We start from the raw sequence: 576,716 nt of genomic DNA, 5'->3' as shown, positions 1-576,716 counted from the left end.
TAGACGGGAGGAAAAACTGTAGTAGATAAAAAATGAATCAGCCAAACACAATGCAGTAACTGTTTGAAAACTTACGCAAAGAATCAAATCAAAAGAACATGACTTTGAGACAACTATGGAGCATCCAGCATGGAAGAGGCTGTCTATGATATTAAGGAATGATGGCTGATTATGTTGTGCTGATAAGGTTGTGATTTTTTTTTAAGTCTTTATCAGAGGTACATACAGATATATTCACAGGTGAATAATATGATGTTTGAAATTCCTTTATGGTACTTCAGCCAAAAAAAGGTGTGTGGGGGTATGTGTTAAGGGGACTAGATAAACAAAAATAGCAGAATATTGATAAGTATTGAAGCTGGCATAGGGTACCTAGGGTTTATCATACTATTCTCTTTATTTTGTAAGGTTAAAATGTTTCCAAATGAGTCTTCACATTTATAGGCCGATTCATTTTTGGAACACGATGTTATCTAATACATGAAAGCATCATGCTCCCCGGCATGGAAGGAAGGCTTACTGAAATCTCAGTCAGCCTGGCCGTCCATCAGTGCTCATTGGGCACCTACTGTGCGCCCAGCCAGGCAGCTCTGAAAAGTCAAGCTTGTTAGCAACCATTCCCAATGCAGCCTTTGACACTTGACTGCATTCATTTCCACTTAATCAATTTTGCAAAATCATGGTCACAATGAGGTTCTCATTTAGGGTTAGCACAGGTTAGAGACAAAGTCAATCTGTCCAAGTCAAGGATTTCTGCCCTTGTCATTTTCACCTTGTAGCAAATCAAGTATTTTTAATTAATACATAGCAATGAGTAAATGTGGCATCAATTATTAACAACGTGAATGGAAAATGATACAATGAAACAGCTCCCCTATCTCAGCCTTCTCTGGCTTCAGTTCCTTTGCTCTTTCAAATTTAAGCACTGGTAAGGCTATTTTTGGAATCTCTCATTAATTCCAAATAAAGGCTCTTGGTTCCTTTAATAGATTGGGTTTGGCAAAAGCAGCATGTACCTGGAAATCAGGAGGTAGGACTCCTGCCCTAGACTCTGCCAGCAATACAATGTGTGACTTGGGAGAGTCACTTTTCTGCCCAGTCTGCTTCCCCACATAGGAAGTAGGGCTAATTGTACCTGGCACATGTCTTAGAGGGTTTATAAACTGCCCCCATGTTATAGGGATCAAGCAAAAATACACAAGACAGTTGGGAAATAATGTTAAATAACTTAAGACATGGGAACTGAGTGAATTCAAGATACCTATGTCCTGAGTTCAAGCCTTCCTGGTCTTTATGAAGCAAAACTATTGTCCTAACAGAAATCCTTGCCGAGTCCCCTTCACATGCACTTGGAAGCTGGAGACCTATCCATTCGCCCTGGTACCCTGAAGTGTGGACACAGTGGCAGAATGCCCTAGAGGACTCAGGGGTGATACAGGAAGGACCTCATCCCCAGTTAACCCCAGAGGTGGCTAAGCAACGTGATGACACTCTATGCAACCATATTCAACATCTTCTTCAACTCCCCAGCAGGTGACAGCGCTCACCGCAGCAGAGTAAATAGGGCAGACGGCCTCGCTCAGCAGCGCACACCTCAGTCTCCAGCAACCGGCTTTTTTAGGAGTTCCTCTTGCCAGCACTTCCCTAGGACTCCTTTACTGTGTAACAGATACGACTGCTGTGAAATATCAGAACCAGTTCCACCTTAAGTATATAGGAGTGGTGTGCGTGTTCGAGCAACAGACAGGAGCAGTCACCCTGTGACCAATCTCCATAGACACAGACCCAGAAATCCAAGGAAAGGAAAAAAAAAAAGAAATGAATTTCATCTCTAACAGGATCATTAAAACCTTGAAGGCCGCACCTAGGAGAACTGGGAAGCTGTTCAGGGCAAAGGTGAATGGTGGCCCTCCCGACGACAGCGTTGAGGAGCAGTGGCCAGGAACCACATCTAATGACTTTGCCTGGAAAACTCAAGCCCTCACAGGACAATAGGTAGGAAGGTGGCCTCAGACTTACCAGTGGATGGGTCGGAAATCACAGGCAGTGCCTTTGAGCTGGCATCTGTTGGTCACCCTGCCTTGAGTTGAACTACCGTTTGCCCACGCACGGGGCCACCCATTGCCCTCCCTCGCCCCCGTCAGCCCCCACCCAGCATACTCATTCCTCCTTTCCCAGCCATCCACACAGACTGAGGCCACCGTGATCGGAGAACATTTCATGACTCTGAATTTCTATTATTTCTGACAAACAAAAGTAAGTCTTTACCTGCCTTTACCTGCCCCTTCCCATTCTCATTCTGAACTAGACTTAGAAAATCACAAAGCTAGCGGCAGGATGTGGCGGTTCACGCCTGTAATCCTAGCATTTTGGGAGGCCACAGCGGGCAGATCACATGACACCAGGAGTTCGAGACCAGCCTGGCCAACACGGCGAAACCCTGTATCTACTCAAAATACAAAAATTAGCCAGGCAGGATGGTGCATGTCTGTATTCCCAGTTACTCAGGAGGCTGGGACACGAGAATCACTTGAATCCAGGAGGCAGAGGTTCCAGTGAGTCGAGATCACGCCTCTGCACTGCAGCCTGGATGACAGAGTGAAATCCTGCCTCGATAAATAATTTTTTAAAAATTTTTATGATAATCACAAAGCTAGAGGCGTCTCTAAGATAACACATTGTGCATTTGTGTCCCTCAGTTCTGGTTTTTTCAGATCTTAGGCAAGTAACTCACTGCCCCTACCTCAAATGTTACCAATTCCATTTGTTAATAACTCCCAATGTTTCTGTTTAGCTTCTCCTGCTGGATCTGGGGTGCATACTGAGCAGAACTGAAAATACCTCAGTGACAGCTGCAATCTGGGCATTTGGAGAACTCAAGGCTCCACATTGCAAGATGGGTGATAGATGAGCCCTGAAATCCACATCTGATGACCTGGAATGAAACGCCAGCAGCAGCTGACACTTTCCCATCCCACTTGCGTGGCACATGCAGGCCTCCTGGGTGGAACAGAACAGGACTGTGTAGTCAGACAGGAAGATATGAATTGGAGGCAGCCTTCCGCATTGACACACCTGGCGTCCACTTCTGCCGAAACACTCGAATGCACGTCACATGCGGGAGACCCACAGTGAGATTTTGATCCTTAGGCAGATGGCCAATGAAAGGCTTATCCCTGGCAAAGTAAGCATGGAGCACAGGCGGACGCGGCAGAAGGCAGGTCCAGAGCCTCTCCTCATGCTCCAGCTCACACCTGAGCTCTCACCCGTCCATCTCTCACTTTAGCATTAGAAATGAGTGGCTGGCAGAGTTAATCACAGAGGGGGCTCCAGAGGCTACTCCCACTGTGGCCTTTTCTCCCTTCCTTTTTCATGCTGGGAGGGGCTTGGAAAATGGTTTCTTCCTGCATCGGTCCCAAAACAGATATTCTCTATCATTTTTACCATGACAAGATGCTAAACAAAGTTTTTCCCTCTTAAACGTATTTTTGAAGTTGTTCTCCAAAGATAAAAAGGCCTTGGGAAAAGATCTCCCCAGAGTGCCCCACAGACAGCAGAGGACAGCGAGTCAAAGTGCCAGTTGCAGAGTCTTCACCAGGCCACAGTGAGTAACAGACAGCAAACACACACTCAGACCACGCTGCAGAGCCAGCTCCCTTAAGGCTTCTCTGAGATCAGCCTCTTCAGTCCTGAGCTCACCGCAAACTGGGGGATGCAGGTATCGTGAGGCCTAGAGGCGGAGAGGGACAGTGCAGGTGGCCAAATCCCAAATCTCAAGACTCCTTGGGAGTCAGAGGATGCCTGATAGGATGAGGCATCAGCCTAGCAGCAGGCACCGAGGCAAGGCCTGGGAAGAACAATTCCCCCAGCTTTGGGTGCTCTCTATGAGAAATGCTATACTATCATCTACTTAGTGCTAACATTTAAATGCCCAAAAACTGTATTGTGCAAGCTGGGTGCTGCAGAGAAGACACAGAAGCAGGAACCACCACTGTGGAAGGGGTTTACACTCAGCTGGCCAGGAAAAGCACCCACGATTACATAAAAAACAAATTCCAAACCATACAGTCATCTAAGGTCGCTGGTAGGTTAGTGTGTATCAGATTCGGAAAAGCGGCAGTTCAAGCCTGCAATGAGCTTTAATCGAGCCACTGCACTCCAGCCTGGGTGATAAAGTGGAACCCATCTCAAAAAAAAAAAAAAGAAAGAAAGAAAGAAAGAAAGAAAGAAAGAAAGAAAAAGAAAAACTTGAAGAAAGGAATGTTTGAGCTAGACATTATTCAGAGATAACATTTATTTAGGTACTACTATGTGCCAGGCCATAAGCTACTATCATCTTCATTTTACAAACAAGTTAAAGACACTTCAAGATGTTCAGGCAGTCATCAGGGTTAACTGTGCACCACCCAGACCTGTCTGCTGCTAATGCCCATTTTCCTAGTTGCCGTTTTATTATTACTCAGCTTCTCACAATATCAGCCATCCTGCAAGAGACACAGAGTAAAGAAGGGGCAGAGGGAACAACGGATGGACTAGAGCAAGAGTTAAGGTAGAAGAGAGGGAGACACACACAGAGATGTTGTGCTATCATCATCAAAAAGCAAGCACTGGCCGGGCCCAGTGGCTCACACTTGTAATTTCAGCACTTTGGGAGGCCAAGAAGGAGGATCCCCTGAGGTCAGGAGTTCCAGACCAGCCTGGCCAACATAGTAAAACCCCATCTTGACTAAAAATACAAAAATCAGCCAGGCATGGTGGCACACACCTATAATCCCAGCTACTTGGGAGGCTGAGGCAGGAGCATCACTTGAACCTAGGAGGCAGAGGTTGCAGTGAGCCAAGATCGTGCCACTGCACTCCAGCCTGGGTGACAGAGTAAGACTCTGTCAAAAAAAAAAAAAAAAAAGCAAGTATTTTCTTCCTCACTAAAATGACTTTCATTTGCTTCACTTGTGAGTGTTCAAAGTTTCTGATAAACACATGCTATCACAAACAGCAATCAATATTGTATTTAAATTGATAGGTGGGGCACATCTGGAGGGCATGTAAGCAGAAGAATCATAGTTCTTAATGTTCCGCTAGTTGCATGATTTCATATTACACCTAGGAAGAAGCTCAGGCATCAAAATAGCCACTTGCTTGAGCTCACTGTGAGATTAAGGCAAAAGTGGAAGAGAAATCATATCTGTGCTTGGTGGGTATATCTTCACCACACTGTGCACTACTGAATTTTTCCAACAAGGGAGCATCAGAATGCAATCAACAGTTAGGAAGATTCGTAGAGGGGCAGGCAAAAGGGCAAAAAGGAGTTGAGAGAGGGTGCCAGGGGATAGACTCCTGCAAGAGAGGTATGGCCAGGCTCCAGACTTCACCTCGACCAGGAGGCTTGGTTGAAAGCAGCAGCAAAGGGGAGGGAACCGTGATAGAACCTGAAGACTAGGCATATCGAGAGCAGAAAGAGTTAAAGGGATGAGATTTGTGTTCTGGAAGAGAGGTGCACTATTGATCTTGCTGACTCTGGGTCTCTGGCCCAGATGTTGAACTCTAAATTAGAGTTCAACATCTGACTGCCAGGAGCAGAAGCCCCCTACTGCCCCTGAATCAGAGTCCATGGACACAGATCAGGACATTAAATTGGTGGTTCTCAACCTTTCTCTTTTCAGCAAATTCCTTGACTTTGTTATTTGTATGCAGCACACACTCCTCAAATTTTGATGAAACTCAAATTCTTTCGGTGAAAGCAAAGTGCTTCACCATGTTTAATTGTTACAGCTATTGATGGAAGTCTCTTGACGTGGGAAATGGCATGTGTAAGATCACCCCTGTTGTTCCCCAAGAGCTATCTGTAACCCTGACTCTGTCTCCTAGTTAAGAAAGCACATCAAAAACAAGTGAATACTGGCCGAGCATGGTGGCTCACACTGGTAACCCCAGAACTTTGAGAGGCCAAGGCAGACACATCACTTGAGCCTAGTTCGAGACCAATCTAGCCAACATGGAGAAACTCCAGATCTACTAAAAATATAAAAATTAGCCAGGCATTGTGGTGTGCACCCATAGTCCAAGCTACTCAGGAGGCTGAGACAGGAGAATCACTTAAGCCCCAGAGGAAGAGGTTGCAGTGAGACGAGATTGCACCACTGTGCTCCAGCCTGGGTGACAGAGTAAGACTGTCTCAAAAAAAAAAAAAAAAAAAAAAAAAGCAGAGCAAGTATGTTTTCCTAGATAAATCATCTTGAATCTACCACAGGGTATCAAAAAAACACAAGCACCGATTCTTTGATTGTTGTTATAATAAATTACTTGCGAGTTTCACTCTACGATGTCAAAGCACTGTGTCCCAGGGAAGTCAGCTAGACCTGTCCACTTGGAGATCCTTAACTCCCGAGCCATGCTCTCACCCCAACCATGAGGGTGCAGGAGCCTCACTGGACACTACCCTGACCTCGGTCATTTTCCGACTTCCCACCTGCCAACAGACAGATCCCAGACGCTGTCCTCTCGACACCACCCCCAGCAGGCTGGATGTTACATGGATCTCCTTCCCGATCAGAATCACCTAGTTTTTGAGTCCACTCATTTGGCCTCCCTGATCCTCAACTGCTCCACACATTCTACCTTGCACAGGGATTGTGCAGTGGAAAATCTTCATGATGTGCCATTGATTATTCAATATCATTAATAAAATGACAAGGAGACATAATGAACAGTCCAAGAAAGGCACAGAGACAGAGAAGCTAACGCTGCAAAATGACTATCGGGAGTGAAGGCGAGAGCAGATCAACACCAGAACCTACAGAACAATCTACAGACACGGCCACTCTCCCTCCTCCGACCCTCTCAGGGGTCATCCTCACACTGCACTCATGTCCTGCCCGTAACGGCTTCTCACGTGGACCCCAGTCTGCCATATTGTTCTCTTCCAAACCGTTCTGCTCCCACTTTACCTCCCTGACAAAAAATGACTGTGTGAACGATGCATAGCTCAATTCCTATTGTCCAAACACATCTTACCCCCTTTCACAAGGGTTTCCACTAACAGCCTGACAGCCCCCAGAGCTGCTCCTGCCCAATCAGCCCAGGCTCTTTCACACACACCACAGAGAGACATGGGATCCCAAGTATGAAGAATCTGGATGGGCGCAGGGGCTCACGCCTGTAATCCCTGTACCTTGGGAGGCCAAGACAGGTGGATCACCTGAGGTCAGAAGTTCAAAACCAACCTGGCCAACATGATAAAACCCTATCTCTACTAAAAATGCAAAAATTAATCAGGCATGGTGGCAGGACCCTGTAACGCCAGCTGTTTGGGAGGCTCAGGCTGGAGAATCCCTTAAACCTCGGGGGGCAGAGGTTGCAGTGAGCTGAGATGGTGTCACTGCACTCTAGCCTGGGTGACAAGAGCAAAACTGTCTCCAGGGGAAAAAAAAAAAAAAAAGATTCTGTTTCCTAAGGAGATTGTGACTTTGAAGCTTAGAATGTGATGGCCTTGGCCGAGTGCGGTGGCTCACGCCTGTAATCCCAGCACATTGGGAGGCCGAGGCGGGTGGATCACGAGCTCAAGAGATCGAGACCATCCTGGTCAACATGGTGAAACCCCATCTCTACTAAAAATACAAAAAATTAGCCGGGCATGGTGGCACGTGCCTGTAATCCCAGCTACTCAGGAGGCTGAGGCAGGAGAATTGCCTGAACCCAGGAGGCGGAGGTTGCGGTGAGCCGAGATCACGCCATTGCACTCCAGCCTGGGTAACAAGAGCGAAACTCCATCTCAAAAAAAAAAAGAGATCAAGACTATCCTGGTCAACATGGTGAAACCCCGTCTCTACTAAAAAATTAGCTGGGCATGCTGGCACATACCTGTAATCCCAGCTACTCAGGAGGCTGAGGCAAGAGAATTGCCTGAACCTGGCAGGTAGAGGCTGCGGTGAGCCGAGATCGCGCCACTGCACTCCAGCCTGGGTAAACTCCGTCTCAAAAAAAAAAAAAAAAAGAATGTGATGGCCTTCAAGTATAGATATCCCACAAAGAACTTGGAAATACACAACCAGAAGGAATTTCAGAAGTCCCTGCTGTTATTAACTTTTTTATTCTTATAGGCAAGATCAACCTAGTAGAGATTTATTGAAACCTTACAAAAGCTTTTGATGCAATGACCACATTTTCCCAACTGAACTGACCAGTATGAATACGTTTCTTGGAACGAGAGGACAAACTATTTAAATTCAGGCAGGGCCTTGGGGGGAAAAGTAGTATATGGTTCCTTCACCTCTTGTCTGAGCACATTTTCGCAACCACTGCACAAGGAGAAATTTCCTGGCATTCGCATTATTGTCGCTTCCCTCAACTGTTGAATTAACACTTCAGATTTCCAACTTCCAAAGCCTTTAAAAGAAGGAAGTCGGGTGTACTTGCCCCGTGAATTATATAATTTGTAGCTCAAAGCAGTCTTGCTTTCTTTTATTGATTTCTATGTCTAAGCAGATTTTCTAGACACTCTTTAACTTGATTCTGATTCATGGGCCTCGGGTCATGAAGTCTGAAGATGTCAGTGGACAGCAGACCCATGAAGTCTGACGATTTCTGTGAACAGCACATGCAATCAGGTGATGAAAAGGTCAAGGTCACACCCCATATTAGAAAACTTTTGGGTGTATTCTGCTGAATCAGCAATAGCCCACGTCCACTTCAAGAGAAAAATGAACGTTTGGCTCACCTAGGAAACAAGTTAATATAAAAATCACAACGTGTTTTAATGAGGAAAGAGTTATCTCTGGCAAAGTAGCCCCCAAATCACAACAACTTATGGTGTTTGCTTAATTGTGAAACAAATGCAAATGAATTCAGGGGGAAATGGGTTCATGACTGGACCTTAGAGACAAAAGTCAGGCCTGTTGGCTGAGCACAGTGGCTCGCACCTGTAATCCCAGCATTTTGGGAGGCTGAGTCAGGAGGTTCATTGAGGTCAGGAGTTTAAGATTTGTCTGACCAGCATGGTGAAACCACAACTCTACTAAAAATACCAAAATTAGACAGGCATGCAGCAGGCGCCTGTAATCCCAGTTACTCAGGAGGCTGAGGCAGGAGAATCACGGGAGGCGGAGGTTGCGGTGAGCTGAGATAAAGCCACTGCACTCCAACCTGGGCAACAGAGCAAGACTCCAACTCAAAAAAGAAAAAAAAAATCATGCTTGTCATTTCATGGGTGCATAAAGGGGGTCAGAGAGGGAAGGCCTCTCATTCACAGCAGGACATTTCCAAGTTCAGGATTATGCAACATCTGGCAGGCAAATAGTCTGGTGCCACCAAAGGCGTAACTCGCTCATCCTTCACTCGCTCAATGTCTATTCAGTACCCATTGTGCACCAGGTCCTGATAACCACATTTTGGTTGTTAAGTTCCTCAACTAAGGGGTGTGAGAAACATAAACCACCTGCCCTGTGAAGATGATGGATTTGCGTCTTGCTGACCACACGGAACCAGGAACTCAGCTGAAGCTGCTGTGGAGACCTCAGAAAGCAATGAGGAGGGCCCAACCACTGAGCTGATACTTACAAGAGATTGATGCCAGAAATACACAGCAGGTTAAATCAGTGGAATGGTTCATGGGTTGGATGTGCGGGGTAACGCAAAGTAAAGTTCTGAACGCCTCCCAGGAACCAAGTAAGAAATAGGATGTAGTGAGTAAAATATGCAAGTTATCCAAAATGCAATTGAGAAAAGTAAGAGACAGCCACACGCAAGTGCTCCGAGAGGGAGAAGGAGGGGAGACTTTTTCCCACTGGAGACATGGAGATTGAGTCGTCTACAGAAGTGACGTCTGAACTGAGCCCTGAAAATTGAGTAGGGTTTGAAGAGGTGGGAATGGAGAGCAAGGCATTCTGGGTGAAGGGCTGACGTCAGCAAAGCAAGAGGAGGCGTGTTTCATTAGGGGGTGGGGGGTGGGGGAGCAGAGTTGCCCAGTGTGGCTAAAACAGAGCGCCGGGAAGGGAGGGAGCGTGGGGGGCATGGCTGGGAAGGCGACCCACTTCCCACGCTGTGGGAATGCCATGAGCAGGGCTGTGGCTTACCGCTGAAGGCTTTTGAGCAGAAGGGGGACAAGATCAAAGCAGAGCTTTAGAAGACACTTCCCCAATTTTTCTCAGAGTTAGTGAAACTTAAATCATTTCCTGATCCCAATTCTACTGCTTTGGAGACTTGGAAATGAATAAAAACGAAATGAAACTAAATCCCCTCCACATTCCTCTGGTTGGCCTCTCTCCAAGAAAGGCAGATGGAGAGAGGTGGGCATCGATAATGCTTGCCCTTTTAGACTGCACAGTCATCAAGCTGCCCCACGGAGCATCCAAGATGGGTCTCAGATCAACTGATGGACACTAAGGAGTGCTTAATGACCAGAGAAAATGTCCACCCCCAGAGGAAACGGAGAGCTTTCTGGACAAGCTGGGTGAGAAGTCAGCCTTCTGGAGTGCTCCTGCGAAGGGGGCTTGAGGCAGGGAGAGAGGGAGAGGCCGTGGGACTGAGCGCTGGTTGCCCTGCTGCTGGCAGATGCGGCTCCCTCTCAGGATGGAGCTGGCCAGCAGTCAGCCACCTGAAGCAGCTGAGCAGACCTTCTCCACCGTCCCCAGCAACCTCATGGCACTGAAATGGACCCAGCCAGTTGGCACTGGATTTGTTGTACAAGGGAGATGCAGGGTTACAAAAAAAAAAAAACAAAGTAGAGGTAACAAGCAAAGCCCCAGGACTTCTGCCCGACCAAATTCAAGTACAACAGAAGCAAACCCTGGAGCCAGCAGACCATGGTGTTCTGATGCCGACTGCACCCACAAATGCAAAGTCTGGCATCCTTAAAGTCACAGGCCAAATGGAATTTATCTACTGACCACGTGGGTCTCCCTTCCTCAATTTAGGACTCCCTGAGGACGAAGGACTACCCAGACTTATCCCTGGACTCTGTCTAGGCATCACAACCTAACACAGGGACCATTACATAGTAGACTGGAAGACAGACGGACTGGCTGATTCAGACAGTGAGTGACAGGGAACGAGGCAGAAGGGTGAAAGCCTGAAGCAAACCATGCCAACTGATTAATGTCCACTAGTGAGCGACTTTAATAAATCGTGTCTATGTAAGTTACTCTATTCTAAATCTAATTATACATGTGCATGGGTGTGATGCATGTGCATACATACACATAAGCAATTATATATTATACACACACACACACACACACACACCCCAATCCCCGTTAAGGATTGTGAGGTGCAAAAAAGAACTTTTGAGATTTAACAAAATGATTAAATTATGTTTTTTGTTTTGTTGTTCTGTTTTGAGATGGAGTCTTGCTCTGTGGCCCAGGTTGCAGTACAATGGCATGATCTTGGCTCACTGCAACCTCTGCCTCCAGAGTTCAAGCGATTCTCCTGCCTCAGCCTCCCAAGCAGCTGGGACTACAGGCATACACCACCACGCCCAGCTAATTTTTCTATTTTTAATAGAGACAAGGTTTCACCATATTGGCCAGGCTGGTATCAAACTCCTGACCTTGTGATCCACCTGCCTCAGCCTCCCAAAGTGCTGGGATTACAGGTGTGAGCCACCATGCCTGGCCTTTTGATCTAATCTTAACTACTGTTTTGGAGTGGTTTGTTTCTTGGGCTTTACGGTTTTTCTAGGAAGATATGCTGAGAACCCTGCAGTGAAGCTTTGAAGGGTTTACAGAACCCCCGCTGCACCCACTCCTTGTACTCTAGCAACTGTGACCCAATTTCTTTTTATGAAAATCCACCTGCCCTAATTTGCTTGGTAGAAATGTCAACCAGAGTGGCAGACCTTCCCCTAGCTGAGGGGTTAAGCGCATCGTCAAGGCCAAATTAAACTTGCTCTCACTCTGACTCCCTCGCCCTCGCCCTCTCTCTTTTGGGACTTTGTGTCTTCAGCAGAGTGATACAAGAAAGGAAATAATTAGAGATTTAAAGTAAATCATCTACTTTATTATTTTCACACAAAATAATGCCTAATTATTAAAAACAGTAATTCCATGTCACTCCTGAATTGGAAGTAGAATTGTTAGGAGTGGGATGAACCGCCAGAACGTGGTGGGGGCTGCGCAGGGGCGCTTCAGGGACTATGGTAGCCAAATTCTTTACCATGGAGAGACCTAAGGGCCAGGAAATATGGCCACACTGTCCCTTCCTCCACCCACTCCCCGTCTTAACATGTTTGATATTAACCAAAAAGGCTTCGTCTCTGATTATTACATGGGGATGGGGAAAGACGTAGAAGTAAAAGTTAGAATCTTTGCCTTTTACGTGATTTCTCTACTACACGTCAGGTGCTTTGCAGGTAGTATACAATTTAACACAGCAAACTCACCGTGTCGGTGCTATGATGCTCATTTCAGGATAGAATAGAGGAGATAAGTCACCAGGCATGGCAGCGTCCCAATTCCCAAGTTGTGTTCTGAAATGTGTGTAGCCAGCCACGGAAATAATTCTGCAGTGGATGGAGTTTTTTGGCCAAAGCAACCCCCGAGATTATTCTATAGAATACAGGTGCACACCATGCTAAGCATTTATTTATAAACTTTAACATATCAGGCACAAAACGACTAAACAATAACATAGGTATGATAGGAAATTAACCACGCAATACTCAAAGATGAATATCCATTGGGCTGAACGTTGAACATGTAAATCACATGAATGTTCCTATAACTGCTTCACCTTGTAAGTAAAACAGCAGGATAAAGTAACAGCCACGCATGGAAATAATATATGGGCTGGTCCTCCAACATGACACCATGCCTCCTGTGAGCTACTATCAGGGTCGCTGGGGATGGGTCATCTTTGGGAGCTGGGCCTGAGTGAATGGCAGCAGACATGAGGCCTGCTTCCTTACGTGATAAGAAACGCGTAGATCTCTTGGTTCAGCAGAACCTATTCATCCTTGCAGGGTGCCCAGTCAGCTGAGTCCCAGAGTCCTGTTGTTTACTAACCCTATTTTTTTTTTTTTTTTTTGAGACGGAGTTTTGCTCTTGTTACCCAGGCTGGAGTGCAACGGCGCGATCTCGGCTCACCGCAACCTCCGCCTCCTGGGTTCAGGCAATTCTCCTGCCTCAGCCTCCTGAGTAGCTGGGATTACAGGCACACGCCACCATGCCCAGCTAATTTTTTGTATTTTTAGTAGAGACAGGGTTTCACCATGTTGACCAGGATGGTCTCGATCTCTTGACCTCGTAATCCACCCGCCTCGGCCTCCCAAAGTGCTGGGATTACAGGCTTGAGCCACCGCGCCCAGCCTTCTCTTCAGCCTTTTCTTTGCACCTGTAAGCTACTGATATCCTTCCACTAAACTCTTCCTCTGTGTAAATTAGCTAGACTCCATTTCTGTTGCATGCAACTGAACACCCTGCTTCCTAGAGCCCATGGATGCGAACTAAGTGAACAAAGCACCAGGCTTTAAACAGACATGCCAGCCTCACCTAGGATGTACTATAGTCTTCAGGGGGTGAAATCATTAAGCCTAGAGAACATGCTTCCTTCAATCGAAAACCATTTAATGAGTACCCACTATGTTTCACCTCCCAGGACAATAATTTTCAGAGCACGAGAGAATGCAAAGCCATTCTGTCCCATCCTATCTACACTGTCCTCAAACATTGCCTTTGATTTACAGGGCCCATAGGAGCCATTAGCCTGGTTATGTTTCAGTCAGTTTTCCCTGGATTTAGCATTAAATAATTCCCTAAAACTTGCTAAGTATGGCAACATGCTGCTTTGATTGTTGTGACCCTCTTGCTCCAGGATTTTGGAACACATTTTCTTGGAGGCTGCGCTGAGCAAACCCAGACTACCTGAGGGGCTAGTGAGGGCAGCACAGAATGGAAGTGATTTCTACTACTTTGTTTTTAAGTGTAATGTACTTTTGAGCTTTGTGTTCCACCCAACTAAATGGAGCATAGGAGAAAAGAACAAGTTTTCAACATGTTCAAGGACTGTCATAATATTAGCTTCTGCTTCTTGAGTGCTGTGTACCACTCGGTACCAGCAACTATTTTAGTCTTTTGTTAGTTTTTTCATTCAATCTTGCAAGGAAGCAACTCAGAATGGCTAAGAGACTTGCCCAGTATGCTGCCCAGCTCTAGAGCAGGAGAGGCAGGGATTTAACTTCACGACCTTTTTTTTGAGACGGAGTCCCACTCTATTGCCCAGGCTGGAGTGAGGCAGTGCAATCTCAACTACCTGTAGCCTTGAACTCCTGGGCTCAAGAGATCCTCCCGCCTCAGCCTCCCAGGTAGTTGGGACTGCAGACATGTGCCACTGTGCCCCGCTAATTTTCTTACTGTAGAGAACGGGATCATGCTATGTTACCCAGGCTGATCTCAAACTCCTGGGCTCAAGAGATCCTCCTGCCTCAGCCTCCCAAAGTGCAGGGATTACAGGCATGAGCCACCACATCCAGCCTAAATTCAGGTGTTTTAATTTCAAAGCTTAAGGATTTCCCCAACCTTCCTTGATAATCCCCCTAATTATAAGTGATGTTTTCAGACATGTCGTACCACAAAGGTGGTTTCATCCAACCCTTGTCATACAGGAGAACGCTGAGGCCTGCGGATTCTTGACTAATGTGACAATGTGGACTAGAACTTGGATCTCCTGAATCCCAAGCCACTTCCCCTTCTACTATCCCACCTCACAAGATGCCTTCCTAATGCCTCCATGCTGCGTATTTAGTTGATTTCTTCTTTATATGAATTCTGCAGATAGCTGTCACTGGAGGCATAAATTTACTCCCGTTCCTCTTTCCATCTCCCCATGGTTCCTACTTTTCAACTCCTCCTTATTCGGAATAGTCTCCAAGTTCCTCCTGCCTGGGCAGCTGGCAGCCCATGTTAAAGCAGGCCTGATTTTGCAGGACAGAGTCACTTGGGAATGGCCAGGGACATCAGGGAAGCCAGGAGAGAAGCCAGACAGGGCTGATTTCAAGGGCAAAAGAACAGCTGGCACTTGGGGAAGCCACTGCCAGCATCAAGAGGGCAAAGTGGGCCCAGGGGAGCAAGAAGGAGGGCCGGCCCAGGAGCCAGCAGGAGCCGGAGCCTGGCAAGGCTTAACTGTCCCAGTGGCACTGTGCTGGGATGAACAGGTGCTCCCATGGCCGATTGGGCAACTCAGCTTCTAGCAGGGATGTGGGGTAGACTGAGCAGAGAACTGCAGACACACACAGACCAAGAGGCAATCAGGCCCTTGCAAAGCAGCTGGGATCAAAGTACTTTTTTTTTTTTTTTTTAAAGATGGAGTTTCTCTCTGTCACCCAGGCTGCAGTGCAGTGGCACTATCTTGGCTCACTACAACCTCCGCCTCCCGGGTTCAAGCAGTTCTCCTGCCTCACCCTCCAGAGTAGCTGGTATTACAGGTGCCCACCACCATACCCAGCTAATTTTTTTTTGTATTTTTAGTAGAGAGGGGGTTTTCATCATGTTGGCCACGCTGGTCTCGAACTCCTGACCTCAAGCAAGCCACCTGCCTCGGCCTTTCAAAATGCTGGGCTTACAGGCATGAACCACTGTGCCCAGCCAGAAGTACTTAAGGGAACAGAAACACTTGACCTTCAGCCAGTCAGAGGCTAAAGGCAGCATGACTGGGGCGGTGCTACTCAAAGGGTGGTTCGTAAACATCAGCTTTACCTGGGAGCTGGTCAAAATGACAATTCTCAGGTCTCACCCCAGACCTACTGAATTAGAGCCTCCATTTTAATAAAAGCCCCAAGTGATTCCTGTGCACATTGAAGTCTGAGAAATGCTGGTCTAGGACAGTGATTTTCAAAGTGTGGTTTCTAGACCAGCAGCAGCAGCAGCCCCTGAGAACTTGTTAGAAATGCAGATTGTCAGGCCTGACCTCCAGACCTCTAGGGATGGGGCTCGGCACGTGGTTTTAATGAGCCATCCAGATGAGGGAACACTAAAGTTTGAGAAGCACTGATTTCAAAAACATCTTATGCATTCGGAAAGAGGCAGTTTGGAGGAATCTCAGGAAGGGAACCATGATTACAGCTTGGAAGGAAGAGCACTGGTGCCAACCAGTAGCATCTCCTGCTGCTCCAGCCTCTCGACATTCTTACCCATAGACATCAGATCCAGAATCCAGGCTTCCCTTGCCAAACCAGGAATTCCCAAGTTTCAGAGCTGAGCTGGTTGGAGGTCACTGCATTGAGTAGCGGCCATTCCAAATTGGTACACCATATACAAGCAAGCCAAACCCCAGAAGAAAACAGAACAGCCCAGATCTGTATTCAAGCCACCAGCTGAGATCTCTCCACACTTAAGGACCAGATACCACCAGCTAGAACTTCACTCCTTGACCTGTGGAAATCCAGGATCCTCCCCCATGATTTCTGGGTGTTCTTAAAAAGCTTATTTCAGCATCTCTTCCAGATTCAAGTTCCTGCATTTGAATCAAGTCAGCAGATGGAAAACCTCACCCCTCCTCACAGGGAGTCCCCTTCCCGCACAGCATCAGCCTGAACATGGAAGCCAGCACATCTGTGGTTACTGTTTTATGAAACATCTCCCACTGGACTATTGAAGATAGGACACTTTCCTAAAGCTATTGGAGAAAGGGGCTCCCATCAAAGAAATACAAATCACTTCCAACTGAGTAGCAGCATCTCCATTCTTAAAAGCCCCAGAACCCACCAGAATGCTCCAGACGCCTTCCCCACCGTTGTGCCGAACCCCTGCTAACCTCAATAGGGAAGATATCAGGTTCAAGAAGCTGAAGAAGAGACCCAGAGCAAGCACATGAGACATCGGCTTTACTGGGGAGCTTACCTCCAGAGAAGAGGGTCCAGTGGCCGCAGGTTTGACCGTCTTCCTGCAGAAATGGGCCAGTGGCAGCAGACCCGACAAGACAGCCACCTCATCTAGAGTCTAGCGGTGGTAGGCTAGGCAGGAAAACCACCACCACCTGCAAATACCATGCAATTAATGCAGCCTCTTAACTTCACGCCCTCTGCCTAACGACCTCCACCTGACGACCTTCATTTAGCCCAAACCCCGGGCTTCAATTCCTTATACAGCCCGTGTTCCACAGGGTAAGCTATAGGCGCAGATGTTCATCGTGGATAAGGAATGAATCTCGGGGTTGGCCACGCCAAGATTCCCTAACTTGGAACACACATTCAGGTGTGTCTGCCATGCAGGGTCCTTCTAAGGCAGGCGTCCCCAAACTTTTTACACAGGAGGCCAGTTCACTGTCCCTCAGACCGTTGGAGGGCCGCCACATACTGTGCTCCTCTCACTGGCCACCAATGAAAGAGGTGCCCCTTCCTGAAGTGCGGCGGGGGGCCGGATAAATGGCCTCAGGGGGCGGCATGCGGCCCGCGGGCTGTAGTTTGGGGACGCCTGCCCTAAGGGTATGCTTAAATGATTGCTACTGGGGGCATTGACCCTACATTCCCCTCTGACCTTTTCTCTGCTCCTCTCTTCTTGACCCCCACATCACCAAATTTCTATTTATTTATTATACAGAGGAATTTGTGTCTTGACTCTCTATAAACTATGCTCTTAACATCTTACCTTATATACCAAGCAGGATCTTTTCTTAAATCAGGTATTTTCTTCCCTAAAAGGAATTCTCTCGTTGGAGAAACAGACCGGAGGGAGGCTCTATTCTTCCTCCGCTGAAGCCCACAGCCCCTCCTCCTTCCCAGGCACTCCTTTGCAGACTCTTCATCATCCCACCTCCTCCCACTTTCTTAATCTAACTCTGAGATGTTTTCTTTCATTTAGAATAACTTGAGTTATTTTCTCTCCTTCCGTTGTGTGAGACCCAATCTCCTTCCCGAGGCTTCTATTTTATACAAGGCCAACCATTAACCCCCATCGCAGCCTGGAATTATACTCTCTTATCTTTGGATCATTTCCAAGGCAGCTGGAAGCTTGATACAAAAGCTACAGTCTGGAGATGTTTTTAATGTAAAGGCTGGGAATTCCAGAGGAAAGGGACTCCTTCACAGAAACTCTCCTCTCCTTTCCATTCCCAACACCGGTCTCCTAGCTCAAGACTCACTGTCTTTTCCTCAACTATTAAGATAGCCGTGGCCAGGAGCGGTGGTTCACTCTTGTAATCCCAGCACTTTGGGAGGCCGAGGCGGGCAGATCACGAGGTCAAGAGATCGAGACCATCTTGGCCAATATGGTGAAACCCCGACTCTACTAAAAAAAAAAAATACAAGAATTAGCCGGACGTGGTGGTGCGCGCCTATAGTCCCAGCTACTTGGGAGGCTGAGGCAGAAGAATTGCTTGAACCTGAGAGGCAGAGGTTGCAGTGAGCCGAGATCGCACCACTGCACTCCAGCCTGGCGCCTGGTGACGGAGAGAGACTCTGTCTCAAGAAAGATAGCCGTAAACGATTTCCCCAGTTCAATCCTACCACACCTCATCACCACCATCTCCTCCTTTAACTCATTCATAGAGTCAGCCCCATCCTCACAAACCTTGAATTTTCCCAGTTGCTAATAAAGCCACCAACTTTCCCAGCTCAGGTCTTAAAGTAAGAAAGAAGTAGCCGGCCGGGTGCAGTTGCTTACAGCTGTAATCCCAGCCCTTTGGGAGGCAGAGGCAGGCAGATCACCTGAGATCAGGGGTTCGAGACCAGCCTGGCCAACATGGTGAATCCCTGTCCCTACTGAAAATACAAAAATTATCCGGGCATGGTGGCAGGCGCTACTCGGAATGCTAAGGTGGGAGAATTGCTTGAACCCAGGAGTTGAAGCTTGCAGTGAGCAGAGCAGAGATTGTGCTACTGCACTCCAGCCTGGGCGACAGAGTGAGACTGTCTCAAAAAAAAAAAAAAAAAGGAGTAGTGGAAGAAAGATGGGAAAAGCAGAAGGCCATGCAGAGGCAGTGGCAAGCATTAATGTCTCAGCAGTGGTGAAGGAGGAGGCAGAGCTGCTGTTCCCATAAGACAGCAGAACACAAGGTGCCAGCCACAAAGGTAACCCATTAGGACAAAGGTCAGAAACATTAGAAGTCACCTTGTCACTCATTAAGAGTTGGCTCAGGAATTAAACCTCTGGACACCCTTCCGATGGAAAAAGCTGGAATAAGAAAACAGGTAGGGGCAGATGTCAGACAGGAAACATGTAAAAAAGTAAGCCAGGTTGAAGGCCAGGTTGCAAAGGCAATTAAATGTGTGCTTTCCAGTGAAATTATTTCATTTTCTCTTGCTGTACTCCCCTGTGAAAAAGGGCTGGATGAATGACGAGCTTTGTGATTTTATTTCCAGAATAAACTCCACACTGTTCACTTCTTTGCCTGAACAGTGTAAATATTTTATTTACCAAGTGTACTTGTGTGGTCTTTAATTTGGGCATCCATATACCTGTGGCCTGTGCTTTAGGGATCCGGGCTGCCCAGATGAGAAGCCCTCCACAGTCAAGAGTTCTGCTCTGTTGGTTAAACCGCTGTGTGTGGCCCCATAACAGACAGTGAACTATTCAGCATCACTTCAATTTTGCTAACAGAAGGCTGGGAGCAGCAGAAGAAACCACCTTGGGGGCTGGAAAGAAACCAGTTAAGAGCATCCCTTGGCCACTTACAGCACAGAATAATGGTTTCTCCCGTACTCAAGGACCAAAACCTAACTCCAGGGGAAATGTGGGAAGTCAAATATTGAAAAGCATAGATAGGATGGAGGAAAAGTCACAACCATTTGTCCAGAAGGAGCAGCAACTACACCAGGGTGGTTTCAATGACTGAGAGGAGAAAAGCCTGGTCCGGGGAGGCCAGTGAAGAGGAGAGGTGCTCCCTAGGAAGGAGCAAACATCAGCCAGGCTTGGATTTAGAAAGACTCAGGTTTGGCTGGGCGCTGTGGCTCACACCTGTAATCCCAGAACGTTGGGAAGCCAAGGGGGGTAAACCATGAGGTCAGGAGTTTGAGACCACCCTAGCCAAAATGGTGAAAACCCATCTCTACTAAAAATACAAAAATTAGCTGGACATGGTGGTGCGTGCGTACCTGTAATCCCAGATCCTCAGGAGGCTGAGGCAGGAGAATTGCTTGAACCTGAGAGGCAGAGGTTGCACTGCAGTGAGCCAAGATCGCACCACTGCACTCCAGCCTGGGCGACAGTGCAAAACTCTATCTAAAAATAAATAAAAAATAAATAAAAAAAAATTAAAAACTTGGGCTTGAATCATTCCTCTTGTGATTTCCCAGATAACTGATAACTGGCTTGCTGAATTTATGTAACCATTCTAAGCCTCAGGCCCATCATCTCTAAAATGAGCATCAGGGTACCCACCTCAACGGTTTGCTGGAAGAATAAACAAAAACTGAGACAATAGACATGAAAGGGTTAAATGCCAGGTCTGCGCTCAAAAATCGCCATTCCCTTTCTTCCTTTCCTCCTTCCTTCCTCACTTCCTTCCCTTATTCCAATAAATCAGGTCCTAAAATGCAATACACTAGAAATAAAATAAAACCATGCCTGTCCTGCCCCAGGAGAACCTCACCAATAAACCCCAACGAAGATTTGGGTCCTTGTGAAGAATCCTATGGGGATCACCCAGGGTGAAAAGAGAGATTGCTGAGAAACCAGTTTCCTCCTCAGCTTCGGAGGGATTATTACAACCCACAGAGGGGAATAAGCCTGTAACCATGACCGGTGTTTCTACAGCCCCATTGGTCCACCAACATTTTCAAAGTTGCTCAGAAATTCTCCCAAAAACACATTTCATCCCTCAGCCCGAAACAGGCATTTTACTCAACTGGGAATGATGTGAACACCAAAATCCCCCGTGAGAAAGACGGCAGCCACGTAGCAGCCTCAGAAATGCTGCAGGGAGCTCAGTTCGCAGGAACGCAGAGGACAGGAGGTGGGATGTGGCAGCGATTTGCCTGGGATCTGGTCAGGATGTCAGAGGTGGCTATTCACATCTTGGCAATGGCTCTAGTGGCAGAGGCTGGAAGTCCCCAGACAAATAGGACCCCCTACAAGATTCCTCCACCCCCAACTTCCAGATGCTTCTATCTCACCAGTCTACACCGAGATTTGAGCTGCCTCCACTCACTTTTCTGTGGGTACCCACGCTGCGAGCAGCCTTCTGGTAACCCCATGTAGGCAGAGGAAAACACAGTGCCTGCATCTAGCAGAACGCAGACTCCCGCAGGGCGCCCTGTCGAGGTCCTTGCTGACTCAGAGGAGAGAATGCCACTTCCTGGATCACTGACACTGCACCAGCAGCTGGCTCTGCGTCTCTGGGAAATCTCCTTCTCAAACTCTGACAAGCTCCTCAGTGAGCCCACAGCCCGAGAGCACCAGAAGCCTGTCCTACATTCTCCTCGGGGCTTCTCCACCTGCCTCCCCACAGCGTCCACCGGTGTGGACAGACACAAAGTCTGACCATTTACATGACCATCCCAGGTTGGCAAAATCATGTGGGAACTTGGCAGCTAATCCAGAGGACACATTCCTTTATGGTGGCATAATTAATTTTGATTAAGAAATCCATCCACAGCAGGCTTGAAATTGCCATACCTGTGTTCTGTAGAAATCAGAGGGTCATTTTAGCAAAAGGAGTGGAGGAAGTGTCCCTCCTGCCTTCAGGGTCCTGGTCTGGGTGGCTTCTTGTCTGATTGCCCCAGATGGAGCAGGCGTGACCAGGAATCTAACCCAGCCCAGCTGGTTAAACTCTGAGCCATGCCAGGATGTGAGAATGACAGAACCAGATTACCTGCACAAGGAAAACCTCAGACAAACTGAATTTTCTTCAGTAAAAGAGATCCCTGATTGAATCCCTGCCTCAGCTGGCATTACAGGCATGTGCCACCATGCCCAGCTAATTTTTGCATTTTTAGTAGAGACCAGGGTTTCACCATGTTGGTCAGGTTGGTCTTGAACTCCTGACCTCAGGTGATCCACCCACCTCCGCCTCCCAAACTGCTGGGATTACAAGTGTGAGCCACCACACCTGGCTGGGACTTTGACTTTTTACTCACTAACCTGTATGCAATGTGTATTTACTAAGCACCAGGAAACACCTCAGAGGGAGAGCATGGTATGCTGAAAAAAAGACAGTCCTTAAAACTTGGGTCTCACCTACCTTGACCTCAGTTTTCTCATCAGTGAAATGGGAAATAGTATCATCTTTAGCGTGTAGGGTTGTTGTCAAGATCAAATATATTGCTCTAGACTGCACTGTTAGCTTTAATCTTCATTTCTCCCTCATACCTTGCCATGTGACTTTGAAGCCACACGTAACCACGTATTTCCCCGCCCTCTGACTTTGGGTGTGGCCATGTAACTTGCTCTGACCAATTGAATGAGGTGAACATAACAGTGTACCAGTTCCTAACACAGGCCAGAGACCTTGCATGTTTCCACTTGTTCTCTTGTTCGTCCGCCATTGCCAAGAGAAGAGCACGCCTCAGCTAGACCGCTGGTCCCGCGGGCAGGATGAGAAATACATGGAGCAGAGCCACTACAGCAACTACAGCCTGAAACAGGGCATCGCAGCTCACTCACAGACCCTCAATGAGAAGAACCACCCAAGTAAACCCAGCTCAGCTCAACTTAGATCAACCAGTCCCCAGACAATGTGAACGATGTTAAATGATTGAGGCCTTTTTAATCAATTGACTTTTGGGGTGGCTTGTTATGCAGCATTATTCTTGCAAGAGCCGACAAACACCCCAACATCTGTAGACACACAAGCATGTACAGATAAAGCATCTCCCCTAGGACCATGAATATAGTAGATGCTCAATAAACAGAAATTTCCTTTTCTTTGCTATTATATTTCAAGTACTATGCTACATGCTGGGAATATCAAGATAAATGAACCTCACAACCTTATGGAACTTTCAGGTTGGTGAAATAAGAACTACAAGATACCTCGCAGAAAATTACTGGAAGCTATGGAAAGGGAACGTAACAGGATGCCCTGCAGAGCCTCTTTCTCAACTTTTCCCTAAAATATGATGAAATCATTACTTTATCAAAACAGGGGTCTCCTTTCTACTTCCTGAGACCACATCCTTCAGACATTTTCATGAGTCTATAAAGAAAGATGCCTTAAAGATGGAGAGACCTTTTCCGGCCATGTCTGTTTTCTGCCTTATATGAGGTTTCTGTTAGAAATTCTTCAAGATCCAGCCTAGCTGGGTGGAGTCAGAGAGGGTGGGACATCTAGCTAACCTGAGCCCGAAGCAGGATGCCCTTCAAGGGAGATAAAACAACTTCTTTTTTATCAGTGTTGGAAAAAGTAGTTCAAAAGTGGACCTATTTTTCTGAAGACAAAAGTGTGCTCTCTGCAGCTGCCTACCCTCATGAAAGGAAACAGTTCTTGATAGGGACTTTTGTCTGCAAGGGAAGAATCGAATCCGCTAGGAGGTGAAGCACGGAGACATGGGCGATTTTATCATCGGCCATGTAATGCCTGTCATTGAATGTTCATCCGGTCATGGTACAGCCCAAGAATACCCTTCTGTGTTCGGAAATCTCTCCTGTCCGGGGAGCTTTAAGGATAGCTTCTATTCTTTGCCCCCCTTTGAAATGGCCATTCAATGGTTTGCTGTAAGAGCAGCTTCAGCCTGACAGAGAATTATTGGCATGTTACTTGTCAGCTCAGAGGAAGTGTCTATAGGAAGCCACTGGCAGCTGAGATGGCAGGCAGATAAAAGGGCAGTGAGATGTGAAGCTGGAATCCAGAGGGAACGGTGTTGTCTGGAACACACTCATGCCTCAGCTCCCGTGAGGCTGGCTGGCCACCTCCAGGAGAGGGGCGTGGTTTAGGAGACAGGACTGGAAGGCGCTTTTGCATAAGGAGGTTCAGTTCAGGGGAAATCTGTCACTGTGATGAGTAGAGAATTCCCGCCCAGCTGAATGGCTCCACCAGTGTTTCTCATACTATGGACTATGAAGCACTTTCACCTACTTGCGGGCACTTAAGCCTTACCACTTATACCACCTTCATGGGATAGGTATAGCTTAGACCACATGAAATTGCAGCCCTTGGACTGTTTTTGACCTATGGAAACTGAAACTTCCAAGTGTAGGTCTAGGGATTTTGGCAAATGCTCACAATCATGTAACTACCTCCCTGAACAAGATTCAGAACATTCATAACCCCAAAAAGATCCCTCATGTCCCTTTGCGGGTAATACGCTCCCTACACACACAGCCCCTTGCAACCCCTGATCTGTTTTCCATCCCCATAGAGCTGCCTTTTCTAGAACTCCACATGAATGGAATCTCAGAGTATGCAGAGCATGACTTCTTTTACTTAGCACAATGCACTTGAGATTCACCCACGCTCTTGCGCAGATCAGTAGTTTCTTCCTTTGTATGGATCAGCAGAATGCCAGTGTATAAACTGGCCACAATTTTTTTTATCCATTCACCAGCAGATAGACATTTGGGTTGTTCGCAGTTTGGGGTGATTATAAGTAAGGCCACTATAAACATTTGCATACAGGTTTTTGCATGGGTGTGTATTTTCATTTCTCTTGGGTAAATACCAAACAGTAGGACTGCTGGGTTGTAAAGTAGATGTGTTTAACTTCAGGAGACACTGCCGAACTATTTTCCAAAGTGATTGTGCCACTTTGCATTCCCAGGAGCAGCATATGAGCGCTCCAATTTCATGTCCTCAGCAATACTCTGTCAGGCTGGGGAAGGGAGATGGTTAGCCATTCCCACAGGAGCGGAGTGGTATCTGGTTGTGGCTTTGTGATTTTAATTTGTGTTTCCCTAATAACCACTGACGCTGAGCATCTATTCAAGTAATTATTTTCTATCCACATTTTTAATTAAGTGTCTGCTCATGTCTTTTGCCCATTTTTTAAAACTGGGTTATTTGCTTTCTTATTATTGAGTTCTAAGAGTTCTTTATTCCAGCTCTTTACTCACACAGTTAACATCTGGATACTAGTCCTCTCTTAGGTACAAGTTTTGCAAATGTAGTCTCTCAGACTGTCTTGTCTTTTCCTTTCCTTAACACTGTCTTTTGAAGAGCTTAAGTTTTTAATTTGGATGAAGTCTACTGTATCCTTTTTTCTATTTTATGGTTTCTGCTTTCTGTGTCCCATTTAAGAAAGCTTTGCCCAACCCAAGGTCACAAAGATTTTCTCCTCTGCTTTCTTCTAGAAGTTTTCTAGTTTTAGGTTTTAAATTTATGTCTGTGATTCATTTTGAGTTGATTATTATACAGGGGGCAAGGTGTGGTTCAAGTTTGTTTTTTGCATATGGATATCCAATTGTTCCAGCAACATTTGTTGAAAAGACCATCCTTTCTCCATCGAACTGCCGTGACACCTTTGTCGAAAACAATTGACCATATATGTGTGGGTCTATTTCTGGACTCTATTCTATTCCATTGATCTATGTGCCTATCATTTTTCCAATACTATACTGTCTCGATTACTTTAGCTTCGTAGTAAGTCTCAAAATTAGGTAGTTGGAATCTTCCAAGTTTGTTTTTTTTATATTCCAAAATTGTTTTGGCTATTCCATTTTCTTTGCTTTTTCGTATATATTGTAGAATCAGCCTAAATCAATAAGCCTTGGGACTTTTTTTTTGAGATGGAGTTTTGCTCTTTTCACCCAGGCGGAGTGCCATGGCACCATCTCAGCTCACTGCAACTTCCAACCTCCAGGTTCAAGGGATTCTCCTGCCTCCATCCCCAAGTAGCTGGTATTACAGGCACCCACCACCACACCCAGCTAATTTTTGTACTTTTAGTAGAGATGGGATTTCACCACATTGGCCAGCCTGGTCTTGAACTCCTGACCTTAAGTGATCCACCTGCCTCAGCCTCCCAAAGTGCTGGGATTACAGGCATGAGCCACTGCACCCAGCCAGACAGACTATTTTTAAGATGAAAAAAAAATGACTTACCCAACGTCACACAGTTAGTACATGTCAGAGCCAGCTGAGTCTCCAATCATTTTTACGCATCCAGTAATCTGACCATGGGCTCCATACAGAAGACTGAGGGGGAGCAGTCTGAGACTGCCTCTACTTTCTTATTGCAGATTGAGGCAGGTCCTGCAGAGCTCACCAAGTTCAATAATTCTGGCTCTCAACACACTGGGAAGAAACCCAATTCTGTCTTCAATCACTTAGCCCCTGCCTTGCCTTATCAGGACACAAGGGATAATGAGAAGTTGTCTGCAATAAATCATACAATTACAGACCCAGTGTCTGGGGAGCCCAGGTTGAGCCCTGGCCTCTCATGGAGCCATGAGTCTCAGGTTTAATAAGCCCTGCCCCATTGACAAGTCTATTCAAGCAAGCTTCTGTCTCGGCTTCCTGGTTAGCATTCCCATTCCCCACTGGGAAGGAAGCCCAGCTCTCACCCATCTTAGCTGGTGCTCTGACACCCTGCCTTGCCCATTCCAGTCCCTCCATCGAAGAGCTGCTGCCTCTACTTTGTCATTGGCTCCCACACAATGAATGCTCAGGGCCAGAGCCACACCATCTGTGCCTCTGCCTAGGCACAGCTGGCCCCACTCACTGGGCTGTTCCTCTTATCTCTACCCCCTTTCCAAAGCAAGCCCAGCTTTGTACTTTCCCACTGGACAACTTCTAGAAAGTATCCCTTCCAGGTCCCCTGCAACACCTATTAACAGGGAGGCAGACGAGGGTAGCTGTATCCTTAGGCAGGATAATTTTCTGAGTATCTGTTTCCTCCTTTGTAAAAATGTCCCCCAGGGCTGCCAGGAGTGTGAAAATAAAATAAGGCATGGGAAATGCTCGGCCAGGTTCCTGGCACATACATGGTAATAACCAGGGGTTGTGTGGCTCCTCCAAGTCAGACCCACTCACCCAGTCCTGTTCTCTTGCCCTACCAACCTACAATACCAAGAAGGTAATACGCCTCGCAACAGAGCATTGTGTCTTCAGCTGTGATGGCTCTTCCAGCAGCTGTGATGAAAACAACCTTGGAAAGACTCAGCTGTGAAAACTCAGCAAATCCTGCATCATGACAACAGCGAGCCTCTCCCCCAAGGTCCCTAGTGTTAACCTGATTGAAGAGAAATGGGCATTCAGTTTTCATGATCCAGAAAACACCGTCTTGCACTTAGGGAAATGAACTCAAGCCTAATACCTGACTTACTGATAGTCTTATTCACTTTTAAAGGTGAATGGCCACGGAGAGCACTTGTCTACATCATTGGAGGACCTTAATGAGTCCTTTAATTCTATTATTGCTGGCTTACAACAGAGCCAAATCAGAAGCTATCTTTCATCCCAAAAACGGTCCCATTGGCTTGGGAACAAACGAGCTTAAGATTGTTTTCTGATGGTGGTGATGGATGGTGCTGGTCCACCCCACTTTCTGCACTCCCTCCCATGACCAGCAGTGGGCGCTGATGAGGAGAGGGCTGGGCTTGGGAGGGAAGCCGAAGCTAGGGATGCAGCATTGCACAGCACACGTCCAAGGACCACACCTGCCATCTTGGTGTGTTCGCATGGAGCTCTAAGCTTGGGATGACCAGTGTGAGTCCTACCTGCTCAAGGAGCAAGTCTGGAGTCCTCCCTGGGCCATCTGGGGAAAGAGGTTATTGGAAGACTTCAGACACTAGAAACAAAACTGAACCCAGAGGTCACACCAGGAAAAATCCAAAAGTCACCAAATACATAAACAGAATGAATGAGAGCGTAGACCCAGACCCACAGGGTTTACCAGTGGCACACAGGAGTGCCCAGAGAGATGGGATATGTTCGCAGGCGTGGATCTGGAATCACTCCCTTTCCGGCACTGTTTCCCGTCCTCCATTTCTGCCTTCTCTCCTACTCTATCCCTCGAGCTTGGCAGACGGCCCAGTCTTACAGTTTACCCGTCTTATATTTCCTGATTCATTTTTCAGGCATTCGTAAGTCTCCTCTCTCCTTAGAATAAACTCATATGGCACATCCAAGGGGTCCCTGTAAATCAGTACTGCTCTCACCGCAGCGCTGGTTGAAGATGGAATGGGCCCACATACTTCATGCCTCTATTCCCAGCACAGCCTGAGAACAGCTCATTCTAGCCCTGGGAGAGTACAGGCAGGATCCTAAAATCTGACCCACAGATGGCAAATGCCTTATACATATGCCTTGGTGATCCCAAACTTCAACCGCAACAGACATGGCATTCCTCCCTGCTGGGCCAAAGACAGTGAAGTTCAGCCTAAGTCCCAGATCAGAGACGAGGTATGTCAGGAAGTGACCAACCATCCCAGTTTGCCAGGGAGTATCTCAGTTTTTAAGCTGAAAACCTAACTCCCAAGAAACCCCTCCATCCCAAGCATTCCAGGACAACAGATCACCTTAGTGGAAGACATCAAATCCAGAGACCGCCTGGCAGAAAACCCCACCGTGTGGGAACCCAAGGGCAAGGTGCGAGGGAGCTGGAGGCAAGGCCAGCAGCTCTGCAGACGGTTCTAGAGCCTGGCTGGTTGTTCCTTCCCTGGAGAAACTGTACCAGCCAGGACAGTTTCAGCTAACTGGGGTAAGGCGCAACCTCAGAATATCAGTGGCCTGAGGTAACAAAGGTTTATTTCTTGTTCACATCACAAATTAATGTGAACTGGCAGAAAGGCCCTGCACCGAACAGCAATTGCAGGATGTGGTTGCCTTCCATGGATCCGTGCAACACCCCTTAGGGCAGAAGCCCCCCTGGATCCTCTGTGTTCATTCAGCAGACACAGGATGACGGGGTGGGGAGAGAGCTGTGCAGGGGCTGCAGGGTCAGGTCTGGAAATGGTTCTTCATCACTGCCTCCCACATTGCATTGGCTGAAACAACAGGACTGATGCTAACCACAGGGAAACAGGAAAATCCAGCTAGCCAGCTGTGCGCTGCAGGCAGATAGGAAGGGGGTTGTGCTGGCTCTCCAGGTGGCCGCTGCATCCACCACTCACTAGTCAACAAAGCAGGACTCTGAGCTCAGAGGGTCCAAGAGCCTCCCTCACACCACAAGCCCTTTCCATACCTGGCTTCGACATGAGAATACTGTGGAATGGCAGCAATAAAAGGGAAAGAAGCTGGGAGCAGTGGCTCACACCTGTAATCACAACACTTTGGGAGGCCGAGGAGGGCAGATCACTTGAGGTCAGGAGTTTGAGACTAGCCTGGCCAATATGGCAAAACCCCATCTCTACTGAAACTACAAAAATTAGCCGGCCATGGTGGTGGACACCTGTAATCCCAGCTACTCAGGAGGCTGAGGCAGAAGAATCACTTGAACATGGGAGGCAGAGGTTGCAGTGAGCCGAGATTGTGCCACTGCGCTCCAGCCTGAGTGACAGAGCCAAACTCCATTTCGAAAAAGAAAAAGAGAAATGAAAGGGAAAGAACCCAGTAATTACCAGAGAGAAATGAAAGCATACGTTCACATAAAAACTTGTACAAAAATGAACATAGCAGCGTGGTGCACAATAGCTGAGAAGTAAAAACAACCCAACCGTCCACCAATGAGTAAACGGGTAACCGAAATGGTGCGGCCATACCATAAAATATCTTCCAGTCTTAGAAAGGAGTAAGTATTGATGCATCTACGACATGAATGAACCTCAAAAACATTACACTAAAGGAAAGCAGTCAGTCATAAAAGGAAATAGGATCTGATTCCACCTATAAGAAATGTCCAGAATTGGTCAATCCATGGAGAGGTGGTGGGAATAAGGACTGACTGCTAAAGGGGATTTGGAGTGATAAAAATGTTCTAGAATAGTCCATGGTGATGGTTGCACAGACTTTCAACACTAAAAACCATGCAATTGTATATCTTTTTTTTTTTTTTTTTTTTGAGACGGAGTTTCGTTCTTTGGGAGTTGCCCAGGCTACAGTACAATCGCACGGTCTTGGTTCACTGCAACCTCTGCCTCCTGAGTTCAAGTGATTCTCCTGCTTCAGGCTCCACAGTAGCTGGGGCTACAGGTGAGAGCCACCATCCCCAGCTAATTTTTGTATTTTTAGTAGAGACCGGGTTTCACCATATTGGCCAGGCTAGTCTCAAACTCCTGCCGGCCTTGGCCTCCCGAAGTGCTGGGATTACAGGCATGAGCCACTGCACCCAGCCGGAATTATACATCTTAAAAGGGTACATTTTATGATGCATGAATTATACCTCAATAAAAACACACACAAAAAAAAGGAAGGCAAAGTTGTCACTTGGTTCCCCACCCAAGCCCTCCCACATGTGTCCCTAGCCTCCTGCTGTGCCCTTTGGCCTCCTTCTATGGGCTCCTGGCACCCTCACATCCCGCAGCTGGTAGATAGCAAGGGAACATGTACACACACACACACACACAAAGCATAAGCACATGCTATGGTTGTCATAGTGATGTGTGACATGTCCAACCCTTGAGTCTACTCCTCAACTCCAAAGCAGCAGGCGGGCAGCTGTGCCGGGGCAGGCAGGGGCTGCAGATGTGAAAAGCACCAGAAGCATTGATTGCAAAGGGCATTATTGATCTCCGTTTCTGCAGGGCACTGCCAGAGCACCGGGGCTTCCAACTAAACCACGGAGCTTCTGGAAACAGTAATTCTAAAAGGTTTTTCTGCCATCTGGTCTTTTAATGACCCTTCAGCTCTAAACGCCAAGGCTTCCAGGGAAGCAGGCTGGACTGAAATGCTGGTTTTTCTTACTCAGGCAGCTGCAGAAAAGAAAGTTCCGAAAACACAGACAACCTGAGATTTCTTTGTTTCAGGAAAACTGCCCCCGAATGAGAATGACCCCTCATATTTGGAGAGTGTGTTGTATGGTTGGCTGAGCTGAGCACATTCACCAACACATCACTCCTCATGCCAATTGTGTGAGAGAAATGGATTAGTCCCATTTTAAAGATGGAGTGAATGAGGGACAAAACAGTGAGAAGTTTGTCTAGGGTCATCTACCCACGAAGAATAGAACTTGGTCTCAGATAATATTGGAGTCAAGGCCAGGCGCAGTAGCTCGTGTCTGTAATCCCAGCACTTTGGGAGGCCGAAGCGGGAAAATCACCTGAACTCACCAGCCTGGCCCACATGGTGAAACCCCATTTTTACTAAAAATACAAAAATTAGCTGGGTTCGGTGGCGGGCTCCTATAATCGGGAGGCTGAGGCAGGAGAATCACTTGAGCCTGGGATGCAGAGGTTGTGGTGAGCCAAGATCATGCCACTGCACCCCAGTCTGGGTGACAGAGGGAGACCCTGTCTCAAAAAGAAAAAAAGAGAGAGAGAGAATAAGCAAATGTGGAGAGAACATATTCTTCAATCCAGCCCAGGCAACAAAGTTAAACTCTGTCTCAGAAAAAAAAAAAAAAAAAACCTCCACTACTCCCTCAAGCTGATTTCATTCACTCACTCATTCAATCAGTCAGTCACAAATTTTTACTGAGCACCTACTGTGTGCCAGGCTTTATTCGGGGTGTTGATGCAGTGGTAGACAAAACAACCCAGGCATTGACCTTCGGACCTTGGGAATATGTACACACGCGCGCACACGCGCGCACACACACACACACACATACACACACATACACACACACACACACAAAGCATAAGCACATGCTATGGTTGTCATAGTGGGCTAAGTAGCTTCTTACTTACCAGTAAGTAAAGGAATAAATAAGTACCTAATTTCAGTTGATGAGCAGTGCTTCACAGGAAAATAAACTACAGATGAAACTAACATCTGAACTGAAACCTGGGTAATAAGGAGGCAACAGTACCAGAACAATAAGAGTGGAGAGAACTCAAAGTGCAGTTTGGTATCTCCAAAAACACCGAAAGATGGCCAGGTAGGTAAGCACAGTGAGCAGGAGAAAGATTGGCTAAAAAAGGTCGGAAGGTAAGCAGGTACTACCCAGGTAACTTCTAGATTCTGTGCAATCCGTATCATCAAAATACCAGCGGCATTCTTCACAGAAATAGAAAAATATCTTAACATTTGTATGGAATCATTAAAGATCCTGAAAAGCCAAAGAAATCCTGAGCAAAAAGAACAAAGCTGGAGGTATCAGACAACCAGGCTTCAAAATATACTACAAAGTGCTGGGTGCGGTGGCTCACACCTGTAATCCCAGCACTTTGGGAGGCCAACGCGGGTGGATCACTTGAGGTCAGGAGTTCCTGCCAACTCCTGACCAGCATGGGCAACATGGTGAATCCCTGTCTCTACTGAAAATACAAAATTAACCAGGCATGGTGGTATACACCTATAATCCCAGCTAGTCCAGAGGCTGAGGCAGGAGAATCACTTATAACCTGGGAGGCAGAGGTTGCAGTGAGCCAAGATTGTGCCACTGTAGTCCAGCCTGGGTGACAAAGGGAGACTGTGCCTCAAAAAAAAAAAAGAAAGAAAGAAAAGAAAAGAAAGAAAGAAAAAAATGCTACAAAGCTTTAATTACTAAAAAAGCGTGGTACTGGCATAAAAACAGACACACAGACAAATAGAACAAAATAGAGAGCTCAGAAATTAATCCAAGTTTCTACGGCCAACTGATTTTTGACAAGGGAATCAAGAACACTCACTGGGGAAAGGACAGTTTCGTCAATAAATGGTGCTGGGCAAGTTGGATATGCAGAAGAATGAAACTAGATCTCTGTCTCTCACCATATATAAATGTCAGCTGAAAATGGATCTAAGACCCCAAACTATAAAACTACCAGAAAAAAAACATACGGGAAATGCTTCAGGTCATTGAACTGGGAAAAGATTTTATGAATAAGACCTCAAAAGCACAGACAACAAAAGGAAAAATAAACAAATGACATTACATCAAACCTAAAAATTGCACAGCAAAGGAAACGATCAACAGAGAAGGCAACCTACAGAATTGGAGAAAATATTTGCAAACTATTCATTTGGCAGGGAATTAATATCCAGAATATGTATATGAGGAACTCTACTGTCTCAACAGTGAAAAAAATACAATTAAAAAATGGGAAAAAATGCCAGGCAGCATGGCTCATGCCAGTAATCCCAGCACTTCAGGAAGCCGAGGCCAGAGGATCACATGAGCCCAGGAGTTTGAGACCAGCCTGGGCAACACAGCAAAACCCTATCTCTACCACAAATACACAAAATTAGCTGGGTGGCCGGGCGCAGTGGCTCATGCTTATAATCCAAGCTACTCAGGAGGCTGAGGCAAGAGAATCGTGTGAACCCAGGAGATGGAGATAGCAGTGAGCAGAGATAGCACCATTGCATTCCAGCCCAGGGATAGTGCGAGACCCTGTCCCAAAAAAAAAAAAAATTAGCTGGGCATGGTGACATGCACCTGTAGTCTCAGCTACCAGGGTCAAGGGGATAGGAGGGCCTGAGGTGGGAGGATCACCTGAGCCTGGGAGGTCGAGGCTGCAGTGCGCCTTGATCATGCTGCTGCACTCCAGCCTGGGAGACAAAGAGAGACTGTCTCAAAAAAAAAAAAAAAAAAAGACAAGAGAGTGGGGTGGAGGAGATGCAAATGACCTATACAGATGTTTCCCAAAAGAGGAGATACAAATGGCCAAGAAAAAAATGAAAAATATTCAATATCAGTAATCATCAGGGAAATGCAAACCAAAACCACAGTGAGGTATCATCTCACCCAGTTAGAGTGGCTATCATCAGAAAGACAAAAAATAACAAATGCTGGTGAGGATACAGAGAAAAGGGAGCTCATCCACCATCAATGGGATTGTGAATTAGGACAGCCACTATGGAAAAGTATGGAAGCTTCTCAAGAAACTACAAATAGAGCTACTGTCAGATCTGCAATTCCACTACTAGGCAGTGATCCAAAGGAAAGGAAATCAGTATACTGAAGACACTTTGGCATTCCCACATTTTTTTGTAGCACTATTCACTATAACCCAGATAGGGAACCAATCTAGGTATCCAACAAAGACGAATGGACGAAGAAAATGGGGCATATATGCACCATGGAATACTATCCAGACATAAAAAAGAATGAAATCCTGTCTTCACAGCAACGTGGTTGGAACTGGAGGACATTATGTTAAATTAAATAAGCTAGAAACAGGAAGTTAAACACCACATGTTCTCATTCATATGTGGAAGCTAAAAACAGTTGCTCTCATAAAAGTAAAAAAACAGAAGATACTAAAGGCTGGGAAGTAGAGCGGGCAGGGAGGAATAGGGAGAGATTTGTTAAAGGATACAAAATTACAGCAGGATCGGAAGAAGTTGCATTGCTCTATAGCACTGCAGGATGACCATAGTTAACAATAAGGTATTAGATATTAGCAGTTTCAGATAACTAGAAGGAGGACATTGAATGTTGCCAACACTAAGAAGTGATAAGGCTGGGCGTGGTGGCTCACGCCTGTAAAACAAGCACTTTGGAGACCAAGGCAGGCAGATCACCTGAGGTCGGGAGTTCAAGACCAGCCTAATCAACATGGTGAAACCCGTCTTTTAACTTAAAAAAAAAAAAAAGTGATAAATATTTGAGATGATGAGTATGCTAATTACCCTGATTGCTATACATTATGCATATTGCAACTTCACTATGACCCTCATAGATATGTACAATTATTATGCCAATTTAAAATTTTTTATTTAAAAAAATTTTTTTTAATTTAACATTGAAAAAGAAGGTAGACAGCAGCCAGACCATGCGGCTGTGAGGGCATGGCAAGGAGTTTGGAAGCTCTTCTGGGCATGGTGGGAAGACATAGGAAGGTTTTGAGCAAAGGCACGGCCATATCCGACCAACACTTCAGAGAGGAGCTGGGGTGGCCGTTCAGGATTGCTACAGGTGCAGGACAAGAATGAGTTCCCTGCCCGAGGTCCAATACCTTAGCTAAGTGTTCAAACTTAGCATCGTCAATAATGGAACCACGTGACATCATGTGCCACCTGAAGTGATACAACAGGAGGGATGCCAGATCGCCCAGGTAGAATTCTTGCCAAGATATTTAACCTGGATTAATCATCCAGAAACAGTAAGACAAATCCAGAGTGTTGGGCATTCTACAAAACAAATGACCCGGACTGTCGAGAAATGTCAGTGTCCTGAAAGACGAAAAGAGGAGGAGGAGGAGAGCGCTACAAACAAGATGGGAGAGAGACAGGACAACTGCATGAGGTGTGATTCTCAAATGGATTCTGTAGCAGGGGACTGAAAATTATTGCAAGCTGGGTGAGGTGGCTCATGCCTGCAATCCTAGCACTTTGGGAGGCCGAGACGAAGAGATCATTTGAGATCAGAAGTTCAAGACCAGCCCAGCAGACATGCTGAAACCCCATCTCTACTACAAATACAAAAAAAATTAGCCAGGCCTGGTAGTACACACCTGTAATCCCTGCTACTTGGAAGGCAGAGGCTGCAGTGAGCCCAGATCGCACCACTGCACTCCAGCCTGGGCAATAGGGTGAGACTTCATCTCAAAAAAGAAAAAAGAAAAAAAAGAAAATTATTGTGAAGAACATTGCTGGGACCATTGGGGCAATTTAAATATGATCATAAATTGGGTAATGTATCAATGTTAAACTTCTTGGATATGATGATGTTGTGGTTATATAAATAAATATTTTTATTCTTAAGGGACATGTGTTGAATTATTGAGAGGTGAAGTGTCAGGGTGTCTGCAACTTACTTTCAAAGCTTTCCTCCAGAAAAAGAGAGAGAAAGATGAAATAACTGTGGCTAAATGTTATAATTTGATGAATCCCAGTGAAGACTAAGAAGGTGTCCATCTTCCAGCTTTTCTACAGGTTTGAAACTTTTCAGAGTGAAAAGTTGGGAGGATGGAAAATAGGTAAATAAATAAATTAAGGGATAATCCAAGATGGCTGAATAGGAACAGCTCCGGAGTGCAGTTCCTAGCAAGAGCAATGCAGAGGGTGAGTCCCCGCTGCATTTCCAAACAAATTTTCATTGCCCACAGACCAGGAGATTCCTGGCCAAAAAGCACCATGAGTTTTCAGCACGATGGTCTCAGCTGGTGCCAGCTTGGTGCACAAAAACTCACACAAATATGGGTGGCCGTTTCAACTGGTGCCTGGAATGCTGGGAGACAGAGCTGCCCATTCAACTGAAAGGGAGGGGGCAGAGACAGGGAGCCAGGCGATCTGGCTTGGCGGGTACCACCCCCACAAAAGAAGCAATCTGAAATGCTCTGCATTAAGAGTTTCCCAGCAAGCGCAGCTGGACCCAGGACAGTCCAGCTCAGTGGGGGGAAAGGCAACCACCACTACCAAGGCAGCTCACACAGCAGCTGGGCAGAGCCTGTGGAAGCTCAGCAATGCCTCTGCTAGCAGACTGTGACTAGACTACTCCATGCAGGGCAGGGCATCTATGAAAAAAGGCAGCAGCATGTCAGGAACTTATAAATAAAGCCAACCTTCCTAGGACAGAGCACCTGGGAAAAGAGGCGGTTATGAGTTCTGCTGCAGTAGACTTAAAATTACCCACCCAGCAGCTCTGCATGGAACAATGGAGTTCCCAGCATAGCACCTGAGCTCCTATAAGGGACAGACTGGCTCCTCAAGCAGCTCCCCAACCCCCTTATACCCAAAGAGACACCTCATAAAGGGAGAGCTCAGGCTGACATCTGGCAGGTACCCTTCTGAGACAAAGATAACAAAAGAAGAAATGGGCATCAACTCTTGCTGTTCTGCAGCCTCCATGGGTGATCCCCAGGCAAGCAGGGTCTGGAGTAGGCCTCCAGCAGTCCTGCAGCAGAGGGGCCTGACTGTTAGAATGAAAACTAGGAAACAGAAAGAAATAACTTCATCATCAACAAAAAGGATGTCCACTCAGAGACCACATCCAAAAGTCACCAACTACAAAGAGCACGGATAGATAAAGTCACTAAGATGGGAAGAAACCAGTGCAAAAAGGATGAAAACACCAAAAACCAGAACACCTCTCCTCCTCCAAAGGATCACAACTCCTCACCAGCTAGGGATCAAAGATGGATGGAGAATGAATCTGATGAATTGACAGAAACAGGTTTCAGAAGGTGGGTAACAACAAACTTCTCTGAGCTAAAAGAACAAACGAACATGTGCCAACGCCGTGCAAAGAAACTAACAACATAGAAAAAAGGTTAGATGAGATGCTAACTAGAATAAACAACTTAGAGCAGAATATAAACAATTTGATGGGGCTGAAAAACTTCACAAAGCATACACAAGTTTCAATAGCCGAATCGACCAAGCAGAAGAAAGGATATCAGAGATTGAAGATCAACTCAATGACATAAAAGGAGAAGGTAAGAAAAGAGAAAAAAATTAAAAGAAATGAACAAAGCCTCCTTCTTCAAAGAACTGGAAAAAAACACCTTAAACTTCATACGGAACCAAAAGAGAGCCCACTTAGCCAAGACAATCCTAAGCAAAAAGAACAAAGCCAGAGGCATCACGCTACCTTATTTCAAACTGTACTACACGGCTACAGTAATCAAAACAGCATGGTATGGGTACCAAAACAGAAGCCCTGGAGGCAACACTACACATCTACAACCATCTGATTTTTGACAAACCTGACAAAAACAAGCAATGGGGAAAGGATTCCCTGTTTAATAAATGGTGTAGGGAAAACTGGCTAGCAGTGTGCAGAAAGCAGAAACTGGACCCCTTCCTGACACCTTACACTAAAATTAATTCTAGATGGATTAAAGACTTAAACATCAGACCTAACACCATAAAAACCCTAGAAGAAAACCTAGGCAAAACCATTCAGGACATAGGCACAGGCAAGGACTTCATGACTAAAACACTGAAGGCATTGGCAACAAAAGCTAAAATAGACAAATGGAATCTAATTAAACTCCACAGCTTCTGCACAGCAAAAGAAACAATCACTAGAGTGAACCAGCAACCAACAGAATGGGAAAAAAAAAATTTGCAATCTACCCATCTGACAAGGGTAATATCCAGAATCTACAAAGAACTAAAACAGATTTACAAGAAAAAAAAACAAACGAACCCATCCAAAAGTGGGCAAAGGATATGAACAGACACTTTACAAAAGAAGACATATATGAGACCAACAAGCACATGAAAAAATGCTCAACACTGATTATTAGAGAAATGCAAATCAAAACCGCATTGAGATACCACCTCACGCCAGTTAGAATGGTGATCATTAAAAAATCTGGAGACAACACTTGCTGGAGAGAATGTGGAGAAATAGGAACGCTTTTACACTGTTGGTGGGAGTGTAAACTAGTTCAACCACTGTGGAAGACAGTGTGGTGTTTCCTCAAAGATCTAGAAATAGAAATTCCATTTGACCCAGCAATCCCATTACTGGGTATATACCCAAAGGATTATAAATCATTCTATTATAAAGACACATGTGCACATATGTCCATTGCAGCAAAGACCTGGAACCAACCCAAATGCCCATCAACAATAGACTGGACAAGGAAAATGTGGCACATATACACCATGGAATACTATGCAGTCATAAAAAATGATGAGTTCACATCCTTTTTAAGGACATGGATGAATCTGGAAACCATCATTCTCAGCAAATCGACACAAGAACAGAAAATCAAACACGGAATGTTCTCACTCATAGGCGGTGATGAGCAATGAGAACACATGGGCACAGGGAGGGGAGCACTACACACTGGGGTCTGTTGATGGGGCGCCAAGGGAGGGACAGTGCAGAGTTGGGGAGGTCGGGGAGGGATAACATGGGGAGAAATGTCAGACGTAGAAGACGGGGGGATGGAGGCAGCAAACCACATTGCCATGTGTGTACCTATGCAACAATCCTGCATGATCTGCACATGTACCCCAGAACCTAAAGTACAATTTTAATCATTAATTAATCAAGTGAGTCAGCAATTGAGATTCCTTTTCCCTAAAACGTTTCTAAGCAGTTTACTCACATTGATTCTGATGTGGACAGTTCAGGATGTAAAGGAGGCAGGACTAGAATGCATGATCCTTCCTGGCATCTTCCAGATTGCAGATACATGTTTGGTTCGGTTTGGTTTTTAATTTGGGAATTTCGAAAGCAGCAGGGACCCTGTGTGAAGCTTGAGCAGCTGCTGCCATCTTGTGGATCTCGGCACTTCTGCAAGGTTGGAAAGCGGTATTTCGGGTCACTGCAGGCTAAGGAGCCCTCCTCCACAGCCTGGGGAGGAGTGCACTGGAGGTTAAGGCGTAAGTACTTTCCTTAACCTCCCTCCAGAGTGAGTGACGATGTAGCCTGCCGCCTTCAGCGGGTTCTCTGAATGCACCCGGTCCTCCCCTTTAAAATCCGCAGGCCTAACAAAACTTGCATCGATTTCGCTCTGCAAAATTAAGGCTAGGGAGCCATTGAGTGGGATTTTACTGCCATTTGCACGCAATATTGACTTGTTGGCGTTGTTTTCTTATTCATGAAGCCTCATAAAAATGATACTGGCACTTCTGATACTAGCTTTTCAAACCTCTAATTAGTTCACAGACAAAGCTTTGAAAGCAGGTCTGGGAGGGTCACTGTGGGAGAGAAAGAAAAGGGAGTCGACTTCCTTAGGAGAAAGAGAGTGGGAGGAGGAGCCAGAAACAAAACTAGCTTCTAGATTTTCTTTGCAGGCAGGATGAATGTGGTAAAAAGCTCTGAGGACTTAAAGGCTAGGTGGACTTGGGTTTGCATTTCAGCACTGAGGCGCCCTCTTCTGCGGGGGGCAGCTTAGACATCTCCTGGAGATTGTTATCAGAATTGTGGTGATATCACCTAGCGGCTTATATTAAGGACTGAGGATGTTTTAAGGCAGCAGTTTTCTGGCTGGGCGCGGTGGCTCACGCCTGTAATCCTAGCACTTTGCGAGGCCGAGGTGGGTGGATCACCTGAGGTCAGGAGTTCAAGACCAGCCTGGCCATCAAGTAAAACCCCATCTTAAACAAAACAATTAAAAAAAAGAAAAAACAAAAAACATAAAACCCCATCTTAAAAAAAAAAAGACAGCAGTTTTCAAACTCGAGCAAGCCCTAGAATAATTTAAAGAGTTCAAACATAGGTTTCTACCCCTACACCTCCCCCAGAGTCTCTGATTCAGCAGGTCCCAGGTGTCCCAAGCATCTGCATTTCTTTTTTTTTTTTTTTTTTTTCTTTTTTTTTGAGACAAAGTCTGGTTTACTTGGTATATTCTCTGGAGTTATTGGAAAAAAAGAAAAAGAAAAAAAAAGTCTGGCTGTGTTGCTCAGGCTGGCATGCAATGGCACGATCTTACCTCACTGCAACCTTTATCTCTCAGGTTCGAGCAATTCTCCTGCCTCAGCCTCCCAAGTAGCTGGGACTACAGATGCATGCACAAGGCCCAGCTAACTTTTGTATTTTTAGTAGAGATGGGGTTTTGCCATGTTGGCCAGGCTAGTCTCGAGCTCCTGATCCCAAGTGATCCTCCCGCTTCTGCATTTCTAGTAAGTTCCCAGGCAACACTGATGCTTTAGGTCTGGGTACCATGCTTGGAGAACCATTGTTTTAAGGACTAAAATGGCATAAATATATGGTAAGCACCGGGCAAGCAGTCAACAATCAATCAAACCTCTGCCTGATGCCCCTCCGGGCTCCTTCCAACACACCTCCTTTGAGTTGACACAAGCATTTCTGAGACTGAGCCAATCTCTACAAGAAACATCCGGGTGTTTATCTGAGACGTGAGATAAAGCAAAGTTCTTGCAGTAGTGCAGGGAAAAGACCCGCATGGGCTTGGGCTGCGGTTTCAGGAATAGAGTGGTGAGGCTCAGGCTTGGACGTGCACAGTTCCTTAGCCCCACCCTGTGCAGAGATGTTTGACTGGAGAAAATACAGGCCTTTTTTTTTTAAATTTTACTGTAAGTTCTGGGATACATATGCAGAAGGTGCAGTTTGTTTCGTAGGTATACATGCGCCATGGTGGTTTTCTGGGCCTATCAGCCTGTGGTCTAGGTTTTAAGCCCCACATGCATTAGTTATTTCTCCTAACGCTCTCCCTCCCCTAGCCCCCACCCCAGCAGGCCCCAGCGTGTGGTGTTCCCCTCCCTGTGTCCATGTGTTCTCATTGTTGAGCTCCCACTTATGAGTGAGAACATGCGGTATTTGGTTTTCTGTTCCTGTGTTAGTTTGCTGAGAAGATGGCTTCCAGCTTCATCCATGTCCCTGCAAAGCACATTAACTCATTCTTTTTTATGGCTGCGTAATATTCAATGGCGTATCTGTACCACATTTTCTTTATCCAATCTATTGTTGATGGGTATTTGGGTTCATTCCAAGTCCTTGCAATTGTAAATCGTGCTGTAATAAACATATGTGTGCCTGTGAAGACACAGGTCTTACGTCAGAATAAGACATGGACACAGGACTTGTGACGGAATGACAATACCCTGAGGAAGCACCTGAGAAGGGGCCTGTCTCGCCCAAGTCTAAAAGCGGAGCTGGTTTTGCCTACATGATATTCATTTCCATGTCTGGTAATAACAGCTCAATCTCCCTTTGGGGAGCCACCCTCAGCCATCCCAGTCCTCGTGGTTCAAGTGGGGCTCCCTCCTCACTCCTGCCGCCTGGGGTCGTGCTGTTCATGGCAAACACACAAGTGCATGATCGACAGGATGAGCAGGTCTGAAATCCAGCCATTCTCTGCCAGCAAATCATGTGCCACTTAGCCCAGGCGAAGGGACACACTTTTGTTAGTCACCTACCATAAAGGGTCACCCCATCACCCAGGTCCATTCCACCCCCAACCACAGTAAGCAAATGGATTACTAGCAAAAAAATTCCCGACACAGGAGACCACGTCAACGGCAGCGCATGGGAGAGAGACCTGAAGGCTCAGTTCCTTCCGAGCCCAGAAGGTCAACAGATTGATACAGCTCTCAAAAAGTCAGAGGGGGCCAGGCGCGGTGGCTCACGCCTATAATCCCAGCACTTTGGGAGGCCGAGGTGGGCAGATCATAAGGTCAAGAGATCGAGACGATCCTGGCCAACATGGTGAAACCCCATCTCTACTAAAAATACAAAAATTAGCTGGGCATGGTGGTGTGTGCCCGTAGTCCCAGCTACTTGGGAGGCGGAGGCAGGAGAATTGCTTGAACCCAGGAGGCGGAGGTTGCCGGTGAGCCGAGATCGAGCCACTGCTCTCCAGCCTGGCCCCTGGCAGAGCGAGACTCTGTCTCAAAAAAAAAAAAAAAAAAGGTGGGGAGAAAGGGAGACAACCATCCAGAGCTGTCTCCAACTGTATTTATGGAAGTTGAGCCTTCAGATCAAAGGAAGTCACAAATCCGATGTGATTTACACCAATCAGGCTGTAATGAATAATTTACATTCTTAATAACAAATTAGGTCTATGAAAAAACTAAAAGCAGACAATAATCAAAAGCAAACTCCAAATGTAGTTTAGGAGTAAATTCTGTTTGTTCTCTCAAGGTTTAATATAAAGGTTCTCAGCCCTAATTGCACATTAGATTCAACTGGGGAGCTTTTAAAAATATTAGTGCAGGAGCACCCTCCGCCCCCAAGACTCTGATTTAATTGGACTGCCGTGGGACCCAGGTAACAATATTTTTTATTAGAGCTCCCCCGGCGATCATAATGTGCAGCCAGAATGAAAACCACTGGTTTACTATTAAACATACACTTTGGAAAATGTGAGCATTCGCTAAATAGTGCAAACATCATCTAAATCAGCAGTTCCCAGCCCAGAACGATTGTCAGAAACACCTGAGACAGGTTTTTAAAATTCAGGTGCCTGGCCTGATTCTTGATCTATTCAATCCGTATCTTCTCTGATGAGGCCCAGAGCCCAGCATGTTTTTCAAGGATGCCTGCTCAGTTTCAATCATCAGCCAGTGACCTACCATAAGGTTTCTCCGCTGGGGATGCATCTCAGCTTCACCTGAGCTCAACCCAGGCCTATGAAATCGGTGTAGGGGCTGAGCATCAGTATTTTAGAAGTTCTCCTGATTGTCCAGACTGCGGTGAGAACATGGTTCGCTTAGCTGAGCCATAGTTGGGGGTGGCTAACATACAGAGAGGCCAGCTTCTGGTGGTCAAGCTCAACTCTTCTGCCCCCAAAGAGGAATGTTGAACCCCAGCCTCCTCCTGTCCCTGCCCAGCATAGCAGGCTTGAATAAGCTAGATGGATGAACTATGTTGTTTTTGTTTTTATTTTTTTTGAGATGGAGTCTTGCTCTATCACCCAGGCTGAAGTGCAGTGACGTGACCTCAGCTTACTGCAACCTCCACCTCCTGGGTTAAATTGATTCTCCTGCCTCAACCACCCAAGTAGCCGGGATTACAGATGCCCACCACCACACCTGGCTCATTTTTGTATTTTTAGTAGAGAATGGGTTTCACCATGTTGGCCAGGCTGGTCTTGAACGCCTGACCTCAGGTGACCGCCCGCCTTGGCTTCCCAATGTATTGGGATTACAGGTGTGAGCCACCATGTCTGGTCTTGAACTATCTTTCATTTGCCATCCTTTGGTATGGATGTTGCCTTCAGCTGACTTGGCTAGGGTCAAGCTGACCCCACTCCTGCTAAGATGACGCTTTCCACCCATGGGCTACACGTGTTCACAGGAGGACACCCTCCCCAGGGTTGAGGAACTCCTGGCACAGCTCGAGAACATTTTTCTAAGCAGCCAGGCCTTTGGTGGTTGGGAGTTAAATTTGAAGATGAAACTGCTCTTAGATTTATGTTGTTAATAAAGTGAGCTGCTTCTCTTGGTATCGGGGAAAATGCTTAGACTTTCGGCAGTGTCTGGCATGATCCAACACTGTGTAAAAGCTGTCCACCTAGAACCTAGGGTCAGCAAGAAAACAAAAGGTTGAAGGTGGCCTGAGAATGAGGAAGAGGCCGTGGACCCAGGGCCCTCAGGGCTGTGGGCTCCACGGGGTTTCAGTGCCTACCTGGCCTGAAGTCCACCCGTGAATCTTAAAGAGGCTCTTATGTGCATCCTCAGGCAGCCCATCTGACCTTGAACTCAGCGCGTAGGGCTGCCCACCTGGGGGTCCCTGAATATATCATCCAGTCCTGAGAAGCGAGAGCCCCTCAGGTCCCTGACATGCACATCTTGAAGATGGTTCACTCAACAGGGGCAGCTCTGACCACACAGGTCTTATGATGAATGACAGTACCCTGAAAAGGCCTCACACGGTAAGTGCAAGAGCCGTGGAGCCTGGCGCAGACCTGGGGCCATGAGTCTAGGTCTTCAATACTCCAAGTGACGCTGCAGTTGCTGTCCACGGGCTACACTTTGAGTAACTAAATCCAGCTCAGAAGCCATGAAATGATGACGTGGTCACCCTCTGCTGTGAGTGACGGGGATGCAGGGAACAGTCAAGGCACTGCCAGGGTTCCCAAGGCACCCTCTCACTCTGTCTCCTTCCCTGCAGAGAGACAACATTTTTGAGTAGGCAGAGAAACTTAAAAGAAACAGCACATGTCTGGGCATGGTGGCTCATGCCTGTAATCCCAGGACTTTGGGAGGCCAAGGCAGGAGGATTACTTGAGGCCAGGAGTTCCAGATCAGCCTGGGCAACATAGCAAGACCTCATCTCTACAAAAAAAAAAGAAAAAAGTTTTTAAAAATTAGCTGGATGTGGTGGCAAGTGCTTCTATTCTCAGCTACTCGGGAGGCTGAGGTGGAAGAATTGCTTATGCCCGAGAGTTTGAGGCTGCAGTGAGCCATGATTATACCACTGCACTTCAGCCTGGGCCACAGAGCAGGAACCTGTCTCAAATTTAAAAAAAAGAAAGGAAAGAAAGAAGAAACAGCACAGAAGAAGATGGTCCAGAGACTCAGGATCTAGAATTGATTCCTCCATTCGTAAGCTTTGTGACTCCAGGCAAGTCCCCGTATCAGCTGTACTGGCTGCCACAGCAGGCCCCATAACACCTAATACAGAAAGAGACCTGACAATGTTTGGAAATCACAAGTGGGTGCACAAATGTCAGGCCAAAGAACCACGATCCAAAGTTCAGCGTGCTGCCCCCAGCATCTTCCCTTCTGTTCTCATCAGCCACTGCCCCACGGGTCCCTTAGGGCGACAGGCACCATTAGTGATGCAGAGAAAGTCCCCGCAGGCTTCTCCTTGAGCAGCACTGTGTTCATAGCCTGTGAACCCCATCAACCTGGTCATCCCTGAGGCAAGAGGCTTTGGATAAGGACATCGGATGGCCTCTTGGGCCTTAAATTCCCGGCTGCTGTGTTTAACTATTCTTTTCATCCTTCAGCCCCTAAGGAGGTTATGGGAAAAAGCATGCACTTTTCAAATGTTGCTGGCAATCAGGTAAATACTAATGTTAGTACTGTCTCCATTTGATAAGGAAACAGTAGGATAAGAAACCAGGTTGGGGGGTGAATCAGAACCACAGGCCTTTGGGAATGCAATGGGTTTAGGGATGGCATATGGGTATACCCTGAAATTTCTAGGCACAGAGTGGCTCTGAGTCCCACCTACAGTTTCAACATCCTATCCCAGATCCCGTCACATGCTCATCCGCCAACACACACTGAGACACTGTTCTGTACCTAATTTTAAGTTACCTGCTGTTTGGTGGGACAGGTGTAGCTAGCAGAGATGAACATGAGTCAAAGAAAAACAAAAAATAAAAACACATTCCTTCTCCCCAGGAACTTAAAACTAAATATAGAGATTAATTATAGTACAAACAAAAACTGCAATAAAAGAAGCCAAATGTCAAGCAAGATTTTCCTTTTGTTGAGTGCTAAGAAGTTCCATGAGGAAAAAAAGGCCCCCCGGCTCAGATGTCCACAGGCATTTCTGACGTGGTTGCAAGAGGGCAAAGAAGGAAAATAGGAATCGTGGCAGCTGTGGCAGCTGCAATTTGTTGAAGGCTCCCCCTGCCCGGTGAATGGGGGCCACACCCAAGGAGGCTGTGGTTCAAGCAGCTCAGGGTGGGACCCACAGGTTCAGCAGACAGAGGTCAAGTATATCAACTCATCCTGAAGCGAGAGGGCTACTGTTACTAACTTCAGATGAGAAAAAATGATTATCAGAAACAGTTTCCCAACCAGGCCCGGTGGCTCACGCCTGTAATCCCAGCGCTTTGGGAGGCCAAAAGTGGGTGGATCACCTGAGTTCAGGAGTTCAAGGCCAGGCTGGCCAACATGGTGAAACCCCATCTCTACTAAAAATACAAAAATTAGCCATGCATGGCGGTGCACACATGTAATCTCAGCTACTCGGGAGGCTGAGGCAGGAGAATCGCTTGAACCCAGGAGGCAGAGGCTGCAATGAGCCAGTATCACACACTGCACTCCAGCCTGAGCAACGGAGTGAGACTCTGTCTCGAAAGAAAGAAAGAGAGAATGGAAAAGAAAATAAAAGAGAAATACTCTTTCCCTCGGCCAGTTGTGGTGGCTGAGACACAAGAATTGCTTGACAAGGGAGGCAGAGGTTGCAGTGAACCAAGGTCATGCCACTGCACTCCAGCCTGGATGACAGAGGGAGGAAAGAAAGAAAGAGAGAGAGAGAGAGAGAGAGAGGAGGGAGGGACGGAGGGAGGGAGAAAGAAGAAAGACTGTTTCCCAAAGCCACTAGTTTATTTTCTTCGTTTTCATTTAGTTGACAAACAATAATATATATGTATGGAGTACAGTGTAAAGTTTTGAAATGTGCATATGCTGTGGAATTACCAAATCAGGCCAATTAACATATTCAGGATCACTAATTTAATTAGTGGCAAAGCCAGGCAGTGGCTCTAGCTGTTCCCAGGGAGAGTGGGAACTGTCAGAACTAACATTCAGGAGTGAATATGAATGAGGAAAATAAATTCTAACTATCAGAATTCTAATGAGAAAAAAGTATGGTTTAAATATGCCTGAGGTTTGAATGTGTAGTGATCTAGAGTCAAATCACCTTCATGCAGAGCCACCCAGGGCATCCTAAAAATTGCAGACTCAAGACGTACAGGGAAGCTGCAGTCCAAAACACCTCCCAACCTTCTGCTCTCTCTCTCCTTTTTTTTTTTTTTTTTTCCGAGACGCAGTTTCGCTCTTGTCGCCCAGGCTGGAGCGCGTGGCGCGATCTTGGTTCACTGCAACCTCCACCTCCCAGGTTCAAGCAATTCTCCTGCCTCAGCCTCCCAAGTAGCTGGGATTACAGGCACCCACTGCCATACCTGGCTAATTTTTGCATTTTTAGTAGAGATGGGGTTTTGCCATGTTGGCAAAGCTGGTCTCGAACTCCTGACCTCAGGTGAACACCCACCTCAGCCTCCCAAAGTGCTGGGATCACAGGCATGAGCCACGGTCCCCGGCCCTCTACATTTAATTCTATGTGCTGCCTCTGCTGTGTCAGAAGTTAAGTGGCCATAGAGATAGTTAAATTCTTACCCTAGAACCTTCCCTGACAACCAAATAAATATAAAATGATCTCTCACTTTCCTAGTGAGAATATGTTAAATTTTTTTTCAAGTTTGGGGTCAATTCAAATATGCAAACTTCCCAGGGATGTGGAAGAAGGAATCAAATGTCTACTTGTTAATATTTCATTTACTCACTGAGGTGTGACATGTTCTGCAGAAACGTCATTTGAATTTTCTGCATCATGCATTATTACATGTGCCCACCTCGGTCTGCCATTCACGACTTCCTTTACAGCCACTTATGTATGGGGCTGATGGTGTCTGTCTCAGTTCCCAACTTTCTAACTGAAAGAAATGTATGGTATAAGGGTTAAAAAATGTAAAACCAAGGGTGGATTCATGCAACTTGCCAAACAATTATTTGTTTCTACTTTTCTTAATTTTTCAAAATCAGGAATTTGAAAAAAAAAAAAAAACTGCACCATCAATGTTGTATTAGTCCATTCTCACACTGCTGAAAAGAAACACCTGGGCCGGGCGCGGTGGCTCAAGCCTGTAATCCCAGCACTTTGGGAGGCCGAGGCGGGTGGATCACGAGGTCAAGAGATCCAGACCATCCTGGTCAACATGGTGAAACCCCGTCTCTACTAAAAATGCAAAAAATTAGCTGGGCATGGTGGTACGTGCCTGTAGTCCCAGCTACTCAGGAGGCTGAGGCAGGAGAATTGCCTGAACCCAGGAGGCGGAGGTTGCAGTGAGCCGAGATCGCGCCATTGCACTCCAGCCTGGGTAACGAGAGCGAAACTCCGCCTCAAAAAAAAAAAAAAAAACCACCTGAGACTGGGTAATTTATCAAGAAGAGAGGTTTCACTGGCTCACAGTTCTGCAGGCTGTACAGGAAGCATAGCAGCTTCTGCTTCTGGGGAAGCCTCAGACAACTTTCAATCATAGTGGAAGGCAAAATGGGAGCGAAAGAGGTGTCTCACATGGTAGGAGCAGAAGCAAGAGAGGGAGGAGGGAGGCGCTGCGTACTTTTAAATGACCAGATCTCGAGAGAATTCACTCAATATCACGACAGCATCAAAAGAATGAGAAATCTGCCCCCATTATCCAGCAACCTTCCACCAGGCCCCATCTGCAACACTGGGGATTAATATCCACCATAAGATTTCTGTAGGGACACAGATCTAAATCATATCAAACATTATACATATTTTTAGAGATGCCAGGTTTCAACAATTGTTGAGAAAATTTTATATTTCAATAATCATGTTTCTTGAGAAATGTTTTTATTTTCATTATCAATTATCTCATTATTTTTAAATAATAAAATCAGACAGGCACAGTGGCTCACGCCTGTAATCCCAGCACTCTGGGAGGCTGAGGCAGGTGGACCACCTGAGGTCAGGAGTTCAAGACCAGCTTGGCCAACATGATGCAACCCCATCTCTACTACAAATGCATAAATTAGCTGGGCATGGTAGCACACGCCTGTAATCCCAGCTACTGGGGAGCCTGAGGCAGGAAAATTGCTTGAACCCGAGAGGTGGAGGTTACAGTGAGTCAAGATCCTGCCATTGCACTCCAGCCTGGGCAACAAGAGAGAAATGCTATCTCAAAAAATAAAAAAAGAACTAGATGTCTGGGCCTTCGTAATATTTTCCATGATCCCATCCCTATGGGAATATCCACAGTTCAAGCAACCCCAGCTCCCTGCAGGCTGAGCTCCTGCAGAAATATTCTGCACAAAAGCAAATCCAGCCTGCAGCCCAGCCCCAGGACCCCAGCATGACTCGGAGCCCCACTTCCTAACCACACGCATTAGAAAACATCAGAGTCCAAGCAGCAAGGTAGTTTGTTACTGCATTGGGAGGAGTGATTTCTCCTCTCCTGTTCTTTATTGCCGTGCTCAGTATGATAATATTTCCTTGATTTTCTATCTCTTTGACAGTTGCATATCAATAGTCCCTTCTGCACAGAGCAGACTTTTCTGAACACTCAAAAACTCCTTCATATACACGCGCACACGCCCCAGAGGACAAGGCCAATTCTCCCCATAAATCTGTAAACTTGTTGCCATAGAGACAGACTCGAGGTATCCCAAATGTGGATCATCAGTGCCACCTAGTGGGAAATCGATTCTCCTGCATCCTCCAAATCCCAAGACCTTGGACGGGAGGGAATGGTAAGGTTTTTGCTTACCATTTTGTTTGTTTTGCTTTTTTGTTTTGTCTTGGTAGCTATCTGGAGCCGTCTTTCAATGTTCTGGGAATCTGTCCACCAGAATCTACTTCAACCAAGTTCCGCCAGGCTGCTTCCTTCCCACGTACAAAAATAGATCAGACGGGGCTCTGGCAGCCCATCTCACGTTCAGGAAGCTTGGCTTCACTACCTCCTGCTTACTTCTAAAGAACTCAGGGCTAGCCGGGCGCGGTGGCTCAAGCCTGTAATCCCAGCACTTTGGGAGGCTGAGGCGGGTGGATCACGAGGTCAAGAGATCGAGACCATCCTGGTCAGCATGGTGAAACCCCGTCTCTACTAAAAAAATACAAAAAATTAGCTGGGCATGGTGGCACGTGCCTGTAATCCCAGCTACTCAGGAGGCTGAAGCAGGAGAATTGCCTGAACCCAGGAGGCGGAGGTTGCGGTGAGCAGAGATCGCGCCATTGCACTCCAGCCTGGGTAACAAGAGTGAAACTCCGTCACAAAAAAAAAAAAAAAAAAAGAACTCAGGGCAGCTGCGTCCCTTGGATGTCACATATAACAACAAAGACAAATCAACACCTGGTAATTAGGGGAGTAAGACTCCTGCAGATTAGAAATACGCGAAGCCCTCCTTTATCATTGTATTCATTTGTGTGGCCTGGGTGGCTTCTAGCTCACACATTTGGACGTACAACCAGTCAGTTTTATTTTCTATAAGGAACTTACCCATTCCATTGGAGAGCAGAAGCGGATGTCAATAAATGCACGGTCTCCCACCCTCACTTTATCCAGGTTGCAGAGGACATGTGTGGTGTTGAGTCCCGGCAGAGTGGGTGGGGAGCATCTTATCCTCAGAGTCTTTATCAGTCCACATTCCCGTTCACTGACAAGTCCCCCTCCTTGCTCACTTCAAGCCGTGACCCCAAGGAAGAGCACTGCTGGGTCCACCTGGTCGAGCCCTGGGGTGTCTGCAGACCAAAACTACCCGCTGCTGCTCTGCCCCGCCGACCTCCCTGAGAAATGGCTGCCTGGTGGGGCCAGTGAAAGAGGGAGGCCCCTGGTGAATATCGCCAATTATAAGCTGTCAATCAAGATTTATCACACTTAGGGGCATGACCTATCTGGGGATTGTGGGGCTTAAAAATGAGAATGCAAAGTCCTTTTCTTGCAGTTGGAGACTCTTGGGGAGACAAACGTCAACCAAGTACGGAAAACCTCCCAGCAATTGTTACAAGCGAGACACAGGCCCACGCGCCTTTCAATCAAAACGCTCAGGCCAGATGAGTTTGGGGATTCTGAATTTGTCAGCTTTTAGGAGATCTCTAGGATGTCACCCATAATCGATCACATCCAAATTTCTGCAGCAAAATGTACCAGCAGTGAAGTGAAATAAAGACAGGCAACAGCCTCGGGCCAGCTCAGGCAGGCTTTGCCACCAAATGAGTTTTAGCACCAAAAAGAAAAAGCTTTCAGTCTTCACAGCGTTTTGGAGCGCAGAATTACAGATAAGCGTGTGTAGACCTGTGTAGACAATGAACAGAAGGAACCTGTCAGTTGTCCCAAAGACTTCAGGAGGCTTCAGAGAGGAGGCGGTGTTTGAGCTGAGAGCTGACAGTGAGAGCTGGTGGAGGGACGGACCACAGGAAGCAGGTGAGAACCAGCGGAGTACGCAGGTGGGGGCAGTCTCCCCTCATTCCGCGCGCTTGGAAATATTATGCCAGAACCTGCACTCTTATTGACATTCCCAAGTTGGCCTCAAAACCACCCTGTTACAAGAAGCCTTCTCTGACTACCTACCCTCTCCCATATGTATTGCATTAGCATTCCAAGAAAGACCTGTGGGTTTTCTTTCAGACCGCTACAGATCTAAAATTCCTCCAGTGGAGTTACAAAAACAGACACATAGACCAGTGGAACAGAATAGAGAACCCAGAAATAAAACTACACACCTACAACTATCTGATATTCAACAAACCTGCCAAAAACAAGCAGTAGGGAAAGGATTCCCCGTTCAGTTAGGGCTGCTGGGAGAACTGGCTAGCTGTAGGCAGAGGATTAAAACTGGACCCCTTCCTTACACCATATACAAAGATTAACTCGAGATGGATTAAAGACTTAAAGGTAAAACCCAAAACTATGAAAGCCCGTTGAAGACATAAGCACTGTCAAAAATTTCATGACAAGGACCCCAAAAGCAATGACAACAAAAGCAAACACTGACAGATGGGATCCAATTAAACTAAAGAAGTTTGGGAGGCCACGGTGGGCAGATCACTTCAGGTCAGGAGTTCAAGACCAGCCTGGTCAACATGGTGAAACCCTGTCTCTGCAGAAATACAAAAATTAGCCGGGTGTGGTGGTGTGCGCCTGCAATCCCAGCTACTCAGGAGGCTGAGGCACGAGAGTCGATTGAACCCGTGAGGCGGAGGTTGCAGTGAGCCGAGATCACGCCACTGCACTCCAGCCTGGGTAACAGAATGAGACTCCATCTCCAAAAAAATAAAATAAAATAAAATAAAGAACTTGCGCACAGCAAAAGAAACCATCAACAGAGTAAAAAGACAACCTACAGAATGAGAGAAAATTTTTGCAAACTATGCATCAGACAAAGGTCTGATATCCAGCATCTATAAGAAATTTAAATGTGTAAGAAAGAACAATCCTATTAAAAAGTAGGCAAAGGACATAAGTAGACACTTTCCAAAAGAAGACATACATGTGGCCAATAATCATACGTATTAAAAAAAAAAACTCAACATCACTGATGATTAAAGAAACGCAAATCGGGCTGGGCGTGGCGGCTCACACCTGTAATCTCCCACTTTGGAAGGCTGAGGCAGGCAGATCACAAGGTCAGGAGTTTGAGACTAGCCTGGCCAACATAGTGAAACCCCGTCTTTATTAAAAATACAAAAAATTAGCCAGACATGGTGGCAGGCACCTGCAATCCCAGCTACTCTGGAGCCTGAAGCAGGAGAATCACTTGAACCCAGGAGGCAGAAGTTGTGGTGGGCGGAGATCACACTATTGCACTCCAGCCTGGGCGACAGGGCAAGACTCCATCTCAAAAAAAAAAAAAAAAAAAAAAAGAAATGCAAATTAAAACCATAATGAGATGCCATCTCATACCAGTCAGAATGGCTATTAATAAAAAGTCAAAAAATAACAGGCGCCGGCAAGGTTGTGGAGAAAAAGGAATGCTTCTGTATTGTTGGTGGGAGTGTAAATTTGTTCAACCATTGTGGAAGACAGTGAGACAATTCCTCAAAGACCTAAAGGCTGAAATGCCACTGGACCCAGAAGTCCCATTACTGGGTATATATCCAAAGGAATAGAAATCATTCTATTATAAAGATAAGTAAAATGTGGTACAATACGCCATGGAATACAATGCAGCCATAAAAAAGAACAAGATCGGCTGGACGCAGTGGCTCATGCCTGTAATCCTAACACTTTGGGAGGCCACGGCAGCAGATCACCTGAGGTTGGGAGTTCAAGACCAGCCTGCCCAACATGGAGAAACTCCGTCTCTATTAAAAATACAAAATTAGCAGGGCGTGATGGTGCATGCCTGTAATCCCAGCTACTCAGGAGGGTGAGGCAGGAGAATGGCTTGAACTCTGGAGGGAGAGTTGCAGTGAGCTGAGATCTCACCATTACACTCTAGCAAGCTGGACAACAAGAGCAAAAAAACTCCTTTTCAAAAAATAAAAAAATAAAAATACACAAGATCATGTCCTTTGCAGGGGACAGGGATGGAGCTGGAGGCCATTATCTTTAGCAAAGTAACACAGGAACAGAAAACCAAACACTGCATCTTCTCACTTACATATAGGAGCTAAATGAAGAGAACACATGGACACATAGTGGGAACAGCACACACTGGGGCCTTTCAGAGGGTGGAGGGTGGGAGGATGGAGAGGATGAGGAATAATAACTACCCGAGCGTGGTGGCTCACGCCTGTAATCCCAGCGCTTTGGGAGGCTGAGGAGGGCGGATCACCTGAGGTCGGCAGTTCGAGGCCAGACTGACCAACATGGAGAAACCCTGTCTCTTAAAAAAAAAAAAAAGAAAGAAAGAAAAAATAGGTAATGAGTACTAGGCTTAATACCTGGGTGCTGAAATCATCTGTTCAACAAACCCCCATGACACAAGTTTACCTGTGCAAGGAATCTGCACTCGTACTTCTGAACTTAAAATAAATGTAAAAAAATAGATACATAAAGGCAGAAATAAAAAGCTAAATGAGAAAATATAAATAAATAAATATAAAAAATAAAATTCCTTCTGTACCACAGTATCTTCCCTCTGTGTCATCTTTCCTACTCTATGCTCACCTGTATTCCAGGATTCTCAATAGCGGCTGTTCCCTTCCCCACACAACCTTAGCCACATCAGCACCTGACAGAAACATGTTAGAGAGTTTACCTTGGGGGCATGGGGGTGCCATTAGTCCTGAGGGAGAAAAGGAAGCGCGGGAGTTTCTAGGGGTTGTGTGCACCCACCTGTGTTCTATCTCCTTACCCCAACTCACAGAACAAAAAGACAGAATCTTTTCCTGTACATTAATTATTGAGTCAGTGAAGTTTCCAATGCCGTGATGTAAATATCCAGGCAATAAACAAGGAGCAGATGGAGTGGCCTTCACAGTTATATTCACATCTCTGTCAAAATATTTACTTCGTACATTAATCTCTTTTAAAAAACATTAATTTGGCATTGCGTGCAAACATTTCCATGAATGTTAATCAATCACCCCCAAATTGCTAAATGTAGCTTCCATTTCAGTATTTCCTCAGCACTTATCGAGGAAGGCTGGGCTGGGCTGGGAGCAGTGGCTCGTGCCTGTAATCCTGGCACTTTGGGAGGCTGAGGCAGGCAGATCACTTGAGGTCAGGAGTTCAAGACTACCCTGGCCAACAAGGAGAAACTCCCCGTCTCTACTAAAAATACAAAAGTTACGTGGGCGGGGTGGCATGCGTCTGTAACCCCAGCTACTCGGGACGCTGAGGCGGGAAAATCACTTGAACCTGGGAGGCAGAAGTTGCAGTGAGCCGAGATCGAACCACTGCACTCCAGCCTGGGTGACAGAGTGAGACCCAGTCTCCAAAACACCAGAATATAAGACCCAGAAAGGCCTTGCCTAGACAAAGGGATGCACCCTCACACACACGGGGGTTCAGGGACAGGGACAGGAGGGCGAGGAAAGAGGGGAGAAGAGGGGAGGGGGAGGAGCGGAGAAGGGTAGGGAGAGCAAAGGGGGATGGGGGGAGGGGGAGCAAGGGGTCCGCCCTGGGACCCGCCCTCTGTCTGGGTGCAGGCCAACACCTGCTCTTGCCGTCCCCACCCTCAGGGAAATCAGCCAGCCAAGCCACCCCCTGTGTAGTGAATAGATACTACAGAAATTCAGAGAGCCGGGAGGAGGCTAGCTGAGAGGGGATATTTCTGGAATGTGTCTATTCTCTAGGGCTGCAGCACATCAGCCCGAACTCCTTAGAACTCTATTTCCTGCACGCCGTGTGAATGTAAATCCGTACTACTGGTTCAGTGTTGTTCAGTGTGGGTCTCCTCTCCGTTTTGGAAGACATGCACAGCATAAAACCAAATATATATTTGACACACTGGAAGCGCGTGGTTGATTTCAATGAAGGTGATTAGTCCTAGGAAAAGAAACAGAAAGGATGGAGGAGGTCGTTTTATCTGCAACACTGCCCTCACCTCCACCCCAGCAGGGGAAAGACTGCTTGGAGCCATCCGCTCCACTCCACAGCCTGCCAGAGGGACTCAGCTGTGACCTATAACGGGCACCAAGGACCACCACCTGGTGGTAATATCGAAGCTTCAGAGAAGGAAGTTCAAGCTCTGTGAAGTCCTCTCAGTTCACAAAGCCCTCTTAAGAACCTACTTAAGCTGGGCGTGGCAGCTCATGCTTGTAATCCCAACACTTTGGGAGGCCAAGGCGGGTGGATCAGCTGAGGTCAGGAGTTCGAGACCAGCCTGGCCAACATGGTGAAACCCCGTCTCTACTAAAATTATAAAAATTAGCCAGGCATGGTCCAGGTGCCTAAAATCCCTGCTGCTCCAGAAGCTGAGGCAAGAGAATCACTTGAACCAGGGAGGCAGAGGTTGCAGTGAGCAGAGAGTACACCACTGCACTCCAGCCTGGGTGACAGAGCAAGACTCCATCTCAAAAAAAAAAAAAAGAAAAAAGAAAAAAAAAAAAAAGAACCTACTTCATGCTTAGTCTGTGCTAAGCAGGAAGGATGACAAAGTTCTGGCTTGGCCACAATGACAGGATAGTTTTGGTAGGCTGGGTAACAACCCTCAAACATATCCACATCCTAACATCCCAAACCTATGAATGTGTTATCTTCTATGGCAAACGATTTTTGCAGATGTGATAAATTGAAGGTCCTGGGATAAGGGGTGTCTCCTGGGTCATCCTAGTGTGCCAGTGAATCAAAATAGTTGTTCAGAGTGGCCGGAGTTCATGGCTGAGTAAGGTGTACTGTATTTGTAACAAACAGATTCACAGAACTGAGCACATCAACAATGATCAAATGTACAAATACCAGAAAGCAAAGACACTACAAATTCCTCTCCTGTCTTGGAACATTTTGTGGCTTGAATTGCCAGATGGGAGTTAATGACTCATAATTAATTAAAGGTCAAATCAACTGACTTGTATAATCAACAAACTTACAAACTCCCATTTTACCACGTGGAGGCAGCATGGTATGGCGGAAAGAGCCAGGGTCTGGGCCACCTGATAATTTACTGTGTGCATTTTGACAAATCATTTAAATTCACTAGACCTCTGTTTGCTTGTGTGTAAAATGAGGATAATGCCACCTCATCAACCTGAGTAAAGTACCTGGCCCTGAGCCCAACAATAGAGACCTATTATTGAAGGTCTGTGTTCATATGGAAATAATGGTAGGGTCTTATGCAACACTAAAGTGTTTGGGTGAAAATGAATAATTAAGATAGCCCTTATAATAACGTTGGCCACCACAATATCAGTGGTGTCCCTATGTGAAAATGTTCATAGATCTGGTGATATGATATGTATGAAAGCTATTGCAAATTACTGTAAGACTTAAGGCATGGAGGAGGCAGATACCCCTCAGATACCAGTGCCCTTCGGTGATAAAGAATCAAACACAAGGCATCCATGGGGTCACTTTACAGGTAATGCATCTTTAAGAGAAGAGATCCAGGACTGAACGGCTGAGCTGACATTCTGGGGTTAGCCTGCACCTACCATCGGAAAATTTCGAAGCTTTTTGCAAAAAACTTATTAGACATCCAGACTACCCTTTTGCTTCCCACCTTTTTAAACTCTTCATGTACTAGACAGCATGATCCCAGGTGGGAGATTATCTTTGAGCTTTCACTTTTCCATGCTATCATTTTCCCATATTATCACAATAACTGGGGTGTCTGTGTTCAGTGGAGTGGAAGTGGATTAGATGGAGAAAGAGAATCTTGGAGCAGAAACAAAGACAAAATGTGATGCTCAAGTGTTGGAATAAAATTCCTCTTTACAGTTACTCTAGGGAGCTGTTTCTATGCATTTCCAGTCACCTGAACGATCAGTTTCCACAGCATCAATCACATTGAGCAGCTTCATTATTAAAACAGTCAAATCATTATTCATAGTTGCTCTGATGATAATACGATCATGTTATGGGAATACTAAAGCACAGAAAAATAAGAACATAGGTAAGGATTGGGTTGGAAAGGTACCCCTCCAGAAGAAATAGAGCTAGTTATCATAATCTGGGGCACCTGTCACAGGCTTTACATGTTTAGAAAGAGTCACAAGACTTCAAGTCCACCTGCAGAGAAATACTCAATGTTATACTTTACAACCCAGTGCGATCCTTTAGTAAAACATATTATTTCATCTTGTATCTCAATGTGATTGATTCTATCACAAGTAGTTAATATTCTTCCCAGGTGCTGAAGAACCAGAAAGTCTGGAGCTGAAAATTCAAGGGTTAGGCCAGTTTAATCCCCTTTTGTTATCAAATCAATGATAAATAGATTACTAGAAATATTCTCAAGGACTGAGACAGACAGGCTGGACAGCATCGGGGATTTATTTCAAATCCAGCTTCTGTGAATCCAGATGAGCATTCGTCTCCTATGCAAAATGCTGCCGGAATCACCCGCTGACCTGTAAATTTCCATTTCCAGTGATACATTGCTCCTGCATCAGCTTTGGGATCACAACCCAGGGAGCTGTGTGAATATCAGCCCAGCAGCCTGCACTGCTGAGCTTTTTCTTCTTTTCTTCTCTGTCTTTTGAATTTTATTGAGACTCATTTTATCACCCAGCATATGGTCTAACTTGTTAAGTATTCCAGGTGTATTTGAAAAAAAATGTGTATTCTGTTCTTGGGTGTAATCTCCTATAAATGTCAATTAGGTCCAGGCAATTAATAGAATTTACATAATCTATATTCTTACTGATATCTTTATCTAATTGTTCTATTTATTACTGAAAAAGGGGTGTTAAAAATATTCAACTAGGATCGTTGACTTCCCTAGCTGTCCCTTTGATTTTCCGTTTGTGCCTCATGCATTTGGAAGTTCTGTCGTCAGTCACATATGCATATAGAAGGGGTGTGTGTGCCTGCTGATTCGGTTCTTTTATTATTATAAAATAATCTGTGTTATATCTCATAATACTCCTTGCCTTGAAGTCTATGTTGTCTAATGTTGTTATAACCACACCAGCTTTCTTACACTTACTATTTTTATGGTATGTACTTTTCCATCCTTTTACTTTTAAACTATCTGTGTCTTTATATTAAAAGTGTGTTCTGCCAGGTGTGGTGGCTCACGCCTGTAAACCCAGCACTTTAGGAGGCTGAAGCGGACTGATCACCTGAGGTTGGGAGTTCGAGATCAGCCTGACCAACATGGAGAAACCCAGTCACCATTTGTAAAAATACAAAAAATTGGCCAGGCGTGGTGGCACATGCCTGTAATCCCAGCTACTCGGGAGGCCAAGGCAGGAGAATCACTTGAACCTGGGAACCAAGGTTTCAATGAGCCAAGATCGTGCCATTGCACTCCAGCCTGGACAACAACAGCAAAACTCCATCTCACATAAATAAATAAATAAATAATAAAACAAAAGTGTGTCCCTGTAGACACACTTTTATAGAGCGTAAAGACGGGAATCGCTTTTTTAATTCAGTCTGATAATCTCTGTCTTTTAATTGACATGTTTTGTCCTTTTACATTTAATACAAATGTTGATATGTTGGTCTATCATTTTATTATTTGTTTTCTATTCATCCTCTCTTTTTTGATCCTCTGTTCCTGCTTTTCTACTGTCTTCGAGTTAATCCAAATTTTTTAGTATTCTATTTTAACTCCTCCATTGGTTTTTGAGCCACACCAATTTACATTTTCAGTGGTCTCACACAAAATGTGACAACTTTGCAACATTAAAGTTTCATTAAGCGTGCCTAGTCCTTTGTACCACTACTGTCATCATGTTACACCTACATACATCATAAATGCCACGGATTTCAGAAATTTTATTGAGCAATTAATGCATAAATAATATCTTTAAAAAATGATTTCCTTACATATTCTGATGATTAATTCCTTGTCAGATGAACAATTTGCAAATATATTCTCCCATGTTGTCGGTTGTCTCTTTGCTACTTGTTTCTTTGGCTGTGCAAAAGCTTTTTAGTTTGATGTGATCCCATTTGTCAATTTTTCCTTTGGTTTCCTGCACCTGTAAGGTCTTTATCCAGACCAGTGTCCTGGAGCATTTCTCCAATGTTTTCGCCTAATCGTTGCATAGTTTCAGGTCTTACATGTATGTCTCTAATCAATTCTGATTTGATTTTTGTATCTAGTGAGGGATAGGAATCTAGTTCCAGTCTTCTGTATATGGATGCCAATTTTCCCAGCACCATTTATTGAACAGACGGTCCTTACCCCAATAAGCATTCTCAGCATCTTTGTCCAAAATGAGTTGGCTGTAGGATTTGTCTTTGAATTCTCTTCTTTCTCCATTTTACGCCAGTGTCATACTGTTTTGGTTGCTACAAATTTGTAATGTCCTTTGAAATCCAGCTTTGTTTTTTTTTTTATGTTTTTGGTTTCGGTTTTGCTTTTTGAGACACAGTCTGACTCTGTTGCCCAGGCTGGAATACAGTGGCGTGATCTCAGCTCACTGCAACCTCTGCCTCCCTGGTTCGAGTGATTCTCCTGCCTCAGCCTCCAGAGTAGCTGGGACCACAGGCATGCACCACCACACCTGGCTAATTGTTGTATTTTAGTAGAGACAGGGTTTCTCCGTGTACCCAGGCTGGTCTCCTGGCCTCAAATGATCCACCCACCTCAGCCTCTCAAAATGCTGGGATCACCGTGCCCAGCCCAGCTTTGTTCTTTTTGCTCAGAATTTCTTTGGCTATTCAGGCCCTTTTGAGGTTCACATGAATTTTAGGATGCATTTTTCTATTTCTGTTAAGAATATCATTTATATTTTGATAGGGTAATCAAAGTTGACTACAAAATCTACATTGACTGTAGATTGCTTTCCGTAGTATGAACATTATAACAAAATTAACTCCCTCAATTCATGAACATACAATATCTTTCCATTTTTTATGTCCTCTTCAATTTCTTCCATCAGTGTTTTACAGTTTTCATTCTAAAGATTACTTGCTTCTTGGGTCCCCTCTCCTTTTTTAATGGCTTCTTTGATGAAGAAATCAGATCATTTCTCCTATAGATTTTGCCAAAATCTCGATTTGGCTGACTGAGTCCCTATAATGTCATCAACACTTCCCTTTGTTCCCTGGATTTCTTATAAGCTGGTGGTTGCATCCACATGCTCGATCAGATGCTGACCTGGTTTTTCAACAAGATCTATTTATAGAGACTGAGAACAAGAATGATATTTATTTCACATTTTGTAAATGAATCGCTTGAGAATCCACCCGATTATATTAGCAGGAAGTCCACCAGATGATCTTGAGTCTTGCCTCCCTCCTTCCCTACTTCCTGCTTACATCACCCAAACCTTAAGGGCTTACTGAGTCCAAAGGGATCAATTCTACCTTCCAGCACCAGGTAGAGAGAGAAAAGTAGAAGAAGGAGAAAGAAAAAGAAAGGAATAGAAGAGACGCAAACTGATGAGTTCAATTGGCTGACGGTCAGCGTGGCTTCTGTGACAGCACTTCACGTCCCTGTGGCCACCGTCCCAGCGTAATCCAAAGCCCCCTTGCTATCTTCCAGCTAAGACTCTTGCTGGCCCAGAGACGTGCAGTCAAAGGTAGTATTCTACACTGCAACTTTAAGTCATTCTCCCTAGTTCATAGGCACAAACTCTGCCTAAAGCACAGGACATGCCTGAATCCGCAACAACAGCCACATTCGGGGTGGCTCCGAGTCTTCTCATAGTCCAAGGGTCTAGGAGGAAAACAGCCCCCGTCTCACCTTCCCTCACAGTGAGTTTGCATTCCCACACCTTTACCATCCTTTCCTCTCATAGGGTCTTGCTCGGGACCCCTTGTCCCTTGTTCTGTTTTCTTTTCTTTTCTTTTTTTTTTTTTTTTTTTGGAAACAGAGTCTTGCTCTGTTGCCCAGGCTGGAGTGCAGTGGCATGATCTCAGCTTACTGCAACCTCCACCTCCTGGGTACAAGTGATTCTCCTGCCTCAGCCTCCCGAGTAGCTGAGATTATAGGCGCCCTACCACCGTGCCTGGCTAATTTTTGTATTTTTTAGTAGAGATGGGGTTTCACCACTTTAGCCAGACTGCTCTTGAACTCCTGACCTTGTGATCCACCTGCCTTGGACTCCCAAAGTGCTGGAATTATAGGCATGAGCCACCATGTCTGGCCTTTTTTTTTTTTTTTTTTTCTGAGACAGAGTCTCATTCTGTTGCCCAGGCTGGAGTGCAGTGGCATGACCTCAGCTCACTGCAACCTCCACCTCCCAGGTTCAAGCAATTCTCCTGCCTCAGCCTCTCTAGTAGCTGGGACTACAGGCGCAGGCTGCAACGCCCGCCTAAATTTTTTTTTTTTTTTTTTTTTTTTTTTTTTTTTTTTTTTTTTTTTGTATTTTAGTAGAGGCGTGGTTTCACTATGTTGCCCAGGCTGGCTGTGAACTCCCGAGCTCAGGTAATCTGCCAATCTCAGCCTCCCAAAGTGCTGGGATTACAGGTGTGAGCCACCATGCCTGGCGGACCCCTTGTTCTACATTCCTACAGGTTTCTTTGTCTTTTAATTCTAGGCAAAGGTTGGAATATCAGTCCTTTTCCTTCCACAAGGCCCCTAGGCTTCTAATGCAAGTTGATGCATCCTCCAACTCCCAACGTCTCCCCCGGCCACAACCCCTTGCACTAGAAGGGAAGAAGCTGCCTTGAAGAGCCAGATAAAACATCCTGTTAGCCTGTGTTCCCAGGACAGGATTATCTACTGTTCCTCCCCTTGCATATTGACAGGAGCTACACAAGTGGATCTTCAGGAAACAAAAGAATCCATCTCAGAGTGACTTTTGAAATCCACAGTGAAAATCCATCTTTACTAAAAATGCAAAAATTAGCGGGCATGGTAATGCACACCTATGATCCAGCTATAAGGGAGGCTGAGGCGGGAGAATCTGTTGAACCCAGAGGGCAGAGGTTGCAGTGAGCCAAGATCCCACCACTGCACTCTAACCTGGGGTGTTAGAGCAAGATTCCGCCTCAAAAAAAAAAAAAAAAAAAAAAAAAAAAGTTGGTTTTTTTTTTTTTTTTTCAAAGAAAAGGGGAAAAAAAGGCCGGGCGCAGTGGCTCACGCCTGTAATCCCAGCACTTTGGGAGGCCGAGGTGGGTGGATCACAAGGTCAAGAGATCGAGACCATCCTGGTCAACATGGTGAAACCCCGTCTCTACTAAAAATACAAAAAATTAGCTGGGCATGGTGGTACATGCCTGTAATCCCAGCTACTCAGGAGGCTGAGGCAGGAGAATTGCCTGAACCCAGGAGGCGGAGGTTGCGGTGAGCCGAGATCGCGCCATTGCACTCCAGCCTGGGTAAGGACAGCAAAACTCCGTCTCAAAAAAAAAGAAACTCGATGTTTATTTTCCATGAATCTTGTATGTTAAGAGCCCACACAAGAACAGCTTAAGACCATTCAGTGGTTGCTCCTACCCATTCAGTGGCCTGAGCAGCGGGAGCTGCAGACCAGTCTTCCGTGGCAGGCTGGGCGCTCCAGTCTTCAGTGGGGAACTGCTGGATGGGCACAGAGGGCACCTGCACGCCTTCAGACCAGTCGGCAACCTCAGGCTGGGTAGCAGTGAACTCAGGAGCGGGAGCGGTCCACTCGCCCTGAAATTCCTCCTTGGTCACAGCCTTTTCAGGAGCAGCCTGCTCTTCTTTTTCAATCTCTTCAGGATCTCTGTAGAAGTAGAGATCAGGCATGACCTCCCACGCGTGTTCATGGGAGATGGTGCCACGCATGCGCAAAACCTCCCGAGCCAGCATCCACCACATCCAACCCACTGAGCGAGCTCCCTTGTTGTTGCGTGGGATGGCAATGTCCACATGGCGCAGAGGAGAATCTGTGTTACACAGAGCAATGGTAGGTAGGTTAACATAAGACGCCTCCGTGAGAGGCTGGTGGTCAGCCCTGGGGTCAGTAACCACGAGCAGCTGTGGCTCCCGGAAGGCTGCCTGGATCTGGTTGGTGAAGGTTCCAGGAGTAAAGCGGCCAGCAATTGGAGTGGCTCCAGTGGCAGCAGCAAACTTCAGCACGGCCCTCTGGCCAGTATTCCTGGAGGATATAACACTGACATCAGCAGGGTTTTCAATGGCAACAATGGCACGAGCTGCCAAAAGAAGCTTCTCCCAGGTCCTCCTCAGATTTATGATGTAGATGCCATCACTTTTCCTTTTACAGATATACTGTTCCATCTGGAAGTCAAGGTTGGTGCCACCTAAGTGGGTTCCTGCTGCCAGGAACTTAAGGACATCCTCCTCTTTCATTTGCAGGACATCAAGGGCTCCGGACATTGTGAAAGTTTCCCTTTAAGTTACGACGGGAATCGTGAACAACGCCGTTTGGAGCCCTCAGCGGGTAGCGTGGAAAGCCAAAGAGTTTTAAGAACACAATGCGAAAAAAGAATTCCACTATAACAAAATAAATATTAGCAATCTTCTTCCATTTGTTTATTTAAAAGCTGAAGGCTGATATTTAGGGGGGAGTGTTCTAATGTTTGCAATTTACTTTGAAATGCATCAGAAAACTAAGATAGGGCCAGGCACAGTGGCTCTCACCTGTAATTCCAGCACTGTGGGAGTCTGGAGGCAGGAGGATTATTTGAGGCCAGTTCGAGACCAGCCTGGTCAATATAGCAACACCCCATCTCTATTTAAAAAGAGAACAAGAAAAAGAAAAAAAAAGATAGTTTGAAGGATGGAGAGAGGGATGAATAGATGGACAGTATGCGATGAAACCAATAGAGTAAAATATCAATAACAGAATCTAGGTGATGAATAAATGTGTGTCCACTGTAAAAGTCTTTGAGTTTTTAAGTACTTTAAAGTTTTTCAGGCCAGGCTCGGCGGCTCACGCATATAATCCCAGCACTTTGGGAGGCGAGGAGTGTGGATTATGAGGTCTGAAGTTCGAGGCTAGCCTGGCCAACATGGTGAAACCCTGTTTCTACTAAAAATACAAAAATTACCTGGATGTGGTGGCGCGTACCTGTAATTCCCGGTACTTGGGAGGCTGAGGTAGCAGAATTGCTTGAACCTGGAAGGCGGAGGTTGCAGTGAGCCGAGATCGTGCCACTGCACTCTAGCCTGGGTGACAGAGCAAGACTCTGTCGCTGAAAAAAAATAATAAAGTTTTTCAGAATAAACTCTTGAAGAAAACGGGGAGAGAGGCCGCTTGCATTTGACGCGATGTGAATATGCTTCTCCCCTCGCTCTCCAGTTCCACGCCCCCTCTTTTCTGATCTGATTGCCTTAGCAAGTCACCTCGCAGGGTGTGTGCCCAGGATGACACGCGCCAGCCCCGGCCGCCGCGAACCTGCAGAGCTCTCGCCGCCAGAGGGCGCGCCCGCGGAGCGCTGAGCGCCAGGGCGGGGTGGAGCGGACGTTCCCCCGGGGGCGGGTCCCGGGCCAGCTGCTGCAGCACCTGCCTGCAGAAAACAGCTCTTCCAACCGGCCCATGGGCGAGTCAGCGCCTGCTGCCCGGCCCGCAGAGATGCTGATGAAGAGGAGGGAGGCGACTGAGGGTGCTGGGGGAAGCGTCAGACAATGCTAGATGCTTTCCTCTCACTTATTTCATGTTTTAGTTATAAATCGGCCTGAAAATAGAACAGGAGTGGAAGTGCGAAGGACATGCATTTCATTCCTAGCAGAGGCTGCCCAATCAGGACTCCTGGTCCTCTGAAGACAAAGCAGCTTTCTTTCCGGGGGTGGAGGTTAGGGGAGCGGGATAGCATGCCTCCCCCACCCTTTCCCCGCCGTGAGCAAAGGGGCTTAGAGTAGCTGTGTCCCCTGAGCTAAGGTGGCAGCTCGTGTGGGTGCCCGGGGACCTCACTCAGCATTCTTCAAAGAGTCTGTGCACCCCGCTTCCTTCAGCTTCTTCATGTAGGGCTGGAGAAGTTGTGAACCTTTGTCAAAAGACAAAAGCACAAACTTAAAGATCTAATTGGCTTTGATTTGCAGCTCTAAAAATAAGCAACACCTCATTCTGTAAAACGAGCTGAGCAGAGGAGTTTGGCTTTGCAGACAGAGAAGGGCTGGAGAAAGCAGAAACAGAACAAAACATGGATTGATCATGTCAAAGTTACTTTCCTTATAGGGTTAGAGCAGAGGGGACTTCCTTATTACTCAGGTTGACTCAGATTAACTGGAATGTTTTAGGGGAACTGGACCGTTTCAAAGTTCAGTTTGACGACATGGTATTTAGCACAGCTGACTCCATTCCGGTGTCTGGCCTGCTGGGGCCTAATGCAGGAGACCAGTCCCACAACAACCATCTCCCATAAATAACGTTTCACACCTCGAACCCCAACCCGAAGCTCCCACTGACCCATGTATTTCCTGAGACTGTTTGGTTCCCCAGCCACCAGAGAATCAGGCATAAATCATAAGTCACTCTATATTTTAAAACCATAATCATGCCAGGTGCAGTGGCTCGTGCCTACAATCCAAGATTTTGGGAGGCCGAGGTGGGTGGATCACCTGACATCAGGAGTTTGAGACCAGCCTGTCCAACCTGGTGAAACCCCCATCTCTACCAATAATACAAAAATTAGTGCCAGGCGCGGTGGCTCAAGCCTGTAATCCCAGCACTTTGGGAGGCTGAGGCAGGTGGATCATGAGGTCAAGAGATCGAGACCATCCTGGTCAACATGGTGAAACCCCGTCTCTACCAAAAATACAAAAAATTAGCTGGGCATGATGGCTCGTGCCTGTAATCCCAGCTACTCAGGAGGCTGAGGCAGGAGAATTGCCTGAACCCAGGAGGCAGAGGTTGCGGTGAGCCGAGATCGCGCCATTGCACTCCAGCCTGGGTAACAAGAGCGAAACTCCGTCTCAAAAAAAAAAAAAAAAAAATTAGCTGGGCACTGTAGCAGATGCCTGTAATCCCAGCTACTTGGGAGGCTGAAGCAGAACAATTGTTCCCCATATGACTTAGAGAAGACTTGCTGTCCACTCTCTGATGACTCCCACAATACTTATGGATGATCCCCTAATTTATCTGTGACAAGGCCAGACCCAAACTCTCCAGTCTCCGGTCTTTGTCTCATAAATGACTGGTTGAACCGTGTGTCCCCCTGAAACTAGCTAGACAGAGATAAACACTTCTTGCTCAGCTGACTGAGATTCCCCCAGAGTACGGAAACAATACCAACTGTAAATTCACCCCATCACTAACTTGTCTAATCCTCCCTATAAAAGTCTGAGTGAAAACTGCCCCCCCAACTTTTACGCTTTTATTTTATTTTACTTTATTTATTTATTTATTTAGAGACAGAATCTCACTCTGTCCTCCAGGTTAGAATGCAGTGGTGCAGTCTCGGCTCACTGCAACCTCCACCTCCTGGATTCAAGCAATTCTCCTGCCTCAGCCTCCTAAGGAACTGGGACTACAGGCGTGCACCACCACAACTGGATAATTTTTTGTATTTTTAGTAGAGACAGGGTTTCATGCGTTGGTCAGGCTGATCTTGAACTCCTGACCTTAGGTGATGTACCCACCTCGGCCTCCTGAAGTGCTGGGATTACAGGCAGTAGCCACCGTATTCAGCCTCCTCCAACTACTATTCTAAGTGAAGTAACTCAGGAATGGAAGAGCAAACATCATATGTTCTCCCTCATAAGTGCGAGCTAAACGACGAGGACACAAAGACATAAGAATAATACAGTGGGATCGGGTGCAGTGGCTCACGCCTGTAATCCCAGCACTTCGGGAGGTTGAGGCAGGTGGATCACGAGATCAAGAGTTCGAGACAACCTGGCCACTATAGTGAAACCCTGTTTCTACTAAAAATACAAAAATTAGCCAGGCTTGGTGGGGCACACCTGTAGTCCCAGCTGAGGGACAACAGCTGGGAGTCCCTCAGCTGTAGTCATGAGAATTGCTTCAACCTGGAAGGTGGAGGTTGCAGTGAGCCAAGATCTCATCACTGCACTCCAGCCTGGGTGACAGAGCAAGATTCAGTCTCGAAAACAAAAACAAAGCAGTTTGCTCTTTGTTTGCAGGTCCCTGGGCCCAGGAGGCTGGCTCTGTTCAGGTAAGCTCCCTCTGATTTGTACCAACATTCATAAGGGGTAGGATGGCCCCTGCAGCCTTGATAGAAGTGATTTTCCTCTTTTATTCATTTCCACAAAATCTTGTGTTACCTCTCATACACCGTTCTATGTTACTGTTTTTTTTTTTGTATTTGAATTGTCTTCTTATCTAGAAGGTGAGTTCTGAGAGTGCAGGGGTCCTATCTTACTTATCTTCATTCATTCATTCTTTTTTTCATTCACTTACTCCATAAAGACCCTTGAGACCCCATTGTATTCGTTCAATTAAAGCTTGCTGAACGCCGGGCGCGGTGGCTCAAGCCTGTAATCCCAGCACTTTGGGAGGCCGAGGCAGGTGGATCACGAGGTCAAGAGATCGAGACCATCCTGGTCAACATGGTGAAACCCCGTCTCTACTAAAAATACAAAAAATTAGCTGGGCGTGGTGGCGCATGCCTGTAATTCCACCTACTCAGGAGGCTGAGGCTGCCTCGGCCTCCTGAAGTGTTGGGATTACAGGCGTGAGCCACTGCGCCCAGCTGGGATATTTTTTCTCAACACAACCCTGCTTTGCAAGCTCTCAGCTCTGTATGTTTGTACCGTTTCTCAGGCCCACCTTCATCAAAGAAAACCTCCCAGAGAGTGAGTGCAGGACAGCCCACCCGCCAGCACTCAGGGTTACTCTACAGATGCCTTAAGCAGCCTCGTCACATGAGTTCTCAGCACCAAACTTTCCCAGCCCCTGGGTCTCATCTCTCCTGGGTGACTCTGTTAGTGACTGCAAAATGAGGTCACACTTAACCTTGTGTCCAAATTGCCGGTTCCGAGCCGCTCATCCCCCGGTACAAACACATTAGCCTCCACGTGTCTTCACTCATTCATCGGCGATCTTAGAGGGAGCCTCACACATACCCACTTTGTTTGCGTGTTTGTTTGTTTTTTGTTTGTTTGTTTTGAGACAGGGTCTTACTCTGGCCCAGGCTGCAGTGCATGATAAAACCTTAATTTTCAGGACAGGCGCGGTGGCTCACGCCTGTAATCCCAGAACTTTGGGAGGCCGAGGCAGGTGGCTCACGAGGTCAAGAGATCGAGACCATACTGGTCAACAAGGTGAAACCCCGTCTCTACTAAAAATACAAAAATTAGCTGTGCATAATGGCGCACGCCTGTAGTCCCAGCTACTCGGGAGGCTGAGGCAGGAGAATTGCCTGAACCCAGGAGGCGGAGGTTGCAGTGAGCCGAGATCGTGCCATTGCACTGCAGCCTGGGTAACAAGAGCGAAACTCTGCCTCAAAAAAAAAAAAAAAAAAAAAAAAAACCTTAACTTACCACAGCCTTGACCTCCCAGGCTCAAGCGGTCCTCCAATCTGAGCCTCCAAAGCAGCTGGGAGAACAGGCGTGTGCCACTACACCCAGCTAATTTTTGTATTTTTTGTAGATACACAGTTGCGCTGTGTTACCCAGGCTGGTGTCAAAACCCTGAGCTCAAGTAATCCTCCCACCTCCCTAAGTGCTTGGAATACATTCGTGAGCCACCGCACCCAGCCTAATTTTTTTTTTTAACGTACGTTTTTATTTTACCAGCCCTATTGTAAGTGCTTTTTGCTATAACACATTTCTGACACATTTGAAGCAAATGTGGCATTAATTTTGAAGGAACGATCTTTCCTTTGAAAACTTTTATTCGGCCATTTGCAGGAGGGAGGGGGACAAAGAGAGACAGAGTGCAGGTGTTTGCAGACAGGAGACAGAATAAGAGAACGTTTGCTAAAGAAATGACCTAGGCGGCCGGGCGCGGTGGCTCAAGCCTGTAATCCCAGCACTTTGGGAAGCCGAGGCGGGTGGATCACGAGGTCAAAAGATCGAGACCATCCTGGTCAACATGGTGAAACCCCATCTCTACTAAAAATACAAAAAATTAGCTGGGCATGGTGGCACGTGCCTGTAATCCCAGCTACTCAGGAGGCTGAGGCAGAATTGCCTGAACCCAGGAGTTGGAGGTTGCGGTGAGCCGAGATGGCGCCATTGCACTCCAGCCTGGGTAACAAGAGAGAAACTCTGTCTCAAAAAAAAAAAGAAAGAAAAAGAAAAAGAAATGACCTAGGCACTCAATAAATGTTAGAGGACACGCGAGGGCCTTTTCCAGCGCTCCGTCCTGGCTGTGACCCTCAGTCCCACCTGTGCCAGATGACAAGTCAGACAAGCTCGAGAAATCCTCCGAGCCTTGGTTTTCTCGTCCGCAAGCAAGAGATCTCACTGGGGTTTTCTCCGACATTAAAGGAAACAAACACTTTGCACAAAACCTGGAACAGAATAGGAACGCAGCCTGTGGCCTGTTCACCCACTTCTGTACCCTGAGTACAAGGCTGAAAACGTCAACAGAGGGCGCCAGCTGATCTGGGTCCCTCCGTCTGGGAAGCTTGCGGCGTGGGTTCAGTGTGGATTCTGTCTGTGTGTAGAGGGCTGAGGACTTTAAACCACGGTCAGACTCCCCGGCCTGTGGCCACTGTGCTGGGGACGGAAAACAGAGCCCTCTGAAGGCGCAATGACGTGCCATCTGCATTTCTTATGGAGAACAGATGCTCCTTTCCGTCGGGAAACATTCCCATATGGCCTGGCCTTGTCGCAGTTTCCAATAAGGGCTGATCTTAAATTTTGCAATTAAAGGCGTCCCTTGAAAAGGCGCAGCCAGAAAAGAAGCTGAGTTTTCATGGAGCCCCAGAGGTGCTTTTGTTTTGCCTCCGGCAAGAGGGAAGCCAGCCCTCTGTGGCCCCAACGCCCTGCCAGCTCTCCCTGAGGTCCCCAGTTGAGGGAAGGGTTGGAGCCTTCCCTTTAGGGGTGGCTGTAAGTCCCAAAAAAGGCTGCACTATGGAATTTAGGAAGGGAATGGGGAGGGAGAGGGGGTCAGAGGACAGGGCTAGGGCTGTCGGAATGAACTTCGGGAGACCTTTCCTCCAGCATCTCACACCCTGACTTTCTCCCGGCTAACCCTCTGGACCCCCACCTTCCATCTTTCCTCCTCTCTAGCCTCAGGGCACACACAGCCTCCAGGTGCTAAGACCTCTTCAGATGAAACACACAGGCTGCATCATCCCTCTGCCCGCTGGCCGGGTCCTCCCCTCCACCGGCCGGCATCCTCAGGATCCCCAGCAGCCCCGCGTGATGAGGGGCTCTACGCAGCCTCCACCCTCGGGTCCAGCCTTTCCACTTGCCGGGCCCAGCTCCTGTCCCTCCAAGAAACTTCAGCTTGCTGTTCCTTTCCCATTCCGTCCTGCCTCGCTACGACCTGAGTGTGATCCATGCTTTTAACTCCCTGCCTCTCGGCCAGGACTGCCCCTCGCCCTCCCGGTGATGCATCCGCAGGTAACCGCAGCAAGCCTTGGCCCCGTCCCCCCAACAGCCCCTGGTGCTTTCCTGCCTCCTAGAAACTGTTCCCCCAAACCGCCATCCCAGCGAGCTCCACTTCCCCGGAGAGAGCTGAACCTTGAGCATCCTGTACATATGATTTTCCAGCGGTGGCCATAGGAAGGGCAGGTTCACCTCCTGTCCTGCTGCTCTGTCCTCTTGGGGCAACTCCTCTGTCCCCAGGCTGTCTCCTGTTGCAGGGAGTCCCCGCCCGGGCAGCATTCCAGGTCTCCCCCGAACTTCCATCCTCCATCGTGTGTTTATCTCCCATGTCCCAATCCCTCAGGACCTCACGTGGGCTCTGAATCCATTAACTGGCTGTGTGACCTGCAAACCAACTCATCCTCTCTCAACCGCAGCTTCCTGAAATATAACTTGGGAGGGCTAATGCCTACATCTTTTTTTTTTTTTTCTTTTTTGAGATGGAGTCTCACTCTGTCACCCAGGAACACAGTGGCACAATCTCAGCTCACTGCAATTCCGCCTCCCGGGTTTAAGTGATTCTCATGCCTCAGCCTTCTGAGTAGATAGGATGACAGATGTGCACCACCACACCCGGCTAACTTTTGTATTTTCGATAGAGATGGGGTTTCACTATGTTGGCCAGGCTGGTGTCAAACTCCTGACCTCAAGTGATCCACCTGCCTCACCCTCCCAAAGCGTTGAGATTACAGGCGTGAGCCACCACACCAGCCATGCCCACATCATTGGCTGCTATGATTACTTCATTAGACAACAAACAAAAACATCTCCTTCCTCCTTCCTCAGTGGCAGTAAATCTCCAGGATGGAGTGAGAGGATGAGGACAGGCTCCCGCTGTCCCCACAAGTGACTGCCCCTGCCTCAGGCCAGATGCTCTGACTCAATCCTGCAAGTTGCAGGAAAGCTGAGCCCAGTCTCTCCGTCAAGAACCTGTTCTAAAAGAGAAATAGTTCCTGCTGCCAGGGATCCGCGGCTTTCCATGGTTGACCTACAAGGTCAGCTATCTTGAGTTGATAGTATGAACCGCCATACTATACGGTGGCTCTTTTAGAGCCTGTGGCAGTTGGGTGGAGACTGCCCACAAAGAACGGATCAGTTTGGTAGATCTTCACGTCTAGTGGTTGCTTAACAGAAGATTTTTATGGGTTTAAAACCAACCACCCTGATTGAAGCCACACCTTTGTTCACTTTTCCTAGCCGAAAACGTATTGAATGGGATACTTTGCTATGGCACCCTACATGGAGGGCACCTGCGGGGCTCTGGCCAGGAATCCAGCTGTTGAGTCCTTCAGAGTTGTTACCTGGGAGCCACAACCACGAAGCATGTCTGTCCTTCCACGGGCCTCTTAAAACCACCTTCCAAACAGCCACTTCCAAAGTCAGACAGCCATTAGGAGAGCTGACTGCTCTGATTTTTACCCTTTGTGCTTATGATGTCAGAGGCACAGTAAGCAGATCAGAACGTGGGTGGGATGCTACCTTCTGGCACTTTCTGCCAAAATTTGCCTACAGCACATGATGGCTCTTTAGAGGTAAGCCAAAAAATCTGGTGGAGCCAGGAGCGGTGGCTCACGCCTGTAATCCCAGCACTCTGGGAGGCCGAGGTGGGTGGATCACGAGGTCAAGAGATGGAGACCATCCTGGTCAACATGGTGAAACCCCGTCTCTACTAAAAATACAAAAAATTAGCTGGGCATGGTGGCACGTGCCTGTAATCCCAGCTACTGAGGAGGCTGAGGCAGGAGAATTGCCTGAACCCAGGAGGCGGAGGTTGCAGTGAGCCGAGATCGTGCCATTGCACTCCAGCGTGGGTAATAAGAGCGAAACTCCGTCTAAAAAAAAAAAAAATCTGGTGGAAAGCGCCTGGAGTCGTTTGGGATTTTGAAGACATAAGCCTGCCATGTGTCGCTGACTGCTGGTTGCCTACTTAACATGCGTTTCTCACCCACCCTCCTTTCCTCTTTTGGATCAGAATGGCATCTGCGCTCCTGTGCTCAGCTTTGTGTTTCACGAGGGGCTGATCACAGCCCCAGCCCAAGGGTTGAATCGTTATAGGTTCAAACCAATCATGGCTTCCTAAACCCTTTGTTGGTAATTGATTTAGATAAGGGTATGTGACATAGATTTCTTTTTTTTCTTTTCTTTTTATTCTTTTCTCTTTGAGACGGAGTCTTGCTCTGTTACCCCAGGCTGGAGTGGGTGATCTCAGCTCACTGCAACCTCTGCCTCCCGAGTTCAAGCAATTCTCCTGCCTCAGCCTCCCAAGTAGCTGGGACCACAGGCATGTACTACCACACCCAGCTAATTTTTGTATTTTTAGTAGAGATAGGGTGTCACTATGTTGGACAAGCTGGTCTTGAACTCGCGACTTCAGGTGATCCACCTGCCTCAATCTCCCAAAGTGATGGGATTACAGGCATGAGCCACCACTCCCAGCCTGTGACACTGCTTTGTAGCCAATAAGACATTGAAAGAGGTCTGCTGGGGGACTCGTGGGAACGTTTTCCTTGCCCTTTAAATGAAATCTAAAGAAGAAATGGCCTCTTCCTGCCTCAGGACTTTGTTGTGTCTGAACACAATGCCTGGACCTGTTCCAGCTGTCTTGTGACCATATGGGGACTCCCGCCCTGGAATGCACATGGAAGAGTTCGGAGACTGAGACTGACAGAGAAGCAGAACTGGAGCCCCGGGTCCCCCTGGGCTTGCCCAACCTATTTCCTTCCCGTGAAGCTGGTTGAGTTGAGATTGGCCACACAGGCATCCTCAATGATACACTCTGTGTGTTTGATCAAGTCTCTCTGGGTCTCATTTTCTACAATGTACAAAAATGGTTTGCTTTCCTCAAGCACACAGGAAGAATCACATTCGTGATTGAAAAATACGGAATCCATCCAATGGCAGCTAATAGAATGTTAATAGTGGAGTCCTGTATTCTTTTACATGTTTTAAAAATCCTTTTGGTTACATGTAACAGTCACTCAACTTAAACTAGGCTTAAACACAAGTGAGCAAGTGAGAATCTATTAAGGACATGGGCTTGGCTCACAAAAACCTGAGCTTGGTGTGTGGTTGAGGTTTGAGAATACAGTGGAATCCAGGATTCAGATGCCATCAGGACACTAGATTGAATAGTGTCCCCAAAAGTCCATGCCCATCTGGAACTTCAGCATATAGCCTTATCTGGAAATGAGACCTTTGTAGATGTGATTAGTTAAACTGAGGTTGTCACCCTGGATTGTGATGGGCCCTAATCCAATGACTGGTGTCCTTACAGAGGAAACACAATAGAGATGCAAAGTAAGACAAAGAAGGCAGATATTGGCTGGCATGATGGCTCATACCTGTAATCTCAGCACTTTGGGAGGCTGAGGCAGGCAGATCACCTGAGTTCAGGAGTTCGAGACCAGCCTGGCCAACATGGTGAAACCCCATCACTACTAAAAATGCAAAAATTAGCTGGGTATGGTGGTGGGCACATGTAATCCTAGCTACTTGAGAGGCTAAAACAGGAGAATCACTTGAACCCAGAGACGGAAGTTGCAGTGAGCCAAGATACCACCATTGCACTCCAGCCTAGGCAACAAGATCAAGACTCTGTCTCAAAAAAAAAAAGCAGGCAGATATTGAAATTAAACATCTACAACCAAAAAAACAACAGCCAAGAATTGCTGGCAGCCACAAGAGCTAGAAGAGGCAAAGAAGGATCCTCTTCTAGAGCCTTCAGAGACAACACGGCCTCGCTGATATGCAGATTTCAGAATTCTATCCAGAACAAATGAATCACTTTAAGCCACCCAGTTTGTGGTAATTAATTACAGCAGCCCTAGGAAACAAAAATCTCTGCTTTCTCCAGCCTCAACCCTCTTTGTTGTGTTGGCTTCTCTTTTCTTTCTGGCTACAGACCAAACCCTGTACTCCCTAAACCACAGAGCTGCCAACAACTTGCATATTTGACACCTGTCAATCAAGCTTCAAAAAAAAAAAAAAAAAAAAAAAAAAACAGTGCTCTCTGTTTTCCAAATCCAGTTCTCTGGGAAATAACTTTGACTGGCCTAGCTTGACTTGGGCGCTAAATTTGGCCCAATCAACCGTGTCCAATGGCAGATGGGCATTAAGCCAAGACTGCAGCTCCTACAGTAGCCATCTTGGGAACAGAAGATAAGGGAAATTTCTAGAGTAACAAGTGTCAGCTCCAGTGATCTTTAAATAGTTATTCCATAATACTATCTTCCCTGGACCATGGTAGTCTTTTACATTTTCATGTATATCTATAAATAAACAATAAAGATAAAGAAAAAAAAATGTGGATCTTAAAAAGCTGGGTATCTTGGCTGACCAGCGAAAACTTTTAAAAAGGACGTAATGGATACTAGTACTCTTAGAAGTAATAATGGCATAATTTATAAAATAATTAATTTCATTGTCCCCACTCCAGCTGTCTGCATGAAAATTGAGTTGAGGGAATTCAGCCTCATGCAAAAAGGCTAGGCAGGAGCAGCCAAATAGGGCCGGGTGTGGTGGTTTATGCCTGTAATCTCACCACTTTGGGAGGCCGAGGTGGGCACATTACTTGAGGTCAGGAGTTCTAGACTAGCCTAGCCAACATGGTGAAACCCCAACTCCACTAAAAATATAAAAAATTAGCTGGGCATGGTGGCAGGTGCCTGTAATCATAGCTACTCGGGAGGTTGACAGGAGAATCTCTGGAACTCAGGAGGCAGAGAGTGCAGTGAGCCGAGATTGCACCACTGCACTCCAGCCTAGGTGACAGAGTGAGACTCTGTCTCAAAAACAACAAACAAACAAAATCTCATGATAAAAACGGAACAGATACAAATAAATAACCTAAATATACTCTTGTTTGTTTTAGAAAATAGCAAGCTGAATTTGATCAGGATTGCCTGAAGCAAGTCCAGAGATGCCTATTGATGAATATTTCTACACGGGCAGTTCCTGTGCTGTGCTGAGGGCTGAGATACCTGCAGCAACTTTGTGGTCGTTCTCTTAGACCATTGGGTAATAAGTGTGCGGATTATGACCCATAAAACCTTTAGACACAAATTTTGTAATTGCACCATTATTACAAATTTTATTGCCTGGCAGTCCCGGTTTCTTGTAAATAACTGATGTAAAGCCTCGATCATTAAAGGGGAGGTTTGAGATGGGATCGAAACTACCTTAGTTCTTTTTGAAAAAGTCTCTTGCAGTTGAATTATTTCCCAGGAGTGTTTTCTGTACTATCAGTATGTTTAAAAAAAAAAAAAAAAATTTGGCCAGGCGCAGTGGCTTAAGCCTATAATCCCAGCACCTTGGGAGGTGGGTGGATCACGAAGTCAAGAGATTGAGACCATCCTGGTCAACAAGGTGAAACCCCGTCTCTATTAAAAATACAAAAATTCACTGGGCACGGTGGTGCGCGCCTGTAGTCCCAGCTACTTGGGAGGCTGAGGCAGGAGAATTGCTCGAACCCAGGAGGCGGAGGTTGTGGTGAGCGAAGATCGCGCCATTGCACTCCAGCCTGGGTAACAAGAGTGAAACTCCGTGTCAAAAAAAAATTCTAGGTCACTTCTTTTTTTGAGACAGGGTCTTGCTCTGTCATCCAGGCTAGAATGCAGTGGCACAAACATGGCTCACTGCAGCCTTGACCTCCCTGGGCTCAGGTGATCCTCCCACTTCAGCCTCCGGAGTAGCTGAGACTGCAAGCGCACACCACCATGCCCAGCTCATTTCCCTATTTTTTATAGAGATGAAGTGTTAACACATTGCCCAGACTAATGTCTTGGGCTCAAGGAATCCAACCACCTCAGCCTCCCAAAGTGCTGGGATTACAGGTGTGAGCCACTGCACCTGGTCCTAAATTCCCTCAGGGTTTTTCTCAAGTTGCCTACAGTAATCATAAATACAGCATTTCTTCTTTTTTTTTTTTTTTTTTTTTTTTTGAGACAGAGTCTCGCTGTGTTGCCCAGGCTGGAGTACAGTGGCACGATCTCTGCTCACTGCAAACTCCACCTCCCAGGTTCAAGCGATTCTCCTGCCTCAGCCTCCTGAGTAGTGGGATTACAGGCACACACCACCATTCCCAGCTATTTTTTGTATTTTTTTAAATTGCCGGATTTTTTCTTTTTTTAAATTATACTTTAAGTTCTGGGGTACATGTGCAGATCGTGCAGGTTTGTTACATAGGTGTACACGTGCTGTGGTGGTGGTTTGCTGCATCCATCACCCCATCATCTACATTAGGTATTTCTCCTAATGCTGCCCCTCCCCTATACCCCCACCTGCTGCTATTCTCCCCTAACCCCCTACCCCCCAGGCCCCAATGTGTGGCTTTTGTATTTTTAGTTAGAGAAGGGGTCTCACCATGTGGGCCAGGCTGGTCTCGAACTCCTGACCTCGTGATCCACTCACCGCAGCCTCCCAAAGTGCTGGGATTATAGGCATGAGCCACTGCACCCAAACAAATACAGCCTTTTCAGTGGCAGACTAATTCTATGGTCCATGATGGCTTACTGAAAACATTGATGATTTCCTGTTAATAACTTCCCATTACACTGTCATAATATAGCCAAGATAATATGGTAAAAATATGTTGACATGATACATTTTTCCAGTAAAATGCATCCTTTGCATGCAGACAATTCATACTTATTAGTAAGTAATTTTCATTCTTTGGGTGGTTTCTCTCTAGGTCACCCCTTCAATACCAAGTTTAAGGCACAAGCTGATCTAGCATCACACGGGCAATAAACTGTAAAATGTTATCCCCTCTTCAACAGAGAATGAGGTAAGACTCCCAGGATCCCCATGTCCTGGAAAGCTGACAAGGAGTGTGTAGTGTGAGGACAGTTACGAGGCAACCTTCACTAGAGCTCCTCAAGGATTCCACAACAGAGCATAGGAGTTGGGTTAGAAGGAAAGAGTCCCACAGTTCATGAAACCGTGCTTTAAGTTTCATTCTTAGAAGAGTCCCTGGAGCCGGGTGTGGTGGCTCAAGCCTGTAATCCCAGCACTTTGGGAGGCCGAGGCGGGTAGATCATGAGGTCAAGAGATCAAGACCATCCTGGTCAACATGGTAAAACCCCGTCTCTACTAAAAAAATACAAAAAATTAGCTGGGCATGGTGGTGCGTGCCTGTAGTCCCAGCTACTCAGGAGGCTGAGGCAGGAGAATTGCCTGAACCCAGGAAGCGGAGGTTGCGGTGAGCCAAGATCGTGCCATTGCACTCCAGCCTGGGTAACAAGAGCGAAACTCCGTCTCAAAAAAAAAAAAAAAAAAAAAGAAGAGTCCCTGGAAAGTCAAATGATAGCTTGCTGGAAGGATTTAAGGAACTAGTAATCCACATGAAGCGCTTAGCACAGCACCTGATATGTAATAAGCATTCAATACATGTTAGCTGGTCTTACGATTTGAAGTGGTGGTAGGGTTTTTTTAACATCCATGATAACTGTTGGGGCTTCATGTTGGTTTCTGCGCAGCTCAGTTCTGTGGGTGACAGTGTTCTTGGGTGGAAGCGGCTGGTACTTAATGGCCATCTGGCATTCTATGGCCAAGCACAACTCCAGCCCTATAGGGTGGAGCAATTACATCAATAAATAGTGACTGCATTCACAAAATCCAGGAATCCAAATTTCCTGTCTGGGAAGCCAAAAGCCCCTGCTCTTATTAAGTAGGTAGCTAGTCAGCCATGAGCAGGGCAGGAGAGGACCCCTCCTAACTACCAGGAATGTCGGGAAACCATCGGGTGATGGTAAAGCACTTGTTACACTGTCTCCCTAAAATAATATTGAGGCTGGTGCAAAAGTAATTGCGATTTTTGTTATTGCTTTTAAAGGCAAAGACCGCAAGTGCTTTTGCACCAACCTAATAATTGATCACAGCTGGTGCCTGGGACTGGCAGTCTCCCAATAGAGAGAAACACCTGAAACTGGCGATCGGCAGCTTCCCAGTAAGATCTCGGGAGTTGGGTGAGTGGGCTCCAGCATGAACGCTAAGGGGCAAAATGACGGAGTTTAACCAGTTTAGGACCTTCCTCCAGGAACACTGGTAAGGGAAGAATGCCTCAAGTGAGCGTGCACGTTACTCCAGTTAAACACACTGCGTATGCGGCCGCTCCCGAGTGCTGGCAGGCCACTGTGCACCCAGACAGCGCCCCCCCAAGGAAGAATCAAGAGGGAAGAGACGCAGACCCCGGAAACAGGCCAGTGTGTAAAACCCCGGGTCAAAGGTCAAGCAGTGCACTGGACTCTCTCCAGCCTCCCGCTTGGCCCTCTTCCAAGTGAGCTTTACTTCCTTTTGTTCCTGCTCCAAAGCTTTTTAACAAACTCTCACTCCTGCTCTAAAACTTGTCTCTGTCTCTCACTCTGCCTTATGCCCTTTGGTTGAATTCTTTCTTCTGAGGAGGCAAGAATTGAGCTCGTTGTATACCCATAAGGATTAGCCACTGGCTGTCACTTTGAGTCCAGGGCCAACGAATGCCCCTTTCCAGGCAGCTCAGTAATGGCCACCATTTACAAAAATGCAAGGGGCCGGGTGCAGTGGCTCACACCTGGAATCCCAGCACTTTGGGAGGTCGAGGTGGGTGGATCACCTGAGGTGGAGAGTTCAAGATCAGCCTGACCAACACGGAGAAAATCCGTCTATTCTAAAAATAAAAAAATTAGCCATCTCGACTCATTGCAACCTCCGCCCCTCTGGGTTCAAGCGATTCTCCTGCCTCAGCCTCTGATGTTCTTTTTTTTTTTTTTTGAGACAGAGTGTCGCTCTTGTTACCCAGGCTGGAGTGCAATGGCACGATCTCGGCTCACCGCAACCTCCGCCTCCTGGGTTCAAGCAATTCTCCTGCCTCAGCCTCCTGAGTAGCTGGGATTACAGGCACGCGCCACCATACCCAGATAATTTTTTGTATTTTTAGTAGAGATGGGGTTTCACCACGTTGACCAGGATGGTCTCGATCTCTCAACCTCGTGATCCACCCGCCTCAGCATCCCAAAGTGCTGGGATTACAGGCTTGAGCCACTGTGCCCGGCTAATGTTCTTCTTATAAGAACATAAATTCTTATGTTTTTGAATGTGACCTCATTTAATCCTGGTTACTTTCTTACTCCAAATACAACCATACTGGGGGTTAGGGCTTCACTATATGAATTTGGGGGGCACACAAACATTCAGTTCGTAACACTTGTTCACCTTTAAAAAGGAAGGAAATTCAGACACAGGCTACAACATTGATGAATCTTGAGGACATGATGCTAAATACAATATGCCCGATGAAAAAGGAAAAATGCCGATTTCACTTAGATGAGGTACCTAAACTAGTCAAACTCATAGAGACAGAAAGTAGAAGGGCAGTTACCAGGGGGCGTGGGGAGCAGGGGATGAGGAGTTACTGGTTAATAGGTACAGAGACCAAGTCTCACTCTGTCACCCAGGCTGGAGTGCAGTGGCGTGATCTCGGTTCACTGCAACCTCTGCCTCCCAAGGGATTCTCCTGCCTCAGCCTCCTGAGTAGCTGGGATTACAGGCGTGCACCACCAGACCCAGCTAATTTTTATATTTTCAGTAGAGATAGGGTTCCGCCATGTTGGCCAGGCTGGTCTTGAACTCCTGACTTAAGTGATCTGCCCACCTCAGCCTCCCCAAATGCTGGGATGACAGGCATAAGTCACTGCACTGCCCCGCCTGAGCCAGTTGCAGTTTCTCCTTCACCCTCATCCCTCAAGACAATCTCAGGTACCTCGTGGGAGAACTGCCTCTACCCCAGCAAGCACAGTTGTTCTGACTCTTGCTATGCTTGCCTGGACCAGTGCGGTTGTCTGTGATTGATTGGTCTGTCACCCGGAGGCTTTGCCCCTCTAGTCTTCCACTCTCATTCAGAAGATGAAGCTTCCTGTGCCTCAGATCACATCATGAAGATACAGGAATGTTTCCTTACCCCATAATCAGGTTAAAATGTTTCCTTCTATTATTAGTAAGTTGAATTTTTCTTTCTTTCCTTTTTTTTTTTTTTTAAAATCAGAACATGGCATGGTGGCTCATCCCTATAATCCCAATACTTTGGGAGGCCAAGGCAGGCAGATTATTTGGGTCAGGAGTTCGAGAGCAGCCTGGCCAACATGGGGAAATCCCGTCTTTACTAAAAATACAAAAATTAGCTGGGTGTGGTGATGTGTACCTGTAATCCCACCTACTCAGGAGGCTGAGGCAGGAGAATTGCTTGAACCTGGGAAGCAGAGGTTGCAGTGAGCTGAGATCATGCCACTGTACTCCAGCCTGGACAAAGAGTCTAGAAGAAAAAAAAATCACCCAGGATTGGGTATTAATTTTGTTAAATCTCTCTTTTTAGTATCTCTTAAATGTATCACATCAGTAGGTTCTTATTGGACCTACTGATACGCCGTATCACATATTTTCCATTTTTATGCCATTTTAACCCACTGAGATAAACTCTTCTTCACGGTGATAGTAAGTAATTGTTTTAAATTGAATTCAATTTGTTAGTGTTTTGTTTGGGATTTTTCATGGCAATAATTCTCAATAATTAGGACTGTGTAATGAAGGTAATTTTCAAATGGCAAGTTGCATAGACCTTAGTTTCCACAGAAACCCAAAACGTAGCTGTGGGTGGGGAGTAGGCAGTAGCAGGTTTGTGGGGGAAAGGGTGGGCAGAGCAGAAGAAAAGTAAGTGACTACAAGCTCCCACTCTGCTTCTACCAGCAAGCCCTCATCGTTTAAAGTCTTTTTACACTGGCGTTCCATGTGTGATGTCTTGGTATTGACATTATCTGAGTAAAATAAATGAAATGATTTTCTGTCTCTTCATAATGTGCTGAACAACTTTAAATAGGATGGAAAGTTATCTGTTCCTTACAACATTTTAACTCAGATCCTTTTATGTGGGAGGAACAGTAAGAGGGTCAGTAACTTTTTGGTAATTTTTTTAAATTGAAATGTTTGTTGGGATCATTGTCGATTCACATGCAGTTGCAAGAAACAATACAGAGTGGCAGTTTGTACGCTTTGTCCAGTTTTCCCCAAGGGTAATATTTTGCAAAATTATGGGATACTGCTGGGCACAGTGTCTCAAGCCTATAATCCTAGCACTTTCGGAAGCCAAGGTGGGTGGATCACTTGAGATCAGGAGCTCGAGACCAGCCTGGCCAACATGGTGAAACCCCGTCTCTACCAAACATAGAAAAATTAGCCATGGCTGGGTACAGTGGCTCAGGCTGGGTGTGGTGGCTCACACCTGAAATCCCAGCACTCTGGGAGGCCAAGGACGATGGATCGCCTGTGGTCAGGAGTTCAAGACCAGCCTGGGCAACATAGTGAAACCCCATCTCTAATAAAAATACAAAAAATTAGTCCAGGCACAGTGGCTCACGCCTGTATTCCCATCACTTTGGAAGGCTGAGGCAGGCAGATCATGAGGTCAGGAATTCAAGACCAGCCTGGCCAACATGGTGAAACCCCGTCTCTACTAAAGATACAAAAAATCAGCCAGGCATGATGGCTTGTGCCTGTAATCTCAGTTACTTGGGAGACTCAGGCAGGAGAATCTCTTGAACACAGGAGGCAGAAGTTGCAGTCAGCCAAGATTGTGCCATTGCACTCCAGCCTCAAAGACAGGGCAAGACTTCATCTCAAAAAAAAAAAAAAAAATTGCTGAGTGTGGTAGCAGGCACCTGTAATCCCAGCTACTCGGGAGGCTGCAGCAGGAGAATCACTGGAACCCAGGAGGCAGAGGTTGCAGTGAGCCAAGATCACACCATTGCACTCCAGCCTGGGCAACAAGAACAAAACTTTCTCTCAAATAAAAACAAACAAACAAAAAAAATAGCCAGGTGTGGTGATGCACTTCTATAGTCCCAGCTACTTGGAAGGCTGAGGCAGAAAAATTACTTGAACCCAGGAGGCAGAGGCTGCAGTGAGCTGAGATCTCGCCATTGCAATTCAGCCTGGTGACAGAGCAAAATTCTGGCTCAAAACACACAAACAAAAACCCGCCTGCCGGATTCAAGTAATTCTCCTGCCTCAGCCTCCCAAGTAGCTGGGACTACAGGTGTGCACCACCAAGCCCGGCTAATTTTTTGTATTTTTAGTAGAAATGGGGTTTCACCATGCTGACCGGGCTGGTCTCAGACTCCTGACCTCACCACCCACCTGCCTTGACCTCCCAAAGTGCTGGGATTACAGGTGTGTGGCATCGTACCCAGCCAACAATCAGATTTTTGCTTCATTGCATTTTTTGAGTTATTTTCCTACTTTCCATTTCAGTGACTTGTGTTCTGGTCTTTATTCCATCCATTTTGCTTAGTGTTTATTTTGTGCTGCTTTTTCTAGTCTCCTGAGATAGGAATTTAGGATACTGATTTGAGCCCTTTCTTTTTTTCTATTGTAAGCACTTAGTGCTATCAATTTCCTGCTAAACACTGCTTTCCCTGCATCCTACATATTATGATAGGCTGTGTTTTTGTTTTCATTCAGTTCTATGTAATTTTCAGTAGTCAGCAGGGTACATGGTTTATTATTCATGATCCACTCTCATACAAATGATGCCGTGAAGAACTTCAGTTTACCAACAGTTCTGAACCACGTCTTCTTTAAAAAAACAGAAATGTTCTCAAACTGAGGCGTACATCTGAAAACAACTCAAGAATGTCATGCCAATCTTGGAGGGAAGTTAGACAGAAATTCTTATGTTGGAAGGAGAAGGTGCAGGAACGCTGTCAGCTTAGCTGTGTGTAGGTTTCCGGGAGGTCCAGTCTTCTCAAGTGACAAAGAAAGTATGGGACATTTGCCAGTGGGTGCACACCAAATCAGTCCTCTTTTCAGTATTGAAACAAACTGCATCTTATTAAGAACTTGGCTTTTCTACCTACAGTTTTACAGGGAACTGGACTTCTGTGGCTTTCGATATTGTATTGTCAGGAAAGCCATCTCATTGAGATTGTGTATGTATTTGCTAATTATTTCCACCTTTGAGGCTTCTTTTCTAATCCATAGATTATTTAGAAGGGTGTTTAATTCCTACATGTTTAAGGTTTTCTGTTTGTTTTTCTGTAATTGTTTTCTAATCTGATTCCATTATGGTCAGAGAACACATTTAGTATAATTTCTTTACCTTTGTTCATTTGTTGAAGTTTGATTTATGGTCCAAGATATTATCCATCTTGGTGAATGCTCCATGGGCACCTGGGGGGAAAAATGTATATTCTGTTGTTGGAAGGAGAGTTTCATGAATGTCAATTAGAGCCTGTCGGTTGATTGTGGTCTTCAGATCTATATCCTCTCTGATTTTCTTTTTTTTGTTTTTGCTTTTTTTTTTTTTTTTTTTTTTGAGACAGAGTTTCGCTCTTGTTGTCCAGGCTGGACTGCAATTGCACAATCTCAGCTCACCGCAACTTCCACCTCCCGAGTTCGAGCGATTCTCCTGCCTCAGCCTCTCAAGTAGCTGGGATTGCAGGCATGCTGTCACTACGCCCAGCTAATTTTGTATTTTTAGTAGAGACAGGGCTTCTCCATGTTGGTCAGGCTGGTCTCGAACTTCCAACCTCAGGTGATTTGCCCACCTCAGCCTCCCTAAGTGTTGGGATTATGGGCGTAAGCCACCGCGCCCAGCCTACTCTCTGATATTCTATTAATACTATCAGTTGCTGAGTGGAGGGTGTTAAAGTCCCCGGCTATGATTGTGCATCTGTCTATTTACTATTTACTTCATGTACTTTGAGGCTCTGTTTTTTGGTGCATTCACATTTAGAATCCTCGTGTTATCCTGATAGATTAATCTTTTTATTTTCATTGAATTGCGTTCTCTCTCTATCCTTCCTTCCTTCCTTCCCTCCTTTCTTTTCCTTCCTTCCTTTTCTTTCTTTCTTTCTTTCTTCTAGGCTCAGGAATATGCTTTTTATTTTTTCTTTTTTATTTTATTTTATTGTTTTTTAGACAATAAAATGTTTATTCTGTTTGCTCTGTTTCCCAGGCTGGTGTGCAGTGGTCCAGTCTAGGCTCACTGCAACCTCTGCCTCATGCAATCCTCCCACCTCATCCTCCTAAGTAGCTGGGACTATACATGCCTGCCACCACACCTGGCTAATTTTTGTATTTTTTGTAAAGATGGGGTTTTGCCATGTTGCCCAGGCTGGTCTCAAACTCCTGGGCTTGAGCGATTATTTGTGTTTTCTACCTGTCTTTAAGGTAGTTTCAATAACCTGTAAGTTTTCCCAGAAAATCTTCAGTCTCATTGAAGTTCTCAAAATATTTTGTTAAACTGTTGTATACTGAGTGTATATGCATACATTGTGTTTTTATATTTATACAATATATGCAATTATCTATAAATAATATACACTTTATGGCATTATTTAAAAGATGTTATAATGTACATAAATATGATTGTACTCTCTATGTCCTTTTGCAAATTGCTTTTCTCACTCGACACAATGTCTTCGAAATGTATCCATGTTGGCACATAAAGACAGCTGATTACTTTTCACTGGTGTGTGGTCAATCCTTTGTGTGAATAAACAGTAACAGTTACTCATATGCCTTGTTTTTCATGTGGTGAATTTTCAGTGTACCAAGCCTGGGGAGGCTTGGTAGTAGCAGGACATTTGGCAGGATGGCTAGCCAGAAGTCAGTTTACTTTTACGCTTCTCATCTTCCCTCCCCCAGACCCCCACTTAAACTCCATTCTCCTCCCCGGGGCTCCTTTTCTTGATTCTGTCCCTGCAACCTTCCATGTGAGGTCTTCATTTACACTTTGAGATGCTTTTCTACCCTTTGTGAATTTCACCCACCCTGCAAGACCTAGTGCAAATGTTACCTCCAAAACTCATCTTTCCTTCTCCAACTCTGATGTGCCATTTTATTTTACTATGGCATTCTTTGTTTCCCTGTACAGTTTTTTTATTCTTTTTGCAACATTGGGCATTGTTTGTGCTCTTTTTAAGGACAAGGACTAGGATTTATTCACCCTCTGTATCCCCTCTCTCTCTAGATCTTTTCAACTTTCAGCATTGTGCCTAGAACATGTTGTGTGCTTGATAGACATTTCGAAATCAACACATTAATGAACAAAGCCTGTGATCTTTAAACATCCCCTAGATAACATCCCTAATTGGCTATGCATGGACTCATTTGAACATGGAACCAAATTCCACAGGGCTCACTGTCTATTTTTCTGGAGGAGCTTTTCTGGAACCAAGCCCAGGAATCTTCCAGTCCTGTCCTGGCTACATCCCCTCAGCTTTCCATGGATGCCAGGGAGCGGCCCCTAGGGGTGGAGGCCACCCCCTCTGCCACCAACAACTAGCAAGGATTAGACTCCTAATGCGGTAAGATGTTCAGGGGTGGTAAATGAGAGGCACAGAGCTCTTACCCCTCCAGCTGGGGAGTTATCTGAGATGATGTTGATACTAATGGTAACATTCACAGTGAATAATTACAATTAATAGAGCACTTAGGAAAAGTAACTGAGGGACACTCCTTGGCAACTTACAAACATCAGGCTGTCCTCACAGCTATGATGCTTCTAGGGTTTATTAAGTCCCAGGCTCTGGCATAAGTGCTTTACATAGATTTCGTTGTTGTTGTTGTTGTTGTTGTTGTTGTTGAGCAGAGTTTCAGTCTTGTTGCCCAGGCTGGAGTGCAATGGTGTGGTCTCGGCTCACTGCAACCTCTGCCTCCCAGGTTCAAGTGATTCTCCTGCCTCAGCTTCCCAAGTAGCTGGGATTACAGGCACATGCCACCACATCCAGGTAATTTTTGTATTTTTAATAGAAACGGGGTTTCACCATGCTGGCCAGGCTGGTCTCGAACTCCTGACCTCAGCTGATCCACCCGACTCAGCCTCCCAAAGTGCTGGGATTACAGGTGTGAGCCATCACACCTGGCCTTACACTGAATGATTTTTTTAAATTTAACGTTTTCAGAACCTTGTGAAGTAGGAATTACTATTATTCCCCTTTTACTGATGGGAAAACTGGGGCCTAGAGAGGTAAAATCGCCTGCCCATGGCACCCAGTAGGTGGCAGAGCCAGGATGCAAACTCGTTGTTTTCGCGTTCTCCAAATGCCATTTATTTCCTCTCTCCCTCCCTCTCTTCCTTTCTTCCTTCCTTCCGAATATTATTTTTTGATTGTACAAAGAAATCCCGAATACGTTTTCTAAAACTCCAGACCATATGGATGAAGTATAAGTTACCCCTATCCTTCTTCTTCCTCTAATTTGTACATAGAATTGTATCATTTTAACAGAATTTTTTGAGCTTCCAACTTGGTTTTTGAATTATTTTTTGAATAAACAATACATTCCCATGGCTCAGCAATGAAACTAACTAACTAGGTATCCTGTGGAGTCCACCTCCGCCCCGCATCGCCCCTCCCCATGTACAGGGGGCTGCTGGGTTTCTTTCTCAATGTCCTCCAGGGGATCGTCATTCACACACATGCATTTCCAAGAGTGCTTTCTTAATTCTCCCACTTTGGGGTCAAAGGTTAGCACACTATACACACTGCTTTGCAGCTTCAATTCTTGTTTTTTAACCATTGTTCCCTACTGTGTTTGCCTCCTAGTTTCTGGGAAGGAAAGGAGCGGGACAGGCTGGGCCAGTGTTTCTAAATGGCGGCATTTATTCTGATGCCACCCTGCAGCTCCTTCTTGCCTTTTTGTGGTTTTAAATTATTTTATTTTATTTATTTGTTTGTTTGTTTATTTATTTTGAGATGGAGTCTTGCTCTGTTGCCCAGGCTGGAGTGCAGTGGCACGCTCTCGGCTCACTGCAATCTCCGCCTCCCGGGTTCAAGTGATTCTCCTGTCTTAGTCTCCTGAGTAGCTGAGATTACAGGTACATGCCACCACGCCCAGCTAATTTTTGTATTTTTAGTAGAAACGGGCTTTCACCATGTTGGTGAGGTTGGTCTCGAACGCCTGACCTCAGGTGATTCATCTGCCTCAGCCTCCCAAAGTGCTGGCATTACAGGCATGAGCCACTGCACCTGTCCCTTCCCCACCCTTTTGGTAGCTTCCCTGCCACTGGCATCTCTGGTCAGGACTTGGACACCTAAAGGTCCCTCATTCTGCACATGTCTGGTGGCCCATAGATGAGACTGGTCATCCCTTTCATCCTTCTGTGCCACTGTAGCACACTGCTGCGTGAGCGTGAAATCACCTTTGCAAAAATCATAACTGAGAAAATTATGACAGCCAGGTGTGGTGGTTTATGCCTGTAATCCCAGCAATTTGGGATGCCAAGGTGGGCGGATCACCTGAGGTCAGGAGTTTGAGATCAGCCTGGCCAAAGTGGTGAGACCCCATCTCTACGAAAAATACAAAAATTAACTGGGCATGGTGGCATGTACCTGTAATCTCAGCTACTCAGGAGGCTGAGGCAGGAGAATCACTTGAACCTGGGAGTCGGATAGCTTCTACCTCAGGCAGTCCCCGCACTGCCACCAGGTGAAAACACTACACCCTCCCACCTCTAGCAGCTGCTGTTCCTGGTAGACCCAGCCCTCCTGCGCCTTTGAATGCCCAGGGCCATCCATGACTCACCAGTGACCTTAATCCTGGCTGCTCCTCCAGGAAGGCAACCACTGACACCCGACTCCTCCCTTTGGAACTGAAGCTGACAAAGCCACTTTTTGCCACTGCTTGCCCTGAGTGGGTTCCATCTTTGGGGCGCTAGATTAAACATCGAAGACTTGATTGAATGTATCCAACACCAACATCAGAATCTCCTCATTTGATGGTGGTGGACATTATCTCTGACGCTACTTTGAGTTCATTCTGAATTCACAGGGTAAATATTTACAGAGAGCTTCTAGGTCTGGAGCTGAGGCCCTGCTCTCATCAGACTTCAATTTTGGAAGAGGAGACAGCCAATCAAATCCCACTCCCCCAAATACAATTTGTGTCTGTGCATATTACTGTCAATGTCCTCCATCAGAAACACCTGTAGTTAGTTGAACAACTCAAGCTTATTGTCATAATGAAAGGGACCACACCTGACAGGGTAAGCATGGGGAATCTTAGTATGAGCGCGTTAAGAAGAAACTATCATAGGGTTTAGGCTTTGGTTGGGTGGATTCGGAGAGGACCCAAGGAAGCTGCCATCAGGAAGCAGGGATAAGTCTGGGTAGGGTACCTTATGCAAAAAGACAGCAGACTAGAATTAACCAGGAGGCGCAGTCATCCATGGAGCTGGGAAAGGGGGATGTTTGGCACTCTGGGACTTGGGCAACGTTGGTGCTTTGTCTGTTCAGATATGATGGTGGAGTGGTCTCGTTTGTCTGGACCACTCATGCTCACATAGTGCCATTTTCTGATGCTGATGGTCTGTGATGTTGTTTATGTTCAACAGGAGAGCATCAAGACCGAGCTGTGCACACAGGCCAGCTCCTCCCTGCCAGGGGCTGCCCCTCTCTCTCTCTCTCTCTCTCGCTCTCTCGCTCTCTCGCTCTCTCTCTCTCTCAATCTCTGTGTAAGTGTATATACTTTTCAGGTGGAAGTAAGTGCTTGGAGATATAGACCAGAGCTAGAGACTGCCAGGAGTGGGGAATGTGGTCAGGAAGGCCTCAGTGGCAAGGTGACATGTGAGCAGAAACCTGAAGGAAGCCGGGGAGGAAACCTTGTGGCCATGGCCGTCTGAGGGTGAGCAATCCTATAGAGCAAAAAGGTTGAGGCCTTGAGTGGGAGTGGGCTTGGCTTGTCTGAGGCCTTAGAAGAGATCCGTTGGTCGGGAGCGGAGCACATCAGGTCAGGAACAGGCACGTGGGAGGTGATCTCCCAGATCGGCACAGGCCTGTGGGCCAGTGGTGGGACTTTGGTCTTCACTCTGAGTGAGGTGGGAGGTACTGGTGGATTTCTAGGGGTAGACAGAAATAATGAGACTATCTTGTAAAAGGATCCCTCTGGCTGCTGTGTCGAGCACAGACTCTATGGGGGCAGGGTGGAAGAGTGAGATGATCTAGAGGCTGCTACCATGTCACAGAGGAGAGACAATGATACCGTCTCTAGACAGGCCTAGGGGTGGCGGTGGAAGTAGTAAGTACTCAGACTCAACAGGGATTTCCTGACGAGCTGGACATGGGGTAGGAGAGAATGATGCCAAGACTTTTTAATCTTACAGAAGGAAAAACTGAGTTGTCCTTTCCTGAGATGGGGACGAGGAGCTAGCGGAGGCAGGTGGAGGGTAAGGTGCCCTAGACATACACACAGAGATACCCAGGAATCAGCTGCACCCGTGGGCTTGGAGCTCATGGAGAAGGCAGGGTGGGAGCACAGAGCTGGCAGTTGCCAATGTTTATATGAACGTAAGGCCTGGGCCTGGATGAAATCATTTAGTGTAGGTAGGGAAGGGAATAGGTGTTTTTTTTTTGTTGTTGTTTGTTTGTTTTTTTTCTGAGATGGAGTCTCCCTCTGTCACCCAGGCTGGAGTACAGTGGTACAATCTCGGTTCACTGGAACCTCCACCTCCCAGTTTCAGTGATTCTTCTGCCTCAGCCTCCTGAATAACTGGGATTACAGACGTACACCACCACACCTAGCTAACTTTTTTATCTTTAGTAGAGACCGAGTTTCATCATGTTGCGCAGGGTGGTCTTGAACTACTGAGCTCAGGCAACCTGCCCGCCTCGGCCTCCCAAAGTGCTAGGATTACAGGCATGAGCCACCGTGTCAGGCTGGGAATAGATCTTCTTATCTGTCTGTGCCTGCTTCCTGGGCCCTCCGATATTTGTAAGTCTGAGAAGTGAGGACGAATCAGCAGAGGAGACTAAACAGGAACATCCGGGATGGTAGAAAGGGAACCAAGAATTTGATCGTTAACACATGTATATTGAATTCTACACATCATCCTAGAATTTCTGAGACTTCAGACTCTGGGCCACCAGGCATGCTAGACAGATGGTGATGCTGGGGGAAGGTATCGGTCAGGGCTGCTGGTAGACACCAGGTATCCATTCTTCCCTGTTTCTTGTTAGCAGAACCCTGACTTTGGGGAAGCTATGTGTAACATAAAAGTCCACATTTCCCAGCTGCTCTCACAGGTAGGAAAACGAAATTTCGTCCACAAACAAAAGTGTTGTGTGGGATTTCTGCAGTCTGCATCAGTGGAACTAACAAGGCTGGAAGACACACAGCTCATGCTTTTCTGCCATTATTCCTTCCTACTGTCTGGGATTTTTTTTTTTTTTTTTTTAAGACAGTTTCGCTCTTGTTACCCAGGCTGGAGTGCAATGGCGCAATCTCAGCTCACTGCAACCTCCGCCTCCTGGGTTCAGGCAACTCTCCTGCCTCAGCCTCTTGAGTAGCTGGGATTACAGGCACGCGCCACCATGCCCAGGTATTTTTTTGTATTTTTAGTAGAGACGGGGTTTCACCATGTTGACCAGGATGGTCTCGATCTCTTGACATTGTGATCCACCCGCCTCAGCCTCCCAAAGTGCTGGGATTACAGGCGTGAGCCACCGCGCCCGGCCTTTTTTTTTTTTTTTTTTAAAGACGGTGTTTCACCATGTTGGTCAGGCTGGTCTTGAACTCCCAACCTCAGGTGATCCACTCACCTTGGCCTCCAAAGTGCTTGGATTACAGGCGTGAGCCACCTCGCCCCGCCTGGGAAACTGTAAAGTCGGAGCCCTAGCAGCCATCCTGACTACGAGGCAACCTTGCAAATGGGAAGCACGCACTAGAGATGAAGGAATAAAAATACAGTAGGCCGTGTTTCTGACAACTGTGGACTTGCCAACAGGGGATAGCTTAACTTTAGATTTCTTTTGCATAAGCAAGACACTTCTATCTTGTTTCAGTCGCAGTTAATTTTGGGTTTTCTCTCACATGCAGCAAAAGCTAATTCTAATGGGTATGAGATTTATTCACGGTATTTCAAACCTGTGTAGACAACTTTGGTGCAGCCCCAAGAATTCTGAGATGAATTCACGGTCCCTGCCGTCCCAGAACTCCCTGCACAGCAGGTGGACTGGGTAAGCAGGCCGTTAGGACAGTGGCTGGGAAGGGCTGTGATGATGGTGATGCTCCAGGGTCTACAATAGATGACAAGCTTCCTCTCCTCCTCTCATCTTCTTTCAAACCGTACGTAAATTCGATCACTCCACGTGTGTTCTTGGCCTGATTTTGTCCCATTGCTTAGACCATATTTGATTTTAATATATTATGGTACCTAATTTAAGCCTTGGAGTTAAAGACGGGAAAAAAGATAATGTGGGCCAGATTTTACGCGGTTGGCATTCATAATTTTACAGCAAACCTGTATAGAATAATAAGCAACAGTTATAAACTTGCCAAGAATCAATTTTGCATATGGAGCTTCATTCAACCAACAATTCTATAAACACTCTAGGGCTAGAAAATTGGCAGGATGATAAAACTACAAATGGGATCTCTGTCATTTCTTTAATGAAGCAGTTACTTTGATGCTAACTTTTCCCTTCTGAAGGCACCTTAACAGCGCACTTGGCCAGCTTCTTACCTCTGGCCCATACTGTTCATAAATATCAGAACCCTGGTGTCTTAGATGTCTGCAGATCTGGGCCAAATGGAAGCACAAATCTATATTGAACACTTAGGTGCCAGGCCTATTCCATATGTTATCTTGTTTAATCTTTCCCATACCACGGCAAGAAAGGTTTTCGAATCCTCTTCACCATTAAGAACCAGACACTCAGAGTCTGAGCCATCTGCTTCAGTCTTACGCGCTTCAAATTAAACTGTTTCCCAAAAATGCCTTCCCTGGTGGTATCTTTTCATCTTCTCTCAGTCTTTTAAGCCTGGAATCTCTGTCCCTTCTAAGCAGCTTTCTACCCAGGGGCTCTATTGCCCGGGTTCCACCAGTCACAATCCTAGCCCCTCTCCCAAATCTTTGTACACTTCCTTAAACCTTCCTTTGCACCTCCCACCTCCGTCAGGGTGACCTCTGTTTCTCGGGCATCTCCCCGCCCCAGACTTGGCTCTTACGTTCTTATCACTGTCTATGCTTTACGTTTTGTATCCTTTTTCTCCTTTCTTTCGAGACGGAGTCTGGCTCTGTCGCCCAGGCTAGAGTGCAGTGGTGTGACCTCGGCTCACTGCAACCTCCACCTCCCAGGTTCAAGTAAATCTCCTGCCTCAGCCTCCCAAGTAGCTAGAATTACAGGCGCCTGCCACCAAACCCAGCTAATTTTTTTGTATTTTTAGTAGAGATGGGGTTTCACTGTGTTGGCCAGGCTGATCTTGAACTTCTGACCTCGTGATCTACCCGCCCGGCCTCCCACAGTGTTGGGATTCAAGCGTGAGCCACCACGCCCGGCACCTTTTATATCCTTAAGCGACCTACTGGAATTACGGATTTTCATCGGGAGGGAGAAAAGAAAACGCATTTATTGAGTACTCATTTTGTCTGGGGTTTTTGTCTCCTTTAATCGCCCAAATAATGCGATGAGGAGGTTTTTTGGGTTTTTTTTGTTTGTTTGTTTGTTTGTTTGTTTTTGTTTTTTGTTTTTCCTGCCACTTTATAGACGAGATTGGACACATACAGCAAGTCGAAGCAGCAGTCAGGAGGGAAAAGGAGGAACCCCACACCGGTCTCCCCCTCCTAGACGAGCGCATGGTCTGGGCGTCCAGGAAACGTTCCTGGAAGACATTATTGGATGGATGGATGAATGAATGAACATTTAAAGGCTGGCTTACAAAAGGAGTTTACTGAGAAATGACACCGAGAGGAGGTCTGAAATACCCTGAAAAATACAGATTTCAAGTACAGGTGGGGTTTGGGGACTGCAGAAAGTCCCCAACGTTCAACAAGCCCGGAGTGAAAGAAAGGGTTCCATTCACACTCGGGCAACTCCAAGTGTGGCTCCGCGGGGTCTAAAGAGACCTAAGCACTTGTGACCCGAATACAAAAGTAAGAGGCATATGCCATCTACAACGCTCCCTCCCGAAAGCTCTAGGACTCCGCCGCGCTTCGTTTCCAAACTTGGGCCGCGGGGGCGGGCAGGCGCCTGTCTCTTTAAGAATCTGGTCGAAGTCCTTTTCCTCTCCCCACCCCGCCCCCGGCCTCCCTCCCCCGCGGTGCCGGCGCGGCCTGGGCGCCCACCCCCTTGTCCTCTGCGGCTGCACGGACGGGTTCAGCCGCCCGTCCGTCACAGAGGCGTTGTCTCTGATTGGCTGCAGCGCTTCAGGCCGGGAGGAGGGGCGGGAAGGCCGGAGAAACTAGTTTGTTGGCGGCGCCTCGGCGGTACCGCAGCGGCAGCGTTTGGGTTGTGGCGAGCGGCGGCGGGACCTGCGGAGCTCGCGCGGGCGGCCGGGGGGCGTCTCTGAGGCGGCGGCGGCGGGGAGCGCCTGCGGCGGTGAGTACCCGGGCTGGGCCGGGGCCGAGCGCTCGGAGCCCCCGCGGGGCTGCGTGTCCCGGGAGGAGCGCGCGCGGCGGGGGCGGGGGCCCGGGGACAGGCGTGGGGGCGGCGGCCGGCCGGCACCCCGCGGCCCCGCGAGGGGATTCGAGAGCTCTGCGCGGGGGAATGAATTGTTCGGCAAATGGACGTTGCGCGCGGGAGCCGCTGCTCTCTCCCCGGGGAGTGGTTGATTCATTGAGTCCGCAGACTCTCTTTTTAAAAAATTGCTATTGATCCTGGAAAGAGACGCGGCTGGTCTTTGAGGACGCGGGCGGCCAAGCCCCGCGCCCCGGACGCCCAGGCCGATGGCCGCCTGCCCTGCGCGGGGCGAGGGCCCGGGGTTCCCGAGGGAACGGTCTGCGCGGGCCCGGCCGGGAGCCCCGGGCCGTTCCCGTTCCGCCTGCCGGGGTCCCTCGTTTCGGTTTGCAGCACTGTCCGGCGGCGGGGAAAGGTCGCACTCCCGAAGGCACACCCACCTGTCCACCGCGGTGGGGGCCCGCCTGGCAGGTCCAGAGCGAGCCCTCCATCCTGACTCTTCTGCCCACGCTCGCCCTGGCTCCGAGACACCACCGCGCGGTGTTACGCCCCCACTCCCCCCACCCCACCCCACCCCGACTCCTTCATAGTTGCTTTAGAAGCTTTTCTTTTGCGGATGGTGCCCCGGAGACACCAGATATTTTTTTGTGTTCCTGCTCTACAGTCCCCAAAGTCCATTCCCATTGTCTTTGAACAAAGAAAAATCTCTCCAGAGGCCTGACCCAACGGACTGTGGGTGAGGGGGCGGACCCAGGCCCTTGCAGGTTGAATCTGGACGCTCTTGGTTCCTGCTGGATCCTGGTGGTTTTTGACCTTGGGGAAGGCAGGCTGGGCTTTTGACTCCCCGGTAATCAGGGCAGAGAATGCCAGGTGTCTGGACCATTTGGTTTCACTCTGTCGGTGCAATAGAGGGAGGGAGGGAAGGAACTTAGCAGTGGCACAAGAAGAGGAGGCAGGATCCCACGGTCTCTATTCTGGAGCAGATTCCAGTGACTAGTGATGGGGCCAAGCCCTTTGGACCCTGGGCCCCAGTCTCCCCATTCATAGGGAGAACTGATGCTCAGCATTCCGATCTGAGCTGTGAGCTTTCCTGGGGTGTTGGTGAAGGCTTGCATTGGTGTTTGGGGAAGAGTAGGGCACAAAGTGACCCCACCTCGGGGTCCACTTGGTGTCCTAAGACCGGGGGCCCTTGGGTCCACAAGCTGTGCCTGTGAAGGTTGATGGAGTCAGTCTTTTTCCGGCCCGGCAGCTATTTCAGTTTTAAGTCATTTGTCAGGCAGTGACTCCAGGGAGGTTGATAAAAGCGAGGTAGAAATGGAAGACACCTTCGTCCTGGGTCTCGGGCTGCGGTTGGATTTATGTGTGTGGTATGGAAAGAAGAGCTGTGGGTAAGTTGTGTGCTCCACATTGAAGGCAGGTTCTGCAGCCGGATGCCCTTTAATAGCGTTTTAAATCTGTGGGTACTCCGCGTGGGCAGAAGAGAGCAGGAAGAAAAGAATGATAACCCAGTGAAAGCAAGCTTCGTTCTTCCCATCTATCACTTGAGTAGGGGCAGGTGGGAAGGGTAGGAAGAGTGAGAATGCTATTTAGTGGGTGTTTCGTTACTGATTCATTTGTTCATTAATTGTTTGACGAGACTTGATTGGGCACCTGCTGTGTGCCAGGCCCTAGGTTAGGTGCTGGAGACTCTACCTTTAGTGAGCACCTAGATGAGGGGGTGCTGGCACATGGATTAGGGGCCCTGGTACATCATAGTGATAGAGATAGCAAGAAGAGCAGAGAGGACACAGGTGGGCAAGGCTTCCTGGAGAGAGGATGCTTTGACTAAGAAGCGAAAGGCGTGCCACAGCCCAGATTCCAGGCAAAGGGCGGCCACCTTTCTCCTGTAGCTCACCCATACTTCTCCCACAGGCATTGATGACCTCAATTGGCAACCTCAAGATAGGCACAGGTTGAAGTCTTGGAAAATGCAAGTGGGAGGTGGTGGAAGGTTCGTTCTGTCTATAGTGCTGTCCGCAGGGACAGCAGTCCAGGGCATTTGCAGGAAACTTGATGGCTTGTGGATGCATCGTGTCTTCTAGGGGCGTCCTGGGAGAACCTACCCTCCTGGTCCCTAAGACCAGCCCATTGTCTGAGCCTGTAGTCACTCTGTACCAGCAAGCAGTGTAGGCATAGCCTGGCCATTGTGGGTAGAGCTGGCACAAGAAAACAGAGTGGCCAGACACTAATGAATTGGCTGATTGAGATGCTGGTTTTCATCTAATATGGTAAATTTCATAATTTAATTGTCTCAGCCAGCCAAGGCTGTTGAAAGGCATTTTCCCCACCAGGAAACACTTAGTTGGAACAAGCTGGGGGTAGGGGGGGAGGTGCGGGGGAGGAGGGAGGAGGGAGAACTTAAGCATCCACAGCTTTCAGTAACAGCATCCCAGCAGCAGTTATCAATCAGTATCTGTCAATCAGTAACTATCAGTCAAGTTATTAATCAGTATCTTCCAGGTGATGGAAGTCAGCCCAGCCCCTATAGCAGGTTCTGACCCCTTTCCTGGATCGCTTCATTGCCATACCAACCTAAACGTGTCAAAAGCTGAATACCTGTCATCCTCAAGGCGGCATCTTGTGAGAATGCCTCCAGGTCCTTCTGGGGCTGTTAGGAGCTGGGGAGGGGGTACAGTGGGATTAGGTGGGGAAGAGAAGGGGTTCAGGGATAGGAAGGGCTCCCTATTAAGTCCTTTTAACCCAAGGGTAGTGGAAAGAGCATGGGCTCTGGCACCAGACGGGGGTTCAAATGCTGTGGGTCCGTGATCAAGTTCCTTCACCTCATTGAGCCGTGTTAGCTTTTTTCAGAGATATGGTGAAGATTTAACCACCATACTCTGCAGAATCCCCTAGAATGGGGCCTATCACCAGATGGGTGTCAGTCATGCCATGCTCCCTTTTCCCCTTTTTTTGGTCCTCTGGGTGCAGAATTGAGGTTGGGTGCTTGTTGCTCTGCAGCTGACTTGCAGCCTTCCCGAGTCCCCAGTCACCTCCCCCTGCCCCTGCACCCTGTCTCTCTTGTCACACTTTTTTAGTGCTAGGCCTTTCCTTCTAAGCCATGTCCTAGACCCTGTTGGATGATAAACAGTAGCTGTGTGGCACTTATTGACCTGTTTTTTGGTTTTTGGTTTTTTTCTTTGGTGACGGAGTCTTGCTCTATTGCCGAGGCTGCAGTGCAATGTCACGATCTCGGCTCACTGCAACCTCTGCCTCCCAGGGTCTAGTGATTCTCCTGCCTCAGCCTCCCGAGCAGCTGGGATTACAGTGGCACGATCTCAGCTCACTGCAACCTCCACCTCCTTGGTTCAAGTGATTCTTCCGCCTCAGCCTCCTGACTAGGTGGGACTACAGGCATACACTACCATGCCTGGCTAATTTTTGTATTTTTGTACAGACAGGGTTTTGGCATATTGGCCAGGCTGGTCTGAACTCCTGACCTCAAGTGATCCACCCATCTCGGCCTCACAAAGTGCTTGGATTACAGGCGTGAGCCACTGTGTCAGGCCTGTTTTGTTTTGTTTTGTTTTGTTTTGTTTGAGACAGAGTCTTGCTCTGTCGCCAGGCTGGAGTGCAGTGGCATGAGTCTGCTCACCCCGGCCTCTGCCTTCTAGGTTCAGGCAATTCTCCTTCTTCAGCCTCTTGATTAGCTGGGATTATAGGCTTCTGCCACCACACCCAGCTAATTTTTGTATTTTTAGTAGAGACGGGGTTTCACCATGTTGGCCATTTGGTCTCGATACCTTGACCTCGTGATCTACCCGCTTTGGCCTCCCAAAGTGCTGGGTTTACAAGCGTGAGCCACTGTACGGGGCCTTTTTTTTTTTTTTTTTTTTTTTTTTTTTTTTTTTTTTTTTTTAATGGCAGCTCTGTGGGCTTAGAAATCCAAATGCACCATATTTTCTGCAAATGCATAAAAACCTTCCCAGCCATACTTTACTCCCACAGTGGTCTCCTGCACCGTGAGTTGGATACAGAGCCTGCATGAGGCTCACCTGAGCCACTTCTTGTTTCAGTGTGACCAGGCCCGAGGCCAACTCCACCTGTTCACCATCCTGTAGCTAGAACCGTCAGAACCTGTTGGCAGAAAGAGCACTTGAGTGGGCGTAGGAAAGTCCTGCTTGGCCCTGCTTGACTGTGTGACTCCATGCAGGTTTTCTGACCTCTGTGAGCCTCACTTTGCTCTCTGGTGTAATAATTCTATTAAATGTTTTGCTATAACATTTCAAAAGTTCTTGCAGGCGCTGGCATTCAGCCATTGTCAAAGGCTTGAGTGACTTGTTTAGTCCTTCTGGGCAGAAGAGCTTGAGCAGCCATTAGAGTGTAGAGGGGCCGACTTAGAAGTCAGGAATGGGGTTCTGGTTGCAGCTCTGCCTTGTGTGTGCTGTGGGAATTGGTTACTTGCTCTGAGCTCTAGTTTTTCCACCTGTACAATGAGAGGGGTGACATAGGCAAGCTCCTAGCTTCCTTTTCTTTCTCAGTGACTGGAGACTGAGTCAGCTTTTCCCAGTAACTCCAGAGGGATGGGGCTGTTCTCCTTGAGCCTCCTGCAGTTCCTCCCCCTGCCCACTGCCTGAGAGTTTGAGGCCTCCTGTGAAGGAGCTGGTGGAGATAGAAGACCAAATCAGGAAAGCGCCATGCCGGGCTTAGGGGAGCAGGGGTGGACTCAAAGGAAGGTGGTGTGTGGGTTACTCATTTCCCAAGGCCACCGCTCTGGCTGGTCCTGGGCAGGGAGCTGGGCAGCAGTCATGGGAGCATCTGGAGTGGCTAGGATGAGACTTCACTGGTGGGTTGTCCCCTGGGCACAGAGCCAAGGTCACCTCCTGACAGAGAGTTGGACAACGAGCTCTGAGGAACAAGGGGCATCTTGAGCAAATTAGCCTGGCATGGTGACAGACACCTGTAATCCCAGCTACTTGGGAGGCTGAGGCAGGAGAATCACTTGAATCCTGAAGGCAGAGGTTGCAATAAGCTGAGGTCACGCCACGGCACTGCAGCCTGGGCAACAGAGTGTAAGACTCTGTCTCAAAATAAAAAAGAGGGATCTTGAGGGTGCCCAGGGGAGCAGGAGGAGGTGGTGAAGCACCAGCCTGCAAGACCAGTTGGATGGCTCCTCCCATAGGGAAGCAGGGCTGAGCAGGCCATGGGAGCCAGAGCGCTGTGCCTGCTTCCACCAGCCCAAGGGCCACATTCACCTTAGGTGTCACTCCCCGCCCACCTCTGCTAGGAGGAGCCTTCCATCATCAGCTGTGTGGTCAGGAGTAGGTTGCAGGGGTAGGATGGAGACAGAAAAGCCTTGCTTATGTTTTTTGCCTGCTCCCTTTGGGATCCTACGGAGAGGCTGCCCACAGATCCATCTAGGCTGAGCAGAATTAATTTCTTTTCTTTTCTTTTCTTTTTTTTTTTTTTTTTGAGACGGAGTTTCGCTCTTGTTTCCCAGGCTGGAGTGCAATGGCGCTATCTCGGCTTACCACAACCTCCGCCTCCTGGGTTCAGGCAATTCTCCTGCCTCAGCCTCCTGAGTAGCTGGGATTACAGGCACACGCCACCATGCCCAGCTAATTTTTTGTATTTTTAGTAGAGACGGGATTTCACCATGTTGACCGGGATGGTCTCGATCTCTTGACCTCGTTATCCACCCGCCTTGGCCTCCCAAAGTGCTGGGATTACAGGCTTGAGCCACCGCGCCTGGCGCAGAATTAATTTCTTAAGATAAGGAGAAGCTTTGCTCATTCAAACCCCAGGACAAGCTGCCAGCCAGGTTAGCTGTTGGCCGGGCCAGTTGGTCTGAGAGAAGTTGAGAGCCAAGAAATGGAGGAGCTCCTTTTCTAGAAAGCCATGGCGGTTCCATCCATTGTGCAGAGTTCAGGTCCTGCACCCCAGCTGGGCTTGAGAGCTTGGCAGCAAGTCCCTTAACTTGTGAATGCCTCTGTTGTTCACTGGCTTGGAAATCTGAGGGAGAAAGGTATCCACCTTTATTCATGCAACAAATATTTATTTAGTTTTCTGAATGGCTTGGTCTGGACTAGGAAGCTGAGGAAGGAAAGTCAGGTTCAGAGAGTTCCTACTTGGGAACTGAGTGTCTGATGTGGGAAGTAGACAGGCATTTTGTATGGCACAGTGCTAGAGTCTGAACAGTGGGCATGTTGAAAGTCTGCCTCAGTTTCCTCATTGATGAGGTAAGGAGGGAGACTGCTGGTTTACTCACTTCAGATGTGTCTAGGGAATTGCTTTACCCATCTGTTCTCTGCCAGGCTCTGGGATTCAGTGGAGAACAAGGCACGGTCCCCCCGACTTCCTCCTGATCCCACATTCAGCTGGAAGAGGCAGACAGACTGACGAAATACGCAGCTGCAGAGGAAGTGGACAGGGAGGTGTAGGAAGGTGGCCACGGGAGGGTGCACCCAGAAGAGGGGTCAGGGAAGGCCTCGCTGGGGTGGTTACATTGGAGCCGGCCATGGGAGGATCCGAGAAAGGCATGCCAGGTGGAAAGCACAGCTCATGCAAACGCTAGGCCAGCGCGGGCTGCGGAGGGAGAGGCAGTGAGGCACAGAGAGGAGCTGCAGCCTCTGGTGCAGGGGGAGACTAAGGATAACATTATCCTCTTTTGTTTGATTGTTTTTCTCTGATTTAAATAATGTATCAATAGATTTCCTTTTTTTTTTTTTTGAGATGGAGTTTCACCCTTGTTGCCCAGGTTGTGGTGCAGTGGCACTATCTCAGCTCACTGCAACCTCCGCCTCCTGAGTTGAAGCGTTTCTCCTGCCTCAGCCTCCCAAGTAGCTGGGATTGCAGCTACCACCACGCCCAGCTAGGATTTCCTTTATACATGAAAAATACAGGAAAAGATGGAGCACGGTGTGAGGGTTTATCCCTTCCTTTATATCTGTCCACAGATGGGTGCTTACCCTCTAGTCCTCCATTGTACATGCAGATTTTGCATTTACATAATTTGAATCATACTCAGTACTCGACAACTTCTACCGCTCACTGTGTGGTGGAGCTCTTTCCTTTTTCACCGTGCTATCATACTCCACACTGCAGCCAAACCATCATTTCCTCTCATTGTGTCCTAAGGAGAGACTTTGGATCATGCCTCATTTTCCCTGTATGATCAGTGAAATCTTGTATCGTCTTTGATCATGCATCTTTATGAGCAAGTATGATTATTTTAAATTTTCATTGTCAAAGCCAAATGCCTTCTGCAAATACTTACCCCCTTTACTCTCCCACTAATAATAGTGTCTGAGTGCCCATTTTTCTCTACAGAGTCACTAGCAATTTTTTTTTCTTTATTTGAGACAGAGTTTTGCTCTTGTTGCCAGGCTGGAGTGCAATGGCATGATCTCTGCTCACTGCAGCCTCCACCTCCCGAGTTCAAGTGATTCTCCTGCCTCAGCCTCCCTCCCGAGTAGCTGCGATTACAGGCATGCACCACCACACCCAGCTGATTTTGTATTTTTAGTAGAGACAGGGTCTCTCTATGTTGGTCAGGCTGGTCTTGAACTCCTGACCTTAGGTGATCCACCCACGTTGGCCTTCCAAAGTGCTGGGATTACAGGCGTTAGCCACCACGCCTGGCCCCAAATTTTTGATATTTGCATTTTTAGTTTTACCTAATGTGATGGAGAGTGGAATCTCATTGTTGCATTAAAAAAAAAGTTTATTCAGGCTTTGTCCTTTGATTCTAGTCCACTTTTGTTTTTCCAAAAGCTCAAAGTGTAGTGAGTACTGCTTCTGCTGCTTATTGGTCTCCTGACCTCAGCTGGGGACTCATCTGTGAAATGAGGCCCTTTAATCCCTGCCCAACCCTGTCCCCTACTAGGCTGCCGTACATTGTGCATGGGGAAACATTCCTGAAAGTTCATTTTATGCTGAAAAGCTCTGCAAACATGAAGACGCATGGTTTTTACTAGGGAGATGGAAATATCTGGAACATTGTAGTGAATTCAAGTGTTTCTAAACAGCCAGTGTATCCAGGGGAGGTGACTTTTGCCCATGTGCAGCGGAGCTGGCTTTAGGTGAGCCGTGTCTGCCTAGTGTCCCAGAGATGCACAGGAGCTTACCTGGCTGAGAGAACCGTCTGGCTGGGCTTGAGAGCTCTTCACGGAGGGCTAGGCCAGTTGGTGATCTATCACCTGTCTGCAGGAATAAAGAAATGAGCCAGAGAGAGTTCCCTAGCTGGTCCAGAAAAAGGTCCAGAAAGGGGCAGTGGCCACCACAGACCAAACCCTGTCTACTTGTTGGTAGAGCCCAAGGGCTGGAGCAACAAGAACTTTGTGAATGTCCAGGCGTGTCCTTATTTGTTTTTTTCGTTTTTTTTTTGAGACGGAGTTTCGCTCTTGTTACCCAGGCTGGAGTGCAATGGCGTGATCTCGGCTCACCACAACCTCCGCCTCCTGGGTTCAGGCAATTCTCCTGCCTCAGCCTCCTGAGTAGCTGGGACTACAGGCACGTGCCACCACGCCCAGCTAATTTTTTGTATTTTAGTAGAGACGGGGTTTCACCATGTTGACCAGGATGGTCTCGATCTCTTGACCTCGTGATCCACCCGCCTCGGCCTCCCAAAGTGCTGGGATTACAGGCGTGAGCCACTGTGCCCGGCCCCATGTCCTTATTTGTTTACCTGGAACAGGAGGCTTGAAAACAAGCAAAAGATTTACCAGAAGGCCCTTGTCTTTGATTTGGAGACCAAAGGAGGGGGAAGCTGTGGAGATGAATGGAGAAGGAAAGGCAAACTCTGGGGCCGGGGAAAACCAGGCCTCTGTGGTCCCAGGAGGCATCAGGCCTTATGATGGAGGAGCTGGGGGCTGCTACCATGGCCTGGGCCCCAGAGGAATTCATTACTGCTAGGGTTAGGTACCTGGGGACATTTTGGCCAGGCTCTCCTCACCCTTCAGGAAGCAATATCTGGGTTGAGCCATGATTCTCCTGCTGCCCTGGAGATGACTCAGAATCAAGCTCCAGAGGAGGCCCCTGTGATCCCAGCCAGCCTGACCTACTTGGAACAGCCTCAGGGACAGATGTAGGTAGGGGAAGGTAACCAGGGGGACAATGGGTCCCTCAGAGGGCTTCGGTAGGGAGGCCTCCTGCCTTTATACCTCTGCAGCTAGTGAGCAGTAGGAGGGAAAGCGGAGTGGGGGGGGGGGGTGAGGGGGAGGTGGGAAGAGGGTAGGTGGGGGTCCTCGATGAAAGCAGTTTTTGCATTTATTAGACACCTCCTGATTCTGAGTTTCATTAAGAGAGTAAGGGAAGCATCTCACTCCAGAGCTGTTTTTGCGTGGGTCCTCTTGGGGCAGGGTGCTGGGTGGGCTGCCCTTGCTGGGCTCCTGCCCCACTGCCATTCTGAACACAGCTTAAAGGCATTTATTTCGCTGACTTGGAGTGAGGTGGAATCACCAGGTTTCCTTTCAGGCATCAACTGGTATATCGGTATGGCAGGAAGTTGCAGTTGCTATTTTTACCACTCCAACCAGGGCTTTTTACTGGGAGGTACAATTACAAGCAGAATGTCAGGGTTTGGCTGGTTAGCCGAGCCCTGGCAGGCTGCTGTGGGCTGAGGCAGTGGCCACCGCACATGGTCCCACGTTGTACAAAGCAAGACGCATTTGCATGTGGACACACACCTACCCTGGTTGCTGGGTAGCTTTCTCTAATCACTTCCAGTACCCGGAGTTTAGGTGGAAAAAAAGGACTTTGCTGGGTTTTGCCCAGATAATTGTACCTGGCTGCTGGGGGCAGCCCCAAAGCTGTAAGCCATGTAGTTCTGACTACCCAGAAAGTTGAAACTTTGTTAATTGAAATTGAGAACCTATGCTATGCTTTTAAACTCTGCTTTTAAAGGGCTTATTTGGCTAGGCATGGTGTCTCACGCCTGTAATCCCAGCACTTTGGGATGCCAAGGTGGGTGAATCACAAGGTCAGGAGTTCGAGACCAGCCTGGCCAATGTGGGGAAACACTGTCTCTACTAAAAATACAAAAATTAGCCGGGTGTGGTCGTGCGTACCTGTAGTCCCAGCTACTCAGGGGGCTGAGGCGAAAGAATCACTTGAACCCGGGAGGCAGAGGTTGCAGTGAGCTGAGATTATGCCACTGCACTCCAGCCTGGGTGACAGAGCAAGACCGTCTCAAAAATAATAATAATAGCATAAAGGATCTATTGACTAGATCAGACTCACCCAGATAATCTCCTTTTTTAAGGTCAACTGATTGATTAGTAACACCGTTAATTACGTATGTAGCAAACATTAGTTAGATCTGAAAGTCTCATGTAGGGTAACATCACAGGAATCAAGTCCACATCCATGAACATCAACAACAGTAATATTAATAACAGCAGCTGTCATGAATCGAACAGAATTTGTCCCACGGAAGAGTGCTACACTCTTTACATGTATTCTCTCAATTCTGAGGATGGTACCTTGCGGTAGGAACAGTTATTTTCACCCCCATTTTTCAGATGAGAAAATTGAGGCTTAGAGAATTTAGGTATCTTGGACCAGTTTTGTTTTTTTATTTTTATTTTTTTGAGACAAAGTTTCACTCTGTTGCCAGGCTGGAGTGCAGTGGCGCAATGCTGGCTTACTGCAGTCTCCAACAACTCCCTGGTTCAAGTGATTCTCCTGCCTCAGCCTCCCGAGTTGCTGGGATTATGGGCACACACCATCACACCTAGCTAAGTTTTGTATTTTTAGTAGAGACGGAGTTTTCATCATGTTGGCCAGGATGGTCTCGATCTCCTGACCTCATGATCTCTTTGCCTCGGCCCCCGCTGAGTGCTGGGATAACAAGTGTGAGCCACGGCGCCCAGCCCCTTGGACCAGGTTGACAGGTAACAGTGGCAGTGCTGGGATTTGAAACCAGGGACTTTTAGCATCTAACGTCCTTGTTAGGCTGCTGAAGGTTGGCATCTCCACTTTGCTGTGTCTCATTTGTGAAACACCATCCAGAAACGAGTTAAGGTTTGCTCTTTCCCATTTGGCATTTAAAAAAAAAATTTTTTTTTTTTTTTTTTTGGAGATAGAGTCTCGTTCTGTCCATCAGGCTGGAGTGCAGTGGTGCAATCGTGGCTCACTGCAACCTGTGCCTCCCAGATTTAAGCGATTCTCCTGTCTCAGTCTCCTGAATAGCTGGAATTACAGGTGCACGCCACCACGCCCAGCTAATTTTTCTATTTTTAGTAGAGAGGGGGTTTCGCCATGTTGGCCAAGCGAACTCCTGACCCTCAGGTGATCCACCCAGCTCAGCCTTCCAAAGTACTGGGATTACAGGCATGAACCACTGCACCTGGCCAGGCACTGTGGCTGACGCCTGTAATCCTAGCACTTTAGGAGGACAAGGCAGGTAGATCACCTGAGGTTAAGAGTTTGAGACCAGGCTGACCAACATGGCAAAACCTCATCTGTACTTAAAAAAAAAAAAAAATACAAATACAAATAGCTGGCCATAGTGGCAGGTGCCTGTAATCCCAGCCACTTGGGAGGCTGAGGCAGGAGAATTTCTTGAACCCAAGAGGCGGAGGTTGCAGTGAGCTAAGGTTGCACCATTGCACTCCAGCCTAGGTGATAGAGTGAGACCATGTCTCAAACTAAATAAATAAATAAAATGTTTAAACAGGATACACACTGATTATATTGCAAATAATATGGCAGGCACCAGGGAACTCTCACATATGTCCAACAGAACTCTGGATCATTTTGATTCTTTCTCCCTTGGGTATTGTGGCTAATCCCTGTTTCACTGAGCAGTATTTATTAAGCATCTAATCGATTCTAGGCAGCAAAGATGACACAGAACACTGTCCTTGAGCTGCCACTAGAGAGAAGGGCACAGCACGCATGACCTGAGGAGTGAACAGTGCCGGCCAGCAGAAGAAAGACTACAGTGCTGCAGCAAAGACAGAGGGCAGAAAAACATTCATTCTAGGAGACAAGACACAATTCTGTTAGTTACTGCATGCCCTATTCCCTGTGCATAGCGTGGGCCACCACCCTGTAGGTGTTCGGATTTCATTGTATTTAGTGCATTCCTTTTCTGAGCATGTACCATGTACAAGGCTGACAAATGTAAAGTCCAGACGTGGGGTGCAGCTGTGAAAGGAGAGACTATGGAGGGGAGGGTGTGGGGCTGAGCAGGGAGAATGAGGGGAAGGAAAGGGAAGAGCTAAAGTTGAGGAGGGGAGCAGGGACAAAGCTGGAAAAGGAAATGATTGAACCAGGCTTGGGTGTGAAAGCCTTGAAGGCTTCTGAGCAGCAGAGCTCAGGATTTGGCACTGGGCTGGTAGGTGTGGGAAGAGATGGTTCAGGAGCCCCGTCATAACCTGGCCTGCAGTGGTGAGAGCAGGACTGGGAAGGAAAACCCCAATTCCAGGTCCCAGGAAGGAGGATGCAGTGGAACTTGGTGGCTAAATAACATGCTAAAAATGCGTACATGAAGGACTGGCTATTTATGGGCACCCATGTTTTTGCTATAAATAATACATACACATGTAATTTCAGGAGACCAAGAATTATCAACTGCAAAACCCGAGTGTAGCAGTCTACTCATGGGCTCTGTACTTTGCTGCTGGAGGGCCTGCCCTCTGCAGACCCCTGAAGTCTGTTATTTTGGAGAAGGATGAGGTGGTCCTGTGGGTGAGGAAGGCTTCTGATAATAAAGGGAGGAGCCGGCAGGGCCAGGTGGTTAGAGGGAGGCAGCCAGCAGTGGGTGAGAGGGTATACGGAGTCGAGCTGCCTATGGTGGCAGCAGGCTCTAGCGCCTGCGTCGTAATACAGATGGGATGGAGACCCCCCGCATAGGTCTGCACGCTTCCTACAGAAGTTTCTTTTTCTGAGTTCTTAAAAAAAAAAAAAAAATGTGGTTAGTGTGGAGGATAAGAAAAACCTGCTGGCTAAAGCAGGTGGATTACTGGAGGCCAGGAGTTCAAAACCAGCTTGGCCAACATGGCAAAACCCCATCTCTACTAATAATACAAAAGTTAGCCAGGCGTGGTGGCGTGTGCCTGTTATCCCAGCTACTTGGGAGGCCGAGGCAGGAGAATTGCTTGAACCTGGGAGGCACATGGTACAGTGAGCGCAGACTGGGCCATTGCATTCCAGCCCGGGCAAAAAGAGCCAAACTCTGCTCAAAAAGAAACATCCGCTACCCCAGTGTTCTCAAGGTGCGGTCTGGGCATCCCTGAGATTCTCTTGGTAGGGGATCCACAAGGCCAAAACTATTTTCATGGTAATGCTAATACATTATTTCCTTTTTCACTCATTTTCTCCAGAGTGCATAACTCAGTGAACTGTTGCTTTCCAAATGACCAATGCCTGATGTTACAAAATCATGCATGGGTAAACAATCCATGCAAAGTGCAGGACAGGCTGTCAGATGGGAATGCCACTGAGTACAAAAGTTCATTGATACGGGCTCAGATTTCACATTGCAGCTAACCTTTAAGGCGCTGTACGCATCAAGTCTTAGTAAAGCATCAAAGAAGAGTATCCACAATTACCTGAAAATAAAATCTCCCTTTTCCAACTATCTGTATAAGGTTGGATTTTCTTTTATACTGTATAGTCAAAACAGCAGATTTAATGCAAAAGTGGATATGAGAATCCAGCCACTATCCTCAAACATTTTTAAAATTGACTTTTGGGTAAAAAAAAAAATTTTTTTTTAATTGACATAAAGCAATTGCACATATTTTGGCACCTGTGATATTTTAATACCTGTATACAGTGTGCAATGATCGAATCAGGTAACTGGGATACCTGTCACCTGAAATAATTTATCTTCTCTTGGGATTCATTTCTGAAAAACATCTGTTACTGCTGGGTGCAGTGACTCGTGCCTGTAATCCCAGCTGTTTGGGAGACTGAGGCAGGTGGATCATTTGAGATCAAAAGTTTGAAATGAGCTTGGCCAACATGGTGAAACCCTGTCTCTGCTAAAAATGCAAAAAAAAAAAAAAAAAAAAATTTGCCAGCTGTGATGGCACATGCCTGCAATCCCAGCTACCTGGGAGGCTGAGGCAGGAGAATTGCTTGAATCTGGGAGGTGGAGGTTGCAGTGAGCTGAGATCATGCCATTGCACTTCAGCCTGGGTGACAGAAAAACACTTGTTATTTATGTTAACATGTAATGGGTTTATTATTTAACATATAAATTTTTGCTTAGTTTTAATTTCAACTGTGGCAAATACTAATAGGCAAAACCACATAAACAGAAGCCCCTTAGGGTTCTCATTTTTCAGTTGTAAAAAGATCCTAAGACCAGTTTGAGAACAGCTGTACTACAGAAAGTCCCTGAAAACAGGGAGCTAATTGTTGGACCCTGTGCCCAGCTCTGCACATCATCTTCCCTCCTTAGCCCCTCAGCAGTCCTTTGGGGTTAGTGTAATTCTTTTCGTGTCTGTTTCACAAATGAGGAAACTGAGGCACTGAGAATGAATAGCAGGCACAGGACTCACCATGCAGAGGTGGGAGTGCCAGCACATGGGGATGTCCCAGACTGATGTCGCTGTTCTCAAACCGGGAGGAAGGCAGATACGGGGGGTGGCGGGGGAAGCCTGCTGTGTATGCTCTGGTCCTCCGCCTGGTGCGCGGCACTCAGCCTGGCAGGGAGGTGCATCTCCGTGCGCTGTCTCCTTCTCTGAGGCCTAGGGGGACAGGCATAGGTTTGCTATAGGAAATCAGAGTTTGTAACAGCATGACTCTCTTGAGGCACGTGCGGTGTTGGTGTCCAGGAGTGTGCTTGGTCTTTGTAAATATTCCACATTTTGCTGTTTTGGAGTGAAACAGCTTTGAATACTGGCTCCAGCCAAACTGAGGATGTGTGCACATTACTTACCTTCTCAGAGCCTCAGTTTGCTATCTCTACAAGCAGGACATTGAGACCTCATAAAGATGTTGAAAGGATTGGGTGAAAGAATGTAGGCAGGGCTCCTGCACAAAGGCTCACATACAGCAGGGTGCTTGAAGATAATGTCGCTTTGGACAGAGTTCAGTAGGTCAAAAGGATGTGCAGTGAAAACAGTCTCCCCTGCTCTCTCCACCATAGCTAGTGGTAACTGAGTTCTTACACAGCCTACCAGAGACATTTTGTGCACGTGCCAGTAGGTGTGTCTGTTTTACATACGTGGGCGTGTGAATAGTCTGGTTTTAAACACACGTCAAAGGTAACGTCTGATACACAGCTCTTTGCTTTTAGGGCAGAAAGCCAGCCATTTAGTTTTTTTTTTTTTCACAGCTGTGTAGTACTCCATCTGTGAATGTAGCCAGGTAGATCTCACCAGGCCTCTTACTCGTGAACATGGCGGTTGTTCGCAGCCCTTGCTTTGTAACTGTGCTGCGGTGTATAACCTCGCTCATGTGCAGGTGTGATGGAAAGGAAATTTTCAGGAGTGGAAATGCTAGGGCAGAGGGCACATGCATTTGTCATTTTGTAAGATGTTGCCCAATTGTCCAAAGAGGTGGTGCCAGCTATGGTCCCCCCGCCCATCTCTCTCTGTGGGGAAAGATAGAGTTGTGCCTTGGGCTTTGAGAACTGAGAGGCATTCTCATTCCGTTTCAGCATCAGCTTGACAGCCTGGAGAAGAACAGCGCTTCTGGAGAACAGGGAGAAAGAAATTGACTACCAGTAAGTGGCCAGTGCTTGGCTCTTGTTCTGTTGTGTTTGTGTCCCTTGAAGACTGTCACTCCTGGTGGTTCATTGAAAGTGATATGTAGGCCAGAGTGCTTTTAATGGTTCCATCTGTGGGACCAGACAGGAGGCGAGACAGCCTCCCTCCACGCCCTCAGGCTGCATCTGTTTGCAAAGGGCCAGGCCAGTCCTGCTGTCCAGGGGGAGTCCTCCTTCGGACGCCACGTTTGCTTAGGAGGGAGCCAGTCTCTCTGCCTCTCTTTGTTTCTCTCTCTGGCTTGCTCTAGTTAAGTGGAAGGAAATGAGTTACTTTGCCAGATGGGTGAACTTGAGTACCGAGCTTTTTGTCCCCTCTGTGGTGAGAGCAGTGGCGTCTGCTTATTGACATTACTCCCGTCTGGAACAGCAGCTGGGCTTGCAGATGACTCCCAACTCTGGGGTCCAGAAGAAGCCGGGCAGCACCCCCAACTGAGAGGGAGCGGATGGGGCCGGTAGAAGCCAGGCAGCAGCTTCCATCGGCCTTGACAGGTGCAGAGGGGCTGCCACCCCTCCCTGAGCTGAACGAAGCCTCTTCGTGGCAGGGTGGTTTAAGTGTGGCTTGCGGGTGGCCTGCCTGGTAATCAGAACTTTTAGGACAGTATGACATAAACTATCACTTTTCTTGAAAAGATTTATCTCAAGAGGATACAGTGAACCAACAGAAGCAAAGATTTTTTTTTTTCCCTTGGATAAAAATTCAGACAATTAAGGTGAATGGATTAGTAAGCCATAGTGATGTGAGGTTTTCACAGACATTGCAGTTTACAGTGGACAACCACAAAGACACTAGACTGAGGTTCGTGAGGGCTCTGGGAGGCTGGTCCCGTGCCTGCACTTGGCAGGCCCCCCATCAGTCTTTGTTCAGGAGTGAGTGAAGGATAGGAAAGTGGCAACTGTGTGAAAAGTTGAGGTCAAACTCGTATTAAACAATATTCTGCAATTGCAATAACTTAGAAGTATTTGTTTTGGGATAAAAACGGAAAATAATACGCCAAAGTGAAAATAGTTCTGTTTTCAGTGATCCTCAATCTTGTTGGCACCTCCCTACCCCTAAGACTTTTTAGGCTTTTTTTCCTAATTGATACCCAGCCTCCTCATTGCGTTTTAATACCACATATCTATGCCTTACGCATACGATGAATAAGAGTTTCTCATTCCCCAGGAACTAGGCTGTGTGTCCCCGTCCACCACCTCCTGCCCGGTCACCCTGGTTAGGTGGTGCGGTCCTAGGCATTTGCATCTTTTCTGTCTTGCTCCTCGCTGTCATGTCAGTAAAAGACAACACGATGGAGCTCCTGGGTGTGGCTCTTGGCCTCTCACTTGCTCTGTGGCGCCCCAACTCAAGAAGACAGAACGCTGGGCAGAAAGACGGGGGCTGCCCATGATGGCCGCCTCTGCACCTGCTGCGCACTGTTGTGTGGCCCGGACAGCCTCTCCCCTGGGAGGGCTCGGCTGGCTTCTCCTCTTAGCAAGATGGGTTCTCTTTTAAAAAACAAAAAATGTTGGTGAGGAGCTGGCCAAATCCGTATGCTGTCTTCCAGTAGCTAGGCAAGTCCTGGATAGGTCCTTTCTCTAAGGTGAACTTTCTCAACCCTGATTCCCCCCATCTGACTACAGAGGCTGCTCCCTACTAGGACCAGTGACGCACTGGAGAGAAGTGGATTTCATGGGGCCTGGGGGCTTAATCCTCTTCGGGATCCCACTGTCCTGGTGGAGAAGGCTGCTCAAGGGGTAGACAGAGAGGATGGTGTCCTCGTGCTGGGACCTGCTGGTGGACACAGGGCTGAGGCCCTGCTAACAGCTCTTCTGTCCCCTTTGGTGCTCAGTAAAGAGTGAGATGGCCTGGATTTGAACACTGCCCTTTCCCCAGTCTTGGGTCAGTGATCTCACACAGTGTGGTTATGGGAACAGACTCAGCAAGCCAGAGCCCAGGGCTCTGCCCCCATTCCTTGCGTAGCTTTGGGCAAATTGCTTAACACCTCCTGCCCAGTTTCCTAAGCTGTGAGATTAGGTGATTATACCTAAGGCCGAGTAGGGATGAGGTGAGTTAACACATGAAGCACTGAGACGGTGCCCAGCACATAGTACTAAGCAACTGTGATTAGCACTGTTGCCATTATCATTAACCTTCGAGCTTCTGTTTTCTCTCTTTCTCTCTCTCTCTTTTTAAGATGGAGTCTCGCTGTGTCACCAGGCTGGAGTACAGTGGCACAATATTGGCTCACTGCAACCTCCACCTCCCAGGTTCATGCAGTTCTCCTGCCTCAGCCTCCCAAGTAGCTGGGACTACCGGTGCCTGCCACCACGCCCAGCTAATTTTTGTATTTTTGGTAGAGTCAGGATTTCACCATGTTGGCCAAAATGGTCTCGATCTCTTGACCGTGTGATCCACCTGTCTCGGCCTTCCAAAGTGCTGGGATTACAGGCCTGAGCCACTGTGCCCGGACCTTCTGTTTTCTTACCTGTACATTTTTTTACAGAAATAGTGTGGCATATTGGACTTTCTGGCTCTCTGGTGGGTGAGCGAAGGCATGTAGCTGTTTTGGCCAGTGAGATGTGAAAGTGGTGTGTGTTCTTCCAGGCCAAGCATTTACTTGTCAGCGCTAGGCTTTCCAGAGCTCTGTCCCCGCCCTTTGGCATAGTGACTGGCGACATGGTGGCAGCTCTGTCATCTGGGTTCCTGGGACTGGGATCGATGAGAACACTCATCACCGCCTGAACCGTGATGCATGTGTTAATAGTATCAGCAAGAAATAAAATCTTTCTCCCGTACACTGCTGAGATTTGGGGGTTGTTTATTGCTGCAGCTGACCCTCATCCATCCTGATTAAGACAGAAAGTCATAACCATGTTGAGCTTGGTGAGGATTACATTTTATACGTAAAATGTCCAGCACAGTATCAGGTACGTGATAGTCGTGCATCTGATTCGGCTCCCTTCCTGGCCAGAATCTCCTACTGATTTTTAGCAATAAGTGTTGCTTCATCTTTCAGCAGAGTTTCACAGGCCTTGACCCCTTACCTCCTGTCCTGTGCCTTCTGTGTGAAGGCAGAGCTGCTGCCCTGGTAGTGCCCAGCATGGTGCCCCATCTGACCCATTCTCCTGGAGTGGAGAAGGCGTCCATCTCAGTAGCATCTTTCAACTTGTAATCACAGCTCCCGCTCCCCCGTGACCAGAGGCTGCAGTCACCCTGGGACTCAGCGGTCAGTCCTAGAAGTTAAAGTGGCTGCCCTTCAAGTGTGCTTAATGTTTGGGTGCATTAAGTTAAGAGGCTGGAGCATGCGCGGAAGGCGCTGAAACCTTGGCCGGCCCTCTGGGTCTGTCTGGACCTCCCTTCACTTTCCAGGCTTTGGCTGCAGGCAGAGAGGTAGGGCCATGTGTAGAGTAATCTTATGATTCATTGTCCACAAGGGACACTGTGCATGTGTCTGGGTGGGGAAGGAGACACAAGTTTCAGAGCATTGGTTAGTGGGACTATTGATCTTGTTCTCAGAACAGCAGGCCAAGCCAGGTTGTCTCACTGCCACACTGTCAGAGGTTGCGAAAGGGCTGTGGTTCTGTGCTGTTGGGATGGGCATTGGCTGGGAGCTGTTTGATGCAGGGACCTCATGGGATGGCCTCAAGAGGAAGCCTGTTTATTACCAAGCATTGTCTGAAGCAGACATCCTCACCCGTTCCCTGAGCCTTGCTCCATTCTAGAACTGCCCAGTGGGCAGCCCATTCCTGTGCAGGAGGCATGGGGGCCAAAATGAGGCAAGGAAGATGGGGTGAGGCTGAGGGCTGGGAGGTCCAAGTACTGCCCAGCAAACTGACCACCCCCTGAGACCAGAAGGCGTCATTTCATGATTCTTGTGACTTCACTGCAGGTTTCAGATCTTTTCACAATAAAAAGCTGAATCAAGACCAAAATAAATAAATATACACACTGAAAAACATAAATAATTCTGATCAGTTACATTTTAAGTAAAAAGATACATATAGTATAGAATAAAGATACATAAAGGTTTTTTTGCCATTTATTTATGTTTTATTTTTTGAGGCAACCTCTCTGTCACCCAGGCTGGAATGCAGTGGCACTTATCTTGGCTCACTGCAACCTTCACCTCCCAGGTTCAAGCAATTCTCCTGCCTCAGCCTCCCAAGTAGCTGGGACTAATTTTCATACTTTTAGCAGAGACTGTCTTTTACCATGTTGGTCAGGCTGGTCTCAGACTCCTGACATCAGGTGATCCACCTGCCTCAGCCTCCCAAAGTGCTGAGATTAGAGGAATGAGCCACTGTGCCCTGCCAGCTTTTTTTTTTTTTTCTCCAGACAGAATCTCACTGCCACTCAGGCTGGATATAGTAGCGCAATCTCAGCTCACTGCAACCTCCACCTGCTGGATTCAAGCAATTCTCCTGCCCTCAGCCTCCCAAGTAGCTGAGACTACAGTCGGGTGCCACCATGCTCCGCTACTTTTTTTTTTTTTTTTTTTTTAGTAGAGACAGGGTTTCACCTATGCTGGCCAGGCTGGTCTTGAACTCCTGACCTCATGATCTGCCTGCCTTGGCCTCCCAAAGTGAAAATGCTGAGATTACTGGCGTGAGCCACCATGTCTGGCCACTTTTTTTTTTTAATGGTCCATTGAAAGGCAGCAACATGGCTGGGCGCCCTCACGCATGGTTGCTGCCAGCACAGCCTCTGAAACCCACGCAGGGGACCTCAGGCCGGGTGGCTGGTGCCTCCTAGCCTGCTCTGCCAGTCCTCAGGAGGGGACAGGAGAGCGAGGAGTCCATCCTTCCATCTCCTCAGTTCCAAGAATGTGGCCTCCAGTCTCAGGTTCCTCATCAGTAAAATGGGAATGGTGGAAGTGGGTTTTTGGCGGGGCACAGGGCCTGGCAAAGGGACACGCTGAGGTCCTCGCAGCTCGGTGTTTTCATTAAGTCATCGTTGGTGGAATCCTGACTTGGATGCTCCAGTGCATACTTGGTGCCCGGAAGGGCCAGGTTTTGCGTTGCTGTCAGCATTTGCTCCTGCTGGGTGGCCATGAGCCACCGTGCAGATTGTTCACTGCATAAGGGCTGAATTTCAGCTGCGTTTGCCCAAGCTGAGCCACATCTGCCGTTACAAGATTGGGCTTTTCCGAGTTTTCAGAGGTGCTTTCCTGCTAAGCCAGAGACCTGGTACACTGGTGGCACACTGGCAAACTGAAAATTCATGCTGCGGGAGTGGGGTGGGGTTTTCAGTGTGTACCAAGGGGTCATGTGGATTGACCGTGGCCCTGAGCTCCAGAGGTGATTTGAGCTATTCTGAGCCCAGTGCCTCTGTCCTTCCCCCGTGAAGAATGACCGAGCTGACACCCTCATTTTGAGCCTTGCTAACTGTTGGTTAGTGGAGGCAGATGGGAAGGGGTTAGTGCTGCTGCCAAACTACGTCAGGCCTTGCTGAGCATGGCATGGAAAAAGCAGCTCTGATGGCATCCTGGTTCCTATTTCTCTCAGAATAGGCCTTTAGCATTCTGTCACCGGAATCTTCTGTGAGTGCGGCAAGTTTTCTCTGGAACTCGAAACTCGGAGTCTTCTGAAAGTCTTACCCCCTGGCTACTTTCTTTCCTTGTGTATTTAGTTAACTTTCCAAAGATGACAGGAGAAGCAAGCTGGGCACACTGTTACTTGGCACATTTCAGCCGAGTCTGTAGGTAAGGATTGCCGTGGGGAGTGGTGCTTCTAAGTGGATCCGCTCCTCTTAGCAGGGAGAAGGGTCGCAGGTCTGTGGCCTTGCAGCATTGTACAGTTACACCATGTGCCTTAAATCCATAAAAGCCTAGGACGACGCTTAGGTCATCAGAACAGCTCTGTGATACGTGCAGAGGGACAGTGTCTGATTGATTATGGCCCAAAGGTGTGAGCCCTGGGCATAGGGAGGCGTCCCAGGACCTGCTTTTGGACCCTCTCACATGCCCCCCATCCCTGCCACTGGGAGCCTGTGGCTTAGGCCCTAGTCTGAGGCTGGGTGTATAATTGGTACTGAACACATATATCTTGAGCAACTGAAAATAATTGCACAGACCCATTCTCCTGGGTGCTAGATGGAAGGGGTGGAGGGACACACAGAGCTGAGACCCCTTGCTGAGACAAGCAGCCCCTGATCACCAATTCAGGGCACTTGATAACCCCGTGAATCCTTAAGTGACAGGACTCAGCAAGAGGGGGCAGACTGGGGGACCACAGGACTCCACACGGCCCTCTGCACAGGCTTCCATCTTGGGTAGGTGGCAACACGTCCAGCATCCATTCCCACTCCCAGCCCTGGTCCAGTCCGTTCAGCAGTCCTGGGGAAAAAACCTGCTTCATTCCTCAAAATTCCAGTGAACGTATTAGTATAGAGTTGTACCGGTCAGTCCTGGGTGTAGGCCCCATCACAGTGGTTGGGAGGATGACATTGGCTGATTGGCCAGACCTGGCATGCGTCCACTCCCCACCTGATCCCCAGGGCCCAGTGATGTATAGCACCCGGGGGCCAGTGTCCATCCTGGGATCCCACCTGCTGAGCTGCCTGGAGGTGGGTGGTTCCCAGAAAAGTCAAGGTGTGAGTGCAAGGAGGAGGTGGGGTTGTGCTGGCACGAGTGAAATGGCACCTGTCCCCCGCATGTCAGTTGTCACAGCTGCCTGGCCAGCATTCAGCACTGCCTTGGCCGCCTTCTATTCTGGGTCTTGAAAGTGGCTGGGCTGGCAGTCAGGGTGGAGGTGATGTGAATGAGTTTCGTGTGCTGTCTCTCAGGGCTTCATCATGGGCATAGGAAGAGATGGACGGGTCCATGCCATCAAATCGAGTGACTTCTGTGCTGGGATCTGTCCGGCCATTGAGGTCACATCAGCGAGCACCACGCATGGGCCTGCCTTTCTGGGCCTCCTGTGCAACTGGGGAGACGGTGCACAAATAACATCCCCAGAACCTGAGTGGGCCTCAGCATCCTTGCCTGTAGGTGGGGCCCCAGTGCCCTCAGTTGGGATCAGGCTGAGTCATCAATTGGGGTCAGGGGCAGGTGCTTCTGCTCTTGGCACAGAGGTGCCCCAGGCTGGCGGCTCCCTGGGGGGTGGGAAACTGCCTGGGTGTGTACGTGAGTTGCCAGTGTGTTCGTCAGGCATTCTTGGCGCCGACTGTGGTGGGATATCTGTCAGCTTTGGGAACCTGGGCTGCCGCTCACTGTTGGCTTGGAGAGGTCAGTGCTCTGCCTCCTTCTCAGGACCATTGTGGCTGCTCTGTTTTAATTTGCTTTTTGGCTTTCTCAGTCTTTTGAGTCTTTCGTCGTCCCACCCATAACCCCCTCCAAAGGGAGTCTCTGCCTGGGTGCCCTCAAAGGCACCCCAGTTAACACAGCGCCCCTGAGTTGAGTTGGTACTAGGTGTGTTGGTTCCAGGGCCGCAGTACTAAGGTGAGGTAGCTGGGATCCCAGCAGGGGCTGTCTGTAAGGAGAATCCCAGAGGGGCTTGGCCCACACTTGGAATGTCCAAGCCCAGGCATTCAAGATGCTGTTCAGCCCAAGCTCAGCACTAGCTACCACCCAGCAGGGCAAGAGTGGGGCAGGGGGCAGGTGCAATGAGCTGCCTAGGGACCTAGAGCAGGGAGGCCCTTGGAAACAGAGGTGTGTTGATAACGGAACTGATAGCAGCATCAGGGCCCTTGAATGTTATCTTAGTGGAGAGGATTTGGGCTTAGGAGTCCCAGGGCTTGAACTGGAGTTCTTCCTGGTCCTTAACTCTCATTTCCCCCAGCACAGTCTGCAGACCAGAGGCAACAAATATCTCTTAGAATGTCCTGACACTGGCTGGGTGCAGTGGCTCACGCCTGTAATCCCAGCACTTTGGGAGGCCGAGGTGGATGGATCGCCTGAGGTCAGGAGTTGAAGACCGACCGGTCTGACCAACATGGTAAAACTCCATCTCTACTAAATACAAAAAATTAGCTGGGCTTGGTGGTGCATGCCTGTAATCTCAGCTATTTGGGAGGGTGAGGCAGGAGAATTGTTTGAACGCAGGAGGCGGAGGTTGTGGTGAGCCGAGATTGCACCATTGCACTCCAGCCTGGGCAACAAAAATAAAACTGTCTCAAAAAACACGTCCTGACACTGTAGAGTGGTGAAGGAGGGGACAGAGCCACATTTGGGAAATTGATGACCAAGGGGCTGGTCTGGAGTGAGGAAACTGGAGTGAAGGTTTAGCAGTCACAGCAAGATTTGGTGAAATGTCGCAGGGTCTGGATTCAGGTTGGGCAGTTCTGATCATTCATGGCCGAGCTGTTGGCACAGCCTCCCTCGGACCAGGTCAGCGCAGCCTCTCAGGCTCCATGCCACTGCATCTGAGGGCCCAGCCCTGAGGATGTGCTCAGGAAGTAGTTACCTTGTGTCCCCCATGTGTCAGTTGTCCAGTGAGTTGTGGAGGCCTGAGTAGGATGTGGATCTCACTTTACAAGAAAACAATAGTGACGTACAGGGTGGAGGTGGAGCTGGGACCACAGGGTACAGCCTGAACCTGCTTCCAGTGCTCTCGCCCCAGCCCCCAACCAGAAGGGCTTACTTCATCGCCTCGGAGCCCTGTGGGCTGTGGGCTGCAGGGTTAGACAGCAGTGCCTTAGGCAGGGCCTGGGTCTTCGTTCTGCCTGGAGCTTGGGGGCTCAAGCAGCAAGGCCAGTTTGGCCCCTGTGCCCTGCCTGCCTAAGCCCAAAAGCAGGGACCTTGCCTAACTCTAATCCCTTCAGTTTCTCTGGCTCTTTGCCAGGGGAGGAGTGAGCAAGAGAGAGCCAGGTAGCCGGACACTCGTTTCTAATTGCATTGAAGCATGAAATCGCTTCCTTCCTTTACCAGATTATTACCTAAGTAGGAAATTGACTTGGAGCAGGAGGCTGCAGGGGAGTTATATACTTTTGAATATTAAAAATGAAAAACTTTGTTGTTTAGGGTTTTTGTTTTTTGGCCCCATTACCAGCAGGAAGACAGCAGCACAGGCTTTTAGGGAGTCAAGATGCTGGAATGTAGTTCGCTTTTTGGCCACATTTTCTCTAGGCATATGAGTTTTGCTGGATGTTAATGACAGTGCTTTGGAAATCCCTCGGATCGAGCAGGCAGTGAACCTGTTTATTGGCACAGACCGTCACTCTGAGCACCAGATCCCCAGGCATGGTGGAGAGGAGCAGATGAGAGAGGCAGGGGAGGTGTCGCTCAGACCTAGGATCCTGGAGTCACTTGGGGGACTGGGGAAGCTCTGGCTGCATATTCATCTGCTTTGGCTGAGGCAAATCTGGATCGCTTCAGTTAGAGTTCAGCATGTCCTGCTGTCATCTTGGGTCTCTGCCTTGGTCTCAAGTGTGAGTCACTGGTGGGCCTGCCTTCAGGCCATCACTTGCACAGCTAGGTGAAGACCCCCATGGAGACACCTGGATTCAGAGAACATGTCTCCACTGAGCACTTGGGCCATGATGGCAGCTCGTGGGGATGTTCCCAAAGGCAAGGGGCATGTCTGGCCAGTGCCACCTGGAGCCCAGCCCAGGGCAGAGTCTTCTGGGAGCAGGGAAGCGGGTACGTGAGGCTCTGCTTGGGTGTCCACAGCAAACCCTGCAAGGATCAGTCACCTTGGACAGAGATCAGGCTCCAGAACTGGACAGCCCATGTGCGAATCCCGGCTGTGGCGATTTGGGTAGTTTCCTTGCTTCTCTGAGCTGTGGCTTCTGTAGCTGTACAGTGGGACTCCCAAGAGAAGCTTCTGCAGAAGGCTGTCATGAGAGTGGAATGTGGTCTAAGGCACTGGTTCCTTAGCACTGCCGGATACCTGCCTGAGTCAGGAATACCGCCTGCATGTTCTCTTAACCATGGGAGGCAGCCTCAACTCGAGCTTGCCTCGGGGGTGGCTCATCGGCAGGCCAAAGATGTTTGTCCCAGAGCTGGCCCATACCCGGAGAACAGAACCAGTTTCCACAGGGCAGAGTGGGATCCAGCCACTCTTGCCTGTGTTGTCCTTGGTGATGTGGTTGTGGGAGAGGGGCTTGGTTTAGCAGAGGTGAGCAGAGAGGAGGTGAGAGAGGGGCAAGGGGGCTCGTGCTGAAGAGTGAGCCCTGAGAGGGCAGATGGACAGGAGGGGCTCCTCTGACCTGTGGGCTTGTTCCCCTACAGGCTGGTGCACCATGTCGGTCAGCGTCCACGAGACCCGCAAGTCGCGGAGCAGCACAGGCTCCATGAACGTCACCCTCTTCCACAAGGCCTCCCACCCGGACTGTGTGCTGGCCCACCTCAACACGCTACGCAAGCACTGCATGTTCACCGACGTCACGCTCTGGGCGGGCGACCGTGCCTTCCCCTGTCACCGTGCCGTGCTGGCCGCCTCCAGCCGCTACTTTGAGGCCATGTTCAGCCATGGCCTGCGGGAGAGCCGGGACGACACTGTCAACTTCCAGGACAACCTGCACCCAGAGGTGCTGGAGCTGCTGCTGGACTTTGCCTACTCCTCACGCATCGCCATCAACGAGGAGAACGCCGAGTCGCTGCTGGAGGCGGGCGACATGCTGCAGTTCCATGACGTGCGGGATGCCGCCGCCGAGTTCCTGGAGAAGAACCTCTTCCCCTCCAACTGCCTGGCCATGATGCTGCTCTCGGACGCCCACCAGTGCCGCCGGCTGTACGAGTTCTCATGGCGCATGTGCCTGGTGCACTTCGAGACGGTGCGGCAGAGCGAGGACTTCAACAGCCTGTCCAAGGACACGCTGCTGGACCTCATCTCCAGTGATGAGCTGGAGACCGAGGACGAGCGGGTGGTCTTCGAGGCCATCCTCCAGTGGGTGAAGCACGACCTGGAGCCGCGGAAGGCCCACCTGCCCGAGCTCCTCCGCAGCGTGCGGCTGGCGCTGCTGCCGTCAGACTGCCTGCAGGAGGCCGTCTCCAGCGAGGCCCTCCTCATGGCGGATGAGCGCACCAAGCTCATCCTAGACGAGGCCCTGCGCTGCAAGACCAGGATCCTGCAGAACGACGGCGTGGTCACCAGCCCCTGTGCCCGGCCACGCAAGGCGGGCCACACGCTGCTCATCCTTGGGGGCCAGACCTTCATGTGCGACAAGATCTACCAGGTGGACCACAAGGCCAAAGAGATCATCCCCAAGGCTGACCTGCCCAGCCCCCGGAAGGAGTTCAGCGCCTCGGCGATCGGCTGCAAGGTCTATGTGACAGGGGGTAGGGGCTCCGAGAACGGGGTCTCCAAGGACGTCTGGGTGTACGACACTGTACATGAGGAGTGGTCCAAGGCGGCGCCCATGCTGATTGCCCGCTTTGGCCACGGCTCAGCTGAGCTGGAGAACTGCTTGTATGTGGTAGGGGGACACACGTCCCTGGCAGGTGTCTTCCCGGCCTCACCTTCGGTCTCCCTGAAGCAAGTGGAGAAATACGACCCTGGGGCCAACAAGTGGATGATGGTGGCCCCCTTGAGGGATGGCGTCAGCAATGCTGCAGTGGTGAGTGCCAAGCTGAAGCTCTTTGTTTTTGGAGGAACCAGCATCCACCGGGACATGGTGTCCAAAGTCCAGTGCTATGACCCCTCAGAGAACAGGTGGATGATCAAGGCTGAGTGCCCCCAGCCTTGGCGGTACACAGCCGCCGCTGTCCTGGGCAGCCAGATCTTCATCATGGGGGGTGACACGGAATTCACGGCTGCCTCGGCCTACCGCTTTGACTGTGAGACCAACCAGTGGACACGGATTGGGGACATGACCGCCAAGCGCATGTCCTGCCACGCCCTGGCTTCCGGCAACAAGCTCTATGTGGTCGGGGGCTACTTTGGGACCCAGAGGTGTAAGACCCTGGACTGCTATGACCCCACTTCAGATACATGGAACTGCATTACCACGGTGCCCTACTCACTCATCCCCACAGCCTTTGTCAGCACCTGGAAGCACCTGCCTGCGTGAGGAGCCCTGCCGAGCCCAGCCAGGTGAGCCCCTGGCAGCCCAGAGCCACTCTGGGTCTGGAAGGGTCATGGGGGAACGCAGTACCGCCTGGTCCCACTCTGGGTGAATGAAGGTCACCGTGTCTTCCGGGGAAGTCTGGGTGGGCAGCAGGTGGCTGGTGTGCTCTGGTGTCAACTCCTGGCTCTGCCTTCTATTTGCAGTTAACCTGGAGCAAGTTATTCAACCAGGCTACAAAATGGGGACAAAAACCTTAGTTAGACCGGCAGGGTGGTTCCTAAACATGGCTACACTTCCAAATCACCTAGGGATCTTTTGACAATGCTGTGTGGAACTTAGGTCAACCTGCAAAGTCTGAGGGTGCGATCTCCACACAGCCAGCTCTTAGTTTTGGCACCAGGTGCAACAAAGGGGGCCTCCCAAACCACCGTCTGTCAGTTTTGCCAGAAGGACTCACAGAACTCGCTGAATGCTATTAGGCTCACACTTACAGTTTATTACAGGGAAAAGATACAGATTAAGCTAAGTCAAGGGAAGAGATGTGTGGTGGGGCAGAGTCCAGGAGAATGGTCCCCTCCCCATGGAATCAGGACAGTGTTACTCTCCTGGCACTGATGAGTGATGATATGTATGAAGACTGCCAACCAGGCCCAGGCGCAATGGCTCACACCCGTAATCCCAGCACTTTGGGAGGGCTGAGGTGGGCAGATGGCTTGAGCGTGGTTCAAGACCAGCCTGGGCAATATGGCAAAACCCCGTCCTACTAAAAATACAAGAAAATTAGCCAGGCGTGGTGGTGCACACCTGTAATCCCAGCTACTCGAGGGGCTGAGGTGGGAAGGATCACTTCAACCTGGGAGGCGGAGGCTGCAGTGAGCCAAGATCATGCCACTGTACTCCAGCGTGGGCAACACAGCGAGACTCCATCTCAAAAAAAAAAAAAAAGATTGCCAACCAGCGTGTCTACATGGTGGAGTCCCCCAAATAATGCCAAAGCCTGCATGGTGGGGACAGGCAGCCTTGGTTTGGGTGCTGTCTCTCCTGGGGGCAGCTGTGTGCTCACCAGCGTGCAGGGACTGGGGAGAAGTCCTTCCTCAAAGCCGGCAGGTGTCTGGCTTGAGCAGGTCATCCTCGAGGGCCCTGGAGTAGGACTTCCCGCAGAGCGGGTGTCCGTGGGTTGCTGCTGCACCTTCACTGTGTGGAATTGCTGTGAAAACAGGCGACATGCAAGGGGCTCTGTAGGAGGCGATGGTGAGATGGAGACACTGGGAGCAGCTTGGGCCGGGCTCTGCAGACCCTGCAGTGAAGGGAAGGAACAGGCGGGAGGAAGGTCTCATCTACTGCTGGCGGAATCCCCTGAGAAGCTGAGCTGGGGGCAGGGTCAGTGTGGGGTCCTGCCATGAGAGAGGGTGTCCCAGCCAGCCTGGCAGGGCAATGGGGTAGATGCCAGAGAAGGGCTTTGTGCCTAACACACCCTCTGTGGCCCAGCCTGGGAAAGGCCAGGATGTGTGCCACTTGGCCTTTCTCCCAGCTCTTGCTCTCCTGGGCCCCTCACCCCTGGGATGGGGGCAGGAGATCCCTGGGTACGCTCTGCCTTCAGCACAAGAGGAGACTATGGAAGGCGAGCTTCCCCGCCGGAGGGAGCCTCCCGCAGCGCTGAGTGGTGGCACTGATCCCCATTTGTGGGCTCAGCTTCAGGTCATAGGAACCCTGTCAGGAGCTGGCCTGAGCTAGAAAATTAATTTTCTCAATGAGCCAGGGCTGCTGACACAAATGCTGATAGCTCTCCCCAGGGAAGGCAGTCATTCTTAGCTGGGATTGCTTCTCAATGGAACCTGATGGTTCAGCCTCTAGATCAGACCCAGCAAGCCTTTGAGTCCCTTAAAGAGACACGATGCAGGCTGGGTGCGGTGGCTCAAGCCTGTAATCCCAGCACTTTGGGAGGCCGAGGCGGGCAGATCACGAGGTCAAGAGAGTGAGACCATCCTGGCCAACATGGTGAAAACCCATCTCTACTAAAAATACAAAAATTAGCTGGGCATGGTGGTGTGCGCCTGTAGTCCCAGCTACTCGGGACGCTGAGGCAGGAGAATTACTTGAACCTGGGAGGCGGAGGTTGTGGTGAGCCGAGATCGTGCCACTGCACTCCAGCCTAGCACCTGGCAACAGAGCGAGACTCTGTCTCAAAAAAAAAAAAAAAAAAAAGAGACACGATGCAGCCGAAGATGGCCCAGGCCCAGACATTGAATCGGCAAACACAGTGTTTGGGCTCACAGAGGCCAGCCTGAATAGGAGCAGTGCTTTGCTTTGCTTTTTTTTGAGACACAGGCTCACTCTGTTACCCAGGCTGGAGCGCAGTGGAGTGCTATCTGCAACCTCCACTGCCCTGGTTCTAGCAGTTCTTGTGCCTGAACCTCCTGAGTAGCTGGAATTACAGGCCTGAGCCACTGCACCCAGCCCACTTTTCTCTTTTTACAGCTTTTCTGTGTTCTTTCTTTCTTTTTTTTTTGGAAACAGAGTCTCGCTCTGTCACCCAGGCTAAAGTGCAGTGGCACGAATCTCAGCTCACTGCAACCTCTGTCTCCCAGGTTCAGGCAATTCTCCTGCCTCAGCTTCCCCAGTAAGGGGGACTACAGGCACACCACCATACCCAGCTACTTTTTGTATTTTTAGTAGAGACAGGATTTCACCATGTTGGCTAGGTGGATCTCAAACTCCTGACCTCAGGTAATCCACCTGCCTCAGCCTCTCAAAGTGCTGGGATTACAGACGTGACCCACTGCGCCTGGCCTTCATCTTTTTTTTTTTTTTTTGAGACGGAGTTTCGCTCTTGTTACCCAGGCTGGAGTGCAATGGCGCGATCTTGGCTCACCGCAACCTCCGCCTCCTGGGTTCAGGCAATTCTCCTGCCTCAGCCTCCTGAGTAGCTGGGATTTCAGGCACGCGCCACCATGCCCAGCTAATTTTTTGTATTTTTAGTAGAGACGGGGTTTCAGCATGTTGACCAGGATGGTCTCGATCTCTTGACCTCGTGATCCACCCGCCTCAGCCTCCCAAAGTGCTGGGATTACAGGCTTGAGCCACCGAGCCCGGCCTTTTTTTTTTTTTTTAATCTGCTCTCTTTGGAGAAAAATCAGACCTGCCAAATTTCCTAATTTCCTGAGGACTGAGATTCCAAGAGGATATTGGCATTTCCTCATTAATTCCCTGTTGCTATTCTCTAGGTCATTTAGGAACCTGGGGAATGTCACTTGTGGGAAATGGAGGCTCCTTCCACCCAAGGCCAGCCAGCCCGGGAAGGGTGAGGGGGCCCATGCTGCTGGCCTCAGGCAGCTAAGACCATCTCTTGTCTGAGCCTCCAGACCAGGGTTGCCTCAGAGGCTCCCTCCCACCTGGCCCTGGCTGTCAGCTGGACCTAGTGAATTATCTGCTCCTCCAGGAATTGCTCTGCTCCGGCGCCCTGGAAGGGAAGCATGCATAGTGTCTGCTGTGATTTTTTTGGCTGCTCTACCCTGGACTGGTTACTGGATTCCCCTGAGGCTCAGCTTCCCTATCTGGACAATGGGAGTGGAAATCGTATTACGCATAGCACTTGAATAGAGATTAACGATTGCCACTTTAAGAAGCGGCTTTAAAAGGGGTAGCCATGGAGGTTGGGGGATACTGATTATGATGGTTTTGGGGTGCTGTGGGCTGCAAGGGCCTCTAGATGTCCCTGCTTAACCCCTCCCTCTAGAAAGGCCCATCCCCCCAACTGCTATTCCTCTGTGGGCACATGCCCTGTTCCTTCCCGAGTCCTCCTCAGTGTGTCATGGAATTGCTGTCATCAGCCCCATTTAGGGATGAAGAGGTGGACACACAAGACTGAGCCAGTCCCAGGTCTGACTGGGAAGCTACTTCCAGACCCTGTCATCCCAGAGCCACCTCCCCAAGGCGTTCGTAAGCCGCTCTGGGCTGTGTGTTTCCCAGCTGCCACATGGAGTCTGGGTTGCTCTTAGGCTTCTGCCATTGCCCTGCGTTCCAGCCGCTTCCTCCTCATGGGCCTGGCAGCCATCCAGAGACCCTCTGCGCAGCCCCTCCTCTGCCTGAGGCGGCCCCACTCTCATGGCTTCTGTCTCCTCGGGGTGACCCTGGGTTGTTGCCATGCTCTGCAAAGCCCCTCTTGTCCACCTTCTGCCTGGACAGCTCAGTCTCCCAGTTGTCTTCAAAGGCAGGGAGTGAACTGGGCTCTCCATGGACAGGCCTGCAGCAAAGAAGCCAATGCCCGGGCATGCCTAGCCCTCCCCGCGTCCCCAGAAAAGGGAACCGCATTGGCTGCAAGCAGAGCTCTTGCTGCTGGGCCACTCAGGCAGCCACTGTGGCACTGCCAGGGCTGAGCTGGAGGAGACCCCCGACTCAGGCAGCTGCAAACTGGGGCCTGTGCTGTGGCTCTGAGTGGGAGGGACCGAGCCCTGGAACCAGGCAAGGCTTGCAGGGAGCTGGGTGGAGTGCCCTCGACAAGGACAGAGCCAGGAAGGGTGGAAACAGGTACGCCTGCCTCCTAACTCCCCCCACCCCAGGGTGGGCTCCCCCCCGTGACCACAGCACTTGTCACTGAGCCCAGGTCATCGGCCACCTAGAGCGTTGTCTGGCAGTGCCTGGGCCCGAGATGGCTTCTGTTGCCACCCCATCCCCACCCCTGCCCATTCCCCTCCCTGACCCTGCTGTCCCAGGCAGAAGCGGGGATCAGGCCAAGGGTACTGGTGAGAAGTCCAGTTCTCGCCAGTCCCCATGAACATGGCTGAGTCTCCCGCGTCCATGCCGGGCCCAGCTGTCCCTATGCCTGGAGGGCGCTTTGCAAGATTTTGACATAAGCTTCAGAAGCCACCAGGAGGTCCCTTGGACAGTGGCCTCTCCTCTGTATCCTGGATTGTGGCCCCTGTATGTCCCCAAGCGTTTTCTTTTCCCTGTCCTGGCCTCCTGTTGGTGTGAGCATCTGCATGGCGTCCCATCATACTCCCAAGCTGTTTGTTGGCGGTCCTGCTGTTACAGGGCGCCCACTAGGGCCCCGAGAGGGGAGATAGTTGCCATCAGGTGAACGGTGAGTAAGGCTGGAGCAGGACTGGAGCCTTGAGTGTGCCACGTGCCTGCAGGCACGTCCAGGGAGCTGGCCGCGGGCATCCTGACGTCTGCGCACCTGGCACGGAGCACAGGCTTGGCCAGCAGCTGCCCAGGAGCAGCGGGGACTTGCTGAGCTGGAACCAGGGTGATGGCAGGACCTCCAGGGAAGCCCCTTGCTCCAGTGCTGGGGTGAGAGCCACAGCCTAGGGGGTAGCAGCCAGCGGCCGCGGGAGGCCCCTGGTTACCCAGTAAGGGTGGTCTTGCTGGAAACGTTCTCTCCTTTTCTCTCCCACTGGGTCCTCCCCCCAGGCCCTTTAAGGTGCAGTCCCCCAACCCTTCTCTCCCCACCCACCTCCAGCATGGGGGGTCGCTGAATGTCAGGCAGGTGTCCAGCTGTCGACAGCTCGTCCTCCCTTCACAGGCGTTACTGGGGCCTAGCCACTGTAGCCACGGGGGTGCAGGGTGGGGGCTTCGGTCGCAGCCCTGGGAAAGGCCAAGCGCGTTAATCACTGTGGCTTCACTGCTGCAGAAGGGCAGGGCAGCACTTTCTCCCTGCGTTAAAGGAAGTTGCTACAGGCCAGGCACGGTGGCTCACGCCTGTAATCCCAGCACTTTGGGAGGCCGAGGTGGGCAGATCACCCGAGATCGGGAGTTAGAGACCAACCTGACCAACGTGGAGAAACCCTGTCTCTACTAAAAGTGTAAAAAATTAGTTGGGTATGGTGGCACATAGCTGTAATCCCAGCTACTCGAGAGGCTGAGGCAAGGAAATCGCTTGAACCCAGGAGGCAGAGGTTGTAGTGAGCCAAGATGGCGCCATTGCCCTCCAGCCTAGGCAATAAGAGTGAGACTGTCTCAAAAAAAAAAAAAAAAAAGAAAAAAAGGAAAAGAAAAATTGCTACAGGTGGGAAATCTTAGAGTGCAGGCCTGAGGGTTTCTACCAGCCTGGAGGATTGGGCCTGGCTAGGCAAGTGCCCAGGATGGGAGTCCATCCGTCCAGTTATCAGCAGTCATTCGTTCCTGTGCCAGGCTGGGGGATAGGGCACCATCCCACCCTCGATGAAACAGGCTGAGTCCAGCGGGGCAAGCCCTACACCAACAACCCACAGGACGCACGCTGGCCAGGGCCTGCGGCACACAGGAAATGCAGGGTGGCCGCTGCCCCCCATCCACTCTGCAAGCTGGAGGATTAGCCCAGTTCATAGATGAGGAGGCCAGGCCCCAGGGAGCACCTCCCAAATATTAAAGGGGCCCAGCCTGGGAGGGAACACAGGAGCCTGGCCTTGAGGCTCCCCAGCTCCTAAGCTGTTGTCTGTATTCCTCTCAACAGCTCAGGGCACCTTGAGGGGTACCCCCAGGTAGGTGGCATGGATGTTTAGTTCCAGGTAGCAGTGAGGCCTCACCGTGAAGGGACCACATGTCGGCATGTGCTGTTGCTGGGACGGGCAGGATCGGGCGGCCAGGCCCCAGAGGACGGGGTTTGCCGTCTTAGAGCATCTCAGCGGCCCCTGTGACCCCAGCTTCTCACTTGTGAGGAGCTTGGAGGCATTTGGGGACCTTCTCAGCCACTCAACCCAGCCTCTGTATCTGGAAACAACTTGACCACCTGGGGAGGGCAGAATTCCTGCAGAGCAGCCTGGAGAGAGCAGAGGGCCCACTTCTGTGAGGGGTGGAGAGGTGCGCCCCTCTTGAAGGGGAAAGTCCCACGGAGCCGCAGTGCCGGCTTCAGTGTTTTAACTGAAGTGTTACTAAGGTTACTTGGATACACACATAATGGAAAACTCTTACGTTTTTGGTCTTACACAACTGTAAAGCTAACACATACAGCCAGTGCTCAACTTAACGACCACAGTCGGGCCCGCGGAACGGTCGTAACAGGATTTGGTCGTAAGTTGAGTAGGCTATATGTACAGTTGAAATGGTGCACGCGGAGATGGTAGTGCTGCCGGAAGCTGGTCTGCACTGTCGTACGCCCAGCTGGGCAACGTTTGCGCTGCCAGACGCAGAGCAGTCGTGGCTAGCGATTGTGGTCGTAAAGTCAAATGGTCGTAAGTTGCATAGGTGGTAAGTCGATCAATACCTGTAAAGGTTAAATACAACCGAAGCCAAAATCCCCGGATAGCGTCAACCATTAATCATGACTTTGCCGAGACTCCTTGCCTCGTGGAGTGGATGAACACGCAGGGTTACTAGAGGGCTCTGTCTGCCTCTGCCCCCCTGTGTGGGAGGGCTCACCTCTTTCTCTTTTGCGGCCTCGGAGAGGCATAATATGAGAGGAAACTTCTTATATTAGAGGAATTGGCTCACTTGATGGAGTCTGAGAAGTCCTATGATAGGTTGCAAGGTGTAGAACCAGGAAAGCCGAGGGCAGAGCTCAGGCCAAGTACTAAGGCCCCAGAGCCTGGGGTGGGGGTAGGGTGGTGAGCAGCAAGTCCCAGAGTCCAAAGGCCAGAGGACGTGGAGCTCTGATGCCTGAGGGCAGGAAAAGAGCAACCTAGCTCCAGAAGAAAGAAGCCTGAGTTCCTATTTCCTTAGCTCTATGTTCCAGCAGGGACCCAGCCCATTGGATGGTGTGGGCCTGCACTGAGGGAGGATCTTCCCCACCCAGGCCACGGCTCTCAGGCTCTCACGCTGGTCCCCTCTGGAAGCAACCACACAGATGCACTGGGGCAGCCCAGCCATTCACAGATACCAGGCCGCCTGCATTTCCCTTCCGGGAGAAGAGGGCCAGGCTCTGCACCTGCAGCAGCACTTAAAATACACAATTTTCCCCCTCCGGGCATCTAGGTATCCCTGAGTCCAATCAAGTAGACACCTAAATCGTCTGTCACACTCAGTAGGGGAAGCAGGCCCCAGGTGCCTGTGCTGCATGTGGCGTTCTCATGCCTGAGCCTCACAGGCAGCTCCTTCATTGTCATTTTGTTCCAGATCAGGACAGAACAATGTGGCCACTGACTGATTTTCTCTTCCTCTCATCCCTCCACAGACTGCGGCCCTCAGTGTCACAACGTGGCCTTGGCTTGTCTGCCACAGCGGGAGCTCAGCCAGCCCTGGGCCAGCACTCCGAGAGGTGGAAGGGGCTCCGCCACCTCTGGGGAGCAGCAGCCTTCAGCTGTTCTGAGCTTGAGGCAAGAGAAGAGAAGCATCTCTTGCATCTGTGCTCCCGGGGGCCTTTTCAGCTTTGCAGTGGTTCGTGGGAAGAGATTCCTCCCAGAGGGGCATAGACTGCCACCAGGACTGACCCTGGCCTCGCAGAGAAGGACACTTGCAAGCCTTGAGATTACCTTTTTGGCAGGTCCTGGACTGGGGCCGGGCAAGGAGGAGCCCTGCATGGGCTTCAGGGCCCGCGGCACTGCCGGCACAGCCCGCTCCTCCCGGCCCACCCTGCTGGGGCTGGATTACCATCTGTAGATGGTGTCCCAGGCATGGGAAACCAGGTCTCAGGTTGAGACCAGAAAGGTGATGAGAAGAGAACCCGGGACAGATTTTATAAGGGGCAGAAATTCTGCAGGGGGCCTCAGTGACGTCCACAAGGCCTTATTAGCAAGGGACACCCAGACCTCCAAGGTCTGCAGAGCCCTCCCACAAAGCTGTAAGTCCCAGCCCACCCACTCAGGGCCTTGACCAGTGTCGTGGCCCGGTGGGGACACATGCTCGTGCCCACTCACCGGAGCTGGGCCTGTGGCAGAGTCAAGGTTCCAAGTACCCTCGGGGACCTCCCCTCAGAGCCCACCCTGAGAGGCAGCAGTGACTCCCATCGCTGCTGCCAGCAGCACTGGGGGCTCCTTCTCAGCAGACCGCGCCAAGACCAGGAGCAGCTGCAAGTTGGAGACAGCAGAGAGACCCTAGGGTGTGCCCTGCAGATGGCACGAGGGCCACATCCGTCTCGTGTGGAGGACAGTGGCGGCCTCATCCTCCTCTTTGGTCTTGGGCCCTGTCTGCTCCCTGAGCTCCAGGATAAGAACGGCCCCGAGAGACCTGCCGAACACTCTTCATTGCTGTCACCTCCTCAGTCACTGGGGTCCCTCACACCTGGGCCGTGGGGAGGTTGGCGCCTGTCAGTGACTATCCTCACGCCTCTTGTCTACTCCAAGCCACCATTTGAGGGGGCGGAGGTGTTGGTGTCCTGGCAGGGGGCTGGGCAGGGTGTCCACACCTGTGGCTTCTCAGGCATCTGCAGTGTGAACACTGCTTGGCTGGCTCAGGATTAGGGCAGCAGTGGGGGCTGTGCCAGAAAGCAGTTACTTAAGCAGCCCCGACTGTCCCCATGCCTTGGTGTGGGTCCTGGAGGCCTCTTGGGGAGTGGGACCTTTGGGCAGGGTTTGCCCACTGATGCACTTCTGCTGTGGGGCGCAGGTTACGTGGGACCCTTGGACCCTATAGACCCAGCAGACCCCACCTGAAGACCCTTGGCTGTGGTCCCAGGGCATGGCTCTGCTGCAGGGAGGGCGCCTGGACTGTATCTTGGTTGAGATAAAGCACACTTCTCACATAGCACAAAGGACGTGCCATGGTGCTTTCCCCAAAGTTGTATTGCTTTTGTTAGTTTTTTAACTTAATAAAAAGAGTTGAGAAGTTTCTTTGCCTGCCTTGTATGCTGGGCTCAGTCTTGGAGACGTGGCTGTTGTCTGACTTGGGTTCTGTCCCACCAGCCAAGGCTCAAAGCCTGCCTGCTGGCATCTGCTCCTCCTGAGCTGGGAAGTGGGGGCCCACTCAGATGAGAGCTCCCCCGCCCCCAGTTCCTGTGCCTCCTGAAATTACTTTAGAAGCCACAAAGTTGATTGATGTGGAGAGTCCTGATCTTCTCTGCCTCTCCTCCTGAGAGCAGTTCTCTTCTGGAAACTGGTAAATACAAGCTGGGAATGTAATTCCACCCATTCGAAAAGGTAGATCCCCCAGTCAATGCTCCTTTATCTGAAAATAACCCACGTGCAATTCACAGGGATGAGATGGCTCCAGGAGGCAGCTTCTTGGTCGCAGCACCATTTGCACCTGTTGGTTGTGCCGTGGGCCCTGGTCTACCTGCCCTCCTTGTGCATTTTCATAGTCACCATGAACCTCGAGAGCTCAAGCGTATGCCCACAGGTAAACATCGTGTTCTGTATTTTGTGGTCTGACCTTCAGGCACCCCTCAGACAGCAGGCAGCCCAAGAGGTCATGCTGTGGCACGGCCTGGGTGCAGGGTGGCTGTGCTGTGAACAGGAACCCGGAGGTGCCCCGGAACGGTGACTCTCAGTGGTGGCTTCTGTGGTGGTCAGTGGCATGCCAGCCCACCAAATCCAAATGGCGCTTTCACAGTGTAAGAAGTGCTTCAGATGCTAACGTATGGGCCTGAGGTCACATTCCTTAGAAAATGGAATGATCTTGCCGGGCGCGGTGGCTCAAGCCTGTAATCCCAGCACTTTGGGAGGCCGAGGCGGGTGGATCACGAGGTCGAGAGATCGAGACCATCCTGGTCAACATGGTGAAACCCCGTCTCTACTAAAAGTGCAAAAAATTAGCTGGGCATGGTGGCACGTGCCTGTAATCCCAGCTACTCAGGAGGCTGAGGCAGGAGAATTGCCTGAACCCAGGAGGCGGAGGTTGCGGTGAGCCGAGAATGCGCCATTGCACTCCAGCCTGGGTAACAAGGGCGAAACTCTGTCTCAAAAAAAAAAAAAAGAAAATGGAATGATCTTGAGTGAGTGGGTGTGTCTCAGCGGTGAGTATGGTGCATGCGCATACTCCACCAGCCCCTCCCGGGCTACCCCTAGGCGCAGCCCGGGAGCGGCATCCTGGGGCTCGCCTGGCACTGTCCGCTGGCAGCAGTGCTGGGGATCACAGGTGAATGCCACCGCTTCCACACAGCGCTGAGCTCGGCCCTCCGGGAACCCGATGCCAGGAGTTGGCTCCAGCTGGAGTCCTGTGAGTATAGCTCAGACAGCAGCAGAGGCGACATTCCTGTCACGCAGTCACAGGGTGAGTGTGAGCCCCGGCCGGACAGTCACAGGACCAGTGTGAGCTGGCCGCGGCCCACGGGGTTCCACATTGCACCCCACCTCCTCTCTCCCTGCCCCACCATCTTCCATGCGAGGCAGCGGTTTCCTGGTCCACCCTGGCGATCCCAGCCCTGGCTACCCCATTTGCGTTCCAGTTGCACACATAGCTTCTGCATTCTCCCACGGACTAGAATTCAGTCACATCCACCCCTGACTGCAAGAGGACTGGGAAGTGTCCTGAGGAGACTCCAGGATTCCAGCGCCAAGTAAAAGGAGCATGGACGTTAAGACGGCAGCCTCTTCCTTTACATGCTAGGTCAGGGGTTGGAACCTGGGCACACCGCCTGCCTCCCGCTTCTCTGAGAGCATGCAGAGCCGCCGTCCGCCGAGAGCCTGGCTCTGTGCTGCCAACATTGGTCAGACCCGCACCGTGTGCTGCCCACTGGCCCGCACTTTGTGTAATTAGCTCCTTTAGCCCTCACAGTGACCCCCGGAGGTAGACATTCTTGTCCTCACCTTGTTGATGAGGAAATGGGCCCAGAGGTCACTGTAACTTGCCTAAGGTCTCACACTAGTAGGAGGAAGAGAAGTGGGCAGCACAGTTGAAATTGACAGAATGTGGACTCTGGAGCTAGGCCCACTTGGGCTTGGGTTCAAGCTCTGTGTATGTACAAGCTTGGTTAAACCACTTGATTTGCTGATAGAGGCTTAACAATGGCAGGGTTAAGAGATGAGGTCAAGTTCTGTAAAGCACTAAACACCATGACCAGTGCCCAGACAGTCCTTTACAGGGGAAGAATGGCCACCTCATTGCAGTAGTGGAAGTGGGATTGAAACCAAGCCGCATGCTCCGTTGTGGGGGCTGGGAGGGGAGTCGCTTCCAGTCATTCCCCAGCAGGCCCGGGTCCATGTTCCTTGGCCTCCCAGGGGTCAGACTGAGTCTGGGATGCGGCTTCGGGGAGGGAGAAGGTGCGCTCCCCGTCAGTGCTGGGGCGAGGTCTCCCTGGAAACCTCGGTCCCAAGATGGCCAGTGCAGCTTTCCTGGATCGTGCCTGATGCAGGAGAGAAAACGGGCCATCTCAGTGGCTTTAGCATCCTGAGAACCTGCCTGCGGGCACTACTGAGTTGCCAAGGCCAAGGAGAGGGTAGCCAACTGCCTCCTCCACCCAGCTGCTCAGCCAGGTTTCCCAGCCTTCAAAGGGCCCTTCTTTGCCCAGGAACGGACAAGAATGAGCCCAAAGTCATCCACCTCAAGGGTGTGTGGCAACCACCCGGGCCGTAAATCACTGGGAAAAGAAGCAACCTCTTCAGACGCAGCTGTCTGTAATGAGCGCGGCTTGGAAAGCGCCTCAGTTCTTCTGCATCATCAATGGGAAGATACTGTGCAGAGTAAGAAACTTGCATACCCCACCTATCAAGTCCGTTCCAGCCCCGGCCCCAATCCCAGCCCCCATGGATTCACCCAGCCTCTCTCCTTCAGGAGGCAGAAATGGTCTCTCATAACTTGGAGAGGTGATTGGCCCCCAGCTGCTCTCCTGCCTTCAGGCCCAGCCCTACTCGTTCTGCAGCTTGTCCTACCCACAGCGACCTGCAGAGGTTCAGGCCCTGCCCCGGGAGCCAGGGTGAGTCGGCTGAATTTCCCACGATGGGCACAGTATTGTCCTGCATTTTCACTTGCCCGGTTGGGCTTTGGGATGTGGCTCTGCCTCATTAAGGGTCAAGGAAAAGCCTAGAAGAGACCACAGTCTTCTTAACTTGGGATTTGGGATCAAATGCAGGGGGTCCATGCACTTGGGTGGGGAAAAAATGACATCTTTCTTTTTTTAAATATATAGATATTTTATTACACTTTAGGTTCTGGGGTACATGTGCAGATCATGCAGGATTGTTGCATAGGTACATACATGGCAAGGTGGTTTGCTGCCTCCATCCCCCTGTCACCTATATCTGGCATTTCTCCCCATACTAGCCTCCCCATCATCTCCATCTTCCACTGTCCCTCCTTTATTCCCCCACAACAGACCCCAGTTTGTGATGCTCCCCTCCTTGTGCCCATGTGTTCTCATTGTTCAACACCTGCCTATGAGTGAGGACATGCAGTATTTGATTTTCTGTTCTTGTGTCAGTTTGCTGAGAATGATGGTTTCCAGATTCACCCATGTCCCTACAAAGGACATGAACTCATCATTTTTCATGACTGCATAGTATTCCATGGTGTATATGTGCCACATTTTCCTTGTCCAGTCTATCGTTGATGGGCATTTAGGTTGATTCCAGGTTTTTGCTACTGTAAACAGTGCTGCAATGAACATACATGTGCATGTGTCTTTATAACAGAATGATTTATAATCCTTTGGGTATATACCCTGTAATGGGATTGCTGGGTCAAATGGAATTTCGATTTCTGGATCCTTGAGGAATCGCCACACTGTCTTCCACAATGGTTGAACTAATTTACACTCCCACCAACAGTGTAAAAGTGTTCCTATTTCTCCACATCCTCTCCAGCATCTGTTGTCTACAGATGTTTTAATGATCGCCATTCTAACTGGTGTGAGATGGTATCTCGATGTGGTTTTGATTTGCATTTCTCTAATAACCAGTGGTGATGAGCATTTTTTCATATGTTTGTTAGCCTCATAAATGCTTCTTTTGAAAAGTGTCTGTTCATATTCTTCACCCACTTTTGAATGGGTTTGTTTTTTCTTGTAAATCTGTTTTAGTTCTTTGTAGATTCTGGATATTAGCCCTTTGTCAGATGGGTAGATTGCAAACATTTTTTCCCATTCTGTTAGTTGTTGGTTCACTCTAATGATTGTTTCTTTTGCTGTGCAGAAGCTCTGGAGTTTAATTAGATCCCATTTGTCTAATTTGGCTTTTGTTGCCAATGCTTTTGGTGTTTTAGTCATGAAGTCCTTGCCTGTGCCTATGTCCTGAATGGTTTTGCCTAGGTTTTCTTCTAGGGTTTTTATGGTATTAGGTCTGATGTTTAAGTCTTTAATCCATCTGGAGTTAATTTTAGTGTAAGGTGTCAGGAAGGGGTCCAGTTTCTGCTTTCTGCACATGGCTAGCCAGTTTCCCCAACACCATTTATTGAACAGGAATCTTTTCCACATTGCTTGTTTTTGTCAGGTTTGTCAAAGATCAGACAGTTGTAGATGTGTGGCGTTGCTTTCGAGGCCTCTGCTCTGTTCCATTGCTCTATGTCTCTGTTTTGGTACCAGTACTGTGCTCTTTTGATTACTGTAGCCTTGTAGGATAGTTTGAAGTCAGATAGTGTGATGCCTCCTGCTTTGTTCTTTTTGCTTAGGATTGTCTTGGCTATGCGGGCTCTCTTTTGGTTCCATATGAAGTTTAAGGTGGTTTTTTTTTCCAGTTCTGTGAAGAGGGTCATAGGTAGCTCGATGGGAATAGCATTGAACCTGTAAATTACTTTGGGCAGTGTGGCCATTTTCATGATATTGATTCTTCCTAACCATGAGCATGGAATGTTTCTCCATCTGTTGTGTCCTCTCTTATTTCCTTAAGCAGTGGTTTGTAGTTCTCCTTGAAGAGGTCCTTTACATCCTTTGTTAGTTGTATTCCTAGATATTTTATTCTCTTTGTAGCAATTGTGAATGGCAGTTCATTCTTGATTTCGCTTTCTTTAAGTCTGTAATTGGTGTATAGGAATGCTTGTGATTTCTGCACATTGATTTTGTATCCTGAGACTTTGCTGAAGTTGCTTATGAGTTTCAGGAGATTCTGGGCTCAGACGATGGGGTCTTCTAGATACACAATCATGTCGTCTGTAAATAGAGGTAATTTTGCTTCCTCCTTTCCTAATTGAATACCCTTTATTTCTTTTTCTTGCCTGATTGCTCTGGCTGGAACTTCCAATACTATATTGAATAGTAGTGTTGAGAGAGGGCATCCTTGTCTAGTGCCAGATTTCAAAGGGAATGCTTCCAACTTTTTGCCCATTCAGTATGATATTGGCTGTGGGTTTGTCATAAATAGCTTTTATTATTTTGAGATACATTCCGTCGATACCTAGTTTATTGAGAGTTTTTAGCATAAAGGGCTGTTGAATTTTGTTAAAGGCCTTCTCTGCATCTACTGAGATAATCATGTGTTTTTTGTCTTTGTCTCTGTTTATGTGGTGCATTATGTCTGTAGACTTGTGTATGTTAAACCAGCCTTGCATCCCCAGGATGAAGCCTACTTGATCGTGATGGATAAGCTTTTTGATGTGCTGTTGCAATCGATTTGCCAGTATTTTATTGAAGATTTTTGCCTCTATGTTCATCATGGATATTGGCCTGAAGTTTTCTTTTTTTGTTGAGTCTCTGCCAGGTTTTGGTATCAGGATGATGATGGTCTCATAAAATGATTTGGGAAGGATTCCCTCTTTTTGGATTTTTGGAATAGTTTCAGAAGGAGTGGTACCAGCTCTTCTTTGTATGTCTGATAGAATTCGGCTGTGAACCCATCTGGACCTGGGCTTTCTTTGGTTGGTAGGCTATTAATTGCTGCCTCAACTTCAGCCCTTGTTATTAGTCTATTCAAGGTTTCAGCTTCTTCCTGGTTTAGGCTTGGGAGGTTGCAAGTGTCCAGGAGTTTGTCCATTTCTTCCAGGTTTACTGGTTTGTGTGCATAGAGTTGTTTGTTTTAATCTCTGATGGTAGTTTGTATTTCTGTGGAATCAGTGGCGATATCCTCTTTATCGTTTTTTTATTGCTTCTATCTGATTCTTCTCTCTTTTTGATTAATCTGACTAGCAGTCTGTCTATTTTGTTGATCTTTTCAAAAAACCAGCTCCTGGATTTATTGATTTTTTTTTTGAAGGTTTTTTTGTGTCTCTGTCTCCTTCAGTTCTGCCCTGTTCTTAGTTATTTCATGTCTTTTGCTAGCTTTTGAGTTTTTTTAATCTTGCTCCTCTAGCTCTTTCAATTTTGATGATAGGGTGTCAATTTTAGATCTCTCCTTGCTTCTCATGTGGGCATTTATTGCTATATATTTTCCTCTAGAGACTGCTTTAAATGTGTCCCATAGATTCTGGTATGTTGTGTCTTTGTTCCCGTTGGTTTCAAAGAACATCTTTATTTCTGCCTTCATTTCATTGTTTATCCAGTCAACATTAAAGAGCCAGTTGTGCCGGGTGCGGTGGCTCAAGCCTGTAATCCCAGCACTTTGGGAGGCCGAGGCGGGTGGATCACAAGGTCAAGAGATCGAGACCATCCTGGTCAACATGGTGAAACCCCGTCTCTACTAAAAATACAAAAAAAATAGCTGGGCATGGTGGTGCGTGCCTGTAATCCCAGCTACTTAGGAGGCTGAGGCAGGAGAATTGCCTGAGCCCAGGAGGCGGAGGTTGCGGTGAGCCGAGATCGCGCCATTGCACTCCAGCCTGGGTAACAAGAGCGAAACTCTGTCTCAAAAAAAAAAAAAAAAAAAAAAAAAGCCAGTTGTTCAGTTTCCATGAAGTTGCATGGTTCTGAGTTAGTTTCTTAATCCCGAATTCTAATTTGATTGCACGGTGGTCTGAGAGACTTGTTTGTTATGATTTCCATACTTTTGCATTTATTTCCAATTATGTGGTCAATTTTAGAGTAGGTGTGATGTGCTGAGAGAAATGTATATTCTGTGGATTTGGGATGGAGAGCTCTGTAGATGTCTATTGGTTTGCTTGGTCCAGATCTGAGTTCAAGTCCTGGATATCCTTGTTAATCTGCTGTCTCATTGATCTGTCTAATATTGACAGTGGAGTGTTAAAGACTCTCACTATTATTATGTGGGAGTCTAAGTCTCTTTGTGGGTCGTTAAGAATTTGCTTTATGTATCTGGGTGCTCCTGTATTGGGAGCATATATATTTAGGATCATTAGCTCTTCTTGTTGCATTGATTCTTTTACCATTATGTAATGTCCTTCTTTGTCTCTTTTGATCTTTGTTGGTTTAAAGTCTTTTATCAGAGACTAGAATTGCAACTCCTGATTTTTTTTTGCTCTCCATTTGCTTGGTAAATCTTCCTTCATCCCTTTGAGCCTCTGTGTGTCCTTCCATGTGAGATGGGTTTCCTAGATACAGCACACTGATGGGTTTGCCTTTTCATCCAATTTGCTGGTCTGTGTCTTTTGATTGGAGCATTTAGCCCATTTACATTTAAGGTTAATATTGTTTTGTGTGAATTTGATCCTGCCATTTTGATGCTAGCTGGTTGTTTTACCCATTAGTTGACCCAGTTTCTTCATTGTGTCGATGCTCTTTACCATTTGGTATGTTTGTGGTTTTGTTTATAGAGGTATAGTTAGAACAGCCTCGGTAATGGCTATCTGCCTCAGTAATGGCAGCCTACCTTCGTAATGGCAGACTGCCTCGGTAATGGCAGACTGCCTTGACACCTTTATTTTCACTAACCTCTGACTGATGTTTAGCATCTTCTTCACCTACGGATGTAGGCGACACTCCCACTGATATCATCTGCCCCAGTAGCTTTGTCTCTCTGGATATTTTCACGTAACATTATAGTTGTAGATATCTTGAAATAATTACACTCATTTACTATCTCCAAATTACAGTTTTAGAGCAGCCAAGAGATGTTGTTACTTAATGTATTAATAAAGGAGGACAGATTACTGCTATTAATGTCATAAACTTGGTTTTTAAAAATATTTGATAGGTGTTATGGCTTGAAATTTAATCCCCCAAAAATATTCGAATTGTAAATCCCAGTAGCTCAGAAAATGACCTTACTTGGAAATAGGGACTTTGCAAATGTAATTCATAAAGATGAGGTCATCCTAGGGTAGGGAGCCCCTAAATCAACATGACTGACAGGTGTCTGTATACGAAGGGGAGATGTGGACGCAGACGTGTAGGGAGAACCCCATGTGGAACCTGATTCTGCTGCCATGAGCTGAGGAACTCTCAGAAGCGAGAGAGGGAGGCCTGGAACAGACCCTTCCCTGGTGCCTTTGGAGGAACCATGGTCCTGCTGGCATCGTGATCCAGCCCCCAGGTGTGTGAGAGAATGCATTTCTGTTTAGCCCGCTCAGCTCTGGTCCTTTATTACAGCAGCCTAGTTAATTCATTACAGTAGGTTTCCTTTGCGAACCCCTGTGTTACATTTTCTGCATCTAAAGCCTTATGCTGAGCAGTACACAGATGTCACCGGCTGACCAGAGGTGTCGTTAGAAAGCCCTGTTTCCAAGTGAGCCGGAGGGCAGGGTCTGCAGAGGTCTTGAGGGGCTGCCCAGACCAGGTGCTGTGGGTCTTGGCTCGGTGGAAGGGAAGCCAGCGGCTGCAGGCTGGCCTGGAGCAAAGCTATCCCTTCCCTTCCTGGGGTGTGGATCCAGGAAGGGGCAGGTGCATGTAGCCGTGAGAAGAGCTCCGTGCTCGGGACTCAGAGTTGAGGTCTCCCTGGGAGGCTCGTGGCACTGCCTTGCTGGTGGGGAGCTTGGTCTGCTCCCCTGACCTCTGGTGCACACTCCAGGGACACCAGTCAGACCGGGCTGTGTGATCTGATGCTAGCACACTGCTTTGGTCCAGGTCTTACAGGCCAAGAGGAGCAGGGTCTGGGGCTCAAGATAGTCAGCCACCTTGAGCTGTCATGAGGTCAGCTATTCCGCAGGTGGCCTCTCACTGGGCCGCATCTGGCTTTGCCCCCATATGCAGCCACCCCCATGGGGGTCAATTCCAGCTTTTGGGGTGTGCCGGTGGTGATAAGCCCTATCACCAGGAACATCTTTGTACCCGTCAGTTTTTCTTCTTGCGTCAGTGCTGTAGGTGTCATAGTAGGTGTTGAGGTCGGAGTGCAATGCAGCTGATTGGGAAAGACAGCGGGCTTTGGGATCAGAGGGCACGGTCTTCACCGGAGGAACGCTGGCTTTGCAGCTCGGCTCAGCCCCAGATTCCATCTGTCATTGCCTGTGGCCAGCCGCCTGGCCTTGGGCAACATGTTTTGGGTGTGTGCAGCCACCTGCGTAATTTTTGCTTCCCCTTAAAAATGAACTGGGTTGTGGAGAGAGCTGGGAGTCAGGAGGACGCTGTGAGCATGTGTCCCTCTGTCCGGCATGCTCTCAGCCTCAGCCTTGTGGGGTGAGATCAAGGCATCCTTAGGATGCAGACCTTGGGCCCTCGAGCTGGCAGGGAGCTGGGTGTCACCTGGAACCCTGCCAAAGGCTGCTGCCTCTGTAGTTTAGGGCTTTCTCTCTCCCAAATGCAACGTGGGGAGGGGGGGACACACTGGAGCCAAGCCAGCTGTGTGCAAACAGCAGCTCTTCTTCTACTTAGTGGCCTTCGTTGGGAAGGTCTCTCTGCTCCTGTAACTTCATTTCCTCATTCGTAACAAAGACAAATGAAACAGATAATATTGCCTGTTGTAAGGATTGAACTAAATCAGGTAAAGAGGCTACTAGACTTCCGTCAGCAATGTCCATTTCCTTTGCCCCATATATGTTTCCAAATTGTGTGTGTGTGTGTGTGTGTGTGTGTGTGTGTGTGTGTGTGTATGTTAAGAAACATTAACTAGAAAGAAGAGAGCAGTCTAGCTTTTCTGGGGAGTTGAAGGCAGTTTCATTAAAAATATGTTTCTGGCCAGGCATGGTGGCGCTCAGCACTTTGGGAGGCTAAGGCAGGTGGATCACTGGAGATCAGGAGTTCTTCAAGACCAGCCTGGCCAACGTGGTGAACCCCCACGCTCCCTCCCCTATGGTGGCATGCACCTGTCCCAGCTACTACTCAGGAGGCTGAGGCAGGAGAATCACTTGAACCCAGGAGACAGAGGTTGCCATGAGCCAAGATCATACCAACCACTGTCCTCCAGCCTGGGTGATAGAGTAAGACTCTGTCTCAGAAAAAAAACAAACCACAAAAAGGTTTCCCCGTTAGCCCTGGCTTCCAGGAAGCCCAGAGCCCACCAGGAGCTTCCTCACAGAGGTGTGTCGTCCCTCCTGTTGGCATGAATGGTCTGTCCTCCTTCCATGACTTGGAATTGTGTGAGCCACCTCAGAGAAATGGTTACTGCAATGACAGTGTGCAGAGGACCTCTGCTGCTTCTTGGAAAGCGCGTAGAGTCTTAAGAAACTTTCTGTGACTTCCTGATTTTCCGACTTCTGTCTTCGGGAGGCTGATTGCCTCCGGGAAGACTGAATTCCTGTGTTGTATTGGTGGCGACAGTCACTCCCAGGTCCAAGCTTCAGTCTGGTGGTTGAAAGAACACTGATGTGGTCGGGTGCTGAGCACAGGGTCAGGCGGTTGCCCAGCAGATCTTCCCCAGGCAACCTAGAATGTCACTGGGCATGAGCTGTGTTTGTCCAGGCTTGTCTGAGCTAGAGTCAGGGCTAGCGGGTGAGGAAGTGTTTCTCTGTCTTCTCAGGTAAAAGCCATGGCTTCAAATGCTTGTGGTGATGGAGAAAGAGCAGGAAGACACCAGGGCCCCACCTTCCTTGGGGGAAGTGGTCTGGCACACAGGGCTCCCGGCACAGAGGGGCTTCGTGATGGGCCCCAGGCTCGGTGAGTCCTAAGGAACCCGTCTGGGATCTGGGGATGCACTTTCCCAAAACTGTGCCTCTGCCCATGCTGTTCCTCCTCCTCTGCCTTTCTTCCTCAATCACTCTTCTTTCATTTCACAAAAGGAGGCCAGGCGCGGTGGCTCACACCTGTAATTCCAACACTTTGGGAGGCAAGGTGGTTGGATCACGAGGTCAGGAACTCAAGACTAGCTTGGCCTGCGTGGTGAAACCCCATCTCTACTAAAAATACAAAAAATAGCCAGGTATGGTGGTGCGCGCCTGTAATTCTAGCTACTCAGGAGGCTGAGGCAGGAGAATTGCTTGAGCCCTGGAGGTGGAGGTTGCAGTGAGCTGAGATCTCACCACAGCACTCCAGCCTGGGCAACAGAGAGAGAGACTACGTCTCAAAAAAAAAAAGTCAACTGTTCTTTCTCCCCTCCTGAAACTCATTATGGTGCATTGCTCATGGTGTGAAAACATTTAGAGCGCCAAATGGACGTGGTAGGGTTGGGCAGCATGAGGGAAAGGTGGATTGCAAAGCATATGGTTGTTAAAGAGGACAGCGCCTTTTGGAATTATTCAACTGAGAAGCACATGGCAAGGTTTCATATCTTTGTGTGTCCATCTGCTCACCTGTCTGTCCATCCACCCATGCACCCACCCATGTACCCATCCACCTGCCCACGCACCCACTCATCAAACTACCCACCATTCATCCATCCACCCATCCACCTGTCCATCCATCCATCCATCCATCCGTCCATCCACCCATCCACCCATCCACCCATCCACCCATCCACCTGTCCATCCATCCACCCATCCATCTCTCCACCCATCCATCCATTCATCCATCCACCGATCCACCTGTCCATCCATCCATCCGTCTCTCCACCCATACACCTGTCCACCCATCCATCTATTCATCCATCTACCCATCCATCCATCCATCTCTCCACCCATCCATCCACCTGTCCATCCATCCATCCATCCATCCATCCACCCATCCACCCATCCACCTGTCCATCCATCCACCCATCCATCCATTCATCCATCCACCGATCCACCTGTCCATCCATCCATCCGTCTCTCCACCCATACACCTGTCCACCCATCCATCTATTCATCCATCTACCCATCCATCCATCCATCTCTCCACCCATCCATCCACCTGTCCATCCATCCATCCATCCATCCATCCATCCATCCATCCACCCATCCACCCATCCACCTGTCCATCCATCCACCCATCCATCCATTCATCCATCCACCGATCCACCTGTCCATCCATCCATCCGTCTCTCCACCCATACACCTGTCCACCCATCCATCTATTCATCCATCTACCCATCCATCCATCCATCTCTCCACCCATCCATCCACCTGTCCATCCATCCATCCATCCATCCATCTCTATACCCATCCATCCACCTATCCACCTGTCCATCCATCCATCTCTCCACCGATCCATCCACCCATCCATCCATCTCTCCACCCATCCACCTGTCCATCCATCCATCTCTCCACCCATCCACCTGCCCACGCACCCACTCATCAGCCTACCCACCATTCACCCATCCACCCATCCACCTGTCCATCCATCCATCCATCCATCCATCCATCTCTCCACCCATCCATCCACCCATCCACCTGTCCATCCATCCATCCATCCACCCATCCACCTGTCCATCTCTCCACCCATCCATCCATTCATCCATCCACCGATCCACCTGTCCATCCATCCATCCATCTCTCCACCCATACACCTGTCCACCTATCCATCTATTCATCCATCTACCCATCCATCCATCCATCTCTCCACCCATCCATCCACCTGTCCATCCATCCATCCATCCATCTCTATACCCATCCATCCACCCATCCACCTGTCCATCCATCCATCCATCTCTCCACCAATCCATCCACCCATCCATCCATCTCTCCACCCATCCACCTGTCCATCCATCCATCTCTCCACCCATCCACCTGTCCATCCATCCATCCACCCATCTCTCCACCCATCCACCTGTCCATCCATCCATCCACCCATCTCTCCACCCATCCACCTGTCCATGCATCCATCCATCTCTCTACCCATCCACCTGTCCCATCCATCCATCCACCCACCCATCCACCCACCCACCCATCCATTCCTCCATCTCTCCACCCATCCACCTGTCCATCCATCCACCCATCCTTCCATCCATCTCTCCACCCATCCATCTATTCATCCATCCCCCCATCCACTTGTCCATCTATCCATCTCCACCCATCCACCCATCTCTCCACCCATCCACCTATCCATCCATCCATCCATCCATCCATCCATCTATTCATCCATCCACCCATCCATCTATCCACCTGTCTACCCATCCATCCATCTTTCCACCTATCCACCTTTCCATCCATCCCTCCATCCATCTCTCCACCCATCTACCTGTCCATCCATCTCTCCACCCATCCATCTATTCATCCATCCACCATCCACTTGTCCATCTCTCCACCCATCCATTCGTGTATTCATCCATCCCATCTAGTCATTCATCTTACCTCCCTCCCTATTAAGTCATACTTCAGAAGTGAGATTAGTTATTTATTTGTCACTAAACATTTTTAGTTGTCAACTAACATTTTAATTTAGATTTTAAAAACAAAAACTTTTTTAGTGGAAATTGAATTCTGAACTGGCCAATCAATTTGTCAGGAAGTACTGGCTTTACTAATGAGGTTACATGGTGGCATTTTCTATACATTGAACAACTTAAACCTTCAGCCCTAAATATATTTGAAGCATGAAAATAATGTCCCAAATTATATACTCTGTAACAGTTACACCTGTGATACCGTTTGAGAGACAGACATCAAACCCTGCGAAAGGTACACGGTTGTTCACATTTGTTTTGGGAGGACACATGAACCCAAAGTGCCGATCAGTGGCTGGGTCTTCCCTTCAGAGCCCAGCCCAGAGCTGGGTGTGGGATTTAGCTGGATTTCCGCTCTGCCTTTCAGGACGAGGTATGGCTGATGCCTTGATGTGGAAGAGGAAGCAGTGGCATCGAGCCCATGCCCACAGTTGGCCTGAGTCCTGCTCAGCACGTGTTGCCAACTCACGGCAGTGAGAATAGGCAGGAATTCCAGGAATGAGCTGGTTGGCCCTGGACTGGTTCCGACAGGCTCCCTGTCCTGGCAGAGGCTCCAAATCTGAGGTTCTTTCCAGAGGAGGTCACGCCAGGTGCAGCAACGGGGTTGTCAGTCTGTCTAAGGCAGGGACAGGAAGGGGGTGACCCTGTAGCCTGAAGCAGTTCAGTTGTCTCATTTTAAATAACCCTGCATGGAAGAAGCTAATGACATTATTGCATGGAAAATGCTATGTGACCGTCCCTCATAGAGTCAGTGACTTGGAAAGATGCTCATGATATAAAGTGGAGAAAGGCAGGATGACCCCATTATGTAAAATAGTGTGTATTTATAGCAGAGAGACTGGGAGGATGGACCACAGTGTGAACTGTGCTTATTTCTAGATGTTCACTGTAGGCAACTTTTAGAAACAGTCTTACTGAAATCTAATTGATGTACAAAGAAACTACACATACTTAAATTACATAGTTTTGTAGATTTTGACATCTGCCTATACCCATGAAACCTTCATCACAATCACAGTGACATGAAAGCTTCCTCACGTCCCTTTGTTAATTTGAATAAGTTTTATTGAGACATAACTCACATACCATACAATCCACCCCCTGAAAGGGGCGGCGTGGCTCACACCTGCAATCCCAGCGCTTTGGGAGGCCGAGGTGGGCAGATTACCTGAGGTCAGGTGTTTGAGACCAGCCTGACCAACATGACAAAACCCATCTCTACTAAAAATACAAAATTAGGCATGCATGGTGGTGTGTGCCTGTAATCTCATCTACTCAGGAGGCTGAGGCAGGAGAATCACTTGAACCTGGGAGGTGGAGGTTCCAGTGAGCCGAGATCGAACCACTGCACTCCAGCCTGGGCGACAGTGAGACTCCAGCTCAAAAAAAAAAAAAAAAAAAAAAAAAAAAGGTAGGTGGAGGGTATAATCAGTGGTTTTTCGTGTATTCACAGTGGTACAATCATGACCACAGTCAATTTTAGAATATTTTTCTTACCCCCGCAAGAAACCGCACAGCTATGAGTAGTCGCTCACCATCCCTCCCACCGGCTCCCCCATTCTAGGCAGCCACTAATCTACCTCCTGTCTCTATTTGCCTATTTGGACATTTTGCATAAAAGGAGTAAATGACACATAGTCCTTTGTGAGTGGCGTCTGACTTAGCATAACGTTTCCAGCATTCACCCACATTGAGGCAGATAGCGGCACTCGATGTTTCACCATTTGAAGAATTGCTGAAATGTTTTCCAAAAAGCTGTATCAATTACATACTATTTTTTTCTTTTCTTTTCTTTTTTTTTTTTTGAGAGAGTCTCACTCTGTCACCCAGGCTGGAGTGCAAATGATGCGATCTCGGCTCACTGCAACCTCTGCCTCCCAGGTTCAAGCGATTCCTTTTTTTTTTTTTTTTTTTTTTTGAGACGGAGTTTCGTTCTTGTTACCCAGGCTGGAGTGCAATGGCGTGATCTCAGCTCACCTCAACCTCCGCCTCCTGGGTTCAGGCAATTCTCCTGCCTCAGCCTCCTGAGTAGCTGGAATTGCAGGCACGTGCCACCATGCCCAGCTGATTTTTTTTTTTTTTTTTTTTTTTGTATTTTTAGTAGAGACGGGGTTTCACTATGTTGACCAGGATGGTCTCGATCTCTTGACCTTGTGATCCACCCACCTTGGCCTCCCAAAGTGCTGGGATAACAGTCAAGCGATTCTTGTGCTTCAGCCTCCCCGGTAGCTGGGACTACAGGCGCCCATCATCATGCCCAGCTAATTTTTTATATCTTTTATTATTATATATTTTTTGAGATGGAGTCTCATTCTGTTGCCCAGGCTGGAATGCAGTGGCGTAATCGCGGCTCACTGCAACCTGTGCCTCCTGAGTTCAAGCGATCCTCCTGCCTCAGCCTCTCCAGTAGCTGGGATTTCAGCCCTGGCTAATTTTTGTATTTTTAATAGAGATGGGGTTTCACCATATTGGCCAGGCTGGTCTTGAACTCCTGACCTCAGGTGACTCACCCCCCCTTGGCCTCCCAAAGGGACGGAATTACAGGTGTGAGCCACCATACCCAGTCACTTAAATATAGAATTAAGAGACTGATTATGCAGGGTTTGCTCGGGTGATTCTGGAGACTCAGTCCCATAGTCTGCCATCAGCAGAAGCCCAGAAAGCCGGTGGAGTAACTTCAGTCCAAACCTAAAAAACAGAGAACCAGGCCAGCCAACGGGTAAGTTCCAGCATGAGTGCAAAGCCCCAAGCACTGGGGTGGGGGCCGCTGGCACTTCTCCTGGAGAAGATGATGTGCCACTTCAGAGACAGAGAGGGAGAGAGAGGGGGCCTTCTTCCCCCTTTTTGTTCTATTCAAGCCCTCCGTGGGTTGGGTGGTGCCGCCCCACACTGATAAGGGCGGGTCTTTACTCAGTCTACTGATTCAAATGCTCATCTCTTCTGGAAACGCCCTCCCAGACACACCCAGGAATAATGGACATTGCTTAGCCCACCCAATCTTACACAGACAGTTAACCATCACAAGCCCACCCCTTGTCAGCTTGGCATCCATATGCATCTAGAAAGTCTAGTAATCTGTAATTTTCTTTAATTTCTTTAATTTTCTTTAATAAATACCTATTACTTTAAAAGGGTGAAGAAAGGATGTTATAAAAACAATGCTGTATGTTATTCAGAAGAGGGAAAATTTGAAAACACCCCAGTTCCCAACAGTGATGGATCTATAAAGTGGAATATGTTGGTTTTCAGCTCCATCAAGTCATATATATTCTTCTCTAAGCTGTTTACTCTTGTTAGCATTTCGTCAAGCCTTTTTTCAAGGTTCTTAGTTTCTTTGCATTGGGTTAGAACATGATCTTAGGGCCGGGTGCGGTGGCTCAAGCCTGTAATCCCAGCACTTTGGGAGGCCGAGGCGGGTGGATCACGAGGTCAACAGATCGAGACCATCCTGGTCAACATGGTGAAACCCCGTCTCTACTAAAAATACAAAAATTAGCTGGGCATGGTGGCACGTGCCTGTAATCCCAGCTACTCAGGAGGCTGAGGCAGGAGAATTGCCTAAACCCAGGAGGCGGAGGTTGCGGTGAGCCGAGATCGCGCCATTGCACTCCAGCCTGGGTAACAAGAGCGAAACTCCGTCTCAAAAAAAAAAAAAAAAAAAAAAAGATCTTTTAGCTCAGATAAGTTTGTTGTTACCAACCCCCTTCTGAAGCCTGTTTCTGTGAATTCATCACACTCGTTCTCCATCCCTCCTTGTTCCCTAGCTGGTGAGGAGTTGTGATCCCTTGGAGGAGGAGAGAGATTCTGGTTTTGGGTGTTTTCATGCTTTTGGTGCTGGCTTCTTCCCATTTTTGTGGATTTATTTACCTGCGGTCTTTGTAGTTGGTGACTTTCAGATGGTGTCTCTGAGTGGTCGTCCTGTTTGTTGACGTTAAAGTTATTTCTTTCTGTTCTTTTCCTTCTAATAGTCAGGCCCCTCTGAGGACTGCTGCAGTCCACTCCAGACCCTGCCTGCCTGGGGATCACCTGCAGCGACTGCCGAACAGTAAGGGTTGCTGCTGGTTTCTTCTTCTGTTATCTTTGTCCCAGAAGGATACCCACCAGATGTCAGCCTGAGCTCTCCTTTATGAGGTGCCTCTTTGGATATACAGGAGTCAGGGAGCTGCTTGAGGTGACAGTCTGTCCCTTATCAGAGCTCAAGTGCTGACTTGTGAGCTCTGTTGTTCCATTGAGAGCTGCTGGGCAGGAACGTTTAAGTCTGCTGCAGTGGAACTCAAAACCACCTTTTTTCCCAGGTGCTCTGTCCTGGGAAGTTGAGGCTTTATAGTTCCTGATGTGCTGCTGCCTTTTTTCAGGGATGCCCTGCCCAACAAGGAGGTAGCCTAGTCACAGTCTGCCAGCAGAGGCGTTGCTGAGCTGTGGTGGGCGCTGCCCAGCTGCTGTGTGAACTCCCTTGTTGTTTTGTTTGTTTGCAGAGGTATAGTTAAAATGGCCTTGGTAATGGCCAATGCCCTTTCCCCACCAGAGCTGGACCGTCCCGGGTCCAGCTGCACTTGTTGCGAAACTCTCAATCCAGAGCGTTTCAGATTGCTGGTCTTTGTGGAGCTGCGACCCACCGAGCCAGATGACCTGGCTCCCGGTTTCAGCTGCCCTTTTTTCAGTTGAATGGGCGGCTCTGTCTGCCAGGCGTTCCAGGTGACAGTTGAAACAGTCACCCAGATTTGTGCGAGTTTTGTGTGGAGACCCGCCGCACCAGCTGAAACAGCCATGCTGGAAACGCGTCGCACCTTTCAGCCCTGGAATCTCCTGGTCTGTGGGCAGTAATAACTCGTTTGCAAATGCAGTGATCAGTCACCCTCTGCGTTGTTCTCGTGGGGAACTGGACTCCAGAGCTGTTCCTATTTGGCCATCTTGGATCTTCTCTCGAGATTATACATTTTAAAAATGTTTTTAAAGTAAATCTCCATATTTCCCACCGTAAATGTTTAGGAAACATGAATGACAATCATATTAAACAACAAACATCCCCTATATGTTACTGCAGAGCCGTAGTTACTGTCAGGAGGGGTGGGGGATGGGGGGCAGCATGAGGAAAAGGAAAGGATGTTGGGGGAGGGGGGGCTGGGGCCGTGGGACCTAGAAGTCTTGGAGGAAGTCAGCTGGAGGTTGGCACCGGAATCTGAGCCCTGCTGGTGGGATTTGGGGGAGCCGAGGCTGGCCTAGCCTGAGCGGAGTTTGCCCACCTCCCTTTCCTTGCTCTTGAAGGCCGCTGGGTGCTCCCCAAACCCAGACCCAGTCCCGCTGGTACTGTACCCCTGCTGGTGCTGTGTCTCGCTGTGTGCTGCTGCTGTCAGCAGCCTCGGTGGGCCCTCAAGGCCTTGAGACACATGTCATCCTTCAGGTGTGGGGCCCTGCGTGTACAGAGGGATGGCGCCAATTCCCGGGAAGCTCTGGGTCGGGCAGGTTGTAGACCTGGAGGGAGGAGCCTCAGCTGCAGAACTGATGCTGGTCTCTGAGCTCAATCCAGCCCTCAGGAGTGGGAGGGGCGGGTGGTCTGCAACCTCAGCTGCCTGCTGGAATTACCAAATGTCCTGCGGCCGGGGCCCCACCCAAAGGTTCTGATGTGACCTGCTTGAGATGTGACCTGGGTGTCTCAAGGCCTAAATTAGCTTCCTCAGGTGATTCTAACATGCCGTCCAGGCTGAGACCTACTCCATTTTGCCAACGTGACACGCTTAAGGCCACCCAGACCTTCAGTGCTAAGGTGTGTACAAACAGCAGTGTAGGAAATGTGTGAGGAGCGTTCGTTCTGTGTTCCGTCCTGTTACTCCAACTTTTTTTTTAAAGACAGTCTCCTTCTGTCCACAGGCTGGAGTGCAGTGGCACGATCTCGGCTCACTGCAATCTCTGCCTCCTGGGTTCAAGTCCCTGCCTCAGCCTCCTGAGTAGCTGGGACTACAGGTAGACCACTATGCCTGGCTAATTTTTTGTATTTTAGTAGGGATGGGGTTTCACCATGTTGGCCAGGATGGTCTCGATCTCCTGACCGCGTGAGCCACCGCGCCCGGCCTAGTCACTCCATCCTTGCCCCGGCTTAGTGAGGTTGCGTCATTTCTTTTTTTTTCTTTGAGACAGGAGTTTCGCTCTTGTTACCCAGGCTGGAGTGCAATGGCGCGATCTCGGCTCACCGCAACCTCTGCCTCCTGGGTTCAAGCAATTCTCCTGCCTCAGCCTCCCGCATAGCTGGGATTACAGGCATGCGCCACCATGCCCAGCTGATTTTTTGTATTTTTATTTTTAGCAGAGACAGGTTTCACCATGTTGACCAGGATGGTCTCGATCTCTTGACCTTGTGATCCACCCGCCTCGGCCTCCCAAAGTGCTGGGATTACAGGCTTGAGCCACAGCGCCCGGCCAGGTTGCGTCATTTCTAACACACCTTACTCATTGCCGTTCATGCACAGCCAACATGTTCTTGGAGAAGTTTCTGAGAATGAGGGCAGGGCTCCACCTAAGGAAGCTTGTTTTGCAGAGTGGGAAGGGTCTCAATGCTCCAAGCAGGTAGAACCTGAGCTCCTCTGGCTGTTCTTTCTTCCCCTTCATTTCTCCTGCCCTCCAGCTCCCGCAGCTCTCCTTGTGGGGTAGAACCATCCCTTGGTATGCTGGGGGATTGGCTTCAGGACCCCAGCGTACACCAAAGCCCTGCCCTTCGGCCTCGTGGAACCTGCCTAGGCGAGAGCCGGCCCTCCCGCAAATACTGTATTTTCAGTCAGCATTTGATTTTTGGTTGAAAACATCCACTTGTAAGTGGACCTGTGCAGTTCAGACCCATGTTGTTCAAGGGTCGACTGTTTTAGGATGCACACAGCAGCTCTCAAAAGTTTAGTAAGAAACCCCCAGGGTGCTGGTTAAGAATGCAAATTCCGGCCAGGTGCAGTAGCTCACGGCTATAATCACAGCACTTTGGGAGGCCATGATGGGTGGAACACTTGAGGTCAGATGTTCGAGACCAGCCTGGCCAACATGGTGAAGCCCCCATGGTGGAGGGTGACTAGTCTGTTACTGGGGAGGCTGAGGCAGAATTGTTTGAACCCAGGAGGCAGAGGTTGCAGTGAGCTGAGATCACGCCACTGCACTGCAGCCTGGGTGACAGAGCGAGACTCAACAAAAAAGAATGCAAATTCCTGGTCTTCGTCCCTGGATATGCTGATTTGTCACATCTGGGGTTGGGCCCACGGATAGGCATTTTAACTAGCAGCCCAGATCATTCTAAAGCAGGAGACAAAATGACTGTTCCATAAAACCCCAGGTCTGCCGTCAGAGACATGGGTTCGTGCCTGGCTCTTGCTGGGCCGACTGAACTCCATGAGCCCTGTGATCACGCCGCAATGGGAAGACTCCACCCTCCGTCAGGATGTTACGTACCCCGAGATGATGGGTATGAGGCTCCTGCGGCTTTGCCAGTGAGTGCCCCCCTCTATCGAACCCCAAGGCTTGAACTTATTCTAAGGCCGCGGCAAAACACTGAAAAACTTCCTTTGACCCAGATGCATCTGAAACCACATGGAATCCTCCAAATCACAGGCAGTGCTCACACCTGGCAGGCCCACGAGGGAACTGTGAGGACATCAATCAAGATGAGCCTTCCTGTTGTCATTCTCTTCCTGCCAATCAGGAAAGGGAGTATTTTTTTCTTACCATTGCTGCATGGGGTAGGTGTCATTATCCTCATTTTTATAACTGTAGTCCAGAGAGGTTAAGCCTGTTGCCTCAGGACACACAGGAGTGGGGTCCCAGGGTGTGAACTTATGTTTCCAGACCTAGCAGGTGGACTCTTTGGCCTGGCTTCCCCAAGTACCTCTCATCCTAGGGGGAGCGGGTGAGAGCCCCTGGGCTGCCTGGTCCTAGGTAGGTTCGCAGCAGCCTGACGTCCACCCTCCAGAGTTGGCCCTGCTGGTAGCAGACTGGTGTCCCCCCAGGTTCCTGGCATAGCCCTGCCCATCCTCGATTCCCAGCTGCTAACTCTGGAATGAACATGTGGGTGACGCAGCCTTCAGCCCATTTCCCGGGGAGCGGACAAAGGAGGGCTCAGCACTGCAGGTGCCTGGAGCGAGCCGGGAGATGCTGGCATCATCTGATTGTGTGCGAGGTGCAGGCCTGTCAGCTAAGCAAGCAGATGGGAAGGTGGGGACAGGTTCGCCTTGGCTGTCAGGGAGGCTACCTAGAGAAAGTGACACTTAAACAGAGCTACGTGAAGTGGAGGTGGCTGCTCCGAGCCAGACCGCATCTGTGTGTGGCTGTCTGCTGCCCAGGAAGATGGAGAAGGCAGAGTCTGCCCCCCGGAGAGCCCTCTCCAGACTCGGGACGTGAATTCTGGGCCACTGCTGTGGCAGCTATCCCCCGCTCCGCGGAGGTGCTTCCAGGTGGGTGTGCTGGGCCCCAGACCGAGTACTCAGCTCATCTCTTCAGCATCATGACAATGTGCGCGCCACATGCGGACATGTCAGCCCCTTCGGAAAGAGGAATGGAAGGAGCTGGGCCACTCGGCTACGAACGGCAGGTCTGGAGTCTGTGTCCATCCTGGTCCCTCCGCGTGGCCCCCTCAGCCAGTCCACAGCTCTCCCCGACGGGGACCCAGCGTGGCCCCCTCCCAGGCCCCTCAGTGCAGGCAGCCACGTTTCACTGGCCCTGCAGCCCGCTCCTTTGCACCGCAGAGAACCGAGGTTGTGCAGGCAACCGCCACCTCAAACTCTGCAGCTGGGGGTGGGGTGGGAAGTCCAGGGACAGCTCAAAGGGAAGTGGCGACCAGGGAGGGAGAGAAAAGCAGGCCTGGCTTCCAGCTGGCCCAGTCCAAGGAGCTGTGTTAGGTCCTCCTCCCCACAACACTCCCACTGAGGCCTCCGGGGTCCTTGTCCCCGGTCCACATTGTTTCCCAGGAAGAAGGAAAGTTTCCCAAAGGCACGGGGAGGGACGGGTGGCCCACACATCTGTGGGACTAGGGCTGTGTGGAGCAGGCCATTACCATATGAAAGGAGGAGGCCTGAGCGGGCTGGGAGGAGCCCAGGCTGTCACTTGGATACCAAAGGCAGCCGAGGACAGCGGAGGTGGCAGGGGCTCCACACTGGGGTGGAGGATGTAGGCTGCTGGGGCCCTGGGAGCCACTTCTCCCACTCGAGCCTCCTCTCTGGCCCGGGGGGACACCCACAGAGGTGGCAGGATGGTGCTGCAACTAGACTGCTCCAGTGCCCGCTGGGTGACCTGGCACTGTGCCCCTGAAGAAATAGTCAAATGTTAAGGACAAAGGAGTCTCCTAAGACTCCAAGGAACAACTATGACCCGGATTGGGGGAGGGGATTCAGGGAGGCACTTCTTGCTGTGCAGAGGCTGGATGAGGGGCTGTCACCCCGGGCATGTAGTTCAGGAAGTTCCAGGTCTGAGGTCTAAGGCTCTGCTGCTCAGCTGGCTGGCCCTCTGCTTCTGTGACTGCTTCCAAGGAAATCCCAAGGCTTGCACGCTGCAGGCCTCCTCCCAAGCTCCCCACTGGCCTTTCGGTTTTCCGGGCCGGCTGAGGTTCTCCCTGCACTTCGGTTTAGATCTCTTCTTGCAGCATCAGCGGCTCCCACTCACTTTCTGGCAGGGAAGGTCTTGCCCTGGGGATGAGGGACCTTCACACAGAAAACGGCCACTTCCGTAGGAGCCACTTGGCAGTCAGGTCTGTGCTGTAGCAGAGGCTCTGGACACAGCAGCCTCGGTTAGGAGCGGGCAGAGACTTGGGCCCCCACTGAATGGCTGTCTGGTGTCCTTGGGGCCCTCTGTGTTTTGTGCCTCTGCTGTTCTGGAAGAGAAGAATGGAACCTTCTTGTCGTCTTGCCTCCCAGACAGAGCCTGTCCCTGGCTGAGAACCAATTGCGGTGGAGAGCGGAGGAGGGAGGCCATGGGAACCACTCCTCTTGCCCTGCTGAGGGTGTCTGGGTGGGACAAGGGCCACCGTGGACCCAGGCCAGGAGGCTGCTGTAGGGGAGGAGACTCCAGGGCCGCAGTGACAGCCAAAAGCAGCAACTGAGAGAAGAAAGGCCAGTGCTTTACTGGCTTGTGGGGAAGCAGCTATCACCAGGGCTACAATACTCTGTGAAGAAACCCGTGCACTTCCAAGTTCGTGGTAAAACAAAAGACACTTGGCAGCCGGGAAGGCTTTTTTTTTTTTTTTTTTGAGATGGAGTCTCGCTCTGTTGCCAGGCTGGGGTGCAATGGTACAATCTCAGCTCACTGTAACCTCTGCCTCTCAGGTTCAAGCAATTCTCCTGCCTCAGCCTCCCCAGTAGCTGGGACTATAATCACGAACCACCATGCCCAGCTAATTTTTGTTTATTTAGTAGAGACGGGGTTTCACCATGTTGGCCAGGCTCAATCTCTTAACTTCATGATCTGCCCGCCTTGGCTTCCCAAAGTGTTGGAATTACAGGCGTCAGCCAGGAAGTGGCAGAGCAGGGACTCGGGGCAGCTTTGAGCCACAGTTCAAGGCCCAGCTGGATTTAAGGGCTTTTCCACAGGTCTAGAAGGCGCAGACTTAGAAGAGTAGGAAGCCAGCAATCTAAAACAGGAAGCCACAGGCTGTGCAGGTGGAGCCAGTAACAGCTAGCGCCCTGTGCATCTCCAGGAGTCCCAGCATTCCGGGATCAGACCCCGTGAATCATCTGGGAGCTCTATGCAGAGAGGATCTTGCTTCTTGAATTAGTTTCTGGCAGTTGCTCTAGTTTGGGGGTGGGATGGGGTGGAGAATGTGCTATTAGCAAAGGAAGATGAATTAACATTAAGGGCAGTCGCAGGCTCTATAGGGAAGTTCTGTTCACTGCATTGATTTACCTGGAAATACAGAGTTTGGGCTCTTGGCATGAACTGTCTGACTTTAGGGCTCATCAGTCACTCTCTGGGTTTGAGTCCCGCTCCGAGAGAGAACGCGTCCTCAGCAGCCGCTCGGTGCAGAAGGTCTCTCCTCCCCAAATCTGGCTCCTGCAACTACAGAAACAAATGATTTTGTTGGGAGAAGCCTCTCCTCCAGAGCCCTGGGGATAGCAGGGGAGTATCCCTTCTACAGGAACCAGGAACAGGAATGAATGAATCACAGCACCAAGCAAGACTTCACAGGGGATTTATTTTGTTTGAAAGGGCTGAGGGGGACTTTTTACAGGAGTCTGAAGCTGGTAACTAGAAAGAAAGATAAATAAAATACAAAGCCAGTATGCTGTGGCAAATTCCAGAAAACACACTGAAAAAAACCTTTACAGTTTAAAACTGCTTCACTTTATACATAATTACAAATTAATATACAGCATCTGGGTTTTAACCCGTCTTTTTATTTAATAGGGTTTAGCACAGAAGTGTCCATAGAGCATTTGGAAAGCAGTGACAGCAGAGGTATCTGGGGTGTCCCAACCACCCTCTCCGTATCTCCCCTGCGAACCCCACACGGGCGGCAGAGAACAGGAGACCAGGGGCTAAGCTTGAACCACAGGCACACTCACCAGGCACGCCCCAGGGCCACTGCACAGGGACTGTCCACAGCCTCAGGGGCTGCCGAAGGCAGGGGAAATTTGACGCCGCAGAAGGGGTGGGGGTGAGTGCTTCCTGCAGAAGCCCCTCAGGCCTGCCGCACTGGTGCCCCCACCCGGTTGAGAGCAGGTCACCCACTTCGAAGGCAGGGGAAGGTTGCCCCCTTCAGGGCCCGTTACTCTTTTGACAAATTAGATGAGTACTTGGAAAGATGCCTGTATTTTCCCTTCCTTTTTATTTTTTCCCTCTTATGGCAGCATTAAAATACTTTTCTTCTAAAGCCTGGCCAGCAGGCAGTGGACTCTAAGGCTCTGGTGAACTAGGAATGCTCTGCTACATTGAAAGGAAAGTTCAGATCCAAGCCCAAACTCTCTGCCCTCTTGTCTCTGAGGATGGGGGCGCTGGCTGGATGGGACATGCCTGGAGGTGGCCGCACACCTGGGGGGTCCTGCGAAAGGAGGCAAGGCACAGACCTCCACAGCCGCCGCCCCGTTTTCACCCACAGGGTTAGCTCTAGGCTCCCGCATTCCACGGACATCCAACCGCAGGGGATGCACATCATCACCGCACAGCCATTCTCCTTGTGACCACTGAAGCCCATGCACCAGGACTGTCTTTCTAAACCTCCTCCCAGGGCCTGGCTGTCCTCTGGGCACAGACGGACCACCCATCATTACAGTAAACCTCAACTCCAATGCAAATACCAACATCCTCGGGAAGAAAGACCTGAAGGGAAAAAAGCCCTAGAGACACAAATGATGAAAGCACGTCTGTGGACACCAACTTCAGCACCCAGTTCTGGCCCCTAAGGGCGTGGTCCCACCCTGCACTAAGGCAGGGCTTATGAGGCTGGACCCTTGCACACACTAACACCTCCCCTCCCACACGAAGACACAAAGCCAAGGGTCTCAAAACTTTGTGTTCACGACAAACACTGAGGCCTAAGGAAGGTTAAGGGGTGACTCTCAATAGTATTACCCTGAGACATACAAGGGAAAAAAAGGTAAGATTCGTACCTTTCCAAAAAAAATCTTGGTCAGGATTCTTCCCTCCAGAAGCTCTCATGGGGGCAGAGGAAATACTGGCAAAGGTTGAATGTGGCAGTTTGCATGTTTTTAACCCTCCATTTTCTAAGAAAACACAGCCAATACATTTGATTGTCTTGAAAATGACACCAACCGATGAGAGCATTTAAAGTGCACATGTCACCCAAATGGGTGACAACTGAGATGACTGGAACTGAGAGAAGATGCAGCCTCCTTCCACGAAGTTCACTTGAGTCTGGAAATCTGGGGACTCTGGATAGTAATTCCATCTTTCCCCCACAAATAAGCACAAGTTCAGGCACCCGATTTGTTTAGCTTGGAGAACATGGCATCCGGGTATGGGAACAGTAAGGGGAATTCAGTCCGAGTCACCCCAGAAAACAACCCCTTCTCATGTGAGAAAAACCAAGGCAGGCCATTAGATCCAGCAACTACAGCATTGTCAAGGTCATGAGCAAAAGCACAGGCAGCCACATCCCAGTTAAATCCTGAGCACAGGAACAAATCCCCTTGAGGACAACTTCCAAGGAGGAAGGAGATGACAAAGGTATGTGTGAGCACAGTTCTCGGTCAGTGGATCTTTCTGCACCGCAGACTCTATTGGATGAAGGCAGGTGGCTCAGGGGAATTACGGGCACTACCCTTTCTGATTTTAAACTTGTCCAACCAGAACCTGACCAAATCGCTTTAAGTTAGTGGAGTCTGGACAGAGGTGAAATCTCCATTTTAAAAAAAGACCGCTAAAACAACTAACGCAGGGGAAACATTGCAGCTGGGGGGTAAAAGGCACTCTAACACGGAAGTCAAGCTCTGGGGCCACGTGCTCTAACTTCATCCACAGTGTTTTTGTGAAGAGCACGTACGCGAGTAAATCCAATCAGCACCAACCCCTTAATGTTCCAAGCCCGGAGAACAGGGGCACCCGGCCTACATCTACAATAAGAATGCAGGTTCAGTACCACCCTCCTGTGAACCCCAGGAGGGGAACTCGGAGCCAGTGACCAGAACAGAGAGCCAAGCCCCATGGCAGACATGAGGAAAGTCACAGCAGTTTCAGCTGTAACTTGGAGCTGCATGGATTGGTGAAAGCAAGCAACTTAACTTGCTGTTTATGGTCTTTGCAAGGGGACATGATGTTTTCAACAGAAAAATCAGCAGGTTTTGGCCTTGAAGTCTGTTTCTAAGGGGTAGGAATTCTCCATGACCAAAAAAAAAAAGGCAAAGGTATCTCAGGTGGCGAATTTCTTCATTCTTAAACAAGGGAGAAGACATCCTTTGGTTAAAGAACAAGATGGGGTGGGGGAGGGAAGGACATGGACCCCTCCCCTTAAAATTTCATCTGGGCCTTCAAGGCACTTGGAAAGACAGAGTGAGGTGCTGGCTGTCACTTCACTGTGCACTGATCAGGTAGGTTTAGACTCTTGGGCTAGTCCTGGTTCACCCTTAAAAAAGAAAAACACAAACATACACATACAATAAATAAATCTAGGCTAAAAATTCCAAACCAGACCTCTTTCAAATAAACTGAAAGGTAAATATCTCCATCTGCAAGGCCAGCTTGCAATTCATCAATAAGCACCACGTTACAGATTTTTCTATGTCTGCTCAAAGCCCCGTGCTTCTGAGGGGCAAAAAAGCAAGAACTGAAGGCCGGGTTTGAAGCACAGAATTTTCCACAGCCTTCCTTCTGGTGTTCGGGGTCTCAGAGGGAAACGTCACCATGAACTGTCCTGCACACACCAGCTGGGGAAAGCCTCAAGCGAACACAGATCAGAACACGTCGGGAAAGCGACAGCAAAGCCAAGCAGCAGGCAGCATCTGTGGCCTCTTGCGGGGCAGAGTACAGTTCAACAACAGACCTCTAGATTGAAAACGTTTTTAAAGAAATCCAATTTTGCCAAGGCCTCCTAACATAAAAAGGGCACTTTCAAAACCACGCCCCCCAGACCAGCTCCTCTCCAGGTCTGTACTAGCAGGACCTGCTACACATGGCTTAACCCTTCACCTGAACCCACTTCTCAGCCAGCTGTCCTAGCTCCAGAGCACGGCTTCTGCCTGGCCTGGGTGGGAGGCTGACCCCTGGCAGTTGTGTGCCTACAGGCTGCACCCTCACGCAGCAAGGGCCTGGCGGCTGCTATCTGGGAGAGCCTCGATGGGGGCTCACGTTCACAGCCAGGAGGCCGTGGCCTCTTCTGAGTCATGACAACCAAAATGTCATGCTACAGGGATAATGGGGACTAGGCCTCTTCACTTTAATCTGTGGCCAAAGCATGTGCGTCAACATCCTGGAAAACCAGCGTATTTCTTCTGGATTTGATGACGAAATCAGATATTACAGGTTTTTTGTTGCTTTAGTGCCCGAAACACAGATCAAGGTGGTGCAGACCACATGTTTTATACACATCAAGCCTTCTCTCACTGTCTCACAAACATCTGTCATCCCAGAAATGAGAAATACATGCAGAACAGGGGTGATATGTGCACGGGGTGGGCTATAGGATTACTGGGTAAAGTACTGATGTGCAGGGGCTCCGGGTCAGTCCAGGCACTGCCCTTGTGCTGAGCTAAGCTGCCCAGATGGCTGGTGCAGACTGGGCCCTCTTGTGGCATTCCCCACGTGTGTATGCAGACAGGTCCCCGGGTAGGTACACAGGTCAAATCTGCAACATCTGCTGTTTGGTTTTGTGTTCCCCCAAATTAAAGGCAGGCAGAGTTCCAGACCTTATTTAGAAATGCTCTTTCAGCCTTTAGGAATTCCTGACGTGTCCAAAACCATCACCTGTACTTATGAGCCGCCACTATCAGTGTAATCCTGAGTAGGGCCAGCCCAACCTGAGAGTCCTGGGCAGTCACAAATCACAGCTGAAGCAGAGTCTGGGCCTCCTTCCCCACCCTGACGCTCAGATCATCTGTTCCTTCTGGTCCAGGACCTGGGGCCGCCCAGGAGGACTGGACGCTGAGGAGCAGTGGGCGTCCAGTGTAAGAGACTTGTGCATGCGGGGACAGCAGGAGAGGTGGGCTGGCCAGGACCAGGAGGCAGCTGCCTCATCAGAGAGGAGGGTCAGCAGAAGATCTCTTCACCCTCTGCTGATACTTCTGATGTGGGACCATCTGAAAAAGTGAAAAAGAATAATGAAGAAAATTCAGAACAACTGCTCCTTTCATTGAACTCCCTCCCCAACCCAAAGTCTTCTGTAATGTAAATAGGTGACTGGGGCTTGTGGGCAATTAAGTTTCTGCACACTGGGGTTTCTGAAGGAATTTGGTTAACAAGGTTCTTAGTGTTATCCTTCCCTGTCTAAGGCGCCCTTTAACTCTGACATAAGCACTAGAATTTATAAAGAGGCCTGAAAAATGTAAATTTTTTTTCTTTAACCTTTTGCACAGAAAGGAGAGATCAATCCTAAAGAGAAGGGTTCAGGGCAAAAGTGGCACATGAATGGGGAGGCATCTGGTGTAATTCAACCACGGGCTCTGTGGCCACCGGCATGTTAGTTAACCTCCGTGAGCTTCAGTTTCCTCATTTCTCTTGGGGTTAGCAGCGCCAACTTCATATAGTCATGTGAGGGTTAAAGCACCAAGCGCTAGCTGTTATCGATGACTATCTAGGCCAAGAAAAGCAAGGAGGACTTGAATGACTTCATTCAGAGGTGAGCTCCAGTTCCTCAATAGGATAATGCCTTGAAAATGAAACCCATGCTCTCTGCTTTTGCACATGTGCCACATAGAATGGAGTTTTGTTCTTTGAGACACAGTCTCGCTCTGTCCCCTAGGCTGGAGTGCAGTGGCTCAATCTCCACTCACTACAACCTCCGCTTCCCAGGTTCAAGGGATTCTCCTGCCTGACTCCCAAGTAGCTGGACTGCAGGCGCATAACACCACGCCCAGCTCATTTTTGTATTTGTAGTAGAGACGGGGTTTCACCGTATCGGCCAGGCTGTCTTGAACTCCTGACCTCACGATCTGCCCACCTCGGCCTCCCAAAGTGCTGGGATTACAGGCATGAGCCACCGCCCCTGGCCAGAGTGGGTTAACGCTCTCTGATGGACGCTCTTAGCAAGTGGAGCTGGTGAGAAGGATGGCAGATTGGCTTCTGCACATCTGAACTGTACCCTTTTCAAGCCTGCCCTGTGCCACTAAAATCTGCCTTCTCTCAGAATGCAGAGACACCGTGGCCACAGGGAGAGCAGGTGTGGGTGACTCACCACCGGGCTGAGAGCGGCTGGTTTTGTTCTTCTTTTTTTTCTCCTTCTTTTCCTTTGGCTTAGCTAATCCAAACAGGCGGGTGGAGGCAGAGGTGGACGCAGGGGCCTGGCTCTGTCCTTCTGATCCTTTGTTTATATGACTGGTTGAACTCAGTATGTGAAAAGGCCCCTTATCTTTGTATGTCCGAGAGATGCTGTTCCTTTTTGGGGACACTGAAAGTTCTGAGTCCAATGACCCTGATTTGGCTATGGAAGGTGCAGATGGCGAGGGAGGCTCCTCAGCACTGGGCAAGAACGACGGGATCCTCATCAGCTTAGTATGTGGATGGGAAACCTGGACATAGTGAAGAGAAGGGGTTTTCACTTGGAGACCGTCAGCACCCCTGATGCCCATTCAATAAATCCTGTCTGATTCAACTGGGTGTGCTGGCTGGGTGCTTACCTGCCCCTGTCACCTCTACAGAGATCACTTCTGCGGACTGCATAGAGCTCAAAGGTTCAGAACTTCTTGCTTTCATTAGCTGCCCTCCCCCAAATAATATCTATAAATATGTTAAAAATACCAACTTCAATACTGTTAATACTTTTATTACAAACGCTGGTGTCATAAAACACCAACAGTACCTTTGATGGGGCGACTTAGAAAAGAATTCCCATTCCCTGAAAAAATAAGGAGAACTGCTTAAGACTGCTCTACACAGGGATGCAGATAATTATTTGAGGGCAAAGGGATTACAGAAGGCTGTTAAGGTTGGAGGGTAAGTGGAAAAGCCGAGCTGACACCAAGAATCCTAGTCAAAGGTTAAACAAAGATCAAGAGGATCACCTAATCTGGTTTCTCTTAGTTGCCTGGGAACCTTCCTTTGTCAAAGCACTGATGATTTCATTGGGATGGGGGGTAGAATCCATCCTTATGTCATAAAAAGCAACACATGGCATTTGCTGCTCCCCGTGATATATTTGGCAGCCTCTGCAGAAAGCTACACCTGCCCCCCACTCTGGAAAATGTCTGTATAATTTTCTTTCCTGATCCAAGGTCAATCAATCAAACAAATGGCAACATGATATGCATTTCAAAACACGGGCAGATCTGTGTACACTCCATCTGCCACAAGCATCCATGTTTCTGAATAACCAAGGGATATCACCGAAATAAACTCAGGAGTGAGTGTGCTGAGTAACTGAAAGCCTTCTCATAGCAGCAGCAGCTATAGAGAAAGAAAGGCTACATCAGCAGTAGAAAGGCAAATCGGGAACTATGCAGAGTGCAGCTTTCTCAACATCCCCAAGCAAGAGAATCATCATCTGTCCATAAGAGGAGTGGCCGCCTCCCCTACTTGCTGGGATGGGCGCTTCCCTCTGTAACTGACTCCCACCGATCCGACCACATGGGTTATTTCAGCGACTCTGGCATGAGAACCACTTCCTGCTGGCGCATGACCACAGGCACCACGTGTTCTGGGGCTCTTTGATTCTTGCTGTGCTTCTCCATTAAGCTACAAGTTTCTTCAGGGCGGGGCCATGCCTGATTTCTCATGTGGCACACAGCAGTGGGGCTGCTCCTAAAATCCTGGTGGCTGACTGCCATTTTCTCAGATACACTGAGGCTCTTCTAGCTGAGGGAAGTGCCAGCTCCAGATATCCACCACAGCCCTTGCCAGGACACCCCAGCATTTCCATTCTCTTCTTCAGCCTCTTAAGAGATGCGAAAAGCAGAAAAAGACTTTGTTCCTCTGCCTCTCTTTCAGGGTGAAAAAAGTTTTTTTTTTTTTTTTTTGAGACAGAGTCTCGCTCTGTCACCCAGGCTGGAGAGCAGCGGCACAATCTCAGCTCACTGCAACCCTCATCTCCCAGGTTCAAGCGATGCTCCTGCCTCAGACTCCCAAGTACCTGCGATTACAGGTGGGTACCACTGCGCCCAGCTAATTTTTATATTTTTAGTAGAGACGAAGTTTTGCCATGTTGACCAGGCTGGTCTCAAACTCCTGGCCTCAAGTGATCTGTCTACCTCGGCCTCACAAAGTGCTGAGATTACAGGCGTGAGTCACCATGGCCAGCTAAAAAGATTCTTAAACCCCTGGAGACAGAGTCTCCTTGTGTTGCCCAAGGCTGGTCTCAAGTTACCGTCCCACCTCAGCCTCCTAACGTGCTGGGATAACAGGTATGAGTTACTGAACCTGGCCAAAAACAGGCTCTGTATTTCTGCTCACTTTCTTAGGGTGCTTAATACACAGGGGTCTTAAATCAGTATCATCACTAGGTTGACTCCGGCAGCGAGTCCCATTACCTGACACAGGTCCCGTTCCACCTGCCTCTGGCCCAGCCGCTCCGCCTCCCGGCGCAGCTGCTCCTGCTCCCTCTCGAGCTGTTTCTGGGCAGCACGCAGTCGCTCCAGGTCGTACTGGTACGTGCCCTTCTTCTGCTGGAGCTCCTCCCGCTCTTTCTCCAGGTCCTGCTGCCCCTGCTGCACCTTCTCCTCCCGCTGGGCCAGCAGGGCCTCCCGCTCCCGCAGCTCCCTCTCACGAGCTTCCCACTCCCGCTCACGCCTGCGCTTCTCCTCGAGGTACTGGACTTGCTGCTTCTGCAGGTTGGCCAGGTCCTGGCGCTGCTTCTCCAGGCTGCGCTGCTTCTCCTGCTCAATGAGGGAGCTCGGGCGGGACAAGCTGCGGGTGAGCGCCCTCTCGCTCAGCACCAGTTTCTGGTCCTCAATGTAGCTGTCCTGCTGCAGCACCACGCCCTGTGGAGGCACACAGAAGAGAGCCCTGCAACTCTGGCCAGGGGGACAGCCAACTTCTGGATTCCTCCTGACCCCAGAGCAGGCAACACCAGGCACTATGACAGACCAGGACTCTCCCCTCACTTTTCAAGCCCATCTAATAAAAATGCTCAAGGATAACTGCAGGCAGTTAGAATACAGGAACATCAAAGGTGCAGGAACTTACAGGTTTTTGTCAAATCTGGTCTTGAATGCTGTTTGCAGTCACTGGTATTACCCGGGTAGTGTGTGTGTGTGGGGGGTGGGGGTGGGGTGGGGGGGTGTGTGAGGTGTGTGTGGGTGTGCTGTGTGTGGGTGGTGTGTGTGTGGGGGTGTGGGGTAGGGGGGCGTGTGTGTGTGGTGTGTGTGTGTAGTATGTGTGTATGTGTGTGTGGTGTGGTGTGGTGGTTGTGTGGGGTGTGTGTGTGTGTGGTAGGTGTGTGGGGTGTGTGTATATGTGTTGGAAGTGGGAGAAAGTAGGAGTAAGATAGGTTAGATCTTCCAGAAAGGGAGTGAGAATTTGAAGATGTTCCTGGGAAGTCTCAAACAGTGGTTGTTTTAGGAAAGCCACTCTATTCAAACACCACACAGAGACACAAAATATAGAAGCTTATACTAACACCTTTCTAAAGTGAAATAATTTTCCAAATGCATGTTAGCGCATGACATGCTTTGTAGCAAGGTTACCAAACCATGCCTAAGGCCCACCAGCTCTTCGCTAATTCTGCTCCTGTAAGGTCGATGATACTCTACCCACTGCATTCTGTAACTTTCTCACTGTGAGAGCCAGTCTTCTCTAGACTGAGGGCGCCATTTCCCCACAAACAGCCTACAAACCTCAGAGATCCAAGTCAACAGCAGCCCCATGCTGCTGTCCTCTCCACAAACACATGCAGGGACGAAGACACAGCCACGCACCTGCAGAGTGCTGAGGAGCTCGTGGAGATGGACAATGCTCTGGACAACCTGCTGCCAAAGGAACAACATGGAAACATTCATTTCAGGACTTTATGAAGCTCAGAATCCATCACACTAATGTTCATCTGGTAAGATGGCTGCTGTAAGATACAACTAAATGCCTGTATCTTTATGTAATATTTTCATATTGAAAGCACCAAAGAAAATAAGTCAGTACCAGCAGCCAAGAAAAACAAAAGAAGACCAAACCAAGTAACCTCTGTGTAGAGGAATATGAGCACAAGTTAAAATGTATGAGAAAGCTTCCATTATTTAAAATGTCTAGAATACAAACAGCATACATATCAATGCAACAGAAAAGAAATTCCAGAAACTATCCATTAACAATTTAGCATATGAGTAGCATTTCAAATCAATGGAAAGAAAAGAATATTCAATTGTTCTGAGAAAATTGGCTAAATTTCTGAAAAAACTTGAGACCTTAGCTCACATTAAAAAAAGGTTCAAATATCTGAAAATATTAAAGGTAAAAAATAAAAGAGGAAGAAGAATAAAGGAAGAAGAAGAATGAAGGAAGAGGAAGAGGAAGAAGAAATAATAACTTGAGTACTTGAAGAATAAGCAATTACTTTGTCAAATTACCCACAAGTTAAATGCCCATGTTCCAGATCTATGGCTTTTGGTATCACGTTTGTGACAGAGAAGAGGCTGCCATGAATTCTACTCAGTGTGCTTAGACCAAAGGAAACCACCAAGAAGGATTCACAAGGGGGCTCTCTCTAAATAGAGAAAGCTGACTAAAATCAAGAAGTGTGAGGTATGGCTCATGTCTGTCATCCCAGCACCAGCACTTTGGGAGACGGAGGCAGGTGGACTGCTTGTGTCAAGGAGTTTGAGACCAGCCTGGGCAACATGGTGAAACCCTGTCTCTACATAAAATACAAAAATTAGCAGGGCATGGTGACATGCATGCCTATAGTCCCAGTTTCTCTGGAGGATTGCTTCAGCCTGGGAGGTAGAGGTTGCATTGAGCTGAAGTTGTGCCACCACACTCTAGGCTGAGCGACAGAGTGAAACCCCATCTCAAAAAAAAAAAAAAAAAAAACAAAAAAAAACGCAAGAAAGCAAGAGGCTTCCTTAAGGACAGAGAATCAGAGGCCATCTTAGATCTTAGTAGGCAATTCTCTAACTGGCAAAATTCCAAGGTGCTGCCCCCGGACCAAAGAAAAGGGAAAGGTCAAGGAAACTGACCACTGTGTTGTTTACATGTACAGATTACAGCCAGGAGTTAGCTGAAAGAATATTCCTAACCTGACAATGATAACCAACACATATTTTCTTAAATAGCTCATAATGTCCTTACCTCACTGTTTCTTTTAAGCATAAATACCAGGTTACCATTTCCACCCTATGAAACAAAAAACATGCATATAAAAAAAATGAAGATCTTCATGCAAAAATAACATTCAATATGTTTCTGTGTTAGCCTGTAGCTTTCCACCTTCTTTCTTTTCTACCACAGTCTCTCACAAGGTAGAGAAAATTTAGGGTTGAACTATTTATCACTGATGTCTTGTCAAGAGGTCAGGTTGGTTTGGAGCATCTGAAACAAACCTCCTAATGAAACGGGTCCTGCCAGGACCATGGCAGAGTCAGGAATGTAAACACACTGTGCTAAGCCAGTGAGGCCAAACAGCCAATAATGTGGGACTCTTAACTGTACTATTTGTTTAAAAAATGTGATTTCTCCCTGAAAATAATTTTATCAAAAGCAGCAATTCAGGCATCCAAAACAAGATCAAAGTGAAATAGTATCAAAGGTTATGAATTCAGAGGGAAATGCCAAGGAGGGTCCTAGTATGTTTTAAAGAGAAATACCTTTTTGAGGCCACTATCTGATTCTGTTCTCCTAAGATCTTGGCCGTCATCTCCTTCTTCCTTCTCGCCTCCTAAACAAAAAATAGGTTATTTTTTTTAAAGCTGTGAAACAGACTAGCCGAGGAAAGAATACAATATAGGTATCTTAGGGATTTAATATTTCTGAATCCTACTGATGGCCCCAAAAAGGGGGAGCTGCTTGGTGGCAGCTAAGTGATTATTAATAATTTTACTGATGCACAAGAACTGAAATTAGGAACAAGTATTACTACTCTTTTAAGCTAAGATTTTAGGAAGATCTTTTTTGTTACTCAAAATGAGTATTCGTCTGACGGACTCCTAAGTGTCTTAAGATCTCACTAAGAAATTTACTCATTGAATGGAAGTGGAGATGTAGCTAATAAAATACAAGTCATTTTTAGTTGTGTGGGACAGTCAAGGGTTGTCTATAAAAGCTCATGATGTCACATTCACATCATTTACCTTTTGAGGCATTCATCTGATGACTGTCAAATCCTCCAAAGGTCTCTGCTCTCCGGGGCAGGGAAACAGGACCGACCACGACGCCTTCTTGCTCAACTGGGCTGCTGACAGTCTGCCCAAGTGTGCCTCCCAGACTTCCACTCACCAGACCTTGAAGGATCTCCACTGGAAAAAAAGAAACATGCAAAACTGACATCTTATCTTTAATGAGGAAACAATAAGTTCATAGTATACATGGTATGTACAAAGAACATGACTGACAAGTTCCAATGAGTGACTGGGGTGAGTTCCTTTGCTCAGAAACGTCTCAGTTCAGGGTATGTGTTTTAGTTGGACTCTACTAGAAATTTAGAGATGAGACCTTCCACTTTGTATACAAGAGACCTAAGAAGTTTCAAAGTGTACAGGGAAGGCAGAGTAATTTACTAGAAGTGACAGCTTCTGGAATCATATCCAAAGCAGTCAGAAGATATTCCCTGAAAAGTAAGATGAACTGATTTCAGAACAGCAAGTAAAAAGTCAGTTTTTGTCTTTGCCAATATGAAGTGAGTTCAAAGGGCTAGAGTAGTCTAAGAATTTGCATCTCAACTCTGGCCCACTAAGGTTCTTTTCTAGAGTGTGGCTCACAGAAAGAAGAAAGTGGAGAGAAAGAAATAAAAGTTGAGTGGGAGAAAAGAAAAGAGATAAAGAAGGGCCAGCTGCAACAAGGGAGGGGACCAACAGCAGGAAATCTGATGAAGACAAGCCGTATTAAAAAAGAAAAACCACACAAAACTGATAGACAAGTCCTACGGTGTGAGAAAAGCTATCTGAACCTATAGACTTAAGACACTAATTTCACATAAAAATGAGAAATAGAAAATACTGAAGCTAAATCCCATATAAAGTTAAGAACAGGGAGTGATGGTGGAGAGAACACAGGGTCTAACTTCTCTACACATAGTAAAAGCACATCAGAAAAACATGTCCATAAAATAAGTGAGCAAAACACATTAAGAAAATGACAAAAGACATGAAAGAACTTAAGTCAGAATTAGAAAACACAAAAATGAAACGGCAAAACTACAATCAAAAGAAAAACACATCATTATAGAAATGAAAACTAAACTAGAATATAAGAGCAAATTAACCCAGCAGCAAAGGACTTAAGAAAAAAGCAGGTGAAAAGGAGACCATTTAAACATTAAAAAGGTGAAGAGATCAAAAGTATTAAAAGAAAGTGACAAATACTGAAGACAGACTAGGTCCAACATAAGGATAAATGGAGTTCTTGAAGAAAACCAAAGCAAAGGCAACAGGGAAAATACTACAGACTGTAATTCAAGAATAACTTCCTGAAATCTGAAAAATTTGTAACCACCTATGAAAACAGAACACTGTGAACCTGAGAGCATCAACCTAGGGTAATAAAAACCAAGGAATGTTCTTTAAAACTACTTGTACTTAGAAAAAAACTCCTTTGGGTAGCTGGGAGCTGTGGCTCACACCTGTAATCCCAGCACTTTGGGAGGCCAAGGCAGGCAGATCAGGAGTTCAAGACCAGCCTGGCCAACATAGTGAAACGCTGTTTCTACTAAAAATAGAAAAAATTAGCCAAGCATGGTAGCAGGTGCCTGTAATCCCAGCTACTTGGGAGGCTGAGGCAGGAGAACAGCTTGAACCTGGGAGGTGGAGGTTACAGTCAGCCACCATTGCACTCCAGCCTGGGCAACAAGAGCAAAACTCCCAACACACATGCACACACACAAAAAAGAATTTTAAGATGCATATAAAAAAAACATAAGCAGGCCGGGTGCGGCGGCTCATGCCTGTAATCCTAGCACTTTGGGAGGCTGAGGTGGGTGGATCACTTGAGGTCTGGAGTTGGAGACCAGCCTGGCCAACATGGTGAAACCCCATCTCTATGAAAAATACAAAAATGAGCTGGGTGTGGTGGTGCACACCTGTAGTCCCAGCTGCTTGGGAGGCTGAGGCAGGAGAACCACTTGAACTCAGGAGGTGGAGGCTGCAGTGAGCCGAGATCACACCACTGTATTCCAGACTGGGCAACAGAGCAGCAAGATCCTGTCTCAAAAACAAATGAGAAATATCAGTGATTAATTTAAAAAAGTTAGAATAACTGCTCGTTTTGGAGGGAGGGACCTGTAATCGGACAGGGCACATGGAGGGAGGGGCTTCAGGGTGTATGGGCACATTTAATTTCCTGATGTGGGTAGTGGTTAAAAAGATATTCACCTGATAATAATTTACTACAGTGAAATACTTGGTATGGGTAATTTTCTGCATTTGTGCTTTATTTTAAAGTAAAAAAGCAAAAAACTGGCAGGTAATATTAGTGTGAAAACCACTCTGGGAGGAGATGAATAGGGGCAATGCTGAATATTAATTACCTTCATTTATTGCACTTTTCATTAAAGGTCCTCCTTTGAGAGCCTCTTCTGTGTTGGAGCGGAAGAGAACTCTAGGGCTATGCGTCGGGGAGCAATCCTCTGGCAAGGGAGTGCTGCACTCAGCCATGTCCCGGAAAATCATCTCCTTCTCCTCCAATAAGAGGAGGATTTGTTGGTCCTTCTGTTGAAGTTGTTCTGCAGGATGGAGAAAATCATCTGTGATTTGATTGGTTTAGCATTTCAAGATGAGTAAGACATGAGCACCACCTTGTGGTAATTTACAGAAAGGGACAAGATGGGACACCCTCCCTTACCTACTGCCCTTTCTTTTTCACCATGACAGCAATATTGTTTCTGTTCTGTAATCTCGATCTGGAAACCACTCTGGATCTTTTTGGCGAACCATGGAAACTGTGACCTAATAAGTCTGCACTTTGCTTCTCTCCCTTGTCCCGTTTACTTCTCAGCCCACTACTCTCTAGCTTCTGCCCGTTCTGCAACTGCTCTTTCCCAGCTCAACTTCATGAACGACTCCAGAGAGATCTTTTAGGTTTTTTTCCAGCGTTGATGATTGCTTCTTCCTTTAAAAAACGTTTGCCTCTTTCACTTTTAAGACACCAGTTCTATTCCTACTATTCTTTCTCAGGGCACTGTACAGATCTGGCATCTGCAACGGAAACTCTTATCTGGGCTCCTGTCTCAGCTCCATCCTCAGCTGTCTTAATTTTTTTTTTCTTTAGACGGAGTTTTGCTCTTGTTGCCCAGGCTAGAGTGCAATGGCGTGATCTCACCTCATCACCAACCTCCACCTCCTTGGTTAAAGCGATTCTTCTGTCTCACCCTCCCAAGTAGCTGGGATGATAAGTGCGTGCCACTATGCCCGGCTAATTTGGCATTTTTAGTAGAGAAGAGGTTTCTCCATGTTGGCCAGGCTGGTCTCAAACTCCCAATTTCAGGTGATGTGCCCACCTCGGCCTCCCAAGTGGTGGGATTACAGGTGTGAACCACCGTGCCTGGCCTGAGCTGTCTTTACCTTACCCACTTTCCTCTTGATCTCATTCGTCCCCATGGCTTCAATTATCTTCTATATGCTGATAATCCATAAAAAATCCTCCCCTCTTTCTTGGCAGTAGACCATGGGGCCCAAGGTGCCACCTCCACTGAGATGCCTTGTTCCCAACATGTGGTCTAGCCCACCTCCTCCTACCTTTATTGTGGAGTCTTCCCAGTCAACAACTCATCTTCTAGGTCACCTGATTTGGAAACCTATGAGAGATTCTGTCTCCTCGCTCTGTCCCATCACCAACTGACCAGATTTTTATTTTATTTTTTGAGACCAAGTCTTGCTCAGCTGCGCAGGCTGGAGTGCAGCGGTGCGATCTTGGCTCACTGAAACCTCCTGGGTTCAAGTGATTCTTCCGTCTCAGTCTCCCAAGTAGCTGTGATTACAGGCACCCACCATCATACCCAGCTAATTTTTCTATTTTAGTAGAGATGGGGTTTCACCATGTTTGGCCATGGTTGTCTTGAACTCCTGACCTCAGGTGATCCACCTGCCTCAGCCTCTCAAAGCGCTAGGATTACAGGTGTAAGCCACTGCAGTTGGCCCCAAAGGACCAGATTTTAATAACGTTACTTCTTATATCTGTTCCCTCTCCAGCTCACTGTCACTTGGCCTAGCCTAACAGTCTTCCAAACAGTCTTTCTACTTCCAGTGGCTTCCCATTCCCTCTAGCAATTCTCCTAACTGGCTTCAGCATGTTAAAAAATCATTTTTTTTAAAAGTTACATCATTTCCTTGTTGCCTTTTAATAGCTGGTGCTTTTCCAGCTTCACCTCTCATCCCTCAGCCCTAACCCTCCAGACACACCAAACCTGTCATTCCTTGGCAGACACGTCAAGTCCTTTTTCACCTTTGCACATAACTACTCTTGTGGGCTGAGACTGCTTTTTTCAGATGTAGCTCATGCAATAGCTTCCCTGTGAGACTTAGGCTGGAGGCAGGATGAGCAGATCCCACACATGCTGCATGTTGCCTGTGATCTAATAAACCATTTTGTGGCCCATCATTCATGTATGTCTCCCTTGCTAGAGTGCGAACTTCTCAAGGGCAAGGGCTCTTTTTAAGGTATCTTTGCATCTGTTGTACTTAGCGGTATGCCTAGCCAGCTACTTAAAGCAGGAAGACTTTTATCCTTGTCATCCTAATCATGGGCCAACAAATTTGCTGTAACTCTGGCTCTGGACTAAATCTGTCCATATTTTTAATCTTCTCCTTCAGTAAGATAGAATGCTATCACTTGTATGACTTAAGGCCTAACCAAACTCCTTAGGTGCTTACATTTATTTAACGCTAAGCCTTATTTCTACCCACAGCACAGTCTTTACTTTGAGACATTCGACAAGCCACTGGCAAAGAACACCAGGCTTTGCTAAGACAGGGAACAGAATCTTGGCTTAGCCACTAACTACACACATAACCCTGGGTTGCTTGTCCTTTATGGGTCTCATCTGCGCAATGGGGATTAGAATGCCTGTGTTGTAAGGATACTGACAAGACTACATGAAACAATTAGTACTCAGTAAACAGGGATCAAACATAGATCAATACGTACCCTTCTCCCAAAACTTCACCTCACAACTCATTTGTGAGTATGTGGGTAAGTGATAATGCTAGGGACCGGCAGGAGGATTAAATCAGATTAACTAGAGAATTCTTTTCCCCAAATACCTTTCTCTCCTTGTTTTAATCTTAGATGTGACTATAAATTCTGGCAAATACTCCTATGACAAAGTACAGATAATGTCATGAGGTTCAAGAACACTGATCCTTAGTTAAGAGAATCAATATTCTCTTGATCCAGTATTGGACACACCCTTAGAGCCATTCTTTACCAGGACCCATGTCAGCCTGGACTTTGCTTCTCTTTTGTTAAACAACTATTCATTTCTCTGCTTTCACGTGGCTGCTGGGGCAGCTTTCGAACTGAGGGCAAGCCTGTACCCCTAAAATCCACCAGCACTCTTCTGCAACTGCAGACATTCCAGACAAGGGTCTCCAACTACTCCCAGTGCCTCACCTTTTAATTCTCGGGCTTTGGTGTCCAACATTTTCTTTTCTTCCTCATTCTCACTAGGAATTCCTTCATCTTCATCTCTGTTCCTAAAACAATCCAAACAAGACAGAACAAAAAGTTCCTATGATGTCACTTACTCTGGTCACAGTCCAGCCTATTATGAAATCACACAGAGACATCAGGAGGGCTGGAAAGGCTGCGGCCTGGTGGTTAACTTACAGCGTGTTGATTGTGTCTTGAATGATCTGAATCCAGCTGTTTCGTTCCTCTTTGGAGCTGGCATGGACTTCCACCATCTCTGGATCTTTCATCCCCATGCTGATCAGGAATAAACCTTTCTCCTCGTGTGCCACTTCTCTCACAATCAGCTTCTTTAAAGAGATCACTGTTGACTTCTGGTCCTGGAAAATGGGAAGAGGGCAAATATGAGATACATAAACAATATTCTAACTCTTTAGGACAACTTCAATCTAAGGTAAGACCAGATGCTATTATAATATAAGCACACAGTCTGAAAAATAATGGCAGCTTTAGGATAAAGAGAAATACCTCCTTATTTCATTCAGATTTTTAACAAAAAAAGATTTTCAAAAGGGAAATAGTAATTTATGGCTCTAAAGGTTCCAGTCATGTTTTCTACATGATGAATCTTTCCAGGTTCCAGCAGTGTCATACATTAGCACCATTTATGGGCTCAAATGTGAGAAATACTCCAGTGACAACTTTCTTCATAGGTCAAATAGTCAGATGTCCAAGACAATAAAAAAGACTGTGATGAAACAGAGTAATACTTTTTGGGGAGGATGGGATGGCAGAAAATTGTGAGGGCATGTGGGAAATTACTCAGAGGAATTTGTCCTGATCCCATTTACTTTTAAGGGGGTGGGGGGAGAGCAATAATATAGTGCCTACATTCCAAAACTAACCTTGCTGCTGAGAATACTATTACAAAAGTAACAATTCAGCTTACCAATGATGCGAAGATGTACTTCTGGTCTTTTTCTTGAAGGAAAACTAAAATGTCAGTGAGAAGAACTGCTTGAACCTCTGGAAAATGGAAATGGGAGAAGGGAAGATAGAACGATGACTGCTTGATAGTAACCCACAGTCAGAAGGGTTTTTATTGAAGGGTGTTTCAGCAACACATATACCTCCATAAGGGCAAACTCTGATCTGAGACCATGATCCTCCAAAGCAACAGTTTCACAGTTCTCCAGGAGTTAGATCTGGTCACCAGATTTTTAGAGGCATTTTAAAAGGGGATTTATCACCAAAGCCTTGTTTTGGAAAAGTTTAAGTTCTCAGTCCTAGAAATACACCATAGGCCAATTTAAGACTAAAATACTTTTAAGAATAAAGCTGAGAAGCTGGACTTCTACAGATGTTAAATTGTGAAAAACAGCAGCATAGTCCACAAAATCCTCAGGTTGCAGTATTTTTCAACTTTTGATTACAGTAATCGGAAAGGTGTGAGGGAGGAGACAGCAACGCTGCCCAAAGATAAAGTGTAGCAGTATCTACACCTAATGAGCAAGAGAGCAAGAGTGCCACAAGGACGCCTTCCAGTCATACAGGCACATGTGAATATAGGGTTCTTTCCTCAGCTCCCATATGCTATAGTCAACTTAAACTCTTGCTCTGATTAATCCTCTAGGAGTAGGAAGTAACATTTTCCACTATTCTCTTAAGGATGGTTTGACATCTCTGGAGTGGAGTCTACCTTGAGCTGGCAGGCTGGCCCCTATGTAACATCGTCACTGTGGAAAGTGAAGCCGACAAATCCCTGGGAAAGGATGGAACTGACTTATGCAGTCCACTCCTCACCTTTTCTTTAACCTCTGCCACAACTGGAATCCCTTTTCTGTGGAATTCATTGCAAAGCTATGAATAAAAGAGAAGGAAGGACATCTGATTCCTAGAGAGGTCTAATTTTTCAGGCTAAACTATAATTTTCTGTGTACTGCCATCAGTTATGAAAAAGGTTTTTGTTTCTAAGCTTAAATAATTCAGTTGCCTGCACCCTCTCCCCCTCCAAAAAAAAAGCAAGACACAATTTTTTAACTTCACTGAATCTTGAAGTTTATATGATCAGTGTCAGTGGATCAGAGAAAAACAATCCCTCCCCTTTCAGAGAGTACCCAACATAGTACTGGCTGTTCTTGGCATGAGTTCACTTGGAGGCAAAAATGACTAAACACCAACTCCTATCTTGCTAGAGACATTCAAGGCCAGAAACCTGTCATTCTGCCACTGGCTTGAACACAACTTTATTCCAACAGCTGGAATCTATTAGTTTTTATTTTGGGAAAAAATAGATTGCTAGGCAAAGGAAAGAATAAAGTGCTGGCTCCAGGCAGCAGCAGCTTTAGGAAATTCAGGCCCTTAAAAGAAAGGGCAGGTATTTCTGAACTGCCAGCCTGCTTAAAAGTCTCGAAGAGAGCTAGGGCTCTCAGAACATCACAGAATATTAGGACTGGAGGGAAGAAGCCTAGTTCATCACAGAACCATGAAATACACAGCCAGTTGGTGGTAGGAAAGGAGGCATCTTTCTATCTTTTCTGCCCTTCTTTTTCATGCCTTCTGTTACAAGGCAGGCCCAGATGAGCTCTTCCCAAAGCAACAGCCTCCTGATTTATCTGTCACCAGTCTCTCTGGACTCTGAACTGTCCCTAGTCATTATACTAAAAAACCATCTCACTTTTCCTTTTCCTGCTTGCTATTCTTCTTTTTGAACCCATTCTATGCCCTGTTCCCTCATCAATAGTATCAACCGTTAAGGCCTCAGTCTGGAGAATGCACCTCATTACAACCTGGCCCCTCCCCATTCTTTGGGCTGATTTCCCATCACTCCCCGTCATCCACTCAGCTTTCTGTGAGTCCCGGGCATCCACTCCTCCCTGGACGTGCCACATCCTTTCAACTCTGTGCTTCTACTTTTTCTTCCTTACTGTGGAAAACACTTTCTACTTATGTACCAGGTACCCTCCCTATCATCGTTCATGACTTGTTCCTATTGCTATTCCTCTTGCTTTCTCCTCCTTTCCAGTGCTTGCCACTGTAGAACAGGTACCTCTTTTCAAGTCTCATTTTGAGTTCAACTTCTAAGCAGCATGTCCTGCTTTATTCATTGTTGAAACCAGCTGATCTCCTGGAACTTCTTTACTACTTGTTCTAAGCACAGGTATCACCGACAGCAGTTACTTACATCATCACTTACACCTCAGAAATGAAAGCAGCACACATTTCCTCCACCTTCTTTCTACACCAGGGAGGCTGACAGCCCCGGGTTAGCCTGCTTCTACATCCTCAGCTTACTGAGGCCAGGGCGAAGGGGTGGGTATAACTCAAGGCTATTGGTGTAACATATAGGCCCATGGAGTATAGATTTGATGAAAACAAACCAAAAAATCTAATGTACAGATAAATTAGAAAACAAGCCTCATAACTTCACTAACTTGATACAGCTGACCATTTAAAAAGTAAAAATTAAAACTAAATGGCAAATGGGCATCTTTTATGATTTCTTTTGGTTTAAAGATATAAGACCATCATAAAGTATAAGAATAAATCTAACTGATATGCATTGAACCTACCTTTCTGTAAGATGTCAGGAGCTGCAAACTCCTCTAACATCTCTTGTGAACAAGTGGTGTGTTTGGAACTCACGGATTCTGTGAAACTGTCATGGACTGTGTCTCCCTCCTAGTGAGTTTTGCCACAGACCCCAATTCCAACCTGGCTGTCCATCTCTTGTAGGGGAATACACCTTCCTTGACCACTTGCATATGTGCACCCATCTTAGCCTTTCCTTTTTTTTAAATCTCATTTTCCATTTTCCCTGACTGCATCATTTCTTTGTCATCTTACTATATTTTCTATGACTTTGTAAGCCATCACAAAACATTTTTGATGTAAGACTATGAAGAATTAAATGCTTGTTGCTCTTGGGTGGTATCTGGAGACGAGCTCTCTGGCAAAAAATCTGGTAGTACATTTCCAACAAAAGCACTTGGATTTTGCCTGCTGTACCTGGGCACACACTGAGACAAAAGAGCCAAGCCTCACCTTTCAGTCTTCCTGCTGCGCTCTTCAGAAACACACTCCCATCACGTACAAGCTTCTTCCGTTTCAAGTCTTCCTTGGCAAACATCTGTCCACTCTTCATCCTCATGATCGACTTGCTATCTGTCTTTGTATAAATCTCATTGAGACGCACTTTCTTTTCATAACTTGCCACTTTGCTGTCTACAGCTCCAATCACCTCCTTTACCAGGCTCAAGGACTGTGCTAGGTCTTCCTGCTCCACTTCATCATCTGAAAGGAAAGAATAATTCTGTTTTTTTATGGCTCTTTTGGACAAAAGCAGAGGGTGAGAATCTTGACTTCTCACTCCACATCATCTTTTAGCTTTGTGGTTATGCGATCAGAGGGAAGCCAACATGGCAGAAGTCATGTGCCTAACCCTCTTGCTGTCCTAAATTTGATTCTACGAGATGTCAGAAGTTTTCAATCATATAAATAATATGCAATAATATGCTGTGCTCTAAAAGTAAAAGGAACTAAAGACTTCTTGGAGGGAGAGTAGTAGCAGGAAGAGCAACCGAGTTTTTATTTCTGTTTTATTTAATCTTTAATGTACTGCCTTGTAATCTTTAATATAACCACTTAGAACAGAATTAGCCAAGAGAGAAGCCAGTAATTACTGAATAAGTGAAAAACAGCAGCAATTCTAGTGCTTCTGGGAAGAACTGGTGGAAATTATCTCCCAGCCTAGTGATAAGGGAAGAGTGCTCAGGTCACTGAACTTCAGATGGAATCAGTGGGGTCCCTTTTCCTCTTGCTATCATCCACCCTAAGTCTGGTAACATAACAGTCCAAATTTTCATTCAAGAAAATTATTTTCAAGATAAAACACAAGGTCTCTTTTAGACCTACTACAGCATGAAATAGCTCTTCCATGGGGCCTCCAGTGCTACTGGCCACAGAGGAAAACACTCCATTGCCATACAACACTGAGCCAGAATGGGAGACTCACCTTTGGTACACTGCAATATTCTTTGGAATAAAACTGGGTACTTGGTAATCCGCTGAGTTACAAGCAATATGCACTCTGGAATTCCAAGCCTCCTTACAACCGAACTGCTCATCTTCTTCTGCAAGAGAGTACACAGACCGTCAGGAATCACATGAAAAAACCTCTCTAGTAAAAGCCGACAGGGACACAGTGCTGTTGACGATGATGGGAATTTTCATCTTTCATATCAATACCTTTACAAAGGCTTGAAAACGCTTATCCTTGGTATAAAGGTCTTTGAAGTAGTTTACAGACTGGTTATGTTGCCCACAAAACTTGCCGTATGTCTTCTTTAAGCGTTCTGCATTCTCACCTGAAAACTGCAGAGAAAAGAGAACAGAAGCTATGTCATGGGGCGCCAAACTCATAAAACCGTTTTGTAAAATGTTTCCAGTCCATATGTGAAAGTCAAGAGTGCTTCCTCTTAACTTCTCCCAAAAAACTGAAATGGTGCAGCAGCTTTGGAAAGCAGTCTGCCAGTTACTCAAGAGGTTAAACTGTAAATGAGTAGACTATATGGAATATGGATGAAATCTCAATAAAGCTGCTATACAGATTTGAAAAACAAAAAATCTAAGAAATTTCATGTACTGTGCACATAGGAAATACAAAATGTATTCTAAGTTCTATTTGTCATAAACAGAGTAATAAAATAATGAGATTCACTAGGAGATTTACATGAGACAGTCTTACATATCTGATCTTGGTAAGTCAGACGTCATAAACAGCCATCATTACCTAGGGATCTGTTTGTACTACTTACTTCGGGCCAGCAGTCCTAATAATTCTACAAGGCCCTTAAATCATTCCCAAGTGTGTGCAATCTCAATGGTTCATATCAAGGTATGTTCACTTTGTGGTAAATCAATGAATTTCTGTATGCAGTTCAAAAAACACCATGCTAAGCCATTGATTTCCACTTCCACTAAAAACCTCCAGAGGCAACACAAATTGATCTTTACCAAAAAACTGGAAAGGCGGCTCAGGGTAGCTTTTCCCTTCACCATTAACCAGTGGAGGAGCTGAGGCAGGCAGACAGTAAGTTATCTGCTCACATGACAAAGCAAATGCCCCAAACGGTGATCCGAGCACTGGCACAAAGAACCACCAAATGGACACTATGGGTTAAACTGAATTCTAGCACCACAGATCTTACCAGGGGTTCTACCTAAGTCCAAGGAGGTTCAAATGGTAAGTCAAAGTTTGATGAAACACTAAGTTAGATGAAGTCTAAGTCAAAGTTACATGAAAACAGAGAGGAGGGGCGGAAAGAGAGAAATGGAAATGCTGAGGGATGTTTCAGGAGGAAAGGCCATCATTTGTAGGTCTCCCTTTTGAGCTCTATCTTTTGCAGCTATCTGTGTTCAAGCATTTGCCACACTGCATTTGCATTTATTCCGTAACACGCCTACTTTTACCCTTAGAATAGGAGTTCCCTGAGGCAGAGGCCTAATCTACCTTTGTAGTTCCACCTGGCATTTAACAGATGCTCAGTAAATACCTGAAAAATGAATGTGTGCATGTGGAAATAAATTAATGAAGTGAGGGGTATGGGCTCAAGAATACAAAGGAAAGACAACATATACAATTCTCAGACAAGTTCCAGCAATTAAGCCTCTGCTTCTACACAGCAGCAGATATTTGCCCAAAACCTTTGGGGAATCTACATGTTTGGGGAAAAGGTCTAGTCAGATGTGCATGTTATACACCTCTGCCTGGAAAGGTTATACTGGCAATGTGTTTTCAGAAGAGTATTTTAAAAAGAAACATTAAAGTCTGTCTATGACAATCACATCCGTAAGTACCAAAGTAACTTTTAGCTTAATTTTTTTGGAGTATGACTAAAACCATACCACCCCTTGATAAAAATTAATAATACATATTTTATTCAGTATTTTACAGACAATTATTCAGTTTTCTGTGCTTCAGCTAGTTTTTAGATACATGAGATCCTTCTGATTTGAGGCAGAGGGGAAAGTTGAAGATTTCTAACATGCATATTTATATAAATTATACACACCCACACACACACACACCCCCCCACACACACACATATTTTGATTTGGGGTCTAATTCCCTGGCCCAGGCTGGAGTGCAGTGGCACAATCACCATGGCTTGCTGCAACTTTGAACCCCTAGAGTCAAGTGATCTTCCCACCTCAGGCTCCTGAGTAGTGAGGACCACAAGTGTATACTACCACATCTGGCTTTTTTTTTTTTTTTTTTTTTTTTTTTTTTTGGTAGAGAGAGGTCTTGCTATGTTGCCCAGGCTGGTCTTGAACACCTGGCTTCAATCAATCCACCCACTTTGGCCTCCCAAAGTGTTGGGATTACAGGTGTGAGCCACTGTGCCCAGCCCCAAATTTTTTGAGACAGAGTGAGACTGTTTCCCGGGCTGGAGTGCAGTTGCCCGATCTCAGCTTACTGCAACTTCTGCCTCCCAGATTCAAGCAATTCATGTGCCTCAGCCTCCTGAGCATCTGAGACTACAGGTATATGCCACTATACCTGGCATGCAGGTGTAATGACACGCATCTAATTTCTGATTATTTTTAGTAGAGATGGGGTTTCATCATGTTGGCCAGGCTGATCTTGAACTCCTAACCTCAGGTGACCTGCCCACCTTGGACTCCCGAAGTGTGGGGATTACAGACATGAGCCACCACTCATGAGCCCAGCCATATTTGTTGATTTCTTAAACTATATTGTTTCTGACGATGGCATAGACTCTAAGGAAGAAAAACTAAGTTTTACTGTGCATCTATCATATACATTAGGTACTTTATATATATACTCCCTTTAACTTTCTAAAATAGCATTACAAGAGAAACCCCTACTGTCTGCATTTTACAGAAAAGGAAATCAAGGCTCAAGATAAATAACTTCCCTGAGTTTACACAAATAATAAATGGTAGAAACAAGATGAGAATGCATGGCTATCGATTCCCCAAACTTCCCTTTTTCCCAGTGTATCTAATGAGATCCTCCCATTCTCACCTGATTTACAAGCACATCCCCTATCCTCTTGATGAGAAAGTTCTTTTCACTTTTATCCACCAGAGACTCCTTCTTCCGCTCCAGAATCCTCTGAAAGAATTGGCTATGGATACCGATCAGCTCATCCAAACAGGGGAACAGCTTTTCTACCATCTGCTGCTCAAAAAGCAGATCCGTCATCATCCCCCTGCTGTACACATCACTCATGATCTTGAGAGTGCGAACGTGATGTAACTCTGTCTGCATCAACTCTAAAAGGAGGAAAAAGATCAAGGGTCAGGAACACTCTTTTATAAGGATTCTCCCTCAAAGATCATCTGCTGCAGTCCCAAAGCTAATTTAGAGCCCAATTTGAACCTTAAAATTGGGTTGCTATCTTTCTCCTAAAAGTGTTCTCATCTTTTTTGTTGTTGTTGTTCTTTTTGAGACAGGGTCTTGCTCTGTCACCCAGGCTGAAGTGCAGTGATGTGGTCACAGCTCACTGCAGCCTTGACTTCCTGGGCTCAAGCAAACTTTCCGTTTCAACCTCCTGAGTAGCTGGTGCTGCAGGTAAGTGGCATCACGCCTGGCTGATTTTTGTTTTTTTGTAAAAACAGGGTTTTAATACGTTCCGAGGCTGGTCTTGAACTCTGGGCTCAAGTGATCCACCCGCCTCAGCATCCTAAAGTGTTGGGATTACAGGTACGGGTCACTGCGCCTGGTCACGTGTTTTCATCTTATTCCTCTATTTTTCACGTGTCCTATTTTCTGGTAATAGGTACACTGGATTCCACCAGTCTTAAATAATGATTTCCAAAGAGGTCTTCACTGGATTCAGCACCTGTCATAACTGCCTGTATACCCAGTTCTCAGAAACGGCTTGGTTTAGTTTTTAGCGTAGATAAGGAACAAAACTGACATATTTCCTTCTAGGACCGCTGTATACATAAGCACTCATATGTAAGTATAACATTCAGTAGAAATGGAAAAAAAGAATGGGGCAAAAAGGAGATAGGATATACCAACAGGACTATGTCTCTGTGCCTTAAAGTTTTCAAAGGAAATCTTTTCAAGAAGCCACATACTAAAAAACTGATTTTCTATAGCCCAACAAATTACCACATAAAAAATGCTGGACAATGCAAATCAAATATAAACAGAGCAAAATGAAGAATCTCACCATAAATCACTTCTTGCCGTTTGACCACATCTTTCTTTTGCTGTTTTAGAAATTTGCTGTCTATTATCCGACTCCAAGACTCTGCTTCCAGCTGTCTGGAGTCCATCTCAAAGTCTCCCAGTAGTTGTCCTTCATTCATGTCTGTACCTACTCCTCAATATAGCAAAAAATCAGTATCAGAATCTTGGGTTTGTGACCTGTAGAATAAGCTTATGTTGGACTTGCCTCAAGATGACAGTCGATTTCGTAAGACACGTGAATATAGGGGATATAACAGAGAACATATTCCAGTACCAGAAAACAATCAATGTCCTGCTCAGGAGTGACAGACTACATTGGTGACTTTGGTTAAGAGTAATAAACATCACATAAATCATACATGATTAAGACATGACTCCTATCTACATGAAGAATTGGAAGGGGCCTGGTACCTTTTCATATTTAAGAGAGCAGGCTTACAATAATAGCTCTGAGAGCTAGAACGGTACATGTACAGAAGTCTAAGGGAAGAAAAAGATTTCTACTAAAGAGTATGCCCACACTGAAACAGATGACATCCTTCACTTGACAGCTAACAACTGGATGAGTCTGATTACCCAGTCATTACAAAGCACTGGATGCTTTACAGAATTTAGAAAATCTTCACAGGATACAGAAGAGGGAGGCACTATCACTCCATTAAGACTTACAGTCCAGGTTAACGGCACACACAGTCCCTACAGAGGCATATAATGTGAGCCATAACTTCCTCTTACCCTCATCAGTAAGTGATTCTGTTGATTCATTGACCTTGCTGATTTTATTTAGTGAGTCTGTTGAATGAGACAGGAATTTCCACGTGTTTGACATGTTCTCATCATTGCCAACTCTGGGGGCAAAAGAAAATACAGACTGTCAAATACACTCTGATAACCCACGGCTTGCATTCTTAAACAAGTACCTGAAGACTCTATAACGACAGCTGGTTGGAAGCAGTACAATGACTGAAGACAAACTGCTTATGTCAGGGCCACAGCAACACACACACTGCCTGGTAATAAAGTCTGGAAGCATTTAGTATCACCGTAGACTCAAACTGTGAGGACTTCTTGAGCCTTTTTAAAGAGTGGTAAGAAGCAAGGAGAACTTTCTTCCCTCAAACCACGTACACATTATGTAAGAAACTTTCTGTTTAAAACTTATTGCCGGCTGGGCGTGGTGGCTCATGCCTGTAATCCAAGCACTTTGGAGGCCAAGGCGGGCGGATCACCTGAGGTCGGGAGTTCAAGACCAGCCTGACCAACAAGGTGAAACCATGTCTTTAAAAAAAAACGTACTGCCTAACCAGTGTACTTTTTTCCCCTGTTCTTTAAGTAACTACAGACCTAGCACTTATCATCAACTATATTCTCTTCAGACTTTCTCTATCCCAACTCACCAGCTAGCACACAGGCACCCAATTGGTGTTTGAGTAGACATAAAAGCAAGAACACTTTAAAGACCAACTTTTGAAAGTTACTAGAAGAAACTTTAGTCAAGTTGTAACTTGGACAAGCACACTTTTGGAAATAATGAGAATACAAAGACAAAACAAAACAAAAACAACCTGAAACTTTTTAAAGGAGGAAAAAAAAACATTAGCCAGCACAGAGGTTAGGAAATCCAAACAAAAGGAGATTTTTGCATTCTTTAGTTAGGAATTTTGCCCCAAGCTAGGTTAGAGAGAGACTCTGAGTTCTACATTTGAAATGGCTTATTCAGCTGATAGGAAGGCAGGCATCTTAACCAAAATAGTCAGCAACATCATCATCATCGGCCCTGTGCTAACTACTTGACAGCCGAGACCTCTGCAGGAGACCAGAAAAGAAACGCAGTGCAAACCAGTGAGTGGGAACCTAATAGTCATAACCAGCTCAGCATTCGCCTTCATAAAACTGACTTAAGTGTTAAGAGGCCAAGATGTAAAACAGAGGTAAGAAGAAACAAAACAACCAGGTTTATATGATCAACAGAAAAGCATGACATCTGAAAATGTAAGTGGTTACAACCAAAAATTCTCAATTAAATCATCCTTTTTCCCATTCCTACTTATTTTGATCTAAAAAAGAATCTTTTCAGAACTCAGATTCTTCACAACTAGGACTGATGACATACAAAGCCTAGAGCAACCAGCCTGCTAATGGTATTTAAAGGAGAACCTTGAGACAGAATGACTGTCAAGACATGCATCAAAAATGTAATCCCCATCATCGTTGTCTGCAACACTCAACGTGACTTTACAGATTTCTTTAAAAAAAAAAAAAAAAAAAAAAAAAGGCTTTTTGTCAAATGATGTAATTATTATGCTCGTCACCTAGATGCCAAATGTGCTATCTTTAAATATCTCTACTTACCCAGTAATGTTCTGTATGGAGACACTTTTGGAGAGCGAGACACTCTGCTGGGACCGTCTATTAGCAAATATCTGGGTGGTAGTGGTTTCATCCACCAGGAGGACTGCGGACCGAGGACGCTCCTTGGGCTGTGAGGCTGCAAAGGGATGACACTAACTGAAGCATCATCCATGCATTCCCACCTAGTACTGACCCATCTGACAAAAGCCAAACAGAAGTAAGGCGCTTTACAGTAGATTTGCCTTGGAACTGTAAATTGGTATAAAAACTCCACGGAGGATACTTTGGTGATAACTATTGACACTGTAAATGCCTATAGTCTTCGATCCAGCAATTTCACTTTTAGGCTATGTTTATTTTACAAGATAAACCTGTATATTCATGAAATGATGTATGTCCAACATTATTCAATGCAACACCACCGGGTAAAGCAAAAGACTGGAAATGACATGAGTATCACAAGAAGACTGGTTAATAAGTTATAGTACACCACATACAAGAATACAATGCCACTTAAAAAAAAATGAGGATACTTTCCAAGTACTGAAACAGATGGATCTATCTCCAAGATCTATTAAGGGGTGGAAAATCAAAGTGCAGAACAAAGTATATGACAGGCTATCACTCATGTTTGAAAGAAAGAAAAATAATCCAAGTTGTATTTACTGTAACAAGGGAACTCCAGGAAAATAAATGAATAAACTAAGAAGAGTGGTTACCCCTGGGGTGGAATAGGCAATTGAGATAAAAAATCCTGTGGAAGTTTTATGTATTTTAATATTTAAACTCAAATAAGATTGAAAGAATTTTAAGGGTAAAAGGAACCTTAGAGATAACTGGGAGGAGCATTCTTTAGGACTGATCATCATGAAAACATCTGGAGTGCCTGTCAGACATGAAATCTCAGCCCTCCTCGTCCTCTAGGGGTGGAACCCAAGAGTCTATGTATCTTACAGGCTCAAATGATTCTTCTGCTCACTGCTAGAGAACACAGATGAGGAAAATTAATTTATACACAAGGAAAATTTAACACTTGTTTAACATCTGTAACTACAGACGACCCTTGAACATGGGTTTGAACTACACAGATCCCCTTACATGTGGAAGTTCTTCTGCCTTTGCCACCCGAGACAGCGAGACCAGCCCCTTTTCTTTCTCTTCCTCCTTCTTGGTCTACTCAGTGTGAAAACGACAAGGATGAAGACCTTTATGATTATCTACGTCCACTTAAACAAATAGGAAACATATTTTCTCTTTTAATTTTTAAAATACAATTTTTTGCTTAATTTACTGTAAGAATACAGTATATAAAACACATAGCATACAAAATGCATTAACTGTGTTACTGGTAAGGCTTCTGGTCAACAGTAGGCTATTAGTGGGTAAATTCTCGAGGAGTCAAACATGTACGTGGATTTTTGACTGCACGGGGGCGCAGCTGGCACACCTATCCAAGGGTCAAATCTAATTAGTTCTCATTGTGCATATCTCTCATTAACATGACTAAAGAGGAAACTGGAGACCTAATTTGCTAAAGTGGTCATGCTGGCACTTGGTAACATTTTTCCTTGGTAACTGAGTTGCTGTCCCATTCACAGATTGCATTATCTGTTCATCCCCAGGAGTGTCAAGAGGTGAAGGAAATAAGACTGGGGTGGTAGTTATGACTTCACAGTATTTCAGGATGTCTCGGACTCAGTAAGCATTAATAAATCATTAATTTCCAATTCAAACTCTATTTGGAAGAAGATGACACAGTAAAATAGCAGAAACCCGACCAGACTCTAGCTGCAGGAAATACACAACAAGTACGGGATGTGGGTCCCACCCCTTTGCCCCAACCCCACCCAAGAGAATAAGACCAAGTGAGTAGAAAAGAGAATAAGCTTAAGAGTTTAAGAGCCTGGAGCATACCCTGAACGAGCACATAAAATCTGATGGAAGAAGAAAACACTAGTTCTTGAAGAATGGCAAGGATGTGGATGGGTCAGAAGGAAAAGAGAGGACAACTCTGATGAGAAGAACTGGGAATGAAGGCAGAAGTAATTATGCAGTATTAAAGTAAAAGGGAGACACAGGGTAGAAGAGAAAACAGGTAGAAGGAATCAGTGAAAAGGTTGGAAAAGCAGAATGACATTAGGCAGAGCTCATAGCAAAAGCCAGCAGAGGGTGAAGAAAATAACAGCTCTCCTTATTTGAAGCCAATCCATACTCTACCCAAGTAAGTGACTCAGTATCGCTGTTTCCTCATTTGTGATGATGACAGCAGTGGAAGCTAACACTTAAGAAGGAGTGCCTACTAAGTACTTTATAGGTATGATCTGATTTAAACCTGACTACCATCCTATGATACGATTATCATGCCCCTTTTACAGAGGCAGAAAATGAGGCACAGAGAGGTTTGGTAATGTCCACAGTTACACAGCTATTAAGTAGTGGTGTCAGACTTGAATCCTTACAATTTCAATTCACAGTCTGTACTCCACACCACTATGTTGCCTCAGTGTACTACAAGAGAAATAAGGATATTTGTGAGAGGGCCGGGTGCAGTGGCTCATGCCTATAATCCCAGAACTTTGGGAGGCCAAGGCAGGCAGGCAGATTGCTTGAGGTCGAAAGTTCAAGAATGGCCTGGCCAACATGGTGAAAGCCCATCTCTACTACAAATACCAAAATTAGCTGGGCGTGGTGGCAGGCATATATAATCCCAGCTACCTGGGGAGGCTGAGGCAGAAGAACTGCTGGATCACAGGAGGCGGACGTTGCAGCAGAGATGGCACCACTGCACTCCAGCCTGGGCGACAGAGTGAGATTTAGTTTCAACAACAAAAAAAGAGTATTTTTGAGGGTCTAAGGTAATACGCATGACCCTTGCACATAATAGGCATTTGTTTCTAAGAAAGACATGAAAGTAAGAAAGAATTCAGACTTCTGAAACAACAGTCACAGGAAAAAAACTTAAGGAAGTTAGACACATATAAAAAATATGTGGAATGGGTGAGATCACAGACTGAAGTGGGTATCAACCTGGAGAAGCTCTTCTTCTAGGCATCTATATGTAAAGATGGACTATAAATGGATTAAATAGGTATAAAGGGAATTCACACTCTTGTGGGTATATAGACTAGTACAGCCAGTCAGGAGCTATCTGAAAGTACTCAGAGAAATTCAGCATAAAGCAGTGGTTTTCAAGCTTGAGTGGGCATCAGAATCATCTGGAGATCTATTAAAACACAGACTGGGCTAGGTGCAGTGGCTCATGCCTGTTATCTCAGCATTTTGGGAGGCCAAGGCAGGAGGACTATTTGAGGTCAGGAGTTTGAGACCAGCCTGGACAACATAGTGAGACCTTGCCTCTACAAAAAAACTTAACAATCAGCCAGGTACAGTGGCGTACACCTGGAGTGACAGCCACTCAGGAGGCTGAGGTGAGAGGATCTCTTGAGCCCAGGAGTTTGAGGTTCCAGTGAGCTATGACTGCATCACTGCACTCCAGCCTGGGTGACAAAGCAAGATGCTGTTTCTATTAAACACACTCCCACACACCACAAAAAAACACAGAATGCTGGCCCCATCCCACAGTTTGTGATTCATAGATCAGGGTGGGGCCCAAGAATCTCTACTTCTAAAAGCTCATTTTCAAGAACACTGTTTGGGGAAAGTCTCACAGAGGCTCCCATGAGCCAGCTAAGAAGATATTAATCACTGCATTATTTATGGTAGTAGCTGGAAGCAATTTAAATATTCTGTCTCTAGGGGAACTAATAACTAAAATTAGAAATATGCTTACGAAAGAATACCACGCCATAGTCTGAAACAGCGTACAATAACATGCATATCTCGAAATGATACTGAGTGAAAAAAAAAAGAATATGTAAGCATAAGTCATATTTTCTAATTTAAATATAAACAAAATATTTTTTTCAAAGTATACATATGTCTTCAGATATGGCAGATTAGAAGGACATACATTAACTATACCACAGGGGGAATGAGATGGGGAATGGAGAATGAAAAGGGAAAAATATCAGTGAAACCAAAGTGGAGTCTTGCATGCACTGGTGAAAATAGTTTGACGTGAATGAAAGACTGTGATTTACTCAATTCTGACTAACACTTGAGGTCCTTAAAAAAAAAGAAAAGAAGCATTTTCTGTAACTTCTCAGTTTATAAAGAAGTTTAGGCTGGGCACGGTGGCTCATGCCTGTAATCCCAGCACTTTGGGAGGCTGAGGCAGGTGGATCACGAGGTCAGGAGTTTGAGACCAGCCTGGCCAACATGGTGAAACTCCGTCTCTACTAAAAATACAAAAATTAGCTGGACATGGTGGCGCGTGTTTGTAACCCCAGCTACTCGGGAGGCTGAGGCAGAGAACTGCTAGAACCCAGGAGACGGAGGCTGCAGTGAGCTAAGATTACGCCACTGCACTCCAGCCTGGGCCACAGAGCTAGACTCCGTCTCAAAAAAAAAAAAAAAAAAAAAAAGTTTAACAAGCCAGGTCTCATTTGATTCGTATGACTGTAAGACACTAAAAACAAGTCTTTAACTCTCAACTATTATTAAAGAGGAAATTGAGATGCACAGGGGTCACTTGCTTAAACACACAGGGCAAAGGTGCTGCCTTTAAGCTAATATACAAACTGTTCTAGAACCCTTCCAAGAGGGTTTGATGGTATAATGTTAAGTTATGGGTCAAGGAATCTGCAGGATAAAATAGCAGCCTTCTCTCACCACAAAATAGGTATTCATATCTTGACTATGAATAATAACTGAATATTACAACAGCATTTTTACATTCAGAACCAGAAAGCCAGAAAGGGAATTCTGTGAGGTGGGCTGAGCTACTTACGCTTGTTTCTCATAATGACCGTGGGCAGTGATGATGTGTCCTGTGCCTGAAGGTTCCCTCTGGGCTGCTAAAGAAAAAGAGAGTAAGTCCACTGACAAGTCACCTCTGACAAGCCCTGAGAGGCCGAGTAGGCGGACAGCAGCTCAGCCTCCTCTCCCGCTCTGCTTTCACATTGCCCTGAGCTCCCTGTGTTCCAGCCTCGGTTGCCCTCAGCTGCCATCCTCTAAACACACTGTGTGCTCCAATGCTGCGATGCTGTCTATCCTGCGATGCTGTCTATCCTGCCTGGAATGCTTTTCTCACCTTCAGAGGCATGGCGTTCTGCTTCAAGACTATTTAAGTATTGCCTCCTTGGCAAAGCCATCCATAGCTTCTTTCCTTTCCTCACCCAAGGCAGTGACTGGCACCCCTTTCTCATTTATAGTAACTGTCTGCCTGTCTATCTTCCCCAGAAGACTGCTGGTGCCTTAAGTGCAGCATCTGTGACTTTTTAATTTCATTTCTAGTAACTAGCATTTATAAGGTGCTAAATTGGGTAAAATGCTAATTTTAGTTAATACTTTTATTGCAGCATATAACAAAAATACTTTGAGCAATTATAGATTGACGCAATTAATCTGAGATAAATCATTAGAGGAACTAGGTTACTTCTTATTTAAAATGAAATTCTGGGCAGGGCATGGTGGCTCATGCCTGTAATTCCAGCACTTTGGGAGGCCGAGGCAGGTGGATCACCAGAAGTCAGGAGTTTAAGACCAGCAGGGCCAACATGGCAAAACCCCATCTCAACTAAAAATACAAAAAATTAGCCAGGCATGGTGGCAGGTGCCTGTAATCCCAGCTACTTGGGAGGCTAAGGCAGAATTGCTTGAACCCAGGCAGCAGAGGTTGTAGTGAGCCGAGATTGTGCCACTGCACTCCAGCCAGGGTGACAGAGTAAGACTCTGTCTCCAAAATAAAATAAAGTAAAATAAAATAAAATAAAAGACAATTCCCCCATTTAGGTTACATTCTCCTATATGAGAGATGCTGCATCTCTATCGTGATTGTTCTGTGTAAGCTAGTACATTCACAACAATTGAGTGTTACCAGAGATCACCAACTCAAATGAATATGGTGCATTTTTACATTCAGAACCAGAAAGTCAGAAAGGGCAGGTAACAAATGGCAGAATCAAGCTGGGGTGGGGTGATGTAGGGGTGTAGGAAGGCAGCGGCGGCCTGGAACAGGCATAACCTGTCTAAAGGAGGCAGCTCCACTCAGCTCCAGCCATCTCTCCCTCCCTGCAAGGTGCTCAGGCTCCACTGTCGAAGCAGACTCCCACCCTCAGCCTGCTTGTTAAGTTTAGAGCTTGTATTATAGCAGGGGGAAGGTACAGACTATAAGAAATCTACATAACAATAAATAAAGATGGGTAAACATAGAATTTAAGAAGGTGATAAGTACTACGGAAAAAAGGAAAAACTGGGAGTGCTGGGTACAGGGAATTATCAGGGGGCTGAGGGTTATAAATCTTCCAATTTTTTTCAGGAGAACTTAAGAATCCAAACTGATACAAAATATTATTTTGAAAGAACTGCACTGACTCACATTTTAAAAGTACTACATGAGCCAATCAAAATATATGTCCACAAGCTGAATTAGATCTGGGATTTTTTTTGCCATTTTGATGCTAGTTTTAGTGCTTCTCAAAGTGATGTACTTGGACTATCAGCATCATCTGGGAACTTATTAGAAATGCAAATTCCCAGACTCTCCCCCAGAATCTGAAATTCTGGGAGTGGGGCTCAGGAAGTTTTCTTTCTATAAACCCTCGAGTTGATTCTGATGCACAATCCAGATTGAGGTCATGGCACTAGATAACTGTGTTTGGTTACTGGGGAAGCATACAACTCATTAATCATCTGTGTCGACATAGTTGCAAAGCACTCCTCTGACAAGGAATGAAAAGACACGGGTAACTAGAACACTGAAAACTTCACAGACTACCTAAAAAGTATGCCCCCAACCCACACTTTTTTTTTTTTTTTTTTTTTTTTTTTTTTGAGACAGAGTCTAGCTCTGTGGCCCAGGCTGGAGTGCAGTGGCACAATCACAGACCGCTGCAACCTCTGCCTCCCGGGTTCAAGCAATTCTCCTGCTTCAGCCTCCCAAGTAGCTGGGATTATAGGCATCCGCCACCAAGACCAGCTAATTTTTGTATTTTTAGTAGTGACATGGTTTCACCTGTTTTGGCCAAGCTGGTCTCGAACTCCTGACCTCATGATCTGCCCACCTCGGCCTCCCAAAGTGCTGGGATTACCATGCCCAGCCCCCACGCTCTTTCCTTAAGGGCCACTGAAAAAGCATGATTACATAGTACACATGCTCAAGGCAGATACTACCATAAAACAGTATCTGCCTATTATTACATCATGAGGTCAGAGCCACCTATATTATGTATCCGAGGAGAAAAGTGCTACCAGACAGGCTGGGGCTAACCATAACACCTCCCCACCCCAACCAGCAGATCAGTGCCCCTGACTTCCACCTGCTGCCCTGATGGTTCTGAAGGAGGAAGACAGGTGTATGAACAGCAGGGCAGGCCTGCAGACATCACTAAGATGAAAACCACTTTAATAGCAACATGGAAATATTAAAATCACCAAGAAATGTATATTGAACGCGAAGTTCTAAAAGCGTTTTCTGAAAGTCTAATTCCCCAGCGTTAATCAAAAAAAGGATTGATCACTTAAGAGAAAAAAATATGTTTTTAGTTACAATTTGCTCTCAAAGTTGGTACCAAATGATTAAAATAAACAAAATCCACCACAACTTCAACTCTCCCAACTCCCGAGGATCTTGCTGGTTTAAACCCTTTTATTTTAAGTCTTCTTTTAGCCAGAAAGTCTTACCTTCATTTTGACTTTTGCACAGGAGGCTAGACTTTCTCGGCAGCCTTTGTGGACAAAAGCACCACAATCTGAAAAGAAAGCAAACCCAAGGTCACATGGACGAAGCAAACAGATCCTAGATTCTGAGTTTCCACTGCTGTTACAAGCGGCCTCTGAATTTCATAGTGAAGTCACTCACACGTGAGAATGTGACTAAATGAAATTATATAGCAGTCCTCTTCTGGGAAGCTGGTCTGTGATGTTATTTGGAGAAGGAAATACAAGAGCAGATGTGATTTCTAATTAACAACAACTAGTAAGTCTGGAACTTTTCAGACAGAAAGCTGAACGGCTACCAAAACTAAAAGTGAAAGTGTGTGCCATCAATGTGTAAGTCTAAATTACAAATAAGTACACAAATAAAGTGCCGACAGGAGTTATACAATTTGTATGACTGTAATAAAGCACAGAATATAAAATCTGAAAATATTAACTCTGTTTTTTGGCTTTTTGCAGCCCATTCTCTGAGACAGGAACCACACATGAGAGGTCATGAGAACCACCCACATGCTCCTCTGGGAACTGTGACTTAAGAGAAAATGGAGACTTTCTGAAAGATAAAGCAGAGACCACAATTTGGCAAGGACAAGATTTTATCTCAATTCTTTTACTTTTCACTCCCTTGACCTACAAGGGCCACTAACATAAAAACTCAGGTCTCTGTGTCTCAGAAGGCTCCCCCCATCAGCTCTCAGTGCTCCTATGAAGTCACATACCAGAACTGTTCCAGGAAGCCAGAGGTGAAGCAGAAACAAATCAAAGATCTGTCTGTGGGGACACTCCATGAGACGACACTCTCATAGGAAGGGCTCACTCAGGAAATCAGCCACAGATACCATTCATAGGTAATGCCTCACAGACTGATTCAGGAAGCGTCACAGGTCCTGTCTACATCGACTCACCAGTTAAGGGCTAACATCCCTTTTAAACCAGGCATACAGATTTAGCGGGGACTGGAATGATGAAGGGGAGGGGAAAAAACCAGTAAAGAGACTGCTAGAATCCCAGACCTCAAAGGCCTTTTCCATTCCTTTCGTAACACTTCCTTCAACACCCTCTTGGTTCACAGGCTTCCTCCATAATGCCACCAGGCACCGCGTACTGAGATTCTCTTAGGTTTTCCTCTGTCCCATCTCTGGGGCAGGGACCACTCGTCCACTGCTGAATCTTCAATTAAGCCTCTCTAGCATAGTGCCTGGCTCATGCATTCTATTCAACTGCCCATCTGCAGATGCTACTATGCCTATTTAAACTAAAATCAGATGAATGCCCTGACACAGCCTTGATTACAGTATGTTAAGTATCAATTTAATAACACACAAGGACAAACAGCTGTCAAACTAAATTTGATGTAGGTCCTGGGTCTCCTTATTTGGTGTGACCCTAGTACAATTCCCTTCTCAATAGGCCCCTGTTTCCTCATCTATAAAATGAAAAAGGAAGAATCACATTTTCCCCCAAGCTCCCATTGCTATGATTCTGTAAGATGGGTAAGTGAGTTTCTGGCTGTGGGACCCATAGCAAGAAGCGTAACAAAGTGGTCAAGGCAAACAGCTTTATTTCTTTTCTAGTAAATCAAAATGTGTTTCTGCCCATCCTCACCACTATCCTTACTCAGGGTGGATGGTGCGCCTTCCATCCTCCGCCAGAGATGCCTGGGACTTGCAGCTGGCGTGCTCCTTTTTGGTTCCTTCCCCTTCCATTAGTTAATCCATCATCTGCTTCCCATGCACAGACTTCAAAGCCCGCCCCACCCAGCCCCTTTCTCTTCATAAATCCCTACTCAGCTAAAGTCTTTCAAATACATCATCTTTAATTCCATTTCTCCTTCCTTTCTACAGAAAAAGCAGATACAGACTATGAGCAGGTGAAGTCAATGATTAGATGTATGTTTTCAGCATGCTGAATCGTCAATATATAATGTTGAATAAAGCAAATTACAAAATGTGATGTACTGGGTAGTATTTATGTAAGCTAAATACACACACAGAAAAAACTGTATATTGTTTATGTAAAATTATAAAACACAGACTACAAATGCACCGAATTCAAGACAGTGCTTGTCCTTGGGGAGGAAGATGCATGGGGCAGGGAAACACAGGGGACTCCAAACTAACTGTAACGGTTTATTTCTTAAAAAGCAAAACAATCTGAAGCAGTATGACAGAATGTGACTATGTTTTCATTCTGAATCATGGACACATGCGTTTTGTTAAAATACCTATGAACAATACTTTGTATTAACATTTTCAAAATTAAAAAAAAAAAACCTACGTATTACACACTAATGTCATTCAAAGTTCCTTGGATTTGCTAATAAACATTTCCATATCCTTTTGAAAAATCCATTTGTCATATCTGTGATAACTTAAAAATAAGATTTTATTGTCTTATAATCCAGTTACAAAAGTACATTTTTGTTTTATTGAAAATCTAACATTTTAGACACCTGAGGGCAACAGAGGAGGTGAAAGATTTGCTAGAGAACCAGCTACTAATTCTGATCTGCAAATGGGATCAAGAACACTATGCACAGAATTTGTTTCCAAGTTCTGTTCTTTCTGTTCCTTTCTTCCCAACCAGTTCCAGCACCCTACAGAGATTTAAGAAAGGATGATTTTTAAGGGAGTTGGCACTATCACTTTTAAAAAGACTTCAGCAATATTCAAACTCTCAAGCCATTGTTTGAGTATCTGAGATGAATCACAAAAGCAGAAAAACACATTTAAAATGTGCTTCTAGTAAAGAACTTTTCACATAAATTCACTTTTAATTAACTGAAACATGTCCCCAAACCCAAGACCCAGCTGGAAGTTTAATATGCTCTGTATCATGGTCTGGAGTCTCGTCTTAGTGATAGTTTGCATGGACATCTCCTTAACAGGCTGAAGTACCTACTTGAAAAACACTCAACTTGTTTCCAAGTTGTCCTGGACTCAATTCACAGTGACAGTTTTAGTGCTGTGTGTGGGTGATTTAGAAACTTCAACCCCACTGACATCAGCCAAAGTCAGAAGATTAAAATCTTATTCTCTGTTTGGGAAAACAGACAATTACCAAGAACACAAGAATTGAAGACAAATCTAACACACTTTTAAGCTCTCTACAACAAACCATACCACGTTGTTATGAAGACCAAAGAATTATCTGGCCTTTTATTTATTTTTTGATAAATTTCCTAATAGCAGTAGGCAATATACTTTCATTTTTCAAAATTCTTCAAAAATGTCTCAGCACAGTGGTGCTGAGAACCTCTAACTGGATTCCTCTGAACTTAAAAGCAAACAGCCCAGACTTCAGCTTCTTTCTTTGCTACAAGAAGGCATCAAACAAAAGAAAATAAAGTTAAACCTACATGACTGGAAACTATCCTCTATCTATTGCTACTTTTTTTTTTTTTTTTTAACTCATGCCACCAACCACCACAGATCTTTGGCAAATGGTTATATACTATTTTTTTGTCTTTCAGAAGAAAAATTCATCAGACCATTAGAGAGGCTAACTTAAGAAAATCAATTTTATACAATGATAAGAGGAGTAGCCAAGTCAAACTGAAATGAAATGACAGAATATCAAAAGGACTGCCTATATAGGAAAAAGTCACCTTTGTGAATTGAGTTATACGCAGCTGGGGCTCTGCGAGATGTCTTCCAATACTTCAGTCCACTGTTCATCAATTTGGGAATATGTTGAAGACTTCTGACTGTTCTGCCTACAGACATGAGCAGCAAAATCTAAATGGGAAAAATGACCTGATCCTTCTCTGGGACACAAGTTGAGGAATTACCTTTAAGGATAGAAATGTACAACTTTCTCCTATCATTTCAACTCTAACCAAGAAATGAAAATAAAACAAAAAACAAATTATGAGCAAATTTAGAAATGCATGCTACAAAATTCTTTCTGCAACTTCTTGTTTAAAATCTTTAACAAGGGCAACATGCCAAAACCTCGCCTCTACAAAAAATAAAAAAATTAGCTGGGTATAGTGATGCATGCCTACAGTACCAGCTACTTAGGAGGCTGAGGCAGGAGGATCACTTGAGCCTGGGAGGTCAAGGCTTCAGTGAGCCATGATCACGCCACTCCATTCCAGCCTGGGCAACAGAGTGAGACCCTGTCTCAAAAAATATATATTTAAAATATATTTTTTATTTTTTAGAGATGGAGTCTTGTCACCCAGGCTGGAATGTAGTGGTGCAATCTCGGCTCACTGCAACCTCTGCCTCTCGGGTTCAAGTGATTCTCCTGTCTCAGCCTCCTGAGGAGCTGGGATTACAGGCGTGCGCCACTATGCTGGGCTAATTTTTTGTATTTTTAGTAGAGATGGTGCTTTGCCATATTGGCCTGGCTGGTCTCAAACTCCTGACCTCAGATAATCCACCTGCCTCAGCCTTCCAAAGTGCTGGGATTACAGGCGTGAGCCACCGCGCCTAGCCAATAAACAAGATCTTTGGGGGATTTGAGACACCGCCCTATCTGGATTGAAAGTGCTTACATGCAAACGGCATGTGAGATGTTATGTTCTTGGTAGCTGGTGTAATAACCACAGTGCTGATGTACAGAACAAGAGGAAAGCCACAAAAAAGAGCCAAATCATCTCAGCTGAAGTATCCCCAGCAGCAGTTTTCTTAAGATTGATAAACAAAAATCAAACAAAATGAAAGTGTTCCCCTTGAAAACGAATTGCCTTTATTGCTTAGGGTCTTCTTTTATCTTCCTTTTCCCGAATACATTTCCTTCTTTTAATCAACCATATGTATTTTACTCTACCATATAAGCAATAAATTATAAACGTCAGAAAACCATCTGTCCAGAGACCAACTTTACCTGATGAAATCAGTAGCAAAATCCAACCATCAAACACATTCTAAATTCTTATGTTTCCTACTTAGATTGCAGCTGGTTTACTTATTTTTTAGTTACAAGAAACAACCTACCACAAAAGTACTGACATGCTGCTAGCACAACAAAATAAACCAGCAACAATTTCAGTATCATTTTATATGTGTCTGAAGCAAGCAAAACAGAACCACTGGCAAGACCGAGAAACCCAAACATAAAAAGTTCCTTATTCTGAAGGACTCCAATAAGTCGCTAAGCTTTTCAAAGACCAAATTATTTGTGACAGCTAGAAAGAACAGCTGACTATTCTGTAACAGCTTTACATAATAGAGAAATAAAAGCTGAAAAGACGTTCCTCTATTAACCCTGTTAAAGGTCACCTAATCCTAGAGCAAGAGTAAAGTTTTGGCTGAGGAAAAAAAGTACCTGTTTCTTCAATAAACCATCATAATATATCATCATGATGGACTGTATGGCTGATCTTTCTGACCACAAGTCAAAGGTGACTAGGCAGTGCTTGGAGTATGAAGCTCTATCCAGGGGTCAGCCAAATAGGATTATGCTAAAACACAATGGGAAGCCACTGTCTCTAAGAGCACAAAGGTTTCCCAGGAAGTAAATGATTAACTGCATGGATGCTACATTTCCTAAGACTTCTGGGAAGATCCTGGACATGACAGGTGATGGAGGGAAATGACAAAAGATTCAGGTTCCCAAATTACTCTTATTTTCTACTTCCCGCCCAGATAACACACAGAACTTCGTACATACAACAAACATTCAGGGTCTTCAGGAAGCTGAAGATAATCAGCCCATTATTTTGGTTCCTTTGAGAAGCTGACTACATACTATTTCATTGCTTTCAATCCTTTTCAACCCATTTTTTTTTTTTTTTTTAAATCAGAAACTCGCTCTGTCGCTCAGGCTGGAGTGCAATGGCACATGATCTTCAGCTCAACGCAACTCCATCTCCCGGATTCAAGCAATTCTCCTGCTTCAGCCTCCCAAGTAGCTGGGATTATAGGCACCCACCACCATGACCAGTTAATTTTTCTATTTTTGGTAGAGATGGGGTTTCACCATATTGGCCAGGCTGGTCTTCAACTCCTAACCTCGTGATCTGCCTGCCTCGGCCTTCCAAAGTGTTGGGATTACAGGCATGAGCCACCACACCCAGCCTACCCCCTTCTTTTTCTAAGAGGCAGGCTGCAGACTGTCTTACACAAACCTTAATGCTATCACCAGATGTTGAGACTATTTCAACATTACATCTGGCTTAGCGTGGTATGCAAATCAAAGAACCTGTTTTTGAAACTTAGATGCATATTAGGGTTAACAATCAAGCCCAATTTAAACTATTCCTTTTTGCCGTCTGGTTCTTTTCAGCTTAAACCTCAAATACGGCCAGGCATGGTGGCTGATGCTTGTAATTCCAACACTTTGAGAGTCCGAGGAGGGTGGATCACCTGAGGTCAGGAGTTCAAGACCAGCCTGGCCAATATGGTGAAACCTCATCTCTAACAAAAATACAAAAGAAAAAAAATCAGCCAGGTGCAGTGGCACATTCCTGTAGTCCCAGCTGCTTAGGAGGCTGAGGCAGGACAATCTCTTGAACCTGGGAGGCAGAGGTTGCAGTGAGCCGAGACTGCGCCACTGCACTCCAGCCTAGGGGACAGAGCGAGACTCCATCTCAAAAAAACAAAAGACACATCCCTCAAATATGTTAACTCCTTTTCCTGGTTTTTGCTGAACAGGTAGAACTAAGATAATCTCTCATATTTGATTAGATCAAGCTATTTACCAAAAAACAAGAAACAATTAGCAAAGAATATTATGCCCCCACTGATACACTTCCCAAACAAAAAATACTTTTATCTAGTGATAACACACTGGACTTCATGAAACAATCTGCTTCCAGAAAAAGCAAATTCCTTGGGTGACTTCATATTAAAATTTAAAGGTTCAACCAAAAAAGTCCCATTCCACTTACAAACACTATTAGCAAAGAACTGGTAGCCAATCCACTATTTCACTGGTTTTCCAAAATATTAGAAAAACTCTAAAAAGTCTTAAATGAAAAAGTATTAATATACTGTGTGCAAATATGTAAAACAGTACAGATTTATTTTCTGAGTTGCAATTTTAAAATTTACTTTTAAAGTTAATGAGAACAATGAAGTTGCTGTGAACTAAAAATGTGGAACCAGAGGTTCACGACACCCGCAATTCACTTATCTACTGTAACCTCTATTTCGATATTTACTTTTGAGCACACGATACAGAGAACATCTGGATGTTCTTCATGTAGATAAACAATATTAGTTCTTTTTAATGACTTTCCTTGCAATCACAGTATAATCTGCAATTAATTAGAGATTGAAGGAAAAATACAAGTAGGTAGGCTGATAGCTAAAGCTAATATGTTGATGTTAAAATTTGGGAATTATACCTTCAAGAATTTATGTTTTTATGTAGTTTTAAATATAGATAAATTCAGAAATCTGTGGAACTTCCAACCACCTGACATCCTGAAAGCTACTGCCCTATCAATGAAACTATTTAATTACATGGACATGTTGCAGAAAATCTCAGACTCTCAAACCTTTCATACAATTTTTCCCAATCAATACCAAACCCTACACAAACGATTCTCCATGGGTTGCTATGGCATCATTAGGCAATGGCTGTCTCTAAGAAGTATCCCAGAACTCGCTCTCCAGAGGTGGTTCTAACACACACTGATAGCTAAGCAGTCCAATAACTTGTGGTCTCCTAGCTATTCGTGCTTCCTCATCCAGGGAGTTCGGTAAAAGAGAATTTCTATTATGTTTAACAAGAAGACATATCAAGAAAACAAAAATGGGCTTAGGATGCCTGTGCAGGCTCCTACACTAACCAAATATTTTTGCTAACTGACAAATGTATTATATGCCAGTTATAGGTTTAATTCTGAGTGATAGTCTAATGTAGAAAAAGACTTAATACAGCCAAAAAGGGCAAATTTCAACTATCTGTAACCTAGAAATAATGTATATACACAAGTCAATGACAATACACAACTAAACACACACCGGCACGTATTAGACGACTTCTTTTAACCTGAACTTAAAATTGCAAAACTGTCTGGAGCTAGTCATGGAAAGCCATAGCCACTCATTATAACCATAAACCAATGGTTCTTAAATCTACTGTCCTCTCTAGCACAAGATTCTTTGGGTCTTCAAGTCTCCTGATAATATCTGATATCACAATCCAGAACTGAGTGCTGGTACATCAACTATACTGCTTCTGATTCAAGCTGGTGCTATCAGTAACAGTGGCAGAACAACTCTCCTTAAGGCTTCTAAGCTTACTCTGTTCTGGTAGTAATTCTGCTTTCTCCATTAAATTCTCAAATCAAATACCAACCTATTTCGTGCTTTCATCAGAGATCAGCTAATAACTAGAAAAACCTTTGAAGGCCGGGCACGGTGGCTCAAGCCTGTAATCCCAGCACTTTGGGAGGTCGAGGCGAGTGGATCACGAGGTTGAGAGATCGAGACCATCCTGGTCAACATGGTGAAACCCCGTCTCTACTAAAAACACAAAAAATTAGCTGGGCATGGTGGCGCGTGCCTGTAATCCCAGCTACTCAGGAGGCTGAGGCAGGAGAATTGCCTGAACCCAGGAGGCGGAGGTTGCGGTGAGCCGAGATCGCGCCATTGCACTCCAGCCTGGGTAACAAGAGCGAAACTCCGTCTCAAAAAAAAAAAAAAAAAAAGAAAAACCTTTGAAACTATCAGTGGTCCAATATTTCCATTTTGTTTTTAGACATACAAATACGTATAAATACATTGTTTAAACATTCAAACAATATAAAAGAATAAAATAGTCATCTTCAATTCCTTTTCTGCTCTTTTTTCAGATTAACAGTTTGGTGTATAGCCTTTCAGATATTTTTGTAAATTTACATAAACTGCTGTTTCTTTTCTATAAACCAGGATCATGCTATATATACTGTTCTATTTACTGACTTTTCAACTCATTAAAATGCCTTGGAGAGTTCTGTCTGTACCTGTAGATCTCTCCACTATGGTCCTTGGGCCGAATTAGGCATGTTAGCCTGTTTCTGCATATAATTTTTTTTTTTTTTTTGATACAAAGTCTTGCTCTGCCCAGGCTGGAGTGCTGTGGCTCGATCTCAGCTCACTGCAACCTCTGCCTCCTGGGTTCATGCAATTCTCCTGCCTCAGCCTCCCAAGTGGCCACGATTTGTTTTTAGTAGAGATGGGGTTTTACCATGTTGGCCAGACTGGTCTTGAACTCCTGACCTCAAGTGATCCTCCCACCTTGGCCTCCCAAAGTGCTGGGATTACAGGCCTGAGCCACCATGCCAGGCCTGTAATACATTTTCATTGAAACACACATCCATTGTCTACAAGGACAGAGTCCAGTAGTCATAACAAAGACCAGTTGGGCTGCAAAGTCTAACATAATGTTGGTTCCTTTACAGAAAAAGTTTGGCAACCTCTCTGATCTGTCCTAAATTCTTTTTTTTTTTTTTTTTTTTTGAGACAAAATCTTGCTCTGTCACCCAGGCTGGAGTGCAGTGGCTCAATCTCAGCTCACTGAAACCTCTACTTCCCAAGTTCAAGCAATTCTCCTATCTCACCCTCCTGAGTGGCTAGAACCACAGGCACCCACGACCATTCCTGGCTAATTTTGTATTTTTAGTAGGATGGGGTTTCACCACTCCTAACCTCAAGTGATCTGTCCACCTTGGCATCCCAAAGTGCTGGGATTACAGGCTTGAGGCACCATGACAGGACCCTATATTCTCTGTAGTATCAGCCTATCCATCTATATAATATACAAAAAATACTATATTTTATTGATGGATATTTAAATTGCTTTCAATTTTTCCAGAATATAAACAATGTTACAATAAACAACTACTAAAGATTATACTTTAGAACTGCTTTTTTTTGAGACGGAGTCTCACTCTTGTTGCCCAGGCTGGAGTGCAATGGCGTGATCTCGGCCCACCGCAACCTCTGTCTCCTGGGTTCAAGTGATTCTCCTGCCTCAGCCTCCTGAGTAGCTGGGATTACAGGTGCCCGCCACCACGCCTGGCTATTTTTTTTTTTTTCTATTTTTAGTAGAGACGGGGTTTCACTATGTTGGTCAGGCTAGTCACAAACTCCTGACCTCAGGCAATCCACCTGCCTCCACCTCCCAAAGTGCTAGGATTATAGGCGTGAGCCACCATGCCTGGCTAATTTTCATATTTTTAGTAGACACTGGGGTTTCACCATGTTGGAAAGACTGGTCTTGAACTCCTGACCTTGTGATCTGCCTGCCTCAGTCTACCAAAGTGCTGAGATCACAGGCATGAGCTGCTGTGCCCGGCCCCTTTTAGTAATTTTCTACATCTCTTGCTTATGCATCTCCTAATTCTTCCTCTCAGTAATTTACTTCCTCACGTGACACCTATGTATCTTCTGTAGTGAGCTCAGCGTCACAGGATTTTTCCTCCCACAGCAGCCTTGGGTATCCTGTTTTGTCAACCTGATCCAATGGAGCAGCTCTATATCTGCTACAGGCTGGGTCCCTCAAGGATCTGTCATTCCTAAATTGGAATTTCATGAAAGCCCTTGTACAAGGTTCTTAGCCTGAAGTTCCAGTACATACAGATGGTATAAATTTGGACCCCAGATTCATGAATTCTCACTCAGGTTCCTGGGTAGACTGCAAAGTTCCTTTCTGCTTCGGAAGTCCACTGGGTAGGATTTTTCAAGTTCCTTCATCATGGATGTTAGTCTTTTTATTTTTTTTAAGACGGGGTTTCACCATGTTGGTCAGGCTAGTGGTCTTGAACTCCCGACCTCAGGTGATCCGCCCGCCTTGGCCTCCAAAGTGCTTGGATTACAGGTGTGAGCCACCACGCCCGGCCAGATGTTAGTCTTAAAACAGCGTTTTTTATACAGGGGTCTCAGTTCCAGCTCCTGCTACATGCCCTGAGGCCACATATCCTGACCCCCATTGAGGGGGCATGCTTTTTACCGCTCTGATTTTGAGGTCCCTCAGGGATTTTCTATTTGGCAGGTTCAGCTATGCATTCATTTTAAAAATATATATATTGCATCCAGCATTTTTATATTTTATAGCAGAAGGCAGGTATCTAGTCTCCTTTACTGAAGTTCCCTGAATATTAATTTCATACTGCCAATCAAGATATACAGCCTCTTCCCATTTTTCTGAGATCAGTGCTCCCCCTAAAAGAAGAACTGGCACATTGCAAGGAGTGATCCCTTGGATCACAGGAGGAAAACTTTACAGCTCTTTATTTAAATTGACTTAACGTAAAAGAAAAACTGAGTTAATGTCTAACTGACATACAGGTACCTTGCTCAGTCATTATGTTAGGCAGCCTCACTTTACATATGATGCTACAGGTTTCTTGAGGGAGTTGGGTATTCTTCACCCAGTAGGTGGGCTAAGGAAGCATAATCCACATTTGCTGACTTTCAGCATGTTATGATGAATGGAAACATACAGGTACCCAATAAAGTGAGCTTATGGATTATGTTACCTGGTTTCAACTAAAATAAAATGAAAATGAGTCACACAAATTCCTTCAAAGTCATGAATCACAAACAATACTATCTATCATACTAATAACTAACCAGAAAAGAAGAAAATGCCAATTCTGAGACATCTCTTATTTTTAGAATGAGCTCTTTTTAAGTATGGCATAGTAGGGCTCCTGTGTAATTTCTACGTGATATATGTATCCTGTGTGAGGATGCTAAAACGTTTTAATAATAGGTGAACATGCTAAAAAGTGCTTGGTGACTACTGCTCTAGGCAACCGGGTTATTCTCCAGTACTAACAGGCTAACTCTGTCTGGTGGCTAAAAAGTACACTATAGATCTTCAACTGTTGTCCTAGAAGAGACTCCAATTAGAACCTGAGTTCCAAAGTAAACACTGAAGACATACTGGACAGTGAGTCTCTTGCTTCCTAGAGGTTACATGAAATTATTACTACGTGGTAGTAGCTCTCAACGGTCTGGTAAGTCACTAAAGAAGGATGACATTAATGTGTGTGACCTCTACCCATAGGGATGCAAAAAGATTTGGGTGACAGCTCTCATGGTTTCTTGTTACTTCTGAAAAAATAGGACAGTAAAACAAATAGTGTTGCTGACTACTTTGGAAGTATAGTATCCATAAAAATGCTTTTACATGAATGTGTGCCATAAAGTCAATCATTTCAAAAAGTCACAGTAGCTCCAATTCCACTCCTTCTCTTCCATGCAAGAAAGTGAGTGAAAATTATCCTAGAAATAACTTCCAATCTGCCGAAATACACTTTTGTTTTTTCTTTTTTTGAAACAGAGTCTTGCTCTGTCACCCAGGTTGGAGTACAACAGGGTGATCTTGGCTCACTGCAACCACTACCTGCTGAGTTCAAGCAATTCTCCTGCCTCAGCCTCCTGAGCAGATGCGATTACAGATGTGTGCCACCAAGTCCAGCTAATTTTGTATTTTTGGTAGAGATGGGGTTTCGTCATGTTGGTCAGGCTGGTTTTGAATCCCTGACCTCAGGTGACCCACTCGCCTTGGCCTCCCAAAGTGCTGTGATTATAGGAATGAGCCACCACGCCTACCCAAATATACTTTTAAACATTTCAAATTTCTACCAGGCACAGTGGTGCAGGCCTAATACTAGCTACTCAGGAGGCTGGGCCAGGAGGATCATCTGATATCAGAGTTCAAGACTAGCCTGGGCAAGTAGTGAGACCCTGTCTCAAAAAAAAAAAAAAAAAAAAAAATCAAATTTCTGTAAGTTAACTATTTTTAGTAAGAAATTACTTGGCCTATCCAACAACAATGACTAAAAAAAGACTCTAGGACGTCATGGTTTGAGAGTTGCTTCTTGGCATTTTATAGGTATAATATTACGTTAATTACCTCAGCCTTCTGGGTAACTGCCCTGGGCCTCGGCTGGCTGGATCTCCAGATTGTCACCTCTGACCATGAGCAGCCTCCCTGATTTACCCTGGTATGCTCTACAAATACTACTTTTGATCTGTGCATTGACAAAATTTTGAGATGCATTGCCTTAGAGAAAAAATGTACAAATTATGGTCTGTGGACTAAATGTGGCTTGAAGCCTAGTTTTGTATAGCCCATGAGCTAAGAATAATTTTTACATTTTACGTAGTTTTTAACAATCGAAATATGCAGGGTGTGGTGGCTCACACCTGTAATCCTAGCACTGTGGGAGGCTGAGGCAGGTGGATCACGAGGTCAGGAGTTTGAGACCAGCCTGGCCAACATGGCAAAACCCTGTCTCTACTAAAAATACAAAAATTAGCTGGGCATAGTGGTGAGTACCTGTAATCCCAGCTACATAAGCGGCTGAGGCAGGAGAATCGCTTGAACCTGGGAGGTGGAGGCTGCAGTAAGCCATGATTGTACCACTGCACCCCAGCCCAGGCGACAAGAGCAAGATTTCATCAAAAACACAAAAAACAAAAAACACAGAAGATTATTACATAACAAAAAGTTCTATGAAATTCAATTTTCACTATCCCTAAGACTTATTGGAATCACACTCATTGGTTTATGTATTGTCTACGGCTGCTTTTGTACTGTAACTGCTGAGTTCAAGAATTGTGACAGAGACCATGTGGCTCATGCCTAAGACACTTTTTATCTGTACTTGTACGGAAAAAGTTAAGCAACTCCTGCCTAAGAGAGTCTTATCAAAACCAGGAATCATGCTCTGTTAGCAGACCTGGCTTTCAGCAGGTCAGCACAGAATGTCTCTGTGCACTGAGGTACTCTTTCTTGGCAGTAACTATGGCTTAATGTTGGTAATGCTTAAAGTATACACCAAAGTAACAGAATAAAAACAGGCACATACGATCTAACAAAAGGCCACTGAGTAGCTTTAGGGTTTGGGGCAATGGAAAATTTTGATGCTGACACAGACTTTTAAAACAGGTACTGGGCCAGGCACAGTGGCTCATGCTTGTTATCTCAGCACTTTGGGAGGCTAAGGCAGGCAGATCACCTGAGGTCGGGCATTCAAGACCAGCCCGACCAACATGGAGAAACTCTGTCTCTATTAAAAATACAAAAAATTACTTGGGCATGGTGGTGCACACCTGTAGTCCCAGCTACTTGGGAGGCTGAGGCAGGAGAATTGCTTGAACCTGGGAGGCAGAGGTTGCAGTGAGCCCAGATCACACCATTGCACCCTGGCCTGGGCAACAATAGCAAAACTCCATCTCAAAAACAAACAAACAAAACAAAACAAAACAAAAACAGTGTAGTGGTTTAGAGATCATAGAACAGAATGCAGATGCTCCTCAGCTTTCAGTGAGGCTACATCCACATAAACCCATCATAAGTTGAAAATACTCTTAAGTCAAAACGCATTTAAATACACCTAATCTTCTGGACATCATAGCTTAGCCTGGTCTATCGTAAACAAACATGCTCAAAACACTTATATTATAGTTGGCCAAAATTATCTAACACAAAGCCAATTTTATGATCAAGTGTTGACTATATCATATAATTTATTGAATACTGCAATGAAAGTGAAAAGCAGAATGGGTGTACGGGTACTCAAAGTACAGTTTCTACTGAATGGATATTGTTTCAAACCACTGCAAAGTTAAAACATTCTAAGTTGAACCATCTTACCTTAGGGACCGTTTGTATTTGAAATTGAGGCTGTCAGAAAAAAATACTAGGTGTATATTACGTATCTAGAATTTATTTCTTTTATCATGTCTAAAGAAAGATATAAAAAGGGTTACTTCTCCACATAAATGAGGAACAGATAAAGAGTGGGGTGGACAGGAAACTAGAAATGAGCTTTCCTGAGCCAAGAGAGTTCCATCTTATGAGAGGAAGAAGCAGGTCTCTTACTTGCACAGGTGTAGGCATCTTTGTTGGTGAAAGGCTTCATACACTGGCTACAGCTGATGGGACCCACGATAGGAATGGAACTGAAAGTGTGCCCGTTGAGACTCTTCTTATCTTTCTCTTTGTCTTTAGAATCTTTCTCCTTCTCCTTAATCTTATCTTTTTCTTTTTCTTTTTCCTGCCAAAAAAAAGAAAAGAATACACAGTTAATTGTACACTGAATGGCCTTCTCCTTTCCTGGGTACCCAGATGGCATGCGATCAAGAGTGGCTGCTGACTGTTTTGGACAAGAGTGAGAAACCAAGTTCTGGGCAAAGTTTGTTTTTTTTTTTTTAAATTAAGATATTGGCATGCAAGATACATTAGAAAATTCACATGAAAGCTCAGCAGGCTGAACAGTCTTGGCAGTGGCTTATTCAGTGGTTATTTCTACTGACAGACATAATGGCCTGCAAAGAGGCTTCTGAGAGCCTCAGCACAGCCCTTCCTCAGCAAGCCACACCATGGTCCATGCAGGAAGAAAGCCATGGGTTTAGGGTCAGCTTTAGGCAGAGGGCAGAGAACGAGTGGTAGCAATTCTGGGACTGGCCTGAGGGAGAGAAAGATGCCTGGGCCGCATGAAAAATTACCGAGGCTCCTCTCTTAACTTTCTCACATCAATCACATATCCCTAAATGAAGGGGTATCTATGAAGTTTCCTCCTTTACGTTAGTCAAAAATATGAAATATGCTCCACATATACATTTTCAGTCTTTGCTAATTAGAATTTTAAGGTTTATAAATATTAACTTTGGCCTGACTTTCAAACTGGCAAGAGGAGACTGATGGGGGGGGGGGGCGCTGGAAAACCGCACAGTGGTTAAGAACACAAGACAATGGTGCCAGACCTTGGTTCAGACTCAGCTTCTGCTACTACTTCTCGGTAATGGCCTGATCTTGGGTAAATTATTTCTCTGAGCCTCAGTTTTCTCATTTTTCAAATGGGAATAAGTACCCATCTCATGTTTTTTATGGCACACAGTGAATACACAATAATGCCTAGCAATGTAATAATAATTAGTCATCATTTACTGGAAATGAGTTTCACTAGCTCATTACTCTCCGAAGCCAACATGGAAAGGTACTGCTTACAGTAAAGGAAAGGAAGTTTTGATGTGAGCCAGAAAGATAAAAGAAATTGGGGACTGGCTAAAGGACAACGGTGCAGGGCAGGGAAGATAGGAGAATGCGCAGTTGACAGGAAGGAGCCTTGTTAATTTTTCTCAGCTGGGTGTGGTGGCTCCCGCCTGTAATCCCAGCACTTTGTGAGGCTGAGGCGGATGGATCACCTGGGGTCAGGAGTTCAAGAACAGCCTGGCCAACATGGTGAAACCCCATCTCTACTAAAAATACAAAAATTAGCCGGGTGTGGTGGTGGGTGCCTGTAATCCCAGCTACTTGGGAGGCTTAGGCAGGAAAATTGCTTGACCCCAGCAAGCAGGGGTTGCAGTGAGCCAAGATGGTGCCACTACACTCCAGCTTAGGTGACAGAGCGAGACTCGATCTCAAAAAAAAATACTAGTAATAATTCTTCTCAAAAACTGCCTTTGTTGTCCCTCAAGCTAGTTAACAACAGGGTCACTTTCTTTAAGAAAATGGGGTACCGGGAAAAGAAGTCTCAAGGCCTACCAGCTCACTCACTCCTGTACCCTGAGTACCTAGGGGCGCAGGAAGGTAGGAAAAGCAGGCGGTGTCCTTAGGTTGGAAAGATAAGCTTCCTAAGATGTACTCTCTGACCTCTTTTGTGAAGCTCCTTTCTTTCCTGTGGTCTTCTCTCACTTGTCAGAGTGGCAACAGAAACTGATACTCATCTTGTTCTTCCTGTGTGCCCAGCCACTACCCAGGTGCTTCCAATTACTAAGCAGGCCATAACTGGACCAGATACAAAGCGCAGGGGACACCAGAAAAGGAGAGATCAGTTTGGGTGACTGATGAAGCACTGGGCTAGGAGTCAGGAGCTCTAAGTGCCAGATTACTTTGGCCATGTCATCTCAAGAACAACGTAAGAATGTCAGAAATGTTCTAGAGATAGACCAAAAGCAGAGGACTCAAATGACATCAAGCTACAATCTGAGAGACTGTTATTAAAGCTTACACAGTCATGAAGAAGATGGAAAAGAATTCAAACCTTGAAAACTTGAAGAACTACTGATGAGTGCTGGGTCCTTAATTATTAACACCTAGAGCAGTCAGGGACATTTCAGATGGATACCATTCTGAGGAGGCCAGGACCACGGGGATACAGCCATACTCTCCATAAAAGGTCCTTTAGAAGCACTGTTTGGCAGATTACTTGGCTGGTAAATTAATATCAATGTAATGATTTCCTTTTGGACCAACTGGACTACCATTCACAGAGGTAGGAGATTTTACCTATTGCCAATACTATTGTTATGTCCTAAAAAAATTCCAGAAAAATGGGTGTACCAAGTTAGTGATCATGACAACTACTAAATGCCTTACATTTTGAATCAATGTCTTCTACGTACATCACTTCATCTGACTCAGTAACTCTGAAGTGGACAGGGTGAGCATGATGCTTCCCATTTGACAATGCAGAGGATAAAGAGAAAACACCTAAAAATCTCAACAGTTACTACGTGCTAAGCACTGCAATAAGCAATTTACATGTATCTTCTCACAACAATCCAATGAATTGAATACTAGGTATAATCTCCATTTTACATCTTAAGAGATGGAAGCTTAGAGATGCTTAATAATGCATTTGATGCTACACACCAATAATTGCCCAGGATGAAGTTAAGATTCAGATCTGGCTGATTGTAAAGCTCCGCTCTCACGCACTGCACTATGCTGCCAGGGACTTGCAAAGGGTAACACGACAATGATCGGCACAGTCAAAATAGGAAGCCAGGTGTTCTTTCTGTTCAGAACCCATCCACCGTAATGAAATGGTAGATATTTGCTAGATCTATGATTCATATGAAGCCTTTTATTAATAAAATACATATAATGAACACTTTAGGGCCAAATTACTATACTTTTAAACTATAAAAAATAACGAGAGAGGAAGAGAGAAAAACTCCTTCACTTTACAAAACAGGAAACTGTTCTGAGTGAAAACTGGTAACCGCTAAAGTACATAAAACTTTAACAATCAACAACAAAATTTGAGTTTTTTCAAATAATTTAACTAAATTTTGCTAAAGGTTTTTCCATGCATAAAATGTTAAAAGGAAAAGCATCTGATTTTTTGCTCAGGAAAGTTAAAGCATAATGTAATAGTTTAAAAAATCTTTTATGGCAACTAGCTTTTCCTCTCAAGCCTCGCAAGGCTCTTCAAATCTGAATAAATAAGACATAGTTTCCCTTTGCAACAATCCAAATTAGTTCTTCCCAGGATAGAAACAAAACAAAACAATTAACTCCACTGCCCCTTTCTGTGTTTCTTAGAATTTAGTGCTTTAAAGAAGTCAGGCTCTTACCTCCCCATGCTTTGGTCCTATGAATCTCACTGTTACGTGGGGTATTTCATGAACCCGACCCCATTTTATCGACATGATTCGACCCCCATTCCAGGAAATGTGCTCTCAAAGAAGCGGGGGTGCATGCCGTCAAGGCAGAGCTCAGCAGCTTTGAGCTGCCATTAGTGAAACCGTAAGAGGAAGCCAGAGACTGGTTGAGAAAGGGAAGGAGGGAGGGCTGAGGCTGCTTGTTTCCTTAAGACAGTCTTAACTATTTGAATGCTGCTGGTAAAGCCAACAACCCTTGTTATAAAGGATACAGGAAATGAAACAAAACCCATTCCCCCCAAAAACAGTGTGTGTGGACAGTGCTTAAGCGGCAATGTAGGAACTCTAGCAAGGTTTGAAGCCAAGTTTTACAAGGGAAGTTAAGAAACACATCTTATCTATTTAAAAATAGACTCTTCATTTTATAAATTGCAGTGAGTTTCATAACAAAACTTCTTAGTGAAGTCGCCTGTGGTAAAGTGGTGACTAGCTGTTTTCTGAAGTTTGACTTTTCCATGTTTAACAACTGGCAAAATGCTTGATCTGTGTGCTGGGGAAACAAGCTAACGGTATTTAACAGGGATAGATGCAGGTAACAACTGCACTAGGACACTATGAAAGAGGATTCTTCACTTTTCCAAAAATACTCCTTTATACATGTAATTAAAATGAAAAAGAATCAGAACACTTTGGACAAGTGTGAAAACATGATATGATCAAACAACTGTCGTGTTACAGATCTTTAATCAAAGAAGGAATGAGAGTTATATTTAACATTGACTGAAGCCTTTGTCAACACTACTCTGGGAGGCCCTTCTGAAAGGCCGATGGGTACAGCTCTTTTTAAAACAAACCACAGGACCTAGGAGCTGTAACTGAATGTCCTGTTAGAAGTCATGTAGTATTTGCAGCTGTGTAAGAATCTAACCTGTGCATTTTCAAAAATACCTACTTCCAGTCAACGGATTTGTTTAAAACATTTCTAACCAACTCTTGTTTGTCTACAAAGAGGAAAGCTTAGTATTAGGTTGGTGCAAAAGTAACTGAGGTTTAGAAAAAAGAAAACCAGTGTGATAGGATGGTTTAAAGAGGTCACTCCACTCCCTTTGTGAACTCAAACATCATGCATATAGAGTGTTTAAATACTCTGAAACATGCAAACTTACTAAGCAGGAATCAGCACTACCTCTCAAAGATACTAAGACAAAAGCAGAAACTGCCAGTCTTCCTGTTATACTTCCTGTTTAGTCCGTCTTCGACAAAATCATTCTATATACTTTATCTAATCTAATCACTTATGCCAGTTGTTGATAATTCTCAAAGGACATAGGATCAAGGTCTCAATTTCTTAAGTTTCTATACAAAACTCAGTGCTCCAGACAAAATATGTTACTCTCCTGGAAATGTGAACAGTTTATTGCCTACTGGCTTTTGGCTTCTTTGGACATGTTTAAGAACTGTTTATGATCATAATTATACAACTGAATAAAATTTATCTAGGTTAATCACTATAACCTACTTGTTTTTCTTTTCTTTATTGCTTTGAAACTGCCATTGCAATAATCTATTTTCATAAAGATTATACATATATACATCATGAATAGAAAGCAGATACTTTCAAACCATCCTTAGACACTTTTCTAAAAATTAAAGGTGGCATTTTAATATTATATTCAGTAGACGCTTAAATTTTTCCTTTAAAAGATGTAGGTCTAGTTTTATTGTAAGGCGGATTAATAAAACAATTGGGTCAGATGGTCTCTCATAGCATCTATTTAAAAAGTAATTTTTAAAAATGAAAATTTATCATTTTGGTAGAAAAATCAGTGTCAACATCCATAGTAGCACTTTAGATTCGTTAACATTATGGAGAAGTAACATTATTCAATAAATTAGCATCATTATGCTAAGAAAATTTATTATTTATTAATTTTTATGTTATTTTGAAAATACAGTACTTCTGTAGGGTAAAACTCCATATGGATACACAGCACAGTGAGACAGGGTATTTAATGTAACAACACAAAATATACTGCTTTACTATTTCTCTCTCTCTCTTTTTTTTTTTTTAAGAGACAGGGTCTTGCTTCATTGCCCAGGCTGGTGTATATACAGCTTACTGAAGCCTTGAACTCCTGGGCTCAAGTCATCCTCTTGCCTCAGCCTCCTGAGCAGCTAGGACTACACATGTGCCACCACACCCAGCTAATTTTCACAACTTTTTTTGTAGAGATGAGGTCTCCCTATGCTGCCCTGGCTGACCTTGAACTCTTGGCCTTACGAGATTTTCTCATCTCAGCCTCAAAGTACTGGGATTACAGGTATGTACCACTGTGTCCAGACTCCCCTGCGTCCAGGCTCCCCTGTCGTTTTTTTTTTTTTTTTTAAATCTTTTGCTACATTGACAAAAGCCAAGCTGTTCCAATTTTATCTAAAAGTGAGCTAACAACAATTCACTATAAAAGGTGACTTACGGTGCCACTGGGACACTCTGAACACTTCGTAATGGGAAATGGACTGCAATCCAGGATTATGAATTCGTAATTTTTTGGTTTCCACGGCTAAAGACAGCATGGCCCCAAAATATCAAATCTTGAAGCCAAGTCTGAAAGAGGGACCAATCTCAATTGCAAAAGAGTGTTGTCATTTTGACAAAGGAGATGATCAAAGGCAAGAGGTCAACTGATACGAAACAGATTCCACCAGTGATCACAAATTTCATTTTAACATAAAGTATGTTTTCTCCTGTCCTTTCTGCTCATCCCCTCCTAGCAAACTCCAGTCCCTTCAGATTAAAAAAGTTAAAAGAAAAAAATTATACCGTATAGTAACATTTTGTTGAAGCACAAAATGATGAGTACTACTTCCTGGAAGTCAGATCACAAGAGGTTGTGTGACTTGAAGCCTATGTCTCTTGCTTCAGTTGTAAAATTGTGAAAACGTAAAAGGAGGCTAGGATGAGACTTTTTTAAAGGTCAGGGTCCAGTTTCTAAATTCCATCTTAACATTGTTTTTTTCCCCCCATCATATACGTGTTTACTTCATCCATGAGATCAATGGCATATTCATTGCTCTGTCCCAAAAATCCATGACACTGGCGAGATGGATAGGAAGGAAGAATCTCCATGTATTTACTGGTCTTCCATTAAAAGCTTGTTGGAAGACAAGATTCAGCAGTTTAAAAGCAAAACAAAAGACAACAGAAACATTTTGAATGCGTCCGAACTAGATCACAAAGTTCCACAGGGTCAAGACTTTGTGCTTTAGTTCTCTTAGGTGCCTGTTAGCACATAGTGGAATGCTGAGACCAGCCAAGTCATTTAATAATACTTGGCTAATTTATACGGATCTGTCCAAGGGGATTTTCTTTTGTTGATATCAACTAGTACCCAACCCAGCATGATAAGTAAAATAGCTAAGGCTCTATCTTAAGCCTGGCTGACAATATGTAAATATATAGAATACTGGTAAAGCATTCTACAGTCTCTGACCTTCATTTTCTTTTTTTTTGAATTATAAGACAAGGCTGAGTCTGAAGTTAACAAGTCTGTGACTATGCTAGAAATAATTTGCTGGACTCTTTGCATATCTCCCTGATTGCCTACTTTTTCTCCATTCTGTACCTGAATAGGAGAAATGAAAAGAAAACACAATTCTTGTGGCAGGTTTTGTGGAAAATTCTTTTTGAACGTATCTGCTAAAGAAAGAGATCTTACAAAACATGGTAAAATACTTTAGCTATACTTCCATCAACCCACTGAAGTGAGGGCTTGAGAAGCTTAGTGTACCTTGTTTTGTGAGGAAGGAGGCAATGCCCTTTTACACACACATACACACACACACGCGTGCGCGCACACGCAGAGGCGATGCCCTTACACACACACGCGCGCGATGCCCTTTTACACACACAGACATAGGCGATGCCCTTTTACACACACACGCACACACACACAGGCGATGCCCTTTTACACACACACACGCACACAGAGGCGATACCCTTTTACACACACACGCACATACAGGCGATGCCCTTTTACACACAGGCACACACAGGCAATGCCCTTTTACACACACATGCACACACAGGTGATGCCCTTTTACACACACACACACACGGTGATTCCTTGCAAGAGTTCCTTAACCGATTTCAAATGTTTATCTACTTCTGTCTTTATTTTGTTAGAGGGTGTTGTGGGTAGATTTAAAGTTTTTCCCCATGGACTTGAAATATTTGGAATCTGTTTGGGTTTAGCACTGGGAATCAGTATAAGAAAGTGAACTTTTCTTCTTTTCAAAACACATTTTAAAAAAAGATTAGAAATATATAAAACAAAACATTAATCATACTTATCTCTAAGTGAGGTTACTACAGGATATTTTCATTCTTTTACTTTTATATTTTGAAGAATCCTATAAGGAGCATGTAAAAAGTAACCACATAAAAAATGTTACTTTAGGCTGGGCACGGTGGATCACACCGGTGCTTTGGGAGGCTGCAGCTGGAGGACTGCTTAAGGTAAGGAGTTAGACCAGCCAGGACAAAACAGCAAGACTTCATCTCTACAAAAAAAAATTAAACATAGCTCAGCATGATGGCACATGACTGTAGTCCTGGCTACACGGGAGGCTAAGGTGGGAGGCAGGAGACTGCTTGAGCCTGGCAGTTCAAGACTGGAGTGAGCCATGATCACGCCACTGCACTCTGGCCTGGGTAATAAGAGGGGAGTTGTCTATGCATACACACAGACATATACATAGACATAGACACACACAGACTTAAATATTTCATCTCCTAAGCACTAAGAGAATATATTCTAAAATGTCCCTACTTAGAAATAGATCTAAGAAATCATATTAGTCTTAAAAGTTCTTGTAGTCTTCTGTGGGATAATCATTCTTCCCTCTAAATCCAAATATAAATATTTTCAGTCCTTTGATCTTGGCATAAAATCCTTTCTGTTGCATTTAAACTGATATTACAGATTTAAGCACTGTGGTTTAATGAGAATACGGGGTTTGAAACCAAAGAGATCTGGTTTGAACTACCTTTCACATGAGAAGAACATCCTTGGTAAGGTAACTCAGTTTTAGAAAAGAGAGATAATACCTACCTGATAGGGTTGTTGAAAGGGTTAAATAAGATAATACATAGAAAGCACTTAGTATATAGTAAAAACTCGGTAACAGGTAGTTCTAATTCTTGTTATTTTCCTTATTATTTTCATTTAAATATTAGGCGATTTTAGAGAGTAATTCTGAATTTATTTCCATTTATGTCTCCATGATTCAGCCAGTTCTGGTGTTACGCAGGCTGTGACAGGATCCTACTGAGGACCGACTGTGGTGGTCACAAGCAATGCCCACAGCGATACTTACTTTGCTCTTCTTACTGCTGGACATTTTATTCTTGATGTAGCTGAATGTACGACTCACTTTTGTTCCACTCTTCACTTCAAAATCTTTCTTGGAGGGACATTGTGTCAAGAAATTATAGTTCTCTTCTGTTATACTAAATAAAAACAAGAAGATTGATTTTTTTTTTTAAAGGACTATACAAGTTAAATAAATGAGAAGCAGAATAAAATGTAGATGAAGGCTGCTGAATGGCTTTTTATAGAGTACACAACAATGCCCAGGTCTTGTTATCAAAACTTGTCTACGTTTCTATCGCTAATGTTTTTTGTTCACTTGTTTTAGAGACAGAGTCTTGCTGTGAGTGGTGTGGTAATAGCTCACAGCAGCCTTCAACTCCTGAGCTCACGCAATCTTCCTGCCTCAGCCTCTAGAGTAAGCTGGGACTAAAGGCACATGCCACCACGCATGGCTATTTTCCAATTATTTTTTTTGTAGAGATGGGGTCTTGCTATGTTGCCCAGGCTGATTTTGAACTCCTGGCCTCATGCAATCCTCTCACCTCAGGCTCCCAAAGTGCTGGGATCATAGGCATGAGCTACTGTCTGGCTCATTGTTAATGTTTTAATTATGAATTTTTCAGTGATCTCATGTTAAAAAGAGCCTATCAATTGTTCAATAATTATATGGAATCTATTCATCTACAATAGCACTCAATCTACAAACTCCTTTGCAACAAATAGGTGCTTGAAAGGAAACTCATATATGTAACAGAATGGCAGGGCATTTGTTAATAGGGGTTGCAAACCAAGGAATCTTATGACTACATATCCAAGTTCCTTAAAGGTAGATATCACAACTCTTTTCTAGCCTTTTAGCACACTGGACAATCAAGACTGTGGAATGGTCCATGCAGCTAGGTTCAATTTTAAGAGGAAACATAATGAATAGCAGGCAAAATTGAGGCAGAGTGTAGAAGAATCAATTTTAGGAGCTTTACCTAGATTCAGTTTTACCGATCCATCTGTTCAAGAAGCCCACATAAAATCTAAGTCCATCAGGATGGACATGTTCTAACTTAGGAAACCTGCAATGGTTGATTTTCTTAAATGCTGGGCATTTGGGCCAGGTGTGGTGGCTCATGCCTATAATCCCAGCACGTTGGAAGGCCAAGGCGGGCGATCAATTGAGGTCACGAGTTCAAGGCCAGCCTCACCAACATGTTGAAATACTGTCTCTACTAAAAAATACAAAAATTAACTGAGTGTGGTGGTACGTGACTGTAGTCCTGGCTACCCAAGAAGCTGAGGCAGGAGAATAAGTCGAACCTGGGAGGTGGCGGTTGCAGTGAGCCAAGATTGTGCCACTGCACTCCAGCCTGGGTGACACAGTGAGACTCTGTCTCCAAAAAAAAAAAAAAAAAAAAAAATGCTGGGCATTTGAATAAATAATCCGTTATACAGAAAAGGCATCCATTGATATTACTTTGCTAAGGTGTTCTAGAATAGTTATTTTAGAACTTTCCCATAAAACAGCAGTGTTGGCTGGGCGCTGTGGCTCACGCCTGTAATCCTAGAACTTCTGGAGGCCGAGGTCGGTGGATCACCTGAGGTCAGGAGTTCAAGACCAGCCTGGCCATCATGGTGAAACCCCACATTTTAAAAAAAAAAAAAAAAAAAAAAAAAAAAAAAAAAAACGGCAGTGTTTGCCTCTAGAGCCTCTGTGACAGGGCAGGCTGCAGGCAGAAGCAGCACCATAAGGGGTCCTGTCAGCAGTCAGAGTTTATTTATATACGCATTGTTTACAAAACAAAGCAGTCTATTTTCAAGATAAAGGGGAAATGGTAAAAACACCACTGCTCTAGAAAGGAGAAAGAATAAATAAGCTATAAAGCAGTGCAAAGAGAAGCACTCATTGCAAGGGTTCTGAATCAGAATCACAACTGACGCCTCTGTGAAAAGGAAGGCCAACTCAAAAAAAAATTGCAGGGCAGCCATAGGAACCCCAATTGTGCTTCAAGTAGAATATACAGTCTCATAAGCATGAAAACAGAAATGAGTCAGAACAGAAATCTTTCGCTTGCTGTCAAGCAAAGAATCAATTTACTTTGACAAAGCTATATACCATTTACGTCCATACAGAAGAACACAGCTTTAAAGCCTAAAACAGCTAAGAGTTTTATAAAATATGCACACGCACACAGACACTAATATGAAACAAAATGTTGTTAGACTATTAGATTTAGGAATGAAAACTCCCCGTAAGTAAAGTGTGTGCAAGTTCATAAAGTCAAATAATAGTGTACCCTCACATCGACAAATGCAAACAATTTTTATCCTGACGACAGTGTAATTAATCGAAGTAGAAAACTACTGAAGACATTAACTTTAAAAGATATAGCCTTCATTACAAAACCACTACTTTTAGTCATTATCCCAAATTTATCACTCAAAGAAGAACCCAATAAGCTCAACTGACTTAGTTAATATAACTAAGTGGCCTAACAGATCTTAAATTTCCTTCATTTTATTTCTGAAAAAAGGAGTAACAAAACAAGTCTGTAATACCTCTCAGTCACATTAGCACTGGTATTGTGGAAGGTACTGTGGAAGGGCCGTGAATCTAGAAAACAAAAAAGGCAGAGGAAAAGTTAGAACCAAAACATTTAATACTGGTGGTGGGTAGAATATTTAAAAATTCACAGTGACACAGCTAAAGCAAAAACAGCACGTCAACGTCAGCACATGGCACCTCCTCCTTCTAAAGGTTTGAAAGAAGGAAAAATTAAACTTGAAACCCTCAAATTAGAACCACAAGCAGGCAGTGAATTTCCCATAAAGAAAGTAAGTTTAATCCAGGATTCAATTAATTGAAAAGACTCCAAATAACTTTTTCTAATGCTTAAACACATATGAAGCATGTTAATTCCAGTCCTTATCAATCTTCAGTTTAAACAAACTGTCCTCCTGAGATGACATCATAGGAAAAATACAAAATAGGAAATTAAATATCATCTTTTATCCCTGTTAATCCTGCTTTTATATGTTTCTATACTAAAGATCTAGCTCATCGATAATAATTTCATGATAATTTCTAGAAACAGATTAGCAAACAGGAAAGAGCATCAAAGTTGATTATCAAGTCTTGGGTCTGTCACTAATTTGGGATGAGACCTTTGGATTTAATTTCCTCATCTGTGAAATGAGGAAGATAAAACAGAAGGCAAAGTCCTTTCCAGGCTAATAGAGATAAATAATGAGGCAAATGCATACTTCTTCCTTCCACAACTACTGGATCATAAACTGTCTCAGGTCATTAAAATTCTAAGACTATGTCCAATAGGGCAATATGAAGAAAAACCAGAAGGAACATTATCATTATTTTTATCCACCACGTTAGTAAAGGTAGAGTTACTAAGACTTAGATGAGAGGAAGTCCTCAGACATAGTGACAAATGCTTTTCAGTTTTCAGGAAATCAGCTATAGAACTATTTCCATGTATATTTCCGGGAAATAAAGGTTACTCTGTATCACTGTTGTTTACAACGTAGACAAAACCCCTTCCTTTCTCCTTGAGGTTGGTTTCAAGGATCTCTGAGATTACTATGAGCAAAATTTTAATCTGATGCAGATTTGAAGATGTTCTCCAACCAGATTACCAGCATTTGAGCATTTGGGCCAGGCAGGTGGCTCACGCCTGTAATCCCAGCACTCTGGGAGGCTGAGGTGGGCGGATCACTTCAGGTCAGGAGTTTGAGACCAGCCTGACCAACACGGCAAAAACCCCTCTCTACTAAAAATACAAAAATTAGCTACCCCTGGTGGCATACACTTTTGTAATCTCAGCTACTAAGGAGGCTGAGGCAGCAGAATCACTTGAACCAGGGAGGCGGAGGTTGCAGTGAGCCAAGCCTGTGCCACTGTACTCCAGCCTAGGTGACAGAGCAAGATTCCATCACAAAAACAAAAGAAAAACAAAAGCACCCCAGATTGCCAGCATTTGAAACTCTTCAACTCTCAAACTGTTCTAGATTCTGAACAGAAATGCAAAACTGTAGTTATTATTTTTATTATTTTAAAACTTTTTTAGAAACAGGGTGTTGCCACGTTGCCCAGGGTGGTCTTGATCCCTCGGGGCTCAGGCAATCCTCCTGTCTCAGCTTCCCAAAATGTTGGGATTACAGGTGTGAGCCTTTGCACCTGGCTAAATTTAAATTGCCAAAAAGTAGGAATAATACATAAGAAACCTTAAAACAAATTCTAAGTCTTCAAAAGATTATCTTCTATATTTTTTTCTTTTTCCCAGTTTGGGGTGGTTCTTCTATTTATTCACTTACAACACATGGTAACAACAGCCAGATGAGAGGAAAAGATTAGCAGAGTAAGAATATCTGAGATCCATCCCCAGGTTCTGCATGACCTAGGAAGGAAACTGTCAGCATTTTAACCTCATGACGTCTTAGTGTACTTTAAAAAAAAATCAAGAGGATAGTTTAAATCAGTGGCTTTAAAACTTTTCCTACCCAAGGAAACTTCAGTGATATAAGCAGCATTAAATTTTCTAAGCCTGCCTGGAATCTATTATACATTTAAAAAATTACCTAGTAAGTTACCACCCTAATAATATGAACTAAATAAAAATAAAATTCATAACGCAGGAAAATACTAACACAAAGCCAGGCCAATAATAAGCTTCCAGTAGATACCTGTGGAATAAATTTAAAACTGTACAAATACGTGACTGAGTACATATGACTACTATAATACTTGTAGTAGAATCTATGACTCCTATAATATTTCCAACTTTTCTACTGCTAAAAATTTTAGTTATGACCTTTTAGATGTGGCTCTGAAAACAGTAATTAATTCACCAATGCCTCTGAAGTTTCTAGTGTCATCAAGTTTTCAGAGCATCTAAGAGTAGAAAATAGCCAATGCTACTTCCATGACAAAATTATGGACAAAAGAAAAGAAACCTGTCATTAAAGTTAGCCCGCAAAGTATTATTGTGGGTAAATAATATATTTCAACTAGATTATCTTTCAAGGCATGAAATAACCTTCGGACTTATACTACAAGCAAGAACTTCAGCTTGGAACTACTGGATGCACACGGTCAACGTTTCTCAGGAACTAGTGTTCCATGGAACACGAGTTTCATGAAATGTTATATACGGTGCTGCACATATTGTGGTTTCCTAGTTAATACATTTGGGAGAAGCAGTATACATTTGGGAGAAGCAGAATATCGCCTTGGAAATCCACAATGTAATACAACGTTAGCATTTTAAGCCTGCTAAACCCAGAGTTTCCCAAACTTATTAATACTTGGCCACAAACCAACCCCTCCGTCCTTTTCCTTCTCCCTGCCCACACCTAATTCTTACTAGTGCTTTTGAATTTAAGAAACACATTTTGAGAAGATATTTGATTCAAAAGTTTGTGCAACGTTCTGTATGTTTAGGGTTCCACTGTGTTGCATTAACAGAGTGACCAGTGCTGTTAAAGGGTTATAATTCTGTATTAGAGGGGCTTTGGTTTACTTGTCATGCTGACCTGGCTACTTCTCTGAATATTACTTTTTTTTTTTTTTTTTTTTTTTTGGCGATGGAGTCTTGCTCTGTCACCCAGGCTGAACTGCAGTGACACGATCTCGGCTCACTGTAACCTCCGCCTCCTGGGTTCAAGTGATTCTCCTGCCTCAGCCTCCTGCATAAGTGACTGCCACAACACCTGGCTGATATTTTTTTTGTTGTTTTTGGATGGATAGGGTTTCACCAAGTTGGCCAGGCTGATCTTAAACTCTGACCTCAAGTGATTTGCCTGCCTTGGCCTCCCAAAGTGCTGGGATTAGAAGTGTGAGCCACCATACCTGGCCTAATACAAACACTCTGAAATGAAAAGTTGGAAAATTTTTGAATATCCAAAGTTGAAGTGGATTTTCACAACTTTCCTCCTATTACAACTGGGATCACCTTATTCTGTCTATTTTTCAAACATCTTTTATTAGTGAAACATATACCAAATGCTTAATAAGGCCTCTATTTAAAACCAAATTAACTAAAACATTTGTCTTACTGTGCATAAGGCACTTGCCTTTAAGAACAGTGTGAAAATGCCAGCTTGAGCAACACTTAATATTGCTGAAACTTAGGATCAGCAAGTGGTAGGGAATTAGGGCACTCAATCATATGAATATGGTAACTGTCTCAGACTCATAATATGAGTTATATAAAAATGATTCATTATTTAACTTTCTATTATAAATGCTTTCTCCATTAAAAGCAATCCTGGAGTATTCTAGAAATCTTGCACAATTAAAGATTATAATTTTCATAAAGTGGGTTATTTCCTTTCCAAGTTTACTAAAATTGATGCCTTTTAAAGTTTTTATACTAGGCATTATCAAGTAAGAATGTATTCATTTGAAACCTACACTTACCCAAAGAACTGAAAAATAAAAGTTCAAAAGGATAGAGAAAGTAGGAGACAAATATGCATATAACTCTCTCCCTCTAATGCATAGGGTCTAATCTTAAAAGAAAGGTATTTTTAAAGAAACCGTCTGAAAAGCAGGAAAAAAAAGTCTAACAATAGCTTTTAAATACCACAGATGAACATCTAGGTATCTGTCCCATGAGACAGAACAACAAAACAAGGAAAATAAAATTTACACTATCGAATAAAAAGTTCTGTGAAATTAGCACACAGTATTACAAAGAGTACACAATGGGATGGGAACACATCCCCTACACCTTTGAGGGTATCTGTGTGCTGGAAAGATACCTTGTGCCCTGGAGTCAAGAGGCCAACGGCTCAGTGTTAGCAGTTTAAAGAAGACAAAACATGTTCTATCCAAACCAATTCTCAAAGCCAAGCATGAAGACAAATGACTTACAAAGGATGGCATGCAAGGGGCTAAAAGTCCCCAAACAATTTCTTAGTATCAAGCCTACAGCATTTTCTGAGCTGGTCAGACCTTCAAGAATAGTCGCTGGACACCAAAGTTGCTTACTTACTATGAAACTCCTCCTCCTCATCACTGGAATAAGAAGAGCCGAGAGAAAACAGAGTTTTAGACTTAAGGAGGAGCGGAGAGATGCTGATGGAGGAGATCTGCCTCGCTGGCCGCCTCTGCTACTGAGCTGAGGAGGGTCACAGAAGACATTAGAGCATGCACAGATTACGCCAGGACCTTCAGCACATGGCGAAACAGTGTCATGTCAATGGCCTACATGGTTCCAGGAAATGCTGTATAGGTGAATGATATAATAATTTGCGTACATTTTCATTTCCATTTAAGAATAAACAGAATTCTAATGCAGTTTCCAAAAAATTCAGCTAATAAATACATACTTGTTAATTATGAAAACAAGAATAATTGCAATTCATAGCTGGGGTTTTCTTCTTTAAAAGTATACTAAAAACACCTAGTAGTGGTGTTTCTTGGGATTCTGTATCTGGCTCTCTTCTCCCTCACCTCAATGTCTTCATTCACGCTACCTCTTAACAGACAGTCTGCATATAAGACACTGCTGACTCACATCTTTCTAATCTGGAAGCCAGATCTCTCTGTTTAGCTCTAGAGTCATTCATCTCCCTGCTCACCTACAGGTGGATGTTCCACAGGCAACTGAAGCTCCAAAAGTAGGTAAGTGAACTTATCCTTCCTGCAGACCTGTTCTTCCTCCTGTGTTCCTTCATTTAGTGAGTGGTACCTAACATCTTACTCATTACTCAAAACAGAAACCTGGGCACCATCCCTGAATCCTTCTCTTTGACGCTTTACTCAGCCTTGTTCATTGTGTCTTCCAGCTCAACCTCTATTCCTCCCCTATCACCATTGCTCTCTGCCCTGCTTCAGGACACTGTCAACTACTGTAACTTGAATCCTGAAAAAGCCTTCTACTTATCCAACCTCTCCTCCCAAAACATTTTCACTATGGTCAGGCTAAAGTGTTCTAATCAATTAATCGATCAGTTTAATCAATGTAAATGATACCACTTCCCTCAGGCCAGAGGCCCAAATTCCTCAGTCTTGCTTTCCACATACTAATTCACCCAGTTAATTCCCAGTTTCCTTCTGGCCCAAACTTTAATATTATCTCTCCTTAGTAAGTTTTCTCTGACCCCTGAAGTCTGCCAGTCCTGTAACATCAAATGCTTAAGTTGCTGCATTAACCATTTTCTATTAGATTCACTCATTTTCATCTATAAATGTGGTGAGGAAAAGTACCCTATCTGTAAGTTCATCCCTCTCCTACCACTGGCTAACCTGGTGTATGGAAAAGAATCTCAAATATTTACTAAACACATTAATAAATGAATTTCCCTTCATCGGATTATCTGGAGTCTCAATATCCTAAATGAAATGAGAGAAATGAAAAAAAAAAAAAAAAAAAGTCCTGTACCTACGTAATATAAAAGCCACTCCATACCCCAGATAAATAGGAGAAAAAGGCCCCACATGATCTTTCTCTGATGCAAAGAGGAGAAATGCTGTGAATACTTCTGTACTTCTGTGGCCAAGCCTCTCCCACATCAGTCCCCCAGGCACCAACAAGCCTCATGACATAGCCAACGCCCGTGCTACTGTGACCCCCTAAAAAATGGGCTGGCAAGTAATGCTCATCATATCCCACCCTTCTCATCAAGACAGCAAGTCCAAGACAGGAGCCACTGCAGCTTTTCCCGTCCTCTGTGGTTCCTAAATAAGCTACTGCTTACCTGTTCTCCACCCCAGCAGATGATACAGAAATATTTCAGTCACTCTCTCTACTCAGTATTTCCCTTTACATCAATAGACGTTTTTCAAATAGATCCCAGCTTAGAAATGATGCTACAGTTTGTCTGTTTTTTTAATCTAGCAAATGACCTAACAAGACATTCTGGACAATAGCTCAGTGGAAATGCATTTTCAGAAATGCTCGAGTGTTATTGACAGCTGTGATAAACTGTGGTTGAAGCAACTAATAATTTCTTTAGAAGGAAAAAAAGCACAGGTAAAAGCTGGAAAGCAGTGGGATTAGGATGAGTTTAGCAAACATTCTGTTCCTAAACAAGCATGTTCATAAGAAACAGCCAAGCGTAAGACAACAAGGGACAATGTTCTAGCAATGGTAAGCAATGTTTAACCCTGCTTAAGCTCTGGGCAGAGAAAAATGGACCCTGGCACTGTTCTGGTTACTGTGAACAATCACACTCCACAATGACAGCATGTGCTTATTATATGACAGAAAACATGCCACAGACTTCAAATAAACTCAGATTTAAGCCATATCACATTATCATCCCCATTTAACAGTTGAAGCAAAGAATTTCAGTAACAAGCTCAAAGTAATATAGCCACTAAGTGTGCTTCAAGTATCAGTTAAAGTATTTTAAGTGTACCCAACATTTTAGGTTTTAAAAATCACTGAGGACTTTAATTATGACACTATTTCAGTTAGGGAGACTATGACCATAGATGAATCATGCTGAGTATTTAAGTGATTTGGAATTGAACACTTGAGTCTTGAGCACATTATGAAATACCGAGTTATCCTGATGCTTCTGGCATACCATACAGACTTTAACACAAGGTTTAGTCTTCTCTTCAGTCAGAATTTTAACATTTCCAAAATGATGTATTATGTTTCTAACGTAGAATAACAAATACAGTTGGGAAACTATTTTAATTGCATATAGGAGGAATGAAGGAGAAACACTGACATCAAGATTGATAGGTCCTTCAGTTGCAGTATATGCTATTAGGAAGGTAAGTGGGACAAGCTATCATTCCAGCCTCCACGACACACATGCTACAAACCAGAATGAGGGTATTACAATTGGATGAAAGAAGTGAACTCTTGCTCGAAGCTCCACTTTTGACATCAGTCTACTACTGAAATAAAGTTCCCTCAATGAGTTAAGCAGAAAGTTTCCCAGCAATCTATGTGCCAGAACCTCTAGAACAGTGCTTTTGGGAGTTAGCTGCATTATTTATAGTGTTTGTACAGCAACTGAAAACACGGTCAAAAAGCACCTTGTTTCGTGAAGGAAAAATAATGAAGTGTCTCATCCACAAGGAAACAAAATGTGTCAGAAAATACAGGAAAAATATCTCTCTATGCAACACATTCTGTTGGTACTAGGTATCTGTTATTATATAAGTACAATATCCACTATGCTGTAACACTTGCTGGTCATGGAAAGAGGGCACAGTGGGCTGAAACGTCTCACTTAGAGTGCCTTCCTGGCCGCCTCTGGCTACCGAGTGCTAGCATTCCGGCTTATCAAATTTACTACAAAATATTCAATTGTAATTTCCTTTCTATACAAGCCAAACCCCTAATTCAAAGCCAAATTTAAAAAAAAAATCAGAACAAGCAAAACCAGGAAAAGCTATTTCTGTCACAGTTCTGGGGGATGTATCTTTAAGAATATGTCTTCATTAGTATCTTTTCTCAAACAGGCTAGATTTGTAATCATATGAAAACAAGAAGAAAGTTAACAGAATCATCCATTATGTCTTCCTCTCTAATTTTTTTTGAGGCAGAGTCTCACTCTGTCACCCAGGCTGGGGTGCAGTGGTGCCATCACAGCTCACTGAAGCCTTGACCTCCTGAGCTCAAGTGATCCTCCTGCCTCAGCCTCTGAAGCACCCGGACTACAGGTATGTGTCACCATGTCTGGCTAGAGACATCCATTTGTCTTAATTCCACTGTGAAAATTTTAAAAATTAGGATTCCAGTAAGTCATGAAGTGAGACAGAATATCTTATGAATACCGGGCATCTACTTCTTTCACCAACTCTTAAACTGAATTATATCAGGAATCAATGAGGAAACTCCAGAAATACCAGGAAAGTGTATTTACTTCCTTTGCTTCAGTCTCCAAGACACATGGTCTTTCAGCAAAGAACATAATGTATCACTCACTCCCTCTCTGACGAGAATTTAATATTTATATCAAGATCCCACACAGCAACTACTCATAATAAAAAAATCAACATTTAAAAAACAAAAACGAGGCTTCTCAAAGAACAAGTTGCTTTCTTTGTGGCAAACAACACTGATCCAATCCAAATACGTTTTTGAGTCTCGCAAGGCCCTGTGCTTATGGATGCCACATCTCTACATAACTTCCATCGTCAAGTGATCTGAATCTGCACACAGGTCCACTAACCCTTTTCAGATAAAATCCTACTGGCCCTCACTGAACTAAATCTCTCTCTCAGTCTTGCTTTGTCCTTCTGAAGCTTGACATTGCTGAAAAGCTCAAATCAGTTACTGTGCCAGGTTTCTCCAGTGCCAAATTCATGAAAGACAGAGATCAATTGAGCAACTTTTCAGATTAAAGGAGTCTAAAGAGACATGACAACTTAATTCAATGTATGGTATATGGCAGTATATAGTATATGGTACTCTTATGTACTATGTTAATATAAGAGAATATCATTGTTTTTAGGAAATATACATTAAATTAGACGTAAAGGAGCATTATGGGTATAACTAACTCAAGTGTTTCAGAAAAAATCTTTAAGGGGAGTGATAGAGAGACAGAGAGACAGAGAGAGAGAGGCTGGCAAAACAAGTATTATGGTAACATTTGAGGACCAGAAGTGAAGAATACATGGGAATACTTTCTACTATTTTTACAACTTTTTTCTTAGTGAATATTATCTGTAATTATTTTTCAAGTCTAAAATTATTTCAAAATAAAAAGTTTACCCAGGGCTTCAGAAGAAAATTTAAGAAAAAATTTTAAAGTTTTAAAAAAGTGTGTAAGATTTATGCCCATGAATACAACAAACTTAATGTATTAAGGATATATACGTGTGTGTGTGTGTGTGTGTGTGTGTGTGTGTGTGTGTTCATATATATATATATATATATATTTTTTTTTTTTTTTTTTTTTTGACAGCGAGTCTCACTTTGGTGCCCAGGCTGGAGTGCAGTGGCGAGATCACAGCTCACTGCAACCTCTGCCTTCCAGGTTCAAGCAATTCTCCTGCCTCAGCCTCCCAAGCAGCTGGGATTACAGGCATGTGCCACCAAACCTGGCTAATTTTTTTTGTATTTTTAGTAGAGACAGCGTCTCACCCTGTTAGCCAGGCTGGTCTCAAACTCCTGACCTCAGGGGATCCGCCCGCCTCAGCCTCCCAAAGTGTTAGGATTACAGGCATCAGCCACCGTGCCGAGCTCCCAAGGATATTTTTAGGTAGCAAGAGGAGGAAGATCCCAAGATGAACTGTATGTCACCTTTTCTGTTTAAGTGCTAAACCATTCATCCAAAGAAGCTGCAAGCAAATTTTGGCAGGTAATGTTATGGGGACTTAAAGTGAGAAAAGTAATAGAGTGGTTAAGATTTAATATATTTAATTTTTTAAAAATGTAGTATACTCACTGTCCAATCCAGGATGGCTGATAGTCATTAACGAGATGGATTTTGTCAACGGAGAGGAAATGGCTGATGTACAGTAATTAAATCCCTGCTGCTTAGATCTGTGACATATCTATGAAGTAAAAAAGTAAAGAACAGGTTGTAAGCATATGCTCTCTTATTTCTAGAAAAGCATAAAACTTTATAATTAGACCCACATATAAAATAAGGCAGTCCAGAAGGGAATGAGAGCACAGGCTTTGTGGTCAGACACTCTCAGGTTAAAGTCTGCTCCTGCTACTTAACAGCTGCTCAATTTCAGAGGAGTTAGTTAGCTTCTCTGAGGCTTAGTTTTCTCATGTGTAAAATGGGGACCATTAGGGTATCCATTCTTTTTTTTTTTTTTTTTTTTTTTTTTTGAGACGGAGTTTCGTTCTTGTTACCCAGGCTGGAGTGCAATGGCGCAATCTCGGCTCACCGCAACCTCTGCCTCCTGGGTTCAGGCAATTCTCCTGCCTCAGCCTCCTGAGTAGCTCGGATTACAGGCATGTGCCACCATGCCTAGCTAATTTTTCGTATTTTTAGTAGAGACAGGGTTTCACCATATTGACCAGGATGGTCTCGATCTCTTGACCTCGTGATCCACCCGCCTCGGCCTCCCAAAGTGCTGGGATTACAGGCTTGAGCCACCGAGAGTATCCATTCTTTCAGTGGTTCTGTATCCCTCATAGCAACTAACAATATTTCAAACTTAGTAAGTACTTAATAAATATCTGCTGGATGCATAATCACATAAAAATGATTTAACTCAAAATATCAAACTGTGTACTTGTTCTTTCAAAGTCTAAATATTCCTTCATACAGATATAGTAGGCTATTGGTAATAATATTCTGATTTTACTTTATTTTTAAGACAGAGTCTCCCTCTGTCGCCTAGGCTGGAGTACAGTGGCACCATCTTTGCTCACTGCAACCTCCTGGGTTCAAGTGATTCTTCTGCCTCAGTCGCCCGAGTAGCTGGGATTACAGGTGCGCACCACCACGCCCAGTTAATTTTTTTGTATTTTTGGTAGAGACAGGGTTTTACCATGTTGACCAGGCTGGTCTCGAACTCCTGTGCTCAAGTGATCTGCCTGCCTCAGCCTCCAAAAGTGCTGGGATTATAGGTGTGAGTCACCACACCTGGCCTCTGATTTTAAATAACTGGAAATTGAGATGCAAGTAAAGTGTTTTAAGACCACAAATAAAACAATAGTGTATTTGCAAAGAAGCCTCAATCTCTTCCCTTTCCTCTTCTACGATGAGACTGTTTCTACATGAACATAAAGGTAACTGAAATTCGATAACTTTTATCAGTAAATTAACAAAAGCTTTGGGACCACCTAACCCAATCACCTGCAGGAGTTCCTGGTATAATATCCCTCAAAGACAGTCACCTAGTGTCTACTAGTACACTTCTGGAGATAGGAGCCCATTCTAACTGTTAACTGACTTTATCATTAATCCTTTCCCTTCACAGAAGGGAATCTGCCTCCTTATGACGCAAACATGTTGAAAGAGAAGCAATGAAAAATCCGTTACTAGCATGAACCTGACTCAATTAGGCCAGACTTCTGATTATTTAGAGCTTGTTTCATGTGTAACCATGGAAGCTGAGGCAAACAGTTGCTATGTTTGAAATAAAACTGTGAGGTCTAAAAAATGACCTCAGTGAAAGGCAGAGACTTTTAACAGGAAGTTGGCTGCAGGCAACCCATCCAGATCAGAGTGATACAAGCAGCTCAAATACCCACCCTGAGGTTGCACACGAGATAAAAACTATGGGTGAGCAGAGATTCCAGGAAGGCTAAACATAGCAACTTTAGAAAGACTGAATCAGAAAATTCACTTCAGAAAGACAGTTTATTTTAGAAACTTATCAGTGGTAGCAACGTCACTTACTAAAACGCAGGGTTATCTGTCAAATTCCTGGAAATACTTATCTCAGAAAAGGTATCACATAAACAATATTAAGAAAATTAAATCATTCTTATTTCCTCATTAAAACTCACCTACCCCAAAAAACTAAAAAGCAGCAGTGAAATTAACAGCCAGGAACTGAATTTACTACTGTTCAGCTAACAGCCACTTACATGGATTTATGCAAGTCATTTAAATGGACTTGAGCTGAATCTGAAGGGATATATCATGTCTCTGTCTATGATTCCGTTTACAAATGCACAATTCTAATATTTTATCTCATCCTGCAAATGATATCCAAAGGATTCTATATATTTAACATGCAATTTATCTTAAAGATTTTTTTTCTCTGATTTATCCTTAGCCAAGCTGTGCTCAATAGCCACCAAAGAATCGTTCTTATTTTTTCCTTCCCGTTTCTTTTACCACTAGGCTGAGTAAATCTAAATTACCTGCTTCAACAAGCACATTATTCACATTTTTATTTTTTCTAACCCTTTCCAAAGTATCAGATCAAGTAGAAAAAATTTTTAAAGGGGCAAAATTCATTCACGTCCTCAACTGATTTTCATTACGCATAAATCTCTCTTTTTTTTTTTTTTTTTTTTTTTGAGACGTAGTCTCGCACTGTCGCCCAGGCTGTGGTACAGTGGCATGATCTCAGCTCACTGCAATCTCTACCTCCTGGGTTCAAGCAATTCTCCTGCCTCAGCCTCCTGAGTAGCTAGGGCTACAGGTGTGCACCGCCACGCCCAGCTAATTCTTTTGTATTTGTAGTAGAGATGGGGTTTCACTATGTTGGCCAGAATGGTCTCAATTTCCTGACCTCATGATCTGCTCGCCTCGGCCTCCCAAAGTGCTGGGATTACAGGCATTTAGCCACTGTGCCCGGCTGCCTGTATCTTTTTATTCATCTGGTCGCACACAAGCATAAGTGCTGGATTAATTACTAAGGTTATCCTTCAGAGCCAAATTTATATTTGGTCATGTCAGTGCTTCGTAGCAGGATGCAATAAAAATTAAACTTCCACACAAAGTCCTCCTCAGCACATCATGGAAGAGGTTGTCAACGTTTTTGTTTAATTAGAAATATATCATTAGATACTGCCCCAAACTCCAGTCATCTATTCAAAAAGCTTTTTTTAAAATTATAAATGTTTCATTTGGAGGACATAAGATGTATCCCAGAATGTTTTCATAAATTAATCCAAAGTCTCCTGGCCCAAGAGGAAAAGACTTGCAATAAGGCAGAATGCTATAAAAGCATAGAATTCGAATTCTCAACTCAAAATCTCCCCAAGGGATTGTCAAAAGTGAAAGTAATAATGAGGACACCCAGAAGATGAGAACTAAGAAGTCACTTTGACTTAGCTGACAAGGAAATCCATGACCTTCAAAACAGGAGTTTCAGGAAAGTGGCAGCAGCAGAAATTAAGAGATGATTAGGTGATGATAAGGAGAAGGCAAGGGCCAGGCGCAGTGGCTCACACCTGTCAACCCAGCACTCGGGGAGACAGAGGCAGAGGATCACTTGAACCCGGGAAGGTGAGGCTGCAGTGACTCATGATGGCACCACTGCACTCCAGTGTGGGCAACAGGGTGAGATCCTATCTCTACATACATACATAAATGAAATTTTAAAAACAGAAGGCAGGGAGCATAGATGCTCTCTTAAGAATTCTGGCAGGAATGGGAAGGAGAGAGAATCCATGGTCCTTTCCTGGTGTAGTAAGAAAGTTTTTTTTCTACAAAGGAGAATCCTGGGATATGTTTTAGAGAATTCGGAAAATCAATAATGGTATCATATTTCAAGATTCATTTTACTATTGAGATGGTAAAAGAAGGTCTCAGATAAGAAGGAAAAACTCAGTTTAATATCCTGGATACTTTCCTAATTTAAAAAAGTGTGCCTTGATGGAATATTTAAATCTATGCAGATTAATGATATTCTTTATTTATTTACCTTTTTTAGAGACAGAGTCTTGTTCTATCACCCAGGCTGGAGTGCAATGGTGCAATCATGGCTCACTGCAGCCTTAAACTCCTTGTCTCAAGTAATCCTCCCATCCCAGCCTCCCAAGTAGTTGGGACTACAGGCGCAAGCCACCATATCCAACTAAGTTTTTAATTTTTTGTAGAGATGGGGGGCGGGGGTCTTGCTATATTGCCCAGGCTGGTCTTGAACTACTGGGCTGAAGTGATCCTCCCACTTCAACCTCCCAGAGCATTGGGATTACAGGTGTGAGCCACCATGCCTGACCCTTTTTAATTAAGTGCTAAAAGCTTGCTTTAGTGCTAGATTAAGTATATCATATAATGGGTAAGTAATCATAGCTACTAGCCTTATATGAACAGAAGCCTTTGGCTTCTATGTTCATATTTTGTGAAATACATTTTTTTCAAAATAGACCTATTTAAGACTTACCTGCTGATCAAACATCCTATGTTCTCTGTGGTCTGACTCTAGATCCTCTTCTGAAAGTGACACCAAGGAATCACCCCGTTCCTCACCACTGAAAGGATGTCTGAGCTCTTTGGCATTTACAGAGCTTACTTCTAGAGATGATGATGGCTTGTTTCCGATACCAGCTCCTCCTGTCAAGCCTTCTAGACTGAAACTGAACACAGGGCACAAAAGTTAATTCTTTCTATTTCTGGGTCTCAAAAACGAAGGAAGATACAAAATTCCTTTGGGTGTATCTCCTTTGTTCATATATTATTTCTATGTCAGCTAGCAAAACTGTCTAAAAGCGTATGGCACAAGGAGTACCACCTACCTTTCCCCGCCAGACTGTGGAATGCTGAGCAGGAATACTCCATTAGATATTCTTACCCCATTAAATTTATCCAAATGTTGAACCACCTAAGATCACTTCTCGGATTTTTTTCAATATACTATATGGACAGACCATATTTATCTGATACTCTATTTATGTTTTTTCTTGATCTAATCAGTCTTAGTGAATCTACCTCTACAAAAGCCAAGTAATTAAATTATTGTCACAGACAAAATATGAACTTAAGTAACTTTCAGAAGGCAAACTGGGTAACTTTTCCTTATGTCCATTAAGCGGACCTTTGTAACTTCAGGTTCAAGCTGCCCTTTATAATTTTTACAGGTCTGCTTTCACCCCAGAAAACCCAAGTGTTACTCATGAGTGTTACCGTCTATGCACAGCTGGCCAAACAACAACTGCCCACAGGCTTCCGGAGAACTGTTAGTTGCAACAGGCACATGTAACACTTTAATGGACAAATGCTGAAAAGCTACCAAGTCTAAGAGTAGAAAGAGTTGTAATTTTTTGTCTGGATACTGGTAAAGGGAAAAAAGGCAAACAGGATTTGCCCTTTTAAAGAGGATTCTTCAGAGAAAGGTTTTGTGATTTACAGAATGAAAAGCATTTTCAGTCAGCAGGAGGCTACAGAGAGAGGTTAGTGATCTAAACTCCATGGGTTGCTAACTCGAATAATTCACATCTGTTACAACTGCAGTGCAGTGAAAACTTCTTTAAAATAATCAAGATCTCAAAATATAGTTGTAGCTGACCATGTTCTCATTTAACAATGAGCTAGAATTCGATTTGAAGGTATAATGAAGCTATTTAGTTACCTCCACTCAAGGAAAATTTACAGAAAATTGGTACAATTAAATTCATACATACCAGAGTCCAGGACTTCCATTTGTATTTACCTTTTTTTTTTTTTTTTTTTTTGGTTTTGTAAATCACTTATGAACTGAAGCCTGTCTCTATTTTCTCTAGTAGGTAAATTAAATAATGGATATATTTTTCTTACTTCAATATGATAATAGAAATCATGACTATCTCTGTAAAACTCATTTTTTTTTTTTTTTTTTTTTTTTGGTTGTTGTCTTTTGTTTGAGACAGAGTCTCCCTCTGTTGCCCAGGCTGGAGTGCAGTGGCACTATCTTGGCTCACTGCTACCTCCATCTCCCAGGTTCAAGTGGTTCTCCTGTCTCGGCCTCCCAAGTAGCTGGGATTACAGATGCCCGCTACCGGGTCTGGCTAATTTTTGTATTTTTAGCAGAGGTAGGGTTTCACCATGTTGGTCATGCTGGTCTTGAACTCCTGACCTCATGTGATCCACCCACCTCAGCCTCCCCAAAGTACTGAGATTACAGGAGTGAGCCACCACACCTGGCCTGTAAAACTCATTTTCATTACCAGGGATAAGAAGAGGGGCTAAGTGAAGAAGAAATTACTTGAAAAGCCTAGGAAAACCACCTCTATGCTGACTGCAAAACTTAATCCTGAAAATGCTTTAGTAATTAAATCCAGCTGTTTGGTTGAGCGAATATGAAACGATAAGAGAGTCTCTGATTTTGGAATCTAAAACAACTGATGGACTTAGAAGCATAAGAGAAATTAGTACATCTAATAGCTGTCTTGCTTCTTTGTTTTCTTCAGGATTCGAGAATTTCCAGGATCTGAAAAGCAAGACAGACCAAAACAGAGAAAGAGAAATCTGTGCGGAAAACATCAAATCTATGGCCAGCTGAGACATACAGGATGCATCACTTGACTCCTAGATGGCATCTCTTCAGCTGAGTTAGTGACACCCATAGCAGAGGCAATGAAACACTGTGCTCACAGACAAAGCAGCCTGCCCATATGCATCCCAGCCACACAGAAGCCAGCTCCAAGCCAAAAAGCCCTGATGCCAAATTTTTGGTTCCCCATTTGGTGGCTGGACACATGACAATATCATACCTTCTGTAATTAAAGTCAGCACTCAGGCCAGCAGAGTACTGCACATCAGAGGGGCACCAGCTCATACTGGGGATGACATTAAAGACAGAAACAGAAATACAGGGAGAAAAGAGAGGAAACAGGGATGGGGTTAATAGGTTTTAAAACGAAGGGCAAAGTTAGAGACAGATGGATTTATGTGATCATCAAAAAATTTAGGAATATATCATTGACAATTTTAAAAAGGGCAAGAATAAGAACTATAGAAACTTAAAATTGTTTTCTTGCTGTCTATCTAGATGGCATTGTGGAAAAGACTGTGGGTTCTTTACCGTATCACCAGTTCAATCTGAAACCCAAAAATTCCTTCTAGTCAATCTGTGTCAACTACCTACGGCTCTATGGCTTGCTCTTCAGTCATCAAAGGTAGTTCAAAAACCACCACTGGGAACAATCTCTCAGTACGTCCCATATACCCACATTACTCTTCCCACAGTATCTCTAATCCTAGACTTTGTAAAAGAGATAGTGACAAACTGTGCTCTAGTGGGCTCACAGAGTCATCAGGTGTTTTTTTTTTTTTTTTTTCATATATTTCCATTACGGATCCAACCAAACCAGACAATTAATAGATTTTGCATAAGATACTTAGTCAACACTGGCAACCATCTTCAAACCCTACTCACTAGGCTATTATGTTAAAGATAAAAAACATATAACACTAGTTATATATTTGCTTATATTTTGTTGCCTAGGCTGGAGTGTAATGCTGTGATCCTGGCTCACTGCAACCTCTGCCTCCAGGGCTCAAGCAATTCTGCCTCTCAGCCTCCCGAGTAGCTGGGATTACAGGCATGTGCCATGACACCAAGCTGATTTTCGTATTTTTTTAAGTAGAGAGGGGATTTCACCACGTTGGTCAGGCTGATCTCCAACTCCTGACCTCAAGTGATCCACCCACCTCAGCTTCCCAAAGTGCTGAGATTACAGGTGTGAGCCACTGTGCCTGGCTGATAATGAAAATTTAAAAAAAAAAAAAAAGGAATTCTATGGCACTGTGTTAGAAGTGTGTCTTTTTAAGTTTGTATCCATTTTCCCCACAAGATTTTTAAACATCCATCTCATCATCTATCTATTCTCAAGTAGCAGGGACATAAAATCTGGGGTTGGAAATGCCACGTAAACAGAACCAGCTAAAACAACAATCAGTTCAAAACACTGCATGCTCTATAAAGAAAACTGCATGGAAACGTCAGGATTTTTATTAACAAAAGCTACCATTTAAAAAAAAATCCTTGCTCCTGGCTGGTGTGGTGGTTCACGCCTGTAATCCCAGCACTTTGGGAGGTTGGACGGGTGGATCATGAGGTTAAGAGATCGAGACCATCCTGGTCCACATGGTGAAACCCTGTCTCTACTAAAAATACAAAAATGAGCTGGGCATGGTGAAGCTCACCTGTAGTCTCAGCGACTTGGGAGGTGGAGGCAGAGGTTGCAATGAGCCAAGATGATGCCACTGCACTCCAGCCTGACGAAAGAGCCAGACTCCGCACCCGCTGCAAAAACAGAAACAACCCACAAAATCCTGCCTACCTGGGCCATAAAGTTCTAAGTGATGTGCTTTTGTTTCCTGAGAAGGGATAAAAGCAGAACTTGTGGACAACAATAAAACCACTTGGCTCCCTCCAGAATCCTGCAGATGGGAAGGCCTGGCACCAAAAATACTATCTATACTGGATATACCTAATAACTTTGTTTTATTGACAAGTGGGATTTTGGCTGAGGAAAGGAGACAAGGAAAACGGTAGGAGGAAGTAAGAGCTACCCCCGTGGCTCTTTTAAAAAATCTTTATCATATCATTTAAAAATAATTTAAACAGCATAAAACATTTTAAATCAGATTAAACTAGTGGTATAAAGCTTACAAGTGCAGCAGAAAGTAAAAATATACAGTGGAGACACTTCCCTGGTTTGGTAAGCAGGATGAGACTGACATAATTTAATTGTGTGAGGAGAAGAGATATATTTTACAACACATGTAAGACTCAGAAGTCCATTCTTTGACATTATTAACTTAAATTTAAAATCACCAAACAGTTAATGAACAGGTGTATTTTTATCTAAATATCCAACTTCTTTTTTAGAAACGCAATGTGGCACATCAGTAACAACATACACTGCCAAATCGTCATTCTCAAAAATAATCTCCTCCTGCCAGGCACAGTGGCTCATGCCTGTCATCTCAGCACTTTGGGAGGCCGAGGCAGGCGGATCACTTGAGGTCAGGAGTTCAAGACCAGCCTAACCAACAGGGTGAAACCCCATCTCTACTAAAAACACAAAAATTAGCCAGGCGTGGTGGCACGTACCTGTAATCCTAGCTACTCATGAGGCCGAGGCAGGAGATAAGCTTGAACCTGGGAGGTAGAGGTTGCAGTGAGCTGAGATCATGCCACTGCACTCTAGCCTGGGTGACAGAGTGAGACTCTGTCTCAAAACAAACAAACAGGCCGGGTGCGGTGGCTCAAGCCTGTAATCCCAGCACTTTGGGAGGCCGAGGCGGGTGGATCACGAGGTCAAGAGATCGAGACCATCCTAGTCAACATGGTGAAACCCCGTCTCTACTAAAAATACAAAAAAAATTAGCTGGGCATGGTGGCACGTGCCTGTAATGCCAGCTACTCAGGAGGCTGAGGCAGAAGAATTGCCTGAACCCAGGAGGCGGAGGTTTCGGTGAGCCGAGATCGCGCCATTGCACTCCAGCCTGGGTAACAAGAGTGAAACTCCGTCTCAAAAACAAACAAACAAACAAAAACTCCTTTTACAGATTTAATGTTCCTTTACTTTCAGAATATGACAATAATGTGGAAGGCTGATGGGATTTAAGATGAAGAGAATGAAAACAATAGGGAGACAGGAAGAGAGACATACAACTTTTTTTTTTTTTTTTTTTTAAGAGGCTCAGCCTCATTCTGTCACCCCCAGGCTGGAGTGCAGTGGTGCAATCTTGGCTCACTGTAACCTCTGCCTCCCAGGTTCAAGCAATTCTCCTGCCTCAGTCTCCTGAATAGCTAGGACTACAGACGTGTGTTATTATACCTGGCCAATCTTTGTGTTTTTAGTAGAGATGGGGTTTCACCATGTTGCCCAGGCTAGTCTCAAACTCCTGGGCTCAAGTGATCCATCCGGCTCAGCCTCCCAAAGTGCTAGGATCACAGGCGTGACCCACCGTGTTTGGCCACAATATAATAGCTTTTCTAAGGAACCAGGAAGGAAGTTGCAGATGGTCTACAATGTCTGCCCTTCCTGGTAACAGAGAGCTCCTTTCATAATTAAGAGTGTTTTCGAAAGTATCGTCATTTCCTCAATTCCTAAATTAGTAGGAGTAATACTGGTTCTTTGGCTTTATTTTGAAATTTGCAAAGTTCTGGATTAAAAACAATAAATGTCCCTCTTCCACCTCATAATACTTGTTTGGATATTTCAATTTACAAAATTTTAAATTATACATTTCGTTCTTCCTACAAAAATACGTTTCACTAGGGATGAAACTGACTGGAGTTGGTGATGACAGGCACATCTATATACTAACTTGGACTATATCCAACAGCAATTTGTTGTCTACTACCTTGTAATCAACTGCACATTTTTAATAAGCTCATATTTAAGAGTTTTAATAAAGAGCCAGACAAATGTCTCTCCAAAGGACCTTCTACTAAAAAACTTACTTAGTATAGATGGGCTTAAAACTTATTTAACAACTTATTTTCTAGAAGAGCAATTTCATAGGAATCATGATTATCTGAAATTCATGAGAATATCTGAATTTAAGCTCAATTTCTTGCGTAAAATCTGGAATTAAAGAAAGCATCCACTTAAAAAAGACAAACTAGGAAAGATTACTATTTGCCTACTTCCTAACAAACAGGTTCAGCTAATAGTTAAAAATACTTCTTTACAAATGTCTCCTAATAAGAGAAACTAACAGTAATAGAACTCTAATTTTTGGATTTCTAAACAGTGGAAGAAAAGGTCACTAATGACTTCTAAAGAAAATCCAATGGAAAATTTGAAGCAAATTTAGCACTCTGACTAGAAATTACTTCTCAGTTTATAAGTCATTTAATTTTAGCTTCAAAATATTACCCGACAAATAGTAATTAAGGAATTCAAAGGCCAAGAAATCAACTTATGCCTCTGACTTGGCTTTCATAAATGACTATATCCATAGTGGAATAGAAAATGCCAGGTGGCCTAGTAATCGAGTAAGTCTTTCATTATTAAAGATTGTGTTGAAAATATTTTAGGGCCCGTGCACAAGCACACATACATTCCTGGCTTTTTTTTGTGTGAGGAGAAAAAAAAAGTACTCCCCAGGGTCCATTAGATAGGCACAACATAGACAATTCTTCAAACTCTCCTAGAGAAAGCTGAGTGAGACCCTATTATCTGAACACCAATAAGCACAAAATTTAAAAAAATTAAAAATAATTTTTATAAAAGATAGAATAAAACTTCATATTAAAGAAACCATTTCATATAAAATGGACACTGGCAATTAATAAGTACTTATATTTTATTCGCCTGAATTAGATGGGACATTACTTAAAAGTGATGGTCAAGTCATAAATTAAGCAGAATGAGATGCTTGTTAGTATATGCTCAGAGGTGACATGGTTAGTCTATCAAGTTAATGAACTCTGTACCTTCTCCTATGAATGGGAGGTCTCCTGACAACATCCCCAAGAACTCGCATTGAACTGAAAATGAATGATGAAGAGGTCAGTGTTGCAGGTGAAACAAAATGGGATACAAATGCATGACACACACAGACACCACACTGGGAAGACAGACACTGATCAAAGAGAAATGGCACAGGGAAGAGAATAAAGAAAGGTGGAATGAGAAAAATATAAGGACCAAAAAGGCCTGACAATTTCTGTGGAGGGCTACTTTGCTCTTCCCCTTGCTCCAAGGAGTTAATCAGATGGCAAAAGTTATAAAGTTTATTAAATAATTAAAGTTAAACAATCAGAAAAAAATTACTACTCAAAACTTTAAAGGTGTTTTTCTTTTTCTTGGTTGTAGGAGAAAAAAGAAAAAAGAAAAAAAAAGTTGTTTTTCTCAACACTTTAAAATTCAGGTGATATTACATGCAGGTAATACTGTTAAGAGTGAGTCAAACTAATTAAAGTGATAATTAAAGCCTCACTCTCATTCCATCATCTTCAGAGGTATAGGACAGTGTTCCTAGGTAACCCTTAGCAATAAATTCAACAGAAGATCCCATGACATTATGCAGGATGAAAAGTAGTAGAGTTCTAGTCTCAGATCACCATGTAATTTTGGGCAAATCATTTATTCTGAGCTTCAATTTTCTCATCTGAACTACATGACAGAGTCACATGTAGCTCTACAATCAAAGTTGTGACAAAGGAATCCACAGTAGATTATAAAAAAAATGGATTGTATAGAAAATAAACCCTTATTCCCTAATGCTGTTATCATCTAAGATAAGGCTGTCCTGCCGAAAAGGTTACCTTTGTTTCAAGAAGATAATTCTAGCTGTAGGGATTATTCGACATGGCCTTACATTTTCTATTGCTGTAAATGCTTTAAAACAGTACATCATGAGCAAAACTGGAGAATTACTTTTTATATAATCTAGGGTCTCAAATGTATGTAAAAACAAACTAGCAAGAAAAGCATGCTGCTTATTTTTAAGGTTAGCCTCCTAAATGCCACCACAGCATAAAATGGAATTCTAGTAACAGCATTTGATTAAGAGATGAGATATAAATGGATCAATGATGTGAGCTACCTGCACCAGTCTTCTCATCTGCAAACATGGGGATATACCACCTGACTCATGGAGAGGATTGAAAAATTACATCAGAAATGTGTTATAAAAAGAGTCTGAAAATATTAGCAAATCAGGAAGGTATAAGAAGGTTTAACTGTGAGCTCTATGAAGGCAGGGACTGTGTCTTGTTTACCTCTTTATCTCTAGAACCTAGAGCAGTATCTGGCATATAGTGAGTATTCAGTGTATGGTGGCTGAATAAATGAGTGAATGAACATGATTAGATAGCCATATTATTATCAGGAAGTTGAGGAATTTGAGCAAATAACTGCTCCAGCTGGGCTGCTTACATCAATTATTATTATTACCATTATTATTATTTTGAGACATGGTCTCACTGTTGCCCAGATAGCATCCTCAAACTTCTGGGCTGAAGCAATCCTTCCATCTCATCCTCTCGAGTAGCTGGGATCACAGGCAAGAATTTCCATGCGCAGCTAACTGTTTTCTTTTGTGTAGAGATGGGGTCTCCTATGTTGCCTACGCTGGTCTCAAACTCCTGCGCTCACGGATGTGAAACAACTGTCAGCCTGGTCCCTTATCTGTTACATTTACTAGCAAAGTAGCTTTGGAATAATAAATACAGTAAATATTTAAGTATTTAATAAATACAGTATTTAAGTATTTAATAAATACAGTAAATAAGTAATAAATGCTTGTAAATACAGTAGGCACTACCATAACTCATCCTCTAAAGCTAAAACCATCTGCTTAGCTTACATACATCTAGGCAGCCAGCAGTCAGAAGTCAAATTTGACTTATTTTCATATAGCCTGCTTCCAAACTGAAGGGACTGATACTGGGTCACAATTATAATAAAAGTTCTCACATGGGAAAATACCAACAATTTAATGATATGTAATGAGTCTTATATTCTCTTGACGATTAAACAATGACAATTTAGATTTTGTCAAAGCTTTCCATATTAGAAACAGAAGGTTTTAATTCTAAGAAAATACTCTGATGTGTTAAGACTGTAAGACTTCATGTTTCTTTTTTTTCTTTTCTTTTTTTTGTTGAGATGGAATCTCACTCCCGTCTCACAGGCTGGAGTACATGGCACAATCTCTGTTCACTGCAACCTCCATTCCCCCATTTCAAGCAGTTCTCCATCCTCAGCCTCCTGAGTAGCTGGAATTACAGGCGTGCACCACCACACCCAGCTAATTTTTGTATTTTTAGTAGAGATGGGGTTTCGCCATGTTGGCCAGGCTGGTCTCGAACTCCTGATCTCAGGTGATCCACCTGCCTCGGCCTCCCAAAGTGATGGGATTACAGGCATGAGCCACCACGCCTGGCCCATGTTTATTTCTTAATTAACATGAAACTACTGCCTCCAATATTTCCTAATTCATGAGTTTCATTAACTAATGCAGCAAGAATAAATGTTTCCATTTACTAAACACTCATAATGTGACAATCACATTTCATTGTATTATTAAAAATAATAATGGAGGTATAATGCCTATGAGAAAATTAAAGCTCAGAGGGGTCAGGTGACTTGCCCAAGGTCATCTACATAGTAAATTATACAGCTAGGGTCTGAATACAGATTCTCCTGATTCCAAAGCCTACCTTCTTTCTAGTCTATACTATGGGGTCTCCTAAATTCTTTTACCAACACCACCAAACCAGTAACTTCTCAAAAGCAAGCAGACATTGAGACACTAAACAAAACGCGTCCCATCTCACCTCCGGTGGTTCATTTCTGCATCACTGGCTGCATTTTTCCCAGGTCCCCAGCTGTGCCTCCGGAAGGGGGAAAGAGAGCGCATGGAGCTCCTCAGGACAGAGCAGTTTGCAGGCACTTCAGTGATGCTGTCCATCTCCTCCTCCTCCATGTCGCCTGGGCCAACAGGCTCACTCTCACTTTCTCGACCCTCAGCTCCCATCCCATGGCTGTAGAAGCCATCAAGGCTTTGCCGATCTCTGGACCTGTTTGGCTTTGAAATCTGGGAGAGAGACACATCACTGCCATGAGAAGAATGTCGATCCAGAGAAGCCGTGTCATCGGTAGATGAACTGGATCCGGTGATATCACAGACCAACTGCTCTTCCTCAGGCTGTAATGGAGAGAAAGCACATATGGTTGAAGCCAGCAGGGCCAATCAGACAGCCTCCATTATTCTAAATCAAGCCAATGGCTTCACAGTCGGTTCCAGATAAGGTCGTAACTGGTTTCAAATACAGATTTGGTTTTTTATAGGATGGTCACAGTTGGATTCAAATCTCCCTGGACTCGAGAAAAGAAATAGCCTAGATCTATCCTATCTATCCTTTTTTTTTTGAGACAGAGTCTCGCTCTGTTGCTCAGGATGGCGTATAGTGGCTTGATGTCGGCTCACCACAACCTCCACCTCTCAGGTTCAAGAGATTAACCTGCCTCAGCATCTCAAGTAGCTGGGAGTAAGGAATGCACCACCAAGCCTGGCTAATTTTTGTATTTTTAGTACAGACAGGGTTTCACCATGTTGGCCAGGGTGATTTCTAACGCCTGACTTCAAGTGATCTGCCCACCTTGGTCTCTCAGAAAGCTGGGATTATAGGCGTGAGCCACCAGACCCAGCTTAAGTCTATCCTCTTTACATCGCTTTACTAGAGGTCCTAGACTAGAAGTACGTCATATTTTCTATTTTTTTTTTTTTCTAATTTGAGACAGGGTCTCACTCTGTCACCTAGGCTCACCATTGCAGTGGTGCAATCACAGCTCACTGTAGTCTTGAACTCCTGGGCTCAAGTCAATTTCCCATTTCAGCCCCCAGAGTAGCTGAAACTACAAGCATGTGCTAGCATATCCAGGGACGGAGGGAGGGAGGGAGGGAGGAAGGGAAGGAGGGAGTGACTGACTCTGTGTGTGTGTGTGTGTATGTGTGTGTGTGTGTGTGTGTGTGTGCGCGCGCGCTCGCGCGCACGCGTGTGTGTTTTTTTAAGACACAGGGTTTGCCATATTGCCCAGGATGATCCTGAACTCCTGGGATCAAGCAATTCTCTTGCCTTGACCCCCTAAAGTGTTGAGATTACAAGTTTGAGCCACTGTGACCAGCCCCTATTTTTCTTTAAGAGGAAAAATATCAAATTTATGTTAGTTATGTCAGTCAACATCTCCAACTGCAATGAAAGGAATCCATTTGTCTCTGGGTTTTTTGCTATATGGAAACTAAATTCATAATGTGTTAGTAGGTTTTGTTTTGTTTTGTTTTGTTTTACAAGCTTTAACTGAAAACAAAGCAGTCTGCTTGGCTACAATAATAATGTGCTGAAATTAATACTTCAAAAGTCAGTCTGTGGTTTTCAGTGGCCTTCTGAAAAAAGTGGAATAGCTTATGACCCCACCTAACGTTTGCCACAAATGTGTAAGTACCTGTTACAAATACCTAAATGGAAGAAAGCTATATATTTTTCTCATTTCACTGAGAACTGGCTGAGTATTATGAAGCAAATCATACATTAAATAATCAGTCCTGGCAATGAGGTCTTTAAGTGATGACACTCTTTGCCTGGCTAACCTCTAGCGCCTAATAGGAATGGTGTAACTTTGTCCTAGTAGCCTGACATTTTCTACTTGTTGAAAGATACCAGTGGCCAGGCACGGTGGCTCACACCTGTAATCCCAGCTACTGGGGAGGCTGAGGCAGAGGTTGCAGTGCGCCAAGATCACATCAGTGCACTCCAGCCTGGGCAATAGAGCAAGACTCCAACGGAAAGAAAGGAAAGAAAGAAAGATACCAGAACACAGAATTTGATGGGTGAGGGAAAGATGAGCTTCATGACACCCAAAAGGCCAAAAGCAGTACCTAAGAAATGCTTGATCACACTCTTAAGATGTAGGCACTGTCTTAATACCTATTTTGCACTCTTACGGGATGAGGGCAGGGAACAAGGAAGGGGGATTCTGTAATTCTTTTTCCCTTTTCCACAATATTTTCCTAATCTACTGAATGTTTTATTAAGGGGAAAAATTTTGTGGTTCTTCAAGAAAGAGAAAAAAATTATGAAAATATTTTTGCTTTGGAACAGAAAACCAGCTCTATACTATAAGGAGACTCTGTTTAAAGGTTTCATGTAACAGTTCAAAAGCACACTGCCTTCTGAAAGCACTCTTTCTACCTTTTGGGCTTCATCTCACAAGCTAATTGAAGGCTTTCTTTTTCCAATTCTGTGGAATCCAGTTTCCTAGATTGATTTTTAAGTAATGTATGACATGGGAGTGAGAGAGAAGATGCATGAGGATCACTGGACAGGTCAAACTGAGGCCCAGACTGTCCAATGGACTCAGGCATGAGCAGCAGAATCAAGATTTGAACCCAGACTGACTTCAACTCAAATTGCTCTATTCTGGTACTTCAATCATCTTTTTAAAACCCTGTAAATAGAAGATACCAAAGTCAGTATCAGAAAAGTCCTTTCACTGGGTCACTCTGTAAAATAAAACTACGGTTAATCCAGTAAATTCTAAGTGTTGGTATGTATTTTAAAATAAAATTACGAACTATGCTTTTTAAGTGAATGAGGAACTCAGGGGTTTCCTAAAGGGGTCTATTCATGGAGCAGCTCTCCATGGACAAGGACAATGTTAATGGTCTCATGAGTATCTCAGCTTTTTCACTGCACTGGGTTGAACAGTGTCTTCCTCAGATACACGTCCTTCTCAGAAGGTGACCTTATTTGGAAAGAGGGCCTTTGCAGATGTAATTAGTTTAAGATGAGGTTATACTGGAATAGGGCGGATCCAACATGTCCCCAGATCCAACATGAACAGTGTCCTTGCAAGAGAAGAAGAGACACAAAAAGGCACACAGGAGAGAATGCCATGTGACGACAGATGCAGACACTGGAGTACAGCATCTGCAACCCAAGGACCACCAAGGACCGTGAAGAAGCACCAGAGACCAAACTCCAGAAGGGAAGCAGCCCGCTGACACGGTGATTAGGATCTCCAGCCTCCAGCACTGTGAGGAAGTAAGTTTCTGTTGTTTTCAGCCACCAAGCTTCCAGTAAATTTGTTACAGCAGCCCTAGGAAACGAATATACTCACTTTCAGCTGCCTAAATTTCTAATTCTCAAAATAATACCAAGGGACAAACAAGATGAACATCAATAAAGCAAAATGTGTAACAAGCCTGTTCTAAAACACGCAAGAAAGCCTTCAAAGCAAACAAAAATTTTGAGTTAAAGTTTTCTATTGACTAATTTACCATATAGCCTTCTTACAGTTAGCTATTCCCAGTGTGGAAATAACTCACAGACAGCTGTATATGTGCTTCTTCACTCTGGCATCCAATCTTGGAAGGACTTTGCCTTGAAAAAAAGGCCTGCTATCTCTCTGGGACTTCACTAATCTGAAGTTTATAAAACAACCGTCTACCTTTTTGATAGTCATTAAAATAAAATGAGAAAATCTTTGGTGGCCTTTTTATACATATTTTAAAAATGAAGAGATCTGTCTAGAATATATCCTCAACACAAAGCCTCTCTTCCTAATACGTGATTTTCACTCAGATGTCACTGAAACTACATGGTTTCTACAGTCTTGCATATCTGGTAAGAATAAAGTTCACACAGAGTAATATTCTTATAACTCAGTATTTTTACTGCACTAGGCAGCTCTTTCTATGAATTGGTGGTTATTACTTGAAAAAGGAAAACAGGTCAGGTGCAGTGGCTCATGCCTAAAATCCCAGCACTTTGGAGGCTGAGGTGGGTGGATCACGAGGTCAGGAATTTGAGACCAGCCTGGTCAAGATGGTGAAACCCCAACTCAAAAATGAGCCAGGAGCAGTGGCAGGTGCTTGCAATCTCACCTACTCACGAGGCTGAGACAGGAGAATCGCTTGAACCTGGGAAGCAGAGGTTGCAGTGAGCCCAGATCACACCAGTGCACTCTAGCCTGGGTGACAAAGCAAGACTGTCTCAAAAAAAAAAAAAAAAAAAAAGGAAAAGGAAAAGGAAAACAAAACATCACTGGTGAAAATGTAAAATGGATCAGCTTGAGAAAAGATGTGTTTCTTAGCAAACTAAACTGATACCTACCACATAATGTAACAATTCAAATCCTAGAAATTTACTCAGAATTTGAATTCCATTTATATGAGCTTCTAAAAGAGGAAAAACTAATCTGTAGTGGGAAAACAAGACAGATGTTGCCTTGAGAGCGTTTGAATGGAGACTGACTGAGAAGGAACATGAGGAAACTCTAAAGCGATGCTTGTAGTCTGTATCCTGATGCAGCCTGGGTACACAGGTGAATAAAGGCGTCTATCAAAAGCCACAGTGAGTGCTCACTTCAGTAGCACATACACTAAATTGGAGTGATGCACAGACGATTAGCATGGCCTCTGTGCAAGTATAATGCACACGTTCGTGCAGCGGTCATTACTTTAAATTTTTTTTTTAAAAACACTGACTGGTACCCTCAAGATTGTGCATTTCACTATATGTAAATTCTACCAAAAAACCCAACCAGTCTATAAACAAATACTGAATTCAAAGTGCTCAGAGTTGAAGTATATTGATACTTGTAACTTATCTCAAAGAATTTAGGAAAACTGGGTAGACAGAAGGATGGACAGATATATAGTTACATAACAGAGCAAAAACAATAAAAAGTTAATTGTAGGATCTAGGTGGTGGTTATATGTGTGTTCATTGTACAATTTTCCAAATTTTCCATATTTTAAAATATTTTCATGATAAAATGCTGGGAAAAAATGCCTGATCAGCTTTCTTAGCTAGAGTTACATTATGTAGGTATGGACACCTAAGTGTACGGAGAGGATACTTACATGCATAAAATTATAAAAACTGATGCATGCTTTACATCTTCTTACTATGCCTAAAGAAATCATGCTTAATATTGCCAAATACTAGTCCTTTAATCTTCATTCATTCCCAAATATTCATTATTATTATTTATAATAAAACACAAGGCACTCTACTACACGCCTTGGAAAATAACAGCTCACATTTTAAACACCTAGCACATGCCAACCACTTAATCCACTTACGTTCAATACTTTAAGAAAAGTACCTGATTACAAGCATTACCACTGGTTCACAGTTATAAAATTTTAATAATTTCAGCACTTTTTTTTTTTTTTTTTTTTTTTGAGATAGAGTCTTACTCTGTCACCCAGGCTGGAGCACAATGGCACAGTCTCAGCTCACTGCAAATCTCGCCTCACAGGTTCAAACAATTCTCTGCCTCAGCCTCCTGAGTAGCTGGGATTACAGGTGCCTGCCACCATGCCCAGCTAATTTTTGTAGAGACAGGGTTTCACCATCTTGGCCAGCCTGGTCTTGAACTCCTGACCTCGTGATCCACCCCCCTCAGCTTCCCAAAGTGCTGGGATTACAAGCCTCAGCAACCGCACGAGACTTTTTTTTTTTTTTAAATGAGATGGAATCTCACTCTGTTGCTCAGGCTGGAGTACAGTGGCATGATCTCAGCTCACTGCAACCTCCACCTAAGTGATTCTCCTGCCTCAGCCTCCTGAGTAGCTGGGACAACAGGCACCAGCCACCACCTCCAGCTAATTTTTGTATTTTTAATAGACATAGGGCTTCACCATGTTGGCCAGGCTGGTCTCGAACTCCTGACTTCAAGTGAATCTGCCTGCCTCAGCCTCCCAAAGTGCTGGCATTATAGGCATAAGCCACTGTGACTAGCTGCAATTGTAGTTTTCTTAATTAGGATTAATTAGGATTCTGTAAATACATTTACTTTTACTTATTTTTAAGACAGGGTCTCCATCTGTTGCCCAGGCCAGAGTGCAGCTGCACAATCACAGCTCACTGCAGCCTTGAACTCCAAGGCTCAAGTGATCCTCTTGCCTCCACCTCCCAAGTAGCTGGGACTACAGGTGTGTGCCACCATGCCCGGCTAATTTTTAAATTTTTTAGTAGACACAGGTTCTTGCTATGTTGCCCAGGCTAGTCTCAATCTCCTGGGTTCAAGCAATCCTCCTACTCTGGCCTCCCAAAGTTTTGGGATTACAGGCATGAAGCAGCGTGACTGGCATACATTTACTTTTATCCTGAAATGGTTTTTTGTTTTTTATTTAAAGTAAATTTTTAGGTTGGGGACCAAGCACTTGAGAAAAACTAGTGCAAATGAAAGAAGGATGTTTCACTTAGGTTTTGTATCTTACAGAAGTCATTTTGATTTTTTTTAATCAACTGTAGATATATCCGCTAACCTGGAGAAAAAAAATACATGGAAAAGCTTTATTTACCTCTTTTTGGGAAGAGAGGCAGCAAATATTTCCTGTAGACGTTAATTAACCTTTTGGATAGCAGATTGGCCTAGATCATGCATATTTCATAATTGTACTTCGTCTCTCAGCTAGTGCCAAAAAGAAACCTAGGATTTCTTTTCACTTTAAAAACATCCTAAATTTTATGCCATTGATCTAAGAAAAAGAAAGTCCTAAGGAACCCACACATATTCATGAGAACAAACATGAAGCTCATTTACCAGGAGGCATACTGAATGGAAAGACAGGGTTAAGGTAAAAAGGTCACGACAAACATTATGGGCTCCGGCTGTTAAAGCTGTCTGTGAGGCCCCTCACACAAATGGCTGCAGGAAGTGACCTCATGTATCACTCGTGGTTCACAGAAAAAGATGTTGCAATGCCTTACCTACAGATTATTTTTTAGAGAAGAAGAGGGTTAGAACCTGGGAACAAACTGCAGGACCTTTTGATATTTCACAGAACAGACTGTGGGTGACCACTGAGGAAGGCTTTTAAGGAAGCAGTTAATGGCTTCTCTACCAATGCCATGCCTTTATTTCATCACTGGCTAAAACAGCAGGTTTTGGGAGGTTGAGACTAAAAGAAAACATGAACACATTTCAGAGTCAGGCCTAGAGGCAAACCTCAAGTCGGCTGCTCACCCACTAAGTAGTTTTGGATAAATTTCTTTACCCATTAGTGCCTCTATTTCCTCAAGAGCATGAGGAGGATAAAACCACCTACTTGTCAGGGCTGCTGGGCAGACAAATTGAGATCAAATATTTACAAAATTTAGTTCAGTACCTACTGTACGGTAAATATCCTGTCAGTATGAGTTCGCCTGTCTTCTTTGCACAAGTAAGCCCTTGGTTTTATTAACGTTAGAGCAAACATTTATTGCAAAGCCTCTCCTGCTGACAAACTACTTTGGTAGAGCAAAAACACTAAGAAAACCCTCCCCATCTCTTCTCAGGACATTTAGACATTCTCAAGCATGCATAAAGAGGTGAAAGTGAACCTACAATTTCTGATTTTCCCTAAGCAGTCTGGTATAAAATGTAGGTGTTATTTATGTACTTATTTTTTCTGAGACAAGGCCTTGCTCTGTCGCTCAGGCTCAAGTACAGTGGTGACAACACGGCTCACTGCAGCCTTAACTTCCTAGACTTAAATGATCCTCCCACCTCACCCTCCTGAGTAGCTGGGACCACAGGTGTGCACCACCATGTCCAGCTAATTTTTGTACTGTTCGTAGAGACAGGGTCCCATTATGTTGCTGAGGTTGATCTCCTTGGCTCAAGTGATCCTCCCACCTTAATCTTCCAAAATGCCAAGATCCACTGTGCCTGGCCTCCTTCAACTTTTAAAAATTGTATCTGTCTGGTATTCTTGGAAAAAAAAAAAAAAAAAATCTCCCAAATCTAGCAGAGGCCATTTATAAGAGCAATTTCGTAAATGGTTCTGGGAAACTGAGTTAAGAAGCTGAAATATAGAAAATTCTAATTCTCTTCAGCTAGGGAAACCATTCAATTCAGTGACCAGAGGTAACTGTGAGTCTGCAGAGATGGTAATACCCAGGGACAAGCTGCCATGCACCTAGGAGGTTACAAGCAAGTATTTCTTAATGAAGACACTTCAATTTTTAAAAAACTTTTTACATTAAAATTTTCTTGACCAGAACACAAAAAAAAAAGAGAGAGAAAAAGGAAGAAAAAAATTTTTTCAAACATATATGAATGTTTAATAAATCTCTGTATAGCCGTAACTCAGTTTCAGGGATTATCAATGATCCCATTTTAAAGCTGGAACTTAGAGACACTATTTAATCTGTTTCAGTATGTTTTTAGAAACACCTATCTTCAGAATGGTATTCCCCTTGGGAGGAACAGAAGTCCTTACAATTAAAACCTCAAATTTCACAGTGGAAATTAACTAAATTGTGATATATATATTAAAAACCTATTGATTTCTCTTTTCCTAAGAGAAAGGTAGATCCTCTAAATGTGGAGTTTTTACTTTATAGAATTTTTTGTCAACTACGAATAACAAAAATAGAAATCCTTAAAGTTGTATCATATTAAAGAAATCTTTCCAAGGATGTTGGGAAGACAATGGGCTCAAGGTAAGTTAGGGAAGGCCAAAAATGAAAGGAAGGTACACAGAGTACACTCACAGAGGCGTTGATAAGCTCCGATTCCCACAACTTTAGGTCTCTATTCTTCCAACTTTTTTTTTTTCCTTCCTGAGATGGAGTTTTGCTCCTGTTGCCTAGGCTGGAGTGCAGTGGTGTGATCTTGGCTCCCTTCAACCTCGGCCTCCTGGGTTCAAGTAATTCTCCTGCTTCAGCCTCCCGAGCAGCTCAGATTATAGGCATGTGCCACCAAGCCCAGCTATTTTTTTGCATTTTTAGTAGAAACGGGTTTTCACCATGTAGGTCAGGCTGGTCACAAACTCCTGACCTCAAGTGATCCATTCTCCTGGGACTCCCAAAGTGCTGGGATTACAGGCATGAGCCACCACACACGGCCTATTCTTTAACTTCTACACAAGCATCATTCACCATCTTGGACAACCTAATCACTCACTAACACAACTGCTCTCACCACTTCTCCGAACTCATTATAAAACTAGAAGGAACAGTCTTCATAGGTTCAACAGCGTTTCTGCCTCTTCAACTCTTAGCATTAAGAAAACCATGTGTGGCATATAATTGAGTAGCATTTGCTATCTTTGCTGTGGGAAAGCCCTCTATTCTCAGGGGAACAAAACAGAACTTGCTGCAACTAGAAACAAACGTAGGCAAAAGAGAGCAAACTGCCCCCATCGGCCGCCTCCCTTAGCCTTAAATTATATGCAAACCTGAGCTGACTCATATGGAAGGGCTTTTCAACAGGGAGAAAGCTGGGCTTAGTTGCAAAGATCAAGAAAGTTCCAATTAAGCAGGCTAGGTGAGGATGAGTGATACCACCACACTCAGCAGGAAGCTTCAGGCCTAAACACATTAACCAGAAATGACTCTACAGCTGGTTTATATATATGACATCATGTAGTCTGAGCTGCGGTCCTTGCTGCCCACTGAGAAGTATTCACTGTCTTCTGACTTACTGCATTCTAAAGGGAACTTCCATTTCTTTTGATTTCTATGTAAGCTTCAAAATCTGCATGTAATTGGTCTCAATTTCACAATAAACAAATTTGGTTTTCTTCTTCCCCATCCACTTTTTTATTGGATACAGAGTTTCGCTGTCAGCCAGGGTGGAGTTCACTGGTGCAAACTCGGCTCACTGCAACCTCCTCTTCTTGGGTTCAAGTGAGTACGTTCAACTAATTTTTATATTTTTAGTAGAGATGGGGTTTCATCATGTTGGCCAGGTTGGTCTTGAACTCCTCACATCAAGGGATTCACCCACCTCAGCCTCCCAAAGTGCTGGGATTACAGGCGTGAGCCATCACACCCAGCCCAATGCCTTTTTCTAAACCCTGGTAATCTGGTGTTTCCTTCTCCAAGAGAACATTTACACTCCTCTCAGAGTGAGTGAGGCCCTACAAGGCTAGCTGGATCACAATTTACTAGCAGGAGTTACATATTTAGGGAAACAACATGTCTTGGGAAGACAATGAGCACAAAAGGGAAAAAAAAGGCAGAAAAAAGTTTGGGAAGCCCAAACAGTAACACAAAAGCACAGGACGAAAAATGAAATGAAGGTCCATGCAATACCTTTGGGAAGATGATGCTGTCCATTTCATCAATGGGTGAGTGAAAGAGGTCAGAATCACTCCCAGACTCTCTTTTAAGTACACCTTGTTTTGAGGTACACTCTCTTCCCAGTCCAACATCCAGGAAGTTCTCACATTCTGAAAAAGAGAATTTATTCACCACTATTGAAAAAAAGCAAACTTTATTTTCATCCCAGCAACCAGTCTTTTAAATCGCTCTTTCACATTATCTTCCTTCCCTATGTCTTTTTTTCAATATTAAGAAGCTATAAAGGACACAGTCGAATTAGTAGCTCTGCTACTCCAATTCTAGGTTGATATAGCTCCTATAGGACAACTATGTATCTGCCATGATTATATTAGGTATAGAAAGAAAGAAGGATGATTTGGAAGCATATTCTACCTCTGTTTAGATACCCAAATGGTAATGTTTTCCTCTTGGTAGTTAGGGAATTTTTTTTCTTTTGTCTTCAAAATCCAAAGTCTGTTACTAGCAACTATGTGATAGGGTGGGTTTTAAACTTACAGGTTCTACTGAGTAATAAATATAAATTTAACTTTTCTTACCATAAATAGCTCTTAAATTGGGGGCATAATGTGCCAAAGGGGAAAAATGTATCATTTAGAATCTGTTTTCAGTTCCATAACTAGAGCAGAGACCCTGGCAAGCCAGAGAGGGGTCTGCTACAGAAATATTACATTGGTACATCGAGGAAGCCTAAAACCTTAGCCTGAAATAAGCAAGGTATTCTCTCTCACTAACTTTGCTTGTTTTGTTGTTTTGTGTTGTTTGTTTGTTTTGGTAGTGTGGTGGTGCGATCTCAGTTCACTTCAACCTCTGCCTCCTGGGCTCAAGCAATTCTCACACCTTAGACTGCCAAGTAGCTGGGACTACATGCACATGCCACCATGCTCAGCTTATTTTTTGTCAAGATGGGGTTTTACCATGTTGCCCAGGCTATTAACTTTGTAAACAAAAGTGACATGTGATTTGGTAGCAATATGGTTAAAGAGATTTGTAGATGGTTAAACCATGAACCCAAGATCCATTACGGAGTGGATATCAGCTTCCTTCAAGAAGTTTTAAGGATAAAAGTCATGGCTAGGTGTGGTGGCTCACGCCTGTAATCCCAGCACTTTGGGAGGCCAAGGCAGGTGGATTACCTGAGGCCAGGAATTCGAGACCAGCCTGGCCAACCCCGTCTCTACTAAAAATACAAAAAATTAGCCAGGCATGGTGGTGGGTGCCTGAAATACCAGCTACTTGGGAGGCTGAGGCAGAAGAATTGCTTGAATCTGGGAGGTAGAGGCTGCAGTGAGCTGGGATCACACCATTGCACTCTAGCCTGGGCAACAGAGACAGACTCCATTTCAAGGGGAAAAAAAAAAAAAGATAAAGTCATGCATCTCTGTTTTTGTAAGCATGTTAATGTGTTATTTAGACAAACATGTATATACACTTTATCAAACTTGTAGGTGACACTAAGTGATCAAGGACAGAGCAGGAAACTTGGCTATCTAAGAGATAAGCAAATTCCACCTGGAGGTTTTGGGGGAAGCAAAATCAAGAGAAATTGACAATCCAAGGTGATGGCAAAACCGAAGAAACATTAATAGTTTTAGTCTCTATTAGTAAATAGTACACTGGCATCCAAAACGGGAACAATCCCATCACTATGCACCATCCACACAACACCCTCCGGATTCTTCTTGTTCCTAGATAACATCTAAAGTAGAACACTGAGAAACAAAAATGTGTACATAGTAACGGGGTCACAACAGTCAAAACATCTGAGATACATTCAGCTTGCTGAGGAGCTTGCGGAAAATGTGCCTCAAGATGGTCATAGATTGCCTCTGTGCTATTCCAGGGGCCGAACAAAGGCCACTGAGTGTGAGCTGCAGAGCTTCAGTACAATGGGGCTTCTGAGCAATAGGCTGGGTAACCCCATAAAGTAATGACTACTGAACCCAGGAGGTGGAGGCTGCAGTGAATTACCACTTTACCAGAAGGGTTGGAACAGAGAGTGAATGGCTGTATCAGGATATTACAGAAAGGGTAGCTACACAGACAGGGAAGTGAAGACTAGAACAGATAACTTCCAATGTTTCCTTTGATTATTAGAGTCTATGTTTGCATAATAATTATGCTGTCCCTGTGTTGAGAGACAGTGGGAAGAAATAGTTGTTCTAATTAACATTTACTGATTAGTGACAATTACTAAATTATTCGCCCTGGTAGCTTAGAGCAAGGGTCAACGAAGCACTGCCTTAGTATAGGTCATAAATCACTTGTCAATAAAATTACTTTTTCTACTAGCTAGGCATCTAGCTAAATACTGTGGAGTATCCAAATAAAAAGAACGCTTAGGGTTGTGAGGGAGGCAGTTTACTGTCTTACGGCAGAAACGAACATATTAGAAGACAATTTCAACAAAGAATTACACACAAAAAATGCCATAGCAAATCTAACGGGGCTCATGGATTAATCTGAAAATCTTTCAGTTAAAACAAAAATCACCTAAGTTTGTTTCAGTCTTGGTTCAAACTATTTCGGAGTGTGTTAATTCAGTGGGAACAGCCCTGCCTTTAACATACTGGAAACTACGGGTATTCTGGAGGGTTTTTTTTTTTTTCACATTTCCTAGAGTATGCAGTAACTTAAGAGGAGTTGGTGGGTGTGATCTATTCCTTCTCCTTTCCCCACTTGAAAAAATAAAAAACGCCTTTCCGTGGTTGAGGGAAAAACAGGGGGGCTGGCCAAGAAAAGAAAGGGCTGTCACAGCAACTACGCTGAGCTGCTCGCTGTCCAACTGGCTGTCTAACAGACCACGTCCAAATTCCAGACTGGAAAACAAACCAGCTTATGATATTCGAATGGAAAATTCATGGGGCAGATCCAGATTCAGTCCTGGTAGGAATACCTCACCCAGAAAATAAATTCAAGCCAGCACCACAAGGGATGACAAACCAAGTCTGGGATGAGAGTCTGCTCTGAGAGAGAAAGCCAATTGTTGAGGAGGAGAAGAGGGGGAAGTACAGAAAAAAAGAGTAAGATGGAGAGAGACGAACTATAAACCATTATAACCCCCACGTCATGGGGCAGGGGAGGCGGGAACAATCCCTAAAGGGAGAGCTAAGCCACACCCTGGGTCACACGTATTTTTAAGTTTTTAAAATTAATAAAATCTTTTCTTTCTTCCATGTCCCCTTCCTAATGAATAAAGGGGAGCAGCATATCCAAGTATACACAAGAATAACGAGCTCTGGTTTTAGAGTTAAGATTGCTTGGGCTTGAATCCAGGTCTGACTAGTTATTAGAAGAAAAATTCCAGGCAAGAAGTAATTTCACTCTCCTCTCAGTTGCCATTTCCTTAACAGTGACAAAGGATGGTTGCTAATTCCCTAAAGGAGCCGTAGTGACAGAAATAATTTATACATATAGTAACCACAACTCTGGTTTCTAGCACCATAGCAGGTGTGTGATAACATGTGTCTAACAAAGTTAAGGCTTCATTAACCTTTAATATATGATTCAGTAAGTATCCTGATGACAGTACTCTAAAGGTGGGCACAGCTAGGACCAGTCCCATTTTACGACCCGTATGTAAATTTGTCTATAATTTTTCTGTACTGAGCTATTAGCTTTTTAGAAGCTAAGACAATACAAACTTTTAAAAAGATGTTGTCTAGTAACTGGGGTTTAAAATAACAGATATACCAACAAATTGTTGTTGGGGAAGGGTAGGAAAACACACTGCTGACATCCAGTGGGCTCTGTTATGTCACACTAATCATAATCCTGCCTTGTAATGATCCATTACTGAAGAGTATACAAAGTGATTTTAAAAGCCAGTATCTTTTTTTGAGATGGAGCCTTGCCCTGTCGCCCAGGCTGGAGTGCAGTGATGCGATCTTGGCTTACTGCAACCTCTGCCTCCTGGATTCAAGCGATTCTTCTGCCTCAGACTCCCGAGTAAATGGGACTACAGGGGCATGCCACCACACCCAGCTAATTTTTGTATTTTTAGTCAAGACAGGGTTTCACCATATTGGCCAGGCTGGTCTTGAACTCCTGACTTTGTGATCTGCCCACCTCGGCCTCCCAAAGTGCTGGGATTATAGGCGTGAGGCACCATACCCAGCCAAAAGACATTATCTTATTTAGTCTAATGCTACTGCTCCCTTGAGGAAGTGTTTATAAAGTAAAATAGAGAAACTTGCAAAAAAAGTAGCTGGGATTCACAAAAACGCTATGCCTAAAATCAAAATCTCAGTAGCATGATCCTGATCTGCAATTTTAAAATTAAGATTAAAAAAAAAAATACTCTAAAAAGACTAAATTGCTTATGCTTGAGGTTAGGGTGTGGAGGTCTACAGAATTCAAAATTGTGTCCTGGGGAAAATGTTCAGGGGTTCAAAAATCATTTCTCTAAATATGGAAATTAAACTATGATGTGTGGAGATCTTTCCTTCCTATGAATATTCAAACTGTGAGCAACCTCATTTAATCTTTACTTGGCAGAAAGTTTCACTCTTGGGTGGTTGTAATTACACTTTAAAAGCAGACTAAAAAAACTCAGAATGCAAACTACTAGTATTCACTTAGCAGCCATAGGAACAGGCAAAGGGATTACACATCATGTCATCTGTGTAACACCCTCAAAATGAGACAAGCTAACACTTTACAGATGGGAAACAACAGAGCACACAGACATTAGGGAACATACTTTACGTCACAGAGTTAGAGGCCGGACTCGGTTTAGAAGCTGGGAATCCTAAGTAACCACAAGCCATGTGCTGTGTCATTAGCAAGGAAGGACTTAAGAACATCACACTCTCAAGTGTTGTTAGTAATAACTCAAAGATTCTTAAGGAAAGACTCAAATCCTGACCATGCATACAAAGTATAATGGTTCTCAAGCCTGGATTCATAGCAGGGTAACCAAAGGAGCTTATGAAGATTCTGATATCCAGGCCACACTCCACCTAATTAAATCAGAATCTCTGGAAGTGGGACCCAGGCATTAGTATATTTTTAAAGCTTGTTCAGCTAGGTAATTCCAATGTGCAGTCAAAATGGAGAACCTCGGGTTTGGTTCTTAATAGTATATTTATATAAACTTTTACCAGATTAACAAACCTATGTCACATGCCTATACACGTCACAGATGCTATCACAAATGAATGAATCATAAAGCCACCTATGACGTCTGTTACTACCAAAATAAAATTAAGGTAATGATGTACTCATCTTCAACTGTCAGACAAAATGCCTACAAACCCAAATCACATATATCCCTTCCTCTGATTTATTGTATAACATGTTAAGGAAAGGCAGATCTCCAAATAAAGTGATCTGTTAGAGTGGGCCTGCAGCTCCAGAAAATGAATGGACAATCTCAGCTTACCTGGGCTCTGCTTGGAAGCCAAAAGAGATGCTGCATCAGGGCACGGCTCTATTGTACACCAGTTTTCTCGGTTTATCTGAAAGAGAAGCAAAACACTGAGTTTCAGACATTGAAGTACTGCGAGATAATTTTATAGCTGTCAAAATTATGTTGACTGTACCAACATTCCTATCTTTTCAACACAGGGTGAGCAAACTTATGTCAAGGAAAAAAACAATTTTTTTCATGATCTATACTCAATTAAGGCGCTGAAGTAGGTGTCCCCAAACTACGGCCCACGGGCCGCATGTGGCTCCCTGAGGCCATTTATTCGGCCCCCTGCCGCACTTCAGGAAGGGGCACCTCTTTCATTGGTGGTCAGTGAGAGGAGTACAGTATGTGGCGGCCCTCCAACAGTCTGAGGGACAGTGAACTGGCCCCCTGTGTAAAAAGTCTGGGGACACCTGCTCTCAAGAGACTGTCAATAAAAATTAGGCATACCAAAGCAATAGGAAAAGACACACAGAGATGAAGGCCACAGTGTAGGCCAAGAGTAAAATAAAAAAAAGTTAACAAATGAAACTGACTAAATACTATAAATTTGGTGTGGCTCATGCCTGTAATCCGAACAGTTTGGGAGGCTGAGGTGGGAGGATTGCTTGAGGCCAGGAGTTCCAGACAGCCTGGCCAACATGTTGAAACCCCACCTCTGGTAAAACACAAAAATTACCCGGGCGTTGTGGTACATGCCTGTAATCCCAGCTACTCCAGAGGATGAGGCACAAGAATCGCTTAAACCCGGGAGGCAGATGTTGCAGTGAGCTGAGATCACGCCACTCCAGCCTGGGCGATAGAGCAAGACTCTATCTCAAAAAAGAAAAGAAAAGAAACAGGCTCAGAGGGGTTGCTGAAGTAATAAATAGCAGGACTGGTACTGGAATGCCAAGTCTGTGTTATTCTAAAAAGCAAATACCCCCTCTAAATTTAAAAAAAAAAGTTTAAATATAGCCTTTTTGCCTCCCAACCATCTTAACATTATAATTCTATTTTCATTACATTTTAAATTTATTAAATTACCATTGAAGATTTCAATACTCCTCTGTTATTTGATAAACCAAGTAGAAACACAACCAGTAAGATTGAGAAAACTTGAAAAACATCAATCAGTTTGACACAATATAGGACATTCCACCCAATAACAGCGTAAGACACATTCTTTTCAAGTGCATGACGAATATTCATATTCTATGACAAAACAAACCTCATATAAAGCAAACATTCTGTAGCACAAAACAAGTCTAAAACATAAGAGAATTAAAATCATAAAAAGTATGTTTCTGTGATCACAACAGTATTAAATCAGAAATCCAAAACAAAAGATACTCGGAAAAAAACTCAAATATTTGAAAAAAAATTTTTGTAACTTCTAAATAACCCAACGAATCAAAGTAGAAATATTAAAAAAAAAATAAGAAAATATTTTGAATTGAATAAAAATTAAAACACTACATATAAAAATTTGTGGGATGCAACTAAAGCAGTGCTAACAGCAAAATTTATAATATTACATGCCTGTATTTCAAATCAGTGATCTAAACTTCTACTTTATGAAACTAGAAAAAGAGGAGCAAATTAACCCAAATTTCTTTATCAAGCAAGCATGATAAAGAAAATAAAGAACAGAAATCAATGAAACACAAAACATAGGAAGAATAAACTCAATGAAACCAAAAGCTGGTTCCTTGAAAGGGTCAATAATATCAGTACAACTTTGGTGAGGCTAATCAAAAACAAAAGAAATACTACAGATGACAGGAATTAGGAATTACAGAGTGACACCATTACAGATCCTATAGATATCGAAAAAATAAAGAAATATCATGAACACTACTGCAATCAATTCAAGTTGGATGAAACAGCAGCATTCCATGACACTACACAAACTACCAATTTTCACTCAAGAAAACATAAATCATCTGAATAGCCTTATTCTATTAAAGCAATTTAATCCATAGTTTAAAAGTTTATTACAAGGAAAACTTCAGGCCCGGATGACTACAGTGGTGAATACCACCAAACATTTAAGAAGGAAATACCAACTCTACATAAGCTCTTACAGAAAATAGAAGAAAAGTATTTACAACACAGCTCATTTTTTTTTATTATACTTTAAGTTCCGGGTACATGTGCAGATTGTGCAGGTTTGTTACATAGGTATACACATGCAGATCATGCAGGTTTGTTACACAGGTATACACATGCCATGGTAGTTTGCTGCATCGATCCCCCTGTCATCTACATTAGGTATTTCTCCTAATGTTACCTCTCCCTAACCCCTCCACTTCCTGCTCTCCCTCCCCTAGCTCCCCCACCCACCCCCGCTGGCAGGCCCCCATGTGTGATGTTCCCCTCCCTGTGTCCATGTGTTCTCATTGTTCAACACCCACTTATGAGTAAGAACATGCGAACACAGTTCATTTTATGAGCCTAGCATTACTCTGAAATCAAAACCAGACAGCTATAACAAAACTATAGATCAATATTCCTCAGGAATACAGATGCAAAAAACCTTAACCAAATTTTAGGTTAATGGAATCCAGCAATATATAAAACAGATTAAGCTATTATGACTATATGGGTTCATCTCAGGAATGCAAGGTTGGTTTACTGCTTGTAAAATCAGTTTAACCAACCAAAAACCTCATGAACTAACAACCATCATTAGAGGAAAAGAATTTGGGGCTGGGAGTGGTGGCTCATGCCTGCAATCCTAGCACTTTGGGAGGCCGAGGCAAGCAGATCACTTCAGGTTTGGAGTTCAAGACCAGTCTGGCCAACATGTTGAAACTCCGTCTCTACTAAAAATAAAAAAATTAGCTGGGTGTGCTTGTAGGTCTCTGTAATCTCAACTACTTCGGAGCCCGAGGCACAAGAATCACTTGAACTCAGGAAGCAGAGGTTGCAGTGAGCCATGACTGTGCCACTGAACACCAGCCTGGGCGACAAAGCAAGAATCTGTCTAAAAAACAAACAAACAAAAAATAGCAAAATTCAACATCTATTCATGATAAAACTCTGAGAACACTAGGAACAGAAAGGCAATTACTCAACCTGACAAAAACCTACGGTCAACATGATATTTATTGGTGAAAGACTAAATGCTTTCACTCTGGAAACAATAACCAAAGATCTCAATTCTCATCAATTTTATTCAACCATGTTCTGGAGGCCTAGCCAGTGCAGTAAAGCAGAAAAAGAAAAAAAATGCATACCACTGAAAACAAAGAAGTAAAACTTTGTTTATTCACAAATGGCGTGACTGCCTATGCAGAAAATCCTAAGGTATCTATTAAAATACTGGAATAAATGATGTATTAATAGCAAGGTTGCCAGACACAAAGTCAACTTAAATACCAATGCTAGATTTTTATATTAGCAATGAACAATTAGAAATTGAAATTAAAAGTAAAAGTAACACCATTTACAATAGCATAATAAATAAAAAATAATTAGGGATTAAGAAAACATGAGTAAGACTCGTATTCTGAAAACTTTATAAAACACTGTTGAGAAAAACTGAGGCAGACTTAAATACAGAGATACCATATTTACAGATCACAAGACTCAATACAGTTGTTAATTGTCCTCAGATGCCAAGATAGTCTTATGAACAAATGATGCTATAACAACTGGATATTAAGATGTAAACAAACAAACAAAACTCCTCAAAATCTAAAATCTTACCTCAAACCTTATCACCTATAAAAATGAACTCAGAATAGGTTATGTATCTAAATGTTCAATCCAAAACTACAAAACTCCTAAAGACGACACAGGGAAAACATTTTTATGGGACTTAGGGTTACACAAAGATTTCTTAGTAGTACTTTTAAAACATGAAAAAAAACAGATGTCAACCTTAAAAACTTTACTCTTCAAAAGCCATTGTTAGGAAAACAATAAGGCAAACTAAAAAGTGAAGGAAAATATTTATAAGACAATTATCTGCTAAGCACTCCTACCCAGAATATTTAAAAATAAAGCAAAACAAACTCTTACAATGCAATAACAAAGCAGTATGATTTTTTTTAAATGGGCAAAAGACTTGAATAAACATTTCATTTATAAGATAGATGAACGGCAAGTAAGCCCCCCCATCAAAAAAAAAAAAAAATCCCCAACATCATTAATCCACAGGAAAATGTAAATTAAAATCACAAGGACATACCAACAGACATCCATTACAACAGTTAAAATTTGACACTGATACTACCAAATGTTGGCAAAGATGTGGAACAACTAGAACACAGAAATGTTGCTGAAAGAATGCAAAATAGTATAGCCGCTTTGGGAAAGCAGTTTAGCAGTTTCTTATAATGTTAAACATATACTTACATACAATACAGCATCCTATTCATTGACTGAAGAGGAAATTAAAATCTACTGTCACACAAAGACTTGTACTGGAATTTTAAAAGCACTTTAATTCATGAGAGCTCCAAACTAGAAACAGCCCAGACTGCCATCAAACGGTAAATGGATAAAAAGCAAATTGTGGTAGAGCCATACAATGCTACAGACTCACAATAAGAGGAAATGAACTGCTGATACACACAACATGGATGAAACTCAAGAGTATTATGGTAAGGCAAAAAAAAAAAAAAAAAAAAAAAAAGCCAGAAGAAGAAGACTACCTATTGTATGGTTCTATCCAAGATTTAGAAAAGGCAAAACTATAGTGGCAAGAAAACATTAGTGATCAGCAGGGACTAAAGGAGAAGACTGACTACAGGGAGACAGAATGGAAATTCTGAGCTGACAGAAATGTTCCTATGACGATGAGGTAGTGATTACAGAATTTAGGTATTTGTCAAAGCTCACCAAACTATAAACTTACATTGGTAAATTTTGTTGTATGGAAATTTATACCACAATAAAGCTGAAAACAAATACATTCCCCAAAACAGAAGTATAAAATAAAAAACAAATTTGTCTTCACAGTTACCAAGCATCTTAACATCACCTTTAATCATTAAAACTGATAATCCACCGTAATTCTAAATAAGCAGAAATATCTAAAACTACCAAGTAGTTGTGAATATTTGTAATGCTCAAAGACAGAAGCCTTGATTTAATTCAATAACCTCTAAAATATATTTCTGATCACTTTAGTGAGAAGATATTAAACTCTTCAGCTGATAAAGATCAACAATTTTTACTATATATGCTAAGTGGCATAAGGCAGAAAGCTAGAGGACATTTTGTCAAATTATAACTGTTTGAAAATAAAATAAATGAAAGGAATTAAACTGCTTGCAAATAACCAGGCAAACTACAACCACATGAAACAAATCACTTAATCATTTGCTCTGTTCAGCTATTTTACTATTGGAGAGGATAAACAGCAGGAACCAGGGCCCATCAAGGGTTCAGTTCCTGGTGTGTTACAAAATGATGTCAAAAATTTAAAAGTAATCCTGAATGGAACTGAATCTTCAGCAGGTTCCCTGGGATTACACATATTAAAAAATATATATCCTTTCTGAAATGTATTTTCAGGCGTGCACAATAAAGAAGTAATCACAAAGTTTGTAACTTTACCAACACAAAGTTTGTAACTTTACCAACACCATATCCACATTTTTGAAACAACTGAAACAACACATTTTCTTAAAAAAAAAGTCATTCAGAGAAGAATTTTCTCTTAATTTTAAACTGCATTTCATTTGAAACGAGCCAAGTTTTACTCACTGTAAAGAAAGTTTCTCTGCAAATAGAACCATTGTACTGCAATACAGAACTATTCTTTTAAGCTGGAAGGGAAAAGATTGTTTTTCTCATCTACCCCCCAGATTCCGGTAATAAGAGGCTGCATGAATACAGCAACAAGTTTAGATAGTTAACAGAAATAAAAGAGCTCAGATGATCCCTTAGTGACAGAGTCAAGAATCTGGAAATGAACTACTACCAATTACCATACTGCTCTCCTACCATGACCTTCAACAAGTTTTTTGGCCACCATTTTAGAAAATCCTACTAAAATTCTGTTTCTTAGAATACTTTTCATTATCCTCTCAATACCACATGCCATTCCAAAGCCAATGAGTAAAGTGAACATTCTTTGCCTTGACTATGCAGGTTACCAAGACTCTCTACTTTTCCTGTCATTTTAGGCACATGTGTTACATAAAGTGAGTTTCATATTTTGCAAAATTATATACAACACACTAGTAGAACAAAATTAAAGTTAAATATCTTTAAATAAATATAATAATTTCTGAGTGACAGTGATGAGAACATATTCACGTTGGGAAACAATTCTCCATGTCCCTCTTGCATTTCTGCAGGTATTGTTAGCAAAAGCCCTCTTGGACCTTTTATTCTAGACTATGTACTCAAGACTGTATATCAGACATCCTCAGAAGATAATAAATATTGTTTCCTTCTGAAGCAAAGGGCAGGTTTGTTTCTGTCCAGTATAATAAAGATAATGTCTCAGTCGAGGGCAAACGTCACATAGGCTTACTATCCACTGTATAAAAATTTCTCCTTTCCAACACACATGTCCAAGCTGCCAAGAACAAGGTGAAATACCTCATGTCAGTGGAGTCTTCCGAGGGTCTCCTGCAAGAAGTCGGGTCCCAGGCTCTAGTTGCTGGCTCTTATATGCTACCCATCCCCAGTCCTTCAGTAGATTGATTCAGTGGCTAACGCTCACATAATAAAGGCTTCAAAGAACGGGCCAGAAATCGATGGCAGCAAGAGGAAATTTGGGACGTACACCTTTTGCTGATGAGTTGTAATACTGAAGCACACACTACAGGAGACAGCTGAACATTCTCTCAGCCCAGAGCAGCAAACACATGAAAGTCAGAAGTCTTTAATATAACATTTGTCTTTTTCCCAGTGAGGTAAAATAAGGTATAAATGCAGGTAATTATTGCCAGCTGACCTAAAGTCAATAAAACACTCTGCTTAAGGGTTTTTCTTAAAAATATAATAATCATCAGGTTTCTTCAAGTTGAGATTTCTCAGCTGTGACACCTGGACCCTTTCGTGTGGCCTGCACGGGGCTTAGGAAGCAAGGGGACCCATCAGCAAGGTGATGCTGATGCTGCTGGCTATGCAATGCGTGATGCATTTATCTCCCTCTGACCCTAGAATCCCTTCACTTAAGCCAGTACCCATGAAATTGTGTCAGGATGTAAGTTAACTTGCTAGCTTGCAAGTAGGGTAAAGTCTAAGATCATCACACTTCTTAACAATTAGTATATATTACACAGTACTAAAATTTTTACACACAGTGGCAGCCAAAAATCTCTTGAACATGTTACACCTCTGTAGTACAGTCTCCTAATCTGATTGTATTTTCAATTGGGTGGTTACGTCTCAATGACCACAAGACAACAACTTACTTATGTTCCTTTTAACTTTCCTGTGGTTTCCCAAATCTTCAATGGTTACATATTTCTTTTATTTAAAAAAATTTACCTTGCTAAACTTATTTTGTAACTTCAGGCTGATAAAAAATAGTATACATAAAAAATAGACATAAATTCAGGTTGCAAAGACAGCAGAGAACGTTTCCGTTTATCTCCCCTCCCTTCCTCACCAGTTTCTCCAACGTTAACATGTTACACAACTATGGCACAGTTGTCAATACTAAGAAACCAACAATGGTACATTACTATTAAGTAAACTCCATACCTATTTGAATTTCACTTGTTTTCCCACTAGTGTTCTTTTACTGTTCCAAGATCCCATCCAAATCACACCACATTGCATTTCATGTGTGTGTGCGTGCTTGTGTGTGTCTGTGTGTGTGTGTGTGTGAGAATTATTTTGCATTTTAACATCTTTGAGATGTAATTAATATACTAGAAAACTGACCCATTTAATAGATATAATTCAATAGTACTAGTATATTCATAGAGCTGTGTACCATTACCGCTACCTAATTTTAGAACCTTTTTATCTTGATAAAAAGAAACCCTATGCCTGTTAGTAGTCATGCCTCATCCCCATTCCCTATCCCCTAGTGCCTAGACAGCTACGATTATCTATTTTGGTCTCTAAAAATTTGCTTACTCAGGACATTTCATACAAACAGAGTCATACATTACTTAATGTTTCATGTTGGGTCTTTCACTTAACAAAATGTTTTTGAGGTTCGCCCATGTTGTAGCATGTTACAGTACTTTACTTCTTTTATTTCCAAATAATATCCTACTGTATGGATACATCCGTATTTTACTTATCTATGCATCAGTTGATGGAGATGTGGGCTTTTTACTTTCTGACTGTGATGAATGATGCTGCTATGAATATATTCATACATGAGTTTTTGTGGAGTCACGTTCTCAGTTCTCCTAGGACATACCCAGGACTGGAACTGCTGAGTTATATATACGATAACTTTGTTAAATACTTTAAAGAACCGTCAGACTGTTTTTCAAAGTGGCTGTGCCATCTGACAATTTTTCTACATTCTTGTCAACACCTGTTTTTGTCACCTTTTTTATTGTAGCCACCACAGTGAGTGTGACATGGGCGCTCATCCTGAGTTTTTTGTTTTTTTTTTTTTAATGGAAAATATTTTAAAATCTATTGTTACTTTCTAGAAAAGGAAAACAGTGTGAAGATGTAATGCTCGCCATGCTGGAATGCTTCTTTCCTTATTTTGTAAAAAATGTGTTAGGTATCTTCTACGTAACAAACACTGTAACAAGCCTTAAAAGCAGAAGTAGTCCAACATTTTGTCCTCAAAGAACTCATAGCTTATATGTGAAATGTGAAAATGTTAGGTTGGTCAATAAGCCTACCACATCTTGCATAGTAGGCAATGAAATGTGTTTTCACTTTTCAATACATGCTGCAATTAGTAGAGATGGGAATGACACTGAATGGAACACTAAGTACTGCCTTCAGTATTTTCAGTGCTACATATATTTCTGCTTGGGTCACAAATGTTATATATACAGAGACACTGGACCAGAATAACAACTTTCTATTTTAGTTCAGATAGTGTATGTATGTGTAAAACACAGAGAACAGAGAAGGCAGAGATGGCACACAACAGCGTCTAAGAGCCAGAGAACTTAGGAGATTAGAGTTTCACAGAATCTGCTGCAGAGAAGTCAAAGTAGATACAAAACAAAAAGAAGTTACTGAATTCGGCAACTGTGAGCTCAGGAGTTCATGACCAGCCTGGGCAATATGGCAAAACCCTGTCTCCACAAATACAAAAATTAGCTGGGCATGGTGGTGGGTGCCCGTAACCCCAGCTACTCAGGAGGCTGAGATGGGAGGCTGGGTTGAGCCCGGGAGGCAGAGGTTGCAGTGAGCCAAGACAGTGCCACTCTACTCCAGCCTGGGCGACACAGCCGCTGTCTCCAAAATAAAAAAAAAAAAAAAATATATATATATATTTAAAAAGGCTGTAAAATAACTCATTCTATTTCTAGATTCATGAAACTTTAAAGTACCATCATGTAGATTTGACCTTTTTACAGACCTTGAGAAGGCATGTTGCCATTTTAGAGAGGAAGAAAACACACTCAGTGAGGTTTGGTGATTTTTGGAGAGCATACATGTATGTGAACCATATCGTATTTATAGCTTTATCTGCTTGAAAGACCGTAAGCTTCCCGAGAACAAAATCACATCTATTTCCCTGATCTCCCCAGCGAGTAGTACGTGCATGGTTCATGGTGGATGCTTAATGAATAATCTTTGAATTCGTTATCCTCAGTGATTCTGAAGAAAAAAGTGGAGACTCCTTTAGGATTATAGCTCTGCCTCCCTTTATTAGACCCATAACAAACCTGAGGCCAAGGAAGGCAAAATAATTTGATGAAAGTAATAAATATTTCAAAACAGAGGACCCAAGATTTCCTCACTTCCAGTCCACCACAAATTTCCCCCTCAAGAGTCTCTTCTGGTTCTTTTCCCTTTTTTTCTTTCTCCTTTCATTTTCTCTCCTTCCTCCACTTCCTTCCTTTTCAGAGAAATAAGCTCTGTCACCCCAGGCTGGAGTACAGTGGTACAATCATACCTCACTGCAGCCTCAAACTGCTGGGCTCAAGCAATCTTCCCACCTCAGCCTCCTGGGTAGCTAGGACTACAGGCATGTGCCATCATGTCCACCTGTTCGTTAAAAGATTTTTGGAGAGACAAGGGTCTCACAATGTTGCCTAGGCTGGTCTTGAATTCCTAGCCTCAAGCAATCCTCCCATCTTGGCTTCCCAAAGCATTAGGATTACAGCCATGAGCCACTGTGCCACCTCTTCTTATTCTTAACTTTGTCTCAGAATTCAATAGTAATTGTTTAACAATATTTTTTTAGCCTTAAATTGAGTAAGTTTGGGAAAGTGTATTTAACATCTTCAAGAAAGATTTGTTGGAAAAGAATCATTGATTTAGACAAAACTATTTAGAAAATAAGGTATTAATGAAATGACACAAAATATGAAACTGTGAATACCCATTTTTTAAATATCAAAATGCTGTAACTGAAAAACACTACTGTTTGTTGCTGGATCTGTCAATTACGAGGCTTTAATCACCAGCAGTTAATTAACAACGATGTCCTGAGAAGGCTCACTGTCTCTAAGACCACAAGAAGCTTACACAAATCTGAGCAAGTTCTCTCTTCTGAATTAGACTTCATTTACAAATATTTAAAAGTAAAATCCACACTGGAAAATGGTAAGATTTCAAATAATTCAGGACTTCTGCACCAGGACTGGGAAATCTAGCAGAAGAAGGTTTCTTAAAGCTCTCTTGTTGTCAGCTACACTGACCCATCCACACAGCTAGCCAGCAAAACTTATGGAGTGCTCACTTTAGGCAAGGAACCAGGGTAAGGTACAGCAACAAACAGGAAGGTGAAAAAAGACATGACTCTAATTACAATTTGCCTAGTACATGCCATGGTTTGTAAGCATGATTTTAACACAAAATGCCTTGGGTTATGAAGCCTCGACATCCCAGGATGACTGATACATACATATATCCATATGAGTCTATTAATTATCAGATTCAGTGAGATAACTCCACAAACCATGGCCTATAGGTTGGGGAAACACTGATTAATTTGTGTAATACAATAGGTATACAAATAACTAAAATCCACAAAAGAAAGTCCCCAGCATGAAAATAATTCCTGCTCAAGAACCTGGGAAAAGCTCAACGAAAGTGTTGGTATATGAGGTAGGCTTTAAAAGCAGACAATATGCTTAAGAGAGAAAGATGGTAAAGCAGGGAATCTAGCTATATGAAAAAAGCATGAGCAAAGCAGTTAGGACACTCCAGAGCTGGACTTTCACATCACAGACTCCTTCAAGAATCGGCAGAAAGCCATGGAATCCTCACAGGAACATGCATGCCTACGTCACAATCGGTGGTTCTTTGCGTAGCCTTATAACCCAGGTTAAAGACCTTTGCTTTTGATGTTTTTTTACCAACACAAAAAACCCAACAGTAACCATAAGTGTAAACTGAGCAAGGAAGAACAACAGGAGATACAGCTACAACGAATTCAGCTTTGTTCTCTGACAAGGGTGAACCCTGCCAATCATATAAGCAAGGGAGTAAAAAGATCAGTATTATCCTTGGCCAATAACTCTAGATGTGTACAGATAAAGTGGGAGTAGGGAAGGAAGAAAACACAGGGCATCTGAGACACAAAGGCCAGCTGCGATGAGCCTGAACTAGTCTAGTGTATACCAGGGAGTGTAATCTGGGCTGGAAAGCACATAAAAGGTATACATCAGAAAGCTAGCACAAAGGCAAAATTCACAAAAATCAGAGAGGAAAACAGGTCACAGATGCACAATTAACAGATACAGGAAATCTAGAGGGAAGAAGATGATGTACTCTATTTGCCCATGTTGAGTTTGAAACAACAACATGTCTTGCTAAAGTTTTGGAAGCTTGAGAGAAAGGCTGGTGCTAGCTTCATTTGTTCTTGAGGTAACAGATGAAAAGAGTGTGGAAGAGACCCAAGACAGAGCATGTAAAAAGAACAGGCGCACTAAAGGGAGCATTCACAGTAGATAATACCTATTTACAGATGAGGTGGCTTGGAAAGCTCATACTTGCTGGACTCTTACGAACACAAACAGGACAAAAGTGTGCATTAGGGAAATGCAAATCAAACCCACCATGAAATAACACATCATATTCAATAGGATGGCTATTATTTAAGCAAAAAAAAAAAAAAAGAAAGTAAGTATTAGTGAAGATGTGTTGAAACTGGAACTCTTGTTCATTGCTGGAAGGACTGTAAAATGGTACAACCACTGTGGAAAACAGTAGGCCAGTTTCTCAAAAAAGATTAAACATTCAATTACCTTATGATCCAGCAATTCCACTTCTGGGTATACATGCAATTGCAAGCAGGAACTCAAACAGGTATTTGTGTATCGATGCTCATAACGGCATTATTTGCAATAGCCAAATGGGGCAACAGGCCAATATCAACTGATGGATGAATGAGTAAACAAAATATGGTATATACTTACAATGGAATATTATTTTGCCTTAAAAAGGAAATTCTGACACATTATATAACATAGATGAACCTTGAAGATATTACACTACTTGAAGTAAGACAGTCACAAAAAGACAAATGTTGTATGACTCCACTTATAAGGGGTACCTAGAATAGTCAGATTCATAGAGACAGAACGCAGAATGGAAGCTGCCAAACGAGCAGGCAAAGAGAATGGAATATTAGTGTTTAACAGGTAAGGAATTCCAGTTTGGGAATATGAAAACATTCTGGAGAGAGATCTGGTGGGATGGTTATGTAACACTGTGAATGTATTTAATACCACTGAAATATATAGCTAAAAATGGTTAAAATTTATGGTATATACACTCTATCACATTTAAGAAATGAGTGTGCAGCAGTTAGAGATATGTAAACTTGTTCAGAGAAAAGAAGGCAGGCAGTCCACAGAGTCAGAGCCAGTAATCTGGGCCAGACGCTACCAGTCATGGTCAATGTCATTAACCAGAGGACAAACTCCATCTGGACCAACTGTGGAAACAATGTCAAAACATGTATCAGCATTTACAACCACATCCTGTGAAACAGCAATACCAAGCATATCATATTCATGTGTGAAGAATATTGTGCTTACTATAAAGTAAGCTGCTTAAGAGACGTAAAGTGGATTACAAAACACCTCCCCCTCCTTCTGCCCTATTTCAGAATCACTGATGTGGCAGATAACTGTTTTCTAGTCTTGGTTCTATTCATCAACAACTCCATAGTTGTTGTCTATTAACTTCTTTCTCATTCAAACAACCAAGGCAACTTAAAGGCCAGGCTAGGTGGCTCCACTTGAAACACTGTCAGAACGCTTCCTTCAGGCCTAATAGCCAGGCTCTGCATACATACATGCAAAGACAGCTGAAACTTTTTGTTGTTGAAACAGGGTCTCGCTGTGTCACCCATGCTTAGTGCCGTAGCACAATAGTTAACTACAGCCTCCAACTACTGGGCTCAAGCAGTCCTCCTGTCTGAGCCTCCCAAATAGCTAGGACTACAGGCGCACACTGCCACCTCCAACTGTTTTTCTTTTTCTTTTTTTTTTTTTTTAATCAATGAGGGTCTTGCTATGATGCTTAGGCTTGTCTTGAACTCTGGGCCTCAAGTGATCCTGCTGTCTCAATCTCCTAAGGTGCTGGGGTTACAGGTGTGATGTGAGCCACTGTGCCTGGCCACATCTGAAACGTATACTGCAGGAAATCAAAAGCCACCAGGCATTTTTTATTAGAAGGATGCTTGTTCTCCTGTTAGTCTCTTTTGCAAATGTGACTCAAAGACTGAGGTTTTCACACTAACAGATAAACTTGTTCCTTATACTATCAACACTCTTCTCGGCCAGTTCTGAGACTAGGTTTGACAAAAGATTCTGATCATCAGCAGAATTAGGACACAGGATAGGAAGAATCATCAGTGTTGGCACTGCTAACAATTTGAGTTTAAAGAGAAAAATGAAGATAATCATGCATCTTTCTAGTCAGATTTGCCCTTATGGAATCTTGAGCTCTGAACAAAGTACAGGATTGGCAGTTGACTAAATGGGTAGGAAAAAGAATACGTGATTTAGAAAAGCAGTAGCTGGAAATGTGGAAAACAGAGATTTTACCATTAAACATCTCTATCTTTTGGAGAGACACGTCACCAAAACATACTTTTCGGCTCTGATCACATTTATGATTCTTTAGCTAAACAACACAGTCATGGGTTTTCCTTTGTACATACTATCTCCATGACATCCAGTTCATGGACACCACAGGTATTCAACATCGAAAGTTCTGGTGAATTATGGTACACATGAAACATGGGATAATGGAAGTTACCTCAGAAGAAATGCCACACCTATCCCAGTAACTTGTAAATTTCTGACCTGAAGCCTATGGACCCCTTGTGATTATCCCTAAACCACACCCACAATGTGTTCCCATCAGTCAGAAAATACAGCTGTACATAGTTTCAGTGGAGAGGGAATTGCCTTTGTTTCTGGCAGTGTTTCTGTTACTGTTTGTATCTGAACATCCTAATAATACAGCTCATGGTTACGCCCAGCCTTCCCAGCTACTGCCCATATTTACTTCCTCTGCAACTGTCTCAGGAGATCCTGCCTGAGCTACAAGATTGAACAAGAGGAAGCAAAACCCACCATCCGGACATAGAAGCCAACACTTGAGTCAAAGTCTTTTTCAGGGAATCAGACTGTATCTGAACGGCTATATATGTGGCTGTCTTCAATCCAGAGCTTCCTTATGTCTTTTGTTTTGCTGCAATGTGGAAGTCTCTTACAGTAAGCAAGTTTTTAGGCAATGTGTGTATCTCTGCAAAATGACACCACAATTAAGAGACAGATTATTCCTCCTCAGCTTTAGCCAATAAGCTCCTGTGGCCTGCCCAAGCAGCATGAGTGGGGAGGGGATCCTCCTCTGTAAATATTTTCATTCAATGTATACAAAACATAGTTGCAACTTAACCATACAGCCAACATTCTGAATTACTGCCTACAAAATACTGTGTACATCATCAGTAATAAGAAGAATCACATTACTATTAACAGGCAGTATTTTTCCAGTTACCCAAAGTTACAAAATTAGTAAACCAGCAGTGGCCTAGGCTCGAAGCAGTGTAAATCAGAAGTTAATCCTTGATTCTGACCCGCTTCCTTTTGGTACGCTAATTTCACAGTTTCTGATATCTGCTGTCCTCTAGTAATGCTCATTATAAGCTAAAGGTGGCTACTGAACTCAGTTAGGTGAAAGCTCCCATCAGTAACCAACTTCTGAAGTCAACACTACCTTTTTGAAGGATGCTGAAAAAAATGGGCATGTTGGTACCGAAGGGCCCCTGCCAACAATTACAATTCTTTCGTATCCCATTTTTAGCATATGATTCACAGTTACCAACCGCTTACTCCAAGAGTCAGATGTCATGCATGCATCAGGAAAAGGGGAACTGGGGGCATGTCATATACAGAGGAACAGGAATGTTTATATTATCCTGGGGAAGAGAGGGATAGGGGACCAAGGAATACTATCAACTTAGGTTTTATTACTTAGAAGTAGTTCAGAATAGAGGTCGTATTTCAGGGGTATTGGGGGTTGATGATGGGACACAAGAGCTAGTGTGAGGATGACACTGGTATATCCAGCCTCAGGGAAATCTTACAAGAAGGTCTTGATACGGAAGAGCTACCATGAAACTATGCAGAACTATCAAAGGAAGCAGGGCAGAATGCAGAAGAAGCCAAAGAGCGTGTGAGTACATAACACAGAATGAGAATTTTGAAGCTCATCTATAGCAAATTATTAGGATGCCAACGGGAGAGATTATAGTTGTAAATGTGGAATACCGAAGTGACAGGCTCACAACTTAAACTCTGTAATTACTGCCATAGTTCATCTCACTTGTTATATAAACACCATTTGTATAACATGATGTTTATGAATCCATGCTTCAAAGATGAATTCATTTAACAACAAATGTTTTGAGTGTTTAGATAATATTAACGAATAGATGAAAAATGACAAACTCCTTAGTACAAAAAGCAAACTTCCATACATAGAACCAGAGAACATGTACATGATGGCTTGAGAATTCATGCGGCACAGGCACCCAACATAACTGTTTTTTTAAAACACTGACAGAAAATACTGAAATTCAAAATAATTTTGTAGAAATAATTGGAGAACACTTCCAAATGGTTTTTAAGAATTCTGAGAAAACTTTGCTAAAAATCATGGGACAAAATGAACTTATCTACCATTGTGTACCTGTCCTAAGTACTGTAGAAGCAATTCCCGTACTGAGAAAGAAGAGACCAAGATATTAAGACTTCTCCCAATATGAAAAGTGTAAGACAAATAAAGAACACATATGTATATATCAACAAAAGCTAATATACATATTCATGTAATAAGGAGAATTGACAGACTCAAAAAAGAGGTCTAGGATAGCAAGAAAAACATGGACTTTGAAAACAGTCCAACTGGAACTGCACTCTATTATCAATTACTTATGAGATGTGAGACACTGAGAAAGTTATTAACGACACAAATCTGTTTTCCCATATGTAAAATGAGATAAAGAGCAGGAATGTAAACACTAAATGCCTGTGTCTCATATCCATTTACTTCCTCCCACTTCAGACCACAAAACTCTCTTATCCTGCCTGTGCTGTCATAACAGGAGGCTAACCGATTACTCCCAGAATAATCCCAACACATACGTTGAGAGGTAAGGCATCTTCCCCACGGCTATCAAGGCCCCGCTCTTCCAGGTCCCACCTCTGGCCTTCTTCTCACCCTGCAACCCCACTTTGTACTCAAGGTGCTCCCGTCCACCACAATGACCCTGTCCATTCCTTCCTTCCTCAGGGCCTTGTATTTGCTGTTCGTTCTTTCTAGAACACTCTTCCTTAGTATAGCTATTGTCTTTCCATCCTCTGGAGATTGGCTTTTTAAATGTCTGCACCTCAGAAAGCTCTTCTAGCCAAAGACCATTCTATCTCAAACAGTTCTGCCCATTATTCCCTACACGGCACCCTAATCATTTCTTTCAAATCACTTATAACAGTTTGTACTTATTTCTCTATTGTCTGTCTTTAAGCAATAATGGGATAAGGACTGTATTCCACGGCTCGCATGGGATAGGTATTTAGGTTTCTTTAAGTTTACAGCTCTCGATGTTGTTTTCTCCATCTCCAAAGCGAAGAAACTAACACCAAATGTCCCCGTCTCATTTCAAACCGGAAACAGGGTGTTTTCAGGACTCCTTGTGTTTATTTACTAATGACTATTTTCTGAGAAGTGAAATAAGTATTTTCTGAGAAGTGAAGTTTTCTCTGAGAATCTTTTATTATTTATTGGGCATAATAGTACAAACAAACACAGGCAAACACCTTTATTCGCTGTAGGTCTGTGAAAAAAAGAAAAAACACACACATTCTTCTCACTCAAGTTCTTCATACCCCTCAACATGCTCAAGAAAACCCTGAGGCTCTTCATATGAATATAGGATAAAAAGTAACTGCCTGGCAAGTCCCAAACGACGTACGTATATGGAGGTGCTTCATTAAAACTGTAAAACAGTAACTCAGGCCAATAAGCCTGTACTCATTTGGCTTCACTCACAAAGGCTTTCACGCCCACCTAGAGCATGAACTATTATATATTTAAGCATTATCTTACATGTCCAACACTCTTCCGATACTCAAGATTTTCTTTTCCTCCTCTTTTCTTCTCCCCACGCGCAGGCGAAATCACAGGTTATTGTCTACATAAAGATCCTAAAACAAGATTCTCCTAAATATATAAGGACAAAAATTTTAAAACATCACTATGATCTCACAGAGAAAATCTCATTTCAGAGAAACCAAAATGAGTAATATCTTGGCAACAAGTTACCAACTGCTGTCAACCTAGGCCCAGCAAATCAACTACCTGATAGTGACTGTGGAGAGACAAGGACAACTCTACCGCAAACCACACTCCTCTACCTAGTGCCCTGCCCAACATGGCATTTCGTTGGTTTCTGTGTCCAGCCTTCTGAGCCCATTCCTTAGCCTTACTCAACCAAAGGAAAAAAAAAAAAAAAAAGACCCAAGCAATAAACTGACTTGATAAATCAATACAATAAGTCCACTATTTCCTTGACCAGGACAATATATTTCCACTTTGCGTAAAATCACCCTCACCTCCACATACAACCTCACAAGTTCAGATACTGAGGTTCTTTCTGTCATCTATGAAGTGCTTGGTTGACTTCCAATTTCCCCTGCCTTTGCCAGAAAATTGCTAAATTTCCAAAAAGTGCTCTTTGAGCTGTCCAACATTCCCAGACTCTCATCTTACGGGCTGGAGGAGTACTTACTAATTTTAGATTCAAGGATGCCTTCTGTGAGCAATTAGCTATTCAGAGTCTCCGCCCCCATCCTGCTTAGACACCTAACATCACAAACGCTGAGAACACAAACAAATACTGCTATCAATAGTCAGAAGCTAACTCTGAAAAGCAGTCAAACCAAGCCAAAAGGTCAACTCTGCTACCTTAATAAATAGGTTTATTGGAAATCTTTCCAAAAAAAATAAATGTTGCCTGTCTTTCCCCTAAAGAATTGAGTGAGACAGTAGCAGAAAAACAGAAAAGACTCAGACAAAAGACAGAAAGTCTTAAAAGAAGCAGAAAGAGAGACTGACATAGAAAGAGACCAGGCAGATGGGGGTGAAGTCTCGGGGCGGAAGGGTGAGAGAGACAGAAGAACAAACAGAACAACTTGGAAGGTGAAACTCTCCCTCTGTGATTTTTAACAGTATCAGGTTCTCCCAAGCATAAGAATCCATTTTAATACAAGTAAAATTAACTTTCACTACTATGTGTTTCAATGCTGATTCCCAAGCACCTCCTGCTTCCTGTTCAGATATTCCTTTAAGAGACTTATCATCACCCCTCACCCTCTATTGTGCACAGATTTCTCAGCCTTTCTCCCAGTACAAGAGGGCCAGGGACATGGCTACGGGGTTCAAAGAGATAAAACAGCCTATAGAGCTTCAGAATGCACGAGGTGTGGCTCCCTTACCTTCAGCAATACCACGTCCACAGTCCTGTCCACCTTGGAGATGTCATAAAGGCTGTAGCGCCTTTTGTGCCGCTCATACATTTTGCCCAAATGCAGGAAAGAACAGAGAAAATGCAAGAAGTATATCCACTGTTAACCTGGGGATCAGTGATCTCATCCAAGTCCTGAGTTCCAAATCTCTCACGGTGAAGTGGCGATCTCTGCCTTCCAGGATCCTCTTTAAAACTCCCAAAGGGGTTAAAAACAATGAATTCAAAAGATACCAAGCAGAATCCAATTCCTTGAACTGACTGAGAACTTGGTGGCAACTTCAGAGTGCTGGAAAGATGAATGTAGAATTCATAATATAAACAATAAATACCCCCTGATGCTATACTTTGTGCAGCTCTTGACTGAAAGAGAAGCAAACACCATTTCCATCACTGGCAACAACTCCAGCAAAAAAATTAAGAATACACTGGCTAAGCATAACAGCCGATACACGTAGGGAAAAAACCCAAGCAAGCAATAAAACTCCAGTATATACTTCGCCAAGAAGATGGAGGGAAAGAAACGAAGACGACTCTATTTCAAAGCGATGACATGAAAAAAGTCATTAGATTCTGTTCTTGCTTAAAACATAAAGACAAAGAAAATCTACTTTTCCTTAAAGACAAAAAGTAGAAGCTGGGAGATGCTTTTCAAAGCAGTCTTTACAGTCTGTCTCTTGTTCACCAGGCAGTAGGGCTTGGTTTTGATTTAAGTTGAAAATCTCTAAGGACAGCAGAGTAAAACGAAAAAAAAGAGACCACTCCTGCTGTACTCCCTCCCTCCCTAGACAGCCCTTCACCGCCCCAGCCACCTCCTCCCATTTTCCTTCTCTCTCAAGAACGTCACTGCTTGCCCTTTCAGCTCTGCACCCGCAGCCTTGGAGGTTTGAAAACCCAACTGCAGTTGTGGGAACATGATTCATCTACAGACTAACAGAAAAACAAGACTTCCTTTTCCAACCCGCTGCTTCTTCTTCCTCCTCCTCCTTTTCCTCCTCCTCCTCCTCCTCCTCCTCCTCCTCCTCCTCCTCCTCCTCCTCCTCTTCCCCTCCCCTCTCCCACCTCCCTATGAAAAAGGCTTTGTCAGGCATTGCAAGATGCAGCTCAGTTCTTTGATGTCCAAGTAGTAAGCTAATAAAGGAAGGGGGGTGTTATGCTAAACACCACGAGCGTGTACAACAGACTTACTGAGAGGTACAGAAAACTGACATTGCCCAAAGCATACACCATACCTCCCTGCCAAATGCAAACCAGTGATTTAATACAAGAAAAATGTTAGCCAAATATTGCAGTTATGTCTCTAGGATTGAGAAGTGGCTACAAATGTGTCTAATAAGGATTAAAAATAATCAAGAGTTAAGCTTTATTTTGGGGGGCGGGGAGAAGGGATGTAGTTAATTTAAAGAAAAGAAGTGGAACAGAGGAGTTCTGTATATCTTAATACTTTTTGTGACTAAGAGTAGCCGCCTGGCTGGGACTTCTTCAATGTTTCTATGCATACTAACTGGGTCTAGAATGTGCGTCTGCTACTTCATCTGCCTGTTTTCTTACTATTCCTTCTAGCCCCCACCCTATCTAACATTCTCAGGGACAGACTTACTTCGGAATGCATTCTCTTACTTGGATCATAAATGATTTGGGAGGGAAAAGGATGAGGAACTATGGGAAGCAAAAAGCAGAAAGGAGTGAAGAAACAAAAGAAAAGGGGTAAAAAAATCTTTCTAGGAGCTGCTCAGATTTTCCTTGAGTTGGCCAGCATATCCTTAGCTAGGTTGTGAAAGCAGGGTCTCAAATACCACAACAGAAGGGGAGAAGAGAGATTTAACACCTACATTTCTGTTGACATTGCAAACAAAGTTGGTGAGAAGGTTTTTCAAGAGCTTAAAAAAAAAAAAAAAAAACAGGTAAAAAAAAGTTATAGATGAGTCTCCATATCCTCAGGCCAGGTATTCAATTGCTGACCAGCTTAAAGGAGGGAAATACAGCAAACCCTGCTAAGAGTGCAATGCAAACATTTTCCTCACCTATCTATTAATACGCTACAGCCTTTAATCTCAAATAAAAGCCTTTTATCTCCCTATTCCTCACTGGTTCATCAATGAATGAAGGTAGACAATCCCTCCCCTCTCACGCCCCCAGTGAGCATCGGCTCTGCAATGGTACCAACATGTGCAGAGAAACAGATGTTGCTTTTCACTACAAATGAGGCTAGAAAACAGTAGAAACAAGATGATTTGACAGAGATTTAAGAGTTGTAAATAAAATTCTTGCTCAGGCTTATCCAAAGCATGGGAACCTCCAAAGATTTATAAATACTTCCAAACTATGTGGTCTAGGGCACAGATAGACTTTAGGCTTGAATGTATAGATAAACTGATGGTTTACTACCTTCTGTAAAAGCTTTTACCAAGCTAGTATGCAGAACTCGCCCTTCTCTTTTTTTGAACACAGAGCTGCCTCCCCTCTGTCCTCAATATGGTTTGTTCCTCATTGCCACTCCCTTCAGTTTTAATTAGAATCAAATGTTTCCTGCTTCCAAGGTTCCCAGGCATCTGTCTCTCTAGGGATCAGATGAGAGATGCTTTAATCACCATTAAAGCCTTTCTACAGGCCAGGCGCAGTGGCTCATGCCTGTAATCCCAGCACTTTGGGAAGCCAAAGTGGGTGGATCACAAGGTCAAGAGTGGAGACCATCCTGGCCGACATGGTGAGACCCCGTCTCTGCTAAAAATACAATTTTTAGCCAGGTGTGGTGGCGCACAGTCCCAGCTACTCGGGAGGCTGAGACAGGAGAATCGCTTGAACCTGGGAGGTGGAGGTTGCAGTGAGCCAAGATCATGCACTGCATTCCAGCTTGGCAACAGAGCAAAACTCTCTCCCAAAAAAAAAAAAAAAAAAAATCTTTCTACCCTAAACCTGTCCAGTAACTTAAATGTAGATAATCTATATTGAGGTAACAGATATTCTGTGCCTTATAGTGGAGGGAAACAAAGAAATAAATAACAAGATACCTGTTTTCAGGAAGTTTATATGACAAACTTGTTTTAAAATAGTATTTGCTGAAAGAGCCTAGATTACTGTTTGAGACATATAGACTAACCTTTTCATTGCTCACTTCCGGCTCTTGCCACTGACTAGAAACCTAGATTTCCTGCTTTTTCTGCATATTAAAAGTATAATTCCTTACATATTCTGTTTCTTCTTGGAAGACAAAAACCCTGGGTGGGAACAAATGCTCTGGGTGGAGAAAAACAGTCTGTGTTGCTTTCCCCTCTGGATCTGCTCTGCATTCCCCAACAGAAGACAGAGTCTGCAGTCTTATGCTTTTGCAGTTGATCTGACAATTCCAAGTTTTTATCAAAAACATCTGGAACCACTGAACAGTAATTCTGTTAGGATTCTGAAATACAGCAACAAATCATTTCATATCTAAACCAGAGCTGAGAGTTACAGATTCAAAGGAGGTTTTGAGTTTATTTCCCTTTTCCTTTAATTTGGGGAAACTGTAGTAAAATATTTTATTATTTACAGCCATACTACTTAACAGTAGTTACTTCCTGTATTTATTTTATCTCCCTTCTCTCTCCATCCTGCCTTCTGTCCACAACAAAGGATCCCAGACTCTTTAAAAGCAACCAGTACTTTTAGTCTGTCTCATGCCACAGGCCCAACATGCATTCTTAAAGATTCCAGAAAATGTTCAACATGAATTTGGAAGAAAAAAAGAAAAAAAAAAAGATTCCAGAAAATGAAATACAAAAATTATTTATACATCTTAATTTAGCTACAGCATTTGTGCTCATGAATTAAATTTTCATTTGATTTACTTAACTACAAGATCTAGCACCTTACCGAACTGTTGAAGCATTTTTTTTTTTTTTTTTTGGAGATGGAGTTTCGCTCTTGTTACCCAGGCTGGAGTGCAATGGTGCGATCTCGGCTCATCGCAACCTCCGCCTCCTGGGTTCAGGCAATTCACCTGCTTCAGCCTCCTGAGTAGCTGGGATTACAGGCACGCGCCACCATGCCCAGCTAATTTTTTGTACTTTTAGTAGAGTCGGGGTTTCACCATGTTGACCTCATGATCCGCCCACCTCGGCCTCCCAAAGTGCTGGGATTACAGGCATGAGCCACTGCGCCCGGCTGTTGAAGCATTCTTATGGGTCAACACTGTGGCTGCTTTAGTTCAGTTAGGGCAGAAGCCCGTCTGAAGTCTCACAGCAAAGTTTCTGAATTAGGACACCACCTAGTGGGGATGCTGAAGACCCAAATGGAACACCAAAGTCCAGTAAATATTTTGGGGGGGTGGGGATGGGAGTGGGAGTCATCTTCTGCACTAAATATTTTTCCTGAAACCCCAAAGGGAACATAAAGTAGCCGCATGTGACTGGAGACTGGTTAATGATTCATCAATGCTCAATTTTACTCTCTGCAGAGAACACAAGGTACTAAATGAAAACCAAGGGTTCTTTCTCTTCCTAGATGTGCCACTGTCTCACTGAGCAACTTGGGAGACACTAGTTTGACCCTCTGGACCAAGATTTCCAGAAGGGAAAAATGAGAGAGATTCGACGCTAGATCATATATGAAGGTCCTTCTTGCTCTAATATTATAAACTGCCAGTCTGAGACTAGGGAGTTGTTATCTGCCGTATGTTTCATAGGATATAGGTAGATTCAGAGGAGAAAGAAAAGGGAATCAAGACATTGCCTTAAAACTTGCAGAAAACATTATTTTGGCATAATGACACTTTCTATTCTCGCTCTTCACATGAAATGGAAAGGAAGGAAAAGTTTACCACAGTCAATAATTTTCATTAATCTATGATCTCATTCACTTAAATACAGTGAATCATCCAGATTTGCATATATGTTGGTGGTAAAATTTATTAGAATACAGATAAAACAGCCTCCACTTGACCAACTCCTGTCCACTTAGATAACAGACTGCTTCAAATAAGAGGAATGAATATTTGAGAGATGAAAGAGTATTTGAGACGTAAAAGCAGAAAATGGTTTACAATGGCTGCCAAGGCATTGTCTACAACTAGGGTTTCCTTGTAAATTTCAATGTAGGTGTTTGTTTAGGTGCTAGGTACTATGGCTCCAGGAGAAGCAAGTCTACTGTTCTCTCCCAGCGTTCACGGACACACAGATTTGAAGGTTACAAGACAGTAAAAGTGTAAAGGAGAAGGAGAGACCTAAGAGGCCATAACCAGCATTTCTTTTCAAATCAGTAGCAAGCAGTAGCCAACAGCTCCTCTCCTTAACCCTTTACTGCCTTTGCAAGAAGAAACCTTAATACAATTTAACTGGTGGTAGCAAATTGACAATAACAACAATTAAAATAACAAATTAATATGGAATAATATAAGAAAACTATCTTCATAAACTTTGCTCTTTACAGGAACAAGGTCTCATGGAACTTACACACAAATGTTAAATTCTACTAAAATTACCAACAGCTTTAAGAACTAAAAGGAGAGAGGAAGGAAGAAAGGGAGACGGCAGAATCAAAATTTCAGTTGGGAAAATAGTGACAAGATAGTTTAATCTCGAGGACAGGTCTTCTGGAGCAAGATTTGTTAACCTCAACATTTACTCAATAACTCCTGTTTGCCAGGAGCTTCCACAGATACAATTTCATTTATTCCTCATAAAAAGCTAAAAGGTGAAATTTTACTGTCTACAGATGAGGAAAAGCAGCACTCAGAGTTTAAATCAGTTATTTAATATCACACAGCTAATAAAACAGGTTTGCTTTAAACTCAGTTCTGTAAATCAATCTTTCTACTACATCTTATTTTACCACTTGATATATCCCCCAAGAAATGAAACCGTTAACAGAGAAAAGTTAGAATTTGAGGAAAGAAAATTTGGGGTTCCTTACTCATTATCAATATTCCTACATCTGATTTTACATAAAGGTCAAAGGACAGAAAAAATGTTATTTTTTTAAATAAAAATGCCAAGTGATTCTTAATTTCACATTAATCAAATTCAACTTCTCTGCCAACACTTCAATATTTGACATTCCACTTTTAAAAAGTTTCTCACTATAGTAACACCTTACAAAAGCCAGAATGAACAAACCGAGCATACACACAGACGAAAAGATCTCTGGATATCGACAATTGTTACCCGGGTCTTCCTTAAAATGAACAGATCCACTGATCTGGCTTTTCTCTATGGAACAAACATTGGTTATTTCTTTTGGCAGCGTTTTTTTTTTTTTTTTTTTTTTAATGTCCATCGTGGCTCACCACCCTCTTCAGGCTTCTCTTCGTGAGTCCCACAACTGTTCCTCAGGCAAAACGGTACCTGAGTGCTCCCTAGTTAGTGCCCTTCTTGCAAAGTGGACGCCCCAAACAAAATCCTAGGACATGATGCATACTGGGATAACTAAGACGAAACTGGTTTTCTTGACACACATACCACATCACCAGAAAGATAAGCATATTGTGAAATAAATTTACTTCCCATATTTTTTTTCAGTGTGACTTACAGTATGTTTCCTTTATACTATAATCTTGTGATTTTATTTTAAAACCTCCGTTACAGCTTTCTGTGTAAATATATTCTCTCAAATAAATTATTTCATTTGTTTTAAAGTTACCATTTTAGTCTAAAGAGAGTATACTGAATCTTGATTCCATCACTGAAGTAACAGGTGTTCCTCCAAACTCTGTGTCATTTATAAATCTGAAGAGCAAGGAGTACATCACTAAAAGCCTCCCCGGGTAGGACATCTGTCCATCAATCGGGACTCCTAATATTAAGTAAAATGCTGGTCTATCAGCTACAAAGCCAACTGAATTCTGAGCCCCATTCCTCCACCTTCTATACAATACAGAATAATTAGTAAAACGTCTTCCTGAAATTAATGCATACTAAATCTATGGCATTCTCCTATTCAACCTGTCAAATAATGCTATCAAAAAGGGAAATCAGACACTATCTATGCAGTGTACTGTTTGATAACCATTTATATTGTCTATTTAAAACCAGATCCCAAAGACTGTCATATCTGATAAAACTATAAGCCATATTTACTCTTAGTTTTGAATCTTCTAGCAACATTTCTTTTTAGCATGACCAAAAGACCACCACGTAAGACAGTCCAACACTGACAAATAAAAACAGAAACAAATGCTACTCCTTCTCTTCATAATACAATGTGACAAGGACTTCTCACATGTGGAAATCTTACCAATTTCGTGAAGCCCGTAAGTGCACACTCTGGAGTAAAATTTGCACTTATGGGCTTCACAAAATTGGTGAAGAAAGGGATGCCACTATAAATAATAGCATCCCTTTCTTCCCCTAAGGCATTAAGGTAAAAAAAGTATCTTTTCTCCACACTTACTTACTTTCTCTCTTTTTTTACAGGGTCTCACTCTGTCGCCCAGACTAGAGTACAGTGGCATGATCTCAGCTCACCACAACCTTCGCGTCCCAGACTCAAGCGATTCTCGAAACCTCAGCCTGCCGAGTGGCTGGGGATTACAGGCATGCATCACTACTGCCCAGCTAATTTTAGCATTTTTAGCATAGATGGGTGTTTCACCACATTGGCCTGGTTGGTCTTGAACTCCTGACCTCAAATTGTCCACCTGCCTCAGCCTCCCAAACTGCTGGGATTTACAGGAGTGAGTTACCACTATGCCATGCCTACCTACTGTTTAACATAATAACTATACCATCAAATAGTCAATTCAAATGAATTCACAACCTTGTACTTTTTCGCACCCAAATAGTTGGTGTATACACACAAGTGCCAAATGCATGTGTGACTCAGACAAAACCACTGGTTAAAAAAAAAAAATGTATGTGTGTGTGTGTGTGTGTGTGTGTGTGTACACACACACATTTCAGATTGTAATCTAGACCTTGAAAATATTTCTATCAGTTAATTTTTAAATAGCTCTACTGAAGTATAATTTACATAAACTTAACTTACTCAAAGCATAATACATGTTTTACAAACATTTAATTTTTTAAACTGTAGTATCAACTTTTTCTAAACATGTTTTTAAGACATCAGAATTTTTAAACCCTGGAGTGCCAAGAACACTAAACATGGCAAACTGAGTAACAATTTCACATGAAAAATCTCAACCAAGAAATTTTACATGGAAAATTCAAGCCATTATTGTGACTGTATAGTACAACTCCACATCACTGCCCTAAATCTTCAATAAGCTTTTCAGCAAAGTTTAATCATTAGGCAAATACTTCCTGAACATGTGCGTTTGGCACTGAGGATATAGCAGTGAACAAAATGGACAATAAGTAATTACCATCATCTATGAGACTGGCCCTTAGACTATGTTACTAACCTGAGACTTGATGGAAGACTAGGAATTAAAAAGGCAAAGGTTTATGTGTAGATGGTGGTCTAGGCAGGCAGGGAAGGGAAGCCAGGGAGACTGACTGGCATCTAAGTTCAGGCAGAAGACTGTGTGCTAAGGCCCAGAGGGAAGAGCACAGAGACAAAGGATGAGGCCATCCCCAGTTGAACATGTTACTTGTGTTCACAAGTGTATGTCACTACAACAGGAAAAGCAACTGAATAAGTGTTAGTCAGGGAAAGGCATGATGGCACCTGTATTTCAAAAATTTTTTTTCTGGAATACACTCTAAGGACAGGAGGGAGCAAGCCTAGAGACAGATAAATTATAAAGCTGTTACAGAAGTTAGATGAGAAATGATGATAGTGTGATCTCAGGTGCTGAAAGCAGAGATCAAGAAACTGAGAGTCCAAAGATATTTAACATTAACAGGATACTGGGTATTAAGTAAGGAGCAGAACGAAAAAGAAGTGTGATGATGGACTAGGCTTCTGTCCTGAACAACTAGGTAAAGGGTGGAATGCAGCAGCAGAAGGTAGCAGGGAGAGATTAGATGATGAATTCACTTTTAGACACAGTGAATCTGAGACACAGTATCTCAGAGATATCTGAGCAGAGCCATGGTAAGCAGTTGAAAAGTGTGTGACTGGAACTCGGGAATGGCTGAGGTTAGACATTCAGATGAGGGAACTAACACACAGATGTGACATCCAGAAAACGAAATGGATAAAACACACAGATGTGACATCCAGAAAACGAAATGGATAAAGTATTTCAAAGAAAGGATAGTAAACAGTGCCAAATGCTATAAAACGGTCACACAAATACAAGATCTGGATTTTGCTAGGCAAGTATTTTGTAGATCTTGGTGAGGGTAGTTCTCATGTAGTTGTAAACTGATGAAAACTGGATTTAAATATTCTACTATTTCACAGGGGAAAACAAATTCTTTGGGGGGGGAGGGTGCGGGGGGGAAAGAAGTGTCGTTCTGGTTGCCCAGGCTGGAGTACAGTGGAGTGATCTCGATTCACTGCAATCTCTGCCTCCCGGGTTCCAGTGATTCTCCTACCTCAGCCTCCCAAGTAGCCCGTCACCACACCTGGCTAATTTTTGTATTTTTAGTAGAGACGTGGTTTCACCATGTTGGCCAGGCTGGTCTCAAAGTCCTAACTTCAGGTGATCCACCCACCTCGGCCCTTAAGTTCTTTCTATCTGTATGCTAAACTCTTCTGAGTTTTCTCTTAAGACATGTTTTTCCTTTAGAGAAAGTGCCTTAAGTGAATCCTTATATAAAGATTGCTCTAAGATTTCTAACCTGGCATTAAATACTTTAGATCGTTAAAAACTTTAAGAAGTAAACAAAACATTGACAGAGAAAAAGGACCATTAACAGTAAGTAAGTTGCCTGCATCATGAACATCCTTTTGTATACTTTTGATTGTGTCAGAGATTTTGCCATAGAAACCGAAGTTTAACACTTGAATACACATACTGCTACCCTGGTCAGGAATATAAATAAACATTTCATATAGCTAAGGAGGGAGGCAGGGTGGACAAGTGTTTTGGCAAGCAAGTGGAAAAAGAAAGGAAAAGGCAACAAGTGAGAAACTCCCTTTCCATATGATCATCTGCGGAAATAAGAACAAATTTCATTCCAGAAAAAACAAAGGCAATGAGGTAAAAGGAAACAAAGCTGACCTTTACGGACCATAATTCTGTAATGGGATTTTGTCATCATCAGCATACCAAGGTCAATTAGTAGCAAACTAATGAATATTAGCCAAATTTATTTACCCATTCAGCAAATACTTAAGTGTCCGCTGTAGGCGAGTTGCCCTGTAAGGTGCTATGAGAGATACACATATATGTAAGACATTTCTGGGTCCTCAAAGAAAATACAGCAGTAACAACTGTATGAAACACAAATACAAGACAGCTTGGGTAGGTAGTACTGATGAAAAGCGGAATTCCAGCAAAAGGAAGAGGATCTGGCTGAAGTGATAGAAAAGATGCTGTTTTAAAATAAATGGAAGGAAAGAGAGAAAATGCAAGATAGAAGGTGGGCGTCACAGATAAAGAGTGTGAGTGAAGGAAAAGCTGTCAATGAATGCCAGGTAAGACAGGAATAGAACAATGCCTGGTTACATGCATCAGATTCATACAAGGGACTGATACGACATTGGGAAGAAAAAGCATTAACAGCACAGATTATACAAACAGATGACGCAAAATGAAAACTGCCATATGATCTAGCAATCCCACTAACGGCCATGAAATCAGTATTCACTACCATGTTTAGTACAGTGTTGACCATAGTCAAGATATGGAACCAACCTAAGCGTCCACTGACAGATGAATGGATAAAGAAAATGTGGTACACATACACAACAGAATATTATTCAGCTATAAAAAATAACAAAATCCTGTTATTTATGGCAAGATGGATGAGCCTGGAGGACATTATGTTAAATGAGATAAACCAGGCACAGAAAGACAAGCACCGTAAGATCTCATTGAAAATGTGGACTCTAAGTAAGTAAGTGCATTTCACAAAAAAAGAGTACCATAGTGGTTACTAGAGGCTGGGACAAGCATGGGAAGAGGATGGAGAGAGGCGGGTAAATGGGTGGAGTCACAGAAGGACCAAATGCAGTATTCCATCACATTGCAGGGTGGGTGACTGTAGCTAGCAATAATTTACTGTGTATTTCAAACTCACTACAAGAGAGGATTTTCAATGTTTTCACCAATAAGAAATAATGTTTGAGGTGATAGATATGCTAATTATCCTAATTTGATCATTACCCATTATACACATGTACCAAAATATCACACTGTACTCCATAAATGTGTACAATTATGTGTTAATTAAAAATTTTAAAAGCATGTGATGTTATGCTAAAGAGTTTAAGACTCTATTAAAGAGCAGCTGGGAGCCAGTGAAGATGTTTGAAAGAAGAAATGATGTGATTTATGCTGTCATTCAGAAAGGCAGTACAAAAGTCTTTAGCTTCATCCAGTCTAATCTCCCTTGCCTGGATTTCAGACTGCTCCATGACCCTTATCCAATCTCATTTTCTACTGTTCTCCAAGATAAGCCTAATGCTTGTGTCTCAAGGTTCCACAATCAGGATGTGGTTCTTCCTACTTCAAGCCCCTGGCTCTTAGAACAATCATGGTTCCTGGAATTCCCTCTCTTGCCTATCTACCTTAGCCAAAGTCCATCCTTTAATTCTACTTTCCCAATTCAGTTCTCTCTGCCTACTCTAATCCTCCTTATAATGCCCTCCTTTGAACCTTATTAAGGGTCTTAGACTCTGCCATGCTGACTCTATGGCATCCTGCCCTGTATTGTTCACTGCTGCTGCATGCTGGTCTGACTCTAAGCAAATAATGATTGCCTTAAAGGCAACAGCCCTTTCTCAAATTTCTCCACAGTGCCAAAAATGGTATGAGACATCCAAGGTGAGATGAGTAACTGATAATGTCTTCATTTACCACCACAATCACAACCCTGAGACTTCAATGGCTGACCAAATTTAGTTATTAAACAAGGAGAGAAAAGAATTTTGTCTGAAGTAGTCTCTGTATTAGAAGAATACAAGTCCTGGCCAGACACAAACAATCCTGCTCAAAATAACCACAACCCAAGGAAAATTTGAATCCCACATAAAATAAAAATGCATTACTTTAGGAAATTACTTGACTACTACTTATTTTTCTCTTCACTTCAGAAAGAGCATCTCTAGCATAGTCATACAGTCAGACAAGCCAAAAAGTGATTCAGCTTCCCATGGAAGACTTCCCTCATCCCTCCAGGCAAATATACACCATTGTACAATCATGTTTTCCAAAAAATGGAGAGGTACAACTTGCTCTTTTTATCAATTGTCCAAAAAAACAAAGTAAAGGGGAAAAGAGGGAAGTCCTTCATGAAAAAGCCTGTTTGTCAACACTAGTGCCTGGTTAATTCTGGCATTCACTCATACTCAAAGCAATAAACTTGCTTCTGTTCATTTGGCGATTATCATTTGGAGCTTGTATTTTGACAATTTTACTCAACTAGAACAGACATTTTAATGTTCTGATAGTTTTTAAGAAAGTACAAGATAACTCTGGTTACCTTAGATTACACTGTAAAAATCTGCTTTGGAAGAGTTACCACAAAAATAAGTTTAAAGAGTAGGCAATGCTCCTTTACTTAAATTCATACTAGCAGAGGCCTCTCATACAAGAAAAATCAAAGGAAATGAAGGGACAAATGAGTAGCTTAATGACTCTATTAAGCTAGCATAGTAGTTAAAAGCATGAACTCCGGAGCTTGACTTTGTTAAGCACGTTATACAACCTCTCTGTTCCTCGGTTTCTCACCTATATAATAGGTATAAAAATAAAGGCAAGTGGTTTAAAAAAAAGGTTGTTGTGGGCAATAAATAATGTATGTTACATTTTTGTCTTATTTTTAAAAAGGATATACTGAAGTCAGCCTACAAGGGGGCATATAAAACAAAACCAAGTAACTATGGTAAATTCTGACTCAAGTCAGAATTGAAAGAACAAAACACTTTTGCTTTCAATCAGACTGCCTATCCCCTCCGGATCTATTTGGTATCATGGCGCAGGAAAGCGGAGGGAAAAGTGAACTTTTCCAGTCCTCTGGTAACTGGAGAAGGCAGGGAGCTACCTCAAAAACTACTACTAAAGGAACTACTGAGTATCTGAAGCTGTTTTACGAAGAAGTACTTTAAAAGCCAAGAAAGAACACAGAAGTGTTAAGTCCCAAAAAAGAAAAGAAAATGAAAAAAGCAAAGAAGGAAAGGAAAAAGCCTCTTCATCTGAGGCAAAGGGAAAGAAAAGACAGATATTTATAGATTTTTCCTGGCCAATCCCCAAGTGCCTAATTTGGATTGAACTTAAAATGTCCCCAAAACAATCCCCACCCAGAAAGCTGAAATACCAGTGTGACCCATTGGGATAAAGAGCGTCTGACTCTGAGAGGTGACCCTGAGAAAGAAGTCTAGTACCACGACCACTTCTCTGGCCTTTTCTCTCACTTTTCCTTGCAAGATTCTTCTACTTGAGTCACACAAGTTACTGTTCTCAGACTATTTTACACCTGGCTGCCTCCATGTCCTTGATCCTCCCATGAAACTGTTCTTCCCAGTCTAGGCAAAACCAGACAAATCTTTAAGATCTCTTCACCTATGGTCACCTCCATGCCTTCACCAAACACCTCAGTCAAAAAACTGGCCTATCTTGCCTCTAACTCCATTGGAACTGTGTTAGCACTCACCCATCAATTATCACAGTTACTCAGGGGCCTGTTGTACAAGGCTCGGGGAACAACACACCTCCTGTTTCTTTAGATTTCTTAGCATTCAACAAATAGTTTCTGTGTAAATAAATATGTATCTCTGTCTGAAAAGGATTTTTCACGTAAAGAAACCCATGCTCAAGGGTAGATCAAACCTAGGCCAGGTGCGGTGGCTCATGCCTGTCATCCCAACACTTTGGGAGGCTGAGGCAGGTGGATCACCTAAGGTCAGGTGTTCAAGACCAGCATGGCCAACATGGTGAAACCCTGTCTCTACTAAAAATATAAAAATCAGCTGGGCGGAGTGGTGGATTCCTGTAATCCCAGCTACTCAGGAGGCTGAGGCAGGAGAATCATTTCAAGTTGGGAGGCGGAGGTTGCAGGGAGTCAAGATCATGCCATTACACTCCAGCCTGGGTGACCCAGAAAGCCTCCGTCTTCCAAAACAAAACAAAACACCAGTAGATTAAACCAGTGCAGAAAACCCACATTCAGAAACTCTTTTATTTAAAAATGTAAAATAAATCATGTTTGACACAGAGATATGCACTAAAGAAAAAGGTCATCTACTACTGCCCACTACAAATGACATTAGTAGTTAGACCTTATCAATATATGAGACCTATCCGAAATTTATCAGTAAATGGAGGATATTCTGTCTACCCTTAATGCTGTTTTAAAAATAAAAAATTTTAAATGACTTTATGATAGACATACAAGAAATTATGTACATTTAAAGTATACACAACTTGATAAGCTTGAAGACTCACTGCTTTTTAAAAATACAAATGGAAGTTTGAGTGGGTTCTGTAAAATTATCTACCTTTGAGATTTGTCTAACTAAATATATATTGATTTTTATATTATTTTACTTGTTCCCAATTATTTACAAGCTGATATCTTAGAACTTTTTTAAAAAAATTTCATTTTATCTTAAGTTCCAGGCTACATGTGCACAACATGCAGGTTTGTTACATAGGTAAACATGTGCCATGTTGGTTTAGTGCACCTATCAACCCATCACCGAGGTATTAAGCCCCACATGCTTTAGCCCTTTATCCTCATGCTTTCCCACCTCTCACCCGGCTCCTCAACAGGCCCCAGTGTGTGCTGTTTCCCCACTGTATCCATGTGTTCTCGGATAAGTGAGAACATGCAGTGTTCTGTTCGATTTTCTGTTCCTGTTAGTCTGCTAAGGATGATGGCTTCCAGCTCCATCCATGTTCCTGCAAAGGACCCTTTCTAAGTATGCAAATATCTTCTTCATAAGTTCATTGACAAATTTATGTCAATGTTCTACAACTGTTCCCAGTGAAACTTTTAAATACACTCTGCACAAAATGGTAAATTATTCGAGACCACGTTTCATGAAAGCATTCTGATAATTTCTCAAAAACTACAGGGGCATATGTGTGTCTTTAATGGCTCAGAAGTTTGCACAGCACTGACTGTCAGGAATAGTTTATCTAGGAAATTAGGTAATCCATGGGGATCAAGAGCATAAATTATCGGGGCACTCATGAGCTCTTAGTGCAGCACTGAGTAGGAAACATACAAACTGTCCCTCCAACTAGCCATCTATAGATTTATGTCTCTCTTATGCCTGCCCTATGAATATGTTACAGTAAACATCAGTGGTACTCAAAACAACTCAGCATATGGTTATCGTTCAGAAGAACTTCCTAAATCTTCCCAATCTCTCCTTCATACAAGTAGGGTTTTCCTGGGTCTGAATTCTAATGGCTCTATGCAACTAACTCTCATTCTGATGAACATCAAGAAGCTTATGAAGGCTGACCACAGTGGCTTATGCCTGTAACCCCAGCAGTTTGGGAGGCTGAGGCAGGCAGATCACCTGAGGAAAGGAGTTCAAGACCAGCCTGACCAACACAGTGAAACCTCGTCTGTACTAAAAATACAAAAACTAGCTGGGCATGGTGGTGGGTGCCTGTAATCCCAGCTACTCAGGAGGCTGAGGCAGGAGAATCACTTGAACCCAGGAGGCAGAGGTTGCCGTGAGTTGAGATTGCATCAATGCACTCCAGCCTGGGTGACAGAGCGAGACTCCATCTTTTTTTTAAAAAAAAAAAAAAAAAAAGAAAAGTAAAGTAAAAGAAACAAAGAAGCCTTTGATCTGTTCTGTTTCATTACTAAGGCAATTATCCAAATTCTACATAGAAAGATGAATCACCCCTCTTGGTTCAATCTTAAATACTCTTATTAATGGGTTATCAATGAAGATCTTCCTATTCTTCACCTAATTTTTAGCTGCAACTCCCACACCACAGTGATTAAATCAGCTTTTTAACCTCAACTTACAAAACTTAAATCTTCAAATATATTTGTTATGTAATTAGGAAATAGGTATTTTAAAAGAAAGTGACTTATTTAAGGTTGTCAACACCCTGAAGGAGAGGAATAATTGAAGTAAATCTCCTTATGCAGAGTTCACTGAAGCAATACTTAGAGAAAACTGTCAACTAACTAGAAATCAGCCTTGCTGATGTTCTTCCTGTGTTCCTTTTTCTTTCACGGCACTCAACATACATCAGACATTATAAATGCCTGCCATGTGTGAGACATGTGACAAGTAATTGTGCATGAAAACATCGCTGAAGCAGAGTCACTGGCAGGAGGCAGCAGAGCTCCCAGTGCAGTACTTAGTGGGGCACAGGAGATACACCGCAATTCCACTGGGACTGCTACAGTGTGGGGAGGGAGAAGAGTATAACGGGAGGCCTGAGAGAGCGAAGAGGGCACCACAGGCAACACTGCACATTGGAGAAGGGCCTTAAAGAAGGAAAGAAGGGCCTTAAAGAGTCCACCCCTGTGGACTCCAAAGATGCATTTCAGGCACAGAATACATTGAGTGAATACAACAATAAATTTCAACTTATAAGGGCGTTCTGGCGAGGCTGGCAGCTGGACCATGGGGTCAAATAGTTTAACTGATGGGACTGTACAAGTCACCTTAAGAGACAGATTATAAAGTCCATGTATGCCACATCACAGAGCTTAAACAACATTTAAAAACCAAGGAGCTATTTAATGTACTCTGAGCAAGAATCTACAACATGGGTTAGACCAAGTAGTTCTCAAAATGTGGTCTACAAAACCTTAAGGAGATATTTCCAAGGGTGTGTGTGTGATCAAAACTATTTTCATAGGAATGTTAAGTTGTTATTTGCCTTTTTACTGTATTGACATCTGCAACGATGGTGCCTTGGCACAAACCGAGAAATGGGTACGAAAATTCATCAGGAGCCATTATATTCTTCACTGCCATACTCTGGGTACACACCTTTTAAAAATTCTGTGACAAAATGGGAAGCAAACACAAAATACTTCTGTCTATGGGGATGTGATGGCTATCTTGAGAAAAATCACTTCTATGATTATTTTGTGAGCCAAACTAGCTTCTTTTTTCATAAAGCAACACTTTTACTTAAAAGGACTGACAAATGATGGTTATTCAGAACTTGGGGTATTTTCTTAGAAATGAATGGAGTGTATCTGCTTCTCAAGGGACACAACTGACAGTATTTATAGCTGATGATAAAATTCAGACTTTCAAATGAAAATGAGAACGCTGGAAAGCCTGTAGTTGTCACTGTGAGTCTGCCAATTAACCAATACTTAAAGACATTTCTGATGAGACTGGTAGCAGTATTAACAAATTTGAGTTTCTGATATTGTAGAATGAAATATTCAACATTTGGAAGAGCTGTATTTGGAAGAGCTGACTCAGTGAACCAACAGTTTCCAAATGACCAATCTAGGATTTTACAAAATCATGCATGAGTAAAAGATTCACTGACAGTATATGATAGGCTGAGTGTGGTGGCTTACACATGTAATCCCAGTAGTTTGGGAGGCTGAGGCCGGCAGATCACGAGGTCAGGAGTTCGAGACCAGCCTGGCCAACGTGGAGAAACTCCATCTCTACTAAAAATATAAATATTAACCGGGCGTGGTGGTGCACAGCTGTAATCCCAGTTACTAGGGAGGCAGAGGCAACAGAATTGCTTAAACCCAAGAGGTGGAGGTTGCAATGAGCCAAGACTATGCCACTGCACCCCAGCCTAAGTGACAGAGCAAGACTCCCATCTCAAAAAAAAAAATTATGAAATAGACCAGACCTGGCATAGTACCTCAGGCTGGTAATCCCAGTGCTCTGGGAGGCCAAGGGGGGAGGATCACCTGAGATCTGGAGACCGAGACCAGTCTGGTCAACATGGAGAAACCTCGTCTCTACTAAAAATACAAAAATTAGCTTGGTGTGGTACACAGACCTGTACTCTCAGCTACGCGGGAGGCTGAGGCACAGGAACAGCTTGAACCTGGGAGGCAGCGGTTGCAGTGGGCTGAGACTGTGCCACTGCACTCCAGCCTGGGCGACAGTGAGACAGAGTACACAAAGTTCAAAGATATGAATTCAGAGTCCACGTTGAAAACAGCTTTTAAGAACCTACTATTTGTCAATTCTGATCTAGTATCAAAGAATATCACAATTATTTTAGAAAGTATACACCTGTATTAGCTGAACTTACTTTATATACTTTAACCAAAACAATATATTGCAATAGGTTCAATGCATAAAAGATGTAAGAATCCAAATATTTTACTTTAAGTCAGAAATTAAAACAATACCATTCCTCTAAATTTTGTAGAAAATAATTTTTTTGTAGACAAAATATTTTTGGCCGGGCGTGGTGGCTCAGACCTGTAATCTCAGCATTTTGGGAGGCCGAGGCAGGCACATCACAAGGTCAAGAGATAGAGACCATCCTGGCCAATGCAGTGAAAGCACATCTCTACCAAAATACAAAAAATCAGCTGGGCAGGGTGGCATGCGCCTGTAGTCCCAGCTACTGGTGAGGCTGAGGGAGGAGAACTGCTTGAAGCCAGGAGGCGGAGGTTGCAATGAGCCGAGATCGCGCCACTGCACTCCAGCCTGCAGCCTGGCGACAGAGAGAGACTCTGTCTCAAAAATCATATATACACACACACATATATTTTTAAAAATACACTTTTAATATTAATAATTATTGTAAATAAATTAATATTTTTTTAATTTCTCAGTTTTAATTTCTAATACAGTAAACATTTCTAGATATAACCTACATAAACAAAAGCTCTGGGGCACTTCATAATTCTTAAAAGTGTAAAGAGAACTCAAGACCAAAGATTTTGAGAAGTGATGGGTTATAAGGAATACAAGAATAGTTGGAAAAAAAACAAAATGAAACCCAAAAAAACAAAAACAAACAAAAAACCCCTAAGAATTCAGGTAAGAGAAGATGAGAGTATAAATTCCCTAAATTGGCAGTTTAATGTGGTAAGTTGAATTTACTGTCTCAGAGAAAAAAAGCGTTTCTTATTTGGAGGAAAAAGATGGAATCTTAGATGAGAGCTTTCTAACTTAGACTGTATGGAAGCTAATTCCCTTAGTTATATGTGAGATTAGGTCTAAACAATTTCGTAACATTATGAATGAAGCTGATGAATTAAAAGGAATTACAGAAAGAACAATAAACAGAGATGGCTTTCTGAAAGGCAAATACAATTATTTAGGAAAAAACTTTTGATGAATTATGTTCTAATGAAGTTAGCTGAAAGGTACTTCCTAAGGGACTATATGGGTGATTAAGTCTCATTCCATTTTTGAAAAACCAGGGCAAATGGGAAACTGACATGAATAACTCTTTCCAACACAAGTTCCTCAATTATTACTAGGATTAGAGCACATTAATATACATTTTAACACATAATAGTAAATGATACCCACAACAATAATTCTGAGACATGAAGAAGAGGAGAAATTTTGCTCAGTCTAAGAAGTCAGCCAAGTACGGATATTTTAGAAACATAGCAAAGGTGTCAAAGTAGAAGTTCCAGCACGTAAGGCTTTACCTCCAGCTATGTGACTGCCATTCCAAAAAGATTAACTTGTCATAGGTTCTACAGTGGAATGTTCCAATTACAAAATGGTCTTCACTCCTGGGGAAGGTGACATTACAAAGACACACAGCCACAATGCTAAGGAATGGAAAGTAAAAACATGGCAGAAGAATTTTATCTCCTTGACAAAGACAAGTTATTTCTCAGATCAGTTATTCCTTGTGGTGGTCAGGACATACATACTTTTAGGGGCTGGGAGGGGGAATAAATTCCTTTAAAAGACTATTTTGTTAAATTTAAAATTAATGTCATGCATTTGTTAAATCTTTTAATTACTATTTGTTTATTAAAAAGAACTTCCTAAAGGAACACTTGTGCTGTGAAAATGGGTGTCAGTATTTAAAGTCTTATCTTATTGCATTAAAGAGGGCCCACTTGGCAGCTGTTGAAATTTCCTAATTGTCCCTAAAAGTAAAAGCTTTGCTCTTAGAAATATTTAACAATTCCCACTTTTTACTTGTTTAGATTTGTGCAATCATCTTCCTCCATTAACTACTTGGTTATGTGATAAAATGCTTTTCAGAGGAAGAACAGTAAGCTTGCCCGCCCCCCCACTCCCCCGCCTGTTTTTTTAATCTAAGTTACTCTCATCTTCCCCACTCTATGCTAGGGTGATATACTACCACGAGTTACAGGAACAACTGCTGAAAGAATCAAACATCTTGGGCCTTTACACAGCTGTTGCCATATCATGCCTTTGGTGCATGGTCGGTCGCAGATGCTGTCAAGAGGCCTATGTTTAGTTATCCTTTTGCTTCCCCAAATCCCACGTTACAGGTCTCCTTCATCTTCTGTCCTTTTTGCTACTTCTTCTTCCTACTCCAAGCTTCCACAAACCAGCCTTAAAAGAAGAAGGATCAAGGCAACATCCCACATTAGCCATGTTTTGGGGCACTGTTTGTCTGCTAATGGATGGTTAGTATTATCTAACCAATAGGGTGACTACAAGTTTTTTTAAAAATAAAACCAGCAAGACTCATTCAGAGATAATATCATTAGTTTTTTTTTAAATAAAGATGGGGGTCCCACTTTGTTGCCCAGGCCAGTTTTGGACTCCTGGACTCAAGCAATCCTCCCACCTTGGCCTCCTAAAGTGCTGGGACTATAGGCGGTTAACCACTGCACCCAGCCCAGACAGAATATTCATAAAAAGTATGCATTATTTTGTTTTTATTTAACCCCTCTTCCTTCCCAAAGAGTCATCCCAAGAAACAGACATACAGCGGTATAGGTTCCCATTGGGAATAAAAGGAAGAAATCTTGGCATTGTGAGGCACTGACAAGCTTGCCACCTCCCACCTTCTGAGACAGTTAACAGCATAATAGCTCCCAAGATGAGACCAAAACCAAAGTAGGTAGAGATACACCGTAACTCTGGTAATCAGGAGCAAATGCTAATCACCTGAATTCACCACTGCGGTATCACTGAAGACCCTACCATGGCTACAAAGAAGCCTGTGGGAATATGACAGTGGTGTGGTATGGTGTGTGCCGTGCCAATGACAAATTCTATTCTTTTTCAAATCCTGCAAAACACAGTCTTTCCCACTGTCCATGTTATATGCCAATCTTGAAGCAATGTTTCTTCTCACAGCTTGCAAGTACTTTCTTTAATGGGTTCAGCTGCAATAACCATTGCAGTCAAGTTCCGTGTCAGGAAAGTCAGAATTTAAATCCTTTTCCTCACTCAATGAGGGAAAAACAGACTCAGACAAGGAGAAAAACAATCCACTGAGCTTGATGTGAAGCAGATCCAGCACCAGGTTTCAGCACTAATGAGGAAAGAGGGCCACAGCTCTATTTCCCTCCTTTCCATCATCCCATTAGGGAAACCTAATGACTCCTGGGAAGGAACATAGCCTATTGTGTTGACTACAAGGGTAGCAGGGACAGGAACTGTTTCACAGCAAAACAATCATGATACATGCATCATTTTCTGGAACTGGCATGAGAAGTCTGACTCCCTATTTTAAGCTAAGCAGTACTGTCAACAGGGAAAATCCTTAGAGTGAAACATTTCAGCAGAATTCCACTTAATGCCTGATGTTACAATCCTACCAGAAGTCAACAGTAGAAGGGACAGTGGTGTAGATAGGCCTAAACAATGGAAAATTCCTTCTCTGAGTTCCCATGACCCAGGTGTCAACTCCTAGTCCATTTCTTTGTTTCTCCCAATAGAGTTTCTTGAGGGATGAGATCTCTTGTTCATTTTACTCACCATGGCATCCCTGGTTTCTATTACAATGTTCAGCATACAAAATAATAGATGTTTGTAGGTTAAAGGCTCAATTTTGCTTTGGAAATGCACAACAATACATCTCCTGAAGTAAGGAATTACGTTCCAACAGCATAATTAACTGTTGGAATCTTTGCTACAAATTTTTAAAGTAAGGGAATCACACATGGACATACGTGTTTTCCATGCCTCTCTGCTGACAAGTCAGTCTGTGGCTTCCCACAGTTTCTGGCTTTCACAGGGGTGGAATGAGGGAAAAAAAACTCCTGAGCCTCCTAGAATAAATGTCCTATTGTCCACAAAGCAGAGACTGCACACTACACAGATTCTGGTGCTTCTCGTCATGCATCCTCTTCAGGCTAAATCATTATCTAAAATCATTCACTCATACTGTCTTAAGAAGGGCCTGATAATTCTCAGTTAGCTTAAAATGAGATTAGAATTGTATCTACTGCCTTTAAAATGCCTATTACAGGCCAGAACTATCCTAACTTTAGTTAATACAAATAACCTTTGTAATTAGGCATCAATACCCCAAATTTACAGCTGAGGAAACAGCCTCTAAATAAAGAAATCAAAATTATTCAGCTCATAATTAGCAAAACTGGGATTAAAACCTTAATTCTTTGCACTCCATAATCTTTCCCTTATACTTAGGTATTATCACTGGCTGTCAATATAGTAAGAATGAACAAAAGAGAAATGAGTGTTAAGTAGCAAACGGAAAGAGTGATAAGACTCAGATATGGTTATTTTTCACCCAAGAGGGTATGGCATGAGACACACATCCCTTCTAAAATGTAAATATGACCTATGATTCAGCAGTTCTATGAAAGAAAAAAAGTAGATTCTAGTATAACTGATTTTAAGACCCCAGAACAAAACACCTTGGAAAATGTTTAAGACAAAAGTGACTAAAGATGTGGTTAAAGAATGTGTGACATATACTTTTTTAAATCCCTCATGATGGTTCATACTGGTAATCCAGCACCTTGGGAGGCCAAGGGCAGGAGGAGGATTGCTTGTGCTCAGGAGTTTAAGACCAGCCTGTGCAACACAGCAAGATTCTGTCTCAAATTAACACACACACACACATACACACACACACACCCCCCCTCATGATTGTCCTTTTGGTCCAAAGTGTTTTGTTTTTGTTTTTGTTTTGTTTCCTTGAGACAAAGTCTCATTCTGTCTCCCAGGCAGAAAGGAGTGGTACAATCTTGACTTACTGCAACCTCTACCTCCCAGGTTCAGGCAGTTCTCATGTGATAGCCTCCCAAGTACAGTAGCTGGGATTACAGGCGCAGGCCACCACGCCTTTTTTTTTTTTTTTTTTTTTTTGTATTTTTAGTAGAGATGGGGTTTTGCCATGTTGGCCAGGCTGGTCTTGAACTCCTGGCCTCAAGTGATCCACCTGCCTCAGCCTCCCGAAGTGCTGGGATTACAATATTTTTTATTATTATAATTTCAGAATCATACGCTGATTAAAAATTAAGCGCTGGAAGAAACTAGTGATTAGCCATTATACAAAGGAGAAAACAGAGATCAGAGAAATTAATTAACTGTTTAAGGTCACTTAAAAATGTACAACCAGATCATTAAATTATACCTTCATATACATCATCTATGAGAAGTTTTCAACTAAGTTTATAGTTTTGTCACTTGTGACTTTATGGTCTGGGGTTCTTTGAGGGACTTCTTTTCTGCAATTGTATTAAAAATTAGTATTAGGAGCCACTGAGAATTTCCTGGAAACTCTCCATTTCAGAGGAGGGATAGAGTCTCCAAAAAATGTACATGAAAAAAGCTGAGAAGTTAGTTTCCAGTGGCTGATGCTAGCTCTAAGCGTTGGACCTAAAAGGGATAATTTAGGGAGAGCATTGCTCTCTTAAATGCCAAATGTATGCAGACAATATCTTCTGGCAACTCAGAAAGAAGACAATTTGCCTCTTCCTAGGTGACACACACACACACACACACACACACACACACTATAAAACTATCTATGTAAATATGATGGCAGAAACATTTTTAAAGGACCTTTTTAAAAACTGACAACTATTAAATAACAGGGTAGGATGTATAAGCCATTTTGAATAGCAGCGTTATAGTTTGCTGGGTCAGTTACCAAACAGCCTAGAGACTGCCATATTTTCCCATGGCAGCTGAGCATGAAGGCTATGAACAGCCACACAAAACAAGGCTTTAACCAAATTCCTAGACTAGGGATGGAAATACAAGTTCGCCCCCTTGAGACAAGAGAAAGAAAACACTGTTTCACTAAATATAATAAAAGGACAAAGTCCAGGAAGATATTAACAGGCAATATTCCAAATACCAACACTGCCCTTACTACAATCCTGAAGAAACAAACATGAATACTGTTGTAAAAATTACTAAGAATGGAAATTCAGTTAATTTGATGTTGGGCTATATAATTAAAAAAAAAAAAAAAAGATCATGGTTCTGATTTTAAATGCTTTCTTGAGGAAGGTGTGTTAAATAAAGAGTAGATTTTCCCAGTAACCTAATACTCAACACATGGGATTTTACAGTTGCCCTTGAACATAGTTGTTCTTGAGTGTTTGACTGCCAGGACCATGGGAACCCTGCAGAATTAACTGTTCCATATGGCTAATAAGCTTATGCAACGAGCATTTAGAAAAGCAACTGTTACTGAGATACCTCAATGAACAGACACCCCGGGGAGGCAAGGTTCTTCCTAGTGAACCTGGCCATATCTTGAAAAGAAAAGATCCCCACAACATAATGATATTGGTTTGCAGTACTGGGGCATACTACAAAAACTAATGGTGTCAGAGGCCGCCTTTTCTGAACTTAAGTACTCAACATCATCTCTTGCTTCCCTCCAGCATCTGGCTCAGTATCCTATCATTCTTCAGGAAATAAAAAGCAGGTCTAACAAATCTTCATAATTTCTGTACCAAAAGCGAGCACTTTGGAGAAACATCATCTTCATGGTATTTAGTTGCAACTAAACAGATTATAATTAAGAACATGAGATTTAAAGTGTGTCAGCTTACATCTTAAAATGACTAAAGGAATTTCTCCAACTATTACCAAAGCATGAAAGTATAATGCAATGGTTTTAGAATTTTAGCAGGCCTAAGTATCATTCAGTGATAGTTGTTTAAAAAGCAAAAACCCATCCTAAACCAAGTGAATGGGACTTCCCAAGTATATCCTCAGATGATTCTTCAGGAAACATATAGTGGAAAAATTATTAGCATAGAAATTGGGTTCTAGTCCAGCTGACGGTTAACTGGTTATGTAACAAAGCAAGTCATTTTGACTGCCCTGAATCCATTTCTTCTCTTATAAAGCAAAGGTGTTGGACAGAAAATCTTTAAGGTTCTCTCAAATTCCAAGGGTCTCAGAAGTAAAACAAGCTCCAAGTCTTTCAATTTCAAATTAATGTAAGAAACTATTACTGAAGCTTGTAAAACATGTGTTCAAGAGTAACTGAGTCTGAACCACCATACTCTACTAGTTACTAAAATGAATGAATAGCATATTGGAATATGAAGTTACTAAACTAATTAATAATAATGCTAAGCTGTATTTACTGTGTGCAAGGCTCTGATTTAAGTATTTGATATATATTAACTCACTAAGGAAAAAGAGATGACAATGAAAGGTAATCTGAATACCTTGAAACCAGTATAGCATGCAGAGGGAGGTAATGTTGAATATTAAATTGCAATGAGCATTAAAACTCTGGCAATACTCAATAACCACAATTATAATAAAATGATCAATGGGAACAAACCACATTATGTGTAAAGTAATAACTTTGCCTCAAAAGTTGTGAACATTTTCAACCCAATAAAGAAATATCAGTGGCTGGGCACAGTGGCTCATGCCTGTAATCCCGGCACTTTGGGACACCAAGGCAGGTGGATCACCTGAGGTCAGGAATTCAAGACCAGCCTGGTGAACATGGTGAAACCTCATCTCTACTAAAAATACAAAAATTAGTGGAGCATGGTGGCGGGCGCCTGTAATCCCAGCGACTCAGAAGGCTGAGGCAGGAGAATGGCTTGAGCCCGGGAGGCCGAGATTGTGCCACTGGGCAACTGAGCAGGACTCTGTGTCAAAAAACAAAACAAAACAATAAAGACTATCAAGAAATCTGCAGCACTTAACACATACATGTGTTTTCTCTGACAATATAAGAAATGAATGCAGACACTGTCTAATCCTTTCACAAACCATGACTTTCAGCACTGGACCCTTAAAGTAAGGATTTATTTACAATACATGTATCAAACAGGTTAAGGAATAAAAAAATTACTCCTCAGTTTGTATGACAGATATCAGACTAACGGACTAAAGAAAACAAGAACCCAACTGCAGCTTTTTTTCTTTAAATCATTGGTAGTGCTGCTCAACAGAGATTCTTATGTTCTAACAATCACGTGTTTAGAGAAGGTTACAAAATGACTTCCATAAGAATTTAAATAGATTTTTTACTTTTACTAGAAAACTGCCATAAATTTGCCATAGTACTGGTTTTCAAGCTGGTAGCAAAGTATAAGACATAGGAATTTGTTCTATTTTATATTTGGAGAGGATGATTCAACAATTCAATGAAGCAATGACTGGCCTATTCCCAAGGCACACACATAGACCGGCTATGTGTCAGAAAGATCAGATTAAATATTACACAAATGGCACTCCACCCTCAAATATAATCACAGACTCTAACCCTTTTCATCATGAAAGCAGACTGTAGAAGGTTAAGGTTAAAGAATGACTACAGACAAGAAACTGAGCTCTAGAGAGGCTGTCAAAAAGCTATTCAGGAAAGTCAGAACTTGAACTCCCCACTCCCGACCTGTAGCTTACAAACCACAGGTTTCACCACAAAACAATTTAAGAAAAAGAATCTGCTTGTTTGCTTTTTCTTTTCTTTCACTGGTGCACAAGTATTTATCAGGCAGGGGCTCATATGCTATCGCCAGTGAGATATTACCTACTTTTTTTATAGCCCATGAGAAAAAGAGACTTCTTTTTTAAGACAGAGTGTTACTCTGTCGCTCAGGCTGGAGTGCAGTGGGGTGATCTTGGCTCACTGCAACCACTGCCTTGGGTTCAAGTGATTTCTGGCTAATTTTTTTTTTCCTGAGATGGAGTCTCGCACTGTCGCCCAGGCTGGAGTGCAGTGGCATGATCTTGGCTCACTGCAACCTCTGCCTCCTGGCTTCAAGTGATTCTACTGCCTCTGCTTCCTGAGTAGCTGGGATTACAGGCGCCTGTCACCACGGCCAGCTAATTCTTTGCATTTTTAGTAGAGACGGGGTTTCACCATGTTGGCCAGGTGGTCTTGACCACCTCACCTCATGATCCACCTGCCTCGGCCTCCCAAAGTGCCGAGATTACAGACGTGAGCCACTGCGCCCGCCTATTTATTTTATATATATATATATATATATATATATATATATATATATATTTTTTTTTTTTTTTCTTTTTTAAAGTAGAGACAGGGTTTCACCATGTTAGCCAGACGTCTCGAACTCCTGACCTCAAGTGATCCGCCCGCCTCAGCCTCTCAAAAGTGCTAGAATTACAGGTATGAGCCACCGTGCCAGGCCAAGATTTTACATTTTTTTAATGACTGGAAACATAATTCAAAACAATATTTCATGACAAGTGACCATCACATGAAACTCAAATTTCAGTGTCCACAATAAAGTTATACTGAAGCACAGTGAGTGACACTCCTTCGTTTACATGCTATCTGTGGCTGCTTTCGCACTCACAGCAAAGCTTACTTTCGTGACAGGGACCATATGTCCCACAAAGCATTTACCAAAGTCTGTCTTTACAAAATGTTTGCAGACCTCTGCTGCCTTTCCCCATCCAGTGAAAACCTACATGATGAAAATAGTAAGCGAAGAGTTAAATGGAAAAAATTAAAGTGTGTGTCTATGTTTTATCCTTTCAATTCACAGCAAGTAGGGCAAGTTTGTCAGTGCACCAAGGAGAAGAGTCAGTCAGATTTCACATCCTTGTAAGAATGCTGTGAACACAAAAACTTCCTGTATTTAGATCTGAAAATTCCCAAGAACTGAAAATTCCACTAACATATGCTTTCCCCAACTCTACAAGGTGGAGGCAGACACAAAGCATAGGTAATGGTAACTCCGAGGCAGAGACAAATTACATGGTTCTCAGGCTTCTTACAGCATCTCCACCAATCCCGGAGCCCAGGTGAAGAGACAAGGAGGAACTGCCCTGTTGTGTAAGTCCTAGATTAGAAATCAAACGTCAAACTCTTCCAGCTGCCTTTGGCCTTTAGCTAGTCATGTGATTCTCCAAGGGTCTATTCTTTTATCTGTAAAATGATGTATGCTGACCAACCAGAGGAATATTCACTCTCTCACGTCTTAAAACTAGAGGTAAAAATGAGAAGAGGAAAGGGACTGGGAGAGGAGACCTTTTCTTTAAGTCATGTTTTGTTTTCTTCTTTACAGCAGACAAGACATCATTAGAATATAAATACCCCTCATCAGAAAGCAAAGGGTCTAGAACCAAGTACCAGCCTGGATTCAATGACTCTAATCACTACAATATTAAAATGCAGTACTAAGAAACAGGGGCATTTGAATTCAAGGATGTGAGTTTTTTCCTTCCCTTTCTAAGGGGCTTCCGGAAACAAAGACAAATGTACCCATGCAGGGTGTGTTCTCTTTTCTTCTCATAGGGGTAAAAGCAACATTTGTCTGAATAATGCTTGCTTTACAAGTAGCCACCCAGGCATTAGTCATGAAATTATCTGTAATAAGGATAGGTTAGAACAGTCAGCACCTTCATACGGCAGTACTCCAATAAAACAAGGCTTGTTTATCACTGTTCATACTCTTAAAACAATCTGGGATAGTCGGTTTCATTTACCAACCATGTAACTTCAAGAAAAAAAATACCACGTAGTCTTCTAAAGAGTAAGAACAGTGAAATGTCAAGTGTAGCCCAAGAAACATGGACTTTCAAAGGGGCAGTATGAGTAAGTTCACTAACCTGAGTTTCAGCTTTCTATGTTTTTTGTTTTGTTTTGTTTTTACCACCATAGAATCTAAAGCATAGGGCAGTTTCTCTCAAACAGACTTTTGTTTTAAAAGTTAACAGCTGGCTGGGTGCGGTGGCTTATGCCTGTACTCCCAGCACTTTGGGAGGCCAAGCTGGGTGGTTCACCTGAAGTAAGGAGTTTGAGACCAGACTGGTCAACGTGGTGAAACCCCATCACGACTAAAAATACAAAAAAATTAGCCGCGAGTGGTGACGCATGTCTGCAATCCCAGCTACTCAGGAGGCTGAGACAGGGGAATCGCTTCAACCCAGCAGACAGAGGTTGCAGTGAGCCCAGATCTTGCTATTGCACTCTCTGGCTTGGGCGACAGAGCAAGACTTCCTCTCAAAAATAAATAAAATAAATAAAAAAAGTTAATAGCTTTAAACACAAAGAAAAATAATCTCAAGACCTTGAAAAATATTTTTAAAACCAACTGAATGGAAATTACCATATGACCCAGCAATTCCACCATGTATATAAAAACATGGCCACATAATTTTGTACACAAATGTACACAACAGTATTATTCACAGTAGCCAAAATGTAGCAACAATCCAAATCCACAAACAAATGTGGTATATTCATACAACAGAATAGTGTTTGACAAAAAGAAATGAAATACTGATCAACGCCACAATGTGGATGAAACTTGAAAATATTACGCTAAGTAAAAGAAGCCAGTCACAAAAGACCACATATTGTGTGACAGATACCACTTACATGAAGCTCTGGAATGGGCAATTTACATACTATCTACAGCCACTCTCACACTCTCACAGCACATCTCTCTATGGATTCACAGAGAACAAAAGTAGATTAATGAGCTGCGAGAGGGAAGAGTGAGGGAGAGGCACACTGCTAATGGGTCTGGAGTTTCTTTTTGGAGTAACAATGTTATGAAATTAGAACATTAGTGGTGACCATTGCAGAACTCTGTAAATATATTTAAAACTAATGACCTGCGCACTTTATTTGATTAGGTGGATTTTATGGTATGTGAATTATATCCTAATAATGCTATTCTGAAAAAAACCATAGTGAACTTTTCTCTTTTTTTGAAGGATGAAGTCTTGCTTTGTCACCCAGGCTAGTGGTATGGCACGATCTCAGCTCACCACAACCTCTGCCTCCCGGGTTCAAGCGATTCTCCTGCCTTAGTCTCCCAAGTAGCTGGGATTACACATGCCTGCTACCATGCCCGGCTAATTTTTTTGTATTTTTAGTAGAGATGGGGTTTCACCATGTTGGTCAGGCTGGTCTCGAACTCCTGACCTCAGGTAATCCACCCACCTCAGCCTCCCAAAGTCTGGGATTACAGGCGTGAGCCACCATGCCTGGCTACTGAACCTTTTTTTTTCATTGCCGAAAATGACATACTCTGCTATTGAGCTATAAAGTAAGAAAATCTCATTTTGGCTATCAGTTTCTATATAAAGAAAAAAGAATCAGGTTTAAGAAGGGTTTATAGGCTGGGCACCGTGATTCACACCTGTAATCCCAGCACTTTAGGAGACTGAGGTGGTGGATCACCTTAGGCCAGAAGTTCGAAAACAGCCTGGCCACATGGTAAAACCTCAGCTCCACAAAAAATACAAAAGTAGTCAGGCATAGTGGTGTATGCCTGTAATTTCAGCTACTGGGAGGCAAAGGCAGGAGAATTGTTTTCGCTCGAGGCAGAGGTTGCAATGAGCTTAAATCACACCACTGCATTATAGCCTGGGTGACAAAAGCGAAACTCTGTCTCAAAAAAAAAAAAAAAAAGTTATAGATCCCCTTTTGTGATAACTCTGATTCTGTGACAATTTAAGCTTACCGAAAAGTTTTAAAGTCTTGTGGTCATGGGGAAAATGTTTTTCAGCACAATCTCCAAGGAAACATGTAACAGCCCATTTCAAAACTTTGCTGTGTGGTACATAGCATTTATGAAAGCTTAACGGCAGCAACATATACACATTTCTATGACAGCACACAAGAGACAAGTAAAAAATACTATTTTGCCCACCTACCCCAAATAAAAGACAAAGCCATAAATCAGACACAGCAGGACAGGCTAAAGCCACTCACCACCTGGGTCACTGGGCCTCGCTTCATCTTCGGCGTAGCAGCTATGCTCCCTACAGCCACTTCTTCAGAAACTGAACTTGCTCTGGTATTACTCAGAAAATCCACTCCATCTTCAGCTTTCACATCTGGCATTTCTGAAAGTACAGGGAGGTTACAGAGTGCATTTTTAAAAACTGATTCCTGTGCCTTACTAGTTATACAACATGCTCCAGGTTTCATGTGTTTTGTTTTTGCTTTTTTATTATAACAGAAAAGTATTCTTTGGCTGTCAGAATAGTGTCATTTCTGACCCTATGCTGAGCTATTCCTTTATCACACGGTTGCTGGTTTTCCCTAGCTTTTGTACCGGCTTGGAACTAAGCAAGGATCCAACTCAATGTCGCTTGAACGTCCATCTCACCATTGACTTTTTATGACAAATCTGAGTGTAGCACCAACTTGCATATGGAAAACTAAATTCATAAGCTTCAGGGGAACAGATTAAACAGCTGAAGCTAGGTAATCCATCCTGGCCATCATCAAAAAAGCAAGAAGGATTTGTACAAAGCAAAAAGGAAAAAGTCACTGACAATGAGAGACAAAGCCTCTGGGACAAGTTTTACTTTCACTAACATACAATACACTCTGATCCAACCATCACTGTAACCAGTAAGACTGAACTACTCCAGGAGTTACTTCTTGTTTTTAACCCCTATTTCTTCCAAAACTGAAACATAATCACAGATTAGCTATCCATTTCTTAAGAGAAATGTTTCTGTACGTGTTTTCTCAAGAACTACTTAGTTGTCCTGATGCTGGCTATGCTCAACAGACCAAAAACAGTGGTGGTTTTTGTTACTTGACAACCAATGGTCAAGCAAACACAGGAAGGAAGTGATAAACGATGTCTGAGGCAAATTTAGGCTTCTGACACTTCTTTAAAGGGGACTGATGATTGAACAGTCAAAAAATCACTGTAATAATCCAAATACATATGGAACTGTCATCTTGATTTCATGTGGAAATGTTTCTGGGGTTATTAACCTAGTGATGCCACTACTCAGGCAGAGAAAAATGCTCCCCACACTAAAGAGCACAGAAGTTTCTTTCATCCAAGAATAAATTACATTAAGGTTTTATTCTAGCAGCACATGACATGTACAAAAGTCTATCTTAAATTTGTAAGCGTTACGTATCTATAGATGAACCTCTTCTTTCTTTATCCTTTTAATTATATAATCTTATTAGCATTTTAAAAATGGGTAAACAAGTTTCTTTGCCCAAGGTACCAAAATCTGTATTAAATTTTATAAAATGTTATTAAAGTTAAAATCTGACTAAGCAATCCCCTTAGAACTATCCCTTGATCAAAACATCTCTAAGCGAGTCAAAGTAACTTCTGGGAAGAAAGAGGGCTGCTTTCCTCCGGCGATGTGATTTTTGGTGCATCCTTTCCCACACCTATCAACTTTGAAAAGATGCATCTTGGCACAGCAACCAGTCTTGAAGGGTGTTGGCAACCTCTGCAGGACTGGTGTGGCTCAGTCATGCACCACTGATTTCCTAAGCACTGTGGTCAATGCTTTTGGTGGGTGAAAGGCCATATCCCCTTCTTTCAAACTGGCTCCTTCCAAGTCAGCAGTTAAACCTATGTCTTCCCACTCGTAAACACTATGATTAAATCTATGAATAGAATGTCAACTTGCTAGAAAATACCCTTTGGCTCTGAGATCACACTCAGGTGCTTTTTCTCTATGGCAATGTGACCAGGGATTTTCCCAATCCTGGCCATTTTCCGAAAAAAAGCACCGATTTCTTCATGACTGGCTACTGTCTCTGTAATCTAAGACCACAAGTACTGGATTTCTCTGTAGTTTGAGACCAAGAGAATGACTCCTTTTGGTAACAGGATAAGTAAGTCACCTACACAAAATTTGCCAACCCTAAGCCCATATATACTGCTGAAAATTCAAACATTTTTCTTCCTTCTCAAAAAACTCAAAATTCTAAACAGCTATTATTTCTTACCCCCTTTACTCTATGTGCTAATAAAAACCAAAGTATGAAATTCTCCCTGTTTTTTTGCTTTTTCTCATAGGGTACTACAGACACAATCCCCACAGGGTTCACACTTGCTTGAGTTAAATTCTGACCACTGAGCCAGAAAGAGAAATAATCCCAGCCCATGTGGCCAAGGACGCAGCACGCAAATGAAAAGAACATCGCCAGGCATCAGCTTACAGCCACTCCCATTCTTCTGAAATGCCAACCTGCCAGGGCCCCCAAAATAGACTTGTTGTTGTGCCTTTTTTTAAAAATTAGAGACCTTCTCATTTAAATCCTGAGACAACAGCCAACAAATATCTATCACTAACAATTCAAAACATTAATAAAAACTAAAAAGCTAAAGTCATCAAAAATTCTACCTCAGATTCCTTTAATCCCTCAACTGGGGAGGAAAAAGATTATACAAATGGCTAAAAGTCCTTTACCAGGGAAAATGACCACTGTATTTAAATTGAGCTTCTTCCAAAGCAATTTCCTTTACTCTTTTTATTCATTTCTCTCTATAACCCTCCCCCATCCTCTTAATGCATATGTGTAAAGAGATTTTCAAAAGTAAGAACAGCAAAAATAAACAATAAAGACAAAACAGGCTACTTCTTACCTACACAAGCCTAAGGGCAAGCATGGAGCTAGGTCCTCTCTCTACAGCGGGTAACAGGTGGTGGTATAAAAGTGTACATCAACTGACCTTTAAAGACTTCAGGAGTCAAGACCGTGTCCGACTCGTTTCAGCTTCAGCCTCAACCCCCAATAAGAAGTTTTATTCAGACAGTTTCTTTCCACCGAGCAACAGCGGTTTCTCTTTGCTGTCTCGGAACATGGTTACCCATAGATGGAACAGGCTGCTGTGTGAGCAATCTGCTCAGTGCAGCTGCTTCACCAAGATAAAGCAGACACAAGGTCTGCCCTGTGACAGCAGCTCAGCAGACTGGGCTTGGGCGGAAATCCTGCATCCTATCCCCGGCACCGTGCAGGGTCTTGAATTTCCAGACTGCTGCCCAAATGCAAGAGGCAATGGAACTGGAGGTCTGCTCCCCAAACAGGAAAAGGAAGGAGTTCCCCGTCAAAAACGTCCCTAGCTCAAAATACACACACACACACAAACACACACACACACCCACCCACCCCACCCAATGACCTAATACCACCATTTTTGATGTTGGGATGTCAGCTTAGAACAATACTTACAGCTGTTCATGAAACCACTGGCTCAGAATACAGACTAGGATGATAGGGGAGAAAAGGAGTTTCAGATTGTAAATAAAACACAGCTTTTCAGCACTGTTTTCTATGGTACTAGAGAAAAGGACTAAGCCATGTGAATAAAAACGTCAGCTAAACTCCTTCATCATTTTATAGCACCTGAGACCCAGGCATTGTTTTCCAGGTTTGCAGAGCTGCAACCACTCCAAAATGACAGACGAGACTGTTTATAAGCTTAAGCAATCAAGCATTAAGTCTACAACACAGGAAGCAAAATCTGTCCAACCCTGAGATGACACGCCTCTCCTGATGGTGGTGACTATTAATGTGGCTACCTACCCAATGACTACAAGACATCAAGACAACAAAGATGCCTGTATTTTTACCAGGACACCACAGAGACTCTTAAGGTAATCAGCTTCTCGGACTCTTAATTTTGTATTATGTTTTGCTTACCTGTTGCTGCCTCAGGCCCTTGCACAGGTAGAATAATCTTCTCTGGCTCTTCCCCTCCAGCAAAACAGCCTCCACGGCTCCCCGTGGCTTCCTCATGAGTACTGCCCACTGGCAGGCTCTCCCTAGGCGGGAAAGCACTCATTTTTTCTGTAGAAGCATTCTGTAGCCCTTCAGTGAGAGGACCCAACTCAGCGCTGGACACTGACGTGTGACAGGCCTTCTCCTTAGTAAGCAGTGCTCCAGTGGCCTTGACTCGTTCGATGACGGCATCCACTATACGGCTGGCAGCCTCCTCTATCAAGTCCACTCCCTTAGGCAGAGGTGCAGCTTGGGCAGAGACCAAGCAAGGTAGAGAGGGAGTGCTCCTTTCCCTGCCTGAAGGCGGGCCTCGCATAACTTCCCTCTCGCCAGCTGGGGCTCCATCATCATGGGCTGAGAGCCTCATTTCTGTGGGGAGCTCCTTGGCAGCAGGCTGCAGTAGGACAGGATGTGCTTCACTGTCTATCTGGGCTTCCTCAGAGTTGCCCGTGTTACAGCTGTGGTCTGCTCCCTCCAGCTTCCCATTCTCCCAATCAAGAGGTACCATCTCTGGGGTTCCAAATCCCTGTAGATCAGTCACAGCTTTGTCTTGTAAAGCTACTGGCAAACCCAGAATGACCTTCTTCTCTGGGCTTGACAAGACATTTGGAAGCAGAATGTCTTGGGTGTTGTGTGATACACTCTTTCTTCTGGGCTCAGCTGTATCTTGTAGATCATTAAACCCTGCAACATCCATGGTCACATTTCCACTCACCTCACAGGCACTAGCATGAGGTCTTCCCTGGGACTGAGTGTTCTTCACTCCGTCATCCAGAGGAGAAGGCTGACTGCAATTAAGAGCCGCAGACAGATCAGACCCATCTGGCAACAGAGTGGAGCTGTTCTGCTCTGCACCCAAGGCTTCCTGCCTTGAGTTTGTACCCAGACTTGCTCCTGGTAGCATCAGGCTCTGGGAAGCCCCACCTTGAGTTAGCAGTGTGACTTGTGGGGCCACTTCCTTGTTATGTTCAGTTTCTGCCTTAAGACAGGCAGCGGGTGCACCCGGGGAATTACTTAGCTGAAGTGCTTCGTCCTTGGCACAGGTGGCTGAGATAGATTTTTCATGAAATTGTGGAGTCTCTTGTTCAGGAGGTGGTGTTCCCTGCTCTTCCTGCAACGTTCCTGAAGAAAGAGCATTTTCCTTAATGGAGGAACAGGTCACTGCCTTATCCTTATCTTGTTCCTGAGCTCCAGAGCTTTCTGAAACCACCAGAAATTTTCCTTCTTCAGTCAAAACTGAATCTAAAGCCAAAGTGGCCTTACCCACATTTTGCAGGGAAGAGTCTGTGTCCCCCTTGATACTCAGAACTTCCGGAGCTGCTGAAAGGGCGGGATCCTCATCCTCTCCACCAAGTCCCGTGAGACTGGTATTCCCCATCCTGGGCTGAAGCTCTGCAGCAGTGAAGCATGTGGACAGGCCTGCTGCCCTGTCTTCTACTGGCTGCGTATCAGGATCATTCGAATCTCTGTCTGGGCCATCTCTACAATCTGTAGCCGCATGTAGCGCAGGAGTTGCTGTTCCCTTTTCTTTCTGGGAGGGGACAAAAGAAAGTGCGTCATCCCTGGTTACTGATTCACTGCCTGGACTGTTTGCCAGAAAGAAAGTACTGTCTGATATTACTGCCTGGTCTGGCACTAGTTCTTTCTCCATTTTACGGACAACTGGATGTGGCTGTGAAGGCACCTCAAGCATATTTGTTAAAGGTTTATCGAGTTTCACAACTTTTCCTTGGCCTTCGTTATCCACCACTTTGAAAGGACAAAAATCCACACATTCCCTGGTATTCCTTACAGGGTCAGAGGTGATTGTATTAGCCTGTGGGTCTTCACAGCGGACGGCCTTGGGTGGATCTTGTGAGTAGGGTTGCCTTGCTGTGGTGCTTTTGAGCTGGCTAACCGTATTATCACACAGTTGTGCAACCAACTCGCCACTAGAAGTCACTGTGTTCTGTTGACACGCGGAGTCTGAGAAAAGTTTATCATCTCCAGTTGTAGAACAAATGGGTAAGGATTTGCCCTTTTGGCTTTGAGCATGAGATGAATTGGTTTCTGAGTTCTGGTGTGGCATTATATCTACTTCCAGCCCAGGAAGGGCTACATCTAAGGGTGATGTTGCTTCACCTAAGCCTGCTAAGACAGTACAAGGTTCTAATCCATCTGAAATCTTGTCTTTTGAGGCAGCCGGAAGCACCACAGAATTCTGGTCTACTGGGGTATCAGCACTCTCCTCACAACTTCGTGAAGTTTCCGTTTCTGCTGTTTTTTCAGTGGAGGTTTCCTCATTACTAAATGCAAGTGAAGATTCAGCAGGTTTGTTACCACCCAGGGAACTGGTGGCAGAGGCACAGTTTGGAACACTGACTTTATCCACAGGCTTACTTGTGACTTGCACGTCAGAGGCTCCAGCTGTGCCAATATTAGAGTTCTCTAATCTTTCCTTTGTACTTTCCCCTACTTGAAGCACATTCTTCTGGACAGTGGCATCTGGGTTCATGAGCCCATGTTCCGCCTCCCCTGCACTCTCTGGGGTACCGACATCTGTTGTTGAAATGCCTGCCAGTTCACCTGCAGAGGAATACTGGGCTGTGCCTGGCTCCATGACCACGTCTCTCTGCAGCACAGCATCTCCACTACTCAAGGACTCCTGATCTGTGGGTATTCCAGAAGATTTTGTTCCAGTTTCTTCATTTTTGTTTCCACAAGACGAAAGGCCTTTTGTGCCCTTTACTCCACAATCAGGCAAGCTCTGAAGGCAGTTGTCTTGATGAGACACAGTTCCAGAGTCCACAATAGGTGCTGGCCCCACCTCTTCCCCTTTTCTTTCCACGCCTTTATTTTTCTTCCTACAGGAACGGTCTGTATTCTCCTCCTCAACTATGCTTGAAAAATCACAGGGACTTTCAGTCTGTGCAATAGAGCTCCCTGGGCAGCACTGAGTGCTCTCGGTGTCTTCAGGAGAAGAAAGCTGCTGAGTGTCCATGGGCTCTGGCGCACAGGGAAGAAACTGGACATCTGTCTCTGGAGCACCAGAAGGATCCTGTGCTGTCACCATTAAGGGCTTAAGATTGTCCATCTGCTTGATGTTTGTTTTCTAGGAGGAAATGAAATACACCTTTTAAAAAATTGTCCGTAGGAGAAGATGCCATCGATATCTCTGAGCAAAAATCCTGTTGAACATAACTCACTTCCATTCTAGCCCTTCGAAGGTCACATGATAAGCTGATCTAGGAGAATACAAATAAATTTTCTCTTATTCCTGAAACTACTTTCTTCTCTCATTTCTGCCTATAAATTAGGATGTTCAAAATGGATTAGAACATATGAAATTTCTATTTTCTATATTTTGAACTCATTTTAGAAGGTAAATTAAAATTGAGTCTCAAAAACCTTTTTTTAAAAAAAGCTCAGTAAGTATTTTCAAATGAGCATCTAACATTAAGGTGAGATCTCTCAATTCTGAGGCCAGGCTGAAGTGCAGTGGTGCAATCATATCTCACTGCAGCCTTGAACTCCTGGGTTCAATGACCCTGCAGCCTCTGCCTCTTGAGTAGCTAAGTCTACAGATGTGCACCGTCACACCTGGCTAATTGTTTTATTTTTTGTAGAGAGGCGATCTCACTATGTTCCCCAGACTGTTCTCTAACTCCTGAGCCCAAGGGATCCTCCTACCAGGGCCTCCCAAAGTTCTGTGATTGCATGCGTGAGCCACTGTGTCTCGCCTGTATTTTTCAGTCTTCAGAGGAGCAGAGCCTACTTCCACTCTGCCTCATACATAAAAGTGAAAACAAATCACAGATCTTTTCAATTATAAGGTGCAACCAATGCTCCTGTGCCCTGAATACTTACTGAGGAGGTACTTGGTGTCCTTTAAGCCCCCAAAATATGCTCCAATCAATCTAACTTAACTATTTGAGTTATAAAGTCATAATTCCAGGAAGAATGGCATGGCAGATATACTTTCACTTTTTGATAAAATCAGAACATACTGAATATAAAATAAATGATAACATGTATCTATATACTGTCAGAGTATACTATGGATACTATATGTCATCTCAAAAATAGATTTCGCAACTTTAAAGTATTTTAAAACATAGAAACAGATACAATCAACACTATGGGAATGGTTAAGAAAATCATGGTTCATAAACCTGATGGAAGAAATACCAGCGATCACTAAGTATGAGGACTATATTGCAATCAGAAAAAAATGATTAAGTTTATAAATATGCAAAAATCCCATATGCATGTAGCAAGATTTAGGAAAAATGGAGAAAAACAAATACAGCTGATCTTTAGTGAATTTACCTTTATGTCAAAATTTCAAGAATTCTTACAAAAATACTATTTTCTCAACTCCTAAAATCTATTTTTCCAAACATCTGGTTTGCCCTTCACTCATTACCTGATGTGCTGCAATAACGTGTATCTACTGCCATCCAACCTCTCATTCACCTACTCATTCAGTGAATATATCGGGCATTTACAGGGTTCCATCATCAGACTATTCCTATCTACCTACGGGGTCTCTTGTAAAAGTTTATAAGTACAAGTGTAAATCTATTAGCATGTACAAGCAAGGACTTTCACTAAAACTTCTGTGTTATGCTTCTTAAGAGTATTCAAAATTAGCTTATTTCCAATCCTGCTGGGAGTACAACAGTCTCCTAAAAATCAGGAAAGCAAGTCATTCACTTTAATAAATGGTAAACATTATAAAACAGATGTGGATAAATAAGCAGTACTGACTGAAGAACATAACACATGTATGTTCCCACAGTTTTAATTTCTCATATTTGCCCGCCAACCATTCCTGTATCTTGGCAGGTAGCTTGGGCACCTGCAAAACAGTATTTTCAAGTGGACTACCACTCACCTAGCAAAAAGAGCTCTAAGGTAAAATCTGATTGCCTAGCAGTCCACGTAGAGGAAAATACAACATCATTTGCTCTATAATGAACACAATTCTAATACACAAAAGTAGGAGCATCACAGAATCCTATGAAATTTCTTGGCTTGCTGGTCTCAAATAATGCATGTTCCCAAAGAAGCCTCTGGCATTGAGCTGACCTTAAAAGAAATTATTGTCAAGTGGTTTCCAAATCAAATCAGCTCTGAAATAAACTGGGTGGAAAAATTACCTAAACCTAGTCTTTCAGATGTTATGGCCAAGAGAGATACACACATATGACGTTTATATTATTTGTAATAAATGCTAACAAGGAGTCTGTAATGTTTTTATGTCTGGCAACAACTTCATCTTGAAGACTTGAGTGGATTATAAATTTGTATGTGTGTGTGTGTGTGTGTGTGTGTGTGTGTGTGTGTGTGTGTTTTAGTGACCTTCGTACGATACAACTATTGATTTAAATTTAGTAACACTATATTTAAATGGTACATATCATTGCTTACTAAAATAGTTGTAAAAATACTGATTAAATTTGGTTCTTGTTCTTTGGCAACAATCTCAGAAACTGTTTTGCTTATTTCATTTTGTAAAGTTAAACCAAACACAGGCAAATATCCTTTTATGCCAGGATAATTTAGTTCTAGTTGTTGCATTATTTCTGTACCTGAAATGTGTGTCTTTTGTTATTCCAAAAATCAATGCAAAACGCCTCTCAGTCCCCTTACTGCTACAACCTTAATACTAGTTCTGATCTGTTCAGTGTGGTAACATCTAATACTGCTAATACTGCTTTATAGGTTTCACAATCTTTGGGTAAAGTCTTTTACTGTTTTTGAGACAGGGTGAGTACAGTAGTGTCATCTTGGCTCACTGCAACCTCTGTCTCCCAGACTCAAGCGATCTGCCTCTGTCAAACTGCCGAGTAGCTGGACTACAGGCATGCACCACCATCCAGCTAATTTCTGTATCTTCTGTAGAGCTAGGGTTTCTCCACGTTGCCCTGGCTGGTCTTGAACTCCTGAGCTCAAATGATCCACCTGTGTCGGCCTCCCAAAATGCTGGGATTACAGGCGTGAGCCACCGTGCCCAGCCAGTAAAGTATTTTTATGTTCTACTTATATCAAGGTTCATTGGAGGAAGGTAGGGACACACATACAAAACACATCTATACACATGCACACACTTAAAATGAAAGCTTTCTGACTTACCGTTAGTTGCTGTTGGATGTTCATAAGTTTAAAAATGTGTCCAGTGCAACTGTCTCCAGGAAATGGGTGTTCATGATGTGATTCAGACTCAGAGGTTAATGTATAGATGTCCAGCTCCCGATGATGCCTCACAGAACAGTCTCCATATGGTATTTCATAGGATAAACTGCTCCAGGAGTCTGGTTCTCTAGCATTCTCCCTACACGCAAGCAATCTCTGGTTAGAACATATATTCTGCCTCCCAGGCATAGGCTTAAACTTCTAAGTCTTACATCCTTTTTCTAACCTGAATGTTCTTTGAGGTCCTACAGCAAAAATTAGTATATATACCTCCCAAATGATTCAGTCATAAAACAAACAGCTCCATCCTCCTCAAAGAGATTACAAATGGGTTAAATGAAAACTGCCGGACTCCTCCCTAAGGAGGTTCTTTAGATCAAGATAAAGAGATGTATGGGATCTAGTAACAGTTAATATTATGCTAACAAACAAGTAATGAGGAAGTCCAAGGAACATGATTTTCAATAAAATCAAGTCTTATTAAGAGGTGCTATTAAAATGAATTAGACCGTATGCTAACTACAGTTGATTACAATGGGAAGAGAAGAACCACTCACTACAATCCTTACAAGGGCACTCGAACTTTTCAAACAACAGGTAGAGAAAACACCCTCAAGACCACTGAAGTCAATTACACAGAGAAAATCTGTTAACGATGCCATATTGCACAACACTGGTCAATACAATTATCACATCCTATTTGGAATAAAGCACTTGGTTCCAAGAACTTAAAGTTAAAATTTTTCAAATTTAAAAAACAAGCAAGTTTAGTCAACTCATACCATTACAAACATATATAAGAACTTTCCACTATTATAAGCCAACTGATTTGAACAAGGCTCAAGGCCACAGCACCTCCAATTCCACGCTTGCTTCCAGAAGGCTTACCCAGGCCCTTAATGCCTGCTGTGATACGATCCATAATCTGCACTGTTTTTTTGCAGCAGATCAAAGAATCTTGGGGCATACAATAAACAGGAATAGGATAAGAATTACTCAACAACCGTACTTCAGCACACATTTCAAGTATCAAGCAGCCTCTTCAGCCTCTTCTGCATTCAGCACAAATGTAAATGTCTGAAACCTCAATTGTTGAGGTCACTATTCTTTATGGTTAGTTTGATAAACAGTACGCCATACAGAGTTAAGAGATTTCTGGGTACCAAACTTTATTTTCTAGCTATGTGATGCTAGACAAATTTCTTAACTCTTCTGAGCCTTAATTTCATAATGTGCAAACATGGATATCATAATCCAAGCACTGTTTTGAGAATTAAAGAAAATGTGCATTAAAATCTGAATCTTTGGTGTCTGCCAGAGAAGCCACATACAGATGCTGCCTGTTTTTCTGCCTTCTACTCTTTCATTCGCTTAAAAATAAGTCTTAGTAAGCCTTCCCTTCTTAAAAGAAAACATTTCTACTTTTTTCTACTTTTCTACTTCTATCAGAAAATCCTGTTTTCTCTGAAAGCTTTAAACACAATGAAAACAATCCTCAAATAGCATTCTGATGAGGTGTCTAGTAGCTCAAAGATCAGGCACAATATGCTTTCCATCAACCCTTTCCTCCTTATCTGTAATGTTCTTTATTTTTCCTTTCCTTACAACATTAACATCTTTGAACATACCATATCATATTTTATCTTTTTTTGAGACAGAACCCCACTCTGTCACCCAGGCTGGAGTGCAGTGGTGCAATCTTGGCTCACTACAACCTGACTCCTGAGTTCATGCGATTCTCGTGCCTCAGCCTCCCAAGTAGCTGGGATTATAAGTACCCGTCACCACGCCCAGCTATTTTTTCTTTGTATTTTTGGTAGAGACAGGGTTTTGCCACATTGGCCAGGCTGGTCTCCAACTCCTGACCTCAGGTGATCTGCCCACCTCAGCCTCCCAACCCATATCATACTTACTATAATCCCACCAAAGCAAATGACAGATTGGTAAAATATCATTGAGATTCTGGGAAGAAGGTTATATTTGAGATTATCATATTTTGAAATTGAAGAAACAGAAGAATTAAATTATAGACATGCTATCTAGCCACTGAAAAATATGATAAAGATTACCTCAGCTCTGTCTCTCCAGAGACTGTTCTACTAAGTGATACCTGTCTGTCATTAACAACTCACCAGAGACTAACTGGAATTTTAAAGCTAAAAATATGCTATAGTGGCAGCCATAAAAAAGGATGAGTTCATGTCCGTTCTGGAGACATGGATGAAGCTGGAAACCATCATTCTCAGTAAACTAACAGGACCAGAAAACCAAACACCACATGTTCTCACTCGTAAGTGGGAGTTGAACAATGAGAACACATGGACACAGGGAGGGGAACATCACACACCAGGGCCCGTCAGGCGGTAGAGGGCTAGGGGAGGGATAGCATTAAGAGAAATACCTAATGTAGACGACCAGTTGATGGGTGAGGCAAACCACCACGGCACGTGTATACCTATGTAACAAACCTGCATGTTTTGCACATGTATTCCAGAACTTAAAATTAAAAAAAAAAAAAAAAAATCTTAAAAAAAAATGCTACAGTGGAGAACTTATAAGGCAATGGAAAATCATGTACTGGTTGAGGGTAATAACAATTAACCGTGCTCCAAAAAACTACTATTGCAATTTCTATACCAAAGAGTGGCTCCCCAAAAGCAGCTTAAAATAAGAATGGCATATGCTATACTAGATGTTTCACATATTTAACTAAGCTGCTCTACTCTCAGTAAAATGACCTCAAACAGAAAAGCACTTGCAAAACACTCAACAGTTCAAATGACTTAAGAAGTCAAATAGTAGGGAGACAAACTCTAATTTTAGCTTTCAAGCTTAGCCTGACATAGTCACTAACATGCCTAATTGTGTGGCAGACATTACCAGCGTATCTGCTTAGTCAGATTATCATATATAGCCATATTCCAACAAAAAAGACCTCTGAAAACAAAACCTGCAGAATGTTTCTGCAACTTAAGGCGTAACAGCATTAAAAACTGGAACAACCTAATCAGCTAGTAACTGGAACACTAACTGGTAAATTAGCCAAGGCAGGAGCAATTAAAAAGTGACACAGTCCATTCTCTATGAAATGGAGTAGTCTATCAACCTTGCCACTACTAATTCTCAAAATCATTCCATTTCTAATATCTAAACCTTGGGAAATTCCTTTCTCTAACCACAGCCTACTTACCTTCTACCTCTCCCACTCTCACCTTCCAGAGGAATGTGCTTTTGTTGTCACAACTACCTCCAGGTGCTAACCCTTCAATCTCCCAATTCCTGTCCCTGTGGATTTTTGTTGCTTCCTCCTCTCCCTCTAGATACTAAAGATTAGTCAATGCAATTATTTTTCCAGTGGCTTCTATGAATATCCGTTGCTACTGACACTCTTCCAAACCCATTTCACCCACAGGTCTGGGTAAGTCCCATCATCCACCCATCCAGCAAGTATGTATGTGCCAGGCACTATTTAAGGTGCTGGTGACCTTAACCAAAATCCCTGTTCCGTTGAATAAAGGGGACAACAGCAATCAAGATGAATAAGTAAAACACTTAGAAGATAGCAAGTACTATGGAGACGAAAGCAGGCATGAAGGTTGTGATTTTAAATGTGGTGGATCAAGGGAGGCCTCATTAATGTGACATTTCAGAAAACACATTTCCTGCTCTGTGTTACCACTGTATAAAACCCTTACTGGGTCCATTAGTAAAATCTGGCAAAACTATACATAAGAATGTTTCTGCAGCTTTAGGTATAACAGCATTAAAAACTGGAAGCAACCTAATCAGTCAGTAACTGGAGCACTAACTGGTAAATTAAAGAACAGATCTATAAACTATTACCATAGCTATTAAAAATAACTGAAATAAAAATTCAGTAACATTGAAATCTACAGTTCTGTGAAATAGCAAAATTTTTAAAAATGTACATAAGTCTAGACCAGGCGTCCCCAAACTTTTTACACAGGGGGCCAGTTCACTGTCCCTCAGACCGTTGGAGGTCTGCGACATACTGTGCTCCTCTCACTGACCACCACTGAAAGAGGTGCCCCTTCCTGAAGTGTGGCGGGTGGCCGGATAAATGGCCTCAGGGGGCCGCATGCGGCCTGCAGGCCGTAGTTTGGGGACACCTGGTCTAGACCGTAAAATGTACCAATATAGAAAGTATCAGGGTGGTTGAGACACACATTTTCCTCTTTCTCAAGATTTTACCAATGTTTTTAATAATTGCTTCAAAAGTCCCATTCAGCCAGGCCTCGCTGGTGCTCAGTAATGCTTTTACTCATTGGTATACTAATCCTCCCCCTCACTGGGATTATTTAAAGTTTACATAATTTCCTCCAAACATTAATCTTGCCTTCTTCATTCTCAAAAGACCTTTTCTCCTTTCTTAGTGATAAGCTTGAGGCCATCTAATGTGAGCCAAAACAACTGTCATTACCAAAAAAAAAGAAAAAATGCCTTTCTCCACCATCTCCAACTTCAGGATACCTCTTGCAGACAGAGGTTTTGCTGGGTTTACTCCTGCCCTCCTCGGATCCCTGCTTCACTAAATCACCCCCTGGCTGCCTGTAGTTTTGCACCCACCTCTGGACTAGGCTCCTTCGCCATTCCAGCAGTAGCAATCCTTATTCAACCCTGTGATCAGATCAACCCTGTGATCAGAAGTTCTCACCCAACATTTGACAATGTGTGGAGACATCTTTAGTTGTCACAACATGGGGGTGGGGGTGAGGTTCTACAATGCACAGGACTGTTCCCTACAACAAAGAATTATCAGGCCCAAACTTGGTAGTGCTGGTGTCAAGGAACCCTGCTAAGCCCACTGAACTGGGTTCCATCTTCCTCTTCCTCTTTCCTTAAGTGAGTCTCACCATCTCTACCTCCTTCCCATCCATTTCAACATTTTAAGGCTTTGTGACCTGGCTCCTACTCACTTTGTTTTTTGTTTTTTTCTGAGAACAGAGTCTCACTCTGTCACCCAGGCTGGAGTGCAATGGCATAATCTCGGCTCACCGCAATCTTCGGCTCCAGGGTTCAAGTGATTCTCCTGCCTCAGCCTCCCAAGTAGCTGGGATCACAGGGCATGTGCCACCACATCCGGCTAATTTTTTTATTTTTAGTAGAAACAGGTTTTCACCATGTTGCCCAGGCTGGTCTTGAACTCCTGACCTCAGGTGATCCATCCTCCTCTACCTCCCAATGTGCTGGGATTATAGGCATGAGCCACCACACCCGGCCTCCTACTCACTTTGACTACTACTAAAACTTTGTCACAGGTTTCCAGGGACAAGTAATTCTCAAAATCCAGTGGCCTTTCTTGATCCCTGTCAACCCTGAATTTTGCGGAATTTAAAAATGTTGATTTTTCTTTTGAAATGTATTTTCATTTGACATCCACAAAAATCTATCCTATCCATCCACTGTTTTCCCTAGCTCCTCTTCCTCCTCTCATCTCCTAAAGGCAGACACACATCAACTCTGATTTCAGTCCTCTTCTTTCATCCATCCTTTTCCACAGCCCCAATTCACCCCCACAATCTCTCTCTTGACTCAGAGTCTCTTAGTTCTTGCCCTACACTTCCAACCACTTTATGAATGTCTTTGCCAAGATGTCTAATGGGCACCTCCAAATTTCAAACCTCAATTTTATGTTACCCATAGCCCAAAGCAGCAGCAATGCCAAACCTATTTCCATTAATGAAACCACACTGTTTTCCCTAATAATACCATTTTCCTTGTTCAGAACAGTCTGTTGACTTTATGTCTGCAATGCTTCCCCCATTAAGTCCCTTATATCAAATCCTATAGGGACTGCTCAGTTCAGACTCTGAATTACCTAGACTCTTATAACCACTCTTGTTACGGGACAATTACCCTAGGGCCTTCACTACCCCCCAATCTATGAGAAATAACTAAAAAGCAATAGTGACATCATTTTTTTGTCCAAAAGCTCTGTTCTGCAAAACAACTTTTTTGTTGTTCTTTTTGTATTGACAGTGAAGCACATGTGTGCCTGTGACCTAGGCTTTCTCTCTTCATCATAACCTTAATTCTATGAAGCATCCTATCTCTACTGTATAGATACATAAAGCAAAGAGCCACAGAACTTCATGAGCAAGGCCACCCAGCTAATAAGCAGAGCCAGAACACCATCTCTTTCACAACTGCATTGCCTTGATAGGCCATGCCACACCAGCAACTCTGCTGCCGGCAATCGCCATTCTCCGTATCACCAATGTTGTTTTCCACCCAGAATTAATTTTCTTATACCCCATTCTGGAGCCAAACTGTAAATGTGCATTCCTCAAAGACACTTCATCACCCAAGGATACCATTCTATCCAAAACCCACCCATCTTTCAGTCTGACTTACTGATTGCTTTTTTCATTATTTTTCTCTAAGGATACAGGATCTTTTCTCCCCTCCTTATTATATTACTCTCTTGTGGCTTTTGACAGAGGGTCTTGCTCTCTCACTCATGCTGGAGCACAGAGGTACAGTCTCAGCTCACTCCAGCCTCAGACTCCAGGGCTCGAGTGATCCTCCCACTTCAGCCCCGAGTAGCTGCAACTACAAGCACACATCACCACACTGGCTAATTTTTGGGTTTTTCCTAGAGACAGGGTTTTGCCATGTTGCCCAGGCTGGTCTTGAACTCCTGGGCTCAAGCAATGCTCCACCTGCCTCAGCCTCCCAAAGTGCTGGGATTACAGGCATGAGTCACTGCACCTGGTCTCTTGTGGCTTTAAAATACATGCGCGCGTGCACACACACGCGTACACGTACACACACACACACCCTCTTTGGGCTATTTAATAGGTATTTATATACTTTTCTCAGCTCTCTCACTAGAAGACAAGCTCCAAATTAGGTGTGGGACAGTGTCTGCTGGAGTTGCATTTTACTGAGGGTTTAAGATCCAAAGTTGGTACATAATAGAAAAATACAAGTATACAAAGAATTTCTCTTTGACACTTTTTCCTTTTGCCAATCAAGAAATGCAATCTTGGCCTAACATTTTTGGGCCATGTTACCTAAAAACTACACATCTCCAAACAATGGAATCACAAAGCAGAGCCGGACATGCACACAGAGGAGGAAGGTGGGAATGAAGACAGATGAAATTACAAATCAACTTCTCAATGTAGAAAATAAGTATTTAGCTTACTGTCTACCCCTCTTCCCCAAAAACATATGCACACGGCTTGTCTTTTTCTCCTAATAGTTATTATTTTGCTAATGGGTACAAGGTACCTTATTCGGGTGATGGTTACACTAAAAGCCTACAGTCACCACTGCTACAAAATATGTCTACGTAACAAAACTGCACTTGTGGCCAGGCACAGTGGCTCACACCTGTAATCCCAGCACTTTGGGAGGCCAAGGCAGGCGGATCACGAGGTCAAGAGATCAAGACCATGCTGGCCAACATGGTGAAACCCTATCTCTACTAAAAATACAAAAATTAGCTGGGCGTGGTGGTGCACATTTGTAGTCCTAGCTACTTGGGTGGCTGACGCAGGAGAATTGCTTGAATCTGGGAGGTGGAGGTTGCAGTGAGCCGAAATTGTGCCACTGCATGCCAGCCTTATGATAGAGCAAGACTACATCTCAAGAAACAAAACAAAACTGCATTTGTATCCCTTAAATATAAAAAGTTACTATTTTGGTAGGATCAGTGTTCAGTATCTGCATTACTATGCATCTAGAAATGTTGTACCTGGGTGACCTAAGTAATATGCTATGATGAGTTTCCTTTCTTGTACAAATTATTTTTATCTTGAATAAAGTCAGTCATTTTCTTTTTCCTAATTACTCCCAGCTAAAACCTTGTTTTAATGGTCTCGCCTCACAATGTAATATTAAAAGATCATTCAATGAAAAATTTACTGAACCCCTAATTAAGTGGTATGCACTATGCTAGAGGCTAGAACTACAAGGATATATGACATCTGTCTCAACATTAATGTCTCAACATTAATTACTGGTAGATAGCCACAGACCAGCTTACCAGAATTTTGCCACCTTCACAGATGCAAAAAAGGAAAAAAATGTTCTAGGAGTTTTACCTTTCTACATGTGGCATTTTATGCACTAAATAGAGTGTAGTTCATCAAAATTAAGATGCTGTTACTTGTAAAGGCACCATCATCTCATGTACCACTAAAGCAAAAAACTCTTGCAAATTAAATTATGAATAAATGGTGTAACAGCACTGATCAAAATGTATCTGATTTCACAGCTGGAAAGATGCACATTTGAAGATACTGTAACAGAGTATAAATAAACTCAACTGTCTCTCTGAAGCACGGGTAGTGATAGTACAAATAGTTTAAATGAACCATCAATTCCAACATCATCTGCTTCACAGTATGCTCTGTTTACTTTAATGTTACCATGCACCTATGTTTCCAAAGCATGTGACCAATGGACAGCAAACACTTGTGAAGAAAGCAGCTCACAGGCTGTATATTGAACTGCAAGGAACCTCAGAAGACCACGGCATGGTACAATTTCACAAATACAACTAAGACACCAGTTTTCAAACTTTTAAGTAGCTGCATGTTTTCAGATATAGTCATATGCAGAAACAGAGTGGCTACGTGTAACGGGGCCAGTCAAGGGAAGGCAAGGCCCTGATCTCTCTCCATCTACCCTCCTTCTTAAGTGAACTGTGAGTCTCATACCTAAAATCCTAAGTTTATCTAAATGCTGTATAATTCTAGCACAGAACTTCTTTACATACAATTACCACATTTCCATTTTAAATGCATCTTCCTCATTCAGTCTCCTTTAGCCTTGTAAAACAACTATTCAGCATTCTCTTGACTGGAAGCCCTTCCTATGTCTACAGTTACTAATTAAGTTGTTGGTTAGCCTTGTGTTTCTGCCATAAAGAGGATTATGCGTAGGTATCTAAAATTTACCTTGGAAAACGTGAACAAAGATTATATTGTAACCACATCAGGTCTTGCAGGACAGGAAAGCATAACTACAAATGCACTAGAAATTCTGGTTGTTTCAGTTGATGAATTAAGAGGCACCACAGCCTCAGCTGACACTTTAAAAAAAAAAAAAAAAGTAAAAAGAAAGAACTGTAGATGAAGGAATGTAAATACTGCAGGAAGGTCTACAGAGATTTCTACCACTTTTTTTTTTTTTTAATTCCAATGAGGACACTATCACCCTGAAGAAAGGAAACAGTACTCTACCACCAATTGTGGCAATTATGCAGTATAAGCATTGTTTCATTACTACTATAACAGATAGTAGTAAAGTCTCTTAGATTTTCACATTCAACCAGATTTCAAAACAGACTTTAAGATATGAAAGGCTGACAACATGATTACCTTGAAACTTTCAATCTTCCTGTCATGAGATAATTAATATTGTTTTTAAACATCCTTGGGAGCCCTGAATTATATCTACCTTCCAGCACACCTCCAGGAGTACCCTCCAGGAGCAATTTCTTATCTGTGAGCTCACCAAGACTTGCTGAACAGCACTATAATGATCTTACTCATCTGAAAGCCCCATTGAGAGTCAGGACCACATATTTCCTGACCTGCTGCTGATCTCCACTACTCAGCACAATCTCTTGACATATGCAGGTGCTCAAGTATTTGCTGGGATTTCACTCCAGGGCAGAAGAGTACAAATATTCTTGTTTTACTCACAACATTTAAGATGTCTGCGATCATCACTCTATGAAGAGAAAGATAATCAAAGGAAATAATTCTAGTACAACACAATGAGGGGGCAGTAATGGCATAAAAGGCACAGGTAGCAAAGGAGACTAAAGCCTAACAACTACATCCAGTGTGTGATCCAGATCAGGAGGAAAAATACTTGAAAGAATACTAGTAAGCAGACGGTGAAAAGTAGCATAGAAACTACATATTAGATCAATGTATTAATGATAAATTACTCATTTTGATAAATGCACTGTCACTGTATTTAATGACTGTCCTTGTTCTTAGAATATATATGCTGAACATATTTAGGAACAGAAGGTCATGATTCTGCAACTCACTCTCAAAACACTTCAGTAAAATTCTATATATGTATATGTACACACACAGATAAAGCAAATGTAACCAAATGTTAAGAAAGGTGAATTTGAATGAAGGTATACAGTAGTTCATTGCAGTTTTCTTGTACCTTTTCTGAATTCAAAATTTTTCAAAATACAAAGTTAAATGTAAAACATTATTTTTTAAAAGGGAGAGGTGACAATTCCTTCATTCTTCTATGATTACTATTTACTTAAGGTAGGGAAGAAACTAGTATTATTTGAGTATCTACTTAAACACAGATGCTCTCACAGGAAAATTTAAGTACACTAATTTAATCCTCATATCAGTCCTTCAAAGTAGAATTCCGGCTTCAAAGATGAGGAAATTGAGACCAGAAACATTAACGTATTTGATCAAGGTATACCACATATATTAGCAGTTTGATAAACCTCAGTTCAAAATCAAACTTTGCCACTTACAAGAAGAGAGAACTTGAGCTAGGTACTTAACCTCTTTGAGAATGCAGCATGACCTATTAAGAAATGTAACAGTCCTTGTAAAAAGTTGCTGTGACAATTAAGGAGGAGAGTAAACAAATTATTTAATAATGCCTGGCACACGGTAGGCAGTTAATATGTATTAGCACCTTCTTACTTAGTACACTGCTAACAAATTATGGATTTGAGTCCATGTTGGGCTAGCCCCAAAGCCTGTGCTCTCCCCCTATTAATGCTGCACTGCTTTAAGTGCAAAGGGCTGGGTCTTTATGGGAACACTTCAGGTGGTGCCCACAGTCCCAAGTATTCAGTGTAATTTGAAGGCAAGAAGGAGCAAAGAGGCCTTTAAAAGAAAAACTTCTTTATGAGTCAAAGGAATGTTTCCTCCAAGTAGAATATTTTTCAACATACATTCTTTGATTAGAGTTTCAAAGTCAACCAGGCGCGGTGGCTCACGCCCGCACGCAATATACACTTTGGGGGACTAGTGTGCAAGCTCTAGATCACTGCACACTATGGATATGGGTACAGCAGTCAGCATAATCCACAGCGGTCATCCTTCTCTGGCTTTTTATCCTGAGGGGCTACTTGGCTCCCTGTCTCAATGAGTCCATAACTTCTGGAATACTACGCTCCTCTAAGATCCAAAGTCGTATTTTCCAGTCCTACCTTACTGTACTGTTTTCAAGATCTCAAAAAAGTAATTTTCGGCATACTGTCACTATATAAGTTATACATGTATCAATATCTAATATATCAACCTTCACAAGATTAGTAAAAATTAAAGTTAAATCAATTTTATACTAGACAGACATGTATATATTTATTGACATGATCAGGGTATTTAGTCAATTCCTCTTACTGAATCAGATTTAGCCCACCAACCTGACTGAAAAAATAACTCTCAGGAATCAATTTTCAGATGCAATGTTAAGCCCAATCTTCTCACTAATGTAACCTTTTAGCCTTAGCTGCACTTTGAAATTGCCTGGAGAGCTTTTAAAAATCCTTATGTCCAGATGGCGTATCACACCCACAAAGTGAAAATCTCTAGCAGTGGCCCTTAGGCATGAGTGTTTTTTAAAACTCCCCAGGAGACTTTAATATGCAACCAAGGTTGTAAAACACGGCACTAAAGTAACCTACAGGTGGCAGTTAATTTAAAAAAGAAAAGCAGAGCCAGAACTGGCCACACAGCAGTGAACACGGGAGCTGCAAACATCATTTCCTCTGACCTAATCATACAATTCCTTGAAATTTATCCTAAAGAAATAATTTAACAGAAGCAAAAAAATCAATAGGTAAAAGACAAGGCTCACTCCAGCACTCATTAGTTTTAATGTGTTTTTAAAAATCAGAAATACTCAGTATTACTTGAATAATTTAAATACTCATAATAAACAGGGCCTCAAAAATACTTATAAAGACCACAGAAATGGATAAAGATATGACAAAGTGAAAATATCAGACTACAAAATGGAGTATCAGCTGCAACCTTATTAAAAATTCTATACAATGTGGGAGGTCATATCTGATAATAAAATAAACCTGTCTTATGGAGGTGGCATCATGAATATGTACATCTTAATAATTATTATTATTTTTTTGAGACAGTCTTGCTCTGTTGCCAGGCGCCAGGCTGGAGTGCAGTGGCGCAATCTCAGCTCACTACAATCTCCGCCTCCTGGGTTCAAGCAATTTTCCTGCCTCAGCAGGTGCGCGCCACCACACCCAGCTAATTTTTGTATTTTTTAGTAGAGACGGGGTTTCACCATGTTGGCCAGGATGGTCTTGATCTCTTGAACTCGTGATCCACCTGCCTCGGCCTCCCAAAGTGCTGGGATTGCAGGCATAAGCCATGGTGCCTGACCCTTTATTAAAAATAAATAAATAGGCTGGGTGCAGTGACACACCTGTTTGCAGCACTTTGGGATGCTGAGGCAGGAAGATGGCTCGAGGCCAGGAGTTCGAGACCCACCTTGGCAACACAGGGAGACCAAAAAAAAAAAAATTAGCCAGGCCTGATGGAGTGCACCTGTAGTCCTAGCTACTAGGGAGGCTGAGGTGAGAGGTTGAGGCTGCAGTGAGCTATGATCACACCACAGCACTCTAGCACTCTAGAGTAGGTAACAGGTCAGCAAAAGGGATAATCATTTTTACTTTTTTTTTTTTTTTTTTTTTGAGATGGGGACAGCAGGTATCAGGAGCAATAAACACAGGAGCAACAAACCTTGACACAGACTTCTGAGCTTAGTCTCCAATGCAGTTATATTTAGTTCACCTTAAACTAACACCAGACACTTCAAAAGATCCTTACCTAAGAAACAATCCCAAACAATCTTTACTCAGTAATGGACTTTCTCTTTTCCAACCATCTCACTCCCCAGATGACTTACAGCATCTAAGTGATTATAAGTTACAAGTGGTTAAATAAGCAGGGGGTCCCCAACACCTGGGCCACAAACCAGTACCAGTCTAAGCCCAATTAAGCCACACAGCAGAAGGTGAGCGCAGGCTAGTCACTGAGGCTTCATCTGTATTTACAGCTGCCCCCCAAAGCTCGAATTACCACCTGAACTCCACCTCCCGTCAGATCAGCGGTGCCATTAGATTCTCATAGGAGCACAAACCCTATCCTGAACTGCACATTGGAGGGATCTACGCTGTGCGCTCCTTAAGGGAATCTAATGCCTGACATCTGTCACTGTCTCCCTTCACCCCAGATGGGACTGTCTAGTTGCAGGAAAACAAGCTCAGGGCTCCCACTGATTCCATATTATGACGAGCTGTGTAATTATTTCATTATATATTACAATGCAGTAATAACAGAAATTTAGTGCACGATAAATTTAATGTGCTTGAATCATCACTCAACCATCAAGTCTCCTCCTCCCACAGGCCTATGAAAAAACTTTCAACAAAATCTGTGCCAAAAAAAAATTGGGGGCTGCTGAAATAGAGATTTCTATTTAAATGTTACTTAAATTTGTATTTATACACAAACTAGGTTGATCTATGTCAGAACTTGTGTGTCTCTGTCTATTCCACGTCAAAAGGCCTCTTTTCTTTTAAAGGCTTACTAGCTACTTAACTGTCCTCTCTTTAACCAGTGCTTCATGCTACTTAGTGAGACTGAGAAACACAGGCCCTTGAGAATTATTTTGAAAGCGAGAACACTACGACTGAGATCAACTACAGTGGCAAAATGAGAACAGGAAAAAGGAGAACTTACAAAATAAGCTGAAACTTGGAAAGAATGATATAATTGGATAAAGTAATTTCAAACCAATGACAGAAAAAAAGTCACATTTCCAAGAAATGAGGGGGAGGGGAAGGGAAAGGAAAGGAGAAAGGGAAGGGAGGAGTACACAATCATTTTCAAATGTCAAAAAGTTTCTTTAGCTTTCTCATGGGGCTTAAAAACACAAAACAAAATCAGACAAAAACCCCGTAGAACCACCAATTTAAATAAAAGAATCAGGACAGAGAGAAGGGAAAGCACATCCATTTCTTCCAGTCTTATTCCTGAAGACCATGAGAAACTTAAGTATGATAGATTAGGAACTAAATATGAATCCAAAACTTCAGTGTCATGGTGAATGTTAAAATCACCTCATTAACAAGCTTCTAACTTAATGGAGAAGCCATGTTCTATATTTACAGAAACTGGTAACTTTAATCACAATGAAGTTATCACTCTGTAAACTAGCTTTTCCAGTTCAGAAAAAAAAAGACAAATTTTTGCTCATTTGTCTGGGCAAGACCTCCTATCTTCAGGCATAAAGTTCACTTAACTATGTATGAGGTTATCATTAGTAAAATTCAAGAAAAGAATCCATACTTAACAAGTCCAATAAGCTTCTAATTACCTTGCATATTTTTATATAGGCCACTGACCTGATTTGACACTTTTAATAAGTTATAATTAAAGTTGATTAATCCTATTTAAAAGCAGTTACATTAATAAAATAGGTCCTCATAAAGAGATAATGTCTTTTGGATAAACTAGATGTGACTCTTCTCATGCCTCTTCTCTAAATTGCTGCTTTTGCAGAACATACGACATTGATTCATTCTCCCTAACAGTAGCACTGCCCAAATTACTTACGAAATATTAGATTTTTTAACTTTCCAATTCATCACTGAAGCAAAGACTAAAAATGAACTACTGAAAGAATGAAATTTAATGTACACAGATTCTGGGGAGAAAAGCTACTGGCAGAAGAGACAGGAAGCTTAGCATAGAAAGGAACATGGCATGTGTTATCAGCTACAGACCTACTGGATAAGGCATCATTTTTCTCCCAAATGTAAACTTTTAGGCCTGAGCAAAGCTGAAAATCAATTGAATAATATCAAGAGTACCTTAAACATAGGCCTGAGCAAAGCTGAAAATCAACTGAATAATATCAAGAGTACCTTAAAATTTCAGTCCCACCCAGTCTTTATTATTGTTGTTACTGCTATTAAAAATCAAAAGAACCCAAATATCAGCTGTAACAGTTATGGTACAAAGAGGTTCTGTCGCCTGGGCACAGTGGCTCATGCCTGTAATCCAGCTTTTTGGGAGGCTGAGGCAGGCGAATTACTTGAGTCCAGGAGTTAGAGACCATCCTGGGCAACATACAAGACCTCATCTCTACAAAAAATTTAAAGTAGCCAGGCATGGTGGTGCATGCCTGTCTCAGCTACTAAGGAAGCTGAGGTGGGATGTGGAGGCTACAGTGGAGCCATGATTGGGCCACTTCACTCAAGCCTGGGTAACAGAATGAGACCTTATCTCAAAAAAAAAAAAAAAAAAAAAAAAGAAACACCCAACAAAAACAACAACAAAAGATGTTATTTGTTGAAATGATTTCCCTGAATCAAATGTGAAGTATCAGGAACAAATCACAATACATAATAAATATGACTGTAAAGCTGTATTCAGTTTTTCAGAGCATTTCATCATAAATATCATATTTAATCTTCCAAGTAACAAGGCCAAGGTTCTGCAGATAGGTAAGTGTTTAAGCAAATCAACCAAGGTTTCACAGAGCTGACGGCTAAAAAACAAATTTTAAAATTCATTCCAAGCAATCTATTTATTCTAAAGCAATTCAGAGTAGTAACTTACATGGATTAATGAGGAGAAAGAAAAGATAAAAAGCAATACGTTTCTTCAGATCACATTTTAAAATGGCACTAAGAGGTATTCTACTGAATACTCGTACCTTAAAACAACAAAACCATTTCAAATGCACATATTCTCTAAAAGGAAGTGTAAACAGAAAAATCCCTGAATACATTTACAGCATAAGTATATAGAGGATTTTTATTTAATCTGTACGTAGTCTAAAACACAAATCCAAATCTTTAAGGAAAATAAAACAGCTGCTTATGGTAGAAAATGTCTTCAAGTAGAAACGGTGGCTTCTTCACAACAGCTTTCTGAGGAGGTGACCTAACAACTGACCTGAATGGTATGCAAGAGCCAGTATGTGGAGTTACGGAACAAGAACATCATACAATGTGTACAGCAAGTGCAAAGATCCTGAGGTGGCAATGAGCTGGCTGGGGGCTTAGAGCCAGTGTAGCTGTGCAGAGAGAGCAAATGGGAACAAGGAGAATGTTATGAAATGAGGTCTCAGGGTTGTACCAGGTTCAGATTTCACAGAACTTTGTGAGTCCTGGTAGCAACTAAGATTTTATTCTTGGAGGGGTGAGAAAACATTAAAGGGAGGAAGGCAAAAATTTAAAAAACAAAAGAGGAATGCTAACAATATTAACTACAGTCATGTGCTGCTTAGCCATGTTTCAGTCTCTGGTAGACCATGTAATGATGAGCCTATAAGATGATAATGCAGTGCAAAAATTCTTGTCACCCAGTGATGTTATGGCCGTCAACATGTGGCAGTGCACTGCATGTTTGCAGTGGTACCAGTGAAAGCAAACCTACTGTTCTGCCAGTCACATAAAAGCACAGCACATAAAATTATGTACAGTACATCCTATTTGAAAATGATAATAAAACAACTATGTTAATGGTATATTATCTAGTTTTAATCCTCACAAAAACTCTGAGGCAGGTATCCGTGTATTTCCATTTTGCATGTGTAGAAACTGAGACTTAATAGATAACTTGTCCAAGAACTCACAGCTGTAAGTGAAAAGGTCACAATTTGTACCCAGACCCAATTCTAAAACTTACGTGCCCCTTCCACTATCCACAACGAAACCTAAACCTCTATAGAAGTTTCAAACCACATTCGAATTATACTAATTGAATGTATGACATAATATTTATCAGAAACTAAAGAAGTATGTTAGTTTCTATTTTCATAAATTTTATTAGATCCATGGTAAGTTTTTCAACTACAAAATAACACAAATTAGAGGGTATTTCTCAGAGATAAGGTTACAGCATCCAAACTAAGTGGCCACAGTTTATGTATATTATACAACCAAATTCAGTAAGCCCAGGATGAATTTCAACTAATTTTCTAGCATTCTACCTGTCATGCAATAATCAACAACCAATCAAACTCTGCCTTATCTTGTCTAGCATACTTCAACTCAAGAAAATATTGGGATTTTATGCTAACACACATGTAAAATCCAGCCAAATTATCTGCAAACAAAAATACTTTTCTGATCCTAACAACACTAGTTATTCAGGCAACTTCAATGATGCTTCATGTTGAGTTACAGTAAAAATCCAGAGAAGCCGGGCGCAGTGGCTCAAGCCTGTAATCCTAGCACTTTGGGAGGCCGAGGCGGGTGGATCACGAGGTCAAGAGATCGAGACCATCCTGGTCAACATGGTGAAACCCCGTCTCAACTAAAAATACAAAAAAAAATAGCTGGGCATGGTGGCGCGAACCTGTCATCCCAGTTACTCAGGAGGCTGAGGCAGGAGAATTGCCTGAACCCAGGAGGCGGAGGTTGCAGTGAGCCGAGATTGCACCACTGCACTCCAGCCTGGGTAACGAGAGCGAAACTCCGTCTCAAAAAAAAAAAAAAAAATCCAGAGAAAATGTCAAAGAGTCAACAATGAAGATTAACAAAGCATCGATCTGAAGCTGATACTCACCCATGGCTGCCCAAGCACCACGAATACCGCAAGCCCATCCTCTTTTGGATTTAGCATCATACTACAGCTTTAAAAGTAGAGGAAAGCAGCCTGGTCACCCCTCCTCAAGGCATGTTTCACTCCAAGTTTACTTCTGACAAGGAACTGCAGCACCTAGTTCCTTTTCTGCGGGCTATTGCATTATCTTCTCAAAACCACATCACTGTAATAGTGCCAAACTTTAGTGAGTTCTACAACATAAACCACACTCTACTGAAATGGAGCTGGAGAGGCTAAATGCCAGAAAGGGGTAGGAGATGGGGGATAGCTAATCCACCTCAAAATAATGTACCTTAGTGATCTGTAGGCAACTCACTGCTAGGCTAGTTATGGTCAGAAACGCATTCATGCATACCCAGGGCTACGGATATTTTAATATCGAAACTTAAGTTTTCCTCTCTTCCTTCCTTTTTCTGGAGGGGGAGGGAACACAGAATTGCCACTCTCCCCTTAATAATTAGCATACAGAGAGTGCAAAGAAAAAGAAGGTATATCATTTAAGCAAGTATTGTCTATGAGAACTTGGTTGTAAATTTTGTGCTTTTAAACCAACGAAGTTTCATAAGGTAACGGTTAAAGTATAAGCTGGAAAGTCAGAGTTTGATTCCTTACGCTGACCTTACCATCTCTGTCATCTTGGACTATTTAAATTTCTCTGCCCTTCAAATTTCCTCATCTGTAAAGTGAAAATACTACATTTGTCATGAAGATCAAATGAACATGGATGCAAAGGGTTAGCTCTTTGGCCACCCAGAATGATCAATATATGGTGACTGTGTGGTATACTAGAGAGCTTGTATAATTCTAATGAACAAAAAAAGAAGGCAACTTCTCAGTATTAGAACTTACTTAAAAAAAAAAAAAAAAAAAGCTAAAGTAACCTTGCTTGTGGGAGTAACTGTCAGGTAACTACCCCTGCATCACCTACCACTATTTACCCCCAAAAATCTGAGGAAAATAGGGCTCGGTTTCCCCATTAGGTCAAGAGATAATTTTAATTGTGGGGTGAGGCTGACTAGTAAACAGTAAGTCTGAAACTGGATGGTGCTTAAAAGAGATGTCATATTCATATGAAGCTGAAATATTTCCAATGAATTGTTCTTCCTAGCTCTCCAAACAAAGAGACATGCTCAACTTCTAAGAACTTTATAAACATGTTCTTGTTTAATCCTAACACATCTATGTGGTACATATTATTTTTCCCTATTTTGTTAATGAAGAAACTGGGGCCTATAGAGATGTTAAACAACAGGGATGCACTCAAGTTCAACTTTGCCATTTTTAAGGCCAAGAACAGATGGATGCCCACTGAGCAAGGATCAAGTGATTACAGGGTTACCATCATATCAATGAGGCAACACTGCCAATGCAAGAAATACTATTAAAATAAGGGGTACTATGTAAGCATTCTCTACATAGTTTAAAGCACTGGTCCCAGTCTTACTGGCACCAAGGACCAGTTTCACGGAAGACAAATTTTCAGTGGGGGAGGGGGACAGAATGGTTTTGGGATGAAACTGTTCCACCTCAGATTATCAGGCATTAGTTAGATTCTCACAAGGAGTGTGCAACCTAGATTCCTCACACACACAGTTCATGATAGGGTTCCTGCTCCTATGAGAATCTGCCATGCTGATAGGACAGGAGGCGAGCCCAGGCGGTAATGCTCCATTGCCACCTACCTCTCACCTCTTGCTGTGTAGCCTGGGTCCTAATAAGCCATGGATTATACCAGTCGGCAGCCCAGGGGTTGGGAACCCCTGATTTAAAGAACAAATCGTATATGCTTTTTACACATAAATTCTATTGGCCAGTGAAAGCATAAAATACGTATTATAAGAATAAAATGCTAAAGTAATCGGTGACTGTAAAAACAATGTCATATGCAAAAACAACTAAGAATTTTCAAATGGATAAATAAATGGCTTGACAGTTAAAATGATTAAGAGACAGTACAGCAGCTAGATAATCTGAAGAACGTTTTATCTTAAGTCAACAAATGTTTACAAAAATTTAAGAATTACAGATACTAGATTATATAAAAACTCTAGCTTTAACTTTTTGTTAACTAGTGTTCAGAACATTAAACAAAACAATTTTTTAAATTGTAGATATTCCATTTAGGCCATGTGTCTTTCAAGGGTAAGTTCTATTTGAAAATTATTCACGTAAGAATAAAATTAAGAGCAGAATGTCAACACTGCCACCTCCAAATTTTACAAGAAACAATTGCTAAAATCATTTATAACTATGAGAAATCACCTTTAATCGAAATACAAATGTATTTTTTTAAGTGTTACGAAAAATATTAGGTACTTCAAATACATTTTGTTTTTCTTAATGAAACAAAACAGGCTTTAGTAAGAATACTTAATACTGTTCCTTACATAAGTCTGTGGACACTAATGACTTAACAAACCCTTGTGAAAATGGTCATTATGCAATGATAACCAATTTCAGCAGCTAAAGCTAAAAGACTTTTGTTATTCATTAAATCCAGAATCCTAATACAAAATTCCCTCTAGAACATGTTACTGAAAAACTTTCCTGAATTTTAACTGTCTGTAGTCCAACCAGACAGAGATATTACTGATGTGCCAGCAGAAATTGTGTATGCTGTTTAATGAATCAAGAACAATCTAGAAGCTGTAATGCTGAGAAATTGTGCTACTATAAGGTCAAACTTTCAAAACAGAAAAGTTAGGTATGAATAAATGTCTAAGACTGGGTACATTTTTTTACTACCTGATATTTATTCTTGTATCATGTAACTTCATTCTATGCTGGTGATATTCCGCGTCAGCTAAATACTGATTTTAGTGAAAACGTTTATTCAACACACCTACTTCTTTCTTCTTTCTCTAATCACTTCCCTTGTTTCCCTAATCCTTCTATTTCTGCTAATAAAAAATGCAGGTAAAATGTTCAAGTCATTCTTTCTATTGGTATGCCTTTAAGAAAACTTGAGAATTGACCAAGTAAAAATCATACATAGTTTTTAAAGGGTAGGAGGTGCCATCAACTGATCCTTCATTTTCTCATACATGACTATGAAGCCCTATACTCCAGGTCTGTATTTTCTTCCACTTAAGCCTGGAGTGAAGTCAGACACAAATAACATGCAGTTGTCACAGAGGACTTGTTACCACAGGTTAAGCAGCGTAATTTCACAACTCTGACCACTCTGAAGTCTAAATGTTACACGGCAACCAAGAACACACACGTACCTGCTCAGTATATATGGGGCAATCAGCAGGGAGAGAAAAGAAGTGAATGAAAACACAAGATGGTTGCAAGGGCTTTGTGATTCCAACCAACTTTCAACTCCTACCCATCTTCTTAGAAAGCCGAAGGCAGTATAAAAGTTCATGGGATTTGGAGTTACAACCTGGTTCAAATTATTCTTCTATCACTTACCAGCTGTGGCTATTGTATTTCCTTGTACAATGGAGATAAAACACCTGCCCTCAAAGGGTGGGGGAGAGAATAAATAGATGAGAATTTACCCAAAATACCTAGCAGTGAACACAAGAAATTGCTCTATAAAAATATTATCTTCAGAAAGTACATCTTGCAACTTTCTAGCATGCTGCCAGATAGGGCAATCCTGGGATTATTAGTTGAATAGTTTAAAAAATACAAACTGTCAAAATGATTAAAGTCATCCAGTTGTAAACTTAGAAAAAGAAAAAAAGGCACTGAAAACCAAAGTTATTAATCATCATAAATTAGATTAAAAGCCTGAGAATGCTACCAAACATGCCTTCTCATACAATTCTATGAATAAATCTGAATACAACCTAAAGACAGGCCGTGAAAATAGCGACTTAACTATATGGCCTTCGACAAGCTGCTTAGTTAGCCTCCTTGAGATTTGCTGAGAGGTTTTAAATGAAAACACATGTAAAGCACCAAGGTAGTACTGTGCATAATACAAAGCCAGTTTTCAATATTCGATAAATGTTAGTCTTCTCCCCCATTCTCTAGTTTCCACTCAGTTCTACCATCTTATCTTTATCAAGGCGCAAAGACCTAGATCACACAATGGCAAAGGAGGTCAGACATGAATGAATGGACAGACTGATAGATGGGACTTTGGCCAGATGTCAAGTTATACCAAATCCTGCCTCTCTGGTTATTCTTTTTAAGGTAAGTTTGTATATTGTTTCATCTTTTGCTTTACTATGCAAAAGAAAAGGCTCCAAACCTGTTTTGCACTAGATGGGCTACTGAGGACCCACGTGTCAAATACTTAAAGAGGACCCTGATAGGGCAATCACTATGTTGGCAGAACATCTTGCTCAACAGCACTTGGTTCCATTGTGAAATACGTATTCTCGAGTAGTTACTCTACCACCTAATGCTGTACCTAGCTCTCAAGTGCAGGTGCCTTCTAAGAAGGACTTACTTCTAAGAAGAACTTACAGGCACAAACCCTTTGAGAGGGGCCAAAGTGCCTACTGAGTACCTAGAGCTCGTCAGGCTGGGTCTGTGTTCAGCATTCATGTGCCCCCTCAATCTGAACACATCACTGGACTTTGGGCCTGCACCTGGTTCTGTTACATCGCAACCTTGTGACCTGAGACCTTGGGCAACTCACTTTCTCTCTCTGGCCTCAGTTTCCTCAACCATAAAACAGGAATGGTGGAGTGCAGTGGCTCACGCCTGTAATCCCAGCACTTTGGGAGGCCGAAGCAGGTGAATCACCTGAGGTCAGGTGTTCGAGACCAGCCTTGCCAATATGGTGAAACCCAATTCAAAAACTTGGGTGTCATGGCGTGTGCCTGTAATCCCAGCTACACAGGAGGCCGAGGCAGGAGAATCGCTTGAACCGGACAGGCAGAGGCTGCAATGAGCCAAGATAGTGCCACTGAACTCCAGCCTGAGTGACAGCCTAAGTCTGTACATATATACATAAATACATATATAAATCAGAGATAACAATACTTACCTTATGTAAAAAGGTAGTCTGAAAGTAACCATACCTTAAAAGTCGTATGAGTAATATAAATGTATAGCTATTATAGTAAGAACTTTGTTTTCCTAAAAAAAATATAGGCTAGAAAGCATATAACCCTTTACATTTAAGTACATTTAATACTGTATCCTAGTAGCCTCTTCCCGAGTCTCTTCTTTCTCTGTTAAATTTTTGCAGAGGAAAGAATATGGGCCTCAGAGTTCTACAGTTGTCTAACAGTAGCTCTACCATTTTCTATATAGCCTTGGACGAGTTACTTTAATTCTCTGAGCCTCCGTATTTCTCCCGTAAAACACACACAATGGCTATTTTATAAGGTTGATAGAAGTCTGAAATGAAACAGTATCTGTTACATACCAACCACGGTTTCTAATGCAGTATAGGCATTCAACAAATGAAGATTTGTTAAGCTGATACTGAAAACGACAATTACGAGGACAAATATGTTTAAACTGGCTCTTGCAGCAATTAAAATATTTCAATACTTGTATGCCAACACTCCAGAGTTGAAATTCTTAAATACTCTTCTTATAAGGGTAGAAGGATTGCAAATGATTCTTTATCCATCTAGAATTCCTTGTTCCATTAACCTACAGGCATCAACATCACAGCATGCATCAGAGGGCCAAACTAATTTTATTTAAAGTAGTATCTATTACACTAGGGAATAATTTCCAATCCATATTAAGTAGGCACATTCAAAAGATGCCCAAAATACTTCAAGATTCTGGTAAAATTTCCTTAAAGTATGTAAAACTGATATGAGCATTCGAAGGAAAAAGAAATTTTAAAAAGGGAAACAGTGATAACATTTGTGTAATCACTGAGTTATGCTCTCCACATCAATTCTTTTATTTCTCAAAGCAACTCATGGAAGAAAGTCCTCTTATTCTTCTGTTACCCAAAAAAAAAAAAAAAAAAAAAAAAAAAAAGCACTGAGATTTGGAAAGTTTAAGTGAATCACCCAAGATAAATGACACAGTTTCACAGAAGCAGACCCTGGATTCAAAACCAGCCAGTCTAACTAGACTCCAATCTACTAACTTTAATTCACAGAGAACTACAATAAACATTACAAAACAAGATATCTGGTAGACCAATCAACTGGAATTTGAGTTTCATTGATCAGTTAACTCTAATTTTAGTGATGTCATTATTAATACAGTATATAAGAAACTTTCAAATAGATTATCTGAGAGTTTAACAAAGTATTTGCACAAATATTTTTTTAGTTTCAATAACCTTATGATGTAGGCAGAATAGGTATTATCTTTAAGAGAGAGGAAGCATGAGACTGAGGGGATAGGTGATTTTTTTCCAAGTCACACTAACTACTAACTAGGCGGGCTTAGACTTTAATTAAGTTCTTCATCCCTAAGCAATTCTACCACACCATTCTACTATCTTTCTCCAAGCTGAAATACTTATACCACCTTTACTGGCTCCACAAAAATATCCAGAATCTGTATGACAAATAAGCCCTAATTTTTCATATTGCACATACTAGAGACTGGGTTGTCATCCAGGAAGTATAGTATTATCCTTTATTTATGAGATGAAGAAATCAAGGCTTAGCGAGGAAAGTTTGCAAATGGCAGAGCCAAAATGCAAACCTAGGTTTGACTCCCAAGTTTACACACCTAGTCACTACTGGAGCTGCCTCTTACTCTCAAACTCCCTCTTAACCACAACGTGGGTGATCCACGTCCCAAGATTTCTACTTTGTGATGTGTACGTAAGAGATCAGCCAGATCCAGTAACATCCAGCCTAATATTCTCTTCTTAGATAACTACAATGCCACGTTTATTTGATGTTGTCACTTCCTACTATTCATGAAACCAAGAGCCTGCAAACTAGGGTCTTTACCTAATTCACTTCAAATCAGAGGAGATGACTGTCTACCTAAAGCAGAAGTAGGCCTTCATGTTTTGGGTACTCTTCTGGGGCTAAGATTTCTCAGGCAAGATAGAAAATTAAGGAAAGGGAAATAAGAGATAACATATATGTCAATCAATGAGTTACGCCCCGTACATGAATTCTTTCATTCACTTAAGATGAAACTTAAATACAATGTATTTAGAATCAATTTTCAGATCACAAATGCATCCATATTCATAATGTAAGATCTAAATATAAACTGAAGCAAAAAAGCATGTCAACAAAAGCTCTGCCTTCCCTATCACTGAACTAAGTCAAAGTTAACAATCACAGGCTATAAAAAGGGAAACTGTAAAAAATGTCCTGAATAGTTATTACTATCTGGAAGTCCAAGCGTTTTCTAAAGGATGTTAGAGAATCCTTATATCTCCAAGAATGGCTAATCATAATTTTCACAGAAGAAAGACCTGGTTTGTCAAAATAGACTGGCAATCGAAATAAGCCTTGAACAACAAACACAAAAAGAACTTGGGCCCTAACCAGCACAATATCCTGACTCCCCACTCCCCGCCAAAATGTATAAAGCAAAAAACAAAATAAAGCAGCAAGGAATTAAAACAGCAAATGTACTTTCGAAAGACTATAAATGAGGTTAAATAAGCTTGAATTTTCAGTAAAGTGTAGACTACAACTAGTTATTCCATAAATGTAAAATGTATATAGCCATATTTCAATTTCATACTAACTGAAAAGAGGCAATAAAAGAGGCAGACTTATATGTGAACAATTTCATTTTTAAAAAGTAGAGCAGGGTACCCAGAGTCTAATCTTAATAAACTACTAGAAAGATAGCATCAGCCGGGCGGTGACTCACGCCTGTAATCCCAGCTACTTGGGATTACACAAGGTCAGGAGTTCAAGACCAGACTGGTCAACATGGTGAAACCCTGCCTCTAATAAAAAATACAAAAGTTAGCTGGGCATGGTGGCTCACACCTGTAACCCCAGCTACTTGGGAGGCTGAGGTAGGAGAATTGCTTGAACTGGGACCCGGGACATGGAGATTTCAGTGAATCGAGATCTCTCTACTGCACTCCAGCCTGGGCTACAGAGTGAGACTCCATCTCAAAACACAACACAACACATACACTGTGACAATTCTTAACTTTCTACAAACCCCTTTGTGATTCTTACCAACAGATGCTTTGCTCAGAAAAACATGTTTACCTATAATTTCAAGGGATATAGATCCTATGAAGTCTGTTCTTGGGCCACTTTTTAAGAATCCCAGGAGTGGAAGGAAAGAGCTCTGGACAGCCTTTTGCCTTCTATTTCTGGCCCTGCCACCTTGTTATCCTAATTCAACAACTGTGTCTCTCTGGATCTCAGTTTCATCTGTTAAAGGTGATTTTTTCTTTTTCAGGCTGAGTAGTATTCTGTAATGTGAACATACCACACTGTTCATCCATTTATCTGTGATGGACATCTAGGTTGTTTCCACTTTGGGCTGCGTGGGGGACATAATAGAAAACTTCTATTTATTCGTTTATTTATTATTTTATTATTTTTGACAACATATATTTATGAGGCACAATGTGATGTTTTAATTGATGTATACACTATTGAAAGATAAAATTAAGCTAATCAGCTACTTGTTTTTTGTGTGGTCAAAAATATATTCTTCTAGCAATTTTGAAATACATTATTATGCGGACACATGTTACCACATGGATGAACCTGGAGGGCATTATGCTATGTGCAAGCAGACAGACACAGAAGGACAAACGTTGCATGATTCCACTTATATGAGGTACCTAGAATGAGCAAATTCTTAGAGACAAAAAGGAGAACAGAGGTTATCAGGGGTTGGGGGAAAAGGAAGTTATGTTTGGGGTGATGAAAAAATTCTGGAAACAATAGTGGTGATGGTTACGTAACACCGTGAGTGCTGTCAGTGTACCAAATGCCACTGAATGCTGTACCCGAAATTTAGTATTTTAACCATTTTTGTGTTACATATATAGAGAAAGGGGAAGGAAAGGAAAAAAGAAAAACAAAAACAAAATGATGACAATTTTTGTTCCTTTAGCAACTGAAATTCTAGCAAATTCTACTAGAATCACACTCAAACTGATTAGGGACAATCGCCCCCTTTCCGTTTTTTAATTGCTAGTTATGACTCAGCACTTTTTCTAAGCTTCAGAACAGTAAAATCCCAGAATTCAAGTGAAGCCTTAGATCTGCAGCAAGGTGCTCATCCTCTCCTATCTGGGTCCTCTACTTGGAGATTTCTCAGGTTGGTTTTCTCTCACCAATATATCTTCAAAAGGAGGTAAGTGGCTAACAGAGGTAGTACTTCAAAGCAAGCAAAAAAAGTCCAGAACAAACACACTCTAGTTTCCTTAAAGCTTTGCTGCAATAACAGTCTTGTGACATCCCCTCCAAGGATATAACAAAGCTGTTGCAATCACTTTATTTCCCCATTTGGATGGCAGTCCTTAACCAACTCTCTGCTTCCCAGCAAAAAATCAAATTTAGAGGAAATTCATTTAAACATCACAGTAGTTATGTGGAGTTAACTGTTTCAACTTCTGGAACAAAGCCTCTTTTCCTGAGGCCATGAAGCCAACAGTAGAATGAATCCAATCACTGGCCAGATGGGAAGTATGAAGGAGTAGAATGTATCACTCCCTGGAATACTGTCTTAGGAGAGCTCAGGTATCCAAAGCTCATTTGAGGTAAGTGTCCCTCCTACCAGCACAGTATCTGTAGCACGCATCAGAAAGCTTTCTGCAAAGAACCCTCTGTCTAGCATGACAGGGAAAGTTATTAGCTTGGCAACTGAAGCAAGAAAAAACTGTTTATATAACCATAAGTAGCACTGCATTCTGAGATCTCTTCTTGGTCCTTCCAAATTATATACACAGCTAAAAATGGTAAAACATAAAGCACAACTAAATTAAATTTGACATGAGCAAAATATGAGAATTTGCTAATACTGACTCAATTTGCAAAGGTCCCTCAATTGCTAAAGAACACTGACCCAATGGGGTTTATACTTGTTCAGATAATGTGGTAGAAAGGATAATAATAACCACGAAACTATTAGAAAAATATATTAAACAAAAGAAACTATTCTTGAAACTTCTTTATATAAACAATCCAATAAAAACTTTTGGCTGCTCTAGTGCACTTATTTCTTTATTTATACAAGAAAAAAAAAAGAGCACTCTTCAAATGTTTTGACTAACAACCTTCCTCCAGAGAATTTTTAAAGAGTCAGAAAATATAATAATTGAGCCTAAAGATAGACAGGATTTCCTATTGCACATTTCCAGGACAATTCAGTTGCTTTTATTGCTGTTCATATGAAGAAACCACTGCCCTCCACTTTTATTCACAGAGACTACATTCAATCCAGAACTTAAATGTTTACCATAGTTTCTGTATGCAATTATAATATGAAAGTACTGGTTCCTAATTAATTAACTCTTTCAAGTCTTAAAGACATACCAGAAAAAAATGTATGACATAGGAAACCTGTTCCCTCTTGTACTAAACCAAGATAAGCTGTATACATTGGTAACGTTATGCTACCTCCACAGACAAGGCTCTTTCTGACTTTTGAGTAAAATAGTAAAATACAAGAGAGAAGAAGAGGAGAAGGCAGAAAGGCAGAGGAGAGAGAAAATGGTAATATGACTTACGCTTCTCTCTGACAATCAAGTGGTTAGCAGGAGCAAGCTTACAAACCCACAGCAGAAGGCAAGGTACAGAGCTGAGGTTATAATTCGTTGCAGACTCACACTGAGATGCCATGTGGGCGGTACTACTATGAATGGGGCTGGGGCTGGGGATGAGAGGAGAGAAATAAGGAGAAGGAGCACTTACTCGGTTAGAAGCTGGTGCAGCTTGTGATAGCCTCGCTCCAAGGCCAAGCTCACAGGCGTCGCCCCTTCCTGGTTGTGGATGCTGAGAGCTCCTCGGCCACCTGGCTTCTGCAACAGAAACCACGTCAACCTCAGCAGTCCCAGCCGCACAGCAAAATGCATCAACGTCTCTCGTGGGCCAGCATCTGTAAATGGGGGAGAAAATGAAGTGAGGGGAATAGGAAAACAAAAAGCAAACAAACATAAAAACAAGTTATGTAAACACTGCTGCCTCCAGCGCCTAAGACTGTAAAGTTAAACTACAACATACAGTGTGAACAGCTTTATCGTGGCCAGGTAGAATCAGCCCTCAAGTAAAGGCAAAACCAAGCTACAAAAGCTTAGAAAGTACAGGAAGCACAAGCTTCAACAGAACACAGCCCTGCAAAAGAGAATCAAGCCATTTCTATATTCTGACTTAACATACAGTGTTTGTTCAACCAATGTCATAGGCAGGCATATAGACATGACCACCCTGCCCCACAAAAAACACATTTTTTACTCAAATAATAGAAGCAAATACAGTCCCACAACATGAGGTCCAATGGGAAATAGCTGTTAGGACTTAAATGGGTGTAACATAAAGGGTATAATTACTTTTTATAAGAACACCCAGACAGGAGTTGGCTAAACACTAAAAACAGGTTCTGCTTGTTCAGTACACATGGGGCTTTTTATTTCTCCACAATAAAGGTAAATCAAATTTCTGGCACTGCCAGCTTTATTTATTTGTTTAATGAGAGGAAGAAATGCATCTTCTGGCACTTAGTAAGAAAGACTAAGACAATCCACTCATAGCTGCATAAAGCAAAATACTTATTTCACTTGAAATAAAGGCCTCCTCTTAGTAAACTGAGTCACTCTGAAAGTGATGGAATGAGGAAGGGCTTGGAGTCAGACAAATCTGGGTTCGAATCTGGCATTTACCATCTGTGTGACAAAGTGTGATACATGTAACAGCTCTGAACTTCACTTTCTTCATCCCTGAATTGAGATACCAACACCTCACTCACAGAGTTGTAACAAATGAGAAGATGTGGGCAAAATGCTACTACTATAACTGGCTGTAGTAGATACTCATTAAATGCCGGTTCCCGTTTCCCTGCTCTCTTCACTGTCCTCTGGACTTCAAATTACATTCAAGGTTCACTAGCCATAACCTTTCTCAGCAGTCCTCTTATGTCCAACCTATGATGACAGGAACTAAGGTCTCTGCAGGGATGTCACATATGGCCCCACAAGGCTGTATTACACCCAACTCCAGGGAGTTGTGAATGGCACCCTGGAGTTGTGCCTGCCTCAGCTTAGCTATCAAATCTCATTCTTCATGGCTTCCCACGGGTCTCAACTTCTTGAATGAGCACTCAGACTTTTTAGACCCCCAGTGGTTTTCTCCTTACTGTGAAGTACTCCAGGGCTTCTATATGCGAGTATTACAAAGGAATTAACAGATTTTTGAAGCTGTGATTTTAAACTCAATTACGCTGTTTCCAAATGGCATCTGTTTATTAGTCTGGTATCCCCGTTTCTAAGGGCAATTTCCTTGGATGCACAATTTTTCACCCTGTTGCTTTCCCTACAGAACTATATACACACTGACCAATTCAGGATTTATAGAGTGTTTCAGCAGAGGCACAGGGCTGGAAAGGTTATACCTCAGAAGAAACAACTACATGTGCAGGTACAAATCTTAATAATCAACACCTGTGAACAGGTGGCAAGACCAGACAAAAGGACAAATAAAATCCTCACAAAAGATCAAATAGCACCATTTAACTTGTGCCTTACAGTTGTTCTGACATCTTTATCAAAAACAAAAGAGCTAATAAGGCACTAACTAGGAAACATGTGATTTTTTTTTTTAGAGGTCTGTTAATTCCAACTTGGAAGCAGTTGTCTCTTTACCACCCTCCCACAACCACTCTTCTGATCTGTCATGTGTTTTGAATCGGCTCGGCATTTGAGTAGAAATCCCAGTAATACGGCTATGCACCTGCTAAGAAGCTGACACCCAGACTCCTGCACTACACACTCTCTCACTTTCTTAAAGTCTTAGTAACTGGTACCCTACATCTGCTTTTCTGTAGACCCTTCCTGAGCATAACAGATTACGAGAGAACAATGGAGTGAGGACCTGCTATGCACCTTGCACTGGGCTGGGCAGTTCATGTCAACTTTTCCCATTCTACCTTCACAGTAACCCTATGAAGTCTGGTTATCTTCATTGTGCAAATGAAGGTGAATTCAAATCAGGATTTAAAATCGAAAGTTCTTCTGTCTTGCATCTTTAAAAAGAAACAAAACACCTTTTCCATTACTCTCCCGTTTTTGTTGGCAAATAAAAGCAAGCAATCATACAATCAAGCTAAGTTAATTAAAAGGCACCTTTTCATGTTTTCCTCCAATCTTTTTTTTTTTACCTTTTTCAACGTACACATAATTGAAAGAATTATACAGCAAATAACCAGACACTCAACCTAGATCCTACAATTAATGCTTTTCTCTATTTGCTTTATCACATATCTAGTTATTCTTCCCTCTATTTCCCCACCCATCCAACTTTTTTAATGCATTTCAAAATAAGTTGAAGATATCAGTCCACTTCACCCCAAAATACTTCAGCATGCATGTAATTAACTAGCGTTCAATAGGTAGCTACAATTTTAGGTGATTTATATACAATGAAATGCAAATAATACAGTATACCCATTTGATAAATTTTGACAAACGCATATACACCTCTATCAACATACAGAACATTACCAGCATTCAAAAAAGTTAGTTTGTGCTACTTCCCAGTTAATCCTCTCCTCCTCATTCCTAGAGCTAAGCACTGTTCTGAATTTTTCACCTGTCTTGGTTTTGCCTGTTCTACAACTCCATATATAAATGAAATTATAGAATATATATTCTTGTGTAAGGCTTCTTTGATTAGCATGTTTGAGATTCATCCACATTGCTGCACGTCATAGTACATTTCCTTTTATTGCTGAGTAGTCTGCCGCATGCATATACCCCCAGTTTTAGATAGTCTCCCATTAATTTCTTACACAAATTTGTGAGATTGAATTTATTGGATTCAGGGATCATGTGAATTAGGTCTGTAGAAGAGGCCAAGGTGCAAAGGGATAAACAAATGAATATATAAATGTAGTCTCCTTTAGTCTGTGCCGTTCTAAGAGCATGAAAGCTTCCATCACTCCTTTTCTTCCTTTTTTCTGTTTAAACTGCAGAAAGCTCAGTAATTTCAGATCCATGTCTGTTCTCTATTCTCTGTTATTAGTACTCCTCTGTATTCTGAGGTAGTCAACTTTGTTTTTTAGATCACTAATGGCCTTTCCTACAACATCAATTGGGTCCTTTGTCCCCAGTGTGAATTAATTGTGCTTTAGGATTCTGGATGTCTGCATTATTTTTGCAAACTCACTCCTCTTCCATCCTTGTTGTCATCATAACAGCTTTTTTGCAGATGTAATTAAAGCCCCTAACCAGCTGATCTAACAAGGAAGTTTATCCTCGATTATCTGGGTAGGCCTGACTGCATCAACTGGAAGGCTTTAAAAGTAGGAGAGAAGCAATTCCATTCCACCTGTGGAGGACAGCACCAGCCTGTGGCTGTGGAGCTCTATCCCACCCACCATCTCCCCTTCCTGACATGAAATTTTGGCCCATGTTGGTGGGCTGACTTTGCCCATGACCTTCCCTCCCCCTCCTGCCCTACAAATTTTGGACTTATTAGCCCTCACAATAAAAGGCACCACTCCTTATAAAAAACTTTAACATATTTTTCCTAGTGGTTCTGCTTCTCTACCTTGAACACTGACTAATATAAAACCTACATTTCTCCTGGCTGTCTCCTTCTCTAATTTCGTAATATATCTGATCTAACTGAGCTCTTTAATGGACAAATGGGAAATATCACCTAAAGTGTTTTTTGCTGTTGTTGTTGTTTCTTACGGTAAGCACATACTCAGAGAATCTTCCATCGGGAATACTTAACGATATTTTTCCCTTTTCTCTATGCTGTAATGTTATTTCATAGACCTCATGTTGGCTGGATATCCTGTTTAGCCATACTTAATTGGAAAAGATCTCTGTAGGCTTAGCTTCTACCCACAGAGGAGGAAGGTGGAAAATGTCTCATGTCCTGCTTTCTACTTACCTATATGCTGGACACACCTCTCACACCCCTTCCCTCAGATCTGCAAAAAAGCTGATGCGCCTAGTAGGCATTCAAGCATGATGAGCCTGCTAGAGGGGTGTATATTTTTCAAATGGTCAGATTCTCTAAGTAAAATGCTCTAAGTTTTGAGGATCAGTACAATAATCAAGGACTACTTTCCTAACCCATCAATCCACCTAGCAAGCCCTGCTCCCAGTACTCTTTGAATCGATTCCTATGATTCCAAAGTCACCATTTTTTGTACTATTCTGGACAACCTCTTAAAAAACCTAAAGTCCCACATGATGCAGGAATTCTCATCTGCATGTGACAGGAAGGAAAACAGGTCAGCGTGAGGAAACACAGTTGTGGAAAAATGAGACGTGTGACAAAAACAAGGTTTGAGAGGCAACAAAACCTTTTGGAATTCAAATCCTGACACTACTAGTCTTGGGATCAATAAATACTAATGTTCTGCCAAGAAAAAAAAACCACTAGCAGTTTAAAAATATGTTATTTTCTTTATAGCAGTGATGATAGCTGAAAAAGTACACAAACAATAATGTAGCTAAGAAAAAATTTTTATGAAAAGCTATCAAACACTTTGAAGGAGGGTGGGAACTAAATCATCAAATGATTACGGTGGATGACCTGTTCACCAACATCAGATATACAGAACTGGGAATACATAGGCTGTTCTCGGTGTAGTTTTTCCTAAATCTGTCTTCCTCCTCTCCACCCAAATTTCTCTTTGGGGGAGAATTCTTGCCCCCAAAGATAATCAGATCTTCTTTTCACTTGGTTATACAGTATCATAAGTAAGAATGAACATTTCCCACAGGACATTTCTCCCTGCATCTTCTAAAGCAAGTCCACAGTGGGCCCACCCTAAGTTACATGGGAATTAGGCTGATTGCTACTGCACAAGGGTGTGTCAAGGAGAAACCCTCCTAAGTTTACCATTTTCACCAACCACCGAGCTGAGAAACTAAGTGAGACGTGGAAAACTCAGAGAGGAAAACAAATGTCCTTGGCCCAACATTCACCCTCCACCCAGATGAATCCTTATCACCTGAACTTAAGGCAGAACTGTGGCAAACAGCAAAATGCATAAGCTTGTTTATGTAACTAGGGGTCAGAGAACACGTGGAAGATTTAACACGACAAACTCTTTCTTGTTCATATTTAAAGTCAAGATTAATTTTTGTAACAAGTAAAACATCAATGTTTTGCATCTCTAAATGGTACATTGAAAATTAATAGCTTACAAATTAGCACACATTATCAGAATACACACTCCTCCATTTCACAGGTGAGGAAATTAAGTAACAGAGAGAGTATTTTGCACAAACTCTTGCAATGAAGCCAGGATGCAAACAAACTGACTCCAATGCCCATGCTATTCTCGCTTAGCAAAAGCAAAGTTAAACCCAGAATTCTTAACTTCATGCTCATGGCTGAAGTTCAGGGAGACTAAGAAATTTATCATATGTGAATGTTTGCAGGTAGGCACCTATAAACGTTTTTTTCTGAGGAGAAATCTAAGCAATTTCCAAAAGAGTAACTGACCTGAAGAAAACTAAAAAGCAGTGCACCTAAATAATTAAAAGAGTAGGATTAGCCATAAATCTTACATACTACTTTGTGTAAGTATTAAAAGCTAGAATACCTGTAAACATCCTAGCTTTCAACAGCAAGAAGTCCTGTTACAGAACAAGGTACCCTATTTACCTGTACTACCTCAGGCATCACACTTTGTCCTTTTCTCCTTTAAATATCTATTTAAAAGTATTTGATGCGCAACTCATTGATTTGAACAGACTATTCCATTACATTCGTCCCTCAACAGCAGGCATGATGGCCTCTTAACTGATGCTACTCTGCCCTTACTGTATCCAGTGTTCCTAGATTCTATCAACAATGGATAGAACAATGTGAACTGCAGAATGTGAACTGAGCACTCAAAATCAGATTCCTGATCCCAGTTGTTGACTTAAAGGCAGTTCCATCAAGTCACTTCCATGCATTTCACCTTGCAAAGTATACACCTAATTTACACAATTTCTTTTGTAATTGATTATTAAATATATGTACAATAAAATTCACCTTTACAGGGTGTACATTCCTATGAATTTTAACAGAGGCGTAGATTCTTACAGCCACCACCACAAACAAGATACAAAACAACTCCAACAACCCAAAGAATTCCCTCACAATAGTCCTTTGCAGTCAGACATTTCCCCCACTCCCAGCCCCTGGCAACTACTCATCTATTCTTTTTCCATAATTTTGCATTTTCCAGAATATCATATAAACAGAATCATATATAGCAAGTAACCTTTGGAAATCAACTTCATTTTCCTAGCATAATGCATTTAAAACGCATCCGAGTTGCTGCACGTATAAATAGTTTGCTTCTTTTGCTGAGTAGTATCGCATTATATGGATGTTTTACAGTTTGCTTCTATATTCACTCAGTGAGAGAGATCTGGTTTATTTCCAGTTTTTGGTGATTATGAATAATGCTACTATAAGCACATCTGTGCACAGATTTTTGGTGACTTAAGTTTTCATTTCTCTAGGATAAATACACAAAAGTGGGATTACTGGGTCACATGCTAAGTGTATGTTTAACTTTACAAGAAACTGCCAAATTTTTCTAGAGTGGTTATACATTTTGCATTCCTACAAGCCAAATGAGATGTTCTTCATCTTAGCACTTGGTATTCTTCATCGTAGCCATTATAATAAATGTGTAATGGTATTTCATTATGGATTTAATATGTATTTCCTTAAGTATTCACATTTGGTTTGCCCTCTGTTAACACTGCTTGAGCAATTTTGTACAACAGAAAATTTACCAGTACACTAACAGTACAAAAAAAAAATACTAAAGCTGGCCAATTCCCTCCTATTAAAAACAAGGAAGTTAAAGGCCCAAAGAGAGGAGGTGGCAGGGCATGGTGGCTCATGCCTGTAATCCTAGCACTTTGGGAGGCCGTGGCAGGTGGACTGCCTGAGCTTAAGAGTTCAAGACCAGCCTCGGCAACATGGTGAAATCCCATCTCTACTAAAATACAAAAAAAAAAAAAAAAAAAAAAAAAAAAGTAGCCAGGAATGGCAGTTTGCACCTATAATCTCAGGTACTTGGGAGGCTGAGGCAGGAGAAATGCTTGAACCCGGGAGGCAGAGGTTGCAGTGAGCCAAGATTGTGCCATTGTACTCTAGCCTGGGCGACAGAACGAGACTCCATCTCAAAAAATAATAATAATAATAATAATAAAGAAAGAAAAAAAAACAGAGGAAGAGATATGTTCAAAGTTTCAGATGTTTGCTTTTTCTAATAATTGTTTTTAATCATGGTAACTCCTAGGCCCTCTTTAAACAAGACAAAACAAAACCATGCAACACCACAGGCCCCACAAATAAAGAATGCAGTACTATCTTGACACTGATTTGTGAAAGGCAGCCAGAATAAACATTCCCCTATCAATACAGTAATGGCAGGAGTGGCCAGGTGTGGTGGCTCTTGTCTGTAATCCCAGCACTTTGGGAGGCTGAGGTGGGCAGATCATGAAGTCAGGTGATCAGGATTTTCCTGGCTAACAGGGTGAAATGCCATCGTAGTCTACTAAAAATACAAGAAAATTAGCTGGGTGTGGTGGCGTATGCCTGTAATCCCAGCTACTCAGGAAGCTGAAGCAGGAGAATTGCTTGAACCCAGGAGGCAGGAGTTGCAGTGAGCTGAGATTGGACCACTGCACTCCAGCCTGTACAACAGTGCTAGACTCCATCTTTAAAAAAAAAAGAAAGAAAAAAGAAATGGCAGAAGCTAGAGGTATTCAAGCCCATTACTGGGTTTCTGAAAAGGCACTCAAGCACTATGTAATGTCAAATATTCTGATCTTTAAATATTAGCAAGACAGAAGTTTCTTGGATACTATAGTTTAAAAAAGAGTAAGGTTTAAGAATTAAGCCTTTTTTCCTTGATTTGACACCGCCTTTCAGATTTTACCTGGGCAGTACTATCCAGGTAGTATCTGACAGTATGCCCCTGACAGTATGGAACACCATTCCCATAGCTGATCCCAGGCTTAACTGTTAAATTTAGATTTAAGAGAATCACAGCTGGCAAAGACCTCTTTACCATTCTTCCATGAAATAAGACAAAACTTTGAGTGTAGGAACTAAGTATGCCATGACTCGGGCCCCTCTGGGTATTGCCCCTCAGGAACTGCTCACCCAACATAATTCAATACTCAAGGCTGGTGGACTCTGTAGGGCAGTGGTGTCAATGATCAGCTTTTTCACTGAAGACACAGAAAGTACAAGCAGACCCTTCTGGCAGGAGCTGTAACATCAGGCTTCCAATCCAGATTCCATCAGTAATAAAGTAAACATTTTAATCTCTATTTCAGGACTCCTAAATTGTTCGACTGGACTTGAACTCAGGAGGGAAACTGGATGTTACTCATTGAACTCCGGATATACATTATGTTTCATTAAAAAGTATCTATACAATTATGACATCAAGTAGATGTCATTTGCTACCAGAATTATGTGGGAATACCCTTGTTTGAGTAAGAGAACATACTTATATACTTACTACGTAAATGTTTTTCAAAAAGTGAAGTCCTGGCTGGGTGCAGTGACTCACGCCTGTAATCCTAGCACTTTGGGAGGCCAAGGTGGGTGGATTACCTGAGGTCAAGAGTTCGAGACCAGCCTAACATGGTAAAACCCCATCTCTACTGGAAGAAAAAAAACAGCTAGGCATGGTGGCACATACCTGTGACCCCAGCTACTCGGGAGGCTGAGGCAGGAGAACTGCTTGAATTCAGGAGGCAGAGTTACAGTGAGTCAAGATCATACCATTGCACTCCAGCCTTGGCAAGAAGAGTGAAATTCCATCTCAAAAAAAAAAAAAAAAAAGCTGGAGTCCTGTCTTCGGTGAACTCTTATAGAGAGGGCCAACAGATAAAGTCAGTAAGAGTGACATTAGCCTGGTTAAAGAAGTGTGTGGTTTCTCAGAGTGTACCCTGTTCTCATGCTCCTCCCCACTCACTGCACAATCTTTCCTCTCCTTCACCTCCAGGCTATCTTTCGAGAACTTCAGAATACAATAATGAAAACCATGTCTTTGATCATTAAACACCAAAAAGTAACTCTATTCTCCTCCTGAAGGACATGTCACTTTCTACACTTGAGAGATCAAGCCTGAAATCCGGACCCACAGGAAGGTGATGTGCCACTCTCCTTGGGTAGTCCCTTGTGTCATTTCACTGCAACAACAAGCTTATCAGCTCAACTGAAGAACCTAGAAGAGATGTCACTGAGGCCACTTTCCTATAGTAACTATAAGATCTATTCAGCCTCTGTGGAAGACCTGAATATGATGACCTAGAAAAGCAGCCCGATTAAAAAAAAAAAAAAAAAAAAAAAAGAAGTATCACAAACTTAAAGTCTGTTTGTAGACCATATAAATTCTCACCGTGCAAACTCTGATCTGTCCCCAGCACATTCCACTCTGCAGGCAGCTTTAGGTGCCTAAATGCCAGCACCACCTTCTTATCGAGGATATTCACATCCCCAGATGGGGGTCCCGACTGGTCAAGAAAACGGGTAAAGTTGAGAGCCTGTTGATTTCCAGCACTGGTTGCTAGGAATTGGGCCGCATCATAGGCTTCATCTTGGATGAAATGAAAGTCTTCTTCAGCCACCACAAACACAGGAAGGCCCTCTTTGGAAGCACAGAGCTGCACCTTCACTGTCTCACAGCAATCATGACCTAAAGAAAACATAGGCAGCAAAAAAAGCAGTATTAGGGCCTCTCTGCTGAAAGGATGCTGGTGGGTCCTCTTAGCTCTTATTTCATGATACACAAATTTCTCCTCCTAAAAGACACCCCTCTCCTTTTCTCTTGAGCTCTGACGGCATTTTTCCAAACTTCTTAAAACTCCATTTTCAGCTTTTAACATTATTTGCAAATCCCAACTCTCTTAACAAAGAGCACTAACAGTGTGTCCCAGCTTTCACTATGGCTATAACATGGTATCTGGAACTGAACAGGCTTGAATTTCAACTAGGGGCTAAGAATTGAACAAATTTAAGAATGAAAGCTCAAGGACCTGCAAGTAGCTACTAAACTAAATTAGATCTGAAAACATAACAGGGAAAAAAAAAATCACTCATACAAGTTATATAGGAAGAATTTTACAGATTCACTAGTACTTGCTTTATTACCACAATACAAAGGCTCACGTGATGCAGCTCTTAGAAAAGCATGTAATTACTTGATTTTATTTTACTATTATGAGCAATCCAAGGCCTAAAAAAAAAATGATTTTTGTTCTCAGATACACTTTCTTTCCCATCTCAATCATGAAAGTAACGAGGACTTCAATGAAATTACCTGATTTGCATGAAGATAATGCAATGCTGGGGCTAGGAGCCCAATTCAGGAAACGCAAACACACCGAGGACTCCATGATGCCCAGTGTACAGACTGGCAGGCACCTCAGGAGTGGTGCAGCAAGCTGCATGCCACTCCAAAGAGCTCGGCTGGAGCCAAGTCAGCAAGATTTAACATCATATGTCTACGGGTAAGGCCTTATTAAACAATCAGGCTTTCTTTTGAATTTTTAGCCTCACAGAATTAAATCTTTCCAATATGCAGAATACACTCATCACAATTCACATTGTATTTCCTGTTTTCACACGCTGATCTCAAATAGCCAGAACTATGCTCCTATCATCATCCTTCTTCCATAATGTACCTTTCTGATGACAAAAAGAAAAGAAAGTTGAGTTAATGTTTTCATTGTTTGGGTGAATGCCACTTTATGCTCTGCTTAACCCTAACCCTGACTCATCATGGGCACCCATGCATGCATCACTTCCCTGAATCTCTAACACATTCAGACTGCTGTTCTGCAGCTGAGGACGTGGAGGGAAACCCTCTACATAGCCCAAGACTGAATTTCCATACCACGGGCACAGGCCAACATAGGTTTCAGACTTGGAATGAATGAAGCTTTCTGCTGTCTTTGAAAGAGACAGTGTTTTTTCCATGTAATCAGAATAATAAGTAAGTTGATTTTCCACATGCTTTTTTCCCCAGGGGCCTCCGTAAGCCCTTCATCCTGTGGCAAAAGAAATCTCTCACTGCTGTATAATTCTAGGGTGGTAGGAAGTATTTACCAACCAAGCACCTATTACATGCCAGGCATCTGTCATGTCATTTCTCTCCATAACAATTTTATGAGGCATGTGTTGTCCTCAATATACAGATGAGAAACTGAGACTTAAAAGAACTAACCTGTCCCATGTTACACATACAAGGTGCAGAATTCATTATTCAGAGTCAAGGCTGATATCAAAGGACATGGCCTATTAAATCATGATCCAAGGGTTTTGCACCACATTGCCTATAAACAGACAACGTGTTTGAAGAGGAATAAGGCTAAGAACTAAGTCCCTGCCTAATCCAATGTTTTCCCTTCAGACATGAAGAGGAGCCTAACACTTGGAACGATGGGCTAGTATGACCTTTAAGCAAGAATAATTGGTTCAGGAATCACGAAGGTAAGTCTTCACGTGAACAATGAATCCACGCAATACTCCCACTGCCTTCCAAGTCAAATTCTTTCTAAGAAGGCTGCAGGAAGCTGAAGCATCCTCTGCCTGGTCTGTGTGTATAAGCATAAGCATGTGCACATGCATGCACACTTTATAATAATGTATATGTGGAATTTATACATTTAACATACGCAAGCGAACTGGGGGGAAAAACAGTATTTCTCTGAAGGGCAGCCAACCTAACTACACAGACATCAATGTTAGCAGAAACAAGCCAAATGATTTGTCTGTTTTTCTAGCAAAAAATTTTTCTTTTAAAATATTCTCTAACATCTGACTCAGTTTTGTTCAAGAGCTAAAAGCTAGGCATCTATCAAGTCTAGGCACTATGATCAGAAGGTGAAGATGAGTAAAATAAGGAGTCTCAACTCCCCAGAGATTTACGGTCCACAACAGAGAATCAAACAAGCTACAGGTAACTGTAATGTAAGTGAAAATGAGAGGAGTTCTACAAGAACTTTCCTAGTATCTAAATATCTAAATACAGTGCAACTTGGAAAGAGGAGTAGTGCATTCTGTATATGGGCAAAAGCAGGAAGATTTCACAAAGGAGACAGCAATTAAGGACTTAGGCCAGGCACACTGACTCATGCCTGTAACCCCAGCACTCTGGGAGGCCAAGGCAGGCACATAACTTGAGGCCAGGAGTTTAAGATCAGCCTGGCCAACATGGCACAACCCTGTCTGTACTAAAAATAACAAAAATCAGCCAGGCGCCCATAGTCCTAGCTACTAGGATGGCTGAGCAAGAAGAATAGCTTGAATCTGGGAGACAGAGTCTGCCATGAGCCAAGATCGCACCACTGCACTCCAACTTGGGAGATAGAGACCCTGTCTCTAAATAAATTAATTAATAAAATCTAGAAGGGGCTCCTAGGTTCTTTAATATTATCACCCAAAACAACATACAGAGCCTCACTTAATTTCCAGATAAGCTTATGGCAGATGGATAGTGAATGATGGGTAAATGATGGATGCATGAAGCGATACGTATGTCAGTCAGGAGAACTGCTTTAAAGAAGAAATGCTGTGCTTCATCAATGCAATCAATGTATAGCACTGTCCCATTTATTCAGAATTAAGCTCATCTGTAAACTTCTGAAAGTCATTTCAGGTAGATATGAATAAATGTCAATAAAGACCAAAATTTCACAATTGAATGATGACAAGTAATTTGAGATCCAAATCAAATTATGCCTTCAAATCTTATTTGCAATGCCTTAGAAGAGAGATTACATTACGTAGAGTATCCATAGCCCTATCCATTTAACCAGTCCGTATCATTTCTCAAGTCTATGCAAAGATGAGAAACCTGAACCCTTCAATCAGAAAGGGAGTCACAATACCACTAAAAGTAAACCTAAGTCACACAGCAAAAAGCCATGATGAAGCAATGCTACCTTACTTAAAGCTGAAGTGCGGAAGTAAAGAATCTGCACAGAAATCTGTCTGGAATTGCTAAAAATGACTGTTTACTTGGGCAGAATGGGATGAGGACGAATCACGGGGAGAGAAAACAGAACAACGGGGATGGGTATGTGCATGTGGGGGTGTTGTGCTTGGCAACACCAGTGTGCTTACCTCTTCCAGCTGCATTAACAGTTTGTTAGCAGGTTATGTGTGAGCTACTGTCAGCTCTATTTGTGTATAATTAAAATCAAACTGTGTAACAGAGAAGGCAGAATGTCAGAAATAGCCATGAAATAGATACCTGATAGAAACTGTCCAATTGTTAATCCAATGTTTTCCCTTCAGACATGAATTCAAAATCTGAAGGAGAAACGATTAATCATAACTAAAATATGCCATAAATCTGGGGTTTATTTGGTATGATTAGAGGCTTCTATTTCTTTTTCTTTTTCTTTTTTTTTTTTTTGAGACAGAGTTTCACTCTTGTTACCCAGGCTGGAGTGCAATGGCGCGATCTTGGCTCACCGCAACCTCCGCCTCCTGGGTTCAGGCAATTCTCCTGCCTCAGCCTCCTGAGTAGCTGGGATCACAGGCACGCGCCACCATGCCCAGCTAATTTTTTGTATTTTTAGTAGAGACGGGGTTTCACCATGTTGACCAGGATGGTCTCGATCTTTTGACCTCGTGATCCACCTGTCTTGGCCTCCCAAAGTGCTGGGATTACAGGTGTGAGCCACCGCGCCCGGCCAGAGGCTTCTTTTTCAAAAGAAAACCTGAGGGTTAAAAGATGAGTGGGGAACTCAGGGTTTCCTGGATCAGTCTTTATTACCTTAAAGAGTACACTGGAAGCGTTACTACTGATCAAGAATAAAGTACCTCGCCCTACTGTCTGGAAATCAACTGCACGAGGTTGGCAGGCCTACTCTCTCAAATTAATGTTTCCTATTAGGCTCGAGTGGCTCTCAAGATTATTTTTTAATTCCTATAACCTTTCTGATAAAGTATGGGGGGGAGAGAATCAGCATTTTTTAAAAATGTTATATATTACAGACTCAGTAATAAAACTAAAACAACCGCATATGCCTACACCAAACCTCTTACTATCATAAATTAGCTCTAGACACATGACTATTTGCATGAGGGCCATTAGTCATATGACTGCCTTTGTACATACAGACTGCAGGGTTATTAACAATATCTACAATTACACTGCAAGGACATGGGGGGATGGGAAACCGTATCCAATTTGATATAATAACCACAAACTAACTTTCCACATGATAACATAAGCTGCAGTAGGAAGAATAATAGCAGGATTTTCAGTTAGTTCCATGGGGTTTTTCCTTTGATTCAATTTCCTGGTAACAAGAAAGGAAAATAAAAATCCCAATCCTTTTTTTAAAAAAGGAAGTTCTGAAAATTCTGAACTCATGAAGGCAGCTACTCTATAGAATTTAGAGAGGAGAAGAAGAGAGGGAAACTACTGGAACAAACATTGCCCAAACTTTAATTCCATATTTTAAATTATGAATTAATTTCTCAACTTCTCACACTATCAATTCTACTTACAAGATAAATATAAAATAAATTATGGGGTGGGAGAAGTCTGCTCTCAGCTGAATAAACTGTAGGGACCCTCCTCCTCAAGTACAATGGTAAATGAGCCATCAAGTAGAAAATACTAGGTTTGAACTCCAGCTCCACTGCAACAGATTTGCTTATCCTAAGAAGGTCACTCAACACCTTGAAGCCTGTTTTCCTTGTACACAAAATGAGAACATCATCAACCTTATGGATTGTTAAAAACATCAGAGCTGTGTACAAAGTATCTGGCATAAAACAGGCATCTATAACCAGTAGTTTTTATTACTAGCTATTAAAATGCTTCTGTTAGGTAACTCAAGGAAAACAGATTCCTAATATTCCAAAAACAGCTCCTCTAGCATGGCCCAACAAAGCTTTCCATCAGCACTGTAGAACTGAAAAAATAAAGAAAGGAGGGAAAGAATGAACAAAACACAAAGAGCACCTAGATGAGAAACAAAAACTTAACTGCCCATGGTCCTCTTAAAATCACCTAATCTACATCTTTTCTATGCTGGCAGGTCAGGAGGTGTGTTTGTGCAAGGTTGGGAGAGCTCTCCTGCAGGCTCCTTCTCGGTGTATGGAGCACCGCACCCATGGAAACAAAATATTGCTACTGATAAACAAAACGGCTGAAGCATGGCCCAATAATTACTTCACTTCCTATTAAGCTAAAAGCGGAATGCATCCCATCTGGGCCTTCTTTTTTGAGGATGAAACAATAGGAACTTTGTTCATCAGCTATCCAAAAAGAAACCCTAAAAGTGTTTGCTGGGCCAGCCAAGCCCAGTCCCACACAGATGTCACCTCCTAAGAGAAAGAATGATGGAAAATATAAAAATACCTTTATTACTTCAGTTTGGCATCAAAGTCTCTAAAAAATTGGTGTCTTTTTCTTTCTTAAGTGGCTATGATAAGGTTAAAGGAAACAAACTTTCAGTCTTCAGATCCAGACTCTATTGGAAATAGGATTATGTGCAGAAGTATGTACACCCATTGCTGGGTTTTGGTGATCTAATGGCGGATGTGCAAATTTGGTATATGTGTAAAACATTTCTATGCATACAGGAGTACTGAATCAGAAGAGAACAAACAGTAGGCACAGGAATTTCACCAAGTACATTTTAGAGGATGAAGCGGAGATTTCATGCTAAAACTGTGCTCCACTACATTCCAGCCCACACTTCTAAGGCAGTGTTTCTCAGCCTTTTCTTCTGCTATCATCCCCCTAAAGAGCCTTTTCAGACATTATTCTCTATTGATCCCTCACCTCATGAAACTTTAACCACAGACATACCACAAATCTGTGTAACTGTGTTTTACATAGACACAGTATGTTTTTTTGTTCCTCAAAAGCCAATTTTCACCCCTTGGAAGAAAATCACTCCCTTAATATTGTAGGCCCTAAGATTCCAGTGCTGTGTTCATGGTTCCAAAGTTATAAAATATATTATTTCCTAGTTAACATTACAACCAAGGATAGTAGATAACACATTTTTACCTCTTCCACTAGTTCTCAGTTTTTCCAGGATAACCACTATATGTACTGACTAGCATAGGGACAGCATTTAAGTTTTATAGAATATAAAATCTCATGTGTCTAGAGATAACCTTATGATAAGAGTATTTCAGAATAGGGAGACTGTTAGAAAAATGCCCAATAAAGTAACTGGTTACCTCGGCAGGGGTTGCCAGGGGGTTGGTGGTGGTGGTGGGGGTCAGAATTCTCTAATTAAGCCCATTAAATTAAAAGTCTACAACTTCTTTTCAAATATGCTATTCAATTTGGTAATAGTGGATGCCTGCTGCTAGAAAGTAAGTCTTGGTTCATAAAAAATTAAAGATACCAGGCATGGTGGCTCGTGCCTGTAACTGCAACAGTTTGCGAAATGGAGGCGGAAGGATCACTTAGCCTGGGAGTTCAAGACCAGCCTGGGCAACACAGGAAGATATCATCTCTACCAAAAAAAAAAAAAAAAGAAAGAAAGGAAAAAGAAAATCCACTCATGATGGTGAGTGGTACTTGGGAGGGTGAGGTAGAAAGATCATTTAAGCCTGGGAGGTCAAGGCTGCAGTGAGCTTTGATTGTGCCACTCTAACTTTAGCCTGGACAAAAGAGTAAGACTTTTTTTTTTTTTTTAAAGACAGAGAGAGAGAAAGAGAAAAATAAAAACATAAAATACTATAACTGTCAGACCATTTGCTGCAACCTGGGCTGCAAATTCTTCCTTTAAACCCAAAAGAATCAGGTAAATGTATTCTTTTTTAATGACAAATTTACTTTATAAAGTACCTTCCCTTATCAGTGAGAAAGAAAAGGAAAATATAAAAGAGCTGAGTCAAATTTGGAGTCAATAAACGCTTGTAGTTCTTTAAACAAGAACCCTCTAGTGAATTCTAAAAATAAATAACAGATGTGCTGAAAAAAGATTTCATTCTATGAAAGATTCTGCACCAAAGCCTTTTACAAAAATAGTATACAAAAATCACTAAACATCCTGTTCCATCTTTCATTCTGAAATCACTACTTGCTTGGTCTAAATTCAGTTTCATTAATAAAAATGAACACAATAAAACAGTACTCTATGCCCGCATCCCACCCCAACAATTATATTGAAAGGATGTCCACATTTCTGTATGCTATTTGACAATCCTACCTAGATTTTAAAAAAACAAATCTCAGCTTTACCTCTAGAGGAAAATCACTGGTTAATGAAAATGTTATTTAGGGTTGTATTTGTGCGTTTTTTTGTTGTAGTTGTTGTCTTTTATTGAGACCGAGTCTTGCTCTGTCACCCAAGCTGGAGTGCAGTAGCACAGTCTTGGCTCACTGCAACCTCCACCTCCTGGGTTCAAGTGATTCTCATGCCTCAGCCTCCTGAGTAGCTGGGACTACAGGCAACCACCACCACACTCAGCTGATTTTTGCATTTTTAGTAGAGATGGGTTTCACCACATTGGCCAGGCTGGTCTCAAACTCCTGACCTCATGATCTGCCCACCTTGGCCTCCCAAAGTGCTCAGATTATAGGCGTGAGCTACCACGTCCAGCCAGAGTTGTATTTGTTTACTATGAAGGGGCAATAATGGAAAATTTTATTTTCATTTATTACTAAGGCAGTGACTTCATTATTAGAAGTATAACTCCATTTCAAGCTATGTTTCAAAGAAATTATTATATTCTTGAACTGGCCGCTTTCATAGGTGTTTTGAAAGTAACATTTTATTATAAAGCCTTGGTTGGCCTCCAGTATTAATCAGCACAAAGATGGATTTATTTTCAAAAGAGAGGACATTCTTTTCAGCCTTCAAAATATTTTCATCGAAAATGACTACGCATCATACTAATAACATACTCAGTGTAAACATTTAAACAATTCAAAGACTTAGAAAAAGTAGAAAGTCAAAGTCCACCTCTTTACTTGCCCTCTAACATGTTACCACTTATGCTTAATCTATTTTATTTTTTAAAAGGAGGGGAAATCATATCCTAACAACTTTAAAAGGCCTTTACAACTTCTTTGTACTTACACACAGACACAGACGGGGCGGGGGCAGTGGTGGGGGAAGGGAGGGCGGGGAGGGGCAAAGACAAGGACAGACAGACATAATACTTCAATGTAAAGACTTATTAGAAAACATTTTTAAAAAAGAAAACAGACGGGTGGGAGATGGGCCTGCAAATTGCAATATCCAAAGTTAAAAAAAAATTATTATGAGATAATTTAGATTGTCTACTTATTAACCCTATTTGGGGAAAATATTGATTTGATAAAAGGTTACAGACTAACATCAAAAAGTAGCTGCCTTTTGAAAGTCAATCAATTTTTTGGTTTTACGAAAAACTAAAATGCTACAAAACACTGACAGTGAAACATAAAGAGAACTTAAGAAAAATCAGAGCCAGCAATCTGGATGAAACATGGCATTAAAAGCAAGAACAGGCTGGGCACAGAGGCTCACACCTGTAATCCTAGCATTTTGGGAGGCCAAGGAGGGCAGATCATGAGGTGAGAAGTTCAAGGCCAGCCTGGCAAAATGGTGAAACCTCATCACTACTAAAAATACAAAAGTTAGCCGGGCATGATGGCACGGGCCTGTAATCTCAGCTACTCAGGAGGCTGAGGCAGGAGAATCACTTAAACTCCGGAGGCAGATGTTGCCGTGAACTGAGATTGCGACATTCACTGCACTCCAGCTCTGGGCGTCCACACAAGATTCTGTCGTTTAAAAAAAAAAAAAAAAAGGCAAGAACAAGGCACAAAGCTTTATCTTCTCTTAGCCAACATAACTAGGAATTGCAGAACTGGTCCTACACGTCATCAGAAAAGAGTACAGAGGCATCCCTGTAGGCAGCAGCTGCTACAAAAAGCAGACCATGCACACTTATCCAGGAACTGGGATGCACAGTCCACTGCATGGGCTTTCCATGAAGAATCATGACTAATGTGGCACTGCCCCCAGCAAACAGGAACTCTGAAGCTATCAGTGCAGCTAACTGATGCACAGAAATCATCAATAGGAGCTCTGGGGGAGTTTGGCGGGTGGGGGACGGACACCAAAAACAGACTCCTTCTCCAAGCTAAGTATGCAACTCAAGAAGCCAGAGACTCCTTTTGAATGTATTTAAAAAAAAAAAAAATAAAAAGGGCCAGAGGGGGGGCAATTATACGTGAGCAGCTTCTGAGAACCAGGATGTGTGACAGTAAAATGTTCTAGCAAGTGACAGCTTCCTAGAACAAGCCTTCTTAGCATATACCAGTGGGCAAAACAAACAAAAATCCTTCTCCTCATAAAGCTGACACTTTAGTTGGGGCAGACAGAAAAGACTAAGGTAAGTAAAATACACGTGAGAAGTTGAAAAGTGCAATGCAGAAAAATAACGCAGGAAAGGGGAATAGGAAATGTGGAGAGGAGGCAGCTGGGTATTTTTATAAGCTGTACCAAAAGGCCTCATTGAGAAGGTGATAGCTGCGTACAGGCCTGAGGCACAAGTCTAAGTCCACAAAGGCAGATTTTAAAAACTTTAGGTCCAGGCTAGAAAATTTACCCCCTGATATAAACAAGAAATTCAAAACGAGTTAACTTTCAAAATACCCCCATCTCTACCCCTATTCTCTACCCCTCCACAATAAATCACCAACTAAACCAAATGACAGTTGCTGAAAAAGACAAGTAACCAGAAAAATCTCCTACGTGACGAGTAAAACAATAGGGTCCAGTCAGGAATCTCCTTTGCTGAGTTACCAGAGCTTCTACTACACCAACCAAGGATCTCACTGGTACCCTTGCACACATACCAAAGACTCACAAGTTAAAGCACTGCCTTACTCTGCATTTGGCTTTCCAGAGGTACAAGAAGGTCTTTCAAGAACTCTGCTCCTTTTGTTATCTCTGCTGTGATGAGGCAGCTCACATCAGCTGCCTGACTCAATTCAGGTGGGGAGCAGAATGTTCAGGCCAATGGGATGGGAGAGTTATCTGACCTCATAAGCATGATGGAAAATACTTGGATGTGGGTAAGAAGTGAGATGATTAGTCAAAAAGGAAAGAAAAGCTAGGTACTAGGTAGGACTCCAGAGCCAAAGCTAACAAGTCAGGACTGAGGATTTGGACCAAATTAGCAGAAAGGAGCAGAGCATAATTCCCATTCTGCTTGGCTTGGGTAGGCAGGGCAAGAGTACTTACATTGACATATATATATAAGAATCAAAGTCAAGGGAAGAAATGTGAACTCGAGTTCAGAAAGGTAAGCTGAGGACAATGTACAAGGATCTAGTACAAACGCAGAGCTTCAGGCTGTCATACAAGTTCAGCGACTCCATGACAGTAACTGCCTGTTACCCATCCCAATTTAAGGACCTTAGCAGTAAAGGTGTAAAGGCTTCCAGGCACATCCCTCTACACCAAGAGAACAAACTTTGTTGGGATTTGTAACTGAGGATCACAGTTAGGACACAGGGCATCCTTGTTATAGCTGCCTCTTCCCTTATATCTGCTTGCAATCTCCTTGTATCTACTTATGTGTTCTTTCTAGATATATATGCAAACACAAGTATATGAACACATAGCCCTCAAATTTTAACCCTAAAGAGTTCCTAACACAGGAAGTATTAAGTTTATAAAAATTACCTCAATTCCTTTCCTAATGAGAACTGAGTCATGGACTGATTGATTATACCTGGGTTAGAAAGCAGTTTCTCCCTATCACCAACACGTAATAAATTTTCAGCAGTGGTGATACTGGATGGCACCTGCTAGAGAACACCTCAAGTTCCAGAGAAGACTTTCTGATATGATATACATCACAGGAAACAAAATGACTGGAACTATGGGTCGCAAGGATGGATACCTAATACTCTTCAGAAGAGAAAACAGTATCTATCCTGACAGTCTTCTTTTATTTTCTGTCCATAAAAATTTGGAAATAATATACCTAGGGACTCTCTAGAATCTTTAAATCCTCTAATTTTCAACAGCATTTTTTTTTTTTTTTTTGCCAAGTAGGAGGATAAATACAGCTTTCAACAGTCATAATCCAAGTTCTTAAATAAGTCATAATTTACAAAATTTGGTAGCTGGCCAACATAAAAGCAATATTCATAAAATGGCACAGCAATAAAAAACTGGCAATCTGCTCCAATACCAGCAGGACCAGACATTCAAACTGCTTTATAAACTAACAGTTTTTTAACACTACCCATACCAACAAAGTAGAATCGATGTTGTATTACAATGCTGGATTTAAAAAAGTGTTTCATTAAGAATTGTATCTGTCTTATTCTCTCAAGGGAAACAGCTAAAAATGTTGACAGTTTAGGAGTTCCCTCTAAATGTGTCCTTTTTTGAATTCTGATGAAAACTGGTCAACGGTGAACTCTGAAGCAGGGTCAGTTAGGGAAAGCAGCTCATCTCTAAACACAAATCAGTATGTCTTCAGATGATGAGGTTGGTAAGAGACAACTGTTACTTTATTAGCCTTTTCTGGTGAAGCAGCAATGACTTAATGACTTTTTAAGAATGTTTTCTTCTTACTTCTGTTAAAGTCATAAATGCAACAGTGATTAATTATTCATTCCATCTCAAAAAAAAAACCAACAAAACTGTGTATTTCAGGCATGTCAACTACATTCACCTCATTATGCAAAACACTTCTTGAAATTTTACCTCTTGTAAAACTAAAACTCATTATGCGTTAAATAATATTTACCCATTTTACTCTGTCTTGAGCCCTTGAGAACCACCATTTCACATTCTGTTTTTATGAGTGTGACTATTTTATATCTCATATAAGTGAAATCATAACATCCATCATTTTGTTACTGGCTTATTTTACTTGAAATATATTCTCAAAGTGTATCTTTAAAAAAAAAAAGTATTCATTCCATCATGAACTATAATTTGTTAACTTGGGGAACAGCTGGGTTTATGAAACATGTTTTAAGCTTTTCCATCACATATACTGAGGAATGTGTTACTAATTATGTTTTACCTTTTGGTTTTGCCACTATGAAATTTCAGAATCAGAGTTGCAGTCCCACCGTAGTAACCATGTAAGCACTTGTAACTTCCACATATATTTTAGTTTTCCCAAAATCTCAACGCTGCCATTAATTAATATTTTTGCTGATCCTTATTTTTATCTTTCAATTTACAAAGTTTTATTTCATTTTTGTTTACTTAGGTTCAAATTTTTGTGGAATATACAAGATATAAACAAAATAGAACACCCACGTATTTAAAAGATCTGACGACAATGGTTATATTATCCTGGTTCAGGCTTCCTGTCACTCTGTAGTAATAAACATACAGTAAAAGTGTTTAAAAACTAGGAAAAGCTAGTAAGGATCCCATTCAAATACTTACCAGGAGTAATCGTCTCCAATGTATCAGAACTGACCTTCCGAGTACTTGCACAGTGATGGAGGGTGGAACCCGAAAATACCAAGTAAAATACTACATCGTCTTCAACTTTGTCCTCTTCAGCAAGCAACACTGTAACAACACAATCACCCTAGGAAAGGAAACAGTATAGCAAGTTTACATTAGTAAGGTTACTCTTCACAGCCTTCATCAAAGGTCATATTTAAGGGAAAGTCAAATACATCTCAACTATGCCCCCATTCTAGTAGGTTGAAACAAGTATAAACATTGAGCATTTATGTGCAATGCAACCTTCTAGGCATTCACAATACATAAAGAACCTGAAAATAAGATCGTTCTCTCTTCTTTAAACTTATACTTTAGTGGAGGTGATTAGACAAATGACCAACAAGATGAAGGTAAAATTTACTCGATGAGTGGGTTAAAAAGGGGAGAGTGCAGGGGGAAACGTAGAAGAAAATCCAAAAATAAGGCAGAGAGGATGGAGGGGATAAAATAAATGGACACATCCTCGTACTCAGAATGTTCCTTAACTGCTGTGTTCCAGTTGACAATAATTCTTTATATTCTATACCCCATAAATCATTACCAAGTCCATATACCCTCCAGCAAAGGTGGAGAGACTCTAACAGGCTTTCCTGGAAATGGCAGAGTGCAAAGAGGATGAGCTTGGGCTCCAGCCTAGGTGCATTGCAGGCTACAACATGTAGGTTTGTGGAAGTATATGCTATGATGTTTGCACAATGAACAAAATCACCTAATGCCACATTTCTCACAACAAAGCCCCATAATTTAAACAACACATGACTGTACAGGAGAACTCCTGGAACATACGTTGTTCAACTCTCGGCCTTTGATTTTTTTTTCTTTTTTTTTTTTTTTTTTTGAGACAGAGCCTCACACTATCACCCAGGCTGTAGTGCAGTGGTGCAATCTCAGCTCACTGCAATCTCTGTCTCCTGGGTTCAGGTAATTCTCCTGCCTCAGCCTCCTAAGTAGCTGGGACTACAGACGTATGCCATCATGCCCAGTTAATTTTTTTGTATTTTTAGTAGAGACAGGGTTTCACCATGTTGGCCAGGACGGTTTTGATCTGACTTCGTGATCCGCCCGCCTCAGCCCCACAACATGCCGGGATTACAGGCGTGAGCCACCGCATCTGGCCTGCCTATGGTAATGTTTTTAACCTATTACAACAGAAGGCTGCTTTTCTAATAATTTGTATTTTCTGAACATCTGGCATCCCTACTTTTCTTTATCCACCCCTACATTAATCCCACAAAATCAGACAAAAATCTTGGGCCAATAACTCTGTCTATGACTTTCCAAATACCAGAAGGTAAGACATCTTTGTCTTTTATTTATTTATTTATTTTGAGACAGAATTTCCCTGTTGCCACCCAGGCTGGAGTGCAGGGGTTCGATCTCAGCTCACTGCAACCTCCGACCGCTGGGTTCAAGCAATTCTGGTGCCTCAGTCTCCCAAGTAGCTGGGATTACAAGCATCCACCACCATGCCCGGCTAAATTTTTTTGTATTTTTAATAGAGACAGGGTTTCGTTATGTTGGCCAGGTTTGTCTTTAACTCCTGACCTCAGGTGATCCGCCCACCTCAGTCTCCCAAAATGCTAGGATTACAAGAGTTAGCCACCGCACCCGGCTGCAAATATTCTTTACTAGTTTTTATATTTTTTTTTCTTCTTAAATGAAGGCCAGTGGTTAAATATATTCTATGAAATACAGTCCTAATTATTAGCATTCTCCCAATTACAAACTATCTAATTCCTGTTGTAACCATAACAAAAGATCAAGGTTTAAAGCACTGAGATTTAATACTATACAAATCTTAACAATGTGCTATAGAAAAATCAATTTAGAGAAGGCCGGACCATTTAAGCATCATAATTAGGGGAGTAAATTCTCATTACGTACAGAATATTTTTCCTTTCAATTTTAGCAACAATTATAGCCAACAAGAGAACCATACCACCCTGTGGTCACAATTTACTAAGCCAAGCAGCATAACTGAGCAGAAGGTACTTTTTAAAGCAAAAATCATCAATTAAAACCTAGGAACGCGGTCTATTAACAAAAAATGCTCCAGTGGGTCCATGACTACTACTATGACATCACAGTGGAGCAGTCAAAAGTATCCTAATCCAAGGAACACCACAGCTGGTAAAACAGAATTAGCACTGATTTCAGTTACTACTAGGAATTATACTTTTGTCTTGTTCATACGACTCTTTCTCGGAAACATTTTCAAGAAGCTTAGCCTGGTAAAATGTATAATCTCCTTTGGCATGATGCAGCCAGTTAAAAAGATGTTTACAGCATGTATGTTCATTTCTCAAGGTAATGAAATATCCTCATAACCTGAAAAAAGGAAAACGAAAAGTTCCATCCTTTGCAGCACAGGTTGGCAAACTATGACCCACAAGTCAATTCCAATCTCTCACCATCGCCTATTTTACATTTTGCAGGGGTGGGAGTACGGGTTAGGGCTAGGGGCAAAAGAAGGCCTTTTAATCCCTTTGATGTGAAAATTCAAATTTCACTGTCAATAAACAAAGGTTTTATTGGAATTCAGCCCATTTATCTACCCACTATCCATGGATAGTTTGGCACTATAATGGGCCATAGAAGGTAATGATTACATGAGAACTTAGCCCACGCACTAAATCAATTACTATGTGGACTTTTTCAGGGAAAAAAAAAATCACTTTAATTTCTCACCTGGAATTCTAAAAATATATCTTCCTTTTGCAAGATCAAGAATTTCATCCTCACGTAAGACGCAACATTCTGCTGGGCGACTCTCTGTGACCCAAGATACTGGTGGTATCTGGGGCCTTCCTTTGACTGGAGACAGAAGAGATGGCTAACATAGGCAGACCAATCCTTCTGGCAATGCTTTCAATATGAACCTCTTTTTACAAATCAGTCAGTTTTAAATTGCTTTCATACCTTTAACAGTTGGGGTTTTCTGCTGCTGCTGTTTGAGACAGGGTCTCTCTTGCCCAGGCTGGAGTGCAGTGGTACAATCAGGACTCACCACAGCCTCCATTTCCAGGACTCGAGTGATCCTTCCCACTCTGCCTCGCAAGTATCTGGGACCACAGGCATGCGCCACCACTTCTGGCTACTTTTTGAATTTTCTGTAGAGATTAGGTATCCCTATGTTGCCCAGGCTGATCTCAAACTCCTGAAATCCTCCAGCCTCGGCCTCCGAAAAATGCTGAAATTACAGGCATGAGCCACTGCGCCCAGCCTGTAGGGTTTTTTTGTTGTTGTTTTGTAATATTAAGTCACACTACCTTATGCCCACAATATTCAATAGACAAGAACACAGAAGCTCCATTCATTTCAAAGCCTCTTGAAAATTAGATTCCAAAGGCACCTGGAATTGAAAGTACTTATTTTCCTTCAAGGAGTATTCTCTGCACACTGATAAAGTCACTGAGAGCAAATAACAAACTGCATTTCAGCCACCCGACTCCCATTTACTCCAGCAGAACCAGGTACCTAGTATTACTTGAGATCGTTTTGAAAGATAAAATGGGTAGAATGGTGATTTAAAAAAACAAGAAAAAATAGATCTAGGTAACAATTTTTGTTGAGATGCTTTAATCCTACCATCCTTGAAGAATACCCTTATAATTAATAAATTACTCTGCTGTGCCTCGGAAAGACCAGCCTACAGAATAAATAGATCCATCCGTCTGGCTACACAGTTAACAAGTCTGCCATGTTTCTAACTAAAATAAAACAGATCAACTTTTTAACAAGGGCAATTTTCTAGACAGTCTCAATTATCAATTTAGTTTGACCCAACCTCAGGAAGAGCACACACTTACATCACCACTCTCTTCCAGTAATCTGAACTTCAGAAACAGCGTGATCCCCTTACACAGATGTTTTCCATGTGTATTCATTAGTGAGAAATGTATCCCTCAAACTGACAATGTTTTCAGGGTCTTAGTTTTGTTGACAGATGACACAAAAACTAATGGAAAAGATATGTATACTAAGCCTTACTCTAAATATAGGTTAGCCATCCCCCCCCATATAAATAAATTGATCTAAAATATCACTAATCAATCACTTATTTGCAAATAACAACAGGTTTTTATAAAAGAGTTACCTTAAAATGGGATTTTAAATGGTAGCCATGGTCTCACTTTTCCCCATCCTCAAGTAATTCTCAGTGTAGCTATATACTATAATAATAGCATTCTAACTTTCTGCACTGTGACTTCCTTTATATATTAAGTTAAAAAACTTTTTTACACTTAGATTTCTACCCCAGAATTCTAAGAATATATTTTCCTTTTCTAGACCAAAGATGTCCTCTCGTCACGAGACCCAATATCTTGCTGAGAGATTCTTCATGTCCCAAGATACTTTTGGTCTGAGGCTTTCCTTTAACTGGGAAAAGTAGCTTGATTTAAAAAAAAAAAGTGATTGGGAAAGCCATTTGGGGGATGTGAAGAGGCAAATTACAGTGCAGGAATGAATGGTAAACAACGGGCTCTGGACAGGATGGACGGTAGACATGGATCAGGAGGAGATACGAAGCCCTGCAGGAGGAAGGGTGACAGGATAGCACCAATGTCATATTAGGTAGTAAGAAAGTGTCAGCCATTTGATTTTCAAAGGTGGGCCCAGTCAGCGGCAAAGCAATTACTGTGGTATGCTGGAGCTGGCTTGTGTAGGCTCATGAATGGTCACTGTTAAATTTTCAGTAATTCTGTAAGACAGCTGTTAAACACAGCCATTATTAAAAATTATATAAGCTTATAACTAAATAAACTGCATTAAAAACAAATGTAATAAATACTCAAAACTCATCACTTTTTAAGTTATTTCCCATAACACACTATCCTCTATGCTCTGGAAGTTTGTATGTATCGTATCAAGACTGCAGGGATTCCACATAACAGTGTGCTGCTGCACGTCTTCCCAGCTCACATCTCTTGCCAAATCCTCGTTCAGTAATGTGGCCTTGACAGCCTGAAAACCAGTATGGGAGTATTTACACCAGGAAAACTGGCAAATGCTACAAATCAGGGCTTTCTTTCTTACTTTTTAACCAGCACGCCACTGAGAATAGGTCGGCAGAAGGGAAGGAGAAGGGGGAAGGGGAGTATTTCCACAGGGAAGACCAAGGAAGGCCATGGCAGGCCCATTTAAGAGACACCACCACTTATGGAGAGAATGGAGGTCTTGCTTTAAGATAAAAACCTAGTCAAGTACAAAAGCATCACAGGTTACAGGTAACAGTGCTGTCATCAGCAGTTCAGTATTATCACCACCTTAAATTGTTAGTTTATAACTTGTTAGTGTATCGCCACGATTAAGAAGATGATCTCTGACACCATCCTGCCTGTGTCTTTATCACCATATGGTATACCACTTAGTATCTCTTTAACCTGGGTTATGTTATTTAACTTCCCTATGCCATAAGGGAGGACACAATCATCATCCTAATCTCATAAGGTTGTTGTGAAGAAGTGATCAATAAAAGGAAAGCACCTATATCAAGTATCTGGCACATAATATTCAATAAATGACTACTATTATTATGTACCAGAATGTACACCCCATTAGAGCATGTTTTATTCACTGAGAAACCTGCTTTTTCTGGACTTAATAAGTTGCATTTTAAAAGACAGAAAAGGAGGCACAGAAACTTTATGGCAATTATTCCTAAATGGCAGCTGAGGGCAATTTTAATACACTGTGTGCTTTTCTGTGTTTTCCAATTTTTAATATCTTTGTTGCTAAAAATTGGAAAACAGAAAACACGTTAAAAATGTTAAAGAAGTTAGCTGGGCGCAGCAGCTCACGCCTGTAATCTCAGCACTTTGGGAGGCTGAGGTGGGTCGATCATGAGGTCAAGAGATTGAGACCATGCCGGCCAACATGGTGAAATCCCGTCTCTACTAAAAACTACAAAAAAATTAGCTGGGTGTAATGGCATGCGCCTGTAGTCCCAGCTACTCCGGAGGCTGAGGCAGGAGGATTGCTTGAACCCGGGAGGCAGAGATTGCAGTGAGCCAAAATCGCACCACTGCACTCCAGCCTGGCACCTGAAGACAGACTGAGACTCTGTCTCAAAAAAAAATGTTAAACAAGTTGTTAATAACACAACAAAGATGTTGTAGAAATGCCCAAAAATAACCAACAGAGAAATAAGCTAATATCACGTTTCACATAGCACACATTAAGGACACAGCTTCACTTCCAGTGTTCCTAACTAAAACGCGTAACTTCAATCTAGTCATGAGAAAACCTCAGACAAACTTAAATTGAAGGGGCATCTATATAAATGATGGCCTGTAACTCTTTAGAAAATCTCACTAATAAAAGACAAAGATTGAGCTACTGTTCAGACTAAAGAAGTCTACAAAGATTTGCCAACTAAACACAACACATGATTTTGGAGTGAATCCTGAATAAGAAAAACAAGTTGTTATTAAGGATATTATTGGGACAACTGGCAAAATTTGAATTAGGTTTACAGATTAACATGGGACCAGTGTTAAAATTCCTGATTTTGGTATTGTGCTGTGGTTATGAAAGAATATCTTTGTTCTTATAAACAATACAATAAGCCGGGAGCAGTGGCTCATGTCTGTGATCCCAGCACTTTGGGAGGCTGAGGCGGGTGGATCACAAGGTCAGGGGTTTGAGACCAGCCTGACCAACAAGGTGAAACCCAATCTCCACTTAAAAACACAAAAAACTAGCCGGGCATGGTGGTGCATACCTATAATCCCAGTAACTTGGGAGGCTGAGGCAGGAGAACTGCTTGGAACCGGGAGGTGGAGGTTGCGTGAGCCGAGAGCATGCCACTACACTCCAGCCTGGGCGACAGAGCCAAACTCCATCCCAAAAAATAAAAATAAAAATAAATAAACTAGACAACCAAATGTTTGGGGTAAAGTGGAGTGATACCTACAATTTACTCTCAAATGGTTGAGAAAAGAAATGATAAGAGACAGAATGATTAAGCAAATATGGCAAAATGTTAACAGCTAGAAAATATGGGCTTAAGGTTTATAAGATGTAACATCTGTACTATTCTTACAGCTTTTTCAGAGTAAAGTTTCCAAGAAATATCTGTTCAAATAATTTATAATATAACCAAATATTTGAAGTTAAAAGGTTTCAAATTAAGTTAGAGTCCTGAGTTTATTTTTTATGTTCTGCAGTCACATATATTTACGTAAAGACATTCTTGCAGGCTCTGAAAATTGTGAAATTATAACAAAAACTAACTTTCAATCCAGAATTTATTTTTTTTGGAGATGAGGTCTTGCTCTAATGCCAGGGTGGAGTGCGGTGGCACAATCTCGGCTCACTGCAAACTCCGCCTCCTGGGTTCAAGCGTTCTTCTACCTCAGCCTCCAGAGTAGCTGGGACCACAGGTGTATGCCACCACATCCAGCTAATTTTTGTATTTTTAGTATCAACGAGGTTTCACCATGTTGGCCAGGATGGTCTCGATCTCTTGACCTCGTGATCCACCCGCCTTGGCCTCCCAAAGTGCTGCGATTACAGGCATGAGCCACCGCGCCAAGCTCAATCCAGAATCTTAAAGGAGTTTCACAGGCTTTCCAAAATCAATTTCCCAGTCTGCCAAAATGACAAGATTTATACCCACTGCACAATTTGGAAAAGTAAAACAAGGGAGTTAAGTAATACTAAGTAAAAACTGTATTACTACAGAATATTACCTTTCCATGAGGTAACAATTACTACAGTACCCAAAAAAAGAGAAAGCCCTCAAAATCTCATTAACCAACACTGCTTGTATTCACATAACTATTTTCATTCTCTCCTTTAAGCACCAAGTAAGGCAATCGGTAACACTTTGCCCTGTTACCTTCCTAAAGCAACCAAAGGTTGACAGTAGCTACAATTTTTACATAGGCTAAAATGCAAAGTCATGACATTTTAACTTGGCAATTCATAGCAGCTAGGATTCAATTTCATTAAAGGCTCACACAAGAGGAACACTCATTAGCAATCAACATTATCTAGTGCACAGATATTGGTCATGAATACCATTCTCCACTAAAAAGAACTAAGTCTCCTCAGAGACTTGGCTGATTCCAGGCCTGGGTCTGAGTAGCTGTAAGATGAGATTGAAACACCTTGTTTTGATGGAAAATAAGGAAGTGCTCAAAAAAAAATAATAATAATGGAACCATGTCTTAAGGACACAGAAGCCAGACTCAAGTGGCTTCCTCTGTACAAACCTGGGACAATTTAAAGACTAATCAGGAACAGTAATAAATTATAAACAATATCCAAGAAATAGGAAGTCATGAGTCCATACTAACAAAAACAATAGATAAATTATACAGCACTGAAGCAAGTTCCTATGAGTATCGCAGAATGACAAGGGCCGACTGCTAAAAGTGGGGAGATTGCTGCAGCAGTAAAATTATCACTGTTCAACCATATGGTAAACATTCACTCTGGCAAAAAGTTATCAATGAATGCTCAATCTAGAGGGAGATTCTTAGGAGGAACGGCACACATACTACAGTTTTTAAGCATCTCCCCATAGACTGCTTGTTAGTTACAAGAGAGAGGGGGAAAAAAAGCCGTATTCATTCAGTGAAATCTGCCAACACAATGACCGGGTAATCAAAATAAAGATCTCAATAAAGACAGATGACAGATGTGTCTCCTGAGTCACATCCTGAGAAAGACACAATGTTACCCATGCAGTGCTCTGACCAAGAGTGCAAGCCCTCAACCTAATCTCAAGGAAACATAGGACAATTATAAACAGTCTCTTACAAAAGAGGAGAGGGTACTGTACTCTTCAAAACTGTAAAAGATAACAGTTAAAGGTGTAGACGTGCTCCAGATTTTAAAAGGCTAACAGACATGACAACTAAAGAGCAGCATCTATCCTGCTGCGATTACAAAAGAGAAGATCCCTATTTTAGAAATACATACTGAAGCACTTTAGAAATAAACAGCCAGGATACATGTAACTTACTAACAGACAATTAAGGAAAAAACTCAGCCTCAACAGGTAGACAGCTAGAATGAAAATGATAAAGTAATGGTTTAAGATGTTAACAACAGGTGTTGTCCTGAGTAGAGAATATGTGAGTATTCTTTGTACTACTTTTAGAAAACTTTTTATAAAATTATTTTTAAATGTTTTTAATATTTTTGGAATGATTTCCACATTACAAGTTTTAAAAACATAAAAATAAAAAATTATAAAACCTTCAGGGCTCCTGACAAAAAAAGAAAATTATAAAAAGGCTTTAAAATAAATTAAGGGCTGGGACTGTGGGAAGCCCTATCGATATAGATGTGGAGAAAGCTCTGTCGTTAACAGCAAACTCAGAACTTCCTTCAGCCACACACTGAGAGCATGGAGCCTGTCCATGCTCAGACAAGCGCCTTTTACCTAAGGACCTAGGAAAAATAAATACAACACTGCAGACATTTTTATCACTGAACTAAAATTACACAAATAGTAACACTATAGGAATATGGTAAAAGGAGAGAAAGGAAGATGAGTCAACATTACTGCATTTTCTGAATGCCTAGTGCAGGTGAGAGGCTGAACCAGGTGCTTTGCAGATACAGCAAGGTATTCACTTTAGAGATGAGAAAGATGTAGCCCAGAGCATTTTTTAAAAATTTGCCTTAAAAAAGCTAGAAGGGGTCAAGAGAGAATTCAAATCCAAGTGAGATTTCCTAAGTCTGTATTCTTTACACGACTCCGAACCTGAAGTTAAGAGGAGACAGTTAGGTGTGGGGAGAAAAGGAGATATGTGTAAAGCGTTAATTGTTGATAGAAGGAATACATTACATAGCAAGCAAGTCATAGGCATCAAAGGATTACAGGGTGTAGGAGAAATTATAAAACCTGGAGGTTTTCTAATTTTTTATTTTTATGTTTTTGCTTCCTCCTCCAAGCAAAAGGAAGATAGAAGAGTCTGGAAGTGGTGAAGGGAGGAGAGGCAGGAGGCCTGCTAACGCTCAGGGTAAACCCAAACTCACACACAATGGCTGCTTGGGCCCAAATATGTACAACAAAGTCAGAGAGATGCGTAATTTTGTGTAGTATGCTGTACATGTTTTTCTTCACCACTTGAGACTTATGGAAAGCAAAAACTGTTTTTTGAAACTTCACATAGGTCTATCTAAAGTTGTTCAAGAACTGAGTGAATAAAGATGGCAGAGATCAGCTTATGTCGAATATTAATGGCAAGCCAAAAGATTCCTACTTGAACCTGTGTAGGTGAGGGGGGGGGAAAAAAGAAGACAGAGTCTTATGCGATATATATTGAAAGAAAAATGGAGGATGGAAAATAATGCAAAAACACAACATGAGAAAGTGAGAAGAGCTTAACCGCCATGGTAGCAAGACAATCTAAAAAAATAATGTGGGAAAAAAATTATTTTTAACAGAATTTGGGCCAGGCATAGTGGCTGATACCTGTAATCCTACCACCTGGGGAGGCCAAGGTAGGAAGATCTCTTGAGTCCAGGTAATGCAGCCGGAGGGAGCTATGATCACACCACTGCACTCCAGCCTGGGACAGGGCAAGACTGTCTCCCAAACTAATAACTTGATGAAATACGACAACTGACTGGATGGGACTGAAAGATAGTAACCATGAAGCCATATTAAGAGAAAAAGGGGTATCTCTAAGGTAAACTAGTGGCTTATGGGAATAATTGTGATAAAATGACAGGCTTTGAATCTTAAGTTTCATATATCAGCAGGGTAGACAGCATAGATATTTGTACTTATTCTATATCCAACAGATAGGTAACAGAGCAAACTGTCAAAAAAGGGCTAGTCCAGCCAGTCAGATGCGAGAGTCAACCTGCACTAAGAACTAAAACCTTGACTGTAGATGAGTTTACGGGAATAGAGAGTCAATAACTAGACCCTGGTGTTCCAGCAAGGGAGGGCAGGAAGAAGAAATGGGTCTGGAGAGACAGGCCAAACAAGGAAGGGCCAGTCAAAGAGGAGAAATCAGAGAACGGAGGATCAACAAAGCCAAAAGAGGCAAGGATATACAAAGGATTTGCAGCATTAAAAGGAATGATTTAAAAAAAAAAAAAATCCTCAGAACCAACATTGGAAGACAGCTATCTAAAGAAAAGCAACGAACTCAGAAATTGCTTTTTTTTCCCTCCAGCCTTAAATGGGTTTTTTCATAACATACCTTACATCTATTCCAGTGCCTTGAACCCAGAAATGGCCCTATGGACCCAAGAAGAACCCAAACTCAAGTGCCACCTAAATACATGGAATTTCCCATATTTCTCTCTATTAATGGCAGCCACAAGTGAGCACTCTGCAGCCAAAACTTAAAATACTTGTTTCCCATTTCAAGTCTTTCAGAAAGTTCATATTTGCTAAACAAAAATAATCACTTCTCAGATTCATCATACACTCAATTCCACACCATTTAAAATACTTCAGAGTTCTCTTTAACAATCTATTGTTAATAATACCCTTGGTAACTACAAAAGCCTTTCACGATGATACAATCTTGACAAGATATAATTGTTAATCTGTAATAATTAGGTGAAGAGCTAGCCTGCATCAATTAAAGGATTTTCAAGTGACTGACTGCTAGCAATATAGACACAAAACTGCCAACCATTACTGGATTAGTTTTTAAAAAGCAAACCTTATACGAAACAACGTTGTTTAGGGAAATCTGTCTTACCTAAAAGTATTTTGTTCCTTTAATATATTTTACTTTATTATTTCAATTATTGTACAGTAGCAATAAAATTTATTGCCAATTATACATTTACTACTAATATAATAAATGCTGTATTAGTACATATACTGACTTCTCTAGGTAGAGAGAGATGAATGCCCAAACCCTACCTTAAAGAATATGACCACAAAGAGATCTGTGGAGAAATGCCTATGCCCAGTGTGGCTCAAGGCTCAATGCAGATCACCTCAGGCAGGCACATACTCTCTGGAAGCTTATGCCATTACAGTGAAGCTGGGCAAAAGACGTCATCTCATTCATCTTTGTATACCCACCACCTCTTCAAAAGGCCTGATATACACCAAGTGCTCAATCAAGATTTGCTGGGTTGAACCAAACGTATTTCATGTTTTTAAAAAATGAAACATAAAATGCTACAAATAAAAATACTAAGTTTGTCTTGCCTATGCCTGCCTGCCCTCCTTCCTTCCTTCACTTGAACACTGGGGTGGAGATGGGTGAGGAACTATGGCACACACTGAGGCTATGGAGACAAGCCAGTTCTTGCCCTGTTGGGGCTCACAGCCTCTCAGGGAGAGAGACACGTAAGGCAACAATTGCAGTTGTATAAAAAGCATAGCAGGAGAAGCAAGGACCAGGGACTGCAGGGAGTAGAGGAGGCCCTTGGCTGCCTGAGCAAACCGCAGAGCAGAGAGGCTTCCCGCAGTCTTCTCAAACACAGGTCACCTAGAAAGAGCCTGAGGAATTCCAGTACTCTCTGGTCACTTGATTTCAAATTCTTTTTAGAAAAAAAAATGGTATCCGAAACCAGTGGACGAGGGGAGGTAACAGAGGCTACAAACTAAATCCAAAATCGTTGAGCTGTCAGACCTAGAGTTTCTAAATACTTGATATAATGGTGCTTACAAAATGTCACATAACACTAGGAAACCCCAAAGAAACACAAACTTTGTATTTCTAACTTTGTGAGTACCCTGAAGTTCTATTCCTTGGACTTGCTTACATCGGAATTCATTCAAAAGGAGAATATCATAAAATGTAATTATAGGATAATTGAGTTACATTTGTACTACCTAATTTAGTGGCATGTTCTAGAAAATGAAAGACAAATTTATAAGGCACAGTAATAGCAAATTAGTACCATAAGGCTCTTTAAGATGAGAACATTAATGTATGATGTTATTGCCATCAAGCTAGAAAGCAGAAATCCTACCATAAGAAAAACATCTAAAATCCTTAAATCATTGAACACACCTATCCCATTCTGTTAATCCTTTAATATTACCTCAAAATAGCATGAATGGTTCTCAGAGTAGCTTCCTTTCTTCGTTTCTATTACAAACTGTGAATATGCACAAAAATCTTTAACATTATTTAGTAGTCAGTATTTCTTAAACGTAACATGCTACTCAGTAACAAGGTATCAGCCACCACACAAGGTAGTGAAGGATAAAAATGGAGGCTGGGAAACAGAATCAGCATCAGTCACTTAATAGCACCAGACTACTGATAAGAACCACCTGAAACTCATTTTGTCAGCAAAATGAATTCATTCATTACAAAACTTACTGTAGCATGTGTCAGACACTGTTAAGAACTAGGCGTTAAACATAAAAAAACAATGCCCCTTGCCCTCATAAAGCTTGTATTTTAGCAGGTAAGACAAATTACAGAAAGTAACATTAGAGGGAAAGTTCTATTAGAAAGAGAGAGCATAAAGGGGTTAAAGTTTGTCTGAAACAGGAATGAGAAGATACTTTTTCTGACAGATAAAGCTCCTCTGAGGAAGTCAAATATGAGCTGAAACCTAAATGAAGCAAGTTAAGGGAAGATATTAAGAAAGCAGTCAAGGCAAAGAAAATGTATCATGTGCAAGGCATGTACAAACTCAGCATGTTTAAAAAATAGCAAAGGTCAGTCTGGAGGAGCAAATGAATAAACACTGGATGAAAAGTGAGGTTGGAATATGGATTTTTTCGTGTGTGTGTGTGTGTGTGTGTGTGTGTGTGTGACGCTAAACCACTGAAGGATTTTAAAAAGAAGAGTGACATGATTCACGTTTCAAAGGATTACTGTGGTTCCTCTGATCTCGTCGAGAACAGATCAGAGCAAGCAAACTACAGAAGCAGAAAGACCACTTATGAAGCTATCAAGAGTGGTCCAGATGAAACATGACAGAGGACTGAACTAAAGTGCCAGCAGCACCACCACACCCATCAGAGGGCTGGAACTCCCAACTTCAAACCCTACCTTAAAAAAAATCTACACAAGGCCAGGCATGACGGCACGTGTCTGTCATCCCAGCACTTTGGGAGGTCAAAGCAGGTGGACTGCTTGAACCCAGGGGTTTGAGACCAGCCTGGGCAACACGGCAAAATCCCATCTCTACCAAAAATACAAAAATTAGCCAAGCATGGTGTAGACACCTATATCCTGGCTACTCAGGAGGCTGAGGTGGAAGGAATGCTGGAGCCCAGGAAACTGAGTCTGCAATAAGCTGAGACTGTGCCATTGCTCTCCAACCTGGGTGACAGAGTGAGACCCTATCTCGGAGAGAAAAAAAAAAAATCTACGCAAATTGCCTGAGGGAAACAGAGGCTCAATCAGTATTACTGATAGAGGATATCTTGCTGAGATCCATCTGTAAAGCTGGGACACCAAACGGAGAAAGCCAAGTGCCACAGATAGATGGAGGAGGGGCCTACAGCCTAAAGGACAGTTTAGGAATACATTCTTGCCAGGATCCATGGCCCCAGTGTCTGCCACGCCCTCATTTGCAAGTGTCAGAGCACTGAAAGCTTCTCCGACAGCAGATGCCCACCTGTGCCCAGGGAGCACCACCAGTCTGATGCGTGGGGATGGAGGGATGGGGTGATTAGGTGCTGCTGCCATCATACTCCCACTTGCTGCTACTTTGGAGTTGTCAGTTTTTGGGGTTTTTGTTTGTTTGTTTGTTTGTTTGTTTTTGAGACGGAGTTTCACTCCCGTCGCCCAGGCTGCAGTGCAATGGTGCAATCTCCGCTCACCGCAACCTCCGACTCCTCATGCAAGCAATTCTCCTGCCTCAGCTTCCTGAGTAGCTGCGATTACAGGCGTACACCACCATGCCCAGCTAATTTTTTGTATTTTTAGTAGAGACGGGGTTTCACCATGTTGACCAGGATGGTCTTGGGGTTGTCAGTTCTAAAGGAAGCAAGACGATTACACACCAGTCTCCAAAAGCTCACATTCTTGGCCACACGACCGCCACCTGTCATCAGGTGTTGGTGACATCCAATTTGTTTCACTAGAAGAATGCCATGCCCTCTGTCCTGAGGCAAGGAGAAACTTAGAAGTTAGGTGACTTGTTCTGTGTTCCTTGTGGTTTCTAGACCTAAGGAAAAGGCAGTCACAGCTTTGTGCCATACAGCACCAAATGTTTCCTTTTTAATCCTCACTGCATCTAATCTCAGGATTGATAAACTTTTTTGGTAAAGACTCAGATGGTAAATATTTTAGGCTTTGTGGGAAGTATGGTTACTACTGCAACTACTCATTTCTTTCCTTTTGTAGCACAAAAGCAGCCACAGACAATACAAAAAGAAATGGAAGTGACTACGTTCCACCAAAACTTGATTTACAAAAACAGGCAGCAGGCCAGATCTGGCTCACATGCTGCAGCTTGCCAACCACTAGTCTATAACCTTTTAATGCAGTTTTTCAGAGGTTCACACACCCGCGAGACATCAACAAAAAACAGATTAAGAACCACTGATTTAGAAGAAGAAACATGCCAACATACAGTTGTAACAGGTGCTATAAATAGAAATATTTCAAAAGTGCTATGGTCTAACAGAAGAGAAAGAAAGAGAAGGAAGAAAATTTGCCAGAGACTAGAAAGGCTACCCAGAGAAAGTAAAATTTACGATGAATTTCAAAAACCATGTAGGAGTTATCTAGGAAGACAAGAGATAAAGTCACTCCAAGGAGGGGAAAGGATGTGCCAAGGCACAGAACTGAACAAACATGGTGTAATCAGGGACTAACATGCCATGGCTTCAGCGTAGGGAACATGGACATAAAGGAGTACCAGGGATTTCAGCCTTTCTACTCTAGACCGAGGGGGCCCATGAAAGGATTAATAACGTTATCTGTCCCATGTGCTTTCTATACATGGTTGGTGAAGGTCAAGTAAGATGATCATAAAAAACTGTTCCAACACTAATGACCGTATCTCCCCTTAGCAGTGAGGTCATCCCTGACCATCCTAAATGAAATGTGAACTCTCCTGCCGGAACGCTCCTTATCTATCTTGCCCTGCTTTATTTTTTCCATAGCATCATTTACCGTCTGATACATATTTATTCATGTATGTCTATTTAACACAACACAGTATTTGTTATACATATTTTTTTTTTTTTGAGGCAGAGTCTGGCTCTGTTGCCCAGGCTGGAGTGCAGTGGTGCAATCTCAGTCCACTGCAACCTCCGCCTCCAGGTTCAAGTGATTCTCCTGCCTCAGCCTTCCCAGTAGCTGGGATTACAGAGACCCGCCACCACACCGGGCTAATTTTTTTTGTATTACTAGAGACAGTTTCACTACTGTCATGTTGGCCAGGCTGGTCTCAAACTCCTGACCTCAAGTGATCCACTCGCCTTGGCCTCCCAATGTGCTGGGATTATAGGCATGAGTCACAGCGCCTGGCCTGACAATCTGTCTTCCTACAATTACTCTTAAATATTTAAGACGACTAGATGAGAAATTAATTAAAAGATCTAGAGTCTAATGGTCTGGGTACGCCAAATGTTCTGCTCAGTTGTCCTCAAAAAGTCACTTTAAAAAATAAGACTAAGACTTCGGTCCCCTAACAAATTCACCCCTATTTATTTAACCTAGGGGCTTTTTATTTAACCTAGGGGCTTTACCGCTATCTGTCTCAGCTGGAAAATACTAAGATACTCTCCGCATCCCGCAAAATAAAACGCATTCCCGAAAGTAGCCAACAAAGCCATTAGCCAACAAAGCCATTTTTATAAATCTTTCCTTAAAAGATACCCAAAGTATCTCAAGCAACATGAACAGAAATCTACGAAGAAATTTATTCACTTTTACATAAAGTCATTCCAGATATACTTAGATTGACTTCACTGTCAGAAAATATTAAAGGATTTTAATTGGCATTTAAAGTCACTTCTCATTTAAACTAGGCTAATCTTTTGCCAGATAATGATACTGGCCAATGAAATCCCTATAACCTGTCTTCTTCGTTTTTAATCAGGTTATGTGTATATTCCTGCCAAAAGCATACCCCCCTTTTTAAAAAAATCTTATTACTCAACTGCTTCAAGGTTTCCTAGCATACCCCTTTCTCAATGCCAATACAAAACTATTATTTCAAATACTACTACCAGTGACAGCCCAAATTCACACTGTCTTCCAGCTTCATAATTCTACAACACTAGGATACAGGATAATTCTTTAAGATGTCCAGGCACCACCTATTTAAATGGTCCATTAAAACAAAGCCAGCAGATGGCGCTCAATAAATCTACCAAAACAGTCTATGGAGTAGTTTTAAAGACAGGAGAACTTTGGATTTCAGATGGAAAAGGAATGAAACACTCAAGTTTGAATATCATTTAATGTATGATCCCTTTAATGAAAAGTATTTCTTAAAAGGAAGAAAATGTTGAAAATTTTTAAGAATCTAAGTTTTTGTTTCAATGTACAATCCTGCCTTTCAAGTCTATTTTTGTCTAGCAAAGCTAAATTGCCAGACGGTGTTGGCTTTCCTACTGGCTTTAAAACACACATGCGCACACACACACGAGGGAGCGCGAGCAAGAGTGAGAAAGCAAGAGTGTGTCTCTACCTCTGAAAAATGTTTCACAACTCTCTGGAACTGTTATAATTATCAATTAGGTCAATACTTAAAGAGTATTCTCCCTTTTGCTAACAAGACCAGATATTTGGTTAAAATGCAGACACATAAGGATTTTTATTGTTTTGTTTTGTTTTGTTTTGTTTTTGGGAGACACGGTCTTGAGCCCTGTCACCCAGGCTGGAGTACAATGGTGTGACCATGGCTCGCTGCAGCTTCCATCTGCCAGGGTAAAGCAATTCTCCCATCTCAGCCTCCAAAACAGCTGGGTGCACACCACGTCTGGCTAATTTTTACTATGCTTTTGTTGAGACGATGTCTCACTATATTGCCTAGGCAGATCTCGAACCCCCCTGGGCTCGAGCTATCCTCCCACTTCAGTCTCCCAAAGTGCTGGGATTACAAGCATGAGCCACTGTCCCCAGCCTTTATTAATTCTCTATAAAAATTTAATGCAAGACTTGAAGTGATTAGATAAAAACCAATCTCTGGCTTCCTATTCCTTACTCCTTCTCTCCTCTCTCTTCTCCCAGAGAGCAGATGGGTTGAAGATTATACTCCCTTACTTTGTTGCTGATTGAAAAGGTGACATTCTGTCATTAAAATCTAAATATCTGACTTTTGTTCTCACCTGTATCTTACAGATAGTTACACACCTAGTTTTCTTGGTTATTTATTACCCCCAGTTATCTTGTTTTTTTCCTCCAAAGTCATCAGTGAAGTTAGGACTTCAGGCTTCTAAGCTGGCCTCCACACATTAAGAAGTAAAGAGTCTCCAAAATACAATCTGATCAAGCTACTCTCCTGATAAAACCCTATGCCTGAGCATGAGCATGTTCCTTCAACTCCCAGCACACAAGGCCCCCACAACCTAGCCCTCACTATACCCCCAGCATCCTCCCCCTCACAGAGCCTCTCCTCAAACACTTTGCTACAAGCATACCAAGCCACTGACAGTTCAAGAACACACAATCAAGGTTCGCTCTTATCACCTGTCTCACTAGTTAGCCATGCTGCTCCCTTTATCTGTCACACTGATGATTAGAGTGAGAGCAAAGCATGAACCAAAACAATGCCTTTCTTTTCTAAGTAGAAACCTGGGCCCCCTCCTCAGATAAAGGGCCTCCTTACCTGATGTAATATATACTACGCCTTATCCACTGCAGGCAGATCAAGGTTCCCTCTGATTCCATAAGTCCACCTGGTTTGCAAAATGGGCATGTCTGCACCAGCAATGCCTAAGTCAGGGACCCCAGCAGGTCAAGCTGAATCATCTCTGGTCACGTATCACTCCTAGCCCAGGGTACAACACACTGAGACCATGGAAAAGAGACATTCAAAGTTGGCAAGTGGGACACTGTCAACTCCAAGATTAATTAATACAGATGGATGGCATGGCTTTGGGGGCTGCAGTACCAGAGGAAGACCACAGGCTTTGAAATTACATGACTCAGAACACCAGCTTCCCTTGTTACTAGCTGTGTGACCTCAAGCTGTGTGTTTAGAACAGCTGACCCTTTTAGGAGCTACCTCAAACTTCCTGTAAGAACTGCTAGAAGGTAAACTCCAGGAGGGTGGAAATTATTATAATCCCACATCCAAAATGCGTGAAACAGTAACAGCTCTTGCATCAAATGTTTACTATGTGCCAGGACTGTTTTAAATGTCTTACACAAATTAAGGTTGCCACTTAATCCCCTTACCACAATATAAAGTAAGTACTCTAAGTATTTTAACAAGGTATGCCAAGTACCTAGCATACACTAGGCACGAAGGAAATGGCCCTATCCATTCCCAAGTAAACAGAAACATCCCATATTTTAGAATCTCCATGTCTCTACCTCTCTTTTAAACTCGTCTAATAAAACATACTATTTCTCAATAAGAGCCAAATAAAGTATGGTAATAAATTTGACTACTTTTTAAGTTTTACTTAAATTATGGGTGAAGAATTTTAACTGAATGGTAAATAGGCTTTATGAAAGAAACTCTCCAAAAAGAAGTCATACGGAAATTTAGGAGAAGAAAATTCATCGAATTAGTTTGAAAGGTAAATTGGCTTTTTCATAAAGGTGGTTAAGCTTTCTAACAAATAGTTACATGGGTATCAAACAACCCACAGTACTTAACCATAAAAGTAACCAGAAGAAAACTGTATCATTTCAGATATTATCACTTATCTAGCATTACCAGTAAAACCATTTCACAAAAATAATTTTAAGTTTTCCTTTTAAAAGTGTAGAAATTTTTTTAAGAAATAAGTCAACTTTATGAAAACCTTTCTAAGAGGAATTATATATTTCCAGGCCTAGGAAGGCCTAGTGATAAAGGTGGACAGGAATATTAAATGAGCAACTGATATGTATTAAGATTTTTACATGTAGGAATGACATACTTAACTGCTTAAGATTAAATTACGTATGTTAAATGCTTCTCAAATTAACTGATGTTTATTAAGTATTCAATAATTGCCAAATATTGCTGTCACTTTTTAAATCACACGTACTGCTCACAATACATCCTGTAATATACGTACTACCCTGTATTACAGAATTTTTTAGATGAAGACTCTGAGGGCAGGTATTTAAAGCCATATCTACTTGACTCCTAAGCCCATATACTTTTCTTTACATGGGTTCTCAAAGTGTTGCATCACCTTGGAACAGAAATGCAAATTTTCGCCCCCGTCCCAAACCTAGAAAATCAGACACTCTGGGGTCTGGCGCAGCAATCTGAGTTTTAATAAGTCCTCCTCGTGACCCAAATGCATGCTTAAGTTAGAGAAGGAACCAGTGACCCCACAGCCCCATGCTCTACTGTACCAGTTACCACAAAGATCTACTGTCTGTCCCTAAATGGTTCCCCTTCTTCCAGACAAATTCCACTTTTCAGTGTCTCCTTCTCACTTTAAAAATTTCACCAACATCCTTATTTTACAAGTCCTCAACAATAGCATGCTTCTTCCCTGCACCATGCAGGGTTAAAAGCAGACAGAGGAGCAATATGCTGACATCATAAAAGCCCACGTTTCTGAATATAGAGGTCTGGTTTGAATTCTAACTTTACTCTTACTAGCTGCATGACCTCAGCAAGTGACAAAAGTTCTCTGACACTTTCTTCTCCTTTAAAATATAGAAAACAATAGTTATCTCATGAGATCATTGAGATGATTAAACAAGAAAAATGAATTTAGGACACACAACGTAGTGGTTAAGTTACTAGCAGGTATGGAATAAATGGAGTTAATTAAGATCAGCATTTGAACACAATACACTTTTCAATCAACCTCTACTGCATACAAATGCACACATATACATTACGGCAAATGAAAAATCAACATCCCATATTCACCAGAAAAACTGAAATCTTGGCACACCATTTTTTAAAACACCCGTATCTGTCTCATGGTCAAAGAGAAGAATTACCTTGTATTCTGAGATTTAGCAAGACATGGACAATACAGTCATGAGTATATGGTGGCAAGAATACAATAAATTTCAGAAATATCTGGAAAGTGAGGATTTGTGGTGGAACAACATTGGCTACAAGAAATACCCGTATTTGTAGCTTCTTAATATGCTGCCTGGGATCCCTAAACTATACAAGATAGGACAAACTACACAATAATACACTTTACTCAAAGTAGAATTTAGGAACACAAAAGGTGACTGAGAAGAAAACTGTTCATGAGTGAGAGTAGGTTCAGATCAACCCTGGCCTTCTTTAATTCCGGAAGATGACAGGAACAGTAGGAAATGCTCCCACAATCAGATTGGTGGGTCCCATGAACTATTAAAGGAATGTACCATCGCCTGAGCAGTAAGATAAAACTCACATTTCCTTCTGTGGACATAACAAAGAGAGACAGCTGAGAATTCCACCCCAGCCGCCAGATGCTCTGTGTATCACATGGGGTCAGCAGTTAATCCAGACACAGAGCTTTGTGAAAGGCTCCAAAGACACAATTGCCAACAGCTCCTTCCTGGTTTAAAAGGAGTAACAAACAAATTTCTGGGTGTACAGGTGACATTCTCTACACTTGAAGATAAATACCCTAAGTTACAGCCCCCCCACATAAAAGGATCCAAAAGGAAATAAGCAGAAATCTCTGGAGAAAATGTGTCTGAATGAGGAAAAAGTACTAAAGATGTGCATTACCAACCCATCAATCAATCAATAAATTCACGTATATTCCAGAAAAATGTAATTTTTACCTCCCTGATGATACAAATAAATGTTCCCAACGTTCTACTTAAGGGAGCTAACTGCAGATTTCTGAATTATAGATTCAATGGGCAGACTTTACAAATCTAGCTAATAGTCTCATCTCAGGAGACAATTTTCAAAGAGGGCAACGAAAATCTTATAATCAACATACTAGAACTTTAAAATATAAACCTTCCTGTCTTAGTTTCTCCATCTGTAAAGTAAGAAAACAACTGCTCCTAATTCATAGGTTTGCCAGACCAATAAAATGAGGTTAGTCTAGTAAGAAGCAAGCAAATATAGAGTTCCAAGTGAATAACTCACACACCACACAGAAGTACTAGGCTATTGTGGCTGAAATTCAGTTTTTCACCTAGTGTCAGTCCCAGGTTTTCACTAGGAGGGTGTCTCTTAGAGGCTCTCAAGTGACACACTGTCCCAGATTAAAAAGTCCCCCTGTGTGGTTTCATTTATTGGCTGATGAACTACAGTGACCTTCCCTTTAGGGTCATAAATCTTAACCAAAAAGAAAAATCTCATCTTTGGTAAATCAGACATAATTATTTATGCATGAGGCAACACCCTTTCCCAAAGAACAACTTTAATTCTACTTGGAAACAATAAAAAATACTAGCACTTATTATGTACAAAGTCCTGTGATCGAAGTTGAAGTAAAAATGAGAGCAATAAAATAATAATTCAAATACAAAAACTCTGCCCTCAAGAAACATAGTAAATGGAAAAGGCATCCATACAAATGTGCATCTAAAGTGCTCAAGGTGTTACAGTGAAATCTGCACAGAGTAGCTGGGGAATGGGAGTAGGAGTCACCGATCCACAGGAGGATGAAAGCTCAGGAGGGGCTCCACAGAGTCAAGTGGCAGGAAATGAATCCTGAAAGATGAGCGCTTTTCTTTGTGCATGTGTTAGGGATTGGTGGGGCTGGGTGGTGTGATTCAGAGAGAAGAAACGCTGTAACAGTTTCACATGGCTACACAGAGAGTTGGAATTGGTTTATCTGGAGTACCACTGACTCATTGTGGGTTCCATAGCTAGGGACTTTTAAACTCTGAATGCTGACATCCAAATATTGCTTTCATTCATGCTGTCCAAAAATCAGTCTCAGCAGCCTGTCTACAACCTCACTCCAAAACCTACTGCTCTTACCAGTTCCATCTGCATCATAATCTGAGCTGCTGCTACTACTGCAAAGCATATGGGGCCTTAATTATCTACAATCGTACAAGGAAGAGTTCATGAAAAATTCTGACATAAAAATACCATGAAAAATATTAAGTGTTAACTCCCTTAAATGTCCACTGAAAATCACTATCTCTTATAAAGAACCAACCCTGTATTCAACAGTACACACCTTGATATTATTCTGAGACTATAACATAGGGATAATTTACTCACAAAGCTAGCCTTTAAAAAAACCAACCAACCAACCAACCATAGATCTGTCCTTTTGAAATAACATCTCACTTAATATGTATACCTTCCCATGCATCTTCACAGGCAACCGTTGCTGATGGGTTACACAGTCAGCGTACTGAAAAATATAAATGCACCCAAACAGTTCCAATTTAATTCATCGGAGATTTTTAAAACTATCCTTTTTGTTCACTTGATTTATATACTGAAACTTTGGAGTGCATCAGAATCACGTGAAGGGCTTTTTGGGTTCCACCCTCAGGCATTTCGATCTGGGATGGGGCCTTAACACTTGCATTTCTACCAAGTTCCTAGTGATGCTCAAGCTGCTGCTACTGGTTGTGGACCTCACATTGAGATCCAGTGCCCTGGAGACATCCAGGTGGCAGTCATTCCAGGTCATCCCACATACCAGTTACCACCGACAGTAAGCAAGTCTTAGAGGATGTATACCTTACGTTTCAAAAGAGAGATGGCAAATGGAGTTCAGTGCTGAAGACAACCTCTAAATGTAGATGTGACGTTGGCGTCAGGCTTCAGATGACCAGATCAAGAAATCACAGTATCAATCTGAGGAGGAGATAGTGAAACCATCCTCACATGCAGAGATAAAATGGGAAAGCAAAGCTTTTAGTTCGAATTACTGCTTCACCTCTTTCTAGCTATGTTCCTTCATCTGTAAAATGGATCTCACATGGGTGAGGAGATAAAGTACCTAAGTCACCTTACAAGGATGGTGTTCAGTAAAAGATAGTTGCTATCTAAGCTAACAAGGGGAAGAGCTCTCAGCACAAGTATTTACGCAGAAGACGAAAGAATGCCATACAATGTAATTTTTATATGCTTTCAAACTATGCCAAAATAAAGGAGGTAGGTCTCTTTTTAAACACCACTGTATCTCAAGTTTTTATCCATGATCTGGCTCACTGTGCCTAATATATGTATCACCTCATTTAATCCTTATACCACACTCTAAGTTTGTAAAAACATGACTGTTCTCCCCAACCAGGCTTCCAAGGCAGCAGCTCCTCCAAACTGTTCGCTCATTGATACTACACCATTCTCCCTCTGTCTCTCACGCTGAAACCCTCAGTGGTTGTATCTGTAGCTCTTTGATGCTTTCAGTCATTCTACCACGCAAAATCCAATTGTTCTTCCTTCACAACAGCTTAATCATCCCCAGATCTCATTCTGTATGCTGTAACGGTTAAGTGACAGGCCTACTTATTTGATAACCTTTCACTGCTCTCCTACTCTCTATTTTGGGTATGACTTCCATCACGCTACTATTTGCCAAGTCAAAAGATCTCCAGTTGGTCTTCGCACTGTCAACCTGTGTAAAAGCCCGTATTTCTTCTATCAGTGCTGATCAACAGAATTTTCTGCAATGATGGAAATATTTTCTATCTGCACTCAATATGGTAGCCACTAGCTATGTGTAGCAACTGAGCAATATTTCAGATGAAGTGAATTTTTAACTTTATTTCACGTTACTTAAACAGCCACAAGTGGCTAATGACTACATTACTGAACAGAGCAGCTATATAATCTCATCTCCAAGTATACTTCAATGTCACCTGCCCACCCTAGTCAAGCAAAGTCTCTCACCACAACTGGTAACACTCTTCCATGCCTCACTCCAAAGACTGTGCTTCCTCCTCTCACTCTGCTCTTCCCTGTCTCCACAGCTATCTATCCAGGCTGGTAGAGCCCCTATCTTTTCTGAAGGCTTCCCAATCAAATCTACCAATATTTAATTCCTCTCCCTGCTATGGACAATCACTTTCTGCCCAGCTCATCTAGCACTCCAATCGATATTGCTTGCACTGTAGTTTATCTACTCATGCATCTGAGCCCCTGCCTCCCCATGAAAGAATCTATTCCTCTAAGATCAGATCTCCCATTCATCTAACAGTTGCTTCACAAATACTTGTTTTAAATGAATTAAAGGTACAGACTGGTATGTTTCAATCTTCCTTGGACAGCGAGATTTTTCTTCGCTAGTATCAAACAGCAATTTTAATCCCCTCACTGTTATTTGACAGCTTGGGAAACACCAAGTTATTTAAAAAGCATCCTGTAAAAAAGGCCCTGAAAAGTCTTTGACCAATGTACCTTTGTCTGTTCTAAAAATGCCAAGGAAAAATGAGAAAATGCTACTTACAAATGTAAAACCCATTAACTTCAAAGCAAGTTTCTGGAAACTGATTAATAAAAGTCCAACAGAAGAAAACTGAAATTCCTGCTCTGTAAAACTATCAAAAGCTAGATTGAGGAACTATTGACTTCCTTATTTCTCTGGCACTAGTCACAATATCCATATTTAAATGGAGGTCTCAGATCTGGCTGGACAGGGCCACGAGTCCACAAGATGCTGGAGCAGACCCATCAGAAATGTATTGTTAAGGCAAAGGCAGATAATCCATTTAAGAGATCAGGAGACTGATAAGGTTCTTTGTATAAGCAAAATGTATCCTAACAGCCAAGCGAGAAGCACAGCCAGGTTATTTCAGAGCCTACTGTGGAAACACATTTCCTAGGAAGAACTCTAAAATTGGGCCATTACCAAATTAGTCTTCCCTATAAGGAGGCAACTGAGAACATTAAGCTGAGGTAACCTAATTTCTGCGGCCCTTCAAAAATTTAATTATTTATGCAAACTACATTTGTTCAGGAATAAATTTTTTTAACTTATAAAATTTTAAAGCCTCCTCCTCCTAATCACAGTATCTCTGCGTGCATGCTTGTCTTCTGGTATTGCTTGGGTTGTGAGGTCTGTTCTAATTAGCATAAACAGAACAGTATGTTAATCTACTACACAAAGTCCAAGTCTTCACAGAGGCTGAAAACGTGCCTGGAGTAAACAGAAACCCAATGCGGTGGCAGAAAATCACTCTGACAAGTTTTTCCTCAAGATCTAAACGCAGGTCCAGTGGATGTACTCTTCTGATTTCCCTTCTTTAAATGGGCTTTTGGGGGAAAAAAGAAAATGGGAGGAGGGCTTTGTAGCCACTCATCCACTGCAGCTGTGCAATCTTAGACAACTTAGGTGCCCCTTTGAGTCCTCACTTTCCTGGCTGTAAAGTGGATATATAATAACCAAAGCTTTGTTGTCATGATTAAATCAGGCAGTGTGTATTAAGTGCTGGGCATGGTACCTTGTCAAGAGTTGGTTCTCAACCAATACTAGTACTCTAACTTTTCCTTGGGAAAACAGAACATCATCATAAGGAATGGTCCCTATTCTAACAGAAAGAGTTTAAAATCACTGGAGATTGTTTTGCACATTTTAAATAAAGACATCCAGTGCCAGATATTCTTTCTTATGATGTTCTTCTATCATCAGGATGTTTTGCCTCCTCCCAGAAGCAGTTACATGCAAAAACATTTGGTACTCAGAGAAAACAAGAGAGGAAGGAGGACATAATCAACCAGATCTGTTGGGGTTCTGGAAATTTGTTTTGTAATTGGAATGGCTCTTCCCCTTGAAAATCTAATAAGTGTGGATTTTATCCCAAACATATGGCAGGTAATGATTATTATCCCACATATTACCTTGGAGAAATTTGCATCTCCCATCTGAGTATCTCACTGGCTTTAAAAAGTATTTAATTTGCATGGGGCAAAAATATGTTGTTTGGCTTTCCTGAGGGAGACAGAGAGATGTTCAATAGACCACCAATCTTTCGAGACACACAAAAAAAGCAAGTTTACAACTGAAAAATCTGAGATACGCACCCCAAATTTCTCCTCTTGAAATGTGTTATGGTCATTTAAGTTAGTGAATCATCAGCATCCAATATAAACCAACTAGGTCTATGTTAGGTAGATCCATCCACTCTGGAGTTACAGCTGCACGTATCATTAACCAGAAGAGTCCAATGCCCATCAAAACGTTGTGGAAACCAGTAAAGAACATTATTCTTCTAACACAGAAAAAGCATCAAAGAACCGGGGAGCTGAGCTTTACCAGAGAAATGCCTTATTGTTCCAGGGCCTTGGTCCTTCCCTCTTTGATCCATGGCTAATATGTGACCAACCTCTTGAGGAATCTCTAGGTATAAAGACGAAATAGCTGAGCATATACTTTATTGAGATGGCTATTACTGACTTTCCTCTATGAAAAGTCACAAAGCACATTTTATCTTCACTACTTCTTCCACTATAGACGGATTTCAAACAATGACTGTAGACTATTTTTTAATGTATCTGCAGTCCATGAAGACAGTCTAATCCTCATCTGTTCACTCCACCAAGAAAAGCACAATGTTACCTTTTTGAATATTCCTCTCTTCTTCATCTTCCAATTGCTATACTTACTCTCTTACTTAGCCCATTTGTTCTGAATCTTATACTACAACTTCTCTGTGCACGTACTTTGAGTAATTAAATTCAAACCAATTAGGGACCTGCCTCCTATACACCAGCTAAGCTAATTATTTGCAGATTCTGCTACCTGATCTGTGAAACTGTAGTCCAATCCCCTCCAATCTCTCTCTGTAGTTCAGTTTCCTCACTCTCCCAGAAGACTGGGGGCTCAACCACTCCTAAAATACAATGATCCCTATGACTCATCAGATGTGTCACCAGTCCTGACCTCTCCCATAAAGTCCATTCCCACATGCAGAGTTGACTGTGGGACATTCACTTGGGTGTAGTAAAGTGATGAGAGGACAGAGGAAGTGACTTTCTCTGGCATACATAGTATGGGACTTATCCACATCTCCTAATTCTTGATAGCTATTATTTCCTTGTACCTTGCAGAGCTTCAGGTCTGGCCTAGACACATTTCTTCCAGACTAAGCCTGGGGCCTAAGACAAGGGGCATCCAAAGGCCCTTTCCTCCTCCTTCATCGGAAGTCTAAAAATCTTGCTTCCTTTTCAGCTGTTGTCTGGAGGAGGATTTATTTACTGTTGCTAGTGTCTAGTTGCTAGGTTGCTAGATCCAGTAGGGCTTTAGAGTGTGGGAGTGCTGATAGAGCCCATTCTGTTTGTTTTATAAATACCAACCTTTCCTTTGTGTGCTTGGCTTTTTTATCATCTGACAGCATGCTGTATCCCTTATCCCGTCTGGGACAAGACTATGCTTTTTATCTTGACAGTGAGAAGAGCTCTAGAGATAAAGGGTACATGTACTATGTTCATAAAAAAAATACAAGCTGTCACGTGGCTTGCTGTAAACAAATGGCTCAGATTATAAATCCCATAGAAACTAAGCTAATTCAGGACTCGAGAGTTACAGGCTCTATTTCTACTAGCTTCTTCAACTAGGTGAGTTAGTTATCTCACAGAATACATCTCTACAATAAAACTCTATCAAACACACTCAGCTATACTTCATATGGATGCTATAAGGATTTCCTTACAGTTTTAAAGAAGGTTCCACATGCACCACAAAGACAAGGTTATCACCTTCATTTCCCTGTTGGCCACATCTTCAATAATAAAGATGACATCACTAACTATTCAGGGCCTACGCTAGGTAGATTAATAAATGAAACCTGGGAAACAAATCAGTGAGCAACTTTTTTTAAAAAAGTAGCTCTGTCCAAATAAGGAAAAAAAAAAAAAAGTAGCTCTGTCAAAAAGTGAATTTCACTAAAATTTTAGTAGTCTTATCTAAACTGTATTTCATTCACTCGCTCAATTAATGTTTACTGAGTGCCTACTATATTCCATATTAAAAATGGTTGTCATAACTCAGCTGAGAATTACGTTTGTTAAATAACCATGTGTATCCACAAAGACAGAGCCAATGCTCCCTTAAACGTCAGGCACTTTATCACTCAAAATGACATCAGCCCTTTCACCTATATTCAAGGGTACCCCCTGCACAGAACAAGCGTACCCCATTATAGGAAAATCCAACACACAAAAGAGGTACTTCCAAACCAGAAAAAAACTTTAGAAGGGGAAAGTGAACAACTACTTACACCATCTCTTATATGCCCAATTCCTCTAGAACAGATAAATTATGAAAATTCAACGCAACCTTAACTAAGATATTGAAGTTAACATTTCCAATGATAGGGAAATAAATCATGTGTCCTCCTAATATGACACACCAAGGACATCACTTATGCAGTATTGTTGCCGATGAGAAAACACGCTACAAAATAACTCACCTACACTCTTCAAAAATGTCAATCTCATGAAAAAAAGCAGAGGAATAGCTCCTGATTAAGACACTAAAGAGATATTAATATAATGTGTTTAAATCCTGGTGGAAAAGAGAAATAGATGCTATTAAGGACATTATTGGGAAAATTAGAGAAATGTGAATATGGACTTACATCATATAAAAGTATTACATCAATGTTACAATTCCTGTTTTTGTTAATTATACTGTGGTTATGAAAAGAATGTCCTAGTTCTTAGTAAACATATGCTGAAATATTTAAGGGGAACGGAGTATAGTGTCTGCAATTTTCAAATGGCTAAAACAAATAAAAATATATAATACAGAGAACAAGCAAATGTGACTTAATAACAGATGACAGAGGTAAAGTTATTGTATTCTTCCTGTAATTTTTCTATAAATTTATTTTGTTTTGTTTTGCTTTTTTGAGATGGGGTCTTGCTCTGTAGCCCAGGCTGTAGTGCAGTCAGTGATGTGACCATAGCTCACTGCAGCCTTGAACTCCCGGGCTCGAGCGATCCTCCTGTCTTGGCCTCCTCCCAAGGTACCAGGATTACAGGCATGAGCCACTGTACTCGGCCTTGAAGTTATTTCAAATAAAGTTATTTCATTAAATCTTTAAAACATGAAATGGAAGAGTAAACTTGGGTTACCTATTTTTTAAAAGGAATTTATTTGTGTAAGTTTCTATAATATTAAGTACTGTGAAATGTTTGTGTCTTATGGAATAGTTGTGGGCTTGGTATCTGTAATAAAACTGCTTGGTACATAGAAAAATGAAAATGAACTTCAGAGTAACCATTTCTGGTAAAGCCCCATTTCTGTCATTCACTCACTAGTTGAACTGTCTTAAGCTTATGTTGCCTTATCTATGACACGGCTAACAATGCAGCTTCCTCTGCTCTCACACTGGTAACATGGCTGTGAGCACTGCATGCATAACATTAGGTATACAAATCTGCTTTCTTAACTATGAGGTACTATCCAAACATCAGCTCGTTTTTAAGGAGTTGTCATCCAGAAAGGTTACCAGTGATACAAATCAATGTTACACAACAGCAGGTAAAGTATCCACAAGAAATGAGAGATTGAAAGGACTCCTCTTAAATCATATTATACACCACTTATTGAGGTTCACAAATAGACTAACAGAAGCAAGTGTTGAAAATGTATGGTTTTTCTCCCAAAAAGCAACTCAGCCATGAAATGCTACAAAAACAAAGAAGTATTCTTTATTATACTATCCTCTCATAAGAGCTAAATCTGCTTAAAAAAATTTTTTTTTCAATTCAAGAACTTCCATTTATATCTAAATGTGAATTTAACGATAACTAGAAAGGACTAAAACCATTTTTCCCTCAAAAGGGCAGTCCAAAATATGTATGTTTAAACTACCTAAGAATCCTGTCTGCCCACGGTCAGCAGATCCACATTAGGATACATCCCAGTATCCCTAAGAGATGTGACTTGCCCTCAAGCCAGCAGGAGCTCTCAAGTTTTCCAAATACACACAGGCATGGGTGCTGCAGCAGGGTTTAGATGTGAGAGAAGGTAGGCCCAGGAAGATTATCCAATGGTCTGTTAAATCCTACTAGATCCAACTTTTTCCTCATCGCCTCCCTAAACCTCCAATCTTATCCAGGAGAAGAGATTGCCCCCTCTCCCTGCCCTTGCACTCACTAAGCCCCAGCTCTTGTTCTGTTCCTCAAACATATTAAGCTACTTCTCACTTTAGAGTTTCTGCAGTTGTTCTCTTGGGCTAGAACACTTCCAGGATCTTCACATACTGGCTCCTTCAGGTCTCAGCCTAAATAATATGCCCCTCAAAAGCCTTCCCTGACCACCCAACATAAAATAGCCCCTAGTCAGGCACCATCACACTGCCATTTTGTTTATGTTCACAGAACCTTTCTTCCTGATATGTTATCTTGCTGTCTTCCTTTTTCTCACTACAATGCAAGTACCAGGAGAGCAGGGACCTTCTGTTTTGTTCATGGCTAAATCTCCAGCATCCAGAACAGGTCTTGGCACAAAAAAGGCACCTGAATAAAAGCATAAATTGCCCAGCTAGGGTCCAAAGTTTACTTCCAATCTTGATGTATAAGTGAAATTAAGTAACTCCAGGAATAAAATGTCTAAGGCTCTAATGCAACCCAGGTTTCTGGTGCTCCTTTCTTGACTCAACTTTGTCTTCTACACCAAAATTCACTATACTAATTCCATCCACTCTTACTTTCTCAAAGAGCTCATCTCTTTTCAAAGTCAAAAGAATCAATTTCTTAGAGATGACTCAAACTATCTCACTTCAAAACCAACTTCCTTGCTCTGTAGCTTCAAGCCCACACCTCCACCTATCAACAGGACACCCATGTGCCTTTATTTAACATGTATAAAGAACAAGCTCATCGGCCTACACAGTGGCTCACACCTGTAATTTGGGAGGCAGATATGGGTGGATCAAGGGATCAGGAGACCAAGACCATCCTGGTCACCTTGGTGAAACCCCGTCTCTACCAAACTACAAAAAACTAGCCGGGCATGGTGGTGGTATGCACCTATAGTCCCAGCTACACAGGAGACTGAGGCAGGGGAATCACTTGAACCTGGGAGGCGGAGGTTGCAGTGAGCCAAGATTGTGTCACTGCACTCCAGCCTGGCAACAGAGCAAGATTCCTCCTCAAAACAACAACAACAACAACAACAACAACAACAACAACAAAACAAGCTCATCACTTCCTTTTCTATACCTGATGATAGCATCAGCTGTCAGTCACACTCAAGGTCTCAATCAACTAATTCATGGTTCTCTTTCACATGTCTAATAAAGCATTTGGACCTGCTGTTTCTTTTGAAATATTTCTTGCGTCTGCTACTGCTTCTCCATCTTTACTCTCTCTAAACTATCCAGGCCCTCATACTGAGAAGGTTATTACTAAGCTACTCAAAGTTTTTAGCACTACCACTAAATGGAACTGAAATTGCAATTCTTATAAATTCATCTGGCAATGATCAATACTTTTGCGGAGGCTTTAAGAAAAACCCGACTTAGTGATGTAACTAGCTTGCCTAACATAAAGGTTATACTCATACAAACACACAGGCATGAAAACCAAGTCATAGCCATATTGAGCTACTGGTCTCCTAAGTTTCAGGCCAGTGTCCTGCACATTCTACAGTCAACATTTTAATTCATTAAAGGAACTTCATTTAAACACTCAACAGTACTGCCACCCATACACTCTGGAACCTTTCTTACATTTTTAACTATTGCAATGTATTCTGGATACACCTTTATTCAAAGTCTGGTTAAAGCATTTATTTGAAGTCCAGCCTATTTGCCTTAACTGACAGATAAAAGTTCTCTGGATACAGTGTTTTTCCTTCTTTGGTAGCAATATTCTCTCTTCTACTGATTATATTCACCCTGGCAGATCCCAAATATGATCTAAAAGGAAAACTTCACAAGCTTTCTGTTCTTTTGCTTATTCTTTCTTTCCCTAGGTACAGAGAACTGCCGCCACCACCCTGCCCAGTGGACTATCATAAAATATCTACTTTTCCTCATCAATAGCGTATATCCTTGGGACTTGACTCCATTCACTGAGAATCCAACACAGTTACTCTCCTTTTAAAAAGAGGATAACACATTGCTCCATTAAGTATTACAAGGATGTCTGTGCTTACCACTTCTATTCAATGTTCTACCAGAGATGCTTCCCAGGGCAATTAGGCAAGAAAAAGTAGTAAAAGACATCCAGATTGGAAAAAAAGAAAACAGTCTCCAATTACTTAATCCTGTACATAGAAAAGTCTAAGACATCCACTTAAAAACTGTCGCCAAACAAACAAGCCACACTATAGTTTATAATTGATCTCTGAAACAAGATTAGAGCTTCAGAGATCAGTATGCAAAAATCAACAGCATTTTTATATATAAGCAATTACCAAAAAATGAAAAATTAACAAAATTAATAGCATCAAAATGAGTAAAATAAGCAACAAATTTCAAGAAAGTACCAAGTTTATACAGTGAAAACTACAAAACACTGATGAAAGAAATTGACTCCTAAATGAAACCAAATTCAGAGTCCAGAAAAAATTCCTTACATTTATGATCAATTTCAACAAGGATGTCCAAGATCCTTCAATGGGGAAAGAACAGTCTTTCAACAAATGGTGCTGGAACAATTAGAGATTCACACGCAAAAGAACAAAGTTGGATTCTTCCCTTACAAAATACACAAAAATTAACTCTTAAGAGTACATACCTAAATGCAAGAGCAAAACCTGTAAAATTCCTAGAGGAAAACATGGGAGTAGATCTCTGACTTTGGGTTAGGAAAAGACTTATTCTTAGATATGATGCAAAAAAAAGAAACAAACAAACAAAAAAACAAAATGACAACAGAACATTATCAAAACTGAAATTCTGCTTGAACGGATACCATCAAGAAAGTGAAACGACAACCCACAGAATGAGAGAAATTTTTTGCAAATCATGTATCCGATAAGGGACCTGTAGTCAAAATATACAAAGAACCCTCCCAATTTAATAAGACAAATAACCCAATTTAAAAACGGGCAAAGGAGCTGAATAGGCATTTCTCCAAAGACACAGAAAAATGGCCAATATGCACATAAAAAGATGCTCAAAATTATTCACCGTTTGGGAAATGCAAAATCAAAACCACAATGAGGCTATCATTTCACACCTATTAGGATGGCTATAAATCAAAGTCAGAAAACTTGTGTTGGCAAGCATATTGAAAAACCGAAGTCCTTATACACCACTGGTAGCAATGCAAAATGTTGCAGCCACTGTAGAAAACAGTTTTCCAATTTCTCAAAATTTAAACACAGTTATCATATACCCAAGCAATTCTACTCTTAGGTATATACTCAAGAGAAATGAAAATATATGTCTTCACCAGAACTTTGCTGTTCACAGCAGCATTATTCATAATAGACCAAAAGTGGAAACAAATCAACTGCCCATCAACCAATGAATGGATGAGTAAATAGTGATATATATCCACGCATTGGACTGTTATTCATTAATAGAAAGAACAAGGTACTGATACATGCTCTAACATGGGTGAATCTTGGAAACATTAGCTAAACTAAAGAAGCCAGTCATAAAAGGCCATGTATTGCATGACTACATATATCTATCGATATAGATATAGATATAGATATAGATATAGATATAGATATAGATATAGATATATAAATATGAACTTTCCAGAATAGGTATATCAATAAAGACAGAAAGCATTTAAGTGGTTGCCTCAGGCTGAAAGGAGCAGGGAATAGTAAGTGACTGCTGATGTATATGGTGCTTTTTTGGGGTGTGATGAAAATGTTCTGAAGTCAGAGATTGGTGATGACTGCACAACTGTATACATACTAAAAGCCAAAGAATCACACACTTTAAAAGGGAGAATTTAGCTCGGCATGGTGGCATATACCTGTACTCCCAGTTACTCAAGAGGCTAAGGCAGGATTGCCTGAGCCCAGGACTGCGAAGCTATAGTCAACTATAATCACTCCATTGCATTCCAACAAGGATGACAATGCAAGACCTGTTTTCATTTAAAAAGCAAACAAACAAACAAACAAACAAAAAAACCACCCAAGGTACTCAGTTCACATGCAAACCCACTGGTGAACATAATAATCTCCAGGTCGTCTAGAAAGAAAATGAATACATAAAACCTCTTAAGAACACGTATTTTTCTTTACATGTTACGTTTAATATAAAAATCAGCTATGCAGAAGTTACATGAACATTTTATGTTAGAAAGGTAAATGACTATTATTAATACAGCATGGTCCAATATATTTATGTATTTATACATAAAAGGAAAAGCATCTTTAAAACAAACATCATCAATGACTCCTTGGTGATCACAAAACAAAATCCCCACACCTTTGTCTTCCTTTACAACTGAGCTTTATCCATCTTTTTAGGCTTATCTCCCATTATTCCCTGACACAAATTTGGGTGGGCTAGAGTTTCCACTGACCAACCCCCACTATTCATCCAACACTATGTTAACTGCCTCCCATTCCCTGACCATTTGCCTTTTGTCTTCAACTAATTCTGGGAACGTTGTGGGCAAGTAAATGATCCTTATTCTTCAAGACCTGATTCAAGTCCTATTACAAATAAATTTTCTCACCCCTTCCAGAACATAGCAACCCAACATCTACGGGCCTCTCATAGCCCTACCATCCACAACACTAAGCTGGCTTCTCATCAAACAGGCAATTTTCGCCACCCAAATTCAACTAATTCACTCTTACAATAATAAAGAATCGTTGCCTAGAGCTTACCTTTTCCAGCCTTGATTCAATCATTCATCAGTTTTATCTTCTAAGTCCCTCACTTTACAGAAATGATATACCAGTTTTCACTCAAAAGTCCTAAAGAAAACAGCACTCTTGCCAAAGACATAGTGCCACCTAGTTGCAACATAAGGTAAATCACGGTGGCAGTAGGAGGATCTCCACACTACTTTTTCAGGAATGCAGTGCAGGTAAAAACAAGGAGCTACAGTACTGTTTTGCAGGACAATTACGAGAGTGTGAGCTTATTAGAACAAGTAAACAGAACAGATAAATACAAAATTTTTTAAAATCTCAGAATTTACTCACATATAAGGGAGCTTGTTGTGGAGTAAGTTTCATGACCCAGGACACTGAAACAGAAATGAAATAAATAAATGAGAATAAAATTAAAAGCTGTCATCAAAAATATATAAGCCACCTAAAGTCCTAGATGTCAAGCATAGCTCTGAGTACAATCCCATGCTAGATATTACTATATGCCCAGCTGTATACTATACACTAAGAGATTTAGGAAGGAGATGGGGTGAGGGATTGATCCCAGACTCAATCTTTTCAAGTGGGGAAGAAAGACTTTTGGATTGAAAAATAAAGATAAAATGCTTCATAAAATGCTTCACTGTCACAGAAGTTTCAACCACCAACAGGATATTTAAAGCAGTTATCAAAATAAAACTACTGCATGTTCACTTACATTTTTACGTAGTCCCTCAAACTCCCAAAATGCTGTTTGCTCAGGGACTTCTTCCAGTCTTACCAAGAAGCCTGGAAAGTGAAAGGAGGATTGCAAGGGACCCCTAGAACTCTTTCTTAATACACCTTCTCTGAGAAGGGAGGCTACAACTTGCCCCTTTAACCGCTAAAAGTCATGACCCTCCTCAAAATTAATAGCTGGATTCCCCGATGGTTATTTTCACTAAACGAATCCTCATAAGAATCTCATTAAAACTGAGAAGGCTTCCAGGGTTGAATTCCTCGATATTAAGAATAGCATGTTCTTGCCGGGCGCAGTGGCTCAAACCTGTAATCCCAGCACTTTGGGAGGCCGAGGCAGGTGGATCACGAGGTCAAAAGATCGAGACCATCCTGGTCAACATGGTGAAACCCCGTCTCTACTAAAAATACAAAAAATTAGCTGGGCATGGTGGCGCGTGCCTGTAATCCCAGCTATTCAGGAGGCTGAGGCAGGAGAACTGCCTGAACCCAGGAGGCGGAGGTTGCGGTGAGCCGAGATCGCGCCATTGCACTCCAGCCTGGGTAACAAGAGCGAAACTCCGTCTCAAAAAAAGAATAGCATGTTCTTAAAAGTTTAACTTGGTGATTTGACCAGGACTTCATCTAGTCTATAAATGCTCTGAATGGTACGTCCTTTACCAAGTACCTTGAATTTGAGTATAAAGTGATTTCATCCTCTTAAGAGTCAGAGAAACAGACCAAAGTGACTTCACTATAATTTGATCTGAGGAAGTTTCTTTTTCACAAGAGGTAAATGAAGGCACATACTAACCAGCAATACAAACAGTATAAAATGTTATTAATACACGCAAAAAAAAAAAAAGCAGACAAAATCCCAAACTTTGTGTTCTAACAAATCACAAAAGCCTCACTAACAATAAATTGAAATTACCAAATGTTTGGAATGAAAAGCAATGCCTTGGTAGCTGTATATAACTCAAATAACAGAATGCTCTTTATACTAAAATCCTCACAGGTCTGCCACAGATCAAGCTGTTTATGTCTCGGATCAAGACTTGGCCAAAAAGCAGTTAACACACACTTAGAGGGAAAATAATCTACATCAGCCTCCTAAATGCAAATAATCTCCACACAAGTTGCAAGCCCACAAGTTCAATGTGTTCTGCTGGACAATGCAGTAGTAAGGTGACACACAGGTGGCTTTCTCACACTGACTGAACCAACTCCATCCTCATGTCCATGCCCATTCATTTTCTGGTTCACTCCATACCCAGTAACAGACCTGGCTAGGGGTACTCTTTCCTTTCTAACTGCCTTCACTTAATGACTCTGTACTTTTAGGTGCAAAAATCATTTGCAGAAATCCACACTGAAAACCAAGCTTGCGAAAGGTAGCAATAACAAACCAACATTTTTAGAAGAAGAACAAAGTCAATTTCAAGCCCATCAGATTCAAACAGCAAACATGAATGAAAAAGAAAGATTGAAAAGCTTAAGTACCTTCTCAATGTATTAAATATCCGTTTAATTTAAAATTAACCTCACTGTGCTCACTGGCCTTTGAATGAGCTTTCCAGATCCTGCTCAGACTTGCCTATGACATAGGAATGAAAGAACCCATAAATTTATGAACTAATCTACCTTAACTAACTTGTCAAGTGTTCCTGCATCAAGCAGAAGAAAAATTAAAGGATCAGTGTCCAATCTTCTGGCTTCCCTGGGCCACACTGGAAAAGAACTGTCTTTGGCCATATAAAAAATAAACTAATACTAATAACCGATAAGCTTTAAAAAAAAATTACAAAAAAACAAAAATCTCAAATGGTTGGTTTGTTTTTAAGACAGAGTCTCACTCTGTTGCCCAGGCTGTAGTGCAGTAGCATAATCTTGGCTCACTGCAACCTCTGTCTCCTGGGTCCATGCAATTCTCCCGCCTCAGCCTCCCAAGTAGCTGGGATTACAGGCTCCCGCCACCATGCCCAGTTAATTTTTTAAGTAGAGATAGGGTTTCACCATGTTGGACAGGCTGGTCTCTAACTCCTGACCTCAGGTGATCTACCTGCCTTGGCCTCCCAAAGTTCTGGGATTACAGGCATAAGCCACCGGGCACAGCCAATGTTTTCAGAAAGTTTATGAACTTGTGTTGGGCCACATTCAATGCCTTTGCAGGCTGCATGCAGCCTGCAGGCTGCGGCTGGACAAGCTTGGATTAGAAAAATCTACAAACTAGAGACTTAGCAGACCTCTGATGTTTCATGATCTGCAAGAAACTTAGGACGACTATGTGTAAAGACCACAAACATCAATTTAACTGAATGGTTCCCACCACATTGGAATGAGGAAGCTGAGCAAACTCAGAGGACTCTAAGGAAGAGCTGATGTCATCTGAACTGTTTGGAATTATAAACTCCTCTAAACATATTTCAAAGCCACAACTCTTAAGAGTTGTTCTGATACATGGATTAAAAGAGGGATGACAAAGTGTCTGTCCTCCCACACTGGTCAGAGGGGCAGGTCACCGTTATGTTGGCAACACAGGCTGCTGAAAAGAATGTATCTGTCAAAAGTAATCAAGTAATGACCCCAGAACGCTCCAGAAACAAACTGGTAAATTCAGGTTGCTTTTAGACTTTCACAATGCTGGCACATAAGGGGAAAGATAAAACTAACATGTACAGATCATTATGTTGGATATTACATTTAATCCTCATTAAAAAGATACTATTTCCCCTATTTCACTAGTGAAAAAACTGATCTTTCAAAGGTTAAATTATTTAACACCAAGGTCAAAGGGTAAGTTGAAGAACCAGATTCAAACCCAGTCTGACGTTAAAACGTGTTTTTCCCTTCACATCGTAAGATGATCTCCTGCTAACAACCTCCAATCTAAACTTGCCCTACACTTCTAGTTCCATTCTACCAACTCTGCCTGACATTGTGAACTCAGCATCATTGTGCACCTCCAGTGTACCACACTCCTCAAGGCTCTGCAGGTACAGAAGGATCAGACAAAAATCCCTACCTTCATAGGTATTATTCTAGGGGTAACACAGGTAAATAAAACACTGAATAGTTTTCAGATAGTAACAAATTCTGTAGATAAAACAGAAGAAGAAATAGCAAATGAGGGGGATGGCAATTTAAACATGGTGCTGAGGGAAGGCCTCCCTGAGAACAGTTACCCACCCCCCACCCCCCAAAAAAAGGTAAAAGAAATAACAGGTAAAAGGTGTTCTACACACTTAAACTTGCCGCAACACTGAGAACTCAGGGTTCTATGTAAAACTTCACTGCATATAATGCACTCACTTATTTTACACATTTAAACAAACTCACCAACTGTGTTCTAAAGGAAGGAGTATATTACAGAGAAGGTAGTTTTTGGTCAGAGTAAACACACTTAATAACTAAACATATTGAAAGACTAAGACCAACTGAAAGTCTTTGCTTTGTCAGATTTTGGACCAAGCCTTTCCAAACGGAAAATTTTAAATTTTCCTTTTTAAAACGGTGTTTTAAAATACCATGCCCATCCAATAATTTCGCCAAGAAATTTTAAGGGAGAAAATCCTACTTCTTCCTTACCCATTAACCAGTGAAATGACTGAGCAAATTCACAACATCACTGGGGCTGCTTTCACGTAACACAGAAACAATACATGACAGACACAGTGGAACAGCACAGGTTGCCTACTATTTGAAAGACTTAAGAGGAGGAAATGTGTCAAAATTCAAAGTCTTAAATGATGTAGTTTTAAGTATGTTCATCAATTTTACCACTCAGTAGTAAAGTCAGCTACAGTTGTAAGGAATCAGAAATTTGAGGGGTGTGAAATAAGCAGAAGGACAGTAGTTAAGAATCTGTATTCGTGAAACCCCGTCTCTACTAAAAATACAAAAATTAGCTGGGCGTGGTGGCACGTGCCTGTAGTCCCAGCTACTCAGGAGGCTGAGGCAGGAGAATTGCCTGAGCCCAGGAAGCGGAGGTTGCGGTGAGCCGAGATCGCGCCATTGCACTCCAGCCTGGGTAGCAAGAGCGAAACTCCGTCTCAAAAAAAAAAAAAAAAAAAAAAGAATCTGTATTCTTCCCACATTTTCCACTTTTATAATGCTGAGAAAAAACAAATTTAATAGTTTTCTGCTGTATAAAAGAGACACATTCACTTTATGTCAAAAAAAAAGACTCATTCAATTTTCATACAACTATCTCAATTTATAAATTAACATTCTCCCACACTGCCCACACATATTAAGTCTCTTATGGTGTTCCTGATTAGAGAAGCAAAACTTGTGGCTACAATTCTCTTCCTGCATTTTAATATAAACAATCATCAGTCTTTTCTTCATAGAATGCAGTGTGAGCATCATCATCAGAATGCACCAGCCTGGGTGTGCAAGTTTACAAAGACTAGCAATAGCGAAAATTTTGGGATTTCTGAAGTTCAAGCTGCCTCCAAAGAACTATGTAAAAACTCAATCACTACAGAGGACCACACAGAAACTCAGGCATGAAGTTACATCGCTGTGGATTAGGAGAAGGAACAGAAAGCACCTCCACCAACCCATATGCCTGAGCAAATGAATACAAAACCTCAAAAGCTACAAAAATGTTTATATACCTAAATTAAAACTGGTGTCCACAGTAGTGGTCAGCAAAGTGCCTGTGAAGCACAAATTGGTAAGTATTTTAGGCTCTGAAGGTCATACGGTCTCTGTTAAACAATATGTAAATGAGTAGGTGTGACTGTGTTCCAATAAAACTTTGTAAGAAGAGGCATCAAGTTATAACCAGTCAGCAAGGTATAGTGTACCAACCTCTGGTCTAACATTAACCAAAAACCTCTTAATAAGCCAAAGAGGGTTGGGCACGGTGGCTCATACCTGTAATCCTAGCACTTTAGGAGGCCAAGGTGGGTGGATTGCCTGAGCTCAGGAGTTCGAGACCAGCCTGGGCAACACGGTGAAACCCCGCCTCTACTAAAAATTACAAAAAATTAGCCAGGCATGGCGGCATGTGCCTGTAGTCCCAGCTTCTCAGGAGGCTGAGGCAGGAGAATTCCAAGAACCCAGGAGGCGGAGGTCACAATGAGCTGAGATCATGCCACTGCACTCCAGTCTGGATGGGAAAGTGAGACTCCATCTCCAAAACAAAAAACAAAAGCCAAACAAACACTGTGCCCCCCTTAGGCCTGACGCAGTGGGAGGCCAAGGCAGGCAGATCATCTGAAGTCAGGTTTGAGACCATCCTGGCCAACATGGTAAAACCCTGTCTCTACTTTAAAAAAAAAAAAAAAAGCCAGGTGTGGTAGTGGTTGTCTGTAATCCCAGCTACTGGGATGGCTGAGGCATGAGAATCACTTGAACCTGGGAGGCAGAGGTTGCAGTGAGCCAAGATCACACCACTGCACTCCAACCTGGGCAACAAGGGAGAAACTCCATCTCAAAGGAAAGAAAGGAAAGAAATACAGTGTCTCCATCCAACAGCTTTCTGCATCTGTTACATTCAGCTTGAACTCCCCTCCCCCACCAACATATCAATACAGGAAAGTAATCGAGTACCATAATAATATCCTCCAGATAATAAATCAAATTAAATCCCAAGTCCTCTACCATTAACTGTATTACCTTGAGCAAGTCACTTAACTTGTCTAAATCTTAGTCTCCTTATCTGCAAAAAGAGCATAATAATGCTTGCCTATACTGTCAGGTTAGTGGAAGGGATGATCCAGGTAAAGTATTAAAAGCACATTCACAGACAGACAGAAGCCACTGCTTCTTCCTCTTGCAGAATTCCTGAGACTCAATGGAGACTAACCCCATGTAAGATACTTGGAAATCCATAAATGGCTAAATGAAAGGGTTACAGATACTCAAAGACGCCTTTCTAAGAACTTCTCAAAATATGCTGGTAGCAAACTACAATTCTAAAATGTAAAAAATAATCACAGAAAAGAATCTGGAAGAATGAACACAGAGTACAGGAAATTTTCATGCCTAAATAATCTGTTTCTTTTCTTGAGGCATAGTCTTGTTCTCTTGCCCAGGCTGGAGTGCAGTGGTGCGATCTTGGCTCACTGCAACCTCTGCCTCCTGGGTTCAAGCAATTCTCCTACCTCAGCCTCCCGAGTAGGTGGGACTACAGGTGCCCGCCACCATGCCAGGCTAATTTTTTCTATTTTTAGTAGAAACGGGGTTTCACCGTGTTAGCCAGGATGGTTTCAATCTCCTGACCTTGTGATCCACCCGCCTCGGCCTCCCTAAGTGCTGGGATTACAGGCTTTAGCCACAATAATCTGTTTCTTAATTGTAACTATTCAAATAATGAACAGATAGTACTTTTTAACCAGAAGAAAATATTATACACGGCATGTCTGTTTTAAAGTCCCTGTCATTCCATCTGTCACAACTGTACTGGAAATGAGTAAAAAGACACTGTTTCCTACATGTCCAAAACTGAAAAAAAATCTACAATTCTTACCAGAAGTCCCTAAAACCAATTAAAAAAAATTAAAATGGGAATGTATGCATCCAGATGTATGTTAACATAAATCAAATTCACTATTCTTTAGCCATACCTATACATGCTACTAAATTACAAGTGCTCCACTGTTAATGACATGTCCCTCAAGGGGGTGGGGGAGTCACAGGCCCAACATAGTATCATACAACAGACTGGAAACCCTTCTGTGTCTGTTAGCTTGGTGATCTCAGCATATTTCTTAAGGACCAGCTGTCCAGGTTTGACATACCTATCACTTCAATTGACAGGGTTTTTGTCACTCTCAACAGGGAAGCTTCCAAAACCACAAAAAAAAAAAAATGGGAGGAGGCAAACCACCCCTACATCTGCTCCCAATCCCAACAGGGGCACGGCAGCTGTTTGGGACTCAGCCAAATATAAACAGAGCAGTTTTACCTGCAGGGTACTTCCATGGCAGAATGTCCTTCAAATGAATTTCCATGGCCAGAGATCCTGCTAAGACTGGGCTATAGTCAATCCTTCAAAACCCACAAAAATTTCGGGTGAGGGTTAACATGGAAATGACGATGCATACTTTGGATTCTTGTAGAAGAGTCAATGTTCAGCTCTTCCCCCAGGAAAACAACAGGATGCAAAGAATCTCTTCTTCATCCCAAGGAGCCTGGGCTGGTGGCTATAAAAATGTTATGCCCTGGCTGGGGAAGCTGGCAGTAAGAGCAAGATATTCTGAACAATGGAAAAAGACCAGGATACAAAGAGTAAATAGGCTTTTCCTGTTGAAAATGCCAACTTCTACCAAAAAAGTAAAATACCACATAGGCCAGATATATTTTCTCAATATGGGACTGAAGAAGTCTTACAAGACCCTCATGAATGCTTTACTTTTGTTTGCAGCTACATTAATTAATAATTGAACAGTTAGTTTTAAGCACCGATTCTTGAACCTTGGCACACATGAACATCAGTTTAAGGCCTTGCTAAAGAATGCTGATTCTCGCTCCCAGGACCAGAAAGAGAACAAATCGGGAGGCCAGATCTGGTGATGCTTTTGCTCTGGAATTCTGACCCACGCTTGAGGAAATGATGTTAAGACTCGTAATAAGTGTCTGATTTTTGTATGGAACAGTTAGCCTTGCTCTGCCCCACTATCACATGATGGTCCTTGCTAGTCACCAAGACAAAAAGCAAAGCACTGAGCCTAAATGGATAGGGCAGGGGGTTGGGAGCAGGACAAACTGGGTAAGTAGGATTGGAAGGAAATGAAGAGTCTAACACAGGACAACACTCAACAGTAAAACAGAACAACATAGCAAATTACAGCAAAACAAAACAAAAACAGTAAGGCCCACATTCACTCATTTACTTTATTCTTTCTTTATCAACACTGGATTACCCAACAGGCATCACGATCCCGAGTTTGGGGCAAACACATGCACAAACACAAAATCAATGTAATTATCACGGAGAAAAGAAATCAGAACTCTTACAATAATGAAATAAAAATAATTTTAAATAACAAATTTATTTTTATAAAATCAGAACTCTGACATAGAGTTTACTTTGAAAATCATTAGGAGAGTACACTATAATCTTTTCTGTATTTAGGCTTTTTCTTGACATATGTTTATAATATGTGCCTGGCATGTGAAAACTCAGTAATGGGAGATAATCTTCTCACATTTCTCAGGCCCTAAAATATTACCTGTACTGAGTTGTTGAGCTTTAGCAACAAATAATATTGGTTCCAACACTTCAGTAAAGGGTCTTATGTATGTAAATAGCTATTACAGTATGATGAGCGCAATAATAAAGATAATAAAAATGTTACAAGGATCAGGAAGGAGCAATGCACTCTCTAGAAGATGGGGGGCCCTGCAATAGATTACTGGAAAAAACAAACCATGGGGAAAGTTCCACCAAATAGACACGGGGGAGAAGCACAGGGCAGAAGGAATACCACGTGCCAGATACGACAGCACGGGGAGTAGCTGAGAACTACACAGAGGAATGAGGTGTTGGCAGGGGACTGTGGGGCATCCAGGTCAATCCACAGACCTCAAAGCTGCCTGGCCTTAGAAACAGAGGCAGGGAGAGAGAAAATATATAAACAACTATGACACAGCTCTATACTAAAGAAATCTCAGCCATTATACAAGGGAAAAATAAACCTATTGCAGCTAAGTGGGAAAAACAGAATCCATGGCCCCACAATGGCAATGGTATCAACCACCAAAACTCCACCTTGTTTTGTCCCACTTTTTTTAAGCTCACTTCAAATTTCTGTTCATTCACAACTGCAGGCTCAAAGATTCACAAAAAGTAGCACTGGAAATGTTTGTAATTTTGTAACCTAACTCACACCCAGACAGAGCAAGTATCTGTTGGGAGCCACAGCCAACAAGGCCAGGCCAGACTTCCACCATGGCTTCCTTGAGGGCAGCAAACAGCTGGTGCCCAATCAATTTACACAGGCCCATGGAGATTCTTAATCCCAATCCCAAATCACAAGAACTTAGAGGTAGAAGGGATCTTGGAAGCAGCCCAGATCATCCTTCTGCTCCAAGGAGAGCTCGCTGCCAATGTGCCTGCCTCTGCTTGTAGACTTGAGCACCAAGGCCTTATCACCCTGAGAAAATCTCTCCAGGTTCCACTCACACCTCTGACTCAACCTTCCTAAAATGCTATTTTAATTCTATAGCACCCTCTCTGCCTTCACGGAAGTAAGCAATCTTTTAGAACTGTTCTCTGATACCAATGCCTTTACTTGAGGGAGTTTTAGGGCATGGCACTAAAATAGTAACCTACCATGATTCGAGAAAAGGAGAGAAAAGCATAAAGACAAAATGTGACCACAGTTTTGGGAACACATTTAACCCATCTTAGTTTTCTAGAGCTTCCAAACCTCCAGGGCTTAAAGATGGAGCCCTGTACTCTGGGACCCATATTCCTAAATGCTGTGTCCAAAGACACACAGAGCCAGCACATGATTAAGCTCACATTTCTTCTGTAAAAAAATTAAACGCACTTATTTTACAACAACGAGGGACAAGCCACTGGGATGAATAGATATTAAAGGAAGGGATGACTGCAGAATCCTCATTAAGACAAGGGACAACCTTCCAATATTTAATAATTCTTTGATGACCCCTAACAGACTAACGTAAGCATAAAAATTAGAAAACCAAAGTAATTCAGAGATGGAGACAAAAGGACCTAGAACCGAGTTCTAACTGTGGCACTTACTGGCTGTGTTATCTTGGACAAGTTACTTAACTACCAAACTTTATTTTACTCATCTGTAAAATGGGATAAAATTAAAGACGTGTAGTAAAGGTTTTAACACAGTGACAGGCAATAAGAAAATTCTCAATAAATAAGTTCCTGTTCTTGCCTGGTATGAATTACACAATAGCCTTTCAGCACTAACCTTACATCATATTCAACTCCCACACTCTCAGGACGTCCTCATCACTGTGTTGATCCCTAATTATAAATAAAAGGTAATAGTGAGGGAAATACACATACCAACAGATAAGGTACTCTATTAAACATATCTATTTATCATTGGTGAGCTCTCAGAAGCCACCCACTGTCCCCCTACTACCCTCCTCTGGTGGCTCCAAAGTGTTCAGGGTTTATCATTATCTATACAGCCTTACTGAGCACTCCTTTCTTCCATACCACATATCCAGTTCCTAAATGCCTCACGTGCATGCACCAGGCTCAGCCCAATCCTCACATCTTTGCTCACATTAACACCTTCCACCCTTGCTGATTTGTGTTTTTGAGACATAGTCTCTCTTTGTCGCCAGGCACCCAGCTGGAGTGCAATGGCGGGTGCAATGGCGGGATCTCAGCTCACTGCAACCTCCGCTTCCCAGGTGTAAGCAATTCTCCTGCCTCAGCCTCCAGAGTAGCTGCGAGTTCAGACATGTGCCACCATACCCATATTATTATAATAATAATATATAATAATTTATATATTATATTATAATATATAATTTATATAATTTATAATTATATAAATATGATTTTTATATTTTAGTAGAGATAGGGTTTCACTGTGTTGGCCAGGATGGTCTCAATCTCTTGACCTCATGATCTGTCTGCCTTGGCCTCCCAAAGTGCTGGGATTACAGGCGTGAGCCACCGCACCTGGTCCACCCTTGCTGATTTTAATAGGATTACCACTGATAATCTAACCCACACTATCAGCAGTAAATCACATACTCTTGTATTTTTTTATTATTATTTCTGTGCTTGCCTTCTCTCCCCAACTTGTTTTTATTCTAGTCTACTGCATTGTGATGACTTCTGCAGCATTCCCCACCCCACACCACTACTGCTCATGGCACAGCACTGAGCCGCCAATAAATACTAGAGAAGTAACTGTTAGACATGAACATCAGAGACAAATTCATCAGCAGCTTTGCTGCACAACAGTTTGATGGCCAAGGATCCACAGTTATAACTGTAAGTACAAAAATTAACCCATCAGAACAAAAATGTCTAAAATCAGTTTAGCCCCAGAAAGTTAAACTGGTAGTTCATTAAAGGCAGCATGAATCCTGCTAAGTGTTAAGCAACCCAGCCTGAAGCAATTTGCTTAATCTGCCAGAGAGGTAATAGGGACCAGAGCTGGGGAATTCAACATCATATAACTAGACAACCTCAAAGTGAAGGGGAGGACAAAGAGCGACTTAACACTATACTTAGGCTCCCACATGATGGTTGGTACCTCTGGAAAGAGGAACTCGTGGACATGTTATTTCAATTCTCTTTTGGTGTTTAACACAGGCTTGTGGTTTCCTGCAAAAATGGTTTCTGCTGCTTTGCTAAAACCTACATGAAGAAAACTCCCAATGGCCACTCCACAGGTGAGAATTCTGCCACCAGCTGTATCCTGTTATCCAAAGGAAACTGGAACTAGAAGCTACCAGGAGGTCCAGACACAGGAGAAGAAGACCATAAATTCAGTAAGTACTGACACTCCTATCCCTACAGTAATAAGAATAAACTTTAAATTTAGAAAACTTCACACACAGCTGGGTTTTATGTAAATTAACTTCAGCAGGGGTTAAAATAGATATCCGGCAAAGAGACTGCCAAATTCAAGCCTTTACACTTCCTTCAATCCTCCCTAGCCTCTATCAACCAAAAAGCAGGCCATCCAAAGGGCTAAACCAATTATAAACCACCTGGAAAGACTAAATATAGGCAAGTAGGCTCTCACACAAATGCAGACATTACTGAGCTGGATGACCTTACCTGAACAAACGCGAGACGTGTTAGGAATGATTTCTGAGGCACACACAGCCCACATTCTCAGGCCCATTATGTGACTATTGACGAGTCCTACAAGTATCAGGCACCGGGGATCAGAAACGCTAAAAATGTCAATGTTACCTTGTAAATTATGAAATTGGTTATGTCTTGAAAATATTGTTTTCAATGTTATAATTTCACAATACTAAGTCTTTAACATCTTGAGAACAATGACACTGTGAACACAAAGTGGCAGGTTGTGTTTGACAACCACCAAAAATTTGACGTTTTAAACAATAAAGACTTCAAATTAAAAACTTGCATATGTCATAAGTGAAAATCCTATAGATATGAGGAAGACTCCAATATTTTCAGCAGTCCCCCATTAAAGATTTCTCTGTTATTAATGGCTTCAATGAAAAATTTTATTTCTGATGGAGAATTTCTACTCATAAAACATTCCTGGCCCGAGTAATTCCTTAGACAGTCATTCTTGCTCTTATACACTAAGCAGGGATACTTCTGAAAATACTAATGATTTCTTTTACGCAGCAAAGAACTAGAGTAGTCAACTAAAAGCACATGAAAATTAACTCCACTTTAACACTGATGCCAGGTCGATACAGAACTTGTGATAACATGAATGGCATTTTTAGCAGAGAATCTATTTAAACACAGCATTTGGGGAGTGCAGCAGAGGAAGAGAAAGGGAATCAGGAATATACTTTTTAAACTATGAAAATAATGGACCTATGAGCTTTCACTACTTGGAGGAGGAGCTAAGAATGTGTTGGCTTATGGTTTTTAACCATTGCTACTCCTGCTGGAGAGTCAGCCACATAGTTTCATAGTGAACCCATGTTTACAGTTGAGAACACTTTTTTCATTTTATTTAAGTCACCTTTAAGAATTGGTATCACTTAGATGAGTGGGCTTTGTTTCTTAAGGATTCTGCTGTTCAAGTAAGAAGCGAGGATTTTATTTCTTCATTGCTTCCCATTATCATTTATTTCTTGTTGTTTATCCCAAGGCAGTTATGCCTGTTTACTGCGTTAGTGTCAGTGAAAGATGAAGTTTACACAACATCTACTGTGCACTAAAGTGCTGCACAGATGGCATCTCATTTGACCTACGGCAGCCCTCTGAGGCAACTGATTAACTGTTTTATACAGAGGGGAGAGGCCCCCCAGCTAGCTCCCTCCTCTCTCAGAATCCTCTTACTATGACCAAAGCAGACCATCATTCTTTAGTCGACATGGGATGTTTACTTGACTCTGACCTTTGGCTGTCTGCGGGTTTTTGGAGCAACCTTAGTTCTTCAGTTTTTCAGATCAGTCTCAATTCTAGCCATCTTCTAAAAATGACTTAACCTAGCACTGAACCAGCTGTTTGCTGCAGTGGGGGCCCTGCCATGGGACCTGTTTAACTTAGGTGGAGGATCAGAAAGCCAAGGTCTCAGCATTCTCCAGAGTTTATTTGGACTATTTATAGTTTATTCTATCTATAATCTCTGTCTAGAGTATGCATTCAAATATTTGCTGAAGTGAATTATTTCCCTTTCAAATACTTTGTTTGTGTGCTTCACATCTTCTCTTTCCTGTCCCTTCCATATCAAATGGTTCTCCTGACGACCTACGTCTATAAGCCTACATTCCTACTCTTCACTCCCACCCCCACACCCACACCCTGTTAAGACAACTTCCAAAGCAGTAGCTTTACTTTTAGGAACCCGTACCATGAAAACGTCAGTCTTTTTTCCCCTAAATTAATTTACTTTTTGACTGTAACAGTTTTCAGGGAAACTAGCCAGTTGTGCTCTTTCTGTGCTAATTATGACCAAATTATTAGCACTTGGATCATTCTGTTACAACAATGATTTTATAAAACACCTATGTGCATTTTTTGAATTTTTGAAGTATACTAATTTTAAAAGAAAGGTTCTATTTAGATGTCTAGCTGTTTCTCTAGCTATATTCTGCTGTATATGCCACATACATTAAATATTTCAGGTGTCACATACATAGTAATATGGTCTGTTTCCACATTTACTAGAAACAATTTATCATTACACATTTGTTATGTAAGTGCTATTTATCTCTTCACACAGCTAGAAATGCTAAAATGTTTTAAAGTACCACGTGTGTATTTTTCATGACAACTTCATTTTTTATCTTAGTTCAAGTGGGGAAATTAATTTTATACTCCTGTCCTATATGGAAGTTCTTAACATACGTAAACCCTCTACGAGTTTCCTACTAAGGAGAGTTCAAAGCTGGGTGTGGTGGTGCACACCCATAGTCTCAACTACCTAGTAAGCCAGGGGAGAGGACTGCTTGAGCAATCTCCCACCTTCAGGAGTTTGAGACCACCTGGGCAATGTAGCAAGATCCTTTGTCTAAATTTTCAAAAATATTAAAAATAGGAGTTCAGAAAATTTGAAATTCAGGGAACACTGAAGCTTCTCTTAAATTTGTTATTTCTAAATCCAGAAATGTTATCCCAATATAGACTGGCAATAACTTTAATAATTTTATTTTTAAAAAGCCATGTATTTAATCTTTCTTCTAAACCATTTTTAAGGCCGGGTGCAGCTGCTCACATCTGTAATCCCAGCCAGCACTTTGGAAGGCGGAGGCAGGTGGATCACCTGATGTTGGGAGTTCATGACCAGCCTGACCAACATGGAGAAATCCTGTCTCTACTAAAAATACAAAATTAGCCAGGTGTGGTGGTGCATGCCTGTAATCCCAGCAACTCAGGAGGCAAGGCAGGAGAATCACTTGAATCCGGGAGGCAGAGGTTGCGCTGAGCCAAGATTGCACCACGGCACTCCAGCCAAGAGTAAAACTGTCTCAAAAAAAATTTTTTTTCACTGAATTGCTGCAGTTATCAACATTTACATAGCATACTTGAGTTGTTTTTAAGAGATGGGTCTTACTATATTGCCCAGGCTGGACTCCAACTCCTGGGCTCAAGTGATCCTCCTGCTTCAGCCTCCGAAGTACCTGGGACTATAGGTGAGCACCACCATGCCAGCTTCCTGCCTTTTAACCTAGTACATGACTTTAAACTTTGATCTAATTTAACCAATTCTTCATCATAGCATTTTTCAACAATAAAAACTTGAAATTGAAATAATTTTAATAGCTTATAAAAAACATGAAATACTTAAGGACAAATTTAATGAAATGTAAGGTCTGTATATTGAGGACTGAAAAACTTGCTTAAAAAATACAAAATTAAAGATCTTTTAAAATAGAGATATACTATGGTAAATATATTAGCTTAATAATATTAAATGTCAAGTTTCCCCCAAATTGATCTACAAATTTAATGTTTGAGATGGAGTCTTGATCTGTCACCAGGCTAGAGTGCAGTGACGCGATCTCGGCTCACTGCAACCTCTACCTCCCTGGTTCAAGCGATTCTCTCGGCTCACTGCAACCTCTGCCTCCCTGGTTCAAGCGATTCTCCTGCCTATAGTCTCCCTCTGTAGCTGGGACTACAGGTGAGAGCCACCACACCCAGCTAATTTTTGTATTTTTAGTAGAGACGGGGTTTCATGATGTTGGCCAGGATGGTCTCAATCTCTTTACCTTGTGATCCGCTTGCCTCAGCCTCCCAAAGTGCTGAGAATACAGGCATGACCGCGCCCGGCCAAATGTAATGGACTGCTAGTAACAACGCCAGTTGTCATTTGTAAAGAACTGGCAAGCTGATTCAAAAACTTACGGAAATGCAAATGACTTAAAATATTCAAATCAATTTGAAAAAAAAATAAACAGAGGTACAACTTATACTACCTATTATGTGATCCCATTCTTATGAAATTCTAGAAAAAGCAAATGTAGTGACACGATGTAAACCAGTGCTTGCCTGGGCCGCCCAAGGATGGGAAGAGGCAATGACAAAAGGGCAACAAGAAACCTGAGAGTGAAAGAAATGTTCTATTTCCTGATTGTGGTGGTGGTTACATGACTGCATGTAGCTGTCAGAACTAACTAACCTAAGTACTTAAAATGAGTGAATTTTACTGTGTTTAAATTATACCCTAAATAAACCAGATTTTTAAAACTGTTTTAAATTGTTTCAAACGATTCAACAGTTCTTTATAATGCTGTAATGCTTTGTGTCATTGTGTTGAACACCAATTATCACTATTCCATGGCTGGGCCTGGTAGAAAATCTCAGCTTCCTCCACAATGACGGCAGTAACTGCCTGGCAACAAGGGGCCAACATGAAGTCACAACGGATGTGGCAAGTACATAAAACCAGGTAACTAAGATAGTGCCAAACGTTTGTTTAAAAGTACTACAAAGTAGATAGATAATAAGGATAAAAATGAGCAAAATTACAGTGCAACTTAACCAACTGCAGTCACATGATGTTACAGATCACAGAAAGCACAAAATTGAATGTTCCTGAGATGCGACATCTGTTTCTCCCCCACATCTGCACAGGAACATAAAATAACTGAACTCTCTTCACTGTCAATGCTTAAAACTCTGAGCCCTCTGTCTAACTGCAGGTCTGTCACATGCATACTGGCTAGTTCCAACAAAAGACAGTGATTAGGGCATACTGACTTTATTAAAGTTACAAAATGAAAGTCAAGGAGGGATGACCAAAAGCTATTTTGGAAAGGGAAAAGTTATTTTAAAAAGACTAACCATGAGCCTCTGAACTAGTTAACAATTTAGAAGAACCTTGTACAAACCATGTAATCTCTCTAGATGTTGGATTATTCCTCTATAAAACAAACTATAATGTTTTAATGCTACCGTTTTAAACACATGTTTTTTATAAAGCAGTATGAGTTGAAAGTGAATTATCTTTATTAGTATCCACACAATCAGGCACAACTCTTAAAAACTGCCGTTTAAAAAGGCACCGCAGTTCTTCCCCTACTATGGACTCCTAGGAATGCAGATTCTGTTTTCTTTAGTACTGCCCTATGTAACTGGGAACAGAGATTGTTGAAGGCTGCCTTTCCCGTGGAGTGAGGTTGAGAAACAGTATCATTATTTCAGAACACTCATGAACGTTTGTCTCTAAAATAGTCAAATTCTCTACTAAAAATGCCATTCACATTATCACAAGTTCTATACTGACATGGCAAGTAGACTGTTAAAATGGAGTTGATAATTTTCATGTGCTTTTGCTTGACTAAGTTAGTTCTCTGCCACCTAAAGTAAATGCATTCGTATTTTAAGATTCAGGGGTCTAATGTGTTCTGGCCAAAGTCTATGTGCATACTTATTAACAGATGAGTCAGTTATTTAATGCATGCTGCTTAACAATCACAGTATCCTTGGGCTGGAGGAAAACAAGTCGAAGAATCAATCTCTATCTTACAGGTGGCAGGTCCACCAGAAACGGCAAGTGTTGACTCCGAGGTATTCCGGGAAGTACACTTAGGAATCAATGTTAAACTTTTTACCTGAAACAGCAACTGTCTTTACTGGATTAATCCATCTGTCACAATCTGGAACTATCTGGAAAGAAGTATCCCCACTAACAGGACCCAACAGTAATTGTCCACTGTACACAGCAACTACAGCCCTAACCTTAGGTCTCCCTATTCTAGAAGGAACTATTATATGCAATTCCTTATTAAAAGAGGCACTTTCTGGTTGCACTAGGACACATATCCACATGTGAGATCTCTCATTTATCCTCTTGGTCAGGTGCAGTGGCTCATGCCTGTAATCTCAGCACTTTGGGAGGTTAAGGCGAGTGGATCACCTGAGGTCAGGAGTTCAAGATCAGCCTGGCTGACACAGTGAAACGCTGTCTCTACTAACAATACAAAATTTAGCTAGGCATGGTGATGCATGCCTGTAATTCAAACTACTCAGGAGGTTGAAGCAGGAGAATCACTTAAACCTGGGAGGTAGAGGTTGCAGCGAGCCGATATGGCACCATTGCACTCCAGCCTAAGTGACAAGAGCAAACTCTGACTCAAAAAGAAACATATAACACAAACACACACACACACACACACACACACACACCCCCCCAATAAGGGCCAGATCAAATGGTAGTCATAGCCCTCAAGGAACTCTGTTAGAAGAGACTAACATGTAAATACCTAATTGCAAGGCAGTGAAAATATTCTAGAAGTATTTGTGAAGCATAAAACATGAAATGGGAGCAGTTTCACAGAAGTTATGCTCTCTGACATAAAAAAAATTAGTAAAGATTAAACTCATTCCCCAAATACTAATTACATTTTAGTTCAGACTTTATAGAAAATTCTACAAATCCAGTTCACATTAGAAACCCTTTACTTGTTCTGCTTTGTTTGGATATTTTCATACCTTACAAAATCTCTCCAAGTGATACAATGAAACTCATCTTAGAACCAAGACCTCTCTTTAGTAGCCTAGTGTTCTTTCAAGTATCAAAGCTATATTGTTAAAATGCTAATATGCCTACTCTTCCAAGCTGCAAATCACAACCGATTCTACCAAAATTTTATCTGTCTGTTTCCAAAGATTTGTTACCTCTCATCTGCTACTAGAGATTTAAATTAGTTCAAGCTTAGAAGACAACTACTAAATCCACAATAATCTTCATAACACATTCCAATCTCGATACAGCTCTAGAAGGGCTAAGACTCTGACAGTCTAAAAGGGGCATTGGCCATAAGAAAGTATATTCAGGCTATTTCAAACATGTAATGCAAAGAGAGGGCCAGACTAGAAAATGAAACAGGAAAAATAGGCTTCCCAATTTCAGTTTCCTGTAACCTTAATAGGTCTTCATGGAATACCTCAAAAGGTCCTTTACCCTGAGAAAAATAAGAAAGCTTTTCCAACATAGTCTTATAATATTCACCCAAGAAAGAGTTTAAGAACCACCTACCTGCACAATATTTTGAAGTTTTGTTCTTTCATATTGAGACAAAAATACAAAGAAATTAAAATGTGCAAATTTGAGTACTTGAACATATTAGAAATCAGGCATCAAAAATGTCCTCCCCAACTCTGCATCAGGCAACACTTAAGTAAGTAAGCTGGATGAAGACAGAGAACACAGGCTGACCAAACTTGCTGGATCTAATGGGTAACAGGTTGGTAACAGAGCCCAAAGGACTGCAGGCCGAAATAACCCCTGGAACAGCCCATTATTATTTGAGTCATTCACTCATGCACCAAATTTTAGTAAGCAGCTATTACTAGGCATACTGTGTTACATGCTGCAGTTAGAACAATAAAAATACAATCTTTTCTCTCAAAGTACCTATGTTCTAAGACAAACACACAAAAACAAGGAAGACACAAGAGAGTGGTCAACTACCACCTGGGAAAGAAAGGACAGTTAGGAAGGTTTCAGAGAGGTAATCCAAGCTGAATCTCAGAAGTGGAAAGAAAAAAAAAACCTGATAATGCATTAGAGATGACAGAGAAGTCATCCTAGATGGATAAAACTGTGTACATATTCTTAGAGACATAATAACTCACAGATCTTTAGGGGAGCAATTAACGGTATTTCAGTAGGAACAGATCACAGAGTAGCATGGGGATGCTGTGAAGGGGTAAGGTGGGAGGAAGGGCTTGTGGAGTAGGCAAGCTCAAAATCACCATCAATGAAACATTTACTGAGTACCTACTGTGTACCAAGTACTGAGTATACATGTGCAAGGTCTGTATTTAGAATCAACTACATCAAATAAAGGTAGAAAAGTATAGAAGCACTTGTAAAATATACTGTAGAGCACACAAATGAATAATCAACAGCAAAAAACGGGTGCCAAAATTGTTAGAGTGCACTAATACATGAATGATCAACAGTTACATATGTGTGTGTAGTTAATACAGTAACAGATGGAGTGTCCAATGCAGACAAGGTAACGAGCGATTCCCAACTACTATTTACTCAACAGACCTAGCATATAATGGCCATTCTGGGAACCCCACCAAGACGGACACAGATACAATTTTTTAAAGGGTGGGAACAAAGTGAAGGGATGATAAACAGAATAAAAATCATGTTGTAAAAATAGCAGTGGACTATTAATTAAAGAGGATTAATCAGGAAAAAAGATCCAAGGACCTTTAGACTAAAGGATCTTTAAGTTTCTCTTAATTCCATGATTCCATAGCTTAACAACTGAGCAAAAATTTAAAAGCTTATTTCTGGTGTTTCAAAGGTTTTATTCAAGTCATCACTGTCACCAATAAAAAGGGGCCAGGCACGGTGGCTCACACTTGTAATCCCAGCACTTTAGGAGGGCAAGACAGGTGGATCACCAGGTCAGGAGTTCAAGACCAGCTTGTCCAACATAGTGAAAACTACGTCTCTACTAAAAATAACAAAAATTAGCTGGTTATATGTGGTGGTGGGTACCAGTAATCCCAGCTCCTCAGGAGGCTGAGGCAAGAATCGCTTGAACCCGGAGACAGAGGTTGCAGTGAGCTACGATCGTGCCACTGCACTCCAGCCTGGGCAACAGAGCTAGACACCATCTCAAAAAAAAAAAAAAAAAAAAAAGTACATTGTACCCATTATGATGAATAAGATGCAGTGTTAGACAGTACAAATGGGAAGAAGAATACAATACTGAATCCTCCCAAGGATTCCAAAATGACTAAAATCCAAATATATGCCTTTGAAGATCTTTAGCCTAATAAAAAGTCAAATTGGTAAACAGATACAGCAAGGTTAAAAAGTAATAAATGTCTAAAGATCAACAAAGATAATTACAAGTAAAATAAAGAGAAAACTACAGTTCAGTCTCTGGTTTCATCATTAACCTACGTATGAACTAGTAAAAGCAGCAGCAGTGATGGCATAAAGCAACTGACAATTCTAAACTGACATAACCTTACTGTTAGAGAGATGTTGATATAAATTTGTCAACAGCTGTGACTCTGGTATCAGACTGCCTAAGGTTAAATTCTAGCTACACTGCTTCCAAGCTATATAATCTTGAGCAACTCAATTATAACTCTGAGCCTCAGAGTTCTCTTTGGTAAAGACAGCTGAGTAAAAATCTACCAGTTCTAACTTCCCTCTTTGAAGTTAATTCCTTAAAACAGAATAATTATACAAAAACTAGGGAGAATGAGAAATGACCTAGGATAACGGGCTATGATAAAACCAAAAGGGAATCAAAGGAATAAATATGAATGTGGAAGGTTTATCATACAGATTAAGTTTCAAAACTCAGGAGTAGTAGCTATTATCCATGTTCTACAAGAAAACAGACAATAGGGCTCAAATAACTTATTTAAGGACACTCTGCTCAAAAGTGGCCAACTCTGGAGTCAATCTAAATCCAAAGCTCTTTTTTAATTCTAGACTATATTACCTTCCCAAATCTGTAACTGGATTTCTAACAACTATTTTTAACACATAGTGGAGCACACACATGGATGGGCACCGGCACAACAGGGACAGGGAAGGGAGATACTTCATTATTTGTGAAGAGGAAAGTCACCAGTCAGATAAAACTGAACAGAGGAAAGCATGTCAGACTTTAACCCATTGGTTGCTGGATCACAGACACTGTGTGGGAAGGGGAACAGTGATCATCAGGAAGTTCAAGGGCAACTAGGACAAAAAGTAGAAACACGGCCTCGGGAGGGTATTTCAAAACTGTAATCATTATGGCTTCCCCAGTACATACTAGCTGGCTGTGAGCATACAAGTATGCTTATCTAAAAAGGTTACGGTTAAAATCACAGGAATCTGGCTTCCAAATTTCAGTCAAGGCACATTGGCAAGGACTCATTACCAACTGACTCCCAGCACTGCCACCAGCAACATCACCCAAGGCAGGAGAGGGGGAAGCGGAGACCCAACAAAAGCCTCCCTAGAGGTCGCTTTATGTTGAAGCTGACTCAGATGTCAATAGAACTCACTGCCTTTGATGTAGCCAGTGAGTTCTAGCTCAAATGCTTTAGTCTCCTTTTTGCCCTTTCTCAGAAACAAGAAGAGGGTAGCAGGAAAAGAAAGCAAAGAAAAAGGGCAGAGGGAAAAGCAGCACACACAAAAAGATCCAGTGTTCACTACAGAGCTCCAAAAGAAACCAGCCCTGGCATGTTTCAAAAAACTACTGTCCATATTCTACCATTTTGTGCAATTTAGTCTTGGCTGCAACTTACTCTAGTGAACTCGTAACAGTGTGGGATCTGTAAGACCCAGAAAGAAACACTATGGCAATTGAATCAGTCAGATTTGATAAAATCAGATCGCTGGGGAGAAGAAAGTCAAACCTCAATTATTCCTAGGCTCAATGTGCAAAGCAAAATCCTTTTAATTTTTCCTCTTATAAACCATGTCCAACAGCAATGATCTCTACCTAACTCCTACATTAAATTTAGAAAATGTTCATCCCTTGTTTGTTCAAAGATTTTCTGTCCCATGCTCCCTTCTCTTTTTACAACTCGAGTTACATGAGATTGCCCACGTTTGAGGTTCTGTTCATTTTGTTTCAATCTCCTTTTCTCTGTTCTTCAAATTAGTTACTTCTTATTGAACTACAAGTGCAGTAATTTTTTGTCATCTGTTTTGCTGTTAAACTTGTCCTGCAAAATTTTTATTTCAAATATTTTTATAGTTTCTATTTCTCTGCTAGATTTCATAGTTTTGATTCCAAGTAGATTTTCCTGTGTGTAACTGAGTGTAGTAATAACGGCTCCTTTAAAATCCTTACCAGCTAAGTCTAACGTCGAGTCATCTTGGGATCCAATCTCCATGAATTAGTTTGTCTCTTGAGAATGGGTCACACTTTCCGGTTTCTTCATATTTTGAGTAACTTTAGATGCATCCTGGACATTGTGGCAATCATGGATTTTTCTATTCCTTCAAAGAATCTTGACTTTTTATTTTGTTTTAGCAGGTAGTTAGTGAACTCAGATGGCAAACTTCTGTCTCTTGATGGCAGCTCCAATCTCTATTCAGTTTAAGCATTAGCGTGGATGCCCCATTCAGACGGTATGAGGTATGGTTCAGTGATTTGGACAGATATTCTACACAGAATTAGGGATGTCCCATTGGGGCACTTTCTCTTTTTCTTCATGTTCCAATGACTGTGATTTATGGGACAAGTCGTAAGCACTGCAGGCTTCCTACGGACTTCCAGCTGCCCCACATGAGGCCTGCCATCAGGTGAAAAGCCATGAAAAAACAAGAAATTCATCCAGTGACTGCTGGTCTTCCACATACCAATGGCCCTCCAGAAACCACTGTTGTTGGCTCTCTAGCGCCTTCATGTAGTTGTTTTTTTGTACTTTATCCAGATTTATAGTTGGTAAATTAAAGCAGGATAAGTGAATCTAGTATTCACGTAAGATTTATACTGGAATGCAAGTTTAACAAATAGAGGACATTGGTAATTTTATTTCATTTAATGAAATTACCAAAGTTAAAATTCTTGTTCAGATTTCTCTATGGGAAAGGAAAAGTACATGCCTGTAAAGACACACTGAGAAAATATAAACTCCCAACATCTGACACTGAGTCCAAAAGGGACTTAGATACAATGTCACTCTACTTTAAATTGCCATGTGTAAATGACATATTTGAAGCACAAACCATCAACAGGAAAAGAACCACCGTAGCTAAAGAAAACAGGAGCAGAAAGAAAAATAGTTAAGGAAAGAGACTTCCCCACCCCCCATCCCCAAAAAATTACTATTTAAAAAGCAGGAACAGTTAACTCAAAAAATAAATAGGGGGATTTAGTATGTAGCAAAGACTGTTGAACACATCATCAGGATATAAATATCAGTATATTGGTTAATTCATACACTTAAACTTTTTAGTGTTAATACTGTATTAGCACTGTGCAAAGTGCTGGAAATAGAGATATTATCTACTATCTGGGTGTGGTGGCTCTATGCCTGTAATCACAGCACCTTGGGAGGGCGAGGCAAACGGATCACTTGAGGTCAGGAGTTCCAGACCAGCCTGGCCAACATGGCAAAATTCCATCTCCACTAAAAATACAAAAATTAGGCAGGGCGCGGTGGCTCAAGCCTGTAATCCCAGCACTTTGGGAGGCCGAGGCGGGTGGATCAAAAGGTCAAGAGATCGAGACCATCCTGGTCAACATGGTGAAACCCCGTCTCTACTAAAAATACAAAAAAGTAGCTGGGCATGGTGGCATATGCCTGTAATCCAAGCTACTCAGGAGGCTGAGGCAGGAAAATTGCCTGAACCCAGGAGGCGGAGGTTGCGGTGAGCCAAGATCGCGCCATTGCACTCCAGCCTGGGTAACAAGAGTGAAACTCCGTCTCAAAAAAAAAAAAAAAAAAAAATACAAAACTTAGCCAGGCGCAGTAGCAGGCACCTGTAATCCCAGCTACTTGGGAGGCTGAGGCAGAAGAATTGCTTGAACCCTGGATGTGGAGTGAGCCAAGATCATGTCACAACACTCCAGCCTGAGTAACAGAGGGAGACTCCTTCTCCAAGAAAAAAAAAAAAAAAAAAAAAAAAAAACTATACATATATAGACACACACACACACACACACACACACACACACACACAGTCCCTGCCCTTAAAGAGCTTAAAACCTAGTGAAAAATAAGGTAAAAAAAATGAGCTCTATAACTTGATAAGACAGATAAGATGCAATGAAAGTGTATTCATTTTCTATTGATATCATAAACTACCACAAACTCAGTAACTTGAAACAACAAAAAAAAACTCTGTTCCTGCATTCTGTAGCTTAGAAATCCGAGATGGATCACAGGGCTATAAAAATCAAGGTGTCAGCTGAGCTACATTCCTTTCCAGAGGCTCTCCAGGAAAATCTTTCTCCCTGCCCTGTATTGCAGCTTCTAGTGGGCATCTGCATCTCTTGGCTGTGGCCCCTTTCTCCATTTTCGAAGCCAGCCAAGTCAAATTTCTCCGACCCTTCTTCCATCGTCATCTCTCTCTCTGCCCAAAGGCAAGAAAGGTTCTCTGTTTTTAAAGATTACTGTGATTAGACTGGCCCATCTGGGTAATCTAAAATAATCTCCACATCTCAAGGTCTTTCATTTTAATTATATCTTCAGAAAACCTTGTGCCCAAGTACATGGACAACTTTCGGGGGGGGGGGGGGGCATTATTCTGTCTGCCACAGAAAAAGTATCACAAATGGCTCAAAGACGGAGCAAGGAAGGGATTTCTGTCCAGCATGAGAGTGACAAGGTTCATTAATAATATCATACCAGTGAACTTCCGCCATATCTTCTAAGAACACATTACAATGATGGGTAGAATGCAGGGCAAGCTGGGGGGCGGAGGGGGGCCGGGGGGGGCTGTGTACTTTCCAGGGAGAATAAGCAGTCTGTACAAATGCATATACACATAAAATTTCACAGAATAATCAGAAAACTGCTAGAAGTTTGGAGCAAAAGCTTGGTGAGTATGTGTGTGATAGGAGCAGGAGAAAAGGCCAGAAAGGTAAAAACAAACAATTATAGACTGATACGGAATTTAAACTTGACTCCAAGTGCAACGGGAAGCCATTAAAAACCTGTAAGCATTAAAACAGCATGACATGCATGCCCAAGAAAGCAATTTTTGCCCTTGATATGAAAATATATTTTAAAAGTAAGTCTGTGAGTGGGAACTTGGGAAGCTATTGCAGCTGTCCTGATAAGGACTAGTGAACCTAAATATGGACAATATAAGAGGGATGAAGAGGAGAAAACAAACTTGAGAAACAGTTGAAAGGTAGCACAGCTAAAACTTAGTGATCTGACATACCTGAGAGTGAAGACTAAGTAGGAGTCCAGAAAAATTTTCACCTTAACTACATAGATAACGGTACTATTAAGAAAAAGTAGGCCAGGCATGGTGGCTCACGCCCGTAATCCCAACACTTTGGGAGGCCAAGGCCCATGGATCACTTGAGGTGAGGAATTCGAAACCAGCCTGGTCTACATGGTGAAACCCTGTGTCTACTAAAAGTACAAAAAAAATTAGCCAGGCATGGTGGCGGGTACCTGTAATCCCAGCTACTGTGGAGGCTGAGGCAGGAAAGTCATTTGAACCCCGAAAGCAGAGACTGCAATGACAGAGTGAGACACTGTCTCAAAAAAGAAAAAGTACATGTATAAACAGTAGTTTTAGGGGCAGACAAGTTAAATTCTAGGTGTGTTACTTTAGATGTGTTTTTGATATAGCCAAAGGGTACCAGCTTGTGACAATGAGCACCAGAAAGATGGATATATGGATCTCAAGTTCATGAAAAGTCTTGGTTAGAGATGTAGATTTGGGAATCATTTGCACAAAACTGACAGTTTATAAGCATAGATGAAATTGCCTGGAAAAGTGTATGCAGAAAAGTATGACTCCATGCAACACTCTAAGGAAAACAAATATTTAGAAAGAAGCCAGAGAGGAACAAGAAAGACTGGTGTAATAGAAGCCATTAAGGAGAAGACAGCAAGATTGATGCTTATAATGATGGCACCGAATCATCATGGAAATTTTAAGCTGTTAAGTAATTTATTAAAGTATATAATGTTTAAGAAAAAGTTATCCAAGATGCTCAAAATTTTAAATTTCTAGGAGGGTAAATCTTCAGTTGTTAAAAACTACCAACTATTCAAAATGATTCCCCTAAGTTTTGAACTTAGTAGAAATCTGGCTAATCCATATTAGGTATTAAAAAATCAGTATTTAATGTATGTTAACATGAATGTCTAGAGATTTAAAAAAAAGAAGAAAATAAAATAAAAATCAGTATTTAAAAATAATTGTGTCTATAAGGATTTTCACTATTAAAATCTGGAAATTATATAACATCAGGAGAATGATTAATATATAAATTAGAGCTATAAGAGAAATTTTATAGCATGTATAAATGCTTAATCAACGTAAAGTGATAACTAAAACACAGATGTGTAGCACTCCATACACAAATAGTTTAAAAGAAAAAAAAGCCGGTCACAGTGGCTCATGCCTATAAACCCAGCACTTTGGGAGGCCAAGGTGGAAGGATCACGAGGTCCGGAGATCAAGACCATCCTGGTTAACATGGTGAAACCCCGTCTCTACTAAAAATACAGAAAATTAGCTGGGTGTGGTAGTGGGCCCCTGTAACCTTAGCTACTCGGGAGGCCGAGGTAGGAGAATCGCTTGGACCTGAGAGACAGAAGTTGCAGTGAGCCGAGACTGCACCCTGCACTACTGCACTCCAGCCCAGGCAACAGAGCAGGACTCTATCTCAAACGAAAAAAACAAACTAAGACATAAAAGAGAAACAGAAAAGAAAAAGAAAGGATAAGTTCAAATGTTTATAATGATTATTCCTGGAAGTTACAATTATGGGTGATTTTTATTTTTCTACTTCATATTCTAAAGTTTCCGTAAGTTCAGTTCCACATATGTCAGAATTTCCATAACAAACATATATTACTAAACATCAGGAAAACTGGAATACCTATTTTTAAGGAATACTTAAAAGTTAGTGTTTTCTTTATAACTCTTTAAAGCAGTACCTTACCCCTCAAAGAGACCTACTTCTACATAGCAAACATCCAAATCTTCCTTCATGAAGCTCTGGCTTACAAAGGCCAAACAGAATATTCATTACAATTAAGTAATACAGTCACAACTCAAAGTCATTCTCCACCAAAGGCTTGAGTTCTATAAAAGACAACAGACGTAGTAAGCAAAAGAACCTAAAGGCAAATTATTTGGTTCGTTACCATGCAACCTGAGGAAACAGCTGTGTCCAAATACAGAGTGACATACAGATCACTACAAGAACTTGGGGCTACTCAGAGGCCAAGGGTACTGAGACAGGCACTCTCCAATCTCCACCTCCTTCAACTATGGCTCCAATTCTGTACACTGCTGAATACAGTCAGTCCAGTGCTTCCCAAAAGAAAGGTAGGAAGTGTCTCTCTTTTTAATAAATCTTCATGGCTTCCTTCACCCTTTAACCAAAAAAAAAAAAAAAGGGGGTTTAAAAGCCAAGATGGTATTTTCCTTAAAAAAGAACATGCTCTCTTTAATTTTGGTGGCTAACTTCTTATCTTCCAAAGAAGCCACCACAATGGCATATCCCAGTAGGCCCTCAATCACAGTAAAAAGAAGCACTCACTGTGATGTCAAGTAGACCTAAATTAGGATTCTAGACATCCCTCTATTTTAGATGTGTTACTTTTTAAAAACTGATTTAAAAATACAAATGCAGAATATATTATTTCTATGAGGTCTGGGGAATTCATTCAACCTTCACTTTACAGGTTCAGGTTCCTGGTCAGAAACAAGGGGATCATGCCCTTCTTATAACACTATGGGGAGGTAAACAAAACCTAACTAGCATGTCTTGCTGCAGTTGGTGTCTGCCTCACAGTAGGATAATAAACTATAGTCATTACTGTTACTGCATTGAATAAACTGAGGACTACTTCCTCAAATCTATAACATCATGAAACTTTTAAAGAAGGTTCATGACCTCAACAAGAACACACAGCAATAATTTCACATGAGACAAATAGACCCATTTTGGAGAGAAAAGCTGCCAACATGAGCTGCAAGAAAATAAAACGTGGGTTATACTGGGCACACTGCCTATAGGGTAGCCCTGCTCTGCAAAGAGCAGTTAAAAAATAATAATAAAATTTAAAAATAAAATAAAATAAAAAAAAGTGAGAAGTCGGTATCCCTATAGAGACTGAGGCAGTGCAATCATTATTTGGATTCTGAATAAAAAGGATTGATTTTCATCTCTAACACCTTATTAAACTCTTCCTCAATTCAAAGCAGAAAGGTCTGTTTAACTAAAAACGTTCAGTGTATATATCCAACTGATTAAACAATTAAACACCTCTGATTTTGCTTACAAGAAGAATAATAAACTTGCAGAAGTTTAGAGAGGAAAACTACAAAGGGTATGATTCTTTACTCAAAACTCAACTGCAAGTTGGAAAGATGCCACGAACTGTAAAAAAGACCTTTACTGATTTTCTAATTATGTTTAGGGCAAGATAAATAAGGAAGATCTAAGATTTAAGGCTCAGAGTGGTGATGTGCAAAACAAAGTCCATCAAAGAGTTCTTTTTCTATTTTATGTCCTCCTTTTCTATTAATGAGAATGAACTTCAGGATACATAACATAGAATAAATAATTCAGAGCATCTGACTTAAAGGAGTTTGTCCTAGACTAGAAAGAAAGAGATACTTCCTAAGTCCCAAAAGAAGCTTATATAAGAATAAAACAGATGGAAGATTACAAAGGGATTACAGTAGTTTGCATTAAGAAGCTAGATTCAACAACCTGTAATCTATTGAGTTTTATCTCAGTGTCAGACAAAAATTCTTAAAGGGATGGACTGTGAGCCTTTGAAAGGGAAGCAATAATCTAAAAGCCCAGCATATACCTACAATAAGACATACCACAGTTCTTTTTTCAAAATAATTTTATCATCCAAGTGGTTGGTAACAGAGATTAAACTAAGGAAAACTAAAAACACTGTGTCTGAATTTGAGTAAAGTCTATGCCCAAATACCCCATGATACTACTGTGAACAAATTGAAGAAATCTGAGTTTAGATGACATGGTAGCTACAGGTATCAACGGTATGACTAAAATTCTCCTCCCTCAGCTCGTTCTTTTGTCTGTGCTTCTAGGTAAAATCTAGGAATTTAGCGAAGCACTGTGGGAAGGAGAGAATATGCCTCGTGTCCCACAGTTGCCATCCTCAACCCTATAATGGTTCTGTAAACACAGCAAAATGAATAATTCAGGTATCTTCAAGAAACAAGGTTTTTGTCTAGACAACACCAACTCTTTTCCCCACTCCCACTCTGCCTAATTCTAATGAACACATGTACCAATGATTTTTAAAACTCTAATGACCAAATGATCAAACATACAGACTATATTAGGTTCATTAAGAACACTTACATATTAGAAAGTAGAATGAAGATCCAAAAAGCCTAAAAGGCTAAAAGGATGTACCAAGTATAGGCATGAGACGCCCAATATACCAAGATGAAATTTAATATGACTACACATAAACCATGTACTTTTGTCAAAACAACAGGGTTCTTCATTGAAACTCCCAAATGGGCTGGACGCAGTGGCTCATGCCTGTAATCCTAGCACTTTGGGAGGCTGAGGCAGGCAAATTATAAGGTCAAGAGATTGAGTCCATGTTGGCCAACATGGTGAAACCCCTAAAATACTCTCTACTAAAAATACAAAAATTAGCTGGCGTGGTGGCGCGCACCAGTAGTCCCAGCTACTTGGGAGGCTGAGGCAGGAAAATTACTTGAACCCGGGTGGCAGAGGTTGCAGTGAGCCGAGATCACACCACTGCACTCCAGCCTGGCAACAGAGTGAGACTCCGTTTCAAAAAAAAAAAAAAAAGAAAGAAAAGAAAAGAAAACTCCCAAATGAACTCAGAGAAAACAAGAAATCTATCTTAAAGTAGCATATACAACAAGGACTTGTGGGTTTTGGTGCCTAAAAATCTCTACTCTGTCAATAAGATGACAGATCAAGAAAAGAGATAGTCTGGATCAATTTCTTGCTGCCAGTTAAGAGACCAAATGAGCTTCAGTGAGTAACTCAAAACAGTTATGAAATATTAGGTCAAGATAACAACTAAGGTGTGCAGGGTCTCATTCTGGGGTGATGAAAAGGTTCTAAAACCGATCACAGTGACAGCTGAACAACTCACTGGATATACTAAAATAATTGTACACTTTAAATGGGTAAGTTATATAACATGTGAATTACATCACAGTAAGTTTTTTTTTTTTTTTTTTAAAGAGTTTAAAAGGTTAGGGAGTGGCCAACAGAGCTGACAAGAGGCAGCTAGTGTGTGTGTGTGTGTGTGTGTGTGTGTGTGTGTGTGTGTGTGTGTGTGTGTCTGTCATGCAGAAGAACAGAAGGGGCAAGTAAATACAACACCTTCAACTGAAACATCCAGGTACATGCACTGAGATTAATCAAGGAAACAACTTGACCCACAGAGAACAGAGAAAAGCAAGGCAGGACAACAGCGCACCTGGGAGCAACATGGAGCCAGGGACTCAGGGAAGCAGTTAGCGAATAAACCACCCAAGGAAACCACACTTCTCCCACAGATCTCTGCAAACTTTGGGTTAGGAGATCTTGTGAACTCACTCCAACAGGGCCTTCAGTCTTTAGTCTGACCGACAAAGCCACGTGGAGTCTTGGCAGAGCAACTGCTCAGGCATGAGTGAAGACCTTGGAACCTTAGATATTGGGCTTTCTGGCAAAAGTAGCTGCAGCTCCGGCAAAGTGGGAGGTTAGACTCCTGTACATACCCCTAAGAAAGAGGCTGAATCCAGGGGACTGAGCAGCAACAGCCCACAGGACCCACTTCCACAGCAGCTCACAAGATAAGACCCACTAGCATGGAATTCTAGCTAGCTACCAGTAGTGCCTCTGTACCTCCCTAAGAAGGAGCTCCCAGGGGAAGGGGTGGGCCACCATCTTTGCAGTTCCAGTCTTCGGACTTTGGAGAATCTGAGCTGACCCAGAGCAGAAGGGATCCCCCAGCACAGCACAGCTGCTCTACCAAAACATGACCAGGCTGCTGCTTCAAGCAGGTGCCCAATCCCATTCCTCCTCACTGGGTAGGACCCTCCTAACCTGGGCCTCCAGCCACCCCAGTCCGAGCTCTCCGGTCAACAGGGATCTCAAGTCCCCTTGGAATGAAGCTTCCAGAGGGAGGGGTGGCCACCATCTTGGCTGTTGGGGTGACTTAGCTGTTCCTGCCTTAGGACTTCAGAGTGTCTGAGGTAACTGAAGGCTGAAGTGGACCCCCAGCACTGCACACATGCTCTACCAAAACGTGGCCAGAGTGCTTTTTAAAGCGGTCTTGATCCTGTTCCTCCTCACTAGCGGACCTCCCAATTGGAGTCTCCAGCCACTTCCTACAAGTGCCTTTGGACCAGCAACAGGTCCGTTCCTCCCTGGGACAAAGCTCCCAGGGGGAGAGACAGACTGCCATCTTTGCTGTTTCACAGTCTTCACTGGTAACACCTCCAGATTCTGGAAAATTCAAGGTGACCAGGAACTGGTAGAGACCCCAAGTATACCAGAGCAGCCCTAGGGAAAAGTGGCCAGACTATTGCATGGGTGCCCATTCCCGTATCTCCTCACAGGGCAGGTCCTTCAGGCCTGGGGCTCCAGCCACTCCCAACCAGAGGCACTGAGCTAGCACCAACTCAGCAACTCCCGGGACAGAGCTTCGAGGGGCAACTGAAAGCCTCTCGGCCACTGACTCTACTGTGGAACTGCCCTTGCCACCCTCGATCTGACAAAGGAGCCAAGACATTAAGTGCCTTATCCACACCTCCAACAAGATGCAGTCAACTCAAGGAGAGGAAGCCAGTCTGTCTCTCACAGGCCCCGCACACCCCCGATGACTCATCACCGGACAGGGAACCGCTGGTTTGGACTCACAGCACAGATCCTCCATCCTGGGCTGACTGCACTCAGCGACTGCTGACCTGCATCTCTCTGAGGTGGAGTCCCCCAGGAGTTAAGCAAACAATCCTTGGCCAAAACCACTACTCAGATCTCTCCCTCTGCTGCCGGTAAGCTGGGGATAAACAAAAAAGCACCAAGATCTCCGCAGAGCTGCGGTGGGCAGCCCAGGAGTGCCAAGTCACGAACTACAGCCAGCACTCAAGGGGGAGAAGAATCCATACTTTCAGACACTGTGAGGGAACATGGCTGCAACTGTGAGAAAACTCAGGGGAGCCACACAACTGAACAACTGTTGAATCTACCAACTGTCCAATAAGCCTAAGTTCCGCCTGCTGGATCATACCCCAAAGTTTCAACATCAAAAATACCTGACATATATATCCTCCCTTCTGAAACCAGAGGCAAGAAGTCAGCTTCAAATAAACACCCTACACAAAACTCTGGCCCAGTGAAAACATTCAGAAAAGAAATCTATACCCACACACACCAATGAGAAATAACCAATGCCAGAACTCTAGTAACTCAAATGGCCAGAGTGTCACATGTCCTTCAAATGACCACACCAGCTCTCCAACAACAGTTCTTAACCAGGCCTAATGGGCTGGAATGACAGAAATATAATTCTGAATATAGATAGGAACAAAGATCACGAGATTTGGGATGATGACAAAACCCAATCCAAGGAAAATAAGAAGTATAAAAGTGATACAAGAGCTAAAGGATGAAATAGCCAATGTTTAAAAACAAAAAACAAATAAACAAAAAACACCTGAAGGGTCTAATAGAGCTGAATATCACACTATAAGAATTTCACAATGCAATTACAAGTATTAACAGTAGAATGAACTAGCTGAGGAAAGAATCTCAGAACTTGAAGATTGGTTTTCTGAAATAAGATAGACAAAAATAAAGAAAAAAAAAATAAAAAGGATTGAACAAAAAACCTCTTAAGAAATTATGTAAAGAGGCCAAATCTACGAATCACTGACATCCCCCAAAGGGAGAAAGAGAAAGCCAACAATAGATTTCAGAATATCATCCATGAAAACTTCCCAAACCTTGCTCCAGAGAGGCCAACAGTCAAATTGGGGAAATACAGAGAACTCTTGCAAGATTCTACAAAAGAAGATCATCCTGAGGACACACAATTGCCAGATTTTCCAAGATCGAAATGAAAGAAAAAATGTTAAAGGCAGTTAGGAAAAAAGAGCAGGTCACCTGCAAAGGGATCCCCACCAGACTAACAGTGGATCTCTCAGCTGAAACCCTACAAGCCAGAAAAGATTGGGGGTCTATATTCAACATTCTTAAAAACACACTTAAGCACACAGACCAGTATCGCTCTAAAGCAACCATACAAACAAGCCAACATAATAACCAGCTAAAAGCACAGTGACAAGATCAAATCCACACATACCAATACTAACCTTGAATGTAAACAGGCTAAATGCCCCACTTAAAAGGCACCGAGTGGCAAGCTCAATGGTATGCTGTCTTCAAGAGACCCATCTCACACATAATGAGTCATAGACTTAAAACAAAGGGATGGAGAAAAATCTACAAAGCAAATGGAACACACGAAAAGTAGGAGTTGCAATCCTAATTTCAGACAAAACAGACTCCAAACCAACAAGAATCAAAAAGGACAAGGAAGGGCATGGCATAATGGTAAAGGGTTCAATTCAACAAGACAACCTAACTATCTTAAACATATATGCACCCAACAGAGGAGCACCCACATTCATAAAGCAAGTTCTCAGCAACCTACAGAGACATGGACTCCCCACACAGTAATAGTGGGAGACTTCAACACTCCACTGAAAGTATTAGACAGCTTGAGGCATAAAATTAACAAAGATATTTAGGACCTAAACTGAGCACTGAACCAAGTGAATCTGATAGACCTTTTACAGAAATCTCTACCAAAAAGCAACAGAATATACATTATTCTCATCATGACATGACACATACTCTAACATCAACCACATAAATGGACATAAAACAATCCTCAACAAATGTAAAAGAAACCAAATCATATCAAACACACTCTCAGACCACAGCACAATAAAAACGGACATCAACACAATGAAAATCACTCAAAACCATACAACTACATGAAAATAAGAACATGCTCCTCAATGACTTTTAGGTAAATAATGAAATTAAGGCAAAAATCAAGAAATTATTTGAAAATACTGAGAACAAAGATACAAATACCAGAATCTCTGAGACACAGCTAAGGCAGTGTTAAGAGGAAAATTCGTATCACTAAATCCCCACACCAAAAAGAAAGATCTTAAATTAACAACCTAACCTCACAACTGAAACAATTAGAGAAGCAAGAAAAAAATCAACCCTAAAGCTAGTAGAAGATGAGAAACATCAAAAATCAGAGCTGAACTGAAGGAAACTGAGACATGGAAAAACCATTCAAAAGATCGCTAAGGTAATCAATCACAAAGGAAAGAGACTATACAAATAAACACAATTAGAAGTAACAATGGGAATGTTACTACTGACTCCACAGAAATAAAAACCACCACCAGAAACTATGACAAACACCTCTACCCACACAAACTAGAAAAACTACAAGGATAAATTCCTGGACACATACACCCTCCCCCTCAAGACTAAGCCAGAAAGACATTGATTCCCTAAACAGACCAATAATGAGCTCCAAAATTGAATCAGTAATAAAAGCCTGACAACCAAAAAAGGCCCAGGACCTGATGGCTTCACAGACCAATTCTACTAGACACACAAAGAAGAGCTGTTACCATTCCTACAGAAACTATTCCAAAAAATTGAAGAGGAGGGAATCCTCCCAACTCATTCTGTGAGGCCAGCATCATCTTGATACCAAAACCTGGCAGAGATACAACAAAAAAAGAAAACTTCAGGCCAATAACCTTGATGAACATCAATGCAAAAATCCTCAATAAAATGCCTGAAATCAAAATCCAGCAGCACATCAGAAAGCTAATCCACCATGATCAATCAAGTACGCTTCATCCCCAGATGCAAGCTGGTTCAACATACAAAAATCAATCATTGTGATTCATCATATAAACAGACTAACAATAAAACCACTATTATCTCAATAGATGCAGAAAAGGCTTTTGATAAAATTCAACATCCCATTATGTTAAAAATTCTCGAAAAACTAGGTGCTAAAGGAACATACCTCAAAATAATAAGAGCCATGTATGACAAATCCACAGCCAACATCATACTGAATGGTCAAATGCATTCCCTCTTGAAAACTAGCACAAGACAAAGATGCCTCTGACCACTTTTATTCAACATAGTATTCGAAGTCCTGGCCAGGGCAATCAGGCAAAAGACAGACATAAAGGGCATCCAAACAGGAAGACAGGAAGTCGAACTATCTATGTTTGCAGACAACACAATTCTGTATCTAGAAAACCCCACAGTCTTGGCCCAAAAGCTCCTTCAGCTGATAAACTTCAGCAAAGTTACAGGACACAAAAATCAGTAGCATTCCTATACACCAACAGCAACCAAACTGAGAGCCAAATCACTAACACCACACACACAAAAAAATCAAATAATAAAATAAAATACCTATGAATACGGCTAACCAGGGAGGTGAAAGATCTATACAAGGAGAATTATAAAATACTGCTCAAAGAAATCAAAGACACACATGGAAAAACATGCTCATGAATAGAAAGTATCAGTATCACTAAAATGGGTACACTGCCCAAAGCAATTCAGAGATTCAATGTAATTTCTATTAAACTACCAACAACATTCTTCACAGAACTAAAAAAAATTAAAATTTATATGGAACCTGAGAAAAAGGTTTTCTTTTTTCCTTTCAGAAAAAAAAAAAAAAAAAAAAGAGCCTGAATAGCCAGGGCAATCCTCAGCAAAAAGAACAGAGCTGGAATAATCACATTACTCAACTTCAAACTATATTATAAATCTACAGTGACCAAAACAGCATGGTACTGGTATAAAACAGGCACAAAGACCAATGTAACAAAATAGAGAGCCCAGAAATAAGGTCACACATCTACAACAATCTGATCTTTGACAAAGCTGACAAAAACAAACAATAGGAAAAAGACTCCCTATTCAATAAATAGTGCTGGGATAACTGGCCAACCATACATAGAAATTTGAAGTTGGAGGACCCCCTCCATACACCATGTATAAAAATTAACTCAAGATGGATTAAAAACTTTCATGTAAAACCCAAAACTATAAAAACCCTGGAAGACAACCTAAGCAATACCATCCCGAATATAGGAACGGGCAAAGATTTCACGACAAAGATACCAAAAGCTACCACACAAAAAAGCAAAAATTAACAAATGGGATCTAATTAAACTTAAGAGCCTCTGCACAGCAAAAGAAACTGTCAACAGAGTAGACAGCCTACAGAATGGGAGAAAATAATTGAAAACTATGCATGTGACAAAGGTCTAATATCAAGCATCTATGAGGAACTTAAATTTACAAAAGAAAAACAACCCAATTAAAAAGTGGGAAAAGGACATGAACAGACACTTCTCAAAAGAAGACATACAGGTGGCCAACAAGCATATGTAAAAAAAGTTCAGTATCACTGATCATTAGAGAAATGGAAATCAAAACCACAATAAGACACCATCTCACACAATTCAGAATGGCAATTACTAAAAAGTCAAAAAACAGATGCTGGCAAGGTCGCAGAGAAAAGGAACCCTTATATACTGCTGGTGAGAGGATAAATTGGTTCACTCACTGTGGAAAGCAGTATAGCAATTTCTCAAAGAGCTAAAAGCAGAACTACCATTCAACCTAGCAATCCCATTATTGGGTATACACCCAGCAGATTATAAATCCTTCTACCACGAAGACACTTCCACATCAACATTCACTGCAGCACTGTTCACAACAGCAAAGACATGGAATCAACCTACATGCCCATCAATGACAGACTGGATAAAGAAAATGTGGCATATATATACCACGGAATATTACACAGCCATTAAAAACAAGATCAGGTCTTTTGTAGGAACATGGGGCTATCATCCTTAGCAAACTACCACAACAAGAGAAAACTAAATTCTACATGTCTCACTCCTAAGTGGAAGCTAAATGTCAAGAACTTAGTAACACAAAGAAGGAAACAATACTAAAATGCAGTAAGAAAAAAAAATCAAATGGAAATTAAAAAAAAGAAAACAGACACTGGGGTCTATTTAGGGGTGGGGAAGGAGGCAGAAGAGCAGAAAAGATAACTATTATTAGGTACTGACCTTAATAGCTGGGTGATGTAATAGTATGTACAACAAACACCCCTGACATGTGTTTACCTGTGTAGCAAACCTTCACATGTATCCCCAAATCTAAAATATAAATTTTTAAAAAAAGGAATCAAAAATCAAATCCAGGTCCATATCCTATCCATTATGCTGAAGAACTCTTATTTCAAAATAGTAAATCGATTTATTATTTTAAAAAGCAGAGCTCTGTCATTTTCTGTCTACTTAACTTTTAAGTTTAACTCATTTTCCCATTCCTTCTTGGTGAAACCCAGAGATTCATGCTGCCTTTAAGAGCACATCTTTTATTTATATAATGTTTAACTATGTGTGATGAATTGTATATCCAGTCCTCTTCATCAGAGCCTGGACTCTTAGAGCTTTAGGAATAGCTGGGCAAAGTAGGGAAGACAAAAAGCCATGTTTACTTGGCCAGACCAGCTAACTCCAGATTGTCCTTACATCCAACAAATATCTTTCCATCCTATTTCCTCAGTTTCAACTATTACTTATGTGCAAATCACTCTCAACCTTGAGTCTCCAGCCCTAAAGTCTTTCTTAAGCTCCATAACCTAACTGCCAAATGCCTGCTAGACATCCTAGCCTCTTGGATGTTCTGCATTGAATCCCTCTTCCACAGGTTCATTCATTGTCCTTTATCCTCTTAATGGTCTCATCTGAAACTCTTATATAACTATTTCCTTCTCCTTCACTGCCTACACTGCATCTCAACAAATCCTATTTCTTTTACCTCCACATTGTCTCCTTACCTACCCAAGTCCTTGTCCTCACTCCTGGAACTATTCGCTACTGTTCTCCTTGTCTCTAAGCATAGTACATTCCACAGTATCACAAGGTTCAACTGCCCCACAACTTGAATATGGTATGTGTCAATTATCTGATCAAATCTTTCCAAGGACTTCTTGCTTTCTTCACATTAAATGCCAAACTCCCTAGTCCCAAATCTTTATCTATATCTTTATTTCCTGCTGCTATCACAATTCAAGCAATATCAAGTTACTCACCAACCATGGCACTTCAACAAGTAAAACAAAATAAATGGAAACAAAGTGTGCATTTCAAAACAAATAAAGGGGTGGATTTAGAATGTTCCCAGTACAAATGTTAAATGCTTGAGGTGACAGCTAACCCAATTACCCTGATTTGACCCTGATTTGATCAGTACAAATTGTAGACTGTATTAAACATCACATGTACTCCATAAAAATATATAATTATGTATCCATAGAAATTAAAAAATATATTTTATTAAAAATAAATAGAAACATCAGGTACAGCGCCATTACAAAAAGACAAATATGAATAATTTTCAGTACTCTGCATTTGTACCTTAATTTTAGACTGATTTTTTTCACAGATAGTTGGTATCTTTCTCTCCAAGTCTGTAAGTACTATAATAAAGGTAGGTCACCATGCTATGAAAGTCCAAAGGAAAATATAATTAAATGACTGCTCATAAGAGCACACTGTCATATAAACTACTTCCACAATATGACAAGTGGGCAGAAAAATACAATTAAATAACATTCCAGGAAACAGAATATCCTAAATAACTAAATTTCCTTCCTAAATTATTTATGCAGCAACGATTACTAAAAATCCTAAGCTGTATCAGTTTTCTTTCCTGTCTCAAGAATTAGAACATATCAGTTTCCTCTAGGCTACCAGTGATACCATCAGAGCCTGTAACTCCCACTGTGAGCTCTAGAAATGTAAATTTAGATGAAGACCCTTTCAGTGGTAAAGTACCAAGTTGTTACCATTTTCTTTGGTATTGTAGGGCCCTCAAATCAATCCCCACAAACTATACTAACTGAATGTTCATTAGTTATCCAGCATCTTTTAAACACAGATAACCTTAAGGACATTCATTCCAAACAACTGTTTTGATCAGATAGTTTCGCAGTACTTATCAGAGATCAGAGAATAAGCGCTTTCTGACTAAGCATATGGAAGGTGAGGGGGAAAAAAAGGAACGGTTCATTTAAAGTATTATATACTTTAAGAGAATACATTAAATGGAAAAACAATGTGCATGAACCCTTAACAACTTCTTTCTAGCTTAATTTCCCCAGCTAAAAGACAGATTTCAAAACAGCAGGCCGGGCATAGTGGCTCACACCTGTAATCCCAGCACTCTGGGAGGCTGAGGCAGGCCGATCACTTCGCCTAGCAAAGATGGTGAAAACCTGCCTCTACTAAAAATACAAAAATTTGCCAGGCATGGTGGCACACACCTCTAATCCCAGCTACTCAGAAGGCTGAGGCAGAAGAATCACTTGAACCCAGGAGGCGGAGGTTGCAGTCAGCCGAGATGGTGCCGCTGCACTCCAGTTTGGGCGACAGAGTGAGGCTAGGTCTCAAAAAAAAAAAAAAAAAAAAAAAAAAAAAACCAACAACAACAAAAAAACCAGCCACGATGATTGTACCATACAAAGAGTTAACTCCTTTTGTGGTAACAATACCCGAAGGCAAAGGGACTATCAGAGAAAGCCTCCAGGAAGTAAGAGGTACCAAAAGGAAAGCTGAAGGACAAAAAGAACAAAATTAATTCACCAGGAAGTGTTGCTAAGTCTTGGCGTTGACTTCACTAAATTTTAACTAAATTATAATCCCCTTCCCACAAGGCCTCTGTGGCTATGTCTTCTGAAAAAGATTAAAACTGATTCTGTAGTCCCTCTTAGACATTCTAAAATAATTACATTGAGGTTTTTTTGGAATTTCACTTACAGATTTTCTTCTCAATTTTATAAACACGTTAAAAGAGCAAAGACAATCTGTGCAAAGATTTTACTCTCAACAGTTGCTTGCTCCCATGTATATTCGTTCAGCAACCAAATCAAAGGTTCACTGGCATTCGAGTAAGAGGCGTGAAAACATTTCACTTGTTATTTTCTTTAGGATTTCATTTCCACACCTCTTCAACTACCTTTTATTGCTCATACTGGTTCACTAATCCAAATGTAGTAAGGCAATGTCTGGAAGTGGTCACCTCTCCTTTTCTGTTTTGCCTGTCTGAATAAGCCTGAGGGAGCAGCAAGTTACCCCACTCTAGCCTGAGTTCTAAATGTGAGCCGAAGTGTAACACCTGTCAGGAATGAACATAACTCATGTAACAAATAGCTGGCTGGAGTGGAAAGCCCTGAATCCCTAAATAAAATACTTTAGCAATTAATAAAGTTAATATAAAGAAGTCTGCTTCGTAATTGTCCAAATAACCCACCTCCCTTTGTACTCATTATAGCCCCCAGGCCTTAGCCTGAATCAGTAGGATAAAAATTCCTGCCAGCAAATGTCAACCCAGGGGAAAGCTCTGAATTCCTGTACAAACATATCAACCACCTTTCTGTTTCCAAAAAGGTTACTATGGCAACAAAATAAACAACAGATTAGAATAAGCTATGCTATTTGATAAAGTGAGCACATCAATGGGAAGTTCTGGCAGTCAAGTAGCCTTGACACTAATAAATACCTCCTAAATGAAGAAGGAAAAATCCGGCTCCAGAATCACAAATATCCTGCGCATGTGCGCGCGCGCGCGTGCACACACACACACATACACACACACTCTTTCTTTACATGAAATTGATGCTTTTTATCCACTAACACAAATGCACATATGGTCACATACCGCATGATGATTTTTCAGTTACCAACCAACTGCATATAAGACAGCAGTCGGTCGCATAGGATTACAATGCTGTATTTATACTGTACCTTTTCTATGTTTAGATATAGATACTTATCACTGTGATACAATTGCAAATACTCTGAGACCTTAGCACCAGAAATGTATTTCACGATTATACTAACACAAAATAAGGAATGCTAACATACCACAGAAGGATCCTCGTTGAGTATGCAGTTCATTCTATAGATGAAGAAAGTGAGTGGACTTACCTGACAAGCCACAGCTAGTTATTAGTTAATACTTAAATTAAAATTGATGATGAAATCAATCCAATTCAAGAAATGTTCCTTATTTAAAATTCAAGCTCTCTTACTTTATCTTTTTATTCAGCTAATAAATATCAAAGCTAAAACAGGGTCTCAGTGTTGAAAGTACACTGCAGACAGGAGAAGAGAAACAAGTCTTCATTTGAGTAGGACACAGGGGATCTTGGGACTTCTAAAGATAAAAGGGAGACCACAGGAGCCAGAAAAGTCTGGGGGTGGCAGCACAGAGAACTTTTCTTCTTTTACAGCCTTTCAAACCAGGAAATAAGACACAGGTTAGCAATTTTAACTAAAAGATGCTTAAGTTTTCCCCAACTTTTCAAATCTACCACATACTAGCTTAATGACATTGAGCAAATTATTTAACCGGAGACTAAAAGAGCAGGGAGTTAGGGAGGATAAAGAGAGGAAATGAATTTGTCGTGCTTTTTAATGTAATTTTAATACTTCATAGAGCTTTCTCTGAAGCAGAGCGCCTGGCTCACAATAGTTACTCATCGAATGTCACTTCCATCCTTTTCCCTTCCCAAGAGAAATATTTTTTTTTAAAGCTTGAATCCATCAGTAGATCCAAATATTATTTCAAGAAACTATGTGGTCCAGAGCCCCAATTTCAATCACACAAAATTAAAAGTATTGCTGAGCCAAATCAGGATAGCAGTGATAGGGCAAGAAAGTTTTCTCTTCATACTTGTGGTAATTTCAAAACATTTCTATAATAAGCATGTTTTACTTTTATAGCTAGAAACAACTATTTGGAAAAAGAAAATAAAATGTTTTAAGAAGAGTTTCACCATGCTCATGTTAGAATTTTTTTCCTTTGAGAAAAAGTCTTGCTCTGTCGCCCAGGCTTGAGTGCAGTGAACAATCTCAGCTCACTGCAACCACTGTCTCCCAGGTTCAAGCAATTCTGCCTCAGCCTCTTAAGTAGCTGGGATTACAGGTGTGCGCCACCATGCCCGGCTAATTTTTGTATTTTTAGTAGAGCTGAGATTTCACCATGTTGGCCAAGCTCATCTCGAACTCCTGACCTCGTGATCCACTCACCTCAGCCTCCCAAAGTGCTAGAATTACTGGCAGGAGCCACCACGCCCGGCCTAGAAATATTTTTAACCCATGTTCTGTGTGGTAGCTTCTAGTATCTTAGGCTTACCCAACCCTAACTATGTAAATTAGGATTTCATAATCATCCTTAAGGAGAGGATAACAGAGCATGTTCTTAACTAAAGCCAAACCGACCAAACCTCTATTATTCACAGAGACTGAATATCTTCTTAAAAAGCCAAATCAAGTGAAGTGAGCTATGATACAAAAGCTCCCTACAATAAAGCCAAGACCCAAGACAAACCACTTTCTTCCCTCTTCTACCAATTCAATCAGAAAATGACGGCTTGTGTTCACAGCATACATAAGACTGAGAGGCAGTAATACAGTTTAATAGAAAAAAAACTTTTAAGAGACTTATCAATAAATGACACCAGAACAAGTATCCACACGCCAAAAAATGAACTTACACCCTCAGCTCACACCATACACAAAAATAAACCCAAATATGGATCACAGATATAAACATTTGAAATAAACTATAAAACATCTAGAAGAAAACCTAAGAGAAAATCTTTGTGATCCTGGCTAAGGCAAAGATCTCTTAGACAGGACACCAAATGTATGATCCATAAAAGAAAACATGAAATTAGCTGGGCATGGTGGCACGTGCCTGTAATCCCAGCTACTCAGGAGGCTGAGGCAAGAGAATTGCCTGAACCCAGGAGGCGGAGGTTGCGGTGAGCCGAGATCGCGCCATTGCACTCCAGCCTGGGTAACAAGAGCAAAACTCTGTCTCAAAAAAAAAAGAAAAAAGAAAAAAAAGAAAACATGAGATCTTAATTTCATCAAAATTGAAAACTTTTCCTCTTCAAAAGCCACCATCAAGAAAATTAAAAGACAAGACACATCAGACTAAGAAAAAACATTTGCAAATCACATAAACTAATAAAGGGCCTATATCCAGAATATATAAAGAACTCTTATAATTCAATACAAAAACAACAAAAATTTTTAACAGGCAACAGGTTTGAACAGACACTTGACCAAAGAAAATAAACAAATGGAAAATATGAACAGTAAAAAAATGTTTAACATTATAGGTCACTACCAATACACACCCACCACAACTGTGATAATAAAAAAAGACTTTAAATACCAAGTATCGGCAAAATGTGGGGAAAACTGAAATCCTAACCTATTGCTGGAGGAACTATAAAAAGTATACCCACTTTGGACAACAGTGTAACCCAGCAATGCCACTCCTAAGTATCTACATATGTGAAAACATAATCACACGAGAAAGACCTCAACTAAACAAAAATGTGTAAACCTTCAAATGACCAGACTGCTGAGCTTAGACATCTTAAGTGTTTGTTTTGTTTGAAGTTTCTCTTGCTATCAAACTGTTGGCTCTTATAACTGCTATCTCGGTCGCTATAATGAAATCTACTTGCATTATTTAAGCCACTGCAGAATTTTATAAAAATTTCTACCACACTAAGCCATTCCCAAAATTAATTCTCAGCTTCTAAATGGCCATGATTACCTTGGTAGAGGTGAGGAAAAAGGGACAGAGGTAAACTTTTTCAAACTGCATATATGACAAGAGTAACTGGATGGCTCTGAGAAAGCTGCTTTCATAGCAAAAAGAAAAGTGTGAGAGAACTTGCAACGCTCTGTTGACAGCTTTGTCACTGTTTAGATACTCCCCTCCCTTTTAGATACCTGAATGACCTCAGGTGAAACTGATTTTGAAAAGAGTCACCTATGCAAATCCTAAACAGAATATTTTTTACTGATGAATATAGAAAGAAGAAAGTTCTTTGATTTATTTGACAAGCTCTTTTTTCTTTTACTGCCTAAGACTTTGCATCAGCTCTTCAGTATCAAAATCAAGATCCTCACAGATAAAATCCATGAATTTTCAACACAGTCAGTTACAGAAACAGCAGCATTTCAGAACACATGAATAAATTCCAGGAAAGGGGAAATTTAAATTAAGAAAAAGTTTTCATCTATAAAACAAACATATGGCTGACAGGCACAGAGCTATGAAGTTGAATGAACAAGTCTATAACAAGTAAGCTAGCTGAGAACCTGCCTGTCAAAGTCAAAAGAAAAGCGAAAGGGAGGAGATGACCACGGTGTTTGCTTAGATGAAGGGAAGGGCAGAGAGAAATTCTGACTGGTTCTTCTGGATGAACAAACTGGTTCAGCTGAAGTAATTGCTAAATATATAAAGGGTAGGCACAGAACACGGCAAACACCGAGAGCTTTGTTAGGTGTTCTTTTTTCTTTACAGTAATTTCCAAATGCTTGCCTAACTTTTCAGTGACAACCTGGTTTTTATTTATTTATTTTTTGAGACAGAGTCTCACTCTGTCTCCCAGGCTGGAGTGCAGTGGCACGACCCTGGCTCACTGCAACCTCCGCCTCCTGGGTTTAGGCAATTCTTCTGCCTCAGCCTTCCAAGTAGCTGGGACTACAGGTGCATGCCACGTTAGTAGAGATGAGGTTTCGCCATCTTGGCCAGGCTGGTCTCAAACTCTTGACCTCGTGATCCACCTGCCTCGGCCTCCCAAAGTGCTGGGATTACAGGCATAAGCCACCATGTCCGGCCTACTTTTTTTTTTTTTTTTTGGAGACCGAATCTAGCTCTGTCACCCAGGCAGTAGTGCAGTGGCACAATTTCAGCTTACTGCAACCTCTGCCTCCCAGTTCAAGTGATTCTCCTGTTTCAGCCTCCCAAACGGCTGGGATTACAGGCAAGTGCCACTATGCCTGGCTAATTTCTGTTATTTCTAGTAGAGACGGGGTTTCACTATGTTAGCCAGGCTGGTCTTGAACTCCTGATCTCAGGTGATCCGCCTGCCTCAATCTCCAAAAGAACTGGGATCACAGGAGTGAGCCACCACATCCAGCGGACAATCTGGTTTAATGAAACCATACTAGTCTTACACAGACATCCATGTGTTTAGAAAGCTTAACTAACACCAATAAAGGATGATCTGCAAGTCCCCAGAATTGGGTTCAGACCAAAAACGAAGGTTAAGGAGTTTGTGGACTGACTAGACATTCACAGCATTTTTAAGAGGAATATAATAGCAATGAATGTGAGATGGTATCATCTTCCACCTATGAATCAAGGAAGGGTAGCAAAGTGAAAATGCCCACTACCAACAAAGATGTAGAGGAACAAGTGCTCCCATACTTAGATGATGGGAATGAAACAAGAAGTGGTCACAAGCATTTTGGATCAAATTTAACACATTTAACATTATATATGAAGATACTTGAAACTGTTCAAACTTTAATCCAATATCTTTACTTTATCATAATAAAATAATGTTGGAATTGAGAAGAAAAGTTGTTCTGGAGCAGGTACCTTGCTGTCTAACAACAGATAACTGGTTAAATGGGATAGCTCCAAAGAACATAATTATGTCATCCCTTAGCAGTACTTAAAAAAAAAAAAAAAAAGAACTGTACAGAAGGGAAACACAGTGTTACAGGGAAAAAGGAGGAGAAAACAATGGTATATAATCTAATGTTTTAAAAACTATTTTTAAAATCATGTAAGAGAAGAGAAAAAATAAACTAAAATGTTAAGTATCTCAAGGTAATGGAGTTGTGTATTTTTTTCTTTCTGTATTTTCCAAAGTTTAATGATCAACTATATATTTGGGAGGTGGCAGAGAGGAGATAGCAGACAATCCCACCACCACCACCACCACCACCACCACCACCTTTCAAAAAATATGACAGCAAACTATCAACCAAAGTAAACAAAGCAGTTAGAAATCTGCCAAAAACCGCCCTTAGTGTTGTCTACCCTTTTGTAGTAATCTGACTCAAAATGATGGAACTTAGGCCATAGTGACACTGCTGGAATCATGGATCTTTTTTTTCACCTTGTATTGTATTAGCTTAATAAAGTCAATTTTGCAAAGTGAATGAAAATTGAACGGTATAGGCTGGGCACGGTGGCTCAAGCCTATAATCCCAGCACTTTGGGAGGCCGAGGCAGGTGGATCACGAGGTCAAGAGATCGAGACCATCCTGGTCAACATGGTGAAAGCCCGTCTCTACTAAAAATACAAAACATTAGCTGGGCATGGTAGCACGTGCCTGTAATCCCAGCTACTCAGGAGGTTGAGGCAGGAGAATTGCCTGAACCCAGGAGGCAGAGGTTGCAGTGAGCCAAGATCGCGCCATTGCACTCCAGACTGGGTAACAAGAGTGAAACTCCATCTCAAAAAAAAAAAAGAAAGAAAGAAAGAAAATTGAGTGGTATAATGAGGCCTGTATCTATCTACTTAGATCTTTTTCAGATAGCAAAGAAAAGTTTTTCCAGGTTTATATACTGAAGTAAATTTTAACATTCTCCTCGTAAACTTTAAAACTTTCCCAGAATAGTAAAGACATTTCAATAGTAATCTTTATCACCAGCAGGCTACTACTGAATGATGCCCTGAGAGGGAATTCAGTAGAATTCTCCGATTTCTTACAAACCACTATCTCCCTAAAGAAATGTTTCAGCTATCCTCAAACTGAATCAACTTTTTTGTTAAGATTGGCAGAGGCATGAACAAAGCTCAAGGGGTTAGGAAAATAGTGGGGTAAAAAGATAATCCAAAATAAATGTTAGCTTGCATTTCCCCCCACCTCCATTGAAGGATAAATACATTTTTATAGAAGATAAAGTGGGCAGGATTTTACAGCCAAAATAAACTAAAGAGTTAGGCTAAGTTAAGAATGTGGTTAGAATTGAGTTGAAATAACTAAAAGAGAAAGCTATTTTCCATTGTTCTTTTTTTTTTTTTTTTTTTTTTTTTTTGAGACGGAGTTTCGCTCTCGTTACCCAGGCTGGAGTGCAATGGCGCAATCTCGGCTCACCGCAACCTCCGTCTCCTGGGTTCAGGCAATTCTCCTGCCTCAGCCTCCTGAGTAGCTGGGATTACAGGCACGTGCCACCATGCCCAGCTAATTTTTTGTATTTTTTTAGTAGAGATGGGGTTTCACTATGTTGACCAGGATGGTCTCGATCTCTTGACCTCGTGATCCACCCACCTCGGCCTCCCAAAGTGCTGGGATTACAGTTCCATTGTTCTTAAAGCACATATTCTCCTGAAAAGGAAGAAGTGAGAACAAATCTGGTATGTAACATCCAATACTGAAAAAAATAAAATCCCAGTGTTGGAAAGAGCCTCTCATCTCAACAGCTTCCCAATGAAATTGAGGCTGCTTTTTCATACACCAAATCTCTGATCTGCACAACTACAGCAACTCTTCATTTGGATCTGTAACTATACCAGTTGACATTTCTTTTGCCTGCACCTCTCCAACTAAATGAAAACACGTGAGTACACACAACTGTATCTTTCAGATTATATCATATAATCAATCTGCTAATTGAGTTTCATTGTGCCTACAAACAAGAATATTGTAAAATGTAAACCACCTTAAAAGGTTTTAAAATGTATCAGAATTTAGGATATTTACCTACATCCTGAAGTTACACCTAAAAGCTGGAAAGAGTTGACTTTAGGACCACAAACACAGTCAGCTAAACACTAAGGGGCAAGGTAACCAGCACCTCATCATCACATGACCATTCTTCCACCTCAAGGATTTTATATTAACTCTCAATTTAATATCTCCATGATTTTCCTATTAGCTCAAGATAGTAAAGCAACATTTGAAGCTTAGTATATATATGACACCCTGCTAAGTACTTCATATTGTCTTATTTCATCCTTATAAAATCTCTTATGAAGAAGACAGTAGGCACTACCCTTGTTTTATGCATGAGAAAACTGAGGTGTGGGGTGTATAAGTAATTTGCCTAGAGTCACAGAGCTGGAATAACTAAGGTATGAATGTAAAGAGTTCAACTTCCAGCATAAGTTCATAATCACTGTATTGGCATAAACAACGGGGTATTTTAGATTTTTCTGATACAACTTGTTCCTCAATCTATAACAAATCAGGCTTCTAAACAATGTTATAATGTTACTTGTCCTAGAGCAAATATGAGCCTGTACACCATCACTGTGAACATCTGAGAAGTAATACATTTATGGTTATTCCATTCTCTGGAATCACAATGCAGCAGTGATTTTGTTTTGTTTTGTTTTGTTTTTGAGACAGACTCTCACTCTGTCACACAGGCTGGAGTGCAACAGCACGATCTCAGCTCACTGCAACCACTGCCACCCCAGATTCAAGTGATACTCCTGCCTCAGCCTCCCGAGTAGCTAAGATTACAGGTGCTTGCCACTGTGCCCGGCTAATTTTTGTATTTCTAGTAGAGACAGGGTCTCACCATCTGGCCAGGCTGGTCTTGGGCTCCTGAACTCATGATCCACCCACCACGGCCTCCCAAAGTGCTGGGATTACAGGCGTGAGCCACGACGCCTGGCCGCAGTGATTATTTTTAAAAACGCTAACTGGTCGTTCATGATGACCTTTACCTCTTAGTATCACCACAAGAACCAATAGCTGCTTACTAACTTGATAAGGAAAAGAAAACTGAGGATGACTATCTGGCCTAGTCCTGAGACAACAGACGAAATTTAAAAACACACGTTCTGGAAGCATGTATGGATTTGAATCTGAGATCTTTCATTTGTTAGCTCTTTGACCTAGTCCAACTACTTAAACCCTCAAAGCTTTGCTTTTTCACCTGCAAAATGTGGGTAACAAGAGCACTATGCACACAGGTACTATAAGTATTAGGCTAATGTAAAGAAGGCCATCAAACATGATGCCTAGTATATGGTATGAATTCAAATGCTAGCTGTTACACATAATGATTAGGGTAAGAATGAAGAAGTCTAGATAAAAGAGTAACTGACATGTTAAAATAGAACGAAAGGCAGAACACACGACAGTATCACTGCAAGCACAAGAGCAGGAATAACTAAAACTTCAAGACAGCCTAGTGTACAGGTGGTTCAGTGAAGTCCAACACATAGCTTTTAAGAAGCAAATCCACCCGAAGCCCCTAGTGTTCAAATCACTCACATTCCCGATGGCAAAGATTCTGAGTCACATAATCTCTCTCTACAATTGAAGAGAAACTGTCAGCCTATTTCTATATAGCTAACAGTGTTTGTAACTTCAACTAATTTCTAACTGCTTAGGAGAGATAATTTAATGACAAGTTAACTAACTTAAATTTTTACTGCTATAAGGCAGATAATAACTTGAAAGTAGGAGCCAATAAAACACTTCCAAGAAGAGGCTGGATTAAACAATAATTAAAACATGTAATTAGACCATCATGGTAAACAACAGTGCCCTTATTAAGGATAAACTTCATCCCAGTGTGCCTCCAAATACAGATTTAAATTACAGGGTCCATTATTAATGAAACTTTACAGAATATGAGGCGGCGCTCTATTAAATACAAAAATTTGGTCCAAAAGATAGGCAAATAAATAAAGCCTATTTTACTAGATTCTACAATTAATTCCAAGACAGAGTAAATTACTTCCATATTGGACATTCTGCCTAAATCCATTCAAGATTATATTCACAGATCTACTATCTAGACACGGTAATAGAGCCAATGGGCACCCAAGTTCCATTATTCCTATTTCAGAGTAAAGTATAGGAAAAAATCAACAATATTCAAAAGATAAAAACAAACATGTTTTGGAAAACTAAAGAAGTAAGATTCACCTTGATAGCATAAATCCCAGTGCAGCATAATAGATTGCTGCCCCACCCCAGACTTACTGATTTAAAATCTCTCCAGGATATTCTCATCCAGAGCCAGGACTCAGAATAGCCTCCCTGTAATAACAAGGCAGATCTGTGCTCTCTTCCCCATTCTGACCAGCCAATGGTTTGGTTTTTGGTTGGTTGGTTGGATTATCCATGACCTTGTGGCACTTATCATACCCACCAGGTGCATACTTTAACTCTCAAACCTAAATTTCCTGGGGTCCAGAGGGAGGTTACTATTTTCTTAGGTACCTAGGACCAAATCACGTCAACAAAGAGTACTATAGTAGACATTCAACCAATACAGAAAATTAGTCCAATCAAAATAGAATTTTAAGCAACAGTTTAGGGAACTACTTCCCTTACTACAGACGTAGTCGGGCCTCCCTCTCACTCTTCCCTAGCCTAAAAACGCCTCCCAGATGGACCATTAGTCTCATAAGGGAAGAAGGAAAACAGATTATGTGAGAAAACTGTGAGAAGTAGCACATGATTACAAACTAAAAACTCAGGATAATTAAGAACTCATGAAAACATGCTGGGAAAACAGGTAAGGAGCCTAATAAGTACATAAGTAAGTAATTAGGAAGAAAATCATAGTAGTTAGACCATTCTAAATAAAGAGAGCAGTATGTCTTTTGCGGTCATAAAAGTCATACAAAATCTTTTCAGTCAAGATTTTGAATTCAAATTCCAGTTCCACTAGCTATATAACATTACTTTATTCATACACCATAGTTTCTTCATCTGTAAGTGGGATAAGAACACACTATTAAGGTAAGGAAAAACGAAAACTACATTGTAAAGCACTTGTTCACTGTCTGGTACATCCTAAGTATTCAATAAAGATTAGTTCCCGGCCAGGCGCAGTGGCTCAAGCCTGTAATCCCAGCACTTTGGGAGGCCGAGGTGGGTGGATCAAAGGTCAAGAGATTGAGACCATCCTGGTCAACACGGTGAAACCCCGTCTCTACTAAAAATACAAAAAAATTAGCTGGGCATGGTGGTACGTGCCTGTAATCCCAGCTACTCAGGAGGCTGAGGCAAGAGAATTGCCTGAACCCAGGAGGCGGAGGTTGCGGTGAGCTGAGATCGCGCCATTGCACTCCAGCCTGGGTAACAAGAGCAAAACTCCGTCTAAAAAAAAAAAAAAAAAAAAAAAAAAAGATTAGATCCCTTCCTCTTCAGGTGGAAACTCAGAGGGTAAGACAATGAAAATTAATGATTACCTAGTAGAAAAGGAGTGCACGGTCATTCTAGTACCATTTTTCACCATGTGCTTTCTTGAGGTTGTTTTTGTTTTTCCTTTAGACAACCCATAGTACTATCCACCGCTACCTTCTCTGATATGCAAGATCACAGGAAAGCCAAAAGTGATCATAAGGCCATGAATTTTTATGTCCTTTTTAGAAACAAGGCATTAATAGCGTAGGTACAAACCCACAACTGATCATTTAAACCCCCCCAGCCACTTTGAAAAACAAGGAGAAAATGTATTCTTACTGAGGCTCCAGGCCAAATTTGCAAAAAGTCTGGGAAACAGCTTCCAGCCTTCACAGCTTTAAATAAGGGGATAGCCGGCCAAGGTGGCTCATGCCTGTAATCCCATCCCTTTGGTTGGGTGTGGTGGCTCACGCCTGTAATCCAGGCACTTTGGAGGCCAAGGCAGGTAGATCACCTGAGGTCAGGAGTTCAAGACCAGCCTCACCAACATGGTGAAAGCCCATCTTTCAAAAAAAAAAACAAAAATCCCATCACTTTGAGAAGCCAAGGCGGGCGGATCACCTGAGGTCAGGAGTTCGAGAACAGCCTGACCAACATGGAGAAACCCATCTCTACTAACAATACAAAATTAGCCAGGCATGGTGGTGCATGCCTATAATCCCAGCTACTCAGGAGGCTGAGGCAGAGGTTGAACCCGAAGGCAGAGGTTGCAGTGAGCCCAGATTGTGCCACTGCACAGTCTCCATCTCAATCAATCAATCAATCAATGTACCATGGCCTGATCGGGCTTCCAGGAAAGTAAAGGTTTTACTGTGATCTTTATACAGGAGGAAGAGCAAGAGAATTACATTAAGAAAAACAGGCAAAATGCCACACTTGTTCATGTGACCAGGAACAACACTTAAAAGTCAGATATAGTGAGCACCTGGAGAACCTGGTTTCAAATAGTTCTGCTGGTTTCAAATAGTTCTCAGGAGTGTAAGTTGGATAGTAAGCTCCAGTTTGTCAAAGTTCCTCTGAAAATTGGTGATCCAGAACTAAACACCCATGATACTTCGAATATTCTGCTGTTGTCGCCTTCTCTAACAGGCCACCCATTTCTCCTTGACTGGACATACTTTTACTACTGTAATTCAAGATCAATTTAGCAACTCTGACAGCCACATGACTTATGACTAGCATAAGCTTATTATGCTCAACTAATACTCCACTTAAACCAAGACTTCCTTCATCTGTATTTGCATAACTGGTTTTCTAAACCCAAATGCAGTTCCTTAGAATTCTATAATTGGCCTTATCATATTTGCCTCTTTGGCCCTCAAATTCCTCATCAATCAAATGAATAAAATTGACAAGATGATTCCAATGGTTTCTTCCAGTTTTAAATCTACAGTCTAGCATTTACCAAACATACATGGTTAACATTTTAAAATGTATATGTGTATGTGCGCATGTGCACACGCGTGCGCACACACACACGCACACACACACGCACACAGCTACAAACTTGTCTAGGAGTCAACAGACTTGCATACCACTCATACTATTGTAAAAGTGCTCTATCAAGCATGTAAGATAACACAGGCCTCTCAAAACATAATGCACTAGGAGAACAAACCTCAACATTTCTAATAACTACGGCTGTTCATTCCTATGAAAGCAGAATACACACAGAAGGCCTGCTCAAATTAGAACAAGACTTCAATTCCTATAAGCCAGAAAACAATACTAAGGAGGTTGTGTGGAAACAGTACTTCAGACATGTACAACTTAAAACCTCTAGCCAACAGAACTATATACAAATGATGGCCGCAAGAATTACGTGGAAATAATTCTTCAGAGATGTTTATGAAGGAAAGGATACCATCAGAAAGTAAGTCGAGATGCACTGTCTTTTAAAAAACACTGCAGATAGAGATAGGGTAGTGGCTAGAATCTCTCTCTACTTAGGATCTTAAATGACAACGTAGCCGAGTAGAAACTGTGCTGGACAAATAAACCTCAACAACTACCACATACCATCTTTCACCAAGGCTTTCCTGAATGACACTGAGAACTAAGAATATTGTCTCTCTTTTACATTTTTATGATCATTTGGTTTCCTTCATATTTGATCACATGTGAAAATACACCTTAAGTATGCGCAATTGTGTCAGTTATAACAAAAAAAAAAATCAAAAAGCAAAGATTTCACAGATTGTGCTACCTCAATATTCAGGTGAATATGCATTCACACATACATTCATTTTCTTAAATTTCTACCTGTTTTTGTTTTTCGATGATCCTTGACCGTAATCAGAGCCCACTGAACAGTAAAGGCTCACTCATACACAATGAGAGACGGTTGAGTTTTTGCCCCAACAGCTGAACACTGCTTCTTTGTCAACTTTCCTAATTAGCACCTGGCTTAATAACTCAAGGTCTGGTAATACAGTGACACCCTACATTTAGAGTAAGTGAAGGACCCGTTAGCATTGACAGACTAAACCAATACAAAATATTTCAAAGAATATTTCAATAACATGTAAATCCTGATTAAGAGCCAAAACTGGATGTTATATAACGAACCAAGGATTATCCTATGAAAAGTTCTTTTGGATGAATTAGTAATCAAGTATTTTTGGAGCTCCTTTTTTACAAGAATCTTCGAAAAATTAGCCTTAGAAATACATTACCTTATAGAGGTCTCTTATTTTCTTTCTTCACACAGAACAAATACTTCGCAATCTGATGATCAGGTTTTTTTTGTTTGTTTTTGTTTTTTGAACCAATCTTTTTTCTGAATCTCTTTTGGGCTGTTTTTAAAAACCACAAACTTCATCTGCTCAAGAAAACTTATCTATCCCACCAATTCATATCAGTACTTTCAAAAGCCTTGCCCAATTCCTAATGGAATGAGGATAATTACCAGATGTGCCTCTTTGGCCCTCAAATTCCTCATCAATCAAATGAACAAAATTGATCGTCTATGTTTCTATCATAATTGTTTTGGGGCACCACTACTAACTGTGCCCAGAAAAGACAGCAAACTAAACAAATGCTGTGTATGTTCTGACTGTCCTATCTCTTCTAAGTTTTTCTGTTTTTTTGTTTGTTTTTGTTTTTTTGTTTTTTGAGATGGAGTCTCACTGTCTTGCCCAGGCTGGAGTGCAGTGGAAAAACTCGGCTCACTGCAACCTCCACCTCCCGGGTTCAAGTGATTCTCCTGCCTCAGCCTCCTGAGTAACTAGGATTACAGGGACATGCCACCATGCCGGCTAATTTTTTATATTTTTGGTAGAGACAAGGTTTCACCATGTTGGCCAGGCTGGCCTTGAACTCCTGATCTCAAGTGATCTGCCTACCTTGGCCTCCCAAAGTGCTGGGATTACAGGCATGAGCCACCAGGACTGGCCTCTATTTTAAGTTCTTAGAGGACTTCCTTAAAATGAAAAATTAGTCTGACATTCCTAAAACTGTTTTCAAGAACCACAATGTCTTATCTTATATAATTTAAATACAACTAGAAAATTACAATTTCTAACCAGGTCTTTTATACACAACAAAAAGGTAATCCCAATAAAAATAAATAATGGACCTGAACACAGGCATATATCATTTTAATGCATTTCACTTTATTACACTTCAAAGATACCTATTTTTAACAGACTGAAGGTTTGTGGCAACCCTACATCAAGCGAGTTTATCAGCACCATTTTTCCAAAACACATGTGGCTCTCTTCACGCCTCTGCGTCACATTTTGGTAATGCTCACAATATTTCGAGCATCTTCATTATTATGTCTGTTACGGTAATCTGTGATGATTGATCTTTTATGTTACTGTTGTTTTGGGGCACCACTACTAACTGTGCCCACAAAAGACAGCAAACTAAACAAATGTTGTGTATGTTCTGACTGTTCCACCAATTTGCTGCTACCCTCTCTCTCCTTCTTGGGTCTCCCTATTCCCTAAGACACAGTAATACTGAAATTGAGACCAATGAATAACCCCACGATGGCTTCTAAGGGTTCAAGTGAAAGGAAGAATTACACATCTCTCACTTTAACTCAAAAGCTAGAAATGATTAAGCTTAGCAAGGAAGGCATGTCAAAAGCTGAGACAGGCAGAAAGTTAGGCCTCTTGCAACAGCCAAGTTGTGAATGCAAAGGAAAAGTTCTTGAAGGAAATTAAAAGTGCTATTCCAGTGAGCATGCAAATGGTAAGAAAACACAATAGCTTTATTGCTATTAATAATACGAAAGTTTGAGTGGTATAGATAGATCAAGCCAGCCACAACATTTCCTTAAACAAAAGGCTAACCCAGAGCAAGGCCCTAAATAATCTCTTCAGTTCTATGAAGGCTGAGACAGGTGAAGAAGCTGCAGAAGAAAAGCTAGCAGCTGGCAGAGGCTGATTTGTGAGGCTTAAAGACAAAAAGCTATCTCTGTAACATAAAAGTGCACTATGAAGCAGTAAGTGCTGACGCAGAAGCTGCAGCAAGTTATCCAGATAATCTAGACAACTGATGAAAGTAGCTACACTGAACAACAGAGTTTCAATGTAGACAAAACAGCCTTATACTGGAAGCCGCCACCATCTAGGACTTCCATAGCTAGAAAGGAAAAGTCAATGCCTGGCTTCGAAACCTCAAAGGACAAGCTAACTCTCTTGTTAGGGGCTAGTACAGCTGACAACTTTAAGTTGAAGCCAATGCTCATTTCCCATTCTAAAAATTCTAGAGCCTTTAAGAATTATGCTAAGTCTACTCTTCGTTTCTGTAACTAGAACAACAAAGCCTGGACAGAACATCTGTTTATAGCATAGTTTAATGACTATTTTAAGGTCACTGTTGAGACCTACTGCCCAGAAAAGAAAAAAAGATTCCTGCTCACTGACAATGCACCTGGGTCACCCAAGAGCTCTGATGATGAAGAAGGAGATTAATGCTGTCTTCATGCCTGCTAACACACTTGCTTTCTTCAGCCCACTGATCCAGAAGTAAGTCTTATTATTTAAGAAACTAATTTCATAAGCGTAAACCTGCCATCCATTCTCTGATGAATCTGGGAAAAGTTAATTGAAAACCTTCTACGAAGGATTCACCATTCTAGATGCCATTAAGAACATTCACAATTCATGGGAGAACATCAAAATACCAGTATTAACAGGAGTCTCGGAAGAGGTCGATTCCAACCCTGATGGATGACTTGGAGGGGTTCCAGTCTTAGAACATACGCCATGCTGACACGTACTGGAGCACCTACTTCAGTGCCAGGCACTGAATTTTGGGTACTGGATATATGGGAAGCAGAGCAGAGACCTCCCTTATGGAGCAAGACGGTGACACTAGAAACCAAACTGCAAATGTTCCTAATGCAACAAGGGGGAAGTGCAGTTGTTTAATAATGCATACAAACTGAAAAACAGCACGTGGGAAAAAAATTTTTGCATGAGAAAAAAAAAAGTCTCTTCTGTGACCCTTCCTGGACCTGTGAAAGGTTGTAACTCATTAACACAGGATGAAATGTCTTTGCTTCTTCAAATTACGTTACGAAAATCTCGACAGTGAATATAAGATAGAAAGGCAAAGAAAAAAAAAGAATACGAAGACGAGCATGTGCAGACAGAGACAGACACACACACACACACACACCCCCGCCAAAACATTTGCTACTGTCCTGAAACCTCTCAAATCAAATATTGTGCTTTCACTCTGACAGTGCCAGAAATGATCAAATGTTTCCTGTCATGTATTTCACTTCCTGTGCTCTAATTCAAGCCCCTTTAACATTTTTCTCAAAAACATCATGAGAGCCAGTGAAGACTTTCCTCAAGAAAGCAAATAACCAGAGAGGGAGAATTATCCAGTTGGGAGGCGTAAGGGAGTGAGAGACCCACTCCAGCTGTTCCACAAGTTCAAATGTGCAGAAAATCTTCCATCTATTTTTAGTTTTTGCTTTGTCAACCCTTTAACAATCGGCAAGATTCTTAAGAATCACACCACAAGAACTCAAATACAATCTAAAGCAACATTCTCCCTTAATTTAATTCTTTGTGCCTTGGACTGTTCTGACACCTGGAGATTTCATAAAAAATAACTGCTGATTTTCTCTGAGACTGTCAGCATTTTCTAAAACTTGAGAAACTAGGCATGAAACAAAATCACCACCTGCGTTTCTAAGTCATCACCCATCTGTACCTTTGTTTAATAAGAGTCTATAAGTTTTCAGACCTCCACATAACTCAACTGTCCTCATCTATGACTAGGAAGGAACCACAACTCATTAAAATGAAGAATTACAACTTTTTTTTTTTTTTTGAAAGACAGATATGGTCTTGCTATGTTACCCAGGCTGGCCTCAAACTCCTAGACTCAAGCAGTCCTCCTACTTCAGCCAGTTAAGTATTCTCATTTTTAATGTAGTCCTTTTAAATTTTTTTCCAATAAAAAATATCCCACATTTAGATGGGAGATCCAAGATGGCTGATCACTAACAGCTCGGGATTGTAGCTCCCACTGAAAGCGCAAAGAATGAGAGGACGCCACATCTTCACATGAATTCTTGTTGCTCACGCACCAGGAGATTCCCAGCGGAGGAGCCCCACGGGTCGTCAGCGCGACTCTTGTGACCGGCGAGGCGGTTTTGCCGGCGCCTTGGAGCGACGGTTCTTGGTGCAGAGTCGGAAAAGCACCATCAATCTTAACGCCGCTGATTTGGTCAGTGCAGTGGGTTGCTCAGATTTCGGCGCTGAGAATCAGTAAGTTGGACTCACTCAGAAACCTAATTACAAAGACGGTGAATTCAAAGACCACAGATGGATAAATTTATAACGAAGGGAGGAAAACGGCCTAAATAGGCTGAGAATGCCCAAGTTCAGAACGCCTCTCCCTCAGCGGGGGATCACAGTTCCTCATCAGCAACGGAACAAGGCTTGATGGAGAACGAGTGTGTTCCAATTACAGAAGCAGGCTTCAAAATGTGGATAATGAGAAACTTCTGTGAATTAAAAGAACTTGTTTTAACCCAATCTAAAGCAACTAAGAACTTTGAAAAAAGATTTGACGAAATGTTAACAAGAATACATAATTTAGAGAGGAATATAAGTGAATTGATGGAGCTGAAAAACACAATAGGAGAACTTCATGAAGTATGCACAAGTTTTAAGAGCCGAATTGATCAAGCAGAAGAAAGGATATCAGAGGTCGAAGACCAACTCAATGAAATAAAACAAGAAGACAAGATTAGAGAAAAAAGGATACAAAGGAACGAGCAAAGTCTCCAAGAAATATGGGACTATGTGAAAAGACCTAATCTACGCTTGATAGGTGTACCTGAATGTGACGAAGAGAATGAATCCAAGCTGGAAAATACGCTTCAGGACATTATTCAGGAAAATTTTCCCAACCTAGTAAGGCAGGATGATATACAACTCCAGGTAATACAGAGAACACCACAAAGATATTCCTCAAGAAGAGCAACTCCAAGGCACATAATCGTCAGATTCACCAGGGTTGAAATGAAGGAGAAAATACTAAGGGCAGCCAGAGAGAAAGGTCAGGTTACCCACAAAGGGAAGCCTATCAGACTTACAGCAGATCTCTCTGTAGAAACCCTACAAGCCAGAAGAGAGTGGGGGCCAATATTCAACATCCTTACTTTCAACCCAGAATTTCACATCCAGCCAAACTAAGCTTCACAAGTGAAGGAAAAATAAAGTTTTTTGTGAATAAGCAAGCACTCAGAGATTTCATCACCACCAGGCCTGCTTTACAAGAGCTTCTGAAAGAACCACTACATATATGAAAGGAACAAACAGTATCAGCCTTTCTAAAAAAATTATCAAAAAGAGCATCAATATAATGAAGAATTTACAGCAACTAATAGACAAAATAGCCAGCTAATGGCAGTATTAAACTCACATATATTATTATTAATTCTAAATTTAAATTGACTAAATCCCCCAATCCAAAGACAGGCAATTTGAATAAAAAACTAAAACCCATCAGTATGCTGCATCCAGATCCATCTCACATTCAAGGATACACAAAGACTCCAAACAAGGGATGGAGAAAGATTTACCAACCAAACAGAGAGCTAAAATAAATAAATAAAAAGCAGAAGTTACAATTAAGCAACAAAGATCAAAAGAAGCAAAGAAGGACATTATATAATGATAAAAGGATCAATGCAACAACAAGAAGAGCTAAAGATCCTAAATATATACACACCCAATACAGGAATACGCAGACATACAAGACTTACAAAGAGACTTAGACTCCCACCACATAATAGTGGGAGACTTCAACATTAATATTAGACAGATCAATGAGACAAAAAATTAACAACGATATTCAGGACTTGAACTCAGATCTGGAACAAGTAAATGTAATTAACATTTATAGAACTCTCCACTTTAAATATACAAAATATACACTCTTATCAGTACCACATCATATCAACTTAGAAGTTTAAAAGAAATTTTGGTTGGCTCCTTGTTTGCTATTCTCTTCCCTCATTTTCTTTCATGTCTCCATTATTAAGGACAATTATAGGCATACCCATATTCAGACTGCATTCTAGCCCGCGCAATAAAGCAATACCCCCATCCTCTCTCCCTCTTCCTCTTTCTCTTTCTTCCTCTTCTTTATTCTTTTTCTAAAAAAAATAAATAATAAATAAAAAGAAAAAAAAAGAAAGATGGGAGATGAGGAGCTAGATATCAAGGTGATCAGATTTCAAGGGTTGAGGGGGGAGACTCATAAATTGATTTAGCAGGATTCTTGCTAAAATTGGTCCTAAAGATCTTGAATAAGCTTATTTCTTGGTTCTTGTGAGACTATAGGGTATACTTTCTCTTTGGTCTTATTACTAATTGTTTATCAGTAATATGTATTTGTCTTTACTATCCTGTATTCTTTTGCTAACTCTTATGGCCTCAGGACACTCTCCTTAATAAGTTTTGAAAAAAAAAAAAAAAAAAAATCCCACATTTAAGAAAATATTGGGTGAAGTTCTCTTAATATTTCAGCTTCCTTTCCCTATAATTCCATCCCATTCGGATAATTTCCCTCACATAAAATAACTAGCTCTTGACCTCCTTCAAAAATGGTCCTTACATTTTCATCCTTAGCAAAATTTTCTAGCATTATCCTCTGGTGCAATATGGTAGTACTCCTCCTCCAAATCCCAAGAGTTTTAAGTATTAACTTTCAATGTGTATTTGTCTTTTCTATCTCAAGATATTGTCAACTGATTGCTTCATATTGAACAACAAGCTTTCAGAATAATACCATACCCTACATCCATTCTTTTCAAGCAGGAAAGGTAAGAAATCAACTCCAAAGATGAATGAACAGCCTGGGCTAAGGAAGCCATCAATCCTATCCAAAGTTATGAGCCAGATTTCCCAAGAAGCTATTTTGCAGATCACCATACAAATGAAATGACAACAGTCTGCATTTTGAAGCCATCCCTGCTGTTTGAACACTGTTTCAAGAGTCAGATTCAAAAAAAGAAAAACAAAGTCAGATTCAGACACTTAAGCCATCAAGAAATGACAGAAGAGTAAGAAAGGTGTGCCTTCTTTCTCTCACCCTCTTCATTCTTTACAGCCTCAAAGAGAAAATTAGGTATACAATTATCCTTCTCTTTGCCCTACTTTACCCTTAGGCATTGACACTTACCAACAGAATAGATGACATATCTATGTTGATTACTATTGACTAATGGCATATAGTATCTTTCAAAAAGCTGTCCTTTCAAAAAGCTGTCTTTTTTTATTTCCACACCCACTCAGACAAAGCTGTCATTATTTTACAACAAATAAATGCTGCTTAATTATTTCTCTCCATTCCCTCTCCACCCCCAACAAAACAACTCACTAAACTTGGAAAATTTTTACTCTCCCTCCTCAACCCAAAAACTAGAATACAGAACCTTTTATTCTTAAATGATTAGCAACCACATTTGCATCTACCTTGCAAGTAAGCAATCCTATACATAATAATATCCAGTTCAATAGTGACATACAATAGTTTTCCAGACTGATACACAAATGTATCAGGGGCCATGTCACTTGCACGACTAAGCTCAGTCAAAAATGCAGATCAAGTTCATCAATATGATCAATGAGAAAATACCAGGAATAGAAATGGGACAACATAATGGCAACTCACAGAATGTCAAAAGGAGAGCATTTTACAAAGTGGCCCTAGGCTGCCATAATCAAATCCCAAAACCATACTTTTTTTTTCCCCCATACTTTTTTTTTTTAACGCTTTTAATGCATACAAAGAAGTTTGCAAAATACTTGCAAGGTTGTTTGAAAACTTTACAAATCCCATGATGAGACAAACATTATACTTAAAGCAAATAGTGTCCACTGTGCAATGTCCAAAAATATATGTAGACTCTTCCCATCACCACCAAATTTTTCTTTGAAACTCCAATCAAACAAGGAAAAAAAATCCTATTCTGGAAATAATGGTCCTAATTAAACCCTTAAGGGTGGCATCCTTGAGCAGAGGATCCATTTCTTATTTAGTATCTGAACATCTCAACAATGCCCAGCACACAGCAGGTACTATAAACAGACTGCTGAATTATCTACACTTAAATCCATGTACAATATTTCAACTGTCTCCTTTTTCGTGGTTAAAGTGGTCTTGGCCACTTGTGGTCTTTATTATTAATGATAACTATGTGATTGTATCCCTTATAATCTCTAGGCTAAGTGCAATTATTTGCCTTTTAAATACAATTTAACTAGTTTATTTTAACCTACATCATCTCCTGTTCAGAGAAGTAAAATTTCTAAATATGGGAAAGAAAATCGAATATCTGCATTATGACATGGCTACTTTATCATACTTTGTAATGACTGATTTTATTAAACTAGTGACTCTAATTATATGCTACAAGCTTAAATAATTCAACAACATGCAAAACCTAGGTTGATGTTGAAGTCTTGGTTCCTTACTGCTTATAAACTTAAGAGAAGCAAAATGGAGTACTGGCCACTGCACAGGCATCAGAGCTACACAATCCCACAGCAGGGTCACTAGCCACAGTCTCAATTCGGTCTAGCCACATTTCAACTTGAAGAAATGTAGCTAGCCTGAACTGAGATATGCTATAAATCTAAAATACGCACACTGACCTTAAAGATGGCACAAAAGGCCAGGCATGGTGGCTCGCACCTGTAATCCCAGCACTTTGGGAAGATTGGAGCCTAGGAGGTAGAGACCTGCCTAGGCAACAAAGTGAGACCCTGTCTCTACAAAAAAAACAGTAGTAATTAGACAGGCCCAGTGGCCCACACCTGTAGTCCCAGCTACCCTGGAGGCTGAGGCAGGAGGGTCCCTTGAGCCCAGGTAATTGAGGCTGCAGTGAGCTATGACCCCATCACTGCACTCCAGCCTGGGCAACAGAGACAGATCCTCTCTCAGAATAATAATAATAAAGAAAGATGCTATAAAAAGAGAATGTAAAAGATCTCAATTTTATAATTAATCACATGTTAAAATTAACTTTTATATATGGAATTAAAAGAAAATATTAAAATTACCTTTTCCTTTAATGTAGCAACTATGAAATTTTAAGTTATCTAGTAGCTGACATTATACTTCTACTAGACAGTACCAGATTGGAGCCAGACAAATCTAGGTTCAACTACCAGTACTAATAACTTCTTGGTTTTGTGCTGCCTGACCAGCTGCTTAACATACAAGCTTCATTTCCACAGCTGTAAAACTAGAATAACGTCACCTTCACTGGCTGCTGGTGAGGATTAATACGCACTTAGAACATAATGGTTGCAACAAAGCAGAAAATGGCAAAATGGCAGTCATGTTTAATCAGCAAAAGAAAGATCACAAACTTTGCTCTCAAATAAGTATCTCACAAAGTTTATCAACAATAGATTGTTCTTTTAACAATTAATGACTTGTCATTATATTGCAACACTTCCATTCCTAATATCCATTAATCGTACTGATTAACCTGACTCTACAACCTTGACCAATACTACATTCCAGTAATTTCTGGTTAATTTTTACATAAACCATTATTTTCTAACTTAAATGCCTATTGTTTGTATGCTATTTCAATTCTACCACAAAGGACCAGTGAATACCAGAGGGATTCCTTTGGTCATACATATCAATATTAAAGTTAGACAAAGAAAGCAGTGAAGTCAAAACCCCACTCACCCCCAAAGTGAGGTTTCTAAAATCTTAAAGTCCAAAATCTATTGAAAGCTCATCTGGTATATATTAAAGGAAGCCTGGCTCCTGCCTAGGATAAGCTCTTAGTATTTGTAGTATCAATCCAATATTTAATATCAATCAGAAAACAATAAAAGGCAAAGAAAATAGTGACCTTTTGTTCCTATGCTAGCAAGCTTTTAAGGGAAACTTATTGCAAAAAAAATCAGCTTTTCAGGGTAAGCATTAATTTTCTTTCAGAAAGGAATGAAACAAAGACAAACTGATGAATAAAATCCCGTATTTCATTTTGAAGCACAGCACATTTATATTACTCTAATATCTCAAACTCCACCAAGTAACAAATGTCAATCCTACAAACATTTGTCAACAGGCCAGCCTACACATTACAAAACAATTTTAAAGCAGCACATGTGTATAAGAACCCCCAAAATTTGCTACCTTTTAATGGGCAGGGAAAAAGAGAAATGAAGCATGATAGGGAAACTACAGCCTTGCTGGGGGTGGAATGGAGTGAACTGGGTTTCAGATGGGTCAGTTTTCAGCAGAATGACCTTAACACTATCTCTGACCTTCAAACATACACCAAAATTCCCATAATTATAAGAGATGTGATTCAATACTTAATACACCTTGCAAGCTAGAGAAAATTATCCAGCTTCTCTCAAATTTCTGCTTCCCCACTAAAAACTAGTTAGCCATGGAAGTACCTCAGACACACTTGCTGACCACTGAAGTCCCAAAAATTACCGAGGTTTCCAGTCATGTCTACTGTAGTTACCAGTATTACTGCATAGAGGTATAAAGAGTGACTTTACATTAACGAAATGAATGATTTTCTAAAGTGGCTTACCAGCAGGAAGGAATAAAAACAATTAACAAAAGCACCACTCCACCACAGTACCTGGCTACCCACAACTGAGTCTTGAACAAAATGTTTCTCAAACTGTTTACAAAGTAGTCCCACTCCCAAGAAAGTACTGAAATAAGACATCTTTTATTTTTTAACTTCTTCCCCAAGAACCTAGAACAGTGCTAAACAAACTGCACAATGAATAGAGGTGTTTAAAGATTATGTGTCCATTTATGCAAATACATAGTATGATAAACTCAAATTATAAAATAACCTGTTCTTTAATGCTCTAAAAATTTTAGAAATGTCCTTCCCTCCTCAACTCCTCAAAGCAAATACAGTTGCTCTGCCCTGCTGTGCTCCCATTTCACTTCATTCAAATCTTCCCATTGACATTTACCATACCGACTCATTGTTTTTCTATTTACAAATCTGCCTTGATCCATGAAATCTGAGCTCAAGAAAAGAATTATGTACACTGAACCACTGGGCTTTGAGGACACCAGCTCTCTCATAAACCTCCCATTACTTTTTAGAAGCTAATCATCAACATATACGTCTCATTTTTTTTTAAAGCATTTCCTGGGATACTATTAATAATTAAAGAAAAATTATGACTTTCTAGAGTAACTAGAAACTAGTTAGCCATGGAAGTACCTCAGACATACTCATTGACCACTGAAGTCCCAAAAATTACCGAGGTTCACTACCACCCCAAACCTGAAAGCAAAATTTAACAAACCACTCCAACACCAGAAGGCCCAACCCAAAGAGCTGACAGGTCACACTTCCTCACACTAAGTTACACTTAGGTGATTTTTCTCCCATCCTAAAGCACCGATTGCACGTAACAATCCCAGAATCCATTTCAGAAAACAGAATACTAACCCTCCTCCCCAGAGCATGTTAGTCACATCCAGTCATATACTTCTCAAATACAATGTGAAGGCCAGACAAGAATAGGCCTCAGGCAAATGTCAATGGTCTATCCTTAGAGTAAGGACATCTTCTCAGTTTGTCATTTGCTCAAAGAGACTTTGAAAAAGAAACAAGAACAAATTCACCATTCATCTTAGAAATGCATCAACACCAGAAGGCACTCTGACCTAAGAATTAACAAAACATGGAGTTTACCAACTTGCTTATCTTATTTTGGAGCACCCTCACCCTTTTCAAATTATATACATAAAGGAACACTCTGTACCTATACCATATGTATTAATACTAAGAGGATTTTTTCCCATCTTCATTCTCTGTATCATCTACATCTCACTACCCCTAATCTTGTTAAATATCACTGGAATAAAAAGCTACTGACTAGTTCTGAAGAAAAAAAAAGGAAGCATGATGGTCCTATTCCCCTTATTTTTTTACTGTGCTATTATTCCTAAGTTCTCATTTTGTTTTCCCTCATTTTCAAAACCCCTTCACACAATTAGCAATTCAATTCTACCACAAAACACTTATTAGAAATGAACAGGCTCTTTACAACAGTTTAAATTTGCCCCTCTGTCAAAGCCTGCTTACGGAATGCAAATCTGAAAGACAAGTACCAATTACACACAGGCCACAATAGGAAGCAAAAGGAAGACTGGTTTCAAGACGCAGTATGAACGTTGGAGAAGAACCTGGGAATAACACGTGAGTTAAACAAGATGAAAAACTTTAAAAAGAATTACACCTTTTTTCTCTGCTTTTCAGACTAAAACAGGTACTCTCATTTCCATTTCCAGTGAGGTGGTAAAAAAGGTTGGAGAAAACAATGAAAGTTGAATGAGTATGACAAAGTACAATTAACATATACATATATTCCTTAATAGAGGTGTATAATGGATAACGTAAATAAAGCTGTTCATATAAATTTCAAAATAAATGCACCAAGACCATTTTAAAGTAGCTGTCTAAGTAATATAAAGTTGAGTTAGGCACGTGGGATACTGTGAATTTAAGTGCTTCTGAGGTGCTCTCAGTCATCAAACCCATCAAGCAGAAACAAGTGTTGTGCTAAGAATATCAACAAGGGCCTGAGAACACACTGCAATCTCACCATCCAGAGCTGAAACCGTGGTAACATACGTTCCCGCGCAAGGTGCCTGGGTCGAGTCACTTACCCCCTCTGAATCTGTAATTTCAACGTTTGCTTTTTCAGTCACCCGATGCTTGCAGCACAATAACCCAAAAGCCTGGGATCAGAGAAACGGTGCTATTCTCACCTTCACCTGACTTCAACTCCATCCCCATTTCCTTTTCTCCCAATGGAAAAACTCCTTTCTGATTCAAAATAACACTTTCAGACAATCTAAGGTTTCTATACCCCTAAATGAAATGAAAGAACTAGCATAAGCAATGATAACTGAACTAAAGCGATCCTGAAAATTTCTCCAACCTTGAGCTAGATTCGCATACTACTAGTAATTAATATGGTCTTCCAGTTATTGTCTGTGTTAAAGTTCTCAAAGAACCACCTTCTGAAGATCCAGTTTCACCAAACAGTACAAAACTATGTGGCCTGGGATAAAAAGAAAGCATGAGCAGGATCTTCAGCCACTGCCCAACCTTGCATCAGCAATCTTCAGACAACAGCATTCTGCACTTTTCCCTAACGATCAATTTGTAGTGCGTAAACAGTGTTGACTTACAAACTTTTCTGTGAGGCGGCAGATCATGACAAAAAGCTCGGGTTTCCAATTTCAACTTAAAACTAAGTCTAAAACTTGGCTCTACTACTTACCTCTTGAAGAAGCTTGGGCCAATTAGTTAACCCGCCAGTGCCTTAGCCCCCTGATTTATAAAAATAAGATAATAAATACATTAAAGGATAAGATAAAGGTTAGAGGAAATAATATGAGTACGGTGTTCAGTGCAGTGTCAGGCATATATATAGTGCCCAATAACTATAACTCAACATAATAAAAGTACAAACAAATTATTTTCCTCTGTGCTGTTTCTATAAAGATTTTCAAATAAGCAAGAAACTAAAGTATTTCATGAGAATCAGCTTTTTCAATCCACTATAAGCTATAATCAGCTGTCCGGAAGTTGTTGGTTGCCTGGGATCCCTTCTTTTTACTCCTAAAACTTGAGGGTCCCAAGGAACTTTTGTTTGTGGGTTATATTTACTGACACTTTACAGTATCAGAAATTAAAACGAAAAAATTTATAAAATATTAATTCATTTTAAAATTCAGTGAACTCATTACACATTTTTTATGAAAAATAACTTTTCCAAAACAAAACAGATATAAAAACGTGGCACTGTTTTACATTTTGGCAAATTTAAATGTCTGGCTTAATAGAAGACAGCTGGATTCTCATGTTCACTTCTGCATTCAAACTGTTACACTGTTTGGGGAAGTACATTTTTAAAATTTTGCCTCACACAGATACACAATTTGAAAAAGGAGTAGTATTTTAATAGTCTTTTTGAATGGTTAATATTTTTCCATGTTACACCAAAATTTGACAAGTGGTGGTTTCTTAAAGGGTTAGTGAAACCTGAGACCCTATCAATGACGGACCGTTTTGTACTCTGTTACATTAAAAGTCACTGATCTTTCACTCTGAATCAATCTTTTACCCAAGCATGATTTTGCTGTAACATCATACACTGATCATTTGTGAAGACACTGGTTCCTTGAGTTATGCAGATCTTCCAAATGTAGATAATTTCACTATACAATATCAAAAAATCACATTTGTTACTATCATTACTATACTCAAAAGCTTTCAAATACTGAAAAGCTATCAAGCTCATGACGGTGAATTCGTTTTTTCCAAAACTCTTGATTTTCACTGGCAAACTCAAAGTTTATCACTGGCAACAAATACGGTCCATTACTTCCCTGAAGTGAAAGTCTTACTTTATTTTCAATAACTATCTGCCAAACAGCTAATTTCTGGATAACCACAGCTTATCACAGTCCTCCCTTCAAATAAAAATGGAGTTTCATTTAAAAAAGCAATTTGTTCACCCTGAAGTCAGTCGCAGGAAAGCTCTTCCTCCAGACAACCACAGCACTTCCATGTGCACAGCTCCTCTGTGCATCCTCCCCTTTCCTTCACACACTTAAAAGCATACTCCAAGGTTGAGATTTCATAAAAGTAATGATGTTCACTACTTCATCAAGGACATTAAGTGGAACTGGCATGATGTTTCACTCACAGTACCTGACTGTAATAAATACCATGACTACTGGGGTTCAGTGTAATCCACTGTCTTGACTGATTCTTAGGCAACGGCAGCTTCACCCATTGTTGTTTTTGCACTATGCACTATCAGGTCAAATTGTCTGAACGCTATAAAAAGGTAAATATTGTTTTCATGTGTTGACCTCACAGACTCAATGAAAGGGTCTCAGGAATGTCCAACCATCTATTGTCTACACTTGGAGAACCAATGTTACAGGATCAATGAAGATCCATCAATTACCCACATGTACAGAACCTGTATAGATACAAGTCACGATTACTACTACAAGAAACTAAGGGGGAAAGAACTTTTTTTTTTTTTAAAGACGGGGTTTCACCATGTTGATCAGGCTGGTCTTGAACTCCCAACCTGAGGTGATCTGCCCGCCTTGGCCTCCAAAGTGCTTGAATTATAGGCATGAGCCACCACGCCTGGCCCGAACATTTTTTTTTAACACACAAAAAGCTAACACAACACACAGCCATTTACAATCAATTGCCCAATGAAATAGCACAGAAAATAAATGCCATCATCTTTCTGTGAAAGGAAAATGATCTCTATGGGCTGGATCAGCTACAGAAGGATGCGAGGAGGAAAGGGATTTGAGTTAGGCTCTGAAAAACCAGGCAAGTTAAAGAGATGATAGCATTCCAAGCAGAGGGCATAGCACAGGCACCTCCAGGTGACAGAGGGTAAATAGGAAGAGTCACAGAGGAGAAATGTCCCAGCTGTCAAGCACCCTACCCTGGCCCAAGAAAGATAAAATGCCTTGACTAACACCACCAGTGTAACAATGATTAGGAAAGAAAAAAATTGGAAAAGAGGGTTAAGATCTAGGTAGATAGAGTTGGACTGCCAAGCTTAGTAGGGTGACTCTGATCCTAAAAGCATCACAAAGCCCCTGAAATAAGTTCAAATTTCTGAGGTGTTTTGGAAAGGCCAATCTAAAAAGCATGCAGGAAAAACAAGAGAAACCTGAAGCAAAAGACCTACCCATGACCCAGGTGAAAGTTGAAAAGAAGGGCCTGAGTAGGGAGACAACCCCAAGATAACTACAACTGTTAAGACATGGTACACAAAAGCAGATACGACCAGACTTGCTTCTAACTGGACAGCTGGTGATGAATGACCAGTCCAGCAAAATCATGATCATGATGCTTATTCTAATAACCACACCTGAGGGCCATAAAAAAGAAAGGAAAAGAAAGTAAGGAGACATTACTCAAGAGATACTAGGTCAGTAAATCCTACAGAGGAAGTAAAATTCCAGAAAAAGTGAACAACCACCCCTCTTTCAAATTCTAAAATTATATCATACTCCTCTAAAGGAAAATGAGGGAAACAAATTCCTTCATTTGAACTCAACAGATTTACTATAAAAGCAACAACGTCTCTTATAATTTAAGGTTCATTAAAAAACTACTGGCTGCACCAAAGAACAGAACCAACAGAATGAAAAGGCAACCCACAAAATGGGAGAAAATGTCAGCAACTCTTATCTGACGAGGGATTATTTAGAATACATAAAGAATTCCTACAACCAATTTTTTAAATGGGCAATGGGCCAGGCACCGTGGCTCATTCCCATAATCCCAGCACTTTGGGAGGCCAAGGCAGGCAGATCACCTGAGATCAGGAGTTCAAGACCAGCCTGGCCAATATGGTGAAACCTGTCTCCACTAAAAATACAAAAAATTAGCTAGGTGTGGTGGTGGGCACCTGTAATTCCAGCTACTTGGGAGGCTGAGGTAGAAGAATTACCTGAACCTGGGAGGTGGAGGTTATAGTGGGCAGAGATTGCACCACTATACTCCAGCCTAAGTATAGGGTGAAACTCCGCCTCAAAAAAAAAAAAATTAAATACAAAATTTTAAATGGGCCAAGGATTTGAACAGATATTTCTCCAAAGAAGATATACGAATGGCCAATAACTACATGAAAAGATGCTCACATTGCTAATTACTAGAAAAATGCAAATCAAAACCACAGTGAGATACCACTTCACATGCTGTAAGATGACTTATCACAAAAACAGAAAATAGCAAGTGTTGGTGAGGTTGCAGAGAAACTGGAACACTTGTGCACTGCTGTTAGAAACGTAAAATGATGCAGCCACCATGGAAAACAGTATGGCAGCTCCTCAAAAAATTAAAAATAGAATTACCATATGATCCAGCAATTCCACCTGTGGGTACACAAGCCAAAGAACAAAAAGCAGAGACTTGAAAAGGTATCTGCACACCCACAGTCAAAGCAACATTATACACAGTGACTCATATGTGGAAACAACTCTAGTGTCCATTGGTGGATAGATGAACAAAATGTGGTATATACATACAATGGATTATTCTGCCTTTAAAAGGAAATACATTCTGACACATGCTACATGGATGAATTCTAATGACATTGTGCTCAGTGAAGTACGCCAGTCGCAAGAACGCAAAACACTTTAGTGTGATATCATTTACATCAAGTACCTAGAATAGTCAAATTCATAGAAACAAAGTATTTACCAGGACAAGGAGGAGGGAAAAATAGTGTTACTATTTCATGGGTACAAAATTTCAGTTCTGCAACATGAGTTACGGAACTCTTCTGAAAAGAGTTATGGAAATGGACAGTGGTGATAGTTGCATGACAGTGTGAATGTACCTTAATGACACTGCCTCTACACTTAAAAATGGTTAAGATGGTAAATTTTATGGTATGTGTATTTTGCCACAACTAACATTGTTTAATATTGTTAAAATATCGATTTCTGGCATGTAGTAAGCAGTTAGTACTTTCTAGAAGAATAAATAGACTGATTGTGGGCAAAATCAAGAAACACTGTGAGCAAGGTAATCTACGCCAAACTCAAACATTAGCACTTCCAGGAAGCCAACTCCTCTCCCATGCCAGAATGAATCACGCCCCTCAGTGCATTCTCATTCACCCAGCAGCCTGTATGGTGGCTCATGCCTGTGATCCCAGCACTTTGGGAGGACAAAGCAGGTGGATCACCTGAGGTCACGAGTTGGAGGCCAGCCTGGCCAACATGGTGAAACCCTGTCTACTAAAAATACACATACATAAAAAAATTAGCAGGGCATGATGGTGCATTCCTATAGTAGCAGCTACTCAAGAGGCTGAAACAAGACAATCTCTCGAACCCAGGAGGCAGAGGTTGCAGTGAGCCCAGATCACGCCACTGTACTCCGGCCTGGGTGACAGAGCAAGGCTCCATCTGAGAGAAAAAAAAAAAAAAAAAAAAAGACCCAGCACAAACGTCCCACCCTCATCCCTCATCTGTGTTCCTTAGAACTCTGTGTTCCACAAAGTCGGTACTGTAACACTGTGACACCACAGATTTCCATCTCTCTCACTACCCTCCAATTATCTTTGCATTCCTAGTGGCTGGTACACATTCCTTCTGCTTAAACATTTCTTCAATGAGCTTATCTCCTTGTTACTGGCATAAAATGTATTCTTTCTGATTTGTGAGCAGGACCAAAAAATCGCGAGATCTTATTCTCCAGAGATATACTCTTTGTGACCCAGGACTGTGCTTTACTCTCCCTTGATTCTTTCAGGGCCTAGCCTATAATACGCTATTTCAAATGTCTGCTGAAAGGAATCTCAAAATAAATCTGCCCCTAGAAACCATCAAATTAGCTTTTATTAGGCATTTTTCTCTCATAATGTCTATGCTTTGCTTACACAAAGTGTTATGAAATATAATTACACTTACAAAAATTAGCAAAGCAGCATTGCAAACAAGTTATTAGCCAATTCATGTCTCCTAAAACAGTAACACAAATACCGTAACTATTTCTAAATAGGAATGCAGACTGGAAAGGTCAGTAACTGCTGTATATAGTACCTCTTCTTCCACCTTCCAATGTCCTATACCATGAGTGATCTACACTTAAAGGAAAAAATTCTCCCCAATTATAGGTACAACCACAGACAAAAAAAAATGCTTGCTGAACACATACTATGTGTCCAACGACGAGCAACATGGTATATTAAGTAGGTACTACTTCTCCCATCTTACACACAAGGGAACTGCAGCTCAAAAAGCAAAAAGTCTATTTCTAGTCCAAGGCCACAAAAATTAGTTTAGAGAGCAACACTTGAACTCACAATCATAAAACCATAGAATGCCATGGGAATTTTAATCACGGTCCCTTCACTCAGGATGGTAAAGCACACTTAAAGGCACAGCAGGAATTACTGCACTGCCGTGGGTGCGCAATCTTAATGGATGATCCAAAAAAATAGCTTATTTATCCAGTCACTCTCTTTCGTATCTTAAGAATATTCTGGTCTGGCTCAGTGGCTCACACCTGTAATCCAGCACTTTGGGTGGCCGAGGCAGGAGGATTGCTTGAGGCCAGGAGTTTGAAACCAGCCTACGCAACGTAGTGAGACCCTGTCTCTACAAAATGAAAATTTATCGGGCATGGCAGCACATGCCTGTAGATCTAGCTACTCAAGAAACTGAAGCAAGAGGTCTGCTTGAGCCCAGGAGTTCCAGGTGAGCTATGATCATCACTGTGCTATGACAGCTAGAGAGTACTTCTGTCAAGAGACACATATAATACCTTTCATTTGTCCTAATGGCTACTCTATTAGCAAAGTCTGGAACTACTTCTAAATTGCAACAAAAAGAACCTTGGCTTTGGAATGAAATTGACTTTGGCCAAAGTTCTGGATCCAGCTTCTTTGTATCTCATATTTCTGTAACTAAAACATAGAGATAAAATCTCCTTCACAGGTTAGTGACTAAAGCAAATAAATAGCATCTAACACATAGTGAGCACTCAATAAAGTTTCCTTTATCCTATGCCAACTCTACCAGAATTCTGTATCCGATTTTTCTATCCACACTAGATTAGAATTGAAATAACTTACCCAGTCCAAAGTAAAACTGGTATGTGAATCACGGGTTTTTGTCTAACTAATTTGTTTTGTGGCTATACAGTCCACAACCAAAGTTAACGAAGTGAGCTACCGAGACCAGCTCCACCGTAGAGATCCCCACCCAGGCAGTGCTGAAGGAATTAAGAAGCAGACACACAGACAGAAGAGCAAAGTGGGACTATTCAGGGACCAACGGCCATCCCAACCGAGAGCGTCAGAAAACTGACAGCATTCCAGGCTGAGAGCCTCGAGCTGATGCTGACCTACGTATTTATTCTCTCTGAACAGGTGATTCTTATTAACAAACAGGTGTTCTGTGTTTTCTCATAGAACCAAGATTAAACTAGGTAGGCAGCTGGTGCCTGCTTACCACTGATCAAAGACAAACTAGAAAGTATTCTCCATGAAGGAGCCACCAGAGCAGAGTCACATATCCCGTGCTAAATAATTGTTTTAACCGGTGTATGATATACATACACCTTTTGGCTACTTTAGGATGCCCCAAGCAGTTTTTCACTTGGGATGGGGGTGGTGCAGCCAGGTTTTCCTAGCCATCGTTCTCCTCAAACAATATAATTTATCATACACGTTAGGACTTGTCCCAATAGTGAGCTAGAGGCCAAACCAAACTAGCATCTGGGTCTTTTAAACTGGGTGGTTCAAAACTCTTTAGTAAAAGGGGAAAGACTTATACAATCTGAAGAGAAACCAGAGTATCACTTCAGAACTCTCATTCAAAGACACAAATCTTTCAGGAAACCATCAGTAGGAAACAGCAAAACGCCAAGACAAAACTAAGTCTGAATCGTTTAAAACACATGACTCATCTATTCATAAGCTCTAGATTTGTAAGTCACATTAAGAAACTTCACAATGGAGGCTGGGCGCGGTGGCTCAAGCCTGTAATCCCAGCACTTTGGGAGGCCGAGGCGGGTGGATCACAAGGTCAAGAGATCGAGACCATCCTGGTCAACATGGTGAAACCCCGTCTCTACTAAAAATACAAAAAATTAGCTGGGCATGGTGGTGCGTGCCTGTAATCCCAGCTACTCAGGAGGTTGAGGCAGGAGAATTGCTTGAACCCAGGAGGCGGAGGTTGCGGTGAGCCGAGATTGCGCCATTGCACTCCAGCCTGGGCAACAAGAGCGAAACTCCGTCTCAAAAAAAAAAAAAAAAAACAAACTTCACAATGGATCTTTAAAACACAAAACAGATTTTAAACAACAGTAAAGAAAGCTCATCAGAGTGTGCTAGGATACAGCATTCCAGATACAGTTCATGGAAAAAAAAGAAGAAAAACACAACCACTGCCACATAAGGCCCTACTGAATACTCTTAGCCTTATGAACACACACAATTATAACAGCTAGAGAAGGAGGTAAGTGCAGGCAAGGAAAGCGAAATAACTTTAAAGATACTATTTGTCAAACAAAGGCAAATTCATTATTACCTTTTCAACACAGCCACATCTAATAGCCATTCATTCAGTAAAGATTACTAGGAGCTATGTACTATGCTGGGAGCTAGATACTAAAGATACAAAGGTGTGACACTAGCCCAGTAAAGGGAATGAGATATTCACATATAAATTTACAACCAGGATAGGAAACAGTGTGCCAGAAAAGCTTGAGAGGTCAGAGAGACAGCTTATAACCAACTGTGAGAATGAGGCAGTGTTTAATGTAGGAAATATCCTTCAAGACTCAGCTTGAAAAGCTAAGGCAGAACTGGAAAATGAATAGATGAGAAGGAATATTCTGTATGTCCCTAGGGTCTACTCCACATTGGCATACAAAGTAATCAATATGTTTCTTAAATGCGTGAATGGGCGAAGGCACAAGTTGTAAACAAATCGCCATGGTGAGAGAACAGTTTTTAAAGCATGTTGTTGCAGAACCAGAACCAAACCGTGGCAGGCCTTACTCAGATTTTATTCTGTGGGCAATGAGGAACTACTATTTTTAAATGAGGCAGTGACAAGACCAAAGCTAAACTAAAAGAAGAATAAACTGACAGAACATAAAACAGGTGACAGACAGCTAAAAGAGAAAACCTGCCCTTAACTATGCTATTGACCTCCCTCTGCATCCAAGGTAATTATGCTTCAATCCTGGTCAGTCCCTCTCCTTAAAAATCTTTTACACTGGCCGGGTGCAGTGGCTCAAGCCTGTAATCCCAGCACTTTGGGAGGCTGAGGCGGGTGGATCACGAGGTCGAGAGATCGAGACCATACTGGTCAACATGGTGAAACCCTGTCTCTACTAAAAATACAAAAAATTAGCTGGGCATGGTGGCATGTGCCTGTAATCCCAGCTACTCAGGAGGCTGAGGCAAGAGAACTGCCTGAACCCAGGAGGCGGAGGTTGCGGTGAGCCGAGATCAGGCCATTGCACTCCAGCCTGGGTAACGAGAGCGAAACTCCGTCTCAAAAAAAAAAAAAAAAATCTTTTACACTGATGACTTCTGATGTTGTGTGTAAGTCAGGATAAGCTAGGCTGTACAATGGTAACAACAACCAGAAGGCATCAGAAGTTAACACAATAAAGTTTACTCTTCACTCACTCAAAGATCACTATGGCTCCAGCAAACTCTCTGGGGCAGCTATCCTTCAAGTCTGAGAGAGTATTCCAACCTGATTTAATCATGTGGTACTGTCATACCTACTAGTGCTCCCAAGTCCCAAAAGCAAGGAAACAGAGGGCCGGGCACGGTGGCTCAAGCCTGTAATCCCAGCACTTTGGGAGGCCGAGGCAGGTGGATCACGAGGTCGAGAGATCGAGACCATCCTGGTCAACATGGTGAAACCCCGTCTCTACTAAAAATACAAAAAATTAGCTGGGCATGGTGGCACATGCCTGTAATCCCAGCTACTCAGGAGGCTGAGGCAGGAGAATTGCCTGAACCCAGGAGGCGGAGGTTGCGTTGAGCCGAGATCGCGCCATTGCACTCCAGCCTGGGTAACAAGAGCGAAACTCCGTCTCAAAAAAAAAAAAAAAAAAAAAAAAAGCAAGGAAACAGAAAGAGGATTTCACATCTTTTGTTTATTTGTTTTTGAGACGGAGTTTCACTCTTGTTGCCCAGGTTGGGTGCAATGGCACAATCTCAGCTCACTGCAACCTCCGCCTCCCGAGTTCAAGTGATTCTCCTGTCTCAACCTTCCCAGTAGCTGGGATGACAGGCATGCGCCACCACACCTGGCTAATTTTTGTATTTTTAATAGAGGCAAGGTTTTACCACATTGATCAGGCTGGTTTCGAACTTCTGACCTCAGGTGACCCACCTGCCTTGGCCTCCCAAAGTGCTGGGACAAGACCATGCCATCTTGAAAGAGGCTGGGAAAAGTGATAAAAAGGAGAACTAGAAATTATAGTGAGTAGCACTAATGCCCATCACATTTTGGTATTTTTACAGCATCCAGCAATAAATTATGTTTTGAAGAAAAAAATGCCCAATCTTTTTGCAATAGGTACCACCATGGTAAATCTGTTCTTAGGGCATAAAAGTTTGTACCACAATGATCATAAAACAACCTAATCTCTGCTTCAAGGCTTAGCTTTCTTCCAAAAAAAGAAAAAAACAATCTAATCTCTATATGGTCACTGACTCTAAGGAATTTAGCATCACCTATTTTAGATTTTTTATATCTATTATTCTTTTAGGAATAATTTCCAACCGTTAAAGAAAACATAGCTTATTTCATTCTGCTCTAATCTGATAAATTCTTCATTTTTTCCTTACTTATGAGGACATAACAGAGAAGGAATAAGGTATACATATGATGTTATCATTTCTGCCCTATTAAGAGTCCTTGACATAACAAGCAGTTAAGAACAATGAAAGTTGCTAATCACTTAAATTACCAGATTTCATTAATAAAAACATGAGTAATAGCGGTGCTATTAAAAATATCTCACAGCTACAAAAGTCCTGTAACTTTAAGAAAGGCAGGTGAGGCCGCGCATGGGGGCTCACACCTGTAATCCAAGCACTGTGGAGGCGAAGGCGGGTGGATCACCTGAAGTTGGGAGTTCAAGACCAGCCTGACCAACATGGTGAAACCCTGTCTTTAAAAAAAAAAAAAAAGAAAGAAAGAAAGAAAGGCAGGTGAATATAATAAAAAATGCATACATTTTAGAAACACAATCCTAGTTTCAAATCCCAGCTCTTGCACTTCCTAGCTGTGGAAGTTTAGCCAAGCTTGAATTTTAGTAACCCTCAACTACCATGTACGGTAGAGCTAACTTCAGCTACTTCACAAGATCATCCCAGGGTTAAGTGAGGCAATGCAGATAAAATGCTACAAAGTAAGTGCTCCAAAAAAAGCCGGGGAGTGGGGGAGGGTGGGCAGCTAGTATAAATAGGCTTTGATAAGCAAGGAATATGATTATGAGTATCTTTTTATTCAGGATTACCCAAGTTAGGGGACAGACAAAAAGAAATTTATAATTGCTTAGTTGAGACATATCTCATGGGTGGTTAACATCAGGACACAGCCATGTAGTCAGATACCACAATCATATACTGTATTATACAGTTCCTTCATGGTGAGACAGTATTTCCCTAACCCTGAAAGAGACCAAGAACAAAGACATCCAACCAATAGATGGAGATTCATGAACACCAAATCCTAGGCATCAGAAGGCACTTTAAAGATATTTTCCCATCCAGATGTTTCCAAACTCATTTTTTGACCATGGAAATGTCTTCGAAGGAAACAATACAGGAAACTCACAGAAGGGGAACAACTCTGTGTAGCACCACTTGCCCTCTTTTCCATCCCCTCCCCAATCCTGTTTGAGCCCTTCATGTAATTCCAAGGACTTGAGGACACCTTTTGGAGAAAACACAACAAAGAACCAAACAAAAACCTGGTAAGTCTAGCAATTTCATTTCTGATGGCAGAAGTGAGGTGGGGTGGGCTAAGTGACTCGCCCACCCCACCTCAAAAGGTTGTTGGCATCAAACTAAGCCTAGAAGCCAAATTTAATGAATCCTAATCCAGTGTTTGTTCACTAACAAGTTTTTCTCAGCTACAGAACGCTCTACATCAGAACGTATCCTTTACATTTCTACCAGTCAGTGAGTTTTCACCTTCCTATTTTTAAACTGGCATCCTTATTACTGTTTTGTTACTCATTCTTTTATTTTAGTCCTCATTATTATTGTCTTATGTCCCAGAAAAAAATGCACAGAACCATTTAATTCCTACCACTGATTTGCCAAGCTAATTGTCTATCCCAGATCCCTAAGACAGGAAAGACAGTAGTGAGACTTAAGGAAAAATCCTCTGAAACGTGAGATGCCATGGTTCTATTTGTTGGTTGACCTACTAAGTGTGATTTCTTTCTTTTCTGCGACCTCAAAGGAGCAGTTTGTGAAGAGAATACTTAGGCAAAAATGACTAGCTTCTTTGGTAAACAGTTTATTATAACTCAAGTTACTAAGGGAAGGAAACAGGAAAAAAGCAGAAAGGCACACTTCTGAGATTTAAGCCCAAATAATGAGGTTGTAACAGAGAAAGCAAATCAGAGCTGGCCTTGCCCCAAAAGATTTCCAAAACAGAGGTCCTTTGGGAGGCCTATAAAAATTCTGATCAATTCAGGTTGGCAGAGAGGATGTCCTCAAAATTCCACACAGGGTCCCTTACCAAAACAAAGTAACATCTGGAATTCATAATGAAACTAAACAATTCAACAATCAGGTATATTACATAAAAAGTTGGGTGGTTTCAAGACCAGAGACACCCTTCCACATCTGAATTAACTATCTACATGTTCCAAGACTTTATTATAGAACCAGCATAAATCAAATTTCTACTTCTGTGATATAATATGCCAGGCATGGTGGCTTACGTCTATAAATCCCAGCACTTTGGGAGGCCAAGGCGAGTGGATCACTTGAGGTCGGGAGTTTGAGACCAGTTTGACCAACATGATAAACCCATCTCCACTAAAAATACAAAAATAAGCCGGGCATGATGGCACACAACTGTGGTCTCAGCTACTTGGGAAGTTGAGGCAGAACTGCTTGAACCTAGGAGGCAGAGGCTGCAGTGAGCTGAAATCATGCCACTACACCCCAGCCTGGACAACAGAGTAAGACTGTTTCAAAACATGTATGTATGTATGTATGTATGTGTGTGTGTGTGTGTGTGTGTGTGTGTGTATATATATATATATATATACACTAAATTTTAATTAATCAGCTATTTCTCTGTAACCAGAAAATAGGCTGAAAATCAACAAGACAATCCTAAGAATGTCCAACAAAACAAAGACACACTGGTGTAGCAACAGTGCCAGAAGACTACCTTACACACCTACCTGACTTATAACTTCCTATACAACTGGCTTTTCCTACTTATAGTACAGAAAACCTTCACAAATATTATGATTGAAATTTACTGATTGAAATTTATTATTATAGCTGAGACCAATTAACTCATCTTTGGCTCAGAGAAAAAGGTCTGCCTATAAGTCAAGAACATGGTTCCAATGTTTAATTTGCTTGTTTTCTTGGTTATCTAAACCATGATGTCAACATGTCACTGTGACTTGGGAAACATATGTAGATTATACGTATTTGTACTTTGGGGACTAAACTTTTTTAATTTTTTTTTTTCAGAGACAGGGTCTTGCTCTGTCACCCAGGCTGGAGTAAAGGCTGTGTGGATCATAGCTCACTGTAACCTCTAACTCCTGGGTTCAAGTGATCCTTCTGCCTCAGCCTCTCAGGTAGCTACAACTACAGGCATGCATCACCAGTCAGCTAATTTTTTAATTTTCATTTTGTAGAGACAGGGTCTCACTATGTTGCCCAGGCTGATCCCGAAATCCTGACCTCAAGCTATCTTCCCACCTCAACCTCTTAAAGTGCTGAGATGAGAAGTGTGAACCACCATGCCTGGCCAAGAACCAAAAGCTGTGACAGTCAGGCCCAGTGGGTCATGCCTGTAATCCCAGCACTTTGGGAAGCCCAGGTGGGAGGATCACTTGAGGCCAAGAGTTTGAGACCAGCCTGGTCAACACAGCGAGACTCCTTCTCTAGAAGAAAAAAAAAGTAATAATTAAATAAATAAATAAGCTCTAACATTAATTCTAATGTGCATTTAGATACGCAACAGAATGGCCACAGATCATCTTTCACAGAGCTCTTTGCGTATAAGTAGACCTTACTCCCTAGCATCTCTAAATCTTATCTTAAATACTTTCCTGTTTCATTGCTGGAGTTAATTTGGACTGACAACTAAGAATGAGAGGAAGGAACACATCAGTGACTCTATTTGAAAGTTTCCTCCATGTGTCATTTAATATTGAGAAGTCATCTTAGATTAACTTTCAGTGCTTAAAAGAGCAGTAACTATGCTTCATGAATTTCTTCATATCCTTTTAGAAATACAGAGTTCTTTCATTCTTTTCTTTAGTTGCCAGTAATCCAGGAATTCTATTTGTAATTTTCTTATGGCATTTAAAACTTTAAAAATGTGTTTTCTAAAGGTTATAAAGAAATAGTAAATAGACACTGTCATATTCTGCCAGAAGTATAAATGACATAAGCTTTCTGTAGACAATTTGACAGTATCTATGAACAGCTGTTGAAATGTACACTATTTGTCCTAACAATTCCATTTCTCTGTGAGAACAATGTAAACAAGGACACATAGATGTATGCACAAGGTTGTTCTTCAAAGCAATGTTTATAATAGCATAAAGGAAGGAGGCAGGAGGACGGGTGAAGGGGAAAAAAAGATATGCAACCTAAATATTCAAATAATAGGGAGTGAACTGAAGATAAATTTAAATCCATACAAACAAATATTATATAGCCATTAAATAGTTATGTCAGTTACTTAAAATCATATAAAGGGGGCTGGGTGCAGTGGTTCATGCCTGTAATCCCAGCACTTTGGGAGGCAAAAACGGGCAGATCACTTGAGGTCAGGAGTTCAAGACCAGCATGGTCAACATGGTAAAACCCCATCTCAACTAAAAATAAATCAGCTGGGCATGGTGGCACGTGCCTGTAATCCCCACCACTCGGGAGGCTGAGGCAGAAGAGTCACTCGAAACTGGGAGGCAGAGGTTGCAGTGAGCATAGACTGCGCCACTGCACTCCGACCTGGGCGACAGTGAGACTCTCTCTCTCAAAAAAAAAAAAAAAAAAAACATATAAAGGTATACTGATAAAATGTTTTATAATCTGTTTATGCTCAATGGTACATAAAATATGCCACATACGGCTTGTATATATGCATACATGCACATATAGACATACACACTCTCTCTCCCTCTCTACAAGTTTTCAAGTTTGGAAAGAAAAATTATACCAAACAATTTTCTCTAGGTAGTGTTATTTATGTGTCCTTTTTTGGGACTACAGTTTCTGAATTTCAAGGGAGACTGCACATCACTGTTGTAATAAAAATAAGACCTTTTTCCTTTTTTTTGAGACAGAGTCTTGCTCTGTTGCCAGGATGGAGTATAGTGGTGCCATCTCAGCTCACTGCAACCTCCACCTCCCAAGTAGTTGGTACTACAGGCGCATACCACCCTGCCCAGCTATTTTTTTATTTTTGGTAGAGACATGGTTTCTCCATGTTGGTCAGGCTGGACTCAATCTCTTGACCTTATGATCCGCCCACCTCAGCCTCCCAAAGTGCTGGGATTTACAGGCATGAGCCACTGTGCCCGGCAAAAATTAGACTTCCTAAAAATGTCTTTCATAAATCGTGAAAACGATCTGATGACTCCTAGAATAAGAGATTATAATGTAGAAAGTTAACCACAAAAATAAATCTACTGGCAAAGTCAAAGTTACATAAAGTTCTGCCAAAATCATAGCTCACAATGATGTCCCTTTCACATAATTACTCATTTCAACTCCTACTAGAAAGAGGGAAGTTGAGAAGAATATGACCTCTAAAGTAAGATCTGTGTTTAAGTACAAACTCAGCCACATACTGTATGACCCAGAGCAAGCTGAGCCTCTCTGGGCCTCTGCCTCCTCATCCATAAAATGTGGATACTGACACATTTTGTGAGGATTACAGTTAGCAGGATTAAAATGAGATAAGGGTTTGCAGAGTAACGATTACTAAACTTGGCACATGGAAAGTAATAATGATGGCAATTATCACTACTATTGTTATTATATTATCAATCAAGAGACAAAATCATGAGTGCTTTAAGGGCAGTGACTACATCTTATTTTGTTTATTCCTCAATCCCTGGCACCCAGTAGTGTGCCTGACATATAACAGGCCTTAAATAAAATGCTTAATGAAGTACATATAAAATTAGCTAATTAATTTCTCTGGGCATCAATTTCCTTTTCTGGTAAAATCATAAAAATACCTTCCTTGCAGACAAGAGACCTGATATACATAAGACACTTAGAGCAATAATAGCTACCAATATATCAATAGTTCCCAATAGATGGCAGCTGTTGTCTTACTGAACTTGTCCCTGCAGATTTCAACATGCATCAAGGTTAAGGGGAGAGAATAAATACAATTTTCCTTCTGAATTAGTACTTGAGTCCCAATATATCTCACAGATGAACCATTACCTTTATTTGAGCTCAGGAAAGAAAACTCTCCATTTACGGGCACATATTCTAGTGAGCTAACTATTAAAGTGGTCATCTTTAGACTGCCACAAGCACTTTTGGCAAAGCAGCCAAAATAATTCTTTACCACGGAGGGGGTAAAAGAGGAATATTTCAAAGAATCTATGCACTTAGGACACAGTATTTACAAAAAGGACTGTGAAAAACAATGTATCAATTGTTCTTGGGGCCTTCAAATGAAAGCTTTTAACATATCAACACTATTTTTATACACACTGCCAAATGAATTATTTAGGAAGTACAAGATTGATGGAGGTATTCAATTACCTTAAAAAGTATTTTCTTTCACAAAAATCAAAACACTTGGGAATGCATTAGCTAAAAAATAATCCTGGGGGTGGGGTGGGGTGAGGAAATTACTACATTCAATGGGGGTTAAAAAAAACTACTGACAGAAAAACAAAAATAATTTCGTATAAATCATAACATTCCTGTGCTGGTACTTAAGAGAAACAGTAATCTTTAAAAAAAAAAAAAAGAAGTCTAACATATGAGAGGACTCAAAAACTGCACAGATCAGTAATTTGTGCAGCTTTGTTTAATTTTCCATGTCTAATTTGACAGAAACCTCAAATTCCATACAAAAGTGCTTAATAGAAGGTTTACAGTCCTATTTCTGCAATTACTCTGCTGAGAGGAAAACAGGCTACTCAGCACTCATTTGCTTTGAGTTAACGTTGCCTGTTTCATATCCTGGAAATATATCATGCCTTGTTTTACAGAGACATTTCATGGTTTACAGTATTATACATTGGAGTAAAAATACCATTTAAAAATCACTAAAAAAAAAGTGGGTAGTAACTTTCAAGACAACTAGGATGAACATATTAAAGTAAAGCATAGGTGAATTTTATGGTATATGAATTATATCAAAACAAAGCTGTTATTTTTTAAAGCATTCAGGGCACAGCAAAATCTTGCTAGAATCTGGGTAATGGGTATCTAAGAGTCAATTCTACTCTTCTATTTTGAACACGTTTTACAATTATAATTTTGTTTTTTAATTAGGCCAGCCCTCATATACCCACATTCTTAGGTCAACCATCCATATGCCAATGATGAAGTTGCTGAAGAGGTTAAACTGTAAACTGACAGAGCCCTACATGGACCAAGCACAAAAAACAGACAAGAGCTGTATAAATTTTACCACCAAACTCAGTCAACACCAACCTTCCATTTAACATGGTGTCTTCTCTTTTCCCAAAATGAATGCTTTAAACTGACCAAAATCAAACTAAAACTAATGCTAGAAAAGAAAAAATCTGTTTATTCACAACAGGATGGATTTAACATATACATACCTGTGTGTGTATGTATGTACGTATACATACACAGTCAAAAATTCATTTATCCTTCCAGCAACCCAAATATTTCCTGAGAAACAACTATTATATGCCATTGTTGATGGGGATACAGCAATAAACAAAGCAGATAAAATCTGCCCTCAAGAAGTTTATAATCTAGGAGGAAAGATAAACATGTGATATTACCTTACCCCATCTATTCAGTAGCAATATGACAGTACATCCTACTAAATTAATCAGGGAAAGGAAACGAACACTGGGCAAAGAAAATATGGAAAAGTCAGGCCGGATGCAATGCCTAATGCCTGTAATCCCAGCACTTTGGGAGGCTAAGGCAGGTGGATCACCTGAGATGAGTAGTTGAAGACCAGGTGAAAACCTGTCTCTAATAAATATACAAAAATTAGCCACACGTGGTGGCAGGTGCCTGTAATCTCAGCTACTCGGGAGGCTGAGGCAGGAGAAAGGATTGAACCTAGGAGGGGAAGGTTGCAGTGAGCTGAGATCGTGCCACTGCCCTCCAGCCTGGGTGACAGGGCAAAACTCAGTCTCAAAAAAAAAATTTTTTTTTTAATGGAAAAATCCAAGAGTTAACCAAAAACAGTATAACTCAAATCCCTAATCTAAATAGGAAAAACAATCATTTATTAGATTGTTTGGAAACCAGCTAGGTTTCCAAAAGAAAACTCTATCTTGTCTTACACACATAATTTGTCTTAACAAAAAAGTATTTTTCAGAAAGATAAACATTACCTTCAGACATTCTTTCAAATAAAAGAGTAGCTTTAACTATTGAACTAAGCCAATCTCAATTATTCACAGTTCAAATATAGTTTTACTCAAGGTCCAGCTGTACAATATTCCTTCCAAATTACCATAAATCTTGGCAGAACAGAAAGTTGAGTTTAAACCTGGGTGTATTTAATGTTACAAAGAGGTTCAACAGCCACAGCCAACTCATTCCACCTTTAAATTTTCAGATTTCAAGAAGAAAAGGAAAGGGACGGGCGGGGGCGGGGGGGGTGGTGGGAGAGAGTCTTGAAAAACAACACTATTGGATAGAGGCAAAAGTTCGGGGCCATTCTTATACTCCCCCATTAAAAGAACAGATTCTCATTCGTGATAAATATTTAATTAAGTATACATGCCAAGCTCTCATAATTCTCCTTTCTGCCATCACATACTAAGTTTTCTCTGGCAAGGTCATCTAGACAAAGATTCCTCTGAACAATGAACAGTTCCTCTGAACAATGGGCTATAAGCAATGATGAAAAGGAGCTTGCATGTCCTGTCTTAGGAAATTACCCAGACACACTATTCATCAAGTAGTTCTATTTACTGCACTGTATTAGAAAAACAAAAAATGTTTATAGTAATAAGGCTGGCAACAATAGTAAGAAAATTAATTAGGTACTCCAAGCAAAGTGGAAAAGGAATCAGTGCAACTCTGAAGAATCCTCACCAATGTGAAAATATCCTCTGACCCATTTCATGTCCAAGAGCCTAAGTTTTATATCTTTCCCGGGCCATTCTTCTAGGACTCAGTGAAAGGTGAGTCAGCAAATACCATTTCACAGAACAAAATTATTCAAGGGTAAAAGAAGAGCAGTAACCTGCTCAAGGTCACACAGTCAATTATGTGACAGAACCCAGCTAAACTGGGACTCATGTCTCCTTCCAACTACAAACCTTGCCAAGTTAAAGCCATTTCACCAAAGGATGGGAGGAGAGGAGATGCAATCAGGTAACAAGCAGTAGTAAGGAAATTAGCAAAATATCTAGTTACTGAGTTATTATTTCCTAAATCAGGAGTGAAAAATAAACGATTTTCTCCCCAGAAATTAACAGGCATGTTCAATTCACTTGCCAGAGTCTCTGCTCCAATGATATCCTGGCCTTGAAAATGCTCAAGGATGAATTAAGGACAATTCACATTTAGGGACTATGGAAGAGAAAGCTGCATTACTATTACCCAGGTCTTTCCCCAACCATACCACCCTGTGTCTTTTGCTGGGTCCACATAATCCACTCCCTGGCAATACACAGAATATACGCACTCAAAAAACATGTTTGATATGAGCCAAACTGGGCCAAAAGCTAGGGGGTGTAAGAAAAGATGATCTGAACTGCACGGTGCATACCTGAATTTTTCTTACTGACGGCTTCCTTACTCCTTTTCCCCCAACACTGCAGTACTACTAAAATGAACCTAAAAAAACTGGTTTTTCAACTTCCAATATAGGTTACACATGAACTAATTAAATGTTTGTAAAACACTTTGAAGATGTGAACAAATGTGTAAACGTTAATTATTAATGTCCATCCACAAAGCCTCCGTACATGAAGGGAAATACAATTCTACTGACAAGTTTCTGCTACTTTCAAGGCACAAACATGGAAGCCTACCACGTTTCTAAGAATTCTAGGAAAACTGTAAGAGCAGACCACAATGATATTCTATTTACAACAAAGAACAAGCTGGGATTTTAAGCTGGCTACTTTGGATATAATTATATGAAAGTGAAAAAATGTGACTTACGGCATATGTAATAAAACTAGAATATGTTTATAGTCACAATGTCCCTGATGAAAGTTTTAGTTCGCTGACTTGAGAGAAGCAAACTTAAATCTCTAAACCATAGTTTTTTCATCAAAAAAGGGAGAGAGGATAATATCTATGTTACAGGGTTACTGTAAGGAATTAAGAGAATGTAAATGGGCCGGGGGCAGTGGCTCACGCCTATAATCCCAGCACTTTGAGGGGCCTAGGCAGGTGGATCACCTGAGGTCAGGAGATCAAGACCAGCCTGACCAACATGGAGAAACCCTGTCTCTACTAAAAATACAAAATTAGCTGGGTGTGGTGGTGCATGCCTGTAATGCCAGCTACTCGGGAAGCTGAGGCAGGAGAATCGCTTGAACCTGGGAGGCTGAGGCTGCTATAGCCGAGACTGCACCACTGTACTCCAGCCTGAGCAATGACAGTGAAACTCCATCCCAAAAAAAAAAAAGAGAATGTAAATAAACATAATATGTAGGTAAACACACAAAAGTTTTTTCTTCTCTTAACTACTTTCTCGAAAACGCTTTAGTGTTAATTTAAAACATTTTTAAATTTAATCAATTTAATGACCTCAAAAGACCTCTCTAGACTGGACATACACACTATTCTATGCTCTAAGGATACACACAGCACTATTTTGGCAGGAGTGCTCAAGCAAAAGCCTTGGCTATTACTGCCCACCGACCCATGCATGCCTTTAATCCTGGAAGAGAGGAAGCACCTCAGCCAGCCCTCAAGACTTCATGTGATCAAATGAACACTTAGAACTCTACTTCCCGACTCGTTACCATATTTTTTTTCCGCAAATTAACTCCCAAACTGCAAAGTCTCATCTATAGTTCCTTTGTATTCTGAGCCCAGCCGCTCTGTGTGAAAAGCATCCAAGAGGATGTACACTCTGTGTGCAAAGCAACCAAAAACCATTTTCTTCCAGCTTGTTAAAGGTAAAAGAAATTATTGCCATAGAAAGTTGCAACGGACTTCCCTTCTCCCAATCCAAAAACATACCCACTTAGACAACGCAGAACTCAAATGCCAAGACAAGGGTTACATATTTACAGATACCACCCAAGTCACAGGGTATATTTTTAGAAGTGATTCAGGAATTACAGAAAATGCCAAATTTGTAAAAAGCCCCTGTCACATCCACCACCTTTACACAGTTATCACCTGGGAAAAAGAATACTTCTTAAAATCCAAGTTAATGTTGATGGTATAATTCAGGTTTTAAAACAAAACAACTTCATGCTCAGTTCAGTTTTGCTGAAGAGATCTGCCTGCCACAATGCAACACAGAGAACCGTTTCAATAAAATGGCGCCACAATTAGCCTGGTGGGAAGAGCATGTGCTAACAATTTTTCCAGAAACTGCTATGGACTCCTATCAAAACCACTCAGAGCCAGGTGCAATGGGGTATGCCTGTAGTCACAGTAACTAGGAAGGCTGGGATGGGAGGATCACTTAAACCCAAGAGTTCAAGTCCAGCCTAGGCAATACAGCAAAACCTCATCTCCTTAAAACAAACAAAAACAAATAACTCTTAACTGATTCCCATCTATGATTATAATTATTAAGGGCTCAAATTTTTAAGACAACAGACTATACACATAGTAAAAGAATTGAATAAGTAATATCAGCAACCACAAACAAATGAAACCAATTACCCTAGAAACTCACCAACTGAGCACAACCTCAAAAAATATTATTAACTCATTTTATTAAAAATAAGAATAGGCCAGATGCGGTGGCTCATACCTGTAACCCCAGCACTTTGGGAAGCCAAAGCGGGTGGATCACAAGCTTAAGACCAACCTGTCCAACATGGTGAAACCCCATCTCTACCAAAAATATAAATATTAATTGGGCCTGGTGGCATGCGCCAGTAGTCCCAGCTACTCAGAGGCTGAGGCAGGAGAAATGCTTGAACCTGGAAGGCAGAGGAAGCAGTGAGCCAAGATCGTGCCATTGCACTCCAGCCTGGGCGACACTCTGTCTCAAAAAGAAAAAAAGAAAAAATAAGCCAGGTACCATGGCTCACGCCTGTTATCCCAGCACTCTGGGAGGCCAAGGCAGGCATATCACCTTAGGTTAGGAGTTCAAGACCAGCCTGGCCAACAAGGTAAAACCCTGTCTCTACTAAAAATACAAAAAAAATTAGCTGGGCATAGAGATGGGCACCTGTAATCCCAACTACTCGGGAGGCTGAAGCAGGAGAATCACTTGAACCCAGGAGGTGGAGGTTACAGTGAGCCAAGATCATACCACTGCACTCCAGCCTGGGCAACAGAGCAAAACCCCATCTTAAAAAAACAATAGTAATAAGGGGCCAGGTGCAGTGGCTCACACCTACGATCCTAGCACTTTGGGAGGATGAGATGGACGGCCTGAGTCTACAAGTTCAGAAACAGCCTGGGCAACACGGCAAAACCCCATCTCTACAAAAAGTACAAAAATTAGCTGTGTGTGGTGGCACACACCGGGGGTCCCAGCTGCTCCAGAGGCTAAGATGGGAGAATCGCTTGAGCCCAGAAGGCAGAAGCGACAGTGAGCCAAGACTGCGCCACTACGCTCCAGCCTGGGCAATGGAGTAAGACCCTGGCTTAAAGAAAACAAAAATTGGCCGGGCGCGGTGGCTCAAGCCTGTAATCCCAGCACTTTGGGAGGCCGAGGCGAGTGGATCACGAGGTCAAGAGATCGAGACCATCCTGGTCAACATGGTGAAACCCCGTCTCTACTAAAAATACAAAACAATAGCTGGGCGTGGTGGCGCATGCCTGTAATCCCAGCTACTCAGGAGGCTGAGGCAGGAGAATTGCCTGAACCCAGGAGGCGGAGGTTGCAGTGAGCCGAGATCGCGCCATTGCACTCCAGCCTGGGTAACAAGAGCGAAACTCCGTCTCAAAAAAAAAAAAGAAAACAAAAATTAAGACAAATATACACACTGCAGAAAATCAGAAAATTAAAAGTTACTATCACCTACTTTGCAGTAGCCTCCTCGTGTATGTATATGTGAAGTACGTTCAAATGATACCTTTGCATCACATTAAAACGTTCTCTCTCCACCATTACCAATATCCTTAGAGACTACAAATGGAAAATAGAGTTCACTAATATTTTTATCACACTCAGAGAGGAGAAGATTTCAGTATGTTTGGAGTCCTAACTAATTCTGATATAATATGCAAGATAATTGTTTTAGGTCACTACCATCTTCCTTCACTCATATCTGGCCTTCCTTTAGTTATTACACATAGTGGTGGTTGTTTTATGATTGTCATGATTATTAGCTACTATGCCATAAGCCCTATTATGTGCCAGACACTTTATATATCCCTAATTGCCACTAAAACCTCCCGCTCTCCCTTATCTATCTACAATTCTCTAACTCATACACCCAGTTCGGACCATCACTGAACTCCAGAACTGTATATCCAAAAGCTTACTGATGCCTTCAGTTAACAATTTCACAGATCTCAAACTCAGCATGTCAACAGGGAAATCACAATTTCAACCTCTCAGCAAACTGATTCCACATCTTCCCCATTTACCCAGTTGTGAAGGTAAAACACCTAGGAATCATCCTTAATTTCTTTCTTTTTAGAACCCTTTTCCAATCTGTAAGTAATCCTATCAGTTCTATTTTCAAAGTGTATATGGATTTAAACCACTTCTCACCACTTTCGCTGCTACCACCCCAATCCAAGCCACTACCTTCTCTAGCCTGAACTACTGCATACCTCTTAGTCTCTCTGTTTCCACTACTGCTCCCTATGCCCAGTGTAAAAATTTTAAAGCCTAAATCAACTCTTGTCATGCCTTGCTGAAATCCTTCAGCTGTTTCCCACCATACTTAAGAGCCTATTTGATCTGGTCTATGGCTACACATACAAACTTCATCTCCTACCGTTCTTTCTCACATTCCAGCCATACTAGGCTCCCTGTTCATTTTCTCACCTCAGGTCCTTGGCACTTGATGTTCCTTCCAAACCCACTTTCCCTGAATCTTCATGTGGCTTGCTCCCTTAGCTTTCTTCAGGTCTCTGTTCAAATCTCATCTCCTCAGTTAAGGCCTTGTTTGACCTCCTCAATCTCTGCTAATACTCTTTATATCCTTCCTAGAATTATCACCACCAGACATCACTGCAATTGTTTGTTCACTCATTTATTTTCTGTTTCCCTCAGTAGGATGTGGTCTCACATTGAGTAGTAAGCCAAGCATGCACACTGTAAAAATACAAGAGGGCAGCAACTGCAGATGTCACTGAATTCCCATTACCTAGGCCTTGCAGACAAAAGGTACTCAATATTTGAAAAAATTAACAAACAAACAAAATTAACAAACAACCCTACAAGGTATGTCATATAACCATTTGTCAAAAGAGAAAAGAGAAGGTTGGGTTTCAGAGACAAATAACTTACCTAAAGTTACTTGGTAAATAAACATGGTTAAAAAAAAAAAAGTTGCATGGTAAATAAACAGCAAATGAACCTTAAAGAGCCACACTCTACCCACTCAATCACTACAACTTGTAACATAAAGCATATATGCTAAGAAACAAAAACACAAAAGAAAGCATTTCTATACAAAAACACCAGATCACAAGTGTTACAGCTCTTTTAGAATTTGTCTAGCAGGTTTTCTGGTTTTCATTGGAAGATTCCCCAATGGGGAACAGAAAATAACAGATTATAGTGATCCTTCTGTTTCTGTTCATCATCACAGCTATTCATTTCTTTGATTAATCTGAGTTATGTACCATGTGCCTCTTCAACTAAAAAAATCTACATTTTTTTGTATTTCCCAAAAATCAATGGCTGAGCTACTGTCAGAAGATATTCAACAAATACTTCTTTGTTATTTATACCCCCAAAGGTTTTGAGAATCCTGTAATGAAACTTTCAGCACCACCAACAAAGCATACTCACCCAAGGGACTTCAGCTTCTAACCATGATGGAGTAATTGGATCCAGACTTATCCTGGCATCCTCCCTAACTACTAGAAAAGTGGACAAAATGTATGAGGCAGCATCTTTAGGGCCTGAACAACAGGCAGCACAGAACTGCAATCCCAAAGAGAAGGGAACAAATGAGATTAAGTCCTAAAATCACCCCAGCTTTCTGGCTGGAGGTACCTTTTGGACCATGGTACAATGAGGATCCCAGGCACAACATGGCAGCCCTGTCAAGTTCAGAAGACAAACATAAGAGTTTGGGAAAGCTAAGGAATCTGAAAATTGCATAATACCAGAGAAGAGGAGGGAGCTGCATGAAAAAGGAGCTCCAGAAATCAGCATAGAGGCCCCATGAGTCCCACACTGAGTAGTAAGCCAAGCGTGCATATTGTAAAAATACATGAGGGCAAGCAAAGAATCATCCAGGAACTGTAAGCTAAATGATCCCCAAAAGTTCACACAGGGCTGGGAGACATTTGTGTTCTCAACCGCCAGAGTAGAGTCCTCACAGGGAGTCTAATTCTTCAATGGAAACTACAGGGGCTTCATGCCTTAGTAATGGGGTGTAACAAGCAAGTAACTTAACTTGTCAAAACAAAGTCCAGCACTCTTTATAGCAATGGTTCTTGTGTTAGAAATAACTGTACCCGCAAGGAGACATTTGACATTTAACAGATAAGGAATCAACAGCTATCATGAATATGACACATATTATCAAGACTCTATTTTAAAAATGAACATAACTGGAAACAAATGGAAGAAGTAAAAAAAAAAAAAGATTCAGTAGCAAATGAAACCCAAACACATGTAAAAAATAATACATCATGACCAAATGAATATTATCACAAGAATTTCAACATATTACACCAGACTAAAGAAGAAAAAACATACAATTATCTCAATAAATACACAAAAACCTTGGACAACATTCAATATCTATTCATGATAAAAACTCTCAGCAAACTAAACATAGAAGACAACTTCCCCAACTTTATAAAAGACATCTAAAAAACAAACACCTATGGCTAGCATCATATTAGTGGTCACTCAGTTTTTCCCCTCTAACATCAGGAACAAGGAAAGGATGCCCACTTGTAAAACTCCTATTACACATTATACTGAGAGTCCTGGATGGTTCAGCAAAGTAAGAAAAAGAAATCAAGCCGGACACGGTAGCTCACATCTGTAATCCTAACACTGTGGGAGGCCAAGGTGGGTGGATCACTTGAGGTCAGGAGATCGAGACCAGCCTGGACAACATGGTGAAACCCCGTATCTACTTGAAAATATATATATACAAAAAGTAGCCTGATGTGATGACATGTACCTGTAATCCCAGATACTTAGGAGGCTGAGGCATGAGAATCGCTGGAACCTGGGTAGGCAGAGATTGCAGTGAGCCAAGATTATACGACTGCACTCCAGCCTGGGCGACAGAGCAAGACTCTTATCTCAAAAAAAAAAAAGAAAAGAAAAGGAAATGAAAATATACGAAGTGAAGACAAAGAAATAAAACTGCCCTTATTTGCCAATGACATTATTGAAAAGTATCATTCACAACAGCACCAGAACACATGAAACACATGTGTAAGTTTTAAAAATACATCCAAGATCCAATTGCTAAAAACTACAAAACTAACAAAAAATCTAAAAAGGTCTAAGTAAATAGATATACCATGTTCATGGCTCATTATTAAAATGTCAATTGCCACTAACAGATTTCCAGCTTCAACACAACACCAATCAAAAACCCCAGCAGGCTGGGCGTGGTGGCTCATGTCTGTAATCCCTACACTTTGGGAGGCCACAGCGGGAAGATCACTTGATCCCAGTAGTTTCAGACCAGCCTGGGCAACACAGAGAGACACTGTCTCTACAAAAATAAAAAAATTAGCCAGGCATGGTGGTGCATAGAGACCGAAGTGTGAGAATAGCTTGAGTACAGGAGATCAAGGCCTCGATGAGTGGTAATCCTGCCACTGCATTCCAGCCTGGGCAACGGAGTAAGATCCTATCTTTTTTTTTTTTTTTTAGACAGTCTTGCTCTGTCACCCAGGTTGGAGTGAAGTGGCACAATCTCAGCTCACTGCAACCTCTGCCTCCCAGGTTCAAGCAATTTTCCTGCTTCAGCCTCCTGAGTTACTGGGATTACAGGCGCCTACCACCACGCCCAGCTAATTTTCTGTATTTTTAGTAGAGACAAGGTTTCACTATGTTGGCCAGGCTGGTCTCGAACTCCTCACCTCAGGTGATCCACCCGCCTCGGCCTCCCAAAGTGCTGGGACTACAGGCATGAGCCACCATACCCAGCCAAGACTTTATCTTAGAAAAAAAAAAAAAAAACCCCAGCAGGATTTGTAGACATCAGCAAGATGAATCTAAAATGTGCACGAAAAAGGCAAAGCAACTAAAATACCCAAAAACGATTCTGAAAAATAACATTAACAAGAGAACTCACACTACCTGATTGTAAAATTTAGTCTAAGGTGACAGTAATCAACAGTGATGTCATAAAGAAAATGGAACAGAAGAGAAACTCAGACACAGATCCACATATTTATGATCAATCAACTTGCAAAAAAAGGTACAAAGGTAATCAACAGAGAAAGGACAGTCTTTTTAAAAACTGTTGATTGAAAAATTGTAAAACCATATACAAAAAAATAAACTCAATGCATACCTTGCACCATTTAGGAAAATTAACTCAAAGCAGGTAATACACCTAAACATAAAATTTTAAATAAAACTTCTAGGAGAGCCAAGAACGGTGGCTCATGCCTATAATCCCAGCACTTTGGGAGGTTGAGGCGGGCAGATCACTTGAGTTCAGGAGTTTGAAAACAACCTGGCCAACAAGGTGAAATCTCATCTCTACTAAAATTACAAAAATTAGCTGGGCATGATGGTCGTGGGTGCCTGTAATCCCAGCTACTCGGGAGGCTGAGGCAGGAGAATCACTTGAACCAGGGAGGCAGAGGTTGCAGTGATCCAAGATCACACCATTGCACTCCAGACTGGGTGACAGAGGGAGACTCCACCTCTAAAAAAACATAAAACTTCAGCTAGGCACAGTGGCTCATGCCTGTAATCCCAGCACCTTGGGAGGCCAAGATGGGAGGATCACCTGAGGTCAGGAGTTCAAGTCCAGCCTGACCAAACATGGAGAAACTCCATCTCTACTAAAAATACAAAATTAGCTGGACATGGTGGTGCATGCCTGTAATCCCAGCTACTCATGAGGCTGAGGTAGAGAATCACTTGAGCCCAGAAGGCAGAGGCTGCGGTGAGCCAAGACGGCACCAGTACCTCCAGCCTAGGCAACAAGAGTGAAACTCCGTCTCAAAATAAATAAATAAATAAATAAATAATCTTTTAAAAAATGAATAAAAAATAAAAATAAAACTTCTAGTAGAATATACAGGGGAAAGTCTTTGTGTTCTTAAGTTAGGCAAAGATTTCTAAATTATTATACCAAAAGCATGATCCATTTAAAAAAAAACTGGACATCATAAAAATTAAGAACTTCTGCTCTTCAAAAGACATTATTAAGACAAGTAGGCCAGGCACAATGACTCACTCATGCCTGTAATCCCAGCACTTTGGTGAGGCCGAGGCAGGCAGATCCACTTGAGAGCAGGAGCTGGCGACCAGCCTGGCCAACACGGAGAAGCCCCATCTCTACTAAAATGCAAAAATTAGCTGTGCATGGTGAAATACACCTGTAATCCCAGCTATTCAGGAGGCTAAGGCAGGAGAATCACTTGAACCCAGAAGCCAGGATCGTGCCACTGTACTCCAGCCTGGGTGACAAAGCAAAATTCCATCTCAAAACAAACAAAAAGACATTACTAAGGCAAGTAAAAACAGACTAGGAGAAAATATTTGCAAATTACATATTTGATCCCAGAGTATATACAGAAACTCATTTTTTCAAGCAAAAGATTTTGAATAGACATCAAAGAATGACAAATAATCAGAGGAAACGATGCTTAGTATCAGTAGTCACTGGGCAAATGTATAAAAAGGCTACATTCTGTATGATTTCATTTTTACAACATTCTTGAACAGACAAAAAAACATGGAGACAGAAAACAGATCAGTAATTTCCAGAGTCTAGTAGTAGAGAATGGGTTGACTACAAAAGGGCTCAGAAGAATTTTGGAGGATGAAGTCCTATTTGAAGCAGTGGTTATATGAATGTATACATGTGTCAAAACTCACAGAATGTTACACTAAAATGGCTGAATTTTAGTGAATGTAAACTATACATCTGAATAAAGAATGATAAAATAGAGACTAAAGAGACATAATGATGTGCTGAGTGAACCTGAATTTTACCCAGTCCTTTGAGACGGAGCCTTGCTCTGTCACCAGGCTGAAGCGCAATGGTGCAATCTCAGCTCACTGCCACCTCCGCCTCCTGGGTTCAAGTGATTCTTCCACCTCAGCCTCCCAAGTAGCTGGGACTACAGGCACGTGCCACCACGCCCAGCTAATTTTTGTATTATTAGTAGAGACAGGGTTTCACCATGTTGGCCAGGATGGTCTCGATCTCTTGACCTCATGATCCGCCTGCCTCAGCCTCCCAAAGTGCTGGGATTACAGGTGTGAGCCATGGCACCCAGCCCCAAATTTTTTTAATCAACTATATAAAATATTTGGGGAACAAATAGAGAAAGTTGAATAGATATTTAGTGATACTACAGAATGAATGTTAATCTTTTCTTGATGTAAAGAGCTGCAGTTGGTTATGTAGAAAACGGGTCAGCAAACTTCAGTAAAAGGCCAGATAGTAAATATTTTCTGCTTTGTTGATCACACGGTCTCTCTTGTAGCTACTCAGTTCTGCCACTACAGCACCAAAGTAGCCATAGAAGAGTGACATCAATGGTAAAAACCTCACCTCTTCCTTCCCTCCTTTTCCTTCCCTCCCACCCTAGCAACCATATCATACAAGCACACTGATATCCACCTTCCCCAGGCACTGAACACAGTCTGCCCCACAAAAATGTTCATACAATCACAGTATTTCAGTACCAGGTCCATCCTCTCAGCAAAGTCTGACAAAAACCATTCATCTTGTATTTACACCATCACAATCAACTCACAGGTGGAATAGAAAACTATAAATATGAGGACAGATGCATGAAAAACTTACTTTTTTTTTTTTTTTCGAGACAGAGTCATACTCTGTCACATAGGCTGGAGTGCAGTGGTGTGATCTCAGTTCACTGCAATATTCACCTCCCAAGTTGAAGCGATTTTCCTGCCTCAGCCTCCTGAGTAGCCGGGATTACACCACCTATCACAACACCTGGCTAATTTTTGTATTTTCAGTAGAGACGGGGTTTCGTCATGTTGACCAGGCTGGTCTTGAACTCCTGACCTCAAGTGATCCGCCCACCTCGGCCTCCCAAAATGCTGCAATTACAGGCGTGAGCCACTGAGCCAGGCCACGAAACAAACTTTCTTCCACCAACGGCTTTCTCCTCTCTCCCCATTTACAGCACTAAGACAGCCTAACCTGGGAAACAGTGAGACAGGAAAGCTACTTCCAAATGGATGCCGTCCCCATCAGTAATAACCAAGTCTATTCAAGGGCTAGATGCTAACTTTAAATGAAGGGAACATCAAGAGTCCAAGTTTCTTTGCCTAGCTTTGTCAGGAATGTTTTTACCCTAAATCTCAAAGTGTGACCAAATATAACATTTAAAGGTTTACCTTCAATCTGTAAGTTATAATTTTTAATGTTTTTACCCTCAATCTGTGTGATCATATAAAATTTTTAAAGATTTATCCTCAGCCGGGCGTGGTGGCTCAAGCCTGTAATCCCAGAACTTTGGGAGGCCGAGGCGGGTGGATCGCGAGGTCAAGAGATCGAGACCGTCTTGGTCAACATGGTGAAACTCCGTCTTTCTAAAAATACAAAAAATTAGCTGGGCATGGTGGCATGTGCCTGTAATCCCAGCTACTCAGGGGGCTGAGGCAGGAGAATTGCCTGAACCCAGGAGGCGGAGGTTGCGGTGAGCCGAGATCGTGCCATTGCACTCCAGCCTGGGTAACAAGAGCGAAACTCCGTCTAAAAAAAAAAAAAAAAAAAAATTTATCCTCAATCTCTAAGTGTGATCGAATATAATTTTTAAAGATTTCTCCTCAATCTGTGTGATCAAATATAATTTTTAAAGGTTCACTATAATCTCTTCATACAAAAACTAATGGAAAGATGGAATAAAATATACAGAAATGTCCTTAACAGGTAAATATTTCTAGAATGTATCTACTCCAGCTGGTACTGTAAATATTCTAAACTGTGCTAGCATAACTGATTTAAATCACTGCTTTTTTCTGTAAACGGTGGCACGTTTAAAAGTGTTACCTTGAAAGGGAAGGGAGTGACTCACTCATGTCTCTGTACTGAACTAACACTGTTAACATCCAGTCCAGTTCTACCTTAAACAAGTCTGAGAAATACGGACATAATCCATACTTATTATTTTTCAAGACTAAGGTAAAAAAAGGAAAGTTGGAACTAACTCATATCATCTTATGACTGATGTACTGAAAACAATCCATCTCTCACCGTTTCCTAAATACCACAGTCACAAAGAACTCTACCCTACCATGCCACTCTGCAAGTCCCACTCTCAAAGGAAGACTAACAGGTGACTGAAAAGATAAATTCACTATTGTTTCCATTATCCTTCAGTTCATCTGGCACCTTTGAGAAATGCATTTGGATAAGACTCACAAGTCTCAGGGCCCCTTATTTATGGAAGAAATCGCTAAACCTCTATACTTAGAAGCATCAGACTTTTAAGAATGCTTAAGTCATGTAAAAACGTATCACAATTATTATCATTACAGCTACGAGGAAATAGCTACCTACTTCGTGTTAGGTACTGTAGTAAGTACCTCACAAATAGTTTCATTATTCCTGAGAACACTGCAAAGCATGTCACTAACCCTTAGGAAGTAGGAAACTGACGCTCTGACAGGCTATGTAACTGGTCAATGGAAATGTGTGGATCTGAACTCCACTTGGCTCCAAAGCGTGTGCTTTTTTCTAAAATTTCTCACTTTTTTCCCCAATTTCCCAATGGAGGGAGAGTTGTGACTAGATTTGTCCAACAATTTTAATAATTTCACCAGCTGGGTGGGGTGGCTCACGCCTGTAATTCCAACACTGTGGGAGGCTGAGGTGGGAGGATGGCTTGGGTCCAGGAGTTAGAGACCACTGGGAAACAGTGATACTCCGGCTCTAAAAAAGATAATAATTTCACCCAAGGGCGGGTAGGATTTCTAAATCGAAATCTCTTGTTGAAATCCTTAGAGCACTAGTTAAGCCCCACTTCTTTTCAAAAAATAACCAACAGATTTTTTAAAAGGTTAGAAATCCTTTTAAAATAAATTTCATCACAGAGCACCAAGTTAATTGTCATTTTGGACAAGTCCCCAGAGTTAGTGGCTCTCTCCCATGTACGCTACTACTAGGCAGTAAAAATACTTTACCCAATTCAAATACATACTGTGCCTGTACTATGTTAAGACTCTTTACTGACAAAGAGGGTATAAAGCTAAATAAGGTCTATTACAGACCTCAAGGACTAGAGGAGTCCATTTACACTATGTGTGCAGTTACCATTTAGTCAAGGCAGATGAAGTGTGAGAAATCCTAAAACAATTATATCTACAGTATAACACGCCATCACAGCCCAGAGAAGGAAAGCAACTGGTGTACTCGAGACGTTATGTTTTAAGTAGTACTTGTTTACATTATGTCTCCCTTCCTGACAATCCCTTCCAACCTCTGTCAACCCCCTTCTCCACAATCACACACACACACACAACCACACAACCAGGAAGGAAAGCCATCGAGCGAGTATTTTGAATCCTACAAGTGACTGTAGTTTTAAAAGGGAAACGCCTGTGCCTAAAGAAAATTTGTCTTTAGCTTCACCAGGTGAAGAAAGTTAGTTTTATAACACAAGGCCCACGGGAGAAGCCCAGGAACGCTTCCCCACATGACTCACTTAGCATGGGAAATCACTCAAAGCAACCTGACACACACACTATTTCTCAAATTTTTCTTTTACATTTAGCAGGTGGTAAAGGAACACAACTGAAGTTAAAGATAAATGACACTATGCACATTTTCTTCCACTATGAATGACAGACATTTAAGCTAGTTCCATCTGGGAAACTCAAACAGAATTATGTTCATCTCATAAGCCACAAGAACCAAATTCAGTGGAATACGAGCACCCAAAACTTGACAAGACTTGTACTTAATGCAGCCTGCAAATCCGCAAGAGTCCACGATGGAACACAAGAACAGGAACAATGATTTATCTCAACTGATGTCAGCTCCTTCACAAACTTGCCAATAATGACCTTTTAAGAACTGCACCCTTTGTCCTCATCTGGGCAATCCAACGGTTTAGAAAAACTAAATAAACTGCTTCTTCGAAAAATAAAACAGTTGTGTGGGGTGAGGCGGGGTGCGGGCGAGTAGCAACAAAAAAAAAGGCACACTGGTTTTTACTGTACTGAAGCAATAAAGTCTCCAAATAACTTCATTAAGGAGTGTCATAGCAAAGAATGAACACCAAAATAACGCTCAATCCAACTTTCACTGCGAATTCCTGAGTTCACAGTAGGAACTAGAAAATTAAACGTGACGATATCACTCGGCTATAAGAACTTCCAAAACAAAACAAACTTACCTACCCGCTTTCTTGATTAAAAAAAAAAAAAAAAAAAGGCGGAGGGGGGGAGTTTGAGGGGTTTTCCTTTTTTCAACTTCACATACTGGTTGGCTTTGCAAAAAGAAAAAAAAAAAAAATGGCAGTGAGCCATATTTACCAAAAAAAAAAAAAAAAAAAAAAAGTTTTGTTTTGTTTGCTCTCAAGATATAGCTGCAAGTTGAGCCGGCTGCACGGGTCCCAGAGCGCGTGGGGACCGCACAGGTCTCCCGGGCCGCCCGCCTCCGACCAGCGCGGTTTCAGCCCGGCCGCGCCCCCTAGAAGGCGCAGAACGGCTCCGGCAGGCGGGCGCGGCCCGACGTGTTTACCGCCCGGGTCGGCCCCGGGGAACAGCTCCCTCGCGCCCGCAGCACTTGTTCGCGGCGCGGACTCCACACCGCGGCCGCCAGCCCCGGGGGAGGAGTGGGCCCGACCCCGCAGCGCCGACCCGGGGACCCGGGCCACGGGGTTCGGGGCCTCACTGGGGGCGGGGCGCCTGAGGGGGCCTCCGCCGCCGAGCGCGTCTCCGACCCGGAACGCGGCGACCAACCCAAGTGGCGCTGCGGGGTGGGAGGCGCGCCGAGCCCCGAACAGACAATGCGGGAGAAGGGTGATGCGAAGGGAGGAGGGGTCCGCAGAACAGAGGTCCCGGCGCCGTCAGGCAACCCGTCCGTCCCGCCCGCCCCGAAAGCCCCCCGCAGCCCTCGCCCCTTCTCCGAGGCCCGGCCCACCGAGCGGCCGCAGGGGAGGGGCGGCGCTCCGCACCCGGACCCCTCCTCAAATCAAAACTTCCCCCAACTCCGCCAACTAAGTTGCGCTCTCACCGTGCGGCTCCCGGGGCTCCCCCGCGGGCCGAGCCGGGACAGCTCCTCACCTTCGCCACGGAGAAATACAATAGGCGGCCGCTCCACCAGTGGCGACGGCCAAAGCGGTGGCGACCGAGGCGAGCAGTGGACACTACGGTCTCGGCGGAGCCCAAGCGCTTCTCCACAGCTGCTCCGGCTCCGCGCTCCCCAGCACACAGACCCAGCCCGCCGGCGCATGCGCCGCAGGCTGCCCGGAGTGGGCGGGGCACGTGAGAGGGCGGTAAAGCCTGAGAGTCCTCCAGTGAATACACGCGGAGCCAAGGGCTGCGAGCTGGGATTGCACGGCAGAGCTGCCCATCCCGCTCCACGAGACCAATAGTAAGGCTCCTGGGCGGGGCACGCAGGTTGCTAAGGGAGGCTGAGGTTGACCGCCGCTGTTGCTGGCGGCAAAGTGATCAAAGTGGGGTGGCTGGCTGAGGCTGCTCTGGGACATGCCCACCCACGGTCTCCTCTCCGCCCTGTCTCCAGAAACCGCCCTTCCTCTGTGTGCCGGTGGTTACCTGAACTGCAACACTTAACCACACATCCTGAAATGATTTACTCCTCTATTTCCCCCACTTCAAATCAGGAAGTGGGGTTTAGTCTTCTGTGTCCACAGCCTAGCAGAGTCACTGCTAGGTATTAAACAAGTGTTGCATGGATGCACGGTGCTATGGCGGAATCACGATTGTGACAGTGCATTCCGTGAACTTTTGGTTACTCGATCACCACAAAGTCATTCCGTGTTCGAGCTGCAAAGGACCTCAGAAATCATCTGGTTGCTTTAGGAAACAAATCCGTGTACCAACTGTAGCCGAGTAGAATATATTAGTTGGTACACGAAGAAACTTTTTTTTCAAATAGTTAAGTGTTGTAGTGCTCATTAGGAGGGGCATGCCTATGACGTCAAACCATTGTTTCATTAATGTCAAATAAAAAGTGGCCAAAAAAAAAAAAAAATGTACTTCAAAAAGAGTGTTGGCCGGGCGCGGTGGCTCAAGCCTGTAATCCCAGCACTTTGGGAGGCCGAGGCGGGTGGATCACGAGGTCAAGAGATCGAGACCATCCTGGTCAACATGGTGAAACCCCGTCTCTACTGAGAATACCAAAAAATTAGCTGGGCATGGTGGTGCATGCCTGTAATCCCAGCTACTCAGGAGGCTGAGACAGGAGAATTGCCTGAACCCAGGAGGCGGAGGTTGCGGTGAGCCGAGATCGCGCCATTGCACTCCAGCCTGGGTAACAAGAGTGAAACTGTGTCTCAAAAAAAAAAAAAAAAAAAGAGTGTTAAGTAAAAACTCTTCTTGAAGTACACTTCAAGGAGAAGGAGGAGAGAACCATCTGGGGTGCTGGTTCTGTATTTTGACCTGGGTGGTGGATAACAAAAGTATATACATGAATGAAAAATACATCTAGTGCAGTTTACACGTTTTATAGTTCTTCTTTTTTTTTTTTTTTTTTTTTTTTTTTTTTGAGACGGAGTTTCGCTCTTGTTACCCAGGCTGGAGTGCAATGGCGCGATCTCAGCTCACTGCAACCTCTGCTTCCTGGGTTCACGCAATTCTCCTGCCTCCGCCTCCTGAATAGCTAGGATTACAGGCACGAGCCACCATGCCCAGCTAATTTTTTGTATTTTTAGTAGAGACGGGGTTTCACCATGTTGACCAGGATGGTCTCGATCTCTCGACCTCGTGATCCACCCGCCTCGGCCTCCCAAAGTGCTGGGATTACAGGCTTGAGCCACCGCGCCCGGCAGTTTTTCTTTTTTTTATATTTTTTCTTTTCCACAGCTAGTAACTTTACACGTTTTAAACATGTATTTTTAATGTCAGCTCTTAAAAATTTGGTACGGGTTATACCCCCCACCCAAAAAAAAAGAATGCCAAGGACTGCCATTTGGGAAACACTGATGCAGGCAGGCTCACAGCAGTGACCAAATACCTGAGAAAGGTTATTGTGAATACCTGATGTGTGTAACTATAACTTCCATTGTTGAATAGCTCTAAATCTCAGAAATGCTCCTAATGTTGAGCTCTGGTGCTCTTTTTTTTTTTTTTTTTTTTTTTTTGTTGTTGTTGTTGTTGTTGTTGTTGTTGTTGTTGTTGTTGTTGTTTCTCTTTTTTTGGCAAAGTTTTGCTCTTGTTGCCCAGGCTGGAATGCAATGGAGCGATCTTGGCTCACTGCCTCCCGAATTCAAGCAGTTCTCCTGCCTCACCCACCCAAATAACTAGGATTACAGGTGCACACCACCACACCGGGTTAATTTTTTTTGTATATTTTGTAGAGATGAGTTCTCACCATGTTGGCCAAGCTGGTCTCGAACTCCTGACCTCAGGTGATCGGCCTGCCTCGGCCTCCAAATGTGCTGGGATTACAGGTGTCAGCCACCACGCCTGGACCCTGGACCTATTTTCTTAATCCTCACAGAACGGCTTTTAAAAGAAGAAAAAAAAAAAGGCCAAGCATGCCCAGTTCTTCATGTGAAATTATTTCTGAATCACCTCATCATGCTGCTTACCCTCCTCCACTGTTCTCTAATCTGTCCTTGTTGATATTTAAAAGCTGGCACAAGGCTGGGTGTGATGGCTCACACCTGTAATCCCAGCACTTTGGGAGGCTGAGGCCTGAGCACTCCAGCCCAGGAGTTCAAGACCAGCCTGGGCAACAGGTGAAACCCTATCTGTACTAAAAAATACAAAAATTAGCCAAGGGTGGTAGCCCAAATCCCTGCTACTTGGGAGACTGAGGTGGAAGGATCGCTTGAGCCCTGGAAGCAGAGGTTGCAAGTGAGCCAAATTGTGCCACTATACTCCAGCCTGGGTGACAGAGTCAGACCTTATCTTTACAAAGAAAAAAAAAAAAAAAAAAAGCCTGCACAGAGAGAGAGAGAGAAGACACCCAGACCCTAGACCTGACTGACTGCCTCAAAGCAGCCTACCATTAGCCGGTCACTTCTCAAAGAACCTGTCTCCTGTGAAGCAAGAGGGCTAACCAAGAAAATCACTTGGACCCTAACATTTGATCATCCAACGACCTTCCCTTAGAAACTGCTGGTGTTTCAGAGACAGCAACAAATGTTACCATGTCATCTTTATGTGCACACTGACACCACCATTCCCCGCTCCCTGCCTCAGCAGGATTTGCACCTTTCCAATGGGCTTCAGGAAAAGTTAAGAGTCTAGCACTTCTCGAATTTACTGTGCTTACAAATCACCTGAGAGTGTTTGTTAAATGTGGATTCTGATTCGGTAAGTCTGGAATGGCATCTGGGATTCTGCATTTCTAAAAAGCTCCCAGGTGCTGCTGAGGTAACTGAGGTCTGAAATGTGACTTTTTTTTTTTTTTTTTTTTTTTTTTTTTTGAGATAGAGTCTTACTCTGTCACCAGGCTGGAGGGCAGTGGTGCAATCTCAGCTCACTGCAACCTCTGCCTCCCAAGGTTCCGGTGATTCTCCTGCCTCAGCCCCCTAAGTAGCTGGGATTACAGGTTTGCACCACCATGCCTGGCTAGTTTTTGTATTTTTAGTGGACACAGGGTTTCACCATATTGGCTATGCTGGTCTTGAACTCCTGACCTCAGGCGATCTGCCCACCTCAGCCTCCCAAAGTGCTGGGATTACAGGCATGAGCCACCATGCCTAGCCTGAAACCCGACTTTGAAGGCAAGGGTCAACCCTAAATTCCCCAAACGGCTGAGCCCTCTGTCCTTTGGGGATTCCTAAATTGTTATCTACATGGCCGATGTTGTCTCATCACTCAGGCCTCCGTTCAAATGATCTTCCTTGGGGAAATCTTCCTTGACCACCCTCCCTAAAGTAACTCACTCTCATCTAGTCCCTCTCTTGCATATTACTCAGTTTTTTTCATAGCATTTATCTCAATCGGAAAGAACCTTATTTATCTTGGGTGTTTATTGGCTCTTCCCACTATAATGTAAGCTCCCTGAAGTCTGTTGTGTTTTTCCCTCTCTCCTGCCCCTCTAATAATATCTGGTTACAGTATGGACTCCATAAATGTTTCGCATTAGTAAATTTGTACAGAAGGAGCTTCTGTAAGGAGGCTTCAAACCGAGTGTCCCTGATACTAACGACTTGTTATTCCAATATTTCTATAACGGTGTGCCCCATTTCATGGAAAGAGGTCACAGGTTTAATCATTTTCTCATATTCTCAGGAAGTTTACAAGCCAGAAAAAATGCATTATTAAGCAGTGGTAGGGTTTTATATCTCTGAACTGTCTCTCCATTGACTTATATTTTCCCAACTGATTTACACAGGTTCTATATAATACCAAAAAATATAACAAGAATAAATCCCATTTTACAGAGATTTCCTGGCAATGCCAAAGCAAAGAAAAAACAAAATTAACACTGTTAAAAGACCATAAATTCTCTTGAAACTCACACTGTCTAAATGTCCACTTTGACAACAGAAGCACTGGAACAAATGTGTCCCAGTGTTCCTTCACAGCAGTGGACATTGTATTGCTTTTGTGATAGAAGGTGTGCCCTGATGAGGCTTTCAGAACATCCACCCTCAGCTCCTTGCTTGGTGCAAAGCCAGCTAGTTCTATCACAGCCCCAACTCCATGGCCTCAGCATGGAATTCAGACCAGACTCTCCTGATGTGTCCTATCCACGGGCAACAGTGACAACTTTGGAGTTGGACACATGATCCCAAATAGGTCAATCAGGGATGACAGAAGTAAATTCTACCCTCTGCTGGAACTAGGGTCTTGCTTGACTGGAATATTTGTCTACCTTAAATGGAATCTGGAAGGATATGGCTGTCAGCCATCTTGTCACCATAAGGAAAGAACCTTTAGAATGGAACTGGAACAGTGGAAAGTAAACAGAAATGAAGAAAAACAATGTCTTAGTGACATTAGTTTAACTGCTGAATCTAGCAATGTAGACTTTTCGATCCTGTAGACCAATAAAGCCTGGCCAAGCGCAGGTTTCTGTTGCTTGCATCCAGAAGAGTTCTAATTGCCACACCTCCCATGAGCTGATGATCCCTGGTCAATTCCTTGACAAATTTCTATTGATAGTTTACTGTGTGCCAGGCATTAGTCGTGGTCCTGGGGTTATAGGTGGAGAAGAGGTTACTGTCTTTAAGAAACTCACAGTCAATTGAAGGAAACAGGCAGGCAAACCAGGAAGAAATCAAATGTGTGGGTGCCTTTAAAGAGGCAAATGCAGGCCGGGCGCGGTGGCTCAAGCCTGTAATCCCAGCACTTTGGGAGGTCGAGGGGGGTGGATCACGAGGTCAAAAGATCGAGACCATCCCGGTCAACATGGTGAAACCCCGTCTCTACTAAAAATACAAAAAATTAGCTGGGCATGGTGGCACGTGCCTGTAATCCCAGCTACTCAGGAGGCTGAAGCAGGATAATTGCCTGAACCCAGGAGGCGGAGGCTGCGGTGAGCCGAGATCGCGCCAGTGCACTCCAGCCTGGGTAACAAGAGCGAAACTCCGTCTCAAAAAAAAAAAGAGGCAAATGCAGAGTGTTAGAGGAAATATAGAGTATTTCTTTTTTTTTTTTTTTTTTTCTTTTTTTGAGATGGAGTCTTGCTCTGTCACCCAGGCTAGAGTGCGGTGGCATGATCTCGGCTTATGGCATCCTCCGCTGCCCAGGTTCAAGCGATTTCCCTGGCTCCACCTCCTGAGTAGCTGGGACTACAGGCACACGCCACCATGCCTGGCTAATTTTTTTTTTTTTTTTAATTTTAGTAGAGACGGGGTTTCACCATATTGGCCAGGATGCTCTCGATCTCCTTGGCCTCCCAAAGTGGTAGGATTACAGGCGTGAGCCACTGTACCCAGTCAGAGAGTATTTCTTCTAGTTAAAGGATGAAAGTTTAGAAAAGTTGAGACAAATAAGCTGGGTCTTGTAACACAATCAGGCAGATAAAGAACGGTGGGGTAGTGCTGGAGACTAGGGTGTGTGTGCATAGACAGTAGAATGACCTTTCCAGAAAAGGGAAGAGCACATTCAAAGACACGGAGGTATTACAAAGACAACACACATAAGAAACGGGGTGGGAGGTGAAGCTGAGGGCAGGGAATGGAAGCCAGGTCATGAATGGCCTGGTACACGGCTATGGTAAGGAGTGTGGCCCTTATTCTGAAAGGTAAAAAGGAAACAAAAAGTATAAAGCAATAGAACAGTAACGAGAGCAGATTTTCATCTTGTAATAGAAAGATCACCTTACACCATATGTCGAGGCTGGATTTAAGGTGGGGATGAGAATGGACAGGAAGAGGGGAATCTAAGAGAAACCTGGCTCCAGGCAGAAGGTTTTGCAGTCTGGAGCTGAATTTTTACTTCTTGGGGACAGAGGGAACCTTACCTCCTCAATGTCAAGCCCAATGTTATTCAATATATATGAGCTATATGTATGCTTTAGAATTTTCCAGTAGTCACATTTAAAAAGTAAAAAAGAAGGCTGGGCACGGTCAGTGACTCATGCCTGTAATCCCAGCCCTTTGGGAGGCTGAGGTGGGTGGATCACAAGGTCAGGAGTTCAAGACCAGATTGGCCAAGATAGGGAAACCCCGTCTCTACTAAAAATACAAAAATTAGCCAGGCATGGTGCCAGGCACCTGTAATCTCAGCTACTCAGGAGGCTGAGGCAGAAGAATTACCTGAACCCAGAAGGCAAACGTTTCAGTGAGCCAAGATAGTGCCACAGCACTCCAGCCTAGGTGACAGAGTGAGACTCCATCTCAAAATAAATAAAGAAATAAAGTAAAAAAGAAACAGGTGAAATTTATTAATGTAAATAAATGTATTATTTATTTACATTCTATCTATTGTGATAAGTCTTCAAAATAATCCAGTGTGTATTTTACACTTACAGCACATTTCAATTCAGTCTAGCCACATTTCAAGTGCTCAAAAGCCATGTGTGGCTAATGGCTGGTGTGTACTAAACAGCAAAGGTGAGGTTGTTCGCTTCTGATACGAGCCTCTATCTAGGAATTCCTTCCAAAGCTCAATATGTTCCTAAAGCCAAAATTCCTGCACTGTACCTCTTCACTTGCATTATCTGTTTATTCGTCACCACGACCCCAGGCTAGCACTATTATCGTCCTTTTACAAGTAACAAGGAATCTCTTTTGCACAGATTAAGTGATTTGCTCCAAGTTTCATAGCTACTGATTGGCACCGCTTATCACTCGAGACAGGAAAACTAAAGGAAAGTTGCCAAATCCAAGTTAGAATAGTACTTGAATACGATTTCCCTCTTTCGGGCTCTCTCACCCCCTGCTCCTCCCCTCTGTACTTGGAACCATGAACTATCTCTTCAGCGTATCTACAGAGTGGGCATTCAGTAGACAGTTGTTTAAGCAACCAATTCCTTGTTGAGAGTACATTTCAGGAATTCTACAGGCACAAACCAGACAGAGAAATGGCTTAGTGTTATATGCTGAATTGCAGGTAAATGTGCAGTAAATGGCATTTATCATTATGATTATTACCAGGTCAGATACTATTAACATTTTAGGGACCTTGATGCATATTCATTGCTAGCAGTCTTCCAAAGCAGTCAAGCTGATTTATGATCTACATCCCTGCTGTCGGGGCATCAGAGTGCCTAACTTCTCTAAGTTCTTCTTATATGAAACAAAGAGTTTAGAAGCAGTCAGAGCTAAGTTTGGATCATGGATGCTCAAATTCTTTGTCTGTAAAGGGATCACTCCCACCCAATAGCCACATTATAACAAATAGATGAAGCAACCTGTGTATAACCCTGAGCACGTTGCCTGGCACAGTGCACGTTGCTCTGCCCACTTTAACTCCCTCCTCCACTTCCCCTGTTAGAGACAATAAAATAAAAGGCAGTCTAGGAGTAGATGTGATTATGCAGAAAAATTAGTATTTGACAAATGCAGGGAAACAGGTGCCTTGCCAAAATTGTAATAGAGAATTTTCAACAAAAAGTGTATATTGTCATGTACTGACTTCTCAATAGATGAGGCAGCCACCCAGCCTCCTGCCCCCAGAGGCTCCCCAGCCTTTAATTAATAAATGCCAGATGTACTGCTCATTGATAGAACAATTTATTTCATTTCTGAAACCCTTGCTTTTCTCCATAATGACCTTTCCTGCAAAAGGTTTGCTTGAAGGCTGCTCTTGGGACCAAATTAAGCTTCTAAAGTCATTAGGTTTCCAGTGGTAGAAGGGTGAGGGGTGCTGGGTTGATAGGAAGGACGGACTCACAAATGCCTCAGGATTAAGGGACCACTCTGCCCTAAACAAAGTTATAGCCATATTTCTTAGTCTGGAGTCAAGGGATTTAATTTTCAGGGCATGAAAGCGTCCAGAGATTCTCTCCTAATAACTGCAAAAGGAAACCAGAGTCGACCAGGCACGGTGGTTAAAGCCTGTAATCCCAGCGCTTTGGGAGGCCAAGGCGGGCAAATCACGAGGTCAAGAGATCGAGACCATCCTGGCCAACATGATAAAACCTGTCTCTACTAAAAAAAATACCAAAAAAAAATTAGCTGGGCATGGTGGCTTGCGCCTGTAGTCCCAGCTACCCAGTAGGCTGAGGCAGGAGAATTGCTTGAACCTGGGAGGTGGAGGTTGCAGTGAGCCAAGATCGTGCCACTGCACTCCAGCCTGGCACCTGGAGACAGAGTAAGACTCTGTCTCAAAAAAAAAAAAAAAAAAGAAAGAAAGAAAGGAAAACCAGAGTCACTTTTCAGGGTAACATTATTTTGATTTGGTTAGGTTTCATGTGGTATTGACTTTAAATGCGGGTTCCAGCTTGGAGAAGATGGGGGCTGTTTTTCTGCCTCCAGAGAGATTTATGGGCGAGCTCAAGTACTGCACATTTCCTCCTATGGCTTTTCTCTTTATGCTCAGCCTTTTCCAGTTTATTCAGCTGCTCTCGTAATTATCCCCAATTATTTATAATGGTACGTTTCTGAAGCTGGAGTTAGAGAAACACCATGTTTTTGAGCCCTAAACACTAATTAATGGAAACGGACTCCAACAACTCATGTGAGGCCTAAGCTCAGCTTTTCTAGGGAAGAACTTCGTAAACATTTTTCCTCATTAGTAATAGAACTTTTTTTCCTAAAACTATATGGAATTTTCAATATTAAAGGAAAGAGGTCCTTATTCGTGTACAACTGTTACAAATAACTGCAGTTTCGGCACAGTTTAATTCAGTTTTTCTTAAAGTGCTTCTCTTGGAGTATTAATTCCTTAGAAAAAGCATTGTCTGTTTAAATGAATATGAGAAATACTACAGTTTATATTTCTCTTCTCTTGAAGATTCACTGTGCTTAGCAGCATTACATATTAAGGCTCTGAGAAGTCCTGCATTTAAAAAGCCCCAGCTCTTTGGCTTTGCTTAATCCTGTATTTCTCAGACTTATTTGACCATGACACCAATTGCCCTTGGAAAACATGTTAATATATCACATGCCATTAAGGACACATTTTTGAGAAACACTGCCTGAACCCATTCAACTCATCTTCTAGAAAGAACAGGGTAGGCATATTGATTCTGAAGCACCATTTACCATTTACCCACTGTTAATGGAATAAATGTGTGTGTCGTCTCCAAAGCTCATATGTTGAAGCCCTAACCCCCAGTATGATGTGATGATATGAAGAGGTAGGGCTTTTAGGAAATAATTAGGTTTTGATGAGGTCATGAAGGTGGAGCTCCCATGATGGGATTGATGCCCTTATAAGAAGAGGAAGAAACACCAGGCTGGGCATGGTGGTTCACGCCTGTAATCCCAGAAATTTGGGAGGCCAAGTCTGGCAGATCACTTGAGGTCAGGAGTTCGAGACCAGCCTGGTCAGCATGGTGAAACCCCATCTCTACTAAAAGTACAAAAATCAGTCAGGCATGGTGGTGTGCACCTGTAATCCCAGCTACTCGGGAGGCTGAGGCAAGAGAATCTCTCTCTTTTTTTTTTTTTTGAGACAGAGTTTCACTCTTGTTACCCAGGCTGGAGTGCAATGGCGCAATCTCGGCTCACCGCAACCTCCGCCTCCTGAGTTCAGGCAATTCTCCTGCCTCAGCCTCCTGAGTAGCTGGGATTACAGGCACGTGCCACCATGCCCAGCTAATTTTTTGTATTTTTAGTAGAGATGGGGTCTCACTATGTTGACCGGGATGGTCTCGATCTCTTGACCTCGTGATCCACCCGCCTCGGCCTCCCAAAGTGCTGGGATTACAGGCTTGAGCCACTGCGCCCAGCAAGGGAATCTCTTGAACCTGGGAGGTGGAGGTTGCAGTGAGCCGAGACTGCACCACTGTACTCCAGCCTGGGTGACACAGCAAGACTCCGTCTCAAAAACAAAAAGAGAACACCGAAGGCTCCTCTCTCTGCTACATAGGGAAACAAGGAAAGGGTGGCCATCTGCAAGCAAGGAAGCAGGCCTTCACCAAGGAGTGAATCTGCTAGCACCTTGACCTTAGACTTTTCAGCCTCCAGAATGAGAAATAAATTACCCCACCAAATCTGTGGTATTTTGTAATAGCAGCTTGAGCTAAGATACCCACAGTATCATTTGTTTCAAAAGGGACTCTTAGTCCAAACCAAGAGGTGATTTCTTAGTTAAGAAAGGAAAATCAGGCTGGGTGCGGTAGTTCATGCCTGTAATCCCAGCACTTTGGGAGGCTGAGGCGGGTGGATCACCTGAGGTCAGGAGTTCGAGACCAGCCTGTCTAACATGGTGAAATCCTGTCTCTATTAAACACAAAAAAATTAGCCAGATGTGGTGGCGCATACCTGTAATCTGAGCTACTTGGGAGGCTGACACAGGAGAATCGCTTGTACCTGGGAGGCGGAGGTTGCAGTAAGCCGAGATCACACCATGGCACTCCAGCCTGAGCAAGAAGAGCAAAACTCCATCCCCCCGCCAATAAAAAGAAAATGTATACATCCTAAATCTTGTTCGCAGCTTGATCAGATTACTCCTACTAGGTTTCACTCTGTATTCCCACTCACTACAAGCGCCTCTTCACTGAATTGCCTGCTAGACCACAAACTTGGCTCTGAAGGTGAGATATCCTTCTCTCCCTCATCTGCTCTATTTTCTACTTTCCCACTCCCTCAGTCCCATGCAGTCACTTCCAACATGCTGGCTTTTCATTGCAACCATCTCTTTTACAAGTCAAGATCAAGTTTCCCATTCCTGCTTCTCTTGGGCTCATTCACCAACTTTCCATCGAAGGATTGAAATATTCTTCTAACTGGTTTCCCCACCTCTAATAACTCCTAACTAGTCTGTAGTCCTCTCTGTAATAGAATGATTTTCCTAAAAGTACAGCCCTGACTTTTCACTTCCCTGCTTAAAAGACTTCACTAGCTCCCTTTTGCTTACAGAATAATACTAAACACTTTCGCAGATAATTCAATCATAATTGACTTCCAGTGACAACTCACAGAAAAACTAAGTGAAACTTCTAATCTATCTAAACCCAAGTTCCCCTCAAAGCCTTGAACTTTGGGCATGTAAACAGACCTATGTTACTGAGGACACTAGAACTGAGTGCCTAAAATCTCTAACCTGTCTTCCCCAGGAAGTATTTCATGATCTAACTAAACTCCCTGCTTAACATCATTTATTTCAGCCCCACCGGAATTTTACTTCACAATTTAAGCTTTCTGGTTTACATCTCTAGTCCTGATAGTCACCCTTCAAGCTTATTCAAGTCTCTCTATCTTAAAAAATGCATGAAATCCTTGACCCAAATACATTCTTAGGACACTGTCCCATCTATCTTCTTGCCTTTGCCATTATACTTTTTAGGCTACTGATTCCACTTGCCCTCTTTTCTTAAAATCAATCTTATTAAGGTAAAATATACCTAGAATAAATATGCTGATTTTATTTTTTGGTTTTTTTTTTGAGACGGAGTTTGGCTCTTGTTACCCAGGCTGGAGTGCAATGGCACAATCTTGGCTCACCGCAACCTCCGCCTCCTGGGTTCAAGCAATTCTCCTGCCTCAGCCTCCTGAGTAGCTGGGATTACAGGCATGCGCCACCATGTCCAGCTAATTTTTTGTATTTTTAGTAGAGATGGGGTTTCACCATGTTGACCAGGATGGTCTCGATCTCTCAACCTCATGATCCACCCGTCTCGGCCTCCCAAAGTGCTGGGATTACAGGCTTGAGCCACCACGCCCGGCCAGTATATGCTGATTTTAAGTGTACAATTCAATGAGTGTGACAAATGTGTAACCACCCCGAGAAATAAGAAACAGAACATTTCTGAGGTCTCCACAAGTTTTTATATGCTCCTGCCCACAATCCCCACCCCTACCTCCATGTCCCTAGGCTATGCTAATTTCCTTTTCTTTTCTTTTCTTTTTCTTTTTTTTTTTTTTTTTTTTGAGACGGAGTTTCGCTCTTGTTACCCAGGCTGGAGTGCAATGGCGCAATCTCGACTCACCACAACCTCCGCCTCCTGGGTTCAGGCAATTCTCCTGCCTCAGCCTCCTGAGTAGCTGGGATTACAGGCACGTGCCACCATGCCCAGCTGATTTTTTTGTATTTTTAGTAGGGATGGGGTTTCACCATGTTGACCAGGATGGTCTCGATCTCTTGACCTTGTGATCCACCCGCCTCGGCCTCCCAAAGTGCTGGGATTACAGGCGTGAGCCACCGTGCCCGGCCCCTTTTCTTTTTTTCTTTCCTTCTTTCTTTCTCTTTCTGTCTCTCGCTCTCTCTCTGTGTAGAGAGAGCTACATCTATATCTGTCTATCTACATATATATATATATAGAGAGAGAGAGAGAGAGAGAGAGAGAGAGATTCTGTCTTTTTTTTTTTTTTTTTTTTGAGACGGAGCTTCACTTTGTTGCCCAGGTTGGAGTGCAGTGGTGCAATCTCAGCTCAGAGCAACCTCCACCTCCCAGGTTCAAACATTCTCCTGCCTCAGGCTCCCAAGTAGCTGGGATTTCAGGCACGCACCACCACGCCCAGCTAATTTTTGTATTTTTAGTAGAGATGAGGTTTCGCCATGTTGACCAGGCTGAACTCCAACTCCTGACATCAGATGACCTGCCAGCCTCAGTCTCCCAAAGTGCTGGGATTACAGGCATGAGTCACCAACCACACCCAGCCCTATTTCTGTCTTTTTTTTTTTTTTTTTTTTTTTTTTTTTTTGGGTCAGAGTTTTACTCTTGTTGCCCAGGATGGAGTGCAATGGCACGATCTCAGCTCACTGCAACCTTCATCTCCCAGGTTCAAGCGATGCTCCTGCCTCAGCCTCCCAAGTAGATGAGATTACAGGCATGTGCCACCATGCCCAGCTAATTTTGTATTTTTAGTAGCAGTGGGGTTTCACCATGTTAGTCAGGCTGGTCTCGAACTCATGACTTCAGGTGAACCACCCACCTTGGCCTCCCAAAGTGCTGGGATTACAGGTGTGAGCTACCATGCCTGGCCATTTCTGTCTTTTTTGAGACAGAGTCTCATTCTGTTGCCCAGGTTAGATGCTATGGCATGATCATAGCTCACTGCAGCCTTGACCTCCCAGGCTCAAGCAATCTCCACCTCAGCCTCTTGAGTAGCTGGGATGACAGGCATGTGCCACCATGCCCAGCTAGTTTTTTTTCTTTTAAAAATTTTTTTTATAGAAACAAGGTCTCCCTATGTTGCCCAGGCTGGTCCTGAACTTCTTGGCTCAAGTGGTCTTCCTGCCTTGGCCTCCCAAAGTGCTGAGATTACAGTCATGAGCCATCATGTGGGGTCTGAATTGCTTTCTATCATTATAAACAAAATTTGTCTTAGAGGCCAGGCACCGTGGCTCAAGCCTGTAATCCCAGCACTTTGGGAGGTCATGGCTGCTCAGAATGAGTGATGAGAAAGAGAGAAAAAGAGAGAGACAGAGACACTGAGAGGGAGAGCAGAATCAACACTACATTTCTGACGCAGTCTTTAAGTTGCATACCAACACTTCTGCCTTATTCTTTTCATTAGAAGCTAGTCACTAGGCTCAGTTCACACTTAAGAGGGGATTACACAAAAGACTGAATTCTAAGAGGTGGGGAGCATCGAGGTCCATCTTGGAGGCTAACTATAACAATCTATTCTCTGGCCCCTCATTGATTCATCTTCTTCCCACATGTAAAACATACTCACCACCTCTCAAGACCTTCAAAAATCTCAGCCCATTATAATATCAGCCCAAAGTCCAGAATCTCATAACCAAAATGAGGTCCAGCTGTGGATATAGCCCTTATATATAGTGCTGTTTTTTGTTTTTTGTTTTTTTTTTTTTTTTTGAGATAAAGTCTCTCTGTTGCCAGGCTGGAGTGCAGTGGCACGATCTTGACTCACTGCTACCTCTGCCTCCCAGGTTCAAGTGATTCTCCTGCCTCAGGCTCCTGAGTAGCTGGGACTACAGGTGCATGCCACCAAGCCCCGCTAATTTTTGTATTTTTAGTAGAGATGAAGTTTCACCATGTTAGCCAGGATGGTCTCGATCTTTTGACCATGTGATTTGCCTACATTGGCCTCCCGAAGTGCTGGGATTACAGGCATATGCCACTTCGCCCGATCAGTTCTTCTTAATCATTAAACCTATGAGGTCTGAGAAATAGGCAAGTATTGTACCCCCTACAAACGCGTATACACACACACGCACACTCAATGTACAATGGGGGAAACAGGCACAAGATAATCCCTATAGACATTCCTGTTCAAAAAGGGTGGAAATGGGGAACACAAAGGCAGCATTGCTGTGGACCAGCCATGGTGGTTCATAGCAATTCTTAACTTACCTGGAGAAGTATTGTGAGTTCCTTGATTAGAACTCAGTCCTAGTTCTTCCCAGGAGTGATTCTTTTAGCTCTTGCTTCCCTCTTCTGAGTTATCTTTCCTTTTTAATGACCGGTAATGTGTGTTTGCAATAGAGTTGTTTTCTCAGCCTGCCTCTTTCTTTTTTTCTATTTTTATTATAAATTTTCTTTTTTTTTTTTTTTTAAGATGGGGTTTCACCATGATGGCCAGGCTGGTCTTGAACTCCTGACCTCAGGTGATCCACCCACCTTGGCCTCCCAAAGTGCTAGGATTACAGGCATGAGCCACCGCGCCTGGCCAAGCCTGCTTCTTTCTTGTTGAATTTGAGAATCCAAAGACCTCTTTTCATTTTGTCCTGTCTCTTCCTCTTTCAATCTAAGATGGTGATGTTTCTGCTTATATAATTATTTCAAATATGTAGTGGATTTCTTATGAATTTTATTGGGGGTCCATGTTATTAAAGTCATACTTGCAAGTGTCTTTGATATAAGCACTTCTCTACTTTGGGTTTCTGTTGATAGACTTTTTTTTCTTTTGGGACAGGGCCTCACTCTGTCACTCAGACTGGAGTGCAGTGGCACAATCATGGTTCACTTCAGGTTCAATCTCCTGAGTTCAAGCCAACCTTTCACCTCAGCTTCCTGAATAGCTAGGACTACAAATAGGCACTACTACACCCAGCTAATTTTTAAATTTGTGTAGAGATGGGGTCTTGCTATGTTGCCCAGGCTGGTCTCAAACTCCTGGGCTCAAGTGATCCTCCTGCCTTGGCCTCCCAAAACAGTGGGATTAAAGGTGTGAGCCAGCACAGCCCAGTTGAGACAACACTCTTAAACTGCTTAGAAGCCCTATTCTTTGATCAAGAGGATCTGTTCACCACACCTTTACAATCCTAAGAGGCTTTTTGTTTGACTAAAAAGTACCATAAGGCTCTACTTTCAAGCTTTCTGAAGTTTTAACCATGGATTTATAGATATACCCTTGACTTTATCTATGCACCTTGTTTTCCTGGCAGTACCCTGGATTTGAGCTTTCTTCATAAGCCATTAAAAAATTCTTCTTTTTCTTTTCAAGACATGTTCTGTCATCCAGGCTGGAGTGCAGTGGCACAATATTGGCTCACTGCAACCTCCACCTCCTAAGTTCAAGTGATCCTCCCACCTCAGCCTCCCAAGTAGTTAGGAGTACAGGTGCGTGCCACCACACCTGGATAATTTTTTTTTTTTTTTTTTTTTTTGTAGTGACAGGATTTCACCATGTTGAACAGACTGGTCTTGAACTCCTGAGCTCAAGCAGTCTGCTCACTTTGGCCTCCCTGGGATTATAAGTGTGAGTCACTGTGCTTGCCTCTATTATCCAGGCTAAAGTGTAGTGGGGTGATCTCGGCTCACTGCAACGTCCACCTCCTGTGTTCAAACCATTCTCTTGCCTCTCAGCCTCTTGAGTAGCTGGGATTACATGTGCCTGCCACCATAACTGGCTAGTTTTTGTATTTTTAGTAGAGATGGGTTTCACTACATTGGCTAGGCTGGTCTCAAACTCCAGACCTCGTGATCCGCCCATCTATAATCCCAGCACTTTGGGAAGCTGAGGCGGATAGATCACTAGATCAGGAGATCGAGACCATCCTGGCTAACATGGTGAAACCCTGTCTCTACTAAAAAACACAAAAAATTAGCCAGGTGTTGGGGCGCGTGCCTATTATCCCAGCTACTTGGGAGGCTGGGGCAGGAGAATCGCTTGAAACTGGGAGGTGGAGGTTGCAGTGAGCCCAGATCATGCCACTGCACTCCAGCCTGGGTGACAGAGAGAGACTCTGTCTCAAAAAAAGAAAGTAAAGAAAAGAAAAAATCCTTCCATTAGGATAGTTAATTCTTTTCTCTTGCGTTTTTCTGTAAGAAGCATAAAGAAACCAAGTGGTATCTGGAGTGATGAACATGTAATCAAAGCTGAGCCAATAAAAGACAGCCCTGAGACTTTTGATAAAAATATTGGAAAACAGAAACTCTCATTCCACTGGGAGTAGAGTAGAGAGCTGGTAGAATGGGGGCCTGAAGGTTCTAACGGTCATCTTGTCACTATGAGGGAAGAGCTTTCTGAGAAAGAAACCAAGGCAGAAGGAAGTAGAGCCAAGGTGATGGGGAAAGACTAAAAATCTCCTTAACTTGATCTCTCAGTTCCTTAGGCACGTTTCCTACCACCCACATTACTCTAGGCAGCGGCAATGCTAACCTTTCTGCTACTGCATCAAAAATCCCCTTTTATCTAATTTCCAATAAGATTTTCATCATTTTTCCCTTAAGGAGAAAATGGCTGTCCTCACAGGCAGGCTCCTTGAAGTCCACAATTCTACTAATCGTGTGTTCAAGACACTTGAAGTTTTCACTATTACCCTCTTCCAAATCCTTACAGCTTTTCAAGTTTCTACTCACTGATCCCAAAGCAATTCCAACATTTAGATGTTTACTGCATCAGCACCCACCCTTGCTATGAAAATCTGCACTGCTTATCTATTGCTGTGTAATAAATTGCCAGCAAATTTACCAGCTTAAAACAAACAAACTTGCTTATAGCCATTACTGGAATTAAAACAAACAAACAAACAAACAAACAAAAACAAAGAAATATTGTTTTCACACAGTTTCTGAGGACCAGAAATTAGGAATGGCTTTGTGGTGTGGTTCTGGCTCAGGGTCTCTCATGAGGAGGCAGTGAAATTGTCAGTGAAGTTCTAGTTTTGAAGACTTGACTGCAATTAGAAGATCCACTTCAAGCTTACTCCCCTGACTTCAGGAGCCTTCAGTTTCTTACCTGATGAGCCATTTCCTAGTGCTGATTACAACATGGCTTCTGCCAGAGTGAGTGATCTGAGAGAAAGAGGCGAGAGAAACAGAGAAATGAGACTAGAAGCCACTGTATTTATGATCTAGTTTCCAAGTCACATACCATCATTTCAGCCTTACTCTATTCATTAGAAGGAAGTCACTAAGTCCAGTCCACACTCAAGGGGAGAGAATGAAGTAAAGACGTGAATACCAGGAAGCAGATCTCACTGGGACCATCTTGGAGTCTGACCACCACAGCAAATTACTAAACCTCTCCTGTGTGTCTGTTAGTGTCCTTATCTGTAAAATAGAAATAGTAAAAGTATTTAACCCACATGGTTCCTGTGAAGTGGAGAGAATACATATAAAGCTCCTTAGAACAATATCTGGCACAAAGCAAAAAACGTTAAATATTGGCTCTTATTATGGTTTTAATCACATGAATGACTCTCAAATATTTATCTTAGTGCTCAGGGCCCTTGATATAGTATTCAGAGCACTAATTCTACTTTTTTGACTGCCTCGATGACTTCCAGTAACTTAAGTATATATGCCCCAGACCAGTATCTTCATATTCATTAAGACTTTTAGTCTACTGGTTCCAGAAAAAAAGCAAAAGAAAAATTTAAGTCCAGAGAAAGATTTCAAGCAGGTCTGGTTCCAGATGACCCAGTTATGTCATTGGGAATCCATCTCTCCCATCACCTCCTTCATCTCTCCCATTACCTTCATCACTCCCATCATCTCCTTCATCTCTCCCATCACCTCCTTCGTCTCTCCCATCACCTTCTTCATCACTCCCATCACCTCCTTCATCACTCCCATCACCTCCTTCATCACTCCCATCACCTCCTTCGTCTTTCTCATCACCTCCTTCATCACTCCCATCACCTCCTTCGTCTCTCCCATCACCTCCTTCATCTCTCCCATCACCTCCTTCGTCTCTCCCATCACCTCCTTCATCACTCCCATCACCTCCTTCGTCTCTCCCATCACCTCCTTCATCACTCCCATCACCTCCTTCGTCTCTCCCATCACCTCCTTCATCACTCCCATCACCTCCTTCGTCTCTCCCATCACCTCCTTCATCACTCCCATCACCTCCTTCGTCTCTCCCATCACCTCCTTCATCACTCCCATCACCTCCTTCATCACCCCCATCACCTCCTTCATCACTCCCATCACCTCCTTCATCACTCCCATCACCTCCTTCATCACTCCCATCACCTCCTTCGTCTCTCCCATCACCTCCCCATTGCCTTCTCCTGGTTCTGCTCTCCTGTCTTAATTTCTTTCTCAGAAACCTCTTCTCTCATAGTGACAAGATGATCATCAGAAGCTTCAACTCCCCATTTTATCACCCCAAAATGAAATGAGAGTTCCTATACCTTTTACCAAAAGTCTATTACTGGCTGGGCGTGGTGGCTCACGCCTGTATTCCCAGCACTTTGGGAGGCTGAAGTGAGTAGATCATTTGAGGTCAGGAGTTTGAGACCAGCCTGGCCAACATGGTGAAAACCTGTCTCTACAGAGTACAAAACTTAGCCAGGCGTGGTGGTGTTTGCCTGTAATCCCAGCTACACGGGAGGCTGAGGCAGGAGAATTGCTTGAACCTGGGAGGCAGAGGTTGCGGTGAGCTGAGATGGTGCCACTCCACTCCAGCCTGGGCAATAGAGTGACACTGTCTCTAAACAAAGCAAAGTCTGCTCCCAACATTACTGTAGGCAGCAACTGTACTAAACTTTCTACTACTGCATCAAAACTCTCAGGGCTGTCTCACTGGCTCAGCATTGATCATATATCCATCCATAAGTCACTATAGCACTGCAGGGAGGTCACTGAAGAAGTATTTGTCGGTGCGGTGGCTCATGCCTGTAATCCCAGCACTTTGGTAGGCTGAGGTGGGTGAACTGCTTGAGGTCAGGAGTTTGAGATTGGCCTGACTAAAATGGTGAAATCCCGTCTCTACTAAAAATACAAAAATTAGCCAGGGATGGTAGCCCATGCCTGTAATCCCAGCTGCTTGGGAGGCTGAGGCAGGAGAACTGCTTGAAGCTGGAAGGTAGAGATTGCAGTGAGCCGAAATTGAGCCACCGTACTCCAGCCTGGGCAACAGAGTGAGACTCTGTCTCCAAAAAAAAAAAAAAAAAAAAAATGTTCCCCCATAATCTTTATCATTCCCCTATCCTTCAATGATTTCCTAATTTTACATAAATTACAATGCAGGCATAGCTTGAATTTCTATCCTCCCACTATTATATTTGAATTAATAAGCAATTCTTATGAAAATTATAGAGCCATGCCCAAGGGCCTGAAATATAAAATTTTCTGATGAGTTAGGCCCAGGTCATGTGTTCGCCCACAGAGCCAAAGAGAGTGTCAGTTACACCGAACTACATGAACTGAGAAAGTGGGAAAGGTCCTATGCTTAGAAGAAAATTAGCATTCTGTGGCCAGAAGCAAGTAGGATTAATACCAGGCAGGCAAAATCAACAGATGCCCTTCTAATTAACCTTCCCTCCCAAATCCATTCCTTTTCCTATGTTCCATCCTTCAGTAAAAGTCACCTCTTGGGTCAACAACCTCTGACACCTACATCCGCCCTGCCCCAAGTATCCAGACTGATGCCATGTTCTTCTGACTCTAGCTCTCTGTGCCCAGAATGTGTTCTCTGGTTTCCTTCTGTCCTGCCCCTATTAATATGGTTCCCTCTACCTAGAAGATCCATCCACAGCATCTCTGCCTGGCAAATTCCACAAACCTTAAAGGCTGGCTCAAGAACACCACCTCCATGAAGCCCACTATTGATTTATTGGGAAGAGACCAATCAGTCACCAACTTACAGGAACGTAGTGCTGAGTCCCACTTTTATTCGGGAGCTGCTTTCACAGTTAAGTAGAGCGCTAGCCCAAGATGTCTGGAAACACAGGATGGAAGCTGGTCCTTCACCGCTCTCTTCTACCTCTGTATCCTCACATTCACTGCCTTTCACACAAAGCAAGCACTTTGCAAACGCCTAAACTGCCTCAATGCAGAAACTCATTCAGTCTGAAAAAGGCACCGGGAGAAGGCTTTTAACATTTCGCATCTGTGTCTCAATTTGTAAAACCTCACTGAGGTTTATGAAAGAGCTACTTAATTTTGTTTTCTTTCCCCTCTGGTTTTGATTCAGATTTGTTGGGTCTCTGTCACATCAGCTCGAAAACGCTTTCTACTAAGGCACTTAGTCTCGACCTACAGACCCCAGTGGGTGGATAATTCCCTGCTGAGCTATGAATGGAGCTCCATGTGGGGAGGACTCAGCCTCAGCATACCTTAGGTACAAAGCTTATGACACAAGACACTCTTTAGCTGGGGTAATTTTAGCTGGTCTCTTGAAGGGCATATCAGGTCTATTTGGAAATCTACTTTACTTCTCTTTGTTTTTTCTTCTAAAAATCTCTATCTTTCCCTTTATTTTTATTTTTATTTATTTTTGGAGACAGAGTCTCACTGTGACACCCAAGTTGGAGGGCAACGGCGTGATCTGGGCTCCCTGCAACCTCCGCTTCCCCGGTTTAAGCGATTCTCCTGCCTCAGCCTCCTGAGTAGCTGGGATTACAGGTGCACACCATCACGTCCGGCTAATTTTTGTATTTTAAGTAGAGACAGGGTTTCATCATGTTGGCCGGGCTGGTCTCAAACTCCTGACATCTAGTGATCTGCCCACCTCAGCATCCCAAAGTGCTGGGATTATAGGTGAACGCCACTGTGCCTGGTCCCCTTTTGTATTTTATTTTATTATTATCATTTTTTGAGACGAAGTTTTGCTTCTGTTGCCCAAGCTGTAGAGCAATGGCGCAATCTCGGTTCACCACAACCTCCGCCTCCCAGGTTCAAGAGATTCTCCTGCTTCAGCACCCCGAGTAGCCAGGATCACAGGCATGTGCCACCATGCCCAACTAATTCTGTATTTTTAGTAGAGAAGGGGTTTTACCATGTTGGCCAGGCTGGTCTTGAACTCCTGACCTCAGGTGATCTGCCTGCCTCAGCCTCCCAAAGTGCTGGGATTACGGGCATGAGCCACCATGCCTGGCCCCTCCTTTGCATTTTAAGTACAACACTGTCTTCTGATTTTCTTCTGCAGGTATTCAGCAACAGAAAGATAGCACTCATACACACACACACACACACACACACAGAGAGAGAGAGAGAGAGAGAGAGAGAGACTGATTTAAAAAGTTAGCCCAAACCTAACTTCAGCAGGGTTGCCAAGTCAGAGAGGAAAAATAACTTTTACGTCGGGTCCTGGGCCTGTCTGTGCTGACAGTTACACACATTCCAGCTTGTCACTTGCCTCTGACTTACTTTCTTAAATACTTCCATCCAGTTATGCCACTTATCACCTGCTTAGTATGTGACACTTCATCAGCCAAGACAAATGTCACATTAGGAAAGCTGTCCAGCGAATGAGGGCAATAAAAGACTGCAACATGAAAAGTTTGGGCTTTTTCTTTTCATCCGCTTTCTAGTTCTGCTTTCCAAATCTTGCCTGTGGCTGGGGCTGGCTGGATTTTTTACTATGCGTGAGCGTGTTGTATTTAGGTTATGGAGACGGATCCTCCAATAAATGGGTCCTGATTGGTAAGACAAACTGCCCTTGAAATTCAAAAACCCTGACAGTAAATTTGATCAAAAGTAGTAACAGTGATGAAAAACAAATGTTCACAAATATGATCCAGCTACCAAAAATGAGGTCACTGGATTTTCAGGGCACTTTTTGTAGACTTCTCACAAAAAAGAAAAAAATCATATTTTTTTTCATTAAGTGAACTAAATTCTTTTGAAAGTGAGAAGCTGACAGCTTTGGTTGGAGCCAGAAATAGAAGGCAAGCACTGGTGTGCCTTACTGGCAAGACTTTGTTGTCGTTAACTACTTCTGCTAATAAATTTCAGGGTTAGGTTACAGCCTTTCTCTTTGGAGGGGCCTCATGGAACCCGTTTCTCAAAGTGAAGATAACTGTCTCCAGATTTGGTAAAAAGCCCAAAGCCCCTGTTCATACCATTAGTACCACTGATTTTATTCTGCAGGTAAAAGAAGAGCCAATCAGTAACTCTCAGTGTCAGTATTCCTATTGAAGTCCAACCTTCCCCACTCCCTACCAAATTCCACCTAACCCGAGGTTCTTGGATCGTTTTAATTTTTGAAGATGTTACTTTATCTTTCCATGGAGGAAAGGAAGCTGTGTATTATCATGAGTTCATAAAAATAAGTCAAATCTGGCCGGGTACAGTGGTTCACACCTGTAATCCCCCCACTTTGGGAGGCCAAGGCGGGCAGATCAAGAGGTCAAGAGATCGAGACCATCCTGGCCAACATGGTGAAACTCCGTCTCTACTAAAAATACAAAAATTAGCTGGATGTGGTGGTGTGCACCTGTAGTCCTAGCTACTCAGGAGGCTGAGGCAGGAGAATCACTTGAACCTGCGAAGCAGAGGTTGCAGGTAGCTGAGATCACGCCATTGTACTCCAGCCTGGGTGTCCCCTGTAGTGCCAACTACTCGGGAGGCTGCGGCAGGAGAATCGCTTGACCCTGAGAGGCAGAGGTTTCAGTGAGCCGAGATTGTGCCACTCCCACCTGGGTGACACAGCGAAACTCCATCTCAAAAAAAAAGCTAATCTGATCGTGTTACCTGGCTGCTTGGAATCCTTTAAAGATTCTCCATACATGTCATGTTTAAACCAAAATCACATAGCTTAGCCACCTAGACCCTTTGTGATCTGACTTTTGTCCAACTCTCCAGCCTCTGTTTCAGCCCCTTCTTCCTCAATACAATCTGTACGGCCCGCCTGTCAGAATCAAAGGCAATTTCCTCTCTTGTGCCTGTGCATATGCTGTTGCCTCTGCTGGTAAAGTGATCCTCACTCTCTTTCTTCACCGGGTCTACTCTTGCTTGCCCTTTCTGGGTCTCATCTGCCCCACTGCCCACCAGGCCTTACTTCCAAACAGCAACACAGACACCCCTCACATGGTTTCTGAGAATCCTATCTGGATGCTCTTCCTGAGATATGCTCAGCACCCTATTTTTGCCTTCATATATCTCACAACAGTCTTACTTGTCTGTGTTCCACTCTATTGGAGATCCACACCTCATTTATCTGTTTCTAGCTCCTGGTTCAGTCTCTAACACAGAATAAGTGCTTAATCATTTTTACTGGATAAAAGAATAATTGAATTTTCCATTTCTGTTTCTGGAATACACAGTGTCTCAGAACGCCCTTCTGAGCATTTCTGATCAACGAATCCTATGTTAGAAAGAGTAGATGACTTTAGAGCTCTCAAAAGGACTTTCTCTTTTTTTGAGATGGAGTTTTGCTCTTGTTGCCCAGGCTGGAGTGCAGTGGCGTGATCTCAGCTCACCGAAACCTCTGCCTCCTGAGTTCAAGTGATTCTCCTGCCTCAGCCTCCTGGGTAGCTGGGATTATCGACATGCGTCACCACACCCGGCTGATTTTGTATTTTTAGTAGAGACAGGGTTTCTCCATGTTGGTCAGGCTGGTCTTGAACTCCCAACCTCAGGTGATCCGCCCGCCTCGGCCTCCCAAAGTGCTGAGATTACAGGCTTGAGCCACCGTACCCGACCAGAAGGACTTTCAAATACAGAAAGGAGTTCAGGTCAGCCCAGGAGATTGGGCAACCAAGATTACAATTAACCATGAGTCACACACTGTCCTGTGCACGTTAGCATGTATTTTCTCATTTAATCTTCCTAACAACTGTAAAGTGTAAGTCTTGTTTTCTCCTTCTTATAGGTAAATAAACTGTCCAAAGCCCACGCAGCAGGGGACTCATTTCCGGATTTTTTTTTTTTTTTTTTTGAGACAAGGTCTCACTCTGTCCCACAGGCTGGAGTGCAGTAGGGATATCATGGCTCACGGCAGCCTCAATCTCCTGGGCTCAAGCAATCCTCCCACCTCAGCCTCCTGACTAGTTGGGACCACAGGCATGCAATCATGCTTAGCTAATTTTATTTTATTTATTTATTTATTTATTTTTTTGTAGAATTGGGGTCTCAGCTATGCTTTCTAGGCTAGTCTGGAACTCCTGGCCTCAAGTGATCTTCCGCTTTGGCTTCCCAAAGTTCTAGGATTACAGGTATGAGCCATCATGCTCAGTCCATTTCCAAGCCTTTATTTATTTAATTTTTTTTGAGATGAAATCCTGCTCTGTTGCCCAGGCTGGAGTGCAGTGGCATGATCTCAGCTCAGGGCAACCTCTGCCTCCCGGGTTCAAACGATTTTCCTGCCTCAGCCTCCCAAGTAGCTGGAATTACAGGTGCCTGCCACTAGGCCCAGCTAATTTTTTTTGTATTTTTAGTACAGACAGGATTTCACCATGTTGGCCTGGCTGGTGTTGAACTTCTGACCTCGAGTGATCCACCCACCTTGGCCTCCCAAACTGCTGGATTACAGGCATGAGCCACCACCCTGGCCTTGTCTCAGGTCTTTATGATTCTAAATTCTTGTTCTCTTTTCATATAGCATGATCACACAACTCCTTTTTCTTTCTCTAGGAGGATCTGGGTAAGAAGAACATTTCTGGGTTGTCTTCTGAAAGAAATGAATGCAGAATTATTGAGCCTACAGGAGCCTAGGTCTGTCTCGGGTTGGAGCACAAGGTCTCCCCTACCTTCCCGACCACTGCATTTACTCATGAAGTTCAGATTTAGAGAAAGAGGTTGACCTAGAGAAGATGAGGCAAACCCAGACAAAGGAGACACTTTTGACAAGACTTTTCTATTAAGTCTCTACAAACCGATGTCATTGTTTTTAGCATAGCATGCTCTAATTGTTTCGATATTTTATTTTTGGTTAGTTCACGTTGCAGATATTATTATTATTATTTTGAACCGGAGTCTCGCTTTGTCACCAGGCCAGAGTGCAGTGGTGCAATTTCCACTCACTGCAAGCCCCGCCTCCCGGGTCAAGTGATTCTCCTGCCTCAGCCTCCCAAGTAACTGGAATTACAGGCGCCCACGACCAGGCCCAGCTAATTTTTGTATTTTTAGTAGAGGTGGGGTTTCACCATGGTGGCCAGGATGGTCTCAATCTCTTGATCTCGTGATCCACATGCCTCGGCCTCCCAAAGTGCTGGGATTACAGGCGTGAGCCACTGCGCCTGGCCACAGATATTATTTAATAATATGAATAGGCCAGGCGCAGTGGCTCACGCCTGTAATCCCAGCACTTTGGGAGGCCGGTGGCAGAGTGGGCCATAAAGCACAAAAGAGGCAGGTGGATCACGAGGTCAAGAGATCGAGACCATCCTGGCCAACACGGTGAAACCCCGTCTCTACTAAAAATACAAAACAATTAGCCAGATGTTGTGGCACACGCCTGTGGTCCTAGCTGCTTGGGAGGCTGAGGTGGAAGAATCGCTTGAACCCAGGAGGCAGAGGTTGCAGTGAGCTGAGATTGTGCCACTGCACTCCAGCCTGGTGACAGAGCAAGACTCCATCTCAAAAAATAAAAATAAAAAATAATATGAATAAATACGTCCCTTCATTTTGGAAGCATTATATACATCTTTCCCGAGTTCTTGAATACAGTGACGAGCAGAACTGAACAGGTACGTTTCCATCTATTGGCCTTAGGACTGTTTCTGCTAGAGTAGAATGAAGTTTGGTAGTTTGGTCAATGACCATAATTCCACTCACCAACCCGGTCTGCGAGTGGAATTACATATTAGCACTGCCCTCTTCTCCCAGGGCAGTCCACTTTAGTCCACTGCAGTTTGTGAAACCAGCTGCACCTTGGCAAGCCCTGGCCTGGGATTAATTTGGCAGGGAGGTTAATCAGAGATGTCTCTGACTCATAACTTTGGGGCCAACTCTGAACACCAAGCCCCAGCCCTGCCCTCTTTTGATTTTTCTCTGTGCTGATTCATTCTAGGTTGGGACTTTATTGTCAGCAATCGTAATTGCATATGGGTGGAACATGGATTTTAAATATGACAAGGAGCCAAGTCTAGGGCGTCTGCTAGCTTTGTTATTAATTGTGTCATTTTTTATTAATTGAAAAAAGGAAGGAAAGAAGGGACAATAGGAAGTAGAGAGAAAAGACATTAAAAAAAAAAAAAAAAAAAAAACAGGAAATATCCCACCAACCCAAGCTAAAACCTATTCTCTTCCACCCTCTATATTTTCTCAAAGCCCTTAGAAAGACTTGTCCTGAATCTTGTTCACATGACAGGAAGCCAGCTACACTACACAAATGTGGCTGGGCCCAGGGGCTTGTGCCAGTAATCCCAGCACTTTGGGAGGCCAAGGTGGGTAGATCACCTGAGGTCAGGAGTTTGAGATCAGCCTGGCCAACATGGTAAAACCCTGTCTCTGCTAAAAATACAAAAATTAGCCAGGCATGGTGATGCCTGCCTGTAATCCCAGCTACTCAGGAGGCTGAGGCAAGAGAATTACTTGAATCCAGGACTCAGAGGTTTCAGTGAGCCAAGATTACACACTCCAGCCTGGGTGACACAGCAAGACTTCATCTCAAAAAAAAAAAAAAAAAAAAAAAGAGTATAAATTTTAGGTTAGCTATCTGAATAATTGTGTGATAATGGGAAAGTTATATAAATCTCTTTGAATCTCTGTTTCTCAATCTGTAAAACACGGATAATATTTACTAAATAATGATATTTAGTATTGTCACAATGGTTAGAAATATTCTACACAAAGTACCTGGCACATTAAAAAGCATTAATACCTTGCAAATACTATTGTTACAGCTATTTTTATTAAGGGACCCTTTGAAGCATTGAGAATGTAGCCTCACAGAATAGACTGAAAGTTTAAATTTCATCCCTCTGAAATTGTGGCAGAATGTTCTATGCTCCCTTTGAGTGGAGACTTGGGAATGTCTAAGTACAATGGTCGTTGGGTCTCAGGGACTGACTCAGGCTGTGGGAATATGCAAAACAGTCAGGACAGGAAAGGATCAGCCAATAAACAGAAGTCAAGTATTTGGGGAAGCTGTAGGAACTGAAGAGAAAGAGCTTCCTTAGTGCTGGCAGCTCCCCATTTACTAAAAGAATAATCTCGTACAAGTTGCATAAATCACTATGACTTGGTTCTCTTATCTGTGTCTATCTCCTTGGGTTGCCATGAGGATTAGAGGAGATTGCACATGGAAAATGTCTAGCACAAATTAAAATGCTTAGTAAAGAATTATCTCACATGTGGAGGTGAGACAAATTGAAACATACCAAGCTCAAGGGTAGCATAGACTTTGGAGCAATACTACCTGGTTCAGATCTGAGCTCCAGTACTGTCTGTCTCACTTTCTCATCTGTGAAATGGATATAATACCTTCCTTGCCTGTACTTACCGCATACATGTGTTAGGAGGAATAATTTTGAGTCAATATATATAAAGCATTTATAATATGGTCAAGTACTATATAAATAAATATTAAATAAATACATAGAGAAGTCAGTGCTAGGAAAAGAACAGATGGCAAAACCAGAAGGATAAAAAACAAAATTGGGCCAGACACAGTGAAGTGTGCCTGTAATCCTAGTTACTTGGGAGGCTGAGGCCAGAGGATCCGTTGAGCCCAGAAGTTTGACACCCAGCCTGGGCAACACCGTGAAACATCTCTATATAAATAAATAAAATTGTTGACTCTTGACCAGAGTGGGCCATAAAGCACAAAAGCAGTAGTGGTCAGGCACAACGGCTCACACCTGTAATCCCAGCATCTTGGGAGGCTGAGATAGGAGGATCTCCTGAGCTCAGGAGTTTGAGACCAACCTGGGCAACATGATAAAACCCTGTCTCTACTAAAAATACAAAAATTAGCTGGGCATGTTGGTGCATACCTGTAGTCCTAGCTACTTGGGAGGCTGAGGTGTGGGGTCACTTGAGCCAGTGAGGTCGAGGCTGCAATGAGCCGAGATCATGCTGCTGCACTCCAGCCTAGGCAACAGAGCCATACCCTGTCAGAAAGAAGGAAGGAAGGAAAGACAGAGAGAGAGAGAGAGAGAGAAGGAAGAAAGGAGGGAGGGAGGGAGGGAGGGAGGGAGGAAGGAAGGACAGAAGGAAGGAAGGAAGGGAAAGGAAAAATAGTATTAAAGCAAGTGGTTCCTCTTCTTTTCTTTCTTTCTTTTTAAAAAACAGGCTGCAGGCAGTAAGGGGTGAGGGTGTGTCAGCCTGAGTTAAAGAGCAGGATGTGAGTGGACCCAGTCCTTCCGAGCTGCCGTAGACCCCAGGAAACCGCCATGGGATCACTTTAACAGCACGTTCTGCTTCCTCAGCTTCCCAGACCTGGTGCCTGAGAGTGGCTCTAAGCCTTTCTGTGGGGGTGGGCTTGGTTAGGAAAAGCTCACTCCATGGGAATGGCTGCTGCTTTCAAGAGCCCCATGGCCATATCCAAGGCCCACTGACTGAGTGGATGAGAAACCCCAGTGACTTCTGCTGCTTCTGCTGTCTGACTGATACAAAGCGGGATGTAAAATATTCAAATTCCAGGGATAGAGCCAACTGTGCAAATTCCTGACAGGCAAATTGAGGCCCATTATCTGTAATTACAGTCGCCCGAATTCCAGGCCAGCAAGACCCTGTTTTCCAGCAGTCAGCGATAGCAGCTGCTGCCCTGGTGCCAAATGCCTCCAGGGAAAGTCCCAGGAGTGCAGATGAACAGCCCTCACAGGGTATTCCTGACATCCTCCGACAAGAACACCACAGCTCGCTTCAAACCTGAAGACAGCTCCGACGGCTCTCAGGATCAGCTCTTTCGTTAGGCTTGTCATCATTTGGGACATCACGTCTTGAACCTCTTTTCCCCAACAATCTTCCCTTAAGCCCGACTGAATTGCTTGTTTATAATGAATGACTTGATCCCTGATTCCATCCTATTGCCCCTCATTAAGGTGCTTCCTTATGTGTGATTTAGTCCTTGGGCCAGGCATGACCTCATCACTAACTCCCACTCATCCTTAAAAACTTAGCTCACGCCTCCCTCTCCGGACATCCTCAGGCTGGATTTGATTTCTTTTCTCTTGGGCTCCCATTGTGCCTGTGCTCACACAACACAGCACTGTCATTCTTTGATTTGTCTCCTCTGGTAGACTGCAAGCTCCCTGAGGGCAGGGGCCATAACCTTTTTTTTTTTTTTTTTTTTTTTTTTGAGACAGAGTTTTGCTCTCATTGCCCAGGCTGGAGTGCAATGGGGTGACCTCGGCTCACCACAACCTCCATCTCCTGAGTTCAAGAGATTCTCCTGCCTCAGCCTACCAAGTAGCTGGGATTACAGGCATGCACCACCACGCCCTGCTAATTTTTTGTATTTTTAGTAGAGGCAGGGTTTCTCCATGTTGGTCAGGCTGGTCTCGAACTTCCGATCTCATATGATCCACCTGCCTCAGCCTCCCAAAGTGCTGGGATTACAGGCGTGAGCCACTGCACCTGGCCTTAAGTAACATCGTCAAGGCTGCAATTTTTCTTTTTTTTTTGAGATGGGTTTTCACCCTGTCACCTAGGCTGGAGTACGATGGCATGATCTCGGCTCACTGCAACCCCTGCCTCTCGGGTTCAAACTATTCTCCTGCATCAGCTTCCTGAGTAGCTGGGATTAAAGGTGCATATCACCACACCCGGCTAATTTTTATATTTTCCGTAGATACGGGGTTTCACGGTGTTGGGCAGGCTGGTCTCAAACTCCTGACCTCGTGATCTGCCTGCCTCGGCCTCCCAAAGTGCTGGGACTACAGGCATGAGCCACTGTGCCCAGCCCAGGGGCCATGTTTTATTATATTTTTCTCAGAACCCAGCACAATATCTGGCCATCACTGGTCATTCATCCAATGGCTGTTAGATCATGGATAAATAACATCTTCCCTGCTGTAGCGCTAAGGAAATTGTTCTTTCACTTGGTTAGCTCCTCCTCAGAGATTACTACTCAAACTTACTCTTAAAAGCAACCAGTGAAAACCCACAAAGACAATTTCATTAGTATACTGAGTGCAAACTCAACTCACCACATGCCCTTCTATTTTTAATGCTGTTTAATCTTACAAGGTTGGGTTCCCTAGGTATATAAGGCATAAAGATTTAATTAACCTTGCTGCTTCTGTTTTGTCAGGGTGCTCTATTGAGGCCTTATTTAAATAGGATTTCATGCTAGTTTCTTCATAGTTATTAACCAAGTCCAAAGGTTTTTATTCTATTTCTACCCATAGCATTATTTTAAGTCTAACTGTTAAGAAATGTCTTTATTTTATTTTTTTTTTTTTGAGACAGAGTCTCACTAACTCTACTGCCCAGGATGGAGTGCAGTGGCACAATCTCCGCTAACTGCAACCTCTGCCTCACGGGTTCAAGCGATTCTCCTGTCTCAGCTTCCCAAGTAGCTGAGATTACAGGTGCGCACCACCACACCCAGCTAATGTTTGTATTTTTAGTAGAGATGGGGTTTCACCTTGTTGGCCAGGCTGGTCTCGAACTCCTGACCTCAAGTGATCCACCTGCCTCCGCCTCCCAAAGTGATGGGATTACAAGCATGAGCCATCACACTTGACCAATGAATGTCTTTTTTTTTTTCTTAGATGGAGTTTCACTCTTGTTGCCCAGGCTCGGCTGCAATGGTAAGATCTCAGCTCACTGCAACCTCCGCCTCCCGGGTTTAAGTGACTCTCCTGCCTCAGCCTCCCAAGTAGTTGTGATTACAGGTGTGCACCACCACGCCCGGCTAATTTTTGTATTTTTAGTAGAGATGGAGTTTCTCCATGTTGTCCAGGCTGGTCTCGAACTCCTGACCTCCGATGATCTGCCCGCCTTGGCATCCCAAAGTGCTATGATTACAAGTATGAGCCACTATGCCCAGCCAGAAATGTCTATTTTAAGTTAAAGTACAAAAACTTATTTATCTAAATGACTGGTCCCCTCACCCTTGCAAACTAAGCCACCTCTTTTTGCTTTTTTTTGAGACAGAGTCTAGCTCTGGTGCCCAGGCGGCAGTGCTGTGGCGCGATCTCAGCTTGCTACAACCTCCACCTCCTGGATTCAAGTGATTCTCCTGCCTCAGTCTCCTGAATATCTGGGATTACAGCCACCTGCCACTATGCCTGGCTAGTTTTTGTATTTTTAGTAGAGACAGGATTTCACTATGTTGGCCAGGCTGGTCTTGAACTCCTGACCTCAGGTGATCCGCCCTCCTTGGCCTCCAAAAGGGCTGGGATTACAGGCGTAAGCCACCATGCCCAGCCTAGCCATTTCTCCTGTGATAATATTGTAGCTGTTTGAAATATTTTTGGGTCTCTACTTTTTAGTTTTGCCTTCATAGAGAGGTGGTGATCCTTACTTGAAGAGTGGTTTTGTTACTTTAAAATCCAAAACTATAGCAACAGATACTATTGTCCAATACAATATCCACTTTATTTAACTTCTGGAAACAGTGTTGAACATGCACAGCATTAGTTGGAAATCAGATATGTTAGGTAGCACACATTTTTTAATTAAAAAATTAATAGTTACATAATTATTTTAACTGTATTAACTGTATGTATACGACAAGTATGTTGAATCCATAATTTAATGGATGTTACTTAAGGAAAAGCTATATTGCTTAAGGAAAAACATATTCAAGTAAAAATACAGTGAGTTAAATTGCTGAGAGATAGTAAGCAGTAACCCAGGCTACCAGGATGAGACAAAGATTGTGAAGGGGGTATATCAATGACTAAGGTGCGAGAAACACCTGTGGAATGAAAAGAGCAGAGGCTCTGGGGCTCCAGTTATTTTGCTGATTATCCGGGAGTCTGTGGACTTACCTTCTCTGAGCCCTACTTGCTGATCCATGTGGTGATCAGAGATAAGTTTCATGGGTACTCAGCACAGTACCTAAAGGGCTCCATAGTGCGAATTCTTAAAAAATCAGAACCACTCTCATGGGACAAAGCTATTGAATCTACTTTTTGAAAGTTGCCACAGTTTGAAGGGAAAACCCAGGACATTTCATTAAGTGTGATGAGCAAAAGGTGGCAGCTGGATGGTTGCTCTGAGGGCTCAAAGTATTCCTTTGAACTTATTCACCTGGGCATGTTTGTTAAGGGACCAGTCTCAGAATGAAAGAGTCAGGTAATTACTCCTTATATGATGCTAAGTAACTGGTGCTACCCTTGAACTCTGAGAGTTTATCAGCTCATAGACATTAAGCCATGAGAGTCTGTCTCTTACTGACCCTGATGATCGCTCTCTCTCTCTCTTTTCCTTGGTCAATTCAAAGCTTATAACTAAACTCATAGATCAATTCTAGAAATCAGAATTACCTTATGAACCATTTGCTCTTCCCATTCACCTGTGCTCCTATGCTGAAGTGCACTTTCCTTGGTACTGGTATTTTTTATTCTCACTCTACTATTGTTTTATACAAATTCCCATTCTTAAATTTTTTTTTTTTTTTTAAATATAGAGACCAGTCTCACTATGTTGCCCAGGCTGGTCTTGAACTCCTGAGCTCAAGCAATCCTCTCTCCTTGTCCTCCCAAAGTGCTGGGATTACAGGCGTGAACCACCCTTCCTGGTCCAGATTCCCATTTTGTATATGTCCAATGTGAAAGGGAGAGTACATAATATCTTAGTCAGCTCAGGCTGCCATAACCAAATTGCGTAACAATGCAAATTGGCTGGGCCTGGTGGCTCATGCCTGTAATCCCAGCACTTTGAGAGGCTGAGGCGGGCGGATCACAAGGTCAGGAATTCAAGACCAGACTGGCCAACATGGTGAAACCCTGTCTCTACTAAAAAATACAAAAAATTACCTGGGCATGGTGGCTTATGCCTGTAATCCCAGCTACTTGGGAGACTGAGGTAGGACAATTGCTTAAACTGGACCCAGGAGGTGGAGGTTGCAGTGAGCCAAGATCGCACCACTGCATTCCAGCCTGGGAGAAAGATGGAGACTCCATCTCAAAAAAGAAAAGCAAATTAATTTTCTCACAGTTCTGGAGGCTGGAAGCCTAAGATCAGCATGTCCATATGGTCGGATTCTGGTGAGGACTCTTTTCCCAGCTTTCACATGGCTGTCTTCTTGCTTTGTCTTCACATGTCTTGGGGGTTGGAGGAGCGAGCATGTCAAGTGCAAGTTCTCTAGTGTCTCTTATAAAGGCACGAATCCCAACACGATCCTCCCACTGTCGTGACCTCATCTTACCCTAATCACCTCCCAAAGGCCCCATCTCCAAATACCATTACACTGGGGATTGTAGGGTCAACATATGAATTTTGGAAGGCTACAACATTCAGCCCACGACACTCAGTAAAGAAGCAGATAATAAAAGTCATGTCGCCGGGCACGGTGGCTCAAGCCTGTAATCCCAGCACTTTGGGAGGCCGAGGCGGGTGGATCACGAGGTCGAGAGATCGAGACCATCCTGGTCAACAAGGTGAAACCCTGTCTCTACTAAAAATACAAAAAGTTAGCTGGGCATGGTGGTGCATGCCTGTAATCCCAGCTACTCAGGAGGCTGAGACAGGAGAATTGCCTGAACCCAGGAGGTGGAGGTTGCAGTGAGCCGAGGTCGCGCCATTGCACTCCAGCCTGGGTAACAGGAGCGAAACTCCGTCTCAAAAAAATAAATAAATAAATAAAATAAATAAAATAAAAGTCATGTCATCTTTTGCCAAGAGCCAGCAATTTCTCATCTGTGTCCCACCAGAATTTCCAGACCATCCAAAGAAACGTCTTCTTTCTTGCATCAGTCATTGTAAAACTAGGCAAGCATGCCGACAACAGGCCACAAATATTTGTTCTCGCACAGAGCCAAGGTTATATCCCAAATTGTTCATCAGCCATCACTGATTCACAAAAGATGAGCAAGATCTCCTGACATATCAATTTAGTGGGTTCTCTTCCTCACTCTAGTTGGGCACCCCAAGTATATAAAACGAGAGCCTACCATGTGACAGGCAAGAGTAGGATGGTATGACCTCATCCAGTCTCACAATCCTGACAGTAGAAATTATTGCACTGTTTTGGGGTGAGAAATTGAATCTCAATAAGATTAAGTGATGTGCACAGCATTAAGCAACCCATAATTGAGGAGCTCAGATCTGAACCCGAGTCAGTCTGAACAGAAAGGCTCTGACAGGCCTTAGATGTATCACTTGCCAAATGTTCATTCACTCATTGAACTTCCTGTCATGTGCCAGGATCTATGTAGTCAATAGCAATGGATAAAATAGAACAACAACAAAAATTCCAGGTCGGACACGGTGGCTCATGCCTGTAATCCCAGCATTTTGGGAGGCCGGGGCAGATGGATTACCTGAGGTCAGGGGTTTGAGACCACCCTGGCCAACATGGTAAAAGCCTGTCTCTACCAAAAATACAAAAATTAGCCAGGTGTGGTGGCAGGAGCCTGTAACCCCAGCTACTCAAGAGGCTGAGGCATGAGAATTGCTTGAACCTGGGAGGTGGAGGTTGCAGTGAACCAAGATCTTGCCACTATACTTCAGCCTGCGTGACACGAGTCTCTGCCTAAAAAAAAAAAAAAAAAAAAAAAAAAAAAAAAAAAAATCCTGCCCTTATGACTTACTTACAGGATATAGATAATAAACAAAACAAACAAGTAAAATAAGTAGCATATCATAGAGTGACAAGTAAAAAAAAGAAGGGCAGTGGGGTGGGATGCAATGGCTTATGCCTGTAATCCCAGCAATTCGGGAGGCCGAGGCAGGAGAATTGTTCGAACCCAGGAGTTTGAGACCAGCCAGGGCAACATAATGAGACCCCATCTCTACAAAAACATTCAAAAACCAGCTGTGCATGGTGGCACGTGCCTGGATTACCAGCTACTCTGAAAGCTGAAGCAGGAAGATCACTTGAGGCCAGAAGTTCAAGATTACGGTGAGCTATGATTGCACCACGGCACGCCAGCTGCGTGACCGAGTGAGACCCAGACTCACCATAGACACACACACAACACAACAGCAACAACAACAAATGGGGGAGGGGGACTAGGATGACTGGATTGGAAGGAATCACAATTCAAAATGCAGTCGCCGGGAAAGACCTTACTAAGAAAGAGACAGTTAAGCAAAAACATGGAAACAGTACGTCGTATCAGAATCTCATTAACTCCAAGGCTCCTAAGGTGCAGGGGTGAGTGACAATTTTTGAAAAACCATTGTGTCAGGACTCTTTTTCTTGTAAATGATAGGAAAATAGACTCACCTTGACTTCAGCAAGAAGGGGGAATGTATTAGCTCAGGGAATTGAAAAGTCCAGGTCAGGCTGGATTCAGAGGGTCAAACGTCACTGGGACACGACCTACTTCATTGTGTATTTCTGCTTTTCTCTGTGGTGGTTTGTTCTCTAGTTCCACATGGAGGTAGAATGGCTACCAGCAACTTCAGGCCAACATCCTGCAGAGTTCAAACCCAGAAGGGAAGAGAGAGTGCCTCTTTACCAGCAGGCCAAGCAAAGATCTCAGTGCGATTTATTGGGTCACAGGCTCATCTGGATCACTTTACTTTGATTGGGAACATATGGCTCTGATTGGCTGGGCCCAGTCACCTACCTGCCTAACCCTGGAGTCATTGGGAGAGTCAACTTACTGACAGTAGACGAAGGCAGGGCCCTGAGGAAATATGCGGTGTTGACTGTAGGGCGGAGAAAGCAACTCATATCCACAATATTACTGATCTAAAAATAATTTCTTTTGTGACATTGTGTGCGTTGTTGACACAGATTGCTCTATGCCCAAAGCATGGTTAATAACAGATTACAAATTTCTCCCTCAAAGACAGTCTACACACAGTGTATGCTCCTTCGATGAAACTCCTGGGTTTCTGGGGTCTCCTGTCACTACACAGGACATGTGAACAGCACATTCACAAGCTCTCAGACCTCCACGGGTGGCTGGATGTTGGTTTTAGCCTGTGACCTCTTGTGCTTCCCCCATGGGCTTTCATCAGCCACATCACAAGTGCCTCATATCTGCAGTGTCAGAAGCTCAAGGCTTTTAGAGTCTTGTTCCACCCAGACTTACTTGTTACCTATGGGGCCTGACAATATTGTAGTCTATAGTCCTAGATTCTGAAAACCTACCCACTACTTGAGTAGAATCCTGGTGTTTTTCTAGGAAACTACATTTTTATGCTTTGATATTAGACAGCCCTGGGGCTAGATTTTGACTCTATCACTTACCCGCTGCTGTGGGACCCTAAGCAAGTCATGTGACTGACTTCCTGAGCCTCAGGTTTCATATTTGCAAAATGAGGTCATTAAAATGAGTAAATAAATGACTGTGTATGAAGAATCTAGTAACAACAGCCTAGCATACAGCGGGAGCTCAGAACATTTGTTTCTTTTTTTTCCACTTCCCTGCTCCCTTTTTCCATGAAGCCATTATCAGGCTTCCCTGGAGTCCATGTTATGCAACTTGGAGATAAACCTGTCAAATAAAAAGGAAAGGAATGAAAGGGATGGGTAAATGAACCCTGGGGCAAAGCTGGGGGATGTGTAGTTGAGTGGAAAATCATAGGCTTTGGAATAAAACTGAATTTTAAATACACGCCCCATCCCTTGTTAGATAGGTGGCCTTGGGAAAATTACTTAATATTCCAGAGTCCCAATATTCACAACGAGGAAAACAATTACTGCTATTTAAGGTGATTGTGAGGATTAGTTAAAATAACGTAACCTGGCACACAGGAGGCCTTCCCCGAGTCCTAGTTCTCTTTGTTTGCAGAAGTAATTTAATACCTGGGTGAAAGCAATGGACAAACAAGACACTTACACAAAAAAGCCCAGATAAATTTATTTTCCTTATGGCTGAAACATCCAGACTTTTGCTTCTTCTCCTCCCTTTTCTCTTATGCAATTTATTCTCCTTGTGTTGAAGGCTGGGCAGAGGAAATAAATTCCCCTTATGCTGGAGGAGAAGAATCACTTGAGGCCAGGAGTTCAAGGTTACAGTGAGTTACGATTACACCACTGCATGCTAGCTGAGTGACTGAGTGAGACCCAGACTCCACATAGACACACACACAACACAACAGCAACAGAGGAAATAAAAGCCAGTCAACGAAGCTGTACTGACAACCTGACATGCCCGAAGAGAATGCTATGTGTTATGGGTGGGAAACCAAATAAATCAGACATGCCCTTGGGAAGGCTTGACTCAATTAGGGGAAATAAAACAAGCAAAAGAGGTTATTTTAAATGCTTATGAGCTAAATAACAGCCTGCTGACCAAATGCCAAGGTAGACCAGGAAGGAAAGTTGAGCAAAGTTCCGTGACAGGAAGACTTCTAAGGGCAGAGATTAGCAGGGAGAAGAACCCCCAGCGGAAGCCTAGAGGTGGAATGAAAACTCTCCTGCATGTGGGATGGTGACCTCACTGACTTATCTGTGCACCGGGAAGGCATTGTGCAGAGGTAATGAGATAACAAGTCAAGAGGCTCTTGAGCAATCGAATGAGGTCAATCACAAGTCTGTTATACCTGTGACTCGTGCTGGTAATACAAATAAATCCAGTCTCCCAACCTGGTTGGAAAAAGAGCTGAAACTTTCATCCACCATAAGATGGGGACCATTCCTCTTACCACTTTTTTTTTTTTTTAATCTTAATCTGAAGTTTCTGGCAACTCTTACCAAGGGGTAAACCAGGAAAACTATGTCTCTGTGTAGGGTTGCATCGAATAAGACCTGGAACTCTACCAGGCGCTGCTTGTGAGCATAGCAATGGTGCCACCACTTACTGGAGCTTAAATCACCGGATCTTCCCACCTCCACAACTAAGGACAGAGGGTGCCGAAAGTGGCACTCCTGCCTCTGGATGCTGGGCTACAGTGTCACGAGCCCAAGTCCACCTTAGTGTCTGAATAAAACCCTCCTTCCGTGCTCCTCTCTGCAGCTGGGTGTCATCGCGGCATGATGGCGATGAGCTGGCTCTGTTTCTCATGGGCTGTGTGAAATTTAGCCAGCTAAATAAAAGGATGATACCACTAATGGTAATTCTCTCTTGTAATTGTAATTACTTGGGAGGTAATTAATTTAAAAGGCTTAGCATAGTGTCTGGCACACAGTAATCACTTACTAAATCCTACTTACTATTATCTTAAACTAGCTTGAAGTTTGGACATTATTTTTTTCTAGAGCGCCAAGGGGAGATTTGTGTGACCCAGAATGGAGTGGAGCTCCATTCGTTAGGAATAGATTTAAACCCAGAAGCGACTCTAGCATGGCAGAGTGGAGAATCTGCTACCTTCACTCTTCCATCATACGTCAATGTTTGAAGCACTCTTTGGTAGGAACGTTAATGGAAAAGCTCAGTGGAGTGTGTGTATGCTTTTGTTTGTTTGTTTTTGGTGATGAGGTTTCACCACATCAGCCAGGCTGGTCACGAACTCCTGACCTCAGGTGATCCACCCACCTTGGCCTCCCAAATTGCTGGGATTACAGGCGTGAGCCACCACGCCTGGCCTTTTTTTTTTTTTTTTTTTTTTTTTTTTGAGTATTCAAAGTACAGTAACTTTTTCAGGGCATTGCTTAGAAATGGACATAGATGTGTGTGTGTTATGCATAAATGAATGAATAAATAAACATAGTCTTTTTAAAACTTGAAACTCAAATGCTTTATTTAAAGGCGCATCTCAATTCCCGTTTGGCAGACAAACAATAAAATAAATGAGCAGATCGTGACACATCATTCCCATCGGTGAGGTGGTGGAACCCAATATCCAAGACCCAGCAAGCAGCCAAGCTCAGCATAAGCTTCGGGCCTCTTGCTGTGACTCAAACGGGGTGAGTGCATCGCCCCTGTGCATGGGGCCTTTTACACTGTGGGTGATGGAGCAGCTCTTCTCATCCATAAATTCCAGGTGCACCTGTGCACAATGTCCCTGAGACCCGGTCCTGCCCAGGACCTCGATGACCCTGGCCAGCTTGACAGGCTGCACCTGGCTGGTGTCCATGATGGAGGTGTAGTGGTGGTTTAGCAGAGAGTATATATACTTTTATACATATAAATAAGTGTTAATTTTCAGTATGATGGACCTGATGCCACTGAAGACAGAAAGACCCAGCATGGCTTTGCCACTGACTACATGTGTGATCTGAAGACAGTTTTTCAACCCCCAGCTCAGTTTCCTCAGTTCGATAATCATATCAATTGTAAATTGTCATTATTATTATAACAAGCCTCTGACAAAACTTGAAATGAAAATGCTTTATTTAAAGGCGCATCTCAATTCAGACAAGCCTCTGAGTTCAATTTACAATGGTTATGATTATCGAACTCAGAGGCTTGTCGTCAGAATTAAACAAGATACCAAATGGAGTGTGCCTGGCCCACAGTTGTTGAAAGTTTAATGAGATATGAAGCATTGTCATCAAAGTCTTGGTTTCTAACCCAGCTCATTTACTCTCTGGGATAGTTTGGAAGAAATGACACATAAGAGACGGACTATCTGGGGAAGACTTGTCAAGGAGGAGAACTGGTTGGGTGGACATGTTTGGTCCTTGATGCAACTCCAATATGTGTGATGGCAACCTAAACCTTCTTTACACGGATGACGGTAGTCATGCAGCTTGTCATGGTAGGAGGTTTCAAAAGAAATTTCCTCTGCAGCAGTGCTAGGTTGTTCACTTAGCAGATTGTACTTCTGATCTAGATCCACCCTTTCTCTCCGGACCACAGCTGATAAAGGGAAACATCTGGATTATCCAGGTTCACTGGTCTGGGAGGAGGACAGGGTGGTGATCTGCGCTGAGTGAAGACTCCTGGATTCTGGTTCTACTCGCTGCTTGCTCACGGGCACAGCACTTCATCTCTGAGTCTCAGCTTCCATAGGTTCAAACTGATGTTCTCCAGATTCTTTCCAAGTTCTAGTATCTCATAATTCTACGAATGTGTAACTCACTTTCCAGCTGAAGAACATGATCATACTAGACTAAGGCAATGCCAAAATGAAATCGCCTCATTCCATTATAAAATTTCTTTGGCTTCCTAAAAGGAGGGGGGCAGGATTCAGCCAGATGAATAATGATGAGCAAACATGTCTCTAAATCCAGGATGCAGAGTCTGGTCTTTAATAACTTGGAGGCAATGCCCTCTGCTCTCTCTAACACCCCACCCCGGCGGTCTGACACAGGGCTCCTTGTCAGGAGGATTTGCTCTTACTCTCTGGCGAGGTTATTCTATCGGATTTCAGAGCTGGTTTTCAAGTCTCTGTCATTCCAGAGAGGCTCCCCTCAGTTCTCAGGCTCCCAGCAAAGGCAGCTCACACTCTTTCTCCACATGTTATTCTGGATGGATGTTCAGAGCAAGTTGACTCATGAGAAAGGCATGAGCTCTCCTACATGCTCCCCAGGCAGGTCCACCCAGGGCTATTTTCTCTGGAACCAAGCTTAGTCACTTGCCAAACTCTCAAAACAGAGATGTCTGTAAAATTCCAGGAGGACTGTTTGTTCCCAGGCAAGTACCTTGTTTGGTGGTTAAAACTGATAGAAGGTCTCTTCTGAGAAAGCCACCCATTGAGTGACGAGAACTGGCCACCCAGAATATAACTGGGGACTTACTAGCGCAAGCAAGTATAATCACCACTGTTAAATTTTTAAAGCCCTTGGCCATTGGTGAAGCCCTTTCACATGCATTGCACCAACTTACTGGCCTCACCACAACTCTATCTAACAGGTATTTTTTTTTTTCTTTTTGGGAAGAAGTCTTGCACTGTTGCCTGGCCTGGAGTGCAATGGCGCGATCTCGGCTCACTGCAACCTCTGCCTCCTGGGTTCAAGCAATTCTCCTGCCTCAGTCTCCCAAGTAGCTAGGATTACAAGCATGTGCCACCACACCCAGCTAATTTTTTTTTTTGTATTTTTAATAAAGACAGGTTTCACTATGTTGGCCAGAATGATCTCAAACTCCTGACCTTATGATCCTCCGCCTCAGCCTCCCAAAGTGCTGGGATTACAGGTGTGAGCCATGGCGCCCGGCTGGTATCATTGTTTTTAAATTAACTAAGCATTATTATTATTTTTGAGAGGGAGTCTTGCTCTATCACCCCAGGCTGGAGTGCAGTGGCACTATCTCAGCTCACTGCAACCTCTGCCTACCGGGTTCAAGCTGTTCTCCTGCTTCAGCCTCCCAAGTAGCTGGGATTACAGATGCCAGCCACCATGCCCAGCTCATTTTTGTATTTTTTAGTAGAGACAGTGTTTCACCGTGTTGCCCAGGCTGGTCTTGAACTGCTGACCCCAGGTGATCAGCCTGCCCCGGCCTCCCAAAGTGCTGGGATTAGAGGCATGAGCTACTGCACTCGGCCTAACTTTTTTTTTTTTTTTTTTGAGAGACAGGGTCTCACTCTGTTGGCCAGGCTGGAGTCCAGCACTGCAATCATGGATCATTGTAACGACAGGTATTGTTAAACCCATTTTACAGATGAGGAAAGTGAAGTTTAGGAAGACTAAGTTTTGCCCAAAGTCACATAACAGATAAAGAGTGGGTCTGGGACCTTAACTCAAGTCTTCTCACCCTGAGTTCAGTGTTTTTACCATAATACAACAGAACCAGGAAGTCGATTGAAATCCACATCCCCATATAAGAAGGAAGAGCTCTGTGACTACTTCTTGGTCAATGATCTCGTGATTCATCAGCCCAATGTTCTTGCCAGTATCATTTTTATGGCCGTTTAGTCATTTTCCTGACACAGTATGGCTCATGGGCAACAAAATTAATCAGATAAGATATTGGAGCTGATCTTGAGAAGTTTACATTCCAGAGAAACAATTCAAATGGGAGAACAATGTTTTATGATTTTGGTTTAAAGTGAGAGCATAATGAGTTAGGAGACTCAAAAAAACTTCTTATGGAAATATTACTTCACTAAGACAAGTTAGAATCATCAATACATTCTTTAATTCACCCATATTTACTAAGCATCTGTTATGTGTCAAGCTCTGTACTTGATAAGACCTAGTCCCCATCAGGTAACTTACAGTTCCCAGGGGTAGGTAGAGATGTCAATAAGTCGCTGCAATGGAGCATGGTAAGGGCCCCAGGAGAGAGACAAAGTTTTGTGGCACACAGAGGCAGAGAAAGCTTAACAGGAAGAAGTAATTTTCCTTTCATTTTTGAGATGGAGTTTTGCTGGAGTGTGATAGCGCAATGTTGGCTCAATGCAACCTCCGCCTCCTGGGTTCAAGCAATTCTCCTGCCTCAGCCTCCCAAAATGCACCACCATGCCCAGCTAATTTTTGTATTTTTAGTAGAGATGGGGTTTCTACATGTTGGTCAGGCTGGTCTCAAACTCCCGACCTCGGGTGATCTGCCCACCGCAGCCTCCCAAAGTGCTGGGATTACAGGCATGAGCTACTGCACCTGGCTGGTAATTTTTTTTCTTTTGAGACAGGGTCTCACTGTGTTACTCAGTCTGGAGTACAGTGGCACAATCACAGCTCACTGCAACTTCCACCTCACAGTTTCAAGCGATTCTCCCTCGGCCTCCTGAATAGCTGGGACTACAGGTGCATGCCACCACACCTAGCTAATTTCTGTACTTTTAGTAAAGATGGGTTTTCACCACGTTGGCCAGGCCGGTCTCAAACTCCTGACCTCAAGTTATCCTCCCACCTCAGCCTCCCAAAGTGCTGGGATTACAAGTGTGAGCCACCACACCCAGCCTGAAGAGGTCATATTTCACCTGAATTATAAACAATTAATAAAACTTGCCAAATAAATAAGGGATACACAATCATTTGAGAAAATCATCATCGCCACCATCATCATCAGTACTACCACCATCACTATATAATTACCTCCTATGTGCCAGGCGTTCTACTAAGCCTTCTGTATGCATTCACTCATTGGATCCTCTCAATAAATCACAAGGAGGTGCTGTAATTGTCCCTAATTTTTCAGATGAGGAAAATGATGAGATTTAAGTGACTTACCCAAAGTCACCCAGAGTCAGGATATGAACCTGTGCCATGTGACCCCAGAGATCATATGGCTGACAATGGAAGGAACAATGGTACAAAGAAGAGAAGGTATGCATGGGTGTTTATGTGAAGGACTGAGGGCATTTCAGTGTGGCTGGAACACGTCATACAAATTGTGTCTACCCCAGTGGCTCTCCCAACCTCTGTGCCTCTTCTGTTTTCTCATCATTCTCTCTTTGCAGTACTGTTTTAAATATATAGCTTGAGTTTTTGAACCACACCAGAAATACAGACTTGGGTTCCAAATCTGAAAAAATGCTAGCCCATGGTTATAACCTCTTAGAGATTGGTATTTTTTCTTTTCTTTGTCCCTGGCTCCGATTGTGGCCCAGACCTCACTTTCTATCATTCCATGGGGTATTGTCGGAGGGGGCAGTTTACTTCTGATTCACATGGACTTGAGGTGACTGTGGAACCCCTGGTAATCCCTAGCCCTGACTTCCGTGTTCTTCCTTCCAGAATCCATCAAAACTACAGCTCCGTTTTGCAGCCTGGAGAATTCAGATGGACAAATGTCTTCACAGGAAAGGTGGCTTTGGTGTTCCACTTACTTCTCTGGGTTCTTGCTTTCTCTTAGACTTGAGGCTGGAATTTCTCACCATCTTGTCAGCAATTTGATGCTTTTATGAATATTAAAAGAGAATTATCCAGCATGCTTAGTAATTTTCAGCAGGAGAGTTGGTCTAAATGACAAGTGCTTCCAAATACAGGAAACGCAAAGTCCCAAGACTCATCCAACTTTCACAACAACCGTATGATGTAGACACATTTAACTTGATTTTTCCAATGAGGCAAATGTGATTCAGGGAGTTTCAATAACTTGCAAAAGGTCACACAGTTGATAGGGCCAAGGTTCCAAGCTAAATTTCTCTGACTTTAATTTCCACATCTTTCCCAACATATTCCCAGGTTCACCACTAGCTAGCTGTGTGACTTTGGGGAAGTCACTTAAACTCTCTGTGTTTAAAGTTTCTCATTTGCAAAATGAAGGTAATAAAAAAAAAAAATCTAAGAATTGTGCAGATGAAATTCATTAATACATCTAAAGCATTTATAACTGTGTCTTGCACATAAAAAGAACAAACGTTTGCAGTTTCTAACATTATTTTTTATTTTTGAGATGGAGTCTCCCTCTGTCCCCAGGCTGGAGTGCAGTGGCATGATCTCGGCTCACTGCAATCTCCGCCTCCCAGGTTCAAGCAATTCTCCTGCCTCAGCCTCCCAAGTAGCTGGGATTACAGGCACCTGACACCATGCCTGGCTAATTTTTTTGCATTTTTAGTGGAGACAGTGTTTCACCATGTTGGCCAGAATGGTCTCGATCTCCTGACCTCGTGATCCACCCGCCTTGGCCTCCCAAAGTGCTGGGATTACAGGTGTGAGCCGCCGTGCCCAGCCAATTTCTAACATTATTATTATAGTTCTCCAGGGAAATCAAACTTGTCTAAAAGCTGGAAGTTTATGACCTATGACCTATTTAGAGAATATTTGCTAATCTCTATCTCTGCCTCACACACACACACACACACACACACACACACACACACACACACTCTCTCTCTCTCCTCTCTCTCTCTCTCTCTCTCTCTCTCATTCGCCCTTTATAGGTAATGTGTTAGGGCTTCTACACAGAGTACGTTTAGGCCTTGCCGAGCTTTGCGCCGAGGCCATGCGTTTCTCCCCACTCTGGAATCCTGTTTTCCAAAGGGAGGAGTCACTTCCCTTCTGGTCTCTATTAAGAGAGGAGGTCCGAGTAAATATTTTGGAGTTTTCTTTTAAAAAAGAAAACTTTTTCTTCCCTTTCCTATTTTCTTGTTTCTGTAGCCTTGTGTCTTTCAGCCTTCTGGTACCCCGTGGCTACCTTCTGAAACAGGGAGTTACTCCTGTGAAGGCTCTGTCATCAGCCGCTCGCCTCCCTCAGATGACAGGAGCCCTAAAGCATTAGTTGCATCTTTTTTTTTTTCCGAGTGTCAGCTACCTCTTTAGAGACTGCCAGACCCTCTCTGAAAGATGAGAGGCCAAATCCAGTGGAGCCAGAGAGTCATTCATCAGATGAATAGGTGACTAGCCAAAAATATCCATCAATTACTTGCCATGTGCCAGGAACGCTGTGTTGGCACTGCGGAGGACGGGAAGATTATCATGATAGTCTTGTCACGAGGTAAGGAGCACAACAGCCCATAAATAAGTTTGATTTAACAAGGGAAGATTGTCATAAGGCAGTATTTACGTACAAAGTGAATGAAACAGCTATTGATGCTGGTGCAAGGGGTTCAGAGGAAAAAGATGGAAGTGTGTGCGTGTGTGTGTGTGTTTGTGGTGGGATGTGAGTGTGTGTGTTTTGTGATTGGTGTCAGGGTTCCACTTGGGAGGCAAGCTGAGTGAGAACACTGTTCTTGGGATAGAGTGTGGAAAAATGGTGGGTTTTAGGGTCCAGGAATTAGAGGGAAGGACAAGAGGCAATATAACTAGTTAGAGTACAAAGATTCTAGGTGTGAGTCAACGTCACAGGAGGTATTTAATCTCCTGTGGTTCAAGGCAACAGGGTGGTTCAAGGCAACCCAAATGAAATCAAGCGGTGTCCACCCTGACTTTGTTCCTTCAAACCAGCTGGCCTATCCACACACAACCTTATTGGTAAGGCCAGTCCTGGATCATTAACATCTTCTCTTTTTCTTTTTATTTTTTTTTGACAGGATCTCACTTTGTAGCACAGGCTACAGTGCAGTGGCACGAACAGGGCTCTCTGCAGCCTTGATCTCTGGGGTCAGGTGATCCTCCTGTAGCTGGGATTACAGGCGTGCACCACCATGCCCAGCTAATTTTGTATTTTTAGTTGAGACGGGGTTTTGCCATGTTGCCCAGTTCGGTCTCCAATTCCTGGGCTCAAGGGATTGGTCTGCCTTGGCCTCTCAGAGTGCTGGGATTACAGGCATGAGCCACGCATTCAGTCCATCAACAAGTTTTCTTTTTTTCTTTCTATTGTACTTTGTACTCTGGAGTACATGTCCACATCCTGCATCCTGCAGGATTGTTGCATACGTACATACATGCCATGGTGGTTTGCTGTCTCCAACCCCACGTCGCCTACATCAGGCATTTCTCTCGGTGTTATCCCTCCCCATCCTCCCCAACCCCCCGCTGTCCCTCCCTTCCCCTCCCCTCCACCCCCCTACCTACCCCAGTGAGTGTTATTCTCTTCCCTGTGTCCTTGTGTTCTCATTGTTCGCCACCCACCTATGAGTGAAAACATGTGGTGTTTGGTTTTCTGCTCTTGTGTCAGTTTGCTGAGAATGATGGGTTTTAGATTCATCCATGTCTCTACAAAGGACACGAACTCATTGTTTTTTATGGCTGCATAGTATTCCATGGTGTATATGTGCCACATTTCCTTTGTCCAGTCTATCACTGAAGGGCATTTGGTTTCTTCATTGCATTGTTGGTCTTTACCATTTGGTACATTTTTGCAGTGGCTGGTACTGGTTGTTCCTTTCCATGTTTAGTGCTTCCTACAGGAGCTCTTGTAAGGCAGGTCTAGTGACGACGAAATCTCTCAGCAATTGCTTGTCCGTAAAGGATTTTATTTCTCCTTCACTTATGAAGCAGCTTAGTTTGGCCAGATATGAAATTCTGGGTTGAAAGTTCTTTTCTTTAAGGATGCATCAACACATTTTCAAATAATCATCTAGAACCCTTCACTCTTGCCCTTGAGAATAGGAAAGTGAAATGCTTCCTAACTCAGAGACTTATTAGACCATGAAAGCAGAAGAGTCAGCTTCTGGTCATTCAAAATAAACTGAATGTAACCTCTCTTCCTCCAGCTGCTAAACCCCAGGTTTCATAAAGCTTGTTTCTAGTCTCACACTACTTCCTTGTGGATCCTTACTCCTGTAGATATAATCTTGGGCCTGGATGAAATGAAGCATAAAGAAGGCGTCAAAGACAGTAATTAAGAACTAAGACTGAGAAAAAGGATCATCCTGTATGATTCCTGGTAGGCACTGCACAGATGGGCATGGCATTTTTTTTTTTTTTTTTTTTTTTTTTTTGAGACGGAGCCTTGCTCTGTCACCAGGCTGGAGTGCAGTGGTGAAATCTCGGCTCACAGCAACCTCTGCCTCCTGGGTTCAAGTGATTCTTCTGCCTCAGCCTCCTGAGTAGCTGGGACCACAGGCATGTGCCACCACACCTGGCTAATTTTTGTATTTTTAGTCGAGACAGGGTTTCACCATGTTGGCCAGGATGGTCTCGATCTCTTGACCTTGTGATCTGCCTATCTTGGCCTCCCAAAGTGCTGGGATTACAGGTGTGAGCCACCGAGCCTGGCTTGGCATGGCATTTTTAAAGTGTTGACTGAGGTGGACCGTTTATGAGTGTCAATGGCATAAAATAGCATTATTATGTTTATTGTTTGTAAATGTTATCAAGATGTGATTTAATTGAAAAAAAATTTTTTTTGAGACGGAGTCTTGCTCTGTCGCCCAGGCTAGAGTGCAGGGACGCCATCTCAGTCTCCTGAATAGCTGGGACTACAGGCTTGCACCACCATGCCTGGGTAATTTTTGTATTTTTAGTAGAGAAGGGGTTTCACCATGTTAGTCAGGCTGGTCTCGAACTCCTGACCTCAAGTGATCCACCTGCCTTGGCCTCCCAAAGTGCTGGGATTACAGAGGTGAGCCACCATGCCCAGCCTGAAATCTTTAATACCAATAATTCCATTATTATGCTTGATGTTTGCATATCCGTTTGTGTAAAACACGAAGGTGGCTGCAGATCCAGTTGAGTGTTTGCGAGGTGTTTTCAAGGCACTTCTTTCTTGTTGCTTTGAGAGAAAGGACGAGGGAATGAAAATAGCAGGATGAGCAACGGAAAAAGGAGTGAGTAGAGTTTTAACCTTGTCCCTCAAGAGGCAGCAAAGGAAAAGCAACACAAAGAGAATGAGAAATCCAGACAGTCATTGAAAGGAGAGGGAAATGCCTCAGGAAATGCAAGAGAATGAGCAAAGGCTGAGAGGTAGCAAATACAGACTGAGAGTCCCAAGCATGGGCACTAAAGGGACCAGGAGAGTTTCAGTTGGAGACGGAAGCATATTCCAGAAAGCCTAAAGCCCATTATTGCCTTTAGAAGGGAAAAGGATGTTGGAAGCAGAGAGCACAGTGGGGTGACTGCCCTGCCGTGGCCCATGAGCTAGATGCCAGCCAAGGTAAAATTGTCAGAGCAAGAGCTGAGAAGGGAAACATCTCCACGTGGGCAGATACGTGCTGCAGAGCCTGGAAACCATCCCAACACAGATCCCTTTGAAAAAGCCCACAAAACAGTGCATGCAGGTACATTTCCAGCAACTGACTAGGGCTTTGTGGTTGCAGCTGAGCTGAGCTGGGAGTCTCTACAGATTCAAATGGACCAAGCCATTGACCACAAAGGAGAAGAGAATGCACATTTGTTGAGCACAGTAATGCTGTGTAGAGGGTGCTCTTACCTCATTTTGCAGGTGAGCAGAGATGGAGTATACAGTGACAATACATTATTCAGCCCTGCCCAAGGTCACACGCCAGAACGTGTGAAGCTGGGATTCAAACCCCAACCTTTCTGTCCTCACCACTTACGTCATGCTGGGCATTGTTTCATATTCTGAAATCTCACCTAGGGCCAACTTCTTTATATACTTTCTCTGAGCTATAACAGGATCCAGCCATGCGCTTGAGTGTCAGCATGTCAGCATTTCAAAAACCTGCCACTTCCACATGACTCTAACACCTAGAGCTAAAATTGGACAGGATCTCAGGGCCCAGGCATCTCTTTCCTTTTCTGATGATTTCATGGGGTGTGGGGCAGGGAGCCCTGACTGGGTAGAGTCCAGATTAGGAAACATTTCCTTAACTGGTCCTTAGGCGTGTACATGTATATTTCTTTCCTTATCTTCATAGACTTATTTAAGAAATATAGACCACAGAAGACCAACACATTCAATAGATTTTCCTCCTGTTATTTGGAGGAATGATGTGATATAATAATTGATTTCTATGTTTATTAAAACATTTAATTACATATTTCATCTTAAATTATTTGAAAATAGAAGCGTTTTTTAACAAAAATGGCTGTTAGGGAAGGTAACTAAGATTCACCGTGAGCCTGTTTGTGTAAGGTGCTTTCATCTAAATGATTTCCTTTACTTCTAGGGAAGGTATTACTATTCCCACGTCATAAAGGAGGAAGCTGAGTTTCAGAGACATTATCAAAATAGTAGGTGGTCAGAGCTGGGATGTGAACCCAAGGACACTTGAATCTTAATGAGGCAACATGTCAGACTTTAAAAGGATGTCTTGGGATTAAAACAGATAAAATATTTAAGGAGCTTAGGTCAATATCTGGAACATACTAAACTTTAAATAAATATTAAGTATTCTCACTGGTGTTATTATTATTAAAAGATAATCTGTAAGACCACCTTGAACTTTTTTTTTTTAAGTTTTTGAGACAGGGTCTGGCTCTGTCATCCAGGCCGAAATGCAGTGTGCAGTCATGGTTAGTGCAGCCTCAACCTCCTGGGCTCAAGCGATCCTCCCACCTCAGCCTCCTGTGTAGCTGGGACTACAGGTGCATGTCACCATGCCCAACTAATTTTTAAAAAATGTTTTGTAGAGATGAGGTCTTGTTATGTTGTCCAGGCTGATCTTGAACTCTTGGGCTGAAGTGATCCTGCTGCTTCTGCCTTCCCAAAGTGGTAGGATTACCAACCAAAGACCACATTTTAAAGAGAATCTCTGATGTATTAATTTTCAACCACATCTGGCAGATGAATGAATATTTGGAGATACAACGGTGATTGTTATTCTGCTGGCAACATTGGCAGGTTACATTTACACAGTGATTTGGGCTTTGCAGTCTTTCCATGGTGTCCCCATTCTTAGTGAAAATGGACTGTGCTATAGGATTCCAGAAGGCTACTGACTTGTCTTTTGATAGTCAACAGCTGGAAGGAAAGACAGAGGGATGGTATGAGTTCTGAGTGCTGGTGGCAGTTGTAAAAAACGCAAGCTCAGGCCTTCCTTGTAAATTAGCAGAAAACAGTCATAGGTCAGAGATAAGAGACAGAAGGGCTGAGTTCGCTGCAGGAAGCTTGCCTGGAACCCTGTCTGCTAAAGCATTCTCAAGGCTGTTGGAGAGGATCAGGGTGAGCTTCTTACTGAAGACTGTCTAAAAGATCAGCGGAACGGCTGATATTTAAGTAATATTTATCTCCATTTTTTCTCTTGGAACTTGCTTCATGTGGGTTACTGGTTTGCCATTTCATTTTTCCCGTGTTTAGAAAAATAAGTTACATTTTGGTGACTATTTCCTTCCTCTGGCCCTGGCTCTTGGCCACGCTGTTTACCTTTTCTGCCTGAGCACCTCCTGCTTGCTCCTCAGAGCTTACGCAAGCATCTTAAGCCTCGCTGAACTGCCTGTTCCTCCTCCTCTCTCCCCCAACTCTGAGCAAAGTACCCCTGTCAAGGAGACCCCAGGCATGCTTCTCTACCTATATCATAGCCCATATTACTTTCAAGCGATCTCTCTTTCTTCACTGAAAATATTTGGTATGTGTCTGACTCTCCACTCGAGAGGAGCACCTGGGCCTTACAGCCTTCATCAATAGAGCAACTGGTATGCAGTAAGTGCTTAGGAAAGAGGAGGCCAACGGAAGTGCCTCCAGAACAGAGTGGACCCAACTCTCAGGCCACCATGCAGGTGACAGTCAGAATCACATCATTAAAAACAACCTATGTCCAGTGTTATTTAGTTTTTTTTTCTTAGTGTTCTCTAATTGCCAAATCCTCTTTTGAGGGATAAAAAGCTGGAAAGGTGAATCTGAAAATCTAGGTATAAATATAGATGACAAAATGACCACAGATGACAAGGATGGAAGTGTGGGTGATGGGTCTTCTCCTTCCCAGAGATAAGACTTCCTTGGGACTGCCTAATGTTGTCTCTCTTCATTTAACGTCCCTCTGGGTCAACAGCCAGAAATGGAGACAGAGGCTGGCTTCCTTAGCAGCAGGCTGCCTCTAGCAGGTCTTTTTCTAGTTCTAAGCTGGGATCCAAGCCTGCTGTGGACTACAGTATGCAGGAATTGAACCTCCCTGGCACACGGATGAAACACTATGATCCAACTGGTAGCTGGAATTCCGTGTTTATGCAGAAGAACATCTGTAGATTTTGTCTCCAGCATAACCCAGTTATAGCCAGGCTTGGTATTTAAAGAATGAAGCAAAGCAACCACAGAAAGAGATAAAATGGCAAGAACTCTCTGTGTGGAGTCTCTGTAGTTGTTTCAAATATGAATAGACAGGAAAAGAAAATAGGAAGGTAGAGGGTGGGGATGGGGACAGAGATATGAGCATGAAGCCACCAGAGCTGGCATCTGATCAGCCCTGTGTCAGTTTTGGAATGGAGGGGACATAAACTATTTAGATCCAGAGAGATGTGGGCTCCTGGCTCTGGCACATGCATGATGACGCTGGCGCAAGGTTATTCATTGCAACATTGTTGATAGCAGCAAAAGACCGGAAACAACCCGATGTCCACCAATGGAAGAATGCGCGATTAAATTATGGTATGTCCATACAATGGAATACTGTGCAGCTGCAAAATGAAAAGAATGAGGAAGCTGTTTACGTGCTGGTATGAAAAGATCTCAAAATATTTTGTTGATCTCAAGCTCTTTACGTGCTGAAAGGAAAAAACAAGCAAGGCATGGAGCAGTATGCACAGTATGCCATGTTTTGTGTAAAAATGGAGAAAAAATAAGACTTTCTACTCTATTAACTGGAATATGCATAAGAAATGCTAAAAGTATACAAGGAACCAATGGTGGTTACCTGTGTTTGTGGCAGGGAGACAGGTGGGGGAAACTGGGGGTCAGTGGGACAGGAGACTTTGTGTTGTGTTGTCTCACTCTGTCGCCCAGGCTGGAGAGCAGTGGTGCGATCTTGGCTCACCGCAACTTCCAGCGTTCAAGCGATTCTCCTGCCTCAGCCTCCCAAGTAGCTGGGATTACGAGTGTGTGCCACCATGCCCAGCTAATTTTTTTTTTTTTTTTTTTTTGAGACAGAGTCTCACTCTATCGCCAGGCTGGAGTGCAGGGGCGCAATCCTGGCTCACTGCAACTTCCGTTTTCTGGTTTCAAGCAATTCTCCTGCCTCAGCCTACTGAGTAGCTGGGACTACAGGAATGCTCCACCACGCCCAGCTAATTTTTTGTACTTTTAGTAGAAACGGGGTTTCACCATGTTGGCTAGAATGGTCTCGATCTCTTGACCTCGTGATCTGCCCACCTTGGCCTCCTAAAGTGCTGGGATTACAGGTGTGAGCCACTGCGCCTGGCCAATTTTTGTATTTTTAATAGAGACAGGATTTCACCATGTTGGCCATGCTGGTCTCAAACTCCTGACCTCAGGTGATCCACCCTCCTTGGCTTCCTGAAGTGCTGGGATTATAGGCATGAGCCACCATGCCTGGCCCTCTTTCTACAGTTTTCATTTTTGAATCATAAGACTATATTAACTACTTACAAACCAAATCAAACGAACAAGTATCATAGTCTATCGCTTTGTTACCAAGCTGACCCTGGCAAGTTACTTAATATCTTCCAGTCCCACTTTCCACATTAGGGAAATGGGGATATTGATATTTGCCCCACTGGGCCGTGAGGTCACTGATCAATGGAACATAGAAGGTACTGAACACAGAGTGGGCTCGGCGGGTGTGGGGGGGATGCGGAATAGGTGCTCCCAAATGGAGGGTCATACCCCTTCCCTACAGCAATGGCAGCCTCTCTCAGGCACGGGCCTGACTGTGATGCCTTCGCTCACATTTCTCAAGAAGCACTTCAGGAGCCATTTTCTCCTGCTTGCTTTGTTATGAATCTGTCCGAGTCCTCACCCAGTTAAAAATGTCCAGTGACCTTAAGAGTTCAGGCACCTCTGAACAGTCCTCTCCTAGGCGGGGCAGCCTCTAGAAACTTCCGCTTCATTTTTCTGCTTGGTTGATTTCTCTCCACTCGGCTCCCCTTGCAGAGTCAACCCACTCACCGTCCTGGCGAGCAGTCCTGCCTCAGGTACGTCACTGTGACAAAAGCTGCTTCGCTGAACACTGAACATTTGGACAGCGTTTGAGTCCATTCTGTCTTCGTCTCGCTCAGTTGCCCTCTCTCTGAATCAGTTCTCTGGGCTTCAGAATCCTCGTGAAGTGAGAGGACAATTGTCTCTTCTCAGAGAACCAAAACTTTCTGCCCCAGCCAGTCCCCCATAGGAGGCCACCTGGCACATCCAGCCCTCTCTTGGTGACTTAGGGGCCATCGGGTGCTCTAACTTCCAGGCGGGCCTGTGATTTCCTGCAGGCCTGTGCAGAGAGCCCAGTGGGGCAGGAGGATGAGAGGAAAGAACAGAGTGTTCGGGCTGAACAAAGCCAGCTGCAGATCTGCTCAGGCCCTTTCGTTTCTTCCACAAAGGGACCAAGTGCAGCCTCTAGCGGCTGCTTCTCGACATGGTTCCTGGAGTCAGACTAGTGGGACTTGCAGGGCTTGTTCACCATACACTGAGCCACAGCTCCTGAGCCCTGAGCAGGAGGCAGCAGGACTTCGTGACGTTGTTCTCTGAAAACCTTCACCAGGCAGAGTTGTGGTCTGCCATGCAGGTGAGTGCGTGAGTCAGACTGAACCTGTATGCAACGCAGCTCAGGTCCAGGGTTCAGGACCAGGCCAAGATCTGCAGCGAGCCCAGCTTCCTAACCCAGAAGTGCACACAGAACTCCCCCTTGCTCCTTCCTGCAGCTGCGCCCTCGCCCTACCCTCCTCTTCCCCAGCTCTGTTCTCCTTCTCACCTCGATTGTCATGGGCTGCCTGCAGCAATGGCAGGGGTTTGCAGCTGTGAGTGGCTGCTTTCCTTGAAGTTCTTTGCACAGATCCAGAGACTTGGTATTTGTTGAATGAACAAAACCAAGCCAATTTGCTTACGTTGAAAGCAGACCTGATGTTGAAACTGACCCAGTAGCCTTAACTTATTTTCTAGGTTACTTAAAGACTTGTAACATCAACTCTTACAAATGTTGGTATTGTGGAGTGCTATGTTGGAAATACTAATCAAATAGATCTCTCTTATTTCGTGGAAGACTGGTATAAATTCTCTGTTCCCTAAAGTAAACAAGCAAACCCCCCAAACAAAAACACCAAACGCTTGCGCTCCCATCGGGTACATGCAATTATTTCAGGGACTATACACAGCATTTCCTGTAACCCAAAGTCAGTTCCTTTAGGTCACTCAAAAGGCTGTAGCACAGCATTTACTTTTGTTCACATACTCCTTCCAATTTCTGTTTTCTATATTACCAGCTACCATCCCCAGAGAGCCATAAACCCCCTGGAGGAGTCTATGTGACCCCACGTGATTAACTTTGCATCTGTTTTGCAGCTGTTCACTTTACAGTTTTATTTTGCCTTTTGGAAACCTTAGAGCAGTGCTTCTCAAATGTTAAATGTGCATGCAACGAATCATGTGGGCATCTTGTTAAAAATGCAAATTTTTGAGTCAAGGGTCTGGAAAGGGCTGGGATTGTATAGTTCTAAGGAGATGCCAGGTGTTGCCAATTCTGCTGGACCGGACGCCACACTTAAAGTGGCAAGGTCACTAAATAATCAGAGCCAAAGGATTGTGAGAACACCCTGACATCAGAGAGAAGGAGGCTCACTGTAAAGACCATGGTAGGAGGAGTTTTCCTTGGTGATTCTGGTCTTTTCTTCCCTTCATCCTTTCCCTTTCCCTTTCCTTGTAAATATCCCCACTGTGGTCTTTCTTTGATTAAAGAGAAACTATGTGAGCAGAGCCAAAGGCCACACTGGGGAGCATCCATGCTTCTTCAGGTCTTCTGGGCTGGAAGAAAACAAAAAAGTTCTGCAGCCAGCGGTAACTGAAACGAGTGAGACTTCTGCAGTCTGTGTGTGTGCAACCAGAAACAGACCCAAAGCCAGCGGTTTCACTTCCCTAACTTTATTTTACTAATGTGATAGAGAGGCAGCGAACATCTGCAAGGAACCATAATCTGCTTCTTCCTTTATGTGTGCTGTAATGTAAGACAGTTTCTCAACCGTGGCGCTGCTGACATCGTGGGCTGTCTAACAGTTTGCTGAGGGGGAGGCCGAGTGTCCTGCGCATCGCAGGCTGTTTAGCAGCATCCCCGGACTCTACCCAGAGGATGCCAGCAGCACTCCCAAGCTGTGACAACCCAAAATATCTCCAGACATTGTCAGATGTCAACTTGAGGGGCAAAATAGCCCCCTGGTTGAGAACCATTGGTGCAGGATAGGATAAGGTATAATTTGTCAGTTCTACAGAATGTCTGGCTTCTCCAGCATTACCTAACTGCCTTTTAAAATTCTATTTTATTTTCCACTTTCTTAGTGAAATGATTTTTTTGTTTTGAGATGGAATCTCGCTCTGTCACCCAGGCTAGAGTGCAGCACAATCTTCTTGGCTCACTGCAACTTCTACCCTCCTGAGTTCAAGAGATTTTCCTGCTTCAATTTCCCAAGTAACTGGGATTACAGGTGTGTGCCACCACTCCTGGCTAACTTTTGTATTTTAAGTAGAGACAGGGCTTCACCATGTTGTCCATGCTGGTCTTGAACTTCTGACCTCAGGTGATCCATCCGCCTCAGCCTCCCAAAGCATTGGGATTACAGGCGTCAGCCACCACACCTAGCCCTTAGTGAAATGTTTCTCAGTGAGACAACACCAAGTGTAATTTCCAGATAAGTGAAGCTAATGCTGTGGGTTTGTATTCTGTACCTCTTCTAGCTAATTCGTTCTGGCTTCTAGGGAAAAGATCTGAGGATGTTCATATGCAGCAGGAAAGAACATTGCCTACCTTGGGTCTGGGTGTGGGTTGGAAGGGCCATTATGCTTGCTGTGGATTTGTCTTTTTTTTTTTTTTTTGAGACAGAGTTTCACTCATGTTTCCCAGGCTGGAGTGCAATGGTGTGATCTCGGCTCACTGCAACCTCAGCCTCCCGGGTTCAAGAGATTCCCCTGCCTCAGCCTCCCAAGTAGCTGGGATTACAGGCATGTGCCACCATGCCCAGCTAATTTTGTATTTTTAGCAGAGATGAGGTTTCTCCATGTTGGTCAGGCTGGTCTTGAACTCCTGACCTCAAGTGATCCACTCACTTTCGCCTCCCAAAGTGCTAGAATCACAGGCGTGAGCCACTGCACCTAGCTGGATTTGTCTTTTTAAAAACTGAATTGCCATCTTTCCTTGCACCCCAACATTCGGTTTGCTCTCAATGGGGCAGTAGCTGTGGTCTAATGGAAAGCCTGTTGGCCTCAGGGCCTAAGGATTTGGGTTGGAATCTCAGCTATGCCACTTACTATGACCTCGAATGAGTGGGTCATTGACTCCCCGTCCTGAGCTTGGACTTCGGACTATTCATTCTCAGCTCATAAGCTGTGCGTGAGGATTAGAGGAAATGACAGATGAAAGCATCCACTTAGCACCCGGCTTATGGGGAGTGCTCAATCATTTATGTGCATTTATACAACCCTTATTTATGTATCCATCCAATAAGCAGGTGACACGCGTTTTGAGGCAGGGACTATCATCCTATACTGAATACTTAGAAAATTTCAGAAGATGAAAATAGGGCCCTAACAGGGCTTGTTCTGAAGGAGAAAGGAAGCATCCTTTCCGTCAGGCCAAACATCCTCCCAAAGTGAAGGTATATTTAGAAGCCTTCAAACTGGCTTCCTGCGCTAAGGAAAGAAATATTTGCATTTGCAGAGATGACTCATTAGGGAAGCTCTAATAAGGTCTCAAAGTGTGGTTCCTTGATCTGCAACATCAGCATCATGTGAGCACTTGTCAGGAATAAGATGTCAAAGGCCAGCCCCTAAAACTCAATCGATTTGTAGGTACAATACTCAGGCCTTCATTCATAGGCTTGGTTCTTACAAACTTTAGATGCTTTTAATCCATAGCAGAGAAGAAACAGCAAATGAGAAGTGAATGAAGCTATTAGAAGGTAGACCACTAAAGGCAGAGATAAGATGGCAATTGATGTAGAATATCCAAATACGAAGCCCAGACTTGGGCTCTTTTAACGTGGGGTAAACAGCAGCATACTTGCTCAGTATCCTATGGTCATTACTTAATATTCTAAAGGGAGAGATCTGTACTGCTGGCCTAGAATCACCAAGAAAAACTTAAACCATGCTTTTGTGTTCTGTTTAAAATGGTAGAATCGTATAGATTTCAGAAAGACTTTTTTTTAAAATAAAAAATATATACTTCAAATGACATTTGATTGCTTTAAGGAGTTAGCTTTACTTATTTGGGAATTTCACTTTGTGGCATGCTTCCTTTCCCAAGAAACTGATCAATGAGGTATCACTGTAACTTGTTGAGGTCAAGAGCCATCCCCACGTTGATACCCACTCCTGTTGAGCATTCTGTAAGAACTCAACAAATACGTGTTGGCTGATTAAGCTTCCCTGTAGGCATTGGGAAAAAATGGGGGTAAACTCGATTGTTTTGTAGTTGTCAAGCTGTTGCCACCATGCTTTTGTCTTCAAAGCCCATTGTTTCCTACTGATTTCTGTACTGTTTGCTTCTTTTCTTCTTTGCGGAAAATGAAATCTATGCGTGAAGAGCAACCTTGCTGAGAACATTTGTTTTCTTTTTATATTGTCTCTCCATGGCCTGCTGGCACCCTTCAGGTACTAACCATAATTATAGCTTTTCAAGAGTTCAGTGAATTTCATCATTTCTTGTTACCAGCTATGAAAATCATTGATTGTTTCAAGGATTGGCTATTTGTTGAGACGATTTATTAGGGAAGCCCTAATGAGTTCTCAAAGCATGGTCCCTGGACCAGCGGCATTAGAATCACCTGGGCGCTTGTCAGTAATGGCCCCACTTAGACCTACTCAGACCTACTGAATTAGAAACACAAGAAATGGGGCCCAGCACTCTTTCTTAACAAGACTTCCAGGTGATTCTGATGCCTGGTCAGGTTTGAGGCTGGCTGTTCTGGAGTACCCTCCTTTATCTCGCCCCTTACTCTACGGGAGGAAGCGGGGTAGGGTAGTGGGGAGACAAATTGTCCTCAGTTCAGAATATCTGGAATATAAATCTACACAGATAACTAGGCTTAGTAGAAACAGCAAAGGCTGAGACAAACCTCAGCTTAAATTCTGGCTCTGCCATTTATTACCTCCATGTCTGTGAGCGTAGTGTTAATACACCCTCAATGTTATTAACCACTTTGTGACTCAGTGTCCTTAACGCTTTGCGGAAGCTAAATGTTAGGTCTCTTGCCCTTACATTGCTTAGGCACTAGAAGTGTTTCCACTTGGAAAAATGTGTCTTCCTATGAAAAACCACATTTAGTGCCCAGAACCAAATGTATCTGAAATACTAACTTGGCATTATACTTTAGGTATATCCTGGGTTAAAAACACACTTAACAGGCTTTTGTGTGCTGGCTTGGGAACTTTATTATCCATTTATTTCATCACTTAGTCACGCCTTTAAAAAAAGCACAATACAATTTCCCTGTGGGGAAATATAGTCCAAGTTCCAAAAATGTAATTTACACATAACTTTTGTGACATGCTCTGTTCACTGGATGTCTCTATGCATCCATTATATCTTTAATGTAATCCAGAGAGTCAAGCTGAAGGAGCAGGGATTTGGAAGCTCCACAAAATGAGTATCTTTCCTCAATACTAGTAAATACTCTTTGTAACTAAGTAAAACTCTAAAGTTGTGACTTGTTTTCAGTACTGAATATGCCTCGCTAAAATTGAAGAATAAGACATTAGGGGCAAAGCTGGGCTGACTGAGGCATAGAAGAAAATGGAAACTCAGAGTTTGGGCACCTGTTTGGCCATGAAGCCACATCCATTGTCTGCAGGGTAAGTTTTCACTGAGCCTCCTAGCACCTTAGTCACCAATCATAAGGTGACTTCAGTGCTGTAATTCAAGGGCAAATGCTCTAGATTTTTGAAATGGACTACTCATATTTTTTTTCTAAGAGGAAATGCACAAATTGTGAGAAGACACCTCAGCTTTTCTTCTAGATCTCTAAGTTTTCTCCTCTTTAAAACTGGCCTGAGCCAGGCATGGTGGCATGCCCCTGTGGGCCCAGCCGGTCGGGAGGCTGAGGCAGGAGGATGGCTTGAGCCTAGGAGTTTCAGGCTGCAGTGAACTATGATCACACTGCTGCACTACAGCCTGGGTGGAAGAGCAAGATGCTGTCTCTAACAACAATGAAAAAAAATTGGTCTGTGAAAAGCTAAATGAAGACTGCTAATTTGTGTGTAGTGTGGTACAGTAGGTAGTGTGTGCATGAGGGGCAGAAGATCTGAGTAACCTTGGCCTTATTTCTTGCATATAATCTAATCTTATTTATTTTTGAGATGGAGTCTCACTCTGTTGCCCAGGCTGGAGTGCAGTGGCATGATCTCGGCTCACTGCAACCTCCACCTCCCAGGTTCAAGCAATTCTTCTGTCTCAGCCCCAAGAGTAGCTGAGACTACAGGTGCATGCCACCATGCCCAGCTAATGTTTGTATTTTTAATAGAGATGGGGTTTCACCATGTGGGCTAGGTGGGTCTCGAACTCCTGACCTCAGGTGATTCACCCACCTTGGCCTCCCAAAGTGCTGGGATTACAGGTGTGAGCCACTGTGCCTGGTATAATCTGATCTTTGACAAGTTATGGAACCTCTTTCAGCCTAAGTTTTCACATCTATAAAGGAGTAATAATAATACTAATGATACTCACCTTTCCTAATTCCCAGGGCTATTGTTGTAAGGAAAAAATGAGGTAACGTATATAAACATCTTAACTAGTCTAAGCAGGCATGGAATATTTATTTAGAAAACAAACCTAGAAGGCCGGGCACGGTGGCTCAAGCCTGTAATCCCAGCACTTTGGGAGGCCGAGGTGGGTGGATCATGAGGTCAAGAGGTCGAGACCATCCAGGTCAACATGGTGAAACCCTGTCTCTACTAAAAATACAAAAAATTAACTGGGCATGGTGGCACGTGCCTGTAGTCCCAGCTACTCGGGAGGCTGAGGCAGGAGAATTGCTTGAACGCAGGAGGCGGAGGTTGCGGTGAGCCGAGATCGCGCTATTGCACTCCAGCCTGGGTAACAAGAGCGAAACTCCGTCTCAAAAAAAAAAAAAGAAAACAAACCTAGAAAGTCATCAAGTGGAGCTTTTTTGACCACAGGGGGCTCCTTTGATAGCAAAATGAACAGGAAGTAACCACAGATGGAATGGACTTGCATAATGAGATTTTTCCAGCCAACATGTAACCCTTTTTCCTGCTTATAGCCAATGACTCTCAATAGCTGGAGAAGGTGTTTGCATGTTTCTCACAGGTATTTTTAGGGGAGTTTCTGCAGAGGGCCTTTGTGTGGAACTTCTCAACAGTTAGTGGGAATAAATGAGGGCAGCAGAAATACAGTTGAAGAGGCTGAACTTGAAAAACTGTATACGGCTAAGCCATACAAAAATGAACACAGCAAAACAATAGTTATGTTTGTCCTGTCCCTCACAACTACCCTTACCCGTCCAGAGGTCTGAAGGTTTAGTCTCTTAGGGGATCAGAGGGGCATCTGGATGGGATACTTTAGACATATCTGTGGGTGTGAGTACAAGACCAGTGAATGCCATGCCAACAACAGGATTGAGTGGCCGTATGCACACTAAATTCAGAATGAAGGCTGGGTGTGGCGACTCACGCCTATAATCCCAACATTTTGGGAGGCTGAGGCAGGCGGACCACTTGAGGCTAGGAATTGGAAACCAGCCTGGCCAACCAGGCAAAACTCTGTTTCCACTAAAAATACAAAAATTAGATGGGTGTGGTGGGACACACCTGTAATCCCAGCTCCTTGGGAGGCTGAGACATGAAAATTGCTTGAGCCTTGGGAGGTGGAGGTTGCATTGAGCTAAGACTGCACCACTGCACTCCACTCTGGATGACAGAGGGAGATTCTGCCTTAAAAAAAAAAAAAAAATCCAGAGTGAAGGAACTCATTGTCTTGTTCCTCCACCCAGAATGTTGGTACCAAGGCTATTACCAAGGCAGGAGGATAAAAGTCTTTTTTTTTTTTAAAGAAATTGACCAGATCAAGAAAAAAATGCCTAAACATACCGACATCAGTGTTTTATGATAACAGGTACTATCCATACAATCCTAGAATGAAGTTCAAAGTCAACAAAGCTCATCATATGCACAGAGTTTCAAATCAGGTTTTCTTCTCTACTGGTTAGTATAAGTAGATGGCCAAGAAGTACTAGTTTTCTGAGAAAGTCTCTAACATGACAGGTTGGGATAAAACAAGCAAAAAACCCACAACAGCTTAGAGAATACACAGGTAAGACAAGGAGAAAAGAAAGTAATAGAAAATAACCTATTATTAAAACCTCCAGAAGGAAAGGAGAGAAAGGAGAGGATACTTCACGTATGAAAAAAAACCCCACAAAAATCCAAGATGCTATCTATAAAAAGAAATATTTAGAGGACAAAAATGTGCTTCTGGAAATTAAAAATATGACACTGGAAATTAGAAACTGAGCAAAAGAAAAGGAAATCACCTAGAAAGTAGAATAAAAAATACAGAAATAGAAACTAAGCTAAAAATGTAAGAAGGTTAGAGGATCAGGAGATCTACCATCTGAATAATGTGAGTTTCTAAAGTGAAAGAGCAGAGAACACAAAGGGGAGGACATGATCAAATAAATAGTTTAATAAAATTTCTCTGCATTAAAAGACATGAGTTGTCAGACTGGAAGGGTCTACTGAATTTACAGCAAAATTTACAGTAAAGACAGATTTACAGCAAGGCACATGGTGTGAAGTTTCAGAACATTGGGAACAAATAAGTTTCTACAAACTTCCAGAGGAAAAATAATGATAAATACAAAGATCGGTAACAAAAGTGGCTTTTAACTTTTTAATCCCAACCTTGAAGACAAGAAAATAATAGAGCAGTGCCTTCAAAATTCTGAAGAAAAATTATTTCCATTCCAGAATTCTATGTACAAACTATCACTTCAATTTGAGAGGTGAGAAACTACATTTTCAGGTGTGCAAAACCTGTAAAACTGGGTCTCATGCAACCTTTCTTAAGACGAATTAGGAGATCTAGTTAGAAGAGAGAGAGTACCCTGGAGCATGAGAAGACCCCAGAATGAGAGCCATGCCAGTGGTGCAGAGAAGAGTAGACTCAAGAGACAGATTGAGTGCTACCAACAACAATTCCCTTGCTGCCATTTACTTTTTTTTTTTTTTTCCAACTTTAGGAAAGTATGCCTAGGTTTCACATTAACTTCTGATCTTGTCTTGACCACATATTGATGAAATTCCTACATCACCGCTGCTTAGACCTTCTAAGGTCATTTATTTTACCCCACAGAATTTTTCTGTTTTCACTTACTCCTGGGGGCTAGTTGGCAAGGACTGAAGTCAGGTCATGGCAGGTTTAGAAGCAGAAAATACTCAATTCAGAGTATAGTGCATCCATTCAGAGTGGTAGACATCCTCTGCCTGGCCCACAGGACAGTCCTGTCTGATGGCCCAATTGTGGCAAGCCCTATGTTACTGAGGGCATACTCGCTGGTACGTTCTGGCCCTACGACTTCACCAGAAGGGGTTCTCATAAACACTCAGGGCAGCTGATGACAGGTCGTGACCTGGAGACTTCTTCAGCTTTTCTTTTCTTGGAAGCCTTCATCTAAAAGTGGTGATATTATCTGTTTCTTCCAGGGCTAGGGTTGTACTGATTACTGATATTTTCAAGATGAAACAATTATTTTTTTAGGGATACATACATTTGTGCTACAACGTAACAAACTGCAAAGGAGAGCTTAACATTAAAGTTGGAACAGTGGTTAATTCTCTGGGGAGTGAGGGAGAACAGGGTGCAATTCGGGAAGGGCAGGGAGTGGACTTTAAAATGACTTGTAATGTATTAATATTTCTCAGCCTAGGTGGTGGGTACATTGTTGTATTATTATTATTATTATTATTTTGAAAGTGTGGTTGGGCATGGTGGCTCACGCCTGCAATCCCAGCACTCTGGAAAGCTAGGGCATACTGATCACTTGAGCTTAGGTGTTTGAGACCAGCCTGAGCAACCCGGTGAAGTCTCACCTCTACAAAACAAATACAAAAATTAGCTGGGTGTGGTGGCATGAGCCTGTAGCCCCGGCTACTTGGGAGGCTGAGGTGGGAGAGTCGCTTGAGCCCAGGAAGTTGAGGCTCCAAGTGAGCCGAGATTGTGCCACTGCATTCCAGCCTGGGCAACTAAGTGAGATCCTGTCTCAAATAAAAGTGTACATACACATTTTATACATTCTTCTCTATTATATATATGGTAATACCATTTTTAAAAATTATTTTTAATTTTTATGGACATTTAATAGTTGTATGTATTTATGGGGATACGTGATGTTTTGATAAAGCACGTAATGTGTAATGATCAAATCAGGGTAATTGGGATATTCATCACTTCAAACATTTATCATTTCTTTGTGTTAGGAACATTCCAATTCTACTCTTTCACCGATTTGGAAATACAGAATAATTATTGTTAACTATAATTGCCCTATTGCGTTGCCAAACACTACATCTCATTTTTTCTACCTAACTGTATCTTTGCGCCCATTGACCAACTCCCCTTTGTCCTTGACCCCACTACCCTTCCCAGCCTCTGGTAACCATCCTTCTACTCTCTAACTCCAAGAATTCCATTTTTTTTCTGCTCCCACATCTGAGTGATAACATGTGATGTTTGTCTTTTTGTGCCTGGCTTATCTCACTTAACATAGTGTCTTCTAGTTCCATCCATGTTCTTGCAAATGACAGGATCTCATTCTTTTTTCACGGCCAAGTAATATTGCATTATGTATATGTATCATTTTCTTAATCCATTCATTTGTTGGTGAACATTTAGGTTGATTCTCTACCTTGGCTACTGTGAATAGAGCTGCAATAAACATGAGTGCAGATAAGAGCACACAAGAGAGTAGCTATCTCTTCAATATATTGATTTCCTTTCTTTTTTTTTCTTTTTTTTGAGATGGAGTTTCGCTCTTGTTACCCAGGCTGGAGTGCAATGGCATGATCTCGGCTCACTGCAACGTTCGTCTCCTGGGTTCAAGCAATTCTCCTGCCTCAGCCTCCCGAGTAACTGGGACTACAGGCGTGCGCCACCATGCCCAGCTAATTTTTTATTTTTAGTAGAGATGGGGTTTCACCATGTTGACCAGGATGGTCTCGATCTCTTGACCTCGTGATCCACCCGCCTCGGCCTCCCAAAGTGCTGGGATTACAGGCTTGAGCCACCGTGCCCGGCCAGATTTCCTTTCTTTTGGGTACATACCCAACAGTGGGATTGCTGGATTATATGATCTATTTTTAGTATTTTTGTGGAACCTTCATATTGTTCTCCATCTTGGCTGTATTAATTTGCATTCTCACCACCAGTGTATGAGGGTTCCCCTTTCTCCACATCCTTGCCAATATTCGTTACTGCCTGTCTTTTGGATAAGAGCTATTTTAACTAGGGTGAGATGGTATCTCATTGTAGTTTTGATACGCATTTCTCTTATGAGTAATGAGATGGAGGATTTTTTCATATAACTGTTGATCTTTTGTGTTTTTTTTCTTTTTCTTTTTTTGAGACAGGGTCTTGCTGTCTCCTGTTGCGTAGGCTAGAGTGCAATGGCATCATCTCGGCTTACTGCAAACTTCACCTCCCAAGTTCAAGCAATTCTCCTGCCTCAGTCTCCTGAGTAGCTGGGATTACAGGCATGTGCCACCACACCCAGCTAGTTTTTGTATTTTTAGTAGAGATGGGGGTTTTACCATATTGGCTGGACTGGTCTTGAACCCCTGACCTCAAGTGATCTGCCCATCCTGACCTCCTAAAGTACTAGGATTACAGGCATGAGCCACCGTGCCCAGACTTTTTTCTATGTCTTATTTTGAGAGATGTCTATTCAGATCTTTTGACCATTTTTAAATTGGATTTTTCTTTTTTTTTTTTTTTTCCTATAGAGTTGTTTGAGCTCCTTATATATTATGGTTATTACTCCCTTGTCAGATGGGTAGTTTGCAGATTTTTTCTCCACTCTGTGAGTTTTCTTTTCACTTCACTGATTTTTTCTTTTGCCGCACAGAAACTTTTTAGCTTGAGATGTTCCCAGTTGTCCACTTTTTTGCCCAGAGCAACGTCCTGGAACATTTCCCCAATGTTTTCTTTTAGTAGTTTTATGGCTTCAGGTCTTAGATGTAAGTCTTTAACCCATTTTGATTTGATGTTTATATATGGTGAGAGATAGGTGTCTAGTTTCAATCTTCTGCATATGGATATCTAGTCATAATAGTTTTGAAACACAAATGGACCCAAAGTTATGCAGCAGATGGGGGATTCCTAGAGTGGATGTTATGTTAAGCCATAAGCCCCAAGGCTTAAGGTAGAATTATTTTGGTTCTGATAGAGGGGAGGAGACTCCCCATTACCTAGTATTAAATTCTCCTAGGAAGCTATTTTCTGACTTGCAGTGGCCTGTTCTGCAAGGATGGAGTCATGGAACACATCAAGAAAGATGTGGTTAGTTCTTTACCAACTGCTGAACTGCTGTAATGTTCTCTGCCTTGATTCAGATATTACTGGGGTAGGAGGGAAGCCCCTAATTATAGTCAGTTACTGACTCATAACTATACTTTGCTCATGGTTATTTCCTCTGCGAAGAAAATATGTGGTATTTTTGCCTAATATGTGTGTGTGTGTGTGTGCACGCGCGTGCGTGTACGTGTGTGTGTGTGCGCGTGTGTGTGTTATTATCTCTCCACATCTTTACGTGACCTTTAGCTGTAGGGTTGGGCTTTCCTAAGAGCTCTTAGGCTTCAGCTGTGTACACTGCTGCTGGATTGCTTTCACAGACACACCCAGAATGTGGGTGTGGCTTTGAAATACCCAGCTCTCTGGGGTGTCATTTCACACTACCTGCTGCGGTCAGTAGTAACTGAACAAGATCTGAAAGCACACCTGCTCCTAGGAACTAATCAGGACTCCCTAGGTTACAAGCAGCAGAAACCCAACGCACAGATTTAAATGCAAAAAAGACTTACTGGCATACTTAACTGCATAGCGTTGGAGGAGATTCAGGTACAGCTGGATCCAGGTGCCCTCACAGGATCATTGGAAGCTATTTCTATTTGCTTTCTTCTGTACAGGCTTCTTTTCAGGTGCACGCTCCCCCATCTGGTGGCCTGGGGCAGTTATAAGCTTGTATTAATATTTTACTTACTAGGCTGGGTGCCGTGGCTCATGCCTGTAATCCTAGCACTTTGGGAGGCTGAGGTGGGTGGATCATCTGAGGCAGGAGTTTGAGAACAGGCTGACCAATATGGTTTAACCCCAGTTAAAATACAAAATTTAACGGCATGGTGGCAGGCACCTGTAGTCCCAGCTACTCGGGATACTGAGACAGGAGAATTGCTTGAACCTGGGAGGTGGAGGTTGCAGTGAGCCGAGATTGTGCCACTGAACTCCAGCCTGAGTAACAGAGCAAGACTGGCCTCAAAAAAAGGAAAAAAATTATTTGCTTATTAACTCCAGTATTTGTCATATACTGAGTTCTTTCTGAACTCTCTCCTTCTCAATAATTACAGCAAAGGTTTGAAGACTTTTAATGGTCCAGCCGGGGCTATGTAACTATCTCTAAAGCAATCACATTGGCTTGGGTGATAGAGTGGTCTCACCAGGAGGACACACATGCCCACCCCATTTCTGAGGGAGGGGGCTTAGAAGCACATGACATGGATGAGAAAAGAAAGGTAGCTTTTGTTATAACAACTATTTGTACCTACAGACTTCTCTGGAGTTAATTTTGGATAACTTATTTCTGAATACAGCGATGTCTGAAATGATAGATGGTAAATCTGATTTGTGAACATTGTCTTCCTACCTAACCATATTTTATGAATTCACACACTTAATGAAAACATGCTTTAAAATCATAGAAGTCTTCAATTCAAATGCCTAAGAAAGGTTTTGTGCCAGGCCTGATGGCTCACACCTGTAATCCCAGCATTTTGGGAGGCCAAGGCGGGCCGATCACTTGACGTAACGAGTTTGTCACCAGTCTGGACAACATGGTGAAACCCTGTCTCTACAAAAAATACAAAAATTAATTGGGTGTTGTGGCTCAAGCCTATAATCTCAGCTACCTGGGAGGCTGAGGCAGAAGAATCACTTAAACTGGGGAGACAGAGGTTGCACTTAGCCGAGATCCTGCCACTACACTCCAGCCTGGGTGACACAGGGAGACTCCATCTCAAATATATCTATATTTTAATAAAGCAATTGGGCAGCAACAGAGCCCTTGTGTCTTTATAATGAATGGTAGAAAAAGTTAACAGAAGAAATCTGCTGTTTCTGACATATCTTAGAGCATTATTTATTCTGACTTGGGGTCTTGAGTTCAACTTGATTCATTGAAAGCTCAGGAAACATTGTGGTTTGGTTTAAAAGCTTGCCCATTTAGTTTTCTTACTGAAGGGATTTCTAGACAGTACCTGGAAAAAAGTGTTTCTAGATTGAAGGAGTTTGCTTCAAAGCTTCTCTGTTATTAAGAAATACATTTCTGACTTCATATTTTCACTTCTCTGAGGGGGCTTGTATTCTCTTTCATTGCACAGGGGTAAGATGCATTTTGGAGACGCATTGCTCGATTTTAACAGCAATGTTAAATGCCGTTAAATGGCTCTGTTTATCTGACTGTGACTTTGTCAGAGAGCTAGTCACTCAGTGCCTTTCCATAGTTCCATTTCCTCATCTGTGAAAGCCTACATAGGATAACCTAGAGAAACTACATAGGACAGTGCCTGGCGCATAGTAAGCCCTTTATGAGTGTTTGCTACTATTATTGTTATTTCATGAACTTTCAAAGCACACAGCCACAGGCCCGTTTTACTTCTGTTTGAGATGAAGCTTGGAGGGCAGAGGGCAGATGCCTGAAGCTAAGCAGTTTATTAAAAGTAGAATAGAAATAGATGAGAGGAAACCAAAGTGCTTTTCTCTTTAGATAGTTATCAAACCACGCTTCACTGCAGACTATGGGCTTGCATATGGCCAGAGATCAAAGGCTCTCTTCTGTGCAGTGACATTTCTGAGCACAGGGCTGAGTTATAAAACCCTTGAATGGAAGGTTTTGGCACTTGGAACATGGCTTGGGCTAGAAGGGCAGGGTTTTTATAGAGGCGATTCATGGAACTGCTTATGCTGGTGAAGAACCCAGACTCTTATGACTCATTTGTCTATTCATTGCTTTGGACCAAGAACGGTTGTTTCCTTTTAAGTCCCTCTGTAGGAGCTGAGCTACAGA

At 42.8% G+C, this 576,716-nt stretch overlaps 3 protein-coding genes and 2 non-coding genes across 19 annotated transcripts; 3 read left to right on the top strand and 2 right to left on the bottom strand.

Annotated features, from left to right (window-relative positions):
- Positions 1 to 62,532: 62,532 nt before the first annotated feature.
- On the bottom strand, positions 62,533 to 63,569 carry LOC101028980 (small ribosomal subunit protein uS2-like). Its single transcript, XM_010349943.3, has one exon. It carries the CDS (start codon positions 63,478 to 63,480, stop codon positions 62,593 to 62,595), a length of 888 nt encoding a protein of 295 aa, XP_010348245.1. The 5' UTR covers positions 63,481 to 63,569; the 3' UTR covers positions 62,533 to 62,592.
- Positions 63,570 to 93,802: 30,233 nt separating this feature from the next.
- On the top strand, positions 93,803 to 135,664 carry KLHL25 (kelch like family member 25). Of its 3 annotated transcripts, XR_012517827.1 has the most exons (5): positions 93,803 to 93,944; positions 109,615 to 109,680; positions 119,868 to 121,671; positions 129,732 to 134,112; positions 134,204 to 135,664. XR_012517827.1 is itself a non-coding variant. In XM_039480098.2 (4 exons), exon 3 carries the CDS (start codon positions 119,879 to 119,881, stop codon positions 121,646 to 121,648), a length of 1,770 nt encoding a protein of 589 aa, XP_039336032.1. In that variant the 5' UTR covers positions 93,803 to 93,944; positions 109,615 to 109,680; positions 119,868 to 119,878; the 3' UTR covers positions 121,649 to 121,671; positions 129,732 to 135,664. The 3 variants fall into 3 exon arrangements, 2 of the variants coding, with proteins under 2 accessions (XP_039336032.1, XP_039336033.1); XM_039480098.2 differs by having other exon boundaries at positions 129,732 to 135,664; XM_039480099.2 differs by lacking the exon at positions 109,615 to 109,680 and having other exon boundaries at positions 129,732 to 135,664.
- A 24,168-nt stretch (positions 135,665 to 159,832) lies between these two features.
- On the bottom strand, positions 159,833 to 543,728 carry AKAP13 (A-kinase anchoring protein 13). Of its 13 annotated transcripts, XM_074399972.1 has the most exons (40): positions 543,504 to 543,728; positions 525,431 to 525,592; positions 525,279 to 525,334; positions 405,680 to 405,723; positions 369,616 to 369,763; positions 356,610 to 356,906; positions 346,919 to 347,102; positions 318,484 to 318,682; positions 312,289 to 315,457; positions 308,584 to 308,717; positions 258,434 to 258,509; positions 253,024 to 253,160; positions 242,764 to 243,134; positions 239,914 to 239,967; positions 235,229 to 235,294; positions 232,924 to 233,116; positions 228,564 to 228,672; positions 218,745 to 218,799; positions 216,202 to 216,334; positions 207,317 to 207,491; positions 192,503 to 192,570; positions 189,609 to 189,675; positions 184,760 to 184,895; positions 183,143 to 183,255; positions 182,388 to 182,540; positions 181,229 to 181,479; positions 178,426 to 178,551; positions 178,193 to 178,310; positions 177,223 to 177,471; positions 174,128 to 174,204; positions 173,377 to 173,558; positions 173,161 to 173,243; positions 170,081 to 170,275; positions 167,691 to 167,855; positions 167,208 to 167,278; positions 166,693 to 166,737; positions 165,330 to 165,380; positions 163,944 to 164,393; positions 161,657 to 161,990; positions 159,833 to 160,562 (listed from the first exon to the last, which is right to left on the bottom strand). In XM_074399972.1, the coding sequence occupies exons 4-40, from the start codon at positions 405,710 to 405,712 to the stop codon at positions 160,513 to 160,515; spliced, it is 8,517 nt and encodes a 2,838-aa protein (XP_074256073.1). In that variant the 5' UTR covers positions 405,713 to 405,723; positions 525,279 to 525,334; positions 525,431 to 525,592; positions 543,504 to 543,728; the 3' UTR covers positions 159,833 to 160,512. The 13 variants fall into 13 exon arrangements, with proteins under 13 accessions (XP_074256073.1, XP_074256074.1, XP_074256072.1 ...); XM_074399973.1 differs by lacking the exons at positions 525,279 to 525,334; positions 525,431 to 525,592; positions 543,504 to 543,728 and adding an exon at positions 507,715 to 507,797; XM_074399971.1 differs by lacking the exons at positions 525,279 to 525,334; positions 525,431 to 525,592; positions 543,504 to 543,728 and adding an exon at positions 507,665 to 507,754.
- On the top strand, positions 247,346 to 247,451 carry LOC120368122 (U6 spliceosomal RNA). Its single transcript, XR_005582331.1, has one exon. It is a non-coding gene; the product is annotated as a U6 spliceosomal RNA (small nuclear RNA).
- LOC120368127 (U7 small nuclear RNA) lies at positions 497,748 to 497,811 on the top strand. Its single transcript, XR_005582335.1, has one exon. It is a non-coding gene; the product is annotated as a U7 small nuclear RNA (small nuclear RNA).
- Positions 543,729 to 576,716: the final 32,988 nt, after the last annotated feature.

This window comes from Saimiri boliviensis, chromosome 5, assembly GCF_048565385.1.
Source record: "Saimiri boliviensis isolate mSaiBol1 chromosome 5, mSaiBol1.pri, whole genome shotgun sequence".
Taxonomy (NCBI): Eukaryota; Metazoa; Chordata; class Mammalia; order Primates; family Cebidae; genus Saimiri; species Saimiri boliviensis.
The sequence above is the reverse complement of the archived record's forward strand: the minus strand, read 5'-3'. Positions and strand labels throughout refer to the sequence as shown.

Coding starts and splice junctions, on each gene's coding strand:
- LOC101028980 (XM_010349943.3), bottom strand. CDS start 63,480: ATGTCCGGAGCCCTTGATGTCCTGCAAATGAAAGAGGAGGATGTCCTT.
- KLHL25 (XM_039480099.2), top strand. CDS start 119,879: ATGTCGGTCAGCGTCCACGAGACCCGCAAGTCGCGGAGCAGCACAGGC.
- AKAP13 (XM_074399972.1), bottom strand. CDS start 405,712: ATGAAACTTACTCCACAACAAGCTCCCTTATAT. Junction 258,510..308,583: donor GAGGCCCAGTGACCCAGGTG/GTGAGTGGCTTT, acceptor CTTCTCTTTCAG/ATAAACCGAGAAAACTGGTG. Junction 165,381..166,692: donor TGCTTAAAAGAAACAGTGAG/GTAAGGACATTA, acceptor TTCCTTTGGCAG/CAGGTTGTCCAGAGCATTGT.